The sequence below is a fragment of the Atheta coriaria genome, unplaced genomic scaffold, assembly GCF_025399875.1.
Source record: "Atheta coriaria isolate IRGN ID8LTWV9N9 unplaced genomic scaffold, Caltech_Dcor_3.1 hic_scaffold_8_pilon, whole genome shotgun sequence".
NCBI classification, from domain to species: Eukaryota; Metazoa; Arthropoda; class Insecta; order Coleoptera; family Staphylinidae; genus Dalotia; species Dalotia coriaria.
Genome location: NW_027045450.1, coordinates 947,506 through 1,500,152, shown reverse-complemented (window position 1 = coordinate 1,500,152; position 552,647 = coordinate 947,506). Strand labels below are relative to the sequence as shown.

Here is a 552,647-nt window from a genome sequence, read left to right as displayed (position 1 = left end):
TTCAGCGAAGAAAATATCGCAATCGACATTACGCACACGCGAGTTAATTATCTCCGCAAGAAAATCGCAGAGGAAGATGTTGCTTGCGACATAAAAACTCGGCGCAATTATAAACAAATCATAATCACTTTCTGGTTTTTCTCCTTTTTTGTTTATTTAACATTTCATAGCCGGAGCCACGCCTACCTTTGGGAGGATATTATTTAGCATATCTCTTTTTGCAGTTAGTTCGCAGTCTCACGCGGAAAAGATCCTAATTGTATGTTTATATCGCGTATCGTAACCTTTCCCAATCCCATAGACACGCCGCGCACTCGCGGCGCACTCATCAATATTAATAATATAAAAGTTGCGCCTTTGCCGAGCCTTTCGAGATCGAGTTTTCCTCGCATGAGCATATCGCTCAAACATCTGCATGCGCACACAGAGCTCTGGAACACCTTATTAAAGACGTTATTATGCTCGACGTGTGCGTGTTTACATTGTGTGCACGTCGCACGTAAGCCAGGCATCATATTCAATTGTTTATAGTTTGTAATTTATATCTATCCGCGGTGTATTTAATTTAATATCGTTCATTGTAACATTACCTGAGACATATGACTTTGGCTTAACCGAGGTTTCTAGTTGGAAATCACTTTATGCTTTTTTCATCGTAACTTTGTTGTTATTGATGCGATTTTGATCTACTGAGTCACAAAAGATGCGTAATTTAATTCTCTATCATTATTAGTAAAATGTTTTCTTTGATAATGCTTTAAAATGCCTCAAAATTTTAAAAATTTGCGCAATTTAAGAAAATTTTGCAGTTTTTGCTAGTATTTTCTGATTTATCTTTCTTCCAAAAGCAAAATTCAACTCAACTGGTGCGTAAATTAATTATCTTTATACGTCTATTTACTTTTTCGGAATTAATCGCTAAAAATCTCTTAAAAATTTGAAATATACCGCAATCTATGCGCAACTCTTGTTTTTCTTGCTAATTTCCGACCCGATTTGTGCTAAAACACTTTACCCAGTGTGAAATTAAAGGAAAAGTTTATCAAGAGCGTTAATTCATTAATTATTCATGATTTGCGCTGTCAAGTCAAGGCCAATCAAAGCAGCAAAGCATCGCTTGAAAAACGCTTTAAAAACACTTTTAGCAAACCTTGTTCCATTTGACTCGTAATTAGCGCTATTACTAACAACTAATCCAATTCGTAATTCGTATAAAATCGTGCAATTAAAAAAATGTCACCATCATTTCTTCAGCGATTGCTGACATTCGCAGAACTACTCAAACGCTCAAAGGCGAGCTTTGTTAATGATTAAACTCGAAGACATTAAAGATATGTGTGTTTATATTCGAGATCTTTCATCATGCGTTAAAAACACGTTACGAGTTAAAAGTTAAACTCAGCTTAAATCGCACTTTGTTTGTGAATTGTGAACTTGACGAGCCGCAACAGAAAAGAACCGAGACAAGCGACGCAACTTGTTGAAATTGTTTACATTTCAACGTGATCATCAAAAAACGCACCAACGACCTTTGTGCCTCCAGCGAAACACATTCTGGAATAGCGAAGCAAAAGACTTGTAGTAATAGTAATTCATACGCATTTTTACCTCGCGCGCGCTAGTCCGACTCGTAACTCTCCGAGTCGGAGTCTTTTTTCCCGTTAACTTAATTTGCAACGACTAAGTAAACGCCGCGCCGGCGATATAACAGTGAAGAATATCCTGTTAGAGCAGCCGCGGCAGAGGCAGAGGATCTAATGATGCGCTTCATGCTTATCATTCTCTGCGGCGTGCAAACTGCTAGCGCTTTGGTAAGAATATGATGTGCGGCTGCAAACAGTAGCTGATTTGCTTTGAGATTAACAAAAAACACATACACACACACCGCAATCGCGCATTACAATCACAATCACACAATATAAGAACTGCTTTTTATCTTTGTGCATGAAGAAACAAATTATCGGAGTCAAACAAGTCGAACTATACTTATTCATTGACCCTGGCGAATGATTTATTATTCATGTGACAGAACGGAAATTAGCGTCAACAGATGGCGCTACTTTATTAATAGTGTTTTTTGTTTATAATTCGTAAAGAATTTATCGAATTTTCACTGTGTTTAGTTTAATATATGCAAAATTTAATTATTTATGCTTTTGTAAATTAATTTAATTTATTATTTTACACGAAAAGAGTTTTTTTTAACTTTTTGTGCGCCGTTTCATTTCCTATGAACATATAATGTTCAAACGTAATTGTAGTAGAAATTTACTTAAGCACTATTAAATTCCGCTTAATTTTGTTGTGTTTTTGAGTTTAGAAAGTGAAGGTGTGTGAAATTCGCGTGGTTTAGTTCACCTCCCGAACTGGATTATATAACCTCCAACGCGCGTAACGAGTTAACGACTAATCGTGGAATTGGAGTTAAAATTAAAATCCACGTGTACGAGCTATTAGTTAGCGTCCGTCGATTTCGCTCAAAATAGTAGCTTTTTCTTCTTCATTGTTATGCCACGCGTGCGATCGAGCCTTCCTACTACACAACCTACGAAACAGAAAACAAAAACATCATCGCGTTTCGAAAACGTACATTTTAAATTATACACTCACCGAAAAAAAAAACATCATATCTACATACGCCGGAGAATTTTAATAAATAGTTATTCTAGTCACCAGTCAACTGCGGTGACATGCTTCGTCGCTTCTTTTTTATTTTTTATGCATTGCTGAGTCGCCGGGGTCAAATCAAATTGACAGTCGGTCGGTGAAATTTTTCGGTCGCGTTTTCTCCAACTGCTAACGACATATGCCAGTTGGAAATGTGTTTAATATAAAACCGGTTAACCGGTTGTGTTGTGTGTAACAGTTTTGAGTTGTGTTTAGACGTCGAAAAGTCGCTAGAAAGGAGAGACTGCCAGCAGCATCAGCCGCGAGCCGCGAGAGAAAAGAGAAATGGCATAAATAAGACATACTGGACGGCATGAAAATGCCACAAAACAAATCGTGCAATTGAACGAAAACGAGCGATCGTAACGAATCTATAATTGTTGAAAATTCCATAATATTGACCAATAAAGCACACACAGCTTCAATAAATGGAAAATATTTGCATTGCTACCGGCGAATAATACTATTTATGCTCTCATATGTTATGGTTATGGTTGAAGCTTTCGTTTTTCTTTTTATCGCTTTGCACATATTCAAATTCATATAACTGTTGTTTTCATAAAATGGCCGCACTCGTATAGTATAATATCCGCGCATAAATCTCTTTGTAATTTCGTGCTCGGGTAGTTTTACACTCTGCACACAACGCAACAATGCGATTTTTTCTTCTTCGTTTTTTTTTGTTGCTTTTTCATCGAGGGTGGAGTGTGTAATTTCAACCTTTGAGCGGAATTCCACGAAGAACACAGGTAAAGAGACCTCTTCATCACATCGCAGCGATTAACTTCACGTTTATTCGTGAGGAAACGTTAGATTTCTTCGTGTGCGAGTTGCGAGAGTTCCTAGCGCGATGTTCTCCTCAATGGTAACCAGCATGTCTTTAATCTTCAGTCTTTAGCAAACTCTACGAGTATTTTTTTATTCTCTCAACGTCTTCACACTCTCAGGGACAGGTCTTTGCGTCGTCTTCGTGGACTTTGACTTTCGAGCGCCGCCGGAGCCGAAAGGTCAACAATTACCAGAGGAGTAAAAAAAAAACATCCGATGCCCACGAGGCACCGGCGAAGAATTATTACACTGAGTAAAAAAGTAAGATAGTAACATGCAACTATAGTTGCAGTAAAATAATTATGAATATCAATGATTTTAGTTGTGTGTTACCTTGTTTTATTAGTGTTAAAGTAGGAGAGTTCAAACGGATTTAAATATTTACTAGTGAAATCTATAGAAAACGCATAAATGAAAATGGTTTCGCTTTTTGACATCTTCGCAGGTTATCATAATCATAATCATTTGCTACTTTTGCGAAAATTGAATTTACTAGTTGTAGTGGTTGGCATTTCGAGCGCGCAAATACTCTTCGTGGAAAGTTAGAAACTGCAATCCGATATCTTCTCATTCCACCACCACCACCCATCTTGCGGCCATTTAATTACACACCAATTATGAGTTTAATTAAAGCGGTAGTTTATTTATGATGAAAAGTGGAAAACGGTACCAGTGCAATGGCACAATTAGAATATATTTGTCATAAATTTTGTTGATCATAATTAACGTAGGTGCGCAAGTAATTAATGCGCGGGTATCGGATTATTTAGGCCACACTGGCGCATATAGAGGAAGTGCTGGTAATTAATCTGTGGATAAGTACGAGTATACGCGTTGGCATCGGAGAAGTGACTGCGTGTTTTATTTTTGTTTTTGTTGTGTTACTGTGTAAGGCGATAACTGGAAAACACTATCAATTTCCTACAACATGAGCTGCGTTAATAGATGGCAACTGTGAAGTTATTGTCGACAACTGTTATTCATACTTTGTGCACGGATTAAATTTACCTATATGGAATTTTTGCATATATGTAAGTTGTGTATGTTTGTGGCGTGATAACTCTGGTTCCGGAAGAGGTAGGAGGTTGGTAAAGGTGTCATTGGAAAGATTATTAAAAGGAGAATTATCGGAGCTGGCGTATCCGTAGAACTTGAGTTTTTATTTTTCAAGGTTATATACATTATGTTATGATAGTATTTTAGGTGAGCAGGGTCGGCTTTATTGTATCGTGCTAGTCTGCAGGGTAGTATTAAGTAAGTTTCGTTCACTTAACCGTGTAAGTGTTGCCTATATTTAGGCGTTGATGAGTTATGACGTGAAACGTAAAAAATGAAAAAATATGATTTTTTCGGGTTGATGTTTTCTGATAGAGAATTAACTAGAAAATCCATTAATTTCTTTGATCTCCCTATAAAATCATTTTTGCTGTTTTTGTGTCGCCTGAAAGTTAAAAATTCAATTCGTAAAAATGTATTTTTAATTTTTACTCTAACAGGTTTGTTTTAGATAATATAGAACAGTAAATTTGATATATTACTTTGATAAGATAATAGATCTTATCATTTCAAGCACCTGTTAAAGCATTAAGTGTTCCCAAAACAGATTTTTCACCAATCAAAAAAAGCAATATTTAAAAATGACATTCCTGCGTCTGAATCAACACACCATAATGCGTCATGCATCATATTTTCTTATCACTATCGGCTGAAATTGTAATTCTTGCGACATTTCGCGCCGCACCAAATCAAACAGCATTAAATCACGAGATAATTAATTGCAAATAATCGCGCTCGGCCATAAAACGCGAGATTGTATTTAAAACGCCAATAAAATGACTTGTGGCTTAAGCAAGCATAACTCATACATCGTAGATTTGTAGGAGTGGATATAAATTACCTGCGAAGAAAAAATCCCACACCAAAAGAGCGAAATAAAAAGCGCGGAGAAAAAGAAAAGGAAATTGCCATTTACGCCGGTCGTAAATTGCGCTTGTTACAGTTCACCAACGCGCAGCGTAGATAATAATAATACGACTTGTGCACGCTGGAAAAATTAATTACGTTGATTAATAATGCATCAGAACGCGCGGTAAAATTAATTTCGACGGCTTTGACATTTATTGCAGATAAAAGTAAGTTATGCAACCCTGCAGACACAAATAACTACCGATTGGGACTTATGATAAAATTAATTAATAGGTAATCGAGTTAGTCTTGTTTATGGTGCAATGTTAAGCATTGAATTTGGGTTATTGGTAATTGAATTATTTCGAAGATTACGGTATTACCGAATTAGCGATATCGATGACTGATATTAATAAACCCAGCGATCAAATATCGCATTTGAAGCATTCGAAAGGTCTGTCACGAGTCGCGGACCTAAAGTGGAACGGTGCACGCTGCACTTCAGAATTAATCGCGGTTTAACATCTATAGTCGTTGATACAGGGATATACAAACTAATTTCAAACAAACATTTTATTATTTCTCATGTTTTTAATCTTTTACTCAAAAAATAACTATATGCAACTAGGATTACATTAATTTAACATAGGCAACACTATTAGCATTTTTATTTGTTTTTCTTGCCGTTAGAGGACACCACTTGCTATTTTTTTATTGTTTATATAAAAATATAGTTTGCCTATCCCTGAATCAGTTTTCAATTGCATAATAAGCAAACTCAAAAGGCGAGCACCCAAGTTAGCAGTCGCAATCGCAATTGCAATGAGTTTATTCGCTCTGCGTGAGCTCGTTTCATTTTCAAACGTAGAAAACCAGCGCCGATTATAGCGAACAATAAGATATTAACTTAATTCCTGTCATAAACCGATTTCTCCGCGTGCGCGCACACACAATATTAACATGTCTCCGCTTTCAACTTTATGTTCACAGTTCAAAGGGTGGAATTAATTAATGCAATTAAGCGATTAGTCTATGATGATGCCAGTACATTGCTGCAGCATGCAGTCGTTTTGTAATGAGAGTTGTAATAATTTGATTCTATTAGCGGGCGCGCAATCAGCGCGCGAGTAATTAATTTTATTTTCAAATGGGTCGAGTAATGATATGCGGCGGCGGGCGTTGACAACAACAACAAAAAACGTGTTCAAGATAAAGTTCAGATAAAGCGCGTACGTAAATGGAAGTTGGGCATTTAACACATTTAAACTTAAGCGATATAAGCTTAAAGTTAAATCACGTGTAGCGCCTTATCGGGTGTTTAATATATATTATTATTATTTATGTTGGCTGGCTGCTTTTGTGTCAATTGTTGTTAAACGCGCGATTAATTACGGACTAAATTGTCAATATTATTGTGAAAGTTACGAGTATGTTCATATGCCATTAACATAGAATTATACCTACTTATAAATGTTTTTGGCTGTAACTTTTGTGTAAAAAGAGATAGAGAGATGATTTTTTCATATATTTGTAGATAATGTTATTAACTATATGATTGAATAGTTGATAATTATATTTATTTATTTATTTATGAGATATGAGAGAAAATAGAAACTATTTGCAAGGTATTTATTGTTTATGTTTTTGCAACTTTTTTGTGCTATAACTTTTGAATTAAAAGAGATAACGATAAAATTCTTTCGTAAATTAGTAGACAATTAGATGTTTTATAAGTTAGCTCATTTGTTATTATTATTTATGAATCACTAATTGAGATAATTAAAAATAGAAATATCTCTGAAAATAGACGAGTCATTTTTCTAGCACAACTTTATTTAGTCATAACTCCGGAATTAATTGAGATAAACAATCGTTTCCTTCCAATAATTAAAGTTCAAATCTTCCATTGTAAAATTATCATTACTATAATTGATTTTTTTTATCAACAAGCAAGATAACTTATCACAAATGCGTTTTCAACGTGGATTTTTGTGTTTCGCATTGAATTCCTCGATTCTAACGCGTAGGTAACTGGAATTTCCACTCTTGGTTTCTTTGACGCTGAAAATATATGCCCCACACCTCTTTTCGGCGCCGCGGCGCGTTTATTTTCGGCGTTCGCGCTCCGCGAGCACGGAAACAAAACCACCTCGGAATTTGACAGCGCGTTTATTGCACGCGCTCCAACCAAACTTTTACTTTATTTTGCCACAGCGTGTTTGTTTTTAGTTTTATAAACGCACGAAAATTGCACATAATATCCTGGCAGGAAGCGAATGCCGGTGTGTCGCGTCGTAAAACTCCACACACACGACAGGATATTATTTCATTGCAGTTGTGTCCCGAAATCGAAATTTTCGAAAGTGTGTGAGTGTCGTACGATCAAATGTCAACAAATTGTGCCTCATGCATATTAATTAATTTATTGTACATATTTATTTCGACGAACAGAAGCGTGACTGCATATTTAAACGGCCTTGTTTAGTATAAACACGAAAAAAATAAATAGAATTAAAAACAAGACTAAATATTTAAATGAAGTTGATGTGCGACTTTTATTTCTAGCTTAAAAATAACAAGAAAAGAAAATATTTTCATGTCTACAAAGTGAAATTACACGAATTTCAACACAGTATGAAAAATATTTTCACTTTTTGTTGTCGACGCGTATGTAAACTTGAAATTTTTGAGCTGTTATGAATAATATTTGCATTTTTTCAATGGCACGCTCACGTAAATGCAGTTTTACTGGTTTTTGCGCTTGGATAATAAAGTGTTAAACTGTTGAAACGGTAGGAATTTGAAATCCTAGCGTGGTACGTGCTGCTTGCTTGTGTCTCTTGTACTGGTTTTGTAGTTTCGTACCCTCCGTGTGACGATGTGACACAAACTTGTCACTTCTGGTATGCGCTTGTTGTCATTTAGTCCAGCGACGACGACGACGACGCCGGTCGGGTTTCTGTGCCAAGTCATTAAGGTAAATGAAACTTGATTTGGCAAGACGAAAGTCTTAGATCCGCTAATAAAGACATCGGCGTCGCCACGAGCTCTGTGTGTGTGTGTGTGTGTTCGCGTTCGAATTCGCCGAAGGCATTTCGGCCGTGTGCGTATTTTTATTATTTAGTTCACGCGTAACGACATTACATTACTACAAGATGCATTACATCCGAGCATGACGGGCGACAATTAAGCATGTGTAACACCATCAAACACCTACTTTTTATATTCTACATAAGTAACACGTAAGAATTAAATTAAATGGTTTTTAAAAATGGCTACAATTTATTTTGTCATATCTCTCTTAATAATAATGTTAGATTAATTGTTTAGACATTCTTACATAGAGGAAGAAAAGTGGATTATTTTTGGGTAATTTGTGTTTTGTACTTTTTTATCTTTTGAGTTATAGACAAAAATGCGTTTTTTATTGGAAATGTATGTATGTTTTCTAATATCTCTTAAAATAATTGATCTACACAAATCAAACTTAATATAATTGTTTATTAGAATATTGTCTATAATTTAATATATAATTTGTTAAAATTGAGTGGTTGGTTCAAAAGTTATTGACAAAATAGTGCAAAAAACATTTAAACACTCTTTTTTGCAGGTTTTACTTATTTTTACTCGACAAAAATCTTTATTGCATGTTGTATTTGCATAAAAAGTCCTGAGAAAACTTTTTGGAAAATTGCGTATCATTCGACGCACGTTTGCTCTCCGAAGAGTTCGCTCGCATTGCTCGTTTTCATTGTCTAATTGTGAGATGACTTTCTACGTGCGCACATCAAAAGCGTTTCGAAACGACTCACGCATAAACAATATGCTGATATACCAGGTGGCGTTCGAAAATATTGCTCTCCTACGACACAAACTCTATATAATCATAGTGAAAGTTGTTATCATTAAACAAAAACAATTAAAACAATATATTTTTAAGTTTTTTGAGTGCTGCCCACTTTTTACAGAAAATTAAGTTTTTATCTGGTTGGCCTTTAAAATCTTCAATTTTGGTTGAATGTTACCTCACAGCTTCAATAACAATATTTATAGAGTTTTATGATAGGTAAAACCGTGAGAGGAGCACAAAATAGAAGAAAAAAACGACGCACATTGTTTAGCGAATATGTGTGAATTCTTCACAATGTGAAACGAACTTTTGTAATTGTAATTGTAGCGTAAATTGACTTCAAATCTTGCATAACACATTTCACTTTGTCTCTGCTAGGACAAATAGTTAGTAAATATTAATACAATGGCTGCATTCATTTCGTTTTCATTCATTTCTTGCCAGACTTTTAGCTTACTCAAATAGAACTAATGGAAGCCGAGAGGTAAAAATGAGCAGAATGTCTTCATTTTATGACTTGCAGTGGAAATATGTAACTAGTATATGCGTTTGATAAATATGCAAATAAGGTGGGCAAGTGTGCGAGGTGGCTTCGCTGATTCCACTTCAGCGCGACGAGTCGGAGAGCATTTCAAGACGGCCAACGCGAGACCACATTCCGATTGCATAAAGTACAGTGTGTTAATTTTAAAGGTTTATTTAAAGATCACAAACGTGTGTGCATCGTGCACGCTACATTGCTGCAAGTATGAGGTGGTTAATTGGGTTGCATAGTAAGAAATAGACGCAGAGTAGCAAATTCCAACCATTTTTTTTGTTATTAGTTAATTTTTACATTAAGTTTAACTTGAAAAAGGTAATAATATGAATGAAAATTAAATCTTCTTTTATTTAATATAAGTTTTATTAAGGTATTTGGGTTGAAAGTTGGTTAATTTTGCGTTTGTGTAGTTTTTGCTCAATTTTTTTATGGTTTTTATGGCTTTTAGATTTTAACAAATTTGGTGTCCAATGAGCGATACTTGTCTTAGTCATATATGAACTAAAATTTAATAACCTATCATTGCTGCAATAAAAGATATGTAGTGATAAAGTTCATTTTTTGAGCTAAAATTTATGTCGACATTGAAATAATCTTAGTTTTCAGGCAAAAATCGTATGATTTATGGCTTGTTAATTTATCGCACACATTAATATTTTAACGATTTGTAAATTTAACGACCAATTGAGGTTCTGCACCAATTTGTTTGGGTGTATTTGGTATTATCTGCCCGCTTATAATTATAAACCCATAAATTTGATTGCTGCGGCACACACATGTCGATAAATCTTGACAATCGCGCATTTCCAGAAAGGAATTTGCCATATTTATGATTTTGAAGTCTTAGAAATACAAATTTGGCGATGATTTGCTATTCTAACAAAATTATCTTGTACTTACCTAACGCCATATTTGGCGACCGCGCAAAAATTCTTAAAAACCTGTAGAAACCAGTTTTTTTCACCTCATTAACTGGTATTTGTCGTTTTGCTTTATTATCGAATTTATTTATTATCAAATTGCATAGCTATATAGCAGGTGAATGAATTTATATGAATATACAGTGCGTTTAGTGTTATATTATGTAATTTCTTTTTATTGTTGCAGTTTGTGGATGCGAGCAACAACGCGTCTTCATGGAACGACGAGTGTGTGGGAAATGTAATTAACTATGGAAAAAGAATCGGAAAGAAAGGTACGTACGTTGGTTGTTCGCTAAATTCTAGTTTGCCTGCTGAAATTACACACATTTCGCCGAAGAAGAGAAAATGCGCACAAAAGACATTCCATCGGAAGAGCAATGGGATTAATTTAAATCTCTTCCTGTTAGACGAGGATCTGATCTGATGTTGGCTGCTTTCCGTTATCGCAATAACTCGTTCGCGCGCGCACACAGCTCACACACACGATAAAAAAACGAATTGATTGACGTCGCGATTGCAATCATAAATAATTCAAGGGCGAGGAGCGCGTTTTTGCGAAATGAGAAATGAGAACGGGAGCAGTCGACAACGGTTTTGCGTGAGTTGTGTGTGTTGTGAGTGGTTTATGTCTCGCCAGCATTCGCGGTTTATGTTCTGTTCGCGTTTGGAAATTAAAACACACGATGGAGCAATGTCAGGAGCGGTTCTTGTGCGCGAGCCAACAAAGCGTGCCCGACGGCTTCCTGATTGAGTCATCAGCATCGATCGTTATCGATGCAAGACAACAAGTCAACCTCTTTTTTTCTTTCTTGTAATCATGGCGGCTATGGATGATTTGTAATTTTTTGTTGTTTTGTGATGATTGCAGGCGCAAAATACGCAATACGTACCGACGAAATGTAGGGTGACGAAACCGGTGCCGCCGAAGCCGGCCACCAATCCACTTCAGTTCGTCGCCGTTAAGCCCAGTCCGCTGCTCATCAAGGCGCAGGAAATCAACAAAAAGGTTGAGATTGTGAAGGAGGCGCGCAAGGAGCGCAAGGAAGAAGCAGAGGACTGGCAGAGTGTAAGCCTAGCAAGTTACTTTTTGGGCTACTAAGCATGCGCTTTTGTTTTTTGTTGAATTGCATGTGTTTAACGGAAAATAACTCTTGATTTTTCATTTCATACTAAAAATTGGCACATTTTACATAAATTTCAAGAGTTATTACCAAAAATTTCCCCTTATTTCTTCTTACTACTTAAATTTCTTCATCTATAGGTGGCGCTGTTGTCACTTTTTTACTTTTACTCTATTTTAAAAAGGATTGTAGGAGCGAAAGTCGATGAAATTGTTTTCCTGATTGTAGAATTTGGATAATTGGAAAAGCAGTCGACGAAAACGACAGGAACACATCATCGAGCGCGTAGAGGAAGTGAAGAAACTAGAGCTGCAAGAGAAGGAGCGCAGCAATTGCCGGCGCGGCACCACGTTTAGCGAAATACTAGAAAAAAGGTACGCGCAAAACCGTAACGTACTCGCCGCTTAACGCTCAATCAATTTAACTTTTGTGCTTGTATTGTATTGTTAGCACACTTTATTATCGGATATATTTAGACGCGGTCACGAAGCACCGTTCACGATTCACAATCAAATTTCATTTCAATCGGTGATTACGTCCTTTCTTCGCGCTGTTATATAATGTACCAGATTACGTTTGTTAATGCGTTGTGTGTCTATTTGTATTATCTGGTTTACGCCCGACAGAAATAAAGGCCGTTTTAACATCCCGATCTACGACAACGATTCGAATGATTTGAGCGATTACGGTATCGGCAGCAGCAGCTCCAAGACCAACAGCATCAAGGATGTGGACACGGACGACAATAGCAGTATATTAGTGAGTAGCGTATTCAAATCGAAATCAGTACAACAGTTACGGTGAGTGAGTGGTACAGTTGGATTTTCTATTATTTGCGATCTAGGATGAAAAGGAGAACTCGTATGATGAGGCGACCAGCCCAACCACAACAACTGTGCCAGTGCGCCACAACGACGAGCAGGAAACAAAAAAAGATGTGAAATTAACAGCAACGAACATAAACACCAACAACACCAATACACACACCAACAATGAGCAATACACTTATGAGGGTGCCATTGAAGATTACCGCTCGCGTATTCGCAGCAAGATCAATCTCAATGAAGCCCCCGTAGAAGTAAAAGTAGAAACTTATAAAAGCAAGGAGTTTACCGAGGCGCAGTCTTTATTGCCGAAGGGTAATCTTACTGAAAGACGACGAATGTTTGAAGCTCATTTAAATGGTACCTCGACCACGAAACCGATCGGTGAGGATTTGATGAATGCGCAGTCTATCAAAGAACGTCTACAGTCTTTAGAGAAATGCACAGAACAACCGGCGCTTGTTACCTCACCGGTGAGGAGTGAAGATGTCCTCGTGGGTAATCTCAAGTCAAGGTTGACGCAATTCACCAACGCATGTGATTCCGATGCCAAAAATAATAACGCTGATGCGAAACTACAACTACCCAAATCCTATTATCCTCTGGATGAGTATTTAGAGCATTCAGAGATGAACGGTTTTCGGCCGTCTACGTCTTCCAGCGATCTCGTCGCCGCGTCTTCCTCGGATCGTGAGGATAGTGGTATTCATACGGCGGATGTTTCCTGCTCAGTGAGTCAATCAGATGAACCTGTTGAAGATGCCGACGTGCAACAGGAGGCTCCGAATTATAAAACTATAACCGAGGCGTTTTTAAGCGGAGAGAAGGATTTTGCTGATAAGACTTATATTGCATTTGTACCAAAACAACTTCCGGAAGATGTTGTAGTTGTAGAGGAAGTGGTAGAGAATATTGTGGAACATTCTCCGTTAGTGGAGAACATTGCAAAGACCATTCAAGAAGTGCCAATCGAGTTGGATGATGAGAAACTTATCGACTTGTATGAAAATTCTCGAGTACCATTCACCATGGACAGCATTGACATCTTTGCTAATCCGTTAGCATCACCGAAATTACAGCCTCCTACTGAGAAACCGCCTCCACCACCGCCACAGAGCGATGACAATGCGAATCGCATCAACAGTCCTTCACTTAGATTCAAAAAGGAACTACTCATAAAGAGGTCCAGTTTTCTTGGACTTGAGGAGGCCGCCATTAATGAACAACTGGAGCAGTTGGAGATTCAAGAGAAGCAGAAGGAAATTGATGAGCAGCTTGTAAGTTTTTTTGTTGTTGTTATCATTCAATATTCTAATTGAATGAATATTTAACCGTAATTTTCTTTCTAGTTGTTACAACACGAGCAAGAGTTGAAGCGACAGCTTCAGTTGCAAGAACAGGAAGTGCTTTCAACACTTGCAAATGGCGTTGGCGAGTTGGTCGATTTGGAGAATGGGCCTACCGATGAAGAAATCATGAAGAAGGAGCGCGAAATTATTGAGATGATCGAGAAGGAAGAGAAATGCAAGCATCACGATGGCGGCATGCTGGAAGCCAAAGACTTAAACAATACGGAGGCAAAACCGTCCATGCCAGCCATGGAGCCTAATGACATTTATTTAGGAAATAAGAAATTTGATGAACCATTTTACCCAGAAGTAAGTTACAATGAATTTTAGTCAGGTGCATTGTAATGGGCATAGAACAAACCAATCACCAGAAACGCTTTGCTTCCTTGGCACACGGCAAATGTATTTATTGAAAGTGGAAGCAAAGTGGAGCTGTTTACACTCCTTCTGTCTGTGAAGGCGTCTTAACTTGTATTGTCATACCCTTTAAAAAATTAATTTCACTATTAATGGTCGCAGGAACACACAATACTTCTGCAAACCGTGAGAAACATGTAGCAAAACTCTCTTCCTTGTAATTGTACTCTGTACTCGTTCACTAGCATGAAAACTCTAACCTATAAACTAATAATATCTTAGAGGGCGCTCGAGAAGCTATTGTACGTTAGTCTATTGTTTACCATGTTCATCATGTTTATTTAATAATGTACTGTGAGCGAATATAAATGAATGATCTTCATCAGAATTCGCATTTTTGAGCTTAATCGTTAATTTTTGTGTACTTCCCTCGTATAGCGGTGTTATGATAATTTGAATGATCAAGACTCTGAGGTATTACGCGTGGAACAGGAACTGCTGCAGTTGGAGCAGGAGGAATTGAAGCGTCAACGCGAAATTCAGCTTTTTAAGGAGCGCTCGGCCAAATTGAATAGCGCTAGCACATATGAAAATATGTACTTTGATTGCTTTGCAAAGAATGCAGACACGCGAAAATCTATGCCTGATTTGAAAAATTTAGCGCCTCCGATGATGCGGAAGTCGATGGCGAACGTGCAACCACAGCCGCCATTACAACAACTTCCGTTGGTACATGCCGGCCATCGGTTGCGAACGAATAACACACCGAAATATGACTTAGGAATACCTGTAAATCACCGCAAGTCGATGCCGGATCTTGATCGTACAGTACAATCGGCGTTCACGAATAATAATCTTTTAATGCCGATTCAACCACTGAAACCGCTCGAGAAAAAAGACCGTTATATGAGGTTAGTGAGGGCATCAGCCATTTTAAAATGTAACCAAGTTTTTCAACTTTTTCCTAACTGATTTGTGCCGTTTTAAGTCATAATCCAATAGAATCGGATGCTTACAAACACCCTGGACGAGGTATGCACCGACATAGTTTGCCAAATCAACCTCGGTCGAAGTCTACGCCGCGAGAAGCTTGGATTCAGCCAAAAGCCAAACCGCAAACGAAGAGTTACAACCAACATTGGTTGTATCAAGTAAGTTATTAACAAATTTTATGTTTTTTGATAAATTCTAATAATTTTTTTAAACAGGAAGCTGAATTACGTCGTTTGGCAGATCAACAGAAAGCGGCTTCTATACAAAATAGGAATGTGATTGATCCAAAAAGGATAATGAATGATCCTAAAAGAAGGTAACAATATAAAACACCTTATAAACACTGAAAACACTTATATTTTGTTTTATTTTATTAGTATCGATCCAATGTCCCAAAAAGATTATGTTAATATTCCCTACATGGGAAGACAACCTCCGCAAACGTATGGACACGCTTTACCCATGTCGTATCCACAGTCTCTGGCTGTGGAAAACGATCGGGACGTGATTCTAAGCGTGAGTGGAAAGAAAAAGTGTTCGTATTGCAATAATGAGTTAGGTAAGTTATAAAATCAACTAAAAAAAAAGCCTAAAAATGCATAAAACCAAATATTTCAGGACGTGGTGCAGCGATGATCATCGAAAGTCTTTCGCTGTTCTATCACATGGAGTGTTTCAAATGTTGTGTGTGCCACATTGAGCTTGGTGATGGCCTCATGGGTACAGATGTACGCGTGCGCAATCAGAAGCTGCATTGCCACAACTGCTACTCCAGCGACGACGGTATAAAATTCAGTTGCGTTTAGTAAAAGAAAAAGAGGTTCATAAAAATTACTAAATCCGGTTTTCGGAATTCGGTTTCATGACTAACACTTCTCACCGGGAAGTTTTTGTTTATATTTGCGTAGTCGCATAGAACAATTTGTTTTTATTTTATCGTCTTTTCACTTATTTCACTCATGTATGATTGATTGTCACGCATGTTTGTGTGTAGTTTTTGTTTGTTTGTGAGATTATTACTACGCTATGGACGTATTTGGAGTTAGGTGTTTGTTATGCATATTTTTTGAACAAATCGGATATTATCTAATTTATACCATACCTCATATTCATTTTTTGTTGTTTCTCCGAAGTCTGGAAAGTCACGAGACGGGAGCATCACTTTTATGTATTTGTATATTTTAATAGTTTAATGTATATTATTATAAAATATATATAAAAGTCATATAAAAATTGGACGGAATTACACAATGTTTTAAATCTTACTACAACAAAACTTTTCAAGTTTTTTCTTATTCCTAATTCGTCAATTTGTAATAAAAAAAATTAAATTTAGCAGCAGTAGCTATGTGTGATTTGTTTTGTTTGTGTAATTGTTTTAGTAGCAGTAGAATATTTGTGTATTTTGTACTTGTAGAAGACTGTTGTGTTCCTAGACGTCAGTTTAATATGTCTTACTGTTTGTTCTTAAGTAGAGATTCGTCGTGAGACTCTAATAAAGCAACTTCTTAACTTTTACTTGAACTTTAAGGCCACAAAAGTTCAATATTTGGAGATTGCATCTCAGTGAAGACTTGGAACTGTGAGTAAATCACCAACCAGCAATACAACTGCAATATATATCAAAATATTATTAGTTTATGAAGCTAATAATAATTTAATTAGTTTGACTTACATGGTAACCCATCCAGATCCAAGTAATCAACGTGTAAAACACGGTGTCAAGCTGAAATAAAAATGGCGGCCGTTTTAAAACTCAAACTAATTTGTTAGAAAAACTTGTTAACTCACATAAATATAGTAGCCACCAATCATCCACAGTCCCCACACTAACTGGAAGGCAATTGCTGTGCCAAACAATATCATCCAGGGCAGCATAAATCCTCTGTTCATTCTTTTCAATCCCATGACAAGCAATACAGCAGATATGATCAACAGAATGAAGTAGAATAATAAAAATGCCCCAACTACTTGCATAGCTATACAAATTTTAATAAAATTAAAACAAATTTCATTAATTTATTTTGTAAACAAATGATAATTGTTTATACTTACATAACCTAATATCTGCCTCAAACAAGGGATTGTAAAGTTGGGTGGAATCACCTCCAGTCATATAGAAAACAATAAAAGTCATCAAAACGATGCTCATTGCTACCGTGTAGAAAGCGATGGATTTCACTCCGGAATGCAAATTGTCCGTCCATATAAATGGGGACCAGCAGGAGTTTAAAAGTACCATTTTGAGTACTGCAATAAATCAAAATATAATAAAGGTGTGTTTAATACGGTTTGTATAATTGCAAAACTTGAAAAACTCACTTTGTGGGTGATATTAGAGTGTTAATACAGTGGGAGATTGGTGGCTCTAGTTGAAAATACTATTTAGTTTTACATTAATAACTGGGAATGGCACGCCCTGGATGAGTAAATCTTGGTTGTTGTGTTGTTGTCACGTTTGTTCGCTCGCACCTTTATTTCGCTTCTTTTATTTTCGTGTGGTGGGAAACTTAAGAATGCATTGCCAACAGTTCGAAAAGTTAGAAAAATTTTAAATTTATTGAGGTAGTACACAAAATTTAGTCTTTACTTTATAAAATTAGATCAACAATGTAGATTTTCTCAAGATTTTATTGTATTTAACTCATTTTGTTATTATTTTTGTTTTATATTGCGTTTAAAAGTTACTACTCTAGTGAAGTTGGTATTGCAGCACGCCGTGGTAGATGGCGCCCTCTACAATGCACTCGCCGACGTCAAAACCGTCGATGCCGCTTGTTTCTTGCGTTTTACGTGCGGTTCCTCCAGAGTTAACTCGTAAATTTGATCATATTTGTGCAGTTTGTGGGTTTTCTATGGTACTAATTGTGTAGGCTCACGGTATAGGGCCGGTTAACCATAGAAAACAATGCTTTAATTGCGTGTTTGTGCTTCGACTCTCAATTACTTCATTTCGTTTCGCCGACATCAACCGCCACAAAAAATGATTGCGTTTGGGCCGAAGAAGGACGGCAGTCCCAACAGTAAATATTTCGAATGCCCTGAGACTTTAAACGCTCTGGGAGCAGTAAAGATATGGCTGCAAAAGAATGCAAAGAAGGTAAGTTCATGGTTAATCCTAGGAATTTGTGATAATTATAATCATTTATTATTTGTGTATAGAATATCCAGTCAGATCCTTTAACCAACAATTCACTATCTGCACTGGTTATTCAAATGCTGCAATTCCAAGAGGACACATTGGGCAAAAATGCTGCCAAACCACCAATGACCAGAATACCAGTCAAGTACTTCATGGATTTTAAGCCTGGAGGTGGTCTTTGTCAAATACTTGCAGCTGCATACAAATTCAGGGTGGAACAGGGATGGAGAAAATTTGAATTTCAAGTTGGCAAAGTAAGAAATTAATATTTTACAAATAATTTATTTGTTTTATCTAATTATTTTAATATTATTTCAATAGAATCCAGCCAAATTGGACAAATTGATTGAAATGTACCAGTCAATTGAGAAAGCTCTCATACAAAATAAACTCTACACATTGCCAAACTGCTTCATCAAGAGTGAAGTAGAGAAAAATCTCGCCACCAAACTAAAGGATATTTTGAAACGTCGTGGAGGACAACTTGTTGAATCCGAAGCAGCCGCCACTCACATTCTCTATCCACACAGTGATCCACTTGATGAAGAATATGCCAGACCAGGAATGAGGCAGGATAAGATGATGATGATGCATTGGTATTATTTTCCCGAGTCCTACGATACCTGGGTTAATGCCGAGAGTATTCTTGATGGTAAATTATTAAAATTTATAATTATAAACCATTTTTAACTAATAAATTTGTTTAGGAATGTCGTTAGACAGCCCATCACCACATAGCGGTTCCTGGCGCGTCTCCTGCACATGGTTACTTGATTCGGACCAATACAACGAGTGGATGAGCGAAGAGGACTACGAAGTCGACGATTCCGGCAAAAAGAAGATTCATAAGATGCGACTATCTGTCGAAGATCTTATGAATCCTGGAGATGATAAACGGTTGGTATATATTTTTAAATAATTGGAGCGTTGCGTTAATTATTTGTTTTTGACAGAAGAAAAATCAAGCGAAAACATTCGCCTTCGCCTCCAGCTAAGAGTGGTAAACGAAAAAGCGGCCGTTCACCTGCTATCGGAAAGAAATCCCGTCTTGACGATGAAACCGAAGACCTCACGAGAGAAATGGATGACCCGATGCCAGAGCCAAATATTACTGAGGTCAATCCACCGGTTGTAGCACCGCCCCAACTGGTAAGAAAGATCATGAGTTGCAACCGCTGAAAGGCGGTTCAATTACTGATTTGGACGAGGCAGACGAGCGAGGTGAAGACTCACAAACTGGTAAGAACTCCGACACTACCACCCAGGATGATGGACAGGAAGATAATGTCACAGAACAGACGCATCATATCATAGTCCCCTCGTATTCTGCTTGGTTTGATTACAATTCGATTCATGAGGTCGAAAAACGCGCGTTGCCGGAGTTTTTCAACAGCAAAAACAAATCGAAAACTCCGGAGATTTACTTGGCGTATAGAAATTTTATGATTGATACGTATAGGTTGAATCCGACTGAGTATATTACGAGTACTGCGTGTAGAAGGAATCTCGCTGGCGATGTTTGTGCGATTATGCGTGTGCATGCTTTCCTCGAACAATGGGGTTTGATTAACTATCAAGTTGATACTGAATCGCGACCAACTCCGATTGGTCCGCCGCCTACTTCACATTTTCATATTTTGTCGGATACACCGTCTGGGCTACAGCCGGTTAACCCGCCGAAAACTCCTCAACCTAGCGCCGCGAAAACGTTGCTTGATTTAGACAAATCTGCTGATCCGACTAAGAAAACGGAAGCGGGCGAGACTATTTCCAGTTTCGGTTTGAAACTTGATCAGTACTCGAAGAAACCCAGCGCAATGAAGAATAAGAGTGCTGCGTCCATGGCTAGGGACTGGACAGAACAGGAGACTTTACTGTTGTTGGAAGGTTTGGAGATGTACAAGGATGATTGGAATAAGGTTTGTGAACATGTTGGGTCACGTACGCAGGATGAGTGTATTTTGCACTTTTTGCGCTTACCAATTGAAGATCCGTACCTGGATGATCCGGAAGCAGGAGGTGCTTTGGGTCCTCTTGCATACCAACCGATTCCGTTCAGTAAGTCAGGGAATCCTATCATGTCAACAGTTGCGTTTTTGGCTTCTATCGTTGACCCGCGTGTTGCGGCAGCCGCTGCAAAGTCGGCAATGAATGAATTCGCTAGTATTAAAGACGAGGTACCCGCGGCTCTAATGGATGCTCATTTGAAGAATGTCGAGGCTTCTTCAACTGATGGCAAATATGATCCTGCGGCTGGTTTGGCTCTGAGTGGAATTGCAGGCACAGTTCCCGAAAAAGAGGAAGATGACAAGGTTAAAAAGGAAACCGATTTAAAAGACGATGAGAAAAGCGATGGCGAACAAAAGAAAAATGGAATTGAAACCCCAGAAGAAAGCGAGAAAACACCTAAGTCGGAAAAAGACGAAGAAAAGGAAGAAGCTATGGAGGTGGATGTCAAACCGGAAAAAGTCGTACGTGACAGTGAAATGCAGAGTGCCGCTGCCGCCGCTCTTGCAGCAGCCGCAGTGAAAGCTAAACACTTGGCAGCAGTTGAAGAGCGCAAAATAAAATCGCTGGTAGCTCTACTTGTTGAAACTCAAATGAAGAAATTAGAGATCAAATTGAGGCACTTTGAAGAACTGGAAACAACAATGGAACGAGAACGCGAAGGCTTAGAATATCAGCGACAACAATTGATTACAGAAAGGCAGCAGTTCCATTTGGAGCAATTGAAGGCGGCAGAGTTTAGAGCGCGTCAACAAGCGCACCAGAGATTGCAAGCGGAGCAGGGTCAACAATGGGCGCAACAACCGCCAGCTGCACAACATCCAACACCGGAGGTAGCGGCAAGCACCACTCCAACGCCGCCATCGCCGCAAGCCGCTGCTGTTGCATCACCGGCAGCGGGCGCTCATCATATTTAATTCTATCTATAAACTGATAAAAAGATTTGTTTTCTTTTTTTTAATTGTATGTACTACTATAGTTTAGAGTCGTATAATTTCACTACACGCGTTAGAATATTTAATGTGTGAGTTTTACAAAGGTGAGGATCTAAGATTTGAATAATGTACGCGAATACTTTACATATAAATTTTTGATTCAATTCCATAAACTGCGTACGTAAATTTAGTTTTGTGTTGGTACAAGTTTCATTTTTACAACACAAATGGCGAAATGATCGCAAATAAAGTAAGTAGAGTTGTGAATTTTAGCAAATAATTATTGTTCAGATACATAGCTTCTCTTGTATCAAACGCCGTGTGGTAGAAATGTAATCTATTCGAGTTTAGTATTTCCAATACCGTATTGTGCCGAACACAAACAGCGTTCGCTCTTTTCTCTCGCACGACAAGCATCACGCAAATAAACGTGTTGGTAGTGGTGGTGGTAACAGGTGGGTAGGTCACGCCGGCCGCCGCCGCCACCACCGCGGCGTATTGATGAGCATCCTTCGCCGCGACAATTCATGCATAGATCGCCTTTGAATATCATCTAATTATGTGTGGCTGAGTTGCCATGCATGAGCCATCCTTTCGCTTCCAGGTGAATAGGCAGCCGGCGCTCGCGCCACCAGTCCGACGAACGACACCTCCGGTGGCGGCCGCTGGCCCGAGATGTCCATCCGTATTCGCGAGTACAAGTTCTTTCGGAGTCTTAGTGTTAAAGTGAATGACAATTGGCCGGTGCGCAAGGCGGAACAGATATGGAAACAGTTACGCGCTCACAAGATTGCAGGCAAGTGCTGTGAAAGAATCAAATTACTTGTTTAATGTAACTTTAACGAGAAACAAGATGGCCGACATTAAAAATGTCCCTTTGTAGTTGATTCCAGATAATAGAATCTGTGTTTTGATGCGTAATACTGTTGTGAACGCGTGTTTAATTCTGTAAAATTTGCCGGCTTTGTCTGTGTAACAGGAAGCAAGGAAATAAACATTTCAGTGCTTTCAATTGAGCTATAAATAACGTTTAATGGCCGCCATCTTGTACAGGTGGACGGGAATCAAAATATTTATACAACTATCAAGTTCATTCGGTACTGTTGTCTATTAACTGCGCTTTGATTTTTATTACAAAAGCTATCAATCAAATATTTTTATTTTACGATTTTGTGATTGATTGAATCAATCAAACTGGGATAGCTGGCATTTGTAGAAATATTGATTTGCTTTGCTATTTTTACATGTTCATTGTTTGGTTCGATGCACATCGCACATTGTCCTGCCGGCGCGTGCACACACAGAGATCGAAGCGTTGGAGGCATGCAAATGGCTGCGCGCTGCAGGATTCCCGCAGTATGCCCAGCTTTACGAAGGTAGAATAAAACAATGCTTCAATGTCACCATTCATTGTTCATATACTCGTTGTTCTCGCGTGTAGATCAGCAGTTTCCGGTCGATATCTCGGCCGTGGAGCAAGACCACCCGATGTTGGAGGCGTCCGTGATGAAGTCGCTTTTCCGGAGGTTGCAGGCGCTTAATAGATGCGCTAATGTACACCAGCAAAAGCAGACGGAGGCTGATGAAGAGGAGGAAACATGCGCGCTTAGCGAAAATTGGACCTATCAGTCTGATGTTCGAAGATGGTCCAGGGTGGATCAATTAGAAATGCGTATGCATCTTTTCCCTAAAACGATAAATTTGCCTTTGGTTCACTTTTCAAAAGTTTTTTTTTATTTCTTAGCGACCAATATTGACGAATGGCACAAGAATGTCCTTAAAAAACAACAATCTAAGCATCTTTCAATCCGTGATAAGTTGGGGATTTTTGGGTCAAGTAGACATCGCCGGGGACGCGATGGGGCCAGTGAGGGTTCACCTGTGCTTGATTTCCTCTCACGGCAGATCAGTGGAATGAGCACAAATGACGCGGCAACCAGCGGAGATAAAGTGGCACCTTTGGAAGCGGATTGTGCGGATTACAATAGCCGTTATAGAAACCGGAAGACACGATCCTTTGATCGCACTGACCGATGGACCAGTTCTCCTAGTCACAATGCTAATCAGGATAGAATTACCTGGCGGGCTTTATCCACCTCCGAAGAATGGGACGACGAAAAATTTGACCTGGAAGAAGGGGGACGACCAATTTTCACCTTAGCTTGTACGCAACTTCATGTTTTGCGGAAATTAGCATTGTTGAAATTGACCGCCCATATGGAAAAATACTGTCCCACACATCGCACTGGTTGGAATTGGGACCTGCCGAAATTGATGCGCAAAATCAAATCACACGCATATCGTGAAAAGAGTGTATTCGGTGTACCTTTAACTGTTATCCTTCAAAAAACAGGTTCTGCACTCCCCAAAGGCATTGAGGAGGCTTTGATTTGGTTGCAACAGAGTGCGTATGATCAAGTTGGATTGTTTCGAAAGTCTGGGGTAAAGTCACGCATTGCTAATTTGAAGCAGTTGATTGAAACGCAAGCTGGGGATTGCCTCAACTTTAGCGAATATCAAGCACATGACATTGCAGATGTAATCAAGCAATATTTCCGTGAACTACCGGAAGCATTGCTGACCAATAAACTCTCAGAAACATTCATGTTAATATTTCAATGTAAGTTTTGAGTACAAACTTTGATTCTACTTGTATTAATTTACTTTTATTAGTTGTACCAGAAGAAGAACGGCGGCAGGCTGTACTATGTGCACTTTTACTAATGCCTGACGAACATTGTGAGATTCTTTTGGTCCTTTTGAGATGTCTCACGAGCATTGCCGAAAATTCCGTGGTGAATCAAATGAACGAAAGTAATCTGGCGGTTTGTTTTGCACCATCTTTGTTTTATTATTCTAATGCAAACACGGCAGCACGTCTACCAGCTTCATCAGCATCTAACACAACCAACACAAATGCGCATGAGAAAGAACTAGCCGAGCACAAGGCAGCTCATGATTGTTTACTTTATTTCCTTCAAAACTGCAATAATCTTTTCAAAGTAAGTTTTACTTTTAATTTTTTTAATTTTTTATTATGAGAGTTTCTTGCAGATTCCTCGTGAATTTCTTCAACAGTGTGCCTCCAGCGAAATGAAAGAAACAAGTGTAATGAAACTTTCAGAATTAGGTCTAGACAATGGCGGATGGAAAGGATACATGCAGGACTGCCAAAACGTGATGATGCGAGAATCACGAGAAAAGGACTGGATCTATATCCAGACGTACAATCCAAAGATTGAGATTTCGTATAAGAAAATCAGTGATGGGTACCCGCTGCGCATGTGGAGATTATGTTGCGAGATTGACGCTCCTCCTGGAGAAGTCCTGTACCGTATTTTGAAGGAAAGGCCCAAATGGGATAAAGAGTTGCATTCAACGCGGACCCTGTCGCAGATAGATAAGAATGTCGAGTTGTTTCAGTATGCGCGAAGGAATGTAGGTCCTTTGCCGATGGAGGAGTATTGCGTTGTGCGCGCATGGCGTACTGATCTTCCGGGTGGAACCTGTCTCATTATAGAAACATCTGTGGAAGATCCAGAGGCGGTAAACATTCCAAATAGTGTGCGAGGCATTGTCCTTGCCTCGAGGTATCTTATTGAAGTCTACGGAGGCAATAAATCTAGACTCACGCACTTTTCAAGAATTGATACAAGGTACAGTGGTTTTGAATTTTTATTGGTTGAAATATGAGTGTTGTTATTTTTCATTGTTACAGAGGTAGAATGCCGGAGTGGTATCATAATAATTACGCCCATATATGTGCAATCAATATCACCAACCTGCAAAAGTCCTTTAAATCAAACGGTGCAAGTACCGCCGGGCAGAACTAATGCGATATATACTCCCTTTCGTCCTTTTTACATGGCCTTTTTGGCAGTCATATTCATGCTGTTTATGCTGTAATGATGTGTAGCCAGCCACGCTGAATAAACACACAAATTGAATGTACCAAATCGTTAGTTTTAGATTATCTTATTGTAGGCAAATGTATGAACATTAATAAATATTATTGATAATGAAATCAATTATTGCTCGTGCAACAGTGCCGAGTGCGCATGATCCTGGCTCGTGCTAAGCTGCTGGCTGGTTGTGACGACTGAGCGTCAGTCGGTGCTGCGCTACGGTGGAGCTTGTACTTGTGTTATTCGTCATCTGAGCAATTTTATGGACTTTGTCAGATCCACGCCATTTATCTAGCTCGAAAAGCTGGAAAGCTAAGTCGTAAGCAACGAAGGCAAAAATTGGGTGGATTTATTTTCGGCGCGCGCGTGTGTGCCGTCGGCCGCCGATGGTCGGATCGTTTTTAGTGGCTCCTAATTCAATTGTTAATAAATCATGTGTGTTCCCATGTGGAAGGCTTTCAACGCAAAGGTTATTAAGTTATTTAATTACTTGTTTGTGCACTTTAGTACCTACTTCATGGATGGAAGAACATGGGAGTAAATAACATTGAGTAAATTTTGTCTTTGTTTTTGAGTACGTTTTTTATGTTTACATTTTATAATACTTTATTTTTACATATAAGTTACAAAGAAATTGGTAATAAAGTAAAGCTATGAAGAAACGAAAAGGTTCTTGATCATACCCCAAGGCGAAACATGTAATTAATGTAATTAATCACGTAAAAGTAAGGTATTACACAATTAAGTAAACATTTACTTCTGTTTAATTTTACAGATAATATCGCTTAGCTTTTGCGTTTTTTCAGTGCCTTGCCCTAAAAAAAGTTTTTGCAGCTTTTGCATTAAAATTCTTTATTATTTTCCTAACTCGTATAACTTATGGGTTTAACCCTCGGGAAACTTACAAAAATGCCCTTTTCGTGTTTTTCGGTCGGGTAATTTTGTGTTTTTGGTGTTTATCGGACGAACGCCATGTAGTAGGGCAACCGTTCATTAAAATTCTTTAGAATTTTCATATATTACTTATGGGTTTAACCCTCGGGAAACCTAACAAAATGCCGTTTTTGTGTTTTTCGGTGGTCTAATTTTGTGGTTTTTGGTATTTGGCAGACCAACGCCATGTCGTAGGGCAATCGTTCTTTCACCAAATTGTAGGTATTAAAATTCTTTATAATTTTCATATATAACTTGTGGGTTTAACCCTCGGGAAACCTACAAAAATGCCCTTTTGGGGCATTTCACGCGATTTCACAGGGCAACCATTTTCACACTATATTGTTGGTATAAAAATTCTTTATAAATTTCATATATTACTTGTAGGTTTAACCCTCGGAAAACCTACAAAAGTGCCCTTTTTGTGTTTTTCGCTCGGCTAATTCTGTGTGTTTTTTATTTTCGCAGGCGAACGCGATTTCACAGGGCAACCATTTTTGCACTAAATTGTAGGTATAAAATTTCTTTATAATTTTTATATATAACTTGTGGGTTTAACCTTCGGGAAACATTTCAATTTCGATTGAATTTTTTTGTTATAATTTTTTCGGTCGAAAAACAGAGTCAAACTTTTTTATTAAAAATTTTTTGGTTGAATTTTATTGTTAAAACTTTTTTGTTCGAATTTTTTACTTAAAATTTTTTCGATCGATTTTTTTTACTTAAAAATTTTCCGTCAAAGAACAGGGTCGAACTATTTTGTTAAAATGTTTTTCGATCGCAGATCGGTCGAATTTTTTAGCGATTATTTCAAGCACAAAAAGGTCTACGAAAAACGAATGCATTTTTCTCTAAAATTGTAAGTCTAAACGGTTAATATTATCAAAATTTTATTATCGATGTAGAATTAAAAATCTCAGGTTTTAGATTTAAAATATAATCTAAATTAATAGTTCCATGCATAGTTCGAGTAGAATTCTATTCATGTTCTGCACTACCACACTGAAAGTATCAGTGTTTATAAACAAACATGTTTTCTTATCCCGTGCAATTTTTGTGCGATCGCCACGCGGTTGGCTTGTGCAGTCTCATTATTGTCGTCAGGTGGTCTGCACGCACATTTTCTTCATTATTCTTGAGTTGCTAAATGCATCTTTAAATGTGCGCGATTAATGTACGGGGTTCGTACCACGCGGATTGGGCATACTCAGAGGAAAAGCGTGAGTGATGTTCCGTCGGCCGTCGTATTCTTTTTGTATTATACACGTATTTCATCGTTTCTACAATGTGCATAATTAAGGTCCATACAACTTATTGGATATACCAAAACGCAAACATTTATTTTGCATCAAGGTACGTTCTCGCATTTCTTCAGCCAACTATTGCAATCAACTTTTTTGTTGAGCCTATCGCGATAGCAACACCGCGTGACCGCGTGGTCGTTTCAGAGCGCGCATTCAGTTCCATTCCGGTTACCGAGCGGAACACGCGTGTTCATCGTGACTGTTTTATTTCTCCCTATTATAAATTGATCGTAAATCGATTTATATTCAATAAGTAATCGATGACATTTATTAAAATTACGCGTGAACGGAATTTCGCCAGATAATAAGCACGAGTGAACTACTGTCGGTCGTCGGGAATATTTTTAACTTGGATTTATGTTTAATTCGAATAAGTAGTCAACGGATGTGCCCGGAGAAGAAGTTTACACTTACTGGAGTTCCGAATATTCATCGCAGAAGAGTTGCAAATGTGCGCATATTTTAAGGCAAGTCTTCCGCGGCATTTAATAGCTGTCGATATTTTTCTATATAAAAAATGTTTGTATTTCTAAATGTTGTCAATAAAATAAAATTAATATCAATTAATATCTCATTCATATTTGTTTTTGGTATCCTCCTTGACGTTTTCAGTATATGAGTGTTTCACACATACAATATAGATATTATACGTGTGGATCGAGTGCAACATATCTGAGTCTTGTGTTGTTGTTTTTAAAAAGTTGAATATAGTAAAAACATAAATAAAAGAATCAAATATAAATGATAAAAACACTCGGTGGTCGAGTGGAGACGTGCACCTGCTGGCATGCTAGAAGGCACGGATCGAATCTCCGGTACAGAAGGCATTTTTCTCAAATATAAAAATAACAGGTGTAATTTGGGTTGCATATGAAAACTCAAATGAAGTATAATAGAAATTGCAATACAAGTGAAGGCAATATGAGAAGTAAAAAAGTAGTAATTGGAAAAACGGAGAACAGAGAAATAAGAGAAGTAGAAGAAGGAATAGCAGAGGAGAGTAGGAGACAAAAGGAAGAGAATAGAGTAGAGAAGAGGAGGAGATCGAAGAAAGAGAACAGGAGTGGATCAGATTTTTAAATTTTTTGGCACGTGTCGTTATAAGACAGTCTACAGGTCGATCTCCCATTGCGTCCATTGCTCCCGGCCCATCCTACAGCTACGATGTCTCTGCGCTTCATCCCCGGAATTATCAGGCATATCAACAATTTTTATGGTGGGGGATCACCCCCAGAGAGAGGGAACTCCTTATAAGGACATCCTTTTAAGGACTTGTAAAAATATTTCTAATTCTTAAAAATATTCTTACAAGTTCTCACCTGTAGCTGAAATGAAAGATGGAGTACACAAATCATACAGGATACCTTAACAATTTTTATAGTGGGGATCATCCCCTGAGAGAGGGAACTCTCTTAGAGACCTGTTCCTGAAATGATAGAAGGGGTACATTCAAAGCAGAAGACATAATATTTCTTTACATTTCTTTATTAATAAATACATTGTAAAATAAAACAAGTTTAGATTTTACAAGTCAACAGAATTCATGCAGCCGTATTGAAATAGGACTTCCGACCTGCTTAGCCGCGCAAGCAAGCGAGTACCACTTCTAGCGGGATAAAGCAATTAGCAAAGTAAATTTTTTTGTGATTGAAAAGGAAACAAATATACAGGGTGTTACAAAAGAAAATTAAGTACAGGAAGTTAAATTCTAATAACAGTCAAGGCAAAATTTTCAGGGATGTAAAGGAAAACGATTATACAAGGTGTCACAAATAGAAAATTCAACCATCAAAGAGGAAAACATCTGAACACTACAAATATTGCTCGTTTTCACCAGATGCTCCGGGAAACTAATAAACAGAGTAAACTTAAAGTGCAAAAAAGCCCTAAAACTACAGGAAAGTTTTCAAGGACACAAAAAAGTAAATATACCGGGTGTTCCAGAAGGAAAATCCCAAGTCTAAAACAAAGAACACTCAAAACTCACAAATAAAGGTGATTTACTTAGTACTGTTAGGAAAACTAATATACAGGGTGTTACAAAAGGAAAATTTAAAAATCTACAAATATGGTCAATATTCACATCATGACGAGAGAAATTTATACCGAAAAACTATAAAAATATATTTTAACATAAATTCAAAGATTTTACCCGAAAATCATCGGAAAAGTTGAGTAAAAAAGGTGCTACAAGAAACACTTACATTTTAATATATTGTGTATATATTTATCATTTGATGATAGCATCAACTTCATAAGGTAACCGACGGGTAAAGCATCATCATAAATTGATAGAACATCCGGCGAACAACATCCAAATCAGCAGACGGCAAGCGACGGCGCGTGGTAATACAATAGGTAGGTATATTCGACAAAAATAACTAGTTACTTTTAATATTAAGATATATGGAGACTATGATAGCGAAAAACTATTCAACGTACAAGATTTTATTAGATCAAGAAGAAACTTTTGAATTTAATAATGCAAAGGAGTGTAATTCGATAAAAACGTTCAACGAAAAGAGGAACGTGCCGACGGTCGACGGTAAAGTGAGCCTGGTCGACCACACAAATATTGTCATTTTAATAATCCTCAGATACTTTTTAACACAGTGTTTGTAATAATTAAATTATGCATGTTATTTTCAAAAACAGAATCTTAAGAATTCTGATAAAAATGCTACCATGTGTTTATAATCTACAAAATTAATATCCTTCAAATGGAATAATCAATTTAAGTTAAACCGTCTTAACTTTACGCGAAAAATGTGATTAAACACCTACCAGTGCATTGATGAAGAAATTTTAGATCCAGGAATATATCTTATCAACTGAAAACTCGCGCAGAGATTAAAGGACACTTATTTCTCACTTAAGAACACTCTAACCGCCACAAATCATCAAACAAAACAGGCACACATGCTCGTTACGAATATTTTTCTGATGACGAAAAGAATGCACGACGATTAATTGAATAATTGAAGTCTGAAAACGCGTGGCAATTACAGAGACGCGTTCGCGGACCACGCGGTGAAACGACTGCCGTGTGCGCTGCGAGAAACCAGGTACAAGGCAGGTGCGTAGCAATAATATGCGTCAGTCAAACAAAAAAGTTGTTTATATTCAAACGTAGTGGTAAACACGTAGTTGAGAAGACAAAAGTAAAAATTCACAATACTGAAATAACACACATACACGAAATCTACTTTTACTATCAATATTTCTCGGCATTAGAAAAAATGTATTGGTTTTGGGATGCAATAAGGATGAAAAAACACAGGAATTTTTAATTTACCAGTACAAATAAATAATTTATTGTTTTCTAATTGTCTTCATATAAGTTTACTGTATACCTACTCGTAAGTTAATTAAATAATTAATTGATGTTTAGAACACCGCGACTAATTTAAATATTCTCTATAAAATAAAGTATTAAAATAGGTAAAATGAGTATACCATCGTAGGGTGCCCTGAACACAAGTCACTTCTACCGCTACCTTCGTACCGTGCCCTGAACACGAGTCACTTCTACCGCTACCTTCGTAGGGTGCCCTGAACACGAGTCACTTCTACCGCTACCTTCGTACGGGGCGCTGAATACGAGTCACAATTACGCATCTGGGAAAATTATTCTGAGTTAACTCTAACACCCCGTTCGCGTGTTATACTAAAAAAACTATAATTCCTAGCGCAACGAGTACTAAGACGCACACACACAACTTTCAATATAACTCGCGTTGCGGAATTTTCTCGCCATAAATTTCAACACAGTGAGATACAGAATTAAATTCCGCATCTGGAAAAATTATTCCGAACATACTGTGACACCGCGTTCGCGTATTATACGCGTATTATAAAGTGCAAAATACAAAAAGAAAAACAACTAAATAACATCATTTCTGGAGTAAAATAATGGGAAACTAGTACACAGGGTGTTGTAAAAATCAATACAACGAAGCAAATTTAAAACAGAAAAAACAACAAATAACATCATCCTTGGAATAAAATAATGGAAAATTAAAACACAGGGTGTTGCAAAAAGAAAACAACATCTTTTCCAAGGAAAATGCAAAATTAAATGAGGAGAACAACCAAATAACATCATATTTGGAGTAAAATAATGGAAAATTAAACTACAGGGTGTTAGAAAAAGAAAACAACATCAATACAAAGGAAAGTGCAAAGTACATAAACAAAATCCACTAAATAACTTCATTTTGGGAATAAAATAAAGGAAAACAAACCTACAGGTTGTTACAAAACAAAAATAACTAAAATATAAAAGAAAACAAGATCTAAAGTAAAACACACTAAATAACTAAAACAATGGATTGACATCAATGAAAACATATACTCATGGTTGTAGCTCCTTATATAATATAAAGAAAATACAAAGTTCAAGTATAAAATACTAAATTATTACCATATTATAACAACATATATCACCGTACGCGCCCGTGAACACTAAACACTGTCGACAGCCGATAAAATATATCACGATTTACCGAATTGAACAAACCGTCGAGATACACGAACCTACCAACCGCCATCGCACACGGACTCGAACAAACTGCAAGCAACTCGGGTGCATGTTCTTTAAAAGTTCTTTATACCCAAATACAGCGCACACAGCGCCCAGTGCAGAAATCAATTCAAGGTTGCCACCAATTATCGAGTTTAAAAGACAGGATTGAATTAATACTTAAATACAAGCGCAGATGCTACAAGTTAGAAAACAATAAAAAGCTTAACATTGGCATATCGACTTTCCACCGTTCTTTCTCTTATCAATTATTTTCGCCACTTTCAATTCCAAAACAAAAGCTATTAATGAAAATATAACACCAGCACAATAGAGATAAAATATGCCTTTAACATGCGCTAACGTCAAAACAGTCGCTTTCGTTTGTGGTAACTTGTTATCAAGATACTCCAATATATCAAAGACTTTGTTTGTCAATAGAAAGATATCCCATTCCCATTTTGTATATAATCCAAATTCCTTACATTTGAGAATAATATCGTTTAAATGCGGTAACAAATGTACATACACGGGTGGTCCAGTGACTTGGATGGTGCCGAATGACTTTTGGTAATAATCTTCCAATCTTTGCACGCTCTTCGCCAAGGGTGTATAGTAACTGTCCAAAAAATTCGACACTAAGTGGAAAAATCAAAAATTATTATTATATGCAAAGTTTTTGCTTGAATTAATGACAAAATGTTACACGTACATTTAATGCTGGTATAATAATGTTGAAATGCATATTTCGAGTACAATGTCTTGGAAAGGCTTGTCCCCTGGAATTGCTTAACGACATTACGGGAAATCAAAATCTTCTGTGTATACTGCAAATAAAAATCATTAATAAACCAAAATTACTAATAAAAAACTAGGTTTATCTACAGTAAAGGTTTGATTTCGCGAGACATCAAGTTGGAGTAGCGTCATAGCTACAGGTAGTTCTGACCGTAACAAATCGTCAACTGTGCGAATGTTATCTTCATATTGTGGAATAATCAACACGCTAACAACGCCCGATGCAAACAAAGCCGTATAAAGTACAATTACAATTAAAAGCATAGCAACCACGCTTCGGGGACGGTTACTCCGAGGAATCTGTGTATCATTCAAACCTTGCATCAAAAACATACCACCGATAGACAATAACCTTGGGCTTCTCGCCTTTCTAAAGATTGCTTTCGCCAGACTAAAATACAACGCACCAAATGCGAGTGATACAAAAATAAATATCCATAAATTGATTTCAAATACTTGAACAAAACGCAGCCAGTGATCGTAAATTCTGTTGAGTACAAATATATTATTTATTAAATAATCCTAGTAACGTTATAAAAAATATAAACTTACTTTGGTTTTGGGACAAAGAAGGAATAATAAACTTCCGTCAACGGATACGATGATGGATAGGAATAAATATTAGGATCTGATACAATCACTTTACCATTTAATAAAGGAGCATAAAGTAATTGAAATCCTTTAACTTCAAAGTCCAAGTTCAAAGATTTCGCAAATACTGCAATTAAATTTTTCTCAGTGCCATAATGAGAGCTATTGATTGTATAATCAAATGGAATGGTGTTAATTTGCGACGGAATGTATACAATATTCATCCCTTCATTTCTTTTCCACCTCTCAAAGAAGTTTCCAACATCATCACCATCATCCGCGAATTTATTAGTGGTAATACACCAACTGTTCAAACGTCTCTCTGAGAGATACGAATTAGTCGAATTTAAATTAGTAAAACCGTCGACGTGAAAAAATCGTCTTGTTTTGAAATAAAAATAGAGTTGAGAAAAATTTGATCCAAAAAATTTGTAATATTAACGGTTTCCATTAATATTATCGCTTTAAAACGATAATTTCCGTTGTGGAGAAAACATCCCTTCAGCCACCAAGAATTTAAATATATATTGTCGGAATAATCATGTAGAATGTAATGAGAACAGCCAGGATAGCAGGCGGTCGGATTCATAACAATAGGATTTGAATTATTAAACAAGGTAGGAAACTGATATTCGGATTCATTGTATGGGAACACCATGATACAATACGCATCTTGAAAATTACGCTGCGTGATAACATTGAGGAGTAAGTTTAGTGCAATTTGCACACTTGAGTCGTTGCCGAACATTTTATGTGAACTGCACAAAAGTTGTGTCAAAAGTTACAACAAATTATATTTACTGCAATCAAATAAATAGCTAATGAAGTTAGTTAGCAAATTGTTTGCAGTGACCATAGCAACAAACTAAAAACATATTTATTTGTTGATATAACAAAGGTAGGTTGAAACACTAATTCTAGCATAAAATACTTGCTTCAAATTGATATCATTTCAAATATAATTACCAAAATGACACAAATGTGTTTGTTCTGCAATATAAAACCAAATTTTATTCATTGAAATTAACTGGCTTATACAGCTATACCATAAAAATGAAATAAAATACAATCCTTAAATGTTAGTTACATATAATCATAGTGCCACCAGCTTATTTCTGTGCAGCAAGTGGATTTCTCACAATCAAAATAACTGAATCACCTCTCAAAAACATCTTTGAAATAAACCTATCTTTGTTAACTGGCTTAGACTTCTTTTTGCCCTTGCCTGCCCTGGGATACTCTGTCCAAATCTCCTTCACATTTTCCAACACCATGTTGCAATGCCTATCGAAAGCTTTCACTCGACCCAACAATTTCTTATTGTTTCTACAGTTGATGAGCACTTGTGTATTATTGCGCACCGACATGGTCAGCACAGAGAGTGGACCAGTATTAAATTCCTCTTCTTCACGTTGCTGCAGCTCTTCTGCAGTCATTTCTGATTTAGGTTTTGCAACAGCCCTGGAATTATGTTATTAAACAGTAGTTTTAAACCCCAAGAGGAGAAGAAATTACGCTATTTTCTAAATAAAACACTTACATATTGGATAGTTGTTTAAGTAAATGTAATAACCAGCAGTGTGGACGACTCGAATTTATAAAGATTTGTAGATAAAAGTGTAAGAAACGTTGATACAAAAATGCGCCGGTTTGTTTGGTTAAATGCGCTTCCAAACGTTCACGAGCGTGTTGTTTGATGGTGTGTGTATTGAGCGGGCACGAGAAAAGCAATGAAACGATACATGCAGCGCCATCTATTGGTTATCAAATCACTCTCTTGTCTTATATACTGGCAGCTATATAATACCAATATAGTATAGATCAGGGCTGGCCAATCCCAGGCCCGCGGGCCACGAGGTGGCCCGCCAGGACATTTGAATTTGCCCGCCGCACAAACCAAAGTTGGAACTTTTGTATATGTATAATATTTTATGTATGAATGGCCATAGTCTGTGGCCCGGTGCTGCCGCATTCTAAAAAAATTGGCCCTCCAGGAAAATCCATTGGCCAGCCTTGATATAGATTGTATAGAATAATGCAATATAATATAAATTTAAATTTTTGCGACATTCGATGTATGTCATGTTTTTTTCGTGCGTGCAGCCGGCATTCATCGATATATAAGATCACGTCAAAAATCTTGCTTGAACAAATTTTTTGTTAATAGCAATTTTCTTCAGTGAACAAAAAACGCGATTTTAGCGCTTAAACTGTAATTAATGTTAACGGATATTAAATTGTGAAACAATTGATGCTTCATTATTATTAAATTACTTAATATCATAATATTATTATTATCGTGTCCAGCGAAGAGAATCGCATAAAACTGTAAACTGACGAAACTTGGCGTTAAACAAAACAGTAACATATTGTACGCATTAATACCAAGAATGTGGAATATTTGCCTGTACATGCACAACGCTCTTTGTCTATTCGCTTGCATTCAGTCACGCGTTCAGCGTTACAGTTATTCGATGTATGTTTGCCATTTCCCATTTGCAATGATAATAGTTAAACACACGTTACATCGTATACCAGCGTAAAAAAAGCTACAAGTTGATTTTAGCGCCAAAATAAACAATGAAATGAATTTTGCTTATCAACAAACAAGTCCGACATTAAGAAACGATTACAATTTAGGTATCTACATAATAAAATGAAAACTTTAAAGTCAATTGGAGTCAAGTAATGATGATTATTGATGATAAAAGTTGAAATATTTATAAAACATTACGATTTTTTCGATTTAGACGTTCAAAGTCGCTTGGAACAAAGTGTATACAGTGTAAAATGGTAGGAAGGTAAGTAGTGCGCACGCAGCACAGGTAAAATTCAGGTAAAACCGTTCGTACCTACGCCGGCGTGACTAAAAAACAAAAAATACGGTGGCCCCGCTTCCAACTTAAGTCAACTTAAGTTCAGTCTCCAATGAGACGCGCGCGCGTGCGTGTGTACCGTGTGTGACCTCAAGAGTTGGCGAGATGAATCAAGCCAATTGTGTCGCGCTTACGTGATGCAGTCGCGCTGCAAATTAAAGTTAATTCATTAGATATAACGCGCGACAGCGACAATATGGGTGTGACTTAAAACCATTTCTCCAGACTTGAAAATAAAGAAGAAAATGCCCGAAGAAACACTCGCTGAAGAAGTGGACGCCGGCAGTAGTATAGCGTCGGTAATTCTGCATCCATTTGTTAAGTGCATATCTTTGCTCAATTTCGGCTATGCGATACACCCAACGGAACCGATTCATCTTGCAAACAGTGAGTTCATCACCGTTCAAGATGGTTACAAGATTAGAATATTACACCTGCAACCTGACGATGGCTGCGGGGACTTAGAAGAAATTAAACGTGGATTCGAACGCAGTAGTTCTGTAAGAAAATCCATTGAGAAGCGGCTGAGCATGCGAAATAGTATGACAGAAGAATACTGGTTCACCAGGTGGAATAAACCCTTACAAGCTGGTAATAGATGCAGTTGCTCATTCCGACGCTCTCAGAGGTATTCGAAGTTAACTGAAGAAGCACCGAAAGCAATCGGAAACAACGTATTAGAATCTCCGCCAACGAAAATAAAAAATTTGGAGACTTTCGTTGAGAGACTGCTGCAGGAAACTCTGTTAGAAGCATACCAAGAGTTGTACATTACCAACTCGAAAACTGCTGTTGAAGCAAAGACTGATGCGCCAAAAGAAACCCAAGAATATAATTATGATAACTTAGGATATGTACAATCTCCCGACGAAATCGACGCGGCTCCTGTGGTGATAAAAAGAAGAAAAGACAAACCGGTGACAAAGCAGATAAAGAAGACAACGCCCGCTGTGAATACGCTATGCCGTCACAACAAGCCAAAAATTAATGTAAATATATCCAATTTTCATAATAAAAAAACATCGTATTTTAAATTCATTCAAATGATTTGTGAATTTTAGAAACCATTTGTATTCTTACTACATGGAATTGGAAGTACAGCAGACGTTTGGTGGAATATTATCGCGAGTTTGTTAACAAAAGGATATGAAATTGCCGCCCCTGAAATGTTAGGGCATGGCTATAGCGCAGCACCTGATAAACGAAAAGCTTATAAATTTAATAAACTATTGGAACACGCGCTTGCTGCGTTTGATCATTATGCATCGCGCGACGAAAACCGAAAGTTTATTGTCATAGGACATTCCTTTGGGTGAGATAAGCAAAATTATATAATTAAACATTAATTACGTTAAACTAGTGATAAGAATAAATTCATGTTTGGTTTGTTACAGATGTAGTTTAGCAACAGCAATAGCCCGCTACAGATCAACGCAAGTCGTTCAACTCGTGTTAATCAGCGGCGGCGGTCCGACGGCACTGTCTCCACCGGAGATCGGCAACGAGATCTCAGTCTTCAGTAATCTACAGGTGCTAATTAGCCCGCTGCTCTTTTGCGGCATGAAAAGGTAATATAATCGCAACAACTTTCACACGCAGTGCATTTTACACGCAATATGTGCACATCTCATCAATAAATTAAAATAAAAACAAGTAAGCGATAAATATCTAGGCCGCGAAACGGAAAGTGCGAAAGTAATTGCTAATTTGTAATGCAGGCGGTAATTATTTCAACATTTCCGCAATTACTGCAAGTCATCAATATGACTATCAATAACACAATTTGTACTCGAATGAATGAATCATTTAAATTAAATTTTTTGTTTAATTTGTAGGAGTTTATTTTATGCTACGCGCGGAAAACACTTCCAAAGGTGTGACACGGATGAGTCAATACCAAAATACGTTCTTGAATACATCGACCGCGAACAGCATTGGCCCGAAGGCGACGCTGCATTTCACCGACGGATTCTTATCCCGACTCTACTCGTACACGGCTTGAAAGATACCAATGTCACCTTGGTGCAAGAGTGTGAAATGGAACGGGTAAATAATAACGCATTTCTATGCATAGAATATGAATATTACTTACATTTGATGATTTGTAGACGATTCCTCGAGCGTTTCTTGAATTAATCCCAACCGCAGGACACATGTCTTTGCTGGAAACTCCGGAACAACTGAGCCACATGATTTTATGCTTCGTAGAATGGTGGGCACGATAAATCAAACTTGTTTACAATCACTAAAACGCAGTACAAAACAAACACCGTCCAATATTTATGATTTAAATAAAGAATTCTACTGATTTAACTTTTTGGTAAAGTTGATGGAAATGTCATTCAATTATGTATTAAATCGTATTCACATAATGACTGATTAAATTATTATTAAATATTTTAATGTGCGTGTTATTGTTGCACTTTATTGAGGGATTTTCAGGGATTTCTGCCATTCTTTAAATATCATTTGTTTTAATTGGGAAAGGCGTAAAGAGGGATGTTCGAGCTTCAATTCGGCGAGGCGACGTTCTTCGTAGGCAGTGTACGCTGCTTTCATTCTTTTCTCTGGGTGTTTATCACTGCCATCATCTTTCACACTGAAAAAATATGTTAATAATTCATTCTTAAATTGAAATAAATAAATTGAGTATTACCCTAAGATTGCAATGGCTTCCGTAACACTCCTAGCTTCTTCTCCTTCAACAACCATTCTGTTGATGTTTTCTTCCACAGGTTTATCCAGATGTGTCTCAACGACTTTCTTTTCCACTGGTTTATTATTTGTATTTTGGGCACTTCTTGATTCAATCTGTGCCCTGGTCACTTTAGCTGGAGGAGGTGGTTTGGTTGTCTTTTTAATTGAGTTCATCTCCTGTTCAAGAAGCGCTTTCGCTTCCGCTTTCTTCTGGAGTTGTTCCAGGCGTTTTTTTCTTGGTCATCCTAAACAATTATTCACTTTTGTTGGTTTGCAATAATTTAAAACGATTTAAACACCAAGCAACACAGTAAATATTTAAAACTACACGCACAACGACCGTACCGATATTATAAAACTTATAATTTAACGTGTTGTATACGATATTATTTTGAACACGTTTTATCTTGAACTATTCACGCCGAGGTTTGTTTGTTTACTAGTTTATCTCTTAATTTTTTTGTGCGTGCATCGCGTGATTTCGCATCTTTACCTGCAAGAACGTGCGCACTCACTGACACACACACAAACCATGCTCACACAGACGCTCGCTTAGAATTTAACGCAAATAAGTGCATCCTAGCGCCATCACGGGACAAATTCTGAAGTTATTACACTACTTCTTTTCTATTCAGAATTTAAACAATAGTATCAACCAAATTTTCTATTCCTACGTTACTTTTATAAATAAACTATAAATCGTCCTACCTTTTTCTGCTGCTTTTTCATCAAATTCTTATCATCATCTCTCCATTTGGCATCTTCTTCCGCCTGTGATTTCTTGCTCTTTTCCGCTTCTTTTGTAGCTTCCTTCCTACTGCGAGCGGCAACTGCCTTACTGTTTTCTCCGGCAAATTTTTTCGGCATCTCGAGCTGGTAATGCAATATAAATAAAATAAAAATCAATTTTAACCTATGAAATTCATCACAAATGCTATCTGATGTACTAGCATGCAAAAATCATTCTCTTTAAGTTTAAATAAATTTAAAATAAATCTAAATCACACCCAGGGCAGTTCCAGAAGTTTTCTTAACAATATTGTTACAATGTCCAAACAGAAAAGCAAATCAAAGAATAAAACAGCTGAGAATGTTACAAAGATTGCAGAGGTATGTTATTATGGCTCATATCTTTTAATTTGCTAAATAGATTATAGTATTAGTTAGCTACCACAAAATATAATAAATTATAGACCAACTTACATTTTTCTAAGTCCAATTTATTGAGAATTTATGATGATCTTTGAATAACTAAAAACCAACCTCTAAATGTGCGTCTTTTCCTTGTCATCTACAAGGCGCGACTACTCTACAAACATAAACATAAGATTATTGCTTGTTTATAGACATTCAGAAACTACTTTTACAATTGATTCAGTAATATTTTCATCACATTTAATTTAAAATATATATTTATTAAATGTCATCATACTTGTCAGGTCCACTTAATTAATATTTAAAATATTTTACTAGTTATCACCAAAAGATACCGCGATAACACTGGATAAATCAAAAAATATCTTAATCAATATCCTGGCTAAGCCAGGTGCAAAGCAGAATGCAATCACAGGTAATTTATTCCAGATAAATTAATTTTTTCGCGTGTGTAATTAAAATTTATTTCTTGATCTAAATTTAGATATCTCTGAGGAAGGCGTTGGAATTCAAATAAATGCTCCGCCAACCGAAGGTGAAGCAAACACAGAACTTGTGAAATATATTTCAAGCCTTGTCGGAGTTCGGAAGGGTGATGTCTCCCTGGAGCGGGTAAGCAGACAGGAATTACAAAACTTTTAAAATTTATACGTGCACATGGTTTGCAGGGATTTAAATCACGCCAGAAAACTGTAAAAGTCCTTGCGGATACTATTACAATAGAACAAGTCAAAGCAAAAATTTATAACGAAATTAAATAATAAATATATTTTCTTGAGAGTATTTGATTTTATTGTGTTTAGTTTTGTGCGTATGGAGATTCCGCATTGGTTTCATAATAGAAATCACCTGTGGCGTCAAAATCTATGTTTATTCCGCCGTAAATTGATACCTGGTTGTTATCACATCCGCCATTCTTAAATTCCTCATACGAATCACATTTAAGACTTCTAAATGCACGAGAGTTGATAGATTCCGCAAATAATTCAACGGAGCGAGTATGCGCGCAATATCCGAAAGGATCTACACCACAACCCGGTTGCCTTTGTCCACCTCCATTCGCCCAGTAGTCAGCATGTCCCAAGGAACTCAAATAGCCCAAGAAACCTGCGTTCGTATGCAAAATATGCACAACTTTGGCATCGCTGATGTCTAAACGCTTGCTGGGTTCATCCAAATAAAATAAGGGATGCGCAGGGTCCAAACCCATAATAATTCCGGGTTTGTTTTTCATTGCGGCGCCAGTTGCCCCGATTACATGCGCACCCAGACTATTACCTACCAACATGATAAGAGAAGAATCCATATTGTTGGTTTCCAATAACTTATCTATGAATCCACCAAGGACGCGTCCAATATCCGGGACAACTTGGCGTGCGACAGTATAAAACTCATGAGCGGGACGGTTCCAATCCACAACGAAAACATTTACCTCGTCTTTGACTAAAAGTGCAGTGTAAATCGTGCGGCAGGAATAAGAAGTGTTGAAACCGGTCCAGCCATGAGTGACAAAGACTGTTTTACGCGTGGGATCAAAATCAGGATGGTTAACTTGACCGTCAAAGTCATGCGCGCTAAATTTGTGTCCGATTGTTGGTTCTGCAGCGCTGTGGAAGTAAACAGTAATGTCTTCAGGAACTAATTCGAAGTCTACGTCTCTATGCTGAAGATCCACAAGGCGCGGGAAGCCATTGTCATCGGGGACGAGAACAAAACGTTGATTATCGTAGCGATGATCATCTTCCGGAAAGTATCTTCTTTCTATACAGGAAATAAGCAATCAATTTATGTAAAAATGAAAGTTTTGTAATAATTACCTGATGCAACGCAAGCGCAAACACATGCTACTAAAACAATCAAAACTCTCATATTTAAATCTAATTTATGAGCACACAATTTATTTCAATCGCGATTTAAAGTGATCAGAATCATCCGATGCTCTTTATTTTATATCCTTAATTACAAAAAATAGGAATCGTACGATCATTTAATCAAGTAATCACTTTTATCAACATTTTCCTGTCGCGTATGGCGATTTGGCATTGGTGTCGAAATAAAATGAACCTTGCGCACTAAAAAACGGAATTTAAAAATATGGCGGATATCCGTATTAAGTGTTTATACTTAAAACTAAATCGCCACTTACGTCTTGTCCAGTGATATCGTCCCGAAATATGATACGCTGTTATCATCGCATTTGCCATTTTTATACTCCTCATAACTCGAACAATTCCTACCACAAAATCCACCTGTTTTCAAGGATTCTCGAAAAATAGCTGTCGCTCGAGCATGCGCACAGGAACCAAACAAATCAGATCCGCACCCTGGTTGACTCATACCTCCGCCATTAGGGTAAAAATCAGCATGACCTATAGACTTCATCATACCCTGGAAACCACCATTCGTATGCAAAATCTGCACATACTGCGCATCAGTAGAATCCAGGCGATTTTCAGGCGCTTCATTCTGGAATAATGGAGCTGCCGGGTCCAGTCCTATTATATAATTAGCTTTTCCTTTTAGGTGTGCTCCAATACCGCCAACAACGTGCGAACCTAAACTGTGCCCAATCAATTTGATATTATCATAAGGGATATTGTTAATAACCATGTATTTGTCCACTGCCTCGCCCATAATAGCGGTCAATTTCGGCACGCACGTCACCACTATGGTGTAAAACATCGCTGCGTGTTTACTCCAATCCACAAGGAAAACATTAGCGTCTTCCAGATCAAGAATTAAATTCTTAAAACTTATCATACCACTGTATGAGTCGCCACTCCCGTGGGAAATAAAATAACTTGGTAGTGTAGGATCCAAGATGGTGGACACATTGCCATCAAACTCTTCTAGATTAATAACGGTCGGATTGTCTCTAATCTGTTGATTGTAGTAGTAAAATTTGACATCGGAGAGAGAAACGTCCACGTCCAGTAAACTACTAATCCTGTTCCAGAATCCACCGCTTCCACGCTTAGCACGAGGATTAGGCGCTGAACAAAAAATCGCTAAGAAAAAAATATGCTCCTTACTGTGATGAAAATAATTTTGGACAAATACTTACAGATGGCCAGCAAGAAAAAGAGCACGCAATGTTTGGTGTTTAAGGCACTCATCGTTCAACTGATGATTTCAGATTAAAGTAGTCTGAACTCTGAGGATCAACCGGTTTCGCTTCGCTTTTGTTTCGTGAGGCAATATTTACCGATCAGTTTCTCAATAACTGTTAATATGTATTTTTGCGTGCCGGCGCAATACTATAACTGATTTAATGTTTATGTTATAGACACCCACCGTTGTCGCGTGACTTTACTAATTTCTTATCATTTATTCATGCAATTGCATCTATTTCTATACTCTAATCAAGTACTTAAATATTGTTACTTAAGTTTTAATCCTCTTAAAATAAAATATGTGATAAAGCATAAGATAAGTAAGTGATATCACGCAATTGCAGATCAAATTAATTAACTAAAAATGTTTTCAAGCATACAGATCTTACTTGTTTTTAGATTCCATGTATATTTATTATTTAAAATTAATTTTCTTCTTGAAATATGTATCTGAATATTAGAAATACTCTTATAATTAATAAAATTTTAATTACAAAGGTTTGCTCGCTGTGATTCGCTTGTTATCCGACGCTCCACGTATTGAAAATAGCTAATAGATTTCATTGTTTTTTTTTTAATGTTTTTCATCTTTAAATTGTTTAGTCATCTTGCCCAGAGAAAATTTCATTGCTTCCATCCAACCCGTGATGACGATCAATCAGCGATCGTCTTCTTTTAAGTAAACACGCTAACAACAATCCAGCGAACGAACGACGAAGCGAACTTAATTACATTTCATCTCGAACCAGTTGGTTCATCTACAGAATAACTTGCTACTCGTGTTGCTCGCCGCATCATGATCGATTGGTAGGTTGTGTTTTACAATATAACGCTTCGTTAATTCATACATCATATAACATTACAACTAAGTATTTTATCATTTAAAGAATTAATTAAGAAAGAACTCTTTTATCAACAGAAAAACGAACGCTTACTCTCCTTACGAACTACCGACGATATATTCTTGAACGTGAAGTCGCTGAAAGTGCAAGAGCGTGCGCACGCGCGACTCATGAACACCGAACGAATGATTAGAATGGTTAAGACCGACTCAATTTCGCATCCCTCAACGAAAATTCACTCAACTTCATGATTGCGTTTGACTATAATGCTAATGATACAATGGCGGTGAATGGTGGACTGCGGTTTTGGTTTTGTTCATGGTTTATATGAGTGAGCGCGTAAACGATTCGGTGGCGGTAGTGGTGATGTGTCGGATAAAGGGGGTTGGCGATGGGGGGTGGTTGTTTGAAGGACCGCGCGCGCGGTGCGCGGTGTCGTGTTACGACGCGATCGCGATGGCGCACCACCGACGTTATAACTCCATGTCCTCGGCCTCGTTCTCGGAGAAGTCCGACATGCTCGATTCGCTATCGGAGCTCACATTGGTCTCCTGCCCGCGGAGAGCTTCCTCTGTCGCAAATCGACGTACATATTCTATAAGAACACAAATTGTACAGCTTATCACCGAGTTAAAAGCAAACAAATTACCTGAAACTTTCTTCTTGTATTCTTCCGGTTTATGAAGATACATTGACGCCGCATCACCGTTGAGTGGATCAATCGGATTCGGATAGGTGAGCAGCTGTGGCAGAAACGATTCGAAAATATTCGACAGATCTGCAACCAAATAACATGAAAAACCTCATGTTCCTGACCTTGTGTCTAAACAAACATACAAAACACGTATCGACCATTATTTTCAAACAATTATTTAAGAGATATTATTGTAGTATAAATTACCACTTACCATATAAGGCGGTCCACGCCTGATTAATCACATCCAGGCACACGGTGCCGGATACTTCGTCGATGTTGGGATGATAAACGCGGTTCATGAACCCTATGCTAGGCGATTTGAAAGGATAATGCTCCGGCAGGTGGACACGCACCTTCCAGACACCTCCTTCATATGGTGCTTTAATAAAAAACGAACAATACACATAATTAGTACAACATATAAAAGAAATCTGCTATTTTTTTAAATAGTTTCAACCAACTTACTTCCACGTGGACCGTAAAACTTAACACAAAAATCATTCAGTCCACCGAGGATTGTTACTTCGTGTTTACTTTCAATTCTACGAGGCATTCATTAAGGATCTTTACCGTTTTACACACACAGTATTTATGTAATCAACAATTCAAGCAATTAAATCCTCTACGCTTGAAAGTAAAATGTATTCAGGTGTGTGTGTAAGCATGCAAACATAGAATAATGAACTATCAAACTAAGTATGAAGCAAAACATAATTTCTTTTCAACCAGAATTGAGTGATGATAGACTTACTTCCTTTGGGACCATAGAACTTAACGCAAAACTCATGGAGACCACCGAGTAATGTGACTTCATGCTTGCTCTCAATGCTAAAAGTGATGTAATTAAGGAAAAAAATAAACAAAGACAAAGAAAATCAAACAAAACATCTGCCGCACACAAGAAGCAATCAAACAATCCGGAATAATGGCGATGACAACAGCACACACATGATTATGATAATGAAAAGTATGATTTTAGTAACAAGTGATTAATAATTAAAGTTTAAAGCAAGAAAATATCAAATTACTGACACATTACGCTGCAATAACATTCCTTGCTTTGAATTTCATCTTTATCTCTCTGTAATTTAATATGAAACAAATTTAAATTATAATTAACTCATATTACATTTAATTCAGATAACTCCAAAATGCAACAAGATAATTTCTGCAAATAAATAAAATCAATTCCTGCAGGAATTATTATTGCAGCGTTTCGATAATCGAAAAATTAATTAATAACTCTGTATATGGCACACAGTGATTGTCTGGCTTCTACGCTATTGTTTGTTTTTGTCAAGCCTGCTGATTGCATGTAGGTAAAACTGTTAAGACTATAATGCACTGTGTGAATTTAGGGCAGCGTTCTCGGTTGTCACGCTTCGCTGCCACAGCGAGAGACGCTCACGATGCTGCGATAGAAAGTGCGGTAGAGGCCAGCAGGCATCAGCTGATAGCCGAGCGCAGGAACTGGGATGTGGAACAACGCAACAAACGCATTCAACACGCACCAGCAGGCCTGCAGCGCGCTCTCTTTGTGTTTATGCGTGTGTATGTATATGTGGTGTGCGTGTTGTTTACAATCCTTCATTGCGTGTAAACTAAATGTAAATCGTATTTCAGTCTGGCAGAAATATGTCAGATGTGCAGTTTAGTAGTGACTTTTTGACACAAAGAGAAAAAGGATACAGTTTTATGACGTCCGTGTCCATGCGTCGCTTGCCAGCGCTGGGCGACGACATCGCGACTCCTCGGCGGGGCTTATCTCGCGATGCGCACGCGAACAACGATTGACTGCAACGACGACGACGGCGACGACGTCGACGGAGCTCGGTGTCGCTGTCACGCCACCGTCATCCAAGCGACGCAGCAGCGCGACCGTGTGCGTGAATGCGAATGCACCTACGGGCAAACGTTTAATCGCGAGCACGCTCGATTATCGCGACGCAATCACACGAATCACAACAATCGACTGGGAAAACAACAAACTTTGCTTCGTAGAGTGCAACTGTGAACGCACAATGGCCGTGCGTGAATTTTAGACTGTGATCGCGTTCAGCTGTTTGGCACTGTGCGAGGGCGAATGCAATCGAACAACTGACTCAAGAAAACACTTGCATTCGAGTGCGTTCGACTCGAGCCCGACTGGCAGACTGCGCGCAGCGCGCTGCTTCAACTCCTGCGGGCCAATCAGCTGGCGCTGGATTTCTACTGCGCCAGCGCAGTTACGACGTAAATGCAACTCGATTTCAAAACAAAAAGGAAATTTTCGATCGTCCGTCGTTCAATATGTAAGTATCACAAATGTTTGAACAACATAATAGCAAATAAAGTCGTGACTGTGCTGTTGTCAATAATCACAATCATCTGTAGACGATTGATTTGAATTGTTTACGAAACAAATGCGCATAAATCAAACAAACAAAGGCGGACATGTTGTAAATTCGCAAAACACGAAATACGAGCACTAAAAATGCGTACAACATTAAAATTCCAAAAGCAAGCGGTTAAATACTAACTATTTATACATTTTGTAGTGGTTATTGCCCCGAATGAGAAAAGTATGCAGCATATGCAACGTTTACAAAGATCGCAGACGAATTACACCGCACGTCCGCAACACACCGTACACAAATGTCTTTTTCATTTTATTTCATTGGTTCTCGTCTGTGCACGTTCGTAGGGAATTATTGAACCCTGGAACCCTTCGCCTGCATGCAGCGTGTCGTTTACCCTCGCACGAGGTCGAGGTCCTCCACCAGACTGAAATATTAACATGCGGCGACGCAAAAACGCGACTGCCACTCACACCACCTCCACCTCCAACCATCGTGGTGTCTTTGCACCCTTTTCACACTCACCCTCGTCTGGCATGTATTCATACAACTGCGCATATTGCTCATGAGTGGTGTGTTTTTTATTAAATAGAATTGACTAGCGACATTCACACAATTGAACTAATAAACGCACTTCTCTTTACGCTTCGCTACTCATGAATCATGATAACACAGAAAGAAATTAATGTAACTTCGTCAATTATATGAATTAAGGAATTAAATAAATGTTGATTAGTTAAGATCACTAGTCGCGCGCATTATTTGCTCGGCTAGGTGGGTCTGGTTGGGCGTAGGCGCCGAATTCAGTACGTATTCAGATGTGGTGATGTAAAGGCCGACCAGAAGGCCAATTGCGCTTGCCAAAACCATACTACGCTGGAAAATGATGCAAGTTGCGATGCATAAACCGGCGTAGGTGGCGTAACGTGTGAAGAGCACATAGTTTTGTCGACTTTCTTGAGCTGAATCTGTTTTTACAACAAAATACAACATTTTTGAAGAAAAAGAATAATTTTTTAGATATACACACAATGAATTTGGGTACAGTTAATAAATTTTGTAAAAAAATAGTGCATGTAGTTCATAATAAAGAAATAAAAGAATTTTGTGCATTGATAAATTGTATTACTGTATTAAAGTTCTAATTTGTCTGTATACTCACCAACGCACATATTTTCCCTGAGAACATAGCCACTAGCGCACCTGATGCACATATCTGGTCCATCTCCCGTGCATCCTGCGCACGATCTATCACAGTCCAAGCATTTGTACGACCCGTCGGAATTCACGCAGAACTGCAGCGGACTGCAGGGAGATTTCGGCGCCGCACATTCATTTAAATCCAAACAGCCTTTTTCTTTGTCAGAAATCCATCCATGTGCACATTTTAAACATCCTAGACAAATATTTATACAAAATTCAAACAAAAAACATTTAAAAATCAATTTTTACCTGTGGGTCCTGCTTTAGTACAACTTCCCTCACAGCTAGCATGACACTGTGCACACAACAACTTCTTTTCATCCTTGTATGCCTCAAAATACTTCTCTGCACAGGTCTCACACCTTAATCCTGCATATCCTTGATCACAAGCACATTGACCATTGCCTTTTCTTGTGCCTGCACCTTTACACTTTCCATTATTACTGCAGATATCATCTGGGAAGCCATCACAAGCTGTGCAATTCACACCAAAATGCTGCTCAGGACAACAATGCTTCACAAAGTCAATACAAAAGTACTGAAATAGATCAGGATGGTCATCCTGCTTGTGAAACCACCAGTCTTCTATATCAGTGTCATGCTGTTCATTCATAGCATAACATTGTGCTTGTCCCTCAACAACATCCTCACAGACTTTTTCTTGTATCTCAACAAGTCGCACTTCGCTTTTTGCATATGTGCGCAGTTTTTCTTCCTCCCAGGCGGCGTCACCTCCTTCAAATTTACTGTTTTCAGTTTTTTTCATCCCCTGAAATAAATAATTACTATTAATATTCGGTAATTATTGATGGAATATATTAATTACAGCTTTGAATGAGTCTACATATAATCGGCAGGCACGACATGGTGGCAGCTTGGTTTGTTTTAACAAATCTTTTTTACTCGTCGCTAAATTCGAGGCTGCGACCATGCAGGTTAGAGTTTGTAGCACCGCAGTAACGTAAAGTATTGAATAAAAACTGGGGAGAACCATGTTGCGTGTAAGATATTTTTAGAAAGAATTGCACTACACTTATATTCTACGGTATTACACGGTAATATGCGATTCGTTGGGATTACGTGTATGTTTTTAACTCGTTATTTGGACGAAGTTTTCGCGACTTAGGTAGAACTTGTCATATGGAGTTAGTACACTTGTCGCGTGTATATTGGGTTGCCTATATTAAAGTTAGAATATGTGCAGAAATAAATTCCTGCAACAAAAGTCACAAAACTACAAAGAGGACACAAAAATCACGGTTTGTAAGTTTACCGTTTGTTTTCAGCTGTAAAAGTACCCATGAACTTCTAAAAATAATTCTTTTATATGCGTTGTAGCAGACGTTATTATCGTTTTGGTAATAAAATCCATAAACTTGTATTTTCAAGGAAAAACGTTTCATTATTGATGTTTTTAAATGACATTGAGCATTATTACACTTAGTCAAGGCATGTTTTCCATTGAATTTCCCAAGAATGTCCCTTGCGTCATACCAGAGCGTGATACACAGCTGATCACAAAGAAAATCGATACTTTTGCTACTGCGCGCTTCTGTAACAATCGCAGGAAGCCTCCATTTCGCGATTATGCGAATCAAATGCACACAGCCAGCAATCCAACCGCAAGACCCACTGCATTACAAATTCAAGATTGAAAACGTCGCGACGACCGAAAACAATCGTACGTACTTTCAATTAATACACATTTATTGTTTTAATTAAAGTGTTCAACGACAGACAGAGTTCAAGAGTTCAGAAATCATTGAAAACTCTAAAATTACAAAGAGAAAGCAAGATAGTGAGATGTGAGACAATATCATGGCAATAACACATGTTGCAACATTGATTTACAATTGAATTAGATCGTTGATAATGCACAAAGTGCAGTTGAAAGATGGTTTCGAGTGTATTTGGCTTGTTTATCGCACGCACTGGCGAGCTGCACACCGAACATGCGTCAATCTTTGTTCAAACATTGACAATTAGTTATAAATAGCAATTGGGAATAGATAAAAGTGATTTCCTCGTGGTGTTTTTATGCGGCAGCACGTACACACGACCATACCGATGTTAACTAGTGTAAATTATGAAACAACATCGAAATAAACTATTTAATTTTAATATTAATCTATTGCATATTATGTGAAAATACTTCACATTTTGTAAATTATCGCCCAAAATCGATTGTTTTAAGAGATAAATTTAATATTTTAACCAGGAATTTGTGAAAATAATTTTTTAATGTATTTTTATTCAGCGCGATGGTGTGATGCGGTGTAATCACAACGCAAACAATTGATATTTAATTAGTTCACGCTCGCGTATCATGCGCGTGTGCGCGGTGCACCGGTGCTCATTATTTCTACAAGTGTCTACTTTATTTCATGCAAAACTTCCGAGAAACTGCGTGAACCTTTTGGCACGCGCGCGATTTTCCGATATTTATAGACTTACACGAGGAAACCGGGTGTTCATCACGTGGCATCGTGGAATATCGAGTAAACAAAGAAATAAAGAAAAGAAAATGAAATTATTGTACTAACTGCGTAAAAATGCACTTTCAAAGTAAATTTTAAGGTTAAATCAATGAAAATGCACGTTAGACATGTTTAAATGTATAAAAATGCATAAAAGTCTTATTTTACGTATATAAATAATAAAATATTACTATTTATATATAATTGTTGGAGAAATAAGTTAATATAAGTTAACTGCGCATTGATCAACTTCGAGACGCATTAAATCGGACATTAAAATGTTAAACGAGTAGTTAAAACAAAATACAAACAACAAATTATTTAATGCAGAGATTGCACAAGTTGTCTGTGTGTCAACAACTAGAAAAACAAAGGAATGACACACGAATTTAACATTCTAGCGATATACTCGTAAAGTTAATTTTAAGTAAATTAACTTAACTAATTTAAATTCTTTGGAAACTTTTCGGGAAATATTAATAATTGATTTTAAAAAGTTAGAAAATGACTTAATTTACTTAGAAACAAAGAAAACTCATCAAAAAACAGATTAAGGGATTAAATTTCTTCTTTTTTGTTGAAAATATATTTTTAGGAAAGAAATAAAAGTAAAGTTATAGCAAATTTGAACTCAAAATGAAATTTACAACTAACCTAACTGTAAAACTATAAATTCTTATCAAAATAAGTAAAATAACCTTAAATCAGGCTAAGTATGCCTAAACTAACCTAAAAATACCATAAAATAACCTAAAAGTACTAAAATTTAACCTAAAAGTTAAATTTAAAGTAAAATTTAAAATTTTTACACTTGGTATGATAAAATAAGACACACCCCGCGCCTTCCTTCAGTCAGGCATGCAGTTACCAAGCAAGCTGTATACTCGAATCAGGTCGTTTTGTTTGGATTCGCGATGAGTCGGTCGCGATCACGCTGTCCATGCGTGCTTCCTGCGCCGTGCGTGAGTGTAAACAAAGCGCGGTCGCGCGCCGCCGGGAATAAAACCGCCTGCTGCGGCCAGGGAGCTTTACGTATATTAGGCGTTTTTGTCCGCAGGAGCGACAAGTCGACGACGCGACGCGCTTTCGATCCGACCGCAAACAACTTCCACTCAAACTCGAGAAGAATAAGTTTTACCGTTGCTTTATTTCTACGAATTTTACGAAGAAAAAACAAGCACGAGAAGAAGAAGAAGAAAAAGTTTGTGTGGCGTTTCTATAGACTACATATAATTACACCAAGAGAAGAAAAACAAGTTTTCTTTGTGCGCCGAGTTATCGCCATCGTGTAATCATGTTGCTGCAACCGAATAGTGTACCAAACAGGTGAGTTGCAAACAATTTTCGCGCGAAACAACAAACTTTTTCGCAATGTGTTAAATAAAATTAGCATACTTTGCATATTTCGTGCTTTATATACTCTCGGGAATAAAAGAATAACTTTTCTTTCACAACTTTTCGAAAAACTCACACGCCACCAGCGAAAAACTTAAATTATTAAAGCATTTGCGAGTAGATTGTTCAATTTTCTCATTTTCTAAAAACAACTACCTTCTTTCCGACTAAGTTATTCATGAATTTGGCTCATGTGTTTATTTTGGCACCGCTTACGCCTACACACAAGTTACGCCAAAAATTATTCCTCGTTTTGCGCATAACTCAAATTTCACGCAAGGAAAAAACATTGTCCTTGAAGTTTTGATCTCTTTTCTATTCTAAGCTTTTGTAAACTTTGTCAACTGCGCGTGAAACACAACAAATTGAAAACAATTGAATTAGAAACGCAAAAGCGCTGTTGATTCAACACGCAAAAAACACACTTGTTGATTTATGGTCGTGTTGATGCGAAATTTTCATAAATTTTAAATTAAATTCATTCCAATTGTATAACCCGGTAGAATGCACGTGCTCCAATGTGGGAAATAAGGTGACTCCACTTGGAATTTGATCTCGAGTCACAAACAATCAATTCGAAAGTGTTTCGAGTGTGTACCACTCATCAACACGTTTTGTATAAATTACAACAAATCAGTGTCCTTGCTAGTTATTTATAATTCTTTGGATCACTCAAGATTAATAATTAACTAAAATTAATTGTCCAAGGGTCAAAAAGGGTGTGAAGTTCAAAAACTTCAACAAATATTTTCAAAGTCAAAAAAAAATTGGGTTAACTTCAAGATAAAATCGATTAATAACAAAATAATCATTTTTTAGTACTGATTCACATCGATACTGTCGTCAAGTATCCATTGAATCCCCGGGTACAGAAGCGTCCAACTTTGTCTTCAACTGTGAAGTACCCGTCCCTGACGTGCCTCCCCAGGGCGCGCGGATCAAAGTAGTCTGCGCTGGAGCCTGCTATCGCAACAGGAACCGTCTCCCATCCGCAGGCTCCCAGGCGACTATCCCCGAAGAAGAACCCAGCCAAACTAACTACGGCATTCGTGACAGTGCCCTCTTCCCTGGCTATGAAGTATCTGGGGTAATCGATGAGCTAGGCTCGGAGGTATCCATTGGTAGTGGATGTGGGCTAACAGAAGGACAACGTGTTGTACTCTACCCGCACGATGCAATCCCACACGGTTATTCAGACTATGTAGTCGTGAGTGATCTACAGTTTGTTATCCCTGTACCGGATAATCTACCACTGAGTGTGGCGGCCATGTTGCCAACTGGTGCGTTGTTAGGAAAAAACGCTGTTTTGGCTGCGCATGATAATGTTCTGCGTTTATTGGAGGAAAGACCTGATCAAGACGTGAAGATTTTGGTGGTTGGTACCGGAGGTTTAGCATTGTGGGCGATTAGAATCGCTGCGCATCATTTTGGACATTCTGGACATCGTGATAGAGTTAAAGTCACAGTGGCGTGCATGAGAGATGAAGGATTTGCAGTTGCTAAAAGCATTCACAAGTAATACCTATTTTTACATCTCCTTTGAATAATATACTAACTAAATATAATTTTTTCATTTTAGTGTTAACCTAGTCCAATGGAGTGAAGATTTATATGAGAATCAAATCATTGAACGCACAACAAACGCATGCAATGGTCTCGTAGACATCGTAATTGACTTTGGTACCACTGCACGTACCCTCAACCGGTCACTACAGTGTCTCAACAGGAAAGGAGTAGTATTAGTCAATCAAGAAGTAGCCGAACGTCTTTTACCGCGGTTTTCTCCGATTGCTGAGCAGAAGGAACAAAAAATTCAAGCGGTTGCCAAAGGCGACGTTGAACAACTAAAAGAACTAGTTGAACTTGTTTCCAGCGGAGAGGTAATACCATTTAAACTTAATATTTCTTAAACAAAAGTAATAATTTGATGTGTTTTGTTTATAGATTGTTCCACCACCGCACACAGTCTTCCCAGCAGACCAAGCCTGTTCAGTTGTACAGAAACTAAGCAAATCCGAAATTCCCGGGCGAGCAATTCTAAGATTTCACGATATTGAGTAGAATTTAAATAGTTTCATGTTATGGAATGAATGTAATCGACTGCTAGAGGTTTCTTGCGATTGCGACAAGAAACATTGTGATAATTTTACTGTACATATAACATTTTATATTCATACGAGTACATAAATGTATTGTTAGTTAAATTTAAGTTATATTTATCTAAATAATGAATAAAAAATTAAAATCTTTCAAAATCATATTGTATTGCTCCTGTAATTTGTGTTGCCTATATTACACCCGCAGTAATCCTGCTGTTTTAGATTCTACGTAGTCAGATTAACATAGGCAACCCACAATACTCTATACTACCATCTAAACTTGTTTAAACACTCTAGCAGCTGCTAAAAATAGACTAACTACTTAAATGTCTATTAATAAAACACGAATTAAAGTCACGGCTGCGATTATATAGATTAAAAATACATTATATCAATGCCGCACACTCTGGAGTGCCTCTAATAAAGACTTCAGCTAATCGCGGATTATCGTGTCTGCGTGCAATTAGTTTCCGATAAGTTTAGCAAACGGCGGTTCAAGGTGTTGGCAAACTAAACGAAGGGATGGCAACTATAAACTATAATGAAAGAGTAAACACGCACGAGAAGTTTGCAAACTTTTCGCAGCTTGTTTATTTCGTCTGCGCATCGAATCGCGATTAATTATTCATACAATCCGCAATTCCCAGCGTCGTAAAGCGTAATATTTAATACGGCGACCGCGTGAAGGTAATTTAATGCGCACATACAATTCCTGCAAGGATGTGCTGCTGTGTTATACAAGTTCGCAGCGTTTGTGGTTGTGTAGGGCTCGGAGCAGATCACGAAAAGGCTTCTATTGCTTGTATGGTATCCAAGGGCGTGCGGGGTGTAGCCCGGTTCGCCCCTGGAAGGGCGGACGGAGGTGCGCAGGCCCTTGGGCGCCCAAGAAACAACTCGAGCCGCGCGCACTCGACAAGCTCACACAACTCGGTTGGGCAGCAGGCCAGCAGCCTGTGTGTGCACCGCGACTTCAACGTCACATTCAGACTGTCGCACGCACGCTACTAACCAACCACACAATCGAAATTAAAAACAACATTTCGTCGTGTGCACACACTGTGTGAGCGCTCACCTTGCCGGCGAGGCACCATTCGTGACTACGTGCTCCGCGTGTGTGTGTGTCGTGGTGTTTGAAACGCAAAAACGTGCGGCGTCGAAACCGAAACGATTCCACCAGAGTGTGTCTCTCTGCCCAGGCGAAAACCCAACTGTGTACCTACTGTAGTTCTAGTCGTGGATCGCGTTTCACCGCGCCAGCACCACGGGGACATTAATATAACTACTCAATATCGCAATCATCCATCGTCAATTGCATCCAATTTACGGCAATTAGCGGCGTCGAAAAATCAACCAGCTATAAGCGGATACACGTCAAAGTCTTGGAAAGTTTTTCAAAACGTTTTTCTGTTACCCAAGTGCGAAGGGATGGCGAGGAACACGTGTAATTAACAGTTTTACGTTCTGTGCGTGTTATCAAAGTTCTTCTGTGTGGTAATTGACATCGTAAATGGGAATCATGTGGAGATACAGCTTGCAGTGCGTCCTGCTGCTCTTCGCGGCTGTCTACTGCACGGACTTAACCGTCACCAATGGTAAGTTTCGTTAATTTAATACCACCCCGATTATTATTACTTATTCACTCATTCTGTTGATGCAAACTTTAATAACTAGTAATAAATTAATCTGACTTACATTTTCGTATTGTATTTATTTACCGGTGCACTTGATACACTTGATTACAGTTGATAATGTCGCGTGCATTTTTTCCGATGCACTTTTGCGCGTAATTAACCTACAAGCGCAAACAGCGCGCGTTGTTTGCGCATGTGTTGTGTGTGCAGTGTGCATCACCTGATTTTGTGCGTGCAATCACCGACACACGTCGTAATCGGATGTCTTTTTCTACTTGCGTGCACACACCTGCCGGTTGGAGGCGAGCGTGTGTCGTGTTCTACCGGCGCGCGACTTTCGTTCCTTTCGCACAGTCACTACTACCAACTTAAATTTACGTTTACGGCGGCTGGTGTAGTGCGCTGTAGTTGTCGCTTGTTTCTCTTTTACTCGCGCACACGGCGTACTCTATAGGCGTGTGAATGTGATTCATTTTCGGAGACAGCGAATCGAGCCAGAATCAAGGAGGAAATGTCAGAAATGACATAACTTGCGGCGTGATTAATCATGCACTACGCAAACTCGATCTTCGGAACATTTCAATTTTCGATTTGTAATTACTTCGAATCTAGTGGAGATATTCGGACCGTTCCTTCGGGAGGCGGTTGGGATTGAGTTGGAGATTTTGATAGAGTAGAGGGCGCTGGGGTAACTTACATAACCTAGTGGTAAATGGCTATTGATTGCAAAATTTGATGTTTGTTCAACTTAAAAATGAAATAAATCGAAAACTATTAGAGGTAGAAAAATGATTGATACGTCAATCGATAGAGAATTAAGTAAACAATATGTTAGACTATCAAATATTTGTTTTATGCGTTTAACTTTAATTCAATTTGCTATTTTACACTTTGCGCGGCTTAACTTACTTAAAAACTTGTGTTTTGCGAATTATTTATTATATACGTGTGTATATTAAAATACCCCATCCATTTTGTAAGTTAGTTCACAAATGTTGTAAACTTGTGCTTCCGTTTGGCCCCAGAGTGGAGCGCGCAACTAAAAGCTAAATTTTCCGCTATTGCTCTTCACGCAGCGCTGCAAATTTCTCGTTGAAAATTTGTCGAACCGCCCGAAGTTAAATCGGTAAACATTAAAAGCCACGAGGAGTGCGTTTGGGGTGGAAAATGGAATCGTGCGCAGAGCCGTTTGATTGCCAGAAAACCTTCAGCAGCGCGAACCAACAACTAACAACTAGAAAAGTTTAACAATCGAGAACATGCTGCGGTGGCGGCTGCACCAGCATGGCGCAGAATTTCGATGAGTTATCTAACAGATCGATTGGTTTTATTTTTCATTATTATTATTATTATTCGGAAGCGCCGTGGGAAAGCGGCCGACATGTTGGGGATATGGTGGCGTGATGCATGAATGAGTAAGCAATACTTCGATGACGTTAATAATAAAAGCACATAATCTGAGAGCGACAATGTGCGCCAACACTTGTCTGTTACTTATGGCACTTGCGAGTGGAAATACGTTGAAAATTTAAACAGCTCACGATGAGTTGCAAGTCAACAGGAAAGAAATTTACCTGCCTCAACTTTGAGGGCGTTTTGAAGACGTTTTAGACATTCTTTGGGCTAATGAATGGTCTTATTGGAATCTTTACATCATTTTCTACCAGACTAAACAATTATCTTTAATTATTAAGTAATATTTTGTTTGTTATTTGAATAAAACGTAATTTTTTTTGTTTTTTTTCTTTATCTCTATAATCCAGTTTTGGCCTGATTACGTAACAATGACTGCATTTATGCATTTGATATAATTACAGATTAATTCTCCACTAAATTACCTCTCTAATGACACCTCATTCGACGTTTTACGACTTCTCAGTGCCGAGAAAATTGAGCAACTTACAGAAAAGAAAAAAACGCAGCAAAATTCAATTTCATTTTTAATCCCAAACATTTTTCTTATTTCTGCCCTAGATCCGCATCGTCGTCGTCGTTGGCGAGTTGAATACAACTTCATAAAGTTTTATTTATTTGCTTCCACTTGCGCTGTGAGCTGAGCTTTCACAACAGTCGCGCCAGACGACAGCGCCGAACGTAAGCGCGCTTATCTCTCGCATCTCGTTATCAGATGAAGCGAACAACCTTGTGCACCGCGTGCAAGAAGCGAAATTTGTCGGATTGTCGAGCGACGTGCCAGATATCCGCGCAAATTTAATTTGTTTCGCCCGCGTGTCGTTATAGAAAATTAAGATCGCGATTAAGATGCGGGATAAACCAGCCAGCAGAGACAAAACGACAACTAGACAACGTCGAGAGAAAGAGTAAAAGGAAAACGTGAGTCAGAAACATGGGAAAACCTCTCTCGTTTGCGTCAATAAAGGAACCGTCCCGACATCCGAAAGATAGATATGTGAAAGATATGAAAGCTTTCTGCTCAAGTGCCGTGCTGTACAAGTGTGCATTGGGCGCGGTAATTCATTAAATAAATATTGATACAGAGTTAATGCGTGTGCTTATCGCCGATTAGGCATTTCCGCGTTCGCGCGAGTGAGCGATTGTGAACGTGTGCGCAATTCACTAATGGGTAATTCTGTAATCATTGACGTAAACGCAAAAAAAAAAACGCAAAAAACAGAAAAAAATGTTAAAAAAAACGACTAAAAAAATAATACGTGTATTTTTTGTTATATTTTTGTTAATAAGTACGTAACCTGTGTTGGTATTTTATTTACTTTGATATTATATTAAAGAGTTTTAAAAGACGAATCAAATGATATCATGTTTGATTACTTGCCATTATTTTTAAGCAGTTAAAAAGGCTTCGAAAGTGAAAATTACGTAAAAAAATGTTCGATATTTTTAGTTTTTTGATAATAACTTATTAGTAAATCAATCAAATTTTCCATTCGTAGTATCAACTGAAAGTACTTGTTAAGACAAGTAAAATGATACCATGCATGCCTATCTGCGATTATTTTTAAGCTGTTTAAAAGGCCTTGAAAGTAAAAATTGCGTAAAAGACGTGTTTTTGCCCGATTTTTGACTAGTTTTTTGAGAATAACTTTTTTATAAATCAATCAAATCTTCCATGCATAGTATCAGCTTAAAGTCCTTTTCATAACAAACAAAATGATACCACATTTATTATTCTACCTCATCTGATAGCTGTGTAATAAACCAAAAACCACTTCAAAATTCCCCAATTTTTGCGTTTTGCAAGTTAACCTCCTGGAAACTCTATCACCATCGCGAGGTTATGCAACCGCAACGAGCGCCACCTATCTCATTCCAATCTGTCATTCCGGCTCTATAAACTGCCACATAAATCACATCTGAATGTCCATTATTCCGAGCGCAAAATTCGAACATTTTTTCAATCGATATTTTTTTCCGCACACACACTGAATAAAAAATGACGATATAAATATTTTGCGGCTGCGAACGGGGGCGACGACGCACGACGATATATAACAATTTGAATATTATGTTAATCTGAAAGCGGCGTATATCACACTTCCCTCGCACATCCAAAATCCATCCGAAAAAATTGGATATTTACTCGGGGGTTATCATCGCTCGCGCGTCGTCGCCCCGCAAATGTTTGGCAGCGGCGGCGGCGCTTGTCGGAGACGCCGCATGCCAACATTTTTGCTTCACTCGCATCGCCGCTTTCCGAAAATCCGAATTTGTCAATGTTATCAATGTTATCGGCTTATCGCACATCCAGATCCCGCACCCGCTTGCTACCTCCACCGGATGTGGGACAGGAAATTCAATTAAAACTTTCGGCGTACACCTTGACTACTTTACTATCGGCAAAACGTAATTGTCTGACTTTACAAGGCGCAATTTAGTAAACTATGCATGCGTCGATAATTACTTTTGACTTTCACAACTAAAAAACAAAAACCCACAATATTTGACTTGCGGTATAAGTACTGAACATAGCTAATAACTTCCAGATACAAAATTATTCTAAACACCTAATTTTGCTAAATATCAGAAAATTACTCAGAGGATACTCTGAATTTTCATTGTATCGTTATCACGGATATCGCAAGATGAGGAATTTTGGCGCGCGCGCGAGTGAAGACACGAAAACTTTGGCAGGCGTGCCATCGCGCCGAGGAGGTGTAATCAAACTTGAGCATAATATGCACGCCGATGTGCAATGAACAATGTTTGCGCGATGCGAGGCAGGCAACCACCCCTGCGCTGTCAGCTGGAGTTTGTGTGGTGTGTGCCTCGTACAGTGAAGTCATCAAAGTGCATATTTTACACACAAATTTGATTATTTAAGTTCTGCGCACGAGATATACGTATGCACGGCACAGATTTACAATACATGCTCATAAAGTTGGATTACATAAACTTTTACGGCGAATAAAAAATAAAGTTTTATGCGTCAAACTTTCGGAAAACTTATATTCAGCATGTTTACAGTATATCTTTTTCGTGTCATGCTGGAATTTTGATTTTTTATGTTTTTTTTCCGCATATTTTTGGCAAAAAACACAAAATTATTTCTTGAACATTAAATTAATTAGTGTAACAATAAAGTCCTTTAAATTACGAACCAAATGATACATTTTTTACCCTTCTATGATGATTAGAACTCTTTAAAACAAAAAAATAAAAATTTAACTCACAGTATTTCCATTGTGTATACACAAGTCACGTTCCAGATTCCAATACATGGGCGCCTCCACCATTCTGTGAAAAATATAAATTTTAATTAAATAAATATTGCGAATAACTGGAAAATATGCTGAAGAAATGAATTGACACGGAACACACAGCGCCATTAAAACGAAATATAAATACCATTTTGCTCTGTAACTGCAAACAGTTAAACACGAATGCGTTGTCGATAAAGCAAATATTTATGGCGCTGTCAATAAAGCACAAAAATAAATAATATTAAATAAATTTCATTTGGATTTTCAGTTTCTGATTGTGTACGACAATAACGAATGTTATGTTTGCTGTAAATGCGAATTTACTGATCGTTACATTTTCAAATTTCCGAAATTAAAAAAGAACATATTAAGTTAACAAAAAACGCGTTTGACGAGTAAAATAACATGCATGCTGGAAAATATTGATGAATTAAATGGAAAATATGAGCGAGTAAATTTTCATTAATTTATTTGCCGTATTTTCAGCGAAACCAGCGGAAAAATGTGTTGTGAAAGCAACGCGGATGGAATGTAGTTAACAATTTTAAAATTTCAATATTGTGCGTAATAAATGAGGTGGTGAAACAGTTTTTAGGAAAATATAATGCACAAAAATTTAAAAACAAAAATGTTTTTGCGCCGCGGAATGAGAATTAAGTGAATAACTCGAAAACTATTTGCGTTAGCATTATGATTCATTCACTAGCACATTGAGAATTAAATTCTGTATCTAATTCTAGAAACATTTTGTTGATAAGATAAACAAATAAAGTTTGTATTGTAAAAATTCATAAATTCATCACAAATTCTTATGTATCTTATGATAAGAAACTGATGTCAATAAATTATTAATGTACTTATATACAGAATTTAATTCTTAATACATTATTGAAAGAATCACCACTCTACGTTATTTAGTTTTTGAATAATTAAAGAAAAACTTTTCATCAAACGATTCAACAAACATTCCCGCGCGACTTGTATTCATCGCTATGTCGCGTTGTTCCTGCGACACGAGCTTTTGTATTTATAAGCTTTTAGTTTTTCCATTAATAAATTTAAATTAAGTAACAAACATGTTGACTAAAAGCGTGCGTTGCGTTGGCTGTGTGAGCGCGCACGGTTGGTTGCCTAGAGAAGGTCGAGCTTTATCTATCCGAGCAGATTTCAATTTGCATTTTGCATCTTAATTGCGCATAAAACTTAATTAAAAACTTGGCGCAACAACAATGATTAAGTGCCGGCGCCTGTTGGCGTTCGCAAACGCTACCGGTGTGCTATACTACCTCCACAGCAGGGCTGCACGTAAATTGTTTGCACCTTGGGCAAAAATTATATTTGTGTCACGTGTAATAAAACACCAAAAACAAAAAAAATGAAAAATACACCAAAAATGTGTTTGCATTTATGCAAAAAATGTGAGAATATTTTACGGCTGGCAATTGACGTTCGGTGAATATTTTTCGAAAATGTGCGCGCTGCAAACACAAATTGAAAAGCAAACTCTGTCCGAATTCCTGATGCATTCGAATGTGCAGCAATTGATAGCTCGATCGACTTCGAATGCGAATTGTCGAAGCGTCCGATAGTTGAACGCATTTGAATAGTAAACGGTAGAAAATTGTGCGTAATTTCGGCCACCGATCAATTTACATCACATCACATTTCACATTCATCTCTGTACGCCGAGCAGCGCGCCTACAATGGCAGCGTTCCAAGCGATGGGAAAAATAAAATGTCATCGGGAGCGTCCTCTTAATTGATTGATATTGAATTGATTCGGTGATTCAGCTAGCGGTCGTATAAACTTATTAGGTTTATGGATGACTCGTCACTGCGTTCGCTAATTTCGAATAAATTGTTCATCTAGGTGGGGAATTTTCATTAAAGGCTGAAATTTTGCGAATTTTTCAGAGTGTTTTTTGGTGTAACTTCGGTATAAATAATACTAGCAACAATTTATTGATAGGGAATTATAGAGTGTCAAAATACAAATCGAATAATATTAAATTGAATGATTTTTGATTTTTGTAAATGGCGTAAAATGAGTTTAAAAATAGTTTTTGACTGAAAAAACTGAAATTTTGCCATTTTCGCGTTGGTTTTTGGCTATAACTCCTGAACAAATAATGATAACAAATATAATTTTACACCCAATTAAAGATAAATTAAAACCGAACAAAATGACGTTTCTGTTATTTTGATAGGATTTTTATAAGAAAAGTAATTAAGATTTGAAATTTTCATTTCAGAAATTTCAACAAAAATCGTCATTATTTTTACAAAATATTATATTATTTTAACTTTTTAAAAATACATTTATATCCAAGAACATTCCATTTTCAATTTTCCGTGTCGGAATGTGATATTTACCCCGTTCCATAAATTTTAATTAATTATTTAGCTAACAATAACTTGAACAACGCTTTTCAGCGTGTTTTTTCGCATTGTAAAACTGCCCTTAAATTAATTAAAAAACCTTTTTGTTTCCGTATTTACGTATTTTTAAACTTAATTAAGAGGCAAAAAACACAACTCATCAAAAACTATTTAATTAAATATTCTTTTATAATAAACAAACAAAAACAAAAAAAATCGTTAATAAATTAATTTACACCCGTTTTTCATTATAAAATATTTACCTGCATATTACGCTAATGAAATAATGTAATTTTCAAATATGATGCGGGATAATAATAATAATCGGTTTTGAAAGTCGCGTTAAGCCTAATGAAAACCTCAAATTGGCACTTAAAGAGCAATAAATTCGTGTTGGCGAATTAATCGCAGACGAGTTTCGAGCTTTGCGAAAGTCACCGACTTAATTTCATCGTCTCGGATACAAAACGCCAATAATAACAGCATTACCAGCGTCTCCCGCATGCGTCCAATTCAATTACGTCGCGCGTGCAAAGCGAAAATCCCAAGTGAAATATTTATATAACGCCCTTCCACTACGGTGCGCGCCACCGTCACCGAAATCAAAATCTAATTGTGACGATGGATTAAGCCACGCAATAAGAAACTCTTTGGCACGTATTGTAAAGTGGCGCGTTCGTTAGCACGCCGCGCGCGGCTTGGCGCGCAACTTCTTTGTGTTACAACAAATGTTGACTTTTCAACATTTCCAACGTCTTCAACATGAAAAGACCGCGCTGACGGAAGCAGGGCACATGCCGTAGAAGGATGGAGATAAAATCTGGGTGCGCGAAATCACGATTTTCATGAATGTAATATAAATTTGAGCCGGCGAACTTTCCGACCGCGATGACTCATGATAAAGAGATGTCAAGCTGGATGGAAATGAAAATTCAACATTTCCACAATCAAAAAACCGCGACGGGAAACGAGAAGTTGATTTATTGCTTGTCGGAGCAGTCGCTACCTATAATTGAGCTTTAAACTCATCAAATTAGCAAGTTTACCGCAAGTTTTACAAAGTTTTTACTCGGTTACCATTAAATTTCGTAGTTTTTCGGCTGTAACTTTCGAACGCCTAATGTTATCTTAACTTGTTGGGTGTGTACTTAAAGATTTTTTCATTACGAATAAAACTTGATTAAGCTTGCATCTGCGAGAGCTTTGGACGCGAAGATATAAAGCTTTAAACATTTTTATCCTGAATAAAAATTACGTAATTTTTTAGTTTTTTTGCAATTACTTTGGAATAAAACAAGATAAATAATAAAATTTAGTATCAAATTAAAGAGAATTTAAAGACGAATCAAATGATACTATGATTGTTTATTTATAATAATAATTACGACCACAGCGAGTTTTTGAATTTTTTTTCACGAAAATACATTAAATATTACAAGCCTTTTAGAGCTGAAACTTAAAGTAGGTAATAAAGTTTGCCAAGTTATGCGCACTTTTTCCATCAAACACGTGTGTTGCGTGCAATGTCGGCGTTTTTTTCTATGATTTACGATGCGCAATATATTTAGTATCGACCTGGTGCACGCGCCACACTGTAGCAAATCGAGTTATTTTCATTTGCATGCGTCTTTCGCGCTTGACTACCGACCGAACGCGTTGGATTTTCCGTTTTTGTTTGGTTTTATTTTTGCGCTTAATCTTTCTTTCGGTGACCTATTTGTAAGCGCCAGTGCCAGCATATTGAGGCGCTACTTAGGCGCATAAGTCACTTTTAGCGCCGAAGCAATTTGCCTCCACGCTGCTCGGCGTATCATCACCATTTTTATCCGCGACACCGGAATCTGTGCGCGCGATAATTCCGCACATAATTCTAAACAATTCGCTTCGGATTTGTGCCCGGCGCTTATTTCGCTTTATTTCTTTCCGTGCGCAGCTTTGTTTATCGTCTGCATGTTTTTTTCGTCTTCTATTTGTACCTTGTGTTGTTGTTTTTTTGCGTTTTCTTTTTTCGATGCGAGAGAGATGTTAATACGGCTATGGTTGTTTGGTTTCTGCCGGCTTCGCTTTGTCGCTTTGTTGCCTTTTGCAAATCTTCTCGACAAACACACATAATTTCTCGTGTGCCGTGTGCGCGAAAGCTCAAAGCTCTCGGCGTAAAGCTGTTTGATGTTATCTGGTGTGCGCGCGGGGAGGCCATCATGAAAGGGCGCGCGCTTCGATTTTTCCGCGCTTGCTTCCGGCCCGCCGCGGAGCTCTTTTCGGCCGGCCGTGCGCCATTGCCAGAGAGATATAACAATGTGCGCGTGCATGTAATTCAATATTCGCCCGACACTCGCGCTTCGCTGCCGGCGAAATAAGAGAAACGAAGCGCGCGCTTCCATCGCGTGCTCGTGTTTCTTTTGCGGTGGCGGCAACTGCGGAGAATACCGACTAGCGTCTTATTCTTTTATGCATAACGCATAACTCATAATGTAACGACGTGAGTTGTGTTTTTATTAAATTTTATTCTCATTCGCACACATATGCACATAACTCTTTTGCGCCGCTATTGGAATCTGAAGTTTCTAGGCAAATAGTTGACAGGTTAACACGCGTTGCCATTGGTTTCGAATCGAGATGCGAGATGCTTTTATTGACGGGCGCCCATTTGCATATGGCGATGTGTCGCACAAAAAATAATTGCCGAACGACGACGACGACGAGTCAGTCACCATCGAAACGTCATAAATGTCAGTAGTAAACTGAAAATAAATATTCCCGAACATCCGAATGCTATGAATTCTAGACAATTTTAAACCTCCAGCGCGTTTATATACAAAATGTCCGGGGAAATAATATTGATTTTCACATTTTCCTTTATATCTCTTTAATTATTAATTAAAACATATCCTATGATATATCAAATGAAAGAGAAATTCAAGACGAATCATTTGATACTAATTTTATTTATTTAAGACAATTTTTTCTATGAGAAAACGAAGTTTAAAGATTTTTTTTTCTAAACTTTTGACCACTTTGTATAAAATGCATGTCGGAGATGTTCGTGAAAAGCAAAACCGTTTCCAATGAAACTGCACACGCCTGTTAGCACTAGAAGTGCTAAAAGAAGGCGTTAAGTGTGTGATGTGGCAGCATCTCTTGGAAGACGAGCACGCGACGCCGTTTAAGCCCGATTGAAGTCATCAATCATGCACTCACTATTCATGCAGCTTTTTCGCCAACGCTTGTTATTATCGCCAGTCTCGTCGATCACGAGAATAATAATTAAGCGTCGAAAATATAATAATAACGTCCAGCAGGGAGCAACAACGCCATACATTCCAACCAACATACTCGTACAGAAAAAAATGAATTGGATTTATTGATTTTGCTCCAAATATCCACCCACACATTTATTGCGAATAATATTTTCGCCCAGAGAGAGGAAATGAACGCGGAATGCGAACGTGATATCAAACATATTTTCGCACCGGAAAATACGACGTGTTTTCATGTAAAACTGCGCAAAATGTGACATTATTATATTATAATCCAATTAAAAATGATATTACAGACGTAAATTCGATTCGTTGGGTAGAATAAAGGAAAACTACAATAGATAGATAAATCATTCGCAACTTATTCGCCCTCCCACGGTATGATTTATTGTTTAAGTGACGGCGACAAATGAAAAACGACTTGTGCGACTACGAGCCGGCTGAAACAATGCCGCCGAGCTGAACGCGAGATATGAAGTTATCTTATTCGTGTGTGTATGTGTAAGTGTATTTATTTGGATGTGAGTGTATAATGTCTATATCATCATCGAGATGGAACCGATGGCAAATTATAATTGAAATGTCGCTCGTAAAAGTTTACACGCGCGTCCTTGGGGGGAGGCGGCGACGTGGCGGCGTCGTCCGCATCGATTGATCTACGATTTTATCTCATTGCAGTGGCAGCATCAGCAGCAGCGTTGAGCGGGTTATTTTCGAGTCGCAGAAACAGTGCATTTATTTTATAACTTTATTTATTACCGAGTGTTATAAGGTTTTAAGGATAATCTGACTATAAAATTAGCGAAGAAAATTAGTAGGTCTTCGAATTTTCATGATTTGAAAATCTTATCTTGTAGAGAATTTTCCGTAGATTAAGAATTTTCAATTAGTTCCTCTCTATCTTTTTTAGTTTACGAGATATTCGAAATTGGAAAATTAGAAAAAATTTAAAATTTCAAAAATTTGCAACTTTAGCCACGTTTTCTGATCTTTTTCTACTCGAAATTTATACATGTTATTATTTTATCTGCTAAAGAATTTTCCAAACTTTCATATTCTTCGATCCGTTGGTCGCTAGCGTTTTTTGTTTACGAGATATTCGCAATTGAAAAACTAGAAAAAATGGAGAAAATAAAAAATTTCGAAAATTAGCATTTGTAATCCCGATTTTGGAACTTTTACACCACGAAATTTACACATATTATTCTTTTTTGTGATAAAGAGTTCTCCAAACTTTCATATTCTTCAATCCGTTGGTCGCTAGCACCTTTAGATTTGAAGAAATAATTTTTTTTAATTTTTAATTCTGAATTTTTATAACGAAACATTAAACTGTTCCATTAAAATCGCAAAGAATCCCCAACATGTTATCCGCAACTCCTTAAAACCATTATTTTCGACGAAAGATAAACCCTGCTGAATAAAACACTCTGCAAAAACAGGCAAAACTTATACTTTCCGATTGATTGTAAACATTCGACGTTTGAATTTTTGAAATCCAAGCACAAGCCGGTGGCATGCCGACGACGACAAATTGGCAGTGCCCTCACTTCGCCCCGTTTCAATCCACCTCCACACTGCTTCTTTCCCTCTGTCTTCGCTACGTGTGTTTTTTTTTCGCGTCCGACATTCGACGTTCGCCGAGTCGACTAAAACAAATAAATATTTGAGCCCCGACAATCGACGGCGGGTCTTCAATCATCCCGCCGCCCTTCTTTCGTCGCGCGGCGACGGGGCTAAGCAGATAAAGTCCTCCCGGTACAGAAAAAGCAACAACAAAAAACAAAAGAATAAAACTCGCGTGCGATGCGCACTCATACAAATGTAGCAGGTAAGAAAGCAGAAGTAAAAGAAGTGGAGCGTAGTGAAGCGGACGAGAAGCACGGCTGGAGAATACGAAAAAAACTTGCGTTAGAAAAAGTAAAACGAACAGAGAGGGCGCTGTCGGTGGTAGTTAAAGGTCCTCTTAATGTTCGTCTGCGTCGCGTCCTCCAGGATTGCGCGAAGAAGACATTAAACGAGAGTTTCGAGCGCACATAAAATTTTTAAACGTGTTAGAAACTACACTTTTAGTCTGAACAACACATCCTCGTTAAAATTAACTAGTAATTGTACATGGAATATTCAAGAAACGATAATATATTAAGTATCAAGTGGATGAAGGGGAGTTTTTTCCACTAGAATTATTAAAAGCGAGTGTTTTATCAATTGAGTGTTTAATATTGTTTAGCCATGTTATGCTTACGTTATTTTTTCTACTTGCGCTGCACTGAAGGCTAATGCGCATGCGCTAGCTCCACCCCGTGACTAAAGTATTTTAGTCACGGTTTTGGCACTTCGTGTATAAATTACCACTTTTTGTACCTCAAAACCGTGGAAAAACTCGCTTTAAAGTTGGAAGAAATAAAATTTGTTTAAATTGTCTAGATGGATACCACCCAATTGGCGTGAAATGTCTCAAAGCAGGTCGTGAACGCGGCGAAACTCGAAACGACAAAAAACACAGTAGATTATTCAATCGGAAAATAAATAAACGCTCGAGCGATCCAAGCAAGTGTTCTTCCTGCGCGCGCGCGTTAAAAAGAGCCCTGTGTTCCTTCTGTTCTCTTCGCGGTCGGCTGGCGCATGAAACTACAAAACACTCCGCTGTGTGCGGCGAAGAAAAGAAAGTCTTTGCTGCCGTCGCCTCCAGTTAAAAGCCAAACTTTGGAATAAAAGCGCGCGCGCCGTCGCCGTCACCGCCAAAGAAACAAGCCCAAAAAAAAACTCAAGGAAGCAGTCCTGGTGCTGCGCACCAGAGAAAAAGAAAAGGAAACGAGAGCAAACGGAAAACTTTTGTCGAGCGAAAGAAAATCAAAAAGATTTCGCACGGAGATATTAAATAACGAGCCACGTAGCACGGGTTGAAGAGAGTAGAAAACTGCGCAACCTGAAGTGGACGACGCGCTGAATTCCGCCTAGACGATAGATATGCGCACTAGGCAGCATTCGTATAAAATGGGTAGAAATAGTCGAAAACAAAAAATACACTCGAGGAACGGAAAATCGCAAGACGTTTCAAATTTATTATCGAAACTAAAAGGAAATTAAAGTCGCGCGGCGGCATGTTTTATGGAACAAGAGTGGAAAATGACGCAGCGCGTGCTCCATTCGGAACAAGTCAGTTGCGAAAGCAAAAAAAAAGAACTTGCAAAAAATCTGGTTCAAACGTTTGCAAATGAGATTTTTATTGCGCAAACGACTAATCATACTATGGAAGACGCAGATTGGATTTATACGTACACAGGAAGGTCCTTTTTTGCTTTTAATGCCGTCACAAACGATTTTTAAACCAGTTTCAACATATCCTATAGAATTTAGTAATTAATGTGGTTACAATTTGTTCATAAATTAATTTCAAGAAATAAAAAACCCGAGAACTTCTCATACGACTTAGTAAACTTGAAATTTCGCGTCACGTTCGCGTTCCGAGAGTTCTTGATTAACAATTTCATGTTTGGAACGCGCAATTGCGTCGTTTGATGTGATTGAAAGTCGTCGGACGGTCGAATCAGTTCAATTCAGTTCCGAGTTAATATTTCACTACTGTCGATATTCCTGGATAGAACTAGGAACGCCGTCAAAAGCCGCACACACCGTCGTGTGTAACAAGCGCCTATTTATGCAAACTATCCGCTTTATGAATAATTATTCGTTATTATTCATCACGCGACCGCCGCGAGCGTGTTACACATGCATACATTTGTAGACGCGCGTCGTCGTCGTCGACGTGTGATTAGACCAATATGCCGGTAGTGTACACACTCGGGCGTAATTAATGTCGGTATTATTGTTAGACGCTAGTGCAAATTTCGGCGATTGTCCATCGACCGGATTCAATGACGTCAAATATCGTAATTAATTCTGTGACCGCAAAAACAAATATTGTATTATGTATCGAGGGGGTAAACAGGAGTTTTAGTCACAGCATTAATTAATAGCGAGTGTTTTATAAGGTTTAGTCACGTGTTGCTTTTTTTCTACTTCCACTCAATTTCCACGTTGAGATTTTTGTATTTGAAATTTTGTATTTCAAAATGCGCAGGCGCAAGCTCCACCCCGTGACTAAAACCCGTGACTAAAGTACTTTATTCACGACCTTGGCCGTCCGTGTATAAAATATCATTTTTTGTGTCTTAAAATCGTGAAAACTGGCTTTTTAAACGTGGAAGTAGAAAAATGTAATTTTTAAAATGAGCAAAAAATAAAGTAGAGTAATTTTAATCTCTGGTTTTGGCACTGGCGGTCGCCAGTTTTGATTATTTCTATTTCGTTCTCTGCCACGCTGTTCCACCCAGCTGATAATCTAATTTTTCCGTCGTGCGCGCGCGCGTCGCGAAGAAATTGGATTCAAGTTTATTTTTCGTTTTGCACAATTATTGCAACTTTTAGTTCCCAATTGCAAAACGAATTAAATCCAAGAAATAAAATCCCGACTTTATTTTTGCACTTGTCACAAAATTAACCTTAATTTCCCTCCATGTAACACCGCATGTTCGATACTTGTACGTCTACTCCAACACAGGCAAAATGTGATGTTATGATTTTAATTGAAATAACAACGTTAATCGATTTTTAATGCCGGGATAGTAATACACCGCCTCCGCGCGCACGTACACAGTATGAATTTCTGAGCGTATCGAATATGTCTATACCAACGACAGGAAGCTTTGAGCTTATGCGGGCATTACGCGGGGCTTTAATGTTTAATAAATGTTTACCTAAATTGTGTACGTTCCGCGAGCGGCGGCTTCATCAACGTGCACGCAGAGGCGCGCCGACGATGCGATGCCTCCACCTCCACGACGAGATGAGCTTGCCGCCCCCGGACGGGGTGATGTGGTTGTGAGCAAGCGCACACGCATCGGAAACTATTACACAATGTGCACACGCCAGAAATGAGACGAGAGTAAGCAACAAGGTATAGCCACCCACCCCAACAACCAAACGGTAAAGGAGGCGGCTGTGGAAGTAGTAGTGGAAGCCGCATCGACTGCGGGCTTAATTCCTAGTGTAAATGCAAATGCAAACCGGGTTCAAAGCTTTCCGGGGGAGCGTAGACATCACGCCACCGGCAATCATTCAAGCACAATAAATTTAATTACTTTTTTACGGCTCGCAATTAGACACTTTGGGTTAATTAAGCGCACTCAAAAGACGATAAATAGAAAAGCAAAAGTTTTTGTGTGTTACGCATCCATTTAAATACACACACACGTGTGGCCGAGGGTTTTTGAGGGTTTCAAAGTTGAAAGTCAATGTTTACCGTCAACCGGACCGCAAAAGCTCACAAGGTACGAGCATGAGCGGCGAGTAGTCTCAAAGCTATGAATGCAAACATAATCAAGTCAAAAGGACTCATGCGCGACCCTGGTCAACCCTTTAATCCGGACTCATCCAACCAAAATATCACTATTAATGATTTATGCAAAGCGCCATATTTTTCAAATCGTGAAAAACATCATAAAATTGATTAAATTTCAATTTATTGCTTTGAAAAGACTGATTGCTAAGAGGGAAAAAAATTAGTATCGACGTGATGCGCGCTGAAGTGAAATTATAGAAGGAGTTGTGGATGAGGAGCGAGATGAGAGAAATTCGCACAAAGTGGATCAAACGTTTGCGTCCCGAAAATTGCGCCTCATCCACCTCGATTTGTCTGTTGATTTAATTGATTTGCCGATTCAGCTTTTATCTACTCGACCAGCTCCAAACACTCACATTCATACATTCTATACCGAGTCTCCAGAGTCTAGCATTTTATTTATCAAACGTGAGACTTGCAGACACAAAAAATTCCATCAGCCACTCTTCGAGCGTATAAAAATACGCTTTTAGCGAGAAATAATATTTATATAAAACAGAAATAATTGAAGTTTAATGACGAATTTTTATATTCTTTTATTTTTAAAGGTCGAAGGTGACGCGCAACTTAAATTGACGATTTTTATTAATTTTTTTCCACAATTTCCTCTTAATGTCCTCGAATTGCTTTCAAACGACATTTTAGCCAGAAATATTATTTATATAAAACAAAATAATATAAATTTAAGAATGAATTTCTATTTTATTATATTTTTAAAGCCCCGAAGTGACGCGCAACTTAAATTGACGATTTTTATTAATTTTTTCAACAAATTTTCTCTTAATTGTCTCCGAATTGCTTTCAAATAACATTTTAGCAAGAAATAATATTTATATAAAACAAATAATTGGAATTTAATGACGAATTTTATTTTCTTATATTTTAAAGCTCGAAGGTGACGCGCAACTTAATTCCTTTAAGTTTTTATCCACATTTTTCTCTTAATGTCTCCGTGACGCTTTCCAGGCATCATTAAAAAGCTGAAATCGTTATTGAACTGAAATCGAGGGGTAAAATCCCAAGTAATTTGGAAGTCTGCCGCTAGCGGCAAAGAAAATGAGCGTCTGGTTGTTTTTTCGGCGACACCGCTGATAAATGGACTCGAAATTGAAGATGGAAATCACACACCATCGAAAAGAAAGTGTCTTCAATCTTAAATGTTTTAGTCCGAGCGCGCCGTAACTAAATACCCAGCTTCGTTATTGATTAATGCGGCGTCGCTAGATCGCATTATGCATGCATAAAGTTTGCCGAGATGAGATAATTCGCGGCGCGGTGGAATTTTTTCCCTCCTGCTTAAATTCAGTGTGCTTTTGACAAAATTAATGGAGGAGAGATGTCGTTTTCATATTCATTGGAACCGCCAGCGCCAATGAATTTCAGCGATAAGAAAAGACATCAATGTTTGATCAAAACGTTTGCAGTAATTAAAAATGAAAAAATTTATTTAAATTGAATTTTACTTACATTTACATTTACATCACAAGCTCCTTGCTGCTCCCTGGGTGCCATTTTCTGAAACAAAAGAATAATTAACTAAAGTGTCAATTTAGAGGGTGGTTGAAGGGTGGTTGAGGGTGGTTTCGGGGTTGTGGGTTCAAATAATAGTGCAGTCCGATAATTTTCGACGAAAGAGCGACCCTACCAGCCGGGCCATTTGTGCGTTAACTGTGTACTTTCCGCCAGCGGCGGCAGCGCCACCCCTTTTCCCGTTCGGTATTCTCTTAGCGAAATCGTTTAGCCTCCGGGACGAGCAGAGAGTGGCGAGCGTTGTCCAGCGCGCCGATATTTTAGGTAATTTGTTAGAATTAAATAGGACGTGCGCCCGCGTGCCGCCTCCGACGGCGTAATTTCTTTCTGTCTAACCGGCCGCACCGTACGTGAACCAGAACATGGTAAAACACATTCGTCGAGACTAGAATAACATAGATCTACCCCGAAATTCCGCACTCGAATTGAAATTGAAATGTACCACCGCCGCCGCCTCCAGGACGAAAATAGTCCTCTTGTCCTGTTTTGATTGTCATCTCATGTTTACCTAATTGCGATTTATGATGAGCACGTTTCGAATTTGACTTGAATAATTCAAGCGCGGTTAATTTGCGCATTTGTGCCGAGATCTCGCTGTACTTTACAAATTGTGAAACTAATCAACAAATCATACGCAGCGACCGCATACACGCCGGAGCGTCGTGGTGGAGGCGACATCTAGCGACAAGTCACACGCACCGCTGCGCCATTAATCAGCGCGCGTTTATGCCGCGCGTCCGAAACTAATTATTCCCCGGCCGCTTCTGCCGAAATTTACCTAGCCGCACCGCGCGGGTTTATTAATGAGTTATCATAGTTTTCCGGTTGTAATTAGCTGCGGGCGTAATGTATACACACACGTACATTGTAGGCAATCAGAATTAATTAAGTACTCATCATTATCGATATTGGCATAGATATTGCTATTTAAATATTAATAAATAAATATGTATATGGTAATTATACTGTATTATATTGCAAAATATTATTTTATACAATACTAGACTTTATTTTTACTGTTTTTTGGTGAAAATTTATGAAAAATTGATTTTTTGAGAAAAAAAATAAGAAAATTGTTTTTTCTATTTAATTGGTAAATAAAACAAGTGTTTGGAATTGAAATTAGTTCCAAATGTTAGTTATATATAGTAGATAATCAATACTATGCTTTATACATGGTTATTAACTACGATTTTATTTTATTTTTTACATTTTTTAGGCGAAGAATTATGAAAAATTGATTTTTTGGGTAAAAAATTAGGAAAAATTGTTATTTCTATTTTTATTGGTAGAAAAACAAGTGTTTTGTATGCCAATTATTTCCTAATAGTAATTTTCTAATTGAATAATCAATACTATACGTTATACACGGTGATTAAATATGATTTTATCTTATTTTTTACAGTTTTGAGCGAAAAATTATGAAAAAGTTGATTTTTTTAAAGAAAAATTAAAGAAAAATTGTTTTTTCTATTTTCATTGGTAGAATAACAAGTGTTTTGTATGGAAATTATTTCCAAATATTAATTTTCTAAGTGAATAATCAATACTATACTTTATACACGGTGATTAAATATTATTTTATTTTATTTTTGCAATTTTCAAGCGAAAAATATGAAAAAATTGATTTTTTTGAAGGAAAAATTTAATCAAAAATGTATTTATATGTTACTTTGAAGGAAAACAAGTGTTTTCTATGGAAATTATTTCCAAATGTTAATTTTCTAAGTGGATAATCAATAAATAAACACAAATCCCGTTAAATCATACAGAAAATATTAATAAGTTTTATTGGATCGCTATAAACTCGTTGAATTACGACGCTCGGAAGATAAATGAAGCGAGCGGAGCACCCGGATGGACGCGCGCAATTTCATCGTAAACATTAATGAACTTCAATAAATTGGAAAACGCACCCGAATGTAACCGAAACAATCCGTGCTCAACTCTCGCGCCGGAGGTGGCCGCAAAACGGCCGAAGCACAACGCCCCAGCGTGCTGGCAGTAGAGAACACAACGAATACAACTTGACGTGTTAACGCATGCACATCCAACCGCCCCCGCCCGCCTCCGCCTCAGCGAAAATGTAATTACTTTATACAATCAATCAAACTTTACAATTAAGTATTATGTCCGTGAGTGCTCGCGCGAGCGTACCAATGAAATGAAAAACTAATAAACTCGGAATTCACCATTCGCTGTGGGGGCGGCTGTGTTTTCACATACACACACAGCGCACAGCGAGAGAATGAAAATTTTAATTTCGAATTACATATTTATACCTGCATATTTTACGCATTTTGCATTTCAATTTCGGGAAGAGAGGCGAAACGGCACAGAGAGACGGCAAAAATTTCATTCTCATGAGCACTTTCCATGCGAATGGCAGGCCGCTTTCATTACACAGTCCGTCCGGGAGAGGCTCAAACGCCAAAATGACAGAACGAAATTAAACTGTGTCCACAGCCGAAGAATGTTGCAGTCAAAACGTCCCTCAAGCTATGAGCAACTCCGCTTTGATAATAATTTACAATTAGAGAAACTAACGCTTTGTTGCAACAACAACACAGCGAAATACAAATTTTCTTTCCGGAAGTCATGCGCACTGGGTAATGGAACAAACGCCTCCACATTTCATTCCTCCCAAGAATAATACCGTTCGCACAGGGGACATATTTTCACTTTGAAGCATCGGTGTTTAAGAAATGCGTTGTTCTTCTTTTTGCCGGAGGCGCAATTTAACCTTCCGCAATGTTACGTTGACTGTTCCATTACGGAAGACAAATTGCTCGCGAAAGACGACTCCGAGCCCGGGCCACAACCCACCACCCTCGTACGCCAAAGCCCCGCCCGTGGGATATCGCTATCTATCGAGGAGGAAGGAAGTAAATGTCCAGTTTGTGTCTTGCCGTGTCCTGTTTAATTCAAATTAATTGCCAGCGTTTCAGCGGAAACAAATTTGTTAGGTTAGGTTTTAACTTTTAACACAAAACGTATTTTTTACGTTTTTCGCTGAAAATGACGTCTATAATGTTAAAAATTAGCATTACAGGCTGGTTTTATGTTAATTTCTGGTCTCTAACCTTTCCTTTAGCTAATAAACGTTTATTTCGACCTTAATTCGTGCCAGCACCAATTTTTGCAAAAAAACAATACAAATGAACAAATTAAATCGACTCCCGCATGCAAATTACACTCATTCGCCCCCGATATGCGCCGATATAGCTCCATAAGCTGTCGTAAATATTCCGCCCGGCGAAAAAGGACGGAAAAATGTGTAAACGGTGTAGAAAGGTGTTGGAACACATGCGGCGCATTGTTATCGCGACACGACAACCCCAAAACCCGGGAAATTCGATAGTAGGGGACATGATGTAAAATAAAATAGCGAAAAACATCAAATTTTACGTGCGATAGAGATAAACTACAAATATTACGACGTGGGTAGCCTACGCATTAACTACGTACATATTATCAAATAAAAACATTCGATATATTTTCTCGAAAATATTTTTTGGCACGTTAAGTTTCAATGACACCTTATCGCGACACACGAAAAGTTTCAGCCGTAAACATAATACATTCACGCCGGGAAAAACACATTCTAGCGCGAAAAATACGAGAAACAAATGCAAATCACGATACTGATACATCAACGTCACCAAATGTAAGTTGAAAACACATGCGAACAACACGTATGCTCTTCAATGTTGCGCATGATGTTGTTGTTGTTGTTAAAACTAATTTTACGATCGCGACAGTAGTAACCAAACGCGAATTGTGCTGATGTAGGTGTTTGAAACGGTTATCACTAATGTACACCTCCTAGTAACCCTGAATATCTTATCGCTTATTTAATTTCAATGTTTGTTTACATCACGCTCGCCTAATAACGACACTAAAATCGGTTTTTATTTTTTTGATTTGCGGCGCGGATGCTCTCGTTTCTCAGTCGTGATGCGTCGCAGACATTTGGCCTAAAAACGCGGTGAACTTTAACACCAATCGTACGCTCGTCAACGTTATTAGATTTATTTTTATTGCATTCACTTTTTTGCATTTCGGACGCGTCCGGGCGCAATGCGCCACGCTGCCACAAAATATTTACATTTTTTATATCGAAAACTGCGCAAAAATCAACGCCAAGCATCGGAAACTTATTTTTATGTAAAAAAAATTAAATGCGAAAATTTTTCTTTTTTCTTTCATTAATTAAACGTCAGATTTCTAATTATTTTTGAGGTGGGCGAAATTTTATTGCGTAATTAATACATGAGAAGACGTCAAACGTCATTTTTTATTCTTTTTTTCGAAACGTTTGGGACATTTTTCTGCTTAGAAAGGAAGAAAATCTTTTAATAATGACAGAGGGGTAACAAGCGCCGCGAACAAGGATAAAAGGATAATGGGCATCAATATTTTAGGCAATTTGTTAGAATTAAGAAACACGGGCGCGGTCGTTGCTTTCGGCAGCGCGCTAAGTTTCTAGTACTTATGTTCGATGTTAGTGTGGCCCAGTTTTACACACACAAACAACAAAAAAAGGAAAAGTCCCACCGAAAACTTCACTTCAACACCATGGCTATTTTTTTCTGTTGTGAAACATACAAATTGACGTTGATTGCAAATAATTTATTTTGTATGAGCAAATATTAAGCCATAGTTAACCCCTTTGCTTCTCTCATCTCGATCTTAATTGCATAACACCATTGGTATTATAGTGGTAAATCGTGTAATTTGATCCCAAAATGTCGATAACACGCACAGCACGTGCTGTCACACACATGAACAAGCCATGGTATATCGTTAACCCTCGCGGGGGTGTGTGTAGTGTGGAAAACTTAATGGAACAAAACGTGCACACGCATCTTCCCCTCCATTTACGTGAGTGGACTTTGGTAGCTCGCGCGCCTTCCTAACTTGGTAACGCCACCAACACGAAACACTTTACTTCGATAATGCGTCGTGTACAAAGTTAGCCCTTTGCTGCTGCTGCTGCCCAGCAACAAAAGTGTTTAGCTTTCGAGGCCCATATCTATAGATATAGAGAGCGAAGTTTCTATCTTATTTGTTGGTCAGACTGCGTGCGTCTGCGGGTTGCTCTTGCACAATGGAGAAAAGTCCCCCGAAAGTCTCAAAGTGAAGTGGAAGTCTCGAGTGCGCGCTAAGTAAGTGCGCGATGTGTTTACGAGCACAATCGGCTTTCATCCCTCTTTACTCGCATCGACAAAACATCGAAAATTGTTTTAAATTTTGAATTTTAGTTAATAAAGTCAACAGGGTCACATAAAACAATAACAACCCGGCGTACAAAGGTTCGGGTACGCCCTGCTTGTTTACCGTCAACAAAGTTGCCCACATTTGCTATTTTCGCAATTTGCGCAGTGTTTTTGTTCGCGTAAAAAATGCATACGCCACAAAAAATGATCCACACCGTCGTATTTTCCTCCGGGGTTAAGAGAATGCACTCAGAACCATTTAATAATTGAACCGCCATCAGGGAAACCCGTCTGGAGCTCAAATGAACAAGAACAAGGTGTATTTTTAGATGATGCACGTTTTGAAGTTACATTTTTGAGACTTCAACTTGCTTTTACGTGCAGTCATTCGAATGGCGTCGAGGGGCGTAGGCCGCGACAACAATGCATTCGTCTCTAACAATGTCAACATCAACAATGGCAGAAAGCCGAACACACGAATGCGGTTTGTGTGCTGTGTGTGTGTGTAGGTGTATGAAAAAGCCGAATACACATACGCGACATGAGCAGCAGCACACCATCGACCAACTATTTCCAAGTCGTCGCGCGCGCCGAGTTACGAGGTCGCAAGGTACGAACAAGACAAATCGACCCTTCATTCTTCGAGTTGGAGAGTTCCCTGCAAACTCTACAAACTCAGGAGACCGGCGGACTGCGCTGATGGAGACTGTGGAGAGTAGTTTTTATGACTTGTTTGGCGTGTTTCGTGGTGCTTTTGCTTTTACGGCGTGTAATTAAACACTCGCGATGCTATTCTAGACTTTGTTTTAGTTTAATTTTTAACAAGCCCGGTGAAAATCTGTAATTACTCTCAAACTAAACGGAGTTTTGAAAATTAAAAACTGGATATTCTTTGGGCACTCTTTCTTTGTCATTGTGCAAAATTTTGTTGTAATCAGTCTTGTTATCAATAAATTATTAAGTAATAAACATACAAAAACAGTGGTTTCGCGTGATTATTTTTACATTTTTGTTTATAATTATTATACTAACTGGAATTTTGAAAAGTTATAAGAGGTATACTTTTCAGACACTCTTTTTTATCTTTGTGTAAAATTTTGTTTTAATTAGTAGTGTACTTAATTAATTATCATGCATTAAAGATACAAAAACACTGGTTTTGCGTAATTATTGTTACATTTTTGTTTATAATTATTAAACTAATAGGAATTTTGAAAAATTAAAAACGGGATAGTTTTTAGACATCCTTTCTTTATCTTTGTGCAATATTTTTTGTAATCAGTCGTGTTATCAATAAGATATCACATAATAAACATGCAAAAACACTAGTTTCGCGAAATAATTTTTACATTTTTCTTCCTAATTATTAAACTAAACAAAATTTTAAAGAATTAAAAACGGGATACTTTTTAGTCACTCTTTCTTTACCTTCGTACAAAGTTTTACTGTAATCACTCGCGTTATCAATAAATTATCACGAATTAAACATACAAAAACACTACTTTCGCGAAATTATTTTTACATTTTTGTTCATAATTATTAAACTAAACAATATTTTGATAAAATTTAGACGTGATAACCTCAATCAAGTCCATCTTTACCATCCTAGAAATTTTCACCCTTATCAGACATGTATTTGATAGATAAACAGACAAAAACACGCGAAACTAATGTTGTTTTTCTGTTGTCTATCGTTAAACACTTCCCGACGGCTAAACACTTGATTATTGATTCTCCGCCATACGCCATAGATAACCCAGCAGTTGGGGGTAGTTACTTAATGCTTTATTTATTGTCTCCGATTTCAATACGCGCGTTCGCAAGACGAGGCACGCGCCGCCTAGAAATAGCTTATTACGCCAGGCGCTTTTGTTAAATTCTATGAGCACACACCATCACCGGCTGCGCCTACGAAGCATGTGCGAACGCTGCAAATTGAGAGAAATCCCTTTCATTTACAACCGTTTACGTCGTACATATTCCGGGAGGAATTGCGAGTAACGCAAACACACACCACGCGTACACAACGCGTCTCTGCTTGCGTCGTGCTTTTGTGTGTCGCACATGCGGCTGGCATGTCACCTGGCATTAGATATTGCGTTTTCTTTCGCAGTCGTGGTGATGCTGCTTGCGTAACTTTCGCATCCCCCTAAGCGTCGTTAACGCGCGTGGCGAATTTCGCACTTTGCACGCGTAAACTTTTAATTAAATCCTCAAAACATAAAAAAGTTTTTTTTTTTTCGAGAAAAAAAATGTGCGAGAGGAGGAAAAAATATGATAACTTTTTCACAATCACACATCCGCTTTTCCCCGGACCTAGGCATTGTGCGCGCCACAATATATTCACGTGTGTGCAGTGTGCGGTCATGAGACGCTGTGTCGTATAATAAAAGTTGAATTATGAAACCAGACATGTGACACACACGCGCAGCACATAATAAAACAGCCAACAAATAAAGCCGTAAACGCGGATGGATGCCGGCTGGCTGGCTGGCTGGCTGGCCTTTTCAACGGACGAGAAATTTATCTTCATTCGGCCCAAAAGCTCACAGACTGCATTATTAAACGTGCTTCAATATTTGAATATCGCGACGAGCGACGATGAAGCAGCAGCGCTTAGCAGCGGCTAAGAAAACCCTTCGGCATTCAGAAGGATTTAATAACATGTTTTTAATGAAAGAAAACTCCTTCACAATGAAAGCTACGAAAGCTCAAACAACGCTAGCCAAAGATATGCATTGCAAATGCAGAATTTACACAGAAATGATGAAATATTGTCATAGTTATGGAAGAAAATTTGGGATTTTTTTTCTTTTTTTGATGATTACTCAGTGATTACACATCCGATAAAGATGAAAATTGACGAGGACATAAAGGGACACTTTGTGCAAGACCTCACATCTTCAGCTTTTTCAAATGTTTTCTTTTTTGAAAGTTACAAGCAAAATTCGAGGATATTAACTGAAAAAATGCAGTATTTTCAATTTATCATACGATTACTCAATGATAGCACATCCGATAAGGATGAAATTTGGCAAGGACATAAAGGGAGATCTTGTACATGATCCTACATCTTCAGATTTTTAAAATATTCTGTTTTTAGGAAATAATAAGCAAAATACGAAGCTTCTGACTAAAAAAATGCGGTATTTTTACTTTATCATACGATTACTCAGTGATAGTACATCCGATAAGAATGAAAATTGACAAGGACACAAAGAGAGATCTTGTACATGATTCTCCATCTTCAGATTTTTAAAATATTCTGTTTTTAGGAAATAATGAGCAAAATTTTTACTTTATCATACGATTACTCAGTGATAGCACATCCGATAAGGATGAAAATTGACAAGGACACAAAGAGAGATCTTGTACATGATCCTACATCTTCATATTTTTAAAATGTTCTGTTTTACGGAAGTTATTAGCAAAATTCGAAGTTTTTACCTACAAAAGCAGTAATTTTTACTTTATCACACGATTAATCAGTGAAAACACAGTCAATCCCAACCAAACATAATTATAACTTAAAGCGACATTATGTGCGAAAATTACTACCTTTTTAAATTTTTAAAATACCGTCACATTTAGGCATAAATCCCACTTTTCCAAAGATATTCCCCTTCCACCCACGCGAGAAAAAAAAAACTTTATTTATTAGCATCTTAGGCGCAACATCCGGCGAATAATTATATCCAGTTGTTATTAAAATTAATGAAGCACGCGAAGCTATGCTCATCGTTACGGTTATTATATCAAAGTTGCCGAAAGTTGTTGCCAACTTCGCCACCGATTCGCTGTTTTTCATGCCTTGCCGTTTGGCTTTTCAACTTTCGGCCCTCCAAAGTTGCCGCCGTGCTTTTTATTGATATTCGAAGGCATTAACCCGAAATTAAAGACGTTTCATCAACAGCTCATTAACGTAACACAATTATTTATATTTCTTTTTTGCTCTCCGCCTAGCCTGAATGCAGAAATCATTGAAAAGCTTATTTTTTCTCTGCCTCGTTTCAAAAAAGGTTGTACTTTTTGTTCGTTTGCGGGGGCAGAGTATTTCCGCTGGTTGTAGGTTTAAGCACGTTTGCGCAATTTTTTCCAAACCCCGAAAACGTGAACGCTTTTTGCTTTCTTTTTCTTATCAGCCCCCAACTCTGCCTAGCTCAGGCTATTTTTTATCCCATCTGTTTTTCCTCCATCCCTCCACCTGATTTATATCTTATCCATTAAGTAGGCGGACATTTAAGAACGCAATCAACTGACCCATCCTCCACGTATCTTCAAACTTCAATATCCGAAAACACTTTAGTTTATATTTTACGTTGGGGCTGCATCCCTTTTATAATTATTAATGTACGGGCGTTGGCTGTGTGTTGTTGCAGGCGGGCATGTTGTATCTACAGCATAGCGGTTCAAACATTACCCGCGGGTGCTTTTACAATTTACACCCTTGGCGACTTTGGGGATGTGGACCTATGCTAACCCTCGTTCAATGTTCAGCTCGTCAAACTCAACAACCAAAATCAACCCCCACCCCCACGCTCGCAGCCGAGAAGCGAAAACATTATTCTTTATTTACAGATAGTGATATCGCGCGCATCCATCTTCATTCCCATCCTCGCATCAGAATAACTAACTACTCGCCAAGAATAATTCACCCTCGTGGTGTTGGCGTAATTGTAACTAACCGAAAGCGAGTCATTCGCAACGCATTGAGAGTTATTGAAGTGTCGCAAACTTTGGCCGCGTCGCTTTATTTCGTCGCAGCAGCAGCAAGGACCCCGAAAGACGAGCAGACGATATTCCCGAGGGCACTGCGCCCGCGCAGCTTTTCATCTCGTTATAGTTGTCGTCCCCTTCTCGGGGTCTTAGACTCCGCCGCCGCTGCTTACGAGTTATAATTGAGTTTTAATTAAGTCATCCTCAAGTTGACTTACAAGAATATTTTGAGAGGCCCGGCTAATTAAACCTTTTAAACAAAAAATAATTTTTTATCTTTTTTGCAGACATGACCGCGTGCACGATGAGCCAGTTTCGATGCGCCAATGGAAAATGCATTTCCAAGCTGTGGGTGTGCGATGGCGAGGAGGACTGCGCCGATAAGAGTGACGAGAATCCCAAGATGTGCAACTTCGCTTCCGGTGAGTGTAGAAAACCCTAACATTCATCATCATCCCGGGCGAAAAATGTCTTGCCAACATGCGATAACGCCCCGGGAGCGATTTAATTGCCTCAAAGAAAACGCGCATCAATGTTACCAGCACTACACAACTACTCGCGTACATCGCGAACTAAATTTAAAGTTGTAAAGTTAAAGTTGAAAGTTTAACTTTTCGCCCTCGGTGGATTTTATTGAGGGCGCGCCACGAGTTTAACTCCTAAACGTTAATTTAATTAGTTATCCGCAGAGTTATAAATTTAGCAGAGTTTAACTCGTTTTATTTTTTGAGTCAAATTGCAACAAAATGCGTTTTATAAGCTTCGCTAAGCTTAAACAACAAACATTTATAAATTTATAAATTTATAAATAAAACAGTAAGAATATAGTCACAGTTTGTATAAAATTAAACCCGCTTAATTTTGTTTAATATTTAATTTCGTTTGAGAGCAAAAACAAAACATATTTATTCCGGGACTATTTGTGTGTGTTTGTGACGTGATAACTCAATGATAACACAACCGATCACGATGAAATTTTGTATATAAATAAACAAAATATTAGAGAATAATATAAAAGTTTAATATTTGTGATATTCCATTGCATTGAAGAGTAATTGAACAAATTGTAACAAAATGTACGTAATGTTGAGTAAATGTACGTAATGTGGTTTTACGAGGCGTAGAAGACGCGAAAAAAGGTGATCATGATAGTGATAAAGTTTCATCATCGATCTCAATACAAATCGACGGACGGCTGCGCGCGCTAAACGAGTAAACGACGTCTTGATGTCCCAAGAAGTCGATAAATCCAACGTAAACACTGCCAATATTACATCAGACATAACGGCCCCCGTTCTAAGACATTTTCCCCCCTTTCCATCTTCGTCGCGCTGTTTATGGTGAAAACTGCCTGGCGCATAAAGAAAATAATCTAAAGACTACCACACACGCCCACAAACAAGGTTAATACTAGATGTTCTTACTAATTTCAGCATAAAAACATAATCCAAGGCTTTGACGAAAAATTGCTAGGATTATATTTGTCGAAAACTTTCGTAGACATACAAAAATCTAATCCTGCTTGCACACAGCGTCAAAAAATGTTTTGACGACGTTTTATTCACGTATACGTTCACCTTTAGAATCGCGTCGATAAAAGAAAATGTTCATTCACCTCTCTACTGCTTCTACGTCTCTGAATCTTCAGTGCTTTACTCGGAACCCGAATATTACATCTATCTCCGAGCATCGATTCGCGTGTGCGCCTTTGATTTTTCCGCTCCGCGTGCAGCGCAATTGATTACGCTTACGCGAACTGGTGTATTCACTACTTGGCGTGTGCGTTCTTTTTTATTTTCGCTCTGATATTATTTTCTCTCAACATTTCTTTGCGATAGTGAGCGGCGCGTGAGTTTTGCGTTTATCTGCTCTCCCGCCGGGCACAACAGAGCAGCCCGCACGCATAAAACGCGACACATCCGCGCCGCCACCGCCACTGTGCTGCTGGTGTGTGACCCCCAAAGTGTTAAGACGTGTTAGATTCGCTGCTCTCGCTGCTGCTGCAAACTGTGCAAACAACGCGATTCGCTACTCTCCAAAGTTTAATTTTAATTAACCACCGAAAAGTTTCAACAATCACCAGCGTCGAGATTAAAATTTCAGCGTGACGCGCGCGCGCGCGCCCCTTTACTTGGTTGTTTTTCTTTTTTGTGCGTGGCAAAATGGCCGTGAGTTTGGTCAAAGTTTGCTGGTTTGCTTTGTGCATCTCGTCAGCAGCGTGTGCTATAGTGACCGTCGACGGTAAGAAATATTTTAGATTTTTTTTTAGTAATTTTGACATTTTTTTGTCTTAAAATGAAGAATTTGTTAGTAAATTTCATGGGAAATACAGCGACGTCATTTATTACATCTTATCTCGTCTGAATGTAGTTAATGAGTTCAAATTAATTTATGATTAGTGCGCATATTAGTTATATTTATAGATTAGTGTTAAAGTCAGCGTTTTCAAGATGTGCGCCATTGGCAAAGGTCACTTTTACTACTTTTACTATTAAAATTTCGTTTTTCTCGTAAACTACGAAACATATGGATATGAAATTTTGCAAAATCATATATAATATTATCCTTTACATTTTGTGATCGATAAATATCAAAAATATTTCCATGGAAATTAAATAAACGCGAAAATTTAACATTTTTACGTACAAAATGTAATTTTTTACATTTTTCACTAAAATACCACTTTTAAAGTATCAAATAATTCACATAATTAAAATTTATCAATAAAATAATCCCCAAATCGAGATATTAATATTGTAATCCCGAAATAAATGTAAAACTTACTTTGCAGTTAATTAAAAACGATATCAATATATATTTCGTGATTTAAAATGAATTTTTGAACATTTAACAATAACAAATAATCATTTTTAATCACAGCGTAATATTTGCATTTACCGTAAATCCCGAATTAATTAAAATAGCGAATCGCCGAAATGAAATTCAGTGGAAAAGCCTCGACAACAAGATATTCCCTAAATATTATTCCATTGCGACTGCGAGCATATTGATACCACAAGCCCCGATCAGTAGATATTGGAATACTTATATTGATATGCGGTCGAAAATTAATTAATGATGTTGTAATTTAGTAATTTCGAAATGGATCTGCAGCGCTCGCGCCTCGTTAGCGATGTGTGATGCGGATCTGCGGCCGGCGCGCACCAAGCGCATGACGACACTTATCCTTGTTTAAAATTTAATTAAATTCACCAAATCATTGGCCCGAACGCTTCTCGGCGCGCATACGGGAGCTGTATATTGATAATATGTATTAATTAATTAAATTCGCGTGCACACATTGTGCAGCGTGTATTTTAAATACGATTTAATCGCATGAATAAATGCGAAATGCCGAAATGCGAAACAATTCGATAAGCGCGTCAAATACTAGACTTTATACACGATAAAAATATTTTTCTGATTGGCAGACAGTTGATGTACATGTACAGTCAATGCACTGCGAGTGGATGTGATACGAAACTATAATTATTTATTGTTAACAACATTTTGCGATAAGCTACTCTGATACATGCGTGCTTTTCAGCGCAAGGTTACGCTGAATGCAGTTTCTATGCGTCGTTGATTCACGTGCCGTTGTATTTGTGTGTTGTGAGAATGTTTCATCATCGTGATCGGCGACGATGTTCGAGTTCGCGACGCAATTTCACCCAATGTGCACATCTAATTTTTTTCGCAATTAATTGAGCACGCGCGAGCGAGATAAAGCGCCGACGCGCAGTTCGGACAAATACGGTTAGAAATTTATGACGACATGTTTGTCAACATGGTTCATCATGCTCGGCTAAACATTGAAAATGTTACTGGCCCGTAACGCGGAAATGCGCGCCGCGGCTGATACAAATGTGCGTTTATTTTCATGTTTGATCGTACAGAGTTAATTTTAAAGTGCATTTAATATCCGGTGGGGCTTATTTTGATGATAATTTGGAAACATTTAAAATTTCGGTGAGTAAAATGTGTTTTTTTGGTAATAAAATCAATAATTATTGATAAAAACTTGAGACTCAAGGAATTAATAATAAAAAATTATATTTTGCTTTGTTATATAAAATTTGAACACAATAGAACCTTTAGTTTTTGAGATATTTTGATTTTTAATAGGAAAATGTTTTTTTGTGTTTTTACTCAATTTTTGCTTTTAAATTCTTCAATTTTGGATAAAAATATAATTTTCAAAGCAAATAAACAAGAAAATATTATTCCACAATACTTATAATAAATAATAGAAGTTAAAACGGTTGAAAATGATCTAATTTTTAGACTTTTATTCAAAAATGATGTTTTTTCCTCACAAATTCAATAAATTTTAATAAAATATAGAAAATTGAATGCAAAAATATGAAAATAAATTGAATGAAAGTGTTTGTCGGTGAAAAGGTCAATTTAAAAAATAAGCAAAAATTGTTAGTTTCCATTTTGATCGCTAAAAAGCACATCGACTTTGTTCCATTTTTTTTGACTCGGCGCTCGCTCGCAACAAAACGAAACAAATTGCCGCCCGAATGTCGAATGTTGATTTTGCATATTCCGGCGCTCGCTCGCATGAAAATGTATCAATAGACTTTGCGGGCTTTGTGCATGAAAAATTTCCCCTGTTGCGCATGGTTTTCGCGTGTTTCCTTTCGCCGACTTTTGTTTACGATTACGCGAGCGTTTCAATTTTCTCGTTACCCACGCGCTCCGCGCGGCGCGCATTTGCGATTGATGGACGATATTTCCATATTTAGATACACTTTCCGATTTACCTTTGCGCGACTTTAAAGTACAGCATGGCGCACAAAAAGCCGGAAAAACAAATTGTTCACAATTTTTTCTTCTTGCGCGCGCTTTTTATTTATCTGCATCGAAAGGTTAAAAGTTCTGAATGCAAAACACGAATTCAGCACCGAGCACGAAGCGCGAGGAAAGATTAATGAAAGATTCTTCATATTAATCGCAATTTTCTTACGTTTTTCTCATCTCTTTTCATTTTGCGCGCTGTGCGAAACTTGTTCTGTTCATTTCCCAGCTCATATTTTTTAATTATTACGTTATTAACGCCAAGATGTGCGCGCGCTGCGCTCGCCATAATTAAAAAAAATAAAACTTTGCGAGGACAACGCAAGAGGCGGCAAGAGATATGCAACCAAGCGGAAAAAAATCAATGAATAATTCAGTGTCTTGGCCAAAACCAAACTTTAATCTGCATCTGAGTCCACTCCACTCTATCCACAGCTTCAAAACATCTTTCGCAATATTAATAAACAACCGGAGTGAGTGACCGTCACTCCTCCAAACACAACAAACTTAATTAAAACTATTTATTTGCGTATTAATGATCTGTTGTTGTTATTATTGAAATCTGAAGAAATGTTTCTTTGCCCTTGTAAGCGAGGAGGAATGAATGCTCGTTAATATGTAGGTTGCACCGCCGCGCGCACAGGATAATAATAATTGATTTGAATATGAATTGCGATTTGAATTTTAATCAGCGTCGCCGTCGTGCCGTCGCCGCGGTGCTCTATAATCAAAGGCCCCCGCGCGCGCACTCACTCGCCGGCGCCTAAGTGCACAAGATGCAATTATCTCGGCGTTATTAATGTAATAACATAATAATGACTTGCATGCATATCCTTTTAATACGCTGCAGGGTGGGGCGTGTTGCGCAAGGACTTAATTGCGTATGCATTAAATATACTTCACTGCAACAACGTGATTTTCGCGTCGCGGTGTGGGTTTTGGTTTATAAACAAAACCAGTCACAACATTTAAAACAATGTTAATATTCTGTGCAAGTAGGTTTACTTTGAATATTAAACTTTGGCCAAAATGAGCAAGAAAATGTCGGTTTAGTCTTAAAAAAATTTATATTTTTCGTTAGTTTTCTTTAAAAAAAAATTAGTTTTTTGCTCATAAAATTAACATTTTTTGATCAAAACAAGAAATTTAAAAACTTATCAGTTTAAAATCTTATTGCGCAAATGTACCAATATTTTGTAAACATTTTTATTAATTGTTTTGGTAAGATATTTTAATTTATAATTTAAAAAACGATTTTTTTGTATTTTTTCCTTGAAAAAATTCCGCGATTTTATTTAAAAAAATATAAAATCCAAGGCAAATCACGAGCTAATTATGCCCGACGTCAGTACGCAAAACTTTAACGCAATTTACCCCCAGGACCTTAAGCTATTTCCATGAAAACTGCAAAACAGACATTTTAATTAATTTTACATCCAAATGGCATTGTTTCTCCTTGAAATAACTTTATTTTAAGCTTGTTATTTTTTTCCGCGCGTGTTCCCCGGAATAAACCGATTGTTATCCTTGCAGAGCCATGCGGAAAGAGCGAGTTCCGATGCAACAACGGCCGCTGCATCCCGTCGCACTGGCAGTGCGATAACGAGAGAGACTGCCAGGATGGCAGCGACGAGAGCGAGCTATTATGCCGTAAGTGCACCAACCCCTCAATCCTCCACTGCCCTCAATTTTAAAGACCTCCCGTAATGATGATGATTGCGTCCCGCGACACTCCGGAACACTCCTGCAACTTCCTTACGATGCATATCGTACACTTCTTTCCGCACCCTTCAACCAGCGTGGTGAGCTTAGATAGCGCACCGGGTTTTATTTGATGGTTTTGCTTGCAGGGCAAAAAGTGTGCGGCAGCGATGAGTTCACCTGCCGCACCGCCAAAGGTGAATGCGTTCCGCTCACCTGGGTCTGCGACGACAACTCCGATTGCAGTGATAAGAGCGACGAAGCAAATTGCAGTAAGTACCGTGATAAACCTGTGATTATAATCTCAAAAAACGCAAAAATTATTTTATTTATTTTTTACATCCAGATGAAACTTGTCGGTCTGATGAATATACTTGCGGCAACGGTAAATGTATCCCCCATCGTTGGGTCTGTGACATGGACAACGACTGCGGAGATAAATCCGATGAAAAAGGTTGCCCGAATGTAACATGTTCCGAGAGCGAGTTTCAATGCACGGAAACCTACTGCATCTCAAAGAAATGGCGCTGTGACGGTGATTACGATTGCGCCGATGGTAAAGACGAACACGACTGCCCGCAAGCCGCACACTCGCAGACAATGTGCACCGCCAACGAATTCGAATGCGGCGATCGCATTTCGTGCATCCACAAAGACTGGGTATGCGACGGTGTCAAAGACTGCACGGACGGTTCCGATGAACTGAAAACCATCTGCCCGAATGTGACCTGCTCCAGTGAGCAGTTCCAATGCGGGGACCGCACATGTCTACCCGGTCACATGCAATGCAATGGTATCGCCGAGTGTCCCGACCGCTCAGATGAAAAAGACTGCGGTACACCTTCACCCAAGTGTGACCCACGCACACAATTCGATTGTGGACAGAACAACTGCATTCCGCTGAGTAAAGTCTGCGATGGTAAACAGGATTGCCCCGCATGGGAGGATGAACCCAAGCAGCATTGCGGCAAGAATGAGTGTCTCGTTGATAATGGCGGATGCTCACAGAAGTGTGTCGACAGTCCGGCCGGATACTACTGCGATTGTAATCAAGGGTACAAATTGGTTGACAACAAGACTTGCAAAGGTAACTATCGGGTTGACCCTGATGACACCTTAATCAATAATCGCTGTTAATGCTTGCAGATATCAACGAGTGTGAGATACCAGGCAGTTGCTCCCAGAACTGCATCAATCACGTGGGTTCATTCAAGTGTGAATGTCTCGCTGGATACATGCGTGACCCACGTGACTTGACCAAGTGCAAAGCCACCGAAGGTCATGCTTCGCTTCTATTCGCCCGTCGGCGTGATATTCGAAAGATTTCCTTGGATCATCATGAAATGACCTCAATAGTCAACGAAACCAATTCTGCAACTGCTTTAGATTTTGTCTTCAGGACCGGGATGATTTTCTGGTCGGATGTTACAGATAAGAAGATTTACAAGGCGCCGATTGATGAAGGTAACGACCGGAAGGTGGTCATCAGTGATGATTTAACCACGTCTGATGGATTGGCTGTTGATTGGATCTACAACCATATTTATTGGACTGATACCGGGAAGAATACCATCGAGTTAGCTAACTTTGATGGGTCAATGCGTAAAGTGCTCATTCGTGGTGGTCTTCAAGAACCTCGAGCAATTGCTCTTCACCCTATGGATGGTTGGATGTTCTGGACTGACTGGGGTAGTGAACCCAAGATAGAAAAAGCTGGTATGGATGGTACCCATCGTAAAACCATCGTCGCCTATGATGTAAAGTGGCCCAATGGTCTCACCCTGGATCTTGTAAAACGACGTGTCTACTGGGTGGACGCTAAGCTCTACACCATCTCATCCTGCGACTTTGAAGGACACAATCGTAGAGTGGTCCTGTACTCAACCTACGCTCTCCGACACCCATTCTCAATCAGTACCTTTGAAGACTGGATCTACTGGACTGATTGGGACAAGGCAGCTGTTTTCAAAGCGAATAAATTCACCGGAGAAGAATTGCGGCCCATTACAGCGACGGATATGATCCAGAACCCGATGGTGATACATGTTTACCATCCGTATCGGCAGCCAGATGGCGAGAATCACTGCCAAGCGGTGAATGGACATTGTTCGCATCTGTGTCTGCCAGCGCCGAAGATCAACGAGCGTTCGGCGCTGATTTCCTGCGCCTGTCCCGAAACACTGCGGATGTTAGCGGACGGATTAACTTGCGTGCAAGACAGTGAGTATTATTTGCCTTTTCTTGCTGCTAGCGATATTCGGGGCGACCGCAAATGTTTTTTTGTTTGTCTACATGTTGTTTTATTTTGCGCACCGATCAGTTCAATCATGTTTTCATGCGGTTTTTCATTGATTACTCAGTGATGCGATGAGGTATAATTATGATTTATACATCATTCAAATCAGAATTAAATTTTGCATCAACCACAGCGAATATTTCATTATAAATAATTTTTAATGAATAGTTATAAACAAAAACGTAAAAAAAACATCATAAAATATTGAAATTTTTATAAATTGACTGTAAAACGATCAATTTTCAACCAAATTAATTTAAAAAAATATGGTTGATGCCAAATTTAATTCTGAATGTAATGGTGAAAGAATCATTAAAATTACTTGTTGCGTCTGCGAGTAATTAATTAATGACTGATGAGAATCATTTATTTTTTATTTTTTGTTCTCAATCATTTAATTTATTATCAGTGACAACCACGACGACGACAACGACGACGACAATAATGCCAACGGTGCATCACGATGATGAGAATGACGTTGAAGAGCACACTCGTGAGTACAACGGGTTTTGGCTTTGGACGCACCCACAAACACCTCTTTTGGTCTTGGGCTTTTACTTTTTTATACCTTCACGTTTACATAACAAACAATCGTACTTAAAACTAATACCAACGAGAATTAAACCAAAAACAAAAACCAAAGAGTAGCGTGTGATTTTGTAGTTTTTGTAGAATTTGTAGCTTCAGGTGATGGGACTCGTCTTTTCTCCGCTGTTTCAACCTCCAACGCTTGTTACAAAACTTATATCGAAATAATCATGTGACTAATTCGCAATTGCTTTGATTTGCAGGTTCGTCAAACACGTCGCGACCTATTAATGTAGAAACTGAGGGCGGGTTGCGACCCGGATACATTGCCTTCATTTCGATAGGAGTCTGCCTCGCACTTGTCATACTAATCGTGGGGGTAAGTAATCAATACGTTTCTTAATTAGAAATCACATTTAACATGCGATTTTGACTTGGGTTTTAGATCTGCTACGCGGTTTACCGACGCTACATCAATCGCAATGCGACGTCGATGAACTTCGACAACCCGGTCTACCGCAAGACGACAGAGGACACTTTCTCGCTGGAAAAGCCCCGGGATTCATCGCGGTCCTATCCGAGCACCGTCGGCGAAGAGGTAAGAGCGCTCACGCTCGAATACAATTCGAGATAATTTCGCAGAGCTGCTAGACGATGAGAGCATAACACGAGTATAACGCTGATTTTGCAATTATTCTATTCGAGAGTATTGAAAGTGTTAGGATTTAACTGCGCACGTCTTCGTTAAGAGATATTATATTATACACACAATCTCAATCCGTCAGTATTACAGCCGCCACCGTGCGTGGCGGTTTCTTAGGCTTATCAACGTGTATTATCATCAGAATTAACCGATCTGAATGAAAGCAATGCTCAACCTGGCTGGAAACGACAGTTGAGCATCGCTTTCATTTCATGCCCCTCAAGAAATGAGCAAAACTTGTATTTTTGTAATCGTGTATTAAAAAAAATGAATTGAATTGAAGGAACGGTGCCAAATGTAATAGCAATTCGTCAGTATTAACACACAACACTCACTAGACAGCACGAGAGTTTTAACGAGCGCGATAGCTTTAAGCACCCACTCAAATTTATCAAAATTAATCGAGCGCTCGCCGTCAGATTAAACAAAACACTGGCAAAAAATAGGCCCTTTGCCGTGGCGCGCCGGCGATTAATGCTGGGTAATTATAAGAAACCCTATATATTTTTTTGCTGTCGATACATTCAAGCGGCGCTTGCGTTGCGTCGCAAATTTATCATTCACGCTCAGATAACGCTCAATTTAATTAAATCAAGGCCTGTAAAGTAATTCGCAGCGCTTTTTTCGAATTAATCACCCGCGGGGTCGATCGTAGGTATTCTTAGAGAATAAATGCGTGTACATTTATTACGTCTACATCCCGAGTGGAGTTTTTTCTGCACGTTTTTCGCTCACACACACATTGCGAGGTTTGAATCATACCTTTTGTTTGTTTCATGCATCGCATACAAAAAATTAAACACTGAATTAACATTTTGCGAGAACTGATATCTTTGGTGAGTACATTGCTGTTGTGTTTTAGTGTTTAATTTCACGTAGATGGTCGCTACAATGGGGAATTTGCATGAAACGGTGAAAAACCGACTGAGAAATGAATAAAAATGTTGTTTACGCAAAAATTACTCGACCAAAATCACATAAATCTTTAACACGGTTAAAATATGAATAAAATTATTACCTGAATAAGTCTTCGGGGTATAATTTTTGGTTTTGTTGTAGTTATAGTTCAAAAACACAATTAATAACAGCACAATTTTAAAGAAATAACGCGTAACTATAAAATGTACGACGTGTTATTGTCGTAACTCGCGCAGAACTGACTATGTTTACTATTAAATCTTCAAACACAGCTAGTGTTTACATTCTAAGGAACGCAACAAAAAAATAATCGCGTCCAACTGATAAAATCGTGTGATCCGAAGATAGTCAGTCGAGTGCAGTTTTAACTCAAAACGTGCATCGTAACGCCATCTGTCGTCATATTTTAGAACTATATTTGAATTTGAATAAAAATTTAAAAATATTTTGCTGTTTTAACTTGTAAACAATGCAATTTCGATGTTTTCATACATGTTTTGCATTGTTTATGTTATATTAATGTTATAAACAAATTCTATAGGCATTTCCTTGCCTTTTTTTAAAGAAAAACATCTAAAACTTTAAAATTTATCGTGCAAATTCCCTGTTTCATAATTTTCTTACTCATACCCATTAAAAACATGCATATACGTGAAAATTATCGTTTCTGCTGAAGCACCTGCATGAATTACACCCTACAAACTATATTTATATGATAATTTCATCACTACAAGTGAGATAATGATGATTTTTCTTTTTAGGCGCAAGAACCATTAACATCCGGAGGTACCGAATGCGTTTGAGGCCCCAGATGAACCAGCATCTCTAACCAAAAGATAATTAATTCAACTAATGATACGAAACGCGTCTGGTGTCAGCAAAATTGCGATGGAAACCGGAGGCAGCCAGGCGGACGAGCGCTCACTTAATCCAAAGATTCGTATTAGGTTGCTACAAATGTGTACATTTTTAAACTCTAAGTATATAGAATTAAGTCAAAGGTGAAGTAAGCTAATCTATTATCACTAAGCATACAACACATTACGAGAAGAAAGCTATGAAAGACATGAAGCAGCGACTTCATACGATGAGAATGAAACCGGAAAGCGAATAAGAAATAATATCTCGACGGAGTTTGGTCAAGTAGCGTGTCCATAACATGTGTGGAAGTGAATGTCACTTATGTCATAGTCTTAAGGATACTTGTAAGGTAATTAATTGTGTATATTGTATACAAACAGGATAAAAACAAGGCAACAATATTTAGTCATAGATTCAAGGCGCGCGGGCCACAATTTTCGTTCAATCGAATATAATTGAGTATAGTTACAATGAATTTATTACTTGATTCCGTTCCTAATCAGCCATAAATTGATTGATTGCGACCGCGCAATACGTAATGCTCAAATATTTAATTTTTACTGTATGTACATACTATTTATGAGATACGTTGTTGTCCAATGAATGAAACACGGCCAAGTCATGTCATTTAGCGAGAAATATTGCGCGCAGACATTCTGCAACTCTGTGATTTATTATTGATGGGGATTAATTGATGATATTCGTTGATTAATTTCACATTTGTTTACCTGTGTATATTTTGCAACTGTTTGTTTGTTACAATGATGATGATCAGTGCATCTCTTCAGTTCCAAGTCTTTTTTATTGCAATGTGTAAATTTTATTACAAATAAATATTGTCAAAGTATTTGTTATTGTTTTCATCAGCTGTTGAAACACACACAACTATGAATTTGGTATGAATTCTACTAATTATGCTTAAAATATGGCCGGGTTATGTATTTTATAGCATACATTTTAATTTTTAAGAGATGCGCATCGGAATTAGGCATAACACAATAATCATAGAAAGTAAAACATGAAATTGTCAAAATTTACCTTGTGTCACGCCGCAAATGATTGTTCCTAGCCTCAATCACCCACTGAACATCCAATTAACACTAAAATTTAACTTTAAATCTTGATATTTAATGAATAATTTTTAAAATAATGAGCACCGATCACCAACAAACGTTAACCGCCATAACGGTCTAATTTCTAACCTCTAAAAAAGTGCGGCAGCAACGATTGCCAACTTAATTTATCGCGATATTGCGTTGCCTACATTTTCTAAGCTTTTCAAACGTTTTGAAGCATGTCATAATCCTATTATGTCTAAAAAGTATTAAAACTAACACAATTTTAACTGATTCAATAAAGTTTAGAGTAGTTTAAGGTGTTGTTGCAGGTGCTCAGACTCTAGTGCTGAGCAACCTTCATACAAGCCTGGTTATTCAATAAACTACTCTACTGTATCGACTTCCTCACAAAGCAACTCAAAAACAGGAAATAATCCACCACTGAACAGAAAGATGGATTATCAATCTTCTGCATCATCATATTCCACTTCCAGAAGTAAGAAAAGCAGTATTAAAACAGGAAAATCCAGCATAAACAGGGAAAGAGTGGATTCTGCTACAATTGCTGAAAGATGCAGCTTTGCAATTGAAGGAAAAAACAATTTAGTTTCAGTCCAAGGACACAAGAAGCCATAAACTCAATTTTTTCTTATTTGTTTTCTATTAATTACAATACCTTATTGTTTTCATATCTTATGTTAGTTTACTATGTATTAAAAGTCAAACTGAAACATTTTTGGTATTAAATAAATTAAAATTTATGTTCGCAACATACCTATTAATATTTCTCAGTTTTTGTTTTCGTTTTGCTTCGTTCTTTATATGATACTGTACAAAACACTAGCCTAAGTGTTATTTTTACTGAATAGATGTAATTTGTATATTAATTTCTATACAACGCGGTCTCTATAGAAATTCATCATCATATGTGTAATGTTGAAGCCACCAGTGAGGCTAATGATGTAAAAAATGGCGAGCAGTGGAAGTGGCGCAAGGATTATTTGCGTCCGACGAAGAAAATGCAACGAACTGTAGCCTAGGAACGTGATATATACATAATATGAACAAGCGACGAGCCAGAATGTGTTTCCGAGGAAGCGGGATGCAAACCATTCATGACTTATCAATCCTAAAACAAGAAAAATGCATTTTTCAAAGGTTTTAGCTATTTTTGTGTAAAAAAAATTGGTAAATATTGATTAAAATCGCCCAGATAAACACTATCTTAATAAATATTTCACGTTCAATCAGATAATATGTGACTTACCATTATAAAAGAATAATTGACAAAAATGTAACAGAATTAAAGGTGGAAAGAATGCGTTTAGATGCACATCAAACGCATAGCCCCATTCCACATCTAAATCATTCGTATTGTGTCGAAAATACTTATTCAACACATACCTACAAACAAAATATGAATTATTTTGTTCCTTTCACTTGTTTTACAAAGAAAACTCACCAAAATATTGTGGCTATTATAATGCCAGCAAATATACAGTCCACAAAGATAACATACAGCAGAAAAACAATAAATTGTATAAATCCTAATCTTAAAACTAATGCAAAACCAATTGATGTCACTAAAACCATAAAATATGTAATATTACATCATATTTTGTGAAATTTAAACTTACCACACAGCCATGCAGCAAATAATACTAAAAATGCTGGATCATCTCTTGCAAACTGTGATTTTGAAGCTAAAATTATATAACAACACTTAATAACATTAAACATTGAAATAAATTTAATAGTAAACATACTTTTTCTGTACTGAAAATTTCTGTAAACTTTTTGTGGTGAAATAAGTAGATATAACATTTGCCAAAATGCAAACTCAAAGTCCATTTGATCAAACTTAAACATCCTTCTCATATACTTGTAACATTTCGTTGCTGCGGACATGCAATCTTTAGGGTGGTTTGCCGGCATTGGCAAGGAATTCCTCTTATTCATTTTTAATTTTCACAGCTATTTTCCAAGTTTGATTAAATTTCTCACCAGCATAACCTCTTAAAGTGAACAAATTATTATTTTATTCTAGATTGAAGACAATTAATACATCAAAACAGTCACAATTTAATATTGTATTGATATTACTTACTAAATGATGGGTGTATATTATTGTAGGGGTTGATTTATTGCTGTTTTTATTAAATTTTGTTCGATATAAACATGAAAACCAATAAAAATGTCTGAATATGACACACGTAATACACGTACAAATTTCACGAACTTTCACGATTACTGAACTCAAACATAATTTTAAATTTGTTTTATTAAAATATATAAGTCTTAGGCATATAATATTAATTATTTTGGATTTATTTTGTACCAAATTAGTTGTATTTTATATAAATTCATGTAGAAATTAAGAAAAGACGCAATTAATGTTTGTATTTTGATGCGCAACTTTGACAAGAAAACTTAACCGCACTTTTCGTTGACCTGCCAAAAACATATGACGCTATCTCAAATATGTAAACAATATGCATTGAATTGTTTTGATATATTGAATACAACATTCCCCAGTGAAAACTCGAATAAAATGGGCCCGGACGATGAAAGTATGAATCGCAAATCGTCGCAGAACAATGACGATCCCAGTGGAGGTGATAACAACAAATCATTTGACATTAATGAGACACCAGAGCTTGTAAGTCAAATAAATCCAGCAAATAAACTTCAATTACTAATTATTTGGTGTACTTTCTAGCAATTTCAACCCTGCTTTATGTGCAATGGTTTTTATGGACCTTGTTACGAGGATCCAATCTGTCCAATGTGCCACTCTTTTCTTCTCACAAACCCAAACATGACTGCACACAAAATCTACAAGACTTGTCTACCAGAGGAAAAAGATGATGAGGATTCAGGAAATGATGAACCAGTGGAAGATAATGACAGGAGTGAAAATTCTGGTAATGATTCACTAGTTGCCATGCAGGAAAATGTTGATGTTCCAGCTAAAGTTGTTGATATTGAGCAACTGCCACCAGAAGGTAAGACAAATCAGTAAAAACTTAAATAAAACAGTTATAAGCATGAAATAATTAATAAATATGTAATAATAAAGAGTGGTGAATTGATTTTTATCACTTTTATCAATAAAATCCATTAGATTTATAAAATAATGTAAAATTTTGCTTTTTTCGCAGTTATGATGCTCACATTGTCATACCTCGATGATTTATCAATGTGGGCTGCAGCTCTGGTAAACCCAAGATGGCGGGCCATCATTACAAGAAGAGTAACCACCCCTGATTACTGGAAGAACATGGTAACAACAAGATGGCCGCTGTTTGAGTTCTGTGCTGGCGCGCAGATTAAAGACTGGTTTGAAGTAATATTTCCCTCATATAAACTATTTCCACGATGTTAATGCTTAAATTTATGCTAGGTGTATTCATCTTTGACAAAAAGCAGCTGCTGCATTAAATGTCTGCGTCAGATTGCGCTTCACAAAGTAGAAAACGAAGATTACAACCACTGGCGACAGCGTCGGTTGTGCAACGAGTTGAAATCGTTGCGAATGGATCCGCCCGATGGCATCCAGGCGCATCCGATTGACAAACAGTATTGTCACTGGATAGCCAGTGTTCGTGGCCCGCAAGGAAGTCCGTACGAAGGCGGCATCTTCTTCCTCTATTTGTATATTTCACTGGATTATCCGATGATTCCGCCGGTGGTCAGGTTTATCACACGGATTTATCATCCGAACATTTCGAGGCACGGCGATATTGGCTTAGACTCCATTGGGAATAACTGGTCGTTGGCGTTGACCATCAGCAAGGTTTTGATTTCGATACAGAGTCTGCTTACTGATCCAGTTTGTGAGGTGAGTTTAAATATTTCGTTAAAAATCGTGTTATTTTTGCTTTTATTTGCTATTTTTAACGACAAAAGTAAATATATTGATGAAAAGGTTAATAATTTTGAAGTATATTTTGATACTCCAATTAAAATATGTATTTCACCACGAATTGGACGCATTTTTTGATTGTAACGAGTGATATTTGCGTTCATATGATATTTGAGCATGACATGATAGAGTAAATACACGAATTGTTTGATTTCGAGATTGCAATTGCAATATGCGCTAATATTTGTTATAAAATACATCGCTGAAGCACTCAATTCTATTAAATAATAAACTGATGAAAAATCAACGTTTTATATCAACAGTTTTATTGCTGCGCTTCGATTACCAAGTTTAGTGGGTTTTTGAAGTGCAAAAAACGCCAACCGAATGGATTTTTTGTGCTTTAATTGCGTTCACTTGCAATAATGCGATTTGAAATGCATTCAATGCGATATCAATGCGAACGCGGAATGCCTGTTTATCTTTCCGGGCACTTTGGTGTACGAGCGCACGGCGATTCAATTACCACGACGCGTATTCGTTATTGAAGCGGCGCGCTAATTATCCGTCGAGATGAGGGTAATAATGCGCCGCTCGCGCCCCGACTACCAACCTGAATGGCGCAATTAAAACGCACGTAATGAGCCGTATCACTGATGCTGATGTACACGCAAGAAAAACGCCACCAGAGGCAAAATTACGACTAATTGAATCTTTTTTCTTCTTCTCTCTCATTGCGTTTGAACGTTAATGTTTTAACTTTTAATTTGTGGTAATACACACACGCATACACAAGCAACAAAAGTAGTCGTTTGGCGCGTGAATACAATTTGAAGTTGTGAAACTTTTGAGTCCGGTGTCCGGCCTTTAACGCCGTCCATTAATATTCGACCCGTCGGCGATATTTTATTTCACGTCATTAGCCGCATGCTTGCACTTGCATTCAGGACCACCGCTCGCTTTTCCGCTTTACGGCGCGCGTATTTTTCAACGGCCGAGAGGGCACGGCTTGTTTTTTTCTTCGTTTTTGGCGCCTTTTTTCATGTCACAACTTTTCTTGTTGCGGCGCTAAAAAGTGCACTAGGTCGGAGTCGCAGTAATGTTGGAAAAAATAAGCCTCTCATCGACCCGAAGTGCAGAAAACCCGGCGGTGTAGGCAGGCAGGGGTTATTTATGTTGCATAATCAGGTAATTTAACATTCGGTGTTGCGTTGACTTACGGGTGCATAAAAAATAGGGAGCTATTCCTTCTTCTTAGGATTTACTTCAAATACGAGCGACATTTTGTAGTTTTGTTGGGTTTTTAAAACATTGCTTGTTTTTCGGTAAAATATTTTTTGTCTTTTCAAATTTTAATGATTTAAATATCTTATCTTATAGAGAATTTTTCGAGGATTCAGAATTTTCAATCCGTTCCTATCAATCTCTTTTAGTTTACGAGATATTCGCAATCGAAGAATATTCTCGAAAAATGAAAATGTCCACTTTTTAGGACTTTTAAATACGATTTCAGAACCTTTACACTCCGCATTTTTTGGTTAACCTTATAGAGAATTTTCCGAGGATTCGGATTTTTAAATCCGTTTCTTTATATAGCTTTTAGTTTATGAGACATTCGCAATTGCAAAAAAAAAAACGGAGAAAAAATTAAAAAATTCTCACTCAGAAATTTAGCACTTTTAGTCACGATTTTTGAACTTTTACTACAACAAATTTATATATGTTATTATTTTGTCTTATGAGGAATTTTCCATACTTTCATATTCTTTGATCCGTTGGCTGCTATCGCTTTTAGTTCACGAGATATTAGCAAAATTGGAGAAAAAAATGAAAAAATTAAAAAAAAATCCCAAATTAGCACCCTTAATCACGATTTCTGAACCTTTGTCCCACGAAATTTATAAGTGTTATTATTTTATCTCTTAAAGAATTTTTTTAACTTTCATATTCTTTGATTCGTAGATCTCTAGCCCTTTTAGTTTACGAGATATCCGCAACCGAAGATAAACTTACTTTAAAAAATTTGTATCAGCAGTCTAAAAGTCGCGAATACTAAATTTTCTCCGTTGGCAACAATCTTACACATTGTATGACATTGTAGACGTACATAAAACGATCAAAGTAAACAAATAAAAATGTCATTAATACTCGTGCGCAGACAGAAAGTGTCTCTTTAGTTCTGTAACTACGTTCCTATTCGCTACTTTGGTCTGCTCCTGTGATGCTTGAAATTAAAGCTCGTGCTCCGGTTGAAAACATTAAAATAACTTTGCAAGTTTTATGAGAAACCGACGCGATGAAGTGGAAACGCAAGTCGTCGCCTATTATTTTCTCACTTTCGCATTGGTAAATTTAAACAAGGCATTTTTAATATTTATAGCGCTGTTTTTAAGTGAAAATGTTGAACATTTCTGATGACATTCGCAAATTTTTCCTCATTGAAAACGCGCGCGTATGAAAGAAGTTCAACATTATGTAAATGCGGCAAATTGTTGAATAACTTAAGGCACTCCGCTCGCCACAAAGGATATTTAACTTTCGCCGGGAGTGTTTCTCATTATTTAGGGGCATTGCTTAAATGAGCGCCGGGGCCGGGTGGGCTTCTTGGTGTTTATGGCTGGCGGAAAGTTTATCTCGCGATAAGAAGTTGAGTTGTGCGTAATGGGAAGCAAATGCCGTGCGCGTCCGAAAAATGGTGCAAACTGCGCTCGAAGGTGATTCCCACCGGACGGGGCCCGGACTGCACCAGAGCGCACCCGCAATAAAGTTATATTTTATATCTAATTTCATCTTAAATACCCTGAAGTTTACGGGTTGGCGTTGGCTAAAGCCACCAGAGGGCGCAAATTGCTGGAAATTGGGTTGCCTATATCCACATAAGAAAATCATCAACTTTAGTTGCATGTTACTATATATCTTTATAGAAAAGGTCTACACCTACATCCTGTGTAGTCGGAAATGCAGTTACGAATGCAATCGCCGCCTACGCCGCCTCCGTCGAGTGCAATCGCAGGACAAATGTGCGCCAGCACATAAACTCCTTTTTGTGACTCCCCGAGTCCCCAAACAAGGAAGTTAGTGAATTATTTATATCTATGACGTCGCGATTTATAAGAGCATCTAGGCGCCCACTAAACTTTCACCTCAACACACAAAATAAACAACTAGAATTAATCATTTGTCGCGACGCTTAAAAATTGCGCGCCGGTGCCGTAGATAAAAGCAGAATATGACGGCGACCGCCATTGTTGTTGTGTGTGAATAAAAGTGGAAAAACTTTCGCACGTTTTCCTGTCAGCCATTATGTGCGGCCATAATTCGTCGCGCAGCGAGTTCGCTTTATGCCGCCGTCACGCGCACTCAATCAAACCTGGAGCGTCGTCGTCGTATAACAATTTTCGCGGACCGCGGAAAACTCTGGCGAGATTCTGTTGCCGTGCGGAAAAATCACAATTTGTGAAGAAAAGAAACGCTTGCTATTGAAAACAACTAATTAGAGCGAATCGAGTGGAAATTGATAACGATACAGCTTGTATTTTGTAAGAAAAATAGAAAAAAGTAAAAAATTATTTTTAAAAGAAGCTTTGGAGAAGATTTTTATGTTAAAAATCATTAAATTTCTTCACTTTGATCGATATAAAGTAGATAAAATAACAAATTAGCATGAATAGCACTTAAATACGTACAGCAAAGGCATCCATAATATAAATTGAGATAACTACATTCGAGAAACGTAATTAAATGAAGCATTAGCAAAAAAACCGAACGTGCAGCGAAATCTAGTTATGCATTTTCGCTCGCTGCAACCTTTGGCGAGTTTAAATTTTTAATGAGTATCATTCGCTGCGAATCGAAAACTACACGCAGCCGTCGTTGATATTCGCAGCAGCCGTGGATTTAGGTGTAATTCAATAAAAGTAGATAGCGCGGATACTACTGTTGCCAGTGTTGCTCAAAACATAACCAAACGTGTGCTGCACACAGAAGGCACGTATTCAGTTTTCACACATTAAAGGAATCATCACGCGGCGCATCACAAAAACACGAAAGCGGAAAAAATCTGCCGCCGAACAAACGCAGAAAGAAACACAAACACAAAGCTCGCGGCGCAAAACACAAAGTGAAAATAAACAATGAAGTGCACAAACGAACTGTGCGCGGGGTTGTGTGTGATGTGCGAAGCGAGGTGTACACGCAATGTGAAAAGGGCGTGGGTGTGGGTGTGAGTAAGTAGCTCTTTGGCTCACTCTGTGCTAATATCGATACCCTGGCGTAGCAAAAAGTTTCGGGTTCATACACAGTGGTTGCTTTTTAATGTAGTATTCTCATTCGCATTCCGGGAGCTCATTTTCGTGAGTAATATTGAATGAGCGCTTTTACGCTCCATATCAGCGGGATTATCCAGGATAATACTCCGTATAAGAATACCGTGTACGTGTACTTTTGTAACAACTTTGCTTTGTGTGGAGAATTAAAAGTGGTGTCAAATAGAAACGTGAAAAACGTGAAAAACGCCAATGTTGGAGATGCGGTATAAGTATCGAACATAGTGATTCGTATGTATTTTAAAAATAACATCATCGGCTTTAATGTTTCGAATGCAGATTGCTTTTGAATGCTAATCGAAAATATGCACGAAAAGTGAAACAAAATGCGCTGATGAGAACAAAGAATCGGCGGATAGTACCGCTGGCCTTTTATGGGCATGGGCCTCGACCCAGCGCGCCAGATATTATCGAATAATCACACCGAACCTTTGACGCGGCAAAATTAAAGCGACCTTTTCACTAGCGTAGTGCTCGTTATTTAAAATGCAATTTTCTATCCATGCGCCCGCCGCACAAAGCGTATACGCTTTTTTCCAGTATTCTCTCCACTCGCACAGCGCGCAATTTAACGATAGTTTTATTCGGGCGGCACTTTTTTCGGCGAGTAATGTCTCCAAGCGCTTAATTGTTACAACATTAAGGAAGGCGCGCACAACTCCTAGTTAAGTGGCCGCGCACGCTAAATGACGATTTTTCGAAAATTCACTGACGCTTAAATGACCTTTTCGTTTGCATAGCGAACAAAACCTACGCGATAAATATAATAGACTCTGCAGCGCGCTACTGCTGCCCGAAAACGGGGCAGAACAATAAAAGCGTATAAAGCACTTTTATGCCGTCGCCTGTAAAATGCAAAACGCTGCGCGCAAATGGGATCGCGAATCGGATAGGCAGCGTGGGTGGTGCGGGATAGTGCGACTCCGTCTCGCGAAATAAATAGTTTGCTTTATTTCGTCGCGCGTTTTATTTCATTCTCTGCCTGCGACACGATAAACTCCGCTATCTGCCGGTGGCTTTTTAAGCGAAAGAAGGATGCAGCGGTTATTAGGCGGAAAATAAATTTGCGGAATGCGAAAAATGCACGCTGTGGGAAGTGGAGAGCTTTTCTTAGTGCTTAGCGCGTTCCGGAAATGTGAAAAATTTTAAACTGCCTGCCATTTTTACCTTTTGTCTACATACGCCATCTACTAGCGAAAATAACAAGTATTTTTTGCGCTAGTGGAAAATTAATTCCGGATCAGCGTCATTGGCTAAAAATCCATCTCATCAAACTTCAACTCGGCCCCGCCGCAAAAGATTAAACATTCCGGTGCATGGCAGCGCGTAAAACGGATGCCCGTACAACAAAGTAATCGTTTAATACATCTTGGCTGGCGTCGCCGCCGCCACACTACTACTGCCAGCGCGTTTTACTCGCTTGTCGCCGGGCGCGTATACGAAAATTAATTACGCCCTTCTGCGTAAAACAAATTTCGTTAAGTTTGCTGCGAAATTTGCGCGCTATCGATCTATTTTGACAAAATATTAATTAATGAACAGCGGCGGGCGTCGGGCGCGCGCGCGGATCGCGAATAACTAATGAGTTCTTCACTTTGCTTGCGCGTTTTGCGTTTGACAAGGCGCGCACGATGATATCTCGTTTTATCGCTTCCTACACACCTGCATCGCATCGTTTCATCGCGTATTTATTGCGGTGTCGCGTTTGGCCGTTATTGCTTTTTCGTGTAATGCGCATTTTTTCGCCAGTGATGGTCATTAACCAGCTGCAGCCGAATCAAATTGCTCATTTTTCTCATTAATTCGATATTTGATGGTGTATCTCATCAATCAAACTAAAAATAAAAAAATATATAAAAAGTAATTTGTGCAACATTTTAGTTTCGTGATGTTATCGTATGCTAATCGATGACTTAGTTGACTCTTGCGGGGAAGACTAATGCGTTCGTATTTAGCGCGTTCGAGTGGTCTATCGTTACACTAAGTAACGCGATAGCTGGTGAGCCACTCCGCCGAGGATTAAGTTTTGTTCGTTGGTACTTCAAGCCGCAGCCGCCGCCTTCCACCTCTCACGACCGCATTCGATACGTATGCTAAACTAAACTATCTCGAGTTGAGTATTCCGTGTATATACATTCGCATTCGTATCTCTTGTGCGATAGTTGTTAATCTGCAATGCCAAGCAGCGCAAGCCTTGAACTCGGACGGCGGAAAACTCGATGAACTCGATGAACTTGTTTTGTTGACTTCGGATTTCAAATATTTTCCGCTCGGTTTGCTTCGATTTGCGATAAGTGAGACAACTGCTATGATTAAATTGCAAAAAATCTTCTATGCTATAGTATAGCAGAAAACGAAGATTAGTTTTCATTCAATTGGAAAGTTTTTTTTTCTAGTTCTTGTTGTGTCTGGATGTAGGAATGTTTCATTTTGTCGATAAGATGCAGGAAATGAAAAGCAATAAGATACGAGCTGATTCTTATTAAGATATTTACGAAATGTATTACTGCGCATGCGCGTAGGTATATGACACATGTGGGCGGAGCAAAATGAACAAAACTGCATTAAAATAAGTTGTTTTTTGAATTTTGAACATGTTTATATAATTTTTTAGATTTTTGTTGTTTGTGAATGTCAAAAGCAGCTCCGTAGCTTTCTTTTGATAAATTCAAATTTCCGGGAAAAAAGATTAGATCAACGCGCGTAGGGACGCTGTATATGCGAAAAATTACGAATACTGAGCCACCGGATATTGAGTTGAAGGCTTTTATTGCGTGGACATAGAAATCAACATTGGAATCAATTTTTTCGTTCTCCACGCCAGAAAAAGTTAAAATTTACCGACTTTTTACGCAAACTATTTTGTAAACTAGATTAACACTCTTCTAGAATATCCTCTGCAGGAGTATTAAATAACCGATGATATTCTGACACCTGAAACTTTCACTGTAGCCGAAAACGAATCACAAACGAAAACAAAACTTTTCTTCGTTCTATTCTTGTATGAATTTTGATATTTCCGCTTCTGTTTCCTCCCTAATGGAATGGAAGAAAAACCGAAGGGGAAACTGCGATTAAATACGTGTTTATTGTTTGTGTTTCCGTATACGTTACGGGAGAACCGCAACAATCGTTCCGTAACGCGCGATATTTTTAGTCGGCAGCGCGGACGAAGTAGGCATCGATTAGCTGGTTACACAATGCGTTATTTGTTCGTTAATGGAGTGCTAATTAGTGCCGAGAGTGGGAAGGTCGCGGCCGAGACGTGCGCGCGCGAGGCCTTTTCTTAATCGATCGATCTAAAATTGAACCTGTGTGTGTGGTAGTGATGGTAATTTTCAAAGTGGCCAAAAATTGACCAGAAAGCCGATTTGGATATTTAGATATTACGATATTGTAGGAAAAACGAATCAGGAAAAACGAAGGAAATAAATTGGAAAGGAAAAAAATTACAAAAAGTGCTAGTTATTAGGAAACACACAAAAAACACCATACAATTATGGTAATAATAGTACACAAGGTGCTTACTGCGCATGCGCGAGTTTAAACTACGCGCACTCATTGGTCACACTCTGCTTAGTTGTCGCATGTATAGGCGGAGCATAACTACCATACAATTTCGTTTTCTAAGGCTATTTGCAAAAATGTTGATAATCCGATAGTGATAAAATGTAATTAGAATAAAAGCACTATTCCTACATATAATTACGATAAGATTTCCCCAGAAATAAACTAAAAGGAAATTAGCACACAATAAAAGAAAAATGTTCAATTAATTAGCTTCCATTCTGGACGTTTCCGCGTTATTTCGGCAAAGTGTGATTGCAACACTTGTAATTTTCATATCGCCGGCTGAGATAAAGGGGTAGGCAGCAGGTAAGTAAGGTAAGTAACCCAGGCTGGCGAAACTCGTTAAACGAAGGAAATTTCGGACGTAATCGCGTGATTTACGACCTGTTTTTGCGCTATCGCATACTTATTCCTTCTTATACTTATTTCACCGGCGTGAACGGCGGCGGAAAAAATAACGCGCACAACGAAAAGCGCAGTTGCACCCCACGTGCACTTCCAAGATGATAAATGACATTGTCTCGTTTGCGTGCGGATGAAATACAAATGAAATGTGACACTGGAAAAACTATCTGTTTTCTCTGTAGAACTTGAATTTTACTTATGAGGATTAATCCTCCACGCGACAAATTTACGACGTCGTCAGCTTGGGGCAGCTTCCGCTCATTTTCCACCGCGTTGATATTATCAACTTTCCACATTCGCACAACGCTGGAAATTGACGTTGTAAGATGTACGAGATGGAAATTTCGAAAATGGTTCCGCGAAGGGTTCCGCTTAAAGTTTTAAGCGCCGAGTTATCATTATCTTACCATGCGAAGCATGGCCAGACGTTTAAATGTACGTAAAACCGTCGGCCATATGCTGCGTCATTAGATACGCAGTGGTGAGAGGCTTTAATGATGGCGAAATTCGAAATTTACACGATACTAGTTTATAATTGCGTTCGTTACTTTTCGTACGCACGCGCAAAATATTTATTGACGACGACTGGCAGCGCGAGGAGAGGATTTGTGCACATTTTGCGCGCGCGAATTTATCGCGGCGTGTTGTTCAATCAATGACTCGCACAGCTCGGACAAAAGAAACGCTTACGCCGGCGAAAAGCGTGCACATTATGTAGACGCGCGATGGAGTGGAGGTTTTAAGTAGGACGAGCTAGGATGTGCTAACTGGTAACACGTACTTTGCGTCGGCTCTCTTACGCTCGTTTGAATATTACTTTTTTATTAGCTTTCTTCGTGCTTGGTACTTACTTTGCGCTTGATTTTCTTCACTCAAACTTTGGAAATTGTTATATTAATTTAATTTTAGCAAATTTTAGGTTTTATTAGTCGCGCATGCGCTGTAATCAAAGGGGCGGAGCATAAATTACATTTTTGGCGATAAAAAACGTAATTTTTGCTTAATTATTTTTTTTCAACGAATTTCTTTGTTTTATGTTTCCAGGTCTTTATAGAACCGAAAATTGGTGAAATTTATAGTCATTTTATGTTGTACTAGTCGCGCATGCGCAGTAATAAAGGGGGAGGAGCTTAAAATACATTTTTTGATATAAAAAACTTAATTTCTGCTTAAATAATTTTCTTTAGACGAATTTTTTTATTTTTTGTTTGCATATCTCCAAATTGGCTAAATTTATTGTCATTTTATGTGTTATTAATCGCGCATGCGCAGTAATGAAAGGGGAGGAGCACAAATTACGTATTTTGAAATAAAAAACTTAATTTTTGCTAAATAAATTTTTTTTCAACGAATATTTTTGTTTTCTTATTTGCAGATCTATATAGAACCGAAAATTTGTGAAATTTATAGTCAGTTTATGTTTTATTAGTCGCGCATGCGCAGTAATCAAAGGGGAGGAGCATAAATTACATTTTCTGCAATAAATAACGTAATTTTTGCTTAAATAATTTTCTTTCAACGAATATTTCTGTTTTTCTGCTTGCAGGTCTGTATGGAACCGAAAATTGGTGAAATTTATGCGACTGACCGATTGCGCTACGACGACACAGCGCGCAAGTGGACGTGGCGCTATGCGATGACTCAACTACTTCCCCATTAATCTTCCTTTCCTCCTGATTGTCCAAGTCTCCGCGTGGAGATTTGCTGATTTGTTGATTCGATTTGTAATAAAGCGCCGTCTTGTCACGATAAGGTCCGAACACGTCGATTTTTATTGCCGCCTTTCAATTGTGGACCGTTGCCCGCATATATTTAGATTTTTGATAGGCATAACGATGGGATCAGAGGTGGTATTGTTTGTCTTTTTTATATTTGCACTGGGCAAACAGATTTTATTATGTTACGGTTATCTGTCGCCGGCACTCCTCGCGCGCGCACACATCCCCTTTGAGTCTTCGGCACTTTGGCAGGAAGCAACAGGTTCGTTTAGCATACACATACAAAAGTCCTGCGATGGGAATCCATGGATTCACCTTTAGACAATTGAAAAACAAAAAATATTTTTCTTTTAATCCAGTTTGAATTTAGATCTTAATATTAATTTTAATATTGAAATTAATTGTTTATTTATTTTATAACTTTTAGGTTTGTTTATTTTAATTACTATTGTTGATGTTATAACATCAACAAAATAGTTAGCAAAGAAGGTGAAATCTTTTTGACGCGTGGCGCCCTCCCGAGCATCACTGCATCCTGGTGGCGGTTCTCCTTCGCGCACTCGCCGCCCCCGCGTTCTCCACCACCAAGCAGCGCGAGCTCGCGCGTCCTTCAGTACGGCGCAACGTCGCTACCGTGGCGGTCGTCCTGCTGAACCATCAACCCCCTCATTACGCAGACTCGTGTTGTCGCGTACTCGCGCGCTATGCACCCCGCCAACTTAACGAAACTTTCATTAACATTAAAATTAACCTGTGTTCACCAACAATAAACAAGCAAAAAAAAAATGAAGTGTCCCCAAGTGTTCCTGTTGATGTTTCTGTTATTATTAGTGAACGGTGAACAAATTCGTCATGAGCGATCACGGGCTCGATTATTACGAGCCGGACGGCATGAGGAACAGTTGAAATTAATTAAGGAAGATACCAGTGATGATGACGCTGAGCCCACGATGGTTTACGAACCCTTGTCGACAACTTATGATTATACTTCAGTTATGTTAGACCAGGGTGTCAAGGAAACTGAAAAGGATTCCAACAAGGCGTATCATTTCAGTACCCGCGTGAAACCCACCCCTGAAGACGAGAAAGAACCTCCCAAGAAAAATGTCACAGAAAGTCACGAAGGGACTAATCGTAGAATTACGGTAGATGGTAACTTTACTCAACCCGCGACGAAAATGAACAACACTTGGTCACTGGACAAAAGTGTCCTGTATATGGGCGATCGTGCGCTGCATCATAAACAGCCCTCGACACGCAAACCCCTAATAAGAGACAACAACCAGAACCTGGCCTTGAATGACGCTGGCCAACAAGACCCAAACGAAGATCAGTCCCAGGAACCTCAAGAACCACAGATCCCTGATTCCTACATAGACACAGAAAAGGATTTCGATGCGGATATTGATGAAGAAACTGTAATATCCTTCACGGAAGGTCCAAGATCTGGGCATGTGGATATTGTGACCAGATTTTTGAGAATTGTCGAATCACAGCATTTGCTTGGGGAAAATTGTACAGCTGGAACGGATTTGAATCTGGGTGAGGGTGTCGTGGATCGGTACGCGCAGGAACGCTTCCGGATGGAGGCGGACTTGGCGGTCAACCGGGCCAATATGCTAACCCGCCTGTGGAAGTACGCCGATCCCAATGTGGTACTCTCCGAGTATCTCCTGCATGCGTCCGTTTTTTCAATGGTCGAATTTGACGATGATATTTTCGCCGCTGGCAATTGCTACGATCAGTACCAGTACAAGGACTACTGGCTCTTCTGCCCCTACGCTTACCGCCTGCCCGAGGGGGCGATTCTCGTGAAGGATCTCGCCGTCGAGTACAAGTATCTGAGCAACACTTCCGAGTGGTTCTACATCGCGCGCAAGAATGCCGAGAATGTTATCAGGCAGTACAAGCAATTCAGTCGAGGTGAGTGTGGATATTTTTACACAAACCGGAAACTTTTTTGTTTTTGAAAAATTTTGTTTAAATTTGTTGACTTGACAATCCGTGGAAAAGGGTTCGTAGACAGGTTGATGTTCGTTTGGATCTCGAAGGGTATACACCAGACGCATTTCGTCCGGTCCACAGCGCCGAACGGAAGTGACGCCGAGAAGAGGCGATAAGCAAACGGCGGGCGGGAATAGGAAAATAGCCCGACGAAATCTATGACGCGGAAAATATGCGTATGAGTTTCCAGCGCGGCGTGAAAATTGTTCTTTACAGCTGTAGTAGTACTCGCAGACCCTAAAAGGGTTCACGGACTCACATTTATCCTCGCAGGTCGTGAAAGAAGTGAAAGGCGAAAGTGAAAACACTGATTCTGCAGACTATGATATATTGGATGAAGTGTTGGACATTTTTAGATAAGCGTAAAAGAAAAAACACACAGTTTCAATTTCTTTGGATCCCTTGACAACTAACTCCTCGTATAATTCTGTAATTGACTCCGGGCGGATGGCACCGATCCGCTACTCCCTCGGCGGGCCGCGCACCGAGTAACGAAAATAAAGCTCTCCATAAAGTCCGGCCAACATTCATTGTAATTAAATCAGATATACCTCTCCTCTCGGCAACTTCCGAGGCAGCCGCTCGCCACCAGCCACCACTGACGCCCGCACACAACCCTTCAGCTCGTTACCGTTTCGCTGGGTACTTTCAGTTCGAGAGTCGGGCGTCGAGAGTGAAGATACAGTTAAACACATCAGCGTGTGCAGTCGAGAGAGGAGAGCGCGCGCTGCGGGAGCCGGCAGGGCCAAATTAAGTTAATGAACGAGGAGCGAACGGATTCGACAAACAAATGTTAAATGGTAACCTCGAACCGTCATAAACGTGCTGCAGAGTGCAGAGTTTCACATTTGCACAAATTTTCCAGAGCCACTTCAACAGGTTCATACCTGTGGTAACACCGCTTGAGAAACTGAAACTTTAATTAACTTAGGTGCTTTTTACGAGGGCGAATTTAAAATTGTCTCCCGTGTTGACAGGATATTTATTTGTCATCTCCTGCGGGCGAGCGTATGCAAACAAACATAAAATGCGAATATCCTGAAATTGCCGCGTTACGCGACGGGAGTTTAGCGCCAGGTAGAAATAGTGAGTACACACGCTTCACGACGTCATAAATTTCCATGCATGACAAAATTTAAATCTAAAAAAATAAAATCTTGCGCAGAAAACGCGAAATTTTGTAATCTTCGCAGTAAAATGAAATTATTTTCATATTTTTAAAGGTTTCTTTACCAGTAAATGACGTTTCTATAAACGTGGAATTAAATGCTTTTAACAGGTATTAGCTAATAGCGAAAATTTAACAAATTTTACTTTAATTTAAAAAATCTTTACTCGGAAAGCAAGCAATTGTCAACCATGTGGATTTCCATGCAAACCGTCACGGCGAATTAATCCCGAAGCACTTTCGCCGCGCGCGCGTTTTAATGCGCCTTTTATTCTGCGTGTTTTTATTTTTTTCCGCGCGATTATGGCCGCCACGCGTAGCGCACATCATTTTCGTTTTTTCATTTTATTTATTCTACGCGACACGCACAGCAATGTTACGTATGCAAATGCCGTTCAAAGTGCGCCTGCCAAATTGAGCCGTAATTTATGACGGCACGTGCAATTTTCATTTTTGTCGGAATTAACCAAAAACCAGCCGCAAACACGCGCCTAATTACACTTGTAAAACACTCATTAAATTAATAAAGAAATGTTTTTCGTTGCCTCGGTTGAGGTTGTGTTGTTAAAATCGCAGGCAACCCAACAATCATCTACATAACCGAGCAAATGGGTGAGTTATACGCCAAACACGTGCAGTTTGCGAAAAATATCCGGCAACGAGTTTTATGATTCACCAGCGTGTACCGCAGTTGGAAAAAAAAGAGCTCAATGTGCACAAATCCACCTTAAAGTCGCACAACACACAAAAACTCGAATAAACTCGAGCTGAACCAATCGTAAACTGATAAAAACGAAAGTATTTTATCCGACTGCGAAGCGGAGCATAAAAATCCGGCAAGCTGCAGCTTCGCGTTCTTCAATTAATATCCGCCCGCCAGCATTCGGCATTCATTCGTATGCAGATTGCAGAAAATCGAACTCATGCAAAGGCGAGTACGGAATGTACTACTACCTATAAGAATTTCTCGAGACGCATACTGAGAGTTTGGAGCATTCGAACGGCGAAGTTTGTGCCCGAGAGTTTTCGAGATTTCCTGCATCAGCGGGGCGAACTACTCGAATGGAGCAACATTTTCTCGAGCTTCCATCGTTATCCTGCCACACATGAGCACCTATGCGCGCAACTTTTCTGAGTGAATAAAGTTTATAAACGGTGGACAATCCCAGGTGCTTTTTATTGCAATTTTAGATGTATTTATACTCGAAAAATTTTAAACTGGATTATACTGTTATTTAAAAGCTTTATTTGAGGTTATTTTTGTATTGTTTTCTAAAAGTTTTGCCAGATACTATATCATTGGTGGTGTTTTTCTATGGTGGTGGTGTTATTTTGTAGTTTTTTTGCTTAAAAATTGTTAAAATTTTTATTTTTCTTTGAATTCTTTGAAATTTTTACTTAAAAACATTATTTAAACATCGATAAATTGAGAAAAAAGCAATATTTGATAATATAGGTGGCGCTGATGTTTATATCATAACCTCAACAACATAACCCTACTTTTAATTTAGTTTACAACCAAATATTTTTCAGCTAATGCAATGAAACTATTTGTGAACACATGAGACTAAAAATCATGAAACAAAACTATATTGCTGAAAGTTTTGCCAGATATTATTTCGTAGGTGGCGCTGTTGTAACTGTCATAATCCCTGATTTATAAGAGTTTTTCTAATTTTTAAACGTTTTTGCGTAAAAAATGAATCAAAATTTATTTTTCTTATAATTCCTTGAATTTTCTACGAATAAACTTAATTTAAACATTGTTAGATAAAGAAAAACTAAAATTTTATAATATAGGTGGCGCTGTTGATGCAATCATAACCTGAACAACGTAACCATACTTTTAATCTTGTTTACAACCAAATACCTTTCATGTAATGAAAAGAAACTATGTGTGAACACTACCCAACACTAAAAAATAATGAAACAAAGCAATAAAAATAAAATTGCACAAATTGTAACAAGGTTAAAACGCGAGTGTTGTGCTTACGCAGGAAGGAAGAAGCACTCAGAGCGATATAAAACACTAAAATGGCAAGCGCACAAGCACTAAACGCAGTCCCGACGATTACGCAGGAAATTTCTTTAATTCCTGCGCCGCACGCACGCGAATCGTTCTTCTGCCGAGCCGAGAGTCGTAAAAGAAAAACTGGGCTGGGCAGGCAGTGCGCTGCTTAATTGTGTTCAGTGTTCACTTTGTTTTACTGCTTTGGTCGCGCGTAATTCAACTCGCCCGGTTAATTTTTTTTAACTCCGCGTTTCCAGCTTCATCACAGCATATTTTTTAAGTTTCCTGTCAAAAAATTTATTTTAATTAACTGCAAATTTCAGTTTTTTAAGTTTTCAACGATCGCTCGAGTGTGTTTTTAGTGCGGTTTTGTTTTCTATTTATTTATTACGCGATTACATTTGGAATGTTTGCTGCGCTTCGTCAACAAACGCTCAGTGCATTCATTAAAATCCCGCGCTCAAATATTTGCACGCGGAATTATTTGATACGGAAAAACATTGAAGCGAAACAAGCGTGCGTTGAAAGCGCAGGCAGACACATTGCATTAATATTAATCATTCATTATTTTCATTTTACGATGCGTTCATTATGCATAATTATAGCTGACGCGCCACTGCACCATCGGTGCCAAAATTTTAAAATGTCACGTAAAATTTGCGCGCATCCAAAACGCGAATATTCAAATTGATTGCTTTTCGAACGTCTTTTATTACATTAATTACGAACGGAATTAATCGTCAACGATTGAACCTTCTGAGTGCCACCATTGAACGTGTAATTTAATTAATTAGCTACCCACGAATGCTTTCGAACTGTCTGGTGTTAAATTAAGACATTACGCGTTTAATTTCATAATATTTTACCGAAAAAACGAGTTTTAAAGCAGCGAAGCACCGAAAATAAACAACTTTCGGTCGATTAAATGTGTGTTTTTGTTTTTGTGATGGATGTGTTATGTTTTATGATGAAATTAATTGCGTTGCGTCTGGCTTTTGATTTATTTTCGCTCTTTCGTTTATTAAAGATTTATCTGCGGTGGTGTGAGCGGTGGGCGCGCATGTCGTGCGCGCGGGGGCTGATGTTTTGCGCCGTGGAAAATCGAGTTATCCGAGTTAATGTTGCACGAGCGCACCGTGTAAAGTTACGAAGTTCGGCGTGTTTGTCGGCGACTTTGATCCGAGTTCAGTAAGTCGCCGAATTTACACATGCGCGGTCAAGCCGCGTGAGGAATCAAAGGTGTCTGGGCATGCAAGTTTTGCATGTTTGATCAGCTCGATGAAAAGTCTTTAAAGAGATTTGCTGATTTTCAAAACTTTCAAACAACCTCTCGGAATGTTTTAAATTTTTTGTGTTTTTTTTTATGTTTTTCTTCAATTTAACACGAAATAAATGAAAAACGCCTTAAATCGTTTCACTGACGATTTAATAGCAATGTTTTGAATGTAATGTGTAAAGCGTAAGTTATTCGTGTAGTTTATGAACTCGTTCGGCTTCACAGTTAAAGGGAAATGACTAAATGAACATTTGCTCAATCCATTCAAACGCAATTCCGGCCCAATAACGCCGTCGCAGAAACGATACCACTTGATGGCGTCCTAAATGCGCGTCGGAATGGCCGCCGTCGTCCTTCGTCCTTCGAGCGTCCTTCGCAACCTTTCACGGACCGGGATCCGCTTAATGTCCGCAATGACTCTGTCGGGCATTTAAATACGCATCAAACTCGGAATTACAACTATCCGCACATGGTGCGCTTTCCACGGCCTCTCCGCGCGCCATAAAAAGAACCGTCGCACCGGAATACCGGATAGAAATGGTGCGTGCGCCTCCGAGAAATAATTTCTGTTTTACGTCGGGTCGTATCAATCAAACGGTGAGCGCCATCGGCCATGAAAACGTTTTTTCGGCGCATCGTTATCGACGGCTGCAAAATTAACATTTTCCTGGAGCGTCTGTGTCTGACTCGTGGTTTTTATTAAAACCAGATGTCACATGTCTCAATCAAATCACAAAAAATAAAATAACACGAAAATTTTCAAACGAGAAAAAAAAACTGTAAATCGTTTGGAATCTGGTGAAAGAGACGGTTAAAATTTATTCCCGTGGTGGGAATGTCAAGTACTAGGAGTGGGGGGCATGGAAATTACTCCCGGGGCAATTAAAATCAAATTAACTCAAACACCTACGCGCCGAACAATTACCGAGGCGACCAAAAAACATTTTTAACTCAATCAGCAAAAAATAATTAAAATTTGATGAAGTTACAAAGCTCAAAACAACAAATCTATTAATTTTTGTATTTTTACAATAAAAACCATAAAAAATATTTTTTAAATTTATAATATCTAAGACAAAGATGAAGGCTAGAAGTGTTAAAACAAGTGACACGTTGTAAATTCAAGTGTTGAGCACTGTCAGTCCTGTGCGCAAAGTCAATTAGTGTTGACACATGCGGGTCGTGGTTAAACACCCGCGCGCGGGTCGCCTGTCTCAATATTCGGTGACCCATCTCGGACGTATGCAAATATTAGCGTTTGATTAAGGATCCGAGGCGCGGCGAAAGTTCACGCCTTCAGGATGTGCATCATTTCATTATGATACTCGTATTACGGCGCCGTCAATAACACCGTCGTAACCGTAATGAAGGTCGTTATAATAACAATATACTTGGGCTATTATATTATTATTTAGTCGTAATTGTCGGAAGTATTATGATTATTACTATTATTATTATTGTGAGAAGTTGAGGTAACTTATTTTATTGCGCTTGTGTTACGAGTAGGTAATATTTGATGATGTCGAAAAGCTTTTAGTTTTAGTAGTATTAGTATTATATAGAAATATAAATAGGAAAAAAAAAACGTTTAGGTTTTCTTCTGGTGAGGGTTGATTTTTTGGTTGCGTAAATAAGGTCATAAGTCTGTCGCATTTAATTACTTTTCCAGTGCTCTGCAAGTTTGCCAGCGATCTCGTTTATTATGACTGTATTTGAGCGCATTTGTCGCGGTCGGGTTGTTCCATCGCTCACGGTCGTTTCCACCCTTCGGCAGGCGTATATGTGCATAAATGTGTGTGTGTGTGGTTTTTTGCGGTTTGTTTGCCGCAATAATCTTTTATTGAATCGTAAAATCCTCAACGTCACACATCGCTATCGCCGAAAAACGCCAAAACCAAACTGAAAATCTGTGTTTTTTAATCTGTGTTTGATTTTTCCGAGGCATCATCAAAGTGATACAAAAAAAAAGATACATTTCCAATCACAGTGAAACAAAATTTTGATTTTCTGCCCGCGCGGAAAAAATGCATATTAAGCTGAAACCAAGCAATAAATCTCACTTGAATGTCATATTGTCCTTTGCGCCTTGCGCTCGTTCATCATTCCACATCCTTCTATATTTATTAATTTTGTCCTAATATCAGAATTTGCATTTTTTTTGCACGAAATGTGTTGCGTTTATTCGAATATAAATCAAATCAGAAATTACCAAAAACGCAGAAAATGGAGCGCAAAAGAGCAGAAAAACGCGGCACGCATGCGGTATTTTAGGAGGTATTTGTTTAGTGGTAAACATGGCGTTGCTTCTTGCGTTCTGAGCTTTGAATACGAAAAAAATACACGCCAGGCCCCACGCTGGACATAAATAATAGCGGCTCGGGAGCGTCAAAACGCGTGCGGAGATTTTTGATTTATGACGAAATTTCGGCTCGGTTTTCGTGTGTTTTTCGCTTTTTTTCTGAAATTATATTATCATAAGAGGGATAAGTAGTCAATACAAAAAATGTTTTAATATTAAAATAAGAAACAATTTATATCTAATAATTTGTGACTTTTTGAACTTTACAAAATGATATATGGCAATATGACAAGATGTAAATTATGTAGTGTGCAGAAATAAAGCAAAATTAAGTGTCACGTCGCTTAATCGAATTACGTTATGTTAATGCGGCACTTTCGTCCCGTTAAAAGCGCATTTCGTTCCGTCGCCACCAATGCATAATATTCTGCAAACAACGCAACCGCAAGACACAATATGCAACAATCATACAATCACAGGGAATAATTTATTGTTCACTAGACATTTACATTTCACATGTAAATTCAACTTGTGTTTTGAAAATGCAAACAAATATAAATGTTCTAGACGGTTTTAATTTAATTTTTAGAATTATTTTTTTTACATTTCATTGAATTTTTTACTCCTCCGTTTGTGCAAACAGAGATTGCAGCGTAATATGCACAAAATATCTCTTAAACCCCTCGAAGAAATAGTTTCCATACTCAGATAGTATTTTTATACGCTCAGCTTGTCTCGTGCGCATCATTCAGACTCTTAAAACTTTCGGAAACATAACGGAGCAGAAAATAAGAACACGAAAGCGCGCACACAAACAAATAAAATTGACGACACCGCAACGGGCAAAAAATATATGTATAAAACGCAATATCTGCGCTATACATGCGCACCTAGCTATCTGCGAATGTGTCTGTGTCTGCATCGTATGCATTGCGATGTCGGTCTGGATGCTGCATGCTTCGTTTTGCGCCCGGAGCGACAGCGCAAGCTGCCGGAGTGATGTACGCTGATACAGTGCCGCGAGCATCCATCCGACCACAAAAACCGCACGATATATTCCCGAACCAGCGGCGAAGAAAAAGAACCACCGCAGAATGTTGCATTCGCGCTGCGTGCGCTGCGAGTGAAAAATGTTTGGCGGGCGTGTTGCCATACTAACCACCTTAAATCACCAGTGGAAAGTGTTTTAACTTCCTCTGTATTAAATAAAAAATAAAAATTTCAAAAAAAATTGATTTCTATTTAAATTTGGCAGTTAATTATGTAAAATTTAATTAAATTTTGCTTCTGGGCAAATACTGACATTTCCAAAGTACTTACATGCATTAAATCATTTATTCTATGTAATTTTAGCAGTAATGGCCATGAACAATAGCATAATTAATTCAATTACCAGCCAGAAATACAATATTCGCAGTGGTAGGTACCCTGGGTCGTTTTGGAACAAAATAACAAAATTATCCCGCAATTATTATACAAGTTTATTGTGGAAACATACTTGAATGTAATGCATGATTAGTTTATTATTGTTTACGCGAAAAGCCAAACGCAAAATTGCCCAATTAGCGTTTGTTTGAATATTATATATCGCTAAAAACGCTTAAGTTTGGTTGGAGCTCGATTTATGCCGAAATTAAATGCGAAATTGCATTGTAGCCCGGCGCCTCCACTATAATTCAACTTACAAAAGTCGCGCGCGCTTTTATGCGTGTAACTTTAAAGTTGAAAGTTGCACAATAAGGAATGAGGTATTATTATGCACAAAACTTGGTGTAGAATTAACCTATATGAGTTTTAATTGCGTAAATGCAGCAGTTTAAAATTTATACTTAAAGTGAATGTCTATATTAACTTTGGAATATAATTACCCGAAGTATATTTTGTGATATTGTGTGAAAATATTTTTAATTAAATTTTTTTCACTGCGCTGCATTAACGTGGTTATTAATGTAGTTATAATAACTTCACAAACGCATAGTGTGTTTCCATCACGATAAGCTTCGTTCTTTTTTTTTTCGCTCGCACTTTGGTTTGTTCGCAGAGCTTTTAGCTATGCTGCCAATTAATTAACGGCTAAATATGCGCTTTGCCCTTTGGTAGTTTCGACCCATTCAACCGCACTGCCTACTTCACTTTATCATATTTCCTTGGAAACGTTCTCTTCGTGTCACATTCGTGTGTTTTGCGTTTCGATACAACTTCTCATACAGTATGCGTTTGTTTTCCGCCACCCTGGCGGCGGACGTGCATGATTAATTAAGCGCCACTCGGCTGCGTTGAGATTATTTACCTCATTTGCTTATTCGCTCATTCGTTCAGTCGTTCATTAGCTCAAGCGAGCGCATTGATTTTTTCTCCTCTGCTGCCTTCTTTTTTCTTCTGCGTTTAGTAATGTGTGCTGAGTGGAATGTGTGTTTTGAAATGCATGTCGGTTGTGCCGCGCGCAACAAGCGACAAGCTCATGGGAAACAAACGCGCCCCGTAATGCGAAGTCATAATTAATCATGTAATCTGGTGCAGTCGTGCATGTTTATGCTGGCGCGAGGATTGCCGCAGTCGCATCGCATTGGCGCACTGCCTGCAATGAGCCTTGAAACAATTTTTTGTTTCAAACTTGTTCCATGAGCTTTACAAATGTGATGAGCATTGAAGATTACACTTTGGATTCATTTAAATGGAGTTTAAATAGAAATTCGAAATTTTTTGCTCGGATTTTTTGTAAATATTGATTTAAAATTTGCTACAAGTTGCAAAAAACTTCTTATCTTGTCGTATGACATTAATCCGCAGTTCAACTTCTGACAGGCGCCGATAATCCAACGCGCGAACTTGAAACCTCGTCTCGATGTGGAATTAAAATTTAATTAAATTTTTGCCACGCTGCGAAGAATTTATAGATGAAGAAAACATTTTAAAAACTCACGCCCCGCCCGAAATTATGAAATTCCACAACTTTTGCTTTTATTTTGCATTCAACTCTCAAATAAGTAAAAGTGAACGTGAAACTGAAACCGAAAGTTGATTGTCAACGCGGTTTAAAATTGCGCACATTGTGTGCACAAACAAAGTCGCCCGAACCAACGGCGCTGAAAAGAAAGTTGCGAAATTAAATGATGGAAAAAGTAAATTTAATTACGCCGGTTCAACTGCTGTGTGCGTGTAAGTGTCATTCTACCGAAAATAAAATACACAGCGTGAAAATGTTTCACTCTCCTGGGAAATTTACGACGCCGACTAAAATATCTACCTATAAAAATAAATAGGTATATCTTTAAAGAAAAAAACTGCGAGTGTGATGAATAAAAAACTTGCAAAAAATTGAAAGTTAAACATAACGCAGGTAAAGTGGCAATTAATGTTTAGTTTAATTTGCATATTTCGGCATAAAAAATTTCAATTACTCGCTGTTTTTAGAAAGCGCGCAGGCTCAGGATCTGCTTAAATATTGATATGTGCACGGGGTGTGCGCGGACGTGCCGCGCCAACTTTTTGATTAATCTCTTCATCTTTACGGAAAACCGGGCCGGTGGAAAAAATCACAATAACCGGCCGGCTGCTTGTGGGAGTCGTTCTTGTACGAACCGATTGCTTCGATTCGTTATTGTCCGAAAAGTTTCGCTTGCTTCATTAAGTTTACTAAGTTTTAGCAGGTCTTTTATTCGGTTTAAAAGTATCCGGGGCGCTTAAGACATCGATTTGAGTTTGTATACTCGTTTTTTTCCTTCTAAGCGTTCATTTTATTTGAGTGCTAAACGTGACGAATCTGAATTTGCGTTTTTTTTTTCCTCAAAAAAGTTTTACTGGACACAGTAGAATATATTTCTTTATTTTTAGCAATTTTTGACGTTTTGATGAATTTAATTTGCATTTTATTTAAACCCACGGCAATATTTTAAATTGAAGGGTCTTTTGCTTGGTTAAGCAGGAACTTTTTCGCAATCGCCATCCAGGGGATAGGTCCCACTTGGAATGGAACCCTTATCACTCGATTTTTTTAGCGTGCGTCGCGAGTTGCTCGAGCGTATCGGTTACAAACGCTATTTTTTTTCCTTTTCAACTCCTTCAGTATTTGCTCATCGGAAAAAACCGGATCGAGACAATGACGTATTGATCACGAAGTGTAAACTGTAACTAAGCCGATATATTATAAAGTTACAGTTTCAATTCAACGATAACGCTGATTTATCAGCATTTGAATTTTTAAAATTAATTAAAAGTCTGCGAAGTTAAATTACTAAATACATTCGAAAATCGAAAATGTTAAATTAGCATCGGATATATGCATAGCGCGGCGAATTATTTATCCAGGCCGAATTTATAATTGAAATTAAAATTAAAACGCATTCGATTATCGGCCGCATGCGAATGCGACTTCAACAAGCTATATTTATGTTGTTTGCGCGTGTATGCAAATCGTTGCAATCGTAATTTGTAATTTGCCATTCGAGAGTGCAAGGATTAAAAACATATCGACACGTTGATACTATGATACTATATTAATAACAATTGCCGTAAATTTGCATTCGAGTGCGGTGCATTTTGACACCGGAGCTTAATCTAAACCCTTACAATTGAATATCCACACCGCATAAATATCGAGGATGTTGTAAAAATGCATGATTATGTGATGTTTGTGATGCTTTGCATTTTTGGCATGGGCCACCCCCGAATACAGTCGTTTCGCATGATATCGCTTTTTATTAGCAGCCGTATTGGAGCAGTAGCTACTATTTTCTTATCATTTCGTTGGCGTTTCTTTATTCTTGTGTTTATTGTGTGCAAGTTGTGAACACAGCGGAAGGGATCAAGTCCCACCACCCCCAGCGTCTCCGCCTAGGTGGTGTTATTGCTCGTAGTGGCTGTAAACAAACGCCGAGCGCAACGTTTGCCAAACACGAGTGAAAGCACTAAAACAACGCCGATAAAGTATTGACTTTTTAACGTCAATGAAAATAAAATATTTGCAAAAATAATCCAAAAAGTCTATAAATATAATATAATAAAATATAATAATATTAAGATTGATGAAAACGAGGTCGAGTCGTGTCAAATTTATTATGTCGACCCGAAAAAAACGCATTTAGGACTGATTATATCTACATGCACCTCACCCTTACGAAACCCTTATCTTGTATTCATAGTAAAATATGTATAAGCGTCGAATGTGTGAATTTTAATATTCACCCGGAAGATTTATGGCGTAGAAACATTGAAAAACTTAAAACTTGTCAAATATTTCAACTCGGCGGAAAATCTATTGTTTTAAATGTTGGAAAACTACGAGTGCACTTTGTGTGTGTAGGTGAGGTGTGTGTTGCAGCAGCCGGGAAGGTAGAAATTAATCTCCATTCGCTGCTTCCCGCCATTGCCTCACTTTTGTCCGGCATAACTCCGACACTTTCGACGATAAATTTTAGTTTATTGGCGCAGCCGAGACTCTTTAAACAAAGTAATACCTATAAAATTAATCGCTCGGAAAAACCGAAAAAGGTGTAGTAAAACTCGAATGGTCGATAAAACATACAAAACTAACTAAATTTTGTTTCTAGTGTCAAAAATAAAATTTTTGCAAAAAATGTTTTTCTTTAAATTTATTTTATTTGCGGCGCTAAAAGAAAACGATAACGAGCCTGCCTGGGCCATTTAGGCCCGTTAGAAATATTTACAAACATTAAAGCTTTGGTAAAGGTGGAAGCTTTAAGCTTTAAGCACATTCCGACGCGATTTGCCACGTTTCGCCACGCGCGCTACGTGCCTGTTTTCTTTATTTTTTTATTTTCCGCGCGCGCGCGAGGTTTTTCTCTGGCCTTCTCAGCTTTTCATCGCGTAAAGAGCATCCGAGTGCGTGTCACCGCTTGTGTGCTTTGCGTGCGCGCCGGCAGGAAAGTGCCCCGAGTCGAAATGATCATTAGGAGGCGCGTGGGCACGTCCTGCAGGCGTTTGTCTAACGCCTTCACCTCTTAAATCGTTGTTTATCTTATGCCTAATGTGCCGTCCGGGCCCCAGAGAGACAACACACCGGCCTAAAACAGCCCCGCGGAACGCAAAAAATGAACTCCGCATATCACAAACGACTTTTCTTCGACAAACAAAAAACTTACTTTAATCTTCGTTTTTTATCACATAGGCTGTTGATGTTGTTCTAAGGACCTTAGTTCACGTCATTCGCATGCGGATCTGAAAATTAATAGTATCAGCATCAGGAGAAGTATGATAAGTATACGCACGTATTCACAGTTTATACAGGTTATTATACTAATTTTCACTCCGATAACTTCATTCGGAGTTTATAGACGTGCGCGACTTGCATTGTAACCAACGCTTGGTGATGCTCGTAATCCGCTCGTGTTGCGCGCGACGCTCGAGCATCAAATGACGAGGGATTTGTTTTAAGTGTCTTAATATTCGGCGGAAAATTTATCATTCTTGTGTTTTGAGTGATGGCGGTGGGAGGCGGCGCGGACGCTGCGTAGCACACAAAGTGGTATCATTCATCTACCTACAACATGCGCGCCGGCTCTCACGAGTTTCATGAATATCAATTTCAGTTAATCATGCTTTTGATTTCGTAAGGATTCCGTGCGTAAACGGAGCCGCCGCGCAACTTGATAAAGTTTTATACCATATTTTACTCCGTGCATGCCTCAAAACATCATTTTAATTATTTTAAACCTAATAAAATCAGAGGTTTTACTGTTTTTGTAAAAAATGCAAAATTGAAGTGAAAAATTTAGTTTTCACATACTGTAGTAGATGTTATCTGTTATCCAATGCTATTCACGAGTGCCTTTCAAGCTTTTCAGTACGTGCCGCGACGCGCAACTAACCAGCTGCTTTGAACTGTGAAAGATATCAGTAAAAAGCGTCGAAATTTTTCAATTTGCATTGAAATGTTAAGCGCATTAATGCGCAGCCTGAATCACTAAATCACATTAGTGAGAGTGCGCTGATCAAATGAAGTATCAATCACATTAATACGTTTTTTCCCTCTTCTCGGCTTTTCAACAAGTTGAATGTGACTAGTGATTTTCTTGCTTTTCTCGGTCGACATCAAAAATGTTACGTGTTGTTATCGTAATCAGCACGCGATTCAATGTGTAAGCAACTTGACTTCGTGAACGTATTAAATTTTGTTTTTTCGGTTTTCTTTTGGCGTCTCTGGCAAGTTTAGAGCTTTCAAAATGAAAAACAGACCCGGATACGCGCGGTAAGTACTTCGATAAGATGCGGGTTTCCGGCGTTTTGTATTGGCTTCTCGTTTTCGGCGTTTATTTTTTCTTATTGCGGGAGACTTTTCGCGCGCGTTTTGAGGGTGGTGCTAATGCGGTTTTTGTGCGCGACGTGGTGATTAATCGCGTTCATAAATAAGCGTTTTCAATATTTGCTTGCTTTTTTTTGCGGTCCTGGCTCGACATTCGTATATTTCATGTTTTCATTAACTTTCAAGTCAAAAATAAAACGCAATAAAATCGTCAAAATACTCTTTGAGTCAGAAAATATATCATAGCAGGTGTTTGTTTATTACAACAGCAAAACAATCGATATTCAAATTTTTAATTAATCGAAGGCTGCGTCGAGTGAATTTTAATTAAATTTATTCTTGCGTCCTTTCCTCGACATCTTTTTGATGAAGATAATGAAAATGTAAAACAGATTTCATTTTTTTCTCAAATTTTATTAAGTCAAAAATCATGCTTGGAATTTTCTTGTAATTTGGCTAATTAATGAAAAAATAATTTAAAAAAATAATCCACGCAAAGAAAAAATCCGTATTTACTGAAAAATCAGTGTGAAAAACAAGTGAAACTCCAATGTAATTGTTTCCCAAAGTAGATGGACATTAACGACATATTGATCGTTTAATACGAAACTCGGTAATCCATCGACGCTTAAACACCACCGCCCGCCGGTTTCCCGATTGGCTTCGAACTTATTAACACTTCGGTTTTGTAATCAAAACTTTATTAAATCGTCTTGCCCCATGCGCGATATCCGACATCCAACATTCAAAACCCAACATTCTGGAAGCGATGAATATGAGCATCGGCATCGAACACACATACCTACCACTATGAGAACATCATCCACTCGCCCCCGCCGAAAGTTCACAAACGGGCCAAGCATATTGGAAACTTGGGTGTGTATTAGCAATATCGCTTATTGCCAGCACAACTCGATTCGAATTGTGCCAAAATCTACTGCAATCCGACCGCACGCATAATCACATAATCTGCTTTTAATCGCGCCCATCATAATCGCATGTGTTTGCATACTGTCGATACATAACCTCAATTATGAACCTCATGCGGGCGTTTTATTCGTTAGGGGTTTTTAGTTGTAGCAGGTGTTTACGATGTGTTTAACAGGTTCCCTTTTTATATAAGGAGTTGGCGGAGTTTTATTACCGACGCGGTAATCCTCAGTTTAAAGATTTAGACCGGTAATAAAAAGTTGGCGGTCATAAAAAAAGCCCTACAACAACAAAAACAGGATTAAAAGTGGGGAACGCATGAGTTATGAGCCAAAAAACAGATAAAATGTAATTAATTAACATGCTGTTTTTAATAAAGCAAACTTTTCATGTTTATATTGTAATAAAAGTTGTTCGAAGCAATATCAACCATCTTGAAAGGAGTTGTGCGTACAATATATTATTTTTTGGGGGAATATTGAGAATAATGAACATATTTTTGTTATTATTTTATTCCAGTCACTCTAATTTTAATGATTTAATAAAATATTAAGTATCAAGTAACTAAACGAGAATTTTGGTCTCGAGACTGATTGAGAGCGAGCGTAACGAGCGTTTAATCAATTGAGTGTTTAACAACGTTTAGCCACGTGATGCTTACGCTATTTTTCTACTTCTACTCTATTTTTGCATTAAAATTTTGGTATTTTGAACTTTTCTTCTTTAAATCTTCGAAATTTGCTCGTACACTACTGAGAAATTTAAGGTTACAAATGTCTTGCGCAGACGCAAGCTCCACCCCGTGACTAAAGGCCGTAACTAAAGTACTTTTAAGGTGAAAGTAGAAAAATACGTTATCGCAGAGAATCTTAAGAAATTCCGTTATCAATTGACGATAAGAAATAAGAACGAACCTGTTGCAACCGCAATACATATTGTACAGTTAGATTTGTCGAAGTGACAAATTTTGTTGAAAATAGCTTAATATAATTTTGTGACATTTGATACTTACTTCGACTTCCCAATTGGAAGATTACAGATATCGAATGGCACCTCACATACGAACACAATCTTGTAATTTACGTTTTACGAACATTCCACGCACGATATATCACCTTACACGCACATTAAACACTAAACACTGTCAATTGCCAATCAAATATATCGCGATTTACCGAATTAAAATAGAATTAAAGAAACCGTCGAGATACACGCATAAGTCAACCACCGCCGTGGACCAACTGAAACAAACTGCATGCAGTAAATGTGCATGCGTTTATATTCGCTGTCACACTGATAACGCAGGTGCCACAAAAAGTTGTTTGTTTCCAAATTCTGCGTTGCAGAAATCTATTCAAGGTTGCCACAAAATACGGAATGTTATAAAGTTTAAAGACAAGATTTAATAAATTACATGAATATAAAGGCAGATGCTACAGGTTAATTTAAAAATCAGTAAAAAATAGAGAAAAAAAAACATGAAAAGACTTTTAATTACTATTTCTGAAGTTATGCCAAACACAGATTATTCAATTTATTATCTAATATTTTAAAACAAATTCCGACGTTTTATAATCTTCAATTAGATTTTCCTGATGGCTTTTAATTTTCGAGAAAATCACAATCAAAATTTCGAATTTTCATGATTTATATAATAAAATAAATAATAAAACAAACAGCAAACAAACAACTCAAACCCTTTCGACTGTTGTGCCTCGCGATAAGAATTTAATGTCTCCATGTACGAATATAGGGCTTTACGGCTTTGTTGCGCAGGCGGAATGTTCGACTAATTCGAAATTACTTTGCGAAATTAGCGTCTGATTCCGCGTTTCCCCTTCATTTTATCTCCATGCGCGCGCTCTCTGGCCTAAATCTCAATTCTGTTTACGTCTAATTTACGTCTAAATAATCAACCGGTATTCGAAGTTGCCGCGCTCTCAGTCTACACTCGATTAGGCCCACACATCCCGACATGAGGCTGGAGTGTATTAAGGCGAATAATGTTACGAGATCCACAACCCCGCACACATCGAACATGCACCGAAACATTGCCGGAACACACCGAGCGCAGTGATTTAATTAATAATCGCGTAATTATTGTATTATTACATTTCGCTGACGTGAGTGCACAGAACGCGAGTACCATACAGCGCCGCAGTGAATGGCAAATGTAGAGTGGGTTGCCTAGCGCTGAGGGCTATGCGTCGAAAGTTGCATACAGTGTTATGCTAATTATGCCTACGCACTCCAAACGTTTCACAAATGCTTATATTTGTGCAAACTTTGTTTTCGAAAAACATGTTTTCATTCATTCTGATGATTATTCCCGCGAGATATTATTATGTTCCTAGGTTGGAATTCTAGCTATTGATTTCTCATGTGCTTTTATGATTCCTGGCGCAGAAATACGTACTCATACTCCGAATCGAATTTATGTGCGTCCAAAGGAGCGCGCAGGAGTAAAAAATACGAAAACGCAAGAATGGGATGAAAGGCATGTCTCGTGTTCATATTCCGCGTGTCGACATTCATCATAATCGAGCGCATTCAACAACTGCCGAGTGTCGAAGATCAGTCGATTTATAAATGGAGCGGTTTTTCTCGCATTTTCTTCGTTTTCGGTCAGTTACAGGCGTATATCGAGTTGGTATCTACTGGGCACGTAAGGTATTTCTTTCTGTTCACTTTTATTCGCACACCTGACTACTTGTAGTATTTCTTTTGTTGGAATATTTTATTATAAAGGAGAAAAATGTGAAATTAAATTTTCTTTATTTCTGAGATTATTATTAATTTGTGATATTATGAAAGATTATAAGTAATGTGTATTATTTTTGAGAAGTGTTACCTGCTGCTGGAACGAGAATTATTAGTTTATTACTGTTAGTTTCAGAATTATATGCGTTTGAAGTTTTAAAAAATAGCAAATTCCAATGAATTTGCGTTTTTGCGTCCACAATTTTCCAGATTTCTCGGAAACTACAAAACGTATACATTTCATATTTCATAAGAAAAATCCTAATTAAAATCTCTTTCTAATGACGTTTTATTCAATATTCTACGATTCGAAAAAGCTGAGTTATTGTTTAAATTACTTTCTACCGAAAAACTCGTACAACTTCATCTCGCTTGATTAATTGCTGGCAAATACCTGAATTACAACACCTCACACACTCGATTCTAGTGTTTTGAAAACAAATTTGCACCCGTCTAACGTTTACCTTTTTTTACCACCGTTTGTACGAATGTCCAGTCACGTTCAACCATTCGAAGCACATTTTTAACACCCCTCCGGCGCGCACTCGTCTGGCATTCCTCACCGCACTATATTTTTTCACGCTTGGCGGATGCGCCGTGCGTTGTTTTTGTTTTCGTTCGCCGCCGGTTTCAAACTCGCGCTCATTCACGCGCCGTTTGTTTTTTACTTCTACACACAGCGCTTCCAACTTTCCGGCATGACGTCTGCCGACTGTACTTTCTCTCGCGTCAAACTTGCGCGCGAGGAAGATAAATATTCCCGCAGCCGGCAAGCAAGTGCAAAACCCGGCAAGGAACAAAGCCAAAACAAACAAACAAACAACTGAACACCGGGGCGAACAACAAATAAATAACAGCGGAAATAAATACGAAAATAAGTACACATACCAATCACTTCCACAATGCCCGAACGTTTAAGAAGTCAACGGTGTCGAAAGTGCGCAATAAAAACTTCGCAATGTGATTATTACGCATGATTAACTCATGATTAGTCAGCTCTTGTGTGAGGCCAATTGTTGAAAAAGTTTCACTAACTTTTCCGCCTGTTGGCATCATAATTGCTGCAAAAAAACATCAAAAATATCCGAAAAAAAATTCAATCATAAATAATTCATATTAAAAACTTGTTGGAAGTTGAAAATTGTTATCATCGAATTTTATTCGGGCCACACACGCGCTCGCTCGTAAAAAAGAAAATAAATATATTTTATGTCGAGCCTAAAACGCTATATAAATAAATATCAATAACCTCAAAGGGCGCGGATAGAATATTTGGATCAAAAGCTGGATTGTAGCCAGGGGATGGTTCGGAATTGATTCGGATAGATTCAGATATTAATCCAATGTGCATCGATGCACCTGCTGGGTTAAACTGATGTGTGGGAACGAGTGAGTTCCGTAATGGGAATGTAATAGTCTGGTAATAGCTGTTCTCGAGCTCATGACTCGTCCTGGAGTGCTCTTGCGATGTCGCGTTGTGGATGGGCGAGATTAGCGCCGATCGCTTGCCCCGACACCTTGGGGATAACACACCCTTACCAATACAAGCAGCCGGGTGCTAATAGGGTTTTGAAAGGACTTGAAACAGGAACATGATGAGGCAAAGTGTTAACATATGTCAAACTTGATGAAATTATTCGTATTACGTAATTTCTACGAAAACGTTTTTTGAAATTTTGTGTTTTTTGATATTCTAAGATCAAAGACAGGATTCACATGGATTGGTTTCACGTGTGTGGACTGCCCGAACACGGATTAAGATAATTTTAATTGAATTCCGACCGTTTAACCCACTTCTGTTTCACTCTCGCGCGTATTTTTCGTTCTCCTCGTGTTTAGGTTCGTATTGCGTAGGTTTCAACGCCGCCGCCAAACAGGTGCGTCGAGCAGGATGGGTTTTAGCGGTGGTGGCGGCAATGCACGCTTGTCGCCTGTCGGCTCCGGCGCAAATTTGCGGTCGGCTTTGGCATTTTCGTTAATACCACACGCGCACCATCCGTTTTCGTTTGATGAACTTTTTGTGTTCCGCGTCTACCTTTTTCCACTTTTCTCCGGCATAACATAACAATGCCATTAAGATTAAATAATATTTCCGAATTAAATCAACTATATCTATTCACATTGTTCAAAACAGTTTCCGGTTTCTTGTTTCTAGTTGCCGCTTTGTGATGCAATGCGATAATTCTGATATTTAAATATAATCCCAGCGGTGGGCGGTTTGCTGTTGCCGCCCACGTTTGCACGCTGATTATGTGTAACACAGTGGTGGCGTGCCCGACGCCGGAGTCATCTAATGACAATTACGGTTTGTTGCGGCGCGGCCATTAAGCGCACCATTACGTAGGCAAAATTTAGTGCCCGCCATGCCATTAACATAAAACTAACGTTACGACAGACGCGAGAATTAGCTCCGACGCGTTATAGCTCACTCGGTGGGAGCTGCGCTGTCTTCAAAGGGCGACAATGGGGTTGAAATCGTGTCGATGGGATTTTTATTGCGTTAGGAAAAAGATAAAGCAGTGAGCTATCTATAGTCGATCAGAAAATGTTGGAATTCGGTTAATTTAGTTAGTTTTACTTATTATTAAGTAACAAGTGGCTAAATGTGAGTTTTTGTCACGAGATTGATTAAGAGCGAGTATAGCAAACGTTTAGTTAATCGAGTGTTTAATGACGTTTAGCCACGTGATGCTTATGCTATTTTCTACTTCACCTCAATTTTCATGTTGAGGTTTTTGTGTTTTAAATTTTTGAAATTCGCTGAAATTCGTTTACTGGAAAATTAAATAAATGTGAATTAAATTTGACTAAACTACTTTAGTCACGGCTGCCATCAGAAAATGTTGGAATTTGGTTAATTTAGTTAGTTTTTACTTATTATTAAGTAACAAGTGGCTAAATGGGAGTTTTTGTCACAGGATTGATTAAGAACGAGTATAGCGAACGTTTAATCAATCGAGTGTTTAACAACGTTTAGCCACGTGATGCTTAAGCTATTTTTTACTTTCACTCTATTTCCATGTTCAGATTTTAGTAGTTCATTACTGGAAAGTGTAAAAATGTGAACTATATGTGACTAAAGTACTTTAGTCACGGCTGAGGCTGTCTGTGTTTAAAATAATACTTTTTACGGGTTAAAACTGTGCTTTAAAAGTGGAAGTAGAAAAAATATGAAAATGATGCAAATTTGCATTGCGCAACATTGTTCATGACCTAATTCCTCCGTTCAATTAACTAATGATGTGTTTATTCCGAGCTGGATACAATTTTTTACAACATTCCTTAATCGCATTATGCAAGGCTGTAATGAAATTTTATTATTTTTCATTCCGCTGCGCCCCACAGCGTGTTTCTTGCGTAATCTAATAACTTGCAAACAAAAACTATCAACGCTTTTATTTAATTTTATTTTCCCTCTCCCGCGCGCGTAATTTATTTATACATTTTGCATTCAACTTTTATTGCAACCTCAAGGACTTTGTTACTTTTTGTGTCGCGCGCGGCAGTGATTTCATTTTGAAATGCAAATATCGCGTCATTCGGAGTGACTTAATTTTTAATATAAAAACGTGCGCGCGCGGCGCTCGCCGACATGCGATGCGAAAAGCTTGTTTATTAAATATAAACGCATTAATATCATACTTTGCGCCGTCGAGTGCAATCGGGCCGGACGATAAAAACGCACGAATGCATTCGCGAGAGCCATGACAACGCGCAACAAAAACCGCACTAAAATAAATCTACACGCTGAAGAAGCCACTCGCCCACGCTGTGTAGATACTCGTGTGTGGGTGGGTTGAATATGAAAGTATACCGAGTACCGAGTACTGAGGTGGTGTTGTTTTTTTGTTGCAATTGTTGCGGTTATTACGTTTTGATATCTTTGTAAATTGGCGCAATATGCAAAGCGAAAACAGCGGAATATCATGAGTTGAGCGTTGATGAACACGTAATTTTGCGCATAATTAATTATTAATATTCCCCTGCTGGTGTATCGTGGTTTTCCGCTATGATAACAATCTTGCACGAAATTAATTTAAACCGAAGTCTCATCTTTCAACAATACTCTTAATACTATCAAGCAAAACAACACGAAATTTATATCTACTCGTTTCTTATTTATATGTTTACCTAGCGCACAAATGCCAACTGATATTAATTAATGTTTAATGAGAATTGTGACTTTTGACATTTTCTCTGTTTGTTTGATCATCTGGAAGCAACCGCCAAGCAGAACTTAAGCAGCGGATTGGGAAGAGTTCGTAATTCCTTCGGGCACGGATTAACGTCCAAGTCGAACGCTCCTAACTGCAAGGATAATTAATTGGCGTGCTCGGGTTATGCAATGCTCGCCGGAGCGTATTGTTTAGGCCTCGACCGGAGAGTCTTTCATTTCTATTCTCCTATCGTCGCAGGACCATACACGACGAAGCGATGCGTAACATTCGGAATAATCGCATTCTGAGTCTCTGGTCGCTTTGTCCTTCCACGGCGGGCTTGACTCACAATAGGAAATAAATCGCTTACATATTGTTATTGAAACAAATCAACTGTGAATTGATATGTTTCAATCAGTCCTAGGCTTTTCCTTGGAAAATACAAGTTTTTGTTATTTCACGCACGAGTTAAGAGTGTAATGTGGTTTCGAGTGATTTGGGACAAATTTTACATAAATCTAGTTTCAGTCAACACGTTGCAGTATCTGAAACAACAATCGTCTTGCATCATAATTGATATTTGTTGTTGGAACGCAGGAGCTCCAACTGTCACAACATGCGCTGATAGCATAAATTTAGACAGGTTTTCAGGGAACTAAAGTTGCATTCAGGGATGTATAAACTTGTTATAACAAGTGTGCAGGCTGACATTTATATTGTTTTAAATTCACCTGCACATAAAATCAAAATGTTACTTTTGTTGATGTTTTGTTTATTGTTTGATTTTATTTGGTTTTTTACAGTTTTTAGACACAAAAAGTGGTATTTTAAACACTGATGGCCAAAGTTGTGATTAAAATACTTTTGTCACGAGTTTTAGTCACGGGCTGGAGTGTGCGCCTGCACACTTAGTTCATAAACTCAAGATTTTACTTTTCTTGATGTTTTATTGTAATTTTATTTGTTTTTTCACAGTTTTTAGACATAAAAAATGATACTTTAAACATGGACGGACAAAGCTGTGATAAAAATACTTTAGTCACGGAATTTAGTGACGGGGTGAAGCTTACGCCTGTGCATTTGCTTACGGTGCAGCAAAAACCTTAAAACACGCTCGCTACGTTCTCGTGACAAAAACATCCGTTTAGCCACTTGATACTTAATATACTATTAAATTCACCTGCACATAAAATCAAGATTTTACTTTTTGTGTTCTTTTATTTTGATTTTATTTGTTTTTTTCAGTTTTGAGACACAAAAATTAGTATTTTAAACACAGACGACCAAAACCGTGTTTAAAATATTTTAGTCACGTGTTTTAGTCACGGGGTAGAGCTTGCGCCTGCGCATTTGCCTATGGTGCAGCACAAAACCATAAAAATTAATCTCATGCACATAAAATCAAGATTTTACTTCTCCTGAAGTTTTATTATGATTTTATTTGTTGAAAACGTGTTAAAGATGTGAATCATAATGAAACTGACAGATAACAAGACACTCTGGGGTGCTAATATTTTAATTAAATATAGTGTGATGTTTTCCAATTTTGCGCGAAAGGATCATGAAATTTAGATAGACGTAACGTCGTCAAACATCCGAGTTAAAGGAAGTAATCTCTTTAGAGCGACGTGTTAGGCTTCGAGTGTACACCGCCAACATTCGCAACGCAAGCCACGCATGAGTCTCCCCAGAGGGGTTGCCAAGGAGTTTCCTCAACTCCAGCGACGAGACCCCGACTGTGCTTCGTGTCAAGTTATTAGTTTCGATCAACTTTAACCCAGATGTCAGGCTTAAGTCTTATCTTTCATCGACCCGCATATTCCAGCTCGCATTGTCGATGTAGGTGCGCTGGAATTATAAGAAAGTATCTCATAAAAGGGATTTTGCGGTCGTGGAAACAGCGCAGAAATTAAGCCGGGTCAAAGAGGTGCAGCGATCACGTAAAAACGTGCCCAGACTCCGAAAGTATTCCAACATTCAAACATTGTTTTTGTTTTGTAATAATCTCGCCTCGTTTGAGCACTTGAGCACCAGTAGCAAACAGAAGGGGTGGCGATGGTTGTAACAGTGGTGGTGGATGTTCGTGTCGTTTCTGGTCGGCGAACGTTTTGCGCAATCACCGCGCGTTTCGAACGGTTGAACACCTCGACGATGGCGGTCGTTAAAAACGCGGACAGCTTCGCGCATCGCGGCCCGCAAATCCCTTTGGTCGATGATTTTTCCACCGCAAAGGTAAATATTACGCCTCGCACGTTTTCAACATTTCTAACAGCGTCTGCGTTTTATTTTATATTTTTTTCCTTGCGTGCACTCGTTAACCATCTTTGTGAGATGAACATCTCAGAAAGCTGGTGAAAAACGACCGGATTCAAAGTATAAAATTGATGGCAACACACAAACACAGAAAAAAATATTTTATAAGCAAAACAAAACAAAAAGAATAATGAATATAATATTTTATATTTATATTTTTCTCGCGCATGCGCATTAAAAATATGGGCGTGGCTCCCGTAGGCATCAATAGTGTTAATTTAAAAGTAGTTGTGTTAAAATAATGAAATTTGCACCCGAATGAAATTTCCTAACGCAATTTACGATGCGAGCGTCATGACGAAATGTATTTTAATGAAAACGGGTTCGGAAGTTGGAAACTCATGCGGCTCTGGTCCCGGTGGAGTTGCAGCACGCGTGACGGTCACTTGACTCGCCGGCCCTCTGTTTGCCCACCGAAATAAGTCATTAAGATTTCGCTCCCCAGGGTCGCGGCCTAGGTGAAAATATCGTTAGTCGGACGTAAATTAATTCGTGCGAGCGATACGCATCTACACGAAAGGCAACGCCGACGCAAAACGCAAATAATTGCTTTGCAAAGCGCGCGCACGGGCGTTGCTTTAAACAAAATTGATTGAACGCCACCCAGGCGAAACTATAAAACACGCAAATGGCGAAAAATGTTCGGGCCGATTATAAAAAACAAGTTAATTACAGTTGGTAATTAATTTTCTGACGTTATTTTCGTATGTGCAAGGCGAATATTCAACATCAAATGAGAATACAGTCTTTGTGAATTAATTCACTGTGTTTTATGGCAAATTTTATTCGAATTATCTTCGTTTGTGAATTTAAGCGCCTACGGAAGTAATATTAGCCTTTTATCATTTGTTTCGAGATAATGGCATTAAGTTAATTTATGAGACCCGCGCAGTTGCTATTGAAATGCGCCGCCGCCGCCGCCTGGGCGTATTCGCACATATAGAAAATGACAAATCGCCTTTTGCCGCTGACCGCCACAATGAATCAACATTTTGCGATATCGCAACGTGCTTAAATTTAATTTCTGACCTCGTACATAATGTGCACGCATTAATCATTAAGATAATGTTGAAACACTGAATATTCACTTCACTGCGCATGCGCAGTTGACTTTTCTTTAATTCGTAGTTGTATCCGGTGTATTTAAAATTAAGATCTAGAGCGATCTTAGTTAGTTACTCATTAGTTTAAATTGGGTGCTGTTTCTTGTAGAGCGAAGGATGTGCTTGTAAATCAATCTGGGCGGCGGCGGCGTGTTGTGCCCTCCTTCGTAATTAAACAAATTCCTAATGAGCTGCCTCAAGTCGTTGCTCGCTTCGCCGCCCCTACGCCGGCTTAATTCAATGTCTCCATTATTTTTTTATTTTCCTATCTCTTCGCCTGTATTTTTTTTTGCTTTCCTGCGAGCGTTCCTGCTATGATGTAATTTACAATTATTTCGCTGCGTTTATTGCTTCCTGCAAAATGTTTTTTATTAAAGAAAAGAAGACAAAAACGAGCAAACATTTTTTGCTTTTTTTCGCCGGATGTACAACGTAAGAATTGAAATTTTTACTTAACAATATCTTCCGTTGTCTTATATAACCTTGAAAGACTTTTTTGCTTCTTTTATTGGTTTTTCCTTCTTGTGGTCGATGTTGTTCTGTTTTTTTCCTCTCTCTTGGTAACAATACTTTGTTTTTTTTTTGTTGCTTTCACGAATATGGTAATTTCGGTGTACACAGTGTTGCGCGCACGGTGTTCTTGTGCGACCGATTTGTTGAGGGCGGCGCGGGCGGTGTCAGTGTGTCAGTGTGGCGGCGGGCCGCCGCTGGGATCAAAGTTAATCCGATTACCAGCCGGCACGCCGCCAGCGCTCCCTTCGGCGTCGGCGGCCAGCCAGCCAGGGGCGAATATTCGCAATTTCCCAATCGCGCTTTGCTTATTTCTTTACCGCGCTACTAATATTCGTCGGCGAGGCGCTTTTTTGTGCGGGGCGCTTCTTCGCACTGTGCGTCGCCGACGAGTTTTTCGTTTATTAAAAAAGTGCGGAAATCACGGAATTTAATTTTGAATTTCGAAAAACGACAAACAACACAAACACAAATTAGAATTGAGAAGGCGGCGTGCGCAAAACCAGGAAATTGCATTAGAGAACATTTTTCTCTTTTTGCTCTTTTGCGGTGATATTTTCATAAAAGTTGCTTTTCTTTTGCAGAGCACAATAAAATTAATGTATATTTTTATTTTCATTTACCTATTACTCACGTAATGTAATTATTAGCATTTAAGTTGCGCGGAAAACGGAAATGCCTCTTATCCCAATGGAAACGACATGTAACGTGTGCTGTATGCTGGCTGCCCGCACGAGCACTCGAGAAGTTTGCTTTCCATTAAGATAATCACTTTCGTACGTCTTACCAGATGACATTTGCATAATGATAATGTAATTTTCTGGAGGACGGTTAAGTGTAACGTCCTAGGACATTCACCAAAGCTTGAAGCTCATAAAACCGTCGTTCAAAATCAGATCCTTACACTGTTATTAATCGCACCTACTAATATTACTCAATATCGTAAAATCTGCAACATATTTATGGCGTCTTTTAAGTTAATTATACTTAAAAACACTGACTGACGCTCTGACTGTGTTTGAGAAGACGAAAAGTAAGCGAAACTTTTCTCTTCGCTGCGGTTTAAAACCTCAAAGCTCCGAGTGCGCTACCGATGACTAAGTGCAAACGAAAATGCGAATTTTCCTCTCGGTGTCTTCTCCCGCTGAAAAGCCACAGCACGAATCTGATTAAAAACTTTTAATGAAACCAATTAGAAAAATTAAATTTTAATTGAAACTGCGCGACCTTTATGCGCAACAGAGACTAATGCCATGGTCCCTGCGCAAATTATAATAATACAAATGGTAACATTTCCACCCAACTTTTGACTATCATTAAAAACATCAACAGTTTAAAAGCCGACTGTTCCTGCATGAGAATTATTCATGCGCATTAAATACTAAATCCTTTGAATGATCACTTCCGTTCTACTTAAGTATTTGAATCTTGATCTTAGCAACGCGTACACGAAACTGTTTGACAATGGATCACAAATAGCACCGCACAATGGATTAATTATCGAAGGAATATGTGCGAAAGTCCTTATCTAGTTGCGCACGTGGATTCACTAGTAACTAAGTGAATTGCGAATGACAAGTAAACACGTACGCGGTGAGCCGTGCGCTGATTGTTGAGGCGTGTAAGAGGAAGGAATACACACGCACGTTGTTAACGATTATCGTCTGGAAGCTTATTGTTACGATTATGGTTAGTTGGGGAAGTTACTCAAACAATTTAAACATCTTCCACGTTTAGATCATTCAGATTTGTAAAGTTATTCAGGCGACTATTCAAGATTCAACATTGAAAACTACATAAAAGTCTAAAACTTTAAAGTTTCTTACATTTTTGGCGGCCATTTTGGGCTACTTTTGGAGCGCTTAGATGATCGGAAAGGTACTCATTTTAAAAAGAAAATCTTAAACTATCATATGATGATTTGATATCCCAACTTGCTTTATTGGTTGCCGAAATACAGCGTGTTTTCAATACAACTTTTTATAAATTTGAAAAAAATTTAAATTTTGTTTGTTTTCTACTTCAATTTTTGACGGTCTTTTTGAAGTACTTTTGGAAGACTTAAAAGAACGGAAAGATAATCATTCTATAAAGAAACTCTTTTACTATCATATAATGATTAGATATCCCAAATTGCTTTATTGGTTGCCGAAATATAGCGTGTTTTCAATGCCATTTTTATTAAGTTTGCAAAAATTTCCAAATTTGTTTGTTTTTTATTTCAATTTTTGACGGCAATTTTGGGATACTTCTGGAGGATTTAGATAATTGAAAAGGTACTCATTTAATAAAGAAACTCTTTAACTATCATACGGTGATTAGATACCTCATGTTGCTTTATTGGTTGCTGAAATACAGCGTGTTTTCAACACCACTTTTAATAAGTTTGCAAAAAAATTTAATTTTCCTATTTTCTACTTCAATTTTCACGGGAATTTCCGGATACTTCTGGAGGACTTAGAAGATTGAATACATACTTATTTTATAAAGAAACTCTTTGACAATCATATGCTGATTAGATATGCCAAATTGCTTTGTTGGTTGCCGAAATACAGCGTGTTTTCAACCCCACTTTTTATAAATTTGAAAAATAATTAGATTTTTTTTGTTTTTTACTTGGAAGCGTATTGTTACGAGTATGCTTAGTTTAGGAAGTTACTCAAACAATTTAAACATTATCCCCGTTGAAATCATTCAGATTTGCAAAGTTATTCAGGCGACTACTCAAGATTCAGCATTGAAAACTACATAAAAGTCTAAAAGCTTAAAGTTTCATCATTTTTATTGACAGACTTGGGAATATATTCATATATTTAGACAGCATCCGGGTTTTGTTCAAGAATTTAGTTATATCACATCCACTAGCCATTTATGTCTTTGTCGCTTTGCGTTTCAAGCACTCCAAATCACTCAGTGGTGTGCAGAAGATGAGTTGCGTCTCTCCGCCGAAATTTCGAATATCGAATAGCCGGAACGTAATGCGCTCGGCATGCGGGCATACGCTTATAATCCTCCTCTGAGATCTTTCCTCGCTCGTCGCATGCGAGTCTCATTCATATTTAATGATACGGCGGAATAAAGTTAGTAGTCGCGGTTGGAGTGGCCTAAAATACTCGCCTTTGAGTTTTCCTTGCAGCTAACCACTATTCTTTTCAACCTAAAACTTTTCCATAAAGGTTTACTATGGCACACAATATAAAATTATAAAGAGTGACTCTCAAAGAAATCTATGTTTGTGTGCTGCAATGATTATCATTATATATGCATTGGCAACCAGTCTTTGAATTCGAGAGTTCTTTGAAAAACCTCTTTATCAATCTTGCAGCTGAGTAATTTTAACTGTAAATGTTGCAGTTACCGAACACATGTTTATTTGTTTGCAGCTAAATTGTTTTACATGTAAACATGAAACTAAATGCTATTCGAACGTCAGAAAACATGAGAAAATAATAGGAAGCAGTAGGAATAACAGAACGCACTAGGAAATTGAAAACAGTTGCACAACAAGTTTTGAAATTGTTTCCTTTGCTGTGTTTGCATGTTTTTTAAACAGCTTTCCTATTTGGAGGCAATTCAAATATTTTTCCGGGAAATGTAAATTTAGAATTTAAATATTCCGTGATAGAAAATGCGATAATTTATTAAATTTTCATCCGAGGTAAGTGAATAATAGCGATGGCGACTGGTAGTTTTACTTTTACCGCCATGCATCGTCCTTAATCCATTGTGAGTTATAATCGCGAGCGAGCTCCAATAGCGCATCTAAATCATTATTCCATTCACAGATAACAATCAATCTAGTACTATGCGACGGTGGCCCCTATACGCCGATGCCAACCTTTGCTCATAGATCTCCGTAGACTGGTAGCGAATGTAGATCCCCGTTTTCTATTCACGAAATGTGGCACGAGGCATAAGAGTCTCTCGAACGCGCGCTTGTGTAAATGCGAAAGTTTCGTGCTGCTATTTCGACGTACGAGTGGAGGAAAAACGAAAAACGCACGCCGAAAAGGCTCCGCTGGCGGAAAAAGAAGCAAACCTGCTGAAGCATTATTATTATCTCTGGCCCGAAGCTGAAAGTCTCAAGTGTCGAGTGAGTGCTTCAGTGTTTTATCAGTTTTGATAATACTAAAACTAAATATTTAAGAATTAGTAAAAATGTTTATAAACGAGTAGTAAATTACCGTTTAAGGATTATTACGTATAATAATTCAATTATATGTCGCGTGTTTGTAATGTATGATAATGGATTCAGTTCTTTTAATAAAAGTCCGGAATATGATATTTTTTTGGTTATTAAATATTAGTTAGAATGCAATTAAGCTTCACCAAACCGCAACATGTAGTTCAAAACTGAAATCGAATTCGGGTTCATTCGACACGCACGTGCATTAATTATTAAGATTCAACCCTTTGGGACGCCAAGCCCGTGTTAGACACGTTCGACATTATCAGTTAGTTGCAATTCCGTGTTTTTGGTCGCCAGGAACTCATTTCAAGTGGGAAATGAGATTAAAACAAACTAGAATTTGCGACATGTGATGAATTTCTATCTCTAGAAACTGTTTCAAAATACTAGTCATTATTTTTTAGCAAATTTCTTAAATGTGTTATTTTTGACGGCCATTTTCAGGCACTTTAGGAGGGTTTGAAAGGTTGGAAAGGTAACCATTTTGTAAAGGACTCTTTAGCTACCATTTGATGATGAAATATCCCAAGTTGCTTTATTGGTTGCTGAAATACAGGGTGTTTTCAACGCCAAATTTTAACAATTTGAGAAAAATTCCAAATTTTTCCAATTTTTGACGGCCATTTCGAGGCACTTTTTGAAGAGTTACATGGTCAGCAAAATACTTATTTTATAAAGAAACTCTTTAGCTATCGTACGACGATTTGATATCCAATATTGCTTGGCTGGTTGCTAAAATACAGCGTGTTTTCGACGCCACTTTTTATAAATTCAAGAGAAATTTACATTTTGTTTGTTTTCTACCTTAATTTTTGACGGTCATTTTGGGACACTTTAGGAGAGCTTAGATAATCGAAAAAGTACTCATTTGATAAAGGAACTCTTTAACTCTCATATGATGACTAGATATACCAAGTTACTTTATTGGTTTCTGAAATACAGCGTGTTTTAAACGCCACTTTTTATAATTTAAAAAAAATAAAATTTTGTATGTTTATTACTTAAAATATTGAATATTACTGAAAAATAGCAATCACCATTAAAATTTTTTAGTACAAGATGACTAACAGAAATATACAGGGGGTTATTTAATAAAAATACCTTCGTGCTAGTTAAATTATAATATAATCGTGCCAGTTTAAAGTCAATTAGAAAAAGCGCAAAATCTCAAAAGAAGCATTTAAATAAATAGCTCTATAAATGCGCACGACGCATTGTTAACATTGCCAACGTAAAGCAGGTGGTGATAATCAAGCCTGCTACAATTAAAAAAAAAACCACCGCCGCCTCATTCGCTTCCAGTGTACGAAATATGTTTCTCGTGTTTTCCATTTAAATCGCTGAATATACGAATTTGAATTTAAATGCAAACCACTGTTCGTTAATCGCCGGCAGTCATGCGACCGCCCGCAGAGAAAAACACATATCAACCGCCAACAACCGCCACCTCGACTGCCGCCAACAGGGTGGTTGGGCGTGAGCGCGGTTTTCGCATAGGCATATCAAGCCGCAATCACGCGCCGCGCAGAGTTTATACAGTTGCAGCAAAATCTGATTTGCACCTAAACAAAACAACAACAAAACAAAATAAATGCAATTTTCCTCTCGTGTGCAACGATATGTGCCACTTGTATTAAATTTCAAGGCTTCCAATAAAAACATTAAAAATTCCAATGAATTATTTACCTAATTAAAATATCCAGCATAGTATTTCTTTGCAAAGTGGTTTTTAAGGTGATTTAATCTTCCGGAAATTGAATCAATTACTGTACAATTTGCTACACCGGCATTATTAAATTCTATTGTATTGAATCGCAGATCTGCTTTCGGGAAAACAATCGGATCTCGTTAAACAACGTCCGGCGCGCAAAAAATAAAGACACGAAAGCGTGACACGTGCTTAGGCGCAGATCCCGCGCGCGTCCAACTTCTTTTATGGCCAATTTCTTGCGCCAGCCTCATCGACGTCAACTCGGGGCTAAGTCTCCCAGGACTGAAGGGTTTCGTATTTTTTTGCGCCTGCGTTAATGGCCGCCTGGCTGCCTTTTCGTGCGCCGAGTTTGACGACGCGCTTCTAATTTAATTGTGCGCGATTGCCTGCAGATCGTCGCAGCGCGCGACGTTAATTGCGAACGCGTTTATTTATTGGTCGCAATACCGGCAACTTTTCTTACACAAGTGCAAAACGGGAAGTATACGTAGAAAATAACTATATTGGGTTAGATTTTGATATTTGACAGAAAATAATGGTAGAAAACGTGAGGTGATTTATATTACGTTAATCATACGTGCATTGATTGGTTATGTAATGGTTAAGCACATTGAGCATTAATTAACACATAATTTGTGCGCACAACCGACGTAATCCGCTTGATAAAAGTTAAATGACGATATTAATGCAACGCGCGCACGCACTGCTGATTCACGCCAATGCGATCCAATTACTGCTCGCGCTAAATAATTAGCATATAAATAATGCATATGATCAGCGTCGCGTCGCGACGTCGCACCATCGCCCATATTGATTAATGATTATCCTTGTCAGCGAGCTGTAAGCCTCTGCAGGTAAAATTTAATCACGCACATATTTAAACTATAACTTAGTGTTAACTTTAAAAATTTCATATTATTAACGTGATTGCGAAAGTTTTCAGCTCTTTTAGTTCCTTGACGTGTAATCAATATTCGCAACTTTTCATGGGTAATAGTTGGAACGTGACAGCATCACTGACAGCGCGCACAAGTCGAAAATCTCGAGCTGGAGAGTTTTTTCTCCTCTCACACGCCGCGGAGTGTTTTTTTTTCTCTCTAGCTTCGATCAATCTGACCGATTTTACTTCCTGCCGCGCACGGCAGTTTCCCGGAAGGTGTGCGCGCCGTTTTCCGCCTCGAGAACGAGATAAAATGGGCGCGCAATCTATTGATGCGGCCAAGTTTAATTCAATTACGGTACCATTTTATAAGTTTTCTTAAACTTCACCAGCAAAGAATAATATTTGCGCAGTGAATTAAATTTATCCAAGATATTAATATGAAGTGCCAAAAATTAACATATTCTATAAGATAAATTTTAATTCTTTGGCATATTGTCAAGCGTAGGCTCGAATCCGTCGCATGAGCAATTCAATGATGCACAAAATAGTATTCCAAGCATGTTCGTCTGGCGATGACAACAAAAGGACCTTGCTTGTATGCGGCAAACGACGCGGAATTTCAGATGCTGCTGGGCAACGAAACATTGTATAAATGTCTACGCAATAAACACAGATTTGTTTGAATGTATAAAAGAATAAGCAAATGTTGTTTCCAACCTTAGAAAAAAAAAACGTGTCTTTGAGTGGTTATAAAAATATTTGGATTTATTTAATACTTTGTGGAATTTTATCCCAGAACAAGAAAAATATTTTAAGGTCGTATATCTTACAGATCTGCTGTTGAGGGAATACAAAGCTTTCAGCGATGACATTCTACATGAGCATATATTATATATTCTTTTGTTTCCAGGAAAATTTTGATGTTTTTATGTTGAAATATGTGCAGAAATAATCACTGAGAATTACTTTGATTGGTTACGATGCTCTGTGAGAGGGCGCAGAATGTCAAGGGTCTAAGGGTCTGCGGATAGGTCAAAGGACCGATCAGAATTACTGATATCGCCCGCTTTTCCCGGTGGACGCACCCGACGACCATTCAAACTTGCGCTCAAAGTTCGCCAACGACCGAAACTCTTCTCATCTTCGCCGATTTTGGAATCAGCGCCAAGCTTCTCGCTTTGATGATGCAAATATAACCACGGCTGCTGACTTTTGCTCCTCCCGCATGTATTGCCCGCTGTGATTTTCATCTTGAATGGACACGGCCGAAGAGATTAAGCGATTAAACAACGTCTGTTAATTGGGGTGCACGCAAACTACGAAATGACTTGTCTAATGTCCCAGTTGTTGTTTCGCTCACAAAATTCGCCGAAATTAATTCCGCTCGGAATACAACCGACAAGAAAATCAAGTTTTCACCGGCACGTTTCCGACGCAGCGAAAGTTTCTAGGTGCGCGGCAGTTTAATATCAAACCGGCCAGACGAATTTCCAACTAGATTCAACTATGAATATGAAGGCAGCGCGCACGTTTGTAATTTTATATTTTGGCGGAGGCGCCGGTGGTGGTGTCACGTGCGTGCCGCGGGCGCATTAAAAGTGTCGCATGTCACGAGTGCATCCATAAATATTTAGCATGGAGCCTGCGGCAGAGGATGCACACGTAAATTCCACAAGATGGTCACGTTCCCTTTGCAAGTTTCGGGTGTTCGTCATCTTTGTGGCGGATTCATGTCAGCAAAAAAGCGTATATCCGCAAGTATGCACACAGAAATGTCATCAAAGTTAAGATAAATCTGCTCCAGTGCTAATTGTAGAAATCTTAGATGTTACTCGCGCAAATTAAACAAACTAAACTAAAACTTTTAAAGTGAACTTGTGTAATTTCCTCCTACGTTTCCTTTTGAAGGATTCTTCTATTCAGAACTAAAATTGAAAATTTTGCAAGGTTTCGTAATCGAGACGGAAATTAATTTTACAATCACGTCCGCTGCAAACAAAGCGTTTTCTGTTTGTTGTTGTAAATTATGATTAAATTTTTATTTCAGCTCCAATATCATCGAAATCATAGTAATTCTCATGCAGCTGTAACATAAAACTGATTTAAATATTAATTAAACAACATTTTAGTCCACTAAATAACTTAATACCTTAATGACACATCATGGATTTGTAAATACCGTCCGTAATTACTTTAGTTTGGTTTAGTTCCTGAAACATATCAAGTTGTCACTGTAATGGCGTTGACGCTTGTAATTGTTATTATTGGACGATATCCTCGCGGCCCATTCATTTGCATACGTTAAGCGTACCCGGGGGTGGCGAATGTTGAAGTGGCATGGCTCGAGAGGCGGGGGCAGTGGCCGATAACGAATGTACAATGCGCGCCGATCGGATCTGATGCACGGCGGAGCGCGTTGTTTACTTGCAGTGGCGAATTAGTTCGTTAATTAATAGATGCTCGAAGCGTCGCCGGCAATAGTTCGCTGATTACACGTCCGAAGTTAATCGTATACCGGACAATGCGCGGACGAATAATTACTCGCCATCAGACCAACATAGTTTGTATTAGAAAACTGGAACACAAACTTGACAAATTTGCATCTAATTCAAACAAAAACTGTATCAGAGAATTAGTATAATTGCAAAACGGTGAATGGTCGAAATAAAGCACCGATTCTCATTCTTCTCCTCCGTGCGCGTCGCGAGATTTACGGCAACATTAATTACTTCGCCGTGCGCGGCGCCAATAAATAATTATTATTGCGTTCGCGTCTCGCGCGTGGAAAAGTGCGCGCCGGAATTATGTTCGTGATTTGTAATTGCGCAATACGCGCACTCCCGGAACATTAAACGAATTTATCGTCGCGTGGTGAATCAAAAACGGAAAATAGTTTTATTACTCGCTCGAATTCACAATAACATTCATGAGTGCATAACCGCCGCTTAAATTAATAAAAACAGCATATAAATCTTTTTCGTCCTTCTATTCCCAAGACACAGTGAGTTAATTAAAACACTGTCATCCGTTTATTACGGAATTGTGTCATATTCAATTTATAGTCTCATCTCGGCCACTCTATTGTTGTTAGTTTAGTTAATTAAAACGACTTTTAATTTGCTATGCGTCTCTATAGTTTTCTGCAGCGTATTGTTCGAGGTCCTTCGTGTGCGAATTTGACATTGTCGCGAAATTGTCGGACGTTTGTCGCGCATTGTAATAAAACGCAGAGAAGACAAGCCAATAATGAATGTTGTTGCATAGCGTTTTCCGGCTGCTGCTGCTGCAGTGCTCGCCGCTATTGTGTTGCGAAGAACATTTTGCAACAAGGTCGCGTTAGTTCCAGAAATGTAACAAGCAATTTTCTAAAACGGTACATTGAATCTATTGGCTCGGAAATTTATAAGCGGAACACGCGCATCGTATCTGCATGCCGTTTTATTCAAAACTTGGAATTTACTATTTCCACGTAGCACATTTCAATTTCACGTAAAGTGCTTATTATCTCGTTCATAGAAATTTATTTAACATCAAAATTTATATTTATTTAAATAAATATACCTCAAAAAGTTACTGCTTGTTATCATGCAGACAAAAACGTCTTCCAAGGACAAAAGTTGTGAAGTTGTAAAGCTCAAAGTGCTGCACGCGCGCAAAAAGATAACAAGTTTGTTTTGCACTGGATTATTGGCTATAATCGAGTGGCAAAATGTCGCCAACTTTCTAAGAGACAATAAGCACGTAGAAAACACACAAAAGAAGCGCACCCGAAATAGTAATATTTATTGCATATTGTCTGTTTCGAGCGATTCTCGTGAAATGTACTACACGTAACATGAATGCGGACACTCGTTCATCTTACCGAAATGCGCATTGTTGGCGCTTTGTTTATTCGCGCGGTGTTCACATTCACAAATTCTCCAATTCGTTTCCGAATCAATACGCGCCCGATTAAATCGAGTGCTTTGTTTTACAATCCTCGTCGAATTGTGTGCGCTCGGAAAAGGCGGATTGTTGTATTAATGGCGCGCGCGTTCGTTTTAGTCATTTAGTGGGTGGTGTGGAATTTACGGGGCCAGGCGGGCCAACTTTTGATTTTGACATCTGTGGTCTACACGGTGCTGGAAATTTAATGCTTTGTTCTATATTAAATAAAACATTCATCGGTGTAAATATGCTTTTCATGTGGGGATTTGAGGTGGAATCATTTCAACTAAAAACACAAGTTTTGGGTATTTTACTATTGTCTACATTCAAAATCAATGACCCTTTATAATTAAATTATAAAGAATAAAATATATTATTTTTTTCTACTTTTACTTTTAAAGCGCGGGTTTTTTCTCGGTTTTGGAGCACTTTAAACACGAGCCGTGACTAAAGTTAATTATTCACGGACTTTAGTCACGGGGTGGAGCTTGCGCCTGTTCAGAAATAGAATGAAAGTAGAAAAGAACGCGTAAAGATCACGTAGCTAAACGTTGTTAAACATTCGATTGATTAAACACTCGCTACACTCGTTTTTATCAATTTCATGATAAAAACTCCCATTTAGCCACTTGATATTTAATATACCATTAATTAGTATCAAATTTTAATTAATAAATTAAAAATTCCAAAAGTTATTAACAAAAATATAAAAAATATATTTTTCACTCATTACCCTTAGTCAAATCTAGTTTTATTTATTTTGTAACTGTGAAACTGTAGCAGAATTTAATTACAATTGTTTAAAATTTATGAAAGTAGAAACGGCTTTTTCCGAGAATCCAAATGCAAACGTTTTTTCCCGTTATTTGGTTCCGAAAGCTGAACGCATCGCAACTACGCATCGAATAAACCCACGTACAAAAGGCTCATTCTACGAATAGAAATCAAGAGCGAACGACTTATTGATTACTATTTTCGGAAAGCTGATATTATTTGATAACTTGTACGTAATTCGATACACGTCGAATCGTTATCTTCTCAAAGTAAATATTTACTTAACCGAAGCGCAAACACAAACACCAACTGAAACTGAAACTCGAAGTCAAACAAACTATTGCCGTCATAACTTCATTATTAAATGTGTAATCAAGTTGTTGCGATCTCGAGAATATATTTCTTTAATCTCCGGCGTAATTTATATGAGCATCAAGTTGTTTAGCGCATAGTTTTGTGCAATTTGCCTACGCATTCTATTATTTACGAGCGCCGAGGGAAGATTTATGCGTGCGTGACATTTTTAAAACGCACTTTCGCATGTTTTTCCTCGTCGTGTTACGCTTTTATGCGTTCAAAACAGACAGATTTCACACGACGATATATCGCCCATTCGCATGTCGTTTAGAAGTATTTATCTTCGTTTTTTGGCGCGCGACGCTCTTTGCGAAATGAAAGGCAACAAAATGAAAACACCTGTCGGCGAAAAAGCGACATGATTGTGTGTAAACGACACAAATTACGAACTACAGAAAAAAGAATTCCGACAGTTATACTGAATATTAATTATTTTATTTCGGTTTTTTTAAATTGGCACCGCAGGCGTAGGAAATGTTGAAGGAAGAAGTCGTGATGTTAAGCGTATTTATCTTCGCAGTATTTAATTAGAGTCAATCTGTTTTTTCCCCGCCGGTTATGTTCAAATGGGGTAATTTAATAAGAAATGATTAAAAAGAAAGCAAAAGACGTTGAGATTATCGCAAGGGCTCACGTTATTTTTAGCTTTTGCTATAAAAAGAACGTTTTATTTTTGACTTTTGACTTTTTATACTCAAATTATTATCTCACAAACAAAATTTTATTAAAAATGAAAATTTTTCACAAAAACAGTTTAAATTACAAAATTTATAATGTGACAGATTCAGGAGATGTCATTTTCTTTGTTTGCTATATGCTTTATGCAGGATGCAAAATGACGCGTGTCAAAGTCAAATTTGCGTTAAGTATATTTTTATGTTCACAGCCAGTCAATCCAGATCGCAATCACAGTTGTGGCAAAATCTCTGTTTTTGCGCCCTCGCGTGTCAGGGATGTCAGAGGTGTCAATAACAGTGGTAGTGTGTGGTTGTGGATTAAATCAAAACATATTTCATGCAATTTTCTCTCCTTTTTGTGTTCAAAATCAATAAAATTTTAATTTTAACATTGTTTGCATAATACCCCAAATCTATAAAAAACTTGACTTGATAGTTTTCTGAAATATAAAACTTTAATCACGGGTTTTAGTCACGAGGTGGAAACTTTACATTTTCGTGTAGTGTGCAAGCAAATTTCAAAGATTTCAAATACAAAAATTCAAATATAGAAACCTCAACGTAGAAATAGTGTGAAAGTAGAAAAATAACGTTAGAATCACGTGGCTAAACGTTATAATTCACTCAAATGATTAAACGCTTGCAAATGATGCAACGCTTGGTCCAAAACACATTTTACGCATTTTTCTTCTTTTTAATGTTGAAAATCAATAAAATTTTAATTTAAACATTATTTGAATAATTTCCACAAGCTATAAAAAATCCTGACTTGATAGTTTTCTGAAATATAAAACTTAATTTCCGGTTTGAGTAATTTCTAGACGCGTTTCAGTTGTTTTGCGTCAGTTCGTGCGAAATTAAATTACCCACGCCTTTTCGCAATGTTTTCCGTGTTGCATATTGCAATGGATTAGATTAAAAAGCGCTTTATAGGAAATTACCGCACGTGGAATTATTATTAGGGAGCAATTACTGACGGCGGATGGCAGGTAATAATTTTTTATTCGCTTCAGCCTGGGTTATTTTTTCCGGAATGCAATTGCACGCCGACACGCGCCAGCAACATGAATCAATAATGCATTTTTAGAAATTCCTCAAAAAAAAACGCATGTTTCTGTCTGTTGAAGCATTAAATTGAATTTTAACTTTTAGTGTCTAAAATAACACGGTGTATCGCAGAGAGATATTTTTTCCGCTGTAAAATACGATTATTATTTTTTTATACTTTGGGTTATCGGGCCGGAAAAGTAAAGAGTCAGAGGATATAATATACTAGCAGGATTGTCGAGTATTTATTTTAAATGAAGCAGAGTCGATTTATTGCGGTAGATTGAACTTCACGAACTCCATCTTTCATATCTCACGATTTCTTTACGTTTTTCGGCTTTCCGGTTTACGTTGCTCTTGCATCCGGATGTTTCAACGTTCCTATTCGATGATGTTTCCGTGCATTATTTGTGCATCAACAAACAGACACAAAAAACGCCGTAAAAAACACAAAACTCAAAGTTTTCTTTATAAAAACAAAAATTTACAACCGCGCACCCACAGAGCGCAAAAAAGTTGGGAAATATTTCAAATTCTTTTATATTCGAATGTAATATTAAAGTTTAGTTTAGCTTTCTGCATTGGCGGATCAAAACACAACTCACGTTTGTAAGCTTGTCGTTGGGTCCATCATAAAATGGAAACATTCGACTTTGGTGGAGTGAAATGAAACGAAAGGCAAATAAGGAATATATTGCGATGCGAGAGGGCGCGCCGCGCACGCCGGACGAAATCGTCGTTTTGTCATTTCGTGCACGCTATTGTTGTCCGCCGACGGTTTTTGTTCGCTCGATCGGAACCGACTCGGAAAGCTGGGGACGTTTGAACTCGTCGTCGTCGTCGTCGTCGTCGACGCTGTTCGATTTGCTCCGCATGACAACGCCCTTCACAACGGCGCGCGACAGCCGCTTGATTGATGACAAATGATGCACGCCGAATCACTGAACAACGAATTGACATGCAGAAAAAAAACACACACACACAACGCACGAAACAACATCCAGTCATGCATACGGAATTAACTAGTTTTTAACGATCTGCTTATCTTCTATTTGGGGTTATAAATATAAACCGGGTTAATTTGGGAAATGTAGAAACAATTTTGGTGGAGGCGCCGGGATATTTTTAGGATTTTGTCTTCTTTAAGCTTCTTTTTCTTTTACAATGTACACTTTGCAAGATTAATTTATTCTTTTGCAGTAAATTCCTCGTTGTGACCCGTACAAAATCAAAGCAGTTAAACTAAAAATTTACGATTATGTTGTATTCATTGATTTAGTAATGATGCTGAAAGGTTTATTCAGGCGTGTTGTTTCGGAAACTTGCAATAACTGCCGCTGAGTCGCAGCTCAGGGGGTGGCGGAGGTAGTAATTCGGGTATTCTCGCGGCGCAATTGTGTGCCCGTTAAAGTCGGGCGCGTAACGACTGTTTCGAAGCGTTTCCTTGTACGACAAGAAGCGGGGAGGCGTTTGTTGTGCAAATGACTGCAATGTTTCGCGAGCAGAGCAGAGAAGCATCCACATGCAATGCTACCGTTCTGTTTGCTTTTGTTTCGCCGTTGTCGTCGGCGAGTAAATTCGCAAACATCAAGTGCGGAAAATGTGCCGACGCCACACCGGAAATTGTGCGCGTACATCGGCTGCTATTGTTGATTTTGATTACATGTGAACAGAGAGGTAAATTTAGAAATAATTAACCATGCGGAATGAAAAAATTTGAACGTACTTGCCTTATGTTTTTAGCAATCATGTTAACAAAGCAAACAAAAAATAATGGGCGGTGTGTTTGTGTGTTTGTGTGTTTGTGTGTAAATCAGCTCCCCGGGCGGAGGCGGCTTGATGAAAATACAATTGGCGAATATTTACGGCGCGCGCGTTTAAAATTATCAGCGCGCTCTGATCGGCAGCACCCCCTGCAGTTTTACTGCCGTTTATTTATCGTTCCATGCCGCCGTTTCGGCGGGAGCGTCTTTATTGCGCGTTCACGCGCGTTCTCCTCGGCGGTAATAAGCGACTTATAATGCGTTAGATATAATAAAATGTTTTACAACCCAACGGAACATCCGAGTTAGGGTACTTTGAAGGGTGCGAATGCGATTTCCGGTTGTTGCGACACTATGTCAAGAGTATAGATTACTAACCTATAATTTTTTCTATTTTTTTGTTTTCTTTAACAGGTTATTGAATTTTTGCACTTTAAATTTCCTCCGCCGCCAACTATCGCGTGAGTGCAGCTTGGCTGCTTATAGATGGATTGAATCCAAAGTGGGTAATCCGCTTGCGACTATCAACTAAGCCGGTGGCGGCGTGCACGTGCATATCGACGATGGCGGCGAGCACAATCCATTTTCTCAATGCATAAATTCTTCATTGAGCCGAGTGCGGTGCGGATTAAAATTTCATTCGGCCGCACACACACACACGTTCCACCCATGCTAACTAGGATTTTATTGCGAAGTGCGCCCGACCGCGTTTTCCGCACCGGAAGCACACGTTGTGGCGATGGCCGGCGGCGTCGTGGGCCAGTTTAACTATTAATGTGGCCACAGCTGGCCGGTTTTAAGTACCTCTCGCCTCATCGAGCCATCTCCAAGTCTAATCATCGTAGCTCTTCACCTTTACCACGATAAAACTCGAATTTAAAAACAAACAATGCGAAAATTATTCTGTTTAGTTTATTACAAGTAAATTTAAGAGAAAACTAATAAAACGTAACAAAAAATAAAAGTAATCATGTAAAAGCTGTCTGGTCCAGATGACAAAAAGCTTACTCAACTTAATTTACTAGCATGTTTGATGTAATATTTTCCACACGCAATGTTTTTCAGAATCTGAAATTTTTCACTTATTTGCTACTTGAATAGGAGTCGCTCGCAAAAAAATAATGCACACACCTCTCGCGCACGTCTTATATTATATTTTTCGTCATATTAGACGCGCGCCGAGGGCAAATTGGTATCTGGAGTGTGTTCGTTATGAAATTCCAGACGGCGAGACTTGGTTGCGCACCTCGTTCGCATTTGATATTTGGCATCATCATCTTCACGTCGCTCGAAGGGCTCAAAACGTGTATTTCACGCCCTGATTTGCACCCTATTTGACATCAATGTTTCTGACACTCAAACACACTTTTTTTAATAATCTAGTTACTCGATAATCAAATGTCTATTGAAGTACTACGTTCAAGTTAAATTCGCCTGCGTATTCACCAGCTTCCGGTCCTCGATTCCCAATTGTTCTCGTTCTTCTCCGGCGAGCATAATCACTGGCGCTGTCTTGGATTGCCTTCCGGTGTCCCATCTGCTGCGCATAATAGCACGGGATAACTTCGAGGGACTTAATACTAAACTAATTGACCAATTAAGGCTCCGCGCTCTGGTCGGCGGATACAGTCTTCTCTCTGCAACCAGGGCAGCTCACTTAAAATGGTGCGTGTGCGATGATTGACATCAAAGTAATCAGGCGAATAGTCACTTTCAAGACTTTGGGGACCATCACCATCATCTCTTCGACATCTGTTTCGGCGGTATCAAGGGTAAAGTAAAACACGTTAAATTAAAAGGCTTTTGTTGGAAAACCGAGGAGTCGAGGTGGGTCGCATATTTGATATGAATGATCCGGTGGTCTTTAGCTTTCAGTGGAGCAAATAGCTCCAAGGCGTAGAGTTAATCAGGTAGGACTAGTGACTACTAATGTGCAGTCTGTACGCGTTGCTTGGTTACTGCACAAATAAACCCACCGCTAAAACCACAGAGCTGAGTCGATCCGAGGGATAATATTTAACGAGATTTGGAAATGTTACGAAATTTACATTCGGCGTACACTAATACAGGCGATGTTAATTAATTAAACATTATATAACCATTTCTCACCTTGGTTAAAAATATAAAAGCAGCTGTGCGAAAGCTATATTGATAGCCGCTGGGGGTTTTTGAAAGAACCAAGAATGATTGTTGTAGTCCCATGGGTGCTTTTCTTGGCTCTGACAGGAACTGACGACTCCCGGGAGAAAAGTCAAATTTTCAACATCACCTCAGTTGCTCAGAGCCTTGATTGCAAGCTCATTATTATACCCAGCATATTGGATAGACGATTGATTGGTTTCTAATCGATTTATTGATGATTTATCGCCAGTTAAATTTAGTCCACTTAATCACACGTTGAAATAGAACGCTGTAAATTACAAAATGTAATAACTTAATACTTTTTCTATATTTTTGTGTTAAACTTTACGACACGACGTTAAATTGAAGATTTTCTTCGTTTGCCGCGCTCATTCATCTCACACGCAGTCGTAAAACTTTTATACTTTCTATGAAGATGTCCAGAACATGTCCCAAACAAATATTGTCTGCAGTTTCAATTATTTGTTTCTCCCGAGACGTAGATAACATGTTTATGACTCTTGGACTGGGAGATAATTTACGTGAGGCAAATTTTGAAATTATGGTGGAGGCGCCGCTGGGAAAGTTTGGATTATGCATCGATATTATAGATATATCCCGGCCGCATGTCATTAGGTGCATTAATCTAATAAATGATCTTGGCAAACTGTCGCCGGCATGCATGCAGCGGCGCGTGTGCATCGGAAAACGTGGTCACGTGCCCGTCCACGCTGCACCACGAGATCGATAGCATCTGTGTGCATCCGGCGCATCCTGCCGGCGTCCTTTGCATAGAGTCCGAGCCGGAAACCATAATTTAGTGCCTCGGAGGATTTCCAAGTCGGCCGGGGAAAACGCCGCCGGCTGTACGACAAGAATGCGGGTTTCGAACATCGAAACTAACAACAGGACAGCAGGTTGAACATCTTGTTGTTGGCCAACTTCGCAGGACATATATTTTATTTCCTTACATTAAAAAAAACACACATTAAAGATTAACTTTACGGAATAATTGAATTATTTAATGTTTATAACTATTTAAAAACTGTTTATTTATTTAAATTATTATGTGCAAATGTTTGGCTCTGTTGAAATGTTTGAATGCTAAGCAGATATATATATGCACATAATTTCATGCGTACGTGCAGGATCTGTTTGTTTTCGACGCACGTCCGCCGTCCGAAATGCATAAATATTTGCCGGACTTTTCACCGCCGGCGGCGCGCAGAGGGTTGCGGTCTACGTCGATGCGGGGATAAAATTTAGTCCCCGAACAAGAAAACGATGCGAAGCGTTTCGTTAATGAACCGCTTTGTGCGTGTGGGTCGTGAGCACGGTCGATGCTAATTTGTCGCCGTCAATTTCGGTCCAAGAATGGCAAAAACTCCTCGGTGGGGACCCACAAAAGCAATTTGTTCCAAACCGAACAATTTACCTAATAAATTAGCGCAAAGGTAAACCCTTAAAATTGATAAAATACTCCAGATAATACAATTAATAATCTCGCTTAATAAAAAAAATGATTAGAGACATCTGCGTGCTGTGCAGTTTTATGATGTTTTGTCGTGAACGTTACATTCGCATTTGCATTCGCCGAATGGATTTTTCATTTCATGCATGCGGCGTGTTCATTTCCAAGCGGCGGATTATAGAAAAGCTTAAGCACCGCACAACCTGACACCCCATTGAAACTTTTACACAACGCACCATAAACGAGCTAAACATATGCGCACGGAGAAATTAATTATGTGCGAACACAACTTTTGTAATTCTATTAATATTTCCCGACGCAAAACTTACACTCGTAAAGTGATGTTTCAATTTAAAAATCGTTCCGCTTCAATTTCTATGATGATATTGAACGGAAGCAATACATTAATATTTGCCAAGTTTCCTCGAGTAGCTGCGGTGCTTCACTCAATTCAAATACTTCAACTGGAAGTTTGGATTTTAGCCTTGCGGATAATATAAAATGCAATTTTGATTTTGGGCATTGTATTTGCTCGCGATAAATTGCAAAATTTCGTTTTTAGTCTTCAGATTGTGTGTCATCGTTCAATTTCGCATTGAATTTATGCGCGCGTGTCATTCGATATTTGGCGTCGTGGCGATCTCGCACGACTATGGAACAAGTGGGAATATAAAACGGGGAAATTGCCATATTCCCGGAGTTACGCATCACGTTGCGTATATAGTTGAATCGCGCTCATAAGTTATTCGATTCTATATGATTGCATGCATTACGATATTTACGATTGACAATCTCGAGAAGTCATAAAACCGTTCAGTGAGTAAGATGATCCGGGTGCCAGGCAGCGATAAGTTGCCTCAAATTAATTTTATAACTCTTTGAAAACAATGAGAATGATTGATGAATTTATTTGTAAAGAATTTCGACGAAATAAATTCCGCAATAATATTATTGCAGAATCCATCCGGTTTGGAAGCGATGGGGATTTCATTAAATTTTTGGCATTTTCCTTGCGTGTTTGGAAAGTAAACAAACACACAGCAGCAGCGGCAGCGGCACGACGCAGTGGATTAATCAATACGTGTGTATCTGTACTTAGAGAAAAACCACCAGAGCTGGATCCACTCACGCAGAATGACCAACTACTGAAGTGTCTTTTCGTTGCTTTTCACATCGTCAAACAGTCAATGTTCACTTTTAATTAAAAAAAAAGCAGACACAAACAAATAAAAACATTTTATACGCGTTTTGAGGTTATGACAGTAACGCTATCTTTACAGTTCCCAAAATTTTAATTAAAATGTTTGTGATATATTGTTATGTATCCGGTTCTTAATTTGGTCAATATTTGTTTAGACCCTCGTTACTTTCCTGTTTGTTTTCGCTCATTCCATTCAGCCTGTCAGTATTATCCAACTAAAACAAAAAAAAAGCACTTCATACACTGCGTAGGTCATTAAAAAGAGATCTTTGCGGCCCAATAAATCTCTGCAAAGTAATAAATTACAAGCGCTTTATTAGGCCCGCATCAGATTAACCCCCATCGAATTGATCTTTCCCTCTTCAGTAATTTCTAATCTACTAAACGCGTGAGATTATGCAATTCATGACAAATGTCAGAATTTGCGATTCATCGCTCTACTTTTTCTGAAAAGTAAAAGATATTCAATACGCGACCAAATTGAGGGTGATATCTTTGGATAGGGGCGAAACGTGTGGTGTGGAATGTTAAAAATTCATCGTGCGTCTTGCGGCATTTGAGAGGATTCGTTACCGTCACTACCGCCATCTTTTTTTATTGGATTTTTGCGAAAAATATTCGATCGCACCTGTCGGAGATAAATCTCAAGGAAACTGGCTATAAATATGACAAAAACTAGAGAATTTATGATCAAACAAAAGAACAAATCAAAAGTTTAGAAATATTTGTGAGTTTTTGTGTTTTTATCAAAATAGAGAAAAAAATATTTTTAAAATTGAAAATTTTTATGATGAAATGTTGATTTTACTGCAAATCTGTTTGGTCATGTTTATGAGTCCCATCATAAAAGGTAGCTCGGTGTGCCAACAGGAAGTGAATGGTTGTGCAGTTTTTACGAGTGAAAAATCGTTTACGACGTGGATGCGTCGAGCATATTTGAACAGGACGTTATTATCCCCGCGCGCGCGCACAAAGAAAGACACACCAAAAATAGGATTGTAATACACCGCGCGTCGATTTTAATTTCAATGCATCGCACACCAACCAACCGAAAGAAAGATCATGAATACCAAAAAGCATGATAATAGGATTAAAATTAGAACTGCTCGCACGTTTTGTTAGCGTTTGATTCTTGTGATTACTCGGATTTATACAAGAAAAAAAAACGATGTAAAAATACGCGCACAACCTGACGTTTTCGGAATTCTTTCGACGGTTTTGCAATCGTATTTAATTATGCGTTCCATTGTGGAAATTTTACGCTTGAATTTACATTTAAATGGCGTACTGAATGCAGAAAGAACTGCGCGTTTAATTAAAACAAAAATCTTACGGATGAAATTTCATGCGCACTTTGAAAGACGAACGTTAGAAAGTTTTTAATATGAAAGAAATCGCTATATCTCAGGTATTTCCACCGTAATGATTTAATTATAACACATTCAACACGCGTATTAACAGTTTTTTAATATTTTTTCTACTTTCACCTGTAAAGCGCCTGTTTTTCATGATTTTGAGACACAAAAATGGTACTTTAAACGTGGATGACCAAGGTCGTGACTAAACTACTTTAGTCATAAGCTTTAGTCACGGGGTGAAGTTTGAAAATTTAAAACACAAAAGTTTGAAAACAATAATCTCAACAGAGAAATATCATGGAAGTATAAAAAGTTACGTAAATATCCTGTGGTTAAACGTGATTAAACACTCGATTATTAAAACGCTTGAAACCCGCGCTCCTAATCAACCTCGTGACAAAAACTCTCGTTTAGCCACTTGATACTTACTATACTATTATATATATTATATATTTTTGAGGTTGGTTACAATGAAATAAAATTCTTTTTTAACTTTTGTGTGGCTTACAATTTGCGTAATTGCATGTAATGATTTTTATATGGTTATTTAAGATCACGTTGTGCGAATGCATAATTAAAACGTGGACGCACAACATTATTTTCTTGCTCGGTAAGTCCGCCGTGGCCAATAACATTTTAACGAGCATTATCATTTTAATTTGCGCGTGTTGAATGTTACACGTTGTTTTTTTCACATTTTAATTAGTCATTCTTTACTCGAAGTGGTGTTGCGCATGTTTCCCGGAAAATGAATTGCTCACTGAACTGAAGGGTTATTCGGATTCAGGTTTTCATTTTGGTAAGTACCAAACTATTGGATTTTTGTGAGTGTAAATAGTATTTCACGCGTTTTTGTCGTTTTTTATCGCAAAATCTGTGCTGTAACATTTTATGAAAATATAAAATACTACATTTTATTCTTAATTAAAATAAAATATTTTTTATTGTAAATTTTAGTTAGAAAAACTTTTTTAATTGCAAAAATTTTTCGTGGAGTGAATTTTGGCATGTCCAGACGACAGCTGTGCGCAATTGTAGTTCTCAAAGGTCCAAACCGAGATAAAACGAAGTTCGAAGATCATACGGATTTTCCAGACGAGTTTTTCCATGCAGAAGTGTTGTTTTCTTTCGATTCTCGTCAACTTGCAAACTCGAAATGGCATGTCATCGACATGACAATCTCCTCTCTGTGCTGTAACAGTAACAGTGACGCTTTTTGCGTACTGTCTTCGTTTCCAACATGCAATATCTAATATTTACAGCCTGCTTCATGCACGTTGTAAATAAACAACGCATATTAGGGATGTCAGCGCGATGCGCAGGAAGCCGAAGGTAAAAAGGACAAAATTGCGACATATATCAAAGTATAAAGCAATTCGCTGTTGCGCACTGTTGCTGCCCTTTCGACTTGTGTGTCTTGCACACGCCGGAATTTCGCGAAAACGCAAAAATGTCGGCGGAATATATTCCTTCGGCGAGCTGCGTTCGGTTGCACAACCGCAGGAGGTGGAAAGAGTTCCACTCCTTGCATTGCGGAGGTAAGTAATTTAAAACGAAATACGAAATTCGCGGGACGTGCAAGCCGACGTGGAACGTGCCGTACTATATGATATTTGATGCGCAAATTCGACCTCTGTTTTCATCCAGCGCTCGCTGCATGCATCCTGAATTCAGGCAATAAACGTTGGCGAAAATCGATTTTGACTATACCACTTTGTTCCGACGCTTTGCATATGTGATACACCTTGGAAATTTATTCGTCAGACAGGCGGAATATTTACAAGTGTTAATAAATAATCAAACGAGCAAAACAAAAAGAAAAAATTTGAATTTTTGATGTGCATGTAATTTTACATTCTAATGATCTCGTTTTCTTTGATTAGTGCTCAGCGAGCGCATTTGGCGGTTGGCAAAATGATAGAAATTGCAAATTTCCACGTCCGACGTTCGTGTAAATTAATTTGCATAATTAGAACGAAGGCTCATTGCTGATGCGGAGGCATAACAAATCAGAAAACGAAAACAATTTGCATTCGCTTCGAAACTGCCTCAACCATGCAATTTTCCATAATTAATCTTTTTTTTGCTTTTTTCTATTTTCTGTCGAATATATAAATTCTTAAATAAAATACGTGGGTTTAATGATGTTGTCAAATTGCGCTGTGCTACGTAATTTGCCTCCAATTTGCAACAAATTTCATCGCAAGGATTTTTCTCTCGTATTTTATTCCGTCAAGTATTTGCCAACATTTTGTTTTACTTTGAGCTATCGCGAGTAAGAAGTTATGCAACCCAAATATCAGCAACGCAGCACATAATTTGATACACACCGTTAAAGTCGAAGTTAAAGTTGAGTTAAAGTGTAACTTTCCGGTCGGAATTTCCGCCTGGTCGCGTTGCATTGTGTTCGCTTGTCGCTGCGAGCGTTTCAGACGAGAGTTTCACAGATTTTGTGGTTATGGTGTCGATGTGTCACAAGGGACCACGCCACTGGCATCACAAAACGGCATCTTTTTTCGCCATTGCACAAAATTAACCCAAATACGCGGGAATATTATGTGGGAAATTCAAGCGTGAGGAATTTATTTATTCATAAAAAATGTTTTTATGAGTTTTTGCGGGGAAATTTTCGTTTTTGCCTCGAGGAAAATTGCGCAGCGCATTGTTCGCGCGAAATCCATCAAACGAACGCGCCCCCGAACGACAGGTACAATCAAGTCAAGCAGCTGTCTGCGTCGACATGTGCGCACCACTAAAATATAAAAAGCGCTCCTCTCGAACATTTTTTTAAGCACATCATGTGTGTACGGCGCAATGCCGCCGTAAAAAAATGAAATAAACGTGAAAAAGCTGCCCTCGGGTCTGTTTTAGGGGATTTCTCACTAAACGTCGAGCGCAAAAATTTTATTGCACTCACTCCGAATGCATGTTGGTACATTTGTCATTTGTCTACGTCTGCCGGAGTTTATCTTTCACTTTAGACGTAAAAAAAGCACTCGGTAATAAAAATGTCTTGATTGAGTGATGAGATTGACAAAATTGATTGGACTTTGTGCAGGTGTGCATTGCTAACGAGTGATTGCTAATGAAGCGTAGCAAGCTGGCCTTCCTTTATTGATAGCAATCGGCGCTGATTGTAGGCGACAATCAGGACGAGGCTGCGTCCGATAGCATCTCATGATCGTTGCCACGAAATTCTGAAAAGCTCACGCTCTCGCCTTAGGTGCGGATATTCGACAAATGTTTGCTCAGCTGCAACTGATCCTCGAAAATCAACGTGATTGGGTCCATTTAGCAAATTTCAGCGAAAACAAACTAAAATTAATTAAAACCCACCCGGAAAACGTCAAAAACATATAATTTTGCTCCGCCTACTTTATGGGCGGAGCTTAAATTCACAAAACACAAATATTTCCCTTGAAATTCAAAGATTTTTACCTTTTTTGTTTTCAAGGGTATTGTATATACTTACTCAGGTATTATATAGTAATAATGATTAAATTTGAGTCCTCAATCGGTAATCCTCTGTTTGCAGGCTACAACACGTACACGCACAATGATTCGGCGCACTCGGAGCGTGTCCCCGACGAAATCCTCTCAGTTCGCTACGAGGACGGAAAATGGTCGAAGCCGTATTATGATTGTGGCGGCGGCAACATCTGGATGCTCACCTACACGGTGCCGTTCTTTGGCTTCAACAACAGCACCTACTTTTTCAAGTAAGTCATACGCAGGCGGTGTGCGCACATAAAATGAGTTCATTAAATTTTTTGCCGGGAATTCGTCATAAAGCAGAACGCTCGGAATGATGATGAGCGATGCGCAGAGAAAAGGATGGTCATTTTTCTCGAGCGCATGGCTTACAATTCTCGTGGTTGCGCTCATTTTTCATCTTTTATTTATTTTCTCTGCTTTGTTTACTCACACAACACGTAAAACCACAATATTTTTATTATAAATATGATTTTTTTTGTACATTTGAAACAAAAATGTGAAATTTGCTCCGCCCAGTGCTTATTCTGCGCATGCGTCAACCGCGCGTAGGAAATTTAACCTAAAACTAATTTTATTTCACTTTAAGCGTCCATTCAAGTACATACAAGTATAAAACAGCATGTTTTATGTATTTTTTAAATAAATATTAATGTATTCCCACCGCTCGGGTTGAGAACGTTCGCCGTGCATCATAGAAAAAGTCAAAAAGTTACATTTTATGCGGCAATAAAATAAAAAGTAGATAACGCAGGAATTTATTATTTCGCGTCTTCTTTTCCCACACGTCTAGTCAAACTTATATTGCTTTCGCCCCGGTGTGCCGGCTTCCGGCGCTCGCTTTTTGGCCAAACTGTTTGCGCTGGCCCGGACATGTAATTGCGTTCGGGTTAAAATTGCGATTGAAATAATGCCGCAATCGAGGTTTTGGCCGCGCGCGTATTCCGCCGGAATATAATATCGTTTTCGACGCCATTAACCGCCACAACCACCTTCGAAATTGCGTTCGCGAATGGCCCCGACGTCGTTCCGCTCGTGGATAGCATCTTAATCGTTTCAGGACGCAGCCAAATCTAACCGAATGTATACCGCACATTAAATACTTTTCTCATTAACTCTCTGCAAGCTCAAACTTTCAACATATTGTCACATGTTTACATTCACATCATCAATTTGAAGTCATTTCAGTTGAATCAACTTTAAACGAGTAGTTTTATTTTATTTTTAGTTTTCTGGGAGCATATAAGTAACCTTGATGTGCTTTTATTGTTTGCAATTATCGATGCGGTGCCGGATGGGTCCAAATCTGCGTCCCATGCGCTTCGGTACCGAATCAATAGAAAGCACTCTCGCGGCGTTAATGTGCCCTCTTCGTTCTAATTGAATTCCTCGCCGAATCCGACTGAAAATTAAATTGTTTTTCTCGCTTTCGTTTCATTTGCATTTCCGGCGCGCGTTACCCGATTTCTTTGGTCAGACAAATTGATTCACCGAATCGGATTCGACGCTTCTTCTGCGCCAAACCTTTGTGTATTTATTGGAAAGATTTTTAAAACAACTCTCTCAAGTGTATTTTTTACCCATTACACAAATTCCCACACTTTTTCAGTAAACACGTAATTTTACGTAAAACTTGTATATTTATGTATTTATGAAGGAATTGAAGGGTGAACCCTTGTCAAAAAAGTAATCCGCAAACATTCGACACCATGTTAAATATTTCTGGTTGTCTGGCCCTTTTCCTTAGATAAATCCTTCCATGATTGACATAAACAAACAAAAAAATGTGCAACACTCCAAAAGGTAATTTAGTTATAAAATAAAAGCGAATTCCAGTACGGAAACAAAGCGTGTTCCTTTCTGCCGGGCACAAAAGAAATAAATCGCCGGACGAGATCTAATCGTAAGCTCGTTCTGCACACAAAGCGCCGCAATGTCCTCCCGATGCACATGCACCTAATCTTACTCGCCAGGATAAGGATCAGGATCAGCCATATACGCGCACTGGGAATTTTATGCATGAATACTAACTCCAGTTTTCCGCCCAACTGCAACGTACGTTCAGCCCGTTTTTATTGGAATGTGGTGGGGATTTTCGGATTGTATTGTGAGTTATCTCACAAAAATAACAATTCGCACAGTATTAAAATGTAAAATGCTAGCAAACAACATGAGCGCTTGTTGTGCTGCAACATTACGTTAGGGTTGATATAATGTGTTGCCCGGCGCCTCCACTAGCACTGAAAATGCATATTTGAATATAAATATTCGTACAGCTGCGGTCGGCAAGTTGCAACTTGCAACTTGCAACTTCAACTGAACATAACACTTTCGAGTGAGTGTTGAGCTTATTTAAATTTGGCTCTTGTCTCGAGCGTCGGAATCGTCTCTAATTAACATTGCGTTTCAACCGGCTGATGCCCGGCGCCTTCACTTTATATCTTTCCGAGTATAAAACTTTTTATTTTTCATTTTAAAAACCTAAAAAATATATTGGTGTAATGCAGTAGTCGATAAATCATTAGTCTTTGGCATTTGGACTTAAAGGTCGCTGGCAAAGCTTCCAATAATTCGGGATATTGGAAGTGGAGTCGAAATGTGTCTATGTTGGTGTACGCTGTGCTAAAAGTCGACTTTCGGAGTGAAAGCTTAATAAACATTAATCTCAATACAGACCGCGAGCGCGCAGCGCAAAGTTTGCGCAAAGATTTACAGCGATTTTCGTTTCAACAAGTACCCGCTTTATGCTCTCACCTAAATTTACATTTCCAGCTGCGTCATCGTAAATCATCATTTAAACATTTTAACATTTTAACATTCTAACAAATTATGACGCTTTTAAACCAAGTGCTCAAAAATCGCTAAGCATAACGCACAATTAAATTAAATTACTTAAGTATAGTCATTTGTATCTTAACTAGCAGCTATAAATGTTACACAAAACGTTTCATTAGTATACTCGTAATTGACATCATTTATTCTCACGTGCAAATTTTTTTTCTTTTATTATTTCAACACACAATTATTCCCGCTAGAATACTGCGAGAAAATGAATTTTTATTAAAAAATACAATAAAAATCCCCGATTTATTGTTACAAAAACAATGAGCTGATGAAATCGAGTTCAAATCGGAATATTCCCACTAATAACCCAGGGCGTCGATGTCGGTGTCGAAGCGCCGTTATCGTTATTGGATAACTTTCATTCACGCAAAAGTTACGCCTTTCAATTGCGAAGTTGGCGAGTTACATTTGTTACGCGCCGCGTCCGCACCGTGCAATTTCATATATGCGAATGATTTATATCTAATATGAGCGCGCGCGGAAATAAACTCGCCCGATGAGCGCCTGCCGTGTTAAAACGAATCCCGCCGCCGAATCCCGGAATTTCATTACCTACCACCGCGCGCGTGCGGAAAGCGGATGCGGAAATTGAACCAAGTTGTTATCAACTATAGAAATAAAATTTTGATCATTTGCTGCAAACCTGATTTACTTTCATCATTCTGATTTAACGAGTGTTATATTTTTACCATGAACAAATAGCTAATCCAACATAACCTAAAACAAAATATTTTTAAGGTTAGAAGACGTGTAAATAACCTTGTTGACGTTACAAGTAAAGTAGTAGTTGAGAAACACGCAAAAAACGTTGTCGCGCGCGCAACGAATAAATTTATTTGCGAGGTGTCATGTGCAAGGCGAGAGATTTCGAAAGACTTTCCACGCGCGACGCCATTGCTGTGACGCGGGTGGTATACATGCGATTTTTCAGCTCGCGCGAGCCGCGCACTTAACGCCCAGCGGACGTAAATGCTGATAAATTGGAAAATTTATACGCATTTCAACGGCTACATGTTATTCCAGCGTGCGCCAGCCTCGATTGCACATTCAAGCGTGAAGCAAAACGCTCTCGTAGGTGTAGATGACGTCGTAGATGGCGCTGCGGAGCGTGTCCTCGAGAGCTCTTTGCTATTCAGCGTGTTCGACATTCAGCACATTCAACATTTACTATTCAACTGCAGCAAACTGAAAAATGCCGGACAGGGAGCTGTTGGCTGGTGCGCTGAATAAGTTATTTACATTTAAAATATCACAATACGTTTTATTGACACAATTTGATCAAGTAGTGCGTTTATATTTTCGATTTAATTTATTTTTCAACCGCTCCCGGTTGAAACTGACGTTTCATTAAATCCTGTAGTGTTTTGCGCGTCCATTCGGTGTTCCGGCAACGGCTGTGTCCGTTTAGCTGACAGCATCCGTCGTTTGCCGAGTAGATTTCAGTAGAAAATCAAGAAATTAAACATTTTTCAACGATCCGACGCGTTCGAATTAACTCGGAAACAAACAGCAGGGATAAATAACAGCCAAATTCAATTGTGAAACAGTCCAATTTGCTCTCACGCACTGGTCAAGGGTTGTTGGCAATGTGGCCGACGCGTAGATTTCGTTAATTTAATTTAAACTTCAATTATTTGCTTCAGTTCAACAGAATAAGTCAAATCAAATTTCGGCTAACATTATTTTTTAGTTTCTGTAATAAATTCATTTTCTATTGGGTTATTAGGCCGTTTAGTTTTATCACTATGACCAAAAAATGGAGTTTAGGGTAATGGGTTTTAGATTATGTACAATATTCAGGCGTATCCTAAAAGCACCCTTAGATACTAAATGTTTATATCACAGAAACCTAAAACGTGCCGCTCTGGGCTCTTAACTAATGCTTATCTAATCGCCGCCAACTTTTGAGAAACTAAATGGTAACTTTATTGATAAATCGACTATTACCTAATCGCTATCGACGTTCTGCACTCTTTCACACAACTTTTTTGTTTTTCCACGAACGTGCACAAAAAGAATAAATATCAATTGATATGGAAAATTAAAACGGAAGTTTATTGCCCCGCCTTGCAATATGTGAGAAGAAATGCGTGGTTATGTAATAAAATATTGATTTTTTTGTTTTTGGTGATTTTTACAGAGGTACAAGTGGAATAGACGTGGATCTACGAAGGGTGGATATCGACCAGTGCCCGCTGCCAGCGGACAGCACTCAGTTGAACATCTTTGCCTCGTCGGATAAGTGCAAGAAGCGAACGACCGAGGTACATATACCTTGGCAGTGGTTTTATTCACGTGCGCTTTCGCCATTTTACCATATCCGCTTATCCTCTCCCGAGTACTCACTGCACTTAGCTTGTTTTTTCAACTTGCATTACTCTATTTACATTTAGAATCAGTGTAAGTGTAAGAACAACATTTTCTATTATTTAATCGAAAGTCCCAACATCTTGACATTCTATTTCCTGCACATGCGTAGACATCATTAGGACGCAAATCACTCGTCGTTACAGGATGAACGAAAACCTAAAACCTAAAACCCTTTCTGAAATAATGTAGATGGAAAACGGCAAAGTGATTTCCTGATTCGCGCCCTTGCCTTCAATTTCCTGACCTCTATTATCCTTTGGAGATGTTCAAGCCTTCAGTTTACATAATCTTATTGCGTATGTTATGCCACCGCAACATTTTTTTATTATATTTTTTATTTTACGACCCCGCATGCATCTTATCGCTTTGTATGGCTGAGCCCTAGTTGATTTTTTATTGTTTTGCAGTGCGTGCCGCTCGCAGGGCTGGGTTTCCGGCGCGGCAGTTACAAATGTGTCTGCAAGAAAGGATACTACTTTCCGGATACCACAGCCGAGCGGCGTTATTATAATGGCACACTACTTGAAGAGGAATATGAAAAATACATGCTCGTAAGTGAAAAATTATTTAAAATTCAAAAATTCAAAGTTTTATTAATATTTTACGACTAGTTCCGGTGTTATACGAGTAGAGTCAATATACCATTGTGTGTCAAGTCGTAACGACTGCAAACGTCGAAATTTATCGCCTTCACCTTAATCACATTGTCTGTGACTCCGGTAACGCTTGCACATCCTGCAAGTTTCTACTCTTGCACACACATAAATCCGACAAAATGCAATTAACCATTTCATATCTTACTCTGCGCGCCGGCCCGCTATTTCTAAATTCTAAGCTCCTGGCCTCCTGGACATTCAGGATTCCACCGGAGTAAGTTCATCTTTTTTCTGGCGTCCGGTGCGGTATTACGGCGGTTATTGCCTGCACCGCAAACCGCGCCCGTCTCATCCGGAGCACGTTTTATGTCTGGAATAAACCTAAACTTGGGGTCATCCCGCACCCCCAGCTGGTCCACGACGAGAAGGAACCGCACGTGATAGTGTTATGTATCATACTCCGCAGCGCAGCGAGGATGTTTTACGGTTCACATGCAATAAAGCACAACACTGAAATAATAAATCTCTTGATTTAATTATCTCAGAAATATTTTTAGTTAGTAATAATTTTAGTATATTACGCAATAAAGAGTTTTGTTGTATTCGCATAGGTATTCGGAATACGTGCAAAATGCAAGATTTCATATTGTGTTTTGTTTGTTTATGTTTTTTGTGCGCGTATCGCGTGATTTCGCGCAGGTATGCATTCAACGCCGGGCACACTCACTGATACATAGAAACAACGTTCACACAGCGTTTGCTTGGAGTTTAAAGCAAATAAGTGCATACTAGCGACATCTTACGGCTCATAAAGTTACTAGTGTATTCAGCGCATGTTGCGCTCAAGGACATGCGTTACTCCATATAAGCCAATGCGCGCAAGGCTGATGACAAGCATGCCTTTCACCACAATCAAACTAGTATTCAGCACCGGTACACATAGGATTTTATGCCAAAACTGCATCCGATCGCCATCTAACCTCAAAATATAGAATTATATTTAAATTATATAAACAAACACACAAAGTAAAACTAAGAATACAACGAGTTGAAATTAATACTTTAATTGATTCTTAATGCAAAAAATAATAAATTTTGAGTTATATTTAGATGTTTATTTGCATATTTTGATATAACTTTCCTTTTCGCCTGAAATATGAATGAAAATAAATATAATATGGGTGAATTTGGTAGATTTCGCTTGTTAAACTCTCATTTATTTACCTGTAATTTAGGGTATTTGCAAAATAATTGGTACACAATTCAAGTGCGACTGTGTTTCTATATTTACATCTTGCTTTGATGCCGAAATTACGCGCGGGCAAACAAATTTAATACAAAATGCAAAATATTCAAATATCATTCACAAACGTAATTAACAAACATTTTAATAACATCAAAATTGTAATTTCGTATATTATCCTAAGTCTAAAATATTACACTGGTATATTTTCGGATTGAAAACGTGTTTTCCAAAAATTTCTGCATTTTATTCGCGCTAAATCAGCAAAACTTCTCTCGTTATATTCTAGTTCAGTAAAAAGGTTTTTTCAGAGGGTGTGTGATGTGTGTAGACGAGTAACATCCGTGTCAAACATCAAATTTGAATTGTTCGCGAGTTTTTTGCTGCTGCAACCAGTAAGACGAAATTGATGGACGCACGGAAGCGGAAAAGACAGATTCACGATTTGCATAAAACATGAAAACGATTGAAAGCGTCAATATTTCCTTTTCGGCGCGCGAATGTGCTATTTTCTTTAGCGTTATTGATCTTGGGCGTTTGTGAAGCATAATATTGTTGTTCGCAGGGGCAGACGAACCACTACTCGACGGCGGACCTCTTCGAATGTCTGCAGTGTCCGGAGGGTTGTGAGCAGTGCGAGGATGATCGGCCGTGCGTCGTTTCCCTCAACTGGGTGATGCGCACCGCCATACTGGTGCTTTCGTGCGTGATAATCTGCTGCCTGCCGGTGGTCGTGATTTTCACCTGGAAGTACGGCAACGTCAAGGTGAGCAAGCGAACGATCATGCATCGCTTCACTTCGTCATCCTGGTAGATCTGGGAACTCGTCTTGTTATAAGACGTTTAATAGGAACTTCTTCGTGCGTGCCATGGCGCTTACAATCTGCATATGCAAATTCTAAGCATATTTAACAATTTCACACCGAGAAACGCGCAAAAAATTGTTTTCCACATAAAATTTTTAAAAATATAATATTTATTTTTTTGTGTTCCTTGAGGAAATGTTAACGAAAGCTCTAAAGCTTTGCGATGACGTTAAATACGTTTGTATTTAATGTTCAACGCCAGAGATGATGAGTGAGCGCACATCTCCAAAGGGTTTGCGATGCGGGCAAGCTCGCTGCAAGTATTAAAATTAAATATTAAAAGTTATGACTTCATTTTTCATTTTTACGCTTGAACGCTCGTGTGCGCTCGAAACTTTTCCTCATCGCAAAAAATTAGAAGAAAAAAAAAATAACCAACTAAATAACCAACGCGTTAACTTTGAATATATTTAATTGAAAATACGCGTTTTATTATTTTATTAAATCAATAAAAACGCTGAAATTAATATGCTGACAAGTTATATTTATGAAACTTGTGCGCGCGCCGTTTAAATATTCAACGCTAATGAATATTCCGCCAACGCCAACTATCATTAGAGTGCGTATATTGTGATGAGCGGTGCAAAACTCTGAATGAAATCATTAAAATTTACAACGCGAGTGCAACTGACTGAAGCGTTGTTCGCGGTGTTATATAGACGAAAATATGCCGAGTGTTAATTAAATTTATGGCGGTGTTCGTCTCTGCGCGCGTCTGCCAGTGCCGATATGGCAAATAAAATTAATAACAATCTATGGCAGCCGCCTCGTGCATTCTAATTAAACGCTGACGGCACAATTAGTCCCTTAATACACGCCGAAAACTTATGCATAAAATGCATAAAATTTCGTGAAAATTTTCATAATTTTTATTTATTTTCAGGTTGTTAGAGCTGCTAGTCCTGTTCTACTACGAGTTATTACATTGGGAGCGTTTTTTATATATAGTACTGTAAGTATGTTGCGCATGCGCATTAAAAAAATGTTTTTTGTAAATTATTTGTGTTTTAATAATTAAAATATAGGAGACTGTAAAATTCCGTAGGGATTTTGTGGGGATTCGAGCGAATCGAGATTTCCAAAGCTCCGCGAGCTTTTCTGCGACTCTGCGCGTTAATACCAAAAATTTCGCACTAAAAACTAAAAGCAGCGTTCTTAACTAGCAGCGAATTTACTGGAAACGCGCGCGGAATCCCGGGTCTTACTCGGCGCAAAACTCAAACGGATTAATGTTATGTCTTATAATCTTTGTTCCTCGCCGACGTTTTGTCTGCCATTCCTTCCTTAAACACTCTAATGTTAAAATATTTGCTCACAGACTGTTTTTCTGCGCATTTCGGGAAGTAAATTTTAATTTATCGCCGGAATTCGGAAAGTTGCGAAATTTGATCATTGGTTAGACGCATATTAATTCGAAAACAAGCGCAAATAGTTCGGTTTCGGGCTGGTGGGCTAGTCTGACATAAGTAATAGCGTTTAGCCGCCATCACGCTTGATTAAAGCTTCGCGCCGCGCCGCTAACAAACACAAATCAAGATAACCCCAAACTCCGAAGCGTCCAACATTTACATCGCCCACTCACTCTTTAATTAATACACGGCGAACCGGCCCGCGGGCGTGATAAATTAGTTCGGCGCATTCGCCCGTTTGATCGCTTTTGTTAACAATTTAACGTTTACGGCTGCAAATTACCGATCGAAACTTTTAACCACCTTTTGAAATATCAACTTTCTGCGTTTTCTGCACTTTTTAATGTGCGACATTGTGGTAATAATTAAATAAACGCCGAGCGCAGCATTTTTTTTCCTTCTCTGGAAAAGAAAAAGCAATCAAGGAAACTCATACTTCTCTATCGCCGAAGGCAACCGACCGAAACTTTATAGACCTTCGGCGCGGCAAACGAATTTACTGAGCAAATTTACAATTGATTCATTTCGCTTGCTTGCCAGCGGAGAGAGAAAAAGGTTTCTTTGTCATGTTGCTAAACTCGGCCATCAAGCGGAAAATTTATCGATACGACACGACATTCTTCTCGGATTGTCTGTTGGAAAACAGCTGAAGCTGATTGGCCTGATGTTTTCATTGCGTTTTCATTACCGCTGCCAACATGAGCATCCGTGTTTCCTCATTGTTCGCCATCGTCATTTCAGTTTCATGTTCCACGCTGCGCGCATTGTGTTTGGTGTTGATTGGTGCATTTTGTGTTGCAGACTTTGGTAATGTATCCGCGCCCGAGCGTGTACACGTGCACGGCGCGCGTCTGGTTGCGCGAGATCGGCTTTTCGCTAACCTACGGCGCACTCATGCTGAAAACCTGGCGGTGAGTAGCTCACAAACGACCAAAGCACTCGCACTCTCATGTTGATAGCCCTAACCAATGGTTACTACAACTACTCCATGCTTTCAATACGCTAGATAAAACTTTAAAAGCTGCAATCACAGCGAAAACGTTTTTCTACTTTAAAAACTTTTTGCTTCGTGTTTTTACATGATAAATATCCATAGGATTTCTGTAATATTCCGCGTGAGGTCGGCGAAGGCCGTCAAGATCACCGACATGAATCTGCTGAAGCGGCTGGGCATTATCCTGGCGATTTTCACCGTGTTCCTCATCATTCGGACGCTCGTCGCACCGCCGATCGTCATCGTCGGGCGCACCGCCGACGATCTGAAAGCGTATCTGTGTCGCACCGATTGGTGGGATCACTCCTTCAGCATGCGTAAGTGCCACATTCGTCCTAGGTTTTTATAACCAAGCTTTTTACCTCCATTCTATTTTTTTCTTCCTCGTTACTGTGATCTTTTATGATGGAATGCACTTAAGAGCCGTGGCGTTACTAAAGGGCCACAGGGCTGAGAAGAAAAAAAAACTAGTTTTACGCCTAAAAACCATAAAACAATTCCTTTTTTACTTTTTTTTACCTTCACCTTTAAAACGCCAGTTTTTTCATGATTTTGAGACATAAAAAGTGGTACTATAGCCATGGTCGTGACTTAAGTACTTTAGTCACGGGTTTTAGTCACGAGTGAAGCAAGTTTTGAAGATTTAAAATAAAAAAGTTAAAATACAAAAACATCAACGTGGAAATAGAGTGGAAGTAGAAAAAATAGCTTAAGTATCACGTGGCTAAACGTTGTTAAACACTTGATTGATTAAACGCTCGCTACGCTCCCTCTCAATCAATCTCGTGACTAAATCTCACGTTTTACCACTTAATTTTTAATATACTATTAAATATCCACTAAAAATGAAATTTTATTGACGTGTTTAATTTAGTTATAAAAGTTTTGAGTAGCAATTCAGTAGATAATTTAAACAATAACTTCCAGCGTGTTGGAAAAGATTTCGGTGTTCATTATGAATGTAAATCGGAGTTTTACTGCATTACCTTGCCTCCTTGGCGAAAATTGGCAGTAACTGCTCTTAATTGCTCGCGTTAGCCCACAATTGAGACGCTTACCATCTTCCCTCTAGACTCTGCGTTCAATTCTAGTAATAATTTCCATTCTTACGTTCACACTCGCTCGGGATTAAAAGTTAACAAAAGATTTAATCAAATTATTTAACTAAATACGCTCGTTCGAAGTTTATTGACTGTAATTCAATTAAAAGTACATCTCAATATTATTCTAGCAGAAAATTATGCTGAAATTTTATTATTTTTTCATAAATGTCAGTTAGAACACGAATAATTCGTCAATTAATTATTCGAAATAAAATAAATCGATTCAAATGCCACATTGTAAGCGATAAGCGCGTATTTGCCGCTGACATTTTATGTTTTTATTCATTGCAGCTGCTATTAATTGGAAATGTTTTCAAAGCGACGACTGACAAATTTACCTTCCTACAAATATCACAATGCAGCAGCACAATAAATGCAATTTTTTGTTATGTAGTCTGTGAATGACACTCAAAGCGCTGAAAAATGTTCCATATTTAAACAATAGGATAAAGCGATTCCAATACAACATGTGATTTTTATGGATTTTGAAAAATTCATTAAACCCAAAGAATGCAAATAATGATTTTCGACTCTATTACTACCCAACTAAGAATACGAAGAGTCGAAAAGTTACTTTGCAGGCTTGCAACTTTCTTCCAAACTTCTGCAAACTTTTAAAAGGCTATATTTTACCTGTTAGATGCTTTTTTCTCTTTATTTTCCGTCAGCTATCATTACCCAAGTTTATCTACACTTTAAAATGTTTAACTTTGAAGTAAATGAAAAATTATTGCGATTGGCACGAAATTTTTTGAAAATTTCTGCATATAATGTTAAATAGAATGCAAAATATGATTACGATCGGTTAAAATCTTTTGCATGTTCCCAGCGGGGTGTTGTACAAAGCCTCGAATAATGTACGACTATATGTATATGCGTGTGGTTTTGTTCGTATGATTTCAGTCGAAGTGATTTTCCTTGTTTGGGGAATTCGCCTCTGCATCGTCGTGCGGAAAGCGCCTTCGGAGTTCAACGAGAGCCGCTTCATATCCATGGCGATTTATAATGAATTTCTACTTTCGGTTTTCTTAAATATTTCGATGTGAGTTGGGTATGCTGCATGTGAGCCGCATAACAAAAATCATCATAAATCATTGGTTTTACAGGCTCTTCCTTCAAAAGCCGGCTAATCCCGATCTTCTCTACATCATTTTCTTCTGTCACACGCAGCTCACTGTCACGCTGCTTTTGTGTTTAATATTTGGGAGTAAAGTAAGATTTAAACTTGTTTTCCTTCTTAAAACACTAAAATTAATCATTATTCATATTTATTATTAAATTAGGCATATATGGTCTTCAAAGGCCACGATAAAAATGAAGATTCTTCCGGTATGATGTCAAAACCGCAAGCTTCTAAGTTCATCAGTAAAGTGCGTTCAGGCAACTCGCAATACACGAGCACAAACTCATCAGTCGCCGGTTTAGAATACGCGAAAATCTCCGAAGCAGATGTACAGGAAGAATTCATGCGTCTGTACACACAACTAGAACTCCTGAAAGAGAAAAACATGCGCGTTGGCAACCGCCATCTAGCGTCGAAAATAACCGCGATGCAAAACGCCGCATGCAAACACGATCATGACCAGGAAGCGACGAAACGCGGCTCGAAAAACATGCTCAAGGATAAAGTGTCCACAACGCGTATTCAGGAAGAAACAAGTTGCGACACCACATCTGCAACAACGCCATCTACCGGTAAAGTAAAGCGACCTAGTGTATCATTTGCTCAAGCGGATGTAAATGGTGAATCAACAGCTATAAAAACCACCACTGATGATTCCCAAGAAGAGTCCACATCAGCCACGGAAGGTAGTATTGAATTGGGTAGCCGAGAAGATCAATCATCGACTCCGCCCACTGTGAACGTGGCAGCGGTGAGTAGCGCAAGCGAAAGTCCATCCAGCAGTCGAAATGGCCGCGTGTTGAAGTCCGGTCATGCGCGGACGCATGCGATTGTTATCAATCTAGACGATAAGAGCCGATTTACCGAAGAAGTCACCGTTTAAATTCAGCAAGTTAGTTATTTCTAAGTAACTTGCTGATTTGAGGTTAGTTTTAGTACCAGTTAACGCCGTCGACTGACTTGAGCCCCATGTCGACCGCCTTAATTCGTATACGCGACGGAATCAAGCGTGAGCGACATTTTTACTCACTCTGGATTTTTCTATTCGACTGACACTTCCGGCTAGAGGCTAGACATATCGTGCACATACAATGAAAATGAAAATATTGATATCAATGTGTATATGTACATATTACTACGATAATTATAAACTCTGATTACAAAAAGTGTAAACATGGTAAATGTATAATTAACAAAACGTTTAAACTTTAAAAACATGCACGGCGTTATCAATTTGCATAAATTATTATAAAATTGATTGCGTCAGGAGTGCTGTATAAAAACTAATATTGATAAAACCAAAAACAAAATGATAACTATTACGTGTTAAGACGACTAAGATTTTATCACTACGTAATTGTGTAAATTCGTCGCATTGGATGCACTATGTTTGCGCATGCGCAATGCGCTCAAGAGTATTATCATTGTTAAGAAGCCGAAGGGATAACTTAAAGTCATTGGGAATGTAATTTGGATTTATTTTGAGTAATGCTCAGCATGTATTAAGATGTTATACATTCGGTTGTTGGAAAAATTTAAATAAATTTGAAATCATTTTTCTAAAAAAATATTTTTACTTATTTTATACAACAATCCAATAATTATTTTCAGAAATATTCATAAAAACAAAGGTAAGTAATGAAAAATGTGTAAATTTGCTCCGCCTACCGTGTCCAGCACGCATGCGCGCATAACTCACGTTTATATAATGCGTAGGAATGGTATTGTTGTCCGCAGTCCAATATTTCATTGACTGAACATATTAAACCAGGCTCAGATAAAGGTATAAAGAGAATACCGGAATGTAATTTCGATGTCGAATTCCCGCCGATAACAATAGAAGATGTCGCTAGTTTAATGTGAGTAGGCAGTAGGTAGGTATTCATCAACTTTTGCAAACACAAGCAATCAGCAAGCCATCTCGTAATTAACGAACTAATTCGCAGCGCAGCGCAGCTCCGCAACTGCACCGCAGGATATTGAGTAAACAACGTTACGTTAAACATGTATCCTGCGTCCTGTGTCCTGCATCCCGCATCAAAGCCCATACGTATGATACTAATTATAAATTCATTATCATTACCTCAACGGACCTAACTTGATACATTATGCAATGTGGTATAATTAACAAAATACACAAAAAAAGTTTCAGTGTGGCGATTATAACCTCAAACTTTAAAGATTTGGATTTAAAGGTTATGTGTTATGTATTCATGCACGTTTCGCAGGCCGATGTAATCGTAAACGAAAACGTGCGCTGTTTTAATTGCAACGCTCACAGCAAACGCAAATCGATCTAATCTTGTAATGCTAAACCTGCGATGAGCATCAGAGGATTGCAATGCATGGGAAACTCAGTCAATTACATTTGCATCATCAATGGCCATCAGGCGGACACAATGAGAACATTCAAGCGGCGGAATTACTTTAATTCTTCGTTGGAATTTTATTTACAAGGGAATATCTATAATATAAAATAAAAATAATTCGTAAAATGTGTTGGTAAGCGCATAACTCAGCAACGCCTTGAGCAATTTGACCAATTCTTTTTTTTTTAATGTTCGTTAAAGTCCAAGGATGGGTTTTGCGGCAAGAAAAATTCGAATAATTGCCGAGAAAACCCTAAAAACAGCCTTTTTCTATAGGATAAAAGTAGGCATTGACATTCAGTCATAATTATAGTTGAATAGTTAAATCCGAGATGGCGCGCTGAAGTGCATTATTAGCAATTCTTAATATAATTAATTTCTTTAAAATAAAATTGCAAATCTTATTGATATTGACACATACTATGCCTAGAACAAGAGACTGACAACGAATTACATTTTTATTAAACACTACCGGGACGAAGTCGCAGGCAAAAGCAGTCTACGAGTATAATATAAAAATGCATCGCAAAATCTGTTGGTAAGCGCATAACTCAACAACGCTTAGACCAATTTGGCCAATTCTTTTTTTAAAATGTTCATTGAAGTCCAAGGATGGTTTTTACAGTGAGAAAAATTTGAATAATTGCCGGGAAAACCCTAAAAACAGCTTTTTTCTATAGGATAAAAGTTGGCGTTGAGATTCAATTATAGTTATAGTTAAATATTTCGAAATATTTATTTATTAAAATTTCAAAATATACAATGGATTACGTATTCACAAATGAAAGTAATAAAAATATTGTTAAATAGTTGAATCCGAGATGGCGCGCTGAAGTGCTTTATTAGCAAATCTTTATATAATTAATTTCTTTAAAATAAAATTGCGAATCTTATTGATAGAATTGACACATACTATGCCTAGAACAAAAGAGTAAAAACGAACATTAATATTATATAACTTTTATATAACTTTTTTTTAAACGGGACGAAGTCGCGGACAAAATAAATTTGTATTTATTTGAGGAAAAAATATTAGAGGACAAAAACTAAGCCGAGATTATTTTTTTGCAAAAAATAACACCGGATAAGATATTGCCGTGATGTGGAGTAGCAACAAGGAAGCTGTTGGCGCCCCCTCGCCGTCCCAATAATAGTAAATTACCCAGACGGTTATGTCGCACACATAAAGATCGGGATTTAGTGTCGGGGCCGCGTCGGCAGAGAGACATCGCCATTATTTCATCATTTTCGACAACGCCGAAACCCATCCGGACGAACATAACGCGCAAGATGTCCGCTCCCCGCGACGCAAACCATAAACATGGAAATCCAACTATCTCATTGTGTGTCACAAGGGTCGAATTTTAATAATTAATGCGTGTAAGGGTCGCATAAACCAAAACCCCGACGTTTCTTCTGATTGCAATAAACATTCAATATCTTCAAAGAAAAAAAGCAATTCCTCGCAAAACCTCGAATGTAGGCAACTTTATTCCATCATATCATTAAATATGAATGAGACTCACATGCGAGCGATGAGAAAAAAAAACCTACGGTGAGGGATTATAAGCGTATGCGCCCGTTTTATATTCCAATTCGTATCAAATCGAATTCTGCGCGAGTCGCAGATTTAGAGTGCCCCGAAGAAAGTAGAAGCATAAATAGTTAGGAGACGTGATAAGAGAAAGCAAACGACTTGCAGAGGCTGCAATATAAAAAGTATCTTTGCGGATAAAAGACGTAGGATGCACCAACATATTCCATCAATGATAGATGAATCGGAAAGTGAGTCAACCTGTCACAATGTCGGACGTAAAATGAATGATGGATGAAATGCAAGTCAATAGATCTGAGTAAACTAAAAAAAGCTCTGAAAAGAAAAAAATAAATTTTTGTTTTTTGATTGCAGTAATTCGATTTTGTAATTTTTCAATTTTCTTTTCCGGGTGTGCACGGAGAAAATTGGTTTCGGAGAAAATTAGTCGCGTGCTTTTGTGCCTGTGTCACTGCGGTGCCATTCCGATAATCCTTTTCTTCGTTTTTCGCACGCCGGGCGCGTAACAAGGCGAGCGGCGCGCGATTCTCATTGCCCCCGTTCGCAGGTTTACAAGTTTTTACAAGTGCACGAGATAAATGCCGCCTTCTCAAAACTTGGTGCAATCGCACTTGAAGTCATTTTCGGCGGACGAGTCCTCCGGGGTCGCACATCCGACCACAATCCGGCAAACTTCAAAACGCGATCGAAAAACAAATTGCATTAGTTTCCAATTTTCGCTGGCAACACCAACTTTAACTTCTACGTTTTTTTAGGCACGTTTTTTGTGCTGCCAATTAGATTAGATTAGGGAATAGACTAGTTTTATGATTTTATCATAACTTACAATATAAGTAGATTTTATGTTGTGTTCGGTGTGTTGCCTATAATATTTTATTCTTTTTATGACAATATTGTGAGTACAGCACTTATCGAAACTATCAGAAGTGAACATAAGTGTATAATAAAAAAAACGTAATCGGATTAAGTTTGATATTTGCTATAACACATGGAAAAAATACAAAAAATCTATTTAAACAACACGAAAACACAGAAGCACGTAGCCTCTACTAGCGCAACTCCCCACTACTTTTTACTGGTATAAAAAGGCAACGTGCAGCGACCACAGCATTCAGTCGTGCCTAAGTCGTCCTATTATTTTATTATATTTCACATCTTAACCTTAATTTTTATTTTAAACCAAAACTGAAAACTTAAATTCACTCGCACGACTCCTGAAAGCTCATTATAAATAACTTTAATTAGTAAGACGCTTTTGTTTTATGTTAAAACTTGAAGCAGAATGCACAGGCAGTAGATTGATTTACATGCACTGCAAGAAACTACATGAACCTCGAAGAAGCTAGTTGTATCAGTCGAAGACCGAACAAAAACAAGAATAAGCTGGCAACTGTGTTTGTTCGCCGTCTGCAGCTGCAGAAATTTATCGTGATAGAACGAGCTTTACAGCTTAAAATAAGCTCAAAACAAAATAAGAATTAAATTAAACTTCTACATCAGTTATAAATTACAAAAACCGCATTATTTAAACTTGGCGAACAAAAAAACTATTTAACATGAACAGTGCAATTATACACTACGCATTTAGTTTGTAACTTGTAACTGGTAACTTACTTCAGGCATTGTTATCGCTGTTTGCCACGCTGAACACGGCTCAAGTTACACTTGTCCGAATTTACGGCAGACTGGATAACACTATCATGTATTTCAACAGCAATATCTGTTATGATGATGGTTGTTACTTGCTACAGTTATGGAAATTATGCTAAGGACGTCATTTTATAGCCTACTAAATAGATGGCGCTGTTTAATTGCACCATGTGAAATTCTAACCTATATCATGTTTTTATGAACTAATTAACTATTAAATCAGCTTAGGGTATAATATTCTATAAGACTGATTCTCAGGCAACTAATAAGCTTACTTGCAGTGCACTAAAGTCTTATTATCTAAGAAACTTGAGATGATTTACAACGTTGTAAGATTTAACCTAAAATTTTGTAGTAGAAAAGTTTGGTTATAGAATGTAGATGCACTAGATGAATAATTCAATGCGATTGTTGGTATTATGAGTGAATATGACATAATTGTAGCATTATGTTACACAATTGTGGGGAGCGCGCACACATGCGTGATGGCGGAATGTTGGGGATGTTGAATGTATAATGCGGTGAATGATTGCCTTATTGAAAGCGGCGGCGTACACTTGCATTGCGAACGCAATGCCAGTAGCGTAATGGCACTCGTCATTATTCATTTTAAGCGATTCGGCACGTTAGTGTGCGCGGCCATTACTCAAGATGTCAATTTGCTAATAATGCGGAATGCGAGCTAGGCAACCAGCATAACCTGTCATTTAACATACAAAGATATATTTGTTTAATTTTGCATCAAAAAAATCATATTTTAACATCATTCAATCGGGAAAATTTAATAAAAATAACGTGCTTTCAATAAAAAGGTTGTTGGAGCATCCAAAAAGGGTTTATGAAGGGTTTTAATGAAAACGTAAAGCTTCCCACAAATCTGACAGGAAACAAGCGGACATAACCAAAAGCTAACCCTATTTAACACACCTGTTTAATTGAATGAAAAACACTTATCCTGACATATTAAATAAAATTTGTCCAATACGCAAGTAAAATATCACAAATTCAATATTTAAATGTAAATTTACGTAAATTTTGCATTTGACGTTGAGATAGGAATTCGTAGACGCAATTCAATTAAAATTATCTTAATCCTGAATACGTGCGCGCCCAAATGTCCAGCGCATCACGTACATGTTATCTCCAAACAACTAAACTCAAATTTGAATGAATAATAATTCGTCGTTTTGCAAAATTAAACCGAAACACCAACTACTTTCAGATATCCGCATCACTAAACGTGTTTGTTTGTTTGTCTGTAAATGTACGAAACACTTGTTTGCATAGACAACAGGCATCATTAGCCGAGGAGGTTCGGGAAAAGGTGCAAAATGTAATTAGCGGCACGCTTTCGGAAGTGTGCGCTGTTTATTTTCCATTTCCGGTGAAGCCGTGCAAATTTAACTTTGCTTGAGTGCTATGTTTCATTTTCACGCCAAATCTTGTTAATTACTTAATTCACAACGGTTAATTTCGTTAAAATTGTAATAAAGACAAAAATTTTACAAAAATACAGTGAAAACTTGTTTAAAACCAAAGAAATTGCAGAGATTATCCTTGGAGTGCACGGGAAATGACTCGTATATCCTGTGAAAGGACGAAGGATGTTGTAGTGCACTTGTAAGGATAGTGAGCGGTTAATTTGTCAACATATCCGGTGTTCTCTTGTAGTTACAATGTACAAACACGAGTATTATCTGTACCGGATAAGACTACATTGAATTAAATGTTTAAAAGTTTATTTCAAGGACAAATATTGCTGATTTTGGTATAAAAGTTATGATTTGTTGAATATCTAATATCCTTCTTCGTGAATTTTGATGGAATATTAACGCCGACGTAAGCATTTTCTGCAAAATTGAATTTTTCTATATTTATATCAACTTTTTCATTTTTCCTGTCGTGTAATGAAATTCTCGAACCGGATGTGTTCTAACACACTCTAGTCAACTTAGTTATTAGATATAAATCATTTCACACAAAAAAAAAAAGAAACAGGAAAAGTTTCGTATTGAAACTTTTAGGTTATACTTGTAGGTTATGATACCATCTCAATGTGATACTGACATAAACGTATTAATGATGTAGATCATGAAATAACAGCAAGTTTTAAATGAAATTCCGTTGGTGGAATTAGTTCGTGATTTTGCGCCCGTTGTAAGACTGCTTAAACGTGAAATAACCTTTCTAAAGATTTCGCCGCTGCAGGAACGTGCAGGAACCGGAAAAGTGCACATTGCACCTCTCTCCGCGACGCGAGTACGATTAATTTTAATTAATACAGGTGCTTCACTTCGGCCATTTCCGCGCGGCTGGGCCGATGGCTGAGCCGCCACGTACGATGTGCAAATACTAATTAATTTCCTCTTTAAAGTTTGCAACTCTTAAGTGTCTATTTATTCGGGAGCGATGAGTGCGAAACTTTACATCGTCATAATATGCCGAGCTGTTTTAAGTTTAAGCCGTTTATTTGAATACTTTTAATTAAAAATCATCTTTTTGCTGCCCCACGTGCACCGTGTGTTCATTTCCTACCCGGAAAAATGAAAAAATTGAAAAAATAAAAAAATTCAATATATTACGTGTTAAAATGTGAAAAATATCAAAAAATGTTCATTTTATAACATAATTATTATTTTTTTATTATGTAGTTGTAAAAAAATAGTTTTTAACACTATGATTAATGTAAAAAGATTTTTTATGTGAGAGTAAACTTTTGTACATTTTGTAAGCACACCACACGTAACCACAACAAAGTTTAAATTAAATACTAAAAATTCTATGATGTAAACTGAAATTTCTCCCCGGAGTAAAATAACTAACTGTTATTTAGTTTAACACGCGCGAGTAGACACTGCGAAGTTTTAATGAGAAGAAAAACACAGAAATTAAGTGATAATTAGCGAAATTCTTCACAAATAAGTTTGAAGAGCATAAATTACGCCAATTGAAGTGCACAACGCATGGAAAACGAACGAACATGGAAATTCCACGACGAGAAGTTACACATTAACTCAACTTTAACTTGGACGTTAACGGCATAACGCTACATCGAATTATGTGCGCGTTGCAGGTGCGAGTAGTTTATAATAAAAGTCGTAACTTGCGCGGTGCGCGCCGCGCGCGTATTTTTATCGGCCGCAAAGCATAGTTCCCGCAAAATTGAACCGACCCCATTCCCATCTTCTTCACCCCCACAAACAAGAGTTGCAAGCAAAGGAAATTCCTTACACGCTGCGAAGTATTTTTCTCGAGTTACCGCGATGCAATGCGGATGGACGAGCAAATCCATAAATAAAATACAATTTCAAGCGAGAGACATTTGTAACAAGTACCAGTTACCTGGTGTAGAGGTATAGTAATATGTTGCAAATTGTCTGAGGTTATTTTGTTAACAATATATTTCGTTGGATAAACAGCGAACGCAGGGGGTGTGCAGTTGGAGACGTGCGCAGTCATTCGTTAAACGCTTCGTGTTTGCCGGTTGTCATTTCGAAACAATCACAAATATTGGATTCGGTTTACCGCCGCCGCCACCGCAGACCTGCCGACCGCACGTTTATCTGCGTGTCGGCGTCGGTCGGGCGCGATAACAAAGTCGAATTAATTACGCTCACATTGCGGAGTTGCATTGGTGGGGTGGGGGGAGAATTGGGGGCGTCGTTATGCCTCGCCGGATACGAATGGAAATTGCGCCAGGCAATTGACATCCGATATAAAAATTATAAAAAATATTTTTTTGTTGGTTTTGAATTAAAATTTGAAAAAAGTGACTTTTTTGTAGATTATACGTAAAAATTAGAACAAAAAAGTTTTTTTTATGGTTAATTGACTTCTATTAATAACCTAGAATTTAAAATTTGTAATTTTGACAGAACAAATTGACTTTCGGTACAAAAAGTTTAAAAAAATTGTATTTTTGTAGGTTTTATACTAAAATTAGGAAGAAAATAAATGATTTGTTGGTTTATTGCATTGTATTATAACCTAGAAATGTCATTTTGCTATTTGGACCGAACCAATTAATTTCCGGTTTAAAAATTGCAAAAAAATTAGAAAATAAAATGATTTGGTTACAAAAATTAAGTTTTTACCCAAAAATGTGTAGCAAATCATGATTTTTGGTTTAAAAAGTTGTACTACAACTTAGAAACTATATTTTGTAATTTTGACAGCCGCCATTGACATCCGGTATGAAAATTACCAAGAAACAAACAACAATTTGCACGAAAATTAAGAAAAAACAGATTTTTACGTTTTATTTAATTGTAGTATAACCAAAAAACCAAATGTTCTAATTTTGGCAATTGGTCCAAATCTAAATCTCAATAAATTACTATCAAAACGCCGCCCGTCTCCATTTCCGCTTGCTGACCGACTCCATACAATTGCACCGAAGCCGGTTGATTTATTGTGATCAGAGATGCGACGAGAAACTCAATCGATCCGTATCGCATCGTGCTGCGCACGTGTTCGCAAATTGGAATATAATACGATCCGCACGCGGAGCTCGCTTTTATCTCGACTGGAAAATATCATTTCTCTTATCATTCGAAATAATTCGTTTGAATAGCCCGCGCGCGCGCGCCGCTCATTGTTTGCGACGGCGTCGGATAAAAGCGATAAAGAGAATATATCGGAATGCAATTTCGCCTCGATGTGATAACGTACAATTCAATAAAAATCCCACACAGTCCACTGACCTTTTCTCTTTTTAAATAAATAAATAAATAAATAGAAATTATATTATTTAAGTCACCACGTGAAGATTTAATGATAGTCATTAGGCGGAAAAAAGTTGGTGGGAAAGTTTCGTGGAGAATAATTTGCAACACGCCACAAAAGTATAAACGAGTCGAGAGGTAAAAGTTATAAACGACAGAAAAACGTAAAGATTTTTAATGAGTTCATGGAAATGTTTCAAAAGTTTACATTCTTTTGCCTTCTGATTTCTTTCATCAGAAAAATCAAGAAATTTTATATTATTGAATGAAATATTGCGTTAAAAATAACAACAAAACAACCAAAAATGATTACTTGACAATGCCGAAATAAATACTCCGCCATTTTCTATAAAAGGCTTTTAATTCAACTCCTACCGCGCATGCGATGCTAATTTTGTTATTATCTGCTTGCACGAACAGCAGAAATTAAATTTAAAAGAGGAAAAAGTCGCTGTATATGTTGTACAAACTGCAGGAACGCAAATAAAAAGTTTTAATTACTTTTCAACCAAGAGTTTCACCATTTTCAGGTTGAATAAACTAAATTTTACGCGTTTCAAGTTCTTTTTACTGTATGCAACCCATCGTGTTTACACCACAAGAATATTATGTGCATGATGGTCAATATTGATTGTCGGCCGAAAATCGCATTCGCAAAATTAGCATATTGTCCATAATCCGCGTCCGGGTGTTTACTGTTATAGCTAATGAACGTGTAATTGCTTGCACATTGCAAATGCACAAATAACAAGCGTATGATCAAGGATTGAATTAGCATAAATTGCAATTCGGCGACTGTGTTGCCCGTCAATCATAAGTATTGAAGGAGATAATTGAAAATTAATATTAGAAACATTGATTGTGTTGCGAGCGCGCGGGAGTTCTTGGTGTTTTGTTTTGTTTGCGTGGTGCAGGTCGTATATCACGTATTGAATTGCGAATTGCGAATTGGGTTTGCGTGACTATAATGCTGTAACGCAACGCGATTATACGCCGCCATGTCTCTCGATTCGCTTGATGCGGGGGGACAATAGAAATGGAACTCGTGCGCGCTTGACCGAGCAACGCGCAACCTCATCCCGAATGGGACACTAATTAATTATCTTCCGCGCGCGGCACACCGCCCCGAAGGAATTCGGCGCTCGCTGGCCTGTTTGCCGATCGGCTTCCGGCTTCGACTTCTGCATGAACAAACAAAACTATATTTTATGGCTCCGCACATATGTAATCTGGATTGATTTATTCAACTTGTTTTTTTGTTTTTCCAGGCGAAAAAATGTTGTGTCATTGGTTGCATAACTATGTTAGGTCATGTAACAGATGAAAAAAACATTTTTTGGTGGAATAAACAAGATTAAATCACTTTTTATACATAAAAACGTTACAAGTTCATTATTTTAATATAGTTTCCTTCAAAAGCGATGAGAAAATAATTAAATAAACGAATCCTCTTAAAATTCAAAGTTTGAGGTTAGTTAAATTTCCGCCATGCGCCATTTTGACACTAACCTCACAATTCCTTCAAGTACCTAACACCTTGTGACATTTTAAAACTAAGTTTTTGCAGATTCCCGTCGTCGTAATTCTTGCACTCGGTTTGCGCAACTGTTTTATTCCTCTCCTCGGTGCGATTAAAGCGGAAACGAATTGTGCGCGCGCGCGTGTTGCCCGAAAATGGTAAAAATATTCAAATGAAAATAAAAACGACAATTCACTAGAGAATCACAGCAAGCGGAAAGATTTCCATACGTTTGCATTACGCTGGTGTATCGCACATCCCTCGTGCCCCATATGACCTAACCGCATTTGCAAAACAAACGTTTTTATCCAATACCGGAACAGAACACTTAAATCAACTCAACTTCCAGTTTGTGAAGTTTCCCGCACGTTGTTTGAGCAGGAATGCGACTGTAATAATCAAATAATTCACACGATCTTATCCTCGCAAAGTTTGCAGCCGGATGCTCCTCAATCAAGCCCTAATATTTGTCTAAGTCCAAGATAGCCGAATATCGAGGCAACCCTTTCATTGTTTAACTAACCGACCACTCAGCATGTGTCAACATTAATTGACCTAACACCAAACTTCCCGAACAAATAATTCCTCAACATTCATAGCAATTCAGAGCGCGTAATCTTGACTAATTGAATTTGGTATAAAATACGTTTTTTTTCTTCTCTGCGTAATTCTCTGGAGACCGCAACGCTCGGCTTTTATCACAAATTGTCGAGGTCAATTGAATTGCGAGGAACAAGGGTTGATTCGATGGAAAAAATGAAAACTGTACCCTGAAACGCCCCACGGGGGACGTCGCCCAGTATTAGAATGTTTTGCTCCTTAAAACTTTACGACGCGACCGTTATATCGACGAATTTCTTCGCAGTCGTAAAAGTTTTATTCCGCGCGCGCGCGACCTGCATGAAGATGTGATGCGATGTCTTCGTGCTGCGGCGTATGACAGTATAATATTCTGTTTATTATTTCAATTAGTCGTTTTCTTCTCGGCGTACTTACTCGGCTCTCAGACATATTATATAGCGGTGCATAAATTACTGATTTACGAGTGGAACTTGACGCTTTGACATTTAACTTGATTATTATTTCGTATTCTTCTTATATTCAAATGGAAACAGTAAAATTTAGTGCTAAATATGTTATTGCATCACAAATTAAATTAAATTTTACAGTTTTTTAAGTAAAATATTAAAAATTATCAAAAAAATTTTTTTTTTGTTTAAATTTTTTATAAAATGCAAATTTAGTTGACGTTGGAAGATTGTAAGATCGATAGCATCTGTGCATCCGTTGCAGAATGCGTTCTTTGCACAGGAAACCATAATTTAGTGGATTTACAACCCGAAATGCCTTGGAGGATTTCGCGGTCGAAGCAGAAGACACCAGAGACACACAGAATGATGCAGTTAAACATCAGGTGCAACCAAATCACAAACAACACCATTAAAAAGCATAATCAAAAAATATCCTAATAGAAATTGTGTTTTAACAGTCGGTAATTTCACTATTTTATGTTAAAAATCATAAAAATCACAATAACTGCAAAACTATAAAAAGTAAAAGGTTTATTTTAACATCTACCGCTAGATGACAGTAAAAGGTTTATTTTAACATCTACCGCTAGATGACAGTAAAAACAATAAAATAAATAATTACCATTATAGAAATTATTATAATTAAACTTGAAATATGCGAAAAACATTGAAAAAGCGTAAAACTAGCACAAACACTTGAAAATGATGTCAAAAGGTAAGAGCTGATTTATATCCTGGATACCAGCACGATTAATGTGGTACTTTACTGCATACACTGCCTAACACATGGATGTTTTATGCTTTGTTACGCGACATTAGCATATGCTCGTGGATTTTATGTGATCCCGGTTCCGGCGGCGGGATCGCGCTGTTTCGCGGCGCTTGTTCCACGCGCGCGTAGACAAAATCAGATTACTTCACTCGGTATCATATTAGATAGGTTTTTATTATGCTCTGCATATGCGGCTTTCGCTTCCAGCATCTCTCCGCCCGGCTTTGAGAGAAACAAGCGATAGTAATAATAATAATAAGAATAATCTGCTTCTTTGCTTTTGCTCCTCGAAGCGCGTATTTTTCTTTCAAAGCAATACAAGACTATGCAGCAGCATTGCATCTGGCATCTATTTATAGCGTTCGTATTATTTTCAAGTTTATTACGAACGATGACATTTCAAATAAAATTCGCTATTCGTAGAATCAGTTGTCTCGCGTTTACCGACGTTTTACGAAATCAGTTTTTCTAAGACAATCTAAGCCGCACAACGCACTATAATGAGATTTCTCGGCGTTGTTTTGCGCTGTCTTCGTCGATTTTTTTCGTGTTCGGTTTGTAAGATGAAGAAAAAAAAAACCACCGCATCACGCACATTTTCCACACCGGCGGAACGCAATTTGGGCAAACCCCAGCTCTGGCTCACCTAAATATCGTTTTACACTTGACTCACTATACAATTCATGAATAAATTCGCCCCGTGGAATAGATTGCGAATGTGCCGTTTTTGTCATCCGGGCAGAAGGCGACGAACGTCGATAACTAAATAAGCTCCGATTTTCGTACACGTCACGTAGTTAATTGAGATATTCGTCTTTTAGCCCAATTTCCGTTCGGAGGCGAGTTTTAAGAGTATGTCAATGTCACCAACAAGCTGCTTGCCAAGCACTTCGCTCCTGTTCACCGCTATTCTCCTCCAGAAAGGAAAATACGTGGAAAACGCACAAAGGAGGCTTCTTTTTGTTTGTTTCTCGATGGTTTTTCTGCGCTCTTTTATGGTTGACAATGCAGTCAATGTGGAATATTCCACGGTGTATGGTTTCGGTGAGTCGAGGTGAATATGTGCGACAAGGAAATTAGAAACGCAAAAGGGTCAACCTTCATCAAACAGTAATCCGAGAACAAACCGCAACAAGTTAAATATTTTCGTTGCGTGACACGCTGGATAAGGATAAGCGCGCAGCGACGTCCTTCAGACTTTTCCTCCTTTTATCTCCGGCCATGATTTTCTTTTTTTTTTCATTTTATACGTATGTCTAAAAGTGTTCTGCTTTTCAGCGGTCGCCCGAGAGACACTTTCTTTGCTCAAACTCACAAAGATAACATAATACCGCGGAAATGAAGGTCTGTTTTATGAATTCTTAGCGAAACTAAGAGTTGACCCGCTGAGATTAATTATCCAGGATGTTCCATAATAAAATTTCGTTGAATATTGTGCAAACTATTCGTTGCAGCGCGAGCGTAGCATAAAAACTCGTTTGTGTACAAGAGAATCGCAATATAAACAAAGGCAATCGTGCGCGGAGATAAGTTTCAAAACATGTTTCAACATGTTTCGTTTTATCATTTATTCTTCACTGGCGGGCAGCTATGGCCATCTAGACGGCGTATTGTATACTATTACGGCTATAAAAATAGGCATGTAATTAAACGAACTTTATTTTTTCGATTTTTAACTTGTCAATTCATTAAATGCACTTATAATTAATGCTTGCACTTAAAAATACAGAACTGAACTTAAAAATAAATATTTGCACTTTGAAAAAATAATTCCACTTGAATAAAATGCTTTCCACTATGAAATTAATACTTTGCACTTATAAAACTGGCAGTATTAAGTACGTGCCGTATTCTTAACCAAACATTCGCCAATAGAGCGCGCCACTATGCATTAATCAACTGCAAAACTGCAAAATGTCATACATCCTCCCATACGTGCTTGCATTCTTCCTCTGCAGTAGGAAATATATGCATGGCGGATAAGAATTGTTTACTTTAGCGTGCCACGTATACAGTTGATAAAATATTTTTGGCACTTTATCAAAAGTACCATCGCCATATATTTCCTCCTGATTCAATTGTATTAACAATGATCTATCTCCCAAAGAAAAAATAAAGTTCGTTAAATTACATGTCTTATAAAACTTGCAGTATTAAGTACGTGCCGTACTCTTTACCGGCCCCTTCTATCACCATCCCCACCCCCACCGCCCCACAAATAATACCAAACAAGGTAGTCTACCTAACCACCACCCCCCAACCCCCCGACCGCCCCACAAATAATACAAGACAAGGTAGCCTACCTAACCACCACAAATTATAAAGTTTCAATTTAAAAAGTTGATTCAAAACAAATTTAAGCTTAAACCTGAATATATAAGTGCATTGTGTTAAAATATAAGTTATACAATCTATAGTGCATAATATGAATTTCTTAGTGCAAAGTATGAAAACTTAAGTGCGGCTGTTCAAGTGGATTGTATTTAAACTAAAGTGCATTTAATATATCCCCATAAAAATATATAAATCAGCATTGCAGCGCCATCTAGCGATCTTTTTATTAACTAAAGTTGACATTGCTTTTAAACAAAGTAAAATATCAAAATTGAAGACAAAAAGAGAATAAAATAGAATGAATATCAATGAATTTGTTTATTAAAATTGTTATTTGTTATGAACCATACAAGTATGTAATATGTGCTCTTTTATCGATATACGCGCGACGCCCGCGGATGGACGTCAAACGCAACATACAAAATGGTAGATAATAATATCATCTAACAGTAAACCTTCTAATAATAATATTAATAAAAAATGAATCAATAATGAAATGTGTCTTCAATGTAATACATACTAACAACATCTTGCAAATCTTTGGGATACCATTTGTACAATCATTAAACTAAAATTTAAACGTTTCAATTACTTTGTTTCCATTTTCTTAGAGTTTTTTTCGACGACTCACGACACTTATTTTATAACATTGATGCATCTCAATAATAGAACAAACAAGCGTTCATCGACCCGCGCCGATTCAACATAAATAAATATTTATATATTTAGGTATCTATAAACTGAGTTTAAATAACTAGAAACAACTCATAAACGTTTCATTCGAATATCGCAACTGATCTAGGTGCCCGTTTTGTTCTTTAGCTAAATTGGTGACGATGAGATGGTTTCTGGCTGAGTGAACTTAGTGTTTTAGACTGTTTGATAAGTTAATTCGAGTTGCGATATATAGCTTATGCTGAATCATATAAAATCTACTCTCGTCCGCGTCAAACGCTTGGAAGATTTTAATATAATTAAAAGGTTTTGTTTCTTTAGATTAGTGGCTTTGGTACGAGGAGCATTCTGTAAGCACAACTGAAGCGAACACTATTCGGGTACGAATCCGTCTCAATTATCAACTCTACCAGAATCCCGACGACTTGCCGCCTGGGGGATTCTTAACTTTGATGCAGGACTTTCGCTCGGTATCCATTTCCTCTGCGGGACAAAATAATCAAATTAAACAATTTAATTAATACGAATTTAGAAAGTTAAGAACTGTTACCGCTGATGGAAAATGTGGAATCCTGAATGTTGCGCTGTCCTTCCGGTCGAGCGCCTCGACAAGATGGCGTCCCAATGGCCGAGTCAGGCAGTGTTGGAGTAAAGCACGTCTTCGGCTCGAATTCGATCTTTATCAACAAACAAAATGCGTGTTTAACGCAAACATGTCTCCCCAAAAGATCTGCTAAACGTTATCTAAGTGAAACGTGATGTAACAGCCAGCACCACCACTACGAAAGTGTGTTACAGGAAGGACAAACAAAAAAAGGAGGAGACTAATAATAGATAAGACCTAAAAAAGGGCACATTCAAGCATGTAATCATTATGCAATGTTATACAACACAAACAAAACGCACTAAACAAGAGAAGATTAGATTGTAAATTGTAGTTATGATGCAATACGACTACAGCGCCATTAGTTTACCTTTGCGAGTTTATTATGAAGTTCAACTTCGTCCAAAACTCCATTCTTCTTAGATTCAAAGATCTCCTCCAATTTTTCTGGTGCGTAGATAAACGGAGCGTTCACGGGAGTTTCCACAAATGTACCGTGGCCTTGCACAGCGCGCAGGTTCTCATCGTCAACGCAAACTCGTCCGTTGACAATAACAAACTCAGGTACGCCATGGCAAACCATTCCCTCAAAGATATTGAAATCCACAGCAAGATGGTGAGTCTGCGCGGAGATGGTTTGTGTCTTTGCTGGATTCCAGATGACAATGTCAGCATCAGATCCAACAGCAATACATCCCTTGCGTGGATAAACATTGAAGAGTTTCGCGGCGTTGGTGCTTGTAATGGCGACAAAACGGCTGGGATCAATCAGGCCAGAATGTACACCTTTCTCCCAGATGACAGCCATGCGTGACTCGACGCCATTCACACCATTGGGGATCTTGGAGAAGTCGCCTTGACCCATCGCCTTCTGTTCCTTTTTGAACGTGCAATGATCGCTTCCGGTCAATTGCAACACGTCCCTGCAAGACAACCAATTCAAACATCCGCCCGGCCATAAACTACTCACAGTAATGTATGTTAATAAATGTATTAGTCATGCATGCAGCGTGCGTGGCGAATGAATGAATGTTAGAAGTGTTAGTGAAGCGGACTTACGATGCGATCAGGTCCCAGAGCTTTTCGGGAGCTTCCGGATTCGACCGCAAGGGCGGCGAAGCAATGGTGTAGATCACATTGGGGTTGCCAATCATGCTCAAATTGTGCACGTGGCTCGCCCCGTATACAATCTGCCCATTCGCTTGAGCTTCCTTTATCACCTCGCCAGACTCGCCTGTGGTGACGTTGTCAATGCACAGCGGTGCCTCGACCTGTATTAGCAAACAAACGCAAGCCAAACAGTTGTAACCACATCACAACCAATTCCAATGCGGGTATCACGCGGCAATGAATATGTATTATGTAAAAGCCAGTGTGAAAACAGTCCCAAAGCCCCAAGTTAGTAGAAAAACACCGGTGATTGATTAGAGCACCCGAACGACTTACTGTGCTAAAAGATTCATCAGATATCCGGGCGTTGTGGGATCGGGCCGTAATGGCGGGCTCAGTATATGCCCAGCGGAATGATGGAAACAGGTGTGCTTGTAATGGCTGCCGTCGGTGCCCAACGCGGCAACCAGTGTTTCGCCCCACACTTGTGCGCCGCCATCACGGTGCTCTCTTATAACATTACCAGCCGACTTGCTCATTACATGCACAACGTACAGCGGACTATCTGCCTAGAATGAGACCCCCCCGATGGAAAATAAACAACAAACGAAACGGAAAACAACTGGAGCAATATCTCGGTCGTTAAAACGGTAAACCGAACCGATTCGGCGCGTTCAACGCAAAAGAAACTGTTTATAATGTGTTTGTGTGTGGATATAAAGCGTGTATTGTGTAGTTGTTTACTTACTGCCTTGGCAATAACGCATGCACGATTGACTGCCTCGGCTTCGACGCTTTCCGGACGCGATAGTTCATGTCCCTCGGGGCCGGTAACACCTTGCGCCTTGAGTTTCTCGACGTTCTTCCGGATAATTGATCCGTTTTCAGCGTGGACTTGAGCAAGCGCACCCAGATTCTTACAGGCCTCCATCGCTGAATACAGCTCCTCGTCGTTGAGCATGAAGTCATACGCCATGAACATCTTGAATGAATTCACACCGTGCTGCTGACACAGCGTTTTCATCTCGTCACGCACTCGGTCATTCCACGACGTGAGGCATACGTGAAGCCCATAATCGCAGCAGACTTTATCGTCGGCCTTTTGTCTGTATTCGTGGTATTTGTCCAGGATGGACTCGCCTTTCTTGGGGAACACGAAGTCGACTATAAATTATAACTGATTAATAATATGCATGAATATAGGTAGTTAATGTTTTATTACTTATCATGGTGGTGCCACCAGCAATGGCGGCTTTGGTCCCCTGATAAAAATCGTCAACGGAGCGAGTGCCCATGAAGTCAAACTCGAAATGCGTGTGCGGATCAATACCTCCGGGGAGGATGTACCTGCCACGGGCGTCAATAACACGCGTGCCGCCTGGAATGATGAGATTCTTTCCGATTTGTTTAATGATGCCATCCTCGATGAAGACGTCATCTTCCAGGATGCCTGTCTCGTTGACAACTTTGCCATTTTTGATAATCAGACGATTTTGAGAGCTCTAAAATAAAATTTTAGTATTTAATAATAGTAAACTTAATTTTTATACAAAATACTCAAAGATTTTAGGTTATGGTACCCAAAATACAAACTTTATTCACTTGAACACCACCACGTGTGACTTTTAACATGTAAATATTAACAATATCGTGGGAAATAGTCCAAAACAAGCATAAATTTATCAAGTAGCAACTCGTAGCCTAAAATCCCAAATCGGTAATTGAAGGGTTCAACAGCTGTGTGTTCACTTTCATAATTCGTGGGCGGTGGGCATCTATTACTCTCCACTGGCGCGTGTATAATTAATTAGTGAAAAATTAATCGTAACACAAAGCGGGAAAGTGGAATATTCGTTGTTTGAGTTTTCATTTCAAGATAATGATGAGGCTATTTATATGTAACACGGTCAACAAATAAGTAGAATAGAATAGAATAGAATACAATAGCAGTTATTTATTTATTTAATCTAGATATTTTTCATTATTTATCTTCTTATTTAGTATTCCAATGGCGCGATATTTAAACACGCGCATGCGCAGTATCAATATATTCCTACTAGGCGTGTCGGATCAATGCACAACTAAAGTCACACATGATTAACTCGCAAATTAAAAGAGTATTCATTGTACAACAAATTAGTTTTATTTGTGTACTAAATTCAAGTCTAAAAATGAACAAAACCAGTCTAATACGTTTAATCTGGGACAGAATCGCTGCAGATGTTTATTTGGAAAGTGTAGTTTCACTTTTTTCAAAGTTAACTCAGTTAACTTCAAAGTAATGAGAATAGTCAACAGATGAACGAGGTTTATGATGACTTTGATTGCTTTGGACTCACAGAGACATGAACTTGCGCAGTGTATGCAAAGTCAGCGAAGTCAACGAACGAAACGAAACAGTTTTCAATCGAAAAATATTGTCAAACAAACCGAAATAAGTCACAAATTGAAGCAGTATATATTTTTAACTAGAAAAGGCTCTCAGGACGCTTAATAAATTATTCACGCGATGGAAACGATCGATTAACAGCCCCCTTTCGATAGTTTTTCGGTGCACCGAACTTGGAAACAACGTCTGAGTGTAATTGCGTGATAACAGCCTAATCGTGCTGAAAATCACGCCGCAATAATACCCACATTACCCACACGTGCATCACAATATCGAACGGGGTGGAGCAGGGTGACGAACTTTAATATACAACCCAACATACACCAGCGTCGCACCCCACGTGATAAATACCGGTACGAAAATTTTACCAACGCCAAGAAAGCGCCGCCCGAAATAAACCGGCGTCTATTTTATTTGACTATTCCGACTTGCACACGTCTGGATAAAAGTGCGCAGTTATATTTAGCGTATTTATTAGCACTCTCGCACGCATAACGGCCTGCGCATGCTTAAAACACGCCATAATTAAAACACGTTTAATTAGGAATTAACGCATTGATAACCAAGCGCGCCGTAATGTTATGTTTAATTAAAACGCGTCCGGTTTTTTTTTTCATTTCGGTTGTGCCGGGTTTTGTCCGTGTGAGTGAGTGTGAGTACGCCGGTTGATCAATTTAGCAGCGCCGGCCGGGAATACAGGGCGTTCCAGCAGGAATGGGAGTAAAATCAATAATCTCCCGGCGAAGGCGGCACGACACGCGCATCCAGAATTTTTTTCCCCAATTCTACTGCTCACATCTTACATCATATGTAATTTTCTATTGTATGGAGGAATTTTGTTTACGCAGCTTGCGAACGTGGGTGTCTTGCGAATAAAATAAAACGTATATAAAACCACGCAGCTGCTTTTCATACCTGTAAATGAATGGGGACTTTTTTCACCGGCGTGCTCATCTTGAAGTTTTTATCACTGCACGAAGCAACAACTCACTGAAGATGTACGGGCTGTCAGCACAAAATAAAACCAGAGCGCGCGATTTTTCAGTTGCGCCGCTTTCGAACGCGGTGTGATCGCGACTGCGACGTTTCTCGTTGGCGCGTTGGACAAAGTCAGGCGAGGTTCTCTGTTTCCAACGCCCGTATGTACTGCACAGCGCACCGTTACGTTAACTCAACTTGCGTGCGTTGTTCGTACGATCGGCCAACCGTGCGGCGTCGACTGCAGACTCTACTGCAACTCACTCGCACTTCAACAGCTCCCAGTTTCGGATAGGAACTAGCGGAGTTTTGTTGAGGGAAGTCGGCGGTCGCCCCGTTATGCGCGTTTGTCTGTTGCTGGTTGCGCTACTACTGCTGCTGCGAATGCGAATGCGGGTGGATGGAAAATCGGGAAAATTCAACGCGCACGATATCGTGCGTCGTTCTTCCGCGACGCGAGCATTGACAAACATTTTGCATAATTTTTCTATAGAAATTGAGTTTACTGTTAGTTTATTATGTTTTATCGATGCAAGTTCAAGTTTAAAATGATAAATCCAGTATAAAAACGCTGTCTTGCATATAATTATTGCTGTTTTATCGTAAATTAAACAAAGTTTATGGGTTTTATGACCATTAAATTCATTTTACTGTCAGTGTTTATTTAATAATCATTTAATTATTTTTATAAGATAATACAATAACTTTGGTCAGTGCTGCCCTCTTTTCTGGCTGACAGTTGTGTTCCCCTGATAGGTATGCAACCCAAACAGCACAAAAATCTACACAACCTTCTTTTTTCACTATTTAAACATTAAAAACATATTTTAATGTAATTTTCTGTTGTACAATGAATACACAATAATAAAACTGATGAAATTATTTTGTGAAACTATTGCATTATTCAATTTTGTTGTGTTGGCGATTCCAACGTGGAAGAAACAACGTGGCATTGTGTGTATTCTTCAGTAATGAATCATTTCACCCGATTTTCACTCATATATAGCCCAACCGCATGCTAGGCTTTATCTCAATCGCCGCGAAGTACGTACACGTACTTCATACATTTCGTAAATTCGTATTTGTACGCGTAGTCGCGCTGCTCGCAGTGTCGACTGTGTCGGCGTCATTCACACGGTGTGTATACAAGTTCGGTACGAGCAGCCGCACCGCACCAGTATCACTCGTTACGACGTGGCAGTGGCGCATTTTCGCAATTACAACGACCGATTCAATCGCAGGGAAAGCCGCCGCACGCCACCATCATGGGCCTGACGATATCCAGCGTCCTCACGAAGCTCTTCGGCAAGAAGCAGATGCGCATTCTGATGGGTAAGGAGGTTATGTGTGACTCATTACACCTATCAATAAAATTGCGCTGCAAATATGTACACATTATCGAAGTGAAGTTGTGATTGCGGATTGCGACGCATGATTGCCTGCCAATGCCTGACTGATTGATGTGATTGTTTTAGTCGGGCTTGATGCTGCCGGCAAGACCACAATCCTGTACAAATTGAAGTTGGGCGAGATTGTGACGACGATTCCAACGATCGGCTTCAACGTCGAAACTGTCGAGTACAAGAACATCTGCTTTACGGTGTGGGACGTCGGCGGTCAGGATAAAATCCGTCTTTTGTGGCGTCACTACTTCCAGAACACTCAGGGACTTATCTTTGTGGTGGACTCCAATGACAGGGAGAGGATTGGGGAAGCTCAGAAGGAGCTACAGAATATGGTCAGTATAATCACATTTAAAATCATACAGAAGGGAAAATATTAACATTTGCGTTGTTTAGTTACAAGAGGACGAACTGCGTGATGCAGTGCTGCTTGTATTTGCCAACAAGCAGGATCTACCAAACTCCATGAATGCTGCAGAACTCACAGATCTTCTACAGTTGAATCAGCTACGTAATCGTCAAGTAAGAAATAAAATTTGCTCATTTTGCACGAGTAAATTATTGCGCAAAATGTGATTTTTCACATGTCACTATAGGCAACCAATGAAACAACTCATCATCCGCCATTTTCATTACCAACTTTGTGTTTTTTTCTTAACTTTTGTAATATTTCCAGTGGTATATCCAGTCCACATGTGCCACCCAAGGTGAAGGTTTGTATGAGGGTCTAGACTGGTTGTCCAATGAGTTGGCTAAGAAGTAAACTCAACCAGCCGAGAAATAAGCATGCCAACTGCGTTTTAGTTAACACACAACACACTCTTATATATAAAGCATAATGCGTTTTGTTTTTTCATATAACGAATCTCCGTCGAATCAGCACTTCTTTAATGTAACGTTTTTGGTTTGTGATTGGCGGATTTTCCTCAAAATTTAGTAATTAAAATTGGTACATATTAAGCATTTGAAACATGTTATTCTTAAGTTAATTTCTAATATTCCTCTTTGTGATTTATGTAAGTATTTAATAAGAAAAATACAAAATTTAGACGAATGCCGCTGTCAAATATGTCGCAACAGTTTTAAAATATGTTGTATTTTTATTTCATTTTTCTGTAATATTGTGCCAGTTATTCATATATTCAAACGACTCGTATATTGCAATCGACATAATAATGCGCACAAAACATAAAAATTGATAATAGAAACGTAGTAAAACGTGAAAGTAAGTTGCAGCCATCGACGATAGACTTTAGTTCGTTCGGAGCTGATAGTCGCCATTTTGTGTTATGTAGCGCACCCATGGCAGCGCCTGGTAGCCACTCTTTTCAATAATCTTCAAATAACGCACCTAAAGAGTTAAAAACAACATAAATAACTTGTTTTACATTAGAAATTGTAGGTTATACCTGTATACCAGAAGTGGTAAAGTACGGAATCTCAAATTTAACCTGAATCGGCGGTTTGCCTTCAAGATCTTCACATTCAACACTAGGCAAACCAAAATGCGCCCTCATCAGATATTCCTTACCACCTGGGAAAGACTTAATCGACCATGTAATCGCATTCTGCTCCGGAGCGTATTTAACACTACCGATTGTAGTCTTAAACTTTGGCGAGTCCGCATCAGCAGGCACCGGGATAATAATCTCAACGTTATTAGCTGTTGAACGTCGTTTAAACTGCGACTTGGCTTTAATCATGTACTCAACACGACTGTGCGCATGTCGCTCAATCACCGATTCGATCCAAATTAAAGGTTTCACCTTCAAAAACAAAAAAATATCAAAAATTTGCTTAAATATCAAATAATATAATACTTACATGCGTGTTTAGTCTATATGACATCAATTCAAACTCGCCATCAGGTGGAATGAACGAAATAGTGCGATCATTCTCAAACCGTGACAGGCGCACGCATTGATGAAACTTTACATCCTCCAACTCGACAGACTTCGACTTACCGCGCCCTGTACTCTCAAATAATACTTTATCATTCAACCCCAGCCGCAATTCCGGCATGCCAGACAAATAAACACGCATTTTAATAGCGCCGACGATCTCACTCCGTAGAACATTGCCATTTGCATTGGCGAGGAGATTAACCGATTCGATTACGTCGAGAAAAACTTCGTTTTTTCGGTATTTTATACCCTCGGAGCGCCATGACACTGCATTGGTCACAGCCATGGGGATTCTCGGCTGTATTTCCAACTTGTGGCCTTCTTGAGTGATGTACTCTTGAAGGATTTTACTGTCCGTGGTTTGCGGATAGCCAAAGTCAAGTAATTCGTCCATCAGTTCATAAATGACGACGAAATTATCACGTATGCTTTCCTCTTCGAGTTCTTTGAAGTACTCGGACATTACCTGCACGATTTTGTGCAGGAATACGAAAATGAGCGCCGCGTTGGCGTTCTTTTTCGTTATGCTCACTATGTACAAGTTGTTGGTTTTGATGTAGCTGAAGGTGGCTTCAGCTGTTTGTAAAATTGGTGTAAGCATACTGTCTTCTTCTTTTTCCATCAGCAGAGGCATGAACTTTTCAATTACACCCATGTCAATATCTCCTCTGTAATTCCTTGATATTAACACCTGAAAAGTAACAAAATTTATAGTTTTTCTTAAATAACTCAAAAAGTATAAGAGATAAAATAAAAATTCTTTCAGGATAATATTCCTGCAGTAATTCTACATCATTTTTTGTTAAAAACATAAGAATATGTTAATATTAAGCAATATTTCTTATATTTTTTAGCAAATTATGCAATATTTTTGTTTTACTTGTGAAATAATTTGTAATATACCTTCCCCTTCACGTCCAAAATAAAGATAGCTGAAGAAGACATCCTGAACGTCCCTAACACTCAACATTCGTAAAAACACCTGTACAAAATCAGTCGTCGTCGCTCACTTGTTTCACTTGTCTCTCTAAACAACAGCCATGTTGGTTCCACCTGAAAGCAAATCGAATCAGAATGATGGTTAGCGTAAGCAGGTCGTGTAAATTAATGCATGAACACACCTTTGGTTAATCACGAATGCGATTAGCTGGTGTTGCATGCATTTATCATTTATTCAGTGTACAATTTGTGGCGATGTGACAAGACAATCCGAAAACTTGACCGGTTGACAGAAAGGCAACGATGCCACAGTGACATATTATATTGTTTCGGATACAAAGTTTTAAATGTTTTAGGATGTAAAAATAATAACAACATTTAAAGAATTGATTGTGATAGTATGGTTGATAATATTTATTGTTTTGTATTGTGTGTTATTAATTAAATATATTTTTTTGTCTTGACAGTGTTACACCTTAAAGTACGTGGCAACACCGCATTCGTAGACGACGTGTAAAACAAAATGGCGGCGCATTCAAAACGACATTCATTTGTTACAGAAAACGTATGAATCTGATGAGAAATCAGCGGTTTTATAAATGATTTAACTATAAAATAATTCGTTTTAAATGTTGGGTGATAAATTGCGCGTGTGAGGATAGTTGTGGTGCATCGGGCGTCGCATTCGATCTTCTATTTACCCATCATGCACCGTGAGTGGGAGTGAGTGTGTCCCGTTCGCGCAGCGGCAGCTCCGTCTGCCTGTCGTTGAACCTGCGCGCCCGCTGCGCCCGCTTTAGTCGCGTTCGGTGCCCGCATCCCTGTCCGAATAATTCGCGCACCGCATCGCAGATCGCATCCGCGAGAGTCGCAAATGTTCCTCATACACCGCACGGGGATTGAACGGCGGGCGCGCGTGTGATGTGACCGCACGGATCGGAGCGAGAAGCGATCGAATCCGTTCGGTGCGGCGGCCGCCAGGGATCGGCGTGCGTGCGTGCGTGCGGGGCGGCGAACAGCGAGTTGTGCGCTGCGGCAGCGGCGTCCGAGGTGGAGATCGGCGGCCCTTTTTTTCTGGTGACGTAGTCTCCATTTTCGCCGGATTCAATACACGCAGGAAAGAGCAACCGGAGCGAACAAGGTAATTCATACATTCTGACTATCTGCGTAGTATTTCGCGGTGCATACCTGCACACTTCCTCGACTCATCTAGTTGTGTGTTTCGCATTCGTCTTTGCATTATTACTATTGCATGAGCGGCGGGCGCTACTACTACGCTCGGTGCACGTAGTATGTAAACACGGTTCGCCCCGCCCCGTAATACCCGTGGTATTGAAATGAAAATTCGCGAATCGGCGAATCGCGAATTGAATTTCGAATGCGTTGCAATAAAAAAAAAATCGCCGCGTAATGCAAACGCGACACACGGTAGTCGGTGGCCATCCGTGCCGCCATGACTTTAATTACCTGTGATTTTTTTTGCTCTCATCTGCAAGTCACATATAAAACTACATTTACTCGTACTTAGATATTTTATGTTTAAACTGTTTAATTTTAGAAATGCATCCACAAAATGAGAGAAAACGCCAGAACCACTTGACTTGACTTCCCAATAACTCACAGCAAGGTAAATATCTTTCCTACACTGCTTAAAACACACTTAATGCTAAAAATAACCAAGTAAATAATTAAAACTGATTCATATTGTATTAAATTCCTTAAAATATTTACTATTTTATGTTAAATTTAACAAAAAAGTGGAGTTTTCTATAATAACGCGTAAATTACAACCATCTCTTGTCATTTGGGTGTGTAAAATTGCAAATTTACACATTTGGAAACAAAAAATGCAGTTTTAAAGTTAATAATAACAAATTCAAGCAGTAAACATTTAACTAACAATAAAATTAATTTATTATAACTTTTTGTTGAGTTTACAGCCAATAATTACATTAATTCACCTTAAGTTTGCACTTTATTCGTCAATAACTTTGGTATAAAACTCACAAACCTTTTAATTCTTGCTTAATTTGATGAGGAATTTAATACAGAATCGATTTCTGAAAGAATTATCTCTCTAACATGTTGCGTTAATAAGTTATTAATAATTTAACAAACAATTGCGTGATTTGTGATGTTCAGCTAATAAAAATGCTCTCAGTACGCATTTCGCTTAACATGGCTTAGCCCTTAACCCTAACCTGGTGTATTTGCATGTGGGGAACACAGGGCACACGAAACTTTGATCAAAACCGGCAAGGTGGTGCTCGCTATCACGATGTCTACTAATCAGCTTATGGATTCTTGTCTGTAAGTAACTCCTCGACCATCATTCCAAACATCCTACTTTTGAACTTGTTGTGTGCACATTATCTGAAACCTGAGATGACTAAAATAAATAAAAATACTGGGAGATAAGATGTCTTATCTGTCTAATTCGGTTTCAGAAAGTGTAGTTACACGTTTGCATGCTTAGCAATTGTTGGTTTTTCGAGAGGTGTGTGTGTTGTTTTTGCATTTGTCGCATATTTTTGGTGAAAAGTTAGCTAAAGGCGAAGGTTTTTTTGATGACAGGCTTGTGAATCGACGTGTTGAGCAACGGCAGGAGCACAGCGTAACCCACACGCAGATAACGCAAAGGTATGACGATGTTTTGATTGTTTTTTTCGCATCACTCATCTGCGCAAAGCGTCACCATGTCACGTAATGTTTTATTATCGGGTGCGCCAGCGATCATTCACACATACCATTCATTTTGTGTTATTATTTTAGGCGAGTTTTGCCAGACAAAGCCTCCGATATGCCGCACTACAAGTGAGTATTAGACTTTTTTCCGTTTGTCTTAGCTATTAACAGCTAAATAAACAAGTTTTAACTTGGGTTTTGTGATTAGAGGAAGAAGTCGATGATTGTTGGTGACGTGATGTGCTTGTTTGTGATTACAGGGGACAAGATACCGGCGGCGTATCTGTCAACGACAGCGTCTACCACGCGCACAGCAATGGTCATTCCGAGCACTCGCCCAACTCCAGCCACATGTCCGTGCACAGCGACGAGCCGCTAGTGCGGAGTCACAAACAACAGACGACGCAGCAGGTGACGACCGTGACGAAGGTCGTCCGGGAAGTGCAGCAGCTCGGCGCGGACGGCGCGCAAGCCGAATACGTGCCGGTGCCGATCGGCGCTTATCCACATCCGCACGCCACATTACCGACGCATCCGCACTCCCAGTACGTCGACTACATGGAGCAGCCGGCACACCACATGTACTCACAGTACCACCAACATCCACACTATCAGGACTATGAACATTACCCGCCCCCGAACGCCTATGGCACCTATATGGGTTATCCCGCGGGGGCGGAGCGTCCTGGCACACCGCCAAGTCCTAGCGAACATAGTGGTGCACCTTCTCCGCTCCCTTTGAACGCCCAGACGGCTGGCGCGTACCTTGCAGCTGGGTATGATGTAGACGAACACTATCGTATTACGCCCTCACCGGGCGGACCTATTCTTGATCCCTATCAGGATGATCCTGCTGTTGTCTATGGTTATGTCTCACCCTCACCTTATGGTACAGCCGTACCACACCCGGGTCCTACATATGTCTCGCGGCCGTATGATGAAAGCCTCAATGTGCCCGTCAGCGCCGCGTTGCCTATGTTCGAAGACGAAGAACTTCAGAAACACATGAGTAAGATGAACCTACACGGGCATGGTATTGGTATGCCGCCCCCGACACACGGGCGTGCGCATGCAATGGCGTCGCCTGGTAGTGTCGGCGGCGGGGATGATGACCAGCGTGGAATGCGCTGGCGTGATCCCAATCTGACCGAGGTGATCGGTTTTCTCAACAACCCCAACAACGTCATCAAGGCGAACGCGGCGGCCTACCTGCAGCATCTCTGCTACATGGATGATCCAAATAAGCAGAAGACACGCGCGCTCGGCGGCATCCCGCCGCTAGTCAAGCTGCTCAATCACGAGAGCATCGAGGTGTATCGCAATGCATGCGGCGCGCTGCGCAATCTGTCATACGGTCGGCAAAACGACGAAAACAAACGCGCCATCAAGAATGCCGGCGGAATTCCCGCGCTGATAAATCTACTGCGACGTTCGAGCGAGGCGGAAATCAAGGAGCTCGTCACCGGCGTTATCTGGAACATGTCCTCCTGCGAGGACCTCAAGCGCGCCATCATTGACGACGGCGTGGTGGTTATTGTTACGTATATTATTATCCCGCACTCGGGCTGGGACCCGGCGGGCAATACCGGCGAGACGTGCTGGTCGACGGTGTTCCGGAACGCCTCCGGCGTGCTGCGCAATGTCAGCTCGGCGGGCGAGTACGCGCGGAAGAAGTTGCGCGATTGTGATGGGCTTGTGGATGCGTTGTTGTTTGTTGTGCGCTGTGCCATAGACAAGTCGAATATAGGCAATAAGATTGTAGAGAATTGCGTTTGTATCTTAAGAAATTTATCTTATCGGTGTCAGGAGGTCGAGGATCCAAACTACGACAAGAATCCTTTACCCACACAGAGTCGTGTCACTGCAAACAACTCTAAAGGTAAAATTTTAATTCCACACCATAATTATTTAACAATATCTTTAATTTTTAATGCTTCCAGGTGAAAATTTAGGTTGTTTTGGGGGAAGTAAAAAGAAAAAGGACGCAGCTTCTTCAGACGTGAAGGAAAACAACGTTGGGGCAGCTGGGATTGGTTCAAACAGCGCAGCATCACGAGGGGAAGTCGTACGAGGCACAGAATTACTCTGGCAACCAGAAGTTGTGCAGTCGTATCTCGCCCTGCTGCAGAGCTGCTCAAATCCGGAGACCCTGGAGGCGGCAGCAGGCGCATTACAAAATCTAGCAGCTTGTTACTGGCAGCCAAGTATTGAAATTCGCGCAGCTGTACGAAAAGAAAAAGGTTTACCCATTTTGGTCGAACTACTGCGTATGGAAGTCGACCGGGTGGTTTGTGCGGTTGCGACAGCTCTACGCAATCTCGCCATTGACCACCGCAATAAGGAACTCATCGGTAAATACGCGATGCGAGATCTGGTCCAGAAGTTACCCTCCGGTAACGCGCAACACGACCAGGCCACATCTGATGATACGATTGCGGCCGTCCTCGCGACACTTAATGAGGTGATCAAGAAGAACGCCGAGTTTAGTAGATCACTCCTAGAGGCAGGCGGCGTTGAGCGCCTGATGAATATCACCAAACAGAAGCAGAAGTACACGCCGCGCGTGCTCAAGTTCGCCGGGCAGGTGTTGTTCACAATGTGGCAGCATCAGGACCTGCGCGACGTTTACAAGAAGCACGGCTGGAAGGAGCAGGAGTTTGTCACGAAGACAGTGGCGGCGCGCAACGCCGGGCCCAATTCCCCGAACAACGCCAACAGCACGCTCAACCGACCGATGGCGTCGCAGAGCGGCACGCGTTACGAGGATCGCACGATGAAGCGCAATGCCGGCGGTGCGGGCGCGCAAAATGCAAGCGCCGCCCGCCCCTCGGCCGCACCCGGGAATGCAAACGCCGTCGGCGGCGGCGGCGCACCGGTCTACCAGCGGGTAAGCGCACCACACGCTGCAGCCTGACTTGTTTTTTTTTTTTCTCTCTGTGCACACTATGTATGTAGATCAGACGCTAGCTGAAGCCTTCTTTGCAGAACGAGGACATCCCCATGGCTGACATGGCATACCCAGACCTACAACCCCCTATGGGGGGCGTTAGGGCTTACCCTCCCGGCCCGGGCCCAAACCCTCCTCCAGTAAGTCACTAATCACGCCCGTTGTGCACGAGCCCCGTATCCGAAAGTCGAAACGAGTCAATTCTCTTTAAAAAGAAGCGTATTTTAATCACTTAAAGTAAACAAAAGACGACGACGAAGACGTGGGGGAAAAAAACGAAACACAACAATTCAGGCTAAGAGTAATATTAATTAATACTAAGCTAGTGTTTGCTCTGGGGGATGTTTCAATATTTTCAACACTAACTCATCGCGCAGGCGAAACTGACAAACAAGTATTATTACCTACTATTGTACTAATAACGGGCGTACTACCAAAAGACACAAGACACGAAAAGAAATAAAATTACTCATCTCGATGTTCATGTACAGCATACACATACGACTTAAACTACCTAACATTTAGCGACAACGTAACATTAACAAGAAAACAAGTAGCCTAAATATACGAATATATTCCAAATATGTACATGTAATCTGTAAACGAAATTGTTATATCATTCAGATTTGTTTTGGAGCTCGAGTTTGGCAGAGCGATTGAGTTGAATTGTTAGCTAGATAGATTTATTCGATCCCTTCGTTGAATTCTTAATCGAAGTGAGTGCGAGGGGAGGGTAGGGGCAGTGAGCGAAGGCCCTGACAGCAGCAGAACGCACGTGCACGCCGGCTTCCTAGGCCCCAGGTAAGCACAGACACGCCGCAGCAAAATCACTTCCAAAAAAAAAAATCAATGCAAAAAAGCAAATTAATCATATTACGCAAGCATAATATACGACGAGAGCTGCTCGGGGCCTTTGGTTTACTGCACTGCACTGCGACACATTGCTGCCCAGCAAACGAGAGGCCCCTGCCCAGCGCTCATCGCCACCAAAAATCTCACCACTCACAAACACACACACCACACTTGTACCACCACACTCACCTGTACACATGCATGCACTTACTTAGACAATATTAACGCTGTTTTTAAACTGTGGGCGATATGCGGGTGCTTTGGCTGTATTTTAGCGCTGTTTTTGTTTTGTTTACAGCCGGAGCCGCTCTATGCGCAGGTGAATATGGACAAGAAACGCAACCGGCAGCCGAGTCTCGGCAACGCCAATCATCTGGATGAACATCAGGCGCTTACAGCGGCGAACGCCGCCGCCGGCAAGGACTCCTGGGTCTAGACGCCATCTTGCCACACACAGATTCACACTCTTACACACACACAACACACCAAAAAGAAACCGGATACAAGCAGAAAGACGAGAAAATTTTCCACTTTTGAATAGGGTATAGTGATGACCATGATTTACTAACTAAACTAGGGATAATGTTAGTGAGCGAGACATTGATTGATTCCTTTCCGAGTTCGAAATTCGCATCTAATCTATTGTATGTATTCATTCATATCCTCCTCTCATCAAATCCTTGCACCGAACTTTCGTTACGACTTTGGCTAATTCTCGAATTTGGCAACAAGTTTGTTTGGATATTTCCACTCACAAACCTTAACGAAATACATAGTACAGTACGATACACACGAGTACATAATGAGAGATATGTATATCACTTATAAATGATGATATAAATTATAGAGCATTGTTACGATATGATTTCGATATGCATATTGAAGTGAGTTGTTTTAAGTTTCGAAGATAACAAACGAACAAGAATTGACAAGAAACAAACAAAACCAACTAAAAGCCTGCCTGATGCTGCGCCTGTTAATATTATATATCAATGTTCTGTCGCATGTTCGGATATATAATGCACTGATTCATAAGAAATTATTATGTAAACGAGCAAAACAAGCAGAAAATTATTTGTAAAACAATTGCGTATGATTGACGGCGTTAATTTTATACATATACACACCGAAAATGATTTCTATTTAATGATTCTATTCTTAAATGTTTAGTTCGTGGTGTTTACTGTGATGAGCTTCAAATGAAATTGCTGTACATAACGATGATATAGATTCTTTTTGTATCTTATATATGATTTTTACATGATGATGATTTAAATAAGTTTTATTATTTTATTATTCGCCCGCTCCCGATGCAAGCTCGTCATGAGTCGTCTTCTTTTTTTTTTTTTGTTTTATTTCTTTGTCTTGTGTATCTATCGTATATTTGTAACTATTTTTTTATTTTATTGTTTTTTTACATACAGTTTATTTGAAATAAATTTATTATATACTTAACTTATAATCGATATACACATTTATAAATATATTAAAAAGTACAACGTGGTTTTTATTGTTAATTCTAGTATATTGATTGAGGAAACATTGATTTTCTGTACTTTTACGAACAATTTTGCGTGCATTTTGATTGTTTTTGTATTAAATTAACTTGTATTTACTTTTATGTCTGCAAAAAGTGATGTGGGTTGCATAAACGCGCCTCTTGACGTATACGGTTAGGTAGGCAACCTGCGTTGCGTATGTGTTCCCATGATTGTCAACTGATCAGGCGCAGATATAAAACAACCATTAGAACATTCATACATCTAATTTCCTCTATTTTCCGTTCAAATGGAAAACTACTTTCATGCATTCAGCACCGAATCTCTAATTTCATTACAATCTACGATTTTCAAGTACTATTGTTGACGTAAGTGAATTTCAATGTCCTTTTTCATATTTACCTTCATAAGTTATTACTTATTACTTATATTAGTTGAAGCTTGTAATTACCACGAAACCAATTACATATATTATATTCGTATACTCGAAATAATTAAATCATTCCATGCTGGCACAACCAACAAGTGGAACAACCGAATAACATTCTGGAAGTGAATGAAAACGTTGAATATTTCAACAAGATGGTGACATTGGTGTCATTCAAGTCGGATATCGATAATAAAACGCGTCGAAATCGATGAATATTTCATCTTGTTCTAGGCGATGAACCTATCAAGATTTCCGTGGAAAATCGTGTTTCCTAATATGATTCATAACTTGTGCACGACACACACGAATCCAAACCAAACAATTTCATTATCAGTGCGGTGTTAAATGGGAAGCATGAAAATAATTAAAGAATACTCTGGAAAGTTTAACAAATAATCGTTTTATTTGTGTATAGATATGATTATCATGTGATTTAATTGTGATAATTCAGGTTACAAGAAATTTAATTTATCATTTACGTAAAATGACATTTATGACCTTCAAGGTTACGGTTTTTGTGCTAGTGACAGTTGTCAACTCAATGAAAACTAACCTTACACCGTTTTGAATTAACGTGATTAATTTATAAGTGTTGTTAGCAGAATTACGACATTAACATTGGGGTAATACAGCGCAGTCGAAGCGAACAATGCAATTCAATAAGCGTTATTGCGTTTGTTTTTACTTTCTCGTCCGTTGCACGAGCGTGTAATAATGGCGGAGCATTGCAGCATATTGCACTTGGGAGTAGTCGAGTGTAAATATCGGCTGGAATAATCGTAATATGCGTAAACAAATATTTGTGTCCCAATGAGACACACAATAAACGTCGTGCTCGTGTGCAATCTATGACTGCGTTTACTATCTGTAAACAAAGGGCAAATAATTTACCGTCTGAAAGTTTTATGAAAACACCATTTTCACAAAGGAAAAAGAAATTTCCAGAAAAATAATTCTTTCTTTTGTTGAGACGTGTGAATAAATCGCCATTTTATGACGTATTGTAAAGGAAAATGCATTGCGCAGACGCACTAGTTCCTTCACAAGTAGAAAGTTTATTACTTGTTTTTCATTCGGAGTTATAATTAAATAATGCATAAAAGCGGTTAAAATGAATGGCGGCGTATGGAAGTAATGAGAATTATTATTCCTTATTCATTTTCCGCTCTGTTAGGCCCGGTAATTGCGAAACATTCATTCGCTTCATTCGGTATTAATGACAAAAGTGGCGCCACCGGCCACGACCAGCCCCGATATTGATGTATCGCGCACGCCACCACATTCATGCGCAACGCGTACCTCCAATCAACAACCCTCTACAGCGGGAAAAGTTTCAAGGCGCTTTCGAGAAGTAGCCGGCAAGTTCTACCGCAGTTTCGGGTGGGGTGTGTAAAATCAACGCCCGCAGCGCCGCTACGCACACATCACCACTTCCACCCTCCACGACGGTAGTAGAAGTAAATCGGTTTCTATGTGCGCGCGCGGTGCTCGCAGCGTCAGTTCACGCGTCGCTGTGCGTCGCCGCTAGCCGCAGCGGTCGTGCCGTGCCTTTCACCGCCGCCTCCCAAAGAAAAACGCGGCGCCGAAGGCCTTAATCCACCCAGTGCATCGCATTCAAAAAAACCCCACAACCAACGCATCCTCAGATAACCAGTATAAACAAGCGGCGAGAACAAAAGCGTAACGAAAACAAAAGTTGAGTCACAATGCAGGTTTGGACCACTAGTACCCAGACAATAAACTAACCTCGAATACTTCAAACCTTGACCATTCGCTTGGTGCGCTCCTTGATGAGTTCATGAGTGGCGGCGATGGTGATCGCAACCGACCGCCGCTCGCATTCTTTCTACCATCGCACGCGGATTGAATGGCGCAGGCGACGCGCGTTGTATTCGCATTGATCAATTCCCGATGGCGCCGACAATTTACACGCAGTACGGCGTCGCGATGGTCGCGATCTTCTTCTTCATCTTTTGGTGTTCGCTCTGGCTGCTGCACCTGCTAGCAATCATCTATGGGTAAGCCAACAAATCACCATCAATCACATATTCATGTATTAATAATCTCCTGATAATATGCAAGCTGTTTCCTGTCTCATGAATAGCATGCAACCTTGAACTAGTGTTTTAAGTTTGGTTTTAATGTGTTTCAGCAAATTTCGGTTGCACCAGAAACCCAAGCCACAGTTGGGTGATGCTGTACCTTTGCCTGGTGTGACAATACTCAAGCCATTGCTTGGCATTGATTCCAATCTGTCTTCTAATTTGGAGACTTTTTTTAAGATGGATTATCCAAAGGTAATAAAAAATTGATTAACTTTTTATTTATTTTTTGTTAAATAACTTGATTTATAGTGAAAACAATCACTTAAATTAAGTTTTTGTTGTTTTTTATTAAAAAGTTGATAAAAACATCAAAATGGCGGCGTTTTTAACACTTTACTTGAATGAATCATACCAATACTATAACGATTTATTTGTTTCAGTATGAGATAATGTTCTGTATAGAAGATGACACAGACCCAGCAATAATGGTTGTAAAAAGCCTGATGGACAAGTATCCGTCAGTCGACGCAAACTTGTTTATTGGGGGATCTTGTGTGGGTGTTAATCCAAAGATTAATAATTTACATAAAGCCTATGAGGCAGCTAGTTATGAGTTTATATTAATTTCTGACAGTGGAATACGTAGTAAGATTCTAAACGTTTATTTATCTATTATACTATCTCTTAACAAAAATTCATCGTCACATCACACGACTCACGAGAATCACGCCACCAAACACACACACACACACACACATCTAGTGCATGCCGTTCATTCGGAATATTTACCGCAGACTGCTAACTAACATAAACATTCGCCATATGCTTCAGTGATTAATAGATAATTTGCTGTTGGCTGACTTGAGCTGTGCGCCAGATTGGGTTCCCTAGTAGAAAAATGCGTTGTTATTGTAAATAAACACGAATCATGTACAAAATAACATTACAAGCCGCATGTGAGTAGAACAACACTAATTCTAAAAATGTAAATTGTCAAATTTTTTGGTGGAATTTGTGGCGTTTGCGTGTTTGTCGTGTTTATGTGATGCTTGAATGCTTTTCGTATCACGTTTTATTGTTAATTAAGCGCTGCGCGAACTGGAATCGTATTAATTGCGTGTAATTTGTAGTGAAAGAGGACACGCTGCAGGACATGATGAGTTTCATGTCGGAGGGAACCGCGCTCGTCCATCAGATGCCTTTCACGCAGGATCGCGAAGGCTTCGCAGCGACCTTGGAGAAGGTAACTTATAAAAAATCACCCCTAAACTATAAAAAAAAACTAATTAAACACGTTATAGATCTATTTCGGCACTGCCCAATCACGAATTTATCTTGTCGCTGATTTACTACGCGTGAATTGTCACACTGGAATGTCTGGTTTGATGCGTAAAGCCGCACTGGATGAGGAAGGCGGGCTGAAAACATTCGGATGTTATCTGGCGGAGGATTTTTTCATTGCGAAGAGTTTCAAAGATCGCAAATGGCGGATACGCATCTGCAGCCAGCCGGCGCTGCAGAATTCGGGCATATGCGAGGTGAACATGTTCCAAGCGCGGCTCACAAGGTAAGACTTGCTCTATTTATAAATTCACATTTGCATTCCGTAAATATTTGGGAGTTGACCTAGTCGCACAATCGATAAAATAATGAAGACGTGTGGAGTAATGTAGACTAAGGTTGATGAATATGAATAATTGAATGAGTTTTTTTTTTCTTGTTGTGTATTTATAGGTGGGCTAAATTGCGCATGGCGATGTTACCTACGATTATTTTCTTTGAGCCACTCTCGGAGTGTATGCTCATCGGCGCGCTGGCGGCGTGGGCGGTGAGTGTGCTTTTCAAGTGGGACTCACTCTGCTTCTACTTGATTCACATTCTACTTTGGTTTATGTGTGATTGGCTGTTATTATCCATTGTTCAAGTAAGTGTTTCGCCGTCAAAATTGACATTTACACAAATAATTTCTATGTTTTTCTCTTGCAGAATGGAACATTGCCATTTAATAAATTCGATTTTGTTGTTGGCTGGCTGTTCCGCGAGTGCTCGGGGCCGTGCCTCTTCCTGCACGCGCTCTTTAATCCGGCGATTCGCTGGCGGTCGCGTGAATTCCGACTCGCGTGGGGCGGCATCGCCGAAGAGATAAAACCCGCGCGCGTCGACAGCTACCGCATCCACAAGCCATACCTGATTAATTAGGCGCGCTTCACCAATGCTCAGTCTTACGGATACAAATTTTATAAATTTGCATAATGGATCTCAGTTTTTAGAGACTTAGGAGATACAATAAACGATGCCCAGGAACAATTTCTAGCCATGCAGCAGCAAGCATCAAAGCTTCGATTGTGTGCGTAGGAAATAGTTTTCAGACATATCAGAGGAGACGCGTGCGGATTGATTTTGTCCCGGAAAGCGACAAAAAACAGGTCAATAACGGACACAGCGTAATGTACATACTCTCACAGGATAGTATTTAAAGATTCATCTAGCCATTCAATACGATCGCCGACGAAATTCATTCAGTGGCTTTAAATAGACGCAGAATCATACAAATGAGCGCTTTTCACTTACTTAACTTGTTTTTTTGCTGCATTACATTAAGTTCCGCATCACAATGTAAACTTGTTGATGATTATTCGATGCGGAATTTAATCTCGAATAGAACGCAGTAATATTTATTATTTTAGCATGTTGCGTTTGTGAGTTATCAGTGAATAACTACCGAAACAACATGGCGCTGATATTTTATTTCTATTTCTATTTATTTTGCCAAAACTTGAACCAAACTTTGAGTTTTTTTTGCGTCGATGGTTGTGCTTAATTAAGATTAGCATGTAAATTATGCAAAAAACATACATCTGGGTCCAAAAAACACACGATAAATTAATTGGGAGACGGACGAACTAATGAATTACAGGAATTAACTGAATTTAAAAACACTAGTCGAATAATGAATGTCTTCATAAAGAATTTAATGGTCGAAGTTTTGGCGTCACAATGATTGTGATATCAACATACTCCTATAATATACGCATGATAAGTTAAAACAAAGGGAAAAACTAATACTAATTGGCTGTATTGTTCAGAAAACATAACTTTTGCATGCGCTTTGCGCGACTTGTACTTTTATAAATACGGATTACCGCCATTGCCGACTGGCGGGAGTCAATAACCATCATATGAAAATGAAATGGCTTAGAACACTAGGTGCGACTGTAGGGGAGTTGTTCCGCAATCGGATTAATTAATCATTAATCTGAGTGCGCGCGCTTGGTACGTTTCGCGTTGCAGTGGTTCTTATAATGGCGTTAGAATGTGACATTCGGCTCACGCTTTTGTACCACCCCAAAAATCATACTCTGTCAGAAAAAGAGTACATACATTGTAAATTTGAACTAACTTGTACATTCGTAGCTAGCTTTATTATTATTACGGTAATTAAGCGACAATGCCCAACAAATACATACAAAAAGTAAAAGAACCTTGTATAAAGCGTATTAATGTGTAAGTCTATTAATAAAAGAAAGACTGATTGTCTGCATTCACGCTTTTTGAATATTAGGTGCAGATTGTGTAAGAGTAGCATTAGAAACTATAGACAAATTACAGATTTCTATTATTTTAGCGATTTTCAGTAATTCGCCGATAGGTGTCGCTACTTACACTACATTTATAAAATTTGTAAATTTCTTATCGGGTGACGATGGAGTAAAAAATGGTTGTTTTAAATTGAATCATTGGTTCAATATACAATTCAGCGTTTAATTTAATTTATGTAATCTCAAAAACGCACGGAATTATTTTCTCTGTTGAAAATAAATTCGCTGGGTTCTAGTTACTATGGTTACGGGTTTATCAAGCGTTTTCCCCTTTGGTCTTGCAGTCTTTGTTCGCTGTGCGTATTACTTTAATGCGGAAATTATTCGATAAATAATTAATTATACAAAGTGCAATGAATTAATAATGGAAAGCCAAAAAATAAGTAGCAATTATGTGTAAAAGATAAAAAACAAAACTGTTGAACCTTAAGATTAAGTGTAAAGTATACACAATGTAATTTGTTGAAAAAGTATCAGTAACAAACGAAACAAGATTTTACAATCGGCCAATTCGTTCGCACACATGCGCAGTGCAAAACGCACTTTGATAAGGTCGTGAGAAATCGTTTGGTCGATTGCGCGTCACGTACAAACTCTGCCCAGGCTGCAAACCTAACCTGAAACCAATAGTCAAACGCAGTGTACATCTCGCCGCTGATGCTTTCCGGACGGTGTTTTCAATGCAGTTCGCGTTCGGTCGTCTAATGTGCCGCATTGTGATGGAATAAACCCGGCGCGCCCGGCGCACAAGACAACTACTTCGACATAATCACTGCTGTGTTTTGATCATCTCGCGACTTCGCCTGGTTCAGTTTTTCCGCACACGACGCTCGGCGGCGACGAGCACAACCAGCGCAACCAGCTTTTGCTTGTTGTGTGCGCCCGCAATCAATGATCGAGTGTCGAGTGGGGAGTCAGTCCAAGTCCGAGCTGCTGGTGCCGCTGGTGCTGCTCGACGGACATTAAACGGGTTGACATCACATCCCATCGACGAAGAAGTAAAACACGCGTCAGAAAGTTACACTCAAGCAGCAAAAAAAAAATCAGTGCGCCAATTGCACGATTATCGAACTTTTTCCGGAGCGAGATTCTCGCGTCGTGCTAATTGAATAATATTAATTCGATGTTATTGGCGTGGTACTCGACGTACTCTACATGTTCGCGAGTGTGCAGTGCGGATTCAACAATCTATCGAAACCCATTTCGGATGGTGGGACGGGTTGTACGCTTTCCGCGCTGACACAGGAGTGATTTTCGCGTCGTGTGAAAACTTTCGTGCGAGTCAAAAGTGCGGTGCGCTAGGGCCGAAGTGAAACAGTAGACGCTCGAAACACCAATACGAAACTTTGATGTTTGAGGTGAGTCGAGTGTGAAGTGCGTCGAATGCGAGGCTTTGCTGCTTCGAGCACGTTTGGGATCGCAACATTTGATGACATTTTAATGTAAGTATTACAATTCGATTTATTTGAGTGCAATTCCATTGCACCACAGCAATTCTCACATACATAGTAACAATTGGCTAGTGATTTTTTTCCGCCACCATTATACATCGACTCCAATCCGTGCGCTGGTCACAAAGAAAACGAATATGTTTTTTGCGTTGTTGAATTTTCGTTGCAAGTTTCCATTCCCGTGCAGCCATTTTGTTAATTATGGCACTCAAATCACTTTTATACATTTTCTCGTGTGTTTAGTGCGTGTGTGAATGTGAGTGTGGTGCCGTATGCTGCAACTGCAAGTGGCGTTGACGCTTTGTTTCTTTGTCGCAGCATGGTTTGATCCAGTCAATTATGTAATTGCGAGCATGATGAGCAAAGACGACAAGAACACCACGGACGCGTGCAATGGGGCGGCGCAGTGTCTTGCCCAAGGGCAACCGCAACCACAGGCCCAAGGGGGCAACAAGGAGCAGCCACCGACGACGAATGGGTCACGCGTCGGCAGCGGCGGCTTCGAATTCATCATTCCACCGGAAGCGCCCGTGTTTAGTCCTACCGAAGCGGAATTTCAGGAGCCGCTCGTTTACATCGATAAAATTCGCCCGATCGCCGAGAAGTTTGGCATCTGTAAAATTAAACCGCCGGCTGTAAGTAAAATTTAAATTTACATCGTAGGTTTTTATTGTGTTAATTGTCATTTTAAGAATTGGCAACCACCGTTTACGGTAGACGTGGACAAATTGAAGTTTACGCCCCGAATACAGCGCTTAAATGAGCTGGAAGCAAAAACGCGCATCAAGTTAAACTTCCTCGACCAGATCGCGAAGTTCTGGGAGCTGCAGGGTTCATCGCTGAAAATCCCAATGGTGGAAAAACGTGCGCTGGATTTGTATACGCTTCATCGACTTGTCGAGAACGAGGGTGGTTTCGTCCACGCGACTAACGGACGCAAGTGGGCGAAGATCGCCGTGCACATGGGATATCCATACGGGAAGGGCACCGGAACCATTTTGAAAACTCATTATGAGCGACTTTTATACCCATATGAATTGTTCATAAATGAGAAAAAGGTAAAACTTATTTCTTCGCGTTTAAAAATTATGATTTTAATTGTAATGATTATTTTAGAACCCTGGGGAAATATTCGAAATCATTAAAGAGCCGAAAGACGACGATTACAGACCACCTGTCAAAGTTGACGTACCCACCGGAAGTCCAAAGAAAAATGGCGTTATGCGCCGATCATTAAAAAGCGCCGAAAAACCGAAGGATGGGAAAAAAGCTAAAAGTAATGGTGATGTTGAGATTAAACAAGATTCCTCTGATGATAAGGAGATGGACGAAAAGGATTCCAAGCGTGATAACAAAGAAAACAAGGAAAAAGATAAAGATGTAAAGGAAGATATCAAAGAGCTCAACGGCACCAAACTACGATCGCCTATCAAAGATGAATCCGGTGAGGTGGGCAGTAAGGAACTGAAACGTCTGCAGTTCTTCGGCGCTGGGCCTAAGATGGCCGGTTTCAACGTTCGTAAGAAGGCGGATGACAAGACGCGTGGCAAGGTTATTGACTATCAATTTGACTGTGATCCTGTAAGACACCGTTTAGCCTTTGGATAATCTTATTATCTAATGTTTTCTTTTTGTTTTTATCCAGCTTGCTAAGTACATCTGTCAGAATTGCAAGCGCGGTGACGCCGAAGAGCAGATGCTGCTCTGCGATGGTTGTGATGATAGCTATCACACGTTCTGTCTGATGCCGCCACTTGCGGAGATTCCCAAAGGTGATTGGTGTTGTCCGCGGTGCATTGCCGCAGAGGTGAGCAAGCCGACAGAGGCGTTTGGGTTCGAGCAAGCGCACAGAGAGTACAATCTGCAGCAGTTTGGCGAAATGGCGGATACATTCAAGTCTGAGTATTTTAATATGCCTGTTCATGTAAGCAAACGTTCTTTATGTAGAAAAATTTCTTTTATTGTGTTATTATTTATTTGTATTTAGCTTGTTTCTACTTCAATGGTGGAGAAAGAGTTCTGGCGAATTGTTTCTTCCATTGATGAGGATGTCACAGTCGAGTATGGCGCTGATTTACACACAATGGATCACGGTTCTGGATTCCCGACGAAGAATTCCATCAATTTGCAGCCGGGGGATCAGGAATACGCATGCTCCGGTTGGAATTTGAACAATTTACCTGTCCTGGAAGGTTCTGTGCTTGGATACATAAATGCGGACATTTCTGGAATGAAAGTAAGCGTTCAAAACGAACAAAAGTTTGTTTTATTTTGATATAATTTGCTTTTTAGGTTCCATGGATGTATGTTGGAATGTGTTTTGCAACATTCTGTTGGCACAACGAGGATCACTGGAGCTATTCCATCAATTACCTGCACTGGGGCGAACCAAAAACTTGGTACGGCGTATCCGGAATGCAGGCGGAACTTTTCGAAAAGACAATGAAGAGTGCCGCACCGGAACTCTTCCACACTCAGCCGGATTTACTGCATCAGCTTGTGACGATTATGAATCCGAACATTTTGATGAATGCCGGAGTGAAAGTCTTCCGCACTGACCAACATGCTGGCGAGTTTGTCATCACGTTTCCACGCGCATATCACGCTGGTTTCAATCAAGGGTAAATGCAATACTTATTTAAATGTCCCGTAGTTTATTTATGTTTTACTGATTATTCACAGGTATAACTTTGCCGAAGCTGTCAACTTTGCGCCGGCCGACTGGATTGCTATGGGTCGAGAATGCGTCATGCATTATTCGCAATTACGCCGATTTTGCGTTTTCTCGCATGACGAACTTGTGTGCAAAATGGCGACCAACTCTGATAAGTTGGATATTACTGTGGCAGCCGCAACGTATACTGATATGCTGCGAATGGTCGAAACTGAGAAGAAACTACGGAAAAGTTTATTGGATTGGGTAGGTTTGCGTATAAATTTTGTGATTAATTATTTAATAATATTATTATTAAAACTTAGGGCGTAACAAATGCCGAGCGCGAAGCGTTTGAACTTCTCCCAGACGACGAACGGCAGTGCGAAATCTGCAAGACAACGTGTTTTATGTCCGCGCTCACCTGCGGATGCACCAAGGACATCGTCTGCTTGCGTCATTATTCTTCCCTTTGCAAATGCGCGCCTAATAAACACACCCTGCGCTACAGGTACACGCTCGACGAATTACTTCCATTGCTGCGAAGTCTCAAACAAAAAGCGGAGTCGTTCGATCGATGGGCCGACGGCGTCAAGAAGGTGCTCGATCGGAAGCATCCGAAAAGCGTAACGCTCAATGAATTACGCGCGCTGGCTGCTGAAGCCGAAGGTAAAAGTTTTCCTAAATCTGATTTGATGCAAACGCTCGCGAATGCCATAGAAGACGCCGAAAAATGCGCCAGCGTCATACGCCAACTCGATCTTAAAAAGGTACGCACGCGAAATTCGTATGATCAGAAAAATAAACTCACTCTCGAAGAGTTGCGCCTGTTTTACGAGGAGATTGATAGTTTAGCGTGTATTTTAGACGAGGAAAAGATCATCAAGGATCTTTTAGATCGTACGAATAACTTTGAAAAGGAAGCTGAGAGATTGTTACAAGTGGCGCTCTCAGATTGTAAGTTGAAGGAGGTGGAGGAGACGATTAACTCGAGTAATGATTTGTGTATTGAACTCCCCACGTTGAAGGCGCTTTCCGATCGTCATAGTCAATTAAAATGGGTGAAGGAAGTGTTTGACGCGCGTAAAAAGTCCGGCGACATAGCGGACATTGAGACTTTGCAAACATTGTTGCGCAAAGGAATTGTGTTACCAAATGATTCTCTCATTGAGAGTATGTTGAGTGATATACAGGGTGTTATAACTCAGGCACAGGACTGGGAAGCTAAAGCACAAGCACTATTTAAGAAAACCGGTCCAGATGTGTTATCAGAAGCGGAAAACTTGATAAAAGCGGCGGGTAAAATTGATGTGTACCTTCCAACTGAAAATCATTTGGTTGACAGTGTAAATAATGTCAAAGATTGGTACAAACTTCTCAAAGAAATGAACTCGTTGGAGTTTTATCCGTATCTGTCTTCAATAGAAGATTTGATCAAAAAGAGCAAAAGTTTTCCGTTTCAATTGGAGGAAGTGGATCGCCTTAAAGGCTATGTGAAGGGCGCGACGGAATGGAAGGAAAAAACGTCGAAAACTTTTTTGCGGAAGACTGCTACAACAACTTTAATGGACGCATTGTCTCCACGATCTCAGATTGCTCCCGCTAAAGGCCGGAAGAGAAACACAGAGGATGTTTTCAAGATAACGGAAAATATGGATCAAGCATCACTGGTTGCGGCGTTTAAGGACGCGGAAGACCGTGAAATGAAATTTATCGAGACGACGAGGCTCGCTAATCAGGCAAAAGTATTGACAAAAGAGTCCGAATCGACATTCTGCGTGTGTTTAAAGCCTGCATCTGGATTGATGATGAAATGCGAACTGTGTAATGATTGGTTTCATTCCGGATGCGTGCCGCTGCCGAAAGTAAGCGGACGACGACTGCGCAAGAACCTAAAAGCATCCGGCATCCATATTGGTTTCAAAGATTGTAAGTTCCTTTGCACGAATTGTAATCGTACGCGACGTCCGCGCCTGGAAACAATTCTGTGCCTTCTCATGGCGCTGCAGAAACTGCTAACAAGAATACCGGAAGGTGACGCGTTGCAGTGTTTGACTGAGCGCGCTATGAATTGGCAGGACCGGGCGCGAAATTTGTTGAGTCATCCGGATGTTGCGGCTGCAACGGCGAAGATTCAAACCATGACGCAGAAGTATAATGATTCTAAATCGAAGCACGACAAGAACGGAGATGTAAAGAAGAGTGATAAAGACGCTTCGTTGGTGTCGATGAGCAGCGAAGATGAGTCGCAGTCGGCGATAAGTAGTATTTCTTCAGATGATGAAGATTGTAAAGAAGAACACGCATATTCGATGCACTCGAAGCTAGCCGAGAATGATTTCTGTGTGCAGCTAAAAGAAGGCACCAAGGAATTATTAGCGGATTTGCTGATGGAAGGCGATATGTTGGAGGTGTCGCTGGAAGAGAACGTGCAATTGTTTCAGGTGGCGTTTATGGCCAGAGATTACGTCAAGAATCCAAATATAATTGATTTCGATGTAGGTATTTTCCTATTTTTTTCGAACTGTTTAATATTATAGTGATAATTTTTGTAGGTTGCAACTAAGACGCAAACACCTCGAAAGGGGCGGAAACGCCGCTCGGAGACTGAAGAACCCGCGAAGAAAAAGGAGCTGACTGCAGTGAAGAAGCCCAAAAAGCGGAATCAAAAGGAGCCGGGCGGTAATGGCGTGAAAGCGGCAGCGTCGGCAACGCGTAAACGCAAAGGCCGGGCGCGTAATTCGCAATCGAGCTCCGATGAGGAAGCTGACGAGGACGCAATGTGCGCGGTTGCCAAGTGCCTCAAGCCCGTCGGCGATGAAGTCGATTGGGTTCAGTGCGACGGCGGCTGCGAACAGTGGTTCCACATGGCGTGCGTCGGTCTCTCGGCGAAAGACATTAACGAGGACGAGGATTACTACTGCTCGGCGTGTTCGCCCCCTGAGACGGTGAAAGAACAATTGAAACTGGCGAACAGCGCCAGCGAGCTAGTTATAGAGTATTAAATTTACATAATTTCATACGTAGTTGAAGATGTAAGTGGCGCGAAGACCAAAAACAATTGGTGTCATATTTCGTCAATTTTTGATGTCACTGATGTGAGTTTAGCTAATTGAATTCGAGATCGTTACACATTGTCTTGAAATTGTTGCGTATAGGTTTCATTCAGCGGCTTGCAATATGCGATTTTACTTTTAAAAATGATGCGTTCTATTTGTGATAATTTTAGTTATAATGACACCAGGCCTTCGGAGTGAATCCCCAGTGTAATTTACTAATTAATCTTTTTCGTCGTTTATTTATTTACATTCTAAGTATATTTCGCTACTAAATATTGTATTTCTACTTTATAACTTACGAATTGTGTTTAGTCACGTTGATTTTCTTCGAATCATTTTAAGCACACAAGGCGTCGGGGCGGAAATTAAAGAAACAGTATTGCGTTTGTTTGAATAGAGTGTATAATGTATATAGATTACGTGTAGGACGGAACGATTGGTTACTTTGCGTAGTGTTCATTTATTTTTATACGAAAATCCAGCAGCGGCGATGCGAGAAGCAAACAAGTGACGTTGCTTTACATTCGCAGATTGAACGCTGCATCTGAGCGCAAACAACATGAATGTTACTTAAGTATTACGTTTATTGTAAATACTTTGTGGATGTGTTAATTACTACTTTATTCACAAGATATAGTATAATTTTTTAATGGATAACAAGATTTTGCATTATACACACACACACACATGCACGCCACGCACGCGCACGTTAGCGAAATCTCATTTTGAGACCTTTGAGGGATAATCACTGATTGACTTTATTACACATGAGATCAAATTTAGCAAAATCAGCATCATTGAATATATTTTTCAATTAATTCATTGTTCTATGATATATGAAACGCTTTCACATGATTGTATTACTCTGTAAAATTGTCGGAATTATCCTTCTTGCCTCTGGCTGCAAGAAATGGTGATGCGGCGCCATAGAAGATCTTTTCTTCCGTGCGGCGATTGCGAATGTTATCCTTTAGTTTCTTGCCGCGGGTGGTGAAGTATGGATCATAGCTGCCGTCCTCATCGGGTCGCACAAGTTCCCAGCGTGGTTCTTCAGCATACAAACGGCTGCTTGTTAAGTAAGGATCACGTTTGCCCCGGTTGGCCCAAAATGGACCGGAGGCATCCGCTCGCGAAGTGCGCTTCCATATGCTACGGCCGAAGCATCGTTGATTTGTCATGAAGTTCCTGCAGGCATTGAAGCCCTCAATACAACTTGCCGATAACTTCAATTCGTTTGATGTTGGATCGTACGTCTAGAAGCAGATTTACAATATTTTGTGTTAAATATATTAATGAGTGAATTTATAGCTTACCTCTTCCAGGGACATTGTGCACGTAACAAAAGCTACCAAGGACAGAATCAAAATGGACGCTACCGCTGCAATACTTCTGATGTTTTTCATCGTGCGATAGATGGTCGGGACTCCTGGCGACTGAAAGGATCGTTTGGTTTTCCGGATCTTAAATACTTTTCGCTCTAAAGGTGAGTGTGTGTTTGCTTATTTTTACGGGTTCGTGATTCTAATATTGGCCTACGGGTCAGGTCAGATTAGCGCGGGGCCACTGGGAGTCTCTTGTGTTGGTGGTTACGGTTGTCACTCGCCGGTCTGATTACTTTCGCATAGGCTTGCGTTTGTTTGCGCTAAACAACTTCTGTCGGCTGGTAATGCGAACATGTTCGAGTAAATAGCGAAATTTCTACTTAGGCGACGCGCAGTTACATGTAGCCAAGGGGTATTGTATGAGATTAAAACATCTTGAAAAATGGGTTTCATTTATAAAGATATATTTTCTTTGAAATTTTTTATGCGTATATTTATTAATTGTATTAGATCGATTAAAAATGTACAGTAGTGTTATTGTCTTGTAAACGACTTAATGCAACATCGTGTATGTTCAATAATCGGATAATAAGTAGGTATATTATGATTAGGGTACAGGAAAGTCATAAAAACGGTATTTGTGTGTTCCTGGCACCTAATTTTGACTCAGTATGATCTAACAAGATATCCGCACATGCATCAGATTGTAAATATTGAAATTCTTTATTAATCACTTTCATACAAATAATTTATTAAAGCGCAATTGCAACTTCTTCATTGCTTTGTAGCTCTGGTGCAGTTTCCTGTAATACAATAATAGTTTCTGCAGCCGAAAATAGATGGCGCTAGTGAGCACCTTTCTTATTATTGTCAATTGTTTTATTTTCTTGATACTAGAGGGTGTAAGTATCGGAAACAGTCAATCTTTTTACATACTCAGTCGGTGTTGCGCTGCGGTTGTGGTTGTACGTGTGTTATTCTCCTTTTCATTTGCTCTTTCCAGCAACTTTTGCATACATTATTTTAAAACACACGTCATTTAGTTCTAATACGTGAAGAGTTGACGGTTTATTTCTTGTGAAATAGAAAATTGGGTGGATTTATTTTCCACGCGCGTGTGTGTGCCGTCGACCGCCGGTTGTTAGATCTAGTTCCAATTGGATTTTTGGATTTTTAAACCACGCGTGTTAGTGAAACGTGTTTGTGCAATGTGGTACTTTATGGGTGGAAGAACAAGATAGTAATGACGCGAAGCATTGTAAAATGGATTTCTTTAATCCTAGCAGGAAGGATGATTTTGATTTTATTTCGGGCACTCGTGTGCGAGGTTTGGCAATGTCAGGGATCAACCCACCACAAGGATTCATGTCGCCGAAAGTCTGGTAAATATTATCTACTTACTATTAAAATTTAAAAAATAATTGAAATATGTACATTTATAAAAATGTAATATTTATATAAATATGAATTTTTGTCCGTTAGTCGTACTAATAGTAATGTGTAATGTGTATTGTTTTTTTTTTAATTTTATTTGCTTCCGAAAATGGTCTCCATCTTGCAATTAATTAGCTGTAGATGGGAGCGCCGTAAAAATACTGCCTAGTGTGCTAGTTGTGACAATGTTATTCAGGTATAGTTTAGATACACGAATATTTGTATGTAGACAATTTTTGGTTGAGCTTATCGTAATAACAACACCGCGTGGTCGGTTCATAGCGCGCATTCAGTTCCATTCCGGTTGCCGAGCAGAACACGCGTGTTCATCGCGACTAGTTTTATTTCTCCCTATTATAAATTGATCGTAAATCGATTTATATTCAATAAGCAATCGACGACATTTATTAGAATTGCGCGTGAACGGAATTTTGCCAGATAATAGCACGAGTGAACTACTGTCGGTCGTCGGGAATATTTTTCGCGTGTGGATTATACTGCACTCGTGTTGGCCTGCATGTGCACGGCGTGCGTGTCCGCTGTCGGTTATCGCCCAGAATAACTTGGATTTATGTTTAATTCGTATAAGTAGACAACGGATGTGTCCGGAGAAGAAGTTTACACTTACAGGGACCCTGGAGTTCGAATATTTATCGCAGAAGAATTGTAAATGTGCGCATTTTTAAGGCAAGTCTTCCGCGGCATTTAATAGTTGTCGATATTTTTCTGTATAATAAATGTTTGTATTTGTAAATGTAGTCAATAAAATAAAATTAATATCAATTAATATCTCATTCATATTTGCTTTTGGTATCCTTTTTGCCGTTTTCAGTATATGAGCTTTTCACACAATCAATATAGATATTAAACGCGTGCAGTAAGTGTAACATATCTGAGACTTGTGTTGTGGTTTTTAAAAAGTTACATAAAATAGAAACATAAATAAAAGAATCAAATATAAATGATAAAAACACTCGGTGGTCGAGTGGACACGTGCACCTGTTGGCATGCTGGTAGGCACGGATCGAATCCCAGGTATAGAAGGCATTTTTCTCAAATATAAAAATAACACGAGAAATTTGGGTTGCATATATGAACTGCAACGAAATATAAGAGAAATTGAGAAACAATAGAGAAAGGGAGAACAGAGAAAATAGGAGAAGTAGAAGAAGGAATTGCAGAGAAGAGGAGGAGGAGATAGAAGAAAGAGCAACAGGAGAGGATCAGATTTTTAAATTTTTTGGCACGTGTCGTTATAAGACAGTCACAGGTCGATCTCTCAGAGCGCCTCCGGCGCTCTGGTCGATCGCCCACTGCTTCGATGCGTCCATTGCTCCCGGCCCAACCTACAGCTACGATGTCTCTGCGCTTCATCCCCGAAATACTCAGGCATATCAACAATTTTTATGGTGGGGGATCACCCCCAGAGAGAGGGAACTCCTTATAAGGACGTCCTTTTAAGGACTTGTAAAAATATTTCTAATTTTTAAGTCGTCTCAAGAGAGGGGACACTTACAAATATTCTTACAAGTTCTGACCTGTAGCTGAAATGAAAGATGGAGTATACAAGTCATACAGGATACCTTAACAATTTTTATAGTGGGGATCATCCCCTGAGAGAGGGACCTCTCTTAGAGACCTGTACCTGAAATGATAGAAAGGGTACATTCAAAGCAGAAGACATAATATTTCTTAACATTTCTTTATTAATAAATACAATGTAAAATAATACAGTCAACAGAATTCATGCCGCCATATTGAAATTGGGATTACGACCTGCTTAGCCGCGCAAGTAAGCGCGTACTACTTAGTGAAGTTCTAGCGGGATAAAACAATTAGCAAAGTCAATTTTCTTCGTGATTGAAAACACAAATACAGGGTGTTACAAAAGAAAATTAAGTGCAGACAGGAAAACATCTAAACACTTAACTATCGCTGGTTTCTCACCGTTACTCTGGGAAACAAATATACAGGGCGCTACAAAAAGAAAATTCAAAGTGCAAAAAGTTAAATTCTAATAACAGTCAAACCAAAATTTTCAGAGATTTGAAGGAAAACGATTATACAAGGTGCCACAAATAGAAAATTCAAACATTAAAGAGGAAAACATCTAAACACTACAAATATTGCTCGTTTTCACCCGATACTTCAGGAAACTAATAAACAGGGTGTTACAAAAACTTGAAGTACAAAAAAGCCCTAAAACCACAGCTGAAGGAAAGTTTTCACGGACACAAAGAAAAGCAAATATATAGGGTGTTCCAGAAGGAAAACCCCAAGTTTAAAACAAAGAACACTCAAAATTCACAAATAAAGGCGATTTACTAAGTGTTGTTGGGAAAACAAATATACATACATATATAATTGGAAACTACAAAAATGGTCAATATTCATATCATGTCGAGAGAAATTTATACCAAAACAATTTTAACATAAATTCAAAGATTTACCCGAAAATCATCGGAGAAGTTCAGTAAAATGGTGCTACAAGAATAAAACACTTACATTTTAATATATTGTGTATATATTTATTATTTGATGACAGCATCAACTGCATAAGGTAACCGACGGGTGAAGCATCATCATAAATTGATAGAACATCCGGTGGAAAACATCTAAATCAGCAGACGGCTATTTACTTACTATTTACTTGTAAGTATTAAGATGTATGTAGACTATGATAGCGAAAAACTATTCAACGTACAAGATTTTATTAGATCAACACGAAACTTTTAATTTAATGATGATAAGGATTGTAATTCGATTAAAAACGTTCACCACAAAAATATTGTCATTTTAATAATCCTCAGATACTTTTTAACACTGTGCTTGTAATAATTAAATTATGCATGTTATTTTCGGAAATGGAACTAAGAATTCTGATAAAAATGCTACCATGTGTTTGTAATCTGCAAAATGAATATCCCTTAAATGGAATAACCAATTTAAATTAAACCGCCTTAACTTCTTGCGACAAAAAGTGTTTAAACACCTACCAATGCATTGATGAAGAAATTTTAGATCCGAAAATATAATATATTATTATATTATCTACCGAAAACTCGCGCAGAGATTAACGGACACTTATTTCTCAGTTATGAACACTCTAACCGCCACAACTCATCAAACAAAACAAGCATACATGCTCGTAACGAATATTTTGCTGATGATGAAAAGAAAACACGACGATTAAATGAATAATTGAAGTCTGAAAACGCATGGCGATTAGAGAGACGCGTTCGCGAACCACGCGGTGAAACGACTGCTGTATGCGCTGCGCGAAGCCAAGTACAAGGCAGGGTACGTAGCGATAAGCGATAGCGTACGTAGCGTCAGTCGAACAAAAAAGTTGTTTATACACAAACGTAGTGGTAAACACGTAGTTGAGAAGACGAAAGTAAAATTCACAATATTGAAATAACACACATACACGAAATCTATTTTACTTTCAATATTTCTCGGCATAAGAAAAGAATATATTGGTTTTGGGATGCAATAAGGATGAAGAAAAACAGGAATTTTTAATTTACCAATAAAAATAAATAATTTATTGTTTTCTAATTGTCTTTGCATAAGTTTACTGTATACCTAAGTTAAATTCTTAATATACGCAAAATTTCCTATAAGATAAGCTAGCTAAAATGAAAATCTAATAGTAGATTATGAAATATTGGATATATATCTCTATTAGATAAGAATATAAAATTATTTAATTTAATGAAGTCGAAAAATGCGACTAAAATTGCTCAAAAGTGAAATTTTTCAATTTCAATTGCTCATTTCTTTCAATTACAAATATCTCGTAAATTAAAAGAGATAGAAAGGAACAGATGCAGATTCGTAATCTTCGGAAAATTCTCTATAAGGCTAGTTAAAATAGAAATTTAAAAGATGAAATTTTAATTTTTGATGACAATTTACTGCCACGATTTTCAACAAAGTGACTTTTATTATTGAATATGGAAGATTGAAAAATGCTCTATCAGACCGAAATTTAAAATAATTTAATTTAATGGGTAAAAGTCTAAAACCGCGACTGAAAGTGCTAAAAATGACAATTTTTCAATTTTCTCGCAAAAAATTTCAACACAGTGGAGATACAGAATTAAATTCCGCATCTAATAAAATTATTCCGAACTTACGTAAGACAGCGTTCGCGTGTTATAATAAAAACTACAATGCCTAGCGCAAAAAGAGTACAAGTGCGTATATCAATTTTGAAACTGGGAAATACAAAATCAAATTCCGCATCTAAGAAAGTTATTCCGAACTTACAGTAAGACCGCGTTCGCGTGTTATAATAAAAAACCACAATTCATAGCGCAAGAAGTACAAGTGCGTATACACACAATTGTACATATAACTCGCGTTACGGAATTTTCTCGCAATAAATTTCGATTCAGGGAGATACAGAATTAAATTCCGCATCAAAGAAAATTATTCCGAACTTACAGTAAAACCGTGTTCGCGTGTTACAATAAAAAACTACAATTCATAGCGCAAGAAGTACAAGTGCGTATACACACAACTATCAATATTACTCGCGTTACGGAATTTTTTCGCAATAAATTTCTATACCGGAAAATACAAAATTAAATTCCGCATCTGGAAAAATTATTCCAAATTTACTGTGATATCCCGTTCGCGTGTTATACTATAAAAAACTACAATTCCTAGCGCAACGAATACTAAGTCACACACACACAACTTTCAATATAACTCACATTACGAAATTTTATCGCAATAAATTTTGACACAGGGAGATACAGAATTAATTCGGTAACTAGGACAATTTTTCCGAAGTTACTGTGACACCGCGTTCGCGTGTTATACTAATAAAACTAGAATTCCTAGGGCAACAAGTACTAAGGCACACACACACAACTTTCAATATAACTCGCGTTACGGAATTTTCTTGCCATAAATTTCGATACCGGGAGATACAGAATTAAATTCGGCATCTAGGAAAATTTTTACGAAGTTACTGTGGAAATGGAAACTGATGGAAATTTAAAATAATTTAATTTAATGGAGTAAAAGGCCTAAAACCGCGACTGGAAGTGCTAAAAATTGCAATTTTTCAATTTTTGACGATAAAAAGAAACGAATGGCACAGTCTTAATTTACGGAAAATTCTCTATAGAATAAGTTAGTTTAATTGGAAATCTCGAAAATGAAATTTTAATTCATAAGAAAACGTCACGTTCGAAACCGTATTTAAAAGTAAAATTGGACATTTTCATTTTCTATTATTTTAATAAATGGAAACAACATAGGGCAACGGATTGAAAATTATTAATCTACTGAAAATTCTCTATACGACAAAGTCTTAAAATAGTGCATGCTGTACTTCAGCGAGGCAAACACGGTCGCAACAGTTCATGATAAGACTACCTGCTGCCCGAACGCGCAAAGCCGGCCCAAGGATGGCCGCGACGACTGCCCGCGCACAAATTGCAATAGACCCGATACATGCGAACTAAACTAAACTAGAAAAGCAGAGCGAGGCGCGAAAGGATGGCAGCGACAACACTCGGCAATCTTGGACGTTGCTATTCGCACGGCGTTAAAGAAAGTGGAATAATGATAAATTAAAATTCTATTTATGTAGTTTTAAATTCTTATGATGAAAGATTAATCGTTTTATCATCAAATATTTAAGTGACATATAAATGTTACTAAGATGAGGTAATGAGGAATATTGCAATCTAGGTACACTACACTAACACGGCAAACAGTTACTATAAATAATGAAATTATTTTACATACCGGTTATGGAAGACGGTATATCGACGGCAAGTTGGCGAATACTGAAATAAATGTGAAACAAAACATAAGCTACAGCATTTTGTGCTATGTTGTAATGAATCTGAGTTCCGTCGGAACTCAAACTTTGAATTAAAATTCTTGTCATTCGCATAATAATCATAGGAATAACAATATTTACCAGGTAGCACATCCATGCTCCCATGATGATGACAAATACGTTTTTCACAAGTCAATTAATTATTAGCGTTCATAGCTTTGATATTTTCATCGGCCATCGCCCGACGGCAACGGACTCACGCACACGTCAATAAATTAAACACGCAAAATTTACAATTACGAAGATTACACACCTGATAAATAGCTTATAAAAGATCAGACACGTTTATGGACACTAATTATCACCGGCTATCAGTAAATATAACACGATTTACCGAACATACATCAAAGAATAACACAAGTCGAAAGTGTAGAATGTGCGCTCGTCGTTATCGCACCGTTTGAACAAAACAAAATCCTCTCGCTGGAATATTTCCAGGTAAACCTACATTGTTACGCCATCTGAGAACACCTTATAGTACCTCACAAAACAACAAAGTGTTTCAAACAGTGTGGCGCGCATGTGTGTCAGTGCGAAATTGTCTATGAGGCAGTGAGTTGTCACGTTAAGTGCGTAGCAGCGAACATGTGAGACACGTACAAGCAAGTGCGCATGCATTGCCCTCTCTAAATAACTAGCAAATTTACATAAAAATGCAATAAGTCAAATCTATATGACGCATGATTTCAAATTTAATCTATCAAATAGCAAACACAAATCACAGACTGTTAAGTCTTTAAAACGACATGATGATGATGATGATGACAACACATAAATCAAGTGTAAATAGAGTTATTGTAATTACAATAGTCATAATAGTCTTTGTTGTCGAATTCATGCAACAAATAAATACACCCCGACGGCGAATTTAATTCCGCATATCTTGACGCCGCGCTGAAGTTATTGAGTCGCCAAGGTCGCGTGAAAACCAAAAATATACTAACATTTAAAGAAAAAGGTGAAAAATAACACCTTCTATGCAAATTTTCGCGTGTTGCATGTCGAATTCCGGCAACAAATAAATACAACCCGACGAAGAGTATAATTCCGTATCTTCTGACACCGCGCTGAAGTTATTGAGCCACCAAGGTCGCGTACAAACCCGAAAAAATACTAACATTGAAAAAAGTTGCAAAAATCGCCCTTTTATGTAAATTTTCGCGGGTTGCAGGTCGAATTCCTGCAACAAACAAACACCACCCGACGGATAACTTAATTTCACATCTCTAGACGCCACGCTAAACGCTTCCAATCGGCAGTAATAATTTTTAAAGATATCAACAAATTAACGCGAGGGCACAAGAACACTTGAAAAATAACCTTTTTGCAATTACTAACGGTGCAACCATATCTCCATCAACAAATAAATATAGCCTTATAGAGAATTAAATTCTGTATCTGCAATATCGCACTCAAGTTTGTGTAAGATCTTGTCCGCCGGCAATAATGAAAAAAAATCGAAATATAATTACGCGAACACGAGTCACTTCTACCACCACCCTTATACGGTGCCCTGAACACGAGTCACTTTCACCGCTGCCCTCGTACGATGCCCTGAACACGAGTTACTTCAACCACTACCCTCGTACGGAGCCCTGTACATGAGTCACTTCTACCGCTACCCTTATACGGTGCTATGAACACGAGTCACTTCTACCGCTACCCTTATACGGTGCCCTGAACATGAGTTACTTCAACCACTACCCTCGTACGATGCTCTCAACCGAGTCACTTCTACCGCGACCCTTATACGGTGCCCTGAACACGAGTCACTTCTACCGCTGCTCTCGTACGATGCCCTGAACCGAGTCACTTTTACCGCTACCCTCGTACGATGCCCTGAACACGAGTCACTTCTACCGCTACCCTCGTACGATACCCTGAACACGAGTCACTTGTACCGCTACCTTTGTAGGGTGTCCTGAACACGAGTCACTTCAACCGCTACCCTCGTACGGTGCCCTAAATATAAGTCGCTTCTACCGCTGCCCTCTTTTAAACTAAAATCGCAAGCGACCAACGGATCAAAGAATATGAAAGATTGAAAAATTCTCTATCAGGTAAAATTGAAAATAATTTTATTCCGTGAGGTATATGCGATCAAAACTAAACTGAAATATACTGTATGCAATATGAGCAGATGGCAACGCGACACAAAATTGTTGTTATACACAAACGTTTGATAAATTTGAGCAATGTTTGGTTGATGCTAGTCCTATCAATGAATTATACTGTAAATAAAAAGAAACCAATTTTCAAAATTCTCCTAAAATGAAAATGAAGAACCTCTCAGTGAGATGAAACAAGAATTGTCCATAGCAAATTCTTATTTAAGAATTATTCTCGACCTCTCTTATTTTCCCAATTTGAATACCTTATCTTATAGAAAATTTTCCAAAGATTAGAATCTTCAATCCGTAATAATTCGACTTAAAAAAACGAGACAAAAATGGGATAGGGATGGTTAAGGCGAAATTCCGCTGTATTGCATCTTCAAGTTCAACTCTTGCGCTTTAGCGAGCGAAACAGTTAATTTTGAGATGTATCAGCCGAGTGCGCGACTATCTCATCTATTTGCAACACGCACTGGAACGCGATAAATCAAAACAACGAAAATACAATTTGATGGAGGACGCAGAAATTAATATGAAAAATATAATTTAATTATAAACTTACCAATGCCCAACTCATGGACTCCAAGGCACGGCAAATACTGTAAATAAAAAAAAGAAAACATAAGTTAAAACAAAAATATTTCATATGACTTAGTAATATTATAATCACACAGTGGAGAAAAACAAACAATCTATGCTGTTTTGTTAAAATTATTTACATCAGCACGATGGGTCATCCTAATGATGAATATCAAATCAACATGAAGGCGTATATAAATGTATAACCGGCATTTATGGACAATAAACGCGCAAACAGTAAATAGCATTACTATAGACGAAATTAAATAGTCGATTGATGATCGAATATACTGCGAATTTGGAAAGTAGATGGCCGGACAAAGAATACGAGTCGCGTAAAATATTGGATCAACCAGATACCGGCACGAAACTGGCTGCAAACTGTGCAAGCAACGACGTGACAGTTTATGATAAGAAAACAAGAGATGCGCATAGCCAGTGCGTCGATGGCACGTGACCTTGTGCGGGAATCGCTTTGGCGCGTTACCAGCGATCAAAACTAAACTAAAATGCGCCAACATTCGGCGTGAGGGGATCTCATGCGTTGCATTCCACGCGACGAATGCGATAAGAAAGTGTAAGTTGTGTTCAAAACAAATACAATTCTCGTGTCGAATGCTCGCGCTTGCTGATAGCTACAGAAATAAACAATACATGTCTATTTTACAATTTTTGTTAATGCTAGTGCAGCGGCGTAGCGTGCCTTGTCGGGGCCCCGTATAAAAATTTTTTGGAGGCCCTTATATGGAGGTAAAAGTTTTTGCTTACACACTTTGGGGGCCCCAGTGGCTGGGGGCCCCGTATAATTGATACGGCAAATACGGCGGTAGCTACGCCCCTGTGCTAGTGCCATCTATAAATAATGCAAATAGTAGTCCCGGAATTTGGATTAAAAAAATTAATAAAAATTTAAAATCCGAATTATGTAATTCAGATTTCTTATATTGAAAGACTGCCCCATTTTACACAAATTATTTTTGTGATATTTAATTCGATAGAACAAGACGGAGTAAAGATTAAAATGAACGAATCGCAGATTCTTAGTCCACGGAAAATTCTCTATAAAATAAGCTACTTAGATTGAAAATCGACGAGATGAAAAACGGTGTATACGGTGCTCTAAATACGAGTGATTAACACTTGAAATCTTACCTTCTTTAAAAATAGACGGAAACAAAATATGGGTCGTCAAAATCCATAAAAACTTCATACGTACTTATTCCATTATAATATAATCCAATTTATCGGATGAAAACCAAAAGAAGGTGATGAGCCACGCGGTCTCACACAGGCAGCTGCGGAAGTTAACGTATCGCCGACGGCACATCACTAACAAGTGACACTTAATAAACGTTTTACAAACGCCCCAGAGCGAAACACAATAAGCACAAATTACGTTGCATTCCAATTAAATGCAATGCAAATTATCGAATTATATTTTCGCGACCGACCCGACGAGAAGAACCAGCTCGACTAAACACAACAACGTATACCTGCGTTATCTATGCATGTGCACTCTAAACCGATGGCGCGAGGTATTGACCGCAGCGATATCAGAGGTCAATGCTGTGCGATTCAAAACAAAACACCTACATTCATTATAAAACTATTGTATTTTAACATAAAGGAAAATATTTGAAAAGTATTTACAAAGTACGTTCATAATACACATTCATCAATTAAAGTACATTATTAATAGTTACAAATACTTTCCGGCCACTATTGTAATATGTGTCCGCACATTATTACTGATATCGTGAATATTTTGCTACATTTACCTATTATTGCACTAATACGTTTTTAACTTTAATATACAAGTAATTACAAAAATCTCTTCAAGTCATCACAACTCTTCAGCGAACACATTCAGTCATTAAAACAATACACAACTTCGTTATACGCAACTTCATCGTCTTCAAAATGGAATTATCTTACAATTGTGAATAGAAAAATAATATCGTTAAAAGTACGGATAGTTTCCTGACTAATGGACAGAAGGCAAAAGCCAATCGACCGTTCGAATTAAACTAAACTAACCAAGCGCTAAATTAAGTAGTAATCAAGTCTAGTTTGGTGCATTTATAACTAATGTAGTAATAACTGGGACGCAAATACCTTAGAAATTAGACATTATAATAAAACAACCTTACAATTGCCAAAACTTAAACAAAGGTACCGAGTATATTAATCATCGTGCCGTTTGCAAATCTCAATACGTTAATAAGTGATGTGTGGCTTTGATTCATTTACGCATACGTATGTACAATTTACTTTTGTACTTTTGCATAGATACAATTACCTAATAGAATCACTGTACAATTAAAAAATAAAATATGTAAACAAAATAATAACAAAAAAATGCTTTGTTCAAAGTACTGTACTGGAATACGGATACGTTTGCATAACGCAATTAAAAACGAAAAACCGTCAAACAGTGAATAGAAAATAATTATGCTCGTTATTCGCACTTGACTTCCAGTGTTGATTGCTTGTTATGCTCGTTTATGGTTGTTGTTTTGTTCGTGGCGTGCCAAGAATATAACGTGTGCAAAGTCGCCCGCATTAAAAATATAGACATTCACGAGTACGTAAAATATATGTAACGATATGCATCACAGTTGCTAAGAATACTTATTTAATTGAAGGGAAATCATTAAGTTTCACCGAATATTAATTTTTTGCCCACAAGTCGGAATTGTATAAAATGTATAGCATGCAAATGAATGCGCATTTATTGCTTGCGCCTTGACTTTCAATTTTTAACGTTTAACGCATTTCGCATTAGTCATGAATATAAGTAGTATGTATTTATGATGACACCTCGCGCTATCGCTTTTACCGTTTTAAGTTGCCCTACATACTTAAAAATGATTATGATCACTGATTCATATGATTCATACATAGAAATAAATAGGATATGATCGGTTTGTGTACATTTTAGACGATTAATATGAAAACTTTCAAACAAAACAACAAATAATAAAGCGCGACGCATAAATAAATAAATATTCCGTTACCCGGCCAGTTAATTAATTAAAAACTGGCAATTAAAGCTTGGTGTGTTTGACGGTGTCCGTCCAATAATTCTGAATAGTCATGGCCTCCAGACTGTTGAGGAATGAATCGTTGTCAAGACTGTACATCTCCTCGGAGTTGTCCTGAAAAGATAGGAAAGATTAGTCATGCTTTTATTCGGTGTCCAAAGGCGATTATACCCTCACTGATGTGTCGTCGATGTAACCGCTGGAGTCGAGATTACTGCTGCGGTCGGTGAGTACTTGCGGCCGATTGAAACCGCGATTCCGGTACCAAACGTAGCTGGCACCGCAGACAAGCGCGACTAGCATCACACAACCCAAAGTGATACCGGTGATACCAGCGGCGGATAATCGGCCGCTATCAGCAGCAGGAGCTGAACGATCAAATGCTGTCATGGATTCGTTGTCAGCCTCTTTGTACGCCGTCTCCAACGTGGACAACGTCTCCTCCTCGGTAGCATTAAACGTGCTACTCGCGCTGGTTACGAGTGTCTCTATCACAGACGATGTCGCATTCGTCGCGTTCTCGCCTGCGGGAAGCAACATGACGCTCGCGTTGGTGATGTTTGCATTCGAGGGTGGCAGAGTTGCAGGCTCAACAATCGCCGCCGGCGGAGGGCTTTTCGTCGAGTTGGATACATTTTGCACCACAATGATTGTGGCATTGCTTGTGGAATGTTGCGTTGATGATTCAACATCACTCTCCAAAGTTTGCACATCTGTTTAAACATGCAAAGCATGTAAAAATTAAACCATTGTTAAGGTTGATGATGACAAATCTTTGTTTGTATTAATAACAATCGAAATGAACAATCGAAACAAAAACTCACATAATTATTTAGTGAGCAACAAAAACATGAAAAATGCACAAATCTAGCCTAATTACAAGGCGTGTGCTTAGACATTGAAACGCTCGCTCATGAAGAAAATTGCGACATTGTTGAAACTCGAGAGGCTCACCTGAGGTGTAAACAATGAAGATTGTTATCCAGAACCAATGTGTGTACCAAAACAGTATCATGACGCCATGTAAATAACGAGCGCTTTTCACTGAAAATGCGTTGGAAAGTCGCGCGATCACCCCGCGACGTTGGCACTTAATTTATTTACCATTTACTGACCGTGTGATGCAAACGAGTACTTCACCTTCACCTATGTTTGGCAATCCATAGTAATGCAAGACGCTTTTGTGCAGACGATGTTCGCGCGCGTACTGCAAGCCGAACAAAAGACGACGCACTGAGCTGATATTAAAATGATTACAACCGTGCACGGTTACTTGGGAAACGAATGGAATTAGCACTGCCCTCGTCCTACCGTAATCGAATTTATCGTTTATATTGCGCGCAGTGGCTGACTACACTAGCAAGCGACGGCCGATCAACAACAATTACCTGCTGTTACTCATTGTCATGTTTACGTGTGTGGTGTGTGCGCGATGTGCAGCGATGTAGAGAATTAGAATGGGAGATTTTCACAGGGCGATCGCGATACGCCATCCGCACAAGAATGATTGCAGTAGGTGAATGACTATGTGCGAATGAAAATTATTATCCTGTGCGCTAGATATCTTAGTAGTGGGGAAATGGATCATATACCTAAATATATTTCCACAAAGAAAATAATTTATAAGAAATTATCCGCACATTTATTTAATTCACAGTCAGTTTTACGTTTTGCATGTTGATTTAAAATTGAATTGATTTTGTTTGTTTATTTTTTTGGATGCTATCGGATGTTGTGTAGATAAGGCAAAAAGAGAATGTGATAGATAAAATCCTTGAAATTTGCTTGTAGTCTTTTGTTATAGGCAACCAAACGAACAAACGCAACTTCAACTTTTAAAATCGCGCAAAACTATGTGTATTTAACTGCGGCTAAACATCGTTGAATGATGACTCACCGAATGAAAATGAAATAAAGCGCAGTTTTATAGATTTTTCTATTTAGTATTTGAAATAACTCCATTCAGTCTTTTATAATAACATAGAGTTTTACATTATTACCATTCATATTATTGCGAAATGCAATCGAGTATACACACAGTACACTATGGATACACTGTGCATGCACACCTAATATTTACAAATTATGTGACTGTGTAGCCAGTGCAAAATAATAATATAAATTCATTCGATGATTTGTCGACGAATACATACATACATATACAGTTAAAAAGTACATAACAAACAATATATAAAGTCTGCTGATACATATTACACTTAATGATTACAATTTGTTTTCTTCGTTTCTTCAATTCTTGTTACTTTGCTTTGTGACTGACTGCGCGTGCGAATGTTGCGCTCGAAACAAACACACTCATCACATACACACACTCGAATTGCGTACTCTTCGGTAAAAAAAGCTATGAATCACACTGGCGTTACAGGCGCGCGCTCGCGCGGTTTTACAAAATGAAAATTATTACAAAGTCGAGGATTCTCCTCTTATCGAGGGGAGGAACTCTAGCAACGAAATGCAGACCAAGACAGACATTGACAGTGACAATTAATCGTCATCATCGGCAAGGACGGTTACAATTCGTATTCGATTACATAATGCTTTTTTTTTTTTGCTTTCTTTACGCACATTCAACTGATAAAACGACAATCATATTATATAATATAAAAACGTATAAATCATCATCATCATCATATCATATCATCACGCCTATCATGTTGTATTATGTACAGAATCCTCGAGTTTGGTTCGTTTGTTTCTCATTTTTGTTCAGCGAGTAGTAAAACATCTAAAATTATAAAATTACAGCCTCAAAACGTTGCGTTCTGGTTGATACTCGCCCGAAGCAAGAACTTCGAGAGGGTTGTGCTTTTCAGGTGTGGTCGAAGAGAGGCAGAGAAGGCAGAGAGCAAGAGATGATACGGAGATTTAGAAGAGCGACAGACTTGTGAATGAAGAAGAAGAGGAAGAGTGATTCTTTGGCTGTGGCTGGACAATAAACAGAAATGCACAGCCTTCGACACGTACACAGACCACGGCACACGAAACATAAATGGTTGGCGATACAAATTTCGAACACACCGATGATTGAAACGTCGCAAATAAACGCGCTACCATACACCCTGCTGGCTTCCTTCGCGCGCGCCGAAGCGCCGGAAGACAATCATATCATGATTCATGATTGCGATAAACAAATTATAAAAATATTATACCTGTACAAGGAGATAAATATAAGATAGATTCATTATACAATCATTTTAAAAAAGCATTCTCTTGTTTTAAGATTAATTAGACTTAGGTTTGTTTGTTTGTTTGTGTTTTGTTTCTTACGATGATAGTGATGATACGTTGTGGGGGAGGCAAATTACTCGCATGCGCATACACCTTTCCGTCCGAGTTCCAACTAGATGATGGTTTGAAGCCGAGATGTCTCGAGTTGATGCCAAAGCGTTAATTGACGATGTATGTGCATGTACTGTTATTACTTTGTTGCTTACTTACATTTACGTACGGGCTAAACGCTCAGGAATTCTTATAGGACAGGCGCGAAGACAGCAAGCGCAGTCTCTTCTCTCAGCAGATTGGTTGGTTGGTTGGTGGCGGGGGATCATAAAAATATCGTACACGAATTTCTTACGTCCTACAGCTTCCGCAACTTCCGATACTACTTTGGATTTGGGGTAGAAGGGTGTGTTTTTTGGTGTGTTAGAGAGAGAGAGATAGAGATAGATAGATAGAGAGAGAGAGAGAACGAAGGGAGAGACAGCACGGTTCACTCATTCCTACCAGAGGCACTTGAAGTCACTGAGTGCGCACCGCTCCAGACACCGAACGACTAAAACGGCAATCCAACAACATACATACAGAACACACACAGTTGTTCTCAAAGTTCGCATTTTGGGGGGCGGGGGCTGCTGGGTGTGAGGGGGAGATATGTATGGGGCTTATGTGGTCTAGCTAACACCTCGCGCTCGTACTCTGACTGCGGCCACGCCGCTCAGCAGGCCAGCTCCTGCGGTGCCGACGGCTGCATCGGCGAGAAGGGCGGTGCCGAGGGCCGCGTCAGGTCGGGCCAATATCACGGCTGCGTCTCACCCATGAAGTGCTGCACCTGCTCGAGCTTGATCGCCAGCCGCTGCTTCTGCGAGAACTCGTCCTCCTCCAGCGTCACCGTCAGCTGTTCGTTGTACTTGACTGCGTAATTGTACAGCTCATGCAAAGCGCAGTTCGTATTGAACTCGGTGGTGTGAAGCTGCGCCGAGGAAAGAAACAAGCGATTTACAATTAGCGCACAACAAGCAAATAGATGATGATTGAAAAATTGGAGCAATGATGACTTACCCGCGACTCCTCGGCAAGCATGGCGTTCATGTCCTGATCCGAGATGGCCGGCATTAATTTAATGTCAGAATAGTATCTCTCCACCCATTCCTTGTATTGCGGAATGTCTTTAGCGTACAATAACTTAGAACTAGGGGAATCTTTGCCTGAAATGTAAATTCAAATTAAAAACCCGCTCAAAATGCTAAAATAAAATAAATTTACCCAATCGATGATCGGACGTGGAACACGAATCCATAAACGTCTGCGCGACAACGCTCAGACACGAGTCGACAATGTTCGACTTGTGAATGTCGAAGACAAAGTTGGGATTCTTGATCAGATTCACCCAGAAACGCAGTGGCAGCGAATTGCTCTTCCACGTGTGCACGACCTCCGGATCGGAGATGCCATGTTGAATGGCCTGGTCGTCCAGGAAGTCGAACATGTACTTGATGGCGAGTGGTAACGCTGAACCGCGATGCGCCGTGCTGAATATCGTCTCGAACAAGTCGTCGACGAACTTCTGCATCGTACCTTTGGTGGCCAGCAGACGCGTGAGGTAAATCTCCGACACCATTTTATTGCCACGCTCGCCCTCACGCTGCGCGTCGGCATCGTGGTGCTTCACAAGATGCCAGCAACGCACATCCTGGTCATGGTCGGTGTTGAGCGGACTGGTAGCGCGGCTCATTGGTGGGCTTGCCGAGCTGAATTTGCTCAGATTGAGCGTCTCGTACTTGTGCGACTTGTCGTTCTTCTCGGAAAAGATGCTCAGATTGTAAATTGAGCTCTGCTTCGACACCAGATTCAAACCGGCGCCGTCCTGCACGCGGTAGTGTTGCAGAGTATTGCGTCGCTTCCAGTTACCTTCGGTCTTTGTCGTTGTGTCTTCGTCGTATAAAATTAGTCTGCCGGACGTACCCGTTCTCCATTCTTTAAAGAAACAAAATTTTTCATATTTTAACACCGCTATGAATATAATTATTTGTTACTCACCCAAATCTAGGTCTTCCTTGCGTGGTCGTTGCGAACTAGGGGTCGCCCTGTAGATACTATCTAAGGATTTTTCTTTTACTTGGCTAATCGTATCACAATCTAATACTTTTACAGGAACATTTTCGGTGTTGTGATCCAATCCACCAACGAAATTGGTTTGTTGAGATATAGAAACGTAAATTGTCTGCAAATAAACAAATAAGTAACTAATTTATTAACAAATTTTATGGTATATGCTTACCATTGGTTTAAAATCTATGGATTGTCTTATCAACTTCTCCTCGCTGAGAGAATACCTCGCCTCGGAGGTGATCGAGTCCACTGGGCCCTTATCGACCTGCTGCTTCATAGCTCTGAAGAGCATAAACAGTGGCTCGCCCGCGCACTCGCGCAGAAACTTGTACAGCAGGAATGTGAACCATGCGCTGAGCATCTTTTCGGCAACACTCTCAGTCCGCCGCAGCAACAGCTTCGGATGACTCTTACCCTCCATACACTTCTCAATCAAATCCGCAAGCAGAGTCTTCAAAATATCCGTGCAGTACTCCATTTTGCTCTGCAGTGTGACCATAATCAGACTGGCGACGTTGACGCGATCGCGCATCGAGAAGTAGCGATTACTCTCCAGTGTGCGGATAAACAACAGCAAGAACGTCTTGTTCATGATAAGCTGACCGAACAGACGCAGGCCTTTATCTTTGCGGAGTAATTCCGGCCGATCCCATTGTAGTACAGCGTGATCGTCCACGTTCGGGAAGAGTATTTTCATTGCATAAGTGCGATAGTCCAAGAACGGTATACCACCCGAGGTGAGATCGCCAGTCAGATCCGTCATCTCAGTTTGTAACTCAGCGAACGCCTCCTTACACTCGGCCGCCACACGCAGTTCGAGAATATCCATCTGTTCCTGCATGTTCTTGAGCACGCGATTGTTTTCAGTCGATTTGCGTCTGTACGCAATGAGGAAGACCACAAAGACAATGACAATCACCACGGCTACCACACAAACAAAGTAGACGACTGGTTTCGAAAACGAAGCGTTGATGCCTTGCGGTGATGAATAGGACAAACTCCCAATATTGAACTTCAACGATCCGCCAACAATGACAACCACCTCGGGGAGGACTTCGCCATTTACTTCTCCGTTCTCGCCGTGACCGGGCGGTTGAGTTTCCGGCGGACGGCAAGTCAACTGTTGTCGGGAGAGCGAGGTGACATTGCAGAAATTATTGCCGATACGAACCTCTACATCAGACTCTTGGCACGCCCTATCGATATTCAGGCCGTTGATGTTGAGATAATCAGACTTGTAGTATTTGACTTCCTTATCGAAGGGTTCGAACACAGGGTTGGGATAGAGCAGGAACGGATTGAACTCCCGATTCAGCGTTAGATTCTGCACTCCAGAGACGTTGTCCATTCGGAAGCCGTACTCTAACGCAAGCGGTGAGTCAGCATCCAATGTCGTCAGTCCTTCAATCTCAATCACAGGACTCTCGCAAGTCATGCTTGTATTGCTTATAATTGTGCACCGCTGTTGAATACAAATAGGATTAAAATTTCACAAAATACAACCAAAAAAAAAAGTTGTGTATACTTACACTAACAAACATTTTCTCCTCATAGTAGACATACATTTGCGGATTCTGAATGTAGGCCAGGTTTTTACCAGTCACCGAGATGTTAATCCCACCCGCCGGAATACCCTTCGGCTGTTTTACCTGACTGGCAACCCCCGATTCGACCGAATCGATGATCGGGTCCTCAACGTACTGAAACAACTCGTCCTCGCAGAAGCGATCGCCCTTGTCGAACTTCATGCGCAGCTTGCCGACGCTCGGCTTATCGCTGGCGCTCGTGATGCAGAGCGCCTGATTTTGGTCCGTGCTAAAAAACACACACGTCAGATATATCGTGTCGCATATGGTGCGGTGAAACCCTTGTCGATCGGACTACTTACGAAACTATTCTACATGGAAGATCATTGATATACGCCTGAATATTGCTACCAGCATTCATATACATGCCTGTGATTTTCAGCATGGTGCCGCCGCTTTTCGGGCCGTACTTTGGCGAAATGCCCTTGATTGCCGGATCGACAAAGCGGTAGTGTGTCTTGGACTCGCCGCGATAGTCCTCGACGCGCACGACGACGGGCCCTTGGCGCGGCTGGTTGGTACCGGGCCCGTCCACCTTACACACGATGCGTTTGGTCTTCACGTAGAGCTGCTCGTACGGCTGGCAGTTAATGCCAGCGATCGAGACGCCCGTGTAAATATCCTGAAATTGCTTGCCGAGATTGATGCCGTCGATGGTGATATTTGTATCGCCTTCCCACGGGCCCAAATCGGGCGTGAACGAGAGAATCTCCGGATTGGGGCACGTCTGTTGCCGGTTCAGCCAGACAGCCGAACCGCGCTCACATTGGTCTTTCACTTCGCACCGATCCGAACTCTGGCACCATCCGCATTCATACTTTTCCGAGAGCGCCAAACACATACCGCAGTTATCCGCCATGTCTCGGCAACGATAAATCACAACTAAAATCAAACATTTTTAACATCCTACCTAGACAAACACAAACAAAGAAAACAAAAAAACTTACTGTGAATATTATCAGGATTATCCAATGGTTTCGAACCGCCCCAAATCACAGCAAACGTCGCGGTAATATTAGGCGCCCGCGACGTGTAGGAAAACTCCATTTGATCGCAGTAGATCGTGTCACCCAAAAGATGCGCATTCACACTAGTGACACGTCCCTCGATGTTAAACTGGCAGACAAAGCGTGTTTGTACAATAAACTGCCCAATGATATGCACCTTCACCCGGATGGCCTTCTTAATTCCGGACGCGACCAAAATTTCCGGCGAATTGCCCACGGTGGCATTGATCGTCGGACAGAAGGCCGGTCCTGATCGATAACTTGGTCCCACGCGCTGCAAGCATTCCACATTATCGTCAAAGTACCCCTATCGCAAAAGTCCGCGCAACTTACATTAACTCCAGTTACAAGAATATCATTCCGGCAATTCTCGGCAGTGTCATGTGTGCACCGGTGTCCGTCCACGCACCAATCGCAGGGGAAAGACGAGGAGACGCATTGCGTGCATGAGCTGTACGTGTTGCAGTCAAAGAAGGTGAAGTTCGTCGCGACGAAATCCGTCCCCGAATGCATGCGCACCGAGAGCTTCGCAGTAAAGTGATCTGAAACGCCAGTATGCAGCACCAAATCACAAACGTGAGCCGAGCAAGGAAGGAAAATCAATGAATAGGGTGGAATATCTTACGTTGTCCTGGTGGGATCGACGGCAGCGAATCAGTCCGCGGGGTCGTGCAGTTCACGCCGTAATTCTTCTTCGTCGCATTCGTCAGCAGGACTTTGTCCAACGCTGTGAACGCGCATTGAAATTGCCCAGGTAACGTGGGCAGGTTGTCGATTTGCAGATCCAGCTATCGAAAAAGAACCACACACATTTTCCGTTTGACTCAAAAGTCTAAGAATAAATAAATCCGCTTACAGTGCGTGCAGTGGTGCGCTGCAGTTGATTCGGAGTTACCGTGGTGATGCTCGTACAGCGCCCGCCCTTGCTGATCCAGTAGAGCGGATCCTTGGCGGCGTCCATGCAGTCCGAACGCAGGCTACACCTGTGGGTGGTACACGCAAATGTCTAGCAATTAATGTAATTAAGGAGGGCGCAAACTGTCGCCGTTTGGCTGAAATTTTACGCGCCGGAATGTTTCGAGCGAGCGCACATTAGTGCTCGACGACTAATGTCAGCGCTAAGTGGTCGAAATTACAATTCACAAACGCCACACAACACTACTACCACCATCACCATCTCTTTTGGTGGGTTAGTTGTAGGTGTGCGCGTGTGGACAAAATGCTTACTTGTTTTCCAGGGAGCACCAGCCACAGTACGGGTCCTTGACGTTCAGGCAGTCCAGGCACGATTTGTACACGCTGCATTCCTGTACTTTGACCTTTGATACCTAGAGAGCGAACGAAGAAAGACGGGTGGATGTTAATTTCACATTGCCAAGATGTTCGTACACCTCAGTGACGAACAATGGGGAAATGGCCAAACAATGCCACACTAAAATAAGCGGTAATTAAGTGACTACGTGACGCCGGACTAATCGGCATCAGGAAAACCGGCAAAAATTGCGTTGAACTTTGATTTCGATCGAACTGAATAAATGCGCACAAACAAAGAGATTGTGCGCTATCTGGCAGTGTCGCATACACACACATGGCAGCGCGCTTTTGCGATAGCCGCTTTGTTTAAATCAATAGCGGTGATGTTGAGTAATGGATGAAGCAAGTCAAATGTTATTGTAGGAAAGCGATGACTAACGAGTGAGAAAAATGCGCCGCATACTCATACCGAGTGTGACCTTCACGTTTCGCGTTCAAACGAATTGTTGATCTACACATGAATGTAACATAATCATTATTCAAAATAAATGTAAATGCTAGAAAAAAATTCACGCGCATGATTTCATTTTTTTCTTGCAAAGTGAGCACTTTAGCAGAGTAATGTAATAAAGATGACTAATCGGCGAGCGATTTTCGAATAACGCGAATTGGATTGGATCGGGATTGGGATGCGCGCTGGTATTTCGTTTCCCGGGCCCCGATGTAAATGTAAATAAAGTCGAGTGAACGGCGAACATGATATGTGGGTCCGATTCGTGAAGTGGATACAAGTTGTACGACTACGAGTGGTGCGCCGGCTGGCAGGTTGGGGGCGACGAGAGCCGCACGTCGAGCGCGGTTCGAGCTTCTCATGTCTCGCGTACTTTTCCTGCTTTTACTGCCCGCCCTTGCTTGCTATGCCTGTGCTGCCTGCCTGCCGGGCCGGTCGTTCCTGTTCCTGCCATTCCGCTTGCAGGCATGTGCGCGCCGGTACTCGAAACGGCAAGGCGCGGCGCGCAGCGGGGGCGGCTGCTGCTACCTCGCAGGCCACCACCGCTGCCGCCGCCGCCACCGCCTGCCGCTACCTATCAATGGTGTTCGGGGCTCGTTCCGGCACACGTACACACCTAGAGCGCCTGCGTTCCGTTATTGGGAGTACATACACTTTTCATTGATCATTCCCGTTCCCTATTCCCGTGCGCGCCGCTCGCGTTGGCCGGCTCACCACCAACTTATCAAATATGTATGTACGTGAGGTATTTTTTTAAATAGAAATTACCCACACCGCAGGCGCGCCTCCGACACCTCCACATCGCCTGCCAAAGTGCAAAAAACCAGCAACCACCATCGTGGCTACCCATCGATAAAAATGATGACTTTTCCGAATAGGCGTGGAGCAACAGTGTTGCTCCGACTCCTTAGGGCTGTCGGATTATGGCCGGGCGCTTTTACTCAACGGCGCGCTCGTTGGATGATTAATTTTCTTATAAAACAGCCGACGGAACGTGGAATAGAAACCGAAGAAAAGTGGCCGAAAGCGAATGGGCGAATGGCGCGCCCGCGTGCGCTCCAAGGACCATTACACATTCGAATGATGGAATGATATTTTCCAGGTCGCAAACAAACGGAAATGGACGGAAACGGGAATCGCGGCGCGCTACGGAGAATATTTTTCCGGCGAGAGTTTTTCGAGAGCGCGCCTAAAGTAGAGAGGCGAGCGCGTAAAGGCACTTACCATCTTCTCGGTCATCACATAAAGATGCATCATTTGCGAATCGAAATGCAGATCTTGATTTACGGGCGAACCCTCCTCGATGATGAGGTCCCCGTACTCTATCCCATTCTCAATCGATTCGACTACCACCTGCGGGAAGAAAGAAACCAAACATTCGGCATTATGCATCACGGTTGTATATAGCCCACAAAGTCAGTCAAGTCGGGAGTTATCTTATCGGTTTTTTTTCGGCGCTTCCGCCTCCGTAGCGGTGGTTTTATACGCCTCATCCGCTACCCCCCCAACGAGGAGCTGGAGAGGAGAGCTATTCACTGCTCTTTAAATCCAAATTTAAATTGCTTTCTTTTCGTGCTTTTATTTCGGCAGTCGCGTACGTTTTTTCACGGTAGCGGCGGAGAGAGTGCTTACTCCCATTTTTTATACATTTGCATAAAATAAAAATGAAATTTATAGACGCGCGCGCGCGCTTTTTCGGGTCGCCAGGAAGTCGACGTCGACGACGGCAGGTCGCCGCCGAATAAGAAGGCGTGAAAAGTGCAAAAACACGCTGCCGTCGTTACATCTGTAACGATGTCGGGATGTTCGACCTCCCGGCGCGCAGAGCGTCCCGAAGGATAAATTAGGTTCGACCTTTCGAGATATATTCGAATCCTGCCGGTCTTCGCCGCACCTTTGTGACGGTTTTATCCACCTACTCAGGAGTGTTAAACCAACACTCGGGAGCGACGGCGAGGCGGCAAGATTGGAAAAACGCCACGAGTGGGGTTTATTCAAAAACCGACATTAAACGTAAAACGGTTTGCAAAACTCCAACCAAGAAAAAAAATCACGACTTTTGTAAAATAATTTAATTTCCGTATTTCCCGTCGAATTTTTTCGCACACTTTTATATAAAAAAAAGCTTTCTCATTGTAGCCGATAAACCGTAATAAATTAAAGAAATCGAAGCCGTACCTTTTTCAAGTGTCCCTTAGCGGTTCCGATAAAAACAACGGTAAAGTCGCCGGTGGAGGTGGCGGCGACGGCGGTGAGCCGCGACTGAAAATTCAGCACGGGCACCGCCGCCATCGGCATATCACCGCCCAGCGGCGTGTTGACGTCCAGTCCGCAGAAGTCCTCAGCGATGGTGTTCAACTTCTGTAAAGAGCACCACATATACACACATTAATTAAATCGGAAACAAGCCAGAACACATCCACATCTACTACAACCCGACTGACTTCCAAAGCTACCAAAAGCGGACGTCGTGTTTACATTGTAATACAAAACAATCACTAATTTGTCTTCATAATAAACACGCGTGTTAAACAGCCACACTTGCATTATATTTACACCGCGAGACGATGTGCATTAATATTCATGCGTCATCGCTTTTTATTTAGTTTGCATATACCGCAGCCATAGTTAATCCGCTTTTAACTCGATTCATTCACACATTCAAATTGTTATTCAAATTGTGGCTCGCGCGGTGGCGGCGCAGTTCATCATCAACATCCAACCACAGCCGATATGATGATGAAGAGAGAGTTGATGTAATTTTTAGTCAATGAAGGCGCCCGGCGCTGAATGAAACCGCTAAAAAAAGCCCTCCTCGACCGGCGCGCGGCGGTTCTCACACATGCGGCCAGTCCGCTGCGGAACGCGTTTGCTTTCTTTCAGGGCCAGCAGCCCAGCAGCCAGCAGCAGGCCAACAACTCCCATTCTCACATACCAAAGTTAACTGCTCCGACGAACGCGCGGCATTCATATGGCATATACCTGCGGATGAGCCGAACACGACGCAATGTTTGTTAAACACACGCCGAAACTAAAACCACACGCGCATCATAAGCGCGCTATTTACTTAAGTGGGTAATCTTCGGGACGTGCGATGAGCGCCGTTTTAGCATCACAATGCCATGCATGACGGCGAACTTTTCACACGCCCGACGCGAACCGCGCGCACGTGCGACGCATTCCATTCTTTAAGCGGGCGCGAGGCGTGTGATTAATCGCGATTTGCATTGAAACGGTAGCCTACTGACTTAGTGCGACTAAGAAAGTTGGCAATTTCCGCCGGCGCGGTGTACGCATGCGGTGAGCTTGAGGTAAGAGTGCAAAAAATCGCGCTTAAATGAGTGAAATTCGCAACAGAATGCGCCGGCGTTTTGTTTTAGTTTGCGCGCATTGTGCGCGCGCGCGCGCGCTGCTAAGGTAAGCAAACACGGCAATTAGGTGAAGTTGACTGCGTGAAGTGAAGAAACGAAGACCGCGATTGCACATCTGGGGCACAGCAACTCGCATAACTAGAAGTTAAGTAAAATAAAGAGAGTACGAAGCATAGCGGTGTTAACTTGAGCTAAGTTTTAGATTAACTTGACTTAACCCTGACATGGAAGACAAATTTTTGGTAACATTGCGCGTTACCATGACAACAGTTTTAACAATTTTTATAATAACCGGTAATTATTGCAGTAAATTAAGTAAAGTAAGAGTTTCTGAAGAATATGAAAGGCTTTACACAACAACGCTTTGACCGTTTGTACGTTTTCTTCCATCCACAGTGAAAGACCAAGAGTCGTGCGCGAGTCGTTCGTGTCTCTCTCCCGACGCGCACGGCCGCTGAAGAAGAGAAGAGTTTCTTCGGTCTCGCGTTACCTTTTCGGCCTGAGCGCAAGTCGTGTGCACGCCGTGGCTCATGCTCATCCTTTGTTCTTTTACGCTGCTCTCGCGCGCACGCTGGCTCTCGCAGTCACAACTTACTCATCTCTCGTGCGCCGTGAGTTACGAATCGCACGACACGTCGCGGCCAATCTGCGCGCATTCCGCGTCGAAAATCAAAAACCGTGCGCCGGGCGGGCGGGCGCGATGCGACGAGCGGAGCGTGGCGCACGAAAACGACCGGCCCGTGCGAACGCCAATTTGCTACGCGGGATATTTCGCAATAATCTAATTATTGCATGCGTTTCCGTTACGATTGGATTTTGTTTATTGCCGCCTGCATTACCTCCCTCCTCTCCTGCTTCGACTCTTTCTTCATCTGTTATGGTTATGCCAATGGAGGAAACGCGAGTTTAGCAATACAACACAACACAACAACAAGCAAACGAACGCGATTTCTAATGCAGGCGCGCGCGCAGGCGATGAATGATGATGATGTTTTTATATGCGCCGGACAACAATGGATTTATTTAATAATCTGCTTTTTGATGGATGCACAGCCGGCCTGCAGTCGGCAGGCGCATTATGCATTATCTTCAATAAAACGCTAGTTAGTAGAGATGTCGTCATTGTCGGTTGCGTCCGTTTCGAGATATCCTCTTAACGCTCGCAGCGGATAACACAGAGACAACGCGTAAAACTGCGACAAATTTCCCGTCAATTCTCGTTTCGAAGAGTTTTATCGCGTTTAGCACACACATGGATGAGAGGAGAGGAGATTATCCTCTTCAGTTCAGTTTACTCTAGCCCTGACACGACTTGATTGTAAACTCTTACAATTACAACTTTTGCGCACTTTGTTTCAGCTGCAATTTGCAGAAAGACATTATAGAAATAAAAATGCTTCGTGCAGCCCACAGAGAGTCAGAGGAGTCAGCAATGGCTACAATGTAATGTAATGTAATATAAAACCCGGTGTGTATTAATGTACATATTTCAATGTACTCGCTCGCTCGCATCTCGCTGTGCGCTTCTTACTTTTCATGGACGCGAGCGAGCGAGCGCGAGCTGCGCGTCTCTTCGTGCGGCGCGCCATATCCTGTGTAATAATTGTTATCGTCTTTGTAACACAATTATTTTCTATTTTTAACATTAACGCACAAAGCGGGCCCCAGACGCCGCGATAGCAACAATTCAACGGTTCATTGCGTGCCCGTCAAGTGGCCGGCCACTAATTCGATAACAAACGCGAAAACGTCGGGAAAATTAAGCGCACGCCGCGCGAGCCATGTGGGAACACGGAAAACAACAGACACAACATGCCACATTACTTTTCAACATTTTGTTATATTACCTACAATGATTGTTGAGTTGAGCGGGTTTTCGGAAAAGGTCGGCAATGCTCAAGGTTATTAAGAAATGCTGCTCTTGCCCGTGCTCTTTACACACATTCGCGCATTCTGCGCCGATGTAGTAACATTTAATCGGCGTGTTCGTACACGTCGCCGACATGCGGCGTTCGCGTATTAATTTAAATTCGCCGAGGAGCGCATAGCGAGAAAAAACCAAGAGTAGAGGAGAAAAAAATTACAACAGCCGGTTACTTTGCAACGAATTGTTTTGTCTCGTCGCGAATGCGGAATGCTGCCGATGGTCTGAAGTGATGGTTCACACGACGCCCGGATGAAAGCGATTCATTGTGCGGTGCGTGCGTAGCGTAATGAAAGTGGCGGAAGCAGAATGAAGCAAAACGCGAATCAATAGATTGTGTGTGAGTGTGTTTTTACGCCAGAAACGGCAAACACACCGAGATGTCGCGCGACGAAAATCCACCGTTGGATATATTTCGAACTATTCTCCAGTCTAGTTTCGCCGTTTTTCTATCAAAATATTTCGTCGTGGCGAACACAACGCGCGCACATTGAGAAAGAATATCGGTAGAGTACGCTTTCTAGTCAACTCGGTTTGTTTGCGCTGAGTTGGTGGCATGGCATGGCATGGCACACTATTATTGTTGTTGGCATGTTGGCGACTTCCAAGAGCAGAGCGCGCAAACCAAAGACTCTCCTCCGCGGTTTGCTTTGCTTTCACATCCAAGTGCGCATTGCGAGCACGAATAAAGTCTACGGTTTCGTTCGTACGCGCGCGGCGTATAACATTTCAACTCTTTTTATCGAGACCATTATCTATCGCTGTATGGGCTAAGCTGAAGCTTGCGTTTTGCGCGCCATATTCGGCCGTCTCTATTAAGACTTTTCACAATAGCACGACGAAAATATTTGGGTTTATTTACGCATAAAATATAAGCAAATCAAATCAAATTCTGACCTCTGAGGTAGTAAAACCGCAAAATGGAAATGTTGTACACACGCAACTTTTCGCCCAGACAAAAATCTATATTTATCCAGTGCATATTACCAACTTCAAAGTGTGATTTCAGACATTCATTTCCACCCTCATCACGCAATCAAATCACGCATGCGTGTATGCATATAACTTAATTCCCCCTGCAGGTTTCTTGCTTTCGTTCTAATGACACCGCCGCACTTGATATTCTGCGATTTTAATGTCCCAAGTTATTCCTACCTATGCAGCAACCTTGACGAAAACAAACAATACTAAAAGTCGACGTAACATGACGGCCCCTTTGAGCAAATAATAAATTTTACTAGGCAAAAGTAAATACCTAAAGCAAAAATATAAATAAATCGTAAAATCAAAAAAGAAAAAGAAGAAAAAAGCATTCATGTAGTTTTTCCTCCCCGGGCTGGTCTACTTTCGGTCCACTTAGGTTAATTAAATGTTTGCACAATGACACAGCGTTCGCTTTGAAGTATTAATGACGAAATCCGCTTAAATATGTACGATTTGTGGAAAAAATGAATCAACAGCGCGTACTCTAGCACTATAAAAATATCGACCATTCCGTTGTTGTCATTGATTAATAATTACGTTTACGATTCCTCCACAAGTCGACACAATCCCGGCTATTTGCGCCGGGGCACACCGGGCGATTGCGCGCTCTGTGTTCGTCATAAAAATAAATCGAAAACGAATCATACGTTTTATCATGCATTACTCGTAAAAACTCACAAAACAAATTACTGCACATACAGGCTAAAACGCAGTACACAGAGTGTGCGTAAAAACTGACACGTAATTTATCGCGCTGATGAATCAATATTTACGACATCATCGATACGATCGAAGCAGCGGTATTCTAATATAATTCAAACGTTTTTTCCCTTCCACCGAAATAAATTCATATTCTATGGGAAGATGTTATTTTGATACACAGAGTATATTAACATGAAAGCACACGCTAATGCTCATGTTTCTTTCCTTCGTGCGTTTTTCACGTGACTCGCGGCGCGGACCATTTTTCAATTAAACGAAAATTTCCTAAACGTTTTCGAAACGACGTTACAACATGCCATAACCATCATTCACGCGCACACGGGGGCGACAAAAGATGAAATTAAATAAATGTCGCTCCGGCCCGGTCGTGGGTCGTTCCGTAGGCACAGATAGCAGAGCGCGTTCGCGCGCGCGCATCCTGGAATTGATGTCGATTTGCGTTTTACGCGAACCGGGGGAATGAATCAACCGGACGGAACATATGCTATCGGCCGGGCGCAAGAAATAAAGCACCGGTCGTCGGTCGGTCGCGCCTGGCGCTGCAAAAAAAAAGCGGTGCTCGCTCCTCCAATTCCGGCGTTTATTTATCTGCCATCCTTGCGCGCGAGTCCTTTTTTAAACATTGTTTACTCCCGCCCTCGAAGCGCGCAGTGCATTTAGATTTAATCTGATTGTCGGAAGCCGGGCGCGTCTATATATAAGTCATCAAACAAACGAAAGAAATAATGCGAGCAGCGGCGTTGTGCTTGCACCCCGTGTGCGGCGCGGGGCGCTCACTGGAGTGGAGAGGAGAGAGCAGCGGCGCACAACCAGCTCCCGACCATTCTGCCGTGCATTAATGGTTCAATTATAGTCGAGAGAGATGCGAGAGATAGCCAGATAGCTTTTGTTAATATCCGCATTCGTCGGCCGGGCGCGCGCCGCCCGCCAGAGGAAGAATTCGCAACAACGCGCGGAAGGTGTATTGTGTGTATCGAGTGAAGAGCAGGAGCCATTGCGGCGGCGAGCGGAGCGTATAAGTAGGGGGTGTGCATCGGCGGTGATGAAGGTGCACGTCGCGCGCCCGTATGCGAATAAGAAGCACGGGATGCACGTGAATTTAGTGCGCGAGATGAATGAGCGGCGGGCGGGCGAGCAGCACACCGAGGCGGCGAGGGAGAGAAACAGCCGGGGCGAAACGACGAAACGTGGGCCGTGGTGGGCCGCGCGCGCACGGGGAGCGAGCCGGCGAGGGCTTGCATGACGAAGGCCCGGCTGAAATCGATCAATACTCCGGCGAGCGAGCGCCGCGCGCCAGGGCAGACTGTACGATTCGCTCACCGCCGCTGCCGCCGCCACCGCTACCGACTGACTCTCTCTCCAAAGCGCGAAGGGTGTGCAAGATGCACCCACACCTGGGGTGTACAACTTCCACCTTGCTAGACACGCATAAAGTACCGAAAAGGAAATGAAAACTTTCGTTTGGCACTCACCGTCGGCACGCATTTGTGGCTGGGCGAGATAAAGTCCAGGCCGCGTTCGCCCTTGCCGCTGAAGCAGTTCTTGATGTTTGCCATAAACTTCCGCCGGATGGCTTTCAGCGAGTAGACGCACAACGCACTCAGCTCGGATGGTTTACCCGTCTGCGTGGCGTCGCTCTCGCTAAACACGGCGAAGAGGACGTCATCCTGAGCGGTTATCCCTAGGTCCGCCGCCAGTTCCGATCCGGCTTTGCCCATGTACGCCGCCTGCACCAGATTGTACTTCCGGCCGCCATTCACACAGTCGATTGGTATCTCCGTGTACGAGTAGTAGTTCTCATCGTCGTGACATACCCTCACCAGCTTACTGATGTACTGATTCGAGGTCATATGCCTCATCTGTGTGGTGAGGAAATAACTAAAACCCTCCGAGGAGAACCCGTACACATAGTTGATGGGATACCGTTCGCGCGCCAGCGAATTAACAAACATCCTTGTACCGGTAGTGACTGCCGTCTGGGCGATGGTAAACATCTTGTCCTTCTCCAGCGAGCGACTGCTCACGGCAGGCACCTCCGAGCGATACGGCGACCCCAAGGTGAACGTCACTCCAACATACATCACTTTCGATACGGGCGGATTCGGAGGTCCGGGCGCGATGAACGCCACCGTCGAGGCGGTCGCATTGTTCGCCACGACCGCCTCGCGGATCGCCTTCACATTCGCATCGGAGATATTGTGCAAATTGCGCACGGTGCACATGCCCTGGAAGAGACTACCGCACGAAATCAGTCTACTATTGGTGTAATCGATGACGAGTGCTTTATTGACGTTGTCGGTGAGCTTCTTATTCACAGATGTGGTGCACTCCAGCACCGAGCATTCGTCGGCGTCCAGCTCCGGGCCGGTGGTCGCCGTGAGCACATTCTCCAGATCCGGCGAGAGTTGATAGAGGCGATTGACGGCGCCGATATACACGCGCCCCGTGTTCATATCGACGACGAGATGATTGAAGCGCTCCACCTCCGAGTCGGAGAAGTTGCGCACCACGTTGCTGCCCTCGCCGACGGCCAGCAGCAGGCAGGCCGCCAACGCGACGCACAGCGATGACCGCTGCATTTCTGCTACGACTCTCACGTCATTAGTGCCACACTGAAAGCAAACGAGAAACGCTCTCCAGTACATGGCAATAAGAAAACACACATTATCAACAAATCAATAATACAATCTTCAAATAGTGTTATCGTAACTGTACTTATCAGGTACTTGCTTCCCGTCATAGGAAATGCCCCGGCGAATGTAATAGCAACAAGAGACAAGTTATGTCAACATGTGTTGCGTTCGATATTCGAAATTTCCATAATTATAGACCCATATTCCGCAACGCTTCGTCGCAAACGCATAGCACCCTTCTCATCCTACCGCAACAACGCCAGGGATTTCATAATTCAAGTGATTTCCCGTCCCCACACGTATACACACAGAGCAGCAGACACACACCCGCCCCGCGTTCCAAAGTTTCGATGTAAGCCGGCCCGCGCACACAAACACGCTGTCTATCTGTGCTTCACACATCCTCCGGCGCGTTTGTGAAAGGCCGGATTTGCCGCTCGCCCGAATCTAATATCTAATATCAACGTCTGGTGAGCACTATAAGGCAATTAAGTTATGTGTCATCTTTATACAAATACGCGCGCATCTTTTGCGCCATGGGAGACATTAGCGCCCGACCGGGCGTCGAGTGCGCCTAGGGTGGTGGTGGTGTTGGTGTAAGTTTGTTGTGCGCTACGGCGGGCTGCGAGCGAAAGGAGAAGTGAAGTGAATAACGCAATGATGAATCTGGGGTCGGCGGAGCGCGTCGTCGTCTCACCCTTAGCTCTCAGCTCCTCTCCGCGTCCATATGTTGGCTGCTCACTGGGTTTACACGCGCGCACCCACAACAAAAATTTGAAGCCAGTACGCGCGCGGTCATTACTTTACGATTAGCCATCGGGGCCAAGCATAACAATCGAGTGGCAAAACAAAGAGAATATCCGCGCGATAGAAAGCGTTATGTGCTCAGTTTTGGTTCGAAAACGTTCGGAATATGGTCATTATCAATGTACAGTTACGCTCGCTTTTACGCGGTGTGCGCACCGAATGCTTGCCTGTTGTTACCCACCTAGTTTGAGAATGCGGCACCGGCAGACATGTGTCCTTTGCCCCCCTTCTCGACAATGTGCAAGAGCACGGCGGCGAAAGATGCGGATGCTGGGCCTGAAGCCGCGGCTCTCTGGCGTTTTGGTGTGTGAGTGTGTGTGATGCTGCAATCACAATCGTCACGATTTTTAACAATCGAACATCCGCTCGCTGCTCGCACACCACACGCACACACTGAGCACTATTCACAAAAATTAAAATATACAAGAGGGGAAAATAACACACGCGTGGCTAATTAAATCCAATTTTGTTCTTGGCGAATTGGTAAACACACTTGGTCGGCGTGCGCGGTGCGATATTGTTTTTGTCTTACGCCCGCGCGCGAGGGGGACACGTCGGAGCGCAATCCACACCTTTAACACCCTGCGGAACACACACACACGAATCTCGCAGGTTGCGCGAAGAGGTTATTCCTGGGTGTTTATTAATTCATCGCATCTTCGACATCGGCATCGACATCTCGTCGCGCCGCACGCACACAGAGCACAAACACGCAGAGACCTGCCCCGTTTGCACACTCACGCAAAACAACTGCAACCCGCAAAGAATGTGATAACACTGGCGCGATGAAAGTGTGTCCAATGTTTGCAGCACTAAACGCGGCGTGCGCGATGTATAAAAAATAATTGTTTATTGTTTAGTCGGTCGGTCGCTGCGGTGTGGGTTGGTGCTTCGCCCCAAAACAGCACTCTCTCTCAGCAGCAGCGCGCAACGCGTCGACGCGAACCAAACCCAAGAACTGCGCTGGCCTAGCGGCTGCCTACTGGTACTGCTGCCTGGCTAGTTGCTAGATACGAAAACCGAGCGCGACTCGAACATTACCGAAGCCCAAGCTCAACTAAACATACTGCGCAGCGTTAGCACCAGACTCGTCTATGCAGCAGAAAGAGATAAAATCCTCAACTGGTGTCGTAGCTTGAATACGGGAAAGCGCACGCCGCGCACGCCTGTGAAATACCATCCGAGAGTGGCGAAGACTCGAAGCGCTCGAAGAGATCGTGTCGGATCGGCCGAGCAAAGAATCATAGATAAATAAATGCGCTTGCGACCGGTACGCTACACGACTGGCCGTGGCGAACCGTCTCATGTTGCGAGCCCACCGCGGCGTGGGCCGTTTTATTACGATTTATGCTACAATTGCACGTTTACCTTGTCCCCGCCGCCACCGTACGAGTTCCGTGTGTGCGCGCAACCTCCTCGCTAGATTCACACACCTTGGAGGCGACTTTTTCGTCAAAAAGGAGAATAATACAACTATGTATCCGTAACAATAGAGGAAAAACTAAATAAACAACACTATTATTGTATTATTTTTTATCGGGTGTAAAACGTAAACATTCCGGCGGATAAAAATCGTTATCGTCTCGGGGGGCATTTTAAAATGTAATAAAATATATTTCTAGGACACGTAGCGACATCTAGCGGTCGAAATTTGAAATGTTTAGTATTGCCATCTGAATGACGACGCATAAAGCATAAAATATGGAAAACTTTATAGGAATTTAAATTCTTTCCTCCATAAATTTAATAGTATCTCGTGCATTGATAATTTTAATTGTCCCGCATTCATCGGAGTTTACGATTTGGATATTATTGCAAATGTCGGCCGCAGCGATATAAATCTTTATCTTTCGAGTGATTTACGCTCCATTGCGCTGTATGCACCGAATGCAAAACCGCGGCGCGATGATTCCAGAAACCGCGCAGCTGAACGCTGACCCTTCGCCGTTCTTCTGCCTGTTTCTGCTGGCGGGCACACGAAGACGAACCGAAGAAGTGCGTCCGCTCCTCCGGCTATCGGCCGGCGCGACCCCGGTTAGAGTAAAATGCTGCTTCTTCGTCGCACCTAGAGGCGCACGTTCGAGCAGCGACTGTTGCGTTCGGTTGCTGGGGCCAGTCCCCGCCAGTCGCGTCGAAGACGTCGGGGAGCGCGGTCCGCTCTTCAGACACGAGCAGCGCGTTTTTCACCTGCGAAGACATCCACACCAGCGCACACCCGCCAACTATTTTTACACCTGGATTAATATTACAACAGAAGCGTAATTGTAATTCCGTTTAGATTATTGACCAGTGCGGGTGGATGCGTGCGCGATTAATTCTCCGGCGAAGAGGTGTGCGGTGTTTGTGTGCGTTTCGTGCACCGAGCGCGGCGCGTACACGCGGTCTGATTTTCAACTAGGATTTTAAAGTTGAACGTCCGAACAATGGTGCAAACGCTGTGTATTGTTCGAAATCGGCGCTGCCGCACCAACACCGGCGGCGATTCTCAGCCATTAATTAATTACTAAGCGCAACTAAATCAAAAGTTGAAAGAAATCAACAATTTAGACAATTAATCATCGTTATTCCTCTACAGAAATCAAGGTAACTAATAAACTACTTCAAAAATAAATAAAAAACACTCAGCGCTTTATTCAAATGGCAATGTGTTTAATGAGGTAAAATATTTACAACTTACAAAGTCGAGCGCGTTTTCTATGCATCCAACTAGCTTGGATGGCAATTCAGCGCCAGGAACAGGTAATTGCATGCTACCGCGCCGCTCATGCTCCAGCTTGCGAGAGCATCTATTACCGCGATTACCGTAAGCTGAACTTCACTCTGGGCGAGCGCATCTTCGCTTCATTTAGCCACCCGACAATTAAAATTGCGCCGCACGTGGATTATTTTATTCTGATGATTTTAAACACTCTGTATATCTCTTCGGCTGAAGAACTGAGACAATAATGACTGTGCATACGCGCCCAAGACAACAAACAGGAAGTTCGTCACGTTAAGTTATATCAACTCGCAGTTTTTTCCACAGTGAGTTTTTTGCGCTCATCTCGTGATACTTATATAAATTATATTGAATGTTAAAACTTCCTGCTTTGTTGTGACTCGATTAGAATCGAATTCGAGTGGATTATTGAGAGGATGTGATGTGTTTTGGATTTTATGCTTGCATTGGCATGCGAGAGTGGTCGAACCGCTCGAAGCGCTCGTCGGACAGGTCTGCGCCGGAAATTGGAAATAGCGGATATTAGAATACACGTTTTTGATATCAATTTACATGCTGAAAGCCCAAACGGCGCTAATGACTTGATCGAAGCGGCGTGATGGCGTTACGCCCTGCCTGGTGACACAACGCGCTAATAATAATTACGCTTTTATTGCGCTGCAGGCGATGATAATAATAAAATAATTTCTGCGCGCAGGGAGAAAGAAAATGGAATGCTTCTGCACGAAACCACGCGCTGTCACATGCAAGATCGTCCTGCTGGACGAGCAAGAGCTCGTGCACGAGATTCAGGTGAGTTGTGTGCATATTGATGCGTTCGCATGCGTATTTATTAAGAATACGAAAGTAACGATGGCGCGCGGGCATTATGCGGCAATTATGCGCCTGTGCGTTTTGTGTTTTTTCACCCGTTTGCCGGCGGCGGTGGTGTTCAACCTCTCGAAAGGTACAAGCAGCGTGAGAAATGAACCGAGGCGTTTTTCGAAAAAAAGAAAAACGTTTTTTTTTTCTCTCCACGGCGCGTAATTGCCGGAATGCTTCCAATTGCTACGTGTATCGCGTTACACCTTAAAATGCAACACGTCATTGTTTATATTCTTTAAATTATATAAATAAACAAAGAGAAAAACGATGTAATTTTGAAGGATAATTCGGCCGGGCAGTTATTATTGGACGTAGTCACGAAACACCTCAACTTACTCGAAACAGCCTACTTCGGCCTACGCTACCTGGACCCGGACGGACAAACGGTAATTAATTCGCAATTAATTTAATCTAATCGCTAATTAAAAGCGTGCGCTCACACGGTTAACACACATTATAATGCCGCTCACGCGCACGCTCCTATAGCACTGGCTGGATCCGTCGAAGAAGCTCTCGAAGCAGCTGAAAGGCGACGCCGACAACACGCCGGTGACGTTCTACTTCGGCGTCAAGTTCTACGCGGCCGATCCATGCAAACTCCTCGAAGAGATCACCAGGTAAGTGTAAAATATAAAATGATTCAAGAATGAACAATATGGCTGTTGTTAGATGCTTATTACTTCGTTTTTTGTGTCTTGTGTGTTTGGTTTTTTTAAACGTTACCACACCACCACGGTCAGACGCGAGCGTTTTGTGTTCTAGTCGATTACAGTAATTGCTAGTTTGGTTTCGGTATCTTCGGACCTTGCTGCCGGCAATAACAACCCGAGTAAATCTCGCCCGTACGTGCGTGCCCATTTCCACCGGTATACAATGTGTCCGAAAACTTCTTACATCACATATTAAAACTATAAAAAAGTGAAATTCACATTCACTGAATAATGTGATACGTATGATGTCATAGCATCACCGAAAATGGTGTCTGTAATGCGATACGTCTATAAAGACAATGTTTATTGTCGTTGCTGGCCTTCTATCTCGTTATTTCGTATATACTGTATAAGATATCAACACGGCGAGTGAAATCAAAAGTTTTTGTTTTCGTTTTGATGAATTTCAGCGGCGGGATGCTATGAAATTAGCGCTCATAACATGCTTCCAACATTCGCATTCGAAATGAAACACGAATATTTAACTTATGATGACCTTCGTGTGTCTTCACACAGGTCCACACACACACACGAAACGTAATTACCGTAAACGCAACTTCATTTTTCTTCGCCTGTCTTTCATCGTTCAGCGTGCACGCTTTAATTATCGTGCTGTCAGTCGGAGGCGGTTGGAACACTTTTCAAGTATTAACTATTTGCTAGGTACCAATTCTTCCTGCAAGTGAAGCAGGACATTCTTCAGGGCCGCCTACCGGTGTCCTTCGAGTTGGCAGCTGAGTTAGGCGCATCAGTTGTTCAATGTAAGTAAAATTAACATTCCTCTTAAGAAACTGTACAAATAAATACAAAATTTCTTAGCCGAATTGGGTGATTATGATTCGCGACGCCATATGCCCGGCTACGTGTCCGAATTCCGCCTGCTGACGAACCAATCCATCGAGTTAGAGAACAAAATCTCCGATCTGCACAAGACGCTTGTGTAAGTATAACTGTTCACGACCCGCCGCTCATTATTATCGACTCATAATTAAAATTTCCGCTTGCGTTACGCGCGTTTTCGAAATGTTGTACAATCTTCTACAACGTGATTGTAAGAAATATATGGCCAGGCGAAACGTGAATGCATCCACAGTGTAATTTTCAGAGGGCAATTACCTTCGGTAGCGGAACTAAGCTATCTCGATAAAGTCAAATGGCTCGACATGTACGGCGTCGACCTGCATCCAGTTCTGGTAATAAAATCATAAAACTCGCCGCGCGCGCGCGTTGTAATAATAAAAACGCGTGTGTTTGCAGGGCGAGGACAATGTGGAGTACTTCCTGGGCCTGACACCGAGTGGTATCATCGTGCTGAGGAACAAGAACACCGTGGGGAACTATTACTGGCCGCGCATTTCCAAGATCTACTTCAAGGGACGCTATTTTATGCTGCGCGTCACGGATAAAAACGTAAGCAACAATTTCCTACAGCAATTGTCGTTGGATCTAAATAAGACTTTGTTTAGAATGATGAAAGTACGTATGGGTTTGAGACACCGTCAAAGTCGGCGTGTAAACACCTCTGGAAGTGTTGTATTGAACACCATGCGTTTTTCCGGTTAGTGCAGGTGTCGCCAACATCTCCAGATATTTTTGCTTTAAGCTCACGTTTTCGATACAGGTGAGTGAAGAAAATAATGAAAAAAAAAACACACTGTATGTTTTGTAAAGAATGCAGGCGCATAAATTAGGTGTTGCGAGGGTGTTGTTGATTACGGGTTGTTTTTCCTTTCCTCGTAGCGGGCGGACAGAAAAGCAGGCGGTGCGTGATGCCCAGATAAAGGTGCGCACTCCGCCTTCGTTCCTTCGCGTCTCGTCGCGACGCTACCAGCGACGCGCCGGCGACGCCGCCACTGATCCAACACCAGCGGACAAACCCATCGAGCACCATCAGCCGGGCGAAGTCAAATACGTGTCTGTTCCGCAACCGGCTCATTTGTAAGTTGAAACATGTTCAAATGTAAACATTGTCTTCGCCGTGCTGTGACTTGAATTTTAATCAGTGATACGTGCTGTAGGGAGCAAGCCCCGCAGCCGAAATCCTGCTACACGCCTATGTTCGCAACCAAGGCGCCGGATTCGCCACGTAGTACACGAAGCGCACCGTGGACGCAACCGCATTCCAGAGGGTTGTACAACACTTCGCTTCCGCCCAGTCCACGATCGGTGCGGTCGGCCGGACCCAGGTATCGCTCCTCGTCGGTTGATAGTCAGAGTTCAAATGAGTCACGTTCGTGCAAACGTAAAAAACATCTGAGTCGGATCACTTCGGATAATGAAAGTGAATTATCGAAGAGTTCGGGACGCTCACATCGGAAACATCGTAGACATCGATCGAGAAATCGTAGAGATTCAGGTTCGGAACATGAAAATCAGTCGCATTCGTCACACAGAAGGAAGTCGCAGAGTCGTAGTCGTAAACCGGAACGCAGTGACAGCCATTACGAGCTGGTTGACTCCGAATCTCAATGGAAGGCGGTGCAACAGGCACAACAACGGAAACAACAAACTGAAGGCCAGCAGACGAATGTACAACGCGCGAATGTTGTACGAAATCGCCGGAATTATCAAGCTGTAGGTGCGGGTGTTCCAATTAATAGTGGTTTTCCCGGAAACCCGGAAAATGAATTGGACCAAGTGAATAATAATCCTAGCCTACCTCCAGCGAGTAATGATGGTACAATTGGCAGTGCTAGAGGGCGTAAAACACGCGCGGCGAAACCCACCGACGGAAATAAATGGCTGTCGGATGAACTGCGCAAACATTTGGAGTTTAAACTCATCGACACTACCGGAATGAGTGATTCCCAGCTGAGGGAGATTCCTACACGGTGGTGCAGACTAATCATGCCAAGGCAATGAAAATTAAAGCATCACAGCATAAAACGTAAGAAACTACTTTCCTAAATTACGCTTCCGGTTTTCGGCAATTTTATTTATGCTTGTTTTTGTAGCGAATTTCCGCAAATTCGTGATTTAAAGCAAACCGAACGAAACGAGAGTCCCCACCCCATACACACCACATGGGATGGAAAACCGCCGCGCTGGCATCAAGACAAGCTACAAACCGGAAAACGATCCAATCGCAATGAGCATGTTACCTCGGTGAGCGGCGCGCACGCTGAACAAATGAATTTAATTAAATTACACTCATACTAATTAATTTCACAGCATTGATCAACTGAGCATCGAGGCGGGAGCAATGAGCCAAATGCCTAAATCCGGCCTGTACGCACCGTCGAATCCTTTCAGCAATGGCAATAATTTAATTAATTTAGGCAATCATAACGATAACGGACTGCCGCGCGTCATCCATCATGAGCATTCCGATTCAGGACTGGGAGGCGAACAGGATGATAGGTAAATTTATGCGAAACACGTTAATTAATTATTTTAACCGATGTGCGGCGTGTGTTTTAGAAATGGCAATCCGAAACATTTACATGAAGCTAGGAAGTCCACTATGGGTCACGTAAGTCGATAGCGCAACTTTTTGCGGACATTTCTTTAAAATGGCGGCTTAAAAGGTGGAAAGAAAGCGCAAAGAATAAAAAAACCAAACGGCTTATTAATTAATGCATTAACACCGGTGGGAATATTCTCATAACATTTCTCATGGTTGTAAATATGCTTCTTTCTTTCATCTTGCATTTTATTACTCGCATCGAAAACAAACGCTGGTTTGCGAGGCGAGCGTGCGCTATATTTCCTATTTGCTTTATTTTTCACGCGCCTGCAGAGATGGCAAAGTGGGCGTAATCGGCACGCTGCTGCCGCCGCCACTACCGCCACCGCTCATATCGCTAAAACCCCACTGTCTTCGCTCTGTAACGACTCTCGCTCGGTCAGCTTGGAATACGTACTAACTCCTCTAATACGCAGCTATCAGTAAGTATACGCTTTTGTATCATACGGCGCTTTCGCTTAAAACACAATTCAAAACACAAACAAAATGGCGATGTAAAAATATGTTAAAATTCTTACTCTGCGGTGGTGTGTTGGTGAATTCTAGGTGTCACAGGCAAGTGGAGATGCCTCCGCTGCAGCCCCGCGTCCACCATCGCTGCACTCGGAACAGGATCGCCGGTCGCGAACAAGAGAACGCCGGGATTACAGGCCAGCCCATCGGGAGTATCGCCGGTGAAGCACGCCACTTGCGCAGCGGAAATGAGCACCGAGCTGTGAACTCAACCTTCAACTTTGATACGGTGCGCATGCGTTGCCAACTTTTGACACTCTTTGACACATCTAGTGCAATTTTAAAGAAATAAGAATATAAACTGATTATAAACTAATTTACAATATGTACTTAGGTTGCGTTGGTGTTGTGTATCTCGATAACTTTCGAAAAGCGTCGATTTGAGGTTAAATTAACTGACATATCAGTATTTTACTAGTAGTGGTCTTCCGCCTCGCAGCCGCATTCCATGACATTTGATGATATTCATATTTATTTTTAGTAAGTTATGTACAAGACCAAAAATGTATGCGCGTTGTATTCCTTAGAACATACCTTTTTGACCGAGACGGTGAAATTCCAAGTGAATGTACATTGTTTTCCATTTTTGTGTGTAATGCGAACGATGCAATATATTTTTACCCAGTAATTGATTAAAATTAATTTCACGCATATTATCACTTCATTGTTCCACTCTCTAAACGTAAATACTTTGAAACGTGGCCTAACTAAACGATGAATAACAATTTTTACAAGTATAGCACTACGGAACGCAATCGTAATAGAAAAAAAAAAACATCTCGAATGCCGAGAAGAAATTTGAAGCTTTGCGCATCGCCACCGTTCCCGATTAATCTCGATAATTCGTGTATAAAAACAAGTTATGTACAAATTTATATGCATTAACAATAGTTAAGATTATTTATCTTACGACACTGGCGTTTATCCGTTAATACCGCGCTCGGCGAGAGTGCGTTACATTATACTTGCATGTATCACATACATGTCTTCAATATTTATTTATTTATTTATCCTTATTCGCTAAGATTCTTTGCGTCTTCTGCTATCCTCTATCATCGGGTAAATATTTCACACGAGTGATGTTTCCGTTTGCGCTCGCTCAACGTTTATCATATAAATGTTTTCGTGTTTTTCCTGTTTTTTTTTGAATGGTCGTGAATTGTTTGCACTGTGCGCGACTGCACGTCGCGTCGTAAATACTGAAATCGTCCACCTTGGCGAGCGTGCGCAGCGTATTTACTTGGTGAATGTGCCGAAAACGGCCCACAGCACCTCGTTGGTGTTGGGCTTGGTAGCCTCCTGCTCAAAGTCGAGGTCCAGCAGCTCACGGACGCGCTTCATCGCCAGCTCGTAGTCGTCGTCGTTGAGCGGCGCGAATGCATTCTCCAGGACATCGCTGGCGTGCGCGAGGAAGATGAGCGCTAGCGTGCGTTGGTCCATTCGTTGTGGATCGTTCACCCATCGACTTAGAACAGCGTCTTGTATCTATAGAGAAAATAAATCATAAAATATTAAAATATTACAACTTCGAGGTTTATAAATAGGTTTAGTACCTTTTTAACTAGTCTACTCTTGGCAATATTATCTGTCAGCGGATGTGTCGTCATGTCAAACAGGAGAAAGTTTTGTTTCTCCGTTGTAAGCACGCCCTTCTCAACTAGATTCTTCGCTAGACGCTCCCGGACGTTTTTCAGTTGATAACGCAGCTTAAGCGGGTTCCACGTTTCGCCACTCAAATACTCAATCCAACACTGTACCCCTTCTGGCGGTTGTGTTTCCTTTAAATGTTTTAAAGTCTCATCCAGCAGGACATCTCCGGTGGCAGAATCGTTTTTCAAAACGAGTTTTCGACTCTGTAGGCATTTACGTCGCATACCCGCTTTTTCCAGCTCAACTTTACCTTTCAAGCCCAATTCAATCAGGATACAACCTCTGAGTCCACTTGAAATGCAATCATTCCAAAACGATGTGTAGCCCTGGTATAACAGAACAAATATTTGTCAAGAATGAGGTAATTAGAATACGCAGATTATGGCTGTGAATGAACTCACTTCCTTATCTTTGAGACCCAGTAAAAGCACTTCTTCCATTAGTGTGAGCCGCGTCTCTTTGGAGTCGCCATCGTCGGCGCCTTCGCCTCGGTCGGCCTTTTTCTCTTCGGGTGAATTGAGGTCGCGAGGGGTGCCGTCATCACGGCCTTCGCGGAGAATGTTGCGCCGCTGCACCAGCCCGTCACCGCTACGATTCATGTTCGTTGCTTTGCAGCACGCACCCAGTCAAGGGATCGGTTTAAACGCAAGATCTCTCGCCGTCCACGTCGTCAAAACACGCCGATGGCCATTGGCATGACGCGGGTGTTTATTATCGGCGAGACACAGTGCACCCCGAGCGCAGATAGCAGTGGAAAACGAGTTCGCGGAGGCGATAAATATGGCGATCGGGTTGTTGAGTTGTTGTCCACAATCACCACAATCCACAAATAAAATGTGTGAACGTCAACAGATGCGCGTAGCGTCTGCGCAGTATTGCGCCTTACAAATAGTCAACCCAATATACAAAACAATAAAATTTAGTTAAAAAACTAATACTAAACTAAATATTCTTCGAAAACCGGTGAGATTTACAGAAAATCTGTTTAAAAAGTAGTAATTTAATACATAAATTCACATTTTAATGCAACTCCTTTGCCTCGATTTGTTTCAGTTAGTAATTTTCTTTGTTAATCAACAGCTGACCAAAATATTATAATACCTAATGACCTAATAAAGGTGACTCTCAGCCCAAAGTCTTTTTGTTTTCGTTTACTTTACAATCATCCATTCGAAGTTGTAGCGCTAGTGCTAGTGCTGTTGTGGAGATAACTCAAATAATTGTTAGTGTTAATAGATTTATGTGTATCACCAGTTAATTGAGAACGATTTTCATAAGCAAATGAATACTAATATTAATAAGACGACGCACATAGGAAAATATAAACATCGTTTCCGAACGCGCGGGTGGCTGCCGATGAGCGAACTAAACAACAACTACCGCCGCCCGCCATCTGCGGAACTAGCTGATGTTCGGCGTGAACTTCGACGGCTGGATTATGGAAGTTTTTCGTGCCGGGACGGTCTCCGGTGTGGGAATGGCATCGCCAGTTGATCCGAACGGATTCGCAGGGCCGGCGACTTTCGGTGGCTGTTTATTGATGCCAATCTTCTGCTTTGCCATCTGATAATCACCAGAATCAAAGAATTTTTGCTAAAAAACGGAAGAAATTAACATATTTTACTCAATATTTTAAGAAAATCGCGTGTGAATGAAGATTACTCACTCCTTTAGCAAGTCGTTTTGTAAGAAAGCAGTGTGGCCACTGATTGACCTGCCTGCAGCCATTGCACCCGCCGGATACTTGGCCTTCAACTTCTCCTCTTCCATCTTCTCCATATCATGTGCACTCATCTGCAATTCAAAACCAACATACCTCAATTATTCACATGCCTACCTGGTTATCAACAATACAAACACCTCAAATTACGCATTACGCATTAGATTATGAAAGAACTAAAACTAAACCGCAATTGATTGTGTCTTACATTGGTGTTCTGTGGGTTTTGTGGTTCTGCTTCTTGTTCACTCATGCTGTGCACGATAAGGACAAGTGGGTTACGCGTTAAACAAAGTCGTTTTCGCCGAAGACAAACGACGAACGGCCGTTTACAATCTCTTCGATCCGCTGATAACCTACCGGACGCGCTCGTATTTCAAGCGCGCGGCGAGAATCAAACCGATGCGTGAACAAAACGCATAAAAACGAAAGTACACTTGAGGTTGGCGGTATTGGCGCCGCTCACGCTTCTCGTGACGAGGATCTTCCCCGATAAAACGCAAAACCGACCGCTAGCGAGTGTTCGTTATCAAATTATCATCAAAACAATACAGTAATGCGCATGTACAAATTTTATGACAAACGCATGCCATAAAGTTCACTATTTCAACACAAGAGGCGCTGCGGCATTTGATACACCAATCTATACCGAGTGTTGAACAAAACATCCAAAATGTTCAAAACTAATGCCAAAAGACTACAAATCATATTTTAACCAAAAATATAAAGAACCCTTTTAAACAATCCATTAATATTGAAATCAAATACTTTTAATAAACTTTAAACATGAAAAACAAGATTTTATTTGCTTTGTAAGCACAGTATAAAAACAGCTGAATCCTACTCCCTGACAATGTTTTCATCACTTGTTTAGTTATTTACTGCAGGAATTACTGCAAATAATGGTACCTCCACCGGTGGTGACCGGGCTCTCCCCCAATGAAGGCCCTCATGGCACACGAATAACAATTAGAGGAGAAAACTTCGGAACAAAACCCACAGATCTAATAGGTAGGTCAAAACTTATTAAAACAAAAATTTAGTAGGTTATTACTGATTTTCACTTGCAGGATTGAGAATTTGTGGTTTTGACTGCCTGCTATCAGCAGAATGGAAATCATCCACAAAAATCATAGCAATATCGGGTCCCTGCAAGGGTACAGGAGATGTAATCATCACCACAAGAATAGGTGGTGAGGGTACCTGCAATGTTTCTTTCAAAGGCTACTTTGAGAAAACAATTGGCCCTATGAAAGACAGTTCAGTATGGGTTGAAGAAGCACCTCTTTTTGTATGGGGCAGACACTCCTTATCACCCAGTAGTTATCAACAGGAGGATCCACTGGGTCTATCAGTAGAAGGAAATGAGAAAAAGTTTCCAGAAGATGAATTAATTGAACATTTTCCCAACTCATCAGGGGATATTTCATCAGAGAACTTTTCTCCTGGATGGTTTTTGTTGGAAAATCATCATGTTACTTCTTTTGATGATTTGCAAGCAGGGTAGTGTTAAAAAAAGGTACAAAATTTAAGAAAATAATAATTATTTTGTTTATTTTAGTATGGTACATCTAAGGAGGAAGGTAGATGGGCAGAAAGAAGGACAATTATCTTTTCTAAAAGCAAATATTTCATCTGTCATTGACCAATTGGACACTACAATGATCCTGGATGAGAAATTCAAAAAAGATGCAAGAATACAAGGACCAGAACCAACTTTAACACTGGAAAAAGCAATCAAAGGTTTGTAAACACTCAAAATTTACTTAATTTTATAAAACAAATATATTTTTATTCAGAATCGGAACGTGAAGCAAGAAAACTATTCGATGATGTCTTAACACGTCGTGATCGCGCTGAGAAGACCCGAAACGCACTGAATGTCCTATCACGTTTCCGTTTTCTCTTCTGTTTACCCTGCGTAATCGAACGCAATATAAAGAAAGGCGACTACGATATCGTTATCAATGACTACATGCGCGTTAAAAATCTATTTAATAAGAGTGACGTGCCTATATTCAAAATGGCGCTGGTAGAAATTGAACGACGTGTTGCTTTGCTCCAAGAAATGTTGCACAGCAAACTAACACGCATGCCAATCTCAGTCGAAGAACAAAAACGCCTCATTCGGCATTTGGTTAACCTGGAAGCAGCCTATGAACCAGCATGGGACGCTATACAAAGCCACAACGATTATTTAAACAAACGCGTTAAAGAATGCTACACAGAGCATAAACACGCCGAAGAAGCCACCCTGGATGAGAGTAAAATAAAAGGCAGTGGTAATAAATTCGCAAAATTCAATAACACGCCACAAGATATGACAGGAGTGCCGGAATCTGTCTTATTCGTTGAAGATCTATGCGAAATTGTCTCGCAATTATTCCCTAATCTATGGAAACTTGGTCAGAGTTACTTCACTGGCGAATTACACGTAAAAATAGAACCTGGCAGACAAGTGGAGTTCAAACACATTGTGCTTGCAATTATGGAGATGTTTTGCAAAACATTACGCGCTGCAATTATTCCACATACTTTAGATAAAAACTATGACAAAGCAACGTTCGGATCATGGGCGCAGAGTGATACAGAACTTGTAAAACCGTGGCTGCCGGCTTGCTTACGTCACGTGCGTGCAACCTACGCCATTTTGATTAAGTTGGACTTACCCAATGAAGCGCTGGATATTGTATTCACATTTATACTTGATTTGAGGATTTACTGTATGAATATTCTATTTAAACAAGCCGCGGAACAAATTGAACAGTTGTCGAAGCAAGAAACATGGCGGATTGAATTCAATGGCAAACACAATGGTATTACTGAATTACCGATTAAATTCGAGCAGGCCGTGCAGGAAGTGATCCAAATAATCAGGGAATCTGTGTTGACAAGTGAACAACGCGAAGGTTCATTGTTGGATAACCCCACAGCGCATAAAGAGCTTGATAATCAAGTCGACGCATTATTGGGAGTATTCCACAAGGTTTTAGCGAATTTAGCTGCGAAAGAAGAGAACGAAGATGACGATTCTTCGCCGGTGGTGTCGCAACTTATTGGTACACCTGCGAATTATCGAAACAACGCCAACAAGAAAACACTGCCAACGTGGGAGAAACGATTACTTACTTCATTGGCTAATTGTCAGTATACTCGACAAGTTGTTCTGAAAAATTTAGAAGAGAGTTTCGCGAAGAGTGGTTATCCTGTTCCAAAGCAAGCATTTGAAAACTGCGCATCTAAGTTAGAATCATTGGAGAAATCTGTCCTGGAGTATTATTTAGAAGAAAAAAGTGATCCGCTTGTGGGAACTATTGAACCGTCGATGTATTTGGAACGTTTTGATTGGGATACGAATATTACACCGAAAGATATTCGTCCGTACGCGAAAGAATGCATAAATAATTTGATACATGTGCATTGTGAGGTGAATTGTATCTCGCCTGCGTTGGTAGACAGTGTTTTACCACAAGTTGTGCAGACAATCGCTGAGGAATTGTATAGATTGATGGATTGCGTGCGGAATTTCAGCACGGCAGGCATTCAACAAGCCACGGCGGATATTCGAATGTTACGCGAGGTTTTCCAAGGATATTTAACATCGGAAGCGAAATTTTATTTTGATGAAGCTTTGGCCGCCATTCCACGACTTGAAAACCCCGGTGATAAAACGTAAGTTTGAGAATGATTAAAAATGACTGTTAAATAATGAATGTTGAATTACTTACAGGATCGTTGAAGATATCATCATCAAGTGTAAACAACGCATGCGATTGCAATTGTTATGTCTGCAACCGAGAAATGTATAAATAGTTTCGATATTGTAACCAGTTGTAACCGTTTTTCTGAAGTATAAATTATGTCAAACTATTGAAAGTTTTCAAAGTCCGAATCAATCCGGTCTGTCACGAATGTAGTGCGCATGTGCTGTATGCATACTGGTGCGTGATTCGTTGCGCATACCGCCTGCATACTCGTAACCCAGTTCTATTTCCGAACATTTTCTGCAGTGGAAATTAAAATACGTGAACGGCTTCCACACGCGCAAAATGTCGAAACGAGTGTGTCCTTTTGAAGATCACTGTGAGCCGCAAAGGAAACAGCATGTCGCTACGCGTGACATCGACTTACGCGACGAGTCATACAGAAAAAGTATCTATGGTAAAATTCGAGGTTATCTACGCCTCTTGCACCACTGCGACCGTTAAAACATTTTCCACTCACCTAATTATATTAATTCGCAGATAAAACCCTAAGTTTACTCTTTGCCGGTATGAATAACAACAATGTGTTATCACCAACAGGGGTGGCACTCTCCGATGCAAATGCTGTGAGTAAAATAAGAGATAGAAATGAAAAAAGTTGTGAAATAAGTTTGTTTTTATAGAATTTACCTCCTGCTCATCGATTGTGTGTGGAATGCAATGATATTAAATTCATCCAAGGGAATTGCTGGTTTTGTGAGGTGTCCTTGTGTCCAGAGTGTATAAAAAGCTGCAGTATATGTTCTGAACAATTTTGTTCCAGGTGTTGTGTTGCCATGTAAGTCAATTTCTGTAAAAATTAAATTTAATTATGTTAAATTGAATAATTTGGTTACAGATTTAAAAATGGAAACAACTACTGTTGCCTTACATGTTACTCATAGATATGTTATAAATTTTCCCTGAGAATTGTTTAGCCTGTAAGAATTAGCTAATTTATATTTGTTTTTCTACTTTGTAATCTGTTAAATTAGTTTAAATTGTGGCTGCTTCACACCCCGCGCTCCCGTTTGTGAAGAGGACTGATATTTTGTATAAATTTGCTGTGATTGAGAGACGATCCAATGGATGCTTTTTCGTAATCCTGTGCCGGTCCTGTCAATCTTTATTGACGGCGTCTTCGGTACCTGTGCGAGCTGTGCGCTCGGCGCAAAAAGACAAACAAAGGCGAGGCGCAGAGCGCGCAAGGTGCCCCCACACACACATAAACAAACACGGCCGGCTGTTGCGTAACACATGTGCTGCCTATTTCGAACGCTAGAAGATGCGCAACGCAAGAATTTCAACTTGCCGGCCATAAACAGCCGAAAATCAAGTTCGGTCGGGTAGGTTTTCGCCTGGCGCGGTGTTCGGAATGGAATCCGAATCCGAGCGTGCGACTGGTCGGAGAGCGCGGTGCGCCGGTCTGCGCTCGCGCTCCTCGTCGCAGTCGCAGTCCGGCGAGTTCGTCGACGGCGCGCGGAACGTTTCCACACGCAGATACCCAACACCAGCAGACGCGATCGCGAAGCGCAAAATTATCAACACGCGATTATTACCAATTTTTTTTTCGGTGTGTATCACATAATACACTATTAAATCTAAATCTTGCCGGCGTGTGTTTTGTCGAAGGACGAACGAATTTGTGACGCAAGTTATTGGATAAAAACCATGTTGTCATCGGTTGCAAATGCAGGTAAAATACGAAGCTACTACACTACTACTTGGGTTTTGGATTTTATTCTAGGTGCAGGTCTTTTGCGTCGAACTAGATAATATCGTGGTGCGTCTAGCCGAAAAACGCGCTCGCTCGCGTGACGAGGACGAATTGTGGTGTCCCTTTCGCTTCGCGCCGTCTGGCGGTGCGTCTACGTCGACCGCCCGGCATCGACCGTGTGTGTGCGCACGCGAGCGCGCAGAAAACGACGCTTTTTCGATTGAGCGTGCACGCATCGTAAATATATTTTTATACCCTCCGTGTGTGTTGTACACAGACGCCCGCGCGGCCAAACATAAACAAGCCGCCGGCCCGCCTACGAGTGTGACTAAAAAGAAATTCATCCAGGAAAGTAGCGCCCCGGTATGATTGTATAAATACCTTTGTATTTATTTCATATTTGCGCGAGATAGCGATGCGGTTGCTGTGTGTGTGTGTCTGTTTGCTGGGCCAGACGGCGGCGGTCGCGGTTATCGGCGCGATGAGCCCCGCTGATGCAGGAGAGACGCGGACGACACGCCAGCAGCGGTTGGCCAACAACTTTTATTTATCTCCCTCGAGGTGAGAGCGAGACTCGGCTGGCGCATCTTACGACGTGCGATGCGCTCCAGACCTTTTTTTTTTTGCTGTGTTGCACAATGCTATGCAAGCGATAGCTTTGAATTTCTACATAGGTGTCGCTACTGTCGCTGCTTATAACCTAATAAATTTAAAACGCGTATAACTCTGTGTATAATTATCACATTTTAATGAATGTGGTATCATTTTATCGGCAGTGATGTGTGCTTTAATTTGATACCGAGTTTGTTAATGTAGTCATTGGCATTCAAATGTTCTAGCTAAAAATATCTCGGCTGCCACTTGTTTCGATCCGTAAACAAGTGCCGATTATGTTTACACGCTTCTGCTCGCGAAAAATGGTTCTGTGCAAAGGTGACCTTCGTTCACATTAAAACGCCGAGACGCAGTGGCTTGGCCGCGAAATTTCGGAAACCGAAATATCCATACACACACACAACACGGAACACACGACGTAGTTTCGGCGGCGCGCGCGCGCTCACGCGGATGGATGGGTCAAGGTGAAAATAATAGTAACAATTGAATTTCGGCAGGCCCGCCGCCGGCGCTCGATTCGTTTCGATGATTTCGTGCCGACACACTAAGAAACCACCGAAAAATGTGGTTCGCGCGCGCACGCACCGGATGTGATACGGCGTCTCGGCGTCGTCGGTTCCACGAAACAAGTCCGACAACAAGGCGTTCGAACATTTTTTGGACTTCGGCCCGACTTCCTCGAAAAACTCGGCTTGCAAGTCGAAATAACACACAGAGAGCACCCAAAGCTTACCTGACGCATAATACTCTACTCTAATATACATGTATGCAGGCGCGCAGGCAGGCAGAAAAACAGAAAACAAAATCGAAGCGAATCGTTTTGTTATGCGCTTGTTGGCTCGATTCGCGCCGCCGCGCGTCATTACCAATGAAACAATCAATCGCTTAACCATCCGGGCACTTAACACTCTTTAACTTATCGTGCACGAGATCTACGAGCCGTCTAGCCTAGCGAACGCACGCGTGACGCACAAACAAAGCGATGCATCAAACAATTAGCTGCATTAAAGCGACGATTAAAATCGTAACGCCGCGCAGCGCACAGTGTGCGATGAAAGCGAGAGTCGCAGTCTGGCGTCTGGCGAGTCACTCTCGCCAGATTTATTCTATGAATGGCATGTACAGCATGTACAGTTGCTCGCTGTGCACTTGTGCACTTGTATCTTACACCGGCCGGTAAGACACACGCATTTCACTGAAGAGACGCAACTATCTGCGGAACCTGTTTTACAAGCATTTTCACAAAATGGACTCGCGCGCATATTTGAGAACTTTATTATACGTATATCTATTTATACATCGCGCGTTATTTGCGGTGATAACTCATGCACTCGGGGCGTTTTGCAATTGTTTGTGCTTGCTTATCAGTGTAATGCGTTTGTTTTTGTGATTAATCAGCAGAACATGACTTTTTGACTCTTTACGTGTTTAATAATATAAAATTTTACACAATTATGACTCATTTAATGCAATTTAAATACAGTAGAATCCGTTTATTATGACTCCGCTTATATTGACCAACCGGTTATTATGACGTAACTACACTACCAAGTTTGGTTTTCATATAAAATTCTGTATAAAAAAGTCGGATATAATGACTTCGCTTACAGTGACATGTCGCTTATTATGACCCATTTTTAATAAATTATGTTCGGTTATAATGACCAACATGATTCTTTACACCTCCGGTAATGTTCGTTGATACCCGACGACGTTCGACACGTGGCGAACTTTTTATATTTATTGCTACATTTTTTTATGATTGTCAAATTACATTTATGTATTTACTATCGGAAAGACCAGCACCTTGACCACGACTTCCGTATTTTCCATTAATCCGAATTTGGCGTGGGTCATTCGACAATCTCAATGCTTTTAAAGAACCATAACTGTATTATGCAATCGTTCAATTCAAATGTTTTGAAACCGAAGAGGCTTCGAAAATCACAAGAAAATTAATTAAATGAAAAACAAAAGCAGACAAAATTACAGATTACTTGCAGTAAAAATACACTTGAATGTGTTATAATGTGCTGATTACGTGCAATTTTGATTTTGATTTAATATGTATGTATATATACATATTTACACAAAGGGTTTTCATTTCACAAAATGCTTTTGTATGACGTCCGCTTATTATGACGTGTTTGTCAATTCCCTTCGATGTCATTATAACCGGACTCTACTGTACAACTAATCAACTTTGACTCAATCATAGAAGAAAATGAGAGAAGGAGTCTACCCCACCACTTTTAGAGGGTTTAAGTTCCCCACCCTCCCTGTGGGTCAATATGATTAATGATGCCAAAAGACATAACCTTAACCCAAACATTTTTAAATCAAATTAAAAGACCATAAAAATAGGTACTACATTTTTAATGTTATAAATAGCGTAACACGCCTATATATTTTTACCTTGTATTGAAGCCCAAGTGAGAGTTCTGTGCAGCGTTGCGTTGTGTTGTGTTGTGCTTTCCTCTCGGTCCGCGTCGGAGCGTGCGCGCTCTCGCGCTTTTCATTCCCATTTCACTTTTCATCTGCGCGCGCGCGGCCATAAAAATAAAATGTCCGAATTTGCGCTGAATTCCCGCACGAAAATAAACATGTTTACAATGCGCCTTCTTCATTCATCCGCACCGACGTGCGCTGAATTCACATAAACAAATGCTACAAATGTAGCAAATTCGTCGTGTTATAACCTTGACATTTCGAAAGTCAGACGAATTTATTCCGGTGCTCATCTACAACTACACCAACACACATGCGCCAACACTACGCGGCGAACGCATGCGATCGTTTATTCTCATTCGATTGTGTTGATAAATTTAATTCGTATCTGAATTTGCAATTTCACAACGTTGATGGGTTCATTGATGAGTCGAAAGTGGTTTTATTGAAAGTCAAGTTAAACTAAATCTTTTACCAGCGTTCAAATCTCTTTTTATTCTTCGGGATTTTCCGTGTAATTCCGCCGTGTGTCAGTTTTTTGACCCTGCGCGAAAAAGAAATCATACACTAACGAAAACCCAATTGAATAATAATAATATAATGGCGTTAATGGCGATAACAACGCAATTCGACAAGTGCCATTGTCCGCGGCGGATGAATGGCGAATGTGTGCGCGCGCGCCCCGCGATTTTGTTGACGCGAGGGGGCGCGCCGCTAACACGAAACATGACAATGCGAATAATTCAAATCAAAGACCTACTCACACGACCAATCCGCTACGGGCCTCCTACTTGTGCTTGTACACTTACTTGCGATACGCGCCTATACAATGTGGACATTGTATAAATTGTATTGACCTAAATTCACTTCTGTTTGTTCAGATAAAATTGTTTGTTAATTATATAATTTGAAGAAATCGTATGTGCGACGTCTGCGCGGCGCGTGTTTTATGTGTATGGTGTTATAAATGTTACTTGTTCGGTGTAACTCGTCGCCCAACAACACAAATTCTATCAACGACGCACACTGCTTGTTGAAATAAGTTTTATTGACGTGTTTATTTGGTTGCCTATAGTGCCAACATCGCATAATACCCGACTACAGCGCCATCTGCTAAATTATACTCTAAAATTTTAAAACAGTGAAATTTTAGGGTTATTTTTGTTGTCCAGTTGTAAAAAATTGTTTGTACTTGTATAAAACGTTTAAAATATAATCTAATTGCATGAATTGACATGTAGACCTTGATTTTTCAATCAATTTCTGCAAGATACTTGTGAAAACAGGTCAGAAAATATAAACTGCGTGCGTTTTGCTTCTATTTTTTGTTATTTCTTGCTTTATTATATGTTAAATTAAACTTTCTCGATTTCAAACGCATCCGATTGATAAATTATTGTGAGACAACTTTTCGTGCATCTAAATGTGAAATAATTAGGCGAAACCTTAATAGAAATTTAATGTCGGCGCGTGTTTTTTTTCTTCTTTGGTTTTCGGCCGCCGGCGGCTGCAAATCGCCGAAATCGAGCCGCGCGAAGTAAAAGTACAAGTAAACTCTTGACCAACTGAGAAAAATATTGAAGCGACCTCGATTCGGCGCGCAAAAGTAACACAGTTTTTACACACCACACACAAAACTTTGTGATTAAGATGTGTTTTTATTGCGCGCGATGGGATTACCCCAAATATGATGTGATATGACATCTGGAGCAATTATCCTTTTTTACAAATTATAAATATTGGATGTGTGGTGTGATAAAACGCTTTCGAATAAAATGCGCGCAGCGGCCGGGTGGCTCTCCGGCTAACTAGCGAAAGTTGAGTGCACCCGTAGTAGGTCACACGCCGCCGGTCGTGGTGCGTTTTCGAGGCGAAGTTTATTTTCGGGCCCGATGAGACGCGTTAATTGTCTCCGCGAGCGGCAGGCGCGCATTCACGATCACAACCATCACAACCCACACCCGCCGCCTGTGTGCTTAGACCTACAACTACCGCCGCCTTCTACACCTCTATGCAAGAAGGTTATTTTCGCGCAAGTTTTCTCAGGTTGAGGCTTTTCACACCGTTGGAAAAAATAAAGCACCGTTTTAAATTTGGTTTTATCGCCGATTTCCATATTTATGCGTGTGTCACACACCAACGACACCAATCTGCATATTACAATCGTTATGGTTTTCGAAATGTTGAAATGTTCAACATGCAAATGTCGTGGTATTTCGTTCATCTGTTTTTTTTCTTCTTTTCAAAATGGCGTAAAATTAATTGAAAAATGTAAGGTTAGATTCATAAATACCGGTTTTATGTATTTAATGAAATGATAGTTGATTTGATTGTGCATTTATTTTAACTGCGTGTAAATTGTGCAGCATTTGTGCCGGACTAGAACTAGATAGATTGAAGCAAATGAGCACTAATCGATATTAATTTAGGGCGAATGCAACCAGCGATGCACGCCGCGCCGGCACGACGCGCAAATGACACAACAACTCAATACAAATGTTATTATCGACGAGTCAACATCGTTTTCTTGGAGTATTTCCTTAATTAATGATGTTTTGTGTTAATGTCATAGTTTTCGGTGGGTTTTCTTGGGTTTTGATCGATTTCTGGGTTTTTCTTCGTATTTAAACTCATGATAAGTAAAAAACAAGAAAAATTAAAGTTGGTATTAACCTAAAAACACATTTTTGTGATAATTTCTCGTTTTTTCCGGGGGTTTTCTTAATTTTTGAGGTTTTTACATCAATTTTCTCTATTATTTCATAAATTTTCCTTGAAAAACAATGTAAAAGACGATATTATGTATTTTTCTTTACTATTTCATCATTATTTTCTATTTTTTAAACTAATTAAACTAATTTTTCCATATTTTAAACGATTTTTCTTACTTTTCATTGTTTTCGTCACTTTTCGCAATTAAAATACAAGAAAATATTATTATTTCTCAAAATAAAACCTATTTATAATATTTTGCCGCAATTAAACAAAATGTCGCGATAATTTTCAGAATTTTCCAAACACTTACCTAGTTTTTACATTTTCTGTACTTCTCTATGAATGCTGTGGCGTGTAGAGCATGTGCCGGTGTTTCGGCAGCTGAAGAGATAACCCACATCCTCTCCGGGCGCTATCGGCGGCTTGGGTCACGCCGTCCGCGTCCAGTCCGCGCGCTGCATGCCGCGCACCATTATGCTAATAGTCGAGCCCCCCTCGCGGCCGGCCACCACGGCGCTCGCTCGCATGCCAATTCGCAGTGCTCGCCTGACTCTCGTCTTCGGAGGGTGCCCCGTGCCTCAGCGCACACGGAGAAAGTGTTCTTCACGCGCGAGACACACGCACGCGTCTCTCAACAAGTGCCAAACAAAAGTGATCTGAAACAAAAATTAATCACAATAGTTTTCAAAAAAAAAAACTTAAATAATAATAAACATGTTCACAGTGCGCGGAAAAATGTTGATACAATTTCTAACCGTGCGTTAAGTTAAGGATATAGAAATTGAACCGGCGTTTCTGAAGGTATGAATGAACGTAGCAAGTTAAAAGTGAAGTTAAGTTGTCTTGAGAAGAGAGGAGGACGCGCTCCGCCCGCGGGCCTTTCTCTTTCTTCGAGACATCGAAGAATCTCAAGTATCATCTCATCATCATCCCGCAACTCTTGCTTTTCGCATTAAATTTAAATACTTATTATTAATAGTTGCAACTTGTGCAAAAGTTAAGCAGCACACAACCACTGAGTGACGGGCCGTAAAAGGTGTGCATTAGATGTTTGCACGTACTTCAATCCTAACTGTTGATGCACTTGCCAGTTGCACCTTGCGCTGTGTGTGCTTCCTGGGCCTTTCTCGCATTCCACGTCGTAGTATTCGCAGTTCTGCAGCCGTTTGCATCTCCTCCATGCAGCGCCGCAGCGGCGTTTAATTTTAGTATGCATCGCGCGGCGGCGTCGTTTTTCTTTCCCAAACTACAATCGATATTCTTAGTTTAGCCTACATACATAAATGTTTGACGAAACGGCGATGACGTTGACCCCGCCGCCGCGCCGGCATGCCGCCACACGCGCTCGCAACATCAACGGTTTCGCGAAATTGCATGAATTCTAAGCGCCGAGACGTGCGCCGACATAATATTCACATCCAGGCGACATAACCTTACATATTGACTACTTTCAGTCACTTAATAGCCGTTAGTTTAATTCTAACCTCAAAATTTACCTGATTAAGTATGTAACCTAAAATTACTGCTATTGTTAACATGGCGTGTTGAATTTTTTGCATAAAAAATTCGCAAGTTACATTAAACAGTTGTTCGGCGAGGCAAGAAAACGCGAGAAAGTGACATTACGGACGATTACCGCACGCGCATGCGAGGCTCGGATCTGCGCGGCGTTTCGATTAATTAAATCCCAATTCACTTATGTAAAGATTCCACGCGACTCGGCCGGCATTTTAGAAAGCGGCAGGCGAGATCCACTTTTATTTCTTTTCCAAACACCGTGTACACGAGATTCGGACTTGAATAAAATAAATACCATCAAAGTTTCATTCCAATAACACACTATAAACGACCCATATAACATAGGCAACTTACAAAACAAATAAATACCAACTTATTCTTTTCTTTCAGTGATAACGTACTTGTGATAAAATTTACGTACTGAAATCATCACAGTTTGGTAAAAAAAATGGCAAACCCTGATGCGCCCACCGCTCCTTTGACCAATGGCAGCACATGGTCCACCTCAAACGGCACGAAAGCGTCGAATAACAACGCGCCCACCAATGGTAACGCCCGTTTGCACGCCCATGATGACGACCACCACCTACCCAGCGAGCAAACTCAGCTAACCCTACCGCAGAGTAAATCGTTCTCCGTCAACGGCGATGCTGATTTCGACGAAAGTGACACCGAATGCGGCCTAGGACCATGCGCGCCCAACTGGTTACAGAAATTCGCATCCAAGCAAGCTTTCCTCATGGTATTCTGCATTGCATGGGTCCTGCAGGGAATGTACCATACATATTTCGTCAGCGCAATTACAACCATCGAGAAACTGTTTCAAATCCAATCAAAAATCACCGGGATTATTATGAGCGCGACCGAAATCGGCCAGATTGGTTCCTCTCTTTTACTGACCTATTATGGCGGTCAAGGGCATAGACCCAAGTGGATAGCATGGGGTATGGTCCTGTTTGCTGTCTCGTCTTTCACCTGCTCACTGCCACACTTTATCTATGGGAAACAATTGATTAACTCGAATGATTTGACTGGGATTCATAAAGATCCGAGTATTTGCAAGGCGAATTTGAGTGAAGTGATGGAGATGTCCATGTTGACTGATATGGAGTTTGATGGTATGCCACACATGGCGGAGAATTGGGTTGCGGAGCATCGGATACAGCCATCAGTGACGAAAATCGTGCTGGCGATATTTTTCATCAGTTTGCTAGGTGTTGGAATGGGTCAGACTGCTGTTTATACTTTGGGGATACCCTATATTGATGATAACGTCGCAAGTAAAGAATCACCGTTGTATTTTGGTATGTTAAAAGCTAAAACATGACATAACCTAAGTTTAACCTTAATTTTTTATGTGTTTTTATGTAGCTATTACAATTGGGGTTAGAATTTTGGGTCCTGCCCTGGGTTTCATCGTCGGATCACTTTGTACGAGTGTCTATGCTGATTTATCAGTAGATCCGAAAATAGACGCGACAGATCCACGTTGGGTTGGTGCATGGTGGTTAGGTAAATATTATATCTCAAAAGTGAGGTTATGATACAATATAACTTGTTGTTCTTTTTTTCCCATAGGTCTAGTATTAATTTCTGGATTACTAATGTTGACTTCATTCGCGATGTTTGCGTTCCCGAAGCGATTGCCAAGCGCACCACAGCCGCGGATTCATCGCAACGACCGGAAGCATCCGAGCATTAGAGGTGAGCAGCGACATTTCGCACGATTTCACTTTATTGCTCAAAGTATACACACGAACACACAAGCACGGCGCGAACAACGCGCATGGCGATAAGCGCGCAGCGTGTGAGTAATAGCGCAAAGTCATGGCCCAACGTCGTGGTGGTCATTGATCTTTCTTATCGCCGTTTGTTTTTTAATAATCCCTACACAATACCGAACGAAAATCGCTAACTAGTGATTATTCGTTTGCATACGTGCAGGAACTTGACCAATATCAATACTTGTCATACTTTTCAGAAAAAGAGGTTATGTTTGATTATTTTGTATTTTCTAACGAAATTCACGCGTTTTTTTTTGTTTTTTTTTTGTGTGTTGCCTTATTAATTCACATAATAAATGTTTATTACCTTGCAGATTTCCCAAAGACTGTTAAAAGACTGCTGAAGAATGATATTCTCATGTTTCGGACAGCGAGCAGCGTGTTGCACATCCTGCCAATCGCCGGGCTGTATACATTTTTGCCTAAGTATCTCGAGTCGCAATTTCGGTTGCCTACACCTTCAGCTAACATGATATCTGGTAAGGTTAAAGAAAAACTCTTCGCATAACCTGTGATTGTTAATAAAACGATTAAATTCTCAAAGGTGTTGGTGGTATTCTCGTCATGGGCCTGGGCATAATCATCAGCGGGGTGTTCATCTTGCGAGTGAAACCAAACGCGCGATTCGTCGCCGCGTGGATCGCCTTTACAGCCGTAATTTATGCATTAGGTACGTTTCGCAGATAGGCACCATTATTACATCGTAATTAATGCGGTAATAATTCATTTCCAGGTATGGGTATACTGATGTTCATCGGTTGTCCGATGCATGAGCTGCAGGGCCACGGCCTGTCCGAGCCGGTGTGCAATACGACGTGCAGCTGCAGCGGCGACCGTTTTGCGCCGATCTGCGGGCAGGACGGTCTCTCGTACTACTCGGCGTGTCACGCAGGTTGTCGGAATTACACCGAGCGTGATGGGAAAATCGTCGAATACTCGGATTGCACATGTTTACGAGACGTCTATGATAATGCCACGCTTATTATTGCGGATGAGCCAGGCGCGCCGTTTCGAAGCGCGTCGATTGGCTCATGCGAGGCGCCGTGTAACAACTTCATCTGGTACATTATACTTTTCTCCGTCTTCGTCTTCATTCACTCGACGTCTGAAGTCGGGTCAATGTTACTAATTCTACGGTGTGTTGACCCAAGAGATAAAGCGATGGCGCTGGGGTTAATACAATTCGCGATTGGGTTGTTCGGGAATGTTCCGTGTCCGATCGTGTATGGCGCTGTCGTCGATTCGGCGTGTTTGGATTGGAAAACGGTGGATGACGAGAAGGGCGCGTGTAATTTCTATGATTCAAGCACTTTCCGTATGTTTTATCATGGTAAGCACCACAAAACAACATTTTTACCTCACAAAATGGCCGCCATTGTAATTTTTTAAATTTTTGTTTCTAGGGACAACTGGTGCAATCCTATTATGCGCATTTTTCGTCGATGTGATCGTGTGGTACAAAGCAGGCAGTATAAATTTCGTCGACGAGCAGGTGCCGCTCGAAGAGGAGTTGGCGGCCATTACAGCGAAGCAACGCGGCGCTGACAACTGTGAGTAGCGCTGCTGCACCCAACCTCGCGCTTGCGCAACCACTACATATATATTGTAAATAATATTTTTATCGATTGACACACAACACACAACATGCCGCAATACGCCGGATCATAATCAAATATCGAAAATCAAAATTCGTCGAGCAATGAAAATGAAAGTGAACGCCGGCGACGATTGGCGAGCTGCTGTTTTACTGAGTAAGCAAACGTGCATTGACGATCTGTGATATATTTAACTAGATACTTTTTTTTGTTTTTTTTTTTACTTTATATATATATTATATATTATATATGCGTTTTAGTAAGGATTTTATTAGGTTTCTTGGCTTCACATCTGACGATCACTTAAAACAAAAACGTCTTAATGATAACGATTGTACATACCGATTTTTATATTTACACGCGACACAAACAGTGTTAGGATGGACTATTTACAATATTTAACTCTTTAACTTTTATATATTGATTGTTACACCACTACTATTGGTATATGTAACAAATAAGTGTTGTTTCGTTGTACGGACATGTTTTTCACGAGTTATTCGCTAACAACTTACACTTCACTTTTTACTGAACTTTTTTAGGTTAAATTTTTAAAAAAACAAAAAAACTTACCTAAATCTCTTCGAATTGGCCTCGTGCAACACTGAATTGACTACTACCTACATAAACTATTCTTGATAATTGTTCGATTATTAAGTATTTAATCAGTTAATAACTTGATGAAAACATGTCTAAAGCACACTTTGCGAACACTTGCGCCTTATTATTTAATACTCTATACTACTTCTAACAGCGCTGCCTGCGCATGCGCAGTTGAATGCACTCGCCGCGCTTAGTTTAATTCGTTAGTTAAGAGTTACCATTATTATTATGATAACATAGGTTTTAGGGCGAATCTCGAAACCTGCCATAAAATAAACAAACGATATCACAATCAATCCAAACCAGCAAATCAACACACCACAATACCAAGTGCCATCTGTTGGTACTCTATATACACTTAGAGTGTTCAAATATTTTCAAATATTTAAAACAGAACTGAAACAAATGTAAACCAGAAGACTTGAAATGTTTAAACAATGGAACCACTACATCACAATAACCGAATTCTAACAAGAAGTATGAAACAAAATAATTCCAATTATATATTTGTAGGTTATATTAATGTTCTTTTTATATACGTCACGTTTTATTATGTATAGGTGTCTATTTCGAGAGTCGCGCACACACAAAACACTTACACATCACATCACACCGGCGACGAATAATGTAATTGTGTAATTCTATGGAACTATTGTAAAATATTGCTCAGAAATTTTATAGATAATTTTATATATGTATGTAAACGAATGGAACGATGGTGGAATGGTTAGATGGCGGCGCGTGTTGAAGGTGTCACTATGTGATATTTTGTTAACTCGTAGGTTTTTATTTAACATGTTGTTTTGCTATCGATGTAATGTGAGCTAGATAAGACACGGGTACAAGCGAGAGAACATTGTTATTGTTTAAATCGAACAGAAAACACGCAAATGAGACATTACTAATATAACTATTGTACAATATGTTGTTTTTGGGGTTAGTTTTTCTTGTTTTTGTTACCGTTATTTTGTTTCCCATTCGGCTGAAGTATGGATCACCGTAGGCAGTGGCATGACTGCTGGCGACACCTCCTTTACCTGTACTGAATGCGTTTGCTATCGCAATGGCTGCGCCTGGGGGACCACCGCCGCCATTTTGACTTTTACCAAAAATTACCGGGAAAAAAGTGTTACCAGCTTGATTTCCTGGATTTCCAGGACGATTTGCATTGTTTGAACCTCTAAAAGGTGTTTCTTGATCTTCTTCTTCATCTTCTTCACTGTGATCAACTTCTTCAACTGGTTTTACTGTTGTGGTTGGTTTTCTTTTGTTCTTTTTAACTTTAGAAGGCCTTTTTGTTGTTGTTTGTACTTCTATCTCTTCTTCAATAGGTGCTTCCTGTTCATTTGGTCCTGATAAAACTTCTTTTTCATTTGTTTGCTCATTATTCAAATAAATAGGTGCTTCTTCACCAGCGAATGAATTCGTGAAGATCATATCTTTGTTTGCAAACGCAGACATTGATCCTTGATGTCCATATGATGATGGTTGACCATAGAAACCGGAAAACATCATCGCCTGCGGTTGTTGTTGATATCCACGGCGTAAACGTGGTACTTGTCTACTATAACCATAACCTCCATAACCTCAAAACATTAAAAACGCAAATATAACCAAACTTTAAACATTTTAGGTTAAAATTTAAGTTTTTACCTGCTGGTATCGCACTGGCAGTAAAAATAGTCATGGCATACGCCAAAACAACTACAATAATTGTCTTCATGATGAATCTTGCACTTCAAAGTCAACACTGATACTTTCCCATGTAAAAAACGTCTTTTTATATTGATAGGTAGTGAATTCCTCCCACTAGACATCGTGGTGACAAATTGTATCAACCCTAACAGGTGACAGACATTGAAAAATGTTCACGGATGTGCGAATACCGTAGTCAAAGTCGTTAATTTCATATTCAGTATTCAACGCGTGCGTAATTTCATTGATTTGCTTTTGTTTCGTTGCTTAACACAAGTCGATTTAACGTGATCTGATTGCATAACTGTGTGATTTTGAACTTCAGATTAGCGTTAGCTTGCATTGTGAATTTAAATGTAGCTAAATCCTGTTGCGTTTATGTTTTAAGCAAATTTAACGCGTATTTTTATGTCACATCATAATAAAACGGCGCCATTTTGTATTTTAGTCGCATGAGTGCTGTTTTCTGCACAGGAAAGACTCAAGTGTTGTCTAAAGACTTGAAAAACAATAAAATAAAGTGTTATTGGTATGCGACAAATGCCGATATGCAAATATTACGTAATAAACCTCACGCGAAGAGTTTCGACGCATTTACGATGTGACCAATCTCAACAAAGTGTAAATTTCTAAGATTTTACCTTGAATTACGATGTCACACACAGGTAGAAATAAATTTTACGTGTTTTTAGTCATTTTACATAATCCGCAAATAGATAAATCAATAAAAACGTGCAAACAATCGATTTTTAATTATTCATTCAATAGACAACGCAAAGTTCAACGCTCTAATCAATCTACGCATGCGCACTGCATATAAATCGCTTTATTTGTTATTTATTTATAAAAATAGACAGAATTTATTATTATAATTAAGTGTAAACGCGTTTTGTGCCTTTTGGATGCGTGACGGTGATGGATGATGCGGACGAGTCGGAATTGCGGCCGTTAATAGCGGCGGTACCGCCGGAAAAGTTAACGTCGATTTTCATTCCGTTAGGGAAATAATAATGTTGCGTGGCTGCTAGACCAGCGGAAGCAGAAGCACCATTCGGGCCGAAATTGAATGCTTGATTTTGTGTATGTGTAGCTGAGGAACCAAAAGAGCCAAGAGGGCCGTTTACGTTATTGGATTGTGCGTGAGCGTCGGCGACACTTCCGCTGAAACCATTCCAAGATGGCGGCTTTTTAAAACCTGGAAAACGATTAAATCTAATCACATCGTAAATGTTATTAAAAGTGTTTTGTTTGTTTTGCGAATAAATGAGTATGAATGTTGTAAGTGTGAGTAGAAAAGTATAATTAAGGTTATGTGTAGTTACCCTGATTGTCTTTTAACTTTTGCTGCTGTTTCAGTTGTTGGTGTTACTGTAGCAACTTTAGCAGGGTTTTTATTACGGCCTTGTCGACTTGCGTCGTTTTTTCTGCGCACAGTAAGGGAAGATTCAACGACTATTTCATCGAATACAGGCACAAACGCGGCTGAAATTGTAAAAATGTTCATTTGGTTGCCTATTTTTACGATTGTGAAAGTTATACTTTCACTATTAATAAAAGTATTGCAATTGTTTTTGAATATAAAGAGTTTTGCTTACATTGTGCTTCCTTAGGAGAATCCTTTTGCTCTGCAGGCGCACAGTTGCAGAGCGTCAGCAGGACGCACAGCGTCAACACAAGGAGCAGCGCTTTCTTCATACTTTTGCGTAATCTGCGTAATCTGAGCGCGCAGCTGCTGTTCTCCGTCGACTGGACCAAAACTAAAACTTGTCTTTCTACTTATGGCTTATTGATCTCTCTCGCATCGGACTGACCTCGAGGCAGCGAGAGTTTATCGCGCGTTAACAAAATCAACAAAACTGCATCACGACCGGTTCCAAATTTCCGATTTATTTCAAATATTTGCATACGAGACAAATATTTCTTAGAAAGGTGTAAATAAAAAAACAAATGTTATACGAAAAAAATAAAGTTTTAATAAGAATTTAACCTAAGGCGTTGGCATTTGCGTTACTTTTCGAAAACGTAGCCGAAAGTGGTCCTAAATTAAACGAAGCTGTTTCTGCGTTGGCTTGGGCATTGCTTCCGCCTCCAAAAGGACCACCGCCTCCGGATGACGCGGAAGCACTTGCAGATGCAACGCTACCGCCTCCCAGAGGGCCATAACCTCCATAACCACCTGGGCCGTATCCGCCATAACCACCATAGCCACCGCGACCATAACCTCCATAATTTCCACGCCAGCCAGGACCTTTGAAATGTTTATATCCGCCATACCCACGTCCGGGACCACCTCTCCATCCGGAATATCCGTAGTTATAATTTTCATAACCATAACTACCTCCTCCGCCAAAACCACGTCCAGCTACAAAATAAAACATTAAAAAAATTTTTTTTTAGCAAAAATCAATGCTTACCATGCGGAAATGCCGAGCAATAACCCAAAATACATAATATTACAATAAATAAACTTATATTCGCCATTTTGAACACTTTTCAAGACGTCAAATCACGTAATAAGAATAATTTGAAGCATAATCTATATATAGTTGCTTCTAAAATAAGTGGGGACTCTGCCCAAGCGCTAATTGTTGTTTCAGAAGCGCAAAGTCAAAAAAACACCGAAACAAGGCGGTAATTATTTGTACAAACATTGACACAACATTATCCTACGAGTATGAGGTTGCGTTGAGGGGATTTACCAGAAATCTATCGCTCAATGTCGAACGACAAGCAAACATCTCGAAATGTTGTAAAATATTAATAAATTACTATACTCGCACATTAATCGTGTACAATATATATGTTGATTACAAATGTTATTCTTGTAAAAAGTGATCGAAAAGCTAAATTTGTGCATTGTTTTTGTTGTCAGCGCGCCGCTGAATTGCTTACTCTCGTCATGTAGATAAAATTATTAGTCAAGAATTATTCAATAGCCTCGAATTTGAGTCTTTCTAGTCATCGATTAGTACCATGTGGCCGTGGACTGTCGCAGACTGGTGATATCTACGTCGTGATGCAAAATCTTCATTGTCTTCGTTTAGCTGCGCTGAAGTCACGTCAATATTGCGATGTATAGGCGTCACTACGATTTGTTCATATTCATGGACACGTTTTCTGTAATTTAGGAACCAAATTAAGTGTTTTAGTCGGAAAAATGTGTTTTTTAGTGTTAATTTACCCGAAACAACGAAGTAAAGCATTTTTTAACCATTTGAAGAATCGAAACTCCGCAGCTAAACCTGGTTTTACTGCTGGATTAGTCGTCCCGATGTATAACCACACTAAGAATACAGCTAGGATGCTTGTTAGGGCGTAACCCCAGTTGACAAAGAACATTATGAAGAGTTTTAACGCTGCTCCGAAGAGAGAAAACCATCTGTTACATAATAAAGAGTACCAATTCTTCGGTTTTGAATGAATGTGTGTTTTTGGTACAATTGGAGTGATTTCTCCATTCTCATCTGGTGTAACAGGTGAAGTTGAACTTGATTCACCCTAATAAATATGTAAAATTGATATTCTTTCGTGCTTTTCTTTAAAAAATACAACTTACTCGTATTCTGTGTTGTGTACGTTCCGGAAACAAATTATCCAAATCATTTCCTTCGCTCCCAACAGGCGTGGTACCATTCTGTGATGGTTTCCGCCTCACAAATCGCTCTTCGCGTTGATGTTGCAAGTCAAACGTTTGCGCCAGAGTAAAATACGAGTAGTCAATACACGCGTACGTTAAAAGATAAGGCATTGTGACGATGGGCGCGAGCATGTTGATGTTACCAACGCAGATAAATGTTAAAGTGACGATGGCGACCACAGCCATCGCGTACAAAGGCACTTTGTTTGGACCACGGCCCATGCCGAGCATACCGATGCCGGAATTACGTTCTCGAGCGCAATTGATTGCAACACACGCGGTGTGCCGTACATAGCGCCGAGACAACTGGACATTGAAGAGACATACAAGCCGGCGAGTAGTAAAACGCTTACTGCTGATACTTTAGCTGCGATTTGAAAGTCTTCCAAGAGGACTTGTCGTGTGCATGTTGCACCAAGGAATAAAACAAAAACTAGATATAAAAATGTGCCTGTGAAGAGTGCGGACAGTGTGCCGTTGGGGATATTTGTCGATGGTGAGCGTAAGTCACCGCTCATGTTGATTCCGGCGAGGATGCCGGTGATTGTTGGGAAAAACACGCCGAAAACAGTAAACCAGCTGTAGTCTTTGTAGTCTGACCAGAGATTTGCGTGAAAATTACCGGTTAACCAGCCGGTAAATCCATGATCTGAAAATTTGTTAAAAAACAATAAAAACATAATTTCTTAACTAATTTTATTAATAAATAAATTACCTGGATCAATATGGGTGAAACTACCCACCATGAAGTCTAACCCAGAGAGTAGGAGGATCAACAAAAGGGCAAATTGTAGTTTGATCACCCACTTTACACCCGCCATGTTGATTACACTTAAGAGCATCACTGCAGCGCCTGCGATGCTTCTAACAGCCCAGGGGTAGTCACCAACTCCCAAAAGCAGGGCTATTGATTCACCGAAACCCAAAACATTCAATGCGCAACCCACTGCCTGTAAGTAAACAACAAAACAGTAAGTAAATGTAGAAAAAACGTGGATTTTTGTGTTGTACCTGTCCGAAACAGTATAAAAGTCCAAGAGATCCACCAAATCTTGAGCCCAAGACATGGGCGATTAAAAAATATACTCCTCCGCTCTCGATGCGACATCTTTCACAGATGCCTACGGCTGATAGTACTGATATTAAAGCCACAAACACTGAAAATAAAGAGAATAATAAAGTTTAAATGCTTGGTGAAAAATCGCTTTAAATCCTCCGCCATTTTGTTGATTGTTACAATTAATTGATTATTTTCTCACAATTGATAGCCAAATATACCTTATTCATTTCATGCTATAAATTAGTACATATTCTCAATAAAACAAAGAGTTTTTAAGGAAATACTCAATTACCACTCCAAAATTATTATCTCTAAAGCTTAAATTTGATTAAATTATTAATAAATTCAAATTTCTAGATAATTTAGGCTTAAAAATCAATGTAAATCTAAATATTTTACTTACCAGTAAATAAAACTATTAACACAGCACTAATAATCCCAGCCTGAGCCACAATCCAGCCAGATCTCAAGAACACAATCACACCAAAAATGTTAATCAAGCAGGATGTGAACACACCATCCCATGTGCCAAATAACACCCTCTGTGATATAAAAAAGTTTGATTTCCACCAAGGCACCTCACCCTAAGCAAAAACACACAAAAATTAAACAAAATCTAATCTTATACTAATAACACCCTCACCTGCTCTTCAGCAAAGATCTCATTGGCTCCAGAAGCTTGATGTCCACCAGCTGCATACTCATACTCATTCCCCAGGTCCACAAATCCTCCAACATTCCCTCTTGATCGTGTGGCATTCTCACCAAGGCCATACCTGCCCCAATCCACGTTCTGTCTGTTGGTTTCCATAGCTTGCAATTGTTTCCTAGTCCAAAACACGCCAGGATGTAGTGACTAACAGATGTCTAATCATAACAAACGTTTGTTTTACACGCTGCACAGTAGCTGCGTCGTTTATCTGTGCAATATGCTGGTCATTTTGATTGCTTCAAGTGCACGCAATTCGGGGTATTGTTCTATGCTTGCGTACGTACCGATTCGATATGTAGTTTTTATCTAAATTTATCTAACAAAATATCACATTATCTTACATATTTTGAATCGCTCATCGCATCAGCCGCAAGCGTGAGTGAGTAATGACATCATTGTGATTTCTGATGCGATGATTCGCTCGCACGCATATCATTTGCATAGAAAGTTGACGCACGGTGAAATTCTCCGGATCAGAAAATCACATGGATATTTTGATTTATATGATCCACCACATACCATAACCCCTAAAACGCACTATTTTCAACATAAATTACTATTTTCTAGTCTTAAATGTCATTTTTTCAACGTTTTTTGATGATTGCAACATAAATATAACCTTTTTATATTAAAATCAACTAAATTCAACTAAATTTCAGCTATTTTTCGAACGTCCGACACAATCAAGATTTATTTCAATCATTCCAGATTATTAAATAGGCAAAATCATGTTTAATAGTAATAGAAAAATTACAATCGCATCCATTCTCGCATGAATATACAGTCGTGATCATAATTCAAGTATGCATCTGCAATATGGTATGGTATGTAAAAGTCGGTAGAATTGGCTATTTGGTAAATCCGCGAATAAACAAACAAACCGAAATAAAAATCGATCGATGCGCGCAATTAATAAGAACAATATTGTTTCGTCTGCATCGTGTCTCACACACACGCACACAGTGCCCATCGAAATCGTAACAACGCAAATAAATCTCACACTTAGCGCTTCAACGGTTCAGGCTACACGTTATTGTTTTGAATGAAGTGAGAGCTTAACTAGTAAAATTCATTGTAAATATTTTTCCGTTAATTGATCCATTCTGCTGCTTGCGAGTGTGTGCGTGCGAATGCGGGGGGAGGAGTAGTCTTCACATCATTATCATCATCATCATCATCACTTCTTCATATCGCTGGTGGTGGTGGCGCTGTTGTCTCAGCACATGCAGCCGCCCTCGGAGTCGTTCTGATGATTCTGCAGCTGCGGCTGTGTCTGCAGGTCGACGGCTGTGGGTGCGGCGGGTTAAGAAAATAATCCTCCCCTACGTAAGCGACTAACAAGGCTAACAAACATCGCAAAAATGGTGGCAGGATCTATGTATTAACACTTATTACCTAACAAATCGATCATTCGAATATCTAACTACGTTTTACACAAACATTCGAACGTGTCCGCCGATAATTTATAAAAATTATTTACATCTTTTCATCGTTGTCGTCGTTCGGTTGGTTATTGTTGCCATTGAATTCTTTTTGGTTTACGATTATGATTAGTACATACAAGTTTCTTTAAAATATATTAAATGCAATAAATATTAGAGCCTTTTTTTCTTTCAGTTAATAAATGTTTTTGTTTTACTTAAACTTTATATCTTAGACTTTAAAGCGCTTTACGCTGAGCAAAACTTTTCATTTTGATTATTATTTTGCTTAGTGTAATATTACTTTAAAAGTAATATTTTAAAAACGAAATTAATATTTACCCAAGGCACGAATACTTTTTTCTCTCTTAGTTATTAAGTTTATCAAATCTGACTTTGATTTTTGTGTTAAATCTCGTTTTGATTAAATTATTAGTTGCTTGGTCGAGATGTTTGAATGCACCGGTACCAAATTAAATCGATAAAAGCATGATTCGCGCGGTGTTCATTTCAGTTTTTTTTTTCTTGCTCGGCAAACAAAACGAGGAAGGAATCAGAATCAACAAAATCGTCACTAGCATGCACAGCCTCCGTCCGGATCTTTCGCCTCGTTCGGCGTGTCTTTCAAGACGACCTCTTGCACTAGAGAAACAAATTGAGGAAAATACGCAATCAAAAATAATAAAAATAATAAATAATTAACACATGCGCACACACTAGTAAGTCATGCACGTGCAAAATTGAAGTTTTTAAGTTAAAAAATCAAAGAAAAAATGCAATTTTTAGAATTATTTCGTAAAATAAAAAGGATACTGTCTTCTGGTGGCTTATTCTCCGTGGAATCCATGCCTGGCAATGCGGCGGCAACACGTCTAAATAGCTAAAATGTTAAAAAAAAACATAAAAATATCATTTATAAACAATAAAAACATATTTTTTTATGTTTTTCATTACCTGCTTAACATTGTAGCCAGCTTTCGCGCTGGTTTCAATAAACATCACGTTGAGCTCCTTCGCCTTACGTTCACCTTCCTCGGTGACAACCTGTCGCTTATCAGACAAGTCAGTTTTATTACCAACGAGCATAATAATGACGTCCGTGCCTCGCTCCGTCCGCACATCGTCGATCCACTTGGAAGTTTGATGAAATGAGTTGGCATCTAATAAAACACACAAATTTAATCCCATTTTTAATTACTTAACAACTCATACTCACTTGTAATATCATAAACAACCACGGCGACGGTCGAATCTCGAATGTATGAAGGAATCAGCGATCTGAAGCGTTCCTGGCCGGCAGTATCCCACAACTGCAGTCGGACTGTTCTATCCTCAAGGTACATGGTCTTGGATAGAAAGTCTATGCCTATTGTTGCCTGCAATAAAGTTTTTAGTTAATTTTTTGTGTGAAATTTATGATTTAATTGTGTTTTCCTCACCTGATAAGTGTTATCAAAGCTATCATACATGAATCTGGTGATGAGGGATGTTTTCCCGACTGTAACAAATTGAAAACATTTATTTTATCAATATTGATTGGCATTGAAAGAATGAAAAAGAGGTTGAAGTTGTGTGGCCGACCCACCCACCCATACATATGTTTGCTAGGTGTGTAGGTGTGTGGAAATTAGGTGGCAGGGTGACAGGACGTTTTGCAGGACGTGTGTGCGCGAGAAGGGCAAGGGCCTCTCCAGAGTCACACCTATGCATAATTGATGCCGCTAATGTACGGCGAGGTAATATTGATTCGGCGGCGCGTTTTGCGGATGATGTGTTTTTTTGCGCCCCGGCATTCTCTACTCACCGCTTTGTTCGCCGAGGAAAACCAGCTTGAACTTCCGTAGTGGATTGCCATACTCGGACGATGTGGTCATCGCGGCGGCGGCAACGGAGGCGGCGTGCGGGTGTATATTGGTGGCGGCGGTTGTACGTCGGCGGCGCCCCCGGCTTATCTTGAAAATGTATCAAAAACACGTACTACAAACAGAAAGTGACAGCCGAGCGAACGGCCGAGTCGGCGGTGTGTGTGGACGACGACGCCACGGCGGCGATTTACCACGCGCATGCGCAGCTTGTACTGACACGTTCGTTCTGCGAAGAAACACGAACTGCGCCATAGTTAATTTGATAAAACTCTAATAATACACGCGATAAAACCACAGTTATTTTAGTATATCACATACATTTTCCACTGTAAAACGTGCTGAATATATAAATAAGTTTATGTTTAATGTTATAACATGGTAATTTAGTTTAAAACTTGCAAATTTTGAATTGGGTTGTAATGAAAACAAATGATGTTAGTTCGTGGGGCGCCACTTGTGTCGTTCACGAGTACGTACGGATTTACGGAACCCGCACAACTTCCACTTGCAAGCCCGAGTGATGTTCAGCTCGTTGCGCGTAATTTATTCATCAACAATCGGAAGTATCGACTGATGATCAAGCGCGTCTTCTCGGTACTTGTATGCACGAATATGCGCAAACACGCGACCGGCCGCGTCGCGATCGTGATAAACAGTTGAAGAACGCGCCGCTGTTTAGTGCAAGTGAGTCAGTCATCCGGGTGCCGCATGCTCGCCAGCAGCAGAAGGTCCCAATCGCAACAACTAAGTTAGCGGCGTGCCACAACTTCCGTATAAATAGCGATAACGGCGATAACGTCGTTAGTGCAGTGCGTCGCGTCTAGGCCAGCCTAATTGCCGACGCAATTCGACGGCAGTAAATGCGTATATGCTGAACGTACGTGTTTACATTGTGCGAGCGCACCTGATCGCGCCGATTGCGGGGCGGCATTGTCTGGCTGTGCGAGGGTGAAATTTGTCGCGACGCGCACACAATGCCGGCGCACACAATACGTTAATGAACCACCGCGCGTGGATTGAAATCGGCGGCTGAGCGCGCGGACAGCGGACGGAAGGAAGAGAAACGGAAAAGGTGGAAACGCATCGACGGCAACACACAACACGACGACGACGGCTTTATTAGCAATTTGTCGTCGGTCGAGAGTCAACACTGAATCGACACCGGAAAGCCGCGCACGTCATTGATACACGCCCGCCGTGTTGGGAATAACGTTCCACTCTCATCTGCAAACATAAATACGTAAGAGCACACTAATTAATTACGAAATTCAATTCAATTATATGCAACCCAATATACTTGTTGAACTGCAACAACAGGTTAGATAACTGGCAACCCATCATACACGCATGCATGCATTTCGCATAACTCCGGGGCGTACCAGTCGATGATTAATTAAATTATGTTTTTAGTTGATTAGATTAGGAGTCATTCGAGAGCACACGCGGTGTACACACCCGTTTTGCGTCACGCCGTGCGAAAATTCGCAATTTACATGCACACAGATGTTTTTCCAGCGACACATGTCGGCGAGGCACATGTGTGCCACGCGAATGTTTGTTTATAACATTAAATTCCCAGCCTCTCGCCGGCTAGTACATAGTTGATAGTTTGTAATGGATAAGTACTGGTGTGGTGTGGCGCGCACGCCGACATTGCTGGTTATTATCATTATCGCGTTGTTGCTATTTTAAGTTTTAAGTGCCGCCCGCACTCGACCCAGCCGCGCGTCGAAAAACTCTTGAACGCGCGGCTTTAACGCTCTGTTTGTTGATACAGAGCCTCATTACGCAAGCCGAAACGCTCGCGGGCTGGCGGGGTGCTGGACGCTTCGCAATTACGCTTAAATACGGAGCCCCCACGGCGCAAAAGCTTCAAGGTATTTGTTTAGACACACACGCGTGCGCATACCGATAACGAAATTAAATAAAACAAATAGTTTGTGTGCGTCGTTCCAAATTTCATTCTGGTATTGTGTTCGGCAGGTCATCGTGGAGGGTGGCAAGGTGCAGGCGCCTCCCCGCAGCAGCCCTGAGAGCGCCGCCGGTTTGGCACCACCGTCGCCGGACATGGACGACACCAGCAGCAAGCGACAAGCGACCAGGTAATCAACACCTTCAAAATAAACATTTAATAATCATATTAACAATATAATAATCTCTGGTTGCATTACAAGTTTATTCGGTTGTAGAGTTTTCAAGAAGTCATCGCCCAATGGCAAAATCACGGTGTATCTTGGCAAACGTGACTTTGTCGATCACATATCGAACGTGGACCCGATCGACGGCGTCGTCCTCATTGATCCCGAGTACGTGAAGGATCGCAAAGTGTTCGGGCATGTCCTGGCGGCGTTTCGTTACGGACGCGAGGATCTCGACGTTCTGGGCTTGACGTTCCGCAAGGATTTGTATCTGGCTGCCGAGCAGATTTATCCGCAGGACCCGAACGCGACGAAACGACCGCTCACACGACTACAGGTAATTTGACCTCGTTTCCACTTCCTGATTAACTGCCATTCGCAGTGAGTGGATAGTGTAATAAAATTAGGGGTTGTGTCATGCTTTTACATTGTTGTGAGAGTGTTACAATGTTTACTCGTGAGTTTTATTGCGTTTGCTACGTGATGAAACAAAATACTGCGACTTAGGTTATGTTAGGTTATGTTTTAAATGGGTTTACGTGTGTGTTTTAGGAGAGGCTTATAAAAAAGCTGGGACCAAACGCGTTTCCATTCTATTTTGAGTTGCCGCCACATTGTCCTGCCTCTGTTACCCTGCAACCTGCTCCAGGCGACACTGGAAAACCATGCGGGGTTGATTATGAGCTGAAGGCGTTTGTGGGTGAGACGCAGGACGATAAACCGCACAAACGCAACTCTGTCAGGTATTTTTAAATCAAATTTTGGGGAAATTTGTTTTGATTTTATAAATTTCCAGATTAGCAATACGAAAGATAATGTACGCACCGAGTAAACAAGGTGAGCAGCCATCCGTGGAGGTGAGTAAGGAGTTTATGATGAGTCCCAACAAGCTCCACTTGGAAGCGTCGCTAGATAAGGAACTCTATCATCACGGCGAGAATATTGCGGTGAATGTTCACATAGCAAACAATTCGAATCGCACCGTGAAGAAGATTAAAGTCAGCGTGCGACAGTTTGCCGACATTTGTCTCTTCTCCACTGCGCAGTATAAATGCACTGTTGCTGAAACAGACAGCGAGTAAGTATTTGATTCGACTGGTTTTGTGTTTCCCGAAAATAGTTTCAGGTTATACGGCAGCCATCTTGTTTTTTCTTTGTTTGTTGACGTATGTTTTGCGATATTATCTAGAGCAGGTTGTCCGGTGTCGCCTGGTTTTACCATGTCGAAGGTGTTTTCGGTACGTCCGCTGCTCGCCAACAACAAAGACAAACGCGGCCTGGCACTCGACGGACAGCTAAAGCACGAAGACACGAACCTGGCGTCGTCGACAATGTGAGTGCGGCTGCGCAGCTGCGGCGGGTTGAGAAACTTCCTCTTTTAGATTTGTTGGCGCACTCATACTATTTACATATATTTGCGGTGTTGGTTGTAACTTTCATTCACGAGTCGCATGCCTCTAGGAGTACGCTGTGGTGTATAGGACGCAGCAACACACACACACTCACAATCGCTGGTGCGGATCTATCATATATATAAATATTTCGATATTGGGCGTAGTTGAGTTTTGATTTTTTGTATTTGATCATTTGTGTGTGTGTGTATTGGCTGGTGACTAAAGTGTGGTGTGATTGGGCAGAGAAGGCTGCCCCATTGGCCCCGGCTTCACCCTGAGCAAAGTCTTTGCGCTGACGCCGCTCTTGGCGAATAACAAGGACAAGTGGGGCCTGGCGCTGGACGGACAACTTAAGCACGAAGATACTAACTTAGCATCGAGCACCCTGTAAGTCTCTCACGGAGCGACCGAAAACAAAACACAAACAACAACCACACATATCCTCTCTATAAATATTAAACATTATCGCTGTTCTCTTATTTCACTTTGTTGCCTTTATTTTCTATTTGATGTCACCTGTCAAAGGATAATCTAGCACACATGCTTCTTACAAACTGTATGTACATATATTTCTATTTCCTCTTAGTTTTCCTCTTTAAAGTTTAAACTCGAACAAACACAACACAATGAATGTTGTAACAACCCTGAATGTTGCTGCTCTTATACTCTATAGCTATTACTCAACGCCATCTAGAATATTAACATGAACACGAACAATAGTGGAGTATTAATACGCACTGGCTTGGTAGAATAGATTTGCATGCTGCTGGCTTTGTTTGGAATGTTTCTTTGCTTTATTTACCGTTTTGCGCGGAGTAAACGCTATTTTTATGCTAATTATTGTTGTAAAACGCAGAGTGGCTGATCCTGCTCAACGCGAGAACCTAGGCATCATCGTGCAGTACAAAGTCAAAGTGAAATTGTATTTAGGCGCTCTTGGAGGGTAAGATTTTCATGAAAAACGTGAATAATTCACGGAATGTATGCTAATTTGGTGTTTTATGTTGTTTTTACAGCGATTTAGTGGCTGAATTGCCTTTTATCCTAATGCATCCTAAGCCTGAAGAGGAATTACTACCCCCGCTGGACTCGTCCCGAAGAGAAAGCAGAGAAATGGGCGCAAATTCCGCCGACGATACGAATCTTATACAACTCGACACGTATGCAATGTGATTTAGTGACTTGTGTGTCAATGTAGGCTAATTATTGCGTTTTTACAGAGATGAGAACAACGACGATATCATCTTCGAAGATTTCGCAAGACTCCGACTGAAGGGCGGCGAGACGGACGCATGAGGCGTCGACTAATCCTAACGAATCCCGAAATCGCGAAGCGGATTTGAACGAATTGTCTTATCGCGCCTGTAAAATGTGCCCTAGTCAAGAAGAAAAAAAAAAGTAATGAAACACACAAACACACAGAGCATGTGCCGTCAAAATGGCGTCCGGCGGCCATTTTGCCACACTCAACTGGTCAGTCAGTAAACCAACCAACCAACCCAACCTACCCCTAAATACAAAATATATTTTCTTATATTTATTATTATGCGACGATCGTGGAGGAGATGCGCATTTTGATTTTTTCATGTTTGCTTTCCGCATTCTTGGTGGCGCCGCGCATTTACACTTACCTTAGCGCCACCACCCGCTTGGTGCGCTCAGTGTATTAATTGGAATTGTATGTATTACTAATCATTTATTGTTTTTAATTTGTCTATTCGTGTATTTATTGGCGCCGCGCTAGATTAGTCACCCGCCTAGTCACTTCACACTGACTTCGTGGAACGCAACCGCAACGTCCAGCATGGAATCAACGCTTACTTCTAATTACAATGTTTTATATTAACCGATTTACGCGCGAATCAATTACACATCGTTAATTAACTAAAGACAAGGATATAGACAAGCATTTTTTCCTATACAATACGACTCTATCGGACTTTAGTAATTACTGTAAACCGTTGTTATATACTTGCGTCGCAAACACACAATGAGAGGAAAATGAAAGAGAAAGAAAGTTCTAATTATATATAACACGCATCTATTGCATATATTGAATGTTGACTGTAAGTTTTTTGTGACGTTTTTAAATGTTTAAGCGCAGAGCAGAACTTAACCTTTAATCAAAGACGCAGTAAAAAAAGAAACCCAGATGTGTGTACCCACACACCACGAATTTATTGATCAAAACTTGTATGTAAAAGGAAAAAAAAACGTTTCTCATTGTATGACATTCGAACGCCGACTGAACACACAACACGGAACATGCACACACACACACACACACACCATACCATAAATATTAAACATATATTTTTAATGTTTGTATTTTCTAGAAAATGAAATGAAACTAAAAACGTGGCGCGCAAAATTCGGTGGCTAATATTCATACCTGTGTGTAAAACAAAACTGAACAACAAAACGATCACTAAACGAATGTGGAACAATAGACAAAAGGCATAACTTAATTCGGTTCGATGTATTATATTACGAAATATGTATACACTTAAAATAAACGTAAATAATATACAAAATGTAATAAAGCGAATCCTGCGAATATTTCGAATTAAATCAAGCGCACGGTTTGAAGGGGTTGAGAGGGTCGAAATATGAAACGCGAAGTTAATAACCCGGGCCGCCATCTTGCCAGCTCGAATAAGCCGAGTATTCATATTGTAATGATGCTTTTTATTATCTCAAGTTGCAATTTGATTCGTGATGCTCACTCATGCGCGAGAGGAACAAGTGGAGCAGACGCAGAAACGCAACATTATCTATGATAACTTATAAAATATGTAATTTTATTCGCATCGCCGATGAATGACGAGATAATGTGATGACTTTTTGAATGTTTGCGCACTGCACGAGATCAAACAAACATGATGGGGATGGTGCTTTGGCGCAAAAGGTGCCGCCTCGTCAATATAATTGGAGAGTGCCGCGTGGCGCGCAATCATCTTTTGATGGAAGAGACACTCTAGATCTACGAATGCATCCGCCGACACATCACCCGCGGACGACAAAACGTTAAAAGACAACACTCGAGAATTATTGACGCTGATTAAATTAATTAACGTTTTGCTAACGTCTCAAGTATCCGTAGATATATCTACACTAAGAATTGATTGAATAATAACATAATCTCTTTTAGGTTTTATTTTTATTATTTTCGGCGGTGTTGTTAATTCGGTAGAAGAAAATATGGAATAAAATTGTGGTGGTTGGAAAGATCAAAAACGCGCCCTGTACAAAAGGATGCAGAATGGAGTGCGCACTTGAAATCTTCAATCTGAATACACGCGCAGCGCAAAGGGCCGTACCAGAACACACAAAGCCGCGCGCGGGTTTTTTTAGAGATTCCTTCATCAAAAACACCGAAATGCTCTCGGTGCGTCGCCGGAGCCTGAATTTATTAAGACATTAAGTGTTCTGTTTGTATTTTTGATCCCTGGCCTTCATTAATGCTAATGCACAGCTATACACCGAGTCAAAGTCAAAGCGAGGTGTGATCTTATCACTTCCACACCAGACTACACCACATTCATGCAACCAAAAAGGCTTTTCGTTTGATTAGCCCTGACTGCAACTATAGTCACATATAGATATACCTATGTGTTGTGTGTGGTTGTGCGTTGTGGAGACGGCGAACTCAGGTGAAGCTTCGAAATGGTATCCGAAGAGGCGAAGCGCGCATCCGCGCACAGCCAAAAAGGTGTACACCGTGCAGCTGGCGCGCGTCGTCCCCAGAGGGGTACGTTTCTCAGCTCCGCCTACAACGGCAAAAGGGCGCTGCAAATACGGCGCGTGATTGGTTACAGACTCAGTTGGCGATGAAATGAACAATGTGCGATTGGAGCGCTGCGCCGCGCCCTCAGGCCGTCGGGGCAGAAGGCAAACGGCACACAAGGGCAGCCGGCATCAGCGACGCACTATACTCGTTGATAATGTGCATGTGAGCTTCGAAAAGTGCAAATCGCGAAGAGAGCATTTGGCGTGATCATTTATTATTAACAAATGTGCTGCGAACTGAAATTATTGTGCGACAAACAAATTTTCTGCTAAACTACATCAAAATCACTCGCAAAACACTTGGATATTATGTGCTAAAGTTTCAATTTGCGTAAATTGACGGTAAGCGTCTTTAATTTAACTAGTTTTCACCTCAAGGGTTGTTTCTCGTGTATGTGGTATTAATTCACACGCGCCCCTGATTAATAAAGCGCACCCTTTCGAATAATTTTCGATATTGCGAGGGCGTCACGCTGCGATAACGGCAATTAATTCCGAAATGCTTATCGCATGTCGGATGTGCGCTGGAAAACATAAAAATTACTACCCTTACACCGGTCACAAATTTCAACTATGTAAATTTCTACCGATTTGCATGTTTAGTCATTTTTGTGAGTGTGAATGAGTGTTGACAGAAGTTTCGTTGTGTGATTTACAATGCGTCGCGTTTATTAACTGCAATATTTTGATGGTTATCGGTGGCGTGTGCGAGTGGAAATATGAACGCTGGTAGTTTATCGCTTCCGGTTCGGTCGCGCTTATGATTTAACACGGGAAATTGTGTTATTAATTACGTGTAGGACGCGTGCTGCGAGTTTACGCGATTACGCGTTTAATTCCCCGAGCGCATCGGTTATTAGATGCGTTTATAAACGCTATTAGTGTCAAAACATGCTGGGAATTTACTTTCATGCATAATTTTATGTATTTTGCCTGGAATTATTGAATAACAGTGGAAGTATTTATTGTTTTTGAGTGTTTCTTGACATAATTAGTTAAAATTGCATAATTTGTTGTAAAAATTATGCAAAAAGTTAAGAAATGTTGCAATAATTAAAGAAAAATTGATTTTTTTTACTAAAAACGTTGTTTTTTGGTAGTTTTTCATTAAAAACTCAAAAAATAGACATGGAACAGTAATAATTTTAATAAAAATTAATTTTACAGTAAATTTGACACTTATTAATGACTTTTTGAAGGAAAAAAATGAAAATTTTACCCCAAGACATCAATTTTATAAAAATTAAGATATTTACTTAATTAATTCAAATTTCTATTGAAATTCTACTAAATTAAATACAGAATGTAGTCCTAAACTTATTTCCGAAACAATTATCACTTTACCTAATTAGTTTTTGAATAATTCAACTTATTTTACTCTTCTAAGTCTATTATTATTTGAATAACGTCATAAGAGGAAAAAAATTCAATTTTTTTGGTAAGAACGTTGTTTTTCGGTAGTTTTTCATAAAAAACTAAAAAAATAATCATGGAACAATAATAATTTTAACAACAATTAATTCTACAGTAAATTTGATATTTTTTTATTTCTTTTTGAGCAGAAATAAGTGAGATTTTTTCATCAAAAACATAAATTTTATAAAATTCGCGATATTAGCTTAATTAATTAAAATTTCTGTTCAAATTCACCTTAATTAAATACCGAATTTAGTTCTAAACTTATTTCTGAAACAATTATCACTTTACCTTAATTACTTTTCGAGTAATTCAACTTATTTCACTCTTCTAAATCTATTATTATTTGAATAACAACATAAGATGAAAATATTGATGTGTTCTACAAAAAGCCAGCGATAAACAAGCGCAACAAAAGCATACTAAGTGGTCGATCGGCTCGAAGAGCACAAAACACAACATTCGTCGCACACAATGCGAACGCAGTGCAAATATTGATTGAATATAATAAATCCGCCGCATTGTGCATGTTTGCGTATGAATATGAGTGGCGAGCGAGCTGCACAATCTGTGCACGCAGGTTTTAAGTGCGCGCAATGCATCTGGGGAGCGCACGGCTCTTGTCTATTGTTTTTTCCGCCAGTCTTCCGCGTGCGACGCACAAGTATCGCTCAAAGTGGTCGCAAATCTTGGTAAATTCGCGAGGGGACTTCAGGCTGCAATTTTTGCTTTGTTTTAGAAGTGAAAACAAAAATTTACAACAACTAAATACAATTAGGGGGTAGATTTACTTTTGAGTTGGTTATGTTTAGTAAATTGGGGATTATAAAGATGTAAAATGCATATTTCCATGATTTTTAGTTAATTTTTTTTTATTTACACGGTAATAATTTTGTATTTCTCGGGTTTTTGTGATGAGTTATGTGATTTTCATTGTATGCAACCAATTTTACGTCATTGTGAACTAATATAACCACGATTTTGACATAAACGATTGTCAAATTGTCAAAACAAAAGTCAAATTGACAGTCTCTTGATTAAAACCGTGAAAAGTTTATCGCAAAAGTTTATTTTCTGTCAAAAAAATTGTTTAAATGTCATAAATTACTCTATAAAAGATCTAAAAAACAAATTTTAAACCGTTTTAATCATATTTTCACTACTTTATTAGCAATTTCACGCATCATAAACCAAAATGCACTCATAAAACGATGAGTAAATAAAATGTTGCTTCCGCAATTAAGTTATTACGCAAACCACGCGAAAACGACGGTTTATGACACGCCACGCCGCCTAAATTGTTTCGATGGGGGTGCAGCCACTCGAAACAAATGATACACATATAAAATGTGACACGAGCGACGCCACTAAACACGGCTCATAACTTATACAACTTAATACGAAACAATTGCCGGTTGTCAGTAACGAGGGGGCGTTCAACATGCATTGCATGCAAACCAAGCGTAAGCAGGCCGAGATAGAAATTGCCGCAGGGGCCGCAGGGCAAAAGTTAAAACCTGAGGGTGCGTTATGTGCATCCGTTGGTTTTCTACTAATTTTACTAGCAATTTCGTGCGTGTTGAGCCGCAAGAATCAACCACAGGTGAAACTACTGTTTGTTTTAATTAAATTTCTATAAAAATAGGTTATGTAGCTGTCAATTTCCTATACCTATAGTTGCAAACATTTTAAGGTTATTTGTGTATATTTGTAAGTGGTTTATTTTTGTGATGTTAATTTGCAAGGAATTTATATGAAAATGCAGTTTCGGTATTTGAATATTTGAGCATGAATGCAAATTAACTTCATATTGGGTGCTCGTGTCATGCGCGATTTGCTCGATCGGAAAAGCCAGTTTATCGAGCGTTATAGTATTCGCGTGCCGGCGTCGTTTCGGCATGCATTATGATCGGCTTATTGAAGTGCCTCGGCTGCCAACAACCGTCAATGTCGATTGGTGGAGGCGCCGCCGCCACCCCCATATCACCGTGGGGGGCGCGACGTGCAGGTCAATTGGCTATCGAATCAATTTATTGCCGCACAATACAACGCCAACTGTGTGTGTAGGTACGTTTTTAGTTGCAATTAAACGCCGCCGAAATCATTTCGCTGTGTGATTTAAGGTTAGACGTTGAGGTTATGTGTGGATGTTTATCAGTTTTATCAAGCCGCCGCCCGTCGTTTAACGTTAACCACTATGCGGAAAGCGCAAAGCGCACGCAAGCGCGCAGGAAAACTCGTAAAAGCGCTGCTTTTGATAAAATATTCACGGCGTGGGCATTAAACGTCAAGATGGCCAACGGATCGATGGCCGAGAAAGACTGGGAGTCTACCTACCACTTTCCAAGACTTACGATAATATATCTTGAATACAACACGCGATGCGCTCGTAATTTATGGAAGTTTTGCTTGAAAATAGAAAAAAAAAAAAAGAAAATGTGGGAGAATTTATCATAACATTAAAAATAAATGCATTAATCGATGCATAATGCTGAGTGTAAGTCACGCCGACGGCGGTGTAGTGATGGTGAACATTTTCCAATTGCGGCGGTGTCTCTTGGGCGCGGCTGTAATTATCTTCGCCAAATATTTGCGCCGCATTTACCTTTTAACTATTCGGCGTGCGGATCAACTTAACGCCGTGAGGGAAGCTCCCCTCAAACAAAAACCGAACTGAAACTGAATATATTCGTATATGTTACTTGTACACAAAATGGCGTCTGCGGGTTTAATGTTGAAATATCGCCGCCATTTTGATTTCCGCCGTTTTTTTGTTCTGTATGTTGATTCCTCTTCCGGTGGTAAACAAAAGACACACTGCCGCACCGCCACCGCATTTGTACTTTTACACATACACACATATTCACAGAGAGAGAATTTGCGTCCCCCGGTGGGTTCGCAGTGGGTGCGATTTTAAACGCGGCGATTATGCATTGTCGCCGCCGAGGGCTGGTGCGCGGTGCTGCGCAGCATCAATTCACTCTCGCTCGGCGTTCCCCTGCGGTTTTCTTCGATTTACCCGAAGCATATGTCATTATCACGTCCCGGCGACTTTGCGCCGAAACGTTAATAACACACTGCGCTGTGTGTTTGAATGCGAGCGCTCGCATTGTACATTTCAACGTAAAAACTCAGGGAGCGGCGGAATACACACGGACTCGTACTTGTTATAACAACATCTGTCTACGACTTGTCGAATTCCAGCCTCGGAATCAAACGTTTGGAAAAAGGGGAGCGGGAAATTCATTTGCGGGATGCCAATTTGTTTTTTCCTAACAAGACAACCCGCAGTACATGTTATTATACCCACTGGCGTTGTAAAATTACAGATTCCTGTAATGTAATAACTGAATTTTTGTGCTTTTGAGTAATATGGAAGTAAAAGTGAGTTTAGCGTCGGAATACAATTGGCAAAATTCCGCGCCGTGACGACTTGGAGAGCAAGACGACGAGTGAAAAGCTCGAAAGCTTTTCAAGTGTTTATTCAATGTCGCCGTCTCCGACTCCGCCAGCAGGTTAGACGCTCTAATATGATCAACAATGGCAGCCGACGTCTGCGCGTAAACGAAAAATTTCTTTCCCCTCATCGTAAACAAAGATTTCGAAATGGGAATTATTCAGCACGTCGAAGATTTGGTAGACTTCCAGCCTCACTTCCGTTCGGCAAGCTGTTTCTTGAACTCTAGCAGTACTTTTCACGCCCTCTTGCTTTGATTGTTTTCTGCGCGCGCCCGAAATTGGCTTGGCGTCGCTTCCGGTTTGGCGTCCTCTCAAGAAAAGCAAAAAGAACAATGGACAATACGCGATGAAGACATCTGTCTACGAAAAGTAAACCGGCACGCGTCCGCGTCAAGGTGTTCGGTCGTAAAGGCGTGGATTACAAGTAACTCGATATGTTGATATGAATAATCAAGAATTGTTGATGGTAACTTGATTATATCAAAATGTGCTTCTGGTTTGATGAATAGACCTGCATCCGGGCACGTGCCTGAAGAATCTTATAAGAGCACAAGCATTTCCGTTGTATTATTTTTCTTGTTCTCTGCGCAAATGTTGAGCAATACGAACATAACCTTAATATTAAGCTGGTAATGGGAAAAATAATGATCGGAGTGTAATTTGCGGCTGCATTTTGCGACTGACATGCTGACAAGAATGATAATGACGCGTGTGATGACGAAAATCGTATTAGCACTGGTTGGATGTCATCGCACAAGTTGGAATCGTTCGGAGCGATTTATGGGGCTAATAATTTGCGGCGCGCGATCCAATTCCGAACGCGATTGAATTGAATTGACATCGTGTTCATTGTGTTGACGCCGGCAGACGAAATAGATTGCCTGCCGATGATGATGTATAGGGTTGGGGGGGCGAGCGTCAAGATTGAGATATTTATGTTATTGACTTGTATATTTGGTTGCCTATACTTTTTTTCACTGGTAGTTAAGTAATAATAACGTAAAAACTTATTTTTCGCCAGATTGAAGAGTTTTGAATTGAATGCGGAGTGTGAATGAATGAAAACGTGGCGGGATTGACAATAAGCGTGTCGATCAGCAGCAGATAACTCTCGGCGGCGTTAATTGTCTGTGATTAGGCGCGCGCGCGCCCACAAAACCGGCAGTATCGCAGCCCTTGCTCCCCGGCGGAGAGTGTGTTCATGACGTCCGTACGCATCCTGCGTCCGGCGGTGTGTGCGCGCCTCGAATAATAGGCTTTGTCAGTTATTATAGCCGCATTAAACGGGGGCGTGACCGTCAGCAACGACGACACGCCGGATCATTCGGCTTGTTTGCGCCTAATCCCCCTCGGCTCCCTTCCACTTTGTGCACCCCTTGGCTCGTACACACACTCGAAAATGATTTATGTTTGCTGTGTTCTGTTCGCAGAGCGAAACCACCACCGAGATGGCAACCGGCACGGACGTCGACGTCACCGTCACGGAGGCAAAGGCACAACTCAACTTCAGCATCGCGCGAATTATGGAACCTGACGCAAAGACAACCAAACGCAAACTGGATAATAACAATAAATTCGATCATCTTGGTCTGCCGTATCAGAATCTCGAATCGGCGTTTAAGAAATACGTGCCGTCGTCGATGCTGCGTGGTCCGGAGTTCCTGCAATACCCGCTGGTGTACTACCCCAGCCAGCTGATGTGTGTCGCGACTACATCGGTGTCGGTGTACAGTATGTCCCCGGAGGATGCCGCCTCCTCGGCCGCTCCCTTTAGTAAGATCGCTGCTCAGGCGAAAAGCGCGGTCGAGACACGTATCGATCCGCGGAGCGACGCGCCTGCTGTTAGCCCGGCCGCCGCCGGTGCCGCCTCCGCCCCCACGACCACCTCCAGCCCGCCGGCGGCCAATCAGAGCAAACAAAAGAGCTTCGAGTGCGGCGAATGCGGCAAGGTGTTCAACGCGCACTACAACCTCACAAGGCATATGCCGGTGCACACCGGCGCCAGGCCCTTCGTCTGCAAGATTTGCGGCAAAGGCTTCCGGCAGGCATCGACACTCTGCAGGCATAAGATCATCCATACGTCGGAGAAGCCGCACAAGTGCCACGTGTGCGGGAAAGCGTTCAATCGCTCATCGACGTTGAACACGCACGCGCGGATTCACGCCGGGTACAAGCCCTTCGTCTGCGAGTACTGCGGGAAAGGCTTCCACCAGAAAGGCAACTACAAGAATCACAAATTGACCCACAGTGGAGAAAAAGCGTATAAATGCACGATTTGTTCCAAAGCATTTCACCAAGTTTATAATCTTACTTTTCATATGCATACACACAATGATAAGAAACCCTTTACGTGCCAGGTGTGCGGTAAAGGTTTCTGTCGTAACTTTGACCTTAAAAAGCACATGCGTAAACTGCATGAGACAACAATGGGTGACATCCCCGGCGAGCGTGATTACCTCCCGAATATGTACCATCATCACCACGGGGGCAGAGATCGTGATTCTTTACATTTCATTAGTCCGTTTCTATTACCACCGCCGCCGCCAGCACAATCTTCACGTCCGCCTGTGTCAATCTACAGCAGTGGGAAGTTATTATGACCGGTCCTACCTTACTAAAGAACAATCTTCGTGTAAATATCAAGTATGAACATTCCGCACTGAATGATTAAGTGTTAAAGTGTAAGTCAATGGCCGCTTTGTGAATCTGTGTTATCAAAGTAAATCTAAGTGTACAAAGTCTTAAACGTGCAATACATATAATAATTATATAAATGAAAAGAGATGACTTGCTGATTTATGCAAATATTGTACAAAATGGCCGTGAAAATGTGTTTCTTCGGTTTTTGATCTCAAACCTATGGATTTTTGGATTTCTAGGTTACGAAATGAAATGAAATGAAATGCTGTACTATATTCGACTACTATTATTAGTTAAATAAATGTTATTTGACAGATAATCAATGTTTTTCTTCATTTTATGTTAAATTCTAATTTTTAAGTTTGGTTGCCTACATTAAACATCATATTGGTACTTTTACCTTCATTTTTGAATCAATTTTGGATATTAATTCGAAAAGTTACATAAATAATGCCAAAAAACATTTATTTTATTCAAATTCTATTTTGAAAAACATGATTTTTTATTTTTTCACATTTTAATCTTTAATTTCCGTTTATATAACCTCAAATTTAAACTTTTCACTTTTTTATTTGCTACATAGAAGTATTGAAAGTTTATGAAGCGGTGCTTATGTGGGATAAGACTTCCTTCCTTTCGAGTTGAGTGGTCAACGACAAAACGGACAAGACGCAAACATATAATGGCGTGGAATCCCGGATCCGGGTCGATGTATCAGCCCCCGGTAAGCAGATTAGCCGTGGACCACTGTACTGCGCTACTTTTGATCTTTGCCTCTCTGCCTCTTTGCCGAAAAAAGCTCACCGCCGTGAACACACACAAACATTGCAAAACAAGCGACGCACTGAAGTGTGCCCAAAATTCGCAGCCGCAAAACCGGACCAAAAACAGCGGAAGCAAACTATTGCATATTTTTGTATTGTTACACACAAAAGAAATTGTATTATTGCATAATTACGTACATCGAAAACTCCAAACCAGCGTAATGTAATGTAACAATGAAAGCAAAACTTGAAAGCAGCGCGGTACGAAAACAAACAAACACTAAACGGATAACAATGGGAAACAAGATGGCCGTTGAGTTGGTATACCTGCATGGCAAACAATCTTACAAGTTTATTTTATTTTATGAATTGCTACTGTTTGAACAGGTTTGCATGTGTAATATAAATATTAGGGATTATAAAATGTATGAGTGCTTATAACATTAATTGTTTTCGAAGTGCGTGTGTAATTTTTAATTCGATTCAATCGTGTTTATGCGCGCAGTGCTTCCGCGATGGTTGGAAAAATACTTACTGCTCAATGCAGCGCAATCGGGGCGCTTCAATCATGTTTACGCGTATGGTTAGCGCGCACACATTGATTCTCCTCGGCCCCAAATGCCCTAATAATGCTAATAGCCCTCGGTGCGTGCAGCATGTTCCTCGAGCGCGCACATAATATATTTCCCTCTTGAATCGGCGCGTTGTGAGCTTCGAGTGGTGTTACGCTGTGCAACACCGTGACGGGCAAAGCATATGAAGCGATAACACTGGATAACACGTATTCGTGTTATGTGTGAGTGGGTTTTTCAACACATGCAATTTGTACATTAATTTATTTGGGCAATACGCATTGATTTGTTACAGTGTAACATTGGTTGCCTATGTTGTAGACATTTTAAAATATAACCTAATTGCTGAGATCAGCAAAACTCGTATAAAACGTGATAGGAGTGCATCCCTAATTCAATCTCCTGTATTTCTCTTCTTATGTCATTGCCAGACGAGATTTGGCAGTGTTTAAATGCAAGAGGTGTCCGAGCGTGCATCGAGGGCGCGCCAAACCCGATGAGCAATTAATATCATTGAAAGAAAACCCTTTCCAACCCTTTTGTGTACGGATCAATCCCACCATCATTGCAAACACCACGGTAAACTTAAAATCTAATTAATTAATGTGTATTCTAACGTTTTTTCTTCTTCTTCAGATGATTATAGAATATTATGACTATTAACATCCGAATCTGACAATTATGCACTAATCTGCAATGTTTGCACAATGTGAATTTTCCGGATCGATGACTCGAAGTCCATTCACGCCGCGGCGAATTTCGTTTGACGCATTGCAGATGGAAGTGCAGTGAATCGTACTTACGGTGCTTACTACTTAGCCACTACCCATATACAAGGGTGAAACTGTAAAGAAACCGCCCGCACGCCCGCTTATGATGTAATCCCGTTAAATCACCTCGAAATGAGGTAATAAACACCTAACACTTTACAATTTTCACAATTCAGGGATTCCGGTCACGCATTCTTTACAGATTTGTGCAAAATCTCTCGTCAGCTGCCGAAGGTGAATGAAAAACGCAGAAATATCGTAAACAGTCGTAAGTTGTAGGTTGTAACAACTTACGTTCAGCGTTTCACTCAACAATGCGCTTTTAAAACTATTGAACGCAAAAAGGTGAATGAAACTTATTAATCGCTTTAAATCGTCTTAAATCTACCTAGTAGCTTATACTCTTAAAAAATGCCCGCAGACAATTGTTCGAAATTGAGTTGGAGCGTTTTTTGTCGATTAACATCGATTAGAAGATTTGCGCTGGAATTCCAGTGACTTGTTTGCTTGCAACATACAACACACAACATACCACAGGCCCGGATGTTCAGACCAGAACACGCTCAAGCACCGCGCAAGGGATGAGAATACAATGCGGAAAGTTGAAGACAGAGTCCGCGGCGTCCCTCGAGGCGCACACCCGATGTACGAGCAACAAATGTTCGCTGATTCACTCTGTGGATCCCATGTGAAAGTCCTTGGAGTTTCTTGGACCGTGCGTAATTCCACTGGATAATAGAATAAATAAGAAACGTGTTTGTTTTGTAGAAGATGTTCGAGCAAATGAATTCGGTGGGTGTGTAATTAACATCAGAGCGGAAAAAAACACATTCAGGCATTGTAAGTAGGTATGATTATTATTATTCATGACGGCGGAGTGTTTTTTGCGTTTTTCTTGTGTTGTTTAGTGTTGTGGGTGTTTAAAACGGTGATTATCCCATTGGGAAGCTTGTCGCAAGCCTATTTAACGGGATTATTGCATAAAACATGCCGTTTTGCTAAAGTCGTTTGAGTTTTCGCCGAGTAAAAGTGCCGGCTTCGGAGCATCTCGTGTCATTTGCCGACGGTTCAACTCTTGAATGAAATGTAACCATCGATCCGTGAAATTCGGCTTCATGCTGTTTAGGGATTTGGATTAGAGACATTATACAATCATGCAATTCATCCCAACTATTCATTTTGAGTTTTAAGATTTTTACACATTGTTTGACGCAATTTTATTTAAAAAATCACTAAAATGCGTGTTTTTAGATTTAAACTGCCTCAAACTTAGCATTTTGTCTTATAAATTAATTATTTAAAGTTTTTTCTGTGAAAACTCATAGATTGTAACATTTTACGTAAAAATCTTATAAATTTTAAAATGATAATGTTGCGCATCTAAGTTTTTCTCAATTTAAACCGTATGAATCATATTTAACAAGATAATTGATAGCAGAGATGTTAGATAAACACGTGCCGCATGTGAAGCACACGATTATCTCGTTGTAACGATGATGATAGACCACTTAATGAAGGAAAAACGAAGGGTGTCGCGATTGTTGCAACGCACGCTCGAACACCACCGCCGCCGAATGCAAAACGCTTCATATCTTGCGCTTGGCCGCGTCCGCATCGCGCGGATCAGTTCATTCACGCTCGATGAGATTTCAGTCAGCCGGGAGGTCGCGATATGCGATTTTTGCGCGGGCGTGGGGTGCGCATTGATAGCCATGGTGATGTGCGCCCCCGAGGAGAATTAAGCAGGACCGCGAATGCGATCGGCGAACCGTGCGCGCAAATCTCACGTGCATGCACACCGCCGCCGCCGCCTTCAATGCGATGAGATGTGTTATTATGCGGAGGTGTTGGAGCGTGTGTCGCATTGTGCGACGGCGAAGAGCTAAAGGTGTCGCGCTCACAAACGAATTTTCCTCTGTTATCACGGAGCTCATGGCACGAAAAACACGGGTGAATTGATACAGGTGTGCATGGCACACATTTTATTTATAACATGCAGGAAAAATTCACTTTTCTGTTATTTTTGTGTGGGAAATGTTTATTTTTATATAATGTAGGTACTTTTGTACACTATAGGCACATTTCCGCTTTCGGAAAATATATGTAGTCAAGTTGTGTTGTAGGCAACCAAAATAGCACGATTTTTAATATAATGATGTAAATGCTGAGTTAACATAGGCAACCAGTATTACACCAGAAATAATATATGTTTATAACTTTTGTAAATTTGTGTAACAAACTGTATAATACTTTTATATTAACAACAGAGTTTTTGTATAATTAAACACAGAACTTGAAATTGTATTTACATTTCTAGCACTATTTGCATTATCGTGTCATCAATGCCATAAACATAAAGTATTGCTTGAAACACGCGAGGTTTTTTCGTGTATGCTTCCGATTTTGATCTCTTGGGTCATCATAATCGTCTTTAAACACCGTCAGCAATGTTTGTATCAATAATTTCGTCGCCAGGAAATTAAAACAACTCTCTTTTCGCTTTATTATATAATATATTCAAATGGAGTAGTAGTTTAACACTAGCAGTTTAACACAGAATGTCTCTTTATATTGCAACACTTACAACTTTGATAATCCAGCAATATTTTAATAAATTTCACTGTGTTTTTAATATTGGTGGGTTAAATATTGCAAGCAATGAAATAGTTACAATTCAAACTTCCTTAAATAACGCTTTAAATTTCACATTGTTTGAGCGATTTAAATGTCCAGTTTTTATAATTCAAAGTGAAGATCCAGGAAATGATGTAGAAGTAATTGAAAACGAATTACAATTAAACCGAGTGTTTAGATTCAACCTTAGATATTATTTATTGGTACATAAAAGTTCAACTGTTAATGTTGAGACTTTTTTTCAACGTAATGTGTTTGATACAATCGTTAATATGTTGTTGATTGTTGAAAAAGATGATTGCGCGCTATTTTATACTCACAGGTATACAGGAAGTACGCCATTGGAGACTATATTCATTGATAAACTATGCAACTCCTCAAACATAAATTCATTGAATTTATTTCCAAACAAACAAGATGATTTAAAAAGAAGGAATCTTACTATTGCAACGTTTAATTTCTCTCCGTATGTTAATATAGGTGCAATCTTAATATTAATATTTATATTTTATAATATTTTTATTTAAAAGTATTGTTTTGTAGAAAAGAACAGTGGATTTGAACATTCTATGATTAATGCGTTTTGTTTAAAACATAACTATACCAAGAATTTGAAGATAAATCCTGAATTATGGGGACATTTATACGATAATGGTACAGGCGATGGTACTCAATGGGATGTGGTTCAAGGACATGCTGACATTGGATCTGGTAGGTAATAAATACATTATTTGTATATACTATTAACTCATTGAGACAATTTTATTTCCAGGTGGATTTTTTCGGAACAGATTCGATTATAGAACTGATACAACAACGGTTATTTCACGAGTTGGGTTAAACTTCCTGGTACCAAGACCTGTATTAGACGATGGTCTTGAAACGCCATTACGTCCATTTGATTTTGTTGTGTGGATTGTGTTGCTGGTTGCTATAGTTGTTCTTGCTGTCGTGACCACAATACTACATAAAATAAACAAACGCGAGATAACGTCGTTGACGGTTTTAGGATTGTTTTTGCAGCAGCCTAGCCATCTACCCATGAGAATGTATTTAACTTACAGCGGAATACTATTGATTGTTATATTTTACAATTGTGGATATGCTAGTCTCATGACAAGACCATCGTATGTGTTATTTACATAATATATAAGAAATTGTATATATTGAACATAAACAATACTTTTATAGATATTTGCCGTACATTTCGACTGGAAAAGCATTGGAAAACAGCAATTTACCATTTATACTTGCTACAAGTGGCTATATTACAAGCCTAGATAAAGTTGGTAGAAATATTATCATTGTATTAATCTTTTAACATTTATTTAATTATTCTAGATGCAATATCCAAATATTAAAACTAAATATACTAAAGCTGATCCTGATAAATTATCACAAATCCTCGCTAAGTCTACCAAAGTATCAATAGCAATTGATCATTTAAACTTAGGTTATGCCTTTTGTGAGTATGATACTGTACTCAAAATGGATACCTTAGAGAAATTTACAGTACTGAAAGAAGATATGTCATTTGCATACGGAGTGTTTGCATTTTATAAGAATTCCGTAATTTTACCATTATTGGACCATTTTATATTGAACTTGCAAGAATATGGTTTGGATAATTTCATTATGGCAGAAGTAAGTGTTTACTTTTTATTTGTTTATGATTATGTTTATGTTTATGTTATATTTATTATGCTAACGTAAAATGTTTTAAATAGTCTTTCAGGGAATTAAGCTATGAAGGACGAGTGTACATGCATGCACTTAATCAACGTCAAGGATCAAGTCCACGATATTTTAACATTCGAACATTGTCGGGTGCATTTTTAATTTTATTGTTAGGATTATTAATTGCTACAATTGCTTTTATATGTGAAGTTACAATGTGTACATTTTGTTGTTAAAAACAGGTTGAATTAGAGCTTGTATTGTTTGTAATCGTTAAGACTGTTCATGAAATTCCATTCCACCGTGCAGGGTCCATCTGTAATGGCATTAAAATTAGTAATATAATTAAAAATACAGCAAATAACACTTACTAATTGGTACCCATGGGTCTGCGTTGGGATCCGATTGGGTCCTGGCGGTTCTAATTGCATGCCGAATGGCTAATGCAACAGAGAATGCTAAACAAAGTGGAGGTTCACCCGTAGCTAGAATCATGAACAGAGGGTATAGTTATACCACGCTACTTTGCATTGAGAATTATTCAAAGATTCAGAATCTTCAATCCGTTCTTCTCTATCGCTTTTAGTTTACGAGATAACCGCCAAATTCAGGGGCCCCCGAGAGGCAGGTTTATTAAAAATAACTTACCTTTAGTTTTGAATGGACTCAACGGGTTGGGCACACCATCCGGGAACTTGACCCTAAAATCAACGGGAATATCTTTGCAACCAGGTGGTTTGTACGTCCAGGTACGGTTAGTCATCTTCTGACCATCGTGGTCAAAAATCATTTCCTCGCTGGTCCAATATCCCAAACCCATAATGTAAGCACCCTCACACTGTCCCATGTCAATTATGGGACTCATACTATCGCCAACGTCTTCCAATACATCGGCACGTTGGATAATTAGATTACCTGTAAGAATATCCACTTCGACTTCTGTGGCTGCAATACCATAAATTGGATAGGATTTGGAATCTTTTGGATCATCAATCCACCTAGTGAAATAAATTTATAAAGAAAGGTGATAGACAATGGTGGCTAAAAAGTGCTTACATTTGGTTTGAAATAAGTTCCACGCCCATAGTGAAACAATTCTGAATCTTTTGAGGCCAAGGAGTGTCTGCTGGAAGATTTGCCTCAGCAGTAGCATCATCAATGCGTTTCTTTAGAATCTCACATGCTTTTTGGAAAGCCTATTTAAAATAATCAAATATTGGAATCAAAGTAACACGTAAATGACTGCAATACGTACAATGCATATTGCTTCGCTTGTTTGACTTCCTCCCGTTGTATTACAGTTTGCAGCAGTAAAATTATTGGACGGATTTACCGAAATCAAGTTCATATCGATGCCCAACGTGTAAGCAACCACTTGTACTGCCTAAATAAATAACATATTGTTATCAAAAGAAAGAAAATATTTATAAAAACTACTTTTGTATTGATTCCCTGCCCAATTTCAATTCCTCCGTGTGAAATGGCAACAGTGCCGTCCGCTTGATAAATTGAGACTTGACATTGGAAATTCAAAGAAAACGCCAGCTGGTAAACCAATGGTACTAGGGCAATACCACGTTTCCTCCAACGGTTTTCCTAAAAAGAATAAATTATTAAAATTGTCCTACAAATAATCATTTTGTAGATATACAGTGTTAAATGTTTCAATTGCTGCTCTTCTTGCACGAAAATCTGACCATTTTAAAAAGTCAGTCATTAGTGTGCCAATCAGCGGGTGTTGAGTAACATTCAAGTTAGCAATCCTCACGTCCACTGGATCTTTTCCAAGTACATAACTAATATGTTCCATGACGGTCTCCAGCATAGCAAGAACTTCAGTGGTCCCAGGTGCTCTAGTCCAAGCGGCAGTGTGCATATCAGTGCGTACATAGTTGTAGTCAACTTGCATGGAATCACTATTGTAAGTGCTCACCAGCAGATCCATCATAGACAAATTGGGTAAATCATTGATATGTAATCCAGTGTCGTGGTAGATTTTGTGGTTGAGGAATGTGAGTTTACCATTCTCATCAAAACCGGCTTCGTAATCATTTGCGGTAGGATTTCGACATCCTACAATATTCATATTAACATGGAACGGAAGCCAGAACTTGACTGGTTTCTGGAGTTTCAGTGCGACAAGTGTTGCTGCAGCTGCAGTCCAGTTGCTCCTTGATATCTTAGCACCATAAGCGCCTCCACAACGTCTGACTGTAATATTTAGTTTATGTGCAGGAATATTGAGTGCGTAGGAAATTCCCGACTGGACCAAATCCATCCATTGCGTTGATGGATAAATATTGAATTTTCCATCTTCATCGGGTTCCACACGGACCGATTGGGTTTCCATGTGGTAATGGTACTGCCAACTTACATCAAACCTACCTTTTAAAGTGTTAGGTGCGTTCAAATCTACAAAAAAAAATGTAAATATCATAAAATTACCAAGATTTTGTAGTTTTACCTTGGTATTTGGCTACAATAACATGTTCAGAAGTAATTCTAGATGTTTCATTGTTATTCAAAACGTCTCTGATGGTTAGCAACGGGCTAGTTGTAGGATGGACATATTCAACTTGAACCATATCCGCGGCCAACTCAGCTAGTTTTTGACTCTTGGCGGCAATAATTCCAACAGGTTGGAAATAATATTGCACCTTGCCGTTGACAGGCACAAACATTAACTCTTCCTCTGGTAAAACAGGTGGTGCAATAAAACTGTTCTTTCCACCTAACTCTTCAATATCAGAAGCTTGAAAGAAACCGGCCACGTCTTCCATTTCCAAAGCTTTTGAAGCATCAATTGATTTCACAATTGATCCAGCTGGAGCTTTAGCCATTATGAATGCAGCGTATACTTGATTTGGTAAATCAGGATAATCCATTATATATTTGGTTGCGCCACTGACCTGATCAGTTGCTTCATACTTATTAACAGGTTTTCCAATTGGATACATTGATTCATTCGTTTTATAATCTTGAGTTCCCATGGAGATCGCAGGTCTTACCAATTTTTCTCCTCCAGTTTTATTAATTGTTGTTATAATGGATTCAGGAGCCATTGACAATATACACTTGTATGTTAAAGCAATAGCTAAAGATTTGCGGAACTCCGGTGTAGGATCAGGAAGCTGATAGTCAGGAACAAGTTCAGCGTTGAGTTTGTCAAAGAGTGTCTGCATGTTCCCATTGTTAAAAAGTTGTTTGCCAGTGATGTATGTTTGTGCAGAAGTTGCATGTACAAAATTAGGATTAATACCACCAAAGCAAATGTTAGCTTCCTCAACAATATTATCATTAGTAAGCTTGAAGAGGAATGCAGCGTTGACATGCGCGTGTGCATTTTGAGATTTTGGCATGATTTTATAAGATTCAAACTTGTAGTTTGCATCGAGGGCGGGAATTTCAATTCGAAGGATAAGCCTTTGGTACATGTTATGATTAAGGTAATCGTGGGGTGTAACGATTAACTCATTATCACTGTATCCTGTAATATTCAAATTTCTTCATTATAAAAAACTAATTTCTGCTTTGTTATTGCTTACCTAAAACAAGTTTAGCTTTCATTGCTTCAAGAAGTAGAAAGATGTCCGATGGGAACTCATTGTGTTTATACTTCATTGCTAGATTGCCAGCAATTGTACCAATCTACAATCAAGAAACATTATTTCCAAATAATTTAAAAATACAGAATGATAAAAAACTTACATTGCGGATTGGCACGGTTGCTACCAGATCTAAGTGCGCAGCAGCTTTCAAAAGATGTTTAAAACTCTCATCGCTGTTACCAACTTGGTTAAAAGTTTCCATCATCTCTGTAAGTGTCACATTTCCTCCAAGAACAAGTTTATTAGTGCAATGAGAGATGGATCGTAATTCAGCAACTCCCCGGATATCAATATAGTAATTAGCTGTTTCCATGTCCCAGTAAACACCTTTTCCGGTATTACCAGCAACCAATTTATAGTCTTTTTCTTCATTTACCTTCCAAATATCATAAATTTCTTTAATCGTAGATACCTTGAACCAGTTTGAAGCATATGGTGCATTTGAATTCTGCTTCAATTCATAAACAAGAGGTGTTTCCGGTTCTTGACATGGAGTAAGACATGTCTTTTTGCAGTTTTCCTTTTTGCAGAGTTTCAATTCTTCAATGTCTGGAATAACCCCTAAGATCTTAGAATCGGCGTCGGTTGCCATTGATTTAAACGCGGATAAAATGGGTCTGTAGCCGGTACAACGACAAATGTTTCCCGCGAAAGAGTTTTCTATCTCAGCCATAGTCATTTTTCCAGATTCTTGTAGAGCATACATATTCATCACCATACCAGACGTACAAAACCCGCATTGGGTACCGTTGAATTGAATTATTTTTTGTTGAATCGGATGTAAGCCGTCGATACGATTGCCCAGGCCTTCAGAGGTGGTGACGTCCCAACCAGCGCAGGATAAAATGGGAACCAAACACTTAAAAAATTTCGTTATATAAAAAGACCTAAAAATGTCTTTTTCATATGTCTTACAGAATTTACTGCAAATGTTTCCTTAACGCCTGTTCGTGGATTCTTCGCAGTGACGGAAACAATGCACACACCACATCCACCCTCACGGCACATGAATTTTGTGCCGGTGAGGTGTAAATAATCGCGAATGTATTCATTGAGAGTCGTTTCCGGTTTAAGGTCTTTAGTATCAACTTATAAAGCAATATAAATTAATAAATTGTTCATTGAAAATAAAATATAAAATAATATGCCTACCTATTTGCTTAGTTCCATGAAGAGTGAACTCCAAATGTTTGCTTCTATAATAAATTTATTGTTTATGGTAATAATTAATTTGGTAATGTACATACTTTTTTGATAAAGGAACAACCGCCATTGTATAACATTTAAGTGTTTCCTTTGATGTTGTATTTGCAACTGAACCTGAGCACTAAACAACTGTGACTAAAATTAAGTGAAACCTGTCTGATAAACTAGTATATTATGAAATATTCAACCCAAAAAATCCTAATACAAAACATAATTGATATTCTGAAAGCGTGTTTGACGTGTTTTTAGATTTGTGTCGTGCATGTAGAAGTGCAATATATGTGATATGTGCTTGTAAAGTAATTTATTTAAATTCTCAATACACGTACTTGACAAACGCTGTACTATTTATCTATTTGTTGCTATGTACAGGTATTGTTAAGAATTTTATAATGAGAATACTAAAGTGTATAGGTATTTATAGTTGACAACTAAGCAACAATATGAAACTAATCAAATTATCAGTGAGGAGTTTTAAAGTTTCCGTAATTAATAATAATCGTGACATATAACAAAACAAGTAAATTCTTATCGTGTTCAGTATTTTTGTTAAAATTTTGTTTGTAAATTTGCCAAACTAATGAATTCTCAAAAAGTCACGTAATCCCTGCTAGAGAAGCTAATTAGTATTAATATATTAGAAGCGTGCATAAATTTGCAATAAAGTAAAAAATTGTAGTATTTTGTTGTACAAAACAAAACATAAAAACAATTTGTCAAAAATTGATAAAACATAATACAGATACAAATATGTTGTATTTATCATTGTCATATGATAGTTGCAAAATATTCATGTAATAGTTAAAAATACCGTTTGCCAATAGTGCTTGAAAAAAATGCGCTCTTTTTAGCACTTTTAAACACGATTTTTGAATTTTTGGTCCACATAATTTGATTATTTTATATTCTTGTCTTATACAGAATTTTCCGAAGTTTAATATTCTTCAATCGCCATTGCTTTAAATTCAGAAGATATTCGTTACCAAAAATACTCAAAAAACATGATGTTTGTCCATTCGTTATGAATTATTATATATTTCTTAAATTTCCTATTTAAGGTAGCGTAAGAAGACCATTCTTACATCAGATTGTAAATATTTAATTTCTTTATAATTTTTATACATTACTTTTGTAATTATCTCACGAATTGGCGACAAAAATTACATTTTGGTGTTGCGAAGTTTTTTTTAAATTGTTTTTGGCGTTTTGCGCTTGAGCCCTGAGCCTGTTTTTATTGGCAATAGGGCTAAAAGTGTAGATGTAGGGTATAAGTTTTCCATTTTAAAACGCGCATGTTTAAACTAACCTACTCCGAATATTAATTAAAATTACGCGTGATTTAAAACAAAATCTGAAAACCAAATAAACACGAGGGATAAATATTAATCATGTACTTAAATTGATGAATGTGGTTTATGAACGAACTATGTAAATACTTTTCAAATATGTTCCTTTATGTTATACAATTGTTTTATAATGAATGTGTTTTGTTTTGTTTTGTTTTGTTTTGAATCGCACAGCATTGACCGCTGATATCGCTGCGGTCACTACATCACGCTATCGGTTTAGAGTGCATATGCATAGATAACGCAGGTATCCGTGGATGTGTTTAGTCGAGCTGGTTCTTCTCGTCGGGTCGGTCGCGAAAATATAATTCGGTAATTTGCATTGTATTTAATCGGAATGCAACGGAATTTGTGCATATTGTGTTTCACTTATGTTATATCTGGCGTGAAATTTGTGAAACATATATTAATTGTTTCTTAGAAGTGAGGTGTGATGTACCATCGACTATACGTGAAATTTCGCAGCTGCTGCCTGTGTGCGACCGCATGGCTCATCAATAAATTGGATTACGAGTATATTGAAATAAATACGTATGAAGATTTTATGGTTTTTGACTATCCATATTTTGTTTCCGTCGAAGTTTATAGAAGGTAAGATTTCAAGTGTTAATCATCTTATTATTTGGAGTAATTACTTTTGAATAGTGTGGATTTTTAATGCACCCGTCCGTCGGATGGTGCTCAGCTATACGTAGTTTTAAATGCAAAAATAGATCTTCTCATTTCCCGGATTCTTAATCAACGAGAAATTCTATAAAAGATAAGCTATTCAAATCCCAAAAATTCGAGTCGGTTAACTTCTGAACTGAATTCAAACTAATTTTTTGAGTTGTGCATTTACAACAGAAATTTGTTCTTACCCATTTTAGAACTTTTCTTTCATATTCTCATAAATTTATTTTTATGACATCCTGTATATTAGTTTTTCTTGATATCACTCCAAATCTGTAGTACATAATTTACTGTTTTCAGTATTGAAGTTTGCTTTTGCTTTACATTATAGTTTCCTTCTTTTGGTAGCTCCCGGTATGTTTGTTTTCCTTGATGTCACTCCAGCGTTGTAGTTATTTACTTTTTTTCATCTTCAACCTTCCGTTTTCCTTTATATTGTAGTTATTTTTGGTTTATTACACCATGTATCTTTGTTTTCCATTATTTTACTCCAAAAATTATGTTAGTGGTTTTTTATTTTGAATTTTGCATTTTTCTTTGTATTAATGTTCTTTCATTTTTTGCACCACCCTGTATGTTTATTTTCCAGTATTTTCTTCTAAAAATGATGATATCTTGTCATTTGGAAATTAGGAAAATAAGAGAGGTCGAGAATAATTCTTAAATAAAAATTTGCTAAGGACAATTCTTGTTTCATCTCACTAAGAGGTTTTTCATTTTCATTTTTAGGAGAATTTTCAAATTTTTTCTTTTTATTTACAGTATAATTCATTGATGGGATTAGCATCAACCAAAAATTGCTGATTTATCAAACATTTGTGTATAACATCAATTTTCTGCAATAAAATCTGCTCATATCGCATACAGTATATTTCAGTTTAGTTTTGATCGCATATACCTCACGGAATAAAATTATTTTTAATTTTTACCTGCTAGAGAATTTTTCAATCTTTCATATTCTTTGATCCGTTGGTAGCTGGCGATTTTAGTTTAAAAGAGGACAGCGGTAGAAGTGACTTGTATTTAGGGCACCGTACGAGGGTAGCGGTAGAAGTGACTCGGTTCAGGGCATCGTACGAGGGCAGCGGCCGAGGTGACTCGTGTTCAGGGCACCGTATAAGGGTAGCGGTAGAAGTGACTCGTGTTCGCGAAATTTTATTTCGTTTTTTTCATTATTGCGGGCGGACAGAACCTTACATAAACTTGAGCGCTATGTTTACAGATGCAGAATTTAATTCTCTATACGGCTATATTTTTATTTGTTGAAGGAGATATGGTTGCACCGTTAGTAATTTCAAAAAGGTTATTTTTCTAGTGTTCTTGTGCCCTCGCGTTAATTTGTTGATATTTTTAAAAATTATTACTGCCGATTGAGAGCGTTTAGCGTGGCGTCTAGAGATGTGAAATTAAGTTCTTCGTCGGGTGGTGTTTGTTTGTTGCAGGAATTCGACCTGCAACCCGCGAAAATTTACATAAAAGGGCGATTTTTGCGACTTTTTTCAATGTTAGTATCTCTTCGGGTTTGTACGCGACCTTGGTGGCTCAATAACTTCAGCGCGGTGTCAGAAGATACGGAATTATACTCTTCGTCGGGTTGTATTTATTTGTTGCCGGAATTCGACCTGCAACACGCGAAAATTTGCATAGAAGTGTGATATTTTTCACCTTTTTTCTTTAAAATAACTTCAGCGCGGCGTCACGATATGCGGAATTAAATTCGCCGTCGGGGTGTATTTATTTGTTGCATGAATTCGACAACAAAGACTATTATGACTATTGTAATTACAATAAATCTATTTACACTTGATTTATGTGTTGTCATCATCATCATCATCATCATGTCGTTTTAAAGACTTAACAGTCTGTGATTTGTGTTTGCTATTTGATAGATTAAATTTGAAAATCATGTGTCTTATAGATTTGACTTATTGTATTTTTGTGTAAATTTGCTAGTTATTTAGACAGGATGATGCATGCGTACTTGCTTGTACGTGTCTCACCCGTACGCCGCTATTTAAGTGCGTGACCACTCACTGCCTCATAGACAATTTCGCACTGACACACATGCGCGCAACACCCTGTTTGAAACACTTTGTTGTTTTATGAGGTACTATAAGGTGCTCTCAGATGGCGTAACAATGTAGGTTTACCTGGAAATATTCCAGCGAGAGGATTTTGTTTTGTTCAAACGGTGCGATAACGACGAGCGCACATTCCACACTTTCGACTTGTGTTATTCTTTGATATAAGTTCGGTAAATCGTGTTATATTTCTTGATCGCCGGTGATAATTAGTGTTAATAAAACTTGTTTGAGCTTTTATCTGCTATTTATTGCGTGTGTAATCTTCGTAATCGTAAATTTTGTGTGTTTAATTTATTGACGTGTTCGTGAGTCCGTTGCCGTCGGGCGACGGCCGAGGAAAATATCAACGCTATGAACGCTAGTAATTAATTGACTTGTGAAAAACATATTTGTCATCAATTGAGGAGCATGAATCAATGTGCTACCAGGTAAATATTGTCATTCTTATGATTATCATGCGAATAACAAGAATTTTAACTCAAAGTTTGGGTTCCGACGGAATGCAGATTCATTTCAACATAGCCCAAAATGCTGTAGCTAATGTTTTGTTTCTCATTTATTTCAGTATTCGCCAACTTGTCGTTGATATACGAGTACCGTCTTCCATAACCGGTAAGTAAAATAATTTCATTATTTATAGAAACTGTTTGCCGTGTAAATAGATTTCAGTTTAGTTCTACGTTTAATTGTATTGCAATGTTGTTGAATTTTATGGTTCAATAAGGAATATTCCTCATCATCTCATCTTAATAACAAAAAGGGATAATCTTCCGGCTTAAGAATTTAAAATTACAAACATCGAATTTTAATTTATCATTATTTTAATACTTAATTAAAATTATGAGACTAGTACCTGTATGATTTATAGATAGCAATAGCATGAAGTAAAAATCATAAATTAGACTTGTTTTGTTTAGTTTTATATTTATCAGCAAACGATGACATTCGACACGAGAATTGTGTTTATTTTGAATACGATTTACACTTTCTTATCGCCGTGCGAATAGCAACGTCCAAGATTGCTGAGTGTTGTCGCTGCCATCCTTTCGCGCCTCGCACTGCTTTTCTAGTTTAGTTTAGTTTGCATGTATCGGGTCTATTGCAATTTGTGCGCGGGCAGTCGTCGCGGTCATCCTTGCGCCGACTTTGCGCGTTCGGGCAGCAGGTAGTCTTAGCATGAACTGTCGCGACCGTGTTTGCTTCGCTGAGGTACAGCATGCACTATTTTAATATATTACATTGTCGTATAGAGAATTTTCAGTAGATTAATAATTTTCAATCCGTTCCCCTCTGCCGCTTTCAGATATAAAAATAAGAGAAAATGAAAATGTCCAATTTTTAGCCCTGTTAAACACGGTTTCGGAACGTGACGAATTACCCATTTTTTCTTATAAATTAAAATTTCATTTTCTAGATTTCCAATTTAACTAGCTTATTCTATAGAGAATTGTCCGTAGATTAAGACTCTGCGATTTGTTCTTTTCTATCTCTTTTAGTTTATAAGATATTCGCAATTGAAATTTTTTTTTCATAATTGTGGGCGAAAGAGGCCTCACACAACTTTGAGCGCGATGTCTAGAGATGCAAAATTTAATTCTCTATAAGGCTATAATAATATGTTGAAGGAGATTTATCTGCAACGTGAGTTATGGCAAAAAATATATATTTTATCCGGTTTTTGCGTCCTTGAGTTAATTAGGTGCGTTTTTTCATTATTGTTAGCGAACGGGGCATCATACAAATTTGAGCGCGATGTCTAGAGAAGCAAAATTTAATTCTCTATAAGGTTATATTAATTTGTTGAAGGAAATTTGTCAGCAATGTGTGTTATTGCAAAAAAAAAATATATTTGATCTGCTTTTTGCGCCCTCGAGTTAATTTTTTAAAAATTATTAGTGTCGGTCGGGGGCGTCACACGAACTTCAGCGTGGCGCCTAGAGATGCGGAATTAAATTCTCCGTCGGGTGGTATTTGTTTGCTGCAGTAATACGACCTGCAACTTGCGAAAATTTGCATTAAAAGGTGATTTACTCAACTTTTATAGTGAAATGTTTGTATTTTTGGGTTTGTAAAATATCACTTTTGAGCACTTTTAGTCGCATTTTTCGACTCCACGAAATTAAATAATTATAAATTTTTATTGCGTATATTAAGAATTTGAAATCCGTTCTTGTTGTTGCACCGACAAGTGCTGTTGGGCACCGTACGAGGCTAGCGGTCGAAGTGACTCGTGTTCAGGGCACCGTACGAAGGTAGTGGTAGAAGTGACTCGTGTTCAGGGCACCGTACGAAGGTAGCGGTAGAATTGACTCGTGTTCAGGGCACTGTACAAAAGTAGCGGTAGAAGTGACTCGTGTTCAGGGCACCCTACGAAGGTAGCGGTAGAAAATGGGAAAAGGGGCCGTACCGCCTCATGTATTTTTTGTTATGAATTTTTTTCACTTCTTATTTTTCCGTGTGAAGCCAGCGTGCGCTCTGAAGATGGCGCCGGGTTCAAAGCTGAGGGCAGAAGGACTGATGTGTGGATTTTACGCTGGTTGTAAGGCAGCGGAGAGTCTTAGAGGTGCTCGGAGAAGTGAGGCGATCTTCACTCGATGCTTGCTCGGTAACTACTACTTTATTCATCCAAAAATGTCTAAGTGCAAAACTTTGCGTACATACTTGCCCAAGGGCAGTGACCCTTCGTAATTTGTAATCTTAAGATAGCTTAATTACTATACAGCGATAAATATATAATTGTTAGCACAAGGGTCAGTGTGTGACGTGATGGATCCTTGCTCATCTGCGAATGTGTTTACTATCTACTGTATCTACGTAACTACTGTACTTTCTAAACATTAAGTGTGTTGATATACATATTACGATGTTAGTCTTGTGATTGCACCATTGTATAACTTAATTGTATTTATTGTCTAAGTTCCCGGCGACGCACTATCGGCACTAAATCAAACACACAACACCGAATTCGTGAGAAGTTGGAAACTTCCGCCGCTTTTCTGTTTGCGGTGCAAACAGATTAAATTAAAAAGTTTCTTGTTGATCTGATCAAATCTTGTATGCTGAATAGTTAGTAAATAGTTATTTTTATCGTATTTACCTACTGTATTACCGCGCGCCGTCGCTTGCCGTCTGCTGATTTGGATGTTTTCCGCCTATTTGTTCTATTGTTCTATCAATTTATGATGATGCTTCACCCGTCGGTTAGATTATGCAGTTGATGCTATCATCAAATGATAAATGTATTAAAATGTAAGTATTTTATTCTTGTAGCACCTTTTTTACTTAACTTTTTTACTTAACTTTTAATGATGATTTTCGGGTAAAATCTTTGAATTTATATTAAAATATACTCGTAGTTGTTTCGGTATAAATTTCTCTCGGCTTGATGTGAATATTGACCATATTTGTAGTTTTTAAAATTTTCCTTTTGTAACACCCTGTATATTAGTTTTCCTAACAGTACATAGTAAATCGCCTTTATTTGTGAGTTTTGGGTGTTATTTGCTTTAAACTTGCGATTTTCCTTTTGGAACACCCAGTATATTTGCTTTTCTTTGTGTCCGTGAAAACCTTCCTTCAGCTGTGGTTTTAGGGGTGTTTGTTTGCACTTTAAGCTTTTTTTTGTAACACCCTGTTTATTAGTTTCCCGGAGCATCGGGTGAAAACGAGAAATATTTGTAGTGTTTAGATGTTTTCCTCTTTAATGTTTGAATTTTCTATTTGTGACACCTTGTATAATCGTTTTCCTTCACATTTCTGAAAATTTTGCTTTGACTGTTATTAGAATTTAACTTCTTGCACTTTGAATTTTCTTTTTGTAACGCCCTGTATATTTGTTTTCCGGAGTAACGGTGAGAAACCAGCGATATTTGAGTGTTTAGATGTTTTCCTGTCTGCACTTGATTTTCATTTGTAACACCCTGTATATTTGTTTCAAATTTCAATCACGAATAAAATTGACTTTGCTAATTGCTTTAGGTATCCCGCTAGAACTTCACTAAGTGGTACGCGCTTGCTTGCGCGGCTAAGCAGGTCGGAAGTCCTATTTCAATATGGCCGCCTTAATTCTGTTAACTTGTAAAATCTAAACTTGTATTATTTTACATTGTACTTATTAATAAAGAAATGTTAAGAAATAGTATGGCTTTTGCTTTGAATGTACCCCTTCTACCATTTCAGGTACAGGTCTCTAAGAGAGTTCCCTCTCTCAGGGGATGATCCCCACTATAAAAATTGTTAGGTATCCTGTATGATTTGTGTGCTCCATCTTTCATTTCAGCTACAGGTCACAACTTGTAAGAACATTTTTCCCCTCATTCGTCCCCTCTCTTGAGGCAACTTAAAAATTAGAAATACTTTTACAAGTCCTTAGAAGGATGTCCTTATAAGGAGTTCCCTCTCTCTGGGGATGATCCCCCACCATAATAATTGTTGATATGCCTGAGTATTTCGGGGATGAAGCGTAGAGACATCGTAGCTGTAGGATGGGCCGGGAGCAATGAACGCATCGACCTGTAGACTGTCTTATAACGACACGTGCCAAAAAATTTAAAAATCTGATCCTCTCCTGTTCTGTTTCTTCCATCTCCTCTCTTCTCTACTCTGTTCGCTTTCTTTCTGTCTTCTACTATTCTCTGCTATTCCTTCTCTTCTACATCTCCTACTTCTCTGTTCTCCATTTCTCCACTCACTTTCTATTTCGCAATTTCTCTTATATTTCATTTGAGTTACATATGCAACCCAAATCACACCTGTTATTTTTATATTTGAGAAAAATGCCTCGTACACCTGAGATTCGATCCATGCCTACTAGCATGCCAGCAGGTGCACGTACCCACTCGACCACCGAGTGTTTTTATCATTTATATTTGATTCTTTTATTTATGTTTCTACTTTATTCAACTTTATAAAAACAACAACACAAGTCCCAGATATGTTGCACTCGCTCCACGCGTATAATATCTATATTGAATGTGTGAAACGCTCATATACTGAAAACGGCAAGGAGGATACCAAAAACAAATATGAATGAGATATTAATTGATATTAATTTTATTTTATTGACAACATTTACAAATACAAACATTTTTTATATAGAAAAATATCGACAACTATTAAATTCCGCGGAACACTTGCCTTAAAATATGCGCACATTTGCAACTCTTCTGCGATGAATATTCGGCATTCCGAAATACATTTATTGGTAAATCAATGTCAATTAGTTTGGTACAATTTGAATTTTTAATACAAAAATTGATTTTTATATGTGAATAGGGCTTTAATCTATAATTGTGTTACTGCATTCAGAATTTAATTTACTTTCGGAATCAAAAAACAAAATTTAAAAATTAAAGCACAAATCAAAAAAGTCAATAATGGATTTGTTTTTCAAATGGCTGAAGAAATACGAGAACATACCTTGATGCAAAATAATTTTTGCATTTTGGTATATCCAATAAGTTGTATGGACCGTAATTAGGCACATTGTAGAACCGATGAAATACGCGTATAATACAAAAAGAATACGACGGCCATCCGCGTGGTACGAACCCCGCACATCAATCGCGCACAATTAAAGAAGCATTTAACAACTCAAGAATAATGAAGAAAATGTGCGGGCAGACCACCTGACCACAAAAATGAGACTAACGTGGTACACAAGTCAACCGCGTGGCGATCGCACAAAAATTGCACAAGATAAGAAAACATGTTTGTTTGTAAACACTGATACTTTCAGTGTGGTAGTGCAGAACATGAATAAAATTGTACTCGTACTATGCATGGAACTCTTAATTTCGATTAAATTTTAAACCGAAAACCTGATAGATAATTTAATTCTACATCGATTATTTTGATAACTTTTTTTGATAATATGAAATGTTTAGACCCTATTTACAATTTATAAAAAAAACCACAAGTTATATATGGAAATTAAAAAGACTTTTAATACCTACAATTTAGTGTAAAAATGGTTGCCCTATCACATCGCGTTCACCCGCTAAAACAAAAAACACAAAATTAGCCGAGCGAAAAACACAAAGAGGGCATTTTTGTAGGTTTTCTGAGGGTTAAACCCACAAGTTATATATGAAAATGATAAAGAATTTTAATACCTACAATTTAGTGCAAAAATTGTTGCCCTATGACATCACGTTCACCCGCTATAACAAAGAAAACACAAAATAAGCCGAGCGAAAATCACAAAGAGGGCATTTTTGTAGGTTTACCGAGGGTTAAACCCACTAGTTATAATGAAAATTATAAAGAATTTTAATATCTACAATTTAGTGTACAAATGGTTGCCCTACGACATCGCGTTCTCCCGCTAAAACAAAGAAAACACTAAATTAGCCGAGCGAAAAACACAAAGAGGGCATTTTTTGTAGATTTCCCGAGGGTTAAACCAACAAGTTATATATGCAAATAATAAAGAATTTAAGTACCTACAATTTAGTGCAAAAATGGTTGCACTACGACATCGCGTTCGCCTGCTAAATCAAAGAAAACACAAAATTAGCCGAGCGAAAACACAAAAAAGGCATTTTTGTAGGTTTCCCGAGGGTTAAACCCATAAACTACATATGAAAATAATAAAGAATTTTAATACCTACAATTTAGTACAAAAATGGTTGCCCTACGACATCGCGTTCGCCCACTAAAACAAAGAGAACACAAAATTAGCCGAGCAAAAAACACAAAAAGGGCATTTTTTGCAGGTTTCCTGAAGGTTAAACCCACAAGTTATATACGAAAATTATAAAGAATATTAATACCTACAATTTAGTGCAAAAATGGTTGCCCTACGACATCGCGTTCGCCCGTTAAAACAAAAAAACACAAAATTAGCCGAGCGAAAAACACAAAGAGGGCATTTTTGTAGGTTTCCTGAGGGTTAAACCCACAAGTTATATATGAAAATTATAAAGAATTTTAATACCTACAATTTAGTGCAAAAATTGTTGCTCTATGACATCGCGTTCGCCCGCTATAACAAAGAAAACACAAAATTAACCGACCAAAAAACACAAAAAAGGCATTTTTGTAGGTTTCCCAAGGGTTAAACCCACAAGTTATATATAAAAATTATAAAGATTTTAATGCAAAAGCTGCAAAAACTCTTTTTAGTGAAAAACACTGAAAAAACACAAAAATATGTGTAAGGATGTTTTTATGCTTTTATGAAAACGATCTGACAACCGGCGGCCGACGAAACACACGCGCGCGCCCAAAATAAATCCACCCAATTTTTGCTTTCATGCGCGAGAAGTAGACATCACTCACGCTTTACCTCTGAGTATGCACAATCCGCGTGGTACGAACCCCGCACATCAATCGCGCACAATTCTAGAAGCATTTAGCAACTCAAGAATAATGAAGACAATGTGCGTGCAGATCACCTGACGACAAAAATGAGACTAACGTGGCACAGAAGCCAACCGCGTGGCGATCCCACAAAAATTACACGAGATAAGAAACATGTTTGTTTGTAAACACTGACACTTTCAGTGTGGCAGGTGAGAACATGAATAGAATTGTACTCGCACTATGCATGGAACTATTAATTTCGATTAAATTCTAAATCGGAAACCTGATAGATAATTTAATTCTACATCGATTATTTTGGTAACTTTTTTGATAACATTAACCGTTTAGACTTTAGACATTATTTACAATTTTAGAGAAAAATGCATTCGGAAAATTCAACCCTGTTCTTTGACTGAAAAACATTTTAACAAAATAGTTGGACCGTCCTCTGACCGAAAAATTTTTAATTAAAAAAATTCGGCCGCAAAATTTTTACAACAAATATCGACCGAATTTTTTTACAAAAAAAAACGACCGAAAAAAAAATACAAAAAAAATCGACCGAAAATTTTTTTTACAAAAAAAAAAGACCAAGTTTTCCAAAAAAAAAATACAAAAAATCGACCGAAAAAATTCGACTGAAAAATTTTAAGTAAAAAAGTTCGACCCTGTTCTTCCTCCAAAAATGAAATTTATTGGACAAAATTAGCGATATTTAAAGGGTATTTTAAGACACTTCCAAAGGGTTTATGGAGTTAAAAAGGAATGCCTAGAATAGAGGGTCTCTTAAACTCTAACATAACGTTAAGAAACTGCAAGAAAATCAAATCACTAATGAGATACAGGGTGTTTTACACATCAAGTTTTCAAATTTTTATAAAAGTGCTAATTTTTGAAGGGCATTTTAGGGAACTTACGGAAAGGCTGAGAGGTTGGAAGGTAGACATCTTGTAGGGGAACTCTCTTACTCTATTTTGGCGTAAAGAAACTCTAAGAAAGTCAATTAGTTCACTAGATACAGGGTGTTTTCCCTATCATGTTTTCAACTTTTCTTGAAATTGCTAAATTTTGAAGGGCACTTTAGGGCACTTACGGAGACTGAAAAGTCGGAGGGGTGTGCATCTTGAAGAGGAACTCTAGAGCTTTAAAATGACGGAAAAAAATTTAAGAAAATAAAAAAAATTACCAGATACTGGGCGTTTTCCACACCATTGTTTCAGAACGCTTCTTGAAACAGCTACTCTTTACCGCTTTATTTTGGTTAAATACGATTACAGTTAGATTGTATTGGATTTGCCTGAAACCCTATTCCAGGCAACACATCACAAAAATGAAACAAATGACTGTAATTCGCATAAATCGGCAATAACTTTATAATCCTTTTCCGCACTTTTCCATTCATTCCTTCGTCCACAATCGCATTAAAAATCTGCAACAAATTAATTATTATTATTATAAATATCAAAATTAATATACTATTAGCTTACACTTGAATAATTCCAGTCTATTACAGCAAATACAACATGGAACAACTTCAATGTCAATTGCGGATAATTTTCCTCCAAATTATACAATAACTTAGTAAGTTTCATGATAATCGAGATAATAATCTCATCCGCATTGCTTCCGTTACCCATTTTCTTCGATGTGTAAGCTTCTAGCTTCTTTATCATTGCCAAACTCTTTTCGTAGTGAAAACGACTCAATTCCGGATAATCTACACCTTTTAGGGTTTCATAAGTTACTACTAGAATATCCTCCAACATTGATTCTAGTTCACCCGGACGTAAATACTTATGAGCCAGTTGCTTGTAAATATAATTCAAAATTTTCGCGCGACACACCGGTCGGAAATATTTAATTAATTTACAATATAAGTGATGCCTCTGTTCAGAACTTAATTTCTCAGGCATGATCTTCGTCCTGTATTCAGGCAGTAAAACGTGATCATCATTATCACAAATATCATTGCAATAGAACATGATATGAATGAAATAAGTTTCAAAGTAAGGGTTGAGTTTCTCCATGAATAATTCCATTGTAGGTGGATCTATCAACTTGACGACATCCTCGTTCCCAATAGCGAGCGCAATCACAAAAGTTTGCCAATCGTTGGGAATGGTGTGTTCCTTTGCGAATAGTTTTTCATACATGTTTAAAGCAGACACCGCATCTAATGGATTGCGTGTCGTCATTAGGTCATAAACATGGGGAATCAACATTTCATAACTAGAAGTACGGAATAAGGCAATGTCGTACAGGCAATCTAAAGCAATTTCTTTCACTTTAGGTTGTTCGAATTTGAGTAACTGGGTCAAAGAACTGACACAGCTTGCGAGTAAGTCGTCCTGTCGTATTGCAACTTTAGTCATGCACTTCAACATTACACATGCTAAGGGAGTAAATTCTCGTTTTATGTTCGGCAGGTACATTATGCCGTTTTCTACGGCAAGTTTGGTGTCTTCCTGAGGTTTGAATGATGGTAAGTCACCAAAAACCATTTGGATTTCACCAAAGTAACTTATATCTCTGGTGAGTATTGCAACTTTGTTGAAATTGCCATGCTCGCGGAGAATTTCTTTGAAAGCTGTAGCCGTTTTCTCTTCAACTTCTGCGTTCATCGCTTGTAAACGAGCCAATGGCGAATTATAAAATGTGTGATATTTTCGTATCGTGAGTAAAGCTAAAGGTAAAGCGCTGATTGGCACCGAACGATTAATAAGACTGCCCTCGAGGAACACTGAGAAACGCATCAACATTTCTTTTTCGTTCTTCGGACAACTTCTACCCTTCCTATCGAGAATTTCGGTGAAAAATCTTGTTATGTGCAAAATTGTAGAGTCTTTTAATATTCTCTCCCGCATCTACATATAAACAAACAAAAAGAGTAAAACAATCGTTAAATAATTCAAAACTAATACAATACCTCATGTAGATGCTCGGTAAAGTATTGAATATGTTTCGAGAGTGCAAAATCCATGTGTATTGCTAAATCAGACATCAGTCGCCATCCTCTTAAATGTTTACATAGCACACTTAGATTCTCGATGTCCCTCAACCTGTAGGGGATTAAAAAACGAAATTATATTATGTTTAAAAGTTTAAAAATAGAAATACTTACGTTATAAGCCTACTTTTTACCATATTCTTTAATACCAAATCACATTGTGGAGTTTTTAAAGTGAGTAAATTATAACAATCGTTGCCAATCCTTACATCACCAAAAATAATTTCATGTAACAACCGTAGAAAATGTATACTCTGTGGAGTCATCGCTTTTGTAATTCTTGCAAGAGAATTAACCATAACGACTTGCACTTCTTTCATTTGGAATGTTTCTGATGTAGTTAATGCTTTCAAATCTTTCAAACACGTATATAAATCATGCGGGTTTGATTGCATTAAAAGCAACGTGAATTGCTAAAAATATATAATTCAATAAATTCATATTTTTTTAAATATAAGTAATATATACCCTAAACTGTGGATTGTAAACAGTATCCTTATTTAAAATCAACAGTCGGCAATACACAGAAATGTAATACTGATTCATCACTTTGTGTTCCTGTTTCCAGTCATTATTACAAAACTGATTAATATAAGTCATCAGATCTTTCATTATAGGAGAGTTTTGCGTCATCCTGAAGATTATACTTCTGACCATTTCATTTTGTATTTGTAGCATTGCATATATAAGTTTAATGGTTTCCAGAACTGGTTGATGTTCAAACTTCTGAAGCGGCCACACAATCGATTCGGATATTTGTTGATAGAGACGATCCAAACTCGTCGATTGCTCATCTTCTTCGGTGATGTAAGGACTTTCAAGCATATTGAAACTGAACATTTGCATTTGTTGGTAGTAAGTTCGTGTGCTTAGCTTAACGACGACATTCGCAAATTGGTAAAACAAAGCATATGGCAGTTGATTGATGATAAACAGCAGAGATTTTGACTTTGGATGACGCTCTGCTACGCGAAGCATTGCAAAAAGAATGTGATCTGTGTAGCTAGTAAGTGCACTACCAACCTGTCTAATCATCACCCTGAAGTTGGATTGTTTCACACTAACTTGGAATGCATTCAGGCCAGAGTTGTCCTCCATGATGTGCTCAATATTTTCCAACATTGTTTCCATTATTGTTTGCTTATCCTCACAGTTCTTCACAAACAAATTTGCTAAACAAGCAAATGCAAGCAATCCACATGGACTTTTATTATCTAAAATCGCCTTATTAATGAATTATTTAATTAATGTTACAGTTTCTTAGAATATTACCTGCTAATGATAAATTATTAACCATATTAAAATGTTTGCCTGCATAAATCATCAACATGTTGATGAAACTATTAATCAAAGTAGCATCCATGGTCATGATTTTGATTGCTAGCAAGCAATCATACATTAACTCTGAACTCACATGCCATCCAACTAAATCTCGAGTGTGGATTCTTTTTAGACCAACCAAAAGTACTTTAAGACATTCTGCTTTAGTGAATTCTTCACTACCTCTTAGCATGCCAACTCTGAGACAAGTGATTAGAGAAATTAACACAGGTGAATCTTCAGGCATCCTCTCATCCTCCATCATCATTGTTGCATACAAGCAACCATAAAAACACTTGTCATTAATTTCCATGTTGTCCAAAACTTTGGAGTGTGTTGAGTGAGATTCCAAGTTGTTGTTTACATTCCTCCAGGTATGAACTAAAAATGTTGGATATGGTAGATGTTTTGTGATGTCTTCTAGCATAACAACTGCACTGGAACTCTCTTCAAAAAGGTTTTCAATCAAATTGGAGAGTTGATCATTGTTTTTGACCAGGTCTTGAACATGCAGGTAATCCTTCAGTATCTCCTCCATTGGAAACTCTTGTTTATTATTGTTTAAACACTAATTATCTGTGGACATGTGCGCATTTTACTACCAATATTTGTGATTGTTTACCCGGTGAGCACAGACTAAACGTCTGTCAAAAACAAAAGACGCGCGAAACGCAAACATTTTCAAATATCTGCGGGGAAAATCGATAACACTTTAAATTATAGATATATTCGTCACATTGCACATAATATTGATTCGACTATACAATCGTATACAGCATTGATATTAAATTACTTATGGCATAATTATGCGCAACTTCAGATATTCAATAAAAATATTGAAATTAAAGGTTAATGATTCAAGTAAGGAGTTTAGGAATTTTACTAAATGTAATAAGTAAATGCTTTAGTAGGTTTAACTAGTTAATCAGGAATAACTCTATGAAAGGCACTGCTTCCTCCCCATCATGACGATCCAAACTCATTCATCCACTTCTCATACTTGTCTAAATCATCCTGTGACACACTTTTGTTGTTTTTATCAATGGCCTCCTCAAAATCCCTCTCAGTTACAGGCAGGTCCAGCTCCTCTTTGGGCAACTGTTTGATCTGATCCGGTTTCAACCCGAAGATCTTCCTGCGCATGGACATCATCGACGCATCTCGGCATACATTCGTAATATCCGCACCGGAATACCCTCGCATTTTCTTTGCAATTGCCGGTAGGTTAACATCCGGATCAAGCTTCACCTCTCTGAGATTTATCTGCAATAGAGCTTCTCTACCTTCCTGAGTTGGCAGAGGAATATAAATGCGTTTTTCCAGACGTCTACGTAGAGCCTCATCAATGTCCCATGGAAAGTTGGTGGCTGCCAGCACCATCACAACTTTACCAGCATCTTCAACATTCGCTGTAATTCCGTCCATTTGAACCAATAGTTCTGATTTAACCCGCCGGGATGCTTCATGTTCTGATTCTGAACCACGACGTGAGCAAAGCGAGTCTATTTCATCAATGAAAATAGTACTAGGCGCGTAAAACCTTGCCATTTCGAATAGCAGACGTACCATCTTCTCAGACTCACCACGATATTTCGAGGTAAGCGTCGAAGATGACACATTAAAGAATGTGGTCTCGCATTCGGTGGCTACGGCTTTCGCCAGCATTGTCTTACCGGTTCCTGGTGGTCCTACCATGAGGACACCTTTCCACGGTCGGCGGATACCAGTAAAGAACTTTGGCATCCACATTGGAAGGACCACTGCTTCCTCAAGCAAACGTTTTGCCTCCTTGAGGTCAGCAATATCTTCCCATCTGATATTAGGATTCTTCTGAACAATATCCCTTTCAAGAGTATCTACTAAATCACGGTCCATACCATGACATTCAAACTTTTTCTCTTCTTCCGGATCAGACTTTTCTGCTTTCTCGTTATCTACGTCTTTAATTTCCTTATCGATGGCGGATTTATTCGAGTCTGGATTGCGCGATGATTTTGAAGATGATGGTCTTTCAACCTTACCACCTTTTGTGGGTCGTACCGATGATATCCGTGATGTTGACGAACTTGCTCGGGTGTTGGGAGCGTTTGATCTTCGTGGTGGTTCTGGTTTTTTCGTTGTTTTTGGTTTCGACCCATTTTGAACTCTAAAATGTTTACCCACATCTAGTCATCTTTTATACTTTTACTTATATCAACATACCTATTAACAGTATACCCTCTATCTCCTGGAGGTGGTGGTGCCCACACATGTGGGTCATTAGTGTCACCAGAATTAAAATCACTGGAGTCCTTCACAGGCTCATCTGATATCATTGATCTCCCAGCACCCAAAGGTGCTTCAGTACCCACACTTAGCCTTAGAGAGTGCAATGTGGATGTGATACTCTTTACTCTCTCATATTCCAATGCAATTCTTTGCTTGGCCTGTAGCCATTTATCCTTTCTCAGGGGATCTGTGATGTGGATGATCAGCTGGGTGACCAACTGCATGGTACCAGCATAGTACACCTCAGCACTTTCATAGTTTCCTATCATGGAGGACTCTCTGGCTAGTGTTAAATTATCACAGATTTCTTTTGGAGTTCCTGCCATAATGCGCATCCCAAAATCCGGTCTGGAAGTACACTCTTCATAAACTTTTGTCACTGTACACTAGTGCACTATGCACATGCATTCCAAAACCAAATATTGAATATGCAAAAGGTAAGTGACACAATACACCTCTAAACCAAGACTTGTTACACAAACAAATGATTAGTTATTTAAACAAGTGTCAATGGCATGCAAATAAACTAAACTATTTATACTTGTTTATAGTCTCAAGTTCTTATACAGCACTACGACTACCTCCCTCTGTTCTCAGCTGTTTAAGTACAATGTAATCCAAGATACGAAGTTTGAGACAAATATGTACTGTTATTTTGATTAACCTAAACGTGCCACTTGCTTATTTTGAACTTGTGTTATACACCTGTGCTGGAGGGGAAACGCCGAAGGTTGCCACTGTCAAAACCATTGATTTTGTAAACAGAACCACAAATCGAACATTCCTCAAGTGATAAATGCTTAAATAATGTCGAAAAAAGGCCAGAAAGTCACGGGAAGTTATTATTTTGTGATTGTGGGACACAATGACAACCCAATTTTTGAATTAGAGTTTACAACTAACAAAGATCCAAAGGTAAAAACAGTATCACACTACACCATAACCAACTATCATAGTATTAATGTTTGTAATTTTGTTTAGAGAGAAGAACATAGACATCTCAATCAGTTCATTGCACATGCAGCCTTGGACCTGATTGATGAACACAAATGGAAGACACACAATATGAACCTAAAATCAGTGGACAAGTTCAACCAGTGGTTTGTTTCGGCATTTGTTACTGCAAGTCTAGTGAGATTTGTAATGGTACATGACAACAGAAATGAGGATGGCATCAAGAACTTTTTCACAGAGATCTATGAGACTTATATCAAATTTGCCATGAATCCATTCTATGAAGAGAATACTCCTATCAAGAGTTTAGCATTTGAGAAGAAAGCTCAGACATATGCAAAGAAATATTTGAGTGCTTAGTTATAAGCAGCAATATGTAAATATTTATTATAATTAAAAGTATGGTTATTGAATAAATGGTAATTATTAAAATAAATGCAAAAATTGCTTACCCACTGTTGTTTATTTCACGTACAATGATTTTACCGGAAATAAATGGCGATCACTCAAAGGGTTGGTAGCACTGTAGTCTTCCCGATTGTCATCTCAATTTAACCCGTAAAAACAACATATGCATATCTAGTTTCTTTTAAAACAATTTTATTATCCGATAAGTACAATTCAGAGTTAAACATAACAATATTTCTCATTCAATATTTGTATTCCTTTGCCGGCCTCGTTTAGTCTTTTTATTTCAAATGCGACATCACAGGCCTGAATCTATCTATATGTTCATATTATTATTTACTTGTTTATCTTTGTTAAGTTATAAGAAATAAGCATTCAAGACTTGACACGATAGTTGTATGTTTTCCTTTTTCTTTTCCGCAGACGCTCGGCCTCGCGTATATTCTATGCGGGCGTATTTTATGTATTTTAGTTTCAATTTTTCAAATTCGCTAAAGTTTCCTGCCATTATTGTTCCGAACGCGCTATATGTATTTAATACGTAATTGTTCCAACTATAAGATTGGTTGTTCCAAGTTTAAAAGAACGCACACTCTCGCAACTGGCGTAGAGTTTCACTTTTAAGTAACACACTTTGATGCTGTCGTATTTTTTGTATTTATTCGTAGTTTGATATGCGTGCGACGGGCACTCGGATACTTCAAATTCCCTTTTCACTTCAACTATCATTATTGATTAGGATCAATGTTTGGTTGCATATGTTTGCCACAAGTGTAGTATCTTTAAAAAACACAAAGTTTCATTGATTATTTTCTCATACTTCACTTGTGTCAACGTGTTTTCCGCATCGAATGTCTAACATACAAAATTCTAGAGAGATTTCTTCATTTAGCGAATTATTAATTAGATTCATTTTAAGGTAGAGAAAATAAGATTGATCATTTTTTGCTCTAGGTTTAGGAGGATACGTAATTACATTAGAATTTGCACCGTTCGCACTCACGCGTCGTAAATGTTTCGTTAGTATTTTTGTGTTAAATCTTATTTCTATATACATTTATAGAAACAGAGTTAGTTAAACTTTCAAATGCTTCAACAGGTTTGTTAATGTAATATATGTAGCGTCAACGCGCAAACGTTTTACAAGGTAGAAGTTGTGTATGGCTTTTGCGGTTCGATTGTCTGTGATTCGAACAATTTATTTAACATTGTTAATTTTTGTTTCGCTTGGAAAAATATCGGTCTGCGGCGGCCGCTATTTACACTCTCTGCGTACTGAGTTCAATTCTTATTTTCCCTGTGTGTGAATTAGCGGGTACGGGGCGCAAATAGTCGAGGAGGATAGATCATTCATCATATTGCGACTTTCCTGTTTAATTTAATTACCTATTAATACTCTATGAGTATGAGCTGGTGATCGCCGCCTCGCTTTTCATTAGAGATACTAATTACAGAGGTAAATACGAAGGTTAAGTAGAGTTTATCGTTATCAAGTTTTATCAATTAAGATTAGGAATCTTTTCTCAGTTGGAATGCGTCTCAATCTCAAGAAATCGAAGTATTATAGGCATGCAATAACACATTTACTAATTAGTAATTAGTTCAATATTCCACCTGCTTGCTTTCGACCAGGACCACAATATATTTACTATAATATCATTTGTTTAGTATCCGCATGACCCTCGCACTGATTTTGTTTGTTATCTTCGTCTTGTCGATGATGAATTTTTCTCAAGTCAGTGTATTGTGTGTGTTTAGGGGCCGTTGGCCCAAAATTACGAAACGATAATAACATCTAACAAACAAAAACTGATTTGCAATACGTACGTACGCAGAACGTCGTGCTATAATCAAATCAACAACATCATCCCTAACGTGAACGTGAAATTCATCCTAACAAAGCATTTTCTACAAGAAGAATAAATAGAATTCGAAATATGTATTCTGTAAAATATGTATGCATTATTTTCTTTCTTTCTTTTAATGATATGTATGTGTTGTTTTCATTAGTTTGTTTGTTTACGGTCGAAACGCTGGTTTTTATACGCCATATTGATTTTCCGCACGTATATTACCTATATACATTTTACCAAAATAGATTCGCTAGATTATTATAGAGACACACTACGAAATAACCGTGTTCAATTAGATTTATCAAAAAGAATGTGGTGTTACCTTTGTTGCAGTACACGTGTCGCACACAACAGTTATATCTTGTGAATGTGAATATTGGTTTGTATTGCTATACGTTATGCCCCACCATCCGACCATTCTGCGTACGTGACGATACACTCGAAACCGCTTTCAAGGAGATTACACTCTTGTATTTCAGGCACTAGTTGCGTGTGTATTTGTGCCGTGTCTCAGTGAGGGTGTTTCCGGGGCTACGATTAGTATGAGTCCATGGTACCATGATAATAATGATATATAATGATATAATTATACGCTTGGTGTTACGATATTCTAATGTGCACTGAATACGTGAGTTAATTTCATGATTATCATTTGGTTTTTTTTTCGTGTACTGTATGTCTGTGTGTGTGTGTTGCTGTTTGTCACCTCCTTGAGTATAAGAGTACAAATGCTTAGTGCTGAATGTTGTAGTAATAAATGCGTATGCGTATATGTATAATATGTCGTACGTTATAATCAAACTTACTTAGGTACGTAATTTATGCATGTATATAACGAATCAAAACGTCACAATCACAAGCCCACGCCGCGCGATACTTTATACAATTATTTCTTTGGTAATCATATGAGAAAATATAAAGCTTTGTTTTTTTGCCGTCAATCCGTCATTGTTTCAATTTTACTAATGTGTCGCGTTATCGTATCGATATGTGATGTCTGCGCCGCAATCAGTTTAGAGAGAAAGATTTTCTTGGTTTGGATTAGAGTGAGAGAGTTAAGAGAGACTGAAATTTGGTTGAAGATGGCGTTTAGAACCAGCTGCCACCGCCGAACTTGGCACCGAGTCCACCGATGCCCTTGCCGAGGATGTTCCCGACACGGTTCTGCACGATGTTGGAGATGTTCGCCACGGAGATGCCTTCCTCACCGCCGAGACTCTCAACGATGTTAGCTTTAGGCTTGGGGCGTGCTTCACCTTCATCGTCCATGCCTTCACCACTTTATAACAAACAAATGTGTAAATAAATAAATTTCTGTTTTGTTTTGATAAATTCTTACCCTTCAGCTTGTCCCATTGTGAGTGCACAAGTTGCTTCCTCTGTCTGCATGCGTGCGGCAATAGTCTGATACGCTTTCGAATTCAATTTGTCCTCCATTATGCCCTGCAGCTCGAAATCCGAGTAGACTTTCTGTAAACGCAGACGAAAATCAATTCACAAGTTGCTGAAAACGCTGAATTGTTTAACCTTGAAGATGTGAGCGATGCTCGTGCACTGCACCGGATGCAAAGTGTGATCCAATCGTTCAGAGAGCCAGTTACACAACATGGTGATTTGATGCGTGTACCATTGTTCCATGAAGCTGAGAATCCATAACTCGTTGGTGACCTTGCCAGTGATTTGGTCCACACAGTTGCGCATGAAACTCACATATCCTTGGCCGATGTCCTTACCAGAACCGGACACATTCTGCACGCCATCGTAAATTATTCATTAAAACAAAATGGCGCTATTATAGGTATAGTAGACTCACGGTAAAACTCAAAATGGAACCGATCAAACTTCCTTCATCATAACGTCCGAGTTTCGAAAGTGTAGCCTCCAACACGGACATTAATTTGTTAATCAAGGCGGTGTTCATGTTCGCCATCGTTTTGTCGATTTGATCGTCAATTTTCGCATGGTATTGATGCTAAATAGATTGAAAGTTTTGGTTATAGATTGGGCTGCGTTTGTAATTTGGGTCACGTACCACATCAATACCGTCGACTGCGCACAGCTTGAAGGACTGATTTTTGGCGTCGAGAATCACATTGACCATGGCACAGATTTCTCCCGGGAGGATGTAGTCGTTGGAGATAAAGTTAACACCCTTCTTCAACCACTGCTGGAAGGCTGTCTCGGTGCGTTGAATACAAGATTCGATCATGTCGCAAGCCATCAGCTTGAGGCGCTGCTCCAGGTGCGTTCGGAACTCCTGATCGGGCCAATGCAGATCCCTAATGAACGACTGCAACGCGTCCAGCTTCCAGAAAAGGTCCTCGGACGTGGCGCATCCATTCCTGCAGGGAAACATGATGATGAAAAAACGTTTATCGTTTAATCCTCGAGCTTTTATTGTCGGGTCCGGAGCGCAAAAAGCACTTGGGGAGTTTTTCAACGTTCGGTCAACATTATTAATGCTCGGAGCGTCCCGAGAGCTTTCGCAAATACGGCTGTAAATCAACAATCAGCATTCTCTTCTGTAAGGACCAGAGAAAAAATACGAGATCGCAACAAAAAGCGGACGCACGTCCGCCACGCTTTCAGGTAACAAATAAAACATGAGCGTAATTAAAATCAAACGGCACGATGGTAATATATGTGTGTCTATGTGTGGCCGCCCACCCCATTCAAACGATAACGGATTATCCTTTGTAGTGGTCGCGGCTTTATCGATTCGAGAGTGAAAAATTCCAGACCGCACGAGTTGCGAGTTACGCCTGCGTCTGCGAGCGAGGAAATCGCAGTTTTCGATACTTTCAACAAAAGTTCGCTCAAAGAACGTTTTATTATGATGGGCATAATGACGGGCCAAGTGGATAAAGTTCGACAACGGTTTGAGAACGATCGTGCTTACCCTTTAATTTCCCATCGCTCCTTTTCGAATCCCTTGTGTATCGATTGCGCGATGGAGGACTCCATCAAATCGACGTATCGCACCACAAGTGGCGCGAAGGTATCGCGAAGGTGCTGATGAAAACGGCCGTTTTTCAAATTGTCTGCAACCAAACACACACATACACAGATAAACAGCGTTATTAGCGCATTTATTAACCTAAAACACCCACCATCAGCACGTAGATAATCGTTGAGGATTTGAAAGAGTGGAAATGAGTCCCACGTGTCCGCCGGTTGCTCAGCGAGCACGCGGTCCATGTCAACAGCGAAGAGTGACCAGAAAATCTCGGCGTGTTCAACCAGCAGATCGCTGAACCAGGCGAAGGCCTAAACGACGCCGGAATGTTAGACTACTTTCATTACAAGCACATAAAAGTGTTATCCTTGTAAAACAATAAAATTGTCAAGGATAACACTTTCATTTGAAAGGTAATTAGTTAATTAATTAAAAGTATGCTAATTCAACTCAGTGTTTTCGAATATTCCAAACGTTTGCTTAATATTCCTACCTGATGCGTGAGTTTCGGAATTGAATGTGTGTAATATGTGTATAATTCCACTCCGAGTGAATTCATCAAGTGTTAATTTGCAAAATGCACCCGCAGTAATGAAACAAATAAAATTCGCCGCAAACTTCCATGAATAGCAACTATTACATAGAATTACACTTGACAATGCGCCCACAAGCATAATATTGTCATGAAAAGCACAAAAAGCGTCACGTTGGCTTTTATTTGCTTCACCACCACATTGTTTCATTAAGTGCCAAGCTATTTTTACGTTTCTTAACAGCGCCATCTTGAATTGTTTCTTTTGTTGTTTTGTTTGCTCGCGTTTTTGACTTTGTCGATTAACATTTTGAATACATCGAAAGAGAAACAAAACATATAAAAGTCCCACACACATGCATACAGTTAAAAGTTAACATTGATCGTATCGCACACAGGCGCTGACTGAAAGGAACACAGCGGAGAAATAATGAAAACGCACGTTGCACAGAGAGCATATCACATCATCTCACAGCTCATACCAATCGAGAAGTCCAGAGATAGAGAAAAGAATAGTGAAGACAGTGCGCAAGAGAAAGGACACATCGATGGGGAGTACGTGAATTACACACAACGCTCCGAACCGGGCAGAAACCAATTTATTGTTCAGTTATTTGTTAATAACTCAAAAACGCAACAAAGTACAAACGCCATCTTTTTACCAATCACACCGATATTAAATTCTGCACCACCTGACTGAATATCTATTGAAAATTTATTTTATTTTTTAGTTATTTGATGTTTATTAATAATATTTATAGAATTTTGTTTATTTGCCTATAACTTTCTATGAAATCATTTATTTATATAAATATTTACGTTACTAATGGAGAATTTAATCCTGAATCGATTGCAGTAAGAATAAATAATGTAGCTCGTTGCGTTCGATTGTTATTAATTAATAACTGCATATAAACCAGGTCAGGCTTACTACACATCCAAATTCAAGCAGAGTTTCTTTTGTTTCGTGAATTTTTAACGCGACCGGCGAGAGCAGAAAGTGCTCCGTGCTTCGAAGAGACAATTTCATCAATGAATACCTCTCGCAGGATGTTTGTTTTATGGCAAGGAGCCAAAAGCTTCACGGCCGAGTTTCGTAGATTGTCAAATGCACCGCGCGACACTATAAATAATAAGTCAGCGAACAGACGTTTCGAAATTGATTTCCAATAAAATTGAAAATCAATTCTTCTCTTGTGCCGAAGAGGCATCGAAGGCATCTGGGGCTTTTATTGGCTCGCTGTCATTCGATTTAAAGTGAAATGTAAACCGCTTTTACATTAAAACGTTTTTTTCCGACGTTTAATTTTCGATTTTATTTGCTCTCGCCGACGCTAAGATAAAGGGAGCGTATAAATGGAAATGGACGTTTTGATTGTGTACACTCAAAGCGGATGCAATATACAGAGTGTTTAAGACATTCGTATTTGCATATTTAATTCATTTTCAGTGGATGTGAGACAATAATAGGTAACTAATGTGCATTTTTATCTGTTTGGGGGTCGTATTTCGTTTGTCGATACGGGCGGATGTCAAGGACAATGATGTGAAATTCGGCGCGGCCACGGATTATCCGATTTTGTGTTTGGTTCTCAGTCGGCGCCTGTTCACATTGTTCATTATTATTATTATCATCATCAGCAGTAGTAGTAATTTATCGTTACGTAGCGCGTGGTTTTTGTTATATTTTTATATAAATAAAAAGATGTACGTGCCGTGGGGTCTGGCGGGGTGTAGGTGGCATGCGTTGGCATGCAATAGCGATACACAGAGGCTTGCTGCGGCTGCTTGGCGTCGCGGCTCGGCGTGGCCGCGGCGCCCGCACCCCCCGCCCCCGCCGCGCCGCCGCCAGCGGCCGCCGCGTCCGCGTCCGACGGCGGCTTGGGCGCAGCTTCGGCCTTTCGCAGCTGCCGGTGGTGTCGGAAGGGTATGCATGTACACAGACAGAGAGATTACACACAACATTAATACACACGTTTACGTCCAGTCTCTGACCCGGCACATTCTTCAACGCATATCAACATAACCTCAATTCTGAACTCCTCAATACCAATTTTTTTTAGGTTATTGAGATGTTGCGATGAAGTTTGCGCGGGATCTAGCAAAAAGGTCTCAAGAGAAATAGGGCACACAGCTATATAGTAAGTTTAGTAATAGAGATCGACTCGATTCAGTCCATTCTTGATTAGGAAACTTTCCAACATCGCCCGTATGGTGGTTAGGTAGGCATTAGTTGCAACAAATCGGCGTCGTTACGTGTTGATTGTTGTGTCGCCGTGTCGCGTTTATGAGCCCTTATCCGCATACGGGTCGCGCGCGCGTTGATTGCGGCACACACGCACGCGGAATAAATATTCGTTGTTTATCGATCGGACGCGTAAAACGTAAAACTCACCTCGGCGTAGTGCTCTTCGTTCTGCTGCAGCAGGTCGACGCACAACTCGGCGAGGTGGATGAGATCATCGAGTTTCTTGTTCGGAGGCACAATCTGCTCACCTCTGAGGTCCTCTGCACGTTTTGCAACCACAAAAACACCAAAACAATTAGGTTTTTGTTTTGTGTTGAGAAATGAATGTTACGCATATCTAACCTTCAATCTTGGCTTCGTTCGACAGCCGAGTATAATTTACAAGGGCGGCAGTCTCGAGGCTCTTCTTAATCATGCCGCGGACGTCTTCGGGAGGCACTGGGGTTACAATATCTTTCATGAGGACCCTTTCCAACAACGAAAGGGTCGCTTTTAAGGCGCCTTCTGGTCGTCCGAACGGGAAACAGAACCTGTCGAATGCAAGAAAAACACACACCCGCACAGGGCACCAGGTTAATACCATTCTAGTAACTTTTGGGTAAGATTACTGAGAGCATTCCAATGGGGGGTGACATCTCAGAGGGGTGTTGGAGGTGCGGGGGCACAAGCAGTTTCACAACATCGAACACCGAAAGCTGGATCTGTAAAATCGGAGAGCTGGGGGGACGTGGTACAAACCTGAAGTTGGTAATCTGGTGCTCGAGCAGCACGCGCAGCCGCTCCTTGATGTCCTGGAACTTCTCCTTCTCCTCGTGCGTCACGCTGCCGACCCCGTCCGGTCTGAAGTCATTGCTGTTGTTATCAATTAATCGGGCTCCGCTAACTCTAATCATCGTATGATACCTACCTGTTGCCATGGACATGCGATGCGCAAAACGCAAAACTATAGTGGATTAGTGTGGGATCAATCATCAGGTTCTTCTCGGCACGATCCAGAAGGTCAGAGAGGTAGCACAGATGTCGATAACAGCCGCGTACCCCATAACGCGCGCAGTATTCGTCCAGGACGAAGACCTGACCAGGACTGAACCAACCCTATCACAGCAAAACACCACAATAGTCAAAATAACCTAACCTCAACTTAAAACTAGCACTTACTAAGGAGCAATATGGATCGTTGAGGCGGAACTCCAAAGTGAGGTTCTGTAACAGTTTAAACAAGGTGGCATGCTCGAAGGTGCATGGATCCGCTGAAATGAAGTCCTCCATTCCGTGTTTCCGTGCCCTGTCAGCATCCCCTTGCATTTTGGTGATGGTAGAGTTCTTATCTTGTAACGCAGTTGGTGGTGTGGGTTTGTGCGACTGGCCCGTAGCACGATACATGGCCATTACCCAAAGGTGGCACTCGTTCTCATCGTCGCTGGCGTAGAGAATACCATCACCTTCACGCACTGCGTTGAAGAAGTACCGTCCACCCTCCAGGTCTATCCAAGTGTAAAATTGAATGTTTGTTCATTGATAAGATGAAAAACTTACGTTTACCCATTCCGACCATCAGGTGGGCTTTAGATTAGAAATGCAAAGACCGAAAATAATTAGTTTTGTAATATGTGGATATGAACGGGCCTGATATGGTTTACCATTAGAGGCTTCGATGTAATCGACGGTATACCCATCCAGCTGCATCATCTCCGACGGTTCGGACTTCTTCTCTTTGTAGCTGCACATGGCGAATGTGTATTGCGACACTTGAACCAGAACGTAGTACCGCTTCTTCCACTTTTTCCACACGCCTTTGCCCAACGCGTAGAGGTACCCGCAGTGTTTCATGTTGAGCGGTTTGTCCATACGGCAGGCGATCTTGATGCGCAGGTCCTGGTCGGGTAGGTTCTTAGGCACTGTCATCTTATGCCACTCGGGCGCCTGAGAATACCTTGAATTAATCTCCTGGACCTTTGAAGGTCACACCTGGTATACCTTCGATGATAGAGGCGTGGGTTTAAGCACCACTTTACCCAGCTCCTTGTCCTCCAGCGCCAGCATACCCGGATTCTCAGTGTAGAGCTTCACCTTGACGGCGGGCAGCGGGTGCGTGGTGGCGAAGTCTCCCTGAGTGTCCCACATCGGCTTGGACGCCTCCGCCTGGTCCGTCTGCAGCTTCTCGCCGCTCTCCACCTCCATCGTGCAGTAGACAATCCGGTTGGGCGCCAGCGACTTCAGGCCCTTCACCTCCATGACGACCACCTAAAATGCGACCTAACATGAAGAGGACATGCGCGAGGACACCGGCTCCCCGAAGAGTCGGTTACCTCCAATTGAAAAGTTAACACAACATCAAGCTTAGTCAACTGCGTATCGCTATCAGCGGAATCGCCATCTAACTTTGCTAAAGATCCTTGGGATCTAAAAGAAGTAACATAATTCATCAAAAGATGCTTCATTGTATACGGTTTATTATGGTTGTGCAACCTGTGGTTATAGCGCTTTAGCTTTTGCAGACCGTATTTCGAGTCCATCGAACCTTTCGAGACCGGCAGCGATTCAAGATTCGCCATCAACAGATTTATTGATGACTTCAACTCTTCAATATAGAGTGATTCCATCTCTTTTAGCACAAACTTAGGCATCAGTTTGCGATTCTGAAACAACTCCACTTGTTACTATCCCAGGCCCAACACAACTACACTCATAAGTCGGGTACCTTCTCCATTTCGGAGACGCGCTGCATGCGACCGTCGAGTTCGCGTCTTATCGCCGCTGCCTGCTCGTCTGCTGAATCAAGCTATGAGAAAAACACAACGTAATCATCACACATCAACCGCACACAAACAGAAAACATACCATCAAAGCGTTAAACAGCAGTTGGTGTTCGAATTTCTTAACTCCTAATATCTGTTGGAACATATCGTAGAGTTGTTCCTTCGATAAGATAAGCTCTGAATTAAGGGATTGCTGCTGCATTCTAGAGGGTCTTTTAGAATCTTCATCGCCTAAACCTAGAGTCCCCGAAAAAACACAGAATATGAAACAGTGCTGAACGTAAATACCCACAACACTTACACACGCCTACACATCTAGACAATAAGAGAGATTTAAAAGGGTTATGAGAGTTCATCGACTGAAAAACGTGCATTGGTCAAGGTCTACGAATCAATTTTTAGCAAAAAAACAACGCAAAATATGATTATTGCGTTGTTTTTTCTGTTTTTCTACACAAGAGACGCCATTGTACACGAGTGGGAGACAGAATAGAAAACTAAACAAGTAAACAACATCCAGCAGCGTTCGCAGCGCAAGAAATAGTAACCACCTTTCAGTATACAATCAAATTTAGCCATCCATGAGGTAAAGACTGTTTCTTTGCTAAGTCCTTCCATATCCGGCAAAGACCTGCATAAAACAACGCAAAACTCTGCAAAATTTGTACTTTTTCAGAGAGTTATAGTAATACCTAACGCGCTTTTCGATGTTATTCCTAAACACTTCCCGGAAGTCGTATTGGGAGCACGCGCCTGACTGTACCATCTTCACAACGCGGTCAGACTTGAGGAACACGTCGAAGTAGCTCTGAACTGCATTCTGGAACGCTTCATCCGCCATGATTTGCGTCTCGCCTTTGAGAAAACTCTAACCAAACGAAAAAATCATAAATTTTAACCAAATTTTTAGATTTGCAAAAATGGTAATACTTGAAATCTGTTGCTGATGGTTTCTAATTGGTGTTTGGTAATCTTGGTCTGGCGTCGTGTCATATCCGTAGGCTGCTTGGCGTTGAACGGATAGGCGATGCAGCGCGAGATAAACACATAGAGTTGAATACGTCGCTTGCGTTCCTCTTCCTCACGCTCGGCTTTCTTCTCGAGATCAACCTCGGTTTTCTCAGAGGCGACTGATGGTGACGGAGATGTTGGTCGCGGTAGGGAATTACGCGATGATCCAACGCTGTGGCTGAGTGTCTCAGCCGACACGGCACTGGACGGCGAAAGGGATCGCGTTGCCGCATTATTGGGCACTTCCAGGTTACTACCGCCTCCGCCGCCACCGCCACCGTCCGCCGGATGCGCATGGTGATACGGCGATTCGGCCTAGTGTTATGACACCAAATTTATACCAAAAACTAAAAAAAAAAAAGAGAAGAAGAAATCTGACCTGGTGATGAGCATCGCCTCGAGACCGTGTACTGGAATTATGGCCGGATCCACCACGCGGCGCGCGATGCTCCTCATCGCTGTCTTCTTCGGACGACGATGGATCGATCATCCTCTCGTTGCCGCGCTAGGCGCTTCCAATCTGCGAGCGATAAATTTCGCGGCGCGTTAATAGAGTCATCGTACGTGCGCAAAATCAATAAAACAATCAAAATATCGCACAGCGCACAGCGTACAACTGCGATTGTTTCGACGATTTTGTTACATTTCCCCATGACGTCCGGTTATTTGCCGAGGCCGCACAGATATCGCTATCTTTCCGCTCTAAATTTGCCCGCTGACGAGCAATTAGAGCCGGCGTAATGAAATTGCACGCGCGGTGTGCATTTAACTAAATTCATTCATTAAATCGATCGATGGTGCGCTAAACTAAATAATTCGGCTTTTGTCATAACCAGCCGTAAGTTCAATCACGTTTCAACATTTTATATTTATCACATGCACTAAAATTCAATTACATAACCAAATTAATACACTATTGACCGGTTTTTAGGTTATATTTGTATCCGGATAGAAAATTTAGATTCTTTGACATTATTTCTCACAAAAAGCATTTTTAATATCATTAAACATCAAAAGGACAACACGATATCAAGGATAATAACGTCCTGCATCCTGTTTATGAAAATAATCAAACTTTGAAGCATGCAGATCAAGTGCTGAATTGAATCGAATTTTTCTGAATGCATAATAAGCCTGATACACACGCTCTTTTGCATTTATCGACCAGCGCGCGTTATTTTTTCCGCTTTTCCGCTTTCTGAACGCTTAGCGGTTTATTTTTCCAATGAGTAACCCCAAAGCTCATATTCATTCACACGTTAACTACCTATAGACGTGCGTGGATGTAAATCAATTGCATTTTCTCTAAGCGCCGACAGAAAACTGTAAATCTAATGCTCACTTTCTGGTAATAATTTTTCTGTGCCTTTCTGGACCCGTAGGAATTTTAGTGTGGCGCGCGCGCTTGCGAAAGAGGGAAGAAAGCGGAAATGCTCCTGCTCTTTGACACACATCCTGATCTTGACGCGCCGCGCGTCGCTAAAACGCTCTAATGTAATTGCCACTTTTGACATATTTCTTTCTCTTTGCACGAATATAAACCGAATAAACCGGAATTTTATGTGTTTTACAATTAATTCAATGATAAAAAGTGCAAAAACAACGTTTACGACTCGATTCTTTAATAAATGTTTATGATGCGTAGTGATTTGGTAACCGGCAGTTCATAAAACTGTCCAAATTCGCGGTTTGGTGTAAATTATGGAAGTTATGACACAAAACAAACGCGAGTCTAAGCCGCTGAGATATCGATTTTTTCAGAATTACGCACTGCACAGAAAAACTCAACTCGTGAACATGAGCAGAGTGCAGAAAGAATACGAATATGGGCACTTACCGATAGGTAGTTAAGTGTTGAACGCTCGATGGTAGTTGGCGTAGTCGCTATCCCATCCCTCGGCGACGGCACCGTGCACTTCACTAGTGTGTGGGGCGGGGGACGCGCGTCAACACTGTGCAAGGATCGACATGTCACTGCGAACGCGAGCAGGAGTGGCGCGCGATGTGCGGTGGGAGCAAGCAGAGCGCCGGCCGTGGCGGTGGTGGTCGTGGTCGGCTTCTCTCGGCCCGTCGGCAATGTGGGGCAATGGGCGGTATTGATTTCCGCGTGCGCGCCTTCCGCAGCGGCGGCGGCGGCGCGCAGGTTTGAATGAAACCGAGCGCACGCGTGCCACCACCACCACACCACCACCAACCGCCGTCGTTCGTTAATTTCGTTCGTGCGGGGATGTGCATTACATCTCTTGCATTTCTCCAAAACTCTTTGGAAGGACTGCGCGTGGCATTTGTTTAAATTATTGGCTAATAGAAACTAAGTTTTGCGCTGCGCCGGTGCGTCGAGCGACTTGTTTCGTTTGATTATCCTCTTTGAAGGAGGAGGAGTACTGCCGCATTGCATATAAATACACTCAAGGACTCAACAGGACCACAAAAAGACCGAAATATACGCGTTCTTATTAAAAAACACGCTTCAAAAGAGAAGTTTTGTTTGAAAACAGTTTTTAATATAAAACTAAGCTGTATTTAAATAATGTCAACGTTAATTAATGCCGGATTAAAGTTCTTGTAGGTTTTCGCCATTTTCTGGCCATTGTTTCATTTTCGCTCACGCAGCGTTGCACTTGTGCATTCGAGCATTTAACTTGGCATTTATTTAATCCGTTGGTTATCCTAGCTTAGAGCAAATAAGCACAAAACTCACAAGCACGTCATTTCTATGAAAATGTGAGGAAAATTCGCATAAAAACACCATTTTCAACGCGGCCATGTTGTTTAACGCCGCCATTTTATAAGATTGAGGTTAAATCGTACAAAACACATCTGACAATTATAAGTTATATTCAGATATTGTAAATGCTGACTCGCAGGTACGTCATTTCTATGAAAATGGGGAAAATTTGAATAAAAACGCCATTTTCATCGCGGCCATGTTGTTTAACACCGCCATTTTATAAAATTAAGGTTATATTGTACAAAACACAGCTGACAATTATAAGTTTTATTCAGATATTGTAAATGTTGACATTTAAAGAGTATAATCCGAGGATGTATGTGAGTGTGTGTTACAATTTCTATTCCAATATTGTTCCGTGTAGATATTACATAATACAGATATAGTGTGGCACAGTGTATAATATCTAGTATACACAGTAGTAAAGTTGTGTGTGTGTTACACATAAAACTTGCAACGAGTTAAATAAAATCGATACATCAAGAACGTTCATCACGACAATCAGTTTTCAAGCGCAGCCATTGCTGCAAACATTGTGCACTTCCGGTATAATCCGCGCTGAGTAATATATAAGGTATATAAGGCAAACGGGGTCCTGTGGGAGGCGAGTATGACACTTAAAATTAAAGCTAAATGAAAATTAGTGGACAAACACATACAAGAACTATCAATACTATCAATATCAACTAATGATCACACACTAACCGTTTTCCTCCTCTTAGCTTGCTTAATATTATATACGTATAGCACCCCAATATGTTAGCGCCATTTTGAAAACTTGTTACATCCAATTTCGCATCGAGTAATTTATAATGCTAAATAGGCACGTCTCGACTTTAGACACTTTGAATGTTTGAATTTCGTGTGTATAATATACGCGCATGCGCTACAATCCATTACTCCATTATTATAAATGTTTTACACTTCTACCGAGCTTCTTTCTCTACGTCTACACCACCCTGTATACGAAATAAACTCTAAAACGTATTCGATCGGATCAGTCTCATTATATATTTAAAATAAAATCGAATTCTTTTGATTTGTGTTTACTTTAAGTAATAATATTGTGTTTATGCAGCTTAAATACACACTTAGTAAAATATTTTGTGAGCGTTTGTGTTGTGTTTTTGTTTTTCTTTTGATTTCGCACACTTTGGTTTACAACAATCACATAAACTGGTCATAGTGAATATATCATAGTACAGTATTTTTGTTTTGCGCCATTTTGTTGAGCTTTTTGAGCGGGAAATAATAAAAACCAAGCTACAAAGAACATCTACAATCATGCAAAGTGCACATTCAATTTAAGATTAAACTGTTATTGTCTAAGAATAAGTTGCAATTGTTTCAATGTCCTCTTTTTCCCAATTAGGCGTGCGCTTCGTACAAATCTATCCAAAAATATCCATTCTCAAGTTACTTACGTAAGAAATTACGATGTCTAAATGGTTGTTTCACGTTTTTGTTTTGTTACTTTTTGTTTTTGGTACTTGTTTCCCGAACATCATGGAAGACATGCCTTCGCTTCGTTTTCGAAACACGTAAACGTAAACTCTGTTTTGTGTACGAGTATTGGTATATAAAAAACACTTTGTTCGGTTTTGTTGTTCAGCTCTCACTCGTTTTGTGCATGCGTTGTGGCCGCCATCTTTTTTTGCTGTGGCACACGCTCTAAACCTAATCAATCTAAAAATCTACAAAAAAAGTAGGTAAAAAAATATTTGGATTTGATCGAGTGCGCGTTTCAGTTTCGAATTAGGTAATCACATCGGCGTCCTTTTTTCGCAGGACCTCCGGAGTGAGTGGGGGTAGAGGTACCCCAAACGCGGGTTTCTTCAAAACGGCCGGTTTGGCCTTGATTTGTGGCTTAAATGTGCTGTTTGTAGGTGTTGAGGTAATCAACTTGCGTTCGGGCGACGGACTGGTTATCGCCACAAGATCTACGAGGGGATGTGCATCCACCGATGGTGCGTGTTCAATATGCATCTTGGTATTCTTCTTGAGGGTGCATTGATTTTGCTTCGCGAAACGTTCAGCGGCTGTTTGCATCTCCGGACTGTCCAAACCAGGCGGACTATCCGCAGATTTCACCGACGCCGTCTCATCTTCAGTGTCGAGGTCATCGCCTACGGAGCGGGACTTGGGAATGACGTCCTTAGGAGAAGTTCCGCCAGCTACAAGAGGTAAGTCCATGACTAAATCAGGCGTGTGATTGCGCGACCACGATTCCGAACGGCGATTTGTGTCGCGCTGCACGACACAATCAACTTTGATATGCGATTGTGAATTGGCACGGCGCTGCCATTGTTCCCGATTCTGACTGAAATTCACTTCCGGCGAGCAGGTAGATGATGATGAGGAAGAGGAATCGTTTGTGGAGGCAGGTGCCGACTTCACAACTGATAACTCCTTCTTGCGCAATTCAACACATACACTTTCAGTCTTTGGTTTTGTTTCAACGGACTGTGGTAGTGGATTGTTTCGAAATGACGGGGCAGGTGAGGTGGACGATGATGATGATGATGATGAAGGTGATGCAGAGCCGTTGACGGCGATATGCTGCGCGGAGGTGGCGTTGATGTTGATGGTGGTACGATGGGAAATAACGACGTCTTCATTCGGGGCGGATTCAAGCGGACTATTTACAGCGGGCGGGTTCTGAAACAAAGGGTACGTCTTCACAATCAATCCATGTGGGGGCAGTACACACGTGGCCGAAACGTTGATTAGACTGGTTACTACAATGAGAGTGATGAATCACAATGGACGCGCTGTTAACATGTTAAAACCGAAAGAAAAACCAGAAAACAAATGTACACTAGGCTCACCTTCAAGGAGCAAACAGTGTGGTCGCTCGCTGTGTGTGCGTTTGAGTTGATCTAGCATATATACTATATGGAAAACCAATAAATCGTGTGAAAATTATATCGTAACTACACAAACAATAAGCAGAATTAGCGTACACGTAAAACAAAAACAACAACAAGGTAACACACTCTACACAACACAAAACATGCGGAGTACAAAACGTTTATTCGACAAATACATTTAAAAGATAATCAAAATAAAAAATAGTAACTAAATAAATACAGAAACCTAAACCTGCAAGTCATCATCGTATTTACATAAAAATAATAATACTGCTACGATCTATTTGCGTACGTTACAACAGGATTACAATTCGCAAACGTTAAAAACAAACAAAAAGTTACTAGCACTCTTACAGTAAAATACACTTAAAGCATTTGCAGAATTATCACATCATGCAGCCATGCACTTTCGATTTGTATCATGCAATGTTTCTCAACGCGACCTATGCTTGCGGTACTTACTGGAAATGAGATCATGAGTCTTTACTGCTACGTAATTTTGCAACGCATTGTAAAAACAAATCGAAAATTACGCACAACACTGAATACAAGCTTTACAATAAGATTATTTACGTTGTACAAACACAAAGAAAACACAACGCGGCATAAACGCAGTTCTGAATCGATTTTTGTTTTTGTATTTTTTTTTTTAAAATTGGCAGTTGATTAAACGGTTGTTTCTAGTACCTCTCTCGGCGTGGTGATTAACACCGATGCGGATGTGTTGTTAGCGCCTGGATCCGTCATGTCCGGAACTGTTGTCCATGTGATTTGATTGCATTGCATTAGTGGAGAGGGGTAGGAGTTTTCAGAGAGTACCGAATCATTGGAGCTGGAAGCACGCCGTCGCATGGATTCCTCCGAGGATGATGACTTTAAATTGTCAATTTTGTCCCTGTCGTCATCCCTGTAAACATTTTAAGTTAATAATAACCTAAAATTATAAAGCAAGTAACGTACTTCATTTTTAACAGGATGTATTTATCAGGAATGAGTCCTTCGTTTCCGTTGACGGCACCTTTCCACCAATCATTCGAAACTTGTGTGTACAATGTGACAGTGTCGCCCTTTTTGAGCGAGAGTTCACGTTCTGAGCGAGCGATGAAGTCGAATTGAGCTGTTGCTTCCAAACTTTCAGAATCTAAACAAATATTATACATAAAACAACCAAACATGTAATTAAACAATAACATACCATCTTCTGATGGATAAACCTCAGAATCAATATCATCAGGGGCGTGATCCGAAGGAGAATCACCTACATCTCTGTAAAAACACAAAAAACACATAGAATCTAAGAATAAACACAAAAAAGAGAAGAAAAACGTACTGATCATCTGGTTCCGGTGAAATGTACTTCTCATACACACAACCCCCAACGTCGTTCGGGAATATCTCGTCGTTATACATAATAATATTCTTGATCAGTTCATTCACTTGATTTTGGAATTGAACTTGATCTTTATCTTCGGGTACCGGTACCAATGTGGGACCGAAACATATAGCCAGGTTGTATGGATCCATCATGTTTTCGTCAGAAAACTCCGATAAACTGTACAGACATAAATATTAACATTAGCATGAAAGTTTTATAACAAAAGTTTGGATTATGACTTACTGGTTTAGGAACGCAAACAAATAACGCATCACGATTATCACAGGTCGGGGTAAACTTCGTACAAGCTCACGCATTTTCTCAATGAAGTCACCTTTGGAATCTAGTTCTATAAATACATAAATCATTATTGTCAGTCATGAATGTACAGAAATAATCTTACGTGCTAAATCCATAAACTGTTCGAAATAAATGATTGGAAACAGTGGCTCGCGTAGCTCACGAAGATAAAGCTTCAAAACACCTGCGACGCTATTTATATCCGATGCGTCAGTCATATCAGCCAGTGGGTCCTCACCACGCTCGAAACAATCACGAAAGTTGTTGATTTCCACCTGGGACCCGGAAACTCGGAATATTCCTTGGTGATGTAGGCCTAAACTCCATAAATAAAGTAAATAAACGTTGTATTTTCAAAATAAAACACCAAATTACCGTATAAATTAATGACTCGCACTGAGGACTTGATAATAAGTGGAATTTCCTGATTGGTAGCCTCAACATATTCCTCCAGTGACCCACCGAATAGTTTTGGTTGTCCATTCATTTGATATCGACCGATACGCTTCCGTCGCGGTGTTTTTGCAGCCGGTTTCAGAGTTCCACTGATTTCAGGCGCTTCCGTTTTGAGTACCTGTCTGATATGCTCTTGTTTTGCGTCCAGACGTGCAATTTTCGTAGATGATATGAAGTACTCTCTCAATTTCTATTTATAAATGTTTAAAAACACAAAATAATCAACAAAACCTTATTTAGGGGTACATTTTATACTTACAGTAACATAAAACTCTTCAGTTTCCTGTTTATCAGCGCGTAGTTTTATTAGTGCCGTTTCTAGTGGTTTGCTCACCGGGACTGCTTGTTCCCCAAAATATGCAGCACAGTCATAGTCTTTGGCGTTTAACATTTCCAACAGCGTAGACTCAGCGGTCTCTAAAGTTTTCCACACTTCTTCAGATTCCGTACGCAGCGAAGTCACACGTTGCTGCAACTGATTCAATCGTGCTTCCATTTCCTGATGGAGTATTTTTGAGATTTCCGGTTCTACAGGTTCCTCAGTTTTCTGCCCTTGGAACTCGAACTTTTTCGGAATCATAAACGCCGTGTGATTAAACTCAAGAAACTTCTGTTTATCCAACCGTGAGTCCAGAGTATTAATACACGTCGACAAAGTATCCATCCCACTCTGAACAGATCTCTGCCGGCCTTCCTCAGCTGACACGTGCATTAACAGAGCACGTGAGATGCAATTATGAAAACCAAAGTCCATACACTAACACAAAACACACAAATATAAGTTAATTATAAGCCTGCGTCTGTAACCGCTCAAATTTTACGAAATAGAAAACATACATCGATAAGATCCGACAAGTCATCAACGAAGTACTTGTGAATGGTGGTGTTGGACGCCTCCAGGCAAAGTATATACTCATTGCGGGCCTTGAGCGCCTTCAGCTTCGAGTCCGTGTATTTATTCTTGCGCTGAAAATAGAAACAGTCAAACTCGATCGGAAATAGCAGTTGAGACGGAAGCGGAAGGTGCACACGAAGCGACGCAAAGAATAATAAAAGCACACACACGTCCAACTCTCTCCTCCGCTCACCTTCATCATATCTTTCACCAGCAACTTGAACTTCTTGGAGCGCTCCAACTTCTCCTGGGGAATACTCTGCTCGAATTTTGTTTTTGATAATTCAGCTGAGCGCAGCTTAGCTTCCGCTGATCTTAATTCTCCTTGATAATTGTGATAAGTTTTCATTGTGGTGTGTAACTCATGGAGGACTCGTAGGATTTCCTCGTGCATTTCATATCCAATCTCACGACACTAAGAAATTAATCATTTTAAAGGTTAAAATGTGAGATTTTAAGTTTTTTAAAGGATAACATACTCGTTTGTATATTCGTTGAACATCTTCCATTACTTGTCCTAATCTGGATACTAAATGTGTAGAATACACTTCGGAGAGTGCAACATGATCCCTGCTGAGATTCTTCGTTTGTGTGACGAGTTGTTGCCAGCAGGCATAGCTCGAAAACAATGACCATTGATCACGTCTAAAGTAAAACAAAAAAATGGTAAAATTTTAGTTTCTTTTCTTGTTAAAACAAAATAAAACATACTTTGCTTTCTGTTCCTTATGCCTCAGCTGTAAACTCTTCGCTAATTTATCCAAATTCTTCGAGTAATCCAATTCTAACTCCCCGCGCCGTCGGAAAAAATCCTGCAGCTCGGTGACGAGTGCCACCTGCGCCTCCATGCGCATATCGAGACATCGCAACTGTTCGTTCAACTGCAGGCGAATATCTGCGAATAAATTAAACAGACAAATGTAAATATGTACATCGCTGCGTTATAATTACAGGTTGCAATTATTACACCGACAAATAACAGAGCAGGATTTGCATGCGACGTTAATTACAGCGCCAGTATACGATGTGACGTAATGTGTAAGTCGTCATCATGAAGTTGTGATGTTGTGAAAATGTAAAATCATTAACGCTGCGGCTAGCGTGTCAATCGAACTTTAACGCTACTTGAACGCTGATCATTAACGATGTTTAAATGTTTAAATGTAACGCTCGAGTTAAAGAGTTAATGCGCTTTTCTCAAGCTCGCCGCTGAAATTAAGACACTAATTCATTTTTAATAATCATGCATCGTACAACGGACAGCGCACATTCACAACTTACAGCTTACATTTTAACATTTGTTACTCAATACGGATTTTATTACCATGTGTGCGTTTAGTTTTTCAGTTGAGATAAATTAAGTAAATATGTCACAGTCCATAAATTGCTCTTAACAATTTCGCAGTAATTAATTAACTGTGAAGTTATAATATCCACGGAAATTTCATTTTACACAAGGGTTAAAAATAAATTGTAACGTTTCGGGTGGGAATCACGTCAGTGGCGAGAAGATTTCCCAGAAAACCTAATTAAAAGTTCGCTAACGAAGCACGCCTTCGCTCCGATCGTTACTGCAACTTGTGCGTTCACAATGAAAATGACGTAATGCACAAAATTGGTTATAATAGTGTAGATTATAGGTTATGTGACTTACTTTTTAAATACGATATCTTTACTGAGCATATATTACAAGATGGCAGCCATGAACACCCCGTGGGTCTTGGTAAAGTCGAGTCCGATTCCAGCACAACATATCTGTTAGTACCACGCCGAACAATACAATGCACACAATTTCGATTACAATTATTCATCATGTCGGCTGCGTGTCCCGAAACGACAAAATGTCCAGTTTGTGTATAAAACAATCACAATTGTTCGCTTTCTGTTCGCCTTTGTTTTTTGTTGTTCCGTAATCGTCGACGGTCCGCTCTAAACTAAATTAATTATTTCAATAATTCCGCGCTGAGTGTAACTTCGCCAACTATGCGCGCTTGCAGTGCTCGCGGAGAAATAAAACTGGATGCGCAAAGCGCGATTTGTGAATGACTAAAAATAGCACCGATTATTTATTACTAATTTTTAATTCGCTTCGTGCCGAAGGCAATTGATATAAAGCCTTAATTCGGTAGTAATAAATAAATCAATAAAAGTCATATACGCATTAATTTGTTAATAAAATAAATATTTATGAGTTAAAGTTGAATTTTCACACCTTTTATTGTGTTTATTTCCTGGTTAATAACCTGGCATGACATGCAAAGTATTTTCGAACCCCCAGCGGGAGATTGCTATCAAGTCGTAATGAATTAAATGTCTGGGTATGCATTATCGTCGTGTCTGGTTAAAAATCCCCCTGGAGAAAACACCCTCAGAGTCGGGTGTAATCGATAGTTCAACTCTTTAACAAAAGGTTAAACTTATCCATTTAAAAAGCATTTAAAATAGGTTATGTAATATTTTACACATTAAATAACCTCAAAAATGTCCAAAACGTCATAAAATCAACAATAAAACTTTTAATTTCTCTCAACAATGAATACAAATGACATAAATGTGATTAATGTCAATGTTGAAAGTGTACCCACATAATCCCGTGTATTTGTGCAGCTAATCATGCAAAATATCCGATTTCCAAGTGTTGAACGCAATGAGACCCGCCCGGATTTCTCCGAGGACTGCAGCACGTGCGCATCTCATACCAGTGATACTGGTATAAATTCCAAGCGAAGGGATGCTTCCTCCGATCAACCCCGCAGGCGGAATACAAGATCGAGTTCGACATCAGCGTCGGCAACGTGTTCGCCGGCATACAGCAAACGATACGATGATGATAATGACTCTACAACGTGCTCGCTCACCTTAGGCTCATACGACGATGATGACTGTGGTGATAACGATAACGTGCACGCAAGATACCGGCCGGTGACAAACGCCGCTGAAAACATTCATCGCGCGGACGACAAGTTTGTGCGTTACTACAGCGCCGATAGCACCGAATCGATGACACACATTGTAAGTACAAATAAAACTATTTTATTTTTATCTTTACTATCGCTAAAAAAAGAATTCTGAATGGGTTTAATTATTGTGCGGATATTTATGTGGCAAAGGTTGCAAATTGTAGGTAATGATTGGAATGAAACCAATGCCGTTCAGTTACGAGTATATCGCAGAAAAGTTGAAAATAATTGTTTCCTGCGTTATCTACGCCGTGTATGGAATACAAAACGTAACAATTGTGAAGGGAATTTCATATAGGACATAAACAAAGTGTTTTAATAACATGCAAACGCGTATAATTCAAAATGGCGCATGTAACGTGCATGTTTGGTTGCCTATAGTTGCGCCAATGCACATATTCATTAATTTCGTAGAAAATATTGAATATAAATTTAATTAATGTAATAAGTTTGCTTGTTTAAAGCGCAAAAATATTCTTGTTATTATTTACTCTGCGCAGTGCGTGAAGGACGCTTAAAAAACGCTGGTTACCCACAAACACATTGAAAAAGTATTGACGATACAAAAAATTAGCGCCTGTAAATAATTTACTAATGAAAAACACATTTCATGTTTTTGTGCTACACTACGCTTCGTGTTAAACATTACGTGTCCAAACTACTTGTCTAAAATCAAACATTTTATGCATGAAATATGAAAAATATGAAATACGAAAAATGAAACTGAAATCTGATGTAAATTGACGCCTACACATCGCTATCCTCACAAAAAACTCTTCAGATTCCGACGCGACAGCAAAGGAAATTGAAATAAGTATAAAAATAGGTATGTATAAGAATAAGGAACACCCTAAAGAGGCCCAAAAACGACATGCATGTGTTTTTCGTGTGAGTCACCACGCGACACGCATCCCAGTCTATCTTTAGTGAACGCACGTTCACTTCTTTGGGAGAGAAGCGAACCCTAAAGACCCTTCCAACGTTCCGACGCTGAGCGAGACGTGAGGGGGAAAAGGAAGGTCTTAACTTAATGTCTTCGCATTCATAGATCACGTCGGGGTGGTAGATTCGTTAAGATCTGGAAATAGGGTGACGAGTCGTAGTCAATTCGAAACCGAACCGCCATAGAAACGAGAATTTGAACTTTTTATAACTATTCAACTGGTTTTGGATAAAAGAAAAAGCTATGCACATGACAGGAAAGCAAATTTATGCAAATGTGTGCAACTACCACCTACGTTTTCCGTTCGTTGGGAAGATGACCGCGTTACATAAATTGCAATTACAATAAACAATCAACAACGCCCATTGATAATTTAAAATCACTAGTTTTCTGAAAAATACTAAGTTAAAACGTAATGTCAGTTGTCATTTTTGACAGATTGCTAAAAATGCCAAAAATGTAACATAAACTCATTAGTTTTATAGGTTAGGGAAGAAAATTATGCCAAAAACAACATTTTTAACATTTTTTAAGTAATTTTTCTATGTTTCGGTAATTTTTAATTCCTGGTTACTATTTTCTAGTCGCGTAGACAAGTAAAAATCACCAGGATTTGTTATTTTTGACAGGACGCTCTGAAAATGTCAAAATTTTAACCTAAATTCATTTCTTTTATGGGTTAGTAAGGAAAATTAAACCTAAAACCTAATTTTTTTCAATTGGTGAGTAATATGTTTGTACTTTCCGCCATTTTTAAGTCTTTTTTTAAGTTTCTAGTCCCCAAAAAAAGTAAAAATCAACCGGATTTGTTATTTTTGACAGGATACTCTAAAAATGTCAAAATTCAAACCTAAATTAACGTCTTTTATAGGTTAGAAAAGAAAATTATACCTAAAACATAATTTTTATCACTTTGTAAGTAATTTTTCCATACTTTCCGCAATTTTTAATTCCTGGTTACAACTTTCTACTCGCGTTGACAAACAACAATCAACCGGATGTGAAAAATGTACTCATACTCGTATTCAATGCGTTCAAATCAAAGCGCGACGATTATTCTTATCTACATTGAATTATCATTACGCACCGTTATGAAGTGACATCAAATACAGAAAAAAATACAAACACACAAGCTTTGAATGAATTTATAGCACTTCATATCTTAATTGATTGTGTTTATTTCCTATAAAAGCCATCGAATGTGTTTATTTCCAGCTACAATGTGATAAAACACATCAAACTGAAGATTATCGAATGCCACAGATTGTTAAAACATTGAAGCATGTTCTGCTTGAGGAACATTCAACTCGAAATTATAAAACAAAAAAAAAACTCGGACGCTCGCTTCTTCCGCGCTTCTAAACTCGTAGAGCAGTAACCAAACCAATACCAATACACGTGCACGGAATGTACCGTAATAATTTCGGTTTAATGCTGTGAGGTTGTTTTTTGTGTTAACAAATTGCACAGACGCGTCGAAAACAAATCGAAACAAAGGAATATTGCAATCGAATGGAATTCATAGCACGAACCTGGAAACACATCCTTTGTCTCTGCGCGAGCCGAATGTGTCCACCCATTGCGCTGCTGAATGATGCACTGAAACATTGCGCACCGAGGGATGCTGATGATCACATCAGATGCAACACCACATTATGCACACACTGCCCGGCGCTGCCACACTTGATTAGCTAATCGGTGCGCGGTGATTCTCAAATGTGTCTACTGATCTTCAACGCCACCACCGTACACAAACAATGCGATTATTTGTTTGTAAACCGCACTACCACACGAAATAAAACCACCCTCGCCCGGATGAATATGAATATGTTGTTGTTTCAAATCAATTGTGTTGTGGATTGTTTTGGTGCGTAGACGCGCGGCGTAGGTGTAAATCTACACACGTGGGAAATCTAAATATAATTCGTAGCTGTTCGGATATTGTGTGTTTGATGTCGGATGTGAGCGTTTCAAGCGGCTGAATGAATGAGCGCAGGTCGGTGTAGAAGCAGACTGGCACAACAACCGGCTGTGTGCTTCTGTTTCGCGGTGCGTCGTCGCAGCGCGCCGCGGCGCAGACGAGAAGGGAGCGATGGTAGGATCGGCAGGAACTTGAACGCGGCGAACGCACAATTCAAGTCAACACGATAAAACGGCGATAAAACCTACGTTTGATACCTGTAGAGCCATCTACGGATCAGTATTGGAACTAGATTATTTGACGTCATATCGGATACTACTTATGCAACCCAATGTGCATAAAAATAGGTATAACCTCAATTAATTTTTTAAAAAATTTTAAAAATGCATAAAAATAACTTTTTTTTGTCTTAAATGTTCTCCTTTCTACTCTCCAGGCGTTTTTTCTTTGATGATATCTTGTTGCACGATGACGCCGCTTGTTTCAAACCTTTCAAGTCCAAGAGCTCATTAATAACGCGCGCGTCTCTCACCGGAAGGTCATCGTCCATCGATTCTTTCTCCAGCGACGCTGCTGGCGAGGGTATTTGAATACAATGCCAGCGCATAGGTAATAAACGTGATAAATGTGCGCAATTTGCTTTGCGGAAAGTCATGCGTGTCGCGAACGGGGTTTAATAAATATCGCCAAAGTGTCACTTACACGACTGGATGCTGCCGGCCGTCGACATGGTGTAAAGCAACAAACTTGCAGCACAGCAGTCAGCAGAAGTTGTTGGCTTTTCGATGGCTGCAGCGTAACTAATCACATTCGCTTGCAAAATGTCCACAAACACGCACGACGCATGATTTTTGCGTGGAAAAAATTATGAATCAATGTAAAATGTAAAAATATAGAGAAAGAAACCGCTGGTTTGATAAGAAACCACAAAATATTCACGTGATTTGTGTATTGTTGTCATAGTAACGTAGTATTTCATGCATTTTATAATAATTGTGAGTCATGTTCAAAAAAATAATGTTTATTGTTGCTTGCGCTTCCCGTTACTGTTGAATTTAATCAGATAATTAATGTGATGTTGTGTTTTTCACTTTATTACTACATCCTCATTTGTGTCTCGCCCGCCGCTGAGGAAACTAATGCGTCTGGGGAGTTTTCTCGGCGAATGCCGACAAAAACGCATCTGCATTGCTCGAGTTACGATGCGCTCGACCGATAATTGAAAGCATCTTCGCGTTATTTATCGTAAACCGCAAAAAAAAACAAAGAAAAAAAGGTTAAAAATCACATTTTTAGATGAAATAAAACTGCAACTATGAGGAAGTCACATGTACAGTTCAGTAATAATAAAATTCCAATGTAATTTCAGTACTTAAGCTGATTTTATACCATATGTTTTGCAGTGTTGCTAAAAAAATGATAACTAACGGTATCTCTCGGTGATGGTAGATAACTGCATCAACAACTACTACTATGACTACTTGTTTTCGTCCAATTTCTTCCGCCGCGCCCAGCGACGGCTCGCCGGCGTCGAGCGGACTAATTGCACGTGCAGCGAGTAATTAATAATTCGCTCGCCTTTCTTACCGAACCAAATCACAAGACAAAAGCGCACAAACAACGCGAATGTAATTACGGAGATTGTCGCTAGTTATATTAGAACGTAGAAGGTTAACCTAAAAGTGAATATAATACAAGTAAATATAAATATAAGTATAGGCAACCAACATTGCTTCCTATAATAACACAGCCCATAATCTAATACGTAACTAAATAAATAATAATCCAACGTAATAATATCGTATGCATACGTATTTTACTTAATAATCAATAATTTTCACTGTAATCGTAAGTGGCATATTTAATAAATACGTATTTTTCTCGATTCTTGATGGGTTTAAGTTAAACAAACATGAAATGCAAATATACACTGCCAAAATAATAGTGCTAAATTCGTTTTTCGAAAATACCGATGCGTAGGTGTGTGTGTGTGTCTTTGATTCGCTTGCCAAACATTGCGCGTTTACAAACATTTCCGAACGCTTGAAACGGTTAAACGTTTAATCGCGACGACTTTTACGAGCTTATTAAAGTGCAGCACTCAAAACAAGCGCATGCGATAACATTTCAACCGCGCGATTGTCTTTTATTTCATCGGGTGGCACATCCCTTCGGATTCAACGCGCAGACCGGAATTAATAAATTGTAATCACGACGTTCCGCTTGACAACTGGACATAAACATACTAAACGTATTGAATATTAAGTAAAAAATATAAAAACACAAGAAAAACATAAGAATTTCAACGAATAAATTGAATTTTTCGATGTAAATATAAAGTGATAAAGTAAATATAATGTTTTTCGAGCGGATATCAACAGAGCAACAAACGGATGATCAATTTAAATCAATTTATGAATTGAAACAAGGGACAATACACACTTGAAGCCAGACAGAAGTATATCCCAGCTGCAATTACCTTGTTAGCGTCGAAAACAAAAGAGTATCAACATATTAAATCTTAAATCACATGAATTACTCCTCATAAATCAATAAATTAATATTTTTCACATGAAACAATCGAGACAAAAGGTGTATTATGCGGTAATTTATTACAACTAAATGTGTGTTAATAAATAATAACAATGCATGCAAAGAAAACGATTTCTCTTGGTTTCCAGGCGAGAAATTCCCAAAACACGTCGGCGTGAATGAATTTATAAGAGCATAACATGCAAATCTTCCGCTTTCGGCGAACGCGTACGTAATGTCAAACAAAAGTGGCGCATCACAACGAAAGGTGTTTTATAATAACGCTTTGTGAAAATATTTAGATTCTAAAAGCGTGAGATGTTGATTAACGCAATGTTTCCGCACAAAGTGTAAGAAAAAAAAAACGGGTAAATTTCACTTTTAGGTTAACATAACACATAACATAGGTTATGTACGTCGTAGCTACTGAAAATACATTAATTGATTTTTATTATTACCCAAAGCATTATTTCTGGTATTTTACGTAGAATAACACGCATTAACTAAAAATATAAATTTTAGTCACCGAAACTATACGCCATTACCATTCGGTGTAATTGAAAATGGAAATAAAAGACACACTTGAATAGAGTATATATAGGTGTCTGGTAATATATTTATAGCAATGCAATATGCGTCAAACAGTCAAACACTCGCGAGTCCCTCTTGTGTTTTGTGTCTAGTTTCTTGTCATGTCATGAATCATGCGAGAAGGTTTCCACCGCTTCGCCATTATCCCTATAACTCTGCACACCTACGCGCCCGCCACGTGCCGCCCTTTGATAAACAATATCGAGCATCGCCGCGCTTCGCGCAAACAACAAACGTCGTTACGGTATTCATCGCGCCAAGTTCACGCACGTGTCCTGAAAGGGGTTTAATTGTCACATGACCGGATCATATCAGAATCGCGAATAATGAGATTTAGGACACGTTGGAGAAGAAAACAATGCATGACAAGTTCGAAATAGATTCCTGGCACATTAAAAATGATTTTACAAATCGTATTCAGTTGATTTTATTATTATTATTATTATTACATGGTCGCGTCTTAATGTCGCGCCGGTTTATTCATCTACACCACATGTTTTAAGACTTAAGTTTTCGTTTTTTTTTTGTTCTGTGACTTCATTAAGAGATGTACAGCGTGAAAATAAGAAACAGACACTCACATGTGAGGATATCAGATGACAAGTCCGAAAATGTCGTTGATTTTTTTTCTTGTGTGTGTGCCGCCAGCCCTCCGCTGACTTAAATCCTCAACGTGAGTGACTCACATGGGCGCACAAAGAGATTTGCTGTTTGTTGTCGAGAGGACGCGAAAGGAGAGACGATATAAGATGCAAGATGCAATTTTACTTCTCACGTATTTCAATTTTCATTTGCGCAGCGCTGCGCTGCGCGCTAGAAGATTGAAAGACGTGTAGGGCGTGCTTCAATTGAAGAATCGCGAATATAGCATGTTGCAAATAAGGCACATTATGTATTAGTAGATAAATATCCCTGTAAACAACTTTTATTTTCATTTTTTAGTTTTTTGATGCAAAAATTGATTGATTTTAGGTTAAATTTTAAAATTTTTTGGTAAATTTTTATTTTTTGATGTTAAGAATTTAATTTTCATGACTTGTACACAATCATTATACGTCCATGAATCGTCTTCGTTCTTGTAGTTGCCTTTTACGTCTTTGTGCGGGATTATACTCTGACATAGACACCATTTTTCATGATTAGATATTGAATCTGTTTTTGGGTACCCAGTTGGTCGTCACATTTTTCAACATGACGTTTCATTACCTACGACTTATCAAAAACTATTCGAATAGTTTATCAATGCAAACCGGTTCTTCGATAAATTTTAATCTTTTAAGTATTTAAAAAGGTCTTAGGTAGTTTTCGTCTCGAAAATCACCTGCAAACTTGACGCAACTTCGACTGCTGGCAGCTGAATGCCACACAAAACAAAAATTGTATACAAGTTTGGTATAAACTGCCAATGCATAAATGCATCGTGCGAAAACCGGCCGCGAATCGCCGATAATGCGCTGCTGGTGCCGCATAAACACAGCTCCGCCATGAAAACAGGTATTCATAATTCGCCAACATCTGTTTGCGTATGTGCAATGCAACAATAAATGCGTAAACGTTATTGTACTCACTGTTAAACACCAGCAGCTTCCGTGTGGAGCCGAGCCGTTTGATCGGGGAGCGAATTTCTTGCTCGTTTTCATCCATCATCATAATGCCGGTGGAGTTTTTTCGTATTTCGTAGTCGCAGCGCACGAAACCGGTGCTATTAACGTTGTTGTTGTTGTTGTTGATTTGTCTTGCGTTGTAAATTACAACAACTTCTTTGTTGTGCTTCTTGCGGTGAGGTATGCAACTTTATAAACGCGACTTTTATAGACACACGCATAAAAAGCTGCTTACATTTTGTGTGCCGTCGAAAAGCACAACTTTCACATTTTCTATCAACGACGCACTGTGAGATAATACTGTTGAGATTCGGTTTTCGGTGCGTGCTGGTACAACATCGCGCAAACGCAAAAAGTTGAGAAATAAATCGGAAAGACGCGCGCGCGGGTGTGATGTGCACGGATACACAAAGTTATGTAAAAGCGAGTGATGAGAGACACGGGACGAGAAACACTCCACAAAAACGACACTTAAATAATACGCGCACGCACAAGGGTGCCACCAATGTTCCACGACGAATGAAACTGAAATGCAGGCGATTTTTGTTGCTTTCGGTTCTTCGGCGCCCCTCAGCGAATACAAACCGATGCGGAGTGAAATGCGAATCGTCGGTTAACACACGCGCTGGCTCTCTTTCTGACGTGAATTCTCTTGAATGTTGAACGCGTCGGTCTCTGCTGGCAAACTCTACCTAGGCGCCCAGCGTCGCGGAACACGCGGAGAGCCTCACACAGCCCCACTATTCCGCCGAAGCTTTGTATGACTCGTGTTATTTTCAAACTCGCGAGTCCCCCACACGCCCCAGCACCCGGCAGCAGACATGCGAGCAAAACGAGCAAACATGTTTCATGCTGCACCTTCTCTCTACACTACCGCACTACAAGCGTACCTCCCCAGGTAGTTTCAAGCCGCAGAATTTGATACAATGCCACTTAACTGATTAAAAATATGCTTACGTCAAATTTGTTAAAAATTATCAAGTTTAAATCCAACTGTTTTATGTAAATGTTTTAAATAGTGTTGTATTGAGGTTATGCGCGATTATCAATCATTTCACCATGAATAAACGCAATTTACACGAATTTTCCTAACGAGTTTCATCAATCAAATGTGAACTGCAACAAGAACAAGGTCTGCCTATTGCGAATGTCGCTAATTAGCCTTGCGCTCATGCGTGACGCTGAAATATTGCAAAAATTTATGCGAAAGGAGAGCGCGATCGGAAAATGCATGCGGAATTATGTATATTGAAGCCGTAACCCGATTCATGAACCGTGAAATATTCGCATTGAGCGCATTCTATCTGCTTAAATTAACAACCGTGAATAATGAATCACTCACGTTGAGTGGCGACTGATAGTTTTTGCGTTTTGCGGTTTCGTAGTCATAAAAACGGTGAATACACCAATAAGGAATGAACTATATATTGCATTTTTGTATATAGTATGAATATGGTACTACTATCGCCATCTATGGTAGACACCTTAAAGCTGTTTAGCGGACGGTGCCGTTTGTCTGACTGGCAGTCTTCCAGTCGGGCGGACAGTCACAACGTGGGTGTAATCAATGTGACACTGACGTTTGTGTGTAAACAAACAACATAGCCTAGCTTTTCTTATCAGTATTCACTTAAAACTTTAAAAACTCTTTAAAATAAATTATGATAAGCAATAAGCACAGTTATTACTGAATGCATTTTTTAGATAGATAATTTACACGTTTTTCAAGTCTAAAAACCGCATTTTTTTACAATTTTCAGCCTGCCATGACAAAAACGCCCAAAAAACAAACAAAATTCCGAAATTTATGGATACTGGGAATCTGTATCCACATTCTCACATTCCTTTTTGTGCTGGATTTATATTTTACATCGCCGATCAAGCATGGCATGACACCGCACAAGAGTCGTGGGGAACCATTTGCAAAAAGACTGGTTGTGTTCATTGCTGATGGAATGAGAGCTGAAGCAATTTATCCCATGCAAAATTGGGACCGCGTTAAATATTTAAGGTAATAAATTCCTATATTTCAACGTATTTAAAGGTAAATATTAATTTTTCTTTAATTTTCAGTGAATTAAGACTGAATAAAAGTTGTTCTTGGGGTATTGTGCACACTGGAGTACCCACAGAGTCACGACCCGGTCACGTCGCCATTTTTGGTGGATTAATGGAAGATCCCAGCGCGCTTTTCACCGGATGGCAAGCGAACACCGTCGAATTTGACTCTGTAATCAATGAAAGTAATTATGCCTGGTCATATGGCAGCCCTGACATTGTTAAAATCTTTACCAAAAAAGACAAAGCGAAATTAAACGTAGAATATTACGATCCAAGTGAAGAAGACTTCTCCGGACGTACCTCAACGATAAATCTAGATACATGGGTGTTTGATCGCGTCGAAGAATTACTAACACCTAAAGGAAATTCATGCCAAGCGGAATTTATACGTAAAAAAACTCAAAGGCGACGAATGAATGAATTGAATTTGAGTATAGCCAAAGAACGCGCACAATGCCAACTTGAAAAAGAACAGTGTAAAGGGCCACATCATGAGTGTTACAAAAAGACACAACCTTGCTTTGAGAGAGTTTCTGATAAAGAGATTGAAGCCACATTGAAAGAAGCCGATATAGACTTTGAACAATTTCAATTATATCCATGCATTCATAAATTTGACAAAATTGAATGCGAACAGTTGTGTAAAACCGGAAATGTATTTTTTTTACATTTACTAGGCATGGATACAGCCGGACATGTGCATAAACCCGATTCAAAGTAAGTCGCCATTTTGTTTTCACATATTCACTCATAAAACTATTATTTTTATGTTATTATAGAGAATATATAGATAATTTACATGCAGTTGACAAGGGAATTCGCGAAACATCATTCTTATTTGAAGAATTCTTCAATGACAATGAAACTGCCTTCCTGGTAACCGCTGATCATGGTATGACCAATTGGGGTTCACATGGCGATGGATCCGAACACGAAACAGAAGTTCCTTACATTCTATGGGGAAAAGGAGTGAAAGAAAATAAACTTCGACATGATTTGAAGCAAACTGACCTGGCACCGCTTTTATCTTCATTGATAGGTGTCCCTATTCCAGTCAACTCCATAGGAATACTTCCACATAAACTTTTAAATGGAACTTATGATCAAATATCTGAAGCTGTTATGGCGAATGTTATGCAACACGTGGAACAATATACACTTCTACGCAGAGAATTTGATTTGGATCCGTTGTTCACAGAATACCCAATGTTTGAAAACAATTATGTGGGACACTTTATCACCAAGATGGAAACATTACTTAAACGTGGTGATAGAGAAAAGAATGTTGTCCGCATGGGTGAGGAGTTCATGAAGGATATACTTGCAGCGAATGCATACATGCGAAATTACTATTTTCGTCCCAAAGTAATCACAGTTATGTTGGGTTTCTTCCTGTGGATTATTTACCTCTCATTGTCGATTCATGTCAGGGATGAAGTGAAACCCATTCCAACTTTTCGTTCATGCAGGATAGGAATGCGATTTTTAACTGTTCTGTTACTAATCGCTGCTGTTTATTACTTGAACAGTTTAAAAGTTAAATGTTTCACTTACACATATCCAGTATTTCTGCTAAGTGTGCTTGCATTGTTCTTCGAAGATGAAGACGTTGTAAATCAACTCTGGATCATTCTCAATATGCCAAACAAGACAACAATCATTGCAAGAACAATCGTCTATGGCGTATTGGTACAATTACTGGTGTTTGGATTCTTTAATCGCATGTTTTGCGCTGGGGTTGTGGTGATTCTAGCGTTTTGGTTGACACAAAATGACTGCGCGATGAAAAGCAAAGTCACGTGGTTGATTACCACTTGTACACTTGCGTTATTGCAAATGTTGGAACCCAGTACAAAATTTAATTACTACGGACTGTAAGTTTGCTACTTTTATACAATATTTCTGTTAATATGTATTATTTCAGTGCAATTGGTTCGTTTCTATGGTTAGTGATCTACATAAGTTATATTTACGCCGAGGGTCGTGAATATATCAAACGTTTCGATTTGAAATACAAAACGATGACGACGAATATTATTATGACACCTTTAGTATTATATTTAGTGTCAGCCGCGAATGCTTTGCACGTCGCGTATGCGTTTGACAGTGAAATTGGTTTATCAGATATGAATTTGGTCATTTCTTGGGTTGTGACCGCGGCCATTTTATTCCTGATACCAGTGGCTCCTAAAGGAGTTCTCACACGTTTTGGACATATATGTGCTAGTCTGATAATACCATACACTCTAATGGCGGTGAATATTGACTTGATATTCTACAGCGTTTTGGTTCTGACGCTTTATTATTGGATGGAAATTGAATCCAAGATGGAGTTGCCTAGTCAAAACAAGAATCCACTAAAGGAACTGCATTTCTTAGTGAAATATATACCGTCGGGTAGTGTTAAAGTGCCTGATTTGTACAGACGCACATATTTTTATGTAATACTAATTTAATTTGATATTGATGTTTTAAACTAATTGTTATGTTTTTAGTTGGCGCTGACTGTGTGTTACTTCTTTGCGATTGGCAATATGGCGTCGTTTAATGGTTTTGACCCACAATGGACACGCACCTATGTTGCTACCTTTAATCCGTTTTTAATGGCGGCTTTGATTGTTATCAAGATGATAATTCCGTTCTTTTTGATTACTTGCGCATTTTACGCGATTGTTTTGCACTCGAAAGCGAATGATACCAAAGTGTTTACTGTATTACTGTTGTTTTTGGATCAGATGGTGTTGAATTTTATGCTGTTTGTTAGAAATGAGGGATCATGGTTGGAGATTGGTAAATCACTGTCGCACTTTGCCGTTATGGAAGCAATGGCGGTTGTTATGTTAGTATTTTATGCAATAGCACGATATGTGTGCTCGTTTCGTATTGGTGATGCCGGTACAGGTTATGAACCTTTGGATGAAATCCAAGAAGACAGCGAAACTAATATTCAGAACTTGATTGAAGAAGGTGTTTGTAAACGTGTAAAGGGAGCGCAAAAACGTAAAATAAAAACAAAATGGTGGTATTTGCATGATTTAATTTCCAACTCTTGTAAAAAGTCTCCTATTAAATCCTATGGGGTGAAATCGTCGAGATCTGATACTTCCATGACGTTTCCTTCTTCTTTTTTTGATTATTACGTGAAGGGTAAAGACAAAACTTTTGAAAGCAATAGATTAGAATCAAATCTATGCGTACAATCAGAAAAGTTTAAGTCACAAGAGGTGCAGTGTAAATTTGAAGATGAAATTAATATATCATCGAATTCAAAGAAACATAAAACTCAGAAATCATCAAGAAGCGTGAAAAACTTCGAGAAAATACTCTCAGGTACCAAAAAGAGATATTTCAAGTGGCTTTTGATTTGGGTATAGCTGCAACTATAGAACATTGTCAGAATGAAGTATCTAAGAGTGAAAAAACAAATACCAACGGTAAAAACATCGGAAAAACATCAAAGAACATAAACTGCCAAATGAGCGCCGTTTTGAATCCACAGTTGATAATAATAAACACTATCAACCAGAATATGAGCACCACACCGAAAGTCCCGTTTATAATCTGACATATTATGATATTTTTCCTACCGTAGATAAGATTCAAGCAAAAGAATTGCGTACAATATATAATCGGCCATTTTTGTACCAAGAAGGTTATCTGAACATTAGTGGCAAATTCAACAAAACCCCTGAGGGTGAAAATTCTGGCATGATATCACATCCAAGTTATGATGATGTAGACTGCCATTTTTATTCCGCTGAATATTCCACATCACAATCATCATGTAGCCTTAGCCCAGGACAAGAATTCCAAGCGAGTTTCGTCACAAAGAAGAAGTATACACAAGGATTGAGAAGAATCAATAGTGCTCCACACTTGGAAACTGTTACCAAAGTTGTGAGCGTGTTCAAAATATCCAGTGAGAGTGATATACGGAGCCGAATGTTGTTTGAAGAACAATTAAATGATAATCATAACAATAATAACACTGGAAAATGTTTGGAAGAATCTAAAGGTTCTAGAGAAAGTAATTGTTTGAAGAAACAGCTGGAGAAGTTTAATTTAAACAAAGCTGTTTATTCTACAATTCAACCAGGTTTGAATGTATCTTCAAAAATTAGTATAATTCGCACTGAGTCATATTTTGATCCCAATGAGTTGGGTCCAGCCGGAAGTCGAATATTCAGAGGATCACGAACAAGTTTCGACTCTCCGGATGTACTTAAACTTGCTCCTGGGCTTAGCAGGGAAGAATCTATTTATTATTTCATGAATGAAGCACAGAAATCAGAGTTGGTACAGAAGTTGATAGCGTCAAGTCGAGCTAAAACTCTTCATGAACAGAATTTAATCAATAGTTACTTTAAACAATTAATACGGAACTCGGCAAATGATGGTGCGTTGCCTTCTGCTTCCAGTAGCACTACAGTATCATCTATTAATGATCCTGAAGATCGTTTTGAGATTCTTCACAAGGAAGCCGTGCGAAATCAAAAAAGAAGACGACGGGAACATAGACAACGAGTGCGTAAGTTGTTAGAAGCAGCAAAAGAACGTGAAAAAGAAAGATTGACACAGGAGAAGTTATCGAAGCAACGAGCGGAAGAGGCTATGAAAGCTGAAGAAGAACGGATGATTAAGGCATTGGCAAATAAACGTAGTTCTTCGATTAATTTAGTTCCCAGTCAAGCGTTCTTCAATTTAGGGATGAAATCATCTAGTGAAATTAAAATTGTGCCGTGTGAAACCGTTGAAGAACCTTTAAAATTGGTAATACCTGATGAAGATGAAGAAGAAGATGAAAAACCTACAAAAGATATTGATGAAGTTTGTAAAACGAAACCTAACAATTTTAAAGCCCTTGATGTATTCAATGAAATGGCGGAGGTAAAACCAGAGTTTACCAAATTATTAGAATATTTTAACGTGGCTAAAACTTCCGGCTCCGGAAATATTACTGCGACAGAAGTGGTGAAGTTACCACAACCAGGAAACTTTCCTTTTCGACAACCAAGACAACCTAAACAAACTCCTGTACCTACAACAAAAAGTCCTTTAATAGAGGTACCCGTGAAGAAAAAGAAGAAAACAGAACCGGAAACATCATCAGATTCAGAAGAAGAAGAAAAAAGTAAAGACAAACGTAAGAAACGCCGAAAATTAAAAACAACTAAGAAAATATCAAACAATTCAACAAATTTAGATAATTTTAAAGTACCAACACCAACACCAGAACCTACCATAAACGATTCACCGAAAGACTCACCACGTAGAGAATCTCCACCAAAAAGTACAGCACCCAGTCGTGACAGATATGATAAGAGTTGTTGCGCCAGAAAAAGACCCAGTGCTAAATTCATCTCCAACGCACATGAGATGGCGATTAAGTTAAGTCAACAAGCAGGAGATGATACATCCGATGAGTCACTGAAACCCATAGCAAGGTTACCCATTCGGGTTGCTCCTGGTTTTCTCTCCACAGGAGAACAACCTCCCAGGACCAATTTAATTAAACCTAATAAATCCCCTGGTAACTATTCGGGTTTACTACAAGCACCAAGTGAGTGTGTCATCAAAGAAGAATGGGAAATAGAACCTTCATCATATTCATCAAGTAAATCTTTAGTTACCAGCGGAAGAAGACATAAATTGTTTACAAGGTCCAGTCCCACTTTAGTAAAACTACATTCTAACTCTACACTTGTTACTGAACCGCATGCTTCTGAAGATAGGATATCTATTGAGTCAGTATCAGGTGGGTCAAGTTCAGAAGTTGAAACAGACTATGCTTTACGCCAGGAAACTTCCAAGAAAAGTTTATTCCGCCTGCAAGATATTTCCGGAGGGTTTGTGGGACCAAAGGATACCATATCAAATGAATCAATGCCAGATTCGATGATATTAAGCACAAAAATGAATGATTCTGACAATTCTTCGATATTTTCTGATTTGCCTGATGATGATGCCGTACCAGTATCAGGTGACCATGTTAGTTTAATTAAGTTTACCGGTGTTACCACTTCTTTGAAGAAAATAAGTAGTAGTGAGAAACCTGCGAATACTTGTTTTGATTTGTTTACGGATGCAAAGAAAAGTTTTGCTGTTGTTGGGGAAGAAGAATCTTTAACACCACGGTTTATACAAGAAGATAGTGACCCATCTAAGTATTTAGTGAAAGTGGAGAGTTGGTTGAAGAATATAGACTCAAAACCCAGGAAAGTCGATAGTGATGAACATTCGGAACTGGATCAAAGTGAAGATCAAGATGTAAATGTTGCGGAATCTTCTATAACTACTGACGATTTAATTGCAAATGAAGAGGATGTTGTTCCTGCTAAAGAAAATGAAAGAACAGTGCCTATAGTAAATAATCAAGAGTTGATTACTTTGGGGATTGTTAAATCTTTAATGGAGCAACAGAATAATTTAATAAACTTAACGCAAGCTTCAGAAATCGTGAATTTTGTTCTTCGTTGTGCGCGTGACATTGAAACAAGACAATCAAACACAATTTCTGTTAGTATTTCTAAAGAAACAAACGAAAGCACCTCACAAACATGTTCAAATACCGCTGGTCGTAATATGTCAACGCAAACATCAATTCAAACTGCTAAGAATCGTACTAAATCTAAGTTTATTCAGTGTACTCCGAAGTTGGTAGATGAAGAAACTTCAATAGAAATGTTAGAAAAAGTGTCTTCAAATATTGGTATACAGCATTCATTTACAGATATTGGAGTGAATACAAGAAAACCACCTGAGACTAGATGTACTGCTGCACAATGTTGTGCCAAGATGGCGGATGTACAATTGGCTACTGATGTTCCTCAAGTGATAGAAAGGAGAGACATAGGTGTAAGTCCTATGAAGTATATAAGAAGAAAAGTGTATCCAATTGTAGAATCAAAGAATGAGGATATACATCAAGATTTAAACGCCATGGGAGAAAGAGTTTGTGATGGAATGAGTATTGTCAGGATTATGATACTGCTTCAGGTTCATCATCACCTTCACTTTCACCTGAAGGTGATGCTCATGAAACTTCACCTCCCAACACTCCTGATGTGAATATGAATACACCAAGGATTGTTTCTCCATTTGAAACTACAATTCAGAATTTAAGACTTGCGTTCGCAGCCAGTTCAAGAGAATCTAAAAGCAGTGATGTTTCAATGTTAAAAGTTAAAAACCAACCGGAATTGCCAGATGAGTTGTGTAGTCGTTCAGAATTGTTAAAAAAGAGGCAAAACATAAAAATGGATAAAGAAACACCATCTGTAAATCGATCAGAAGTTCCAATTAGTAGTTTACCTAATACTTCTGTTTGTTCTGGTCTTTCAACATTACAAACTACAAAAAAAGTTTGTAAAAGTAAATCAGCAACAAAGAAAACGCATGAATTAACATTATCTTCATCACGGTTATCCAAAAAGTTAACAACTAGAAAATTTCCAACTTCTTCCTCGAGTAAATCCAATAGTTCTCACACACCTCAAACACTAGATTCATTAATGAGTACCTACGCTAGAAATCAAGCAAGAAAACCCTATAAACCTCCAATGCCTGCAACAGTCCAAGATCAAGGCATACCCAATCCAAGACCTAAAGTCAGATCGATACCAAGAACTGATTTCGCTGAATTACCAGAAGAACACAAGGAAATTGATGATACAGTAACTGATTTCAGCATGCCTTCAACGTCACAGTCAATTTCTATAGCTTCAAACAAAAGCAGTCCTAGAACTAGCGGTTCAAGTAGTATTATTAGTACTAATTATAATTCTAGCCCAAGAGAACAAGTGGATGTAACAAATTTGGCTCGTAATTGGAGGCATCTTACTACTGCTATGCAATGTAGGCGTCGGCAGGGTGTATCACAAGAGCAAATTTATAAGGAGATTGAAAAGCAACCAAAGTCTGGACGTCGTTCACCCAGATAGATGATAATTTAGCTTGTGTTTATAAATAAACTTGCAATTTGCTCAATTTCTGTCCCCTTTTGCGCAATATCTGATAATTTCCCACCCGCATATTTGTGGCAATTGATTTTTATTATATAGATTAACATTTTTGTCACAAACGAATAATAACAGTGAATACTTTGCAATAAAATACTGAAAGGATCAAAGTAATAAAAATGCGTCAACGCATTTCAAATGTAAACATCACGCCATCACGTGTGCAGCGTCGATCGGCTCGAAAACTGCAGGAACATTTAGGCCTGACTTGGAACACCAAAACTAAATTCAGAACAAAAATATAAATTCTTTCCACCTTACTCATCTAATCTCAACAGTAGATTTGTCGTAGTAATAATTGAACTAAACCGAATTCGAGAATATAAAGTACAACGACCGAATACAACAAATCAAGTGTGACATCACATTGTAGACATTGAACTAAAGCTTTGCAGGTTGCAGATCTAGATTATGTACTTAAAATTAAACTAGAATCGGGACTGAGATTGAAAACTCAACCGAACGTCGCAATAAACACTGCATGCGCAGCTTGGCGTTTCTAAGGAACCCTACGTTTTCTTGTTTCTCATTAGTGGTTAGCGCAGTGTAGCGATTTACAAGTCAACCACATCTCTATAATTAAATAGTATCTAACATTAGTATGGACTTACAAACGTAACAATTATTATAACGATTATTTTGTTTCGCGGTGTTTTGTTCTTAATCTCTGTTCGGTTCCAACATTCGCACCAATTGAATCTAATTTTGCTTGTGGTTTTGTACACAATCACATACAAATAACAAACAGACAAACGTTCGCACATTGGCAGTCTTGATAAGCAGATGCAACACGAATTCGTTTCGTCGTTTTCGTCAATTATACAAAGCGTCTAGATTGGATTCGTCTACGGAGATAATCGCTAGCCTCTCAAATTCAAATCAACTCGTAGTATGATTTGCATCTTTACACCGCGGACACTCTTCAAGGTACAAAACTAATGGTTAACTATTTACATTGTAACAACGTCGCTCTTCACCCTGTTTGCATGTTGTTTATGTGTCGTGTCGGTGTTTGTTTGTTCCTCTCGCTTAATTTACACATTAAGTTATTCTTATAGCCATTAAGTAACAACAATAGGTGAGCGGCCATTCAGCTGGGCGTTCGTCACTTCGAGCAGTGTACATTTTGATTACCAGTTCGTGCGAGATTCACGCCGTCTCACGTCTGTAGATAAAACAAATGAAGACTCGCAGCCCGCCACCAGCATCGCAGACCTATCTACAAGCCTATGCTAATATCTAAACACAAAAACAAACAAAAATTGAACATCAGATGACATTTTCAAATGAGATTTTCATATCACATACCGGTAATAATTGGGTTTAAAAGGTCCTGCCTTGTTGAGTCCCATGTATTTCGCTTGATCATCAGATAATTCAGTTAGATGCGCGTCGAAAGTAGGCAAGTGTAACGTCGCTACATACTCATCTACAAAAATGTTAATCCTTTATACAAGATAACGATCAACATAAAAATACGCACCCATCTTTTTCGGTAATAAATACACGTCGGATTTATACCTGTTTGGAGGCGCGTTGAACAACTCGATAAGCGCTAATGCCTGCGTCGCGGATGTTATCGAGACAACGAAAGATGATAAGCTAGAGCAGCTAAGATTGACCAAACGACCTTCAGCGAGTAAAATCACACGTTTACCGTCAGGCCAGATAACATGATCTACTTGGGAGCGGATTTTCTCCCAGGTGAGATCTGTGGTTCGTAAACTATTCTGTAAATTAAATATTTACACATTTCACGCAATAATTACATATTGTTTGAACATACGACATCAATTTCGGTATTTGAATGGCCCATATTACACACAATGCAACCACTCTTCATTTTATCCATGTGTTCTCGTGTGACGACATTTTTGTTTCCCGTGGCGGTGATTACAATGTCCACATTACGGATGACTTCGTTGAGTCGCACCACACGATAGCCGTCCATGCTATATATAAACAATAACAATCGATAAAATGCAGTCAAAAAGTTTCGTTTTTCATTATTTACCTTGCTTGCAGTGCACATATGGGATCGATTTCTGTGACATAAACGATGCAACCGACGCCTCGTAGACCCTGAGCGCAACCCTTACCCACCTCACCGTAGCCACACACCACCACTTGCTTACCGCCGAACATTACGTCCGTCGAACGCTTCAAACTATCAACCCAAACAGAAAGCAATCAATATTTCGTTATTACTCACGCGATATTTACAAAATTTTTGATTACCTATCAATAATTGACTCTCTGCAGCTGTATAAGTTATCAAACTTGGTCTTTGTGACTGAATCATTGACATTCATAGCCGGTACACTCAATTTTCCGGCTTTGGATAACTGATAGAGACGATGAACACCTGTGACGCTTTCCTCAACAATACCTTTGATCATTTTAAACATAGCCGGGTACTTTTTAAGCATTAAATGTGTCGCATCGCCGCCATCATCAAGGATAATATTCGGCTGCCAGTTCTCAGCGTTGATACACTTATCAATACACCACCAGAAATCTTCTTCTGTTTCCGCACGCCAAGCAAACACTGGATAACCTGCTTCTGCCAATGCAGCTGCAACTTCATTCTAAACACAAACAAGGTTATGTTAACAAAGAAAAAAGCAAAAAAGGTTATGTTTATTTTCATTACCTGTGTGGAATAAATATTACAAGCGGACCAACGTACACTCGCACCTAAATCAACCAAAGTTTCGATGAGGACGGCGGTTTGAGCGTTTATATGCGTGCATCCAATAACCTTGGCGTTTTTCAGCGGTTTATCATCACCGGCGCGTTTACGCAACGCCATAATGCCAGGCATCTCTTGCTCGGCAATTTCAATCTCACGACGACCGAATAAATGTTGATTGATGTTCCGAACACAGAAATCAACACTTCCTGCGGTGTTCTTTTGGATTTTTTCACGCGGCGAGATGTCATCCTCTTCGGAACTGCTTCCTGTACAAGAAGCTAGAAATAATCTCAGTTTGTGTGCTATGATTCTTTCGTATGGCCACAACATCGAGATACTGATAAAATTTACAATAAAAACAACTAATTTTACATGCTGATGATAAAATGGATGCAAAAATAATGATTTTATGATTTTGTTTAAACTTTTGCTTACTTGAACTGTAAGAGTCTGTTGACGATGCAGATAATGAACGACTCCGATACCGACTGGACTTCTTTAAAGCTCCTGATGTTTTATTGTCCTAAAATACAGAACATAGAATGAAATATTCAAGTACATGATAATTATCACAAGTTAACATCTATATATCTAAGATCTAGTGTTACATTCGAGCGATAAGGTCGAACTGCAGCTCGAATCCCGAATGACAATGAGCGAACAATGGTAAACTCAATCAAGAAAAGCGTTAATATTCACTAAGAAGCGCACTACGCAACTAAGAACATCAATTTCATTCCGAATTGTTCCAAACTTAAGAATTTAACCAAAAATAAAAATAAACTAGTTTAGTGCATCACTCTAGTGGATAAATATTGCGTCAACTAAATATCATGCAATTACTACACAGGTCGATTGATTCTCTGTTTTTTGTTCAACACTGCAAGAAATCCGTTTGTTGCTTTGATTGTTTTCTCGGTTTGTATGCGATTCGAGTACACACGTTGGTAAAGCATACATCTTTGATACGCAAAACATGTATCTTACCAATTTTCTTTGACCAACGAAGCTATTCGCTCCCTCCAAGCCCTTAAATAAATGAATCAATGCATTAAATGAACAAGTATGTATGTAGACAAGTCACACAGAACATTACACGGGATTTACAGAACAGAGGACACTCTGAATAGTAGAAAACACTGTGTTTTTGTTTGATTTGTTTGGGTAAACTGACAATCAATAGCAGAAAATAGGTAGTGGTAAGTGTTTCAATTGATTGAATTTTATAGTTTTACTCACCTACAATGAAAAAATTAAATTTGATTAGTTCATTGAGGTTATGTCCTTGAATTGACAGCAAGGTCATCAGTGCTGATCTCAGCTTTGAGGTTATAAACAGCACTCAACTCAAAAGTAAGTTTTTTCGTTGTAAATAAGCAAATAAACAGTTACATTGACTGTTTTAATTCTTTTCGTACGTCTTGTTTGTGTTTAAATTACATTTTCACTTAACACCAATTAGTATAAACCATGCAAAAGTCTAAAACAGTTGTTTTCATAATCAAATCACTTGAAAACAAGTTTTTGGGTAGTGAAACATTGATTGGTGGAAAAATCCGAGTGCATTTCTTCGATTTTTCCATTCAATTGTCTTCCCACAAGGTTGTTTTTCGATGAAAATCTATTAATAAGCGAAACACATTACCATTCTCCGCGAGCGGTTTTTCGGCGAGAATTTTTCTCGCACTCCTCGCCCGATATTCGCCGTAAACACACTTTGTAAACCAAATTAGCTCGTGATTCGTTTAAATCTCATCGTTCTCATGTTCCCACCTCACCGATCGCGCATATAGGTGTTATCAGGTTTATGTAATCGCCGCGCAGCGCTGGCAATGTTTTTTTTTGCTACTCCAGGGACAAGTACAATACAATACAAGTATAGGTACATATTATGTATGTAACTTCAGACAGCTAGATAGTTGGGACTAGAAAACAGATGGTTGTCGATCGATTTCGATTTTGTTGTTTGTTTGAATCGGATTTTAGGTTAGAGCAAAACAAATAAGACAATGATAGAGCACTGATGTTAATGTTGAATTACCTAATGATCTGGTGGCATGGGCAGAGAGTGCAAGAAAGGGGTACTAACAACACGTCTGCAGCTAAACGCGCTCGAGGGGCTGCTCGGCACACTGCTCGCTTGCAAAAAGAAAGAAACAATCGAAAACAAATGAGTAACGAGACACTTTTGTTGTGATATTTTTCGTTGTGTGCCTGTTTATTTGGTCGCAATCCAACGTCGTCATTCGACGTCTACCTATTGTAATCCTAATGTTAATGTTTGTGCGCGTCGATTGTGGTAGATATGAAAAGAATATGGAAAAGTTTGATGTTCGTACCTTGTTCGCCGACGCAGGGTCCGTCACCGGGCTGTCGTAGATGCCCATCATGTTCGCTTTCGCCGAGTGCAGCGTGTGCACCTCGATGTTTTCGGACATTCGAGCGAATTAGGCGGAAACGAGCGCAAAATCTGCTCGAAACTGCCCACAGATTCGAAATGTTTCGCACGCGAGGATTATACCAATAACTCACTGCGTTGACTACTTGACTGCTGACTGGATTGCCGAGTGTTGAGCGCAGTTGAGCGATTTGGAGCCGACGACGTCGACGACCCACATTCGACCGCGATCGCTGCGCGACTTCGAGCGAGCTCGACCCGCTCCGCACTGCAATAATCCGCTTTTGATTGTCTCGCGCGGCGTTTTACTTTGATTACAACGCTAATTGATTCCTACAACGGCGCCTGCATCATCAATCTACTACTAATTATTAGTTTTTATCCTAATAATACTAAAAAACATTAAACATCTACAAATTCCTCAAAGTATACAAAAAAAAGCAAAAATATCAATTAAATTATAAGAAACATAACAAATACTAAATTTATCTATTAATTTTTGTACATATTACATGTTTCACAAAGATATTTTGATATAAAGTAGATAATTTTGAAATAGTGCTGTCATCTGAAATGTCAAAATGTGACTTCAAGGTCAAACTTGCGGTCGTGATGGTAACACCCGCAAAACAAATGAAAGCCGCCGCAAGTATGTAATAAAATTAAAACCCAAGGAGTGGTCACGTAGTTCTAATCTCCACCAGTCGAAGATATGCCCACTGATAGTAAAAGTAACGTACGAGCGTATTTAATGACTGCACGCGTTTGGTTTCGTAACGAAAATCGAATTTTCTAGGTCGTTTAACCGGTATGCGTTCCGCCCTGCCCGCACTCGCCTTACTTCTCACTTCTTCAGATCAAGACAATCATCAGCAGTTGTATAAAAATTAGAAAGTGCTTTCTACATGCTCCGCACACATTACGCTACCGTTAGCAATCGCGACAACTCGTTCAGTATAACGACGGCAGTCACGACAGCACAACCACCATCATCATGGGGCAGCAGGCAAACACAGAGAAAGTTAACAAAACAGTTTATGTTGTGTTCCTATCACTCCTGCTTGATTTGTTAGCATTTACAATGATACTCCCACTGCTGCCATCACTACTGGATCATTACAAGAGTAATGATTCACTTGGATTGTATTCTTGGTTGTCTGGGAAGATAAAATTCTTTCAGGAGTTGGTTGGTGCACCAGACCAGTATAATTCAGTGCTGTTTGGTGGTTTTCTTGGGTCTATGTTTAGTTTTCTGCAGTTTGTTACATCCCCTATCATTGGGGGCATTTCTGATGTCTTGGGAAGGAGGAGTGTTATGATTGCATGCTTGGTAAGTGATTATTTATGATAATTATTATGAAAAATTGGTTTATTGAGTGTTTTTTTTTGTGTTTAGATAGGCATAGCTTCTTCTTATATACTCTGGGCTTTGTCTAACAACTTTGCATTGTTTATTCTTGCAAGGTTTATTGGTGGATTGAGTAAAGGTAATGTTTCTTTGAGTATGGCGATTATTACGGATGTTTCAACGATGAAAACGCGAGGTATTGGAATGGTAAGTGAAGATTTTTTAAAAAAAAACTTAGAAATGTTGTAAAATTGATTTCCAGGCTTTAGTTGGCATTGCATTCTCGTTGGGTTTCATTATTGGGCCGCTAATCGGCGCAGGATTCGCTGTGTGGGCAAAAACGAAAACAGGAAATTGGTTTGTCGTCCCAGCGGCGTTCGCCATTTTCTTAGCGGTTGCTGATTTGTTATTTTTTGTGTTTTTCTTCAAAGAAAGTCTTCCAAAGGTAATATTCATCCCAAAACAAACTTAAATTATACTTAAATATATTTTTTCTATATTAAAACAGGAAAAACGTGCCAAATCTTTGTGGAAATCTCTTGATAATGCCAAAGCGCTGGTCGATGTCCGTGAAATTTTCCGATTTTCAACCGTCACGGACCTGAAACCAGCCGATAAGAAACAACTACGTACTCTGGGACTAGTCTATTTTGTCTACCTGTTTATCTACAGCGGTCTGGAGTTTACTCTGACCTTTTTAACGCATCATGTTTTTCTATACACGAGTATGCAGCAGGGCTGGATGTTCTTTTTCGTGGGTATAACGATGGCATTAATGCAAGGCGGGTACACCAGGCGACTCAAACCGGAGAAAAATCATTCTACAGCAGTTAAAGGCCTGTGGATTATTATTCCAAGCTATGTTTTAGTTGGAATCGCCACAAATGTATACGTACTATACCTGGGGCTTTTATTATATGCAATTTGTAAGTATTGTTGCCTAACGTGCACACAATGTGATTCTTAACCTATAAAAATTCAAAATTGACAGCAACTGCCATGGTTGTGCCGTGCATGACAACAATGGCGTCCGAGTTTGGTTCAGCGCAACAAAAAGGCACTGTAATGGGTATTTTCCGATCATTAGGCGCGTTGGCACGCGCCCTTGGTCCAATTTTCGCCAGCGTCGCCTTCTGGAGTGTCGGTGCTCGAGTTACCTATCTCACCGGAGCAGTATTCCTCTTCTGGCCGGTACTTAAACTGAAGGGAAGTATTTAAATCGTAATTGAATGATGATTCATTGTCGAAACGGGAAATACCAGTACCAGTAATGTAGCAATATGCATCCGCAACTCTTTTTACGGAGTTAATTAACTGTGAACTGTGATATCTTGGTATTTGCGTGCGTGTAAAATGTAATTTTACCATAATCCATGTCATATGATGAAACTATTTAGAAATACGTATTTATACACATTCCAAAACGAACAAATGAGGAACGAAGCAATTAAGATAGAGAACGTTTTACGTAATTTATGAAAATGTAATTAATATTTTGTAACTTTATACAAAAGGCTCTTTAAAAATCCTTGCTTATCCTACGCTGCGCATGACATTGATGTGTAGGAAAAGTGTGCACTTAAAATGATTAAAATGAGGAGATCTTTAGTTCAAGTGTCACGGGTGCTATGACTTGAATTTCACCAGCGGGATGTTCTTAGTCTGCAGGCATTTGTCGCACACCCATTCGGCAAACACTTCGGAGAGTAACATGTTAAAGGCAGCTTCGGTCAATCCCACGCATCCTCTACGAATAAAAAATGTCAAATGTCAAAAATTCAGTAAAATTATGCAAATAATCGGTGATAAAACATTATAATTAGGCAAAAAGCATGATAAAAATATGAAAAACAAATTTTAATTATGTATATAAAAGCTTTAAAAGCAAATTTAGTTGAAAACAGCGATAAATCACAAAATAACATGAATATTTCATGTTTTACGGTTGAAATGGAATTTTTAGAAGAAAACAGAGGTTATGTATGCGTGTATGAAAGGTTATGGTCACAAAAGCGAATCTCTGCGCGTTTTTAACTGGTTTAATGCATTATTTATTAAGTAATAACTTTATACAAAGGCCCACCCCATACTTGCCTATTCTGAAATTACCTGAAATCAATTCCATTCAGGTCGTATAATCTAATAGATACATTAAAACTTGTGTGTGATTTGCATTTGTTATCAGTTATCATAATATTTATCACCGGTATACTGTTGCATCATTCTCGCACACATAAGGCATTCGATTTTATTTCCCATCTAGCGATCTTTAACGATTTTTGATGGCAGTAGAAGAGTGCATTAAAACTAACGTTTTGATTTGATTCAATATCTGCGCGAGACTTTAACATTCAAGCCATAACCGTCTTTTTCTTGTTAAGATAATAATAATAAGACCTATTTAGTATTTACATATACTGTACAAATTATTGGTGAGGCCTAAAGGGGTTGCTTTAGCTATGGTTTAAATAAAATTACACTAAATTATAGGAAGTAATAGTAAATGTGCCTTAAGAGATGAAAAAGCGGCGCAAATTTTGGTCCACAGTGATGTTTCATACACCAAAACAAAATTCATCAATAAATTAATGAAACGCAGCGTATTTTTAAGGTTAAAAACGGCTAAAACATCGAAAACAAAAAACTCCGCGTGTGTGAATTTTGTACATTCATATCATATTTTCATTTACATTATTTAATATTATTAAGATTTCAGTCTTTCGAATTAATTCATTTAATTTTTTTTATGTGTTTGTCACTTATTTGTAACATTTCAATCCCTGCGTTTGTGTTTTGTTTGTTTGTTTGTTATTCGAGTTGCATACCTAGTTTTAAGGTTATCTAGTTATCTTACTGTGAATGAGCGAATTTTTGCATGGTTATGGCTTGAATTTAACTAGCGGTATGGTCTTCGTGTTGAGACACTTGTCGCACACCCACTCCGCGTACACCTCGTTCGTCAACATCGAAAAGGCCGCTTCCGTTAATCCCGTGCAAGCTCTACAAAAACAAAACAAAATCGTTGTAATCGTTTGGGAAGCAAACAACAAATTGATTGAATCAAACAAAAGAAGAAATTTACTCTGACCATAACTTATCATACTAAATACTAGGATACTAGGTTTTAGTAGAGAAGTGTTTTCGGAAGTACTTACCTATGGAACCAAAAATTGCATCCACTCTCACATAGTATTGCTTGATCATTATCATGAACTTCTTTATGGCAAACACCGCATGGATAAATCGGCGGAGCGTTAGGATTCTGTGAGTTAAACACCTAAAAACAAAAGATTTTTATGAAAAAATTAAGCAAAATTCGTTTTAAATCACTAACCATAGGTTGATCAGCAGGATAGACCTTTCCTGCACTCACTGGCATAGGTTTCTGATACATAGGCATCATAAAATTATTATTCATAGGTCCTAAAATCATTCAAAACGTTTTAAAACTTTTAAATTTGCATGTTTTTTGAGTATTTTACCATTTCCTGAATTGTGATTCATATTACAAGGATTCGGCGGTCCACCCATCGGGTTATTCATATTGCCCGGACCCATACCATTCATCTGGTTGCCCATGGGTGAAGACATGCCGTTCATCGCGTTCGGGGGCCAGGTCCAGGTCCGGGCGGGCCTGGTCCCGGTCCATTTCCATGTCCGCTCATCGGACTGTTCATTGGGCCATTCATCGGGTTGTGTGGGCTGTGTATTGGGCCACCCATCGGTCCGCCATTGTTCATAGGCCCACCCATTGGGGACATCATTGGTCCATTGATAGGTCCGGGCATTCCGGGAGATGGACCCATATTTCCTAGAGGGCTTTGCATTGGGCCTAAAAAATGGGTTGATTATTTTGATTAGGGTGTAAAAATGATGGTTGTGTTATACCAGGTATGGGTCCATGCATAGAACCGGGACCATTTGGACTGGGAATCATTTGTGGGCCCATAGGTCCATTTGGACCCATTGGAGGACCATTCATTGGCGGTCCATTCATTCTAGGTGACCCGTTCATCATCATGCCATGGCCGTGCATGTTGGGCATGGGTGGGCCTCCTAAAATTAGTGTAAATGATTAATAATTTAATGTAAAAGGGGTAAATGATGGTCATACCCATGGGACGGCACATATTCATATGGTACATGTCCATAGGCTTGCCGGGTGGCATGCCCATGGGATTGGGGTTGCGCACCATGCTCATCGTCATGCTGCTGGGGCAGTCGTCGAAGGGGTTGGAGGCGACGATGGTGTCGCCGTAGCCGGAGAGCGGCGGCGGTAGTAGATCCTGCACATTCGTCGGCGGTTGCGGCTGCGGCGGCTGGCTGGCTGCGCCGTTCTTGCGACGCTTCTTCGGATTGGAGGCGCCGCCGGAGGCAGGGTGGTCCGCGCCGCCCGCGTTCGGTACATTCAGTCTGTACGGCGGCATGTGATTCATGTCTCAGCAGTGTGGGATCGACGCACTCGCACTGTATTTGTCCATGTTTCGCACGCACGCTGGGCACCCTCACCGGCTCACTGGGGCGGCGCGCGCGGCGTCCGCAACGCGACGGCGGCGGGCACGACGGACGACATCATAACAAACAATGGCAGCGAGGCCGCGACGGCGGAGGAATCGGCGGTGGCGAATGAAGTCGGCCGCGGAATGCGCACCCAGCGCACCAGCGTGTGGAGAAAGGCGAGCGCAAGAGATCGCGCCAGCAGCACGACCGAAGTGAGAGAGTGAAGCAACGACCGAGCGGAGCGATCGCAGCGCAAGATCGCGCCAGCGACGGCCAGCCGCAACACGTAAATACTCTATGAATTCATCTATAGGGGGCCCTAGGGCGTCAAATTAATCGAAAAACGCTGTAAGTTCAAAAACTTCCGACTTTCCAACAAACGTTATCGAGTTTATCGTGTTTATTGCTGTTGTTTGTGTTTTATTTTTACAAAATGGCGGCGATATATATTTGTCAATCATTGCACTTACAAATTGATAAAATATTATTACAACAATTTGACAATTGTCAATAGATAAGATAGCACGTAGATAATTACTTAACACGTAAGTAATTACACTTTAAAAGTGCATTTATCTAATAATATTGCGTGATAGTAATGTATTTAATTGTTTATGCGGCTTTGATCGGCCGCCATTTTGTTAGATGACAAAATACCGATAATTTTTTAATCGCCTGGTGATTATCTGTCGGCCCGCCGCCTCTGCCGCCTCCCTATGCGAGCTTGCAACCTTTGCATTTCGCATATTTATTCGGCAAACTTCGCATGGTCAGATCATAAATGCGCCGCGCAGTGATTGGCTGAAAATGGCGATCGAAGCGCTAAACACTGTTAGTTCTGACAGCCGACCGCTGCCGATCGCCGCCGTCCTTCCCGTGATCCATATCTTGTGGCCCGCTCGGCCTCTCCGTACGTTTCTCGCTGCGCGCTTGCAGGTTGCACCAACTTCGATCTCCATTAGGCGAGATCTCGAATCGCCAGTACGCCAGCACCGCCATAAGTCCGACGGGAATTAGTGCGCACACAACGACAGAGTGAAATTTCGGTGGTGAGGCTTGTGAGGTAGTGCAAAAAACCCGCAATGAAAATGGAGTGGACGCCGCAGCAAGACGGTCTGCGCGAGATCTTAACCTTGTTGAAGGAGTCGCAATCGCCGGACACGGCCACACAGCTCGCCGTTCAGCAAGTATCCTTTTCACTCTTGGGTCAAATTCGCGCGCATTGCAAATTACAATCGCGAGCAACTTTTAACACTGGGTGCGTATGTAGGCCTCGCCTTACTCGCATCATTTGCAGACTTGCATGTTTTCTATTTTATTATTATCTCTTGAAAAATGCTTTCCTTAACGCAATTCCCCCTTTAGAAACTGGAATTATTGAATAAATATCCAGATTTTAATAGTTATCTAATGTTTGTCCTCACGAAAATGGTCGGTGAGGATGAACCAACCAGATCTCTGAGTGGTTTGATCTTGAAGAACAACATGAAGGCACATTATGGCCAGTTGATGCCAAATGTAACTTCATTCATCAAGCAGGAATGCCTGCAAGCCATAGGAGACCCATCTCCGCTCATCCGCGCTACTGTAGGTATCCTCATCACGACGATCACAAGCAAAGGAGAGTTGACTTCATGGCCGGAGTTACTCCCAGCGCTTTGTACAATGCTCAACTCTGAAGATTACAACGTCTGCGAGGGAGCTTTCGGCGCGTTGCATAAAATCTGCGAAGATTCCGCCGAAGCACTCGATGCAGACACCACCACCCGCCCGCTAGACGTCCTCATACCCAAATTCCTTCACTTTTTCAAACACTCCAGCCCCAAGATACGTTCGTATGCCATAGGTTGCGTCAACCAGTTCATCATTCAACGCTCGCAGGCGTTGATGCAGAACATCGACCCGTTTCTTACTGTAAGTTCCATTCCACCAACAATTTTACAGCATTTATTAATAATTTTGTTAGAATTTATTCCATGTGGCCACCGATGATGACCCCGAGGTGCGGAAGAACGTCTGCAAAGCATTGGTGATGCTCCTAGAGGTGCGCATGGATCGTCTAGTGCCAAACATGAACGAAATCATCGAGTATATGCTCGTGCGGACGCAAGATCCCGACGAAGGTGTCGCGTTGGAAGCCTGCGAGTTCTGGCTCTCGCTGGCCGAACAACCCATCTGTCGAGATGTCCTCAATGGTCATTTCAATCGACTTGTACCAATCCTGGTACGCGGTATGAAATATTCGGAGATAGATATTATTTTGCTCAAGGGTGATGTCGAGGAGGATGAATCAGTACCGGACAAAGAGGAGGACATAAGGCCTCGTTTTCACAAATCAAAAACGCACACGATTAAAGCAGCCAACAACTCCAATATGACAGATAACGGTGGTAATACCGAAGGGGCAGAGGATGACGACGATGATTACGATGATGGTGACGATGATAGTTCATTAACCGAGTGGAATCTTCGAAAATGCAGCGCGGCTGCCCTGGATGTCTTGGCGAATGTCTTCAATGATGACCTACTACCGATTTTGATCCCTATCTTGAAGGAAACACTGTTTCACCAAGATTGGGACATTAAAGAGTCTGGTATTTTAGCTCTGGGCGCGATTGCGGAGGGTTGCATGACAGGCATGTTGAGTCATCTGCCCGAACTCATCCCGTTTTTGATTAATAGTTTGAACGATAATAAAGCTCTCGTGCGCGCGATCACTTGCTGGACCTTATCGCGATACTCTCATTGGGTAGTCACACAACCGCATGATGCGTATCTGAAACCTTTGATGACGGAACTCCTGCGCAGGATTTTAGACAGTAATAAACGCGTGCAAGAAGCGGCGTGCTCTGCTTTCGCAACATTGGAAGAAGAAGCGTGTACTGAACTAGTACCATACTTGGGTTTCATCTTGGAGACGCTAGTCTTTGCGTTTACAAAGTACCAACATAAAAATCTGTTGATATTGTACGATGCGATTGGTACGCTTGCGGATTCAGTCGGGCATCACCTCAACAAACCCGACTATATTAATATGTTGATGCCGCCGTTGATCCACAAGTGGAATATTCTCAAGGATGAGAATAAGGATCTGTTTCCACTGCTGGAGTGTCTCTCCAGTGTGGCGACTGCACTACAGAGTGGTTTCTTGCCATATTGTGAACCGGTTTACAGGAGATGCGTGTCTCTGATTCAGCAGACGCTCATGCAACACATGGCGAACACGCAGAATCCGGAGGCGTATGATCCGCCAGATAAAGATTTCGTGATTGTTGCGCTCGATTTGCTTTCGGGACTTGCGGAGGGTTTGAATGGTCATATTGAGAAACTGGTGCAGCATAGCAACATCATGGAGTTACTGCATCATTGCATGCAGGATCCGCAGGCGGAAGTGCGGCAGTCGTCGTTTGCGTTGCTGGGTGACCTGACAAAGGCGTGTTTCCAACATGTCCGGCCATGCATTCCGGATTTCTTCCCCATTTTGGGCCAGAATTTGAATCCGGAGAACATATCTGTTTGTAATAATGCTACCTGGGCCATTGGGGAGATTAGCATTAAACTTGGTAAGCTAAATGTTGTTTAATTTGCGCAGAAATTGATTTTGATTTGAATTATTTAGGAGAGGATACCAGACCGTATATTCCGCTGGTGTTAGACCAATTGATCCACATCATCAACAGGCCGAACACGACGAAAACCTTGCTGGAGAACACCGGTAAGCGTGTTATCGAAACTTTGACACCTCGCATGCATGCGAAATTGATTTTCACTTGTTACACAACGCAAACAAACGTGTGCGACACCTCTACACTAGTACAAATCACCAGAAAAAAAGAGAATACTAACCACATGATTTCGTTATGATTTCTGTTTAATGTGTGTATACTTTGTACTAACGAATTGTTGATTATTTGCATTTCAGGTAAACAAGTGTTGTGTTTGATATCATTTGAGACTAACTAGTTTTGTCGTTCGGTTTGCTTCTTATTGTTGTTTTTATTGTAGTTCACACCGGTGACGGTGTGACGCCTAAAACACAGAGAGAAAAACATTCGTTTTACGTGCAATAGCAAGCAAACTGTATGCGTGTGCGTGTGTGTGGTGTTGTCATCATGCTAATAACAATTGATTCTATTATCTTAGTGCGTTTATTTCAACCGACACACGTTCAGCAGTTAATTTTACTCATTTTATTGTTTATTGCAGATTAACTTGGATTTTCTCGTTGATTTTTCTCTAGTGCACGAATTATTGATAAAAAAGGAACTTTGTTTTTATACATTGTTTTTATTGCCAAATATCACTATCTTGTTAGTTTTGCGTTGCGTTGAAAGTTGGGTGGTTTGATTGTGTTTTTGTTGTCGCACAGCTTCTTGCGCAAGACGTTCAACAAAGACGCGCGCGCGTAAAGAAAACAAAAATGCAGTTGTTCCCTTTTTATCAATATTCCCCTGGACATGTCGCCGTAATGTTTTGATTAACAATGCTGTATAGGACAAGACGAATGCGACGGTGCCAATTTGGGATAATATTATTGCCAGTATTTTTTCGCCATTATTCTCTATTTGCAGTTTATGCGGATACCGTTCTGCAATTTATGCGTTATTTACAATTATTGATTGATAAACATTTGTTGCGTTGTTTCTCGAGTAATTGAGTTGGAGTTTTTTGTTTGTTTTTGTTCTCGGTGGTTCACACTCTCTCTAGCCATAACAATCGGTCGCCTTGGTTTTGTCTGCCCACACGAAGTCGCGCCTGTGTTACAACAGTTTGTCCGCCAGTGGTGTGTAAAACCCTCTTTTTATTCTTATTTTTTATATATAATTATTATATCATTAATCGCTTGCGAGTATTACGTGCGTAACTTAACCAGCCGCCAGTGTTGTTGTTGTTTTACTCATAAATATTCTTCCACAAAAAGGAAGAAAAAAAAAACAGCAAACAAAAAATTGTTGTGTCCGTACACTTGATTAATTTTTTTGTCATTTTTATTTCGTTATTTATCGTGATGCCGCCCCTGTATGAGGGAGCAGCTCATGCTTTTTTAATTCACCGCTCATTGAAACAATCAAAACTCTTCGTTGCGTGTATTTGATGTCTTTAAAATTCATTTCAATTCAAAATTTGACGACTTTATCTGCGATATTAGTAACTAATCGTGTATAAAGTCTGTTAATTCGACTCGGGCATAACAAAGGTATAATATACGGAATTTTTAACTCTGTGTGGATATTGAAGAATGGTTGTTTTTGATGTGGGATTTGCTTTCAGGTGCATATCGTTGCGCAATATACGCGACAACGAGGAAAAAGACAGCGCTTTTCGCGGAATGTGTCACATGATCACTGTGAATCCGGCCGGTGTTGTTGCTGATTTCATCTTTTTCTGTGATGCTGTCGCATCGTGGAGCACACCAAAGGATGATCTGAAAGAAATCTTTGTTAAGGTATAAAAAATTTATACAAATTTTATACAGTTAAATAAAAAATGTATTATTTCTAGATTTTGCACACGTTTAAAAATCAAGTTGGTGAAGAAAACTGGCGACGATTCACTGATCAATTCCCACCGCAACTCACAGAAAGATTAACTACGTTGTACGGTCTGTGAAGCGTCAAATCGTAAGTTTTTTTTCGTCAAAAAAATCATGAAAATTGCCCTAAAATTTATTATGTTATACTTACAGAATCATGGGGCAAATCTTGTAACTTCGTTCTCCAGGGGAGGGTATAATTTGACGTTCGCTCGCCCGCGCCGCCCCATCCGAGGGGGCTAAGCCGCGCGTCCGAGGGCGAAGCGAACACTCCGCACACATCCGCGCCGCCGATATTCTCTTCAACAAGGGGTGGGAATAACTAAACAAACAAACAAAACTACTACAGGGTACGCGCGCCGTGGGCGCGTGCCAGACTCTCGCGATTTTAATTTGTGTTTTAAAACACGTGCCCCATCAACGCGCGGGGCACGCGCGCGTTTCATCAACACACACTCTACACAGGTACACACAGCATAATGATCAAACCGATGATGATTATCTCGCGATTTTTCGGGTAAACTAAACAAGACTGAGTAACGGTTAAATAAATAAATGGGGGGTTGCGATATTTTCGACCACGACCGCGATTGTGGGGGGATTATTTCATTGTATTGAACGCGTTGTTAAATCAATTATGTTTTCATTTTGTGTCGGGACACACAAAACCAAAAAAAGCAAAACGGGGTAGCAGCAGTACAAAACGTATACATACAGGCTGAGCAGAGGGTGAATATATAGAGGTAAAGAATTTTAATTTTTTTAAATTTGCTTTTGATGAAAGAGAGGTGATTTCTTATATAAACATAGTTGCTTTGAGATTGGCGTCAGCGCAAAATTTTATTATTCATTAGCAATGTTTACGTGCGCAAATTTAAACATTAACGTAGCTGAAGTCGTGTTAGGTTCGATTTGATTCGATGATGATTTTTGTGAATGAGAAGAAGACGAGCTCTAAATGCAATACCATCCTACCTTAAAACTGCGAGGACTTCTGGCTCCCCCCTAGTCCTAGTCCTAGTCCCAAGCCAAAATAACCTACGTCCCTCGTTCTTAAACCTTTTTAATTGTATTTTATGATGATTCGAATGCGTCACCGTGGCCTAACTTACGAGCGTGTGAATGTGTCTAGCCAATTAATTGATATTTCATTATTGTGATAAATTTAAAGCAAACGTTTTTGTGATACGTCGTGTATGAAAAAATCTCCGGTAAATTTTTTTCACTTTGAGAGACTTTGAATTGAAAGCAAATACTAACAAACTAGTAATTTAAGCTGATAATAAGTGATACGCGTCCGCGGTTTATTTTTTTTTTTCTTTCTTTGTTGGTTTTTAATGATTATATTCAAACTATTTATTTTGTTGTTCTTAACTGTTGAATTAACTTAAAGTGGTGTGATTGCTGGTGATATTGCAATTGATAGGTTGCCGAAAACCTCTCTTTGGGACTGATAAAACGTTGCATTGTTTTTCTATATGACGATATTGTTAACTAGTTGTTTATATAATGTGAATGGTTTCCTAGGATTGCAATACGCGTATGAATGCGAAGTGCGGGTGAATGTCGCGCGATTTATAAGTGTAAACATGTGAAAAGTAAGTGTCACACAAAAGACATGCGCAGAAGTCTTCAAATTCCTTGATACCAACGATTCCATGATCCATTCCTCATCTTGCGCCCGCTGGGCGATTCCTCTCTACTGTAACTTAAATGAATATCAACTAGGAACGTATGATTATAGGAAGTAAACTAAAGAAAAGTAACTGAGACATGCACGCAGCGTGCAGTGTTGTGTTGTAGTTTGACAGGAAACTAAAACTAGCGAATGACGTACGCTTAGAAACCGAGCGTTTTTGATTAAAGAAGAACACAAGAAACACTACAAAACGTAACGAGTTTAAATGTTAGCGTGAATTTTTAATTTAGTTGTTAAGTATATGTTCCTTTCGAATTTGACTGGATGGCGTTTTTGTTTACGTTTTTATCTATTTTGTACATTCTCGACAATTCAGTACTAGGAAACGAAATGAATCTGGTTTTATTATTTTGCTACGGAAGTAATGTTGTACTTAAATTCCCAGGAACACAAATGATTGTTTTGTAAATTGTGTTTTTGCAATCTTCTGATTTCTATTGGCGATTAGTGAAATGATTTTATTTTAAGTTCCGTTAAATCTCTGTCAAATATAGATTTGTAAACGTGTACTTTGCTCATAAATTGATTTCACTCCAAAATGCATCTTTAAATTACCTTTTGGTAATGAAAATTTGGGTATAAATCATTTTTGGTTGATTTGTATATGTGGTTGCCTATAACACATCGTTTTATTGCAATTTGTTTGAATATTTGTGTAAATTTTATGTTTTGCGCATTGGAAACAATGAAAATTCGATGAAAACTTATGTTTTTCTTCCTGAGATTTGAAAATGACTCAAATTTTATCAAATTTGTGCTGTTTTATGTTAAAAATCAATTTAAATAGTAGCAAATTGATTAAATTAATCCATAAACCAAAAAACAATATTTTAGTTGATTGTATGTTTGTATTGCGTTGTTTCCGGTGCGGAAAATTGACTTCCCACGCAGAAAAGTTAATTGCGGCACGTGGCGTGTCGCGGCAAGTGTTAAACGCGGTTTTCCGCTCGCCGATGCGTCCCATCCGCATTCGGCGCATTTAACGATTGTTTGGTGGAAAGTTATAAATGGCTCGTTGTTATTTTTAAGTTTGTTTTGTTGTCGGGTTGCGCGCGCGCGCGTCGTCGCGTCGGAGGAGAGACGGGCCGGCCGGCCGCCGAGCGGACCACCCTGATCGCGAGCGCAGCAACAACACTTTTATGGTTTATATGTTTTCATTTCGGCGCGATGTGTCGCCACAACAATCGCCGGGACGCGCCGATACCGAAACATGCTCCCAAAATCCCAACAGATCTCAGTGGAGATCACTTTCCGAGAACTCAAAATGCGAAACAATTAAATCGTCATGAATTTGCTTAATGTTGCTTTAAGCGGTGAGTGCGCTGCGCATGCGCGCGCCAGTAAATCATAGTTAATTGCATGCGTTAACTAATGTTCTGCAATTTGTTGGCGCAGATTGCGGGTATTAATTAAGATGCCTATTCCGGGAATTCGGAAGAATGGTCGGCGCGCAGGTGATGCCACCCTGGCCGCAGCAGCCGAAAAGCGACCGAGACGAAATTGCGTGCGCCGTGTCTCAATATCGAAATTGGGCTGCTGGCTGGTTTCTGTGAGAAATCACGGGGCATCACGGCGCGGCGTCGTGTGCGAGAAGGCAGAAAGTCGCAGCGAAACGCTCGAGAATTATGAATAGAATGGGATAAAGTTGCCTGCGCGCGGCGCGCACACGAGCAGCAAAGTGACAAGAAGTGTAAGTAATGTAATTTGGAGAATTTACATTCTAAGCCGGTGCGGCGTGTGTGGTCCGCGCTCGGTGCTCTTCGTGCCGGTCCGTCGCGGCGGCCATTCGGGGTTCTTGCGCCGCGCAGAGCACTCGTGCGCACAGTGTTCAGCCAGACGCCGCAGTCGTCACTCGCGGGCCAAATATTCACCAATCAGCACGACGACGTGCACAGTGTCAACTTGCTGGGTGTTATCAATCACACTGCACACAGTAATCATCTGCGAACAGCGTGCAGTAGTCAAGTTTGTTGTTAAACAAAAGCGCAACGCGTGTTTTGGGTTGCAGCCGTAGCCGAGTTGTGTGTGCGGCGCGACTTCGAGTGTGTGCTACGGGCGGACATTGTTCAGTGCTCAGTGTGTTCATGCTGCTGCGGGTTTTAGAAAGTGTTTTCGACACGCGTTTTTCTTACTCCAGATTTCTTCCGGCGCATAGAAATGAAAAGATGAGCGTGCCACAGTCGCTCGAAGAGTCAGTTGCGCACCCACGTCGGAAAAGCGTGCGCAGTGCGTAAGAAAGTAACGTCTGCTCACTGATCAAAGCGCGCCGGCGGAAGCCGGAGACATTCGTATTCGCATCGTCGCCGAAGACCACGGAAAGGAAACTAGTAAAACGCGCGTGGGAGCGAGACCGAGAGATGTCACGAAGAATTTTGGGACGAGCGCAGCACGGTGACAAGACCGCGCGCTAATGCCAACCCTTTACGGTGGATGCGGATAGCAGCGCGCTGAGGATGGCCGCCGCCACCACCGCCGACGCTTCCATCGGTGAGTCGCATGCCGACATCGAACGGCACAAGAGCGACCTGTACACGCGGCCCGGCTGGTGCGATGCCGCCGTCGCCCTACAACAAATCGAACAGGTAACTTAAATTTCTAACCACGATTTACCACTATTTCCATTCTACATAGCAGGCAACCCAACATACACCCGAATTCAGATCGGGTGATTTCTTGCCCACGCAACGCAATGCGTGCGCATTGTTTTATTTTGCACGTGTTTTCATTCATCAAATCGGCGGCGTACGTGCCGCGGCGCGCGTGTGCGTTGCAATAATCGCTTCATTTGCATTTTATATTAGCGGCCATTACTTTTGCGGTTGGCGGGTTTGCGGCTTCTCTCTCAAGTGTCACTCGAGTGACATTCGGGTGTAAATATGATTGCCCGTCGCGTATCAATCGCGCGCGCACACACGACGTGCACGGCGGGTTGCGGGCGGCTGCGACTGGCGCACACAACATACACACACGAATACATCGACTGGCATTGGTGGGCGATGTTCCGTATTACGCTATCCTTGGCGCGGACCACCGGGCGCGCCGTCGCGTGTGGTCCGCGCCCGTACCTAGGCCGAGGCATGTAGATATTACCTGCGCGCGCGCGCCCCGTCTCGCTTGCGCTTCTTTCGTTTTGCGCTCTCTTGTATACACTGCGCGTGCGTTTGTGTGTGTACGCGACTCCGGCGGCTTCGTCGTTCGTTCTTCTTCGTCTGCCGCCTGGCTTCTTTACGTGCTTTCGGGCCATTCTCGACCGAGTTCGGTCTTCTTTCTTTCGCTCGGTTCCTTTCTTCCGCTCTCCGGGCTCACCGAACACTGAAACAATTGAATAACGACGAGATAAATAAACCACACACCAACACACACACATACAAACGCGCAGCGAGGACCGCAAAAGGAAAGAAAAAATTGTTTTCAAACATTTTGATCCATCAATTAATTCATTTTAATTGCGCGTTGATTGCATCCGTTTGTCGTAATCGTTTCAATATCCTTTCTCTCCTGCCTGCCACACTTGTATTTATATATGTGTGTGTGTTTTGTGAAATTTTTATTTTCGAGAAATTCCAAATAAAGAGTAAAACTCATCTTTTTAAGCATATTATATTAATCCACGGGCGCGCGCGCGCACAGACATGCGCTCGCCGGGGCCGACCTTGAATGTTTTACGAGGTAACGCAGCTAATCTTTACGAGAGACCACCTAAGTGCGAGAAGAAGCGGCCGAGGAGGAAGATCCGACTGCGTGTGCGTAAACAGAATCGAAAAATACGTTTCAATGCAACTTTATTGCATCTCGCATGCAAATTTCGATCCTAAAATTAGCTTTGATTGAATTTTTCCTCTGTTGAACTTGACTTCGCTGAGCGATATTTAGTTAAGTAATCAAGCTGCAACGGAAGAAATCGCCCGGGGGCGAATCTCGACGTCGCAGCGACCGCGAGACGCCGCCGTCAAGATGGTCGCCGTGTGCGCAACCACAAATTACGCTCTCTCGCGTCTCTTTCCTCTCTTCTCCGGTCTTTCGTTTACTCTGGCGACATGCAAATGCCGCGCGCGCGTGGTTCTACGACGCTCTTTATAGCCGAAAACATTAGACACGCTCTGCGTGCGCCGCACTTTTTTACGACTCAATTAGCATTAAACTCTTGTGTGTTTGCTCTTGAGCGTGTGTAAAACTCATCTTTGCAACGTGCGCCCGCCGCCGATTCAATTACGTCGCCCCGAAATTCGCGCCGTAATTGGCAATTAAATGTGTGTATGCGCCATGCGAAATGATTGACATATCTTCCAATATATATATACGCGCGCGGTCGTAATTTGCCGAATTAAAGCCCCGGTGTCGGATAATTTACGAGCGTTTTTAAATTTATGACCGCCGTGGAGAATGCGCGCAGGTAACCGACGCTCCGGCTCCGCTCGCCGCTTGTGACGTCTTCATTTCACATCATGGTTGCGCTGTCGGAAAAAGAACTGAAAAAAAAAACGAACGAAACCGACGATGGTGTTGCGGTACCGCTATTCACAACTTTTCAGCATGTTGCATGAGGGTAGTAGGGTTGGTACGCACAGCTGCACAACGCGACCCTCCTATATAGATGTGTGTGGTATTCGTTTCGGTAGTACCGTCCTTCCCAGAAGGACCCGGTTGATTTTCGGACCGCGACGCCATTTAAAATCCCTCTGTGCGTAAATTCCTCGCCCTTTTGTTACGCTGTTCGCTTTATTTCACTTGTCACCCACTGCAGAGTGACTCAATCAATGATAAAATTGATTAGAAAATGTTATGATGTGTATGTGTGTATGTTGTTTTGTTGGGCTTTGGTGCCTGTGTTTTCTTTCGCCGGTCGGCGGTGAGGCGCAACGTTGCGGCGCGCGGCGGCGTCTTGTGTGGTCCCGGCCGGTGACGTCACGCTGCGTCTTGTGTGGTCCCTTTCATGTCGTACGGCTCTCTCGCGGTGTGCGCGCCGCGCGGCCACTCTCGCTGCACACACTTATACACAATATAATCGGAACACGGCCCCGCGAAGAACCATGCTTACCCATCCGGTCGAAAACATTCGATTAATCGAGGATCTCATCCGCATTTTTATGTAATTTTTTTTTTTCATTTTTTGTCTTCCAGGGTAAGGCAACTGGAGATCGTGGAATATTATGGCTGCGAGCGCGAGCACAGCGGCAGTTGTATGCGCTGGGGCGCTTCCTGGACGCGCACGCTGGAAAGGTGCTCTTCGTGGCGTTGCTGGTGATCGCGACGTTCTGCGTGGGTTTGAAGAGCTCCACGTTCCACTCGAACATCGAACAGCTGTGGGCGGAGCCGGTGGTCGTTGAGGATGCGACGGCGCCGACGTTTTCCGCGCCGCCACCATCGTCGGAGGTGTTGTCCACGCACCAGATGGTTGTGCAGACGGCGCTGGATCCGGACGCTAGTCTTTTACACCCGAATGGGCTGCTGGAGCATCTTGGGATGATCAAACGCGCCGCGCAGGTTACGGTCACCATGTTTGATATCACCTGGCGGCTTACGGACATCTGCCAGAAGGCGAGCGCGCCCAACTTTGATATGCACTATATTGATCAGATTGTTGAAAGTGTCCTGCCCTGTTCGTTTGTTACACCGCTTGATTGCTTCTGGGAGGGTTCGAAATTACTTGGGCCTGCTTACCCTGTTCATATACCGTAAGATTTTTAATTTTTTTTTTTTTTTTACTTAAAATTTATATTAATTTATTTTGGGTGTGTAGATTTGGTGTAGGCGATAAAGTAAAATGGACGAACCTAAATCCCCAGCAGTTAATGCTGGAAATCAAAGAAAAGAAAGTTAATTTCGACTATCAAATCCTGGAGGACTTCTTCCGGCGGTCGGGGATCTCCGCAGGATACCAGGAGAAGCCATGTTTGAATCCGAAAGACCCCGAATGCCCGTCGACGGCACCCAACCGCAATTCTAGTCAGCTCGTCGACATCGGCGCCGAACTCACCAGCGGCTGTTACGGCTTCGCTGCGAAATACATGCACTGGCCGGAGGACCTCATCGTCGGCGGCGCGGTCAAAAACAAAACCGGGCACATCAAACAAGCGAAAGCCTTACAAACCGTTGTACAACTTATGGGCGAGCATGAACTCTACGACTTTTATTCCGAGACTTATAAGGTGCACCATATTGGTTGGACGCAGGATAAAGCCGCGACAGTATTACGCGGTTGGCAGAAACGCTTCGCGCAGGAAGTCGAACATCTCACCAAGAGTAATTCATCGGGGTCGTATTCGTTTAATACATTCTCAACGGCTACGTTGAATAAGGGACTCGCGGAGCATTCACAGATTGATTTTGTGAAACTTGGTGCCGTTTTGGCAGTAGCTGCGTTTTACGCGTGGATTGTCCACTCTGGTCTGGCGGCCATGTGTGTGATGATTCTTGCTTGCGGCGCGGCGGCCGGTTTGGGTTTCTGTAGTCTGCTGGGCTTACCGATGAATCTACTGACGACGCACGTGTTGCCTTTTCTTAGTGTGGGGTTGTCATTAAGGGACATGTTTTCTTTGCTGGCGACACACAATAAGAAACTGGCACCGCCGGAGTTGTTGCAAAGGACTGGGCCGACGATTCTCATCGGTGGGATGTGCCAGGGTGTTGTTTTCTTGATTGCTGCGAGTATTCCCTTTCCGGCGTTGAGGATATTTTGCCTGCAAAGCGCGGTGCTGACTGTTTTTCACTACGCGACGATTTTGTTTGTCATGCCGACACTGATTGCGCTGCACATGCGGTGCAAAAAGGCAGCGGTTCCATGCTTCAGACATGATACAAAAGGGTTGTCTATGAATAACAACAATGAAAGGGTAAGTCGTAATTGAATTAAGTAGTTTTTTACTTAATAAAAATAACGCCATTTTGTGTATTAACTTTTTAGGACCATGAAGCGAATCTTCTAACTTCGGAATTCATCTGCCATCAAAAACGTAGTTTGTTAACGTGGTTAGTTAACAAATATTTGACATTCTTCATCTTCAAACCAGCGATACGCGTGTTTCTTATCATCATCTACGCAGGCCTCATTGTTTTCTGCGTATTGGAAGGTCTCAAAGTGGAATTCGATGTAAAATTATCAAGTTTTCTACCACGTAACACGCAAGAATATCGCTACCTGGAAGCACAAAACAAACACTTTGGATTTTACAACTTCTACCTCGTCACCACCGAATTCGAATACCCATTAAATCAACCCTTAATGTATGAATATCACGCATCTCTAGCTCAAGTCCCAAATGTCTTGAAAGACTCCAATGGTGGCTTGAACAACAACGATTTCTGGCTCGCGAATTTCCGCGATTATCTCGCTGATCTCCAAACGGAATTCGATCTTAATCGAGAGCGACATTGTTTAACCAGCGAGAAATGGTTCGCAAACGCAACGGAGAAAGCGGTATTAGCGTTTAAATTACTTGCGCAGACCGGCATCGTCGAATTTCCCGTGGATAAGAGTCAGATATTCAATAAGAAGTTAGTTGCGGGTAAAATTATTGACCCCAACGCTTTCTACAACTATTTATCCGTGTGGAACTCCAATGATGAGATTTCGTACTCCAGTTCACAGGCGAATCTGACGCCGAAACCTTTGCAGTATTACAGCTCAAAGACTGAGTTTGATTTGAAGATTCCCAAGTCACAACCGCTGAAATACACGCAGATGCCGTTTTATTTGAAGAATCTCAGGACGACAAACAAGATTATTGAAACTTTACGCAAAATTCTTGCTATTTCGGATGAATTCAACTCGAAGGGACTGAAAAATTACCCGGTTGGATTGATTTTCGCGTATTTCAACCAGTTCTTGTTATTGGATAGATTACTGGTTGTGCAGTTAGTCGTCACAGTATTAGCTGTGGTGTTGTGTATCAGCGCGTTGATCCACTGGAGCAAATTACTTTGTTTGATTGCAAGTCTTTTGTTCAGTGTATTAGTATTATGCTTTTTGAGCATCAACGGTTTGACTGGCACTGTTGGCGCGTTGCATTTCATCGTCGTGGCTCGTAATGTCATGCTGATCATGTACGGCTTTCAAACTGCGATGGGCAGCCGCGAAAGACGTCTGCGCATGGCGATTGAAATGCACGTGGAGACCCTACTTAAAGGTGATGTGGGGTTGTTACTCTGCGTGGCTGTAATGGCGTTGTCTAACTTCGAATTCATCCGGTGTCATATGTGCCACACGCTTTTTGTATCAACTGGAGCGTCCATGGTTAATGTAATGGTATTTTTCCCGACTTTACTGTCGATTCTGGGCCCGCGTGGAGAATTACAACATTTAGAACATTTGGAGCGAATATCCACACCTCCGCCCAAGATGGCGGCGACGCAATCTCGACAGAGCTACTCCAAGCAATCATCGCGCAGATCCGCGCCTACGAAAGCTACAAGAGAGCCTAGTTTAACGACAATCACCGAAGAAAGTTGCAATCAAAGTATTGTAGTCGAACCGCAGGTGACAGTAGAATATTCATCACCTGAATCGAGTTCAAGTGGACATGGTGGTCCTTACACCACCAAAGTAACAGCCACAGCTAATATTAAGGTGGAGCTGATTGCGCCTGTGTATCGCAGCAGTAAGTGCAAACCGCATCGCTCTTCGTCATCGAGCAGTAAACATAGTTGTTCGGGTAGCTCATGCAAAAGACATTCGTGTAGGTGCTGCAAGAACGAGAAGGAAAACACTGACAGTGACAGTAGTGCAAGTGCTGAAAACGCAGATTGCGCCGGCGATCAATGTACAAACTCGCGTAGCTAACAAAAATGTAAAACAATTTCTCCGGACTGAATACACGTTGTTTATTTTTTTGTTTTCGCTAATCGACTGAAGTTGTTTCGACTGTATTAATCTTTATATCTCTTGTGTAGAGTTGCTGGAAATTATTGAGCAGAGAGCAAAAATATTTTATGAAAATTGTACTGTATTATAGAGCGCTAATTTAGTATTCATAATTCTCTTGTATCATAAACCTGTGTATATTGCATATATGTATACCATTCATTTATTTATTCGACGAAAAAGACAGACATTTGTAAGATATCGCATCATCGACGAGAGTGATGAGAAAGAGCACGTTTATTCATAGTTCTTATTTATGAAATCGTAATTTCTAAGTAATAATTCGATCACCATTTTTTTAAATAAATATTAATTCATATGTGTTCGATTGATTTCAGTGTGAGAGTATGGCTGATAATTGCATCGTTTTGTGATAAAATGCTGCAAGTTGTGTTTAATTCAAATATGGACATTGTCGTAGTGACGACAATACCACTTAATTCACCAAGCCATGTGCACTACATTTCAATGCTAACATACTAGGTTCGTTTGCAGATCGAAAGATGGCGCAGCGATTCACTTTATGCATTTAATTGGATGCCAGCGTCGGTGTGATTACTATTTGTAATATTTGTATGTATCAGTGAGTGTGCTGTGCGGAATCACGCGATGCGCTCACAAAAAAGTGAAGAGATAAAAACGTAAACAAACAGTAAGAAGGTTGCAATGCTTGATTTTACATGTATATTTTGAATAACACTACTGATGAAATTATAAATATTAGGCGGTTTATGAACTACAATTATTAATTTAATACTGAAATCATATTAATATCAGAACTAATGTATTAAATTAAATTTTCAGTGCCAACGTCCAAACTATTTATTGATATATTTAACCATGGAGTAATTTAGTGCATTTTAATGTTTAATTTTTATTAAATATAATGAGAAATGCCGCGAAACATTCTGTTTCTATTTGTTTATATCAATTATATGCTGTGTTATATGCAGTTAAATGCTTATTTAAATAGAACTGTTTATTTTGAGCATAGATGGCGCTAGGATGCACTTATTGTACTAAATTCCAAGCATGTGAAGAACACGCGCGGTGAGAGATCACGCCACACGCACAAAAAATGAAGAGATAAAAACGTAAACATTTGAATAACATTGAAGATACTCGTAAGTCTTAAAATTATTAGTTTGAGTTGATTTGTAAAGTAAACGCGTGTACTTAGTTGCAGTAATATTTATTATTTAATGATGTTAGACTTTTGTAAATATTTAAAAAATTCTAAAGAATTAATTTTGGTTCAATTAATATGTTATCTTAGTACTAATTAATTCTTTATTGGAAATGTGAATTAAACAGTGTAATTTGTGGGCCAGCATAACTGTTTCGGAAGATTTGGATCTTTTGGGTATGTAGAATTATTTTCGTTGTTTGCATTTATCAGTGATTTCATGTGCTGCGTACAATATTAAATTATACAATCGGCGGATGGCGTTGCGATGCACTTGTTCGCATTTATTTCTCAGCGCACGTCGGTGTGAATATCGTTTGCATGTGTCAGTGACGACTGTTCACGGAGTAAAAGTAAACGCGCGTATTCTTGAAACCATAAACAACACCGTAAAAACTATATAGTTTGTTTTATATTTACGTAACTTGTACAATATAAAAGGATAAGTGAAAACGTAGCGGGGTAAATGTAGCACGCATCTCTTGAATTTTTACTTACAAATTATTTTTGAGTTTACGAGTTTTCATGCTTTGATAATTCTCGCAAAAATATGAAAAAACACTCATTCGTCTTAGCACTTTTAATTACTATTTCTTAACTTTTACCATACGAACTATAATTATTTTATTATCTTATATGTAGCACCTCCATTACCATTTCTTTCTTATGGAATATTTTCGAACCCTCTTACTTTCTCGATTTTTATATTTTATCTTATAGAGATTTTGTCGTAGATTAAGAATTTTTAATCTGTTCCTATCTATCTGGTTTAGTTTCCGGGAAAATCACAACCAAAAAAATCTTAATATTGAATAATTTTATGTGAATATTCGTGGAAACAAAGACAATAACAAAATCTAGTAACAATATACCAATGTACAAATTTCCAAGTATACACCATCAACTTGGAATAAACGTATCAAACATTTAAATTAAACATTAAACATTACACATATAACGTTTCGATTTCTTTGGCAAACTTCTTCGCAACAACACCGCGCTTCAATTTCAATGTGGGCCCTATAAAAACAAACACATGAATTAATATTACATTAATTACATTCATTCTGATTTATATCTATAGAATACTAACCCAATTCTCCTGTAGCAATGGAGAAATCACTCTCCAAAATCTTAAATTTTTGTATACGCTGCGCATTGGACACCGCCATCTTATTAGTAGCATCAATCCCACGTTGAATCTCCTTCACCAGATTGGGATGCGGGCCTGCAGCGAGCACTTCATGGGTGGTACTTGCCGGACATCCCAACTCATGCAACCATTCCTGACACTCTTTTGTAAGCGTACTTATCGGAGCACCTTCCGCATCAATCTCAGTCTTCAAAGTAATCAACACCGAAATGAACTTCATTTGGTCCCCAACCAACATAACATTACTCAATTGTTGCAATTGATTCTTTAAGATATCCTCAATCGGCACCGGTGCAACATTTTCACCTCCAGCCGTAATAATCAACTCCTTAAGTCTTCCGGTGATATAAACAAAACCTTTGTTATCAACCGTGCCAAGGTCGCCAGAGTGTAGCCAACCTTCAGCATCGATAGCTTCATCAGTTTTGGCTTGCTCACCAAGGTAACCCATGAAAATATGCCTTCCATACATACAAATCTCGCCATTTCCTTGATCATCCCTGTCGAGGATCTTAGTCTTAGCTCCGGGGATTGAACACCCAATGGTTTTAAAACCACATGCGTGTGGTACACTCACAGTATGTGCACCAGCCGCTTCTGACATACCGAAAACATCAAGAACAGGAATATCCAAACTCATAAAGTACTGTTTTACTTCAGCAGAAAGCGGTGCAGCGGCTGTAAAGTATCCTTTACAACGACTGAAACCCAAAGCGGCTTTGACCTTTTTGAAAATCAACGCTGAAGCAATATTGTAACTCCAACTAGCGCTGTCAATTCTGCAAGAATTTACATACAAACAAATTAAATTTTTTATCTCGCATATTAGTCGCGTGCATGACGTCGCATTTTAAATTAACAATCATCATATGGTTATGTATTATATAAAGAAATTTTGTTATTCACTGCCATCACGCCTAATTGAGGATTAGCTATTATTATGAAGCCCGCAATTCAAATGTATACATCAGTCGCGTTTGCACGTCTAGCAGAGAAACATCACTGTATAATAATATTTTGATTCAACATAATAACCTGTTCTTACACAACAAAAAACTAAAAGTGGTAGGTAAACATTTCTCATTCGTAATATTTTATTTCAACTTTAAATCAACTCAGTTTCACTTTACTTTCAATCAGTGAACGTTGAAGAGTCAATTAATTTCACGGTTTAAATTTAAATTTTATTTCTATTCAACACTTACCCTTTCATACGATTTGTGTGGTATTGCAAAGCGTGTCCTTTGGCCCAGGTAGCTAGTGCTGTTTTAAGTGGTCCATTTTGTTTGCCTACCGCGAGCATCTTCTCGCGGATTTTCTCCCAAACGCGTGGGACGCCTAAGAAGCGAGTGGGTTCCGCTTCACGAAGAGTTTCAACCAGCGTGCCTTTCAGTGCGTTCTTATCAGCGAAGTACACCGAGGCACCGATTGAGATCACCAGATAAATATCGACGACCTGCGCTGCGACGTGACTCAGAGGTAAAAAACTTACAATCCTCTCAGTGCCCAAATCAAGTTGAGCGCGTTCGTGGATTGATAACGCGTCCCAGATCAAATTGTCGTGGTTCAACATTACTGCCTTCGGGTTTCCCACTGTTCCAGACTATAAAAACATTCATTTTAATTCGATTAAGGTGAGTTAATTTTCTCTTTTTTGATTTATAGGTCAGGCCATAGTTTTCACTTTACGTCGAGCGTAAACGTTTCGCTAATGCTGATTTCTCGTTTTTTTCATTTCAAATCAATTAAATCTGCTGCGTGCGCGATAAAAATGCAGTCAGAAATAAAATTAGTGTTTTTGCGTTAATTCAAGGCCGAGTTTTATCGAAAAATAATCATCCGTTGGCCTTAGATAAACCTCTAAAGCCAATTTCTAGTCCTCGCATCTTTAAAATAACAAAATAACTATTATGCAATGTGGCATAAGCTCGACACTCGTACGTAAAACACTAATTTAAATGTTGAGTGATTCTCATAGTTGTAAAACGTAAATTGGTTTGCTGTTTGTTTTGCTTACCGTGAACACCAACGTGCAGCATTCATTCGGCGCCAGATTTTTGATAACTGACTCGAGTGCGTCGTCGGATTCTTGCGCGCCGAGTTCCATCAGTTTTTTCCACTGCAAACAAAGCAAGAATTAAATAGTAATTAATAATAAATTATTGTTTGCGTGTTTAATTAGACTTACGCTGTATACAGATGAATCTTTCGGCTCGCCGGTGTATTGTACAATGGCCTTGAGTTTAGGTAATTGATCTCGGATGGAGAGGATTTTCTGTAGTTGGATATCATCTTCGACGACACAAATATTCGCGCGGCTTACTTGCAGACAATGCAGACAAGCATCAGGTGAATTTGTCGTGTAGATTCCTGCGGCAATACCGCTAAAAATAACAATAATAACACACAATTAAAATTGTAAATTTTACATGATCTATTTTTATTTGTGTGTTTTTAATAATGGTTAATTTACTACGAATGTGACGTGACAGCCATTTTGAATGGTATACATTAAACATGAATCACGCATTCAAGCGTTGAATTTTTTAATATTTAATACATATTTCGATTGTTTCGGTTCGGTAATAGTTAAATAACTCCCGTTTTAATACGCATATGGGTCAAACGCGTTCGAATTTTTTGTTATTTCCGGTAGAAACTTTAAATATTACTCACCCAGCAAAGATGGCGCCCAAATCAGACATAAACCATTCGGGGCTGTTGAATCCCAGAATACTAACGCTATGATGACGTTCCAAACCCAATTTGATGAAGGCTTTTGCTGTTGTACGCACGTTTTCTAAATATTTTCTGTTAAATAAATAGTTAATTAATTAATTAAATAATATTAATAATAAAGTAGAATATTTACGAGTAGGTTATTTTGTGCCATGTTTTGTCGACTTTGTAAGCTAACGCGGTGTTATCCGGATAAGTTTCGGCTGATCTCTTTAGTAAAGTAGGAACTGATATCACCGGATGACGTTCAATGGCAGTTCCGGTTTCCGGAATGCGTAGTTTTACCAAACCATCGGGATGGATTGTTGTGTAGTTGTCAGCCGGCTGAACTTGATCCGGCCCTAGAAAGATAAAAATCTCATTTAGAAAAAAACAGTTATAAACATTTTTAATAGGATGCGATAAAGATATTAATTAGGACAGACAGTACTATAACCATAATTTAAATTAGGATTACGTTAAATCCGTTTATAACACACGTAAAAATTAATTTTTACTGTAAAATTAAAAATGAAAAATGTTCTTACCTTCTTGATGATTGAATGCGATTTCTTCCATGTCTACTGCGCTTCTGGTTTGTTCTAGGAATAATAAAAAATATTTACAAGACCTGTTGCTAGTTCAGACCCAAAACAATAAAATTATTGCGTAGATATTTTGTGAATTCTTTCGTTCACCTTGAATCTTAAATTCACACGAATGTGCTCGTATGCTACTTGTGTTTTTGTTGCTTTTAAAGGATAAGTAATATTTATTCTGCGTGTAGACAGCACGACGTTGACTAAACTTGCATCGCGACTTTATGTCATTTTGAACAATCGACAGTAATACCTTTTGTGCAATTATACTGAGCAATTAAAGTATAATAACCAACTTTGATCAGTCAAAAGTGCATTTTGTAAAATTACTATTAATTCACCAGTATCACCCGCACCTACACAGTAATAATATGCGTTATTGTGTTGCATTAATGTTATACACTACTTTGTTATAAAACTCCCGGTATATTTGTAGTCATGAATAACAAACAAGGAAACTTGATTTAAATTTTCAGCAGACGCTGCAATCGTATGATTCAATTCAAATTTTTTATAACCTAGTAGTATTGGTGCTTGAAACGTGCCATTAAATTTATTCATAGATAAAAAAGTTTACGGTGTTATTCGGACAAAGTTTAATTGCATCAATAAATGAATAATTTTTATATATTTTTATGCGTGATTTTAAATGCAACAAAAAATATGGACCTTTGTTCTACAGCAAATATTTTGAGATCATAGATATTTGTCGGAATAGTTTAGAGACTTTAAACTTTAAAAACTCGAAATTTTTCATCATTTTGTGTGTTTTTATTGTTTAATAACAAATAAGACAAACTATCCACGACGAGGATGTATGATATTAGTATTTATTTAATGATAAATTGAAAGAATATTGACGTTAAACAAAATGTAGGTCGATAAGAACTCGTTTTTTAAAAGTTTGCAACTTGTAATTTAATTTTTTAAATATTAATTGCTTGGTTTTCGACAGATTTGCTTAATGTACTGCATAATACAACATCCGATTTTAATCCTTATCAATTCATAGACAAATATGTCATAATAAATATTTGTAAAACAAAAAAATACAAAAAAAAATGCATTTTTAACATAACTTGATTAATTGATTAATTAAAATTTAAAAACTTACGTTTTATTAAAATAAACTTTCTACGTAAGGATTTAATTTAAATCCTTGCTTAGTTGGAGAATGCGGTGTGGTTTTGGTGTGGTCCAGTCGCACTGACCGAAGGCACGATCGCAACTCGAGTGTGACAAACGCGAAATCGCCGGATTCGCGTGATTACTACGAAAGTCGCGTCCCGGCAACCTCTTATATCAGTGCGGCATTATCAAGATGCGCGCCTGTTCAAACGACGACGACGACGACCGTTCGACGATGTGCATGCACGTCGTGTGTGCGCGGCATATACAACGTATTTGTCGTCAGCCCAACGACGCACTGACTTCGATTCCTATCGCGATGATAATCTAAACCTTCAGAGCGTCAATTCATATCGCACATGTTATAAAACTATGTTTAATCCACCCTATAAACATAAAAAGTTTCAACAAAAAGTTTAATTACATCATCCGTGTGGTTTTTTGTAAGTTTAGTTGCATAACACGATGTATAATATAAAAATGGTTTTAAAGTGACAGCGTGGACTCTGAATCTTTTGGTGGTTACTCCTTGTGTTCATTGTTACTAATTAGAAAAATATTGCTATCTAAGCGTACAAGTGAGAATGATTCACTCATATTTGTGTATGCGCGTACTACATACTATGGACTTGAATGTGATTACAGATTTTTGGATTAAACAAACAATATTATCAGTCGTATAATTCATAATCGTTGTAACTTGGGTATTCGGTGATATTCTACTACTTTTTTGATGGTAACCAATCAAATTGCGTTCTTTTTTACCAATATTAGGCAGTTTAATCATATAAACAAAGTCTAGATTTACAAGTACGTTTATTACTTGCTTAAGTACTATTAAAGTTTGACACTACACTCTGATCTGTCAAAAAACATTGAACCGGATATAAAGCGATAAAATTATTTACACCTGGCACTTAATAACTAATTTTTGGATGGTAGGATTGAATGAACTACATTTTTCTTCTTCTTTTGTCACAATTGCGGATTATCCTGATAAATGGGATCCAAATGACAGAGGTTTTACTGTATTTAGTTATTTGTACGTTCTGGTTGTGACAATGCGTTGGTTTTTTTATCAACATAGTTCGCAATTAACACGATTTGTAATCGACTATGGGTCCATTAGCGCACATATGCGTGCTCGTAGTCTTTAGTGCATGTTGTGAGTTCATTCGTATTACTCATTTCAACGTCTTCTTTCTGCGCGTGTTCAATTTTTGCCACAATTTAACACAAATAGTTTGGTGTTGATAAAGTAAGTGATTTTTTGTGTGCCAATGGTACATCATTATTTTGTTGGACTATTTTCGGAATATATGAATAATAATGTCATTTGCATGTGTTTTGTGCACTTTAATTGCATATAAAAGTAAGTTCCATTGTCAAATTGCGCGTCAATCTCCTCTATCGATATTTGTATGCATATTTTCGTGCTGTATCTTATCTTTTAACATACTTAATATATAATAATGGCTTTGCATTTATTACGTTATCATTTTATTGTAAAAATCAGTAAAAATCATCGATGTATTCGGTGTTGCTATAGCAAACAAATACATAATGCTAAATATGTTACGATAAATGACATTGACATTGATATCGTGGATCACGATCAGCAAGTTTTTTTGTTGTTGCAACAAGTGCGTATCGAATCGCACATTACGATTGGATGTACTTTTTTCTTTCGAGAGTTTTATTATTCATCAACACAATTAATTGTATTCATTACTTTGCACGTTATTCAATTGTGCAATTGCTTCCATCATTATTAATGCCGACATACTTCTAAATTGATTATAAGTTATAGCAGCTTTATGATATGTTGATTGTTCAATTACAATATATCGTAGTAATTTTATAGAAATAAAAATTAAATTGCACCGATAACATTTGCGTATGGACGTATGGACGTCGAACTTGCACGCGATAAAATGATGCTGTTGAATGCAAATTAGCGAATTTCTATTTTATATTCGCTTATTTCCACTACCACAAAGTTTATAACTGCGAGTGCAAAACAGTTACGCATCCATTTCATAATAGTCTATTGTTTCAGTTGCAGTTTAGCCTGCAGTGTCAATAAATAATTGTGTGATTCACTTCGTGGCTGTACAATATGGCTACAACCCATGTGAAAGAGTAAGTTTTCTATATATAAATGTAATTTAATAATAATATAAATTTAATTGCTGCGAATGTTTTTTATTTAGGAGTAAAAGGTTGGAGTTTATTCTACACGGGATTAAGCAAACCGGTACGTGTCACTTGAATATTATGCTTAGTCACTTTTAAGATTTATTGCTGAGAATTAATGATGTTTCAATTTAGTCATACGTGCTTTCCTCATGAGTATGTATTGTCATGTCATTGATCTGTTGTTATCTTGATTATTGTTTTGAGATTATTGTGGTAGGTTCACACTTGATAGGATGAACATATTGATTTGTACGTTTATTTATTGTGTTAATAGTTGATACGAAAAATCTTTCGCCGGAAACTACTCTCAATGAATATCTTCGTGACCATATGCATCTCACTGGCACTAAATATATGTGCCGTGAGGGTGGATGTGGTGTCTGTATTGTTTCTGTTACTGCCAAGAATCCACGAACGGGTGTTAAGGAAACATTTGCAGTGAATTCTGTAAGAAGTTTACAAAATATTAAACTAAGATTAAGTTTAATAATAATTTAAATTTAGTGCTTGGTATCGATTTTGTCTTGTGGTGGTTGGGACATCACTACTACTGAAGGCCTAGGTAATCGTAGTGATGGGTACCATCTAATTCAGCAGAAAATAGTTCAATTCAACGGTACCCAATGCGGTTTTTGTACTCCTGGTATGGTTATGAATATGCATGCACTGCAGGAGTCTGGAAAAATGACTATGGCTGAGATAGAGAATTCATTTGCTGGAAACATTTGTCGTTGTACGGGATACAGACCCATTTTATCCGCTTTTAAATCAATGGCAACTGATGCCGATCCTAAGATCCTAGGCATCATTCCTGACATTGAGGAATTGAAACTCTGCAAAAAAGAAAACTGCAAAAAGACATGTCCTACTCCGTGCCAGGACGTAGAAACCCCGTTGGTGTATGAATTAAAACAGGATGCAACAACAAACAACGTTGTTGTTGATTCGAAAGATGTTCCTGTACCTACCAACAAGAATTGGTTCAAAGTATCATCCATTAAAGAAATTTGTGATGTTTTGAAGTCTCGTGGTGATGAAGACTATAAACTGGTAGGTGGAAATACCGGACGAGGCGTTTATTGGGACATGGACAAGGCTAAGTATTACATCGATGTCAGTGGAGTTCCTGAATTGCGTTCCATCTCTCATAACACTGATAAACTTGTTCTGGGAGGAAATGTGACTCTTACAGAGATGATGGATACGTTTACCCAAGTTGGTAACAGCGATGAAAGTTTTAAACATCTATTGAGAGCTGTGGAGCACATGGATTTGGTAGCAACCGTACCAGTTCGCAATGTAAGCTTCTTTTCTATAAAACTTTAGAATTATGTATGAAAATTACCATTTCTAGATTGGTACAATTGCTGGTAATCTGTTTATGAAGTACAAGCATAACGAGTTTCCTTCTGACGTGTTTCTTCTTTTGGAAACCATGAATGCTAAGCTTGTTCTAGGTATGCCTGTTAATAATCAATCCCTAGAATATTATTTATACCATTTATTATAAATTACAGGTAGCAATGAAAAATCACAAACTGTATCACCCCGTGAGTTTCTTGGTCAAAACATGTTCAAAACAATCATCCAACGTATTGAAATACCAGCTCTCGACTCAAGCTACAAGTTTCAATCTTATAAAATCATGCCCAAATCACAAAATGCACACGCGCATGTCAACGCCGGTTTTCTTTTCAAACTGAATGCAGATAATGTTGTTGAGCAAGCAAATATTTGTTTCGGAGGAATCAATCCAACTTTTGTTCACGCTACTAATGCTGAAAAATGCATCATTGGTAAACAGCTATTTAACAATGGCAATATGCAGGCATTATTTGCCAAACTTGACACTGAATTGACTCCTGATTATGAGCTTCCCGATCCAAAACCGGATTTCCGTAAAGCATTGGCTATTGCCCTCACATATAAAGCTATTTTATCCCTTGCACCGGATACAATGATCACGAAAACCAACATGAGCGGTAGTCAAAAGTTGGTTAGACCTGCAGTCTCAATGGGGACACAGGATTACAAAACAAACAAATCGATGTATCCAATTGGTCAACCTGTGGATAAATACGAAGCTGCTGATCAAGCTTCAGGAGCTGCTAAATATATAATGGATTTGCCTGATTTACCAAATCAGTTATTCGCTGCTTTTGTTATGGCGAAAGCACCAGCTGGATCGATTGTTAAGTCAATTAATGCTTCAAAAGCTTTGGAAATGGAAGATGTAGCCGGGTTTTACCAAGCTTCTGATGTTGAGGAACTAGGTGGAAAAAACACCTACATTGCTCCATATTCATTTTTGCCTGAAGAAGAAATTTTGTTTGTGCCCATTAATGGCAAAGTGCAATACTATTTCCAACCTCTTGGAATTATTGCAGCCAAAACTCAAAGACTGGCTGAGTTGGCTGCAGACATGGTGGAGATTGAATACACTTCTCCAACAACAAGTCCACTGCTTAACATTAGAGATGTTTTGAGTCACAATGAAACCTCAAGAATCACGCATGATCATACTGTGGTACCCAAACATCAAGATTTAAATACACCTAAGAAAATAAAAGGTAAGTTCGACATCAACTGGCAGTACCATTACCACATGGAAACACAAGCAGTCAGCGTGGAACCAGATGAGGATGGTAAATATAATATACATCCTGGTACCCAATGGATGGATGCTCTACAGACGGGTATTACTAACGCTCTGAAAATCCCTGCGCATAAATTGAACATAACTGTTCGGCGTTGTGGAGGATCATATGGTGCAAAGATTTCTAGGAGTAATTGGCCTGCTGTAGCCGCTACACTCGTAGCCATGAAACTACAGAAACCTGTAAAATTATGGTTACCGTTTCACGTCAACATGAATATTATCGGGTGCCGTAATCCCATTGCCAATGATTATGAAGTAGGTTTTGATGAAAACGGTAAAATTGGATTTTTGAATCACAAAATCTATCATGATACTGGCCTGCACATTAATGATTTACCAAAGGAAGCGATGATGGATCTACTTCTGAATACTTATAATTCAGATGCAATGCAAGTTGATTATAACTATGTGCGTACTGATATGCACACCGCGGCTTGGACGAGAGCACCGGGAAGTACTGAAGGTCTTGCTATGATGGAAGCTATTATGGAGCATATAAGCTATGCACTTGGGAAGGATCCAGTTGATGTGAGATTAGCTAATTTGAACGTGACTAAATACCCGATCATTGGGACAATGGTGGATGATTTCTTGAAATGGTCAGATTTTCGTGCAAGAAGGACAGCAGTGGAAACTTTCAACAACGTATGTTTAAAAATTGATTAACCATGTTCCAAATTTAGAAATTTGTCGCATTTAGGAAAACCGTTGGAGGAAACGTGGTATTGCTATGGTACCGATGGTTTACAATCTTAATTTCTTTGGTAATTTCCAATGTCACGTCGCTATTTATCAAACAGATGGAACTGTTACAATTTCACATGGTGGGATTGAAATTGGGCAAGGAATAAATACAAAGGTATTGTGAGAATTGAAATTAAGATTTTTTGTTTTTATGATAACTGTAACTGTAATAATTGTATTTGTTTAGGCGGTACAAGTGGTTGCTCATTCATTGGGCATCGATATGAACATGATATCTGTGAGTCCATCGAATAATCTCACTGCAGCGAATAATTTAGCTACTGGAGGAAGTCAAACAAGTGAAGCAGTTTGTTTTGTACGTTTTAAATTATAATTTTTAGATACACTGCTATGTAATATTGGTTATGTTTACAGGCTTTCCAAAAAGCATGCGAAGTTTTGAAGAAACGTATTGATGAAGCTACAACAGCAGCTAAACTTCCAGCGGACACTCCATGGCCTCAAAAAATTCAAAATTGTTACAATATGGGCGTGGAACTAATTTCAAACCAAATGTAAACTTATACTTTACATTATTATTTCTATTATTCTTACGATTTTAACTTTTTAAATGCATTTTAAAGGTGGGTTAGTGATCCAAAGAATTCAAGGGCGTATCCAATATATGGTGTTGCTGCAACAGAAGTGGAAGTAGATATTCTTACAGGAAATCTAATAATCCAGCGTGCAGATATCATGGAGGATGTAGGCGATAGTATGAGTCCTATAATTGACATGGGACAATGCGAGGGTGCTTACATTATGGGTTTGGGGTATTGGACCAGCGAGGAAATGATTTTTGACCACGAAGGTCAGAAGATGACTAATCGCACTTGGACCTATAAACCGCCTGGTTGCAAGGATATTCCAGTTGATTTTAGGGTCAGGTTTCCGGACGGTATGCCGAATCCGTTGAGTCCATTCAAAACAAAGGGTATTATTATTGTTTTTGAATATGGCTTGATTTAGTTTTACATATACGGTGTATAATTTCAGCTACCGGTGAACCTCCGCTTTGTTTGGCATTCTCTATTGCATTAGCTGTTCGTCACGCAATTAGAACCGCCAGGACCCAATCGGATCCCAATGCGGATCCATGGGTACCAATAAGTAAGAATTATTTGCTTTAAGTATTAATGAGATATTAATTGTTTTCTTTATCAGATGGACCCTGTTCAGTGGAATGGAATTTCATGAATAGTCTTAATAATTATAAACAATATAAACTTTAATTGCTCTTTATTTTCTTCGATTTATAATAATTTCATTTAATAATTAATTGCTGCGTTTACATTTGGAATTATAGGGAATATAATAAATATATAAAAATGCATAAAAATTTACAGTATAAAGATTCTGATACAAATGATAGTCATAGCATTGCGGATCTTGTGAATAGAGATAATTCTGTGTAAACAAACACTGCTGCACCACTTTTTCTGAATGTATTTAGTGAACGAAACTAGATTTTATTATACAGGCTTACGGACCGCATGCGATTTTTTTTCAACACCCTGCGAGCCCACTTAAACTACATACCTGCTTATCAGTGCTACACTCATTCGCTTGAGTCGTCTTAAGGTTTAGTATTGCTTAGCAGTTCAGTTACTTTAGTTTCGCTTCAATATTAGTGTTGTGCACGCGAATATTTTAATATTTCTGGTTTCACGAAGCAATAAACTCAATAGATGGCGACTGGGGTTGGTTTCTGGTTCAATATTCTATTAAATAAAATACACAGATGCACGTATCTTGATTTTGACTTCAATTCTATTCTAAGAGCCAAAAAAACAATCAACAAATAGTATTCTCTTTTTTATTCTACCTTGACACGTTAATTTAACAAAAATAATGAAAGTTACATTCATAGTCCCACAACACACGCAAAATTACGCCCCGCCATTTTGTTTTTTGTAAACGCCTCGAATTTCATTTTTAGCTACTCAAATAATACACACAGCACTAATATTAAATTAAATGATGAAGCATTTCAGTAACAATCATGGTCTTTCATCATTAGCGTCCGCATTCATATTGTAGTTATGTAAAGAACCATGGCGGATGGCATCTAATTGAGGTTTAGCAAGTATTTCAAAGCTCGCGAATCAAAACACGTAGTAGTTGTGTTTGCAGTTCCAGCGAAGAAACAACGCGTGCCACTACATCATCAATCAAACGTCAGTGATTAATAATATTCACCAACAAAAAAACAACAACTGCCAAAGTGCTATTCATCAGAACCAGTTGTTATATAACTTTGAAGTGGTAGGTAATTGTATCTCGCTAGGTTTTCTTTGATTGACACCTCTACTTTGTCTCAGTTTACTTCTGAGTTTTGAAGCATCAACTAGATACGGATGTTATTTTAAATCTTGTTTCGAATTTTATTGAATTGTATTGTAAATTCTGATTTTTTTTCTGAAGGACCAAACCTTTTGCGCTGTAACATCGATTTAAGGTAAGCGGTACCAATTTTTTTTTTTTTTTGTTAAACTTATTAAACAACATTTTTACGCTTTAACCCTCACACGTTATTGTTATTAAACAATACAATATTAATAAAACGTTTAACAATGATAAGTTGTAAGGGTTAAAACGTTTTCTTTGATTGTTATCAATATTCCCTCTCTGTAAAATTATTGATAATCCCATTATTAATTTATTGCAGTTTGTTTACTCCTAAACATGAGTAACTTTACTAGAAACATGACTTTCATTTTATTTTGTCCTTAATGACAGTTTCTCGTTTTTTTTTCAATCAATTACATCAGCAGAGCGCGGTAAAAATAATGCGAAAACATAATTTGATTGCAATTATGCCGGCAGCGTTATTTCATCTCTCGCTGAATAAAAAATAAAGTGTTTGGTGTTAATTCATGGTCGATTTTCATTAGAAATAATAGACCAGTGGCCTTAGATTAATCCACTAGATAACTGGATAAATCTCTATAGTTAATTCGTTTTTGCGATTCAAATCCTCGAATCTTTTAAGCGATAATTATTACGTAATTTAGCAATCATACACGCAAACTCATATTTATTCACAAAATAGTTTTTTAGAAAACATAATTGCAAATTGTTTTTATATTTGTTTAGAGATAGATTTTCAACATCCGTGTACTTGTATAGGACTTGTATAGGTTTACATATTCTATGCATATCAATTACGTCTTAAATTGTTTTCTTTTTATTTTATGTTTATTTAATTTTTTTATAGAAATGTCAAATGCGTTACACGCAACGACATAATGCTACTTCCTAGTAAATAATATACAATTGTGTACTCAAATTATATAGTATCTAGTTGAGTACGTTTTGAGCTTTGTTTAATAATAGTGAATTAATAGATTATTACAAGTTAGTGCGTATTTGAAGATACAATATGTCACATGACCGCCATTTTGAATGACATGCATTAAATACGAAGACATTGGGTTATCCCAACTGGATTATTTAATATATTACTTTTAAATTATGTTTGGATAATTGTACAATGCTCAAAATTAAATGTTTGCATCATTCGATATCTTTTTTCGCACGCGATAATTTATAATGTGTGCATTGCTTTTATGGAATGCAAATTAGCGTATTTCCATTATTTCTGCCTTCGTGTTCATTTCCTGCCACCACTGCTCTGCAATTTATTCAATATATACTGCTGGTTGTTGTTTCAGTTGGTAGTTTGGCGGTTCGAGATTTTAAGTTGTGTCGTAGGACAAATCTAAACAAATACGTGGCGCACTTGAATGATCACAAAATGGCTGCTACGACTACAGTAAAAGAGTATGTATACACTCACAGTTATTGTAATAGATTAAATTAATTTATAATAATTTTATCTAGGAGTAAACATTTGGAGTTTATTCTTCACGGCGTTAAACAAACTGGTTAGTATTAAAAATTATTAATCTAGAATTTTTATTATTTCTTTTTCATTATTAGTTGATACGAAAGGTCTTGAACCTGAAACAACACTCAATGAATATCTTCGAGACCATATGCACCTCACCGGCACAAAATACATGTGTCGTGAGGGTGGATGTGGTGTCTGTATTGTTTCTGTTACCGCAAAGAATCCACGAACAGGTGTTAAGGAAACATTTGCGGTTAATTCTGTAAGGAGTTCATAAAAATTTAAAATATGATTAGGTTTAATAATAATTAATATTTAAAGTGTTTGGTGTCGATTTTGTCTTGTGGTGGTTGGGACATCACTACAACTGAAGGCCTAGGCAATCGTAGTGATGGGTACCACCCAATTCAGCAGAAAATTGTTCAGTTCAATGGTACCCAATGCGGTTTTTGTACCCCCGGTATGGTTATGAATATGCATGCGCTGCAGGAGTCTGGAAAAATGACTATGGCTGAGATTGAGAACTCTTTTGCTGGTAACCTTTGTCGTTGCACAGGATACAGACCTATTTTAGCCGCTTTTAAATCAATGGCAACTGATGCCGACCCTAAGATCCTTGGAATCATTCCTGACATTGAGGAATTGAAACTTTGCAAGAAGGAAAACTGTAGAAAAACATGTCCTACGCCTTGTCAAGAAGTGGAAACACCTTTAGTGTATGAGCTCAAACAACCTTGCTCAAAGAAACGAACTGATGCACAATTAGGTGGTGTTCCTGTCCCGGCCAACAAAAACTGGTACAAGGTTGCAACCGTTAAAGAACTTTGCGACGTCTTGAAAACTCGTGGTGATGAAGATTATAAGCTAGTAGCTGGCAATACTGGCAGAGGCGTGTATTGGGACATGGACAAAGCGAAATATTACATCGACGTCAGTGGAGTCCCTGAATTGCGCTCCATCTCTCACAACACTAATAAACTTGTTCTGGGAGGAAATGTGACCCTTACCGAGATGATGGATACATTTATCCAAGTTGGTAAAAGCGATGAGAATTTCAAACATCTATTGAAAGCACATGATCACATGGATCTTGTCGCAACTGTACCAGTTCGTAACGTAAGCTTTTGGAACTCTTGACGCCACAACATCATTTTATTATCATTACTACTATTTCTAGATTGGTACAATTGCTGGTAATCTGTATATGAAGTATAAGCATAACGAATTTCCATCTGACGTATTTCTCCTTTTGGAAACTATCAAAGCTAAACTTGTTCTAGGTATGCAACTTATTAATCAAGTCCGAGAACATTACCTATATAATATTTATTAAAATTACAGATAGCAATGAAAGAAAACAAACCCTAACACCTCGTGAATATCTTGGTCAAAACATGTTCAAAAAGATCATTCTACGTATCGAAATACCAGCTCTCGATTCAAGCTACAAGTTTGAATCATATAAAATCATGCCCAAATCTCAAAATGCGCATGCCCACATCAATGCTGCTTTTCTCTACAAACTTAATCCCCAAAATGTTGTCCAAGAAGCAAATATTTGCTTCGGAGGAATCAACCCTACCTTTATACATGCAACAAATGCGGAGAGGTTTATTACTGGCAAGCAGCTATTTAACAATGGAAATATGCAGACACTTTTTGACAAACTCAACGCCGAATTGGTCCCGGACTTTGAACTTCCCGATCCTAAACCTGACTTCCGAAAAGCTTTGGCGATTGCACTCACATATAAAGCTATATTATCTATTGCTCCTGACGCAATGGTCGCAAAAATAAACAAAAGCGGTGCACAGAAGTTGGTACGAGCTGCAGTTTCCATGGGGACGCAGGATTACAAAACAAATAAATCAATGTATCCAATTGGTCAGCCAGTAGATAAATATGAAGCTGCTGATCAAGCCTCCGGGGAAGCAAAATACATTATGGATTTGCCTGATTTACCCAATCAGTTATTTGCTGCTTTTGTTATGGCAAAAGCCGCAGCCGGATCGGTTGTCAAGTCTATTGATGCTTCAAAAGCTTTGGAAATGGAAGATGTTGAAGGGTTTTACCAAGCATCTGATGTTGAGGCAATGGGAGGAAAAAATACGTTTATTACACCTTTTTCTTACATGACCGAAGAAGAAGTACTATTTGTTCCGATCAATGGCAAAGTTCAATACTACTTTCAACCTGTTGGCGTCATTGCAGCTAAATCCCAAAGAGTTGCTGAATTAGCTGCGGACATGGTTCAAATTGAATACGCTGTTTCTACTGTTGGTCCACTACTCACCATCAGAGATATTCTGAGTCACAATGAAACCTCAAGGATCACACATGATCATACAGTTGTTCCCAAACACCAAGGTAAGATCTATTTATTTCTACCTAACAATCATTGATTTTACCTGTTTGGAATTAGATTTAAACACACCTAGGAAGCTAAAGGGTAAATTTGACATCAACTGGCAGTTTCATTACCACATGGAAACCCAGGTCGTTAGTGTCGAACCAGACGAAGACGGTAAATACAACATTCATCCATCTACTCAATGGATGGACGCTGTACAAGTGGGTATCACTGGTGCCCTCAAAATCCCGGCGCATAAACTTAACATTACTGTAAGACGCTGCGGAGGTGGATACGGCGGTAAAATCTCCAGAAATAACTGGGTCAGCGTTGCAGCTACTCTTGTTGCAATGAAACTCAGGAAACCTGTTAAGTTTTGGCTTCCATTCCATATCAACATGAATGTTATGGGTGGTCGCAATCCTGTTTCCATTGATTATGATGTGGGTTTTGATGAAAAGGGCAAGATCGGTTTTCTAAACCACATGTTTTACCATGACACCGGTCTGCACAGGAATGAGTTACCAAGGGAGGCAACAATGGATTTACTTTTGAACACTTACAACTCTGACGCAATGCAAGTAGATTACAATTTCGTCCGTACCGATATGCATGCTGCAGCATGGACCAGGGCACCGGGAAGTGTTGAAGGATTAGCCATTATGGAAACAGTCATGGAGCAAATCAGTTATAATCTTGGTATAGATCCTGTAGATGTGAGGTTAGCTAATTTGAATGTGGCTAAATATCCTGTCCTGGGGACAATATTTGATAACTTCTTAAAGTGGTCCGATTTTCGTGCAAGAAGGGCAGCAATTGAAACTTTTAACACTGTATGTTTAAAAATTATCTATTCACATGATCAGATTTATAATTTGTCGCATTTAGGAAAACCGTTGGAGGAAACGTGGAATTGCTTTGGTACCAATGGTTTACAATCTTAATTTCTATGGTAATTTCCAATGTCAGGTTTCTATTTATCAAGCAGATGGCACTGTCTCTATATCACATGGAGGAATTGAAGTTGGGCAAGGAATAAATACCAAGGTATGTCACCATTTGAAATTATGATCAACATTTTTTATAACTGTTAAAATTGTACTTCTTTAGGCTGTTCAAGTTGTTGCTCATACATTGGGCATCGATATGAATTTAATTTCGGTGAATCCTGGAAATAATTTTACTGCAGCCAATTGTATGTGCACTGGATTAAGTCAAACAAGCGAGGCAATTTGTTTCGTACGTATTTTAGTCTTTATTATGTTCAGTTTCTTTCTATAATACTTATCTTTGGAGAATAGGCTTTCCAAAAAGCATCTGAGGTTTTGAAGAAACGCATTGATGAAGCTACTACAGCTGCAAAACTTCCAGCAGACACCCCGTGGCCACAAAAAATAAGGAATTGTTATTACTCAGGCGTTGAGCTTGTTAGTAATCAAGTGTGCGTATTCAAGTCCTATTAAATTTTTTTTCTATTATTTATGTAATTATCTACTTTAGGTGGGTTAGCAATCCGAAGGAATCCAGAGGATATCCAATTTATGCTGTAGCAGCTACTGAAATAGAGATCGACATTCTGAGTGGAAACCATATTATCCAACGTGCCGATATTATGGAGGATGTAGGCGATAGTATGAGTCCCATGGTTGATTTAGGACAATGCGAGGGTGCTTACATTATGGGCTTGGGGTATTGGACCAGTGAGGAAATGATCTTTGACCACGAAGGTCAGAAGATGACTAATCGCACTTGGACGTACAAACCGCCTGGTTGCAAGGATATTCCAGTTGATTTTAGAGTCAAGTTCCCGGATGGTATGCCAAATCCGTTGAGTCCTTTCAAAACAAAGGGTATTTTTATTGTTTTAGGATATGAATAGTATTTTAATTTTCTGCGTTAAATTACAGCTACTGGTGAACCTCCGCTTTGCTTGGCTTTCTCTATTGCATTAGCAATTCGGCATGCAATTAAAACTGCCAGGACCCAATCGGATCCCAAGGCAGATCCATGGGTGGATATAGGTAAGGTTCATTAGCCATATTTGTTAAGTAAATATTAATTTTTTCTTTGTTAGATGGGCCTTGTTCGGTGGAATGGAATTTTATGAATAGTCTCAACAATTATAAACAATATAAACTTTAGTTTAACATTGTTTACTGGAAATAGGAAATAACAGCATATTAACATTAATAGTATTAAATGCTTAATAAATAATACACAATTTAAATAAATACAAACTAAGATGCATGTATAAAATAAAACAAAATATAGAAATCATCAGGTATATTTATTGTTGAAATTTAAACAAAAAGGTAGGGAAGATCGAAACAAGTGGCGTGATGTGGCGTCACTGCGCATTCTGCGCACGCAACAGTTCTGCAGCTACAGCAAATGCGCATCAGTACAATTCTTGATGCGCGCTGGGGTGCACGCAGTCACTACTCGGTCACTACCTCACGCTATCGGTTTAGAGTGCACATGCACAGATAACGCAGGTATACGTCGAGCTGGTTCTTCTCGTCGGGTCGATCGTGAAAATATAATTCGATAATTTGTATTGTATTTAATTGGAATGCAACGTAATTTGCGCATATTGTGTTTCGTTTATGTTTTACTTGGTGCGAAGTTTGTAAAACGAATATTCAGTGTCACTTGATAGTGAGAAGTGATGTGCCGTCGGCGATACGTTAACTTCCTCCGCTGCCTGTGTGCGACCGCGTGGCTCATTACCTTCTTTTGGTTTTCATCCGATAAATTAGATTATATTATAATGGAATAAATAAGTATGAAGATTTAATGGATTTCGACGACCCATATTTTGTTTCCGCCGAATTTTAAAGAAGGTAAGATTTCAAGAATTAATCACTAGTATTTAGAGCACCGTATAAGGATGCTTTTTTTCATCTCTTCGATTTTCAATTTAAATAGTTTATTTTATAGAGAATTGTCTGTAGATTAAGAATCCGCGATTCGTTTCTTTTAATCTTTAATCCGTCTTGTTCTATCGAATTAAATATCACTAAAATAATTTGTGTAAAATCGGGCAATCTTTCAGTATAGGAAATCTGAATTACATAATTCGGATTTTAAATTTTTATTAATTTTTTAAATCCAAATTCCGGGGCTACTATTTGCATTATTTATAGATGGCACTAGCATTAACAAAATTTGTAAAATAGACATGTATTGTTTGTTTCTACGTTTTGAACACAACTTACACTTTCTTATCGCATTCGCCGCAAGAATGCAACGCATGAGATCGCCTTATGCCGCATGTTGGCGCATTTTAGTTTACTTTGATCGCAGGTAACGTGCCAAATCGATTCGCGCATAAGGTCACGTGCCATCGACGCACTAGCTATGCGCATCTCTTGCTTTCTTATCATAAACTGTCGCGTCGTTGCTTGCACAGTTTGTAGCCAGTTTCGTGCCGGTATCTGGATGATCCAATATTTTACGCAACTCGTATTGTTTGCCCGGACATCTACTTTCCAAATTCGCATTATATTCGATCATCAATCGACTATTTAATTTCGGCTATAGTAATGTTATTTACTGTTCGCGTGTTTATTGTCAATAAAGGCCGGTTAAGTGTACCGCCTTCATTTTGAATTGATATTCATCATTAGGATGACCCATCGTGCTGGTGTAAGTAAGTTTTAACAAAACAGCACAGATTGTTTGTTTTTCTCCACTGTGTGATTTTAATATTACTAAGTCGTATGAAATATTCTTGTTTTAACTTATGTTTTCTTTTTTTATTTGCAGTATTTGCCGTGACTTGGAGTCCATGAGTTGTGCATTGGTAAGTTTATAATTCAATTTAGTTTAAAAGAGGGCAGCGGTAGAAGTGACTCGTATTCAGGGGACCGTACGGGGGTAGCGGTAGAAGTGACTCGTGTTCAGGACATCGTATAAGGGTAGCGGTAGAAGTGACTCGGTTCGGGGCACCGTATAAGCGTAGCGGTAGAAGTGACTCGTGTGCGCGTAATTTTATTTCGCTTTTTTTTCAATATTGCGGGTGGACAGGACCTTACACACACTTGACTGCAATGTTTACAGATGCAGAATTTAATTCTCTATAAAGCAATATTTGTTTGTTGAAGGAGATATTCCTGAAACGTGAATAATTGCAAAAATTGTCCGGTTTTTGCGTCCTTGCGTACTTTTATTTCGTTTTTTTCATTATTGCGGGTGGACAGGACCTTACACAAACTTGAGCGCGATGTTTGCAGAGGCCGAATTTAATTCTATATAAGGCTATATTTATTTGTTGCAGGAGATACGGTTGCACAGTTAGTAATTGCAAAAAAGGCTATTTTTTAGTGTTCTTGTTCAATCGCGTTAATTTGTTGATAATTTTAACAATTATTACTGCTGATTGGGAGCGTTTAGCGTGGCGTCTAGAGATGCGGAATTAAATTTTCCGTCGGGTGGTTTTTGTTTGTTAGAGGAATTCGACCTGCAACTTGCGAAAATTTGCATAAAAGTCTGATTTTTTCACCCTTTACCGTAAAATGTTTGAATTTTTTGGGGTTTTTACGCGATCCTTGCAGCTTAGTAACTTCAGCGTGGCATTTAGAGAAGCGGGATTAAATTCTCAGTCGGGCGGTATTTATTTGTTGCAGGAATTCGATCTGAAATTTGCGAAAAATTGCATTAAAAGATGATTTTTTCACCCTTTATCGTGAAATGTTTGCCTTTTTTCGAGTTTCCACGCGATCTTCGCAGCTTAGTAACTTCTGCGTGGCATCGAGGGAAGCGGAATTAAATTCTCCGTCGGGTGGTATTTGTTTATTGCAGGAATTCCACCTGCAATTGGCAAAAATTTGCATTAATAGGTGATTTTTTCACCCTTTATCGTGAAATGTTTGTATTTTTTCGGGTTTACACGCAATTTTGGCAGCTCAGTAACTTCTGCATGGCATCTAGAGAAGCGGAATTAAATTCTCCGCCGGGTGGTATTTGTATGTTGCAGGAATTCTACCTGCAACCTGCGAAATTTTGCATAAAACTAAGATATTTTCATTGTGTTTCCGAGGAATGTTTGTATTTTTTTGGGTTTACACGCGATCTAGGCGGCCATTGATATCGTCGAGATGGTGGGTCGGATTGTAATTTGTATTTCTATTTCTCTTTCTTTTTTATTCTGGAGTATGGTATACGTATAGATTAAGACGCTGCGGTCAGATCCTATTTATCTCTTTTAGTTTACGAGATATGTGCTATTGAAAAAAATGGACAAAAATTGAAAAATGTCACTTTTTAGTACTTTTAGTCGCGTTTTTTTTTACTTTTTACTATTGGAAATATAATTATTTTATATTTTTATCTGATAGAGAATTTTAAAGTCTTTCATAATCAGCAATTTGTTGGTTGCTATTGCTTTTAGTTTAAGAGATATTAATTATCAAAAATCGTCAATAAAAATTATCAAGCACCCCCCCGTGGCAATTTTTTTCTTAAAAATTAAAATTTCATCTCTCAGATTTCCGTTTTAACTAACCTATCTTATAGAGAATAGTCCGTAGATTAAGACGCTGCGATCAGATCCTATTTATCTCTTTTAGTTTACGAGATATTCGCTATTGAAAAAAATGGGCAAGAATTGAAAAATGTCACTTTTTAGTACATTTGGTCGCGTTTTTTTACTTTTTACTATTGGAAATATAATTATTTTATATTTTTATCTGATAGAGAATTTTCCAGTCTATCATAATCAGCAATTTCTTGGTTGCTATCATTTTTAGTTTAAGAGATATTAATAATCGAAAATCGTCGATAAAAATTATCAAGCAATTTTCAACTCTCAGATTTCCGTTTTAACTATCCTATCTTATAGATAATAAATATTATTTTGGACTTGTGCGAACCATTTTTGACTTCTGCACAACTATTTGCCTCAATGTGTTACCTAGTACAAATACTAATTTATGGTAAACTTTGGGTTCCGCCGGAACTCATTGTCCGAAATTGTGTAAAACTAATGTTTTGTTTTTCTGTATTTCAGTATAAAATAGACTTGTATTCCTTTTAAATCGTATCAGCGTTTGTGTATACCACTTTCTTATCGCATTCGCCGTGCAATATGCTACGCGTAAGATTCTTGTCGCGCTGTCGCATGCAGCACATTTTAGTTTAGTTCTTATCACAGGTACAGTGTCTATTGCAATTCGTGCACATGATCGCGTGCCATCGATGCGCCGCCGGCTTTGCACATCTATTGCTTTTACCTGTTGGGTTTATGCAGCAGACACAGAATCTTATTGTGAACTGTCGCATTCTTGCGTACGCAGTTTCGGGTTGCAGCTAGTTTCGTGCCGATCTCTGGCGTCTCCAGACGTATATCGCGCAGCGCGTTTCGTTTTATCAGACTTCAGTTTCAAAGTTTGCATTATATTCGGTCATCAATCGACTTAGTCATAATATGCATCTGCAGTTTTTTATTAATAAGTTATTGTGCGTTTAATGTGCATAAATGTTTTTTTTTGTTTGCTTTTGATGTTTATATCAATCCATGTGTGAATATAATATTATCATATTGTATGAAATGTTTTTGTTTTAACTTATGTTTTCTTTTAATTACAGTACATGCCGAACCCTTGCAATCCGATGAGCGCTGCATTGGTAGCTAAGTTTATCATTAAGTTATATTATTCGGTTAAATGTTTTAAGGCCTTTCACCTAGGTGTTGCAATAGCTCGCGAATTAGGGGGCCGTATATATTTCACTTAATGGTAATATGGAAAGTTTAACGGATTCTGATAGCGCAAGAGGGGTTTCGTTAATTTTTTGTTGATTTTGTTGAGTCTCATTCGGTGTACCGTAGCAGGGTGGTGATAAAAGTGACTCGTGTTCATGGCACCGCTCAAAGGTAGCAGTAGTGATTCGTATTCATAAAATATAAAATATAAATTGTGCTATTCGGAATTGAAAAAAAAACTGGGAAAAAAGGGCAACAAGAGGCGGTACCTCTTGTATTTTTTGTTATGATTTTTTTCCATTTTTATTTTTCCGATTTTAAAACTTGTTGATGTTGTGATCATCAATTATTTAATTAACTAAGGAATACAATTAACTTATGCAAAGACAATTAGAAGACAATAAATTATTTATTTGTATTGTATTGGTTTTTACTCAACTTTTCCGATGATTTTCGGGTAAAATCTTTGAATTTATGTTAAAACTAGTTAACCGGGCAAACGTTGTTTTGCCATATAAATTATTTCAAGTTTCTAGAAAAATTTTAGTGTAGACAAAAAGTAACTTACTTATTATAAAAAATAGGGGTTGGTGATAAGAAACCAAAAATTTAGGGTTGTATGTATATTTTAAGCCACATTAAAAAAATAAAAACAAAAAATTTCGACCAAAATTTAAAAAAAATTAAGGGTGAACAACCCTTATCACTTAGAGATATGAAGTTACCGATTCTCAGACCAGCTGAATACGCATATAAAAATTTTCTTTGAGCGGGATGAAAAATGATTATATTACGAAAATGGCTATAAAGAAATAGGGGTTGGTGATAAGAAGCTAAAAATTTAGGGTTGCATGTATTTTTTAATTCCACATTATAAAAAAAAATAAAAACAAAAGAATTTGTCCAAAAATTTAAAAAAAAGTTAAGGGTGAACAACCCTTATCACTTAGGGGTATGAAAAATAGATGTTAGCCGATTCTCAGACCTACTGAATACGCATATAAAATTTGGTAAAAATCGGTAAAGCCGTTTCGGAGGAGTATGGAAACAAACACTGTGACACGCAAATTTTATATATATAGATTGTTTTGGTATAAATTTCTCTCGACATAATGTGAATATTGATAATTTCTTAAGTTTTCAAAATTTTCTTTTTGTAATAACACCCTGTATATTAGTTTTCCTACTACAAACACTACTTAGTAAATCGCTTTTATTTGTGAATTTTGAGTGTTCTTCGTTTTAAACTTGGGATTTTCCTTCTGGAACACCCTATATATTCGCTTTTTTTGTGTCCGTGAAAACTTTCCTTCAGCTGCGGTTTTAGGTGTGTTTCTTTGCACTTTAAGTTTTTTTTGTAACACCCTGTTTATTAGTTTCCCTGAGCATCAGGTGAAAACGAGTAATATTTGTAGTGTTTGGATGTTTTCATCTTTAATGATTGAATTTTCTATTTGTGACACCTGGTATAATCATTTTCCTTCACATCCCTGAAAATTTTGCTTTGACTGTTATTAGAATTTAACTTCTTGCACTTTGAATTTTCTTTTTGTAACGCCCTGTATATTAGGTTCCATTTTCAATCACGAAGAAAATTGACTTTGCTAATTGCTTAATCGCGCTAGAACTTCACTAAGTAGAACGCGCTTGCTTGCTTGCGCGGCTAAACAGGTCGTCCTGTTTCAATATGGCGGTATGAATTCTGTTGACTTGTAAAATCTAAACTTGTATTATTTTAGATTGTATTTATTAATAAAGAAATGTTAAGAAATATTATTTCTTATGCTTTGAATGTACCCCTTCTATCATTTCAGGTACAGGTCTCTAAGAGAGTTCCCTCTCTTAGGGGATGATCCCCACTATAAACATTGTTAAGGTATCCTGTATGATTTATGTACTCCATCTTTTATTTCAGCAGCAGGTCAGAATATTTTTAAGTGTCCCCTCTCTTGTGGCGACTTAAAAATTAGAAATATTTTTAAAAGTCCTTAAAAGGATGTCCTTATAAAGAGTTCCCTCTCTCTGGGGATGATCCCCACCATAAAAATTGTTGATATGCCTGAGTATTTCGGGGATGAAGCGCAGAGACATCGTAGCTGTAGGATGGGCCGGGAGCAATGGACGCATCGAAGCAGCCTGTAGACTGTCTTATAACGACACGTGCCAAAAAATTTAAAAATCTGATCCTCTCCTGTTCTCTTTCTTCCATCTCCTCTCTTCTCTACTCTGTTCTCTTTCTTTCTGTCTTCTACTCTTCTCTGCTATTCCTTCTCTTCTACATCTCCTATTTCTCTTCTTACAACTTTCTTACTTCTCATATTGCCTTCACTTACAATTTCTCTTATATATCATTTGAGTTACATATGCAACCCAAATTACACCTGTTATTTTTAGATTTGAGAAAAACGCCTCCTACACCTGAGATTCGATCCGTGCCTACTAGCATGCCAGCAGGTGCACGTACCCACTCGACCACCGAGTGTTTTTATCATTTATATTTGATTCTTTTATTTATGTTTCTAATTTATTCAACTTTTTAAAAACAACAACACAAGTCCCAGATATGTTGCACTCGCTCCACGCGTATAATATCTATATTGAATGTGTGAAACGCTCATATACTGAAAACGGCAAGGAGGATACCAAATATGAATGAGATATTAATTGATATTAATTTTATTTTTTTATTGACAACATTTACAAATACAAACATTTTTATATAGAAAAATATCGACAACTATAAATAAACATGGCATGTAGTTCAAGTAGGAGATATGTAGGTACATATCTATCAATAAAGTTGAAAATACTTACTTAACGTATAATTAAAGCAATATTTTATTAATTAAATATCTGCCTTTATTTACATAAGTAATCTATCTTATAGTAGGTATTTAAAATGTGCATAAAAATATTTTGTAATTCAATTTTTATGCCTAACATAAACACTTTTTCTTATTCAAGCTACTAGTTTCACTTTATCAGTACTTAAATGGCTATCCTTGAGATCTTTTAACATTTATGCTTAACCACCAACAAAATATTAATGAGTCGGATTATGAACCTACTTAAAAACAAATACTCAACATCCCTATTTTATACCCTACCTAGTTCGCAGTGTTCTAGAACCAAAAAGTAACATTAAGTTAATTTCTGTTATTGTTAACTTTTTGTTAGTTCTAATATGACTATCATGATCATGATCTAAATGAATAAAAAAAAACAATATTAGCACTCAATATTCTATTATGGTAAATTCCGCGGAAAACTTGCCTTAAAATATGCGCACATATAACTCTTCTGCGATGAATATTCGGAATGTATTGGTAAATCAATGTCAATTAGTTTGATACAATTTGCAATTTTAATACAAAATTGATTTTTATATGTGAATAGGGCCTTAATCTATAATTGTGTTACTGCATTCAGAATTTAATTAACTTTCGGAATCCAAAAACAAAATTTAAAAATTAAAGCACAAATCAAAAAAGTCAATAATGGATTTGATTTTCAAATAGCTGAAGAAATACGAGAACATACCTTGATGCAAAATAATTTTTGCGTTTTGGTATATCCAATAAGTTGTATGGACCTTAATTATGCCCATTGTAGAACCGATGAAATACGCGTATAATACAAAAAGAATACGACGGTCGACGGAACATCACTCACGATTTACCTCTGAGTATGCACCATCCGCGTGGTACGAACCCCGCACATCAATCGGGCACAATTAAAAAAGCATTTAACAAGTCAAGAATAATGAAGCAAAAGTGCAGGCAGACCACCTGACCACAAAAATGAGACTAACGTGGTACACAAGTCAACCGCGTGGCGATCGCACAAAAATTGCACAAGATAAGAAAACATGTTTGTTTGTAAACACTGATCCTTTCAATGTGGTAGTGTAGAACATAAATAAAATTGTAGTCGTACTATGCTTGGAACTATTTATTTCGATTAAATTTTAAACCGAAAACCTGATAGATAATTTAATTCTATATCGATTATTTTGGTAACTTTTTTTGATAATATTAAATGTTTAGACCCTATTTGCAATTTTAGAAAAAAATGCACATGTTATATATGGAAATTATAAAGAATTTTAATACCTACAATTTAGTGCATAAATGGTTGCCCAACAACATCGCGTTCGCCCACTAAAACAAAAACAAAAACACAAAATTAGCCAAACAAAAAAAAAAAAACAGAAAAAGGGCATTTTTGTAGGTTTCCCGAGGGTTACACCCACAAGTTATATATGAAAATTGTATAGAATTTTAGTACCTATAATTTGATGAAAGAACGGTTGCCCTACGACATGGCGTTCGCCCGCTAAACACCAAAAACCACAAAATTAGCCCACGAAAAAACAGAAAAAGGGCATTTTTGTAGGTTCCCCGAAGGCTAAACGCACAAGTTATATATGAAAATTCTAAAGAAGTTTAATACCTACAATTTGATAATTAACTCTCGCAAGTTTTAAAATTCGACGATATATAAAAAAAGTGCAAATGAAAGACGAATAATATACGTACATGCACCACCACAGCGTAGCACTGACTGCGTAAGAAAAAAGATTGACAGGATGAACTGTTTCCGATACTTACGCCCTCTAGTATCAGTAACAGCAACCAATTAATAATAGCGAGAAGGGAGCGCACTAGCGCCATCTATTTTCGGCGGTTCAAAGTATTGTCTATTACAGGAAACTACGCTATGGCTACAAACATGTACACAAGCAATAGTTCAACTGTATTTGACAAACTGATTTTCTCACATAAAATATACAGGATATTCACGTTGTGACAAAACGGGGCCTTCCTAGAAAACAAAAACACAATAACCAAAACCAAAGGTACAAAAATAAAAGAAAATATAGGAATGTGCTTCAAGACAATACACACAGCGCAAACGCAAAATTAAAATGTGCGCGAAGCGCCGTACCAGTTTCCTTATACGCTCGAATTGTTCGTATGGTGGCGCTCGTCGTTGCTTTCGCAACGAAGCGATTTCGGAAAAATAAATCCAAAGGCCCTTAAAGTATTCCTTCCAAGCGGGCAGCAGCCACAAGGTAAGCCAATGCTCAACCCGCAACAAAACGTACACGAAGCACAGCTCGCGTTGCGTTCAATTTACCTGAATACACAACATCCGTATGATAAACGCAACACGTTTACAATTTGAGGTTATCATGTCAGAAGTGAATGTTTCTCTTGAACTCTTGCTTCACCAGCACTCACGTTTGCAATACCTGGCCGCGAATTTCAACCGACCACCAACATCTCTAACTATATCCGTCTTACACTATTGTACAGATTACTAAGATCTAACTGTAAATCATGTACGGGTCGACTCTTAGTTCGTCTTTGCTTACACTGACGCCCTCTTTAACATCTTCTCAGCAAGAGAGAAGCACACGACATCCGATATCATTTATATCTAAGTTATAAACATAAAGACAGTCATACCGCGTACAACATAATACTACAAATCTGATAAATACATATTGTGTGTGTTTTGTAGAAAATAATGGCGCGTGGACAACAAAAATTACAATCACAAGCTAAGGCAGCTGAGAAGTCTGCCAAGATGAAGAAGCAGCAGGGGCACAGTGCAACTGACCAAAAGAAAGCTGCACAGAAAGCTCTTGTTCATGTTTGTGCAGTGTGTAAGGTAATTTTATCATTTAAAACCTATTTCTAATCATTACCTAAATAATCATTCATTAAATAATTTGTAGGCCCAAATGCCTGATCCAAAGACCTACAAACAACACTTTGAGAACAAGCATCCCAAGAATGACATGCCTGAGGAGCTGAAGGATGTATAGCAGGCACTCCGGGCGCATCGCCCAGCTGCATATTCACACAACCCAACACCAACAAGTACATTTCCATTCGTTAGCAACCGGCCCACAACACTGCAATGTCGAAAGTCATTCTCGTCGCACATTTTGCTTGCATCGATTTTTTATACGTGACCTACGCGCGACTTAATTAAATAATTTATTATCATGTGCGATTCCCAGGCGTGGAAAATAAGTTGAAATCTTTTTTTGTATCGATTAAAAATTACAATTTTGTGGTGAGAATCGTTTGCAATTGAAGTAATTCTTTCCCACGCACACATACACACCACACACATGATAAAATCCCAATGTATAATTGCTTATTAATCATTAATGGACAATCTACAAGTAGATTTTTAGATTAACATGAATACAAACTTTCCACAAGTCGAAATGAACATCCCACCCCGACCTTAAGTACGTACACTTGTCATCAATTGAAAAAAAGGAAAACCAACATGTTAAGACTTAGAAATCGTACCCTCGCTCGCACATATCAGGCTTACTTAATAGATTAATACATGCGGTACATGCTTGCACACTCGTTCGGCGATCATACTTAAATATTACATCACAAGTTAATTAATTAGTTTTTAATGCATTGTTTTCTTTTTTGTTTCACTCAGAGCGGGCTTTGTCTCTCTTTCTCTCGTGCACGCATTGCGTTCTGGAAGTTTCTCTTATCATTATTGTAGTTAGTCGTTTTAAACATTCGCATGAACTCATTATTTTGGCATTTCCTTGGAGAGATTATTGTGAGAAATACACGGACACTTTTTCTTTCGTTTTTCGTATAAAGCGTTAAACAAAATAAATAATAAATAAATAATGTGCACATTTTTTCGACTTACACAAAGTATGAAATAAAACTATGTCAATGTCTCAAGATGCGAAATTAAAAATTAATAAAATTCACGTTCTTTCTATCCGTCCCCGCATTTCTAATAAACTCGTGTTTAACAGTTGGAAGCATTTGCCCATTTTTAGTCGCATTAATTTCTTTGTTTAATTGTTTTAAAATTTAAATCGTAATTTTGGCCAAATTCCAACTACTTGCATTGCACAACCAGTTTAAAACTCTAATTATATTTGATTGATTACTGATTATTACCGGCTAGTAGTGCTCTCGCATTGTATCCCGGTTACAATACGAACACTACAGTTTTAACTGAGAGAGAACACCGTAAAAGTACTTAGTATAAGTTCGTTTTGTCGGCGCGACGACGCGACTTTGATTTAAATAAATGTACACATGATATATGTACATCATAGAATATCGAACAATCCACATATATGTATATGACATGACTCTTGAATTAAAATGTTGCGCGCGTGCGATGCCTACAGGCGACATCGACGGCAAAGTCTCCAAGATGCTTGGATGATTGGAAGGAAATTATAATGTCTGCTGTTTTAGGATTTCCAATTTCGCCCGCACGTCTTGAAACATGGGTCGTTTGTCTGGATGCAAATCCCACGCCTTGCAACAAATTACAAATTGTAAATACGAATTTAAAATAAAATTGATGGGAAATAAATCGAAAATACGTACCTGTCGCATAATTTCATAAACTTCGGGCGGACATCCTTCAGGTGCTTCCATTTTGTAACCTTTTTCGACATGTTTCACAACGTCTACAAGAGGCTGCAACGAAAAATATTTTTTAGTCAAAAATTTAATAATTTACTAAAAAAAAACTTACAATTCGTGGATAAGGTACTCTTCCAAACGAATAAATCTCCCAGAGTAGAATTCCGAAGCTCCACATGTCTGACTTGTTTGAAAATTTCTTTAAAAAAACACAAATGTTAAAATTAATTAAAAATAAAAAAAACTAAAAAATAGCTTACATTTTGTTTGAGAGCTTCCGGTGCAGTCCATTTAATGGGTAACTTAGCCGATTCCAACGCGGTATTCTTCTCGTTTCGCGCCAGACCAAAATCCGACACCTTGGCGATGCCGTTCTCAGCGATCAGCACATTCCGCGCGGCAAGATCGCGATGCACCACATGCATACGCTCCAGGTACTCCATGCCAGCGCTGGTATCAAACGCAAAGTTGATTTGATCACGTTTTGTTACGTGTAACCGACCACGCGACCGCAGGTAATCAACTAGACTGCCTTTGCTCATGTACTCCGTCACCAGGTAGATTTGATCCTTTTTTCGCACTACGCCTAAGAGATTGACTAAGTTTTCATGGTGTAACGACCTAAAACAATCATAAGAGATAAAATATGCAAAAATAATTGAATTTTAAATTCACGTACTTCATTAATATTGCTTCTGCCTCACTGGAGTCCTTCAATACTTTGACAGCGACTTTCTGTTTCTTCCATTTACCCAGTCGCACTTCACCGAATTCTCCTTTACCGATTGGTTCCAAAATCTACAAAAATTAACATTTAATGCATAAAATCTTATTTAAAAGTAAAATTTACCTCTAATTCTTGTTCTTGAATAATACACAAATCATCTACATGACTATTTTGCGCTGGAATCGGCTCCGTCTTCGCAGCCTCCTTCGGCAGCGCCATTTCCAGCTTGGTGCACAACCCATCCGCGTCATTCTTGTAATGTTCGATGAGTTTATCCAAATTCTCAAAGAACTCCTCATCATCGATTGTGAGACTTCGGTCGTGGTACTTGACACGGTAGTGTTCGACTTTATTTTGGAAACATACGCACAGCGTATAATCTCCGGGGAAATTAGTTGACTCGCGCACAAGAAACAGTCCATCCATGCGCGGTTGTAGGAGTTGCTCTGCTTGTTCTCGCGATATTTTACCGTGAAACCAGCTAAAACATTAAAATTTATCAATTGAATTAAAGTAAATTGCGTGAAGTGTAAACTTACGACGAATTAAATTTACTATCGAGAATAATTGGACTCTGGACGCGATTTACATTCACGTCGTGGCCGTTGTTGCCCATATTCTTGATGTTGCAATCATTATTCAGGTTCATATTGTTCTCAGGGCGCAAAAACAAGTTGGTATCTTGTATAGGCCCAAATTTATCCTAAACATACAATATTATTAGTTTTAAGTACGGAAATAATAAAAGAATGCTCAAAAAACATGATAATTTGCCTATTTTTTGTTAAGAATTATATTTTCATCTCTTAAACTTCCAATTTAACTAGCTTATCTTATAGAAAATTTGACGTAGATTAAGAATCGTTAATCCTCTCTTACACTTTTAGTTTAATAAATCTTACCCAAGATTCCATTGAATTTTTCTCATGAGCCCTGGATATCATGCACTCAGCAGGATTATTCCTCTTCACACCGCGAGCGGGCACAATTGGCGGCGGAGGATACGCGGGCGATGAATTGGAAGCCCAGTGTGCAATTGCATCAACCTCCTAGAAAACACAACACATCTGTTACAAACTTATTGCACTGTAATCATCTGTGCACACCATACTTGAACTACACACACTCAGATGGGCTAGGGTGGAACATTAAGCCTAATGTACCTGTGAGTTGGGCAAGTTCTGGCCCTGACTGCTCATTTTCCATTCAATTTCACTACCAGAAGCCTTAATTTCAGTTTGATGACTCTGTGTCCTGCACTGCTTCCACCATCATAATCACTTCTTTCCACTTCACACTGAATAACCTAAAACAAATCAAATGATGTGTTGTAGTGTGGCCCTTCTACTGCTTAGTTATAATGCAGTTTGTTCATTCAGTATTGTATGAAAATTTGTAAATATCACAACAAATAGCCTAGCTTTGAGTTAATTTGAATCTTCTGTTGGAATTGGATGTGGAAAATACGCCCTGTGTAGGCACACACTCACCTGCACTCCAAATCGTACTGTGTCGGCGTGTTATCAGTGCGCTTCTATTTGATTATTGCGCTGGTCGTGTTGGTAATCCGTAAAGTTTGCAAAATATTAGTCACGTAAATAACAAAACGTCAACGTCCAGCGGCCATTTTGGCTTCGTTGCGCTTCGCCGATCGCCCAAAAACGTCGATAAGGTAGGAATCTTCACACGATACGCAAGTCTAATGAGAAAATTTAAATAATCACCATAGAAGAGCCAACAATTTCACTTATCTAGCGAATTAATCGGTAATTAGTACACGGAAGACGCACACGCAACAATTTCCACGCATTAACACTAATTGAATCATTAACCAGCTAGATTGGGCGAAATTATGTTTCTAATTTATAAACTGCGCGTCTAAATATGAAAACACACGCGGCAAGTTTTAGTTTTCGTGAATAACTGCTAGTTAATGCTCGGTGCATTTCATGTGCGGCAGATAAAAGATTACATACAGCGATAAAAATAAACACATTAAATGCAATACAATGCGTCTGATTGTTCTGTTTGCTTGGAAATCGCACGCGAATGTTGGGAGCGAGCAGGAAACGAATAATTGCCTGTGTTCATTATACGCCGATGTGCTCACGATTCAATCATGTAATTTATTTGCAACATACAATTTGATCCGATGAACTTCTCTAGCAATGAAATGATAATGTAGTTGGGAGTCTTACCTGGAAAGAAAAGTTATTATGTTATTACAGCTTGATCAGCAGAAATGAAATTCAATTATAATTTGTGAAAGTTGGCTCAGATTAAAGTCTCATCACACTACTATCTTCAGATGGGAAAAGAAGACAATTTTGTATGGTAGAATCATCACAGAAGGGAAATTTTATTTTATTTCAACGCAAAATATAATTACCTAGGAATTCACGACGTTTTCAAGCAGAAAGCAAGCGTTAAAAACTGGAAAATCTGAAAAATTAAGAAAAATATGTTATTTACGTGCAATTCATAAATTTATAGCAGTAAAATGAATTGAATTTAATTTTCAGGACTTGTTTTGCATCATAAATAATTGTCAGACGGGAAAAGAAGACAATATTTAAGTAATTATCATCATTTCATAGGTAAAATTAAAGGAATTGAAGTTTATAATTACCATTTGCGAGTTTAAACCACATTGAAGGCTTGAAGACAGCTTGAAGTCCTGCAAATAAAAAAATTATTAATATTGACATAATTTTTAGAGTAAAAATATTAAATTGGTACCTTTTTCCAAAGTTTCGCCTTCCCTCTTGCTAAAAAAAAAAATTATTATTTCTAATTTAAGCTAAAGTTTGGGAGAGTCCCTGAACAAAGTTCTTGGTGGGTATAACGAATCCCTTTTTATTTACGAACGATACTTAAAGACATCTTTAAAAGCACTTGCGTTACACCCCGAGTTGTTTCGTAGCTTTTTTTAAATTAAACTTCTTAAATCTCGCGTTGCTTCCGATGTTGTTGGCATGTCTCATGTCGCGTGTCTACAGTCTACTTGGTTGGCGCGCTCGTCGTGCTCGACTTGCTGTCGCGCATGCTGGCAGAGCGACGACGCTTGATTTCCTCAGCGCGACGCGCCTTCGATTCCTTCTTTCTTTGCGCCAACAGCTTGGCGTAGTTATCGGCTTGTTCCTTGCGCTTCAGGCAACGCTTCTTCTTCAGTGCGAGACGATGGCGTTTGCGCTATAAAACAAGAAAATTATATGTAAAATAGAGATAATAAATATTGATTGTGGTAACTTACTTGAAGCACGGATGGAGTGATCAAACGCTGGATTTTCGGCGCCTTGCAACGCTGCTTCTTAGATTCCTTGCCCTCCTTGGGCACAAGAGGCCTCTTCACGACGTATTGACGTACGTCATCCTCTTTGCTCAAGTTGAACAACTTGCGGATGCGCGACGCACGCTTGGGACCCAAACGACGTGGGACTGTGGTGTCGGTCAATCCGGGAATTTCCTATAAAGAAATAATAGTTTTTAAACCACTTGTTGATATTTATGTTGTTAAAACTTACGTTTTCGCCCTTGCGGACAATAACCAAAGCCAAAACACTTAAGTTACCATCAACGATGCAACCGCGGACAGATTTGCGCTTGCGTTCACCAGTACGCCTTGGCCGGTAGCAAGAGTGTCCCTTGCTGAGCAAAAGACGCACACGCGAGTTGGTCAAGACACCCTGCTTCATAGGGAAACCTTGTTTGTCGTTGCCGCCGGCAACACGAAGGACGTAACCCTTCCATTCATCGCCAAGAATGTCGGCTTCAACTTCAGCGCCCATACGCTTCTCGTAGAAGACACGAATTTTGTGCTCATCGTTTACTTCGAAGAGTTTTTGACATCCCGTCGCCGGGAAAGACACGTTGAGCTATAACAAAGATGAACACATGCCATGTATACTCAACCTCTAACCTCAAAACAAAACATTTCCCAAACTTTATCAAATAAACACAAGAACTATTTAACCACGCAATATATTTTTAGAAACGCGTACTTTTTCGGACACTGAACTTGCTTAGAACTTCACATTTGCAAAATGCTCTGGTTAAATAAACGGCGAACAGCATGGAAGTATTGTGCTGGTTGTTGGTCGGCGCTCCGCGTCACCCATGACAAATCTTCGGTAATCACAAACATCCTCTACGAAAACGCGCACATAACACGACGCAAAGCACCGCCACACTATTCAGCACAATAATCCAGTGATATTTCGCCATAATCGCGGGTAGTTTTCGTGTTTTTTGCGAACTTTACGTACCTTCATTGCTGAAACATGTAATGTTCGCTAGAAGCTTAGACGAAAAGGAGATACGGCACGTCGGTCGGCAAAACAGATCGCGTTAGAGTGAGCGAGGGATTACTGCGCATGCGCCACGCGCACGTTGCACCAACCAGGAATGCCAACCTGTTAAGAATAAAACCCTAAATATAACTAAATCAAACTATAAACTTCCCAAAACACAAAAAAACATTTCAAAGGATTAGAAAAATAAATAACTGTTTTGCAGTGATAGACATTTTGTATTGGAATTGCCACAAGTAATAAATGTAAAAATCGCGTATTAAAGTCAAAATATTACACTTTTTACCGTTTAACGCCTCTTGTTCTTCTTTTTGTTACCGCCACCTTTCTTCATATTTTGTCGCGGACCACTCTTTTGCATAGGGGACGGCTCAACACTCGGTGCGCTATCATCATCGACAGTTTTACCCGAAAAATCGCTGTAAAAATGAAATAAAAACAAATTAAACAACTAATCAAACAATTAAAACTATTAGAAAACTTACTATTGATCAGAATGACCTGAAGCCGTGCCTTGCGAGCCCTTAATAACGTCTTTCATCCTACGATCGCGTTTCTTACGATAACCAGACCGCTCGTACCTCGGCAGCCATCTTTCTGGATCCGGTGCGCTGTTTGCATCGTAATTCTTCGGTAATTTACCTTTACGTTTACGATGCTTACGCTTTTTCTTTTCAATCGGCCTGTAACAAAACAATATATCGTATTTTACACACAATTAATTATAAAATCAACTTACCCTGGAGAAATATCAACTTTCGAAGTAGTCGCGGATTTCTTCGCAGTGAGCCAAACATTACTCTCAAGAGTATCAAGATCCACATCAAGATCTACAACATTTGCAAGACGCTTCCTCAATTCAATCGCCTTCTTCTCATCGAACTGCGAATAAGCAATAATCAACTGCGAGATAGTTTTCGTATCATTCTTCTCTTTCGCTAATAATTGCTCCAAACTCTTCGCAGCCACCTGTGGGCGTCCATTTCTAATATGAAAATCAGCCGCTTGTTTAAACAAACTCGTCAAATTAAGCCCGCTGCGCTCGTTTTTCTTGTACCATTCAATCGCCTCTTCATACACTTTAAGCGCAACATCTTCTTTACCCTGATTAAGATACAGCGTTATCAACGCACCAACAATACCAGGTTTGTATCTGTAATCACCGATATCTTCCAAAACTTCACAAGCTTTCTTCTTATCGCCATTTTGTAGCAAAAGCTGCACACAAGTCATCTTGAGAATAAAATTCTCCGCTTCATTAGAGGCTTCCTGAGCGGCTTTGAGCAACAACTGAATCGGATCTTGTTTCGTCGGAGCTTTATACAAATTCAACGCTTTTAGAAGTCTACATTGTACTTTTAACTCCGGCCATGTTTTCTCAACAGTATTACTCAAACTTGTAACTTGATCATGATGATTTGAGTAATAATTAAAGATGGCGTTGTTCAACGCAATATTTTTGCGTTGCTCCGATGGTAATTTATGTACCAACTGATCATTTGTAGCGACTTTCATTTTTTTCTTCGAATCAAAAACATTTTGATCCTTATTGATGACAACAACATTATTGCTAGCTACAGCAGATAAAGAAATATCGTCGATTTTTTGTTTCAGTGCAGATAAGTATAAAGAATGCGCTTCTTTAGTTCTGCCTTGTTTCTGCCAGCAGTACCCTTGCAAAACACGAATGTGCGCTAGTTCTGCTTCGGTTTCCTCCTCACTTGCGCCATCTTCTTCAAAACTCTCCCGGAGTAATTTCTCTGCTTTCTTAAGAAGTTTTTCAGCTTCTTGGAAGTTCTCTGCCTGTGCATACATCAACGCTTTGTTGTAGCACATCTCATAAGTGTCTTCTTGAAGTTGATTCTCAACACTTTTCAACATTTTAGCATCATTTAATGAACTCACAACTGCAGACAGATTGGTCTGACGTTCTTCTTCGTAGTCATCGTTGGGATCACTACGAATAATCTCGTCGTACGCATTGAATGATTCTTGATAACGTTCTAAGCGATACAGAATCTGTGCGCGTAATTCTTGACAGCGGTGGTTTTGTGGTGCTGAATTGATGACAGTGAGCGCGTTTTCCGGTTGATTCGTGCGGTATAATGAGTAGGCTTTCTCAAAGTGCATGTCTGCACTATGTTTTGGATTCTTGTTGATGTGAGAGAGTGCCTCTTCGAACCGATTCAAGTAGATAAGGCAGACGATTTTGCATTGGAATGCGGTTGTGTCATCCGGACACATTTGCAAAACTTAAGAAGAAAAATACTTATTAAAAGTTTTGAAAATAATAAAAATATTATAAAAATAAGATTTTACATCAATATTTATAACGAATGTAATTTATTAGGTAATAGGAATGTGTTTATTATGTCCATATGGGTATAAAATAAAAAAATAAAGTAAACTTACCTTTGTTAATAACTTTAAGCGCACGATCATGATCTCCTTTCTGGTCATGTTTGTGAAACTCGGTGTAGAGAGTAATCCGGGCCTTTTCTTTAGCGTCTGGTTCAGTCATCTTTGTTGAAAGTTGAAGATTTTCTTCAAAATTAACCAATGTAATGACACTTACGAAGAATATTTGCAATAAGCAGCAAAGCACTGAGTTGGCAGTTGGAGGTTACACCACTCGATGTGTTGTTGTCATTGGCCGCATGGTGGCAGCGGCCAGTCAGACTGCCAGGCAAACAACCAGGCATGCAAGACTGCCAGTCTGTTTGTTAGTGCTTTTTGCACTTACGAGACTCATGTTGGTATGGAAAAAGCTCCCATCAAATTATACACAAGATGTTCGAAATACCTAGCAAAAATAAGCATTGTATAATTAATTATTAGATTAACATAAATAATTTGCTCATTCAACATGTTAAAGTTAATAACAAACTAAATTTATCGTTAATTTTGTTAATATTTTATAATTTACTAATGTTTTTATTACTGCTACTCTGCAGTATTAAGCACCTAGTGTTTTTCATTCGTTTTTGTTTGTTAAACTGAGTGTTACTTAAAAACAAAGCAGATTTTTGCAAGGTTAATGTTAAACAAAATATTTAGTAATCGAAACAACTTCTTTGTAATAATTTATGATAACTTTTATCAGTCAAAAACATTTGAAAGTCGTTTGAAATGACAACTATCAGCTGATTTTGTTTTGTAATCGATGTATCCAACTCTATTCCACGCATTTCCAAGCAACAACTTTCGACAATATGACTAAAGATACCTTCTCCATCTTGTGTGAAACTTTCGAAGCCATTTCATCAACCAAAGGTAAACAACAAAAACTTCCAATATTAAAAATTACGTCATTCAACTTGAACGCGGGATAAAATTCTACGATGCTCTTCGTTTATTCCTCCCAAACTGGGAACGCGAACGCGGCCCATACCGTCTCGGTGAGCATTCATTCACCAAAACCCTAACCAATATTCTATGCCTTCCCAAAACCGGAAGTGACGTCAACACATTAAAAAACTTCAATCAATCCGCAAGTGGCGCGGCGTCTAAATTCAAAGATTACGCGGATGCTGCCTATTCAGTCGTACGAAAGAAAACACAAAAAACAGCAACAATAAAATACACTCTGAAAGAACTCAACGATAAACTAGACGAAATAGCAGCTGGAAATATAAGAAAACAAGAGAGTATCATCTATGATTTATTCAGTAATATATCACAAATCGAAATAAAATGGTTGATACGCATTTTATTACGAGAAATGAAACTTGGGTTAGGAAAGAGTGATATTTTACAGTGCTACCACCCTGACGCGCCGAAATATTTCACAACCAACAACAGCTTAAGACAATTATGTTTAGATCTAGAAGATCTAAATAAAACAGCGAGTGATATCGAAGTGACATTGTTTAATGCATTCAGACCAATGTTATCACTGCGATGTGACGTAAAAGAATTCAACCGAGCTGTCAAAGACGACACAGAATTCTACGTTGAAGAAAAATTCGATGGGGAACGCTTCCAATTACATTTCGGCAACAAAAAGTTCAAATATTTCTCGAGAAATGGTTATGACTACACCGAAGAATTCAAAGCGCATGCGCAAAAATAGAAAAATGTATCACCGCGGACAGTGTAATACTAGATGGCGAAATGATGATATATAAAAAGAACTCAAAAACATTCGGGTCCAAAGGGATGTTTGCAGATATAAAGAAAGTCAAAATAGATTCTAACATACAACAATGTTTCTGTGTTTTTGATTTGGTGTACCTCAACGGTGAGAATTTGTGTAACACACCATTAAAAGACAGGAAATTAAGGTTACAAAAAGTGGTAACATCATTAGAAGGTGTCATCATGGTGAGTTCATATAGATCCGTGTTTAATAAGCAAGGAATTCTAAATGAACTTAATACTTCGATGGATAACAAAGAAGAAGGTATTGTTTTCAAGTCTCCTTGCGGGGTGTATCTACCTAATGAACGCATAGGGTGGTGGAAAGTAAAACTAGAATATTTCGAAGGAGTCATGTCTGATTTAGACGTAGTGATAATTGGAGGATATTATGGCCAGGGAGCAACCAAAGGAGAAATAACAGGGTACCTTGTAGCTGTCAAAGATAAAAATGAAAATAAATATTTATCATTTGCGAAAATCTCTACAGGTTTAAACAGGGAAGAAACTAAAGAACTTAATACACATTTAAACCCTCATTGGAGAAATGACCCACACCATGAAAAGTCTAATATAATACTAGGTAAAGAGAAACCTGATAAATGGATCCCACCATCAAAATCAAAATGTCTCCAGGTTAGAGGAAGTGAATTGATCAAACTCTACGATTCTACAACAGTAAAAGACTATGCAACCAAATATACACTTCGATTTCCTCGTATTCTATGTCTTCGTCTTGATAAAAACTTTGATGATTGTTTAACAACTGATGAACTTACAAGTTTAACTGAAGGATCATCCGTGGTGCAAAAATTAAACAAGAGACACCTTGAATTAGAAGATTTGGTAATACCATCAAAACCATCAAAACGAAGAAAAAAGGAGTTGAATTTCGAGCTACTTCCGGTTGATATCGTCAGTGACATCCTCCTGGGTTATACGTTCGTTGTATTAACTGGTATAGGTGACTGGACCAAGGATATGGTAGAGAAAGCTGTTCGTGAAAATGGCGGTACCCTAGCTATAGACTGCACTCCTGATACACTCTGTATGTTAGTAGGAGATGATCACATCAGGACACAAACTTATACAGGCGAAGTTGATATAGTAAAAGTCGATTGGCTACGGCATGTATTAAATGAAGGAGAGTTTATGATGTATGAACCTTTTGATGTGGTTAAAATGTCCGAAAAGAGCAAGAGGAGATTCATGCAGGAATTTGACCACTTTGGTGACTCTTATGTAATTCCCGCGGATAAAACAAGTCTGAAGAAGGTTTTCAACGAGTATTTAAAGGTAGTATTTAGTTTAAGGTTAACTTGTTACATAACCTGTTTTTTCGACCCAATTTTAGAGTAATTACAATGTAATGCAGCTGACTGTTGATGAAATCAATGAATTCAACGCTGAGATCAATTTCACGCGCGAATGGAAAGTTCTGCGCGGGTATACAGCGTTTTTCGACCGGTATAAAATCATCAATGATACGAGCAGTACCGAAATTTCGTATAATTCCAATTTTTATGATCGCGTTGCGTTTAAAAACGCTGGAGGCATCGAGAGTGAATTTTTGAATGAAGATTGCGATTGCATCATTGCATCCATGTAAGTTATTATTAAATATTAAATATTTTTCTTTGGTAAATTATAAAATTTATACCTTTACGCATGTTTAGTGATCGTTTCGAAGAAGTCCAAGTGTACTTACAGTCACTCCGGCGGGATATTCCGATTTACTCATCCACAGAAGAGTTTAAACAAGAAATTCTTCGCCGAGGACAACAACAATGATGAATTTTACTTATTTTTACTCAATAAGTAATTGTTGCACATGATTGTAGTGTTATATTCTGTGATTTCCATGTATTTTCATCGTGAAATTCACGTGAAATGCAAAATTAGTGGATTAGTCATGCGTTGCGGTATTCCATCAACATCTCTTTCACTTATATTATTAACCTTACTTCCGATCCGGCTTCCGATAATATAATTTTTATATGAGCCTGGGTAAATCCGCGAACGCAATATAATATTTGTGTTGTGTTGACTCCGAAAACGGAATTAAAGTGCGCTCAATAGCGACGCGACCTTCTCGGCGTTTTGTGTCGTCGTCCTTCCCAGTGACATGCAGATGTGTTAGTATTCTGTTGCAATGTATTTGCCTAGAAATACATACGTGTATCATGTTTCTATTGGCAATAGACAAACTTTAATTAGATATTGATAAACCGCGTGCGGTTGGCGGCATGCGTCATTTAAATTTTTGTTTATACAAGGGTGAATTTTAATTTTATACCAATGTAAATTGAAGTTTTCACACCTTTAGAGCTAAAAATATTTGAGAAAGTTGATTTTTTATATTTTTATGCCCCAAAAACTTATTTAATTCAAAGTTAATGACCTAAAATAAAAATAAAATAACTGTATATTCTTTCAATTTGATATTATTGTCCAACCAAGTTGCCATTTGATATCTCCTGATAACAAAATGATTAGACGTCACTATATAACGGTATTACTAAAAAATAACTCTTATACCTACAAAAATGTTAATTTTTATTGCCCTGATAGCAATAATATAACAATTATAATAATTTTCTGCAACTATAAATCGTAAATCACATTTTAAACTGTTTTTACACCTCGGATTCAATCAAAAATCGAAATAACCTGTTTTGAAACCAATTTGTAAGTTATAAGTTCGGTTCATCCGCGAAACAAACGCGGCATTCGACGAATTCGCATCGCTGCCCGCCGCCAACTTAGATCACCGCGAACATTTAAAAACCCGCAGTCGCGAGCCACTGGTCACTCAGTGCGCATTATCTCTTCATTTGCGTACCGCCGGTCGCGACATTACAATCTATAATCTCCAAGTATTAATTAAAAACATAAACAATCTATTCACTGCAGATGGATAAATCTGCTTGGTGAATAAATTATTATTATTATTATTAAGTTAATATTTTTTAAGTGTCGAAATAGTGAGTGATGAACTTGAAATAAATCTAGTAGCAATAGATTGTGTTTCGCAAAACTAAAACTTGTTTGCGTCCGGCGATCGCCGCAAGTGTGCTTAAGTTGTTTAGTGCGATTAACATCGTCCGACAAAATGCTACAACATCGTGTGGTGATTATCCTGCTTCTCAACATTGGATATGCATTATCTCAAGGTATTTCTAGTTTTTAATGAGGATTAACTGTTTTTTAATGCGAGAAATTTGCATAAGTATTTGATTTAATTGTTTACTCTACAATTACTCTATTTGTAAATCACATCTTTGTTATTCTGTTTACCATGACGTCATTTTTGAGTAAATCGCAATAAAAAAAAAACTTGTAAAAACTTGAAAATTGTTAAAAAATATCAAAACGTTTGTTTTTGATGTGAATTACAAATTACACTATAATTAATGATAATTGATCTGAATTATCTCGAACTACATCACCCCTTCATTCAAAACTAACCGCAAAACATGTTTATTAACTAGAAGAGATAATAAACATAATAAAAATGACAAATTATCGTGGATTTTCCGTAGTTTTAAACTCTTCCGATCTCGATACAAAAATAACTCAACTTAATTAACTATAATTATGTTTTAGTCAAGGTGAGATTTTTTTATTACCGAAATAAATATTTGCAAAAAATGTGAAAAATTTAATTAATCCTAATTTTATGTTTGGTTTACGAGTAATGTGAAAACTAGATGACGAGTCCAATGTTCGCTGTCAATGCTTAACCAATTTTAACAGACCATGAAATGTTTGCCGAAAATTACTATCGTCCGGTCAACGTACCTTCTCTATGAACAAATAACTCAAAAATATATTTTTATTCTTAGAAATCAATTGAATTAAAAACAGATTAATATGAGTAGTTAAATATGAGTGCAATCGATGAATAAATGCATGCGTAGTTAATAAACTCGGTGGAAACCCAGAAATTATAATTGTAGACGCGTGCAGCATGCATTTAATAAATGTACTCATACTCATACTTACCAAGGATCAGCATGTAGAGGCCTCGATGATTTCCATTTGAAATTTTAATTTCAATTTCATTCGTCATTCGCCACATTTCACATTCAATGTTTTTTCAATGACGTTTCAATGAATTATAGTTCAAGTTCAGATCCATTAACACACTGACTATACCTTTGATTAATTTATGCATTAATTGCAATAAAAATCTTGAATTTATTTTTTAGATGATAACTATTGCACTACACCACTAAATGATCCTGGTGTTTGTATCAATATCAAACGTTGTGATGGATTAATCCGTCTGCTGCGCTCACAAATCCAAAACCCCGAGGTGCAGAATTATCTTCGACGATCCACGTGCGGATACGAGGGTACCACACCGCTCGTGTGCTGCCCTCAACTGGAATCACAATTCCGCACGACAACAACAACAACAACTCGGCGGTCTGTTTTTGATCCAACGATACCACCCCAAATACTTCCGGTATTCACTGAATTTCCACCGGATACTACTCCGGTAGACACCAGGGAACCTACCTTAGCCACAAAACTACGCCCGCCGCATTGTGGGGTTAGTAAGGATTCCAACACTCGTGTCGTAGGAGGTGTGCCCGCTAACCTCAAAGAGTATCCCTGGATGGTTTCTTTGGGTTATCGCAATAGCAAGACCAATCAACCGAGGTGGTTATGTGGTGGTACCTTGATCACGGATAGACATGTTCTTACCGCTGCGCATTGTATTCATAATAAAGATGTGTAAGTTAGATTTTAAAATTTAAATTTTAAAATTTTAAATTTAATTATGCAAAAATTTATATTAATTTAAAATTTATTTTAAATTTGTTTTAGATATGTTGTACGTGTTGGTGACTTGGATCTGTACTCTGATGACGATGGTGCCACGCCCCTGAATGTACCAATCGCTAAGAAAATGATACATGAAGAATATTCACCGACTGTTTTTGTCAATGACATTGCTATTTTGACATTGGAGCATCCAGTTACTCTTTGTATGTATAAAATATAAATTTTATTCGCTTTTTCTACTTCCGCCATTTTTCACGGTTTTGAAACACAAAAAAGTGGTACTTTAAACACGGGAGGCCAATGTCGTGCCTAAAGTACTTTATTAACGTGTTTTAATCGCGGGGTGGAGCTTGCGCCTGCGCATTAGATTTCCCAGTAGTGTGCAAGCGAATTTTTTTTTTAAATAAAAAATTCAAATACAACAACTAAACGAGGAAATAAAGTGGAAGTAGAAAAAATACCGTAAGCATCACGTGGCTAAACGTTGTTAAACACTCAATTGATTAAAATCAATCTCGTTACAAAAACCCCTGTTTAACCACTTGGCACTTAATATACAACTTTTTATTACTACTATTAATTGATTTTTGAAATTTTAGCATATGTAATACCTGTTTGTTTACCACTCGATGAACCACAACGCAGTCTCACATATGAAAACAGCCAAGCCATCGTTTCCGGTTGGGGAGCTGTATATTTCAGTAAGTTTATTAAAAATACATTTATTTCATAAATGTAGCTATAACGCCATTTTGAATTATCTTTTTATAGATGGCCCGTCAGCAGCACATCTTCAGAAAGTTATACTTCCCGTTGTGCCCAATCAGAAATGCAAAGATGCCTTTGCAAAAGCAAAAACAATCATCGATGATCGTATAATTTGCGCAGGTTACAATGATGGTAAAAAAGATTCCTGCCAAGGTGACTCAGGTGGTCCCCTAATGGTAGCGAATTTAACTGGTAACCTAATTCTTCGATATCAAATTGGAGTTGTTTCTTACGGCTATCGATGCGCTGAACCGGGTTTTCCTGGCGTGTACACACGTGTTACACAATTCATCGATTGGATCTTAAAGAATATCCAATAATCTCGCGACAGCTTTTTATTATGTTAAGTTTGTATCTGTTTAATAAATGTATTACCATTGCGTCGCATTCCAATCCGCACGTAATTATTTATTTTATACTTAGGCGATAATAAATTTGTTTAATTTTTCGTAATCGATATTTATAATAAAATAACGTTTATATTCCTTACAAATTACGCAACATATAAATAAATCACAAGTCAACTACTACGTATGTGTAGTTGTGCGCATGAGCCGTTGCGCGTCGATTCGTTTGACGAATATTGCAATCTCATTGCCTGCCGCAGAGAGTGAAGACTTACATTTAATCAGTCAAATGGTGCTCAAGGGGAGCATGGCTGGTGAGAGGGCGAGCGCTGGGTTTGCTACTGCGATGATATTGTCCCCGGAGGCGGCGATTACCTGGACACGCGGTGAGAACTTCTCGCGACTTGTGTCCGTTGCGTCGAGCATTAGTTTCACGTCTTCTTCTTCTAACGCGTCTGCGCTGTCAATTTTTTCACTCTCCTTGAAAAAAATATGGTTACATGTATAAAAAGTTGCCTATAGTTCATTATAAGACCAGAAATTAAAATTATTAACCTGAAGAGGAGAATTCGAACAGGAATTACTCAAGGAATAATGAAGTTCAGCTTCGTCATCTGTCCCTGGGCCAATTGAACACATTCTACAAAGAAAAACGTAAGTATTATTCAAATATACGATATTTTTTTATTTTTATATTACCTGGTAGATGTATGTGACTTTGAATGCAGCAGTGAAGCACTGAAGTGTATCGACGATCGTGCATTATTTAAATATTCCTGGAAATCAAAAATAATGCAAACAGTTTCAATCGACTTACGCCTGCTACTTGAACAAATAATCTCCATGCTATATAATGCCATGCAATGTTAGTAATGAAATAGAAGCAGACAAACATGAAATGCAATAATACCACGCCATTTCTTTAACATCCTCACCCATCTTGAAGTCCGCAACAATTGGCCGATGTTAATTTCGGAAAAATTCCTAAAAATAGCATACTATACCTTTGTTAACAACAAAAAATCAAGAAAAACATAGTTTACAGCGCAAACATTACATAAATTAAATTTCCGACACAGAAAACAGCTTGAAAAGCTCTCCGGTGTGTCAAAATGATAATTACAGCTATGATAAGAGAGTCATCTATGGAATGTTTGCGCAATTAGAAAAATGAAGACCATGCGGTGCGCAAGAAGTAATCAAGTGTGAAGCGTGCGAAATGTGCGTAACGCGTGCGTTGATGAGGTTTCAGAGCTTGGTTAATTGCAGAGGCGAGCGTGGTGAAGGCGGCGGCAACAGACCGCGCGTTTTGCTAGGCGACGTGGTGCTGACCTGGTGTCGCTTCTGCGCCGGCGCATCCTCCTCAAAGCCGCCATCATCAAAGCGCCGCTTGCTGGAATCCTTGCTATTGCTATTGTTCAATGTGTCAACCAAGTCCGATTGACTTGTACGCAAACACATTGTATATCCAGCTCTAAAAACAAAAATTTTAAATGTTTTCAAAAATTTAATTGATTTTTAATTAAAAACTTACCCAGTTTTAGAATAATGACAGCCTGAATCTTTGACCACTTGTCTTGCAAGCGGAAACAACTCATCTCTCCGTGTTAAAAGCGCTGGAATAAATCGGCAAATTTGCGCAGCCGCTTCATTTACAGAAACTTCATGTAAGGTTAACGGTTTCTCAGGACGACGTTTACAGTCAAATCTTCCATAGATGGCCGCGTATCGCCTGATTTCGTCCATTCTCCTTGGATCATTATCCGCCATAGACATAACCAGCTCAAGTTCTTTACACATTTTCTTCTTGTTATTCTGTGGTTTAGGTTCGAACTGAGGTAATTGTTTACTAAGGCGTTCCGCAGCTGCTGCCAGCTTTCCCACGTGAGATTCCGGCAGACTTGGAGTGACATTACTCCCGGAAGTTCCGGATAACAAAGGTAAAGATGTACAACTGCCAGGACTGGAGCTGGATGAAGGTGGGCAGGAATTAGGTGCGTCTAGCGGAGAGTAAGGCCTCTTGTTGGACGTGATGGGACATGGTTGAGAGGAAGGACTTGCAGGGCTAGCTGCGTATAATGTCCGCGCTGTTTCTTCAAATGTGTACTGTTGGTTGCCTACATTAGGCAGGTTATTAATACTATTGACAGGTTGTTGTTGTGGGATTCTTTCTAGCTCAAAATCATCGCCAGGCGTTAAAGGAGTTTTGAATTTTATCGGATTATTAACCCATTCCTGAAGAGATTTTTGAAACCTGCGAACGTGTAGGGGTTTCGATGCCATGCCTACAAGTGACATGATTTCTAAAAACTCTTCTTCACCGGCGTCGCATAATTGTTGCACGTCGTCACCACCCATTTCCAGTAATGTGTCGTAGTAATACAACAACGACGCGTTTTGCATCACGCGAAATAGTTGTAATTCTGCAAGATTACTGGGGAATGATGTTGGAAACACTGAAACAAAATAAAATATTATAAATTTATGTGGTTTGAGGATAAAATTAGTGGGTTATTGTCCTCCGGTTGGATATAGGGCGCAATCGATGCGGGTGTGTGCGAAAATAAGAAAACAAAACTCAGGCGGAAGAAGAACGAGCGCATGCCCGGCTGGCCGAGACACGCGGGACGAATGCGTCATCTGTAGCCGAAAGCGAACTCGGAAAAGAATGCACGCGCCACCCACAAAGGACGATGGGTAACGATGAGGATAATCGATAAATGTGCAGCGGGTCAGGGATGTGAGAGCAATGTGAGCATTCGTCTAGTATCGAGACGTAAACTCCCACAATGTAAAATATAAACAAAATGTTTAGATATTTTCTAGCGTAACCCTCGCTTGAACCCTTCGAGAGCCTCTTGCATATCATTAGAGTACCCCGCACGACTTACACGACAAAGTATTAAAATGCGACGAGCAAAAAAACTCATCAAGCAGGTATTGCGTTTTTTGTGCGCTGCGGCTGCCGCTACTTCACGTCGGTGTTTTTTTTTATCACTGCGGTCACAAAAACTAGCCACCTAGTCGCGGCCACCGTGAGAAAACGCCACGCGAGACGTAACTTCCGAAATAAAGCCTGTCAAATTAAATTAAAACTAAATTTTAGGCAAAACAATTGGTAAAAACAAAAATTTGATACTTACTTAATTTTTTATGTAAAATTAATTAATATAATGTTTGCTGACTTCCGGTTTGTGTCTCCAAGCGTGAGAATAAATCTAAAGGGTCATATTTATGACACAAGATGCAAATCAACAAAAAACCGACCAGTATAAACCCGAAAAGTGACCCCTTCTTCTCTTTAACTTCACCTAGTGGTTTAGTTTGCTTTTCAAGTGGTTTTTGTACAATTTTTTTTCATTTGACGTGTTTCGTAGGCCACCCGTAGTTCACCCAAACACATCCACACGCATTAAAGATGCGGTCATGTTGACATAACGTGTCCTTGCATATTAATTCGGCGTTATTCTTGCATAAAATATCAGCAAACCTTTCTTTTCTTGCGTGAACTTCTCAAACTCGTGATGCGTTGCGATGATGATGTGTTTTTTGTGCTCGTAGGAATTATTTTTAATCAGAACTTTTTATGCGCTCGGTTTTTAATTTTTTTCCCGACGACGTTTCGACGTTCACACGGAGGCCGCTCGGTTTTTTCCGTAACAGACAAGCAACGGAATACCTTTTATTAGTTTTTTATCTTCTTTAATGGTTTGATGTGAGTAGGTGAGTCGTGCGCGGGGAAGGATTAAATTTTTTTAAGGCAGCAAAGAGAGAGGAACGCGATGAGACTAAAGATTCCAAAAGATTTTTTTATTTGCGTACACATTGAATACGAACACGAGATAAATAGATTCATGTTAAATCACGTGAGAACTAAACAAAAACTTTCAATGGAATATTATTATTACTATAGGCAACCAAACACACATATTTTGACATTACTTACCTAACAATAGGTTAAAATCTGTTGTCAGGTTTGTTATTTTAATGTTTTCTTACGTTTAACGATTTATTTATATTATTATCTCATAATATTAATGAATGCAAAGCGTTTTTATAGAGTTCAGCTGGTCGTGCGCGTGTTCGGTTTGCGAGTCACTAGGACAACACTCGAAATTCGAGGTAAAGGTCAAGGTTGCGCGGGCTTGCGCCACTCAACGCGCAAAAAACGCACTTTTTTCGCACGTTATCTACTGCAGCTGGAAAAAAGTTAACAATAGCTAACAACAATTACTTCGGCTTGCCGACTCGCCGCTAGTGCAAGAGCAACATTTTCGACATTTACATAATTAGAATAATTTAATTTTTATTGCAAATTAAATAATAAATCCGAGATGACGACAGTGTTTTTGTTGCATTTTTAAACGAACAACAAAGAAGTCTCGAGAATTAGATAAACAATGCTATAAAACTTGTGTTTTTGTTGTTAGAGTTTTTGTTTTAGTCAAAAGTGAAGAACGAGCGGCTAAAAATAGAAAAATACTTGTTTTAGTTTAGTTTTTCATTAATTACTCACAAACTAACGGTGTAACAATAATTATTTTTACATAAATTTGTTCAGTATTTAATTCTGCGTAAATTAACAGTATAAACATCAATATTTATTTGAAATATAAAAAATTATACCTGAAAAACCAAAATGTTTGGTAAAATTTGACAAATTTTTACAAATTTGTTAACAACTTTTAATATAAACATTCAATTTTGAAAATGTTTACACAATTAGATGCACTATTAAGCACAGAATTTATTTATGTAAAAATAATTACCGTAGGACATTTATTTCGTGAGTTATTAAGTAGTAACTCAAAATTTTCACGAAAAAAAGCAAAAGCCCTAGAAATGGCACCAAGACGAAAATTCGCTGCCAAATCCTAGGCTGATGCATCCTGCGTCGGTTTGTTTGGCGCTGCCTCAAAGAACAAACAAAAAGTTGAAATTCGACGATCATGCGACGACTCGCGACTGCATAATATGCACTGAAATCCGAAGATCTCAGCCCGAAAAAAAAAACCACCGCTCACTTACACACACACACAAACACAAACACAAATATACTGTGTGTGTGTGCTGTGACTAGATAAGTAAAAAGTGGTCCGGCTCGCGACGACTTTTTCCGTCCAAACTTCTGGCGTCCGGGTGAGAAAAAAGCAGCGCGCGGCGGCGCAAAACAATGAGTTGTTATTACCAACAAACGTATTACGAACGTATTAAAATATTCCCGCGTAATTGACTCCTGCGTTTTTGTCGCGCACAGAGTTGTACACTGGTCACAACACGCGGTACGTCGATTCGTAATACGGCTGCGCGTTTTTTTCCGCCACAAGTTGATGATTTTTTTTGCCGGCGAGCGGCGTTCGAATGTGGCGTTTTTTGCGCGCTGGCGGCGATACCGAGAAATACAATCAAATGATGTCGAATTGATTTTAAATTTATCTTTCTTACAACACAAACAATAAAAAAATTATTAAACGAAAAAAATGACAAAAAATTGTAGTGAGAAGTTTGAGGCATAAAGATTCTCATCACAAGATTTAAAAACCAAAAAAATAAGCTAATAAGATGCGTCAGGATTTGCATAGTCATGTTTATGCATGATAATCATTATGCCACGCTTACCCAAAAAAAAATCAGAAAAAAACATGAAAAAGTGACGTCCATCGAAAAAAATGGAAGGCTTTTTTACCACTTGTTGAAAAAAATGGCAGGTATATAAATTAAAACGCAGGTAGAAAAAATTAAGGGTAGGTAGGTGCTTAGGGGTGAGATTCTGGGCGAGTGGGGACACATCTCTGGGTGGTGACGATCGTCACCCTCGGGATGACTCCACCTAAACACAACCAACGTCTACGATTGGTTAAAATGTACAAAGAAAAAAATCTGATTGAAAAAACGCCGTTGTGTGATTCTACTAGGGTGCTGATGAATTTCAGAGGGTTGAGAACTGAGGGTCGTAGTTGTGGAGAACAACTGCCAAAAACGGACAAACGACGCCACGCAAACCTCCGCCATTTTGTACAAATTGTGTTTTTAAGGTTGAGGTTGTGTTGGTGTATGAATACTCGTACGTTAAAACGTTTTTGTTCTTTTCAATGGGTTGAGGAGAGTACAATCGACGAAGTGGACTCACCCCAATGAATAAGAGTCGTGTAATTCGTTGAATTATTCGCAGATTTCTTTAATTATGTGCAGTATTATGTTTTGCGCGGGTTTTTCTTTATAATTTACATCCGGCGGGTTATTAATTGCACAATAAGTGTGGTTAAACCGTTAAAATTGGTAAAAACGCATTAAAAACTGAGAAAGTTATGAAATATCGCGTTTTCTGCTTCATTTGTAAAGAAAAAAAATTAATAAATATCAAAAACAGCATAAATTTAAACTAAAAAGCCAAATAAATATTTTTTCCATTTTAATGTTCTTAATAATAAGAAATTTACTTTAAAATATGATTTTCCTAATCAAATTTGACCTAACATGAACCAATATAAGAAAAACCAGTCAATAAAACTTTTTCCCATCGGTATTTTAAAAATCCTAGCAAGCGCAGTAATAAACTCTGAAATTATTGTCGCAAATTACTAAGGGATACTTACTTTAAGTGTTGGTTTAAGGTTTGAGTTTGAAACCGAGGCAATAATTACCGTCCCTGTAGTAGATCGCGTTGCTTTTTGCGCAGCGCACTTCTTCTACTTCTAGACTCCTTTTCTTCCCGATGCGTGTTTCTTGCGAGTCTGGCGCGCGGCGCGCACAATGCGCGATTATTGCGAAACGCTCGCCGCTTCCACCGCGAGTTCCTGCCGGCGCCGTTTTTCGCGACGTTAAATACATGCTTATATAACAGCCAAGAAAGCCTCAAGAAAGTCGCCACTTCTTGCGCGCGCGCGCGCGTGCACACGTGGAAAAACAAAAAGCGTTGCAAATGTTTAAATATCAACATAAACAAGACTTTAATAGCATCGTAATAGGCGTTATAAGCGCTGAAGAAGTGCGCTTTCAAAGTGGACGTTAAAATATTTTCCCTTCAAATCGTTTCGCTGACTCTAGCGATAAAAAAACAAGCCTTGCGTGCAATTTTATCTCTTGTTATTAAATACACCAATACTCCTATACGACATTGGATTGTGCGAGTTTTTATAAAGTTATGCGTTGAGTTTTTGCTTTAAATTGCGATCAATCGAATCGGTTACGACACAAATTTAAAAAAGAACGCGAGAAATCACGCTGTGGACGTGCAGAGAATTAAATATTTACAAAAACAAATAAAAATAAATTCAACGCCATTGACATAACCAATATTTAACGCTACATAACCTTAAAATTTAAAATTTAATATTTACTTACATGTATTATTATGATTCCTACTCATAACTTTCCGTGAAATAACACTCGCCGGTGAAGACGTGTTGCGTACAAGTGCAACAGTAGCCTGCGCTACTGGAGTCGGCGGTGATGTCAACAACGTCGACGTGGTTATCTTTGGCGATTGCCGTGCGAGTCCGTTGGTGGTGGTTGAAGTTGGCGTCGCGGCGCGGCGCACCACTTCCTCAACGCTGTGCTCACTGTGATTACTATTGCTATCCATTTCGTTCACCATTTATTCAGTCACACAAATAAACACACTATACAGTTATTAATTTAAATATTTTTATATTTAAATAATAAACGCGTGCACGTTTGTTGTTTGTGTTGTTTGTGTGTACGAAGTGCATGCGACGAATGCACTATCGCTTCTGGATGCATTCGCATTCGCCTGGCCACTGCGGCGTGCGGCGCGAGATGTCCGTATTGTTTTTCTTTGCTTCTACTTACACAGCACATGGCGCTCCTCCCCACCGCGACGTAAACTCGCCCCACTGCCCTGGCTATACATCTACCATCGCACAAATACAACTCTTTTACCTGTGAGGGTATACATATCTCTTTCTATTCAGCTGTTGTTTCTTTTTATTTCCTCCACAGCCCTTCGTTTAATGAGCTTCATGACAACCCTTCCTGAAAAATGTTTTTTGTTGTCTTCGTCATCATCTTCCATTTTTTTGCGTGCCTTGAATGTCTTCAGGTAAATTTTGATATGACGCATCGTAATCTCATTAACCCCTTGCACCCCTTTCACTCCTACCCCGCTGGCGTGCCGATGCATACATTTGAATATTTATTAGATGGTAATGTGTGTTTTTTTCAGAGGAAAATTATAAAAAAAAAGCCAAGAAACTGGACCAAGGCGCTAGAAAAAAACAAAAGCACAGAAAAAGTGGCGTAAAAAAGTGTTTGAGAGTTCAACAAGGAAAGGGTGGAGGTTTTTTTGACACGCGGTAGACTTCTTGGGAATATTCTCCTCGGAAGACGAATATTTAAATTTGTGGCAGACAAAAAAATGTCCGAAAAAACAAAAAATGAAGGCAGCAAGACAAAAAAGTATTTGAATACAGTGAGAATGTGAAGAAGTTCCCAAAGAAAAAATGGATTTACATATGGAGTTACGATTTACTAATTGTGTATTTAAAATTTGCAAATTTAAAGTTTTTTTGGCCATGGGAAAAGCCACGAAGCCATTTTTTATAAATTTAGAAGTTCAAACTAAAAATACATTCATGTATTCATACCTTTCGGAATTAATTACGTTGTATAATTACTTTTAATTAATAAAAACAGAATTTAAAAGTAAATAACCAAAAAATATCAACTCAAAAAGAAGTTTTCACGTTAATGTTAGGCAACACACAATACCGATTAACGCCATTTTCCCCTCATATAAGTTAATACGTATAACATTTAATATTCGTCTTTCCTTAATAACAATTTCACAATAAATTACAAAATTTCATCTCGTTATAATTTTATACAATTTATACACCCACCCACACATTACTAATAAAATTAACGGTAAAATATCATCGATAATATCATTTCGGTATACTGGAAATAAACTTCCCCTCCTTGCCAATTTGCAAAGCCCTCAAAACAAGTGCCTTATCAATCTCGGGCTGCAGAGGCTTCTCATTATCCAAACACAACTCTCGCGCGCGCTCTCCAAAATGCTTCAACACTTTAATACGATAATCAATTATAGTCGACACTGGATTTCCAGTCAAAGTAAAATTTTCCAAGCAAGGCAAATCGCCAATACACGCAACATCATTGACATCACTGATGCGATTCGAACTTAACACTAAAGTCTCCAAAGAGTACAACTTACCAAGGTCCTGAATGCGACCAATGAGGTTTTGGGAAAGATTCAGAGTTAATACATTACCAATTTTAGTATTCATGCCTTCAATGCTTGAAATCAAATTATTAGATACAAAAAGATGTCGGAGAGAACTGAGGGACGAAAGGTTTTCAATCTCTTTGATTTTGTTGTCGTTGAGTATTAGAGTTTCTATCTTTGGGAGGAGTTTAATTGACTCGTCGATGTTCGTTAGCTGATTTGAACTCAAGTCAAGTTTCGTAATTGCTGCCCATGTCTAAAAATTGAATAAAAATTAATTTTATCCATGCAACAAGCAAATAATTAAAAATATATACCTGGCCATCGGTAATACTGCCTTTATGCACATTATCACACTGTAACACTTGGGAAATACTTCGAATATCAGTAAAACGCACAGTGAGTACTTTTACGGTGCTACGAATATTGCCTAACTCGGTAATATTATCAAAATTGTACTTTTTTACTATAAATACTTCCAATGCCTAAAACAAATCGCATAGGTACACAAAACTAACCAATAAGTAAAATTTTACTTACTTTAAAAGGTGTTAAATCAATTTCTAACTTATTTGGACAAATATTACTTGAAAGATGATTTTCTTTGCCATCTAGCTGTAAACTCTTCAGCTGTGAGCACACCTCCATCACATTACTAATATCATATGCTTTATCACTGTCTGTAATCTTTGGAAATGGAAATTTCAAACAAATGCCAATTGCATGCAACTAAAACATCAAATATTAGTACACAAATGATAAATTTTAGTTAAAATTCATCATATTACTTCTAAAGGGTTAAACATTTGCATCCTATTTGATGATAAAATAGCATCTCCCTTAATATAGTATGCTGCTGCCATGTGTTGCAATAAAAAGAAGACATCATACAAATGCAAGTGTAAAAATTGTATAAAAACTTGAGGCATTGTCCGAGTAAGATACTTCAACATATTCTGTAAATACTCCTCGAGAGCCACTCTTCTACTCTCGATAAACTCTGGACTCTTGTTACCAAATACTTTCTTTGCAGGCAGAGCATCTTTGGACACTCCATGATCCAATACAAGTATGTTATGCAGTTCATAGAATTCACTGTAGCGATGTGCCACATCCCACTGGACATCAGCAATGTTTACTTGTATTTTGTAGAAAATAATCGAGTTGGTTTCCTCAACTCTTGGAATGGTTACTTTAGATTCATGCTGATGCAGCCAGTAGCAAGCCATTGCCTCTGTAAATAAAAAATAAAAACTAAGCTTAGTAATGTCAGATTAGAATTAGTCATAATTGGATGTTAGGTTTTTACCTTAATATTTGTACTTAGTTTATTAATCGTAATTAGAATCGGTGCGTTGCAGTGAAAACACTTGACTCACACAGCACACATCGTAATTGCAGCGGATCGCAATCATTAGGGAGTGGAAAATGAAAATATTTTGAATGAGTAGGCAAGTGCACAAGTGCACATTCATGTGCTAGCGGAATAAACAAGGTCGCTGGTAAATTGCTAAGTGGAAAGGCATGTTAGGCAACTTTTATAGCACAGAATTTAAATGTAATTATTAAGAATGAATCTATAATATAATAATTACGGTAATTGCAATAATATACATTGGGTAAAGAATCTAATTATGTATTAATTAACAAAGAAAATGTCTAAAATTGAGTTTTATGAATTAGAAAAAATAGTGATTTTAACAAACATTTTAGAGCATTTCCTTCTTATATTAAACAATAATAGATATTTTGCAGTTGATAAAGTTGCCTACGTAAATAAATTTTTCCAAGAGCAAGAACTTTTCAAGAATTTCAAAGATTCTTCCACGAAAAACATTCTAAAATTGGTCAGAATAATTGATGATTCGCAAAACATTCGAATACCAAATTTAACGATTGCACTCACTTGTAATGCATGCACCGCGCAAAAATGTAAAAAACGCTCGCGCGTCGCGACGCAGATGCGCCCGTTATGTCTCTCGCCTTGACTCATTTGACTCATTCGGCATGGCCGGCGGCGGCGGCGGCGGGCAGTGGCAGGCGGCATGCGAAAAAAAGCCGATCGGGCAGCGCACGCCGCGCGGCGATCCTATCTATAGCGTCGCGGACTCTGTCTATTTATACACGCGCGCGGCGCGCCGCGACGCCCGAGCCGCGGTGCCTGCCTCTCTCCGCCAGTGCGCTCCGAACGCGACCTGTCGCGGCCACCAGCAGTTTGGACCCGAAAATTACGCGACACGCCACCGCCAACTTGAAAAACCACCCCGCAAACCACCAAAGTTATTTTCTAACAAGTGCCAGTGATCAGCGTGCAGTGCGCGCGCCCTCTTTGTGTGTTTCCCGGGTGTGTGTGTTCGAGTGTTGGTTAGTGGTGGAATTTTATAAATAACTGCCAGACATTCAACCAGCGTGTGATATGATGTGCCTCTTAATGTGGTAAATGATTTCATTGTGTTGTTGTTTCATGTTGCGCGGTTTAGTTATAGAATCTGCCTCATCCCGATGATGAATCAAATTGAGTCATTTGTCGCAAAAGCGCGAGCTTATTATTAGCACATCACCGCTCGTGGTGCCTTAATTCTCCTTTGTCTTAATTTTTCATTCAACTTCTCAAAACGCCACTCGACTTATATTAAGTAAGTTGTGTGTGGAAATAAAAATTTCTGCAAGCGATTCGCTCGTGAAATTGAATTGATTGCAACGTTAATGGATAGATGTCGCTTGGGGCGAGTTTTCCGCGCTTTCCCAAAGCTGCAGCCATACACACACATATAGAAGGTATACACGTAAAAGCTCTGCGACGCTGCGGCGTCGGCGGTGTTCCCGATTCGCGACGCCGCGCCGCCGGGCAGTGCACGCCGCGTTCCGTATGCGGGTGGAGGTGTTCGATCGAGTCGGTCGTGTATCGCGCGTCGCCGCATTGCATACGCGCCCGTCGCCGCCGCCGCCGCCGAGGACGCCGCTTCCACACCGCGCCGCGACGAAATCACACAAACACGGCGCATGAAACAACATCGCGCGCGCGTCGTCCGATTTTGATCCTGAGTGCGCCCACATACTTTTTATCCTTCACCGGCCGCAACAGCCGCCACCACCGCCACTTCTCTTTCTCTCTGCGTCGTATTTAATAACATACCTAAGGAATATTCTATCATGCTGCTAATTACTTGTACGTAACAAAACTGACAAAAAAAAAACACAAACTGTGTCACGAAAAAAACGACAATTTTTCCAAAACTGCGTCGAGTGCGTCGACTGCGCGGAGGTGGTTACAAAGTAGGTGATGTCAGTGCTCTGTCGAAGATATGGAGTGCCAGCCTGATGCGGTTTTTCGCCAGCCGATAAAAAGCGCCGATTATGGATCCATCGCTTTATTGTCCCGGTGAGCGATTTATAAACGCGGAGAAAAAAATGCGAGTTGAAAAAAAAAATGCAAATAACGTATTCATGAATGTAAACACAACGTTCTCCTGCACTTGTCGTGAAAGTGGAGCAAATAGTATACACACACACACACACGCCTTACGCACATAAAAACACACCAACACATTCGAGCAGACAGGGTGGGCGGCAAATCGGCACCTTTGCCGCCGCCGCAGCCCGCCGCCGTTTGCGCAATATGCGACAACCAGTTGTTATCTATGAATGTTTAAACGGCCGGACGGACACAACACGCGCCCGCCGCCGAGGATCGCATTCGCTAACCACGCCCTTGGATCGGATCGATATTATGCCCGTTTTATTCCCGCTCTCGCGGAACGTGCGACGACGATGACGCCGACGGTGATGATGACGATGATGATGATGATGAGCGCCGGCACCGGCGCCGCCACCAAAACCCCGATTGATTGACGGCATATGTTTGGGTGGCGGCGGCGGCGGCGGTGCGGTGTGGCGGCACTCGCTTTCAGTTATTCATGACGTCGGTAACAGCCTGTTATCAACAGTTTATTGCCGGTTCGTGACCTGTAAACACAGATTTATTCTGACAGTCGAGTTGATTAAATTTTAATTCGAAAACAACGCGCGGTGCTAGAATCGACGGCATTACACTACTGCACGTGTGCGTGGAAATGAAAGTATTACTTATGCATTTTATCATTTTCTATCCGAGTTTTTCCGTTTGATATGCAAATTATCATTGGAAGCATCCAATCATTAATTAAATGACTTTTTTACATTTTGCGCTGCAGTGCATCCGCAAAACGATAAAATCGAAATTAGCTCGTTTTCCAATTTTCACAGTGTTTACAGACACATTCCGACGAATGTTTGTAAACATCCGCATTGCTTCCGTTTCCTTCGAAATTCGATTGGTTTAGAGTTGCAAACATTAATTTAATTTTTGCAAATAATGATTACGGAAGTAAATGCAATGTAAAACAAGGAAAATTCTAATTATCTTGTAATTAAAGTCGAGCTTAAAAAAGTTTCCCGCTTTTTTTTCATTGTACAAATGGCGAGTGTTAAGACAGCTTCCAGTTGTGCGCTAATTAACGTACTTTTTTCACTTTTCTCCTTTTTCCTGCGTTGTGCTCCTGCATTTTAATGCGAGTTTTAATTTAAACTCCGGCAACATTATTATTACAAGCAGAGGCGGCAAAAAATGATGTGGATGTAGCGTAAAATGTACATGTGGTGATTAATCAAAGTTCCGAAATTCAAAAAGAACAATGGATGGCGATTCATAAACGCACGCCGCAACGCGTCTTTTGTTTTGCAGACATTGCGCGAGTAGTAGTCGTAGAAGGGATGGAGGCGGTCGTGACGTACAGGCTGATTTATGCTTGGTGTGTATGTGTCTGGTTGCAGGGTTGCAGTATGAACTTCAAGAGCAGGCCAACAACCGCCTGTTCTCCGTGCAGCCGGCGTACGCGGGGTGCGCATGGCAAGGCCCGCTTAGCGCCGCCACCGCCGCCGCCACCGCAGCGACAGCGATGAGCACCGTGGGGGCGGGCGCGCCGGCGGAGGCAACCGCCGGGGCCGACGGGGCGGCGGCGCCGGGCACGCCGGCCACCCCGGACACCCGGGCGGTGCGCCGGCGGCGCCGAGCGCCACGCCGGCCGCCCCCAAGCCGCGACCCGTCCGTCGGGGCGTCAAACCACCGCCGGACCGGCCACAGCGCGCCCTCTTCTTCCTCTACCTCAAGAATCCAGTGCGCAAGCTGTGCATTGACATCGTCGAATGGAAGTATCCTTTTTCTTCTACTTTTAACATTCATTCAATTCAATTCAATCGCATCAATTGACGCCGTGCTGCTTCCTTACTTTTTCCTCACCTCACGTCCGGCGAGTGTCGCTTGTTTGTTTTCTCATTTTCCGGCCGTGACGTTTTATTATCCCCCCTACGCAGTGGAATCTAGGACAATCAAAGGACGATCGCACTGGCACTACTCCGCGCCGAGCGCAAACAGTGGGCGGCAGAGTAAACGTGCGGCGATGTGGCGAATAAATCACGTTCGCGATCAATTGAAAACCGGACTCTCTTTTACCGCATTCCGCCGCCCCCCACAAAACCCACACCCGCACCAGAGACTCGTCGAGTCGAGTTGTTGATGCATGCGGGCCGCGCGCCGAGTGTGGATTGATTGCGCACCGACCTAATTTCGCCGCCAACTCTGGTCCTTCAACATCATCGCCAACCCCGTTTTGAAAGCAGCCTCGTTACGAAACGTTAATTACGCGTTTATTGCGTGTTTATTGCAGCCATTTCACGTGCACGCGCGTTAATCAATCTCACTTTGTGATGATATTTTCCTTAATTGACAACCCCCTTAACGCACACAGACCGTTTGAATATTTGATCCTGCTGACGATCTTTGCCAACTGCATCGCCCTCGCTGTTTACACGCCATTTCCATGCGGAGATTCGAACGCCACCAATGCGATACTGGTAACATACTCACAACAACAAAACAACATAACCACAATTGTTAACCATCAATTTTAACACACATAGGAAAAAATCGAGTATGTCTTTCTGGTCATCTTCACCGTCGAATGCGTGATGAAGATAATCGCCTATGGATTCATGATGCACGCGGGCGCGTATCTGCGCAACGGATGGAACTTGCTCGATTTCACGATTGTCGTCATCGGGTAAGCAAGGCGCTAATTGCCCGCAACTAGATTAGCACCCAAGCCGGGGCTTGCCGCTAATTTCCGGCCGCAATTACACCTGTGTGTTTTGCAGCATGATCAGTACGGTGCTCCAGCATCTGATCAAGGACAGCTTCGACGTGAAGGCGCTGCGGGCGTTCCGAGTACTCCGGCCGCTGCGTCTCGTCTCGGGCGTTCCGAGTAAGAACCACCATCGACCATCCACCATACTACCCCCACTCCTAATTATAAATTACGCATGTGCTTGCAGGCTTACAGGTCGTTTTGAATTCGATTCTTCGTGCCATGGTGCCTTTATTACACATTGCTCTGTTAGTGTTGTTCGTCATCATTATTTACGCCATCATCGGGTTGGAATTGTTCTCAGGAAAACTGCACACAACTTGTTATCATAACATAACAAGTGAGATAACGCGTGTGATAACTGCTTCCGGGCGGCATGTGTATAGTTGTAATCTGCGTTTTCAGACGAAATAATGGATGATCCGCATCCGTGCGGCGACATGGGCTTCAATTGTTCGGAGATCGATCCGATGATGGTGTGCAGGGACGGATGGGACGGGCCCAACTTCGGCATCACCAACTTTGACAACTTCGGGCTGTCGATGCTCACCGTGTTCCAATGCATTACTCTAGAAGGCTGGACCGACGTGCTTTATAACGTACGTCAGCCCATCATCATCATCAACAATCAATTACCTAAAATTATTTCAGATACAAGATGCTTTAGGAAAGACCTGGCAATGGTCGTACTTCGTATCGATGGTGATATTCGGCGCGTTCTTCGTGATGAATCTCATTCTCGGTGTGCTTAGCGGAGAATTCTCCAAGGAGAGAGAGAAGGCAAAGGCGCGCGGCGACTTTCAAAAGCTGCGCGAAAAGCAGCAGATTGAAGAAGACCTGAGAGGATACCTCGACTGGATTACGCAGGCGGAGGATATTGAGCCAGAGCACGAGAAGCAGAAGAACAACGCTGATGCGAAGGCGAAAGCCGCCATCGACTCGACGGACGAGCTGGGCGAAGAGGCCGAGCTGGAGCAGGAGTCGTGGTACAGCAAGAAACGCAAAGACTTTGATCGTGTCAATCGGCGCATGCGCAAATCGTGTCGCAGGGCCGTCAAGTCCCAGGCGTTCTACTGGCTCATCATAGTGCTAGTTTTTCTTAATACTGTTGTATTAGCGACTGAACATTACGACCAACCTTATTGGCTAGATGACTTTCAGGGTAAAAACCGATTTTTCATCATAAAAATCTGATTTTAACGCTTTTTTTCTTTACAGAATATACAAACATGTTTTTTATTGCACTTTTTACAATGGAGATGTTATTAAAAATGTACAGCTTAGGTTTTCAGGTCAGTATACCACCAATTTATGTCTAAAAATACAAAAATAAATTTTGTTTATTTTAAACCGCAGGGATATTTTGTATCATTGTTTAATCGTTTCGATTGCTTCGTCGTGATCGGCAGCATCACAGAAACAGTGCTCACGCGTACGGAAGTAATGCCACCGCTGGGCGTCTCCGTGTTGCGTTGCGTGCGCTTATTGCGCGTCTTCAAAGTGACAAAGTAAATATATCCACCCAGCACCGCCAATATTTCGGATTAAAATTATGATTAACTTGTCGCAAACAGGTATTGGCATTCGCTGTCGAATCTGGTCGCCTCGCTGCTGAACTCGATCCAATCGATCGCCTCCCTGCTGCTGCTGCTCTTCCTTTTCATCGTCATCTTCGCCCTGCTGGGCATGCAAGTGTTCGGCGGGCGTTTTAACTTCAACGCCACGCAAAATAAACCGCGCTCCAACTTCGACAGCTTCTGGCAGAGTCTCCTCACTGTATTTCAGGTGCGTGTGATACATTCTTTCACAATGCACATTCTGTATGTTTACGTTTCTATTGTTAAATTCAATAGATATTGACCGGTGAGGATTGGAACGTGGTCATGTACGACGGTATCCAAGCCTATGGAGGTGTGGGATCCTTTGGAATCCTCGCCTGTATATACTTCATTATTCTCTTCATCTGCGGTAACTGTATCCTTTTCATTGATACGTAGATTGTTATAGATAATATTTTATATGGAGAATGTGTTGTGTCCTTAATAAGTTGTTGATAGATATTCTGCTAAACGTTTTCTTGGCTATCGCTGTCGACAATTTGGCCGACGCCGAATCTCTAACAGCCATAGAGAAAGAAGAAGAAGCTGCGGAAGCTGAGCAAGGAAAATCTAAGAGTCCAACACCGACCAACGATGAGGAGATTGACATGGAGGAGCATTCCGTTGAAGAAGAAGAAATTGAAGATGGAGCGTACGAATCAGAAATGTAACCAAAACCAAACAAAATTTTTCATTCTTCAAAACTAAATTTTGTTGTTTTTGAATTTCCACAGGTCGGAGCATGAGTTTGAAGAAGAAACCGAATCGCAGACCAAGATGAACCTCGACGAGATGGAGGAGGAGATGGACGACAAGGCGTACGACGAGCACAGCGTCAACGAAAAAGGTAGGACCGCACTGGTGACGATCGGGCACGCGCGCCGTGTAGGCTCACACTAATCACATCAAACCATTCCGCGCGGCGAGCGTATTGTAAAAAGGACCAAAAAAGCATTGCCACTTTTCAGAGGAGTTAGATGTAGAGGTGACGCGCGAGACGGCGCGCCCTCGGCGCTTGTCCGAGGTGAATATTGTCAACAAGGTGCATCCCATACCGGCCGGTAGCGCCTTTTTTATCTTTTCCCAGACGAACAGGTAGGCACCCGCAAACAGGACACGGTTGCCAAAGATAGACCCGGTCTAACCTCATACGACACCTACCACTTTATCAACCCAACCAAATAAAACTCTAAATAGATATTTATTATATAGTGGTGGTGTCGTGTTGGTCTGTAATTCACTTTGCGCAGCCGTGTCGCGTCGTAAATTAGTATTAAGTTTTGTTTTTTTTTTCGTGTGCACGATTGCAGATGGCGGCGAGCTGGACGATGGGGACGTGAGCGCGCGTCCGCGTCGCATGTCCGAGCTGAACAAGCCAAGCACATCAAAAATCGTGCCGATTCCACCGGCCTCGTCGTTCTTCGTTTTTTCTCCCACGAACAGGTGAACTGTGGTAGCGCTGTCTGTCTCCGGACCACTTGGGCCCACTTCCCCCTTTTAGTAGTTGGCTCGAGTGTTGGCGTTTGCTGCTTGCCGTTGAAACGTGTGCAACGTAGATGTTGCGAAATAGACGTGTGTTCCTCAGATAGTTATCACTCTAGCATAACACCATCATCATCATCTCATCTGTGTGTGTGTGTGTGTGTACATAAATCGCATCACGCATCAGTGTGTCAACATTTAGCATCCCCATTAGGCTAGCCGTAAACTCTCCAGTAAATATTTTGAATTAATGATCATCAGGTGCGATTAAACAAAACGTCCCCCCGCCTGGCTGGTTGCTGCTGCTGTATACATAAATATCGATGTCTCTATTACTATCTCTCTATTACTTGTGTGGTAAATGTGTAAATCCGTAATTAGCGTTAGCCGATTGAATTTCCCAAAGCCGTGCCGATTGATTAACTCGATCTCCTCCGCGTAGGTTTCGCATCTTTTGCCACTGGCTGAGCAATCACAGCATATTCAGCAACATCATCCTAGTGTGCATCATGATTTCCTCCGCTCTGCTGGCGATGGAGGATCCGATCGATACCAAGTCCCAAATGAACGTGGTAAGTTCAAATGTGTGAATAAAACAAAAGCGCGCGCGCAGTGCTGAATTTTTTATGCGCCGAATGTGATTGCATGCGATATGATGTGATTATCAGGCGCTGGGTTATTGCGATTACTTCTTCACCTCAATCTTCTCCACCGAGCTGCTGCTCAAGACCATCACATATGGTGTGTTTCTACACGACGGAGCTTTCCTACGCTCGGCGTTCAACATGCTGGATTTAGTCGTTGTGTGCGTCTCACTGGTGTCCATATTTAAGTAAGTCCCGTTTGAAAATAAATATTTTTTTAGCTTCTAAATTGTTTTTCCTCTTTATTATTACAGTCAAGGTGGCGCAATGTCCGTAGTGAAGATTCTTCGAGTGCTGCGTGTGCTACGTCCACTCAGAGCCATCAATCGAGCGAAAGGACTCAAGGTAAAACAAAATTGCTGACTTTTCTCCTCTCATCTCCTTTACTTTACTCCACAACCAACGGATGCCACATTAGAAAAAAATACGCCGGCGTTCCTCTTGACATAATTTAAATGAAGCGTGTGGCAGCGCGTGTGATGCTCTATTTCTCTGACTTTCTGATTCGACGATTTGATCATGATCTGTGTCCTCCGTTTTATTTTTCTCTCTGCGTCGTTTAGCATGTAGTCCAGTGCGTGATTGTCGCGGTAAAGACCATCGGCAACATTGTGCTGGTCACCTGTCTGTTGCAGTTCATGTTCGCGGTAATCGGCGTGCAATTGTTCAAGGTAGGGCCTCAAGCCCCTCCCACCCCTCATTTTTAATTAAACAACTTAATTCCTATATAATCTGAGTGTCTTTAACGTCCGCCAAACACCCACCAAACCAAGTTTGTTGTGATAATGCAAATGCACCTATGGGTTTGACCATTTTGTTTGGCTCACATCGCCCCGCCCCGCCCATTAACCCAACAAAACACTCGGCATCGACCAAAGTATACTTCCGGCGTGTTTGCTGCGCATTAAAACAACACCCCGTGTGTGACGCTTCACGTTTTGTTTTGATGGTGTGATCTGACTCTCTCTGTGTGTGTTTGCCTACTACGCCCCCACGCCCCCTCAAAACCAAAAAAAATCATCAGTGACTTGTAGTCATATCTAGGACGCGGCGAAATTTCGCCCTGGGTGCATTTGACTCTCGACCGCAGCGCCACGCACACGCCACGCCCACACACACGCCGCTACTCGCAACTATTCTATCTTTTTATCTGTCACACACTGTATATCACTCACCGCCGCCCGAGTGACAACACCACCACTGAGCGAGTAATGTTCTTCTGTTTCCGCTCTACCTGCTCTTCTTCTTCTAATGCCCGCGTTTGGTTAGTACGTGGTGAAGTGCGTCATTGTTGCGATCAAGACGATCGGCAACATCATGCTCGTCACCTACTTGCTGCAGTTCATGTTTGCCGTGATCGGAGTGCAGCTATTCAAGGTAATCATCGCAGCGCGGATAGCGAGCAAAATAAATTTAGAAAAAACTAGCAAAAGGTGTCAAAAGGAATGTAAAAGGAAAAGCAATGTGAGATGCATCTCTGCATGTCTGTTGGCGCTGATAATTAGGATCGATATATCGTTATTTTGCACTCAAAGCAGATATAAATATATATTTTGTATACTGTGTCTGTGGGGCTGTGCATTCGTTACTGTTTCGTTCCTTCCGCCTGTTTTCAGCTCATCTGCATTCTCTCTGCTGCTCAAGCCGCTTCTTTTGTACGATCTCTCTATATACCTCTACATATATATTCTAGTTCTAGTGTCTGTCGCAGGAATGGTGTACTCGTGCTGTTTGTTACTGGATGTGTTCTTTCTATTCGATTTGTTTCGTTTACACCGCGATTGTGTCACGCGATCATCAACTTGGGCACCAAACACACTTTAATTAGGAAATCTCAGCGAGACAAAATTTATATACATAAACATGCGTTTGGGGCCTTGTGAAACTGTCAGTGTTCTCACCATGTCTCACTAGCTATGACTACAAGTGATGTCAATCTATTGTTGATAGCCTGGCGCATGCTTCACTAAGCGTAATGTATTTTTTCGTGTTTACAATTTCTCGTCTTGCGCATGTTGTGTGTGTGTTAATGACTGCATGTAAATATTTGGTGTTTGATGTTTTTAAAAGCTAATTATCAGGATTTGCTCAAATCTGCCGGGATTTTAATATAAAATTACAAAACAGGGTAAATTTTCACAATGTTCGGATTCTTCTAAACTCACCGCTGGGGAGTGCAAGTAAGAAACTCTTAACCATCATAAATTAATCAGAAATTACCTTGAAATTAATCTTCCAGTGGTACTTATCTGATCTACGAAGGAGGTGACATCTCAAAACCTACATCAAAAGAACGCGTGTGGGAAAACAACCGCTTCCACTTCGACAACGTCGCCAAGGCAATGTTAACCCTCTTCACTGTATCTACCTTTGAGGGTTGGCCCGGATTGCTTTACGTTTCCATCGACTCCAATGAAGAAGACCGTGGTCCAATTCACAACTTCCGGCCCATTGTCGCCGCGTACTACATCATCTACATCATCATCATCGCCTTCTTCATGGTGAACATCTTCGTAGGTTTCGTTATCGTCACCTTTCAGAATGAGGGCGAGCAAGAGTACAAAAACTGCGAGCTGGATAAAAACCAGCGTAATTGTATAGAGTTTGCGTTGAAAGCGAAACCCGTGCGGCGGTATATACCCAAACATCGGATACAGTACAAGGTGTGGTGGTTCGTCACGTCGTCACCGTTCGAGTACACCATCTTTATACTCATTATGATAAACACCATCACGCTGGCGATGAAGTTCTACAAGCAGCCGGAGTTCTATTCGGTGTCGCTGGACATATTGAACATGATTTTCACTGCCCTATTCGCGCTGGAGTTTGTTTTCAAGCTGGCTGCTTTCCGGTTTAAGGTAGGTGTAATATACAACTCGCAGAATAAAGAAAAACTTTAAATTTTTAATTGTTTATAGAATTATTTCGGAGATGCGTGGAACGTGTTTGATTTCGTGATAGTCCTCGGCAGTTTCATCGACATTGTCTACTCGGAAGTCAATGTAAGTCACTTTAAACCTGATTTAATTGTATTTAATAATTATATTTGTATTTCCAGCCTGGGTTACCATCAAGTTTGATTTCCATCAACTTCTTCCGACTGTTTCGTGTGATGCGTTTGGTGAAACTGCTCAGTAGAGGTGAAGGTATCCGCACGTTGCTTTGGACTTTCATTAAGTCCTTCCAAGCTCTACCCTACGTCGCCCTGTTGATTGTCATGCTGTTTTTCATTTACGCTGTCATCGGCATGCAGGTACTATTTAATTAATATTCATTCTAAACTTAATTCAATATATTTTTGTTGGGATTATTCTGTAGATGTTTGGTAAAATTGAAAGTCAAAATTCAACATCATCCATAACACGAAACAACAATTTCGCATCGTTTCCCCAAGCAGTCCTGGTACTCTTCCGATCAGCAACTGGTGAAGCCTGGCAGGACATTATGCTTGACTGCGCTGCAACCGATCAAGTGGTGTGCGATTACCGCATTGAAAACCGTCACCTGCTGGACAGTTGCGGTTCGGATATCGCCTACCCATACTTCATCTCCTTCTACGTCCTCTGCTCCTTCCTCATCATCAATCTCTTCGTGGCGGTTATCATGGATAACTTTGATTACCTCACCCGCGATTGGTCCATCCTCGGACCCCATCATCTAGATGAATTCATCCGCTTGTGGAGTGAATACGACCCGGACGCCAAGGGACGCATTAAACATCTTGATGTCGTTACTCTGTTGAGAAAAATTTCACCTCCTCTGGGTTTCGGCAAGCTGTGTCCGCATCGTGTCGCTTGCAAGCGTTTAGTCTCCATGAATATGCCACTGAATAGCGATGGCACCGTGTTGTTCAACGCGACGCTATTCGCTGTAGTACGTACCTCGCTACGGATCAAAACCGAAGGTAATATAGATGACGCCAATTCGGAGCTGCGAGCCGTGATCAAAAAGATCTGGAAGCGGACGAATGGTAAACTCTTGGACCAAGTAGTACCACCACCAGGTGTGGATGACGAAGTGACCGTGGGCAAGTTCTACGCCACGTTCCTCATCCAAGATTACTTCCGGCGTTTTAAGAAGCGCAAGGAGGAGTTAAAAGAGGGTGATAAAGACGCCCACAATACTGTCACCCTACAAGCAGGTCTGCGGACACTGCACGAAGCAGGGCCCGAACTCAAACGTGCCATTTCCGGCAATTTGGATGAGTTGGCCGATGATAATCCAGAACCAATGCATAGGGTAAATATTCCCCATCATATTCCCACCATATTTTTATATAAATCTTAAATATTTCGCAGAGAAACCATTCATTGTTTGGAAGTGTGTGGTCATCGATGCGCCGCGCGCACAGCTTCAACCGCGCCAAGTCGTTGAAGGTAAACTCGACGCAGATCAAAATCACGCCGGCGTCCAGTATCGACGCATTCCTACCCCACCACAACTCGTTACAACGCGCTGTCACCGAGGGTATGAACCACATCACTTCGATGACGCGCAACGTCGTGCAGAATCGCTTCTCGGCGAATTCGCTGCACGACGGCGAGATGTCGCGCGAGGACGAGGCCATTCCGCTGAAGGCGCTCAGCAACATGTACAACGGCGACCCCGACAAGGGTAACTTTCAAGTGATCGAGTAAGTATACTGACACCGCGTACCCGCGACTCTCTCTTATGAATCTCTTTGGAATCAACCCTTATTATAATACTCTCGGTTTACGTTGAGTTTCACGTGGTGTTTGAATGAGGAATACGAATGACAGGCTGGCGAGGTGTGTGACCATCGAAATGGGGCGAACCCTAGTAACATGTTGATTACGTTTCGCTTTCAGCAAGTCAGACTTCCTGCACCCGCACTACAACGGTAAGCCCCCGCCACCTTGGGGGGGAAAGCAAGGGGTGTGTGCGTGTGCTTGGGTGGTTTTTCCGTTTCGATTATTTGTTTTTGGCCGAAACGTGTGCTATTTCTCTCTATCTCTATCTATCTTTCTCTTGCTCCAGTATATCTCTAACTATCTATCACTGTACCTATATCTTAATTTGTGTGTCGGTGTACGAGTGCCGCGGAGACGCGTGGACATGGATTATGATTTGTTTTCTCTTTGTGTGTTCGCCGTTGCCGCCGCCGTACAGCCTACAGGGGGACTACGCTGAGCTGATGATGCCGCCGACGCCACCGCCGCGCCGCGTGCAGCCACAATCGTTGTCGCCGCCGCCGCCGCCGCCGTCGGCTGCCGGCCCCGCAGTGGCGACGACGCTCCCGCACGCACCCAGCTTTAGTCGCATTGCAAGCGGCCTCAAGCTCGCACAGGCACAGGCGATGGCCGTCGCCGGCTTCCTGCCGGAGCCGCCCTACGACTGGCGCGCCGCTCCCGTCGCACCGCTGCACACCTTCCTCGTGGACACCGCCGCGGGGGACGTACGGCACGCGCGCTGCTCCTATCTTAATCACAGGGCTTCCTTCCATGGCAGAGGTTAGCCGCCCGTAAATCTCACCCCATTTTTAATAACTCTCTCAATTCTCTCTTTTATCAATTCGTATATCGCAGCTAGAGCCGTTGTTGTTGTCATCATGTCGTCCATTATGAGTTGGTCGTTTTTTTGCATGCGAGATGCTTTCGTTGGTGCTTTGTTTTCGTTGAGTGTGTCCTGCTCGCGCCGTTCGATGTAGCACAGGGCCGTACCAAGACCACGATGCGTCTAACTTCCATTCCACCCCACAGTTTCAGGTGGCCACGAACCCAACGGACACGCGGGTCCTGAACGTCTATCACATTCGCTGCCCGGAAGTCCAGCGGACCGCCGCCCGCCGGCGTTCGAAGTTGTCGGCTCGGCGGAGAGCCTAGTCGGGCGCATTCTCGTCGAGCAGGGCCTCGGCAAGTACTGCGACCCCGAATTCGTGCGCTACACCTCCAAAGAGATGCAGGAGGCGCTCGATATGACCCAGGAAGAAATGGACCGCGCCGCGCATCACATCATGCAACAAGAGCAGCGTCGAATGCGCGCACCCCCGTACGACGGCACACATCCGCCGTTATAGCCCCCGGAGCCCGGCCACAGCCACACCATCACGGTGTCCTGAACATACACACACACATACACAAACACATGAACACAAAACAAACACACACACACACACACACATACGAACCCAGCGTTTCTCTACTACCAAGTGCCTAAAATTAAAGATACGTTTCTTCTGGTCCAAAAGGAGACTTAATATTATAAAGTATAATACGATGTGTAGTTTTTTTAACCTGGTTTTTATTTGACAATTATCTCTTATTATATTTGAATAAGTAAGCGAAGAGAAATAAAAATGAGGAAATGGATTGTTTCTCCAGAGAAAAAAAAAATAGATAAAAACACACACGATACCGACCCGCAAAACCAAAGTAAGCGAAAAACACGCGCGTATACCTACTGTAATTACATTTTTGTAATATCCAAAAACCAAACAGCAAACAGCAACAAAAAACAATATATAAATCGAAAAGAAATAAAAAAATAAATCTTCTATTTGACGAGATGATGATGTTATTGTGTATTAAAAACGCTCTAGACGCATTATGCGTATACAAAACAAGCAAAACAAACCAAACAAAACCGACAACAAGAGGCATTGAGTATCTTTATCTTTAAATTTATCTGTAAATTAATTCATTGTTATCCTTATTATTAAAAAACGACGAAAATGATGAAAAAAAAAAATGAAATAAAAATAAAGTTGTGGGCGAAGAAAGGACGCGAATGGAAAAATGAATCAAATATACATGCGATACGTTTCAATCAAATCAAATAAAAACGTTATATGTTTAATTTTAAATGCGAGCGTTTCATTTCATCCTTTGAATCATCCGCCAACGCAGTGCACTTTATGCTTCAGAAACAGATGTAATTAAACGCATATCCCAAGTGCTTATTCATTCAAAGCTGCATAGAAAGCCAACTTGAATGCAGATTGCTAATGCAGCATCAATTACCGAAGAATACCAAAGATTGATCTGCTAATCAACTGCATACAAGTTTGGTTTTAATTTTTTTTTTGCTTTTTACTAACTATCTTTAGATAAGTCTCAGACGTTAGAAACGCGCACATGTTGCAATGGTAACACGAACACGATTAGTAAGCCATACACACTGAAAAGTTAATCAACTTAAATTAGTGCACATGCTACTTATTTGCAAAGTTACAGATAACTCTGAATCATCCGAGTAATTGAGCAAAAATTCATCGTATATCTCCAGAAACATAGAAATAATTATAAAAATTATTATTACCACGATAAGATAAGATCACCGATAAGAAATCAAGGAGTGCGCGTCCTCAAAATGTGTCAGTTTCTTAGAAAGTTTGATGCTACACACGTCATTTATTTACGTAGAAAAAGGGAATTTCGCGTAGTCACATAGGGTCAAGTAAAATGCGGTTGTAAGCTAGTAAAGCACATGGCAGAGGAGCGTGAGCGACACATTGTAAGTGTACGCGCACAATACCAACAAGCTGGTAAACAAGCAACACAACATCGCCGAATCTCCTCGCGCTCGGCTCATACAGCGCTCGTGCGCCGACCGGAGTGCATCGCGTGCGGTAATCATCCAGCGACAACAACATAAATCATCTACGAGGGGTGGTTTTAGTGGACAACGAGTTAATCGTTTGTTGTCTACGTGGATAATTAGAAAAGTGAAAGTGTACATCATAAAATGTAAGCGCTTTTGTATTTAATACTGCGCTGTGAATTATTTGTGAAAAATGGCAGAGACGATTATTTATTCGGAAGGCACGACGATTTTAGCGTCGGTGTGCTCGATTATTTTTTGTATTCTTGGAGTAACTGGTAAGTTTTAAATAAATTAATTTTTAAAAATAATTTTTCATTGCTTTAAAGGTAATTTTATAACAATTTTGGCACTTATACGATGCCCAAAACTGCGAGTGCACGCAACGACAGCGTTCATCATCAGTTTATCATTTTCGGATTTCCTTTTCTGCGCGTTCAACATGCCGCTAACAGCGTCCAGATACATCCAACGGGAATGGACGCTCGGCGATACGCTGTGCAAAATCTTTCCGGTTTTGTTCTACGGAAACGTCGCCGTTTCCGTGCTCAACATGGTCGCAATCACAATCAACAGGTAAAGCCCACCAAAAAACACAAAAAAAAATCCGTGTGATCTTTATGCGTCTCCAAATGACTCCGAGTTTGATGAGTGTTTGAGTGAAATGTGTGCACACAACGTGGTTTTACTGCTCGTAAAAAACTCCCGCGACTTCTTGCGTTAATGTTAATTTTAACCTTTCCTCCGAAAAAATCGAGCGATGGCATAAAGATGAGAAAGTTTTATCGAATCGCAAACAAACATTCACAACTCACGCATCAAAAAGTGTCAAAAGTCTTCAAAATCTTATCATATCAATTATGTAAACAGAAAAATCTCGCAATGGGACTTGATCAAATAATTCGAACATTAATTTAATCAAACAGAACTTCCTCGAAATGTGATCTCAACATGTAATTCAAGTACATACTTGGCGTTTCCACACTACACATGTTCCATTCAGATGAGAACCTTGTTTTTTTTTTCTCCTCCGGCGTCTTCCTCTTGAGTTCACAACTACTGAAATATGAATGTGGTGAACGCTCACCGCATGCATAATATGTGATATGATATATATCTGCGGTGTAATTAAACCCGCGGCAGTGGCGATAAAACAAAACAAAAGACGATCTGTTCTAGGCGCGGTGCGTCATTTACGAGCATTGTCGTGTCGCGTTGCGCGCGTCCAGCACGGGGTGAAAGGTTAAATAATCAACTTAATTATTGCCACTAGGAGAGCCGAGCCGGCTCGCCTAAGCGACCCACACCGTGACAATGCAATGCGAAATAAAACGTAAAACATAAAAGCAGACAATTGACCACTACCACAACACAATTTTACACTCGGTTGATTTTCTAGTCCATTGATTGTGTTAATTGAACTTGAACCATATGAACCATCCCAACCTTAATTAATACGAATAAATATTGTGTTTTTAGATATATAATCATCACACATAATGCAGTCTATGCGAAATTATACACAAAAACGAGCATATTCTCGCAGCTGTTCATAATCTGGGCGCTTTCTTTCCTTATAATGGTGCGTATGAAATGTGTTAATCTTTCCCCCTGAAGATATACCAACAATGCGTTGATTTACACACAGCTACCACCGTTATTGGGAGTCTGGGGTACCGTGGGTCAGAACAACGATACATTTTCATGCACGATTCTCGAGAAAGACGGCCGCTCACCGAAGAAGATGATCTTCCTCGTCGGTTTCTTCCTGCCTGTGTGCATCATAACCATCTGCTACGCCACAATCTACTACAATGTGCGCAAAAGTCGCTTGAAACTCGCTGTTCACAGGTAAAGAAAATCCGCTACCCTAAATCCACAATACAATAAAATTATGCACAACTGAATGAATTTCAGAATGAAAAGTGATAATCGAAGCAGAAGACGTGAACGAGATGATCGCCGCTTGACGAATCTGATGTTTATAATCTTCATTAGTTTTGTGCTGTGTTTTCTGCCGTTGACATTCGTGAATGTCTTTGAGAAGACAATAAACATCCCTCCAGCAGTACATGTGATCTCCTCGATATTGGAATGGATGTCCAGTGTGATAAATCCGTTGATTTATGCTGTGAGCAATCGGCAATACCGTGAAGCATATGCGAAATTGTTCAATCTTATGAAGACCAAGATGACCTACACTGAATCCAAACAGAATTCCAGACCTTCCGTTAGTGATCTACCTTTGAAGGGATCAATCATCAAAAATGTTCCGTGATTGACCATTTTTATGAAAACAACCAGTAAATTATTGTGATTTTATATAAGATATGAAGTTCTTGCCTCTGGGTCATAATTTAATTGTAATAAGGTGTAGAATGTAAGCTTTGTTATCGTTTACCAAATGAAGAGTGGAAATAAATTTAGTTTTGTATAATTTCTAGGTTTACGACGATGTTTATTTGCGGTGGCGATTGCATAAACCTTAATTTCCGCTTGAAAACCCTTGGAAACCCTTCGAAAGAAACCCACGTGACGCGTGTGGGTGTTTATGTTCGCATTTTATAGCAATAAATATCGAATGCAAAAGAGTAGCCCATTTTCCTTTCCACTTCTAGTATATTTGTTCAATGTATTTGTTCAGTCCCAACCGAAAAGAGACCGGAGTGAAGAAATAACAAGATTTACTTATCGTTAGCAAGCGGTTGTCTTGAATAATCGCAGGGTTCTCTTAAAGTTACCCGAAATTTATCGTTTATAAGTAAATTTTGAAAAACAAAAGAAATAAAAATCAGCACGCTTACCTCAAAATGTTCTCGACGTCTCTCGGCGTCTGTTTTCACTGCGCATCCCAAATGCGCAGCTTTCTAGTGGAGGTAGTACCCGAACCTAGTGAATAACGGCGAGCAGAGTCGATTTGTCGAAGGTAGGGCGTGCGGTGCGGTGCTAGCTGAAAAACCGATAGTACACATAAACACATATTCCACAACACACAAGTATTTAGATTATTTCAAGCAGTCACTATCATCCACAACGCAATATCAAACTGTTGATAAAACGTGTGAGTGTACGCCATGTTGTAAGTACGAGTACAAGTGCGTTTCATTTGCATACCAACTCATACTCTCATTCCAGCCGCAGCCTCATGGTATGCAACCTCTAGCAATAACACATAACATAATACAAAAGCATGTGTAATGAATAATATGCGTGGAAAAGATTCGCCGTATCAGTCCGCAGACATGTACAATCGTCGCAGTCGATCGAATTCGCGCGGCAGGCGTTATTCGCGTTCCAACTCAAGGTCGCACTCGCCGCCCTCAAGAAAACGACGCACTCACAAACGTAAGCATAAATCTAAATTTAACTCGATCAACATCAACACCGACATTCTTGTGAATTGCAGATCATCGCTATGATAGAGAGCCATCAATTGAAGAAGACCGAGAGCGGGATTATCGACGAGATAAGGAGTATTTCTATGAGGAGAAAGAACGCAGTCAGAGCCGTGAACGTGATCATCGTGAGCGAAAAGAACGGCATCGCGATTCGCACAGGGAGAAAGATTACAGAAGGAGTTCAGGAGGTAGTTCAAGATGGGGAGATGATAGGTCTAGGGATAGAGACCGAGAGAGGTATAGGGATAGAGAACGTGATCGTGATCGAGAAAACGGACGAGAAAGTGATGACAGGTAAATTGTTTCATTGTGTAGATTAATTTTAAACTAAAGTGTTTGTTTTTGTAGTGATAGTTCATGTGGTGGTGCGTTACTAGGCGCGAGTGGGTCGGAAATCATTGGCTACAAGAGTCAACCACCTAATCACACAATAATGATCAGAGGACTTGCTCAACACATAACAGAAAATGATGTATGTTACTCTTAATATCACCTGAAATTCCTCTAAATTGTATTTTTGTGTAGATAAGACAAGATATTATCCAGTGTGGATTGATGCCCAAAGATATTCGTCTAATTCGCAAGAAGGACACAGGTAATGCTCATAAAACAACCACTCTTACACTTTATCTATGTAGAACCATTTGATTATTGTACTTGATGTTGATGAATATGGGTATTGTATAGTTTCAACCGTGATTATGATGTGTTAGATTGGCTGAGGTAATATTGCCACTGGTGTGTATTGTGCTGTTTAGGTGCGTCGCGCGGTTTTGCCTTTGTCGAGTTTTCAACGGTAGGAGAGGCAGTCCGATGGATGGAAATGAAGCAGGTATCTTAGTTGTACACAAGGGTGACACACACTTGTTGTTGGTCCTCCTCGGTGGGGGCCGGTGGTCGTTAGTTATCGGAGGCGATAACGCTAGTCGATCCAACCAACAAGTAACATTTTCAATTTATTACCTACTCATTTTTTTCTCATCATTATATTAAAGAAAAAAGAAAAGAATATTTAAAAGAAAAAACAATAATAATCGAAAGAATTAAACTAGTCGAAGTAATATTTTAAAAGCTCAAAGAATAGAATTCAATTAAAGTCATAGTCATCATTTGGCCGGGATGCAATCAAATATGCTGGCTGCCTGGGCAGCAGAGGTCTCTTTAGTAAGAGGGGTGGGTCGCTTAGATGGGTAGCACGTGACTAATATGCGCTTTTGATGATTTACAGGGCATTTTAATGCTGCAAGATCAGTATAGAGCTATCATGCAATATAGCATTCCGAAAGAGTTGTGTCCGCAAAATGAGAAGGCACCATCGCACAAAGCATCAGCCGACTGGTTCTGTATCAAAGTAAGCCATCCAAACAATATAAAACAACCACAAAACCTACTGAAAACCTATTTATTCCAGTGTGGTGCTCAAAATTTCAAACGCCGTGAACTTTGCTTCAAATGTCACGCTTCACGAATGGAAAGCGAAGAAGGCGGCAGTGGTAGTGATGAAATTTGTAATTACACCACAAAAAGTAAGTATTAACCAAAACTAACCAACAAAAAAATAACAAGTAAATCATCCTAGCGATCATGTTGAGAAACTTGGATGCATTGACAACAGAAGATACAATCATGTCCGTCCTGAGTAATGTAATAGAAGAACACGTGAAGAAAATATCCGCGGTTGCAATCGGTCGTGATCCTTTGACGTCCACATCGCGTGGAATTTGCTATCTAGGTACCGAGTCCACCGTGGACGCGTTGAGCATTTTCGGTGCGTTGAATAATTTAAGTCCGCCATTAAGCATCGATGGGAAAACAGGTAATGCTGATGATAATATCAATAATGCTCATACTTATAATATCCGGAGTGTTGTATTACAGTCATATTGAGTTACTGCAAGTACAACATGGGCGACACGAAGCATTTGTACTCGGAGCCGGAGAATAACTTCAGCAGCAGTGCCTCGGTACCAACGAACTACACCCTCAACGATGTGGATAGTTTAGCAGAGTACTCCGCTAATAAATACGCAAAGAACGCTGCCGAATATCAGCATTATTTCAATTATTATAAGCATTACTTTACTCAGCAGATCAATGCTGGTAATTCGATTACTTTACAACAGGAGAACCAAATGGATGCAGCGAATGCAGCTGCTGCTGTCGCACAATCTGCGATTCAACAATTACAAGCGAATAAGACTTTCTTTGACACTACACATATGTCTGTACCGAATGGTACTGATGGAAAAAGATATCGTAAGTGTATAAAAATCAATATATCATTAATATAATTAATTGTTTTGTATGAAATTTCACAGCAATACCGGATGTAACAAAATACACCTATGAGAAATCAAGCGGATATTACTACGATGCATCAACGGGTCTCTACTACGACCAGAATTCACAATATTATTGGAACAGTGTCATCCAGAAGTATCTCTACTGGGACCGCGAGAAATTAACCTATGTCCTCGCTCCGAGTAACTACGATCAGACTGGTGTGGCCCAACCACCTGCCGAAGAACCCCAACAATCCATTACAAAGAAAACCAAACCGGAAAAACAAGACAAGGTGAAAGTGGCGAAGAAAATCGCCAAAGATATGGAGCGTTGGGCGAAAACCCTCAATCAGAAGAAGGATGCTCAACCACAACGTCCCTACGACTCAATCTACGGTGCTTCGAACGCTTCGGGATCAGCAGATATCGGTTTCTCCGTCCTTGAAAAGAAAGCCAACCAGAACCACATCAGTAATGGTTACACAGAGTCTGATATGTCCAATGCGCAAACTCCGCTTGTTGCCGCCTATGGCGGCGAGAGTGAATCCTCTGACGAAGAGGAAAAGACTAAAATCAACGATCTTGACTTCTTGGACTTCAACACGCTCATCTGCAACCTATGCAAACGCATGCTGCCGAATTCAGACGCGTTAACGAAACATGCGCAGTTTTCAGCGATTCACAAACAAAACTTGGAGAATCTAAAGTCAAAGAAGCGCAAAATCGACAGGGATAATGATAAACAGACGATTTATCGCGACCGCGCCAAGGAGCGACGTTTAAAATACGGCGATCCTGATGAACCAGCACCCAGTAAGCTCAAGGAGAAGTACCTGAAGTCCAGGGAGATGGAAATGCCACCCGTGACTTCCTCAGTGTTGGAACCCATCGGGGCTGATAACAAAGGCAACAAACTGCTGCAGAAAATGGGTTGGACTGAAGGCCAAGGCTTAGGCAAGTCCAATCAAGGCAGGACCACCATCATTCAAGCCGAACAACGTGTTAGCTCCGTTGGGCTAGGGAGCAAATCAGGCACGTATCAAGCTGTCGCCGGCGAATCATACAAAGACTGTGTGAAGAAAATGATGTACGCGCGGTATCAAGAGTTGTCCGAGAAGGATTAAGTGCACGCTGAGTTGAAATTGTGCCAAACGCAAACAGTTGACATTTCATTTCTATTGATTTACTTATTACGATGTTATAACTGATGATTGTATGGTTGTACAATAATATTAAAGCAAAACTGTACCACTTACATCTTGAGTTCGTTCTCTGTGATGATGTTAAAGTCAATTATGGTCAAACACGGCTCATTTGTAGGCGGCATCACCATTAGAACCGGCGAAGAACTTCGGGAAACATTTTCTGTTTTATTTTTTCCACTAGAAGTATTTTTACGCGTTTTCTTGCCGAATTTACTCCTGAACAGTGGGCGATCATCCTCGCGTTCCGGAGAACTCTCACTATCGTAATACATATTAATTTCTTTGTAATGCACAGGCGCAGCAACACGTTGTGTGTGACTTCTACTCGATGAAATGTTACACGGTCGTGTTTTTCGTGATTTCTTCACGCGGCGAGTACTTTTCTCTTTGACATCTTGTGTCAAACTCAGCGGAATCACCTCTGTGACACGATAATACTCCAGAAGTGCTTTAAGCAGGTTTCTTCCACACCTTTTATCTATTTTAAAGTTAAGAACACTACGCCGGTTGAAATAATTCTAACCTATAAATGTAAAGGATACAACTCTCTTCTGTGTAGGGTATAACAGCATCGGATGACTTTAATTTGTACCCAAACATAGATACTTCATACGAGTATGCGTTTAGTTTATCATTGAACGCTGTACAAAAGTAGCGTCGTGCAGTACCAGCTTTTGACGGACATGAGTTATACATGCATGATCTTGGATCGAAATCGTCCGCCATGTTTCCCAACAACTTCGGAAACAATATATGCCTTTCATTCCTGTATACATCATCGTAACTATTCCCGTAGATGAAACTACCCAGGAGGCTTGCATGTGCGTGGATATCAATTACAAAATCAATTTGATAGTCCTACAACGATATAAATAATAAAATTAGTATTTTTTAAGGTTAAAAGTTAAAATGTTAGGTTATACTTTGTTTTTTTCATACTCTGTCAAATGTGCAATGATTGCTGTTAAAGCAGGATGCGCAAATGGCGATGCACGATGCCACATGCGATTTAAGTCAGCGCCGATAATCGTACTGCGATAGTTACCAACAAATACACCATCAGGGTTTAACATAGGGATTATTTTGAATAAAATATGTTCACGTAGTTTAGTAGCAATAGAATGTGCGCTGATTAAGAGTTCAATCATTCCTACAAAAAAATATTTTAATTTTATTTCTTAAGATGGTGACTGAATAAGGTACCTTGACATACAAAACTAGTTGGAGCTTGCCCAGGATGCGTCCTTGCGATGATAACAACTATTCTACGTTTGGTCCCAGTGATAGGTGAATTGTTACCAATTGTTAGTAGATCCACAGGTCTTTTTTGCTTGTTAAACGTTTAAAAATGAATTAAATTGATTTAAGTTGGTATTTTTACTTACAATTGTGTTACCAATACACTCCCTTTTGAAACCTTCTCCTAAATCAGCGCATTTAGTCTCTAGTTGGCCCAAAAACGCTTGGGCTCTATTGTACCCATAAGGATAAGTCAACGCAAAATGATAAATCTCATCCTCTTTATCAAAAACAAACGCAAAACTCAAAACGTATTGATTTTTATGCGCTACCGAACGTTGATAAAACACCATACGTTTAGGAATACGCTGCCATTTTGATCTACTCGTAGATCTTACAATGGGTACCATTAAACCATCCCCGTTGAATAAATTACGCGCTTTACTGAAGTTTACAATGTTAAAAACCACTCTCTAGAGAAAATAATGAAAAATATTCTTTAGAAAACCAGAAAAAGAAAAAATAAATTACCTGTTGAAGTCTAACGTTATCCACGGTAAAATTAAACCAAAACCGCAATTTGGGACAACAAGTATCCGGCCGTACATAGAGGTCATACTCGTAGTCATTGACGAGGTCAACTCGGCCCAGATTTCCGGTCTCAAAGGAAGCGTCAAAGCAGAGGTGACCACGCTTGGCTTTACCAGAATGCCCCGCGGGGCGCATAATCAGCCGGTTGACATTACCCATTCCACCTTCTCCATCACTATCATCACTATCTTAAAAATTAAACAAACAAAAAAATGAAAGATTTAAATTTGAAGTTTAAAAATTACACACCATCAATAGCTTGCTGATAAATACTCGTATGTTGCAACGAATCAAAATTGAACATTTTCGGAGCACGTGGGAAAAAGGAATGTGCATCATGCAAAAAGGGTGCACTAGAAACCTTAAAAGTGGGTGTTGCTCAACTGATTCCTGAGTGATAAGTCTTCCTCAAGGTGTCAGCATGCAATCCTATTTTAAGTATCAAAGTTATCAATCAGAGGGGCATTAATATTCAATAAAATTGTATTTTTTGTGTGTTTATTTTGATTATTTCGCTAAATCCTCCTCTGATAAAGTGTATTGAAAGCGAGAAGCGTGCCGAGCTATAAATAGGCTCTCGATCGTGATTCAATCGCTTCCGATTTATCAAAACGCGGGTGCAAACTTTTTGCGCGCCCAGAAGGCTCGCGTGTTGATTACGAGGCAATTAAAACTCACCCTCGCCGAAATCGCCCATGATACTGCTGTCAGGCACGGAGATGCTAATGCAATGCTAAGATGGCGTCAAGTTGGACGCTTCGCGTGCCTGCGATACCCGAGGAACTCCTTCTGTTTGTGGTTATTTAGATTGTCAAGAGTACGCGTCATCAACAGTTCGAAGCAACGCCATGTTTGATCGATGCGACCTCATTACATTAAATAAAAAGAAAATTTTGCGCAAAATCAAAATATTTATTAAAAATTGATAGAAAATAGGGATAAATGAAGGAGCAATAATTTTTTTGGTTGTCAGAAGACCATGAGGATGGTTCTGGATAACCTAAAAACCGGAAATTGCCTAGATATTTATTTTTTTAGCTGAAAAATGATTTTTTTTACGAAATAATTGTTCTATTTGAGATTTAGATGTTTTAATAAAGATATTTTTGATGTTTTTGATAAGGAATTGATTGCAAATGTAAAAAAGTAGCCTTTTTGCGTAAAATTGAGGAAGCGATTGCGAAAGCAGGGCAAAACGGGTCGGCGTTTGGCTCACGGGCGGCGGCATGATGCACGCACGCGCCCCGCCCCCGCGCACACAATCGCGAGGGCGGCAGCCGGCTGCCCCGGGCCGGGATAAGACGTAAAAACGCGTGCGCACGCTATCGACCGCTTCGCGCGCGCGCCCCCGAATGCCTCGGCAACCCCTAGCCGACACCCTCCGCGCCATGCAACACCATTTAGTTATTGCACTCTCTGAATAACACTTGTGTTACGTTTGGTAGTGTACGTTATGTAATAATATCATTCCTTGCGTAATTACTTATTACTAATAATTCCTAAAAATCAACCGACGAAGCTAAAAAAAGAAGCAAGCAAAAAATAAAAGAAGAAAACACCGAACCAACTGTCTCTGAATTCAATCTACAAGCAACGCAAAACTACATCTCGTGTAACGAATTATTTCGACCATCCAGTACCAACAACAAGATTCAAACGAGGAAAAACGCCGTATGTACGTATACGTTTCGCCGGTTTTCTTAAAACTAAGTTCGACGCACCACGCCAGCAGCCAGCAGCAGAGTTAGTGATTGTGTGTGCGCGAGTGTGTGTTGTGTGTGTGTGCGCGCCGTTAGTGTGGTGGACCCGAAGTCGAGCAGCAGCAGCCTGATTCCAGTTTGCGTTGCACGCCATCCCGAAAAGTCACCCCCGTGGGTTGAACGAGACACCAACGACGCCGCCAGCACCACCACCACAGTGCCGCAGATATACGCGCGCGCGCTACTTTTTTCCAAAACTTCTCTCTATTTGTACGTGTTGTATTCGCGTAGCAAGTCAAATCCTAAATATCTATACTCCTAGCTAGGCATCGAACAATTTTGCAATACATTTTTCAAACAAATCGACCCGAAATACGTAAACAGTGAAGCAACACCATTTGGAAGCACTCCAGAGCGCAGGAGATTTTAAGGTAAGCGCACTTCCGGGTCATCTCATTCCGGGCGGTGGTACGCCTACGCCCGGAGTAGAAATTCACACAAGTCGAGGTGTAGGGTGATTAAACGCGCCGCGCCGGCATATAGAAAAGTGGAGCAAAGGAAATCTTTTTCGCCGGCAGCTCGTAAAACTAGTCGCATGTGTGTGTGTGTATGTGTGTGTGGAAGTGTTAAAAGGACGAGGGTGTCGGGGTTGTGGCGGTGTGAGTGTGCATGAATGCACGCTTTTACACACGCGGACGTGAAAGGGAGTTGGCATTCCGGGCGATCAATACTGGCGTTGGCCAGGCCATCGCGCGCCGGGCGCCGATCGCGGTAGCGAAACGCTTCCCAGTTGGCAAGGGGATGAAATTTGTGAATGAAACAAATCACTACGAACAAACCCAGCACGAAATTTTCATAAAACCTTCAAAATTTTCTTCTTAAAACTTTTATTTTTATTTATAAAAATAAAGTGTTTAAAGAGGCACGCCCACTTTTTGGGTTGTGTTTAAAATATTGAAGTATTAAATTAAACCGTTGGCATTTTAAGCGTTTTTTTTTTCATATAGCACACCCATAAATTAGTTTTAATGGGTTTAGATAGCGATAAAATCCGGATTTGATTTTTCGGGTCAACGATTTCAGACAAAACGCACCGGGTGGAATTAAGCCGGTATGTAAATGTGGCTCAAGGTGTGCGCGAGTTTTCCGGGCGTAGGCAAAAGTCACCCCGAAATGGGAACGCATAATGGCGGCGCATGCACTCGCTGCGCTTGGGGGCTGCGTCGCGAATACTGGGTTCGGCGGGTGCAATGTCCTCCGCGTATCCCGGCGGCCAGGGCGAGCCTAGACGAGCTGCACTCCAGCCACACCACAACCAAAAGGGGGGTGCAGGCATGGCATATAGGTGTACTAGACACAGCTAGACGCAAAACTATTACCCCAGGGGTAGCGTTCAGCTCCATCATCAGCTGTTTGCCGTTTTCGGGCAGTAACTAGCCGTGTCTCGCCTGTGTGTGTGTATAGTCGTGCACCCTTCGCAAAGGGCTGCGAACCGGATTTCGTGCGCTTGATTCCACCCCACACACATGCACACAATAGGAGCGTGCGTAAAAAGTGAGCACACGCACGCGAACGCACTCGGCATCTCTGTCCGAGATTAATAATTCGAGGGCGAGCGTGTTTTTATAATGACCATATGCCGTCGACGCACATGCCGTTTTTCCTAGTTGTGTATAGAGCACAACCAAAACGCACGCAATACAACCACCGCGTGTTTCTAGTTTTCTAATGCACGCCGGCCGCGCATATTAATTACCATCGAGCAATATGAAAATTGTACGCGTATGCATATGGCACACCCTTCGGTTATAGAAACAGGACGCAGGCTGCAATCTTACCTGTGCATTATCGAAAATTACTCTGAAACGCACCGTTGCACTGCCGAAGCCACTTTGAAACAATTTCAAAATGGTTGCCGTTGAAACAACTGCAATTACAGTTTCCTGTAATTTTTGTTACCTTCATACAGAGTGTCGCCTGCGGTTGTATATGTTTTAGCATGGCTAAAAATACCAAACGCGGTCAAAGCATAGCACAATCAACAATTGCATGAATTCTTGATGATTGCGCTAAGACAACGCGAGATTTCTCGCTGTGCGATAGGAAGCGCGAGCGTCCGGGGAAATAATCGATGAGGAAACAAGCAGCGTCGACGTGCGGCGCGCCTGCGCCGTCTGCGCACACATGTCCGGCACGCGCGCGCGCGCGCCTCGCATTCTACCGAGCGTCAGAAATTTTTAGTATGAGTTTGCCTGGCGTCGGTGGAGGCTGTGCGCGGTGTATGCCCCACTTTTATTTTTTCTGTACCCTTTTTCTTTAGTTTCGATTTCGCGTGCGACGTTTACCATCATCGAGTTATTGGGTGCGCGCTGCGTCAGTGACACCAACGAGAGATTCGGACCTGTGCAATACTTTCAACAGCAAAAAACGGCAACACAACACCAACAACCAACGTATAATATACAGTGAGAGCGCGCAGGCAGCACGTTGCAGCGGCGTTCACGGCGTTTTTACCTTGTTACGGCGCGCAGAGCGACAGAGAAGCAGATCGGGCTCGCGACCGACCGTCGTCCGCGCGGTCCGCACGCCTTTTTTTTTATCATCGGCTGCACACGCCGAACGATAAAACTAGTTTTTATTGTGCTCCGTGAGTGCGACCACTTTACTACGATTCCGGCCAGCTACTTCAAGTATTATTAAATTCGCACGCGTGCGAATCCACCCCGGAATTAATCACTCTTCAATTCGGTAAGCAGCCAGCAGGCGACACTCGTATATCAATAGTTTTGTTTTCGCGGTTTGTTTATCTGTGTGCGCATGCGCGGATGCGTCACGCTGTCATTTCAAACTTACGCACATGGCGTAAAACTTTTTAAATTTGTGATATCCGCTAAAATATTGCATCATTCAACCCCTATTGGCAGTGTTTGATTGCGTCTTCTTTCTCTGTGATCGAAAAGGGGAAATATCATGATGCAAATCACCCCCTTGCGCACTCTCACTACTACTACACACGCATACATTTACACCCCTTGGGTTGAGTCCGCGGCCGCGGCGTCCCCTTCGCTGCGGACAGGTCTGTGTCGATTCGTTTCGTTTCGTGCAAATGTAAATCGTGAGTGTTTGTTTCGAGCGCGCCATGCCGCTCGAGGGATGATGCTTAATGGCCGCCGCCATCGGGGTGCGAGACTGCGAGATGCTCGACGGACAGCCGAGGGTGAAAGTACTTGTACTCTACTACTACCACTAGTTTGGATACTGATGTGATGGTGGTTCAGTTTTAGTGAGGGTGAATTGAATGACGAATTCGATGAGAACAGTACATCACTAACGTTATTATCAATAGGGGTTGGTTTAATGAGTTAAGTCTTGTTAAGAAGACTCGGTTAAAAAAGGACTATTGTAGTGGTAAAATTATTTTGCAATTACTCGAAAACTAATTCATGTAAATCAATTATTTCTTCAGGAAATTATTCAGAGTTTAATTCTGCATCTGAATATATAATTATTTAGTTGAAATCACATTTAGGTCAAAAGTTATTGAAGAATTTGTAGAAATTTTGAAAGTTTTTCATAGTAAAAGTTTAATTGTTTATAATTTTTCGAGAAATAATCCGATTTTGATAATTTTTACGTTACTTGGTGCATAATTTAATTAAGAATATATTCCTGAAAGAATTATAGTTTTATCGAGATAAGTTTTTGATTAATTAAAGATTTTGTACACAAAAACATCTAATTTGAAATATTCTTACTAAATTTTCTTTTAAAACACTAAAATTTTGCTTTGCAATCATTAAAATCAACTCTTTATATAAAACTAAGTTAAATTACACTTTCTACTACAATATATGCTAATATTATAATGAAATTAATTACTGCATGTTAAATATTCAACTTCAAACCACAAAAATGTGTCTTTTGTGTTTCACTTGCATAGTTTCGCAAATAGTTGAAAATCCAACGTGTGTCCCAAACACATTTCCCGACCGGTGTGCTCGCGCACGTTTTCCTCAACCACAGCGACCAGGAATACCTCGAATCGCGTAAAAATAGCCGAACGCAAACGTGGTGACATCATCGCGCCAGCGTGCTCCAAAAAAGCCAAAAATGCGCCGTAAAAAGTGCAACCGGCAAACAACGCACGCGCCCTTGACACACGAGACACATTCATTCAATAAAACTAATTAAGAACACATCACATCCATCAACAAATCAACAAAATCAACAAAAAAACAAAAATTTCATAAAAAAATAAAAATTACAAAAAAAAACGTTAAACTTTCTGTTATCGCTGCCGACGATGACGCCGCCGACTTCCGCACGTTGTAAAATACCCAACTAATATATAACTAGGTATAAATTATAAATATCTAGTGAGAAATAGCGCGAAGTGAGAAGTTCTCTGAGTTATTATAGGCTGTGTACGCCGCGTAACATTTGTAACATTTTTAATGCGCTAGTTTTATTAAAGTGCTCCGCTCCGTGCGCATTATGCACATCCGTACATATATCACGGATATGTGTGTATGTGTGTGTGTACACAGTGCACGCGTCGTGTTATGAACGTGCATGCATAATAAGCGATTCATACGTCGCACAAAAAGCGTGCGCGGCTGTAGTTGTACATCGTGTACTCCTAGGCTATGCGCGGACATCGATATGAAAATTTCGGTTTATTTTTAGTCGCTCTCTATCTATTTCGGGACAAAGAAGCTGCGTATACACAAATCCCTAAAATGTTGCGTACGCCATCCTGCAACACGCAAAGATTTAAGGAAATATCATTATTTTGTTATTATATTAAAAATAAATTGTCGTAAAATGTGTGTATTCACTTGCCGTGCAAATATTTTACTTGATTATCGGATGAAACACGCACGATATCAATGTTTACTATTTACTATGAACACATATACGTGTTGTATTGTTGTATAGTAATGAAATGCATTTGTTTACCTTTCGCTTTTGCAGAAGATTTAAGTTAATCTTCTCGTCACGGAAGCGCACGCTTCTAACACCACGTCGTTCAAACTGAAGCTTGACGAAGTCACCACCAGCATGATGTCGAACGGGCTGGACGCAGGCGTCGTGGGCCAGCAGAACGGCGGCAATAATGGCCAGAGTGGCGGCGGTGGCGGTGGCGGCGGCGGTGGCCAAGAGGAATCCAAGACCAATTTGATCGTCAACTACCTGCCGCAGACGATGACGCAGGAGGAGATTCGCTCGCTGTTTTCCAGCATCGGCGAGGTGGAGAGCTGCAAATTGATTCGCGATAAAGTCACAGGTAATTTCACAATATTTATTTATTAAAATGGAGATTTAAAGATGGAGGAAAACGAGCTGATTGTGCCGACATGTGCTGAGCATGTAGGTCCGTTTTGTTTTTGTTTTCGCGTGTGAAATTGAAGAAAAATGCGTGCGATGCGCGCGACAAGCGAAAACTTCGAGCGGTGGCGAGGAAAGAAAACGATTTATATAGAGGGGTTTAGTAGTTTTTTATTACCAGGTGGTCTGGAGATGAAAATAACTACTACTACTACACACTATACGCACCCTTAGAGTTGTGTCCTTGTTGATGATGACGATGACGTTTTGTAGTTGTCTACACAACGCGGATGAGTCAGAAGCACGTGTGCAGTTGATGTATAAGTGGGGGAGCATAAAGTGCTACCTATTTACTGTATGCGATGTGATGTGAATCGTTTTCTTTCCGAACGCCCTCGATTTTTTGTCGATTGGCGCACGTCGCGTGATTTCATTTTTGCAACAAGAAAAGAAAAAACCTTCGCTGCCCCGCGCCGATTTTTGTTTATTAATAGGTCGTTTTTGCAATTTTCTATTGCCTACAGTTCCGCTCGGAGAATTGAGTAGTCCGTTGGTTACAGGGCAAAGCTTGGGCTACGGATTCGTTAATTACCATCGCCCAGAAGACGCCGAAAAGGCGATTAATACCTTAAACGGTCTCAGACTGCAAAACAAAACTATCAAGGTATGCAACCCATTTTACTCCACACAACCACCATCACCGCCATATGTTATTATGCTTTTTTATTTCTCACACACAGTTTCTCATTCATATAATTCATAGTTTGATTTCTCGTAGGCGTTAGATACGTTTCGGAATTTTATCGTTTTTGTTTGTTTCATTTCCACCCTCGTGCCCAGGTGTCGTACGCCAGGCCTAGCTCGGAGGCGATCAAGGGCGCCAATCTGTACGTGTCCGGCCTGCCGAAGAACATGGCGCAGCAGGACCTCGAGTCGCTCTTCAGCCCCTTCGGCCGCATCATCACCTCGCGCATCCTCTGCGACAACATCACAGGTAAACCAACCGCCCCAATGCTCACCTATCTACATCGACGCAGCTCGTTTGCCACATACATTTCAACCATACGATATAAATCTATACATCAACATACAGCGCGGTTTGATTATTTTTTAGTTATTTTTGAGAAATTAATTTCGATATTGATCGGATGAATGTGGTTGGCTAATATATAGTAGCTTTCTTTGACTTTTTAAAGACTCGACTGGACGTGACACATGATGATGAGACACGTGAATTTTTTGATTTTATTATTATTTTGGTTGTGCGCGCGAGATTGCGAATGCGAATTTGGAATGCCTGTAGTGTTTATTAAGCGAGCGTAACTACTCGACGGAGAGAGATATATATATAATTTCAAAACGCCCATTATTATTATTATTGTTGTTATTATTATTATTATATTATTGTCTTACTGTACCTATATTTTGCGTTTTTTTCTTCTCTTCCCTAGTACGTCAATTTGTCACGGGGGCCGGAGAGAATTTGCCTGGTACGTACCACACCCATCTCTCTACATTTGTTTTTCTCTGTGCAAAGCAAATATTAACGATAAAAATTAACGCTGGAAAGAGCTGTAGCTAAAAAAGACACCCCATCTTACACAAATTACAAGTCACCAGAAATATCCACTCGGCGTGCGATCGAATAAATAAATAACCGCGAGAGAGGAATCAAAACTATTTGTTGACGAGCCAAAATAAAAAGAAAGAATAATGTGTCACTTACAACCCCCCAGCCCCTTTGAAATGACGAAGTCTGTTTTGAGTTCGTTGGTTTCAGTTGCGTTTCAGTTGGACCCTGCTACTTCCGAGGAGAATTGCGCGCGTATTGTGTGACGCTTTGTTATATTATATTAATTGATATATATATATTGATGTCGTTCTATTGTTTTTGTTTTTATCTCTACGTTTACAACCAGTGTATGTGATTATGCACCGTGGCATGATGTGAGTTTTGATTTCGATGCGTTGCTGGTTATTTATTTATTTGATGGACGTTTCTCATTTGTTTTTACACCACCTCTCACACAAGATATATGCGCCGATATATTGACCCCAAGCATAGTGACTTGTAAGAAATCTGTGGGCCGCGCGGTGCGCGCGTGAGAAATGCGATTAATTAGCAAAGCGAGCGCGCGCGCGCGTCGCGCGAATGCCGATTGCACGTGCCAAACATTAAATACAACACACCTACACTTGATATATACATACATGTGCATACATTTACACACACGAGCGCGATGCAGTCGAGTGCCGGACAATGCAATGAGAGTGGTAACGTTTTTCATGTAGGTCTTTCCAAAGGAGTCGGATTTATTCGCTTCGACCAGCGCATGGAGGCGGAGCGCGCCATCCAGGAGCTCAACGGGACCATTCCGAAGGGCTCGACTGAACCCATCACCGTCAAGTTCGCCAATAATCCGAGCAACAACAACAAAGCCATCCCGCCGCTTGCTGCTTATCTTGCGCCGCAGGCCACACGACGGTTTCCTGGACCTATTCATCATCCAACAGGACGTTTCAGGTATTATTTTATCTTCATCTCTATGTTTTTGTGTGTGAATTGTGTTGTAATTTGTGTTTATGATGATTGTAGGTATTCTCCGCTGGCCGGAGACCTCTTGGCCAATTCAATGCTGCCGGGCAACGCGATGAACGGCTCCGGCTGGTGTATATTCGTCTATAACCTAGCGCCGGAGACCGAGGAGAATGTGCTGTGGCAACTGTTTGGGCCATTCGGCGCCGTGCAGAGCGTGAAGGTGATCCGCGACCTGCAGACGAACAAGTGCAAGGGCTTCGGCTTCGTGACGATGACAAACTACGACGAAGCGGTGGTGGCCATCCAGTCGCTCAACGGCTACACGCTCGGCAACCGCGTGCTGCAGGTCAGCTTCAAGACCAACAAGAGCAAGACGACATAGACGCCCGCGCGGCCGCCACGCCCCGCGCCCGGCCGCCCGTCTCGCGCCGCCTCCCGCTCTAGTATTTAATTTTAACTTATTACTCTCACTCTGTCTGACCGACCACCACCAAACTACTAACAACAACAACAGCAACAACTCTTGATGATACGCAACGTAAGTGATTCTGATCTGTTGGATGATGAGGAGATTGCAAATGGGAGGACAGCGGATGACGCGGGCGTGCTGGGCCACACAACCCCATCACACCCCCCAACTCTCTCTCTCTCTCTCTCATACACACATATACACACACTGCGAATAACGGCAAACCTCATAGAGGCTTGATGTACTTATGTAATAAATTCGATGCTAGTCACGAAGAGACGCGAGGCAGGAATCGCGTTCCTCACATAGCAAAAATTCATAATAATAGACAAATATGACGATTACGATGAGATTACAGAACGAAGCGGTTGACACAATATGCAACCGGATACCAAATAACGAATGCAGCAGTAGTAGAATGGGCAAAAGCCCGAGGGAAGAACGATCTGTACAGACTAAATATTCGTGCCATCGCCCCACCAAGGGGCCCAAACATGAAGTAAAGCGAACCCAAAGATAGCTTACAGATTTTTGCATATAGTAAATTATAATTATAGTATTTATTCACAACCCTCTTTTCCGTAATGTGTTTCATTTGATTTTTGAGTTCTCTAGTATTCGATTAATTTTACTTTTAAACTTATATTTATATGTACGTGTTTTGTGTATTTATAATATGCATATATCGCTAGTCTCACGGGCGGCGCCGAGGCGGCGTCGCTCGGCCACGCGCTGCCGCCGCCACCGCGAGTGAAACTCGGCTGTGCGCGCGCGCGCGCGCGCTGGCAAAAGAATTTTCTTGTGTGTTTTGTGTTTGTTCAGTTACACGAATATTAAATTTATTTCTAACCACCGACACAGTTAGGCTACTCGTAACTTTTTCAAAATTTGAAAATGTCCAAGACAAAGAATATATATAGATATATATATTATACCTAGAAGAGGCGTGAGAAGGAAGACGTATTCGTAAGTGCGAGCCACGACACTATTTAATTTATGAATCATCTCACTGAGAATCATTAATAATTTATATTTCTACACACATACACACACACACATATATTTAACTGCGACCCGATAGACAACAATCTCCGATTTATTTTTGGTATAGATTTGGTTTGATTTATTTCTAATTTATATTATGATTTTGTTTCATTTTTGCGCTCTATGCAACTCCTTTTTTTATTATATGATTTTGTTTGTATTTTCATTTGCTCTTCATTTCGAGAAGTCATCAATTTCTTAGTTTATAAAAGGGTTTATTTTCTGACCGATTCTGAACAACTAATTTCGAATTATACTTGTAAAAAACGTTTCGTTGTGTTTTTTATTTTCTATATGATTTCTTTGTGTTGGTGTTTCTGTTTTGTTTTTATGTTTTAGTTTTGTGTTTCTCTCGCGCGATCGAAGCGTTGATTGCTTCCTCAGCGTATTGTGGCAATACTCTTTAGTGCAATACACGTGACATGACAAACAAAATGGACGCTGAGGGAGCAGCACCGGCCGCTGAACAAAACCCTTGATAAATGAAAACCAAGCTAAACGAGAAGTAACCAACCGACTTCCACTGAAGAATAACTATTTTTTATAAGAGACCATGTACCTTTTAACACTAAAAACGCTAATGAAAAGGAACAACATAGATTATACGTACTAAACCAAATGGCTACGAAAACAAAGAAACCGCAAACAGTCGCGCAGCTTTTATACACGCGACTCTTATTAAATACTTGAAGTGAAAAGTGAAACGCACAGGGTGGATTCAAGTGACGAATTCAAGCCCACAAAAGGAAACCGATAGCAGCTGAGGAGAATACGTGTACATGTACATAGAGATGAAAAGTTTAGACACACTCACACCGAGCCCGAATTGCATTGATAGCGAAATTTCAGAGATTTATTGTTGCGCGATGAGAAGGACGACAGACAGGTATTTTTAGGAACGTGGCGCACCACAACGTTATTAACGCCCCCCCAGGTGCATCTCCGCCTGTGATAGATAGAAAAAAAGCCGCGGAGATTTCATTTTCAGACGGCGCAGAGATATTACACAATCAAGATGTAAACAACTTAAGAAAACACCAAACACACACTAATTGCGAACAACTAACCAACTTACAAAACGCAGACGAGCGAAACCCGAACAAACAAAAAACGATAGAACAATTAATAGGACAAATGAATGCAAATTATATATAAATATAAAATTTTACCAAAAAAAAAACACTAAACCAAAAACAATTTTGAAGAGATGCAAGAGTATTGACGAGTATTGAGATAAATGGAAATTTAAAATACTAACATATATTAATAGCGTATACATTGAATAATTATTATAGACGTATTTAGACAAATGTATTTAAAGCATTTAAATTTTTCGTATTTGAATTTTACCTCTCTTATTACATTACGGAGTAAAGAAAAAAAAATGAACAAAACAAAAACATCACAAGACATTTTTACACACGACATCTCTCACTCTCTTCGTAATTCGTAAATGATTCAAAGTCCGAACTGGTTTGCGAGTTTTTCTCAAAATGTTTCATTTGCTACACAACCACAAGTTCACACACACAGCAGACACACATTGACTTCGGGAGTGTTTTTTCGAGGACGCGTTGCATCGCGATGTGAAAATGCTTTAACATTTTAAACCCTCACCGTGAAAATATTTGTAAAGTTGATGAACTGACGATGAGACACTGCGCGATCTGCCAATAGTTGTAAATATTTCGCGATGCAACGCGTTGCGGATTGATTGAAGGATGATGATGATGGCGAAGACAAAATGGAGCACAAATCTAGCACTAGTATTGTTATTAAAGATATCCACGGATATTTGACAGGGAGGGATGAACATACGAATGCCGGCGGCATTATTTTTGGCCTAAAGTGAAACTCTTGTAGACTATAAATGTATTAATCAACCACACACTGAACAACGATATTCAAATTGATATATAGCGATTATATGAAGCGAAATGTTTCAAAACGGGCGCAAAATGATGATGAACAAAAGGTATGACAAGCAGCAGCAAAATGCAGCAACAACAGCGGTTTTCGTTTGGTTTTCGATTAGCTACACGCGTTTTTTGTTTCGCGCAGCACTCACACACAATAACTCGTGATTTTGCTTGATCTTTTCCACACCACCACCCCGCACCCCCTACCATCGTACACACACACACACATTCAACACGATTTTTTAAAACAGTGACAGTGAACACACATACCTACAACAAAACAAATATTACGTATCACTAAAAAAAAAACTCTCTCTTTAAAACGAGACTTAACTCTTTGTGTGTTGTGTAGACCTCTTAGTATAAGTGTAATATAGTCATATTCCTATCGGTTACTTTCTCTAAGTGTGTAGCTGTTGTGTTGCGAGACAAAGCTCCAGACGCACGCGCGGTGTGATGCACACATAATTGAGCGCTATTAAAATGGCGTCGGGCGGAAGTAAATGAATGGAAAAAAAACGAGGCGAGTGACTGGAGCGTTGTCTCTCCCGGACGCGGCCATGCGCACGCGTCCAGCCCGACGGAAGTACCCGTCGGGCCATAGCTCAAATATTGTTGTGACGAGATGCATTCCATTTATTAAACCAAAAAAGTGAAGAAGCGGAAGTGAAGCAAACCACTGATATTCTATATACATATTTATATCTTCATCCGAGACTATGCGCTATGAGGAAAAGCCCATTAAGAAACATATATCTATCTGTTTTCATAAATGATAATGGTGGTTATTATTATATATAAACGAGTGCAAAAGTTATATGTACAGAGGTTATAATTATTAGGAAGTACAGTACCTCATAAAACTGTAATTCATGCAATAACTTATTATAAGAAAGTTCTTATTACAATATACATACCTTAGCTTTTAGCGTAAGTGGCAAAAGGAAACAAAAACCATGCAAAAAAACAACAACAACAAAAACGAACTTACCCACCAAAGAAATGGCGAACGACGACACACGTGACGACAACGATGATGTTGGGAGTGTCGCATGCGGAGCGCAGACAAATTGATCACGGCGACACTTCCACGTTTTGATCCTTTTTATTTTCTATACGGCGTCGATGAACTTGTTCGAATTCACCGAATACCGGACAGATAGATGTACGTAATGGCCGCCGCGTCCGCGCGCGCATGCGCGCACTCCCGGCTATCCGATGCGAAGTACTGACAGTTGCATGCGATCGGCATTAACAAACAGTTGCCACCCAACATTACACACCACGTTTGTAGTGACATATCAGCGGACCGCCGCCGAAAATGCAACGATGCATCGAAGAGTAAAGTAAAAAACGTAAACACGCAGAAGTGCAGGTGCAAAAGCAGCAAGTCTCGTTCGTATTCCTAACCCCCACCCGATTCCCCAAAACACCGCCATTACCACAAACAAACCAATGCAAAAAAAAGATAAAACAGTAATGCTTTCGAACGCGACATTATTTAAACATTAACAAAGAACGCATACTTACAACTTAATTATTAACTCTCTATCTCTCTATCTTTTATTATATTAATTAATTATCTTAACTTTAAGTCGTATATTACGGTACCCTCTATTATATTCTCATTCATTGCGCATAATACATTAATTACCCATAAACGATATTGTATGTATTATTCAATTGTTATAATTAATGTCATTTTCTTTGCTTATTGTCCAGTGTCATAATGGTAAACAAACAATTTGTGTGTATTAATTGTCATTTTTAATCTCTCTCTATAAACGAAGAAACAAGAAAAAAACAAACAAGCAGCAGACAAGCGGCAGGTTTCATGTTATAAAAATATTATGAAGAAAACTAATTGACGTTAGTTGTTGTTAGTCAACTTATAAAAGTAGGAATATGTTTTCATTACGAGGCGTAACACAAGATGGCGACCCCCCTACAATGCTACAAACGCGCGCAAAACAACCAACAACAACAAAAAAAAATGCAAGCAACAATCATATTACGATAGATTACCTTCGGGATGCGATCAATTTTACACCCCATCACTGCTTTACACAACCATACACATATTCTGTGACGAAAAAGCATAGCGAGACGCGTTCACGTTTTTGGAACGCCAGTCGGTTTATAGTATTGTAGCGCAAACGTACAATTTATACAAATTCTACAAAGAAGATGCGCGCATTTATGTACAAGTACAACTTCCTCGGTTTATATACAGAAATGGTGTCGGATGATGCGAAGGCGTGACGTTAATTGTTGGCACTGGACACGAGCAAACAACTCTATATCTAGTATGCATGTTTAATTGAACATTTTGTATAAAACGAAAAATACTAATATAAATTCAAATCGGCAGTGTTTATATATATACAACAGAGAAAATAAAAAACACAACACACGAGCGTTGGTAAACAACACGCGCAAAAAAAAAAAAACGATGAAATGAAACAAATTGAGGATTTAAATTCTAATGAAAACGAAAACAATCGAAACTTAAAAATTCCAACACATTATTAGAACTGTCCGCTTCGGCCGTGACGTATAAAAACTGATATTGCACATACGAAGAAAACGAAATTTTAGATGAAAACAAAAAAGTAACTAATGCGGAGATACCAGAGGAAAACATTGTACAATGACGAAAATTCCAGACTAGTTGGTGTAATGCAATGCAATATTTGTACTTTTCCATGTTGACAGAACTCAATACAATAAATTATAAAAACTTCATTACCACTAATATCAAATTACGAACGGTTTTGTTCATTTTCTCTTCTTCCCCTCAAGAATACTCTTGGTTTCTTTCTGTTAATAATATATTACTTACAAAGTTTAGGTTTACATTAAAATTTCTGTTCGCATACTTACTTAATTTAATACTTTATGTTAATCTTAACGGAATTGATGATAACTAATCCGTAGGCCAATGCAATCCATGCCAATCTCGGCCACTTCGCAGACATTGCAAACGTTACCCTTGTATTGTGGGATATAAGACGCGCCACACAGCGGGCATTTCTCTTCGGGTTTTCCTCTGTATATTGGCTTGTACGAGTATGCGCAGAGATTGAACGGATTGTGCTCATCATAACCTAGTTTAAACTCGTCTGTGGGATTGGATTCGCATGCTTGCAGGATTTTTCTCGCTTGTTGGGAGACTTCTGCCCTAGGACCCAAGTCTAATAAGCGTTTTGCAAACGATGACGCTGTCTTGTAGTTCTTTAACTTGAAGAACATATTCAGGGCGGTTCTAAGGGTTAGAATTTGATGAATAGGTTGGAGGTTACAATGTGTGAAATACGCCGCCATTTCGCATTGGCGTTCTTGTTCCTCTGCTGTTGTTTTCGGTAGAGTTTTCCGAAGTGTTTCCATTTTGAGACCTACCACATACTCTCGGCATATTTTAAGCAGTTGTTGTGCTTCGGATATTTCCTGTTTTGTATCCACAACTAGTAATGTGACTTGCAGCATGAGCGCTTGCATCTTTTCAATGGCTTCCGTGAATTTCCCACCGGTTGTGAGTTGGTAACAAACCTGTAAGTTCTGTACAAGATCCGATAGTTTTATGGAAACGACCGGAAGTTGTCCTTTTGCACCAACGTCTTTTCCACTCCGTTGTGGATAACTAAAGTTGGGCGGAATGTGTTGCTGCCAGGAACTTACCGTTCGCGAACTGCCAAACATATCTAGGAAACATTTTCGGTACGGTAAAAAGTTTACAACACCAATTTGTGAGTTGAGTAATCTCGCAGCGGATTCAAAACTGCCAGCCATTACATGATCAGCAGGAAGTTCGGAATTTTTAGTCCAGATGGCAGACTGGGAAGGACCTTGGGTGGGTAAGTGAATATAAGCATCTCCTTGGGTCGAGGGTTGTGAGGGACCAAGATCGGGTATTTCAAGATCAGCATCTTCCACGTCCCAACCACCTTCACCATCACCGGAGGCAGATTCTGTGCGTTTTTTAGTATCTTCCAGGGGATCAATGTCTTCATCATCGTCGGCCCAACCACCTTCCGCATCGCCGATATCCACATCCAAATTGGGATCAACTTCGAGTGCAGGCATGTTGGCTGCTTTCTTCAGTGAAGCATTTTCGAAGAAACCCTTTACAAAAACAAAAAAAAAAACGCAAGAATATTAATTAATAGAATTAAAATAATTAAAAATATTATTTACCCTGCTGACAGTCAACAAAGGCCAATTATTCTCAGCTTCCTGTATTGGTGGTGGAGGTCTTAAAAATTTGGCATTTGGTAAGACATCCGGCACGGGTTTATCTCCGAAAGTCTCCTTTAACTCTTCAGCAGCTTCTGTCATACCGTGCGTAGCGGCAGTCAAATAAGCCAATGAATTTAGGTTAGCACCCTTCAAGATCTTCACCCTTTCTTCAACATCGCCTAAGAGTAACGCTCCATGGTACTGCGCAGAGCGCTCTTTCCTAATCTCAGCAATCTTCGTCATCTTCCTCAACTTTTCTAAATTACCAGTGATCAAATACAAGAAAGACAATTTATCAAAACTCTTCGTACGCTGGTAGCACATCTCTACAACTTGATGATTGCCTTGCATAAGTGCTGCTTCCGCTAGTTTCTCCCAACACGCCGGATTGTTCAACGACTTGGCCGCTTCCAACGCAATCTCAATATTGCCACACTCCAACGCAAGCGCGAAAATAGTTTTATCATCTTTAACAAAATGCAGAGCCACCTCAGGATAACCTTTCTTCTGCAGATAGGAAATAATAGCCTGTCCGACAAGACGTGCATTGCGTACGATGTACAAAACTTCTTCATAATCATGATTAATCAACGCCAGTTTGAATTTATACTCAGTGGGATCAATAGTCAACACTCGCGGGCGACATTCACGATCAAGACAGAAGAGACTGTTGCCTTTAACGCGTGTTATATAAATCGGTAAATCCAGAGTGCGGATGATGCCATTATCTCTGCAATAATGACCAAGCAATGAAGAATGTGGTCGTTGATATTTTAATCTCGGACTTACCCGTTGTTGAGGACGTATTTTATGTGATTGCTGGTCGTGTAGATGAAGACGCCGGAGTCGTCCCACGCGCCCGACTTGACTTTAATGCTCTCGTAGATTGAGCAGAGTTGTTCCAGCTTGCGGTTGCAGATTGTCACATAATGTTTCGAGAGGAGAGCCACGTGCGACATATCGGCGGACCACACAACGTAACGACAACGCACAACTTTCACTAGGCAATAAAATTATAATAAAAATCAAGATACTATCGACATTTCCATAAAAATACAACTTACATTGTGCTAGCGTCCTCCTCTGTTGGACATCAAACAACGTAACATGATCCATATCCCTCAGGAGTAACATCCCTGTGCCAGCATAGAAGATCTCATCACAATTTGGTGTCTGCACCTTCTTGGTTGTCTCATTTTTAAGATTCTTGATGCTCAACTGCATGTTTCTGTCCAAAACAGCAAATCTATTGCGTGCCACCCATACGGCTGTATTCCCAGCTGATCTCTTGTTATCCATCTCGCTGTAGGACTCGCCCTCGTGCTCCTTGGGGATGGTATAAAGGTCATAGTTGTTTCCGTCGACATTACTCGAGCGAATCGATAGTAAAACAGCGTTTTCCGCCGGGTTGAATGACATACTGTAAATCGGTGTCTTACCCCCACCTCTTAGCGGCATAACAGGTACATCCTTAGATGTAGTGAAGTCTAATTTGCGTACAAAACGTTCTTTTACATAATACAACATATTTCCATGCACAGTGTACGCGGGGCGTTCTCTTTCAAGTTTAAAAATAATCATTCCAGTGTCATGACCAGCCGCGAAGAGGTTAAGCGTTGGGTGGGACGCCAACACCCAGAAACGGTCCTGTTCACGACGGAATGTATGCAAGCAAGTGCGTTTGGACATGTCCCAAATACGAATGCTTTTATCTTCACCATTGGACAAGAGTAATTCTTGTCTAGGGTGGAATAATACACAGGAGACATTGTTGTAATGACCACGGCAGGTGTCTACCTCCCAGGCTTTGGAGTCATTCATCCTCCATAGCTTAACATGTCTATCATCAGCCCCGGAAACAATCAGCGGTAAAGTAGGATGGAATGAAGCCCAATTAACACCACGATCGTGTCCTTCAAGCACATGCTTCACCACAGCATCAGCCTGACCAAAGAGGTCAGTACTCCCAGGATTTTTCAGGTGTTCTTCTAAACCACCAGGACCCGGGGCGACGTTTTTCTTTCTCAAACCGGAAATATCCCACACACGTACAGTCTGATCCAGTGAAGCGCTAACCAATAAATCTTCGGAAGAATGGAAGAGTGCCGCCATCACATAATGATTGTGACCTGTAAGCACGCAGATACATGCTCGTGACTGCCAGTTCCAGATGCGTATAGTCTGGTCATCAGAGGCGGAAACAATCCACGGGTATTCATGATGAAACACTGTGGTACGGATATAGTCCAAGTGTCCCAGGAGGGTAAAGATACAGCGCTTCAATTTGTAGTTCCATACCTGTTATGATGATGAAGGCATGCATAATGTAAACGTAATCAACACAACTCTAAATTAGCATTAATTTTACTTTAATCTTGTAGTCATCTCCGCCGGAGACAAACAGCGGCTGTTGGTTGTGAAAGCATATGCCACGCACAGGCCCGTCATGCTCGTCGAATTTCTCCAACAGGGTGCACATGCGATAGTCCCATAACTGGATGGCACCATTATGCAAACTGCAAGTTCAATGTTAACATTATCTATATGATTAAATTTGTGTAAACCCGTGGGCTAGGTATTAACAAATCGTTGTAAACGCCTAAAACGCTAATTCACATTGACATTTGCTCTCGCGTTTGGTAATTGTATTGCCGAATTGTATTTAAAGAAGGCATGAGTGCGACCCACGATATTTGTTTATTAATCGCGCCAGCGGAACGAGATCATTAACACCGCGGCGGCTGCGAATGTGGAGCAAATGACAAGAGCACAAGCAGCAGGGTTGGGTGTTGGCTGCACGGTGCGTGCGTTGCGGTGGAAAGGTCACTTGGGCATCGTCGGCCATAATTTACATCAAGTGATGACATTTGGGAAAAAATCGAGTTTATTTTGCGCCCGCAGACTTTGCTGATCACTGATCGCCATCCCCAATTGACCTATGCGTGCCCACAACCTTGACAATCTTAATTATTTTGAAAGGATTCATTATTTTCACGCATATCTTATCATAAATCAAGGAATAACCACAAAAAATTAAATAAATTTAAAAAAAGTAAATTTTTTGTTGATATCCAAAGATAATATTAAAAATAATGTCAAATTTCAAAGGATTTATTATTTCCAGATAAAAAATCTCGAAAAACTTCGCAAAATGAAATTTTTTTGATAAAAATTTCATAAAATTTCACAATTTTCCTATATATCAACAGATAATATTAAAAATATAACAAATTTGCAACAAATCTACGCATGTTTTATCATAAATCAATAGAAATTCCCGAAAAACTTTGCAAAATTTAAAATTTTCCAAAAAAACTTCAAAAAAAAATTTTTTTTGTTTATACTAATAGATAATATTAAAAATAACAACAACTTTAAAGACATTAATTATTTCCACTCATATTTTATCATTAATCAAAGAAAACCCTCAAAAAACTTTAGAAATTTAAAAATTTTCATTAAAATTTCCCAAAAATTACAAATTATTATTCATATCAACAAATATTATATATAAAAAAAATAATTTACCAACAATATCCTGGTATATTTTATGTCATTTTATTGTAAGAGTAATTTGTTAATGTAATTAATTTGATTGATGAATGTGTGGTTGAAAATTCCAGAGAAAAAAAACCAGTACACTACGCAGAAGGTGATCTTTAAGCTTTTGGAGGTAACCTTAAGTGCTCTCTTTCCTTCTACAGTAGAAATGTGTATCGAGTGTGAGTATAATATAAGAAAGGACCCGCCCAGGCGGGCGATTGCCAAATTTTGGAGGGACGCGAAGAAAGAAAGATCGAGAGCGCGATTTTCGAGCGATATAAATTGATAATCACTTTGAAAAATTCAGTTCTTTGCCGAGTCGACGCCCGCCGACGAACGTCGCTGTGAGTGAGTGAAAAAAGTGCCATTTTTCTCCATCGGGGTGGAAAAAATAAAAATGTTTTACGTATTTGTAAGTAACCACAACACAAAACGCAATTTAATTTAAATAATCACTTAATTCAAGTTCATAATGATCGATAGTTTATTTATTACCGCAAATTTTGACGACTTTTCTATATAATTTAGACACATCAAACCGCTAATTTAAAATCAATAATAAAAAAAATCAATTCTGACCAGTAATTATCTGTATCAAGGTCGTTTCTTATTATGTTGATAAAATACCGCCTTGGACTTTAAAACTGTTACAGTTTTTTTACGTTATATTTAAAGTATAGTTAAATGTCACTTAAACTTGCGCTACTACAACTTAAGACGGCTTCCTGATTGATTGTGACGCAAGATAATAAATAAATCACATTTTAATTTCTTACCAAATTTGTATGCAAATCACATGAAAAAAAAAAGTCTAAAAAAGCATAAAATTATGAAATGATTAAAAATTGATTAAAAATAAAAATTCATATTCCTGCTCGACTTTAGGGTGCTTGCGCAATGCGCTCAGCGCATATGTGTAATGTATCAAGGTTGCCGAAGACGCCGAAAATGTCACGACATTTACACCAAAATGTGCCTACCAGAAAAACAAGTATTGTTTGTGTGTCGTGGGCCTCAAGTTTTCGGCCTGATCGCATCATAAGTGACATTATGTAACGAGTTATGATGATCAAGATCGCATTTCCAAAAACTCCCGACGTAATTGGAGCATGCATACTTAACTTGCGCAATTTAATTGTTGTCTTTATTTTTAAATTTTAAACAGCTGCCTATAATTTGATGTAAATTACCATCTACAGGTGCTTGCTGTATGCCTTACTGGGCATGCTGCCAATGCAGGGTACCAGCAATACTTCTACTCTGGTTTTCCAACCCCTATTCAACCATCGGTGCAATACCAGCAGTATCAAGCACCTGTAACTTATCAAAGTTATGTGCCTGTTCAGCAACAACATTATATACCTCAGGTGCAGACTTATAACGCTTTTCCGGCTTTCCCTACCCCGCAACACTTTGGATACCAGCAGAGTTTTCCTCAACAGTTTATTTATCACACTCCTACAGAGCAAGTCACACCAGGTATTATTATATAGATTAAATACTTTTAATAAAAAAATAATAAAATTTGATTTTAAGTTGAAGCTGATAAAGCAGTAACTACTCCTGGAAGTACTTCAAGTTCTACTACAACCTCATCTCCTTCTACAACTGAATCTGAATCGGAATCAGCTACCACCCCTGAATATGATGATGTTGAACAAGATGACGAGGCGGTTATCACCAACGCTGTTTTCCGATCTGGTACCACTAATACAAACAACCCTTTGCCTACCCCTGTTAACCCTGTGCAACAAAATGATAATTTCCGTGGATTTGCCTACCAGAATGAGTTTGAGGGTGGTCGCTCGCATTTTGTTTTTATAACTGGTAAGTAAGCAGAGAAAAAAAAACGGAAAAAGTGGTGGGGGTGATGTGTGGTCATAAGATGTCAGATAACTTACCCCCACCACTTTTTGCTGATCGCGCGCAAAATCTCTCAACTTTTTCATTTAACAAAACCTAATCTTAATTCTTTCAGGACCTGAAGCAAATCGTTTCCCTCAATCTCAACCAACCGCCCAAGATCTACCCTCAAGGACTTCAGCATCTGATGCTGTGGATACCGTAGCAACCAAAACTGCATCTACCAACACAAATGACCATTCCCTAGATGCTTTGATTCAATACTTGGAACATCCCCAAGCTGGCGTTCAACGTTTCTATTCTATAAACAACGCTTTGGTCTCACGTCGTGTTGAGGATGAAATTCCAGCACTGCCAGCTTTCCAACCTCATCCATTTGCTAACGTTAGAACGAGCCTGCCTATTACCCAACCAATTTCTCCACTTTTCCCTATCTTAAGATCAAGTTTTCAATTGGATGTACAAACTGTGAAACCTGTAGCCCAAACTGAGAATAAAGAAGCAAAGGAAGAAAAAGAAGAACATCAAGTGTCGGCTAGTAATATCGAAACGAAAAGCGTAGCGCCTGAAACCACAATTGCTGCCACTTCAACCACAACTGCTTCTACAACAGCTGCAGTAACTGAAGAAACTGTCAAAATCTCATCCACTACTCCATCTTCTACTACTACTACTGCAATCACTACTGAAAAAGCAGAGACTAGTACCAAGGAAGAAAAGTCCACAATGGGCACAATCATTGTTGAATAAATAAATAAAAAGCAATAATCAGAAATAAATGTTCAAAACCAGTCATCACACAATAATATAACACACAGTCGGAGAAACCAGTTAAAAAATATCACTATTAGATCTTTAGAATGTAAAAACTATGTAAATATTGAATATATCTTGGAATTAAGAACAAATTCATGTTTGCAATAAACTTATTTATGTTTAAAATAATAAAACAATGTGTTTCCTACCTTGCAAGAACCCAGGGTCTCTTCGGGTGGAAAGATAAACCCTTTACACGGGCTGACTTGGTCTCAAATTTCGTTAACATCGTCGAATTGCAGGCTTACAGCCTGATATCATACGTGTCTGCGGATAAAACATATTTTTAGGTTAGCAAACAATATTTGCCGTTTAAAGTGGTAAAATTGTGGTTCAGGAATGTATAAAATTGATACTTACCAAGGGGCAGTAGTTAGTTAATTGTTTCTTAAAAGGGTTGCACTATTCCCGGTGTATTTGCACTGTTTTTCTGGTTTTCTTGTGTTGTGACAACGGGATAACACGTCACGGCATCCACATCCACATCACAAACGTCGAACAACTGATTTAAAATTGTCAGTTGTCAGGTTAGTTCTAATAACTTGATGTAGATGGCAGCACAGTGTTTGGTTCGAGTTGTATAGAGGTCTTTGCGTGCTAGATAAATTAATTTTTATAAATATTAACAAATTTCGATTTATTTCAAACCCTGCTACGAACTGCGGTGTATTTTTTGAGTTGTTATATGTTAATTGCGTGTATTAACTGTCTGTTTAATGTTTTACCGTTTTGGGTGCGCGACGCAGTCTTAATGACCGTAATTAATCTTCCATTCCACGCAAAATGAAGTAAATGTAAATAAAAAACAATTTTGGGACGTAATTCAAAGGGGTGCTTTGACCTAGCCCACGCGGATTGCGACAGGCGGGCCACACATGCGAAAATGCCGCATTGAAAACGATATTAGCATAGTTACGAGCACGAGAGACACGAAATGCGGGGGCGCAAAGTTTGCGCCGTTTCGGACGAATTTATTACTCGCTTGCCTCGGTCACCCCTACCGCCCCCCGATACAGTTCCTGGGACAGTAGGGCAAGTGCACGACGAGGGCGTGGGTGGATGTGGATTGCATGGAAATGACACGGTGACCTAAAAACGCAGCGAAATGAAAATGACGAGCGCAAAATTACATTTACAAGAACATGTTAATTTCGGTTTCACTTTGAGTTAAAAAAGAGGTTATGGATTGTAAAATGGGTTGCATAACTATATTTTAATAGTTATCCAAAAATTTTAATTAAATTGAGTGAAACATTGAAGAGAAAACGTCAAAAACGCATTCTGGTAATAAAAAAGCATTGAAACATAGAAAAGAAGTCTTAGAACAACCGCACTTGCGGAAAAATCTAACCACCCCCTTCCAGACTAAGTGGAGTGCTGTGTAAGCGCTTCCCACCCCCGGCGGGTGCATGAAATGCGATTTTATTCCATACGCAGCGCTGGGAAATCGAAAAGTGAATCGAACACTCGTCCAAAGCGCACAAAACACCACCTTAACACAAATTGCGTCTAGTCATGTGCGCCGTGTGTGTGTGTGTTATCGATCGCGGAAGGGGTACATTCAATGGAGACGGCAGCGTTGATTAATAATTGATTGCAGCTAATGCGTCCTATAAAATATTAGCGCGCCGATTGTAAATAAGTTGAAATATTGATGGGCGGCGGGTGTAGCACACTGTACGCATGCGCACCATCTGAACGATTCGTACGGAGGCGGCGCACCACATCGCCACCGCCACGATCAGTCAGTGGAGAACCGGAGCGCGCGCCGTATAGCAATGCCCTAGCTCCTGACGCGCCGTACAATGCGGAGCAGCAGTTCGGAACTGCTCCTCGAAGAACAGGAAGAGCTCCGCAAGCGGAAGATCCAGGAGCTGCAGGCGGCGAAGAAGGCGCGCGCCGCCGGCGGGCAAACCTGTCGCGAGAAAGCGCTCTTCTACAGCACCAGCGTCCTCGCAGTGGTGGCGATGTCCGCCGGCTCATCGCTGCTCTTCCTCGTGCCGTTATACGTCGACCCGGCCATCTCAACACTCACCGCCAACTTTGTCCCCGAACCCGTCACCTGTATCACCACCCGGCGGGACGAACTCGCTGGTCTCGCGAACTGCTCCTGGAGTTCCTGTCGTGAGGGATGTACGAGTGACGCGTATCATTGTACACACATTTACGTCAGCTACAATGATACAGAGAGTGCGAATCAGACGGACGACGCTGTCCTTCTGGTGAATATCAAAGGGTGCGGTTATCCACCAACGGTACTCTGCTCCAACTTCACCGAGCAGTACGGTACCGAAGGCACGGAGTTCCCGTGTTACCACTCAAGAGAAAACCGCACCGTGGTGCTGACACACTATGAAAGAGATGAGCAGGTGGCGATTATTGTGCACTTCTTTGCGGTGCCATTTGTGATCACGCTGGCAACATCAATCGCGCTGTGTGTTATGCACTGCGATTGCAGATGTCACTCGACTGGCGGCAGACATGGCCGACACAAACGCTCGCGCCGGCCTAGAATTCATCAGGATCTCAGCGATGGGTCCATCAGCACCGGCGTGGACCTACATCACACGTGCAGTCATCACTCGGACCTCATGGCGATCCGACCCATGTAGGGTAACGAAAACACCACATTCATTCTTATCTCATGCGTTGCGCATGCGCACTAGTTGAATTCCGGTTATGTCTGGTAATCGCGTTCGTGATAGATTTTTTACTCGTTTCGATTCGGTTCCTACGATTATTCAGTTACTCTCATTGATTGTACAAAATGTAAATGTTGATATTGATATAAACAAATGATTTGCGTGCGAATCAAAAGCGTAGAAAGCGTGTGCTTTTGATTATAATATAAACAAAATTAACGTAGGAGAAAAAAAAAACGCGCGGATGATACCACGACGCTTTATTTGTCTATACAGAAACGTAGAAGTTGAAAACCTAACCAAACACATGAAGAGTAAAAACCAAATGAGGAGTTATTATGACAGAGAATCAAAAACTGATAATTTACAACAAAAACTACACAAAGAAACAGCAATGTCGGCGGTTCTCTCACACTTTGTAATCGATTTTTGTATGATGATTGTATTTCTGTACATTTCGTACGCCGTGTATCTTGTATAGTCGTTTACAATGGTGTAAGTGTAGTATGGGTGTCTGAATCAGTCATTGTCGTGTTTTTTCGTTGTTATTAATCAATTTTCGGTGAAATTAAATCATAAAACGGTAAAAATCACATTTTAGGTTAATTTTCTTGTTAGTACGATCAATAATTCAATTGATTTATTGATATTAATCAAGTTTTATTGAAATTAACCTAGAAAATGATAAAAATTACATTTTGGGTTCATTTTTCGTTGTATCTTTGTTGTTATCACGAATAATTCCGTTTTTATGGTTATTAATCAATTTTTATTGAAATTTCATGATAAAAAATAGATTTCCGGTTAATTTTTTTATTGGATTTTCTGAAAATTATGAATAATTCATTTTTTTATTGTGATTAATCAGTTTTTATAGAAATTTAACAAAAAAAAAATAATGGAAAAATTCACATTTTCGGTTGATTTTCTTGAAGTTATCACAAATAATTCAGTTTTTTATCGTTATTAATCAATTTTTATTAAATTTCATGATAAAAAATAGATTTCTGGTTAATTTGTTGATTATAGTCTCTTGTTATCATAATTCAGTTTTTTTTATTGCCATTTATCAATTTTTATAAAATTTTAACCTAAAAATGGTAAAAACACACATTTCCGGTTGTTTTTCTTGACTTTTTGATGCATTTTCCGGCTACCATGAATAATTCATTACTAAAACATCTGTTACCATTTTCTTGAAGTTATTAATTAATAACTCAACACGCTACAGTAATTATCCGTTGAAAAATCACATAATATTGACTCGTGACTGATTCAGACCATTGTCCTGCACTTGCATCCACACACACACACAGTTTACATATTCTGTACTCCTATAGAAAAAGATTGCGATATTTTGTGAGTGTTAAACGTATTGATATTACTTCGGTTTGTCTTCAAACCCGATGGATGTACACCCCCTATTTCTTTACGCTCTTTAATAACTCGCGGCGAGCGCGGACGTGGGACATTGGACTTTGGACAGTGTGCACACCACGCGCGAGGACGCGAAATTGATCGCGAGGTATTTTTCTAACATGTAAATTGCGTTCGTGCGAACACACAAAAGACACCCGCCGATCGGGGGGTTTCCCCGAAATAATTCAACTCACTCATTTCCGGCGCCGTTGTGGTTGTACACCACTTCAGTGGCGGTTGTTCGACATGTAACGATTTCTTTGCATGTTCTTTTCATCACTACACACAACTATCGCCGGAATAATATCGCACGCGAGAGAGGTTTGAGTTTTTCTAGTTAATGGCCACTGCAATGGCCGCCATTTGTAAACAAGTCAACCAAAATTTCATTACGACTTGTTTCCTTAGTTACGAAATTAAAAATTTACATATATCTGTTGGGAAATTGCGTTTAGTCTATAAAAGAGTGTTTTTGTTACGCGCTGATAGTGATATTGCGCCATGTTTTATTTATTAAAACCTACCTAAGCGTTATATAAAACCAAATGTAAATGTAAACTCGTTGTAAAATGGATGGGTTTGTTGTTATGCGGTAATAACGTGTCGACGGTGCGGTAATTTATTGCATGTACGTGCAAATGCCCCTGATAATGATAATGAAAACTCATCGTGTGAAAAACATCAATAATTATATTTAAAACAACGCAGAAGCAGCCATTTTGAAATTATAACCATAAATGTGTGTGTAATAACGTAATTACATTATAATTGCAAATCTGAAGAGTGCTTCAGTAGAAAAACAATATTCCAAGTGCTGCAGCGAATTGATTTACATTTTCTGGCGTTTTCATACAATTGGCGATGATTAATAACCCGCACACAAGTGTTTTCATACTGTACAAGTAAAATTTACACAATTATTCATCGTTTTCAATGAATTATTTTACATGTACAAGTTAGGTTATGTTTGTGAATACCTTCACAAGTGAAATGTATCAAGAAAGAAGCATAACCCGAATATCAGGCACTTATTGAACGTTTAAACTCGAGAACCCAGTCGCCGAAATTGACGCTTGGCGCACATGGCAATAAATTACCCACCGCCGGCGTAATCAATGTACTGTTAACATGAAGAATGTGTATAGCTCTGCCCCTCGTTATCGCCCATCTCCCGTTTGTCCCCCCCCGCGCATCATACACGTGCATTACACGAATTCTTCGGTTGCGGCATTCTCTCTGACACGCAGAACACATGTTTGAAATCGATTTATTTTTTATTATACATGTACAAGTTAAGATTTTGTATTTAAAATGAAACCAAACAAAACAAAAATGATGAACTAAACGAAGAAGTGACTAATATAAAGTTATGTTTAATAATAATAGAAAGAAGTGGATGCTTCTAATCATTTTTCTTACCTTTCCAACACAAATCCGTCAACTTAGAATTACTGCATCGTCAAATTAGTTACAATTATCTATTACGTCTATGTGTATATGTCAATATCCACACTGAACTAGAAAGGTCGATAACCATGCGGATATTTGGCGAGGATGAGCCGGTCGTGGTAGCGGACAAGATGCTCCCATTTCTGCAACTTGTAGATCTCGTTGATCTTCTCTTCGACGTCGCGAGTGGGTTTTTCTTCGATGATACGCTGGAGGTACTTCAACAGGCGGCCATAGTGTTTGAACACAGTCGCGTGCCAGCACGCAAAGTACATTGCGTTTGCCTGGAACGCCTTGGGGAATGGAAATTGACATTTAATTGAATGAATCACATTAATAGAACATATCACTTACTTTAGAGTCGTTCGGATCGACAAACTGCAGTAAACTCTTCCAAATTGTGGTTATGTTCTCCATTCGAGTGGGATCTTCACTGCTAATCAAGTAAAGACGACAATTGGCTATGCCTTTACGTGCTAGACAATCAATATACACCGTTTTTTGACGATCCATCAATCTAATACAAAATAAACCATAAAAAATTGTTTTAATTTGAATAAAATACAACTTACTGTTTAATTTGTGCGGCATCACAACGCTGATCATTCTTGATGGAGAAAAACATCAATAATGAATTGTTATAGATGTTTTCCAGGGCTTTATCACACACGGTGATGATTTTCTTGATGTCTTCCTCCTTCTGTGCGGCAATCGCTTCCTTATTGAGCAGGGGCAATTGTTTCTTGGACTCCATCACCTCCAAACTCTGCAGGTACGCTGTGTGCGTGGGTAGGTAATCAGGGAACTCCTTGAGCATTTCGTTGTATAAAGTTTCCGAACCATTGGAAGCATCTAAACATATAAATTCAACAAAAAAAAAAACACATAATATTAAAAAACATACCAAGTTGTTTCAACCAGGTAATTTTTAACTCCCTGAGTGCTTCCTTGAACTCCTCCGCTTTGGTTTTGGCTTTTTCCTGAGGTTTCGTCGCCTTTTTCGACGCTTCTGGCAGGATATATTTAATCGGATAAGTGTCAACACGCTTACCGACATCATCTTTTGCGTAAGTTATCGTTCCGCACAAATGATGCGCTGCGTTATTCGTTTTTGTACTGTATCTATAAATAAAACACAAAAACAAATATTTTTTTGAAAGAATTCTAGGTAAATCAAATTCTTACTTATCAGCAGCAAGCAGTGCAATATAAAAAGACACCGTATTACTAACAAACGACGTCGCGAGCGATCCTTTCTTTCCGCTAATCAGCGCTTGTGAATAGTTCGAATAACAATCCAAACTCAAACTGCTCGCCAATTTCTGCGAGAGTAACAACTGCGCTTCGTTCAACTTCTCCAAATGATCCTTCTTATCATGACGCACGTGCATCTTCAGGACGTAATCGCCCTTCTCCAGTTTTATATTATACTGAAAGCAAAACATATCACGTAATGCGCGTAACAAATGAGTCGGTAATAAAGCACGCGTATTTTATTGCATTCCACCGTCAATAAATGATGAAATGGAGTCGGTTCCTATTACCTTGCTGGGATAGGCGTCGCCGCAGCCCATGAACTGTTTATTGTTGTCGTAAATCATCCATAATTGACTCTCGAACTCGGATTCGTAGAGCACGTCGCTCAGCAATGGGCAGTTGGGCGATACTTCCGTGCCTTTGTTCAGGTGGAAATTGTACGTCAGTTGCAACTCGTAGATTTGTTTTCCGGGTGGAATCACATCACGCTTTGATAGAGATAAAATTTTCGCATCGGAAGGCCTTCAAAAAGATTTTTACATGAAAATATAGAAAAAATAAATTTGAGGTTAAATCAGACGCCATTTTGTGAAATTTTAATATTTTACCTTAAAATTTGTACGGCATTCTTCAAAGTGACCACAGGTTGAATATCTTCACCTTGGAGAGTGGTTACATGCACGTTGTGGACACCATCCGCAGCAATCATCGTCACACTTCCTTGATTAGGCTTCACGCCAAAGAAATTAATCGAATATTGCACCTCAATGCTACCGATATTCGCCCAGTACTTCGCAATCACAACTTCCAGTGTTTTATTTCCCTGCACAGGAAACGCAAGACTACTCTCAGCGTTGTAATTAACCGTAACATGTTTATTAATCTCCATTGCTTTGCAATACTGTTTTGGTAGCAACTGCATCGTGTGCACAACAAATTTCCCAATCGATTCTTTCTCCAGTGATCGCATCTTGATCACAGCATACGTCGCCAATTCTGGTACAGTCACAAACGTTCTGGAAATCGTATTCGCTTCGAACTGCGCCGAGGGAACAACAATGGTGTTACTCAAGGGAACATCCTGCGGTATGATAATCGTGACGGGTACTTTGAACACAGGCCCCTTCGCCGAACAAGACACATCGTACGCCTCGATAAACGTCGTGTTCAAGCCTTCCAGGCCCGAAACGTCGATTTTTATCCCGAAAACACGCGTCATGTTCGATAAATCTAAGAATGCGGGATGTTCTACGTATGATTCTTTGCATTTCAGTGTAAGTTTTAAATTGAAATCAATTTTGGTGTTGGGTGAGATTGATTCGGAGTCTAAAAAGTGTGGGTCGACAGTAATGGATCCTTCAAAGATGGATTTCGGCGGTTTGTTTCTGATATAGATTCCTTTCGCGTTGCCACCGCATGTGACATGGAAACGCACGTCACGTTCCGGCGCATTACTGTGATTCACCAACAATTCGAAGGATTTCTCGACGTTGAGTAGTCCGTTACCCTGGGCAAATAATTCAACGTCTTGGAGACGTGTCGCGCCATTTTCCAGCGCGCGTTTGATCGAATACGGCGAGTATTTGATTTCTTTCTGCTTCAAACCGGAAATTAACACGCCGACAGCGCCCGCTACGTGCGGGGACGCCATTGATGTGCCGTTCATAAGCTGAGAGTTTCTCAAAGTGAAGTTTGGAACTGATGTTATAGCGCCACCTGGCGCGCAGACTGTTACGCCAAGACCGCCGTCGATTGTCGGGCCTCTGGAGCTCCATGTATACGGCATACCTGGTAGTTTTGCACGCATGGAATATTCAGCGAGCATCATATCCGGACTTACGTACGCACCGACTCCTATGAGAGTTTCCTGGCTGATGTCTGGCGGTGTACCGATTGTACTCAAAGCAGGGCCGTGATTTCCAGCGGATGCAACCCACACAACACCGTATTTATTCACAACCTCATTCATTAGTTCACCAATTCGCCTGTAGAGTTAAAAAACAGGTTAAATTTATGTTCACAATATCAAAATAACTTAATATTTCCTTACCCAGCATTAGACCAATGCGCATGTTCACCATAACTCATGTTAATCACATCAATACCAAGTTTTTCTTTAAGTTCCATCACTTTAATGATGGCTCTCACCATCGCGGTGCCTGTTTCCATCGATCCAAGTCGTCCATCACCGATTGTCAGTGAGACAATTTGCGCACCAGGTGCGACGCCATTTTTTTCCGGATCGTCGGGAAAATAAGCGGAGGTTATTGATGCCACGTGAGTACCGTGACTTGCTAAAATATTAAATCAACATTTAGTATAATAACTTTACACTTTCAATATTTTAATACTCACAGCACAATCCAACTAATTCTAAAACATCCCCATCGTCGTGTACGTTAATACTAAAATTCAATTGATCCGCTTCGTTCAACGGCGCAAATTCATGCGTCACGCTGTATTCCCCAAGCAGTTTACAATTGTTCAAATCGCCATTTTCTGTCGTGTCAACACACGCCATCCATTTTTCACCGTCGTGATACATTACACAATCGTAGAATCGTCCACAATCGTTGTATTTCTTTTCCGTAGACGCTAGATGCTCGATAGTTGCGTCTAGATTTTCCTTTACTAACTTTTCCTCCTCGGAAAGGGCGTGTCCGTTGGTATGTTTACTTTCGAAAACGTTCAACTGCCGCAACGCGTCTGCGGACGCCATTGCGTGTTGATTCTCCCATTGTTTCTTCTTGTTTTCCTCCTGCATGCGTTCCTTGAGACGTTCCGGATACAAATCGAAAGAGTTTTTGATGCCGACGCGATATTTGTTGGTCGGATTCGTCCATGATTCAGGTATCTGTTTAAAAATCAACAAAATGGCGGAGGTTTTCAGAATTAAAACTGGAAAAATTTCCTGGTTGATTGGAAATTTATTCTAAGTGAAACAAAATGATTACCTTTAATGTTTTGCCACTGATACCAGTGATTGCACCTTCTTTTGATTCAACTATTGTTGTCATTTGCACATCACCACACCCACTGCAGTCAAATCTTTCAATTACTTTTACTTTTCCATCAGGTGTTTCCTTAAAATGAGAAAAATTAAGGTTAAAAGCTTTATTATTTGAAAATAATGATGCATTACTTTTAATCCGGGTGCTCCTGGATCAACCCCTGAGTCAAAAATAGCAATGGTTACATTTTTTCCATTGTAGTCAGGATTATCACTTAGGAATGAGGTGACACCAGTTTCCTTCTTTGGCAGTAGTCCCCAGACAGGAAAATTTCCATGGTTTTCTTCCATTGTCACAGATTACTAACTAAAAAATGCAAGTCATCATATTAAAAACTCAAGATTTTTGATAAAAATACTCACAATAAGTTGATATTGTCCAAGAAAAACCAATTGCACATGAAGTTGTAAATCCAGTGGTCACAATTCTACTATTTTTACTTTATTCACTCCTAAATCAACCTCTAGTCTAGAATTTTTCCTTGAAAACTCAACTGTATACAATGATCACAAGGTTGTTACTCTATACTTAATGCACTTTATTGCAAATTGGAAGGGCAAGTGTTGATTCTGGTTATCAACGCTTTTAATCTGCCGATAACCACCGGATTATATTGACTTTGTGAGCCAGACAGGTTCAAATCCCTCTAATAATGCAAAAACTCGTCAAATTTCGACTTCTTCTGGCGTTTCGAAGCTGTTCATCGGTGATTTTCTGCTGGTTCACGATGTTTTGCACTTAATACTTGGAGATGTCTGACAATATTGCGAACACTGGCAGAGTTTGCTTATTTTCGGTGCAGATGTGGAGCAGTGGTGCAGCCTGTTGAGGTTATACGGTATTTGACAAACACTTTTCCGAGAGAAAAGAGAGGAAAACAGACGCCTGCGCACGAAAATTATAATTTAAACAATTAACAACAAATTAGCATATGTATTCCACTTTGTGTTCACTCAAAACCAGAGAATGGCAGGTAAATATTTAGATAATTATTAATTAATTAAGTTTGTATCCAACTTTCCCAATTAAACCCGATAATTTGAATTTATATTAATTTTGAGTGGTCAAACTTGCTTTTGCATAATTGAATTAATTTCAAAGTTAATTTTGGATCTGAAAAGAGCAATGGAGGTTAACTGTTAAGTAAGGTTATGTTGAATTTCAGGCAAAATTTTGGAATTATCCATTGAAAACGCACTGAAATGCACGTACAACACAGCAAATGAATGTTTACAGCTTGGCACAGCGCAATTTACTGATATCGCGATATGTGGGTACATAAAAAGCCTGGAAATATGCACAAATTTGGTTGTGATGAAAAGTATGCCAAATCCCCTTTATTCAGCTATAATAATAAATTAAACCATTTTTATTGCTTCAGTTACTGATAAAATCAAAACGATATCAATTTCAATGTATTGCGAAAATCAACCAAAATCAATTCGGACTTACCTCACTGAAAACATGAAAAAACTCGAAGAGAAACTCAATCCAAAAACTTTTTTCTATGAAAAAAACAAGATAATATGTCAGGAAACATATGACTTGGAACTACTACGCTTCGAAATCACTTTTAACTCAATAGCTTACGTAGAAAACATAAAACTCGATGATTTATTGCTGATAACTGGACGAGCTAAACCGTGGCATGATTCTTTAATGATAAAACCACATAAAACAACTCGGATATTGTATGATCAGGAGGAATACTTGTTGAATTGGATGCAGAAGGTGTCCAAAATGAATGTTACTACTTAAACAATACGTTATTATGTATAAAATGTATAATATTAATAATATTAAACAAAAATACGTGCGTAAAATCATGTGAAGTGCATTAAATGCATACATTTGGATGTAAAATGACTATATTATCTTTGGATTGCTTGTAACATCAATTAAAACAATAACAATTAATAATAAAAGGTAATAATGGCTGTAAATCATGTAATGAATGGCTGTGCATGCGCGGATTGGTCGTGACATGACAAAAGTACGTTAATGCGTCTTTGATGACTTGAAATCTTTGATCAGTGAGGAAGGCTTAAAGAAATCTCCGAGTTTAATTGTACTTCTTTGGGACTGCAAAACAAAACATAAAATTAATTAAACAAATCGTTTTTTAACGTTTTGTGGCTTTATTTCAATCACACTTGGACTGTTTTATACTGTATTAATGTTTTAGTGTTTATTAAATTGTAAGTATTAATATATTTGAGTATTTTAAGATTTGTCATAGTCATGGTCAACGTTTCTATCTAGGTAACTAGTCACTAACAAATGCTAACAAATATTTTCGCTGATCTAAACATTTTGGAAGCGAATTTTGAGTTTTTCACTTGAAATACTGCGCGTTTTAAGTTTTAAGCTTAAAAACTTTAATTATTTAATGTACTGCAACATTGAAATACTTTTGTAGCATGTAATTGCATCTCTTTTTGAGTTTTTGTTGCTTTTTGTTGGAAAAAAGATGAGAACCTTAAAATATTTTCACCTGCAAACCCATTTCTTCCAAGAAGATGCCCATCGGTGTACGAGTGACTCCCATCGGCTCGAAAGTATTCGCCAATTTGTTCTTCACGTTTCTCAAACGCAAAGAAGAATGAATGAAAATACCTAAATAAAAAATTAAACAATAATATTTAAAACATTCGAAAAACATAAAAATTAGTACTCACTGCAAAATGGTACAAGTATAGAAAGCAAAAACACCAAAAGTGAACCCATTACAGTTGCCAACAAGTAATATGACACTGTAAAGATCAATCCAGTTGAAACCACTGGATGTTTACACTTGAACTGCCCAATCGCACCAGCCTCATTAGTCACATAGCAGAAAACAGTAAAGATCACCAGCATAACCAGAAATCCAGTAATAATCTGCACTGGATGCATCACTCCAAAGAGGATAAAGATGATGATGGACATTAGAAAGTAGTTGGTTTGGTAGTACAGTAGATTGCTGACAATCCTGTTGCCCCATTTTTCCCAATCTGAGAAGTTTGGTATCTGAAATCGTGCAGATTCCAGCAGGAAATCGTCGAGGGTTCGCAGGGGTGCGTATTCCATCGAGTTTTTGTTCATTTTGATAACTCACTGATGCACACTTGGGATAAATCTGATCTCACTTCTATAAATAAACAAATGATGTATTGAGTGAGTGTTGAAGTGGAAAACAGTAACAAAACGTGTATGATTTTACTCCCCACGTCAACTGTGATTGACAAAGAGAGTAAATTTAAACAAATTGGAATTTCTAGATGGATTTAGGTGATAATCAAAGTTTAAACGTACATATTTACACTTTTCACAGCTGATTTGTATAACCTTGATTTGTAATTCGATTATCAAGCGTCAAATGAAGAAATTTAAATTTTCGCATGGAAAACTGTGAAAAATGCGAAAAACATGTACAATTAGTCGAATATTAGTTAAATATTTAATTTTTGCATGAAAAAAAACCAATGTTTGACTACGCATTGGGTATTTTTTGGTTGGTCCGCCATTTTAGAAACATTCCACTGATAAAACATGTAAATCCTTCTTTTATTGTTGTTACTAAACACTGATAATCGTACAGAATGTTATTACTGTCACAACTCAACAACCATACGTACGAATCGTTCGATTTCCGAAACTAATTTCAATTCATTAAATATGCAAACCTAAGATAATTCACAGAGTTAATGCACAGTGGTTGATTCAATCGAATATATCTTAATATTTAATTAGATTCACTGATTTCTTTTCGGTCTCTTTCGGAACAATGCCATTACGCAGCATTGTTGCAAGTTGCATGTAAGATGTTTGTTTGTTCTAGTTGTGCATCTAGAATGTGCATTTCTTAAATTAAATAACACATAATTTCACTTTTGGCATCATCGCACACACCATCCGAACGAATGATGCGCAAACACTGGTTCGATTATCCGCAGATTGCTTATCAATAATATTAGCATTAAAAAACAGTTAATACGCGAGTGGTGTGGTGTGTTTAGGCCATCTTGTTCACCACTGAGATGTGTAGCGCGCCCAGTTGATTCGTCCACCGGTCCAGAGCATTGTAACGCGTCGTGTTGACGTTCGGCTTCTCCAGGAAGAGAACATGGTTGACTTCGTCGATGCGTCCTTGGATTGTACTAAAACATATGAATAATCATAGTAAAAAACGTTACAATTGGCATGTTTTATAGTTATTTGTTACTTACTTGTCTAAAATGCACGAAACTAGCAAATTCTCCACGTCGTCTTCATCAATGTTCAATTCTCTTGAGATAAACGGTATGTTGATTCGCGTGTAGGGACGAATTAATTTGATAAGTACTTGGGTGCGGATATTTCTCAATAAATCTGTAAAAATAACAAAAAAACATATAAAAATCAATTTTTTTATCTGGTTTATGATAAATAAATAAGAATACCTTCAATGTGTTCGCGTATAAAAGGATCATCCATAATATTTTGACGATTCTGTCTTAAGATCAGCTCGAAATCGTTGATATCGTTGTTCTGATACGCATTTACTAGATTTGTCATCGCTAGAATCTCAGGGTCGTTTTTGTAAGGCTTGGCTTCCTGCGAATCGAAGGGGTTTATTCCTGATTTCATCAACATATTGGCAAGTACTAAATATTTTAAGCAAGTTGTTCTTCGTGGGCTTCCCGACTCGTCGTAGTTCTTGAAAGCCTCGAAAAAGTCAGTGTGAGCTCGTTCAAACTCTCCCTCACGCAGATGCATCTTTCCACCACATTCTAGTATCAAAAATTTGTCAAATTAAAGACTTTTAAAAATATTATTTAATGATTTACCCCTAATCACTCCCATTATCAAAGGATGTGGAATAGCAGACTTGATGTGCAATGACTGCTCATACAGTGTTTTCAGTTTCTTATTGTTCTTCTGCTCAGTGTACATCTGTATTTCCAGCGCGTAAATCTCCAACAGTTGCGTGCCTTTCTTCAAGTCATCCTCACCATCATCAGTCTGACATGATTGATGCAATTGTTTGAGAATTTTTGCTAACTTGTTGAAATCACCTTGATCATAATACAATTTACCAAGTTTTGTATTGGTTTTAAACCATAACCGATCATTCTTGGCATCTTTTAAAGCTTCTAGTGTTGTTTCGTAAAAGTCCTGCAGTAATTCCATCTGAAATTAAAGTAAAAACAAGTAAATTTCAATTAATTTCTATGTCGATGTATGACTGGTTGCCTAACTTATATGAACAAAATTTCGTTAAAATCATTGAAAAACACACAAACCTCAACTAATAATACTAAATATAACTTCATTTTACAATTTTATAGTAGTTAAAAACATTGCTTACATTTTTTGATGTAGAAATATAATCCAAAATTGAATTAATTGATTTCTCACTATGGTTTCTTGTTACTGCACTTTTTATATAAGTAAGCAACTGCTTGTATCTGGTCATCATCTCTTTGAAATTCCCCAGCTTGAAATTGATCTTAATCATCTGCTTGAGAGCTTTAAAACCCCATTCTCCTTTCTCTCCACTTTCAAGATCCAAGACTTTCTGAAATGATGTGAGTGCACCCTTTGGATCATCCTCTTTGAGCGCCTTAGAATTATAGTATTGGTTCTCCAAGTCGACATCCGGCTCGGAATTACTATCCTCTGAATATTCCTACAATCCAATCAACATCGACGGTGATAAATTAGTGTAAAGCAAGGAAAAATTGATTGATTTGCAGGTTATGCGATGAGAAATCGTCGAAAAATATCATTTACCAAGCCGTAATCTTCTTCATCTTCGATCATAAAGTCGTCCTCGTTGTCGCTCATCGTCCGCGAGTTTCGGCGCAATTTGCGCTGGCGATAACACAGATTATTTGACGAATTATTAATTATTCAGCGGTGTTAAGTTTTGCGTAGCGATTTGTGATGATTTCGAGTTGCATCTATTTGACATGCTGACATGTTGCAATATGCGCGTGTAGATGGCGCCACGTACACCGTTTCTAACGTATTCTTTTGTGTTTGTTTAGTGTAAGATAAGCGTTGCATTTTTTTGCAGACAAGTTATTGTAACGGTTACAATTACAGTGCGTGTTTGTCGTGAATGTTGTTAAGAGACTAAAACGTAAAAATAAAACAGTGTAATAGTGCAAGTCGACTTCAAGAAAGTGTTCTGTAGGTGTTCGAAGCCCTTCTACAAGAGTAAGATGATAATTTGATAGTTTTAAGTTTAAATTCAATTGTAAAACTTGTATATGTTGTGTTAACGGTTACAAAACGTTTTGCGAGCGCAGAAAGCGAAATAAATTGAGCTGCTTATGCTACGTGATATTGAGAAATCGTTTTAATTACGTTAGTAGTGTAAGGGTTTCTCACCCTTGCTGGTTTATGTATTCAATGGATTAAGTTTTCGATACTATAGTGTATGTGTAACGCAATAAGCAAATGGCTTGGTTGTTATCGCGATCAACCATCGGAATTCGCGATAAGATTTCAACGTAAACAAACACAGAAACTTGAACATTCGAGTATTACTTGAATGTTTTGTTATTTTTATTCATTTTATTTGCTTGGAATTGAAACACAGCTAATAAAACGCAGCAAGTGTATAAAAGTCTAAAGTCCAGCAATAATTAATAGAGTTTCCGGTCCGCTCTGGATGTTTGCACACACAGTGCACACCGGAAGTTATTTGCGGTGACCAGCAATCATTTTCGCTTCTTCGCCGCCGACTCGTAGAACACCACATTGCGCGTCGCTATTACTTTCCGGTCTCGTACGAGTTCATATTGTTCATCCCGGTTTGCTTGGTGAAATAAAGCGCAAAGAAACCGGCGGATTAGTTGGCTCAGTGTTCGCCGGGTGGCTTTGCAATGTCGTAATGATTCTAGCTGAATTAACTGTTGTCTTGTCTGAGCCAACATCCAATTACATTTTACAACAAATTTGTCTTTGCTTACACAAACACACAAGAAAGAAACAAACACCACCGACGACGATGGATGGATCATCTTGTGTGGGTGGTTTAGTGGTATTGCTGGTTTCGTGACAAGCTGTTTTAAAATAAAGCACGTGGAAAGTTTGTTGAACATTTGGCGAGCATTTGTTGAACAGTCGAAAATGAAACAAAACAAAATGCGCGAGGGGTGGAGGTGGTAGGGGGTGGTAGATGTTGCGTTGCAGACTGCAGCAGACGAATCTGTCACTGTCATGAAGTACATACATAGGGCGCGGGGGTATTTTCCACCTCACGAATTTTCATCATTGGAATATCTTAGCTTATAGAGAATTTCATGAGGATTAAGAGGGTTCAATCCGTTTCTTTCCAACGATTTTAGTTTTTGAGATATTCGTAATCAAAATATTGAGACATTTTTAAATTTAAAAAAAATTTCAATCGAAATACCGTGAAAATGGGAATTCATTGTGATACATGGTACAAGTTTGAGGTGTGGGGATGTTGGGGGGGGGTGCTCGATGTTGCACTTCATTCAATTTCTCAAGAGCTAGACAAGAAACTAGCTACACTAACTTTGATAATCCAAGAATAGAGTAAAAATGACATCAGACGACATCTCTCTCAAACATGTTTTGTTAAAAACATCAACAAAACTGATCGGATAATAATTTTTAAAGTACGTGGTGATACAATATTAAGTCAGGAATAGTTCCTTCCTAACTTCACGTAAATTCAATGTATCTATAATATAAAAATGAATCGCAAAATCAGTTAGTAAGCGCATAACTCAACAACGCCTAAACCAATTTGGCCAATTCTTTTTTTAAAATGTTCGTTAAAGTCCAAGAATGGTTTTTACGGCGAGAAAAATTCGAATAATTGCCGGAAAAACTCTAAAGACAGCTCTTTTCTATAGGATAAAAGTTGGCATTGAGATCAATCATAGTTATAGTTAAATAGTTGAATCCGAGATGGCGCGCTGAAGTGCATTATTAACAAATCTTTTTATTATTAATTTCTTCAAAATAAAATTGCGAATTTTATTGATAGAATTGACACATACTATGTCAAGATCTAGAGAGTAAAAATGAATTACATTTTTATTAAATAATTCCAGGATAAAATCGCAGGCAAATGCTAGTTTTGATATAATTTTTGAGATATTTTAGTAAAACGACATAAATAATGATTTTTCATCGAAATTTATTCATATCTCATTGAAATTTACTCCAATTAACTTCAAATTTTAATCTAACATATAAAACAAACCACTTTATCATATAAATGTTGTAAAAGTTTATTATTATCACCATTTGTAAGTTTTACAACCCTTCAAAGTAAAGCACACACATCATGTATCTTATTAGCTCTTAACGATTCAATTACCATCCTTGCATGCGCAATATGAAGTGATAATGTGTTTGGTCATTCGATTGCGGCACAAACAGTCATTTACCGTAACAATTTATGTACTCGTAGTGTACGGGCGCCAAGTCAACATGTTTGCATCGATGCAAACCTTCATCTCATCACATTGAGTGTACATTAAAAATTGCGAATGTATTGCCTCGGCAAACTCTGATCGATTTTTTCAGCCTTTCTTGCGTCTTGTGTCTACTCTAATAATATTTCTGATTGAATTTTTCCACTCGAAGAAATTATGATCGAAAATGACGAGACATTAATCTCGAAGTCGATAGCACTTTGGTGCCAGCCGCATTACTTCCGCGACGGCGCACAGGCGCACTTTTATACAACATCGAATTTAACTGTACGAGTATTCTTGTTGGTTGTTGTTGTTGCGGCTGTTATCGTCTTGAGGGATTTTTCTCCCGCAGACATTTTAGTTTTATTTTTTTGCGCGATATGTGTAGTGGTTTGTTGTTTGTAACAATTTTTCACGCGCTAAGACAACAAACGACGGCGAAAAATATCGAACAAGAGCATATTTTACATCAGTCTTAAGCTCGGCCTCCGGGATGAAAGCTTCCCGAAACGGAATAAGATGTATGGCCTAGGCGCATTTGCGCGTGTCGTGTTCGCTTTAACTTGTCGTTGATCATGCGTTTTGCACAAATATTTAAAAAAAAAAATTTTCGGCGTGTAAAAGTGTTAAAATCTAGATTCACATAAAAAAAATTCAAACCCTCTCGTCTCGTATGTCTTTAATTAATCCATAAAAGTTTTATATTCACTTAATAAAAAAAGAGCGGCTTTTTATGTAATTTTTTCGCTCGTGTAATTTTTTACACCCTCTTTCATGTTATCGAACGCTTTTTAATAAAATAAACCCACAGCGGAGACCAGCACCAGCAACCCTTCGCCGTGGCCGATTAAATCGTCCACCCCCGAGCGTCGGTGTCGGCTCACCGCTGTCTTCGGCCGCTGTTTCACTTTGCGCATTTTTTTATTTATTTTTTCTCGGCGCCGCGTCGCGTTTTTGCCACGCGCGCGCGGACAACCCTTAATGCTTGTTGTCTGCTCTTGTGGCTGCGCTTTTTTTTTCTTCTGCTTCTTCGAGTTGATCTCGCACGCGGGGTGTTGCGCTCGCCGGGGGCGGATTGGCCCGGACGGGATGGTTGGCAAAATTTCCCCCAGGAACTGTCTGGTCTAGCTCAAGTTACACACACCAACACCAACACCATACTTGGAGTGGTGTGGGTGTAGCTATCGAAAAAGCGTTATACTTTCGCTATCCGCACGTTCGGCCCGCGCTAAATTATTAAATTCAATTTAAATTTAGACGTTTTGTCAATATCTTTGCTTTCGAATTACGAGCGTGCAGTGCACAAAAATTTATCAGCAAGTTTACGAAAAAAAGGTGAAATTTTATTATCCAAACAATAAGATAATTTTTTTTCGCTCTGCGCTTGAGTATTTATCATTTTTAATGCGCGCTATAATTACATTGTTTCGGCGCTTTTTTGGCGTCGAGTTCAAGTGGAAAATTCGCATGGGCGAGCGTAAATTTTAATTACCAGCAGATAATAATAAAAACTGCTGTATAATAAGACGCTCGACGGCTGAGGCGGCACAAAGAAGTAGTAAATAATTATGAAATATCGCTGAAAAGTTTGCGGGCGCGAGACGGGCGGTTCTAATAACTTTTCATAATGCACCCGAGTGGCAAGTGGGCCAATTTTATCACGCCGCCGGAAACAGGACATCCTGTTAAACTAACCAGATTGCTGTACGGGCGACGCAATTAATACCTAACAGGATTTTTAATTCCAGACGAACTTATGACTTATTAATTGATAGAAAACTTTTGTTCGCAAATTGTTTATAATTAAATTATTGCTTTGCGTTGATAAAAAAGAAGTTTGGAAAAAGTTGGAGATTAAACAGATGTAGCAGAGTTTACTTTCATGTTGATAGTTTGTTAATTCGTTAATTACGCTCGGAATTTTATTTAAGCAGATGAAAACTTTTTAAAATGTTTATTACGAAACTGTTGGGGATAGAAAAAGGAGTTGTATAAGTGCACTTTTAGCATCTTTTAAAGTTGTACGGTGTTTATTGAAGGAGAATGATGGATATTGCTTGATAAATTAATTTTCTCGTCAATAAAATTGATCGGATAATTATTTTTATACAGAATTAAACAAATTTAACAAATATTTGTCATTATAACTTGTTTTTTCTACTTTTATTTTTAAAGCGCCACTTTTTCCACGGTTTTGAGACACAAAAAGTTGTAGTTTAAATACAGCCAAAGTAGTGACTAAAGTATTTTAGTCACGAGCTTTAGTCACAGGTTGGAGCTTACACCTGGGAAATGTCATGCAAAATGTAAAATTATAAATTTATTTTGATAATAATACAAAACCACACCAAAAATATTGATTTTTTACTAAATTTATTGATATCTCATTAAAATCTACCCCAATTAACTTCAAATTTTAATCACACATATAAAACAAACCGCTTTAATGTATAAATCTCCTGAAATTTTATTATTATTACCCTGGTAAGTTTTACAACCCTCTAAACTTAGCCATTCAATTGCCGTCATTGCATACGCAATATGCATACGCAATATGCATAATGTGTTTTTGAATATTCGATTTGTGTCCAACGAAAAAGTTTGTATCGAAACTGCAACGTGAAAAATAAGTTGTAAAAGTGCACTTTCAGCATCTTTATAAACTTGCACGGCGATTATCGAAGTAGAACGACGGATATCGCTCGATAAGTTAATATTGCATTATTATATTGCTGCGCGAGGGCGCGATGCATTATTAAAACGAGCCGTGCTCGCGAAACTTTCGGTTCAAAAGGGCGCGAGACTGAAATATTAACGGCATTTAAACGTGTTTCGTGTACGTGTCTACGGCGTACTATTAAAAGTCTAATATTGGAGGGCTTCGCTTTGTGATTTTCGGGGCGGATTATCAAGGGCTTGTAATCGATACCCACGTGAATAAATAAATATTAACGATGTAGGGTGAAACTAATCTATTTAATACTAGTAGGAATTTTTTCGCGCATGCGCGGAAAATATCTATAATATAAAATTGAATGGCAAAATCTGTTGGTAAGCGCATATCTTAACAACGTCTAGACCAATTTGGCCAATTCTTTTTTTAAATGTTCGTTTAGGTCCAAAGATGGTTTTTACGGCGAGAAATATTCGAATAATTGCCGGGGAAACCCTAAAGACAGCCCTTTTCTATAGGATAAAAGTTGGCATTGAGATTCAATCATAGTTATAGTTAAATAATTGTATCCGAGATGGCGCGCTGAAGTGCATTATTAGCAATTTTTTATATAATTAATTTCTTTAAAATAAAATTGCGAATCTTATTAATAGAATTGACACATACTATGTCTAGAACAAGAGAGTAAAAACGAATTACATTTTTATTAATCACTACCGGGATGAAGTCGCAGACAAAGCTAGTAACTCACAAAAACATTAATTTTGAGACCAATTTTCGTAATTTTTGCGAAATTAAAAAAAATTAATATTTTTTTTTAACATTTGTTAAAGTAGCTGCATAAATTGCTCTTAAATCATATTAAAATTCATATAATTTACGCTTCAGCAAAAGATTTGGTTCTTAAATGTAGCTTTTAAGTCAGCTGTCAAAACACGATGCAAATAAAGTTGCCTATATACGCGCAATGTCAAACGCCATAACTTCATCCATAAAATGTCTGTTTTTGCTGAAATTTTCTTCTCTTTCACATTTTCCGATGTCCAAATTGATATTTTGCTAATTCTGATGAAGACAAATTCGAGAAATTCAAAAATTCTTTCGTTTTTATTGTAAAACCAACGATTCTGTTTAATAAATATATGTCTATGTGATTACTATGTGATTACTATTATGCCTAGAATAAGAGAGTTAAAACGAATTACATTTTTATTAAACACTATCAAAAACTAGTTTACAATAAAAATAATTATATTTTAATTTATATAACTGATAATGAATTTATTGTGTCACACGCAGAAACTGGCAATTATTGCAAACAAAACGAATCGCGTAATGGTTGCGGTTAATTTATTTCGGCAACAATAACATCGGCCTAAAATAATGATGGTTCGCAATGGCGAACAATAATTTTATCGCCGCCGTGGGAAAGAACAAGCACTCACAAATCAATTTATTCGGCGCAACTGCAATTGTTTTCTTTTGTGCGTCGACAACAAAACAAAACAATGCCGAATTCGATAAAAACCTGTTTTATTTATTTGTTTATTAATTTTGTGCATATTGTTGCTTTATATTACACAAACTTTAATTTATTTACAGATTTACGGACTTCGTCGGATATTATTTCGGCCGAATGTTAACGGTATGTTAAAATAATTTCTTTAAATAATTCTTTTTTCCATTTCGCCATCCGGTCGGAATTTGATGCGCCTTTGTTTTCTCTTTGCGATGCTTTGATAGACAAAACAGCATCATAACTTCATAAATTTTCGAACGGGACGCGCCGGCCGTAACGTCGCGAATGTTACAAATAGGACGCTCATCCATCGTCCCGGGACGACGGCCCGACGTCGCAAGCCGCCTCTTTATATGTGTATGTACACCGTGCATATGAAAAGCTGTCTCGGCTCATAGCTCAGCGTAACAAATGCGAAACCGGCAAACCCGGGATCCAAAGAGAAAAAAAAAAAAAGAACACGGCTTTCGAAAAACTCGAAGCTCACGCCAAAAGCACTTTCACCTTTTGCACCTACGCGGGTGGTGTTGTCCGACAATAAAAATGAAACATCGGGCAGTCGATGTCTAATATTTTATCCGATCCATCATCACAATATTTATTTAAAATATATCCGCGTGGATAAGTAGCCCTACGCTCGGATGCAATTTGATAAAGTGTTATTTTTGGTGTATTATGTAAGATGCAAGAAAAAACATATTATTTCGAGGAATATTGTTTTCGTCGCTTTGGCTGCTGAGTGCTTTTTAGGCAGCACGTTGGGGTGCGTTTGAATTTTTGCTCGTTGTCGTGACTTTTGGCTTTTCTCTTCGCGTAATTCGCCAAAGATCATCGCCTCATTCAGTCGTCGCCGTCGAGTGCTTTGCTCTCCCGATGCGCCCTCGAGTTTTATTAATGCGAAAATGTTATTAATGCGCGGCGACCCCAAGACGCCGCGCTCGTCTCTGGGGCGCTCTTTAAGGGCTAATATATTTTAGACTCCTCACGAAAGTATGGAATTTTAATTATCTTCGCGTAATAATCAATAGACTTCCATGTTCACTTATTTTTATTTTTATATATTTTTATATTCAACGTAAAAAATGTGAAAAACAAGCAAAAATAATAATATTCTGTCTGCGCATGCGCAGAAACGTAAAAAATTAGCAAATATTACAATATTACTTCTTGCGCATGCGCAGAAATGTAAATAACAAAATATCATACTTTTTCTTGCGCATGCGCAGTAAAAATACTTGCAATATTAGCCTGTTTTAAGATAGATAGAAAAAAGCGAGCAGTGGAATGAGGGTGAGTGATAAAGAAGTGGATTTATCGGATCACTTGTTGAGTGGAATTTCCTAAACGCTTCGGGGAATGGCGGGTATTTGGGTGAGAGGGGTGTGAGGATGACGCGCCGCCGACGACTTTTGCATACAGCGCGAGAGCGGGCCGAGTTTAAAATGACAAGTATTGATAAATTGTCGGATAAGATATGCATTATGAAATAAATAACTTGTCGCAAATATGCGAAAAGGGAGACGACGTATCTCCTTCCAGCGGGGGCGGCGGCAGACAGTACTTTACTCGCGAATATATACATACTCCTGAAATGTTGAGACATGTGAGACACTCCGAGATGATATTTTTGAGTGGAGGCCAATTTCGTTGAGAGCCGCCGTAAAAACGAAGGTTTACTAATTCGTTAAAAATGCACGCAGGTATATAACATAATTTTGTGAATGTAGGATTAGAAATGTAAAAGATGTGATTTTTGAAAGTTTTGAAAATTTTTATTTTTCGAGTGTACAAACGCTGAAAAGACGCGCGCGTTGTGTGCTTTTGAATCTTTGCACAACAAGGCGACGATTGTGTATCTTTGTATGTGTAACGTGGGTGGCATAAGTAATGGCAGGGCATCAAAATGCAGATGTAAACATGTGATACGCTCACCGCCGTCGAGCAATTACGGTGATTACCGCGAGATCACGCTGCGACGTATTCCTTGAAAATTTTCACCGCGCGCGGCGGATAGTTTTCATGATGGGACGACTTGACATCAGCATACGAGTGTGACATTTCGGATCTGCGCGCTTCGACATTCTCAGCTAAATCACGTGTGCGCTCACTTTATTTTATTACCGCATCTCGACGTGTCTGTCTGATGGGGTGGCAGTTCGATTGTGACAGGATAACGCAAAGCCCTCGCAAAACCCCATCTGCTAATGTACGAAGTGTGCGCGAAGTAACAAGTACTACTACACTTGGGGGGCGGCTGGTGGATGGCGAAATCGCATTTCAACTTTATTATCCGCAAAACGGCTGTTTTTACGCTTTGCAATATTATCCCCGAAATTGATGTGCAAATGGTTTCGTTGTGGGGCGGCATTACACGAATTACAGGAATTACAGAGCGCATTATACTCGGGCGGCCTCATGCATAAGTATCACTTGCTTAACACGTACTTCATTACAACACCAGCGCGTGGTTACATTTTAAATCTTAACTTTTAACCTGTTTTACTTTGAAAAAAAAAAATTTTAATTGTAATCGTAGATCAAGCATTCTTTGACAGTTAATTACAACTTTTAATGAATTCGCTTTCTGCGACAATAATCAAATTGAATCTCGGTGTTTGTTCGTTAGAAAAATATCACTTGTGTGCACTCGCTGTGAAATCATATCGACCTCCTGGGGGCGGCTCGTGTTACGCAACGTGACCAACATATCTAGTTGAACACATACGTAGAAATCGTTTTTTTTTTGCAAATGTTGGATTATCTTCGTTATTTTCAAATGGTAGGAATCGAGTAAAACGTGCGTTTCCGGCGGTGCCACCGGCGGCAACGGCTTCGAATAATTAAACATTAATAATCCGAGGATTTAGCAACTCGGGAGTGATTCAATTAAGACATCGTCGAGCGCGCACACCCCGGCTTTCCATCGCAAATCATTGCGCATCCTCGGCGTTTATTTTCGCTTCTTCCATGCGCCCGCGTATGAAATCCACATACCCTGTGTGTAATATAAAATTAGTCATTAGATTCAATTTGTTTTGTTAATATTCAAACATTAAATTTGTTTTTATTTCGTTGTGTAACTTACACTTGAAGATAATTGTTTGTTACACGCGCGAAGGACGTGTTTATTTACTTGTTTGCGACTTGTTCACGCTTAGCTCGACGGTAGCCGGAAACCAGCAACTACACGAAATAGTAAAATGTATGTGCAGTAAGTGTTGGCGGCGGCGGTGCAGTTGGCAAACGACCCGCTGAATCTCGCCTCGTTTGCTACACGAGAATGTCGCTGAATCTGAGCGTTCACACACATACGCACACAGAGAAGTAAGTGCGGAAACAAGACTGAATTAATGAGTGGTAACATTTCCGAGTGTAAAGTTGTCGGAGGCGGCTGTGGTGTGGCGGCAGACACAGGCCAGATGCGCATGTGTGACGATGCGTGCGGCGGCATCTTTTCCAGCGACACTCATTCGTCCTTGAAATGTCACCATTTTTATTCGGGATAATATTTCGAGACGGTTTTGACCGAGGGCCAAACGCGGTCAATCTATCTTGGATTTCGGCGTTTTTTTTTGGTTTGTTTTATGTGTGCTTGATTGACGAGTCCTTCACACGATAAAAAATAAAGCACATCAAACATTTATGATTAATCACTTATACGTAATCTTAAACACATCTATCGACGATTATGTCAATAAAAAAGACAAGTTTATTAATAAATTTTTTGGTTTTGGATCAAAATTTTTGGTTTTTTGAGTGTGTAGTGTGCGGTCTGTGTGTGGTACCTTGCTTTGACCGAGCGTCCTGAATAAAAGATTATATCCTTGGGGGCATTTGCGTAGCCGCGCCAGAAACGCAACAATTGCGAACACACGCCGCCCCCGCGCGCGCACAGAGTCAACAACAGCGTTACCTCAACCCGCCCGCGCTTTGTTTGCAGTGGATGGTGGATGCCAATGGGTTTCTTTTCGGCTTGTTGGCTTGAAAATCAAAATTTCAACTCGACCACAGCAAACACAACTTGCAACTATTAAATTTACAACAAACTTCCAACGCAAACATTTCGCAGGACCTAAAATTATATATAAAATATCAAAAATAATTTATTTTTTATTCTGAATATGATTTTAAATTGGAAGCCAAAGTTTGCGCGGAAGATTACATCGACTTTGTGTCGGTTGTCGATGTTGTGTTTGCATATCGACGTGAATCGCGAGTTTCCCGACCACAATGAAGAATGATGATGGATCCTTGTATACCGCGCGGGGGCTAAGCCGCGCAAAACTCGCGCAGCCCGCGAGGAAACAAGTGAAACAAGTGAAACAACTACGCACGAAGCGAAAGTTTCCACCCGCCGCACTTTGGCATTCGATAGATATTCATTTAAAGTTGAAATGAAGCTTTCGTGTCTTTTCCTCTCCACACAATCGTAGGTATTACGTATTATACGTATTGTTTTCAACTTAATTCTCTCATAATAAGCTATTTCCGTTATCGTAATTTATCTGCGTGCGCTGAAATTGCGCAATACTTTTGTTTCCATCTCGCGCTGATTTAAGTTTCGGCAAGTGTGGTAATTTCGCCTCATTCATCCGACTGATTGTAATTCGCGCATAGTTTTGGCGGGGGCGCGCGCCGCACCACTCGAGCAAGTCGATTCTGTCAATTAAGGACGCGCGCAAGTGATCTATTCACTCGCCGGCTGGGCTTCCGGCGCTGTTGGTGCACTTTGGGTGTATTTTGCGCACGAGGGCGCCGTGCGGCTGCAAACTTGTGTGAGGGTCTGCCGAGCGCGAAAACTAACAGCTATTGCTGCTAGTAGAGACTCGGCGCAGGGTGGCGATAGTCTCTCCCATTTTAATTCAGTTCCGCATTATCGGGCGCCCGAGTCCGGACGCGAATCGAACCCAATCCATCTCAGCCACCCACACCGCTCACACCCGGCCATGGCTCTCTGGGGGGCTGCAAACGTGCCCGATTTCTCGACCCGCACAAATCGAGAGATTCGAGTCCACGACGATAACTTTCCACTCATATTATTAGAAAAGCTCAAATTTCTATTAAATTTGATTAAAATCACTTTGTTTAAAGCTATTTAGTAGTTAAAAGTTTTTTAAACTTTGAAAAACTATTAATTTTTAGTGTTTTTTACAAATTTTGTTATTTTTTGCTCCGCCCACCTTTTTAATACGCATGCGCGTCGTATAAACATATAGTATAGGTATATGTACGCTTTTTAAACTTAAAAAAAGCATACATTTTTAGTGTTTTCAAATAATTTTTTGATTTTTTGCTCCGCCCACTTTTTTAATGCGCATGCGTGTCGTCTAAACATATACTATAGGCTTAAGTAAGCTTTTTAAACTTTAAAAATATAAATTTTTACTATTTTTAAATAATTTTTTGATCTTTTGCTCCGCCCACTTTTTTAATGCGCATGCGCGACGTTTACACGTGTATTATAAGCTTACATAAGCTCAGGAAGCTTAAAATATAATTGAATTGAAACTTTTCTTAATTTTACAACCAGAAATTGTTTAAATTTCCGCACGTGGCAGAGATTACAAGATATGTACCTAAGAATCCGTTCCGTGGACCGATTCGGAGATTGCAAACCAAACCGCGCTTCATTTCTCATCGGTATTGACATAAAGAGCGCGCAAGACGGCCGGAAATAATCGCCGCGTAATCCGAAGATAATGAAAACATAACAAATCGAAAATTAGCAATCAATTCTAGAATTGTGTTTTACTCAACTATACTCTTTAAGATTTGATCAAGATTTGTTCGATTGTTGGGGATTTAATCGTTAATTTCGAAGTTTTTGTTTCTTTTCCGCTTCCACGTGCTCCGAATCGTAACCGGGAGTAATTATGTACTCGGAAAGTTTTCCGGCGAACACATCCGGAAAACAATTCATTTCGTTTTGTTGTTTTATTACAACGGTGCTATGGATAAAGTAATTAAATATTAGTAGATGTAAAATTGTAGTTTAGCTGCTTGCTTGTTACATAAATAGGTCATGATTATGTGTACGGATCTAAGCAACACTGACTGACATCCGCGCGGATGTCAGTGCGAGCGCTAGACGGCGGTTGCAATATTGATGCGCTCATAAAGGCCGTGCCGGCATGGCACAATGCACGCAAAACAAGAGTTTCCAACACGCGTTTTCGCATTGATGAGAGGCGAATGCAACGAACTGCAGCGAACTGCTGGGGTTCACAGAAGTGCGCTGCACCTGTCAATATTCGGAGATAACTGTAATTCTGCGCGCGACTGCCATTGTTTGCGCATTAATCGCTGCATTACGAATTCGAATCCGAACGGTTCAACCCGTTTACGGTGCAGAACGCACAAACGCTACTGATAGACAACGAGGATTTGCATAATCTTCGAAAACAATTCCAGAGATACCCACATTTTGTGCAGGGGATAAATTAATGCATAATATGTTTTTGAAAATTTCAAAAATTTGATTTTGAAAGAATTTAGAAAAGATTTTGTGATTTTTTGCTGCGCCTACTTTTTTAATGCGCATGCGCGTATACGGTGCAGAACGCACAAACGCTACTAATAGACAACGAGGATTTGCATAATCTTCGAAAACAATTCCAGAGATACCCTCATTTTGTGCGGGGGAAGAATTAATGCATAATATGTTTTTGAAAATTTTAATAATATTGATTTAGAAAGGTTTTACAAGGAGTTTTGTGATTTTTTGCTCCGCCTACTTTTTAATGCGCATGCGCGTCTACAGTGCAGAACTCACAAACGCTAATGATAGACAACGAGGATTTGCCTAATCTTCGAAAACAATTGGAGAAACACCCACATTTTGCACAGGGGATAAAATAATGCATAATATGTTTTTGAAAATTTCAAAAATTTGATTTTTAAAAGAATTTAGAGCAGTTTTAGTGATTTTTTGCTCCGCCTACTTTTTTAATGCGCATGCGCGAGTGGTATTTTGGATTTATTGGATTTAAATTCGAAATGAATTGATTTATGTTCGTAATAATAAACATAAATAATGCAAATTGTATTGCATTGCCAAATATTTTATGCATAATATTAATTATAATATTGGCTTTTGCGATTTGTAACAAAAAATTAATTATTTATTAAAAGCATGCTATTGTCCAATGCTTTTTCATTCTATTCGCTCTATTTTAGTGTCAATTAATTGTAAAATTTGGCGATTGTCCAATAATTATTTTCATGGAAATCGTTCAAAATTAATATTATCGAAACAAAAACATTTTTAATGATTTTTATTATTATTTATTATTGTTGCAATCAATAAAACAGTAAATTATTGACACACAGTGTATTTTCTTGTGTCTGCGTGTGAACAATAAAATATACTCATATGAGTACGGTTGAAATGAAATATTTTTTCACGTCGGCGTTGTTGTTTTTCATCTGGAGCGCGCGCGAAACGGCTAAAGTCGTATACATTTTGCTCATTTACTGCCGAAGCGCACACGGAATGTTAGATTCGAGTGGTTAATATTTTATCACGGCGGGCACGACGAACGCTTCTGCCGCCATTGCCGGCGCTGCGAGTCGTACACACAATTTTATTCGTGTGCACGTGAATTGCACTCATCTCGGGCTCGACAAGACAGCGTTCGCACGATGTGTGACAGCTGAAGGAAAAAAGAATGTGTACACACACGTTGATATTTTGTAAGATATGTATGAGCAGATGAAAACATTTCTTTCTATTGTAAATATTCAGAAAGATTTTTAGTTTAGTTCATGCACTAAAACATTTATATTCGTTATTCGTTGAAAAAAGTTTAAAATCTTAATTTTTGACTGAGTTATTATGAATTTTATAAATTTATGCTCCGCCCATTATTGTAGTGCGCATGCGCGAGTTTTTTAAAGCCCTTTTTCTGTCTATTGTGAATAATCCAAAAGATTCTTAGTTTAGTTTATTTACTAAAACATTTATTTTTGTAATTCGTTGAAAAAAGTTTAAAATTTTCATTTTTGGCTGAGTTATTTTGATTTTTATTAATTTATGCACCGCCTGTTATTGTAGTGCACATGCGCGTGTTTTTTAAAGCATTTTTGCTCTCTATTGTAAGTATTTCAAAATATTTTTAGTTTAGTTTTTGCACTTTAACATTTATTTTTGTAATTCGTTGAAAAAAGTGTAAAATCTTGATTTTTAGCCGAGTTATTGTGATTTTTATTAATTTATGCTCCGCCTATTATTCTAGTACGCACGCGCGTATTTTTTTAAAAAAGCTTTTTTGCTTGAATTGTCCAACATACGCACTCTGTGCTTATGAATAGCTTTTATGTGCGTGAGTAAAAATTAATTGAATAATGTAATTCCCACTTTGTAGCCGAAAACAATTTGCTGCCGGTTGTGCGATTGCAACAAAAAGAAAAAAAGAGTAATTGTTGCCGCAAAACGTGCTTCACACTCACGTATTCACTCCCACACGCAGCTATAATCAACCACTTTCTCTCTTGTCTAACCATTGACTGGAAACTTTGCGCTTTTTTTCCAGTGCCGCCCGCGTTTCTCGTTTTGTTTGGTTTTTAATTGAATGTCCCGAGGTGATTTCGGCGCGCGCGTTTTCAAAAATGTATTGCGTGTATTGTATGGGGGTACACGAAACTGCGCCGGTAAATTAACTGATCTGCTGTAGTCGCTTTCTGGCTGCTGCTCTGCTTTTTTCGGTTATATTTTGTTACGGCTCGCGGGCAGCAAGAGGTATATCACTTTTTTTGTGCTTGCGTGTTTGCAACAAAAAAAAACTTGCGTATTTAGTCATGTGGAAGAATGATTTTAGTTCATTTTTAATTTTTTATAAACATTTACATTTTATAAAATGTAATATTTGTTTTACGCATGCGCAAGTAAGTTATTCCCAAATGTTAAATTCGTTTTTATTTTTTCAAAAATTTTAATTTTGGCGGTGTTATTAAGATTTTTGTATATGGGAGCTCCGCCCATTTATGTAATGCGCATGCGTGAGTGTCTATAATATAGCAGTATGACGATGTCTTCTGTTATTTTTTATGGCGATTTGGAAAGAGTTTGGTTTCACACGTCGTCTCGTCCTTTTATTAATTTTCGACGAGACGGCGCGCCATGCGTTCGCCTCGTTTGCGCGCAAAAGTGGCAAAGTATCGACGACCGAAATCGGGGGCAAATCTTTTCGTTCTCGTTCTTTTCCTCGTTTCCAAAAGGGGGGGCGGTTGGAAAAAGAGGCGATTTGCACGTTGCACGTCGCACGTTCCGCACCATTTCGCAGATAGTTTAGTTTCATCCCGGCTTATATTTCTTTGGTTTCTTCTCCAACTTCAACTCTGATGGCGCCGCCGACACCACCACCGCCGCCGCCAGATTTTCTAGATTTCATAGTTCGACACTTGGCGTGAGTCGAAGCTTCCCAGCATATTAGAAATATTAGAATCGGGTGTTATCTAATACACGTCTACATGTGTGACGAAGGCGGCGGTGGCGGCGAAGGCGGCGGATTGCGAATAAAAGGAACAAGAATGTAAAAAAAAGTTATTGAATTCGTGAAAATGTATGATGGTAGTTTGATGAGATGACGGTATTGAATCGGGAAAAGCAATCAGAGGATTGTGCTACGCACGCCGCCTCCATAGCCGCCGCCACTTTTGCGCGCTGTTCTCACGCCGTTAGCGAATATGTACGCGATTTAACGCTACAATTTCGCATCACTATTGAACTAGAACTAGTTTTATATAGTTTTTTTTATGTATACAGAGTGTTTCGAAAGAGATTTTATAAAATAGAGTAATATTTCTGAGGTCAGACAATGCGGATGCATTTTGGTTGGTCGGGGGGCGGCAGGATAGTGCTCTGAAGGTTAAATTGCGCAGATAAGCGGGCAGTGACAGTATTTCACAGATTATAGTGCAATTTCGTTTCAATGTCTTTTGCGCGAGTGCCCGACTGCCGCCGCATTGTAATATAAGTGGAACGGATGAGCCGCCCCCCGCCTCGGCACCGAGTAAACGAGCAGCACACGCCGACGCAAAGAAAAAGGTGACGGACGGACGGACGGACGGAATCAAACGTTTGGTCGTTGGACGAAAACGATTCAGCCGCCCCCCGGTCTCTGTGCTTACTCCGCGCACTCGATGCTTCAATGCGACCTCGGATTCGAATAAAACCTCATGAAACACTCGTTTCGTTTTGTGTCGTTTTGTGAGGCAAACCGCACACTATCCAGCCACCGCTACTGCCGCCGCCACCGCTTCAGTGTCACTTCCGTGAGAGAAGGAATGGGCCAGTCAATATCATGCTCGAAGCACTCGCAAAATCCCGATCAAACGCGAATCTGGATTCTAGAGTACTCGGCTTCAAACCTCAACCTCCCCGGGGTTCAGCCGCCCCCACACTCATGTACCTTACCTTAGCTTTACTTTCTACATCTACTTCTTCGGGCTTTGCGTCTGCAGTGAATTTGATCGCACGACCGGCTGCTACGTAAAGATTACACCTTATATATTTCGATTCGGCGTCGTTCAGTCGTTCATTTCGCTCCGTTTGCCGTCTCGTCTCGTTTTCCTTTTTTTTATCTTCATGAGGGCGTCGCGACGTCATTCGTCTGAATCTTAACATGTGGCAGTAGGTCGCGATCGCCGCGATGCGAGTAAATTCGGGGATTTTGGTGCTGGTTTCTTGAAAATAACAATATTCCAGTTGGAGGCACCCATGGGGGCGGCAACTGTCGCTATAAACATTACACAGTACATGTACTGCGAGCATCCGACCGCGAAACACAAGACTTTTACGTGGACTTAATTCTAATATTTTTAGAATGAAATTATACGCCGCCCCCATCGTGCTGCCTCTGATTGGCTAGAACAATAATGTTTAAAGTTTATCTCGTCGGATACTCGATACGTTTGCGAATTTGTTGTGCATTTGTATGCTTTGATGAGTTGTTGATATTGAGTGCATTATTGCAAGACGACGTCGGAGGCGGCGGCGGAGGCGAAGGTAGAGGTGCGCATCGCAACGGGGGAAAATTCTAATGAGAAAACTTTTTGACTTAATTATTTGCGACGGCGTGGAATTTAAATTATGGAAATACAAGCCAGCCCGTCGTCACGCCGCCCCCCGACCGCCCCTCAACATGACGATGACGTCGTTTGGGTTCTGCTCTCCCTCGACGAGATATCGGATTATTCGCGTATTAATATTGCATCGTCTATAATCTTCACAGTCACGTTTCTCCAATTTCCGAAATTTTACCAAAAATTATTTTCGCGATATTTTTCGTTCTTGACTAAACTGTGATTGCATTTAATCTTAAATTGATCGGATTTATTTGCTAGCTCTTATTAGGTCACAATATGCTCGGGGTAGTAAATAACAAGTAATGAAAACAAAAGCTTTATTGTAAGCTCCTTAGTGGCGCGTGTGGGAGCCGCAGCGTAGAAAAATCGCATTCGATGAAGGGATGAAGCGGTTGCCGCCGTGGAGATGAGGTCAGTTTGGGGGTTTGGCTGGTGGCGGCGGCGGAACGCTCGCGCGATTTGGTCCAATTCCAATTTAATCTTTTCTTGTTTGAGCGCCTTGGCGCAGGCATACACACACTCTGTGTATGCTTGGTTGCTGACCTCGAATGTGATTTCATTTCGCTCTCGGCTCGACTCTTGTTTACATTTAAACAATAACGATAACCGTTTGTTATGATTAAAGTCAATGCGTGTAGTTTTACCAGTTTTCACCTTTTATATCCTCGCAGGAATGTTTTTTCCACTAAAAATTTGTAAAAATTGAAATATTTACGTTTTTTCTATTGGGAGCTCCGCCCACTTTGCGTAATTTGATTGGTTGAGTAATATTCGGTGAAAAAACAAGCCATATAATTATAACTCAATTTCCCTCGAGTGGTAAACAATGAAACTGTAGCAAATAATAGCAAATAACTCGATATTTGCACGGCTGCGGCTATTTTATCACCATAGGAATTGTTTATATCGTTATTAATTGTGCACGGCCCCCGGTTGCGCCGAATTTGATTATTATTTATCACCTGAATCACGATGGCTGGTTGCCGCCTGATTTGCCGTGCGCATCCAGCGCGCCGGATTAATTAACACAGCGTACTAGTAGTTGGGGGTGGTGGGGGGCGGCAGCGGCAGATACGCGGAATTGGCGCCACGCGAAACTTTTTGCCGGTGTGCACATGCTTTTCGCGTATGCACGCGTCGCTTAAGTTCAGCGGTAATTAGACGTCGGCGGAAAAGTTAAGTTTTACGTTGACGGCGGCTGATGTCTGGGGAGGTTAGGATGTGCATAAGGAGAATATACATGCATATGGAAATGGCGTAGTTCGCACAAGTTGCGACTTTGTTGACGGCGACACGAGCAAACATTTCAACGCCGCACAACCGGAAGTGCATGCAGCGGCAGCATCTCACTTAGCGCCGGAAATGCGGGTAAATATTTAATTTACGTCCGTGCCGAACGGAGATTTGCAAAATTGAATGAATTTGTTGCTGAAACTTTTTAATTTGTTGAAAAATTTCAATTATTTCATCATTGTGCTCCGCCTACTTTGAGTATGATGATCGATGGAGGCGTGGTTTACCTCCCTCCAGTTTAGAAATATACGCGTGGTTATTATGTAGATATATTTTTTGAAACGCGAGAAAAACGCTGTCTAAACATTTCCCTAAAAAATGGAAATGCATCGCGTCATCGGATATTTTCTCCGGGGCTCAAGCGCACGCATTGCGTACGCGCGTAAAAAATAGTGTCGAATTTTTACGATGATATCCTGCAGTTACTGTTGCGTTTGCGTTATCTCTCCGGCGGCGCGCAGACCGGAAAAAAACCGAGTAGATACATACTGCCAAACACGATATGGATCATGTGCACTTGTATTGCAACCCGACTCACATATATTCGGGTAGCGTTCGCGCGAAATTGCGCTGCTGCTTCGACCGTGGTGGCGGCAATGGCGGTGTAGCAGTGGCGTGTGATGCGATGCGATATATTTTATTGCGTCACATTCTCTTATGCGGTGCGCGCCGCTCCGCACGTGACGTATTACCGCCGTATCAGTATGGCAGTGTAAAAATACACTCGCCGCCTCCGTTAAATTTACCATCGCTGGCAGTGGTTACAGTAAGTTCGGCGTTCGCTTCTCGCACCTCTCGCGAAAATCATCGAAATGCTTCCCCGACGGGGGGTGGCTGAATGGGGGGCGGCTGTTAGCAGTTGAGAGCGCGAGCACAAGCACACCGATCGTGCGGGATTTCGCGTTTTACACTCGCAATAAACTTAAATACTTCCAATTCCCGGCTCTACGACGCCGCTTTATTTTATACCGTATCGCATACATACGTTTTGCGCATGCGTGAGGCGAGAAAAAAACACTTCAGGAGATTATTAAATATTTATTTTGCAATGAAAAACAATTTCAGATATTTATAATCTACAAATATCTGTAAAACTACTAAAAGGGCTTTTGCCCACTTAGAACTCCGCCTATTTCGAGTAGCTATAAAAACTTAACCTGAAAATTTAGAAAAATTGAATTAAAATACTTTTTACGCATGCACGCGAAGAGAAAATCACTCCAAAACATTTATTTTGCCATAAAAAACAATTTTATCTATTTTATACACAAAAATATTAATAAGAGTAGGTACTAAAAGAGCTGCACCCATTTATAACTCCGCCTATTTTTAGTAGCTATAAAAAATTTATCTAAAATTTCAAAAGAAAACTGAATTAAAATTCGTTTTGCGCATGCGCACGAAGAAAAAAAAACACTGTTAAAAATTTATTTCGCTGTAAAAAACAATTTTAAACATTTATTGCTTAAAATATCAATAAAACCACTAAAAGAGCTCCGCCCACTTATAACTCCGGCTATTTTCAATAGCTATAAAAACCTAACCTCAAAATTTAAAACACTTTGTTGTTTTTTAAATTGTACTGAATTAAACTTGAGTTAATGCGTTGTGCGTCCGTCTTCTTTATTAATTAGACAGCATCTCGTCCACTTCCCCCTCCCCTAACCCCCAAGGACATCTGAGGGTAGTGGGAGTAATTTAAAAAATGTTTACTTTCGCCGAGAGTCTAAACAAATGCGTGACGTTACCAGGGGTACTTCACTTAAGGTCCGTCTCGGCGACGCGAATGTCATCCACGAATTCCATCCCTCTTTTACATCCCCTAATAAACTTTGCGCAACTCTTTCGTTGTCGTGTTGCGCTTAGTTTTAATTCAGTTTATTTACCCGCTTGGTAATTAGGACAACTCGTTATAGCTGCGCCAAGTTGCGACAGGGGTAGTTTTGTTCCCTCAATTTTTTTTCTTCTTTTTGAAAACTAGTTCTCGCCTGTTGTTGATTGGGTAGCGCGAATCTTGGAATTTCAGTTCGATATCCACTAAATATGCAGGAACGGTGACACCTATACATCAGCGCGTGCGCAGCCGGTGGCGTCACGCGGCGCATATCAATGCGAACATCTTTCGGGGCAAACTGGCCCTAAATCTTTATGGATGTCATATACTAATGTATGCAGCTGTGGCCTCCTGGAGGCATCGTCTTTCGTTTTTGGATAATGGAATGTTTAAGTTGCCATCGATATAGTTTCCTGCTGCCTGCCGGAGAAGATCGAAGATTGAAGATTGACTTTTGGTTGGGTCTCTCGGGCGGAGCGAAAAGTTTCTTGTAAGGGGTGCGGGTTGGTAATGTCGTTTGAGATGACCGGACGCTTTGATCTTGGACGTTGCGGTCGCCGGCTGTCGGGAAACGCCTTT

The 552,647-nt window shown here is 39.5% G+C and overlaps 73 protein-coding genes and 7 long non-coding RNA genes across 144 annotated transcripts in view; 39 read left to right on the top strand and 41 right to left on the bottom strand.

Annotated features, from left to right (window-relative positions):
• smash (smallish) overlaps positions 1–16,591 on the top strand; it is a 19,563-nt gene extending 2,972 nt beyond the window's left edge. For 2 of the 5 annotated variants that reach the window (XM_065310331.1, XM_065310330.1), the window contains exons 2-12: positions 10,899–10,986; positions 11,583–11,789; positions 12,064–12,209; positions 12,462–12,594; positions 12,680–13,936; positions 14,009–14,317; positions 14,804–15,276; positions 15,354–15,516; positions 15,574–15,674; positions 15,736–15,917; positions 15,977–16,591. In XM_065310331.1, coding sequence (XP_065166403.1) covers positions 10,963–10,986; positions 11,583–11,789; positions 12,064–12,209; positions 12,462–12,594; positions 12,680–13,936; positions 14,009–14,317; positions 14,804–15,276; positions 15,354–15,516; positions 15,574–15,674; positions 15,736–15,917; positions 15,977–16,164 — 3,183 coding nt within the window. In that variant the 5' untranslated portion in view covers positions 10,899–10,962 and the 3' untranslated portion in view covers positions 16,165–16,591. Of the gene's footprint in view, positions 1–8,232; positions 8,378–8,420; positions 8,643–10,898; positions 10,987–11,582; positions 11,790–12,063; positions 12,210–12,461; positions 12,595–12,679; positions 13,937–14,008; positions 14,318–14,803; positions 15,277–15,353; positions 15,517–15,573; positions 15,675–15,735; positions 15,918–15,976 lie in introns of those variants that run through there. The other 3 variants (XM_065310332.1, XM_065310333.1, XM_065310335.1) reach the window with 3 other exon arrangements.
• On the bottom strand, positions 16,517–17,949 carry pasi1 (pasiflora 1). Its single transcript, XM_065310338.1, has 5 exons — positions 17,681–17,949; positions 17,414–17,608; positions 17,150–17,337; positions 17,034–17,084; positions 16,517–16,968 (listed from the first exon to the last, which is right to left on the bottom strand). The coding sequence occupies exons 2-5, from the start codon at positions 17,598–17,600 to the stop codon at positions 16,885–16,887; spliced, it is 510 nt and encodes a 169-aa protein (XP_065166410.1). The 5' UTR covers positions 17,601–17,608; positions 17,681–17,949; the 3' UTR covers positions 16,517–16,884.
• A 151-nt stretch (positions 17,950–18,100) lies between these two features.
• Positions 18,101–21,709, top strand: LOC135797811 (SWI/SNF complex subunit SMARCC2). Its single transcript, XM_065310336.1, is given in 6 exon segments — positions 18,101–18,458; positions 18,521–18,754; positions 18,822–19,152; positions 19,208–19,397; positions 19,454–19,634; positions 19,637–21,709. Coding segments are annotated over 6 exon segments (2,841 nt in total). The 5' UTR covers positions 18,101–18,341; the 3' UTR covers positions 21,425–21,709.
• On the top strand, positions 21,656–25,466 carry cv-c (crossveinless c). The gene is made up of 8 exons (XM_065310337.1): positions 21,656–21,692; positions 22,015–22,238; positions 22,747–22,818; positions 22,884–23,114; positions 23,187–24,062; positions 24,116–24,444; positions 24,497–25,098; positions 25,161–25,466. The coding sequence occupies exons 2-8, from the start codon at positions 22,118–22,120 to the stop codon at positions 25,273–25,275; spliced, it is 2,346 nt and encodes a 781-aa protein (XP_065166409.1). The 5' UTR covers positions 21,656–21,692; positions 22,015–22,117; the 3' UTR covers positions 25,276–25,466.
• A 9,013-nt stretch (positions 25,467–34,479) lies between these two features.
• On the bottom strand, positions 34,480–35,209 carry SmD2 (small ribonucleoprotein particle protein SmD2). Its single transcript, XM_065309013.1, has 2 exons — positions 35,036–35,209; positions 34,480–34,956 (listed from the first exon to the last, which is right to left on the bottom strand). Coding segments are annotated over exons 1-2 (354 nt in total). The 5' UTR covers positions 35,038–35,209; the 3' UTR covers positions 34,480–34,604.
• Positions 35,210–36,347: 1,138 nt separating this feature from the next.
• On the top strand, positions 36,348–38,774 carry LOC135796890 (protein ABHD8-like). The gene is made up of 5 exons (XM_065308997.1): positions 36,348–37,360; positions 37,433–37,683; positions 37,766–37,939; positions 38,207–38,417; positions 38,480–38,774. The coding sequence occupies exons 1-5, from the start codon at positions 36,617–36,619 to the stop codon at positions 38,594–38,596; spliced, it is 1,497 nt and encodes a 498-aa protein (XP_065165069.1). The 5' UTR covers positions 36,348–36,616; the 3' UTR covers positions 38,597–38,774.
• Positions 38,680–39,935, bottom strand: LOC135796898 (coiled-coil domain-containing protein 124). Its single transcript, XM_065309009.1, is given in 4 exon segments — positions 38,680–38,970; positions 39,028–39,301; positions 39,304–39,313; positions 39,777–39,935. Coding segments are annotated over 4 exon segments (618 nt in total). The 3' UTR covers positions 38,680–38,795.
• A 1-nt stretch (position 39,936) lies between these two features.
• On the top strand, positions 39,937–41,006 carry LOC135796901 (UPF0235 protein C15orf40 homolog). The gene is made up of 4 exons (XM_065309012.1): positions 39,937–40,178; positions 40,542–40,638; positions 40,708–40,835; positions 40,892–41,006. The coding sequence occupies exons 1-4, from the start codon at positions 40,020–40,022 to the stop codon at positions 40,982–40,984; spliced, it is 477 nt and encodes a 158-aa protein (XP_065165084.1). The 5' UTR covers positions 39,937–40,019; the 3' UTR covers positions 40,985–41,006.
• Positions 40,993–42,174, bottom strand: LOC135796895 (phospholipase A1-like). Its single transcript, XM_065309005.1, has 2 exons — positions 42,041–42,174; positions 40,993–41,984 (listed from the first exon to the last, which is right to left on the bottom strand). Exons 1-2 carry the CDS (start codon positions 42,090–42,092, stop codon positions 41,023–41,025), a joined length of 1,014 nt encoding a protein of 337 aa, XP_065165077.1. The 5' UTR covers positions 42,093–42,174; the 3' UTR covers positions 40,993–41,022.
• Positions 42,136–43,677, bottom strand: LOC135796896 (lipase member H-like). Of its 2 annotated transcripts, none has more exons than XM_065309007.1 (3): positions 43,288–43,677; positions 42,370–43,216; positions 42,136–42,295 (listed from the first exon to the last, which is right to left on the bottom strand). In XM_065309007.1, exons 1-3 carry the CDS (start codon positions 43,337–43,339, stop codon positions 42,232–42,234), a joined length of 963 nt encoding a protein of 320 aa, XP_065165079.1. In that variant the 5' UTR covers positions 43,340–43,677; the 3' UTR covers positions 42,136–42,231. The 2 variants fall into 2 exon arrangements, with proteins under 2 accessions (XP_065165079.1, XP_065165078.1); XM_065309006.1 differs by having other exon boundaries at positions 42,370–43,231; positions 43,288–43,591.
• Positions 43,678–43,725: 48 nt separating this feature from the next.
• On the bottom strand, positions 43,726–47,014 carry UbcE2H (ubiquitin conjugating enzyme E2H). 2 transcript variants are annotated; one of them, XM_065309011.1, is made up of 5 exons: positions 46,565–47,014; positions 45,341–45,417; positions 45,087–45,254; positions 44,828–44,956; positions 43,726–44,773 (listed from the first exon to the last, which is right to left on the bottom strand). In XM_065309011.1, the coding sequence occupies exons 1-5, from the start codon at positions 46,615–46,617 to the stop codon at positions 44,652–44,654; spliced, it is 549 nt and encodes a 182-aa protein (XP_065165083.1). In that variant the 5' UTR covers positions 46,618–47,014; the 3' UTR covers positions 43,726–44,651. The 2 variants fall into 2 exon arrangements, with proteins under 2 accessions (XP_065165083.1, XP_065165082.1); XM_065309010.1 differs by lacking the exon at positions 45,341–45,417 and adding an exon at positions 45,627–45,703 and having other exon boundaries at positions 46,565–47,011.
• A 756-nt stretch (positions 47,015–47,770) lies between these two features.
• Positions 47,771–56,229, bottom strand: Creld (Cysteine rich with EGF like domains). 3 transcript variants are annotated; one of them, XM_065309000.1, is made up of 4 exons: positions 56,078–56,229; positions 48,664–49,183; positions 48,374–48,607; positions 47,771–48,179 (listed from the first exon to the last, which is right to left on the bottom strand). In XM_065309000.1, exons 2-4 carry the CDS (start codon positions 49,178–49,180, stop codon positions 47,944–47,946), a joined length of 987 nt encoding a protein of 328 aa, XP_065165072.1. In that variant the 5' UTR covers positions 49,181–49,183; positions 56,078–56,229; the 3' UTR covers positions 47,771–47,943. The 3 variants fall into 3 exon arrangements, with proteins under 3 accessions (XP_065165072.1, XP_065165073.1, XP_065165071.1); XM_065309001.1 differs by lacking the exon at positions 56,078–56,229 and adding an exon at positions 51,727–51,834; XM_065308999.1 differs by lacking the exon at positions 56,078–56,229 and adding an exon at positions 49,241–49,664.
• Positions 49,971–54,541, top strand: Drat (Death resistor Adh domain containing target). 2 transcript variants are annotated; one of them, XM_065309004.1, is made up of 5 exons: positions 49,971–50,095; positions 51,949–52,217; positions 53,106–53,801; positions 53,866–54,166; positions 54,231–54,541. In XM_065309004.1, the coding sequence occupies exons 2-5, from the start codon at positions 52,186–52,188 to the stop codon at positions 54,345–54,347; spliced, it is 1,146 nt and encodes a 381-aa protein (XP_065165076.1). In that variant the 5' UTR covers positions 49,971–50,095; positions 51,949–52,185; the 3' UTR covers positions 54,348–54,541. The 2 variants fall into 2 exon arrangements, with proteins under 2 accessions (XP_065165076.1, XP_065165075.1); XM_065309003.1 differs by lacking the exon at positions 49,971–50,095 and having other exon boundaries at positions 51,917–52,217.
• On the top strand, positions 55,359–95,857 carry LOC135796889 (very low-density lipoprotein receptor-like). 3 transcript variants are annotated; one of them, XM_065308994.1, is made up of 10 exons: positions 55,359–55,977; positions 83,488–83,622; positions 89,537–89,653; positions 89,854–89,976; positions 90,051–90,791; positions 90,851–91,924; positions 92,410–92,493; positions 92,792–92,907; positions 92,974–93,126; positions 94,911–95,857. In XM_065308994.1, the coding sequence occupies exons 1-10, from the start codon at positions 55,893–55,895 to the stop codon at positions 94,950–94,952; spliced, it is 2,670 nt and encodes an 889-aa protein (XP_065165066.1). In that variant the 5' UTR covers positions 55,359–55,892; the 3' UTR covers positions 94,953–95,857. The 3 variants fall into 3 exon arrangements, with proteins under 3 accessions (XP_065165066.1, XP_065165067.1, XP_065165068.1); XM_065308995.1 differs by lacking the exon at positions 92,410–92,493 and having other exon boundaries at positions 55,367–55,977; XM_065308996.1 differs by lacking the exons at positions 55,359–55,977; positions 83,488–83,622 and adding an exon at positions 85,125–85,441.
• Positions 60,666–96,537, bottom strand: LOC135796903 (uncharacterized). The gene is made up of 3 exons (XR_010549415.1): positions 96,049–96,537; positions 73,203–73,250; positions 60,666–60,729 (listed from the first exon to the last, which is right to left on the bottom strand). It is a non-coding gene; the product is annotated as an uncharacterized lncRNA (long non-coding RNA).
• A 164-nt stretch (positions 96,538–96,701) lies between these two features.
• Positions 96,702–98,385, bottom strand: Unc50 (Unc50 RNA binding protein). Its single transcript, XM_065309008.1, has 6 exons — positions 98,176–98,385; positions 97,835–98,083; positions 97,706–97,771; positions 97,531–97,651; positions 97,336–97,472; positions 96,702–97,197 (listed from the first exon to the last, which is right to left on the bottom strand). Exons 2-6 carry the CDS (start codon positions 98,025–98,027, stop codon positions 96,959–96,961), a joined length of 756 nt encoding a protein of 251 aa, XP_065165080.1. The 5' UTR covers positions 98,028–98,083; positions 98,176–98,385; the 3' UTR covers positions 96,702–96,958.
• Positions 98,386–98,397: 12 nt separating this feature from the next.
• LOC135796891 (uncharacterized) lies at positions 98,398–109,993 on the top strand. Its single transcript, XM_065308998.1, has 5 exons — positions 98,398–98,727; positions 98,788–99,073; positions 99,230–99,414; positions 99,472–99,909; positions 109,780–109,993. Exons 1-5 carry the CDS (start codon positions 98,533–98,535, stop codon positions 109,891–109,893), a joined length of 1,218 nt encoding a protein of 405 aa, XP_065165070.1. The 5' UTR covers positions 98,398–98,532; the 3' UTR covers positions 109,894–109,993.
• Positions 109,994–110,100: 107 nt separating this feature from the next.
• On the top strand, positions 110,101–176,830 carry LOC135796888 (metabotropic glycine receptor). Its single transcript, XM_065308993.1, has 11 exons — positions 110,101–111,874; positions 162,758–162,941; positions 167,699–167,822; positions 168,336–168,479; positions 170,333–170,533; positions 171,517–171,585; positions 172,844–172,953; positions 173,139–173,353; positions 175,043–175,181; positions 175,246–175,351; positions 175,423–176,830. The coding sequence occupies exons 1-11, from the start codon at positions 110,737–110,739 to the stop codon at positions 176,143–176,145; spliced, it is 3,153 nt and encodes a 1,050-aa protein (XP_065165065.1). The 5' UTR covers positions 110,101–110,736; the 3' UTR covers positions 176,146–176,830.
• Positions 176,831–191,519: 14,689 nt separating this feature from the next.
• CRMP (Collapsin Response Mediator Protein) lies at positions 191,520–197,338 on the bottom strand. 2 transcript variants are annotated; one of them, XM_065309387.1, is made up of 7 exons: positions 196,910–197,338; positions 194,828–195,107; positions 194,354–194,769; positions 193,555–193,766; positions 192,866–193,418; positions 192,442–192,568; positions 191,520–192,374 (listed from the first exon to the last, which is right to left on the bottom strand). In XM_065309387.1, exons 1-7 carry the CDS (start codon positions 196,946–196,948, stop codon positions 192,298–192,300), a joined length of 1,704 nt encoding a protein of 567 aa, XP_065165459.1. In that variant the 5' UTR covers positions 196,949–197,338; the 3' UTR covers positions 191,520–192,297. The 2 variants fall into 2 exon arrangements, with proteins under 2 accessions (XP_065165459.1, XP_065165458.1); XM_065309386.1 differs by lacking the exon at positions 193,555–193,766 and adding an exon at positions 193,942–194,174 and having other exon boundaries at positions 196,910–197,335.
• Positions 197,339–198,026: 688 nt separating this feature from the next.
• On the top strand, positions 198,027–199,429 carry Arf4 (ADP-ribosylation factor 2). The gene is made up of 4 exons (XM_065310045.1): positions 198,027–198,304; positions 198,448–198,710; positions 198,772–198,897; positions 199,052–199,429. Exons 1-4 carry the CDS (start codon positions 198,238–198,240, stop codon positions 199,136–199,138), a joined length of 543 nt encoding a protein of 180 aa, XP_065166117.1. The 5' UTR covers positions 198,027–198,237; the 3' UTR covers positions 199,139–199,429.
• A 26-nt stretch (positions 199,430–199,455) lies between these two features.
• On the bottom strand, positions 199,456–201,554 carry AP-1mu (adaptor protein complex 1, mu subunit). The gene is made up of 5 exons (XM_065310044.1): positions 201,401–201,554; positions 201,183–201,332; positions 200,200–200,970; positions 199,785–200,141; positions 199,456–199,726 (listed from the first exon to the last, which is right to left on the bottom strand). Exons 2-5 carry the CDS (start codon positions 201,222–201,224, stop codon positions 199,628–199,630), a joined length of 1,269 nt encoding a protein of 422 aa, XP_065166116.1. The 5' UTR covers positions 201,225–201,332; positions 201,401–201,554; the 3' UTR covers positions 199,456–199,627.
• Positions 201,555–202,217: 663 nt separating this feature from the next.
• On the top strand, positions 202,218–209,201 carry p120ctn (adherens junction protein p120). 6 transcript variants are annotated; one of them, XR_010549588.1, is made up of 9 exons: positions 202,218–202,359; positions 202,777–202,845; positions 203,448–203,528; positions 203,793–203,858; positions 203,991–204,032; positions 204,164–205,782; positions 205,844–206,790; positions 206,889–207,651; positions 208,001–208,198. XR_010549588.1 is itself a non-coding variant. In XM_065310039.1 (9 exons), the coding sequence occupies exons 3-9, from the start codon at positions 203,497–203,499 to the stop codon at positions 208,136–208,138; spliced, it is 2,946 nt and encodes a 981-aa protein (XP_065166111.1). In that variant the 5' UTR covers positions 202,218–202,359; positions 202,777–202,845; positions 203,448–203,496; the 3' UTR covers positions 208,139–209,201. The 6 variants fall into 6 exon arrangements, 5 of the variants coding, with proteins under 5 accessions (XP_065166111.1, XP_065166113.1, XP_065166112.1 ...); XM_065310039.1 differs by having other exon boundaries at positions 206,889–206,990; positions 208,001–209,201; XM_065310041.1 differs by lacking the exon at positions 203,448–203,528 and having other exon boundaries at positions 206,889–206,990; positions 208,001–209,201.
• Positions 209,202–210,934: 1,733 nt separating this feature from the next.
• On the top strand, positions 210,935–215,157 carry GlcT (ceramide glucosyltransferase). Its single transcript, XM_065309466.1, has 7 exons — positions 210,935–211,649; positions 211,784–211,928; positions 212,117–212,321; positions 212,807–212,919; positions 212,978–213,243; positions 213,411–213,600; positions 213,663–215,157. The coding sequence occupies exons 1-7, from the start codon at positions 211,543–211,545 to the stop codon at positions 213,873–213,875; spliced, it is 1,239 nt and encodes a 412-aa protein (XP_065165538.1). The 5' UTR covers positions 210,935–211,542; the 3' UTR covers positions 213,876–215,157.
• Positions 215,158–215,708: 551 nt separating this feature from the next.
• Positions 215,709–223,256, top strand: Kdm5 (Lysine demethylase 5). Its single transcript, XM_065310038.1, has 10 exons — positions 215,709–216,717; positions 217,045–217,361; positions 217,419–217,784; positions 217,843–218,307; positions 218,372–218,650; positions 218,714–218,962; positions 219,019–219,347; positions 219,409–219,646; positions 219,706–221,877; positions 221,935–223,256. Exons 2-10 carry the CDS (start codon positions 217,080–217,082, stop codon positions 222,382–222,384), a joined length of 4,830 nt encoding a protein of 1,609 aa, XP_065166110.1. The 5' UTR covers positions 215,709–216,717; positions 217,045–217,079; the 3' UTR covers positions 222,385–223,256.
• Positions 223,217–224,199, bottom strand: LOC135797596 (uncharacterized). Its single transcript, XM_065310047.1, has 2 exons — positions 223,752–224,199; positions 223,217–223,691 (listed from the first exon to the last, which is right to left on the bottom strand). Exons 1-2 carry the CDS (start codon positions 223,839–223,841, stop codon positions 223,299–223,301), a joined length of 483 nt encoding a protein of 160 aa, XP_065166119.1. The 5' UTR covers positions 223,842–224,199; the 3' UTR covers positions 223,217–223,298.
• An 11,148-nt stretch (positions 224,200–235,347) lies between these two features.
• LOC135797678 (uncharacterized) lies at positions 235,348–238,322 on the bottom strand. Of its 2 annotated transcripts, none has more exons than XM_065310158.1 (3): positions 237,752–238,322; positions 236,969–237,510; positions 235,348–236,911 (listed from the first exon to the last, which is right to left on the bottom strand). In XM_065310158.1, the coding sequence occupies exons 1-3, from the start codon at positions 237,810–237,812 to the stop codon at positions 236,801–236,803; spliced, it is 714 nt and encodes a 237-aa protein (XP_065166230.1). In that variant the 5' UTR covers positions 237,813–238,322; the 3' UTR covers positions 235,348–236,800. The 2 variants fall into 2 exon arrangements, with proteins under 2 accessions (XP_065166230.1, XP_065166231.1); XM_065310159.1 differs by having other exon boundaries at positions 236,975–237,510; positions 237,752–238,321.
• Positions 238,323–238,719: 397 nt separating this feature from the next.
• Positions 238,720–265,312, bottom strand: LOC135797674 (plexin A3-like). Its single transcript, XM_065310154.1, has 17 exons — positions 265,221–265,312; positions 257,125–257,266; positions 254,976–256,115; positions 248,680–248,862; positions 247,726–247,854; positions 245,964–246,064; positions 245,593–245,719; positions 245,362–245,524; positions 245,070–245,278; positions 244,677–245,010; positions 244,032–244,611; positions 243,673–243,958; positions 242,313–243,605; positions 242,072–242,255; positions 241,298–242,008; positions 241,094–241,239; positions 238,720–241,004 (listed from the first exon to the last, which is right to left on the bottom strand). The coding sequence occupies exons 3-17, from the start codon at positions 256,080–256,082 to the stop codon at positions 240,831–240,833; spliced, it is 5,727 nt and encodes a 1,908-aa protein (XP_065166226.1). The 5' UTR covers positions 256,083–256,115; positions 257,125–257,266; positions 265,221–265,312; the 3' UTR covers positions 238,720–240,830.
• LOC135797675 (band 4.1-like protein 4) lies at positions 259,080–264,229 on the top strand. The gene is given in 12 exon segments (XM_065310155.1): positions 259,080–259,526; positions 260,360–260,454; positions 260,808–260,912; positions 261,013–261,143; positions 261,900–261,997; positions 262,056–262,176; positions 262,342–262,429; positions 262,494–262,646; positions 262,703–262,857; positions 262,977–263,174; positions 263,255–264,057; positions 264,060–264,229. Coding segments are annotated over 11 exon segments (2,004 nt in total). The 5' UTR covers positions 259,080–259,526; positions 260,360–260,370; the 3' UTR covers positions 264,128–264,229.
• Positions 264,252–265,843, top strand: LOC135797677 (uncharacterized). Its single transcript, XM_065310157.1, has 6 exons — positions 264,252–264,341; positions 264,408–264,596; positions 264,657–264,708; positions 264,976–265,124; positions 265,249–265,444; positions 265,550–265,843. Exons 1-6 carry the CDS (start codon positions 264,265–264,267, stop codon positions 265,631–265,633), a joined length of 747 nt encoding a protein of 248 aa, XP_065166229.1. The 5' UTR covers positions 264,252–264,264; the 3' UTR covers positions 265,634–265,843.
• Positions 265,670–267,724, bottom strand: LOC135797676 (Golgi phosphoprotein 3 homolog sauron-like). The gene is made up of 3 exons (XM_065310156.1): positions 267,267–267,724; positions 266,769–267,191; positions 265,670–266,700 (listed from the first exon to the last, which is right to left on the bottom strand). Exons 1-3 carry the CDS (start codon positions 267,462–267,464, stop codon positions 266,452–266,454), a joined length of 870 nt encoding a protein of 289 aa, XP_065166228.1. The 5' UTR covers positions 267,465–267,724; the 3' UTR covers positions 265,670–266,451.
• A 591-nt stretch (positions 267,725–268,315) lies between these two features.
• LOC135797679 (uncharacterized) lies at positions 268,316–268,995 on the bottom strand. The gene is made up of 3 exons (XR_010549611.1): positions 268,794–268,995; positions 268,532–268,659; positions 268,316–268,458 (listed from the first exon to the last, which is right to left on the bottom strand). It is a non-coding gene; the product is annotated as an uncharacterized lncRNA (long non-coding RNA).
• A 428-nt stretch (positions 268,996–269,423) lies between these two features.
• LOC135797385 (exocyst complex component 2-like) lies at positions 269,424–273,409 on the top strand. Of its 2 annotated transcripts, none has more exons than XM_065309741.1 (8): positions 269,424–269,596; positions 269,656–270,088; positions 270,147–270,328; positions 270,385–272,257; positions 272,316–272,737; positions 272,830–272,915; positions 272,973–273,127; positions 273,188–273,409. In XM_065309741.1, exons 1-5 carry the CDS (start codon positions 269,488–269,490, stop codon positions 272,392–272,394), a joined length of 2,676 nt encoding a protein of 891 aa, XP_065165813.1. In that variant the 5' UTR covers positions 269,424–269,487; the 3' UTR covers positions 272,395–272,737; positions 272,830–272,915; positions 272,973–273,127; positions 273,188–273,409. The 2 variants fall into 2 exon arrangements, with proteins under 2 accessions (XP_065165813.1, XP_065165812.1); XM_065309740.1 differs by having other exon boundaries at positions 272,316–272,746.
• LOC135797391 (uncharacterized) lies at positions 270,113–285,429 on the bottom strand. Of its 2 annotated transcripts, none has more exons than XR_010549526.1 (5): positions 285,294–285,429; positions 280,134–280,479; positions 272,980–273,139; positions 272,810–272,913; positions 270,113–272,373 (listed from the first exon to the last, which is right to left on the bottom strand). It is a non-coding gene; the product is annotated as an uncharacterized lncRNA (long non-coding RNA). The 2 variants fall into 2 exon arrangements; XR_010549525.1 differs by lacking the exon at positions 285,294–285,429 and adding an exon at positions 283,433–283,519.
• Positions 273,765–286,246, top strand: LOC135797386 (solute carrier organic anion transporter family member 74D-like). 2 transcript variants are annotated; one of them, XM_065309742.1, is made up of 8 exons: positions 273,765–274,024; positions 281,732–282,645; positions 282,713–282,853; positions 282,920–283,045; positions 283,440–283,604; positions 283,670–283,795; positions 283,859–284,455; positions 284,529–286,246. In XM_065309742.1, exons 2-8 carry the CDS (start codon positions 281,790–281,792, stop codon positions 284,681–284,683), a joined length of 2,166 nt encoding a protein of 721 aa, XP_065165814.1. In that variant the 5' UTR covers positions 273,765–274,024; positions 281,732–281,789; the 3' UTR covers positions 284,684–286,246. The 2 variants fall into 2 exon arrangements, with proteins under 2 accessions (XP_065165814.1, XP_065165815.1); XM_065309743.1 differs by lacking the exon at positions 273,765–274,024 and adding an exon at positions 280,470–280,624.
• On the bottom strand, positions 286,110–287,299 carry LOC135797409 (uncharacterized). The gene is made up of 2 exons (XM_065309773.1): positions 286,977–287,299; positions 286,110–286,909 (listed from the first exon to the last, which is right to left on the bottom strand). Exons 1-2 carry the CDS (start codon positions 287,044–287,046, stop codon positions 286,110–286,112), a joined length of 870 nt encoding a protein of 289 aa, XP_065165845.1. The 5' UTR covers positions 287,047–287,299.
• Positions 287,300–287,829: 530 nt separating this feature from the next.
• Positions 287,830–288,807, bottom strand: LOC135797390 (uncharacterized). The gene is made up of 3 exons (XM_065309753.1): positions 288,614–288,807; positions 288,341–288,500; positions 287,830–288,230 (listed from the first exon to the last, which is right to left on the bottom strand). The coding sequence occupies exons 1-3, from the start codon at positions 288,711–288,713 to the stop codon at positions 287,891–287,893; spliced, it is 600 nt and encodes a 199-aa protein (XP_065165825.1). The 5' UTR covers positions 288,714–288,807; the 3' UTR covers positions 287,830–287,890.
• Positions 288,808–289,000: 193 nt separating this feature from the next.
• Positions 289,001–289,499, bottom strand: LOC135797403 (uncharacterized). Its single transcript, XM_065309767.1, has 2 exons — positions 289,433–289,499; positions 289,001–289,380 (listed from the first exon to the last, which is right to left on the bottom strand). The coding sequence occupies exons 1-2, from the start codon at positions 289,497–289,499 to the stop codon at positions 289,001–289,003; spliced, it is 447 nt and encodes a 148-aa protein (XP_065165839.1).
• Positions 289,500–289,763: 264 nt separating this feature from the next.
• LOC135797387 (solute carrier family 12 member 8-like) lies at positions 289,764–292,866 on the bottom strand. The gene is given in 8 exon segments (XM_065309744.1): positions 289,764–290,135; positions 290,200–290,516; positions 290,575–290,894; positions 290,897–291,304; positions 291,371–291,605; positions 291,667–291,812; positions 292,119–292,299; positions 292,359–292,866. Coding segments are annotated over 8 exon segments (1,938 nt in total). The 5' UTR covers positions 292,527–292,866; the 3' UTR covers positions 289,764–289,972.
• Positions 292,867–293,136: 270 nt separating this feature from the next.
• Positions 293,137–295,812, bottom strand: LOC135797389 (ras-related protein Rab6). Of its 2 annotated transcripts, none has more exons than XM_065309752.1 (6): positions 295,653–295,812; positions 295,288–295,346; positions 295,065–295,224; positions 294,803–295,008; positions 294,662–294,728; positions 293,137–294,490 (listed from the first exon to the last, which is right to left on the bottom strand). In XM_065309752.1, the coding sequence occupies exons 1-6, from the start codon at positions 295,720–295,722 to the stop codon at positions 294,423–294,425; spliced, it is 630 nt and encodes a 209-aa protein (XP_065165824.1). In that variant the 5' UTR covers positions 295,723–295,812; the 3' UTR covers positions 293,137–294,422. The 2 variants fall into 2 exon arrangements, with proteins under 2 accessions (XP_065165824.1, XP_065165823.1); XM_065309751.1 differs by having other exon boundaries at positions 293,137–293,714.
• Positions 295,813–296,211: 399 nt separating this feature from the next.
• LOC135797388 (beta-arrestin-1-like) lies at positions 296,212–301,788 on the top strand. 5 transcript variants are annotated; one of them, XM_065309745.1, is made up of 9 exons: positions 296,212–296,953; positions 297,697–297,815; positions 297,888–298,188; positions 298,404–298,594; positions 298,648–298,929; positions 299,489–299,632; positions 300,102–300,188; positions 300,262–300,405; positions 300,466–301,788. In XM_065309745.1, exons 2-9 carry the CDS (start codon positions 297,781–297,783, stop codon positions 300,539–300,541), a joined length of 1,260 nt encoding a protein of 419 aa, XP_065165817.1. In that variant the 5' UTR covers positions 296,212–296,953; positions 297,697–297,780; the 3' UTR covers positions 300,542–301,788. The 5 variants fall into 5 exon arrangements, with proteins under 5 accessions (XP_065165817.1, XP_065165820.1, XP_065165821.1 ...); XM_065309748.1 differs by lacking the exon at positions 299,489–299,632 and adding an exon at positions 299,041–299,184; XM_065309749.1 differs by having other exon boundaries at positions 296,213–296,953; positions 297,903–298,188.
• Positions 301,789–303,148: 1,360 nt separating this feature from the next.
• Positions 303,149–310,868, top strand: LOC135797127 (fez family zinc finger protein erm-like). Of its 2 annotated transcripts, none has more exons than XM_065309336.1 (2): positions 303,149–303,376; positions 309,340–310,868. In XM_065309336.1, the coding sequence occupies exon 2, from the start codon at positions 309,358–309,360 to the stop codon at positions 310,507–310,509; it is 1,152 nt and encodes a 383-aa protein (XP_065165408.1). In that variant the 5' UTR covers positions 303,149–303,376; positions 309,340–309,357; the 3' UTR covers positions 310,510–310,868. The 2 variants fall into 2 exon arrangements, with proteins under 2 accessions (XP_065165408.1, XP_065165405.1); XM_065309333.1 differs by lacking the exon at positions 303,149–303,376 and adding an exon at positions 306,230–306,513.
• Positions 310,869–313,281: 2,413 nt separating this feature from the next.
• LOC135797050 (uncharacterized) lies at positions 313,282–317,219 on the top strand. Of its 2 annotated transcripts, XM_065309222.1 has the most exons (8): positions 313,282–313,370; positions 313,424–313,503; positions 315,612–315,769; positions 315,833–316,000; positions 316,062–316,416; positions 316,481–316,574; positions 316,631–316,933; positions 317,017–317,219. In XM_065309222.1, the coding sequence occupies exons 4-8, from the start codon at positions 315,859–315,861 to the stop codon at positions 317,200–317,202; spliced, it is 1,080 nt and encodes a 359-aa protein (XP_065165294.1). In that variant the 5' UTR covers positions 313,282–313,370; positions 313,424–313,503; positions 315,612–315,769; positions 315,833–315,858; the 3' UTR covers positions 317,203–317,219. The 2 variants fall into 2 exon arrangements, with proteins under 2 accessions (XP_065165294.1, XP_065165293.1); XM_065309221.1 differs by lacking the exons at positions 313,282–313,370; positions 313,424–313,503 and having other exon boundaries at positions 315,121–315,769.
• LOC135797048 (uncharacterized) lies at positions 317,110–322,133 on the bottom strand. 2 transcript variants are annotated; one of them, XM_065309220.1, is made up of 13 exons: positions 322,110–322,133; positions 321,727–321,770; positions 321,490–321,662; positions 320,675–321,433; positions 320,512–320,614; positions 319,431–320,453; positions 318,618–319,378; positions 318,404–318,562; positions 318,222–318,350; positions 318,023–318,162; positions 317,615–317,964; positions 317,338–317,451; positions 317,110–317,282 (listed from the first exon to the last, which is right to left on the bottom strand). In XM_065309220.1, the coding sequence occupies exons 3-13, from the start codon at positions 321,580–321,582 to the stop codon at positions 317,215–317,217; spliced, it is 3,699 nt and encodes a 1,232-aa protein (XP_065165292.1). In that variant the 5' UTR covers positions 321,583–321,662; positions 321,727–321,770; positions 322,110–322,133; the 3' UTR covers positions 317,110–317,214. The 2 variants fall into 2 exon arrangements, with proteins under 2 accessions (XP_065165292.1, XP_065165291.1); XM_065309219.1 differs by lacking the exon at positions 322,110–322,133 and adding an exon at positions 321,822–322,053.
• An 8,789-nt stretch (positions 322,134–330,922) lies between these two features.
• Positions 330,923–333,531, bottom strand: LOC135797089 (uncharacterized). Its single transcript, XR_010549449.1, has 7 exons — positions 333,171–333,531; positions 332,824–332,867; positions 332,494–332,537; positions 332,330–332,373; positions 332,164–332,207; positions 332,000–332,043; positions 330,923–331,880 (listed from the first exon to the last, which is right to left on the bottom strand). It is a non-coding gene; the product is annotated as an uncharacterized lncRNA (long non-coding RNA).
• An 846-nt stretch (positions 333,532–334,377) lies between these two features.
• LOC135797086 (uncharacterized) lies at positions 334,378–338,158 on the bottom strand. Of its 2 annotated transcripts, none has more exons than XM_065309282.1 (6): positions 337,467–338,158; positions 336,663–337,408; positions 336,309–336,607; positions 336,114–336,246; positions 334,675–336,051; positions 334,378–334,616 (listed from the first exon to the last, which is right to left on the bottom strand). In XM_065309282.1, the coding sequence occupies exons 1-6, from the start codon at positions 338,050–338,052 to the stop codon at positions 334,449–334,451; spliced, it is 3,309 nt and encodes a 1,102-aa protein (XP_065165354.1). In that variant the 5' UTR covers positions 338,053–338,158; the 3' UTR covers positions 334,378–334,448. The 2 variants fall into 2 exon arrangements, with proteins under 2 accessions (XP_065165354.1, XP_065165355.1); XM_065309283.1 differs by having other exon boundaries at positions 336,663–337,418; positions 337,467–337,586.
• A 61-nt stretch (positions 338,159–338,219) lies between these two features.
• LOC135797087 (katanin p60 ATPase-containing subunit A-like 1) lies at positions 338,220–340,447 on the bottom strand. Its single transcript, XM_065309284.1, has 2 exons — positions 339,717–340,447; positions 338,220–339,660 (listed from the first exon to the last, which is right to left on the bottom strand). The coding sequence occupies exons 1-2, from the start codon at positions 340,115–340,117 to the stop codon at positions 338,478–338,480; spliced, it is 1,584 nt and encodes a 527-aa protein (XP_065165356.1). The 5' UTR covers positions 340,118–340,447; the 3' UTR covers positions 338,220–338,477.
• Positions 340,448–340,473: 26 nt separating this feature from the next.
• Trs20 (TRAPP subunit 20) lies at positions 340,474–341,173 on the top strand. Its single transcript, XM_065309285.1, has 2 exons — positions 340,474–340,697; positions 340,764–341,173. Exons 1-2 carry the CDS (start codon positions 340,590–340,592, stop codon positions 341,094–341,096), a joined length of 441 nt encoding a protein of 146 aa, XP_065165357.1. The 5' UTR covers positions 340,474–340,589; the 3' UTR covers positions 341,097–341,173.
• A 146-nt stretch (positions 341,174–341,319) lies between these two features.
• Positions 341,320–354,522, bottom strand: Cadps (calcium-dependent secretion activator 1). 3 transcript variants are annotated; one of them, XM_065309252.1, is made up of 25 exons: positions 354,341–354,521; positions 352,883–353,023; positions 352,423–352,818; positions 352,185–352,360; positions 352,044–352,123; positions 351,575–351,729; positions 351,435–351,515; positions 351,203–351,372; positions 351,043–351,136; positions 350,711–350,977; positions 350,374–350,656; positions 350,270–350,296; positions 349,892–350,217; positions 349,641–349,828; positions 349,472–349,585; positions 349,076–349,263; positions 348,881–348,993; positions 348,201–348,392; positions 346,108–346,264; positions 345,897–346,038; positions 345,030–345,339; positions 344,811–344,969; positions 344,525–344,746; positions 344,337–344,467; positions 341,320–344,276 (listed from the first exon to the last, which is right to left on the bottom strand). In XM_065309252.1, exons 2-25 carry the CDS (start codon positions 352,991–352,993, stop codon positions 344,087–344,089), a joined length of 4,272 nt encoding a protein of 1,423 aa, XP_065165324.1. In that variant the 5' UTR covers positions 352,994–353,023; positions 354,341–354,521; the 3' UTR covers positions 341,320–344,086. The 3 variants fall into 3 exon arrangements, with proteins under 3 accessions (XP_065165324.1, XP_065165322.1, XP_065165323.1); XM_065309250.1 differs by having other exon boundaries at positions 351,043–351,372; positions 354,341–354,522; XM_065309251.1 differs by lacking the exon at positions 348,201–348,392 and having other exon boundaries at positions 349,472–349,573; positions 351,043–351,372; positions 354,341–354,520.
• A 964-nt stretch (positions 354,523–355,486) lies between these two features.
• LOC135796858 (SLIT-ROBO Rho GTPase-activating protein 1-like) lies at positions 355,487–372,408 on the bottom strand. Of its 4 annotated transcripts, none has more exons than XM_065308940.1 (14): positions 371,646–372,408; positions 361,842–362,025; positions 361,610–361,775; positions 361,324–361,545; positions 361,073–361,201; positions 360,495–360,992; positions 360,155–360,425; positions 359,883–360,095; positions 359,723–359,828; positions 359,435–359,656; positions 359,300–359,370; positions 359,065–359,245; positions 358,792–359,011; positions 355,487–357,892 (listed from the first exon to the last, which is right to left on the bottom strand). In XM_065308940.1, the coding sequence occupies exons 1-14, from the start codon at positions 371,725–371,727 to the stop codon at positions 356,990–356,992; spliced, it is 3,468 nt and encodes a 1,155-aa protein (XP_065165012.1). In that variant the 5' UTR covers positions 371,728–372,408; the 3' UTR covers positions 355,487–356,989. The 4 variants fall into 4 exon arrangements, with proteins under 4 accessions (XP_065165012.1, XP_065165015.1, XP_065165014.1 ...); XM_065308943.1 differs by lacking the exon at positions 371,646–372,408 and adding an exon at positions 367,657–367,790; XM_065308942.1 differs by lacking the exon at positions 371,646–372,408 and adding an exon at positions 366,566–367,068.
• On the top strand, positions 363,719–377,219 carry PIG-N (Phosphatidylinositol glycan anchor biosynthesis class N). 3 transcript variants are annotated; one of them, XM_065308936.1, is made up of 6 exons: positions 363,719–364,142; positions 373,442–373,692; positions 373,755–374,459; positions 374,522–375,616; positions 375,667–376,183; positions 376,238–377,219. In XM_065308936.1, the coding sequence occupies exons 1-6, from the start codon at positions 363,744–363,746 to the stop codon at positions 377,114–377,116; spliced, it is 3,846 nt and encodes a 1,281-aa protein (XP_065165008.1). In that variant the 5' UTR covers positions 363,719–363,743; the 3' UTR covers positions 377,117–377,219. The 3 variants fall into 3 exon arrangements, with proteins under 3 accessions (XP_065165008.1, XP_065165009.1, XP_065165010.1); XM_065308937.1 differs by lacking the exon at positions 363,719–364,142 and adding an exon at positions 373,153–373,235; XM_065308938.1 differs by lacking the exon at positions 363,719–364,142 and adding an exon at positions 373,229–373,265.
• Positions 365,493–366,849, top strand: LOC135796859 (uncharacterized). Its single transcript, XR_010549414.1, has 2 exons — positions 365,493–365,755; positions 366,249–366,849. It is a non-coding gene; the product is annotated as an uncharacterized lncRNA (long non-coding RNA).
• A 4,555-nt stretch (positions 377,220–381,774) lies between the features above and the next one.
• On the bottom strand, positions 381,775–387,142 carry LOC135797642 (adenosylhomocysteinase-like 1). 4 transcript variants are annotated; one of them, XM_065310112.1, is made up of 10 exons: positions 386,795–387,142; positions 385,443–385,484; positions 384,891–384,978; positions 384,414–384,733; positions 383,999–384,348; positions 383,775–383,927; positions 383,547–383,712; positions 383,244–383,490; positions 383,069–383,189; positions 381,775–382,999 (listed from the first exon to the last, which is right to left on the bottom strand). In XM_065310112.1, exons 1-10 carry the CDS (start codon positions 386,891–386,893, stop codon positions 382,993–382,995), a joined length of 1,593 nt encoding a protein of 530 aa, XP_065166184.1. In that variant the 5' UTR covers positions 386,894–387,142; the 3' UTR covers positions 381,775–382,992. The 4 variants fall into 4 exon arrangements, with proteins under 4 accessions (XP_065166184.1, XP_065166185.1, XP_065166186.1 ...); XM_065310113.1 differs by having other exon boundaries at positions 384,414–384,721; positions 386,795–387,140; XM_065310114.1 differs by lacking the exon at positions 385,443–385,484 and having other exon boundaries at positions 386,795–387,139.
• A 305-nt stretch (positions 387,143–387,447) lies between these two features.
• Positions 387,448–389,714, top strand: rtet (major facilitator superfamily domain-containing protein rtet). 2 transcript variants are annotated; one of them, XM_065310117.1, is made up of 6 exons: positions 387,448–387,584; positions 387,650–388,183; positions 388,250–388,408; positions 388,464–388,646; positions 388,710–389,127; positions 389,193–389,714. In XM_065310117.1, the coding sequence occupies exons 2-6, from the start codon at positions 387,848–387,850 to the stop codon at positions 389,417–389,419; spliced, it is 1,323 nt and encodes a 440-aa protein (XP_065166189.1). In that variant the 5' UTR covers positions 387,448–387,584; positions 387,650–387,847; the 3' UTR covers positions 389,420–389,714. The 2 variants fall into 2 exon arrangements, with proteins under 2 accessions (XP_065166189.1, XP_065166188.1); XM_065310116.1 differs by having other exon boundaries at positions 387,448–387,589.
• A 514-nt stretch (positions 389,715–390,228) lies between these two features.
• On the bottom strand, positions 390,229–392,936 carry LOC135797644 (protein pygopus-like). Its single transcript, XM_065310118.1, has 7 exons — positions 392,316–392,936; positions 392,090–392,257; positions 391,839–392,033; positions 391,684–391,803; positions 391,536–391,624; positions 391,357–391,478; positions 390,229–391,201 (listed from the first exon to the last, which is right to left on the bottom strand). The coding sequence occupies exons 1-7, from the start codon at positions 392,635–392,637 to the stop codon at positions 391,081–391,083; spliced, it is 1,137 nt and encodes a 378-aa protein (XP_065166190.1). The 5' UTR covers positions 392,638–392,936; the 3' UTR covers positions 390,229–391,080.
• A 590-nt stretch (positions 392,937–393,526) lies between these two features.
• On the top strand, positions 393,527–400,442 carry Tnpo (transportin 1). 2 transcript variants are annotated; one of them, XM_065310111.1, is made up of 8 exons: positions 393,540–393,888; positions 394,067–394,615; positions 394,668–396,264; positions 396,321–396,416; positions 397,409–397,484; positions 397,973–398,147; positions 398,204–398,322; positions 398,388–400,442. In XM_065310111.1, exons 1-7 carry the CDS (start codon positions 393,784–393,786, stop codon positions 398,309–398,311), a joined length of 2,706 nt encoding a protein of 901 aa, XP_065166183.1. In that variant the 5' UTR covers positions 393,540–393,783; the 3' UTR covers positions 398,312–398,322; positions 398,388–400,442. The 2 variants fall into 2 exon arrangements, 1 of the variants encoding a protein (XP_065166183.1); XR_010549598.1 differs by lacking the exons at positions 397,409–397,484; positions 398,388–400,442 and having other exon boundaries at positions 393,527–393,888.
• Positions 400,443–401,638: 1,196 nt separating this feature from the next.
• On the top strand, positions 401,639–409,112 carry ptc (protein patched). Its single transcript, XM_065309464.1, has 4 exons — positions 401,639–402,515; positions 405,055–405,608; positions 405,674–406,766; positions 406,838–409,112. Exons 1-4 carry the CDS (start codon positions 402,387–402,389, stop codon positions 408,710–408,712), a joined length of 3,651 nt encoding a protein of 1,216 aa, XP_065165536.1. The 5' UTR covers positions 401,639–402,386; the 3' UTR covers positions 408,713–409,112.
• A 1,669-nt stretch (positions 409,113–410,781) lies between these two features.
• Positions 410,782–415,872, bottom strand: LOC135797704 (very long-chain-fatty-acid--CoA ligase bubblegum-like). Of its 2 annotated transcripts, none has more exons than XM_065310188.1 (9): positions 415,564–415,872; positions 414,399–414,452; positions 414,005–414,212; positions 413,809–413,943; positions 413,321–413,516; positions 413,150–413,251; positions 412,338–412,735; positions 411,073–411,911; positions 410,782–410,999 (listed from the first exon to the last, which is right to left on the bottom strand). In XM_065310188.1, the coding sequence occupies exons 2-9, from the start codon at positions 414,427–414,429 to the stop codon at positions 410,926–410,928; spliced, it is 1,983 nt and encodes a 660-aa protein (XP_065166260.1). In that variant the 5' UTR covers positions 414,430–414,452; positions 415,564–415,872; the 3' UTR covers positions 410,782–410,925. The 2 variants fall into 2 exon arrangements, with proteins under 2 accessions (XP_065166260.1, XP_065166261.1); XM_065310189.1 differs by lacking the exon at positions 415,564–415,872 and adding an exon at positions 414,549–414,658.
• LOC135797703 (uncharacterized) lies at positions 412,633–422,671 on the top strand. Of its 2 annotated transcripts, none has more exons than XM_065310186.1 (13): positions 412,633–412,766; positions 417,637–417,719; positions 417,791–417,834; positions 418,051–418,223; positions 418,281–419,075; positions 419,131–419,233; positions 419,294–421,080; positions 421,136–421,294; positions 421,367–421,495; positions 421,555–421,694; positions 421,764–422,113; positions 422,176–422,289; positions 422,344–422,671. In XM_065310186.1, the coding sequence occupies exons 2-13, from the start codon at positions 417,697–417,699 to the stop codon at positions 422,409–422,411; spliced, it is 3,885 nt and encodes a 1,294-aa protein (XP_065166258.1). In that variant the 5' UTR covers positions 412,633–412,766; positions 417,637–417,696; the 3' UTR covers positions 422,412–422,671. The 2 variants fall into 2 exon arrangements, with proteins under 2 accessions (XP_065166258.1, XP_065166259.1); XM_065310187.1 differs by lacking the exon at positions 412,633–412,766 and adding an exon at positions 416,740–416,835.
• A 641-nt stretch (positions 422,672–423,312) lies between these two features.
• Positions 423,313–429,659, top strand: LOC135797702 (uncharacterized). 3 transcript variants are annotated; one of them, XM_065310184.1, is made up of 15 exons: positions 423,313–423,444; positions 423,604–423,637; positions 424,854–424,962; positions 425,023–425,066; positions 425,122–425,294; positions 425,354–426,148; positions 426,210–426,312; positions 426,374–427,399; positions 427,455–428,215; positions 428,271–428,429; positions 428,493–428,621; positions 428,684–428,823; positions 428,883–429,232; positions 429,290–429,403; positions 429,457–429,659. In XM_065310184.1, exons 3-15 carry the CDS (start codon positions 424,937–424,939, stop codon positions 429,522–429,524), a joined length of 3,888 nt encoding a protein of 1,295 aa, XP_065166256.1. In that variant the 5' UTR covers positions 423,313–423,444; positions 423,604–423,637; positions 424,854–424,936; the 3' UTR covers positions 429,525–429,659. The 3 variants fall into 3 exon arrangements, with proteins under 3 accessions (XP_065166256.1, XP_065166257.1, XP_065166255.1); XM_065310185.1 differs by lacking the exon at positions 423,604–423,637; XM_065310183.1 differs by lacking the exon at positions 423,313–423,444 and having other exon boundaries at positions 423,463–423,637.
• A 9,351-nt stretch (positions 429,660–439,010) lies between these two features.
• LOC135796878 (zinc finger protein 706-like) lies at positions 439,011–440,179 on the top strand. Its single transcript, XM_065308974.1, has 3 exons — positions 439,011–439,159; positions 439,612–439,761; positions 439,829–440,179. The coding sequence occupies exons 2-3, from the start codon at positions 439,618–439,620 to the stop codon at positions 439,916–439,918; spliced, it is 234 nt and encodes a 77-aa protein (XP_065165046.1). The 5' UTR covers positions 439,011–439,159; positions 439,612–439,617; the 3' UTR covers positions 439,919–440,179.
• Positions 440,180–440,229: 50 nt separating this feature from the next.
• On the bottom strand, positions 440,230–445,086 carry LOC135796875 (tyrosine-protein kinase CSK). Of its 2 annotated transcripts, XM_065308971.1 has the most exons (13): positions 444,994–445,086; positions 444,884–444,931; positions 444,644–444,696; positions 443,745–443,953; positions 443,418–443,560; positions 443,157–443,303; positions 442,794–442,957; positions 442,378–442,735; positions 442,207–442,325; positions 441,788–442,148; positions 441,640–441,726; positions 441,489–441,581; positions 440,230–441,416 (listed from the first exon to the last, which is right to left on the bottom strand). In XM_065308971.1, the coding sequence occupies exons 5-13, from the start codon at positions 443,451–443,453 to the stop codon at positions 441,333–441,335; spliced, it is 1,449 nt and encodes a 482-aa protein (XP_065165043.1). In that variant the 5' UTR covers positions 443,454–443,560; positions 443,745–443,953; positions 444,644–444,696; positions 444,884–444,931; positions 444,994–445,086; the 3' UTR covers positions 440,230–441,332. The 2 variants fall into 2 exon arrangements, with proteins under 2 accessions (XP_065165043.1, XP_065165044.1); XM_065308972.1 differs by lacking the exons at positions 443,745–443,953; positions 444,644–444,696; positions 444,884–444,931; positions 444,994–445,086 and having other exon boundaries at positions 443,366–443,559.
• Positions 445,084–446,657, bottom strand: RpS6 (ribosomal protein S6). Its single transcript, XM_065308973.1, has 4 exons — positions 446,520–446,657; positions 445,779–446,129; positions 445,508–445,720; positions 445,084–445,446 (listed from the first exon to the last, which is right to left on the bottom strand). Exons 1-4 carry the CDS (start codon positions 446,523–446,525, stop codon positions 445,255–445,257), a joined length of 762 nt encoding a protein of 253 aa, XP_065165045.1. The 5' UTR covers positions 446,526–446,657; the 3' UTR covers positions 445,084–445,254.
• A 104-nt stretch (positions 446,658–446,761) lies between these two features.
• Positions 446,762–449,310, bottom strand: Srp72 (signal recognition particle 72). The gene is made up of 4 exons (XM_065309936.1): positions 448,977–449,310; positions 447,304–448,816; positions 447,050–447,247; positions 446,762–446,983 (listed from the first exon to the last, which is right to left on the bottom strand). The coding sequence occupies exons 1-4, from the start codon at positions 449,083–449,085 to the stop codon at positions 446,854–446,856; spliced, it is 1,950 nt and encodes a 649-aa protein (XP_065166008.1). The 5' UTR covers positions 449,086–449,310; the 3' UTR covers positions 446,762–446,853.
• Positions 449,311–449,565: 255 nt separating this feature from the next.
• Positions 449,566–452,610, top strand: DNAlig4 (DNA ligase 4). Its single transcript, XM_065309941.1, has 3 exons — positions 449,566–451,997; positions 452,056–452,306; positions 452,378–452,610. The coding sequence occupies exons 1-3, from the start codon at positions 450,678–450,680 to the stop codon at positions 452,490–452,492; spliced, it is 1,686 nt and encodes a 561-aa protein (XP_065166013.1). The 5' UTR covers positions 449,566–450,677; the 3' UTR covers positions 452,493–452,610.
• An 874-nt stretch (positions 452,611–453,484) lies between these two features.
• Positions 453,485–456,711, top strand: LOC135797538 (venom protease-like). Its single transcript, XM_065309957.1, has 5 exons — positions 453,485–453,874; positions 454,913–455,444; positions 455,538–455,698; positions 456,095–456,196; positions 456,267–456,711. Exons 1-5 carry the CDS (start codon positions 453,814–453,816, stop codon positions 456,581–456,583), a joined length of 1,173 nt encoding a protein of 390 aa, XP_065166029.1. The 5' UTR covers positions 453,485–453,813; the 3' UTR covers positions 456,584–456,711.
• Positions 456,354–464,476, bottom strand: nab (NGFI-A-binding protein homolog). The gene is made up of 6 exons (XM_065309942.1): positions 463,955–464,476; positions 458,145–459,066; positions 457,943–458,084; positions 457,310–457,386; positions 457,166–457,250; positions 456,354–457,090 (listed from the first exon to the last, which is right to left on the bottom strand). Exons 1-6 carry the CDS (start codon positions 464,205–464,207, stop codon positions 456,896–456,898), a joined length of 1,674 nt encoding a protein of 557 aa, XP_065166014.1. The 5' UTR covers positions 464,208–464,476; the 3' UTR covers positions 456,354–456,895.
• Positions 457,174–457,517, top strand: LOC135797540 (uncharacterized). Its single transcript, XR_010549571.1, has 2 exons — positions 457,174–457,264; positions 457,317–457,517. It is a non-coding gene; the product is annotated as an uncharacterized lncRNA (long non-coding RNA).
• Positions 464,477–465,365: 889 nt separating the features above from the next.
• LOC135797534 (nischarin) lies at positions 465,366–486,220 on the bottom strand. Of its 2 annotated transcripts, none has more exons than XM_065309944.1 (5): positions 486,092–486,220; positions 466,610–467,055; positions 466,362–466,550; positions 466,139–466,306; positions 465,366–466,077 (listed from the first exon to the last, which is right to left on the bottom strand). In XM_065309944.1, the coding sequence occupies exons 2-5, from the start codon at positions 467,048–467,050 to the stop codon at positions 465,517–465,519; spliced, it is 1,359 nt and encodes a 452-aa protein (XP_065166016.1). In that variant the 5' UTR covers positions 467,051–467,055; positions 486,092–486,220; the 3' UTR covers positions 465,366–465,516. The 2 variants fall into 2 exon arrangements, with proteins under 2 accessions (XP_065166016.1, XP_065166015.1); XM_065309943.1 differs by lacking the exon at positions 486,092–486,220 and adding an exon at positions 467,131–467,342.
• On the top strand, positions 471,614–482,550 carry Ca-alpha1D (Ca[2+]-channel protein alpha[[1]] subunit D). Of its 4 annotated transcripts, none has more exons than XM_065309929.1 (25): positions 471,614–471,713; positions 471,780–471,919; positions 472,014–472,120; positions 472,191–472,343; positions 472,409–472,602; positions 472,655–473,165; positions 473,222–473,295; positions 473,360–473,511; positions 473,578–473,788; positions 473,857–473,977; positions 474,061–474,268; positions 474,336–474,448; positions 474,912–475,044; positions 475,526–475,655; positions 475,752–475,915; positions 475,982–476,072; positions 476,997–477,104; positions 477,855–477,907; positions 477,967–478,585; positions 478,646–478,729; positions 478,786–478,980; positions 479,046–479,966; positions 480,026–480,360; positions 480,858–481,198; positions 481,448–482,550. In XM_065309929.1, exons 2-25 carry the CDS (start codon positions 471,828–471,830, stop codon positions 481,762–481,764), a joined length of 5,427 nt encoding a protein of 1,808 aa, XP_065166001.1. In that variant the 5' UTR covers positions 471,614–471,713; positions 471,780–471,827; the 3' UTR covers positions 481,765–482,550. The 4 variants fall into 4 exon arrangements, with proteins under 4 accessions (XP_065166001.1, XP_065165999.1, XP_065166002.1 ...); XM_065309927.1 differs by lacking the exon at positions 476,997–477,104 and adding an exon at positions 476,291–476,398; XM_065309930.1 differs by lacking the exons at positions 474,912–475,044; positions 476,997–477,104 and adding exons at positions 474,570–474,696; positions 476,291–476,398.
• On the top strand, positions 483,053–485,724 carry Tre1 (Trapped in endoderm 1). The gene is made up of 5 exons (XM_065309958.1): positions 483,053–483,565; positions 483,617–483,863; positions 484,767–484,869; positions 484,936–485,138; positions 485,205–485,724. Exons 1-5 carry the CDS (start codon positions 483,481–483,483, stop codon positions 485,563–485,565), a joined length of 999 nt encoding a protein of 332 aa, XP_065166030.1. The 5' UTR covers positions 483,053–483,480; the 3' UTR covers positions 485,566–485,724.
• Positions 486,221–486,223: 3 nt separating the features above from the next.
• On the top strand, positions 486,224–490,222 carry LOC135797529 (RNA-binding protein 5-like). 2 transcript variants are annotated; one of them, XM_065309934.1, is made up of 11 exons: positions 486,224–486,366; positions 486,423–486,632; positions 486,694–486,979; positions 487,034–487,157; positions 487,211–487,280; positions 487,444–487,517; positions 487,914–488,036; positions 488,097–488,211; positions 488,265–488,501; positions 488,564–488,941; positions 489,004–490,222. In XM_065309934.1, exons 2-11 carry the CDS (start codon positions 486,485–486,487, stop codon positions 490,089–490,091), a joined length of 2,643 nt encoding a protein of 880 aa, XP_065166006.1. In that variant the 5' UTR covers positions 486,224–486,366; positions 486,423–486,484; the 3' UTR covers positions 490,092–490,222. The 2 variants fall into 2 exon arrangements, with proteins under 2 accessions (XP_065166006.1, XP_065166007.1); XM_065309935.1 differs by having other exon boundaries at positions 486,228–486,370.
• Positions 490,124–495,590, bottom strand: LOC135797531 (cytosolic carboxypeptidase 6). Of its 3 annotated transcripts, none has more exons than XM_065309940.1 (7): positions 495,541–495,590; positions 491,943–492,190; positions 491,558–491,884; positions 491,376–491,502; positions 491,096–491,322; positions 490,715–491,030; positions 490,124–490,650 (listed from the first exon to the last, which is right to left on the bottom strand). In XM_065309940.1, the coding sequence occupies exons 2-7, from the start codon at positions 492,159–492,161 to the stop codon at positions 490,220–490,222; spliced, it is 1,647 nt and encodes a 548-aa protein (XP_065166012.1). In that variant the 5' UTR covers positions 492,162–492,190; positions 495,541–495,590; the 3' UTR covers positions 490,124–490,219. The 3 variants fall into 3 exon arrangements, with proteins under 3 accessions (XP_065166012.1, XP_065166011.1, XP_065166010.1); XM_065309939.1 differs by lacking the exon at positions 495,541–495,590 and adding an exon at positions 492,681–492,814; XM_065309938.1 differs by lacking the exon at positions 495,541–495,590 and adding an exon at positions 492,252–492,462.
• LOC135797537 (ELAV-like protein 3) lies at positions 493,389–507,766 on the top strand. 10 transcript variants are annotated; one of them, XM_065309955.1, is made up of 7 exons: positions 493,392–494,133; positions 498,677–498,989; positions 499,591–499,694; positions 499,871–500,024; positions 500,482–500,520; positions 501,323–501,554; positions 501,627–507,766. In XM_065309955.1, exons 2-7 carry the CDS (start codon positions 498,764–498,766, stop codon positions 501,949–501,951), a joined length of 1,080 nt encoding a protein of 359 aa, XP_065166027.1. In that variant the 5' UTR covers positions 493,392–494,133; positions 498,677–498,763; the 3' UTR covers positions 501,952–507,766. The 10 variants fall into 10 exon arrangements, with proteins under 10 accessions (XP_065166025.1, XP_065166022.1, XP_065166027.1 ...); XM_065309954.1 differs by having other exon boundaries at positions 499,555–499,694; positions 501,335–501,554; XM_065309952.1 differs by having other exon boundaries at positions 499,555–499,694.
• On the bottom strand, positions 507,662–515,972 carry alphaCOP (coatomer subunit alpha). Of its 2 annotated transcripts, XM_065309933.1 has the most exons (8): positions 515,820–515,972; positions 515,609–515,726; positions 511,606–511,753; positions 510,302–511,535; positions 510,027–510,237; positions 509,196–509,967; positions 507,885–509,123; positions 507,662–507,821 (listed from the first exon to the last, which is right to left on the bottom strand). In XM_065309933.1, the coding sequence occupies exons 2-7, from the start codon at positions 515,686–515,688 to the stop codon at positions 507,909–507,911; spliced, it is 3,660 nt and encodes a 1,219-aa protein (XP_065166005.1). In that variant the 5' UTR covers positions 515,689–515,726; positions 515,820–515,972; the 3' UTR covers positions 507,662–507,821; positions 507,885–507,908. The 2 variants fall into 2 exon arrangements, with proteins under 2 accessions (XP_065166005.1, XP_065166004.1); XM_065309932.1 differs by having other exon boundaries at positions 507,815–509,123.
• Positions 513,011–515,434, top strand: LOC135797535 (uncharacterized). Its single transcript, XM_065309945.1, has 4 exons — positions 513,011–513,192; positions 513,980–514,259; positions 514,317–514,607; positions 514,759–515,434. Exons 1-4 carry the CDS (start codon positions 513,178–513,180, stop codon positions 515,391–515,393), a joined length of 1,221 nt encoding a protein of 406 aa, XP_065166017.1. The 5' UTR covers positions 513,011–513,177; the 3' UTR covers positions 515,394–515,434.
• A 1,243-nt stretch (positions 515,973–517,215) lies between the features above and the next one.
• On the top strand, positions 517,216–518,694 carry Teh1 (tipE homolog 1). The gene has a single exon (XM_065310224.1). The coding sequence runs from the start codon at positions 517,265–517,267 to the stop codon at positions 518,069–518,071; it is 807 nt and encodes a 268-aa protein (XP_065166296.1). The 5' UTR covers positions 517,216–517,264; the 3' UTR covers positions 518,072–518,694.
• A 2,077-nt stretch (positions 518,695–520,771) lies between these two features.
• Positions 520,772–525,799, bottom strand: TppII (Tripeptidyl-peptidase II). Its single transcript, XM_065310219.1, has 12 exons — positions 525,600–525,799; positions 525,369–525,543; positions 525,181–525,309; positions 524,582–525,080; positions 524,277–524,520; positions 522,835–524,211; positions 522,514–522,748; positions 522,155–522,399; positions 521,874–522,091; positions 521,542–521,821; positions 521,324–521,486; positions 520,772–521,262 (listed from the first exon to the last, which is right to left on the bottom strand). The coding sequence occupies exons 2-12, from the start codon at positions 525,525–525,527 to the stop codon at positions 521,038–521,040; spliced, it is 3,774 nt and encodes a 1,257-aa protein (XP_065166291.1). The 5' UTR covers positions 525,528–525,543; positions 525,600–525,799; the 3' UTR covers positions 520,772–521,037.
• Positions 525,800–526,071: 272 nt separating this feature from the next.
• LOC135797730 (uncharacterized) lies at positions 526,072–527,714 on the top strand. Its single transcript, XR_010549619.1, has 3 exons — positions 526,072–526,210; positions 526,403–526,558; positions 526,619–527,714. It is a non-coding gene; the product is annotated as an uncharacterized lncRNA (long non-coding RNA).
• Jwa (PRA1 family protein Jwa) lies at positions 527,088–528,672 on the bottom strand. The gene is made up of 4 exons (XM_065310226.1): positions 528,532–528,672; positions 527,916–528,367; positions 527,732–527,853; positions 527,088–527,319 (listed from the first exon to the last, which is right to left on the bottom strand). Exons 2-4 carry the CDS (start codon positions 528,319–528,321, stop codon positions 527,236–527,238), a joined length of 612 nt encoding a protein of 203 aa, XP_065166298.1. The 5' UTR covers positions 528,322–528,367; positions 528,532–528,672; the 3' UTR covers positions 527,088–527,235.
• A 92-nt stretch (positions 528,673–528,764) lies between these two features.
• Positions 528,765–531,177, bottom strand: alien (COP9 signalosome complex subunit 2 alien). Its single transcript, XM_065310220.1, has 6 exons — positions 530,992–531,177; positions 530,567–530,887; positions 530,046–530,388; positions 529,659–529,988; positions 529,446–529,587; positions 528,765–529,376 (listed from the first exon to the last, which is right to left on the bottom strand). Exons 1-6 carry the CDS (start codon positions 531,043–531,045, stop codon positions 529,232–529,234), a joined length of 1,335 nt encoding a protein of 444 aa, XP_065166292.1. The 5' UTR covers positions 531,046–531,177; the 3' UTR covers positions 528,765–529,231.
• Between the last annotated feature and the right edge of the window lie 21,470 nt (positions 531,178–552,647).

Coding starts and splice junctions, on each gene's coding strand:
- Unc50 (XM_065309008.1), bottom strand. CDS start 98,027: ATGAATAAGAGGAATTCCTTGCCAATGCCGGCAAACCACCCTAAAGAT. Junction 97,772..97,834: donor AAATTTTCAGTACAGAAAAA/GTATGTTTACTA, acceptor ATATAATTTTAG/CTTCAAAATCACAGTTTGCA. Junction 97,473..97,530: donor ATAATAGCCACAATATTTTG/GTGAGTTTTCTT, acceptor TTTTGTTTGTAG/GTATGTGTTGAATAAGTATT.
- RpS6 (XM_065308973.1), bottom strand. Junction 445,721..445,778: donor TTGTCCGCAAGGGCGAAAAC/GTAAGTTTTAAC, acceptor ATTTCTTTATAG/GAAATTCCCGGATTGACCGA. Junction 445,447..445,507: donor TCACTCCATCCGTGCTTCAA/GTAAGTTACCAC, acceptor CTTGTTTTATAG/CGCAAACGCCATCGTCTCGC.
- LOC135796896 (XM_065309006.1), bottom strand. CDS start 43,339: ATGAGTGCCTTAAACACCAAACATTGCGTGCTCTTTTTCTTGCTGGCC. Junction 43,232..43,287: donor CTTTTTCTTGCTGGCCATCT/GTAAGTATTTGT, acceptor TTTTTTTCTTAG/CGATTTTTTGTTCAGCGCCT. Junction 42,296..42,369: donor ACGATATCACTGGACAAGAC/GTAAGTGGCGAT, acceptor TCCGTTTTTTAG/TGCGCAAGGTTCATTTTATT.
- LOC135797403 (XM_065309767.1), bottom strand. CDS start 289,499: ATGGCGAATATAAGTTTATTTATTGTAATATTATGTATTTTGGGTTAT. Junction 289,381..289,432: donor TTGCTCGGCATTTCCGCATG/GTAAGCATTGAT, acceptor TTTATTTTGTAG/CTGGACGTGGTTTTGGCGGA.
- Ca-alpha1D (XM_065309929.1), top strand. CDS start 471,828: ATGAAGATAATCGCCTATGGATTCATGATGCACGCGGGCGCGTATCTG. Junction 478,586..478,645: donor TGGCTGCTTTCCGGTTTAAG/GTAGGTGTAATA, acceptor AATTGTTTATAG/AATTATTTCGGAGATGCGTG. Junction 478,730..478,785: donor TTGTCTACTCGGAAGTCAAT/GTAAGTCACTTT, acceptor TTGTATTTCCAG/CCTGGGTTACCATCAAGTTT.
- LOC135797390 (XM_065309753.1), bottom strand. CDS start 288,713: ATGAAGAAAGCGCTGCTCCTTGTGTTGACGCTGTGCGTCCTGCTGACG. Junction 288,501..288,613: donor TTCTCCTAAGGAAGCACAAT/GTAAGCAAAACT, acceptor TTACAATTTCAG/CCGCGTTTGTGCCTGTATTC. Junction 288,231..288,340: donor AAAGTTAAAAGACAATCAGG/GTAACTACACAT, acceptor CGATGTGATTAG/ATTTAATCGTTTTCCAGGTT.
- LOC135796901 (XM_065309012.1), top strand. CDS start 40,020: ATGCAAAAATCATTCTCTTTAAGTTTAAATAAATTTAAAATAAATCTA. Junction 40,179..40,541: donor ATGTTACAAAGATTGCAGAG/GTATGTTATTAT, acceptor ATATTTTACTAG/TTATCACCAAAAGATACCGC. Junction 40,836..40,891: donor GTGATGTCTCCCTGGAGCGG/GTAAGCAGACAG, acceptor CATGGTTTGCAG/GGATTTAAATCACGCCAGAA.
- LOC135797087 (XM_065309284.1), bottom strand. CDS start 340,117: ATGCGCATTATGGCAGGAACTCCAAAAGAAATCTGTGATAATTTAACA. Junction 339,661..339,716: donor AGAGGGTATACTGTTAATAG/GTATGTTGATAT, acceptor TAAACATTTTAG/AGTTCAAAATGGGTCGAAAC.
- LOC135797534 (XM_065309944.1), bottom strand. CDS start 467,050: ATGGCTTGCTACTGGCTGCATCAGCATGAATCTAAAGTAACCATTCCA. Junction 466,307..466,361: donor TTGATTTAACACCTTTTAAA/GTAAGTAAAATT, acceptor GATTTGTTTTAG/GCATTGGAAGTATTTATAGT. Junction 466,078..466,138: donor GCAGTATTACCGATGGCCAG/GTATATATTTTT, acceptor TTCAATTTTTAG/ACATGGGCAGCAATTACGAA.
- LOC135797050 (XM_065309221.1), top strand. CDS start 315,214: ATGTCTCTTTATATTGCAACACTTACAACTTTGATAATCCAGCAATAT. Junction 315,770..315,832: donor CTCTCCGTATGTTAATATAG/GTGCAATCTTAA, acceptor ATTGTTTTGTAG/AAAAGAACAGTGGATTTGAA. Junction 316,417..316,480: donor AGTCTCATGACAAGACCATC/GTATGTGTTATT, acceptor ATACTTTTATAG/ATATTTGCCGTACATTTCGA.
- LOC135797596 (XM_065310047.1), bottom strand. CDS start 223,841: ATGAAAAACATCAGAAGTATTGCAGCGGTAGCGTCCATTTTGATTCTG. Junction 223,692..223,751: donor GCACAATGTCCCTGGAAGAG/GTAAGCTATAAA, acceptor ATCTGCTTCTAG/ACGTACGATCCAACATCAAA.
- LOC135796875 (XM_065308971.1), bottom strand. CDS start 443,453: ATGAGCAGTCAGGGCCAGAACTTGCCCAACTCACAG. Junction 443,304..443,417: donor AGAACTTGCCCAACTCACAG/GTACATTAGGCT, acceptor TGTGTTTTCTAG/GAGGTTGATGCAATTGCACA. Junction 441,582..441,639: donor GAGTACCTTATCCACGAATT/GTAAGTTTTTTT, acceptor TTTTCGTTGCAG/CCTCTTGTAGACGTTGTGAA.
- LOC135797676 (XM_065310156.1), bottom strand. CDS start 267,464: ATGAATCGTAGCGGTGACGGGCTGGTGCAGCGGCGCAACATTCTCCGC. Junction 267,192..267,266: donor TGGGTCTCAAAGATAAGGAA/GTGAGTTCATTC, acceptor CTGTTATACCAG/GGCTACACATCGTTTTGGAA. Junction 266,701..266,768: donor AGAGTAGACTAGTTAAAAAG/GTACTAAACCTA, acceptor TTTTCTCTATAG/ATACAAGACGCTGTTCTAAG.
- Tnpo (XM_065310111.1), top strand. CDS start 393,784: ATGAAAATGGAGTGGACGCCGCAGCAAGACGGTCTGCGCGAGATCTTA. Junction 397,485..397,972: donor CAACAGTTTGTCCGCCAGTG/GTGTGTAAAACC, acceptor ATTTGCTTTCAG/GTGCATATCGTTGCGCAATA. Junction 398,148..398,203: donor TGAAAGAAATCTTTGTTAAG/GTATAAAAAATT, acceptor TATTATTTCTAG/ATTTTGCACACGTTTAAAAA.
- Arf4 (XM_065310045.1), top strand. CDS start 198,238: ATGGGCCTGACGATATCCAGCGTCCTCACGAAGCTCTTCGGCAAGAAG. Junction 198,305..198,447: donor GCAGATGCGCATTCTGATGG/GTAAGGAGGTTA, acceptor TGATTGTTTTAG/TCGGGCTTGATGCTGCCGGC. Junction 198,898..199,051: donor ATCAGCTACGTAATCGTCAA/GTAAGAAATAAA, acceptor TAATATTTCCAG/TGGTATATCCAGTCCACATG.
- LOC135797048 (XM_065309219.1), bottom strand. CDS start 321,847: ATGGCGGTTGTTCCTTTATCAAAAAA. Junction 320,615..320,674: donor CAACCGTGCCAATCCGCAAT/GTAAGTTTTTTA, acceptor TCTTGATTGTAG/ATTGGTACAATTGCTGGCAA. Junction 318,351..318,403: donor GGCAGGGAATCAATACAAAA/GTAGTTTTTATA, acceptor TTATTTATTTAG/GCAGTACAAGTGGTTGCTTA.
- LOC135797704 (XM_065310188.1), bottom strand. CDS start 414,429: ATGGAAGAAATCGCATTCAATCATCAAGAAG. Junction 414,213..414,398: donor CGCATTCAATCATCAAGAAG/GTAAGAACATTT, acceptor TTATCTTTCTAG/GGCCGGATCAAGTTCAGCCG. Junction 413,252..413,320: donor AAGATTCATCTGTATACAGC/GTAAGTCTAATT, acceptor CTTTGTTTGCAG/TGGAAAAAACTGATGGAACT.
- Trs20 (XM_065309285.1), top strand. CDS start 340,590: ATGTCGAAAAAAGGCCAGAAAGTCACGGGAAGTTATTATTTTGTGATT. Junction 340,698..340,763: donor CAACTAACAAAGATCCAAAG/GTAAAAACAGTA, acceptor AATTTTGTTTAG/AGAGAAGAACATAGACATCT.
- nab (XM_065309942.1), bottom strand. CDS start 464,207: ATGGTGAACGAAATGGATAGCAATAGTAATCACAGTGAGCACAGCGTT. Junction 459,067..463,954: donor TAGGAATCATAATAATACAT/GTAAGTAAATAT, acceptor ATTTTGTTTCAG/TGTTTCCAACATCATTCCCC. Junction 457,091..457,165: donor GTTCGAATTCTCCTCTTCAG/GTTAATAATTTT, acceptor ATTTTTTTCAAG/GAGAGTGAAAAAATTGACAG.
- LOC135796858 (XM_065308939.1), bottom strand. CDS start 362,944: ATGATGAATAATTGTAATCGAAATTGTGTGCATTGTATTGTTCGGCGT. Junction 360,096..360,154: donor GCGAGTCATTAATTTATACG/GTAATTTGGTGT, acceptor TATGGAGTTTAG/GCCTACATCACCAAGGAATA. Junction 359,371..359,434: donor TCACCGGAACCAGATGATCA/GTACGTTTTTCT, acceptor GTGTTTTTACAG/AGATGTAGGTGATTCTCCTT.
- LOC135797535 (XM_065309945.1), top strand. Junction 514,260..514,316: donor TACAGAGCAAGTCACACCAG/GTATTATTATAT, acceptor TTTGATTTTAAG/TTGAAGCTGATAAAGCAGTA. Junction 514,608..514,758: donor GCATTTTGTTTTTATAACTG/GTAAGTAAGCAG, acceptor TAATTCTTTCAG/GACCTGAAGCAAATCGTTTC.
- LOC135797703 (XM_065310186.1), top strand. CDS start 417,697: ATGGCTACAACCCATGTGAAAGA. Junction 417,835..418,050: donor ACACGGGATTAAGCAAACCG/GTACGTGTCACT, acceptor TTGTGTTAATAG/TTGATACGAAAAATCTTTCG. Junction 419,076..419,130: donor CAACCGTACCAGTTCGCAAT/GTAAGCTTCTTT, acceptor TACCATTTCTAG/ATTGGTACAATTGCTGGTAA.
- LOC135797127 (XM_065309333.1), top strand. CDS start 306,349: ATGCATTATGATCGGCTTATTGAAGTGCCTCGGCTGCCAACAACCGTC. Junction 306,514..309,339: donor ATACAACGCCAACTGTGTGT/GTAGGTACGTTT, acceptor TTCTGTTCGCAG/AGCGAAACCACCACCGAGAT.
- Srp72 (XM_065309936.1), bottom strand. CDS start 449,085: ATGACTGAACCAGACGCTAAAGAAAAGGCCCGGATTACTCTCTACACC. Junction 447,248..447,303: donor AAAGTTGATATTTCTCCAGG/GTAAGTTGATTT, acceptor GTTTTGTTACAG/GCCGATTGAAAAGAAAAAGC. Junction 446,984..447,049: donor TCAGGTCATTCTGATCAATA/GTAAGTTTTCTA, acceptor TCATTTTTACAG/CGATTTTTCGGGTAAAACTG.
- Creld (XM_065308999.1), bottom strand. CDS start 49,408: ATGGTTCTCCCCAGTTTTTATTCAATACTTTACGTTACTGCGGTGCTA. Junction 48,608..48,663: donor TACTAAAGCAGGACCCACAG/GTAAAAATTGAT, acceptor ATATTTGTCTAG/GATGTTTAAAATGTGCACAT. Junction 48,180..48,373: donor CAGGGAAAATATGTGCGTTG/GTGAGTATACAG, acceptor TTGTAAAAACAG/ATTCAGCTCAAGAAAGTCGA.
- DNAlig4 (XM_065309941.1), top strand. CDS start 450,678: ATGATGATATATAAAAAGAACTCAAAAACATTCGGGTCCAAAGGGATG. Junction 451,998..452,055: donor TTTTCAACGAGTATTTAAAG/GTAGTATTTAGT, acceptor ACCCAATTTTAG/AGTAATTACAATGTAATGCA. Junction 452,307..452,377: donor GATTGCATCATTGCATCCAT/GTAAGTTATTAT, acceptor ACGCATGTTTAG/TGATCGTTTCGAAGAAGTCC.
- rtet (XM_065310117.1), top strand. CDS start 387,848: ATGGGGCAGCAGGCAAACACAGAGAAAGTTAACAAAACAGTTTATGTT. Junction 388,409..388,463: donor AAACGCGAGGTATTGGAATG/GTAAGTGAAGAT, acceptor ATTGATTTCCAG/GCTTTAGTTGGCATTGCATT. Junction 388,647..388,709: donor TCAAAGAAAGTCTTCCAAAG/GTAATATTCATC, acceptor ATATTAAAACAG/GAAAAACGTGCCAAATCTTT.
- LOC135796888 (XM_065308993.1), top strand. CDS start 110,737: ATGAAGTGTCCCCAAGTGTTCCTGTTGATGTTTCTGTTATTATTAGTG. Junction 111,875..162,757: donor GTACAAGCAATTCAGTCGAG/GTGAGTGTGGAT, acceptor CTCTGTTTGCAG/GCTACAACACGTACACGCAC. Junction 168,480..170,332: donor AATATGAAAAATACATGCTC/GTAAGTGAAAAA, acceptor TGTTGTTCGCAG/GGGCAGACGAACCACTACTC.
- UbcE2H (XM_065309011.1), bottom strand. CDS start 46,617: ATGTCGTCGCCCAGCGCTGGCAAGCGACGCATGGACACGGACGTCATA. Junction 44,957..45,086: donor GGCGTGGACCGCCTTATATG/GTAAGTGGTAAT, acceptor ATTTGGTTGCAG/ATCTGTCGAATATTTTCGAA. Junction 44,774..44,827: donor ATACAAGAAGAAAGTTTCAG/GTAATTTGTTTG, acceptor GTGTTCTTATAG/AATATGTACGTCGATTTGCG.
- PIG-N (XM_065308936.1), top strand. CDS start 363,744: ATGCAAAATATCCGATTTCCAAGTGTTGAACGCAATGAGACCCGCCCG. Junction 375,617..375,666: donor AAATTTAATTACTACGGACT/GTAAGTTTGCTA, acceptor GTATTATTTCAG/TGCAATTGGTTCGTTTCTAT. Junction 376,184..376,237: donor ACAGACGCACATATTTTTAT/GTAATACTAATT, acceptor TTATGTTTTTAG/TTGGCGCTGACTGTGTGTTA.
- LOC135797086 (XM_065309282.1), bottom strand. CDS start 338,052: ATGGAGGAGATACTGAAGGATTACCTGCATGTTCAAGACCTGGTCAAA. Junction 337,409..337,466: donor TAATAATTTATCATTAGCAG/GTAATATTCTAA, acceptor AGGCGATTTTAG/ATAATAAAAGTCCATGTGGA. Junction 336,247..336,308: donor GTAAAAAGTAGGCTTATAAC/GTAAGTATTTCT, acceptor AATCCCCTACAG/GTTGAGGGACATCGAGAATC.
- LOC135796890 (XM_065308997.1), top strand. CDS start 36,617: ATGCCCGAAGAAACACTCGCTGAAGAAGTGGACGCCGGCAGTAGTATA. Junction 37,684..37,765: donor GTCATAGGACATTCCTTTGG/GTGAGATAAGCA, acceptor GGTTTGTTACAG/ATGTAGTTTAGCAACAGCAA. Junction 37,940..38,206: donor CTCTTTTGCGGCATGAAAAG/GTAATATAATCG, acceptor TTTAATTTGTAG/GAGTTTATTTTATGCTACGC.
- LOC135797537 (XM_065309948.1), top strand. CDS start 498,764: ATGATGTCGAACGGGCTGGACGCAGGCGTCGTGGGCCAGCAGAACGGC. Junction 498,990..499,554: donor GATTCGCGATAAAGTCACAG/GTAATTTCACAA, acceptor TATTGCCTACAG/TTCCGCTCGGAGAATTGAGT. Junction 500,025..500,481: donor CCTCTGCGACAACATCACAG/GTAAACCAACCG, acceptor TCTCTTCCCTAG/TACGTCAATTTGTCACGGGG.
- LOC135797389 (XM_065309751.1), bottom strand. CDS start 295,722: ATGACCACATCGTCCGAGTATGGCAATCCACTACGGAAGTTCAAGCTG. Junction 295,225..295,287: donor GCTTTGATAACACTTATCAG/GTGAGGAAAACA, acceptor ACTTTATTGCAG/GCAACAATAGGCATAGACTT. Junction 293,715..294,661: donor GAATAAGCCACCAGAAGACA/GTATCCTTTTTA, acceptor CCGCACCCACAG/CCGTCGACCTGCAGACACAG.
- LOC135797388 (XM_065309745.1), top strand. CDS start 297,781: ATGGACGACACCAGCAGCAAGCGACAAGCGACCAG. Junction 298,189..298,403: donor GACCGCTCACACGACTACAG/GTAATTTGACCT, acceptor TGTGTGTTTTAG/GAGAGGCTTATAAAAAAGCT. Junction 300,189..300,261: donor TATTTAGGCGCTCTTGGAGG/GTAAGATTTTCA, acceptor TTGTTTTTACAG/CGATTTAGTGGCTGAATTGC.
- GlcT (XM_065309466.1), top strand. CDS start 211,543: ATGGCGCCGACAATTTACACGCAGTACGGCGTCGCGATGGTCGCGATC. Junction 211,929..212,116: donor TTAAGATGGATTATCCAAAG/GTAATAAAAAAT, acceptor TATTTGTTTCAG/TATGAGATAATGTTCTGTAT. Junction 213,601..213,662: donor TGTTATTATCCATTGTTCAA/GTAAGTGTTTCG, acceptor TTTCTCTTGCAG/AATGGAACATTGCCATTTAA.
- Kdm5 (XM_065310038.1), top strand. CDS start 217,080: ATGATGAGCAAAGACGACAAGAACACCACGGACGCGTGCAATGGGGCG. Junction 217,785..217,842: donor TGTTCATAAATGAGAAAAAG/GTAAAACTTATT, acceptor TGATTATTTTAG/AACCCTGGGGAAATATTCGA. Junction 218,963..219,018: donor CGGACATTTCTGGAATGAAA/GTAAGCGTTCAA, acceptor TTTGCTTTTTAG/GTTCCATGGATGTATGTTGG.
- Drat (XM_065309004.1), top strand. CDS start 52,186: ATGTTGCTGCAACCGAATAGTGTACCAAACAG. Junction 52,218..53,105: donor CCGAATAGTGTACCAAACAG/GTGAGTTGCAAA, acceptor ATCATTTTTTAG/TACTGATTCACATCGATACT. Junction 53,802..53,865: donor GTTGCTAAAAGCATTCACAA/GTAATACCTATT, acceptor TTTTCATTTTAG/TGTTAACCTAGTCCAATGGA.
- LOC135796895 (XM_065309005.1), bottom strand. CDS start 42,092: ATGAGAGTTTTGATTGTTTTAGTAGCATGTGTTTGCGCTTGCGTTGCA. Junction 41,985..42,040: donor TTGCGCTTGCGTTGCATCAG/GTAATTATTACA, acceptor TTTCCTGTATAG/AAAGAAGATACTTTCCGGAA.
- LOC135797674 (XM_065310154.1), bottom strand. CDS start 256,082: ATGCAGCGGTCATCGCTGTGCGTCGCGTTGGCGGCCTGCCTGCTGCTG. Junction 248,863..254,975: donor GCCACAAATGCGTGCCGACG/GTGAGTGCCAAA, acceptor TGCTCTTTACAG/AAGTTGAACACCATCGCTGA. Junction 245,525..245,592: donor AGCGCACCACTGCACGCACT/GTAAGCGGATTT, acceptor CTTTTTCGATAG/CTGGATCTGCAAATCGACAA.
- LOC135797702 (XM_065310185.1), top strand. CDS start 424,937: ATGGCTGCTACGACTACAGTAAAAGA. Junction 426,313..426,373: donor CAAAGCTAAACTTGTTCTAG/GTATGCAACTTA, acceptor TTAAAATTACAG/ATAGCAATGAAAGAAAACAA. Junction 428,430..428,492: donor GGCAAGGAATAAATACCAAG/GTATGTCACCAT, acceptor GTACTTCTTTAG/GCTGTTCAAGTTGTTGCTCA.
- LOC135797385 (XM_065309741.1), top strand. CDS start 269,488: ATGGTACCTCCACCGGTGGTGACCGGGCTCTCCCCCAATGAAGGCCCT. Junction 269,597..269,655: donor AAAACCCACAGATCTAATAG/GTAGGTCAAAAC, acceptor TTTCACTTGCAG/GATTGAGAATTTGTGGTTTT. Junction 272,258..272,315: donor GAAAACCCCGGTGATAAAAC/GTAAGTTTGAGA, acceptor AATTACTTACAG/GATCGTTGAAGATATCATCA.
- LOC135797677 (XM_065310157.1), top strand. CDS start 264,265: ATGGAAAACCGCCGCGCTGGCATCAAGACAAGCTACAAACCGGAAAAC. Junction 264,342..264,407: donor GCAATGAGCATGTTACCTCG/GTGAGCGGCGCG, acceptor TTAATTTCACAG/CATTGATCAACTGAGCATCG. Junction 264,709..264,975: donor GGAAGTCCACTATGGGTCAC/GTAAGTCGATAG, acceptor ACGCGCCTGCAG/AGATGGCAAAGTGGGCGTAA.
- LOC135797531 (XM_065309938.1), bottom strand. CDS start 492,306: ATGTTCAATTTTGATTCGTTGCAACATACGAGTATTTATCAGCAAGCT. Junction 492,191..492,251: donor TTATCAGCAAGCTATTGATG/GTGTGTAATTTT, acceptor TTAATTTTTAAG/ATAGTGATGATAGTGATGGA. Junction 491,031..491,095: donor CAGAGTATGAAAAAAACAAA/GTATAACCTAAC, acceptor ATATCGTTGTAG/GACTATCAAATTGATTTTGT.
- alien (XM_065310220.1), bottom strand. CDS start 531,045: ATGAGCGACAACGAGGACGACTTTATGATCGAAGATGAAGAAGATTAC. Junction 530,389..530,566: donor ATATTTCTACATCAAAAAAT/GTAAGCAATGTT, acceptor CTTTAATTTCAG/ATGGAATTACTGCAGGACTT. Junction 529,377..529,445: donor GTTTCGTGCATTTTAGACAA/GTAAGTAACAAA, acceptor CATATGTTTTAG/TACAATCCAAGGACGCATCG.
- cv-c (XM_065310337.1), top strand. CDS start 22,118: ATGTCCATCCGTATTCGCGAGTACAAGTTCTTTCGGAGTCTTAGTGTT. Junction 22,239..22,746: donor ACGCGCTCACAAGATTGCAG/GCAAGTGCTGTG, acceptor GTGCACACACAG/AGATCGAAGCGTTGGAGGCA. Junction 22,819..22,883: donor GTATGCCCAGCTTTACGAAG/GTAGAATAAAAC, acceptor TCTCGCGTGTAG/ATCAGCAGTTTCCGGTCGAT.
- p120ctn (XM_065310039.1), top strand. CDS start 203,497: ATGTCTACTAATCAGCTTATGGATTCTTGTCT. Junction 204,033..204,163: donor TCCGATATGCCGCACTACAA/GTGAGTATTAGA, acceptor TTGTGATTACAG/GGGACAAGATACCGGCGGCG. Junction 206,991..208,000: donor CGGGCCCAAACCCTCCTCCA/GTAAGTCACTAA, acceptor TTTTGTTTACAG/CCGGAGCCGCTCTATGCGCA.
- LOC135797538 (XM_065309957.1), top strand. CDS start 453,814: ATGCTACAACATCGTGTGGTGATTATCCTGCTTCTCAACATTGGATAT. Junction 453,875..454,912: donor TGGATATGCATTATCTCAAG/GTATTTCTAGTT, acceptor TTTATTTTTTAG/ATGATAACTATTGCACTACA. Junction 456,197..456,266: donor TTGGGGAGCTGTATATTTCA/GTAAGTTTATTA, acceptor ATCTTTTTATAG/ATGGCCCGTCAGCAGCACAT.
- LOC135796878 (XM_065308974.1), top strand. CDS start 439,618: ATGGCGCGTGGACAACAAAAATTACAATCACAAGCTAAGGCAGCTGAG. Junction 439,762..439,828: donor ATGTTTGTGCAGTGTGTAAG/GTAATTTTATCA, acceptor AATAATTTGTAG/GCCCAAATGCCTGATCCAAA.
- CRMP (XM_065309386.1), bottom strand. CDS start 196,948: ATGAGCACGCCGGTGAAAAAAGTCCCCATTCATTTACAG. Junction 194,770..194,827: donor TGGTGGCACCACCATGATAA/GTAATAAAACAT, acceptor TATAATTTATAG/TCGACTTCGTGTTCCCCAAG. Junction 193,419..193,941: donor CTGATGAATCTTTTAGCACA/GTAAGTCGTTCG, acceptor GTTGTCTTGCAG/GGACGTGTTGCAATTGACCG.
- pasi1 (XM_065310338.1), bottom strand. CDS start 17,600: ATGGTACTTTTAAACTCCTGCTGGTCCCCATTTATATGGACGGACAAT. Junction 17,338..17,413: donor TGAGGCAGATATTAGGTTAT/GTAAGTATAAAC, acceptor AAATTTGTATAG/CTATGCAAGTAGTTGGGGCA. Junction 17,085..17,149: donor TTGGTGGCTACTATATTTAT/GTGAGTTAACAA, acceptor TTTTTATTTCAG/CTTGACACCGTGTTTTACAC.
- LOC135796891 (XM_065308998.1), top strand. CDS start 98,533: ATGACGCTATCTCAAATATGTAAACAATATGCATTGAATTGTTTTGAT. Junction 99,074..99,229: donor TGAGCAACTGCCACCAGAAG/GTAAGACAAATC, acceptor CTTTTTTCGCAG/TTATGATGCTCACATTGTCA. Junction 99,415..99,471: donor AGATTAAAGACTGGTTTGAA/GTAATATTTCCC, acceptor AATTTATGCTAG/GTGTATTCATCTTTGACAAA.
- LOC135797642 (XM_065310112.1), bottom strand. CDS start 386,893: ATGTCCGAAAACATCGAGGTGCACACGCTGCACTCGGCGAAAGCGAAC. Junction 383,928..383,998: donor AGAGAGTCAATTATTGATAG/GTAATCAAAAAT, acceptor TTGGGTTGATAG/TTTGAAGCGTTCGACGGACG. Junction 383,713..383,774: donor ATATGTGCACTGCAAGCAAG/GTAAATAATGAA, acceptor GTTTATATATAG/CATGGACGGCTATCGTGTGG.
- ptc (XM_065309464.1), top strand. CDS start 402,387: ATGGCCGCCGCCACCACCGCCGACGCTTCCATCGGTGAGTCGCATGCC. Junction 402,516..405,054: donor CCCTACAACAAATCGAACAG/GTAACTTAAATT, acceptor TTTGTCTTCCAG/GGTAAGGCAACTGGAGATCG. Junction 405,609..405,673: donor GCTTACCCTGTTCATATACC/GTAAGATTTTTA, acceptor TTGGGTGTGTAG/ATTTGGTGTAGGCGATAAAG.
- LOC135796889 (XM_065308994.1), top strand. CDS start 55,893: ATGGGAATCATGTGGAGATACAGCTTGCAGTGCGTCCTGCTGCTCTTC. Junction 92,908..92,973: donor TTGTCATACTAATCGTGGGG/GTAAGTAATCAA, acceptor CTTGGGTTTTAG/ATCTGCTACGCGGTTTACCG. Junction 93,127..94,910: donor CGAGCACCGTCGGCGAAGAG/GTAAGAGCGCTC, acceptor TTTTCTTTTTAG/GCGCAAGAACCATTAACATC.
- Teh1 (XM_065310224.1), top strand. CDS start 517,265: ATGCGGAGCAGCAGTTCGGAACTGCTCCTCGAAGAACAGGAAGAGCTC.
- Jwa (XM_065310226.1), bottom strand. CDS start 528,321: ATGAACAAAAACTCGATGGAATACGCACCCCTGCGAACCCTCGACGAT. Junction 527,854..527,915: donor TATACTTGTACCATTTTGCA/GTGAGTACTAAT, acceptor TTTTTTATTTAG/GTATTTTCATTCATTCTTCT. Junction 527,320..527,731: donor TGGAAGAAATGGGTTTGCAG/GTGAAAATATTT, acceptor TTTGTTTTGCAG/TCCCAAAGAAGTACAATTAA.
- LOC135797409 (XM_065309773.1), bottom strand. CDS start 287,046: ATGAAGACAATTATTGTAGTTGTTTTGGCGTATGCCATGACTATTTTT. Junction 286,910..286,976: donor TGCCAGTGCGATACCAGCAG/GTAAAAACTTAA, acceptor TAATGTTTTGAG/GTTATGGAGGTTATGGTTAT.
- alphaCOP (XM_065309933.1), bottom strand. CDS start 515,688: ATGTTAACGAAATTTGAGACCAAGTCAGCCCGTGTAAAGGGTTTATCT. Junction 511,754..515,608: donor AGACCCTGGGTTCTTGCAAG/GTAGGAAACACA, acceptor TTGAACTTGCAG/TTTGCATAATGGTGCCATCC. Junction 509,124..509,195: donor CTTTGTTGACTGTCAGCAGG/GTAAATAATATT, acceptor GTTTTTGTAAAG/GGTTTCTTCGAAAATGCTTC.
- LOC135797386 (XM_065309742.1), top strand. CDS start 281,790: ATGGCAAACCCTGATGCGCCCACCGCTCCTTTGACCAATGGCAGCACA. Junction 282,854..282,919: donor GGTTGGTGCATGGTGGTTAG/GTAAATATTATA, acceptor TTTTTCCCATAG/GTCTAGTATTAATTTCTGGA. Junction 283,605..283,669: donor TTCAGCTAACATGATATCTG/GTAAGGTTAAAG, acceptor AAATTCTCAAAG/GTGTTGGTGGTATTCTCGTC.
- TppII (XM_065310219.1), bottom strand. CDS start 525,527: ATGGAAGAAAACCATGGAAATTTTCCTGTCTGGGGACTACTGCCAAAG. Junction 525,081..525,180: donor TCAGTGGCAAAACATTAAAG/GTAATCATTTTG, acceptor ATTTTTAAACAG/ATACCTGAATCATGGACGAA. Junction 522,092..522,154: donor GCACTGCTTGCTGCTGATAA/GTAAGAATTTGA, acceptor TTTTATTTATAG/ATACAGTACAAAAACGAATA.
- LOC135797678 (XM_065310158.1), bottom strand. CDS start 237,812: ATGATACTGTTTTGGTACACACATTGGTTCTGGATAACAATCTTCATT. Junction 237,511..237,751: donor CTTCATTGTTTACACCTCAG/GTGAGCCTCTCG, acceptor ATGTTTAAACAG/ATGTGCAAACTTTGGAGAGT. Junction 236,912..236,968: donor TCGACGACACATCAGTGAGG/GTATAATCGCCT, acceptor CTATCTTTTCAG/GACAACTCCGAGGAGATGTA.
- LOC135797644 (XM_065310118.1), bottom strand. CDS start 392,637: ATGAATCACATGCCGCCGTACAGACTGAATGTACCGAACGCGGGCGGC. Junction 392,034..392,089: donor TATGCATGGACCCATACCTG/GTATAACACAAC, acceptor CCCATTTTTTAG/GCCCAATGCAAAGCCCTCTA. Junction 391,479..391,535: donor ATCCTGCTGATCAACCTATG/GTTAGTGATTTA, acceptor TTTTGTTTTTAG/GTGTTTAACTCACAGAATCC.
- AP-1mu (XM_065310044.1), bottom strand. CDS start 201,224: ATGTCTTCTTCAGCTATCTTTATTTTGGACGTGAAGGGGAAG. Junction 200,142..200,199: donor CATATAGACTAAACACGCAT/GTAAGTATTATA, acceptor TTGTTTTTGAAG/GTGAAACCTTTAATTTGGAT. Junction 199,727..199,784: donor TTACCACTTCTGGTATACAG/GTATAACCTACA, acceptor TTAACTCTTTAG/GTGCGTTATTTGAAGATTAT.
- Tre1 (XM_065309958.1), top strand. CDS start 483,481: ATGGCAGAGACGATTATTTATTCGGAAGGCACGACGATTTTAGCGTCG. Junction 483,566..483,616: donor TTGTATTCTTGGAGTAACTG/GTAAGTTTTAAA, acceptor ATTGCTTTAAAG/GTAATTTTATAACAATTTTG. Junction 483,864..484,766: donor GTCGCAATCACAATCAACAG/GTAAAGCCCACC, acceptor TTGTGTTTTTAG/ATATATAATCATCACACATA.
- LOC135797529 (XM_065309934.1), top strand. CDS start 486,485: ATGAATAATATGCGTGGAAAAGATTCGCCGTATCAGTCCGCAGACATG. Junction 486,633..486,693: donor AAAACGACGCACTCACAAAC/GTAAGCATAAAT, acceptor TGTGAATTGCAG/ATCATCGCTATGATAGAGAG. Junction 486,980..487,033: donor GGACGAGAAAGTGATGACAG/GTAAATTGTTTC, acceptor TTGTTTTTGTAG/TGATAGTTCATGTGGTGGTG.
- Cadps (XM_065309250.1), bottom strand. CDS start 352,993: ATGATCGATCCATCGTCGTCCGAAGAAGACAGCGATGAGGAGCATCGC. Junction 350,297..350,373: donor TTACATCGAAGCCTCTAATG/GTAAACCATATC, acceptor TCTAATCTAAAG/CCCACCTGATGGTCGGAATG. Junction 344,277..344,336: donor ACAATGGGACAAGCTGAAGG/GTAAGAATTTAT, acceptor TTTGTTATAAAG/TGGTGAAGGCATGGACGATG.